Genomic DNA, 576,716 nt, shown 5'->3' on the forward strand with positions numbered 1-576,716 from the left:
GTTGCTTAGTTGTGGGTCCTTTTACAGGGTACACCATGGGGAGGGGGGAGCTACAGCTTAAAATAATACAGGAGCTTTGTGGGTGGGTTTCTGATCTGCTGTGCTCAAAGTACAGTTCTCTCCCATGGGTGGAATGTTTTTCTGAACACCTTTTATTTATTCATGTATTTGTTTATTATGGAGCCCACCTATTCTCCTGAATAATATGCAAACACTCCTGGGCCCTGGAACCCTTTTTTAATTAGTTTGGAAAGCAGCCGGTGTTCAATGCTTTAATCAATTGCAAACTGCTGAAGTGTGGAACTCCGAGCAGTGTACCATGAGTCAGGGGTCCAGCATGTGGGATAACATTATTGTTCTTCCCGTAATTTGCACTCAGCAAGAAGTGAACAACAGCTAAAATAGCAATAGGCTCCCAATAGAGAGCAGTCAATCCCCTCCCAATGGGGTTTTATTCTAAATAGCATCAAGATAATTAAACCTGACAGAGGTGAGAGACATAAATCTGGTTTCTGCTGGGATAGTTTGTTTGCGTTGGTGTTTCTTAACTTGTTTCAAAATGGAGTTGGAATACTATCACCATAGCTAGTACTTTGTTGGCTCCATTGCTGGGCTAACTTCTCGCATTAAAATTCTCCTCAGCGTGGGCTAAAAATGGCAGAATTGACCATTTAAAGGATCTTCAAATTAAAAGCAGGACTGTTGTGGCAAGCAGCCTTTGAAGATAAATGGCCAGGGGCAGCAGATCCTGATGTAGATCTTTATTCTCCCCTTGCTCCTGGTGTAGATCTTCACTCACCCCTTCTTTCAGGGTGGGGAGGAGGACACCATTTTGTGGTTTGCCTCAGGTGCCGAAATGTATTTGGGTGGACCTGCTGAAGTGGATAAGCAGCCGGATAGAAGACCATGGAGCCCCACAATGAGATTTCTAAAGGAAGGAATAGGATGTAAGCCCAACCAATCAATAATAATGAAAAGTGGTAGGTGAACAAAACACGTTCCTAAAATGCTGTACAAAAACACAATGTTGGCAATGATGTGGGAGATTTGTGAACAGTATGTCCTGTAGTTAGTTGTTGCTGTCGGTGCTTGTTAGCAGCTCCACGCAGTGACTCTGAAGATCAGAGGCTCAGGAGGGTGTGTGTGTGTGTGTGTGTGTGTGTGTGTGTGTGTTAACTGGTTTACAGAGACATGCTCATTCATAATCCAGAGCAGGCTACAGCTAGGAGTATGCACGGTTTGCTCAACCCTTTCTCATACTCTTTTCAGTTCAAAAATTTGTATTCTTGCATGCTTGGTGTGAATACCTGCGTGCTCAGGCTTTCTGAGTGAAAGACCCCTTCAAAATGTTCCACTAATAAAGAGCTGTGGCAGAAACGATACTTACCGTGTGAATGAGTATCAGGCTGCCTTCTGCTCAAGTGAATGGGGAAAACCTTGGTAGGTGGAATAGTAACTTTGGCATGTTGGAGCCCCTGAACTGAAAGCAAATACAGTGGTACCTCAGATTACAGATGCTTCAGGTTACAGACTCCGCTAACCCAGAAATAGTACCTTGGGTTAAGAACTTTGCTTCAGGATGAGAACAGAAATCACATGGTGGCAGCAGGAGGACCCATTAGCTAAAGTGGTACCTCAGGTTAAGAACAGTTTCAGGTTAAGAACGGACCTCCGGAACAAATTAAGTTCTTAACCCGAGATGCCACTGTAGCTGGGTTGGCAGCAGCAAAATAGGATATAAAGTTTAGGAGCAGCTGCATACATTTAAATTCCTTTGAACTCAGTACAAGTGAATGCACATCCACATAAAACAGTGTTGATTCACAGCTAACATTGATTCTTCTAGTACAAAAGTTTTGTTACAGAGCCTGCTGGTTTGCTGTAGTTATAACCTACTTCAGGGGGACTGGAACTTTGTTCTCAAGATCATATTACACAAAACAGCAGTGTGTGATGTAGCACCACTGTGTTTATGAAGTCACATACATTCCCATGGCAGGAGATTGCCTCTGTTCTTGTAGGGCACGGCACGAAAGCTTAAACTACATGTTAAGCAGAGCTATGCGATTCTCCCCCTCTTCCTTTCTGTTTTTAATCCAAAGCATTCTGAGGCAGTATGCATGTTACTAAAAGAACAGTGAGGGCAGAGTAGCTGCTTAACTCCCTTCTAGTAATTTTTCTGCTTTTTCATGCTCAGGGGGACACAGGAGTCCCCTTATCTACTCTATATCTTAGAAACCAAACATCTGAACTGGGAAAATGAGTGAAGGGGGGCTTCTAAGATTCAGCGTGCGCTAGACAGCTTCTTTGGGTTTTGTTTTTTTGAAAAACACCCACAATACTCTTTATGTCTCTGATACAGTCAATTTGTTGAAAGGAATACCAATTGGTTGACTGATTGACTAGATTATCCCCTACCTTGCTATTGTGTGCTTTATTCGCCTGTCTTTTAAAAGGTCAGGATTCTTCCCCACCTTTCCCTTCAAAGATTTGCCTTGATGTGCATTTCCACTATTTATTTTTTTTACCTCAGGGTGGCACCACAGCTCCTTTGTTCTGAAACATGCCTTCCTTGAGGCTGTGAGTTATTCACTGTGGTTCAAAGGGCAGCCAAAAAAGCCTGACCAAGTGTAACTAAATCAGACGGGCATGAAGAAAGATGGCAAGCAAAATGTGATATGTGAGTGACTCACTCACCCTTCCCAACCATTCTTAGTAATTAGAGCAAACGCATGGTGGATAATGAATGGAGGGAAAAGTGCGAAGGTGAACTAAAAATGTTCAGAACTTAATTGTATATTTCACAAGGAAGAAACATGTATCCTTGATTAGTTATACAACTATATATTGTGTATATATGGTTTGCAACAATGATGAACGATATAAAGTATACCATGACAGAGGGGAAGGGTGAGATGGGGGTGGAATTACCTGTGTGTTGAATATATTTTCATGCTCTCATGGGAATAATGCAATGATGGGAAGACTGGTCATTTTCAGTAGCAGTGTTAATGGAAAAATCCAAGGGCTCCCTTGGACAAAAACAAAGACACCAACTAGGATAACTTGGAGCAAAACAGCAGCCTGTAGGCTTGGCATTTATTGATCTGTTGCAACAGGGTGCTCCCCTCACCCGCAGGAGAGAGGAGGGACCCAGAAAAATGGTGTGCAAGGCCTTATAAAGACTTTTGAAATTGCCACCCTGTAGATCAAGACCACCCCCAGAAATATCATACATACATCACAGAAGGGGTGTAACCTAAGACCACCCCTCAGATACATCACACCTACATCACAGAAAGGAGGGGTTGAGGGAGGAGTTGTGGTGGTAACCTGAGTGTCCTGTCACCTGGCTGGTTCCCCCTTTCCCCCTCCCCATGAGTACTTTCCAGGTGACAGAGGGGAGTTTGCAGTTTCCTGCCCTCAGAGGGAAGAGCTGATTATTGTCCTTTGTTCCAGTCCATGCTGAATCCACTCCCATATGCAAGTTCTTTGTGATCTTGATGGTCTTCTGTCTAGGACCATCAGGGTTGGCATAGCAACTGGGCAGGGCTCCTGTGTATGTGCTGGTACGCTCAAGGGATTATGGCTGCCCTGTATCAAACCTTCTCCATTTTGTAGTCCTTCCTTCATGGAGTAAAATAAAAGTGGAACAGTGCAAATCCGATGTATGGTTGATTTTCTATGAATTTATAACAGAAGCGTAGCGTATGTAGTGTGTGAGTGTGAGTGTGTGTGAAGTTTGTACAAACTGAATGATTGGGGGGGGGGGTTTCCTGCGACAGCAGTAATAATAATAATTTTTATATGCTTTATATTTTAAAGAAAAATCTCTCATAGGCTACATAAAACATCAAATAAAACAATCCAGAATAAAACATTACTGAAGAAAGTATTATAGGAAAAAAAGGTGGGTTTGGCTTTTGCTGCCGAACTCCCCAAGGGACTGAGTCCCCGAAGTCCAGATGGATGGAGGCAAGATCCATGGAGCAAGGCAGATCTTTATTTTTCTGTTGCAACAGAGTTCGCTTCCCTCCTTGTAAGGAGTTGGAGAGACCCTGAACAATGGTGCACAAGCCCCCATAAAGACTTTTGAAATTGCCCACCCTGTAGCCCAAGACCACCCACCAAAACATCATACATACATCACAGAAGGAGGCGGTCTCCAGCAGAAATTTAAGAGTGTTGCTTCTCTCCTGTCTGCCAGGATACCTGATAATGCCTTACTTGAATGCATTTTCTGGGTAGCTTGGCCATTCTTCTGAAATGGTAAATATTTCAGTTACTGAATCTCTCACACATATTGATAGTTTGCTCAGCTTATACTTGCCAGACTGGTAAGGTATAAGCCCCCACAGTCCAATGGCAATTGGAAAGCTTTCCCCATTTCCTTCCTCCTTGAAGAGAAATATTTGAGGTCAATTTGGGAGAGTCAAAATGGTTTCAGGATTGCTCTCTTGTAATATTACAGACTTGTGGTTTATATACTTATGAATGTGTGTTTGCGTGTTGAGTCCCACAATGCCACCCCCAAAAAAATTCACACTTCACACATCAATTTTTGTTTAAGGTTTTTGGCATAATTTTGGCCACAACTTTATTCAAAATACAAAAAATGTGAGTGGTTGCTTAGGCATTGGTTATGACTATCTGTCCTTGCCCTCAAGGACAGAGCTGGCCTTCCGGACACCAACGGAAGCCAGCGTGGGAAACAAGTATTGGGTGAGAAAATGAAGCTGGGCAACAGTCCCTCACTTCTCACCCTCATGTTCCTGTGGGGCTTGCACGGCCCAAGTCCGACTCCGGGGACAAGGACGAAAAGAATGGCAAGCCCCTGGATTCCTTTAACGGAATTCCCTTTCCGCATCATTTGGAGGGATAGGCACTTACCCCTCCAAGAACCAATTTAACCAATGCCTAACCGCCAACCTTACAAGTTGTGACGATTTGCAGGAAGGGGACAAATTGAGATTGCAGAGTTTTGAGAAATTAAAAGGGAAGGTGAGAGATTGGCTACACTATCATCAAATAAATGAAGCGTTTAAATTAGACAGTAAAATTGGCTTCCAGGTGGAAAAATCAAAATTGGAGACAGAATTGTTAGAACCCAGTACTAAGAATTTGTCAAAAATGTACAACTTGCTGCTGAAATAGAATACACAAGACGAAACGGTTAAATCAGCTATGATTAAATGGGCTCAGGACATTGGTCATAATATTTTGTTTGCTGATTGGGAAAAGTTGTGGACCACCGGGATGAAATTTACGGCATGTAATGCTCTAAGAGAAAACATTATGAAAATGATATATAGGTGGTACACAACCCCAGTCAAGCTTGCAAAGATTTACCACTTGCCTGATAATAAATGTTGGAAATGTAAAGAAAAGGAGGGTACATTTTTTCACCTTTGGTGGACGTGCCCGAAGATTAAGGCATTCTGGGAAATGATCTACAATGAACTTAAAAAGGTATTTAAATATACTTTCCCTAAGAAACCAGAGGCCTTTCTCTTGGGTATTGTCGGACAGGGGGTGTTAAAGATGGATATAACTTTCTTTTTGTACGCTACAACAGCAGCTAGAATGCTTATTGCGAAGTACTGGAAGACACAAGAACTACCCACACTGGAAGAATGGCAGATGAAGGTGATAGACTATATGGGCCTGGCAGAAATGACGAGCAGAATCCGAAACCAGGGAAGAGAAGCAGCGCAAGAAGAATGGAAAAAGTTTAAGGACTATTTAAAGAAGTATTACAAAATTAATGAAAGTTAGAATGATGTTGGATTGGAAAGTAAATGGTTACTATTAGCAAGGGTTAAGACAAGGAGAATAAGGAAGATTAGATTAAATTTAAATTAAAATAAGGGAAGATTTGCTGAGTAATTGATAAGAATTTGGAATACAGAAAAGGGAGGCATGAGGAAGTCGGGGAAGAAAGGTATAAGAAATTAAGATATGAAATGGTACATGTTTTTTTGTTTGGTTTTTGTTTTTGTCTGTTTATGTATTTGTTATATGTTTGTTATTGTTATAAAAACCTTTAATAAAAAATTATTTTAAAAAAAAAAATACAAGTTGTGACGATTTGCTACGCAGTAGGCAAAAACCAAATGGCACCAGCCAATCAGCCAAATGGCAAAATTCCTACCAGGCCCCCGCTCCAAGGTGGACGACCCCATGACAGGCATAGCAAGGTCAAGCGATCAAGAAAAACCACCCTATAAAAGGGAGGGAGGGCGGGTGATCTGGTGCAAAACGGCCAAGAGGACGTCCAATGTCTGGCCCCTGTATTTAAAGACTCTGACCCCTCCTCCAAACTGGCAACAATCAAAACTCCCCAGCAACCCAAATTTAACCACTTAAAGGCTTGGGTTCCTTACCAAATTTGCCTAGTCACTGCAGGGTGGCTTGTTCCCCCAACCGCAACACGTGCTCTTTGTTAGGGAGAACACGCTTTGCCTTGTACATTTATGAACATTTATTCTGTATTTGAGACCTTGGGGTTCTTATAACAAAAGGAACACATTCAGTATATATCCAAAGCAAAATAAAGGCCTGGAAGAAGAGACATGCTTTTTCCTGGTGCATAAAGACGTGTAATGAAGGAGCCAGGTGAGTCGCCCTGGGGAGATCATTCCACAAATGGGGAGCCACTGCAGAAAAGACCCATTCTCTGGACCTCTTGCAGAGGAGGCATACAAAGAAGGACCTTCATGATTCAAATTAACTAAAGCTTTATAAGTCAAAACCAGCACTTTGAATTGGGCCTAGAAACTACGTGTCAGCCAGTGAAGTCAGGACAGGATTGGCATTATATGCTCAAACCACCTTGCCCCAACCTGGCCTGGAGAGAGAGAGAGAGAGAGAGAGAGAGAGATTGTAAAGACCACAGCAACTCCCCCTTCTTGACTCTCAAGCCTGACCTGACACTGCACTGAATACCCAGGTGGGCACAGCTGAGTAAGATGTCTCTATCCTTCCTTTCCCACCCAGGTCTCAGTGATCAGATCAGCCTCCTCATCCACAATCAGATCATGGATGAGGGAGGTTTTATTCAGAGCCACACCCATATGACTTATATATAAAAAACACCCTAAGGGATTTCTATAAATTTCTGCAGCATACAAACTATCAAACGCTTGAACTATTGTCAAGCTGAGGCCTGACAATGGTGCTGTTTGCTTAAACTGGGTGATCCTTTTCTGTCTCATGTTTTCTTGACCCTAGTGAACACTGTTATCTGTGGTTGCACATTTACAGCAACTGATTGTCATTATGTTGTAACATTGCCAGTATATTCTCCTATGATTGCATCTCAAGCCGAGATGTCAGAGAGTTCTAATGCACACAGAGACAACAATAATTATTATAGCCTTTGTGGAGAATATAACAAGTTGGCTATTTAATATTTGATGCCTTTTACTTTGAATTTCTTTGACTTTTTTTTTTCAACCAACACAGACAAAACTACATACAAATGCAGAGAAAAAGAGAATTCCCTGTTTTACTTCTTCTGAAACATAATTCTGGAGGAAGCACCTTCTTCTGTTTATCCTGCACCAAGGCTTAGAGAGGGTGAGAGATGCCACCATATTCAGAAGGTAGGCTTATGACAGAGAAGATCGGGGCCTTTTCCATGATAGCACTCTATTTAGGGAAAGATGGCTTTAGAGGACCTGGCTAGACCAGGAAAGCCATTAAAAGCCTCATTTCGTAAGACGTCTGCTGTGTTTTGTTCCATGTCTGACAGCTGTATGTATGTGTGTGTCATTTTAAGATCTGTTTGCCTTGAAGTTTAGTGTTTTAAGTTGAATTGCTTTGCTTCGGCTGAATGATAGTATCATTAAAAAACCCAACCAAAATGCATGCACGAATAAAATCCTCAGATTAGTGTTTGATGGGTTTCCCCAGCCACTCTGGGCGGCTTCCACAAATACCAAAAATACACTAATATGTCATACATTAAAAACTTCCCTGAACAGGGCTGCCTTAAGATGTCTTCTGAATGTCAGGTAGTTGTTTATCTCTTTGACATCTGATGGGAGGGCATTCCACTACCGATAAGGCCCTCTGCCTGGTTCCCTGTAGCTTTGCTTCTCGCAATGAGGGAACCGCCAGAAGGCCCTCGGCGCTGGACCTCATATTACACGAAAGCTGAATTTGAAGAAGTGAATGAAACATGGATAACTGAAAAGTGTCTATTGATTTATAAGGTGATCCATAGTGCTGTCCTCCGGAAAAACTACCAGTGGTGCTTCGAAACTGAAAACTGTACTGTCAACAACATCAAAACATGGCAAGATCCTTTGATGCAGAGGTGCCAGGAGTAAGCTGTGTTGTGTTCTCTATGTGGGAGGCTGGTAACACTGATGATCAAATTCCATCTATTTTGAGAGAAAAATGGCTTTCTCCCAAGATTTCTTCCATGTGCTATGCTAGCTGATACAGAAAGTCATAATAAAATGCAACAAATTTGTATTTTAGCAATGAACCAGGTATCTCATTAACAAAAATTTACTGCCTTATTAATTCTCATCAAAATGCCAATTACAGATATTGCATTTAAAGTGCTACAGCTATGTTTTTCTGGAGACTTTTAAAAGATGGGAGTTTTACACTCTAAATTTGTATTGTGAACAGCTGGAATGTGTCTGGAGACGGAGAACATGGGCATTTGCCTAATTATTTTTTTAAAGCTGGGTTTTTTCTCTCTCCAACAGAGTAACAATTTAAGGAACTGCACATATTGAATTGCTAATGCTTTAGCATAGTAACAGCTAGGCAACCATGGTGGAAATATTCTGCTTCATATACAGCTCACTGATGAATTATTAGAAAAAGAAAGTAATTCACTTTGTTAAATTAGAAGTGTTGCCAGAGGCACTATGAATGTTAACAGCCATGTAATCATGCAAAATATTTGGATTTTATCAATAGGAAACACTATGCAGATGCAATAAGTATGAAACATAATCTGAGAATGATGCATTGGAGAGAAAATATGTCTTTCTCTTTGGTTGTACTTGTAATATTCTATAATAGAGTTTCCCGCCAGGAATGTAAATTGGTGGAAGGTGAATTTTCAATGAAACTGAAGGGTGAAGCCTTTTGTCCTTGGCAAATGAGAATATTTTGGCACAATAGCAAAAAAATGGAAAATTTTCAAAATCATACAAATTATTAATCAGAATTAAAGTGAGATATTTTTGCATTCTTTTTTGGTTTCTTGTATACATCCCTCTGCTAATGAACTTTTTAGGTCAGTCAATAGAGCATGAGACTTTTAATCTCAGGGTCGTGTGTTTGAGACCCACATTGGGCAAAAGATTCCTGCATTGCAGGGGCCTGGCTTAGATAACCATTGAGATCCCTTCCAATTCTACAATTCTATGATTGCAATGGATTGTTTCAGTCATTTTTTATGTACCTGGTTGTTCCTGTCCTTGAGCTGATATAAATTCATTGACATGATCAGATGAAGGTGATCTTCCAAACCATAACATTCTGCCTCATGTTGAAAAAGAATGCTGAACTATGGTTGTTGTATTTTAAAGGAGCTAGAGGTTCCTACCTACTTTGTCCAGTCCAGGGAAGCATGGCACCAAGTTCAGGTAAGGATCACCAAAAGGAGGAGAAGAAGAAGAAGAAGAAGAAGAAGAAGAAGAAGAAGAAGAAGAAGAAGATCAATATTGATGGAAGAAGTCCATCAATATGCAGATGATACCCAGCTCTACCTCTCTTTTAAATTGGAAACAGTGAAGGCAGTGAAGGTCCTGTGTGAGTGCCTGGAGGCGGTTGGAGGATGAATGGCGGCTAATGGATTGAGGTTGACTCCTGACAAGACAGAAGTACTGTTCATGGGGGACAGGGGGTGGGCTGGTGTGGAGGACTCCCTGATCCTGAATGGGGTAACTGTGCCCCTGAAGGACCAGGTGTGCAGCCTGGGAGTCATTTTGGACTCCCAGCTGTCCATAGAGGTGCAGGTCAATTCTGTACCCAGGGCAGCTGTCTATCAGTTCCATCTGGTACACAGGCCGAGACCCTACCTGCCCGCGGACTGTCTCGCCAGAGTGGTGCATGCTCTAGTTATCTCCCGTTTGGACTACTGCAATGCACTCTATGTGGGGCTACCTTTGAAGTTGACTCGGAAACGACAACTAATCCAGAATGCGGCAGCTAGACTGGTGACTGGGAGTGGCCGCCGAGACCATATAACACCTGTCCTGAATGACCTACATTGGCTCTTAGTACACTTCTGAGCACAATTCAAAGTGTTGGTGTTGACCTTTAAAGCCCTAAATGGCCTCGGCCCAGTATACCTGAAGGACCGTCTCCATCCCCATTGTTCTGCCCAGACACTGAGGTCCAGCACCAAGGGCCTTGGTGCTGGTTCCCTCACTGCGAGAAGCAAAGCTACAGGGAACCAGGCAGAGGGTCTTCTCGGTAGTGGCACCCACCCTGTGGAACACCCTCCCATCAGATGTCAAAGAGATAAACAATTATCTGACATCTGAAGGCAGCCCTGTTCAGGGAAGTTTTTAATGTGTGACATTTTAATGTATTTTTAATCTTTGTTGGAAGTTGCCCAGAGTGGCTGGGGAAACCCAGCCAGATGGGCGGGGTACAAATAATAAATTTATTATTATTATTATTATTATTATTATTATTATTATTATTACTATTAGAAACCAACTAGAAAATGACATTACATCTTAAAAATTGATTTGGGAATGTTCAGAAAATTCAGGAATGTGTATATTGGAAATTCCCTGCCATTGTGCTCTACTTTGGAATTTTCATTGGTGGCATCCAATCTGTATTAGCCTTTAGAAAAAAAGGCCTCTCTCTTCAAACTGCCTCCCATAATAATCATTCACCCTGCCTTGAATGCCAGTGACTGCTCTACCTGTTTGAACATCTTCTCAGAAAGCCAGAGCTGTTGCCCGGGATAAATTGGTGATTAACCCTGATCATTTTCTCAAGCTGACCCTTTTTGTTACTGTGCCAGTATCCCAGAGGATAACAAGGCAGAAGTAAGACTGATAGATGCCAAAATAAGGAAACTTTCCTCATATATTTGGAGAAACCTTAACAATGTGAAAGGGCAGAGCTGAATAAGGAGTTCTGTCATTTATATATCCCTATGCACACACATCTCCTCTCTCTCTCTCTCTCTCTCTCTAACGCACACATCAGTCGGCCTCCAGGCACGTTGCCACTAAGTTCACTACCTTTCAACAGGAAACATTATTCTCAGAAGAATTATCAGATGTTTAAAAGGTGAACAGGAAACACCTGTTGCTTTTTTTTGCCTGCCGTGAAGCCCATAAAAGCAGTTTGCCCCAATGGAATACAAATATGCAACTTGCCGTGGCTGGAGCCACGGCAAGGAAAGAGAGGTACAGAGGGGTGTATATGTGGGAGCTTTGTTTAGATCTCCTGATGAATTTAATGACTGCGATCTCTCTCTCTCTCTCTCTCTCTCTCTCTCTCTCTCTCTCTCTGTGTGTGTGTGTGTGTGTGTTTTCTGCCAATGGCCATGTGGAGAGGGGCAGGGAGGATACAGAAAGGTGCCCGTTGTCACCATTGCTTACAGCAGGTCAGGACATGCCCTTGATTTTTCCCCCTGTGATGAAACCAACATGGCAACCATGGCTATGTGAATGGGCTGTTATTGCCAAGTTAAGTATGTTTAGGATTAATGTCAGGAAGAAAAAAAGGGACAACAGACACTGAAATGTTTTTAATGAAGAATTATTCCATTGGATTGTCTTGTTGTGGGGGAATAGTTTTGATAAACTTCTTTGCTTTTTGCCTCCAGAGCCATGTGAGAGGGCTAAAAATTATGGAGGATCCCTAGTCACAAAATGGCAGCAGGTGGAGTTGGAGCATGGTCACTCAATGGCACAGTTAGTTGGCAGTTACTGGCATAATTTTTAATTGATATCTAATCCCCCCTTTGAAATCATTGAATTCTTTGCCACAGACCTTCCATCCCCCACCAAAATACCCTCCATCTCCCAGTCACTTTCACTCAGTTCCACCTTCTTTTCCTTCTACCCCCTGCATGGCTACTCAAACACATGTTCTCCAGTTCCCACACCATTGCCTGACCCTTGGTTGTTCTTCTGAGGTGGAGGCCTTTATGTCAGTCAAGAGAGGTTTCCTTGCTCAGCTGGAGACCAGGCAGGAAGTGTGGAGTGTGACGCTGAGGTCCACCTGAAAATGGGTGAAGGCAGTCCTTTACCCACCATCTGAAAAAGCACAGCTGTACAACACAGTCTAAATCAGCAAGGGCCCCATTTATCCTTGGCCAGCTCTCCAGGGCCTACTAGTCAGTGGTGAGTACATGGCCGCCCCTCTCCCATGCATACGTTTTCATACACACACAGGACACACAGCCCCTTCTCACCTGATGTGTGCAGGTCAGCCATGGAGAGTGGTTCCCCGTTCATCAAACAATCTATCTGACAGCCAATAAAGGAGTGGTTTGTATCCCCCTCAGATACCTGTCTGCCTACCTCTGGTCCGGGGTCTTTAAGGGGTGGAAGAGAAAATTTTCTTGGGGACCAAATTAGGCCACCTGGGCTGGGGGTTAGTGACCCCAGTCTAAGTCATTAGAATCCAAACAGAAGGCTTGAAATCTAACCCAGGATCTGTAATAGCTCAGTTGGTTACAGCATGGTGTTGATACTGCCCAAGGTTGCAGACTTGATCCCTGCATGGGACAGCTGCATATTGCTGCATTGCAGGGGGTTGAACTAGATGATCCTCGGGATCCCTTAGAACTCTACAGTTCTATATTATATTATCTCAACTTCATATAACTCTAGTTAATTGTGTTAGGTCATTGAACCATATATTTGACACAATCCCCCCCGCCCCGGCTGTCCAGGGAAAGAAAGGTGATAGGGCACCACTCTTTAGCAAACCGTGATATTTTCAGAGAAGGTGTATGTGTGCCACCTTTTAAATTCCCTTTGTGACTTTTCTCATGTAATTAAATGCAACAACATTTCAGAGAAGGAAGTCTGACTATGGCACATTAGTGTAGAAAGTATGGAAACCTCTGGCCTAAAGGGGAATGAACACACACACACACACACACACACACACACACACACACACACACGAGATGCATGCCTTAGGAGTACTGTAATTTTCTTGTCATCATTATAGCAACTGAGCTAGAAATGAACAGACTACCAGTGGAAATTTGCCCAATCAGAAAAAGTCCATGGCTTTAATAGATGTCAACAAGTTTGAAGGAAGCTGTGGGAGGGAAAATGTTAAAGGTGCCTCAGATTGCCAATTTCCCCTATAATCAACTACTTGAAAAGTGCATAAGAGGAATAGTCTGTACCACATCCATTGACCTGTCACCTTTTATTCCTCATTAACACTTAATACCAGTTCCGGGTATATCACAGAAATGTTTGCACAATTAAGTAGTAGTAGTAATAATAATAATAATAATTTATTATTTGTACCCCGCCCATCTGGCTGGGTTTCCCCAGCCACTCTGGGCGGCTTCCATAGAAAACCAAAAATACACTAAAATATCACAGATTAAAAACTTCCCTGAACAGGGCTGCCTTAAGATGTCTTCTGAATGTCAGGTAGTTATTTATCGCTTTGACATCCGATGGGAGGGCGTTCCACAGGGCAGGCGCCACTACCGAGAAGGCCCTCTGCCTGGTTCCCTGTAGCTTTGCTTCTCGCAATGAGGGAACCGCCAGAAGGCCCTCGGCGCTGGACCTCAGCATTTTTAGTAAGCATTTTTAGTAAGCATTTTTATAGCACTTTCAAGTGTTCAAACTGCTTTCCATACATTATCTAGTTGTAATCCTCACTACAACCCTGTGATGAGAGCCATCATTATTATTAGTAGTATCATCATCACCCATATTGCAGATGGGGAGACTGAGGCCACATATGCACATAACATTTAAAGCAGTATCATACCACTTTAAATAACCATGGCTACCCCCAAATTGTACAATATTACAGTCTCCAAAGTTGCTCACAAAATGTATATAAAATAGCAAAATCGAAATAAAGGTCAACAACATACTCATAAAAGCAACAGAACAAAAGAAGGAGGTAAGATCAAAATAACAGGGTCTTCATTAAAAGTCCTGGTGGATAAGGTTTAGATCTGATTCCTAATTCATGGTAATGTTGGTGCCTCCTGAACTATTCTGGGGACAACATTCCATTAGTAGTGCTACCACTAAGGAGGCCCTCTCTCAAATCTCTCACTTTTGAAAGCAGGAGCACCAAGAGAAGGGCCTCTGTTGCCTATCATAAATTTAAGGGAGCTTCATTGGGAATCATTTATCTTTATCAAATTCCATGCTGTGATTAGGTCTGAATGGTTCTTATGCACAGAGTAATCTGCAAATGGGGAAAATAATCTTAATGCCAATCTTAATTACCAAACAAACATTGCATTCAAACGAAATTTAATTTCATGGCAGGAATTGAGTGGATGGGTATGCTGAGTGTCAAACACCATGGATATGAAAACTAAATAATCTATGCTCTCCTTCCTTTGGGATCAATATAATTCATCAGTGAGAATCTTTACTGCACCAGATAAAGTTTGCATCTGTACTGGAATATTTTAAAGATGTTTTAATGGTTTAACCCTGTGTGTGTTTGCCGCTCTGACTCCTTAGAGGAAAGGGTGGGATATCCATTTTAATTTCAATAACAATAATAGATTTGTATCATGGAAGTACAGAGATTCTGTTTCACAAATGTCAGGTACATGAAGTACTTGCTTTGAACAAAGTATCCTACATGGCTGCTACTCCAATCTGTAATGGAAATGGAAGGCAGCCAAATCTCTGTGTTTAACGTCCTAGGTGAGAGAATAAGAGAGGCAGGATATAAAAGATGAATGCAATGAACAAGCCTTGGAAATAATTCCTCACAGTGTGTCTTTGTGTACTGTTAGACTAAATGGAGAGTGTCTAATTGCAAATTATTTCCCATCCTGCATTCTATTCTTTCATTCACCTTCCTTCATTTATACCACTGAGGTTTTTTAAATTTGTTGAGGGCACTCAAATACTAGTGCTGTTAATAGCCTGCTTGGGTTGACATCTAAGCAAACTGATAGCCTAAAATGCAATTATTTCCTAGCAAATTGATACCTGTTTGCTGTTTGCTTTTTCTCGATCAGGCATTAAAATTAGAAGCAGAGGGCTTGCAGAGGATCTTGTGTGTGAATACATTTTTTGGTGACATGAGAAACAGCCATGAGAGAACATCTTCCTCCTCATAAGTATTATGCTCTTTGGGGGAGAGGGGCAGACAGATGCTGGAGGTAGATATGATGGGAAAGCAGTTGTAAACAACTAAAGGATGTCTCAGCTCACACCACACCCTTCAAACATCTGCAGTGCTGCAGTTGTAAAGTGAGGAAGCACTTAAAGAACACTGCACCAGCAGAAGCAGCTGGCCTTTTGAGCACCAGAAATGTACTCAAAGACAGTCAGAGCTACACTAGACCTTATTTTAACTAGTTTTGTTGTTGTTGTTTTTTAAAAAAACATTACTAGTCGGGGGGCAGTTTTCATTTCAACCACAGTATGCAGGGAGGTAAAGTATAACCCTTTCCTTCTTGACTATCATACCAACAAAAATGCCTTGTGCAGAATTAGAAAAGAATTGTTTATACCAGTACTATTTTTCTAGATAAAGAGGTGCCAGAACTCACAATGAACACCTTCCTTTTTCTCTTAGAATGGCAATGGCTCCCACCTGAGAGGCGCTGGAACTGAGTTCCGGCTGAAAAAAAATCTCTGGTTTATACTGACGTCTTGTGTGATATTTACATGCCTAATGTTTACACAAGACCCCCTTTTAAGGCCTGTTGTGTGTCATGTGAATAAAAATCTCTGACGCAATCTCAAACCCTCCAAGTGCCCCTATTTTCCAAGGGTGTCCCTGATTTAGAGTAGCTGCCCCAGTTTCTGATTTGATCCTAGAATATCCCTCTTTCCCTATTTTCATCAGAGAAATAGTGAAGGGTATGGTAGGATGTCCCTGTTTTCATTGGAGACATCCCTGTTGGGGGGTCTGGAGTTATCTGATCCTGGAGCCGTCTGAAGGCAATACTAAAAAGGGAAAATTTAATGTTTTATTATGTTTCTATATAAGTTGAAAGCGTCCCAGAGTGGCTGGGGCAACCCAGTAAGATGTGTGGGGTACAAGTACTAAAATTATCATTATGGAATGGGACGTCCCTATTTTCACTGGAGAAATGTTGAGGGGTATGTAATCTACAACATCTACTCTATGGAGATACTGAGATACTCCTAACTCGGTTTTTGAAATTCAGATGTTTTTTCAGCATGCAGCAGTTGCTGGAAACAGTTGTTGGCACAGTTGTATAGTTTGGGTCACTGGAAACAAAATGACTAGGCTGTGCTCAGCTGAGGAGATAACATAAACAGGGTTGTGGGGTTAGTGCCACCCACCGAAATAGCATCACATGTGTGAGAGACTGCTAATAATAATAATAATAATAATAATAATAATAATAATAATAATAATACCCCATCCATCTGGCTGGGGTTCCCCAGCCACTCTTGGCGATTTACAGCATATATAAAAACATAATAAAGCATCAAACATTAAAAACCTCCTGATACAGGGCTGCCTTCAGATATATCCTAAAAGTTGTGAAGTTCTTTATCTCCTTAACATCTGAAGGGAGGGTGCTCCACAGGGAGGGTGCCACTACTGAGAAGATAGTGTTTCTACAGCTCAGTGACTGCAGATGGATAACGGGTTGTTTTTATTTATTGGGTTTTCTGCAGTGAAGAGAAATTTGGATATAAAATGTAAAACCACGCATGCACACACACACACACACACACACACAAACACAAACACAGACATCTTAATGATGCTGTGTGGGCATCATAAAAAACTTGCTTGCATGAGCAGCACCAAGTCCACCATAAACTCCCATTTGGAATCGCCCTGCAATTTAAAAACACAGAAACAGAAACTTTAAATTGGCCTTTATATGTACAGAGCCTCTGTTCAGTGGATTACAAGCCAATTTAATGCCATGCTCTGCTGAATGTCATAGTTGGTACTCTGCCTGACAACTGAACCAAGGTGTTATGACAGCTCTTCCTAGTTTGAAAGACTTGATCTTTTAGCTTTTTTTGACCACTGCTTCATTATTGTTCTTGTGGGATATAAATTGCTTTTATCTTCAAGTTACAGTAATTGAAGAACAAAGGAAGCCAAGACTTAATTTGCAAAGTGCATTTAGAATCACACTTCAAACAGGTTGAAAAGTGTACTGTATATAGGGTAGGTGTAAGTCATTATCTCTTTTCAGGAGGAAAAAAAAGAAAAAGCATATGCGCCCCCCCTCCATACAAAGCTACCTAACTTTCTCTTGACAACTTCTATTTTGCTTCTTTGGTTTCCCCCTCAAAATTAAACCCTTTGCTTCTTGTTTTAAATGATCTACAGCTGCCGAGTCGGTAATGAGACCCCACTTTGCGGAAAGAAGACACACGGACACGGAATATAAGGTTAATGGGCAAGAAAAGGCCACAACTTTATTGATTACAGCAAGTGAAAGGTATTGGCTTAGGCACTGGACCACGACAGATAGACTCCACCCGCTCGGAGAGGGGGTGAGCCCGAAGGGGGTTTATTCACCAGAAGGTGGAGTCTGTTGATGCTAATACAACTATAAGCTCTCCCCTGATGTCATCGAGGGTCGTGCCATGGCCCCCCGCCACACAGGCATCGGACAGGATCCATGACCGCCGGATTCCTTTAACGGAATACCCAAAATTGAAGGGGTAGCCAATGGCCACACCTAGCCCTTCCACACACCATGAACACATTCCAATGCCTAACCGCCACCCGAGCCCAAGAGGCTCGCCGCCAATACCCTCACAGCTGTAACCAATCCCTAATACTGCTGATGATGCTACCTAACCAAATATCGTTCCCCCGATCCGAAAGATGAACCCCATCATCCCGGAACAAGGCCTGATCGCCTATCCGGATACCATCATGAGAAATAACTAGGCCGTTCATAAAGCGCAATTTGCGGGCTATCACATGATTTAAGAGTTTCCTGGATTTTTCGATGGCCATAATGTTCTGCGCACTGCGCCAGACTATTCTCTTTAGGAGCGAGGACCAGAACACGGTTGTTCCGGGACATAAAGCAGCAAGCTCAACCAAGTCTTTTTTCATGCTCCACAACAAGTCCACACTCCTTCTGCTGACGAGGTCATTCTCCCCCAGTTGAAGGATAAGGATGTCAGGGGGGCCAAACGTGGCAACTTTTTCTCTCAGCAATGGCATGAGTTCCTCCCAACGCATGCCTCGCCTTGAAAACCAGGAAACTCGCACCCCAGGTGGCAGCCCGAGATTTTGGGTGAGGTCGCAGCTTGCTGACCGGACGCGGGCCCAATGAACAATACTGTGTTTTTTGTTTTTTTTAAGGTTAATGCCTTTGCTTCTTGTTTTAAATGATCTACAGCTGCCGAGTGGGTAATGATATTGCACAGGTGCATGGTGAATAACGGGGTGGAAAGAAGATACTGTACCTGTGTGAGCTTTTAGGAAAAACTGGGGGGGGGGAGGGAGGGATCCTAACCACTGTTATTTTTCTACTCCAAATATAGTGTCGGAGCCAGCCGTCACAAATGGCGCTGTTTAGCATAAAATAAAGACACAGAGAGCCAGCAATATTTTCATGGATGGAGGGCAGCTCATTCAAACTTCTTCTCTCCTCTCCGGTATCTTTTATTATTATCCTTTGTTTTCTCCTCTCTCCTGTCGCATGGCCGTTTGCCAATGTCTCACGTTACCTACATCCTGTCATGGCTTTTACCCACCCATCACCATATAGGGTCATCACTGCCCAGAGGAAACACAACTCCATTTAAAGTCAATACATTCCAATACATTGTAAAGCTTGGAGTGCTGATCACGAGGTCAGGGGGGCCCTGCAATTTTACAAGCCCAAGGCTTTATGACTCCCACAATATAGCATGTTAAACCTCCCCCCCCCATCTTACTATTGTCTGAGTAGCATTATTCAGCATTTGGAACTGGTTTATTGAAGTTGGTTTAGAAAGATCTATTATTTATAGAGGCAAGAGAAGTAACAAATGCTTAGGGGTCTTTTCAAGCTATTTGTTTATAACATTGGGGGGGGGAGCCTCTTATCTGTTGTGAATTTGTAGCTGGTCTGCAGAGGTTGTCTTTGCAAGACCAAAAGTTAAATAGTAAGAACAAGTTTTCTTTTCTACTCATTTCTTCACTGTAGCTTTTTGTCCTGGGCAAATTCCACAGTGGATCATTTGCTATTGTGATCTGTGCAGGAATGTTACACACCAGGTACTTAGGTGCTGCGGAGGTATTGCTCTTAAACATGGACTCCTTTCCATCTGATTGTATCACTGTGTTTCTAAAGAACTGAGGCTGCAATCCCATACTTATTTTCCTGACAGTAAATCCCTTGGAATTCAGAAGGACCTTCACCTAAGCAAACTCTGCAAGGATTTCAACCTCAGTATTGAACTCTGTTTCCCACTACACTCTCTCAATATCCATTTCTGCAGTGCAGACAAATGTCTGTGTTGTATTACTGTTCTATCCACCAGAATCCCAAGTAAAAAATGTTCCAACTTTTTAGAAAACTTTTTTTTTGGTAATATGTTTGTTCGCACAAATTGATAAGATTCTTTAAAAAAAAATTAAAATGGCAAATGCTGGCTGTTGAAAAGAAATACAGAATGACTGGGGCTCTGCAACTAGTTAATGCTGGTTAAATTGGGGAGAGGTGCTGAATTTAGCTCCTCATTCTCAAACAACTGATCATTGTAACTTTAACCTTTTTTGAAAGGACTCTGTGGTATTAAGCCCTAAAGTTCTGCATTGCAGGGCTTGTAATATTTTGGGAGAAGAGGAGGGGCTTGTGCATACGCAAGAGAAATGCCCAATGAAACAAACTGAGAAACAGGTGACTGTGTGGCTGACTTTACCAGTGGTCCTGGACTAACCCACTGAGAAAAAACACAAAAGGAGGACCAGGAAGAATGGCTTGAAGCAAAAGATGGCAGGGCTCCTATACCTTCCAACCATCCAATTTTTAATATCTTTATTTTTAATTTATTTATCAAATTTGCATACTGCCCTTCATCTGTAGATCTCAGGGTACTGGGCATATCTTTAGGAACATCCCACATCTCACAGGCATTTGGCTAATTGTAACCTTTTATTTATTAATTTATTATTAATTTGTTAAAATTTTGTCCTGCCCTTCATCTGTAGATCTCAGGGCAGTTCACAACATAAAAATACAAGATAAAAAGACAAAAAAACCCTAATAAAAACAATAACAGAATAATAACCCCCTCCCACAAACACATTTAAAAGGGTGTAGGACAGCCTTGGGTAGACAACTGTTTTGGGACTACAACTCCCATCATCCCAAGTGAGCAGGACCAGTGGTCGGGGTGATGGGAATTGTAGTCCCAAAACAGCTGGAGACCCAAGGTTAGGAAACCCTGGTGTATGATGTTAATCAGCCAAAGGCCTGGCTGAACATGGTGGAAGACAACATGGCAAGGCATGTAAAGGAGCCAGAGCACTTGGAGGCTTGTGTGACGAGATCAGCTGCAATTGTCCTGCACCTTTTTAATTTTAATTTTATTTGTGGTGCTGGGAGTGTTAGCAGGCGCAGCTTTCCTCACACCGGCATGCGATGCTGCTCCTGCTGAAGTTATTATTTCTACATAACTATTACAGGCATAGGAAGGTACCTTGATTCACTATAAAACCAAGGCAACACTGGAGAGGTGGGGGAAGCGTGAGACACAAGGGCGCAAGGGGGGTGCGTTGTAAACACACATGTTCATCTTTCTGTCAGGCTACCTAAACATGCATGCAGAGTTATTTATGGAGACCTTGAGGGTACATGTGCATTGCGTGGACAGGCGGAGTCCCCAGATCCTGCGCAGTCCCCCGTCATGTGGAATAACGACTCAAGACAACGTGCTATGGGATTAAATTGGCCACAACTTTATTAAATTTCAAATGTGGGTAGACCTTGGCTCAGGCATTGGGCGTTCTCCCTCCCCAGTCCCCCGTCGGGGACCTAGGGAGCATCAGGGTTATCCAGTGTGTGTGGGGGGGGGATGGGCCAGCTCTGGAGAACATATGTTCAAGCAGAGATAGCCGCCCCCGTAACGCCGCCCCCGCAGGGGAGAGCAATGACGACCTTTCGGCGTACGGTCAAAGCCTCCCTTCAGAAAACCCCTTTAACGGGGAACCCTGGTATCGCCACCGCAAAGAGGAAGATGGACAAAAGGATTCCGCCCAAGGCCTGATACCGCCAAAGTTGTGACGTTTTGCTACGGGAAAGGCGAAACCTGCCAATGCAGGGAAATTCCTTTCCGGCCCTTTAACAGCGACCTTAATGTAGCAGCGCCCGCATACCTGTGAAGAAAAGTTAACCTGCAAAACCTGTGAAGAAAAGTTAACCTGCAAAATAAGACATTAACTGAGGGTGGGTAGGGTGGGAGAAGCTCTGGAGCCAAGTGAGGATTCCCAGGTAAGATCCTCCCTCTATTGTGTGGGCAGGTAATCCCTCCCCTACCTGGCCTGGTCTCCTTGGCAACGCTTCCCCCAGGTGGGATTGGACAACTGACTGAGGTAGGCGGAGACCTCCAGGTATCCCACCTGAGGGAAGGCAAAGCCAAGCCTATGCTGATGGAGCCGCTCCAGATCTAGGGGCTGCACGCGTCCACGCAAAGGGCGCCCCCCGTTTTAAGCGGGGAGCGGTCATTATGTACTAAGCTTAGATCCTAGAATAATAGGCAAGTAGGATCCTAGAATGCAACAACTGATTGGCCTGCAGGAAAAGACCAATCAGACTCCAGGAGGGAAGCAGAATCAGCCAATCAGATGGGACTCATTGTGTAAATAATGTATATAAAAGCCTGAGGTTTGGGGGGGGGGCATTCAATCACTGTTTTACAAGCTGCAATAAAGAGCATGAAATCGCTACAGGACTCCGAGTATATTTCAATGTGAAAGAACTGGAGGTTCAAGACAGTTCTTTCTCTGCCTGTTCCTCCCTTGTCTTGTTCTGAGTATCTGTTCATGGCACAGATGTAGGCCACACCTTCTCAGGCCAGGGGCAGCTTGATGATTTCTTTGGAAAAGGCCTCTGCTCAGTGACATAAAGACCTTTGCTAATGAGCTTGCCTGGGACACAGCAGGGGAGTCTGATTAGGCCGGGTGAGCCTGGCAGCTGTGTACTTAGCCTCTCACAGACCAGGCAGGCTTCTGCTGCTGCCAGTATAATGAAGCTCTCTCCAGGAGCTGGAGACAATCCCAACTACAATCTTCGGTGGTTTTTCAGCCGTTCGCAGTTCCCAGCTTAGAGCTCTTTCATGTGCTGCCAGGCCTGATGCGAATTCACCTGCTGTTGGACCGCAGCACAGAGGAGTATCGGGAGGACAGCTGTGTTCATGGAGAAGCTGGAAAGCCATGCGGAGATACTAACATCGGACCTTCCTTCAAGAGCAAGAAACCACTTGGCCCTCCAGCCATTCTCACAGGTGAGGCTTACCTTAAATGAGATTGCAATGTCAATGTGAGCTTTCAGTTAGTAAGGTTGCACATTCAATGCTCCTGCTTAGGTGCTCAGCAAACACAGGATTTGGGTACAGCTTAGAAAATAAAGTTAAGTTTGAGGGCCTAGATCTGAAACACGGTGCCTGCCTTCCCACACAGCATAAAATCCTGTTTAGGCTGGGTTTATCCCAACCGTGTTGGCTTACACACAAGGTGTGTAATACGGCTAATTTAGCTCCCATTTTGTATCTTGCATTGACAACATTCACACGTGGTACAAATAAAGTGAGAGAAACTCAGAAGCTGACTTTTCAGTATTTAAACAGTCTTCATTTTAAGTTAAAAACAAAGGGGATATCAAAGCTCAAATACCAAATCAATTATGAATTAGAGAGAGGGAATGCTATCCAGTATATGTGTTATCTGCAACCATACAAGAAAGGTTGTTGAAGTACCTTCATAGGTTGTATTTAATTTTTCCTTTTACTATAACTTTGTATTCTGCCTTTCTACATTACTTCACACAAGGTGGTTTACAAGCTGAACAAACAACATAATATACGACAGATTACACCCCATATAACAATCTGATCCAATACGAAAAAGTCATGATAAAAATGTAACTTTAGAATAAACAACTTAGATTGAATAAAGTAATATCTGATAATCTATTAGAATATAATAGTACACAATAAAATTAAATATCAGCAAATAATTAAACAAATTCATTAGACATTACAATAATTAATTGCTAAACTAAACTAAAAATAGCAGCAAGTCACAATGCATGAAATTCCACATACATAAAAAATCATGTAAAAGGATCAAATTGAGAAACAGACACACAACATATATATCCTTGAACTCCTCTTCTCTCTTCCCAGCTGCTTTTGCTGTTTTTAAAGTCATGGTCTGGAAAAGGCTCCTAGAGCTGGAGGCAGCAGGAGGCAAGGCAGGTGTTAAAAACCATTGCTGAGGGATCTTGGGAAAGTTTATCTAAAAAATAGATTTGTCTAAAGCAAAAAAAAAAAAAAAGGGCACTCTTGCATTGTTTTGCGAGATATGTAATGCAAGTTGTGATACTGGACTCAATGTATTTAACACTTTTGTGACTGGTGCCAAACTCATAACGGGATTCAATTATTATAAATCAAAGGGTAGATTCCATCATGCACGTCTGTCACTTTGAGAGGAATCCAGTGCTGCGCTTTTTCAATCATTCTATCAGCACAAGCATTTCAGAGCCAACTTGGGCAGTGTGGAGGGAGTAGAGGGTGGAAAGTCCTGCACTAGCGGGACTCATTGTGTTGGTTCCTGCTAGTGCACCTGCTTAGTTGAATCCTGCCCTTTGTCAAGTGAGGAATGAAGCTGAACCATCAGATTATGAATCTCAGTTGGAGATTCACATTGCCTAAAATACAGGGGGTTTTAGTGGCTACGGTTCATGTAATGGGCTTACAGGCACCACGTGCTTAGCAATGAAATATTGATAGTTCAAGTGAGGCTCTCATATGTGTATCAGTTATAGATAAGCAGAACAGGGAAGTCAGATAACTCAGTTGGTCAGAGTGTGGTGCTCATAATGCCAAGGTTTAAAGTTCAATCCCTGTATGGGGCAGTTGCATATTCCTGCATTGCAGGGAATTGGACCAGATGATCCTCAACTCCACAATTCTGTGATTCCATGACTTTACATCATAACCTTGCTAATTTTGTACAACGTGCTACTTGTCTTCTAGGGAAGTTTTTAATATGTGACATTTTAGTGTATCTTTCATCTTTGTTGGAAGCCGCCCAGAGTGGCTGGGGAAACCCAGCCAGATGGGCGGGGTACAAATAATAAATTATTATTATTATTATTACTAACTCACCACCCTCCCTTACCTTTCACCTTTCTTTTAGCTTCTAATCCAGGCATCCCCAACCTTCAGCCCTCCAGATGTTTTGGACTACAATTCCCATCATCCCTGACCACTGGTCCTGTTAGCAAGGCCAAAACATCTGGAGGGCCGCAGGTTGGGGGTGCCTGTTGTAATCCTTGTCATGGACGTTTCTTTCACCTCCTATACATAAATGTGAGATACAGCAAAAATCAAAAAGGTAGTAGTAGAGGCAGTTAGTTGGCTCACAGATCAAGCTGTAAAAAATACCTCTGCACTAATATTTAACACTGTACAGGAAGCATGATGATGGTGGATTAAGGCTGCAATGAGATGTATGTTAGTATGTGCCTAGGTATGTTGGATACTTAACAGGTTTTATATACTCGAGTGATGCTTTAAAATCTAAATGTACAAATGTACAAAAAATACTTTAGTTTCCTCTTCTTTTTACTGGGCATGCAATATTTTAACCTTTTAGCCCAGTCACTGTTGGGCAGGGGGCGTGAAAAGAGTGATTAGCAATGTTAATAATCATGTTCTGTATGAAGTGATTATGAATGAAAAGGGAGTGAACTACCCAGGACACCAAACAAGCATGTCATTAACTGTTCCTGGAATTTAATGGATGCTTTTCTATTATCAGTAAGTTGAGTAATGAGCATTATTAGTAAGATGGGGAGTCTCTGCATATCTGTGCCTGCATTGAGTTGTGCCTGCATTGCTGAAGATCTCCTGGATAAAGAAGATAGCAAATGTGTGCTGTAATCAGGATCCAATCCATGTCTTATTTTTGTCCCTGTGACACAATCAAGTAATCAAATTGTATACCCTCTTACATCAGATCTGAATTGAACCCAGAAGCTGCAGCTGCTATGCTGTTGACTCAGATTATAAATGAAGATGCTATAGTGACCACTGCTACTTTCATTGGTGGGCAGGAGGGTGGGGGGCAGGAGAGGAAATGGGGCATAGCATCCTTGTCAAATTTATTTGTTATTTGCCAGGAGATATGCTTGAGGAATGCAGATGGCTCTCAGTTACCTTCTCACATGCACCAGTGCAGAGTTGTTTAATGCCTTGTCACTCACACTGCATGACAGTCTGGATATAAATATTTTATTGAGTTATACAGATGGACAAAAGATTTATTCACTGAAATTCACATTCTTCCAGGTCTTCATGACACTGGTAAATACGGAAGACTGTTTTCTGGGAGTGTTCATTGGATCTGTGTGTGATTCACAAGGGGAATTTTCTCTTCTGAGCATAAGAAGAGCCTGCTGGATCAGGCCAAAGGCTGGTCTAGTCCAGCACTCTGTTTCCACAGTAGCCAGACAGATAACCATCACTTCCTCTAGTAGTGCACTGTATGAAGGGGTGTGCGCGCGTGCGCATGCGCTAACATTCAGCCATATTGGAAGTCCCTAAGTTCTAGTGTGAGGGAGCCAAACTTTTCTTTACAGTGGTACCTCGGGTTAAGTACTTAATTCGTTCTGGAGGTCCGTTCTTAACCTGAAACTGTGCTTAACCTGAAGCACTACTTTAGCTAATGGGGCCTCCCGCTGCCGCCATGCCGCCGGAGCATGATTTCTGCTCTCATCCTGAAGCAAAGTTTTCTTAAACCGAGGTACTATTCCTGGGTTAGCGGAGTCTGTAACCTGAAGCGTCTGTAATCCGAGGTACCACTGTACATGCTTTCTCCAAACCATGCATAATTCTACAAACTTCCATCTTACACACATTTTCTTTAAACTAAAAAGTTCCAAATGTAACTCATGGGGGAGTTACGGCATCCCTTGATAATTTTAGTTGCCTCTTTTTGGACCTTTCCCAGCCCTACAATAGTATTTTTAAGGTGAGGTGACTGTACAAGTGTGGTTTCATCATAGATTTGTATAATAGTGTCATGATATTGGCAGCATATTTTTCCCCCCTGAGGAAAGAAAATGACCTGGCTGGGGAAACACTTCAGCCCAGTTGCAGAGGGGAGAGGAGCAGGGGCAGACAGGGGCACCAGTGAAGGGCTTGGTGCGTGTTTGTGTGCCAGTGGGTTGGCAACTCCTAGAGTAGAGGAAGGATTGAGGCCGATCTGCATCTACAATGTATCTATCCTGTAATTTATTATGAAATACTGTGTTTTTCCTTAAACCAGCTTGGATTCAAATTGAGAAAAAGAATGATCTAGGTACATTATAAGCTGTCAGTGTGTACACAGAAACAGAAAGTTTAATTCTGGGGTTTCTGTAAGCCACGCATGGCCAAACCTGACCCTCCAAATGTTTTGGGACTACAACTCCCACCATCCCTAGCTAACAGGGCCAGTGGTTAGGGATGATGGGAATTGTAGTCCCCAAACATCTGGAGGGCCAAGTTTGGCCATGCCTGCTGTAAGCTAATGTCAATTTGGGGTGCTGGGTGTCTCCTTGGAGATCCAATGGTGGCATTGGATTTGACATTTTGAAGTGTCAATCTGTGCTTTCACATTTATCCTTAACCTGTATATTTGTAAATAGATTCTAATATTACAAAATGATCTCTTTCCAAAAAAAAAAACAAAACCGGGATAAGCACTGTGCCTCTGAAATCTCAGTGTATGTAATAAATAGTACATTGCCAGTGATGGGAGGGTGATGGGGAACAGAGCACAAATCATTGGAAATATGAAAATTAACTCAAAGTTTGGATTAAAACATTACAGTGGATAAAAAAGCAGACATTGGCTACCACAGCAATTGGAGCCAAAGGCTCCATAATGTGCATATAATTTTCAGCTCACTGCCTACTGCCCAAATGGCTGTCCGGTTTGAGCAACGTGCTCTTCGCTAATTAGTTTTTATGCTGTGGGAAAAATAGCAAGGCAGGCCTTCAATATGCAATTGGGGGTCACTTTATAAGGCTCTGCAACGTTAACTGCATTTAACAGATCATAAATGTTATTTAATTGCAAATAATTCATTGTAACTTATGTGGAAGCCCTTTTAAATGCTAAGCCTGTCTTTTTCATAGCCATTGAGGTTTCTTTCTGAATGCTTACATCAAAGGCCTCCTTGGTTTTCCCCCACAGAGGAAATGCCTTTTTTTTATAATATGAAGCCCAATAGCACCTCTGTGTGGGTCATACTGATAATATTTCTAACCCTATGGGGAACAAGATATTCCCTGTTGAGTCAGGCAAAGCCATTCATACCTGGAATCACGGGGCTTTAAAGTGCTGAATTGGAAGCCTGTGACTCCTGAAGGGATTTTGCACTCAAACAGCTGCAAACAGTGCCAAGCACAAAGGGGAATACCTACATAGGAACAGATGAAGCAGATTCTGGCGTTTTGTAAAGGTGCCTTAACATCTGCCATTGCTTAGTGGGGGCTGGTGGGTGTTGGATTGTTTATATGCTTCTAGTACACTGGTTTATTATGGTCTTTATAGGGTTCTTTCCAGTTGCGTCCTGTCTGCTAATGGAAAGCTTTTTAATCAAGATGAGGCTTGAGTGAGGCGAAAGCAGGGTGGATGGGTGGCACTTTTAGGCTCTCCTTACAGCCTTCTGTGCAAAGGTATAAACAATAATTTGCCAGGCACCAGATTGTGCCTGTTAAATAGAGTGAACCCTATGCCAATGTTTCCTTTATTTTGCAAATTTAGAGTGAAGCTTTTCTGGCATTAAAAGGCTGTGTTACTCAAATGAGTTGTAAGTGATTTTGTTACTGTAACTCTTAAAAGTACTTTGGATATGCATTTGTATCCAAAAGTAATTTGGATGGACATCACACACAAACAAAATCTCTCATACACCTTATGTTGAGCCCGGACTTGGTTCTCCAATGGAAGTAGGTTTAACAAGTACAAGATTTGTATGAAATTAAGTTGATGAAGAAAAAAATTAGGGCCATAGAGCTGGTTGCTGTAATTGGAAATAGGCTGTGACTTTCAGGCTTAGCTTAAAGTTTAAGCAATAGGAAGTGACTACATCAAATTAGAACACTGGTTATGTGTCTTGAATGTCTGAGCTTCTAGGGAATGAGCAGCCCCCAAGAAGCTCATTAATAGTAGCTGCAGAAGGGTTCCCTTTCCCATATTAAAATTTGCTTTCATAGCTGAAAATAATGTGCCTCACAAGTTCTCTTCCTGTCTTACGGTTATTTTACATTTCCCTCTAGATAAGATGCACATGAATCTAACTCTTTAGTGGTCTTGGGTGGCACTTGTGAAACTGCATCCAACCATTAGTCTCTTTTGATGGGAGACAGGAAATCCTTTGCCCTGAAAATGAGTTCTGGCTAGCTAGAAGTGACCTCATGGAGAAACAGGAAGTGCCTCATTTGCATACCCTCTAATATTCTTCAGACAAATATAGGGATATTTCTCACTCTCCCCCAACTGACCTTGCTCAACCGCCTCCCGTTTTTTGTCCTCTCCTCAACAGAGCATTTCCGCCACCACTTCACCAATGGGACACACACCCTCTGCCATCCTGAGAAAACCCTTTAATCTTGATTTTATTTTATTCTTCGGTAGATTTTACAAAAGAAAAACACATACCAAAGGGGCAAGATTAGTCACGGATGCACAGAGTAGCTTTTCCTCCTCCTTGCCCATTTCCCAGAAGCCTATGAGCTGGCCAATGGAGGAGGCTGGCAGTGATGGCCATGCAGAGAAAACAGGCTGCTCCCTCGCAGTCACTGCTGCTGCTCAGGACAAGTGCCGGCTCATCCTCCCCGAGCTGGACACTGGTGGGAGAAATAGGAACATTCCGGGATCAAATCAGAAGCTGGGGTGGCTTTTGTAATTCCAGGACTGTCCCTGGAAAATAGGGACACTTGGAAGGTATGCATCAGGAACGCAGGAAGCTGCCTTTTACTGAGGTAGCCTGTTTGTTTATCTAGCTAGCATTGTGTAACACTGATTAGCAGTGGTTCTCTGGGGTCCCAGGCAAATATCTTTCACACTACCTCCTACACAAGTCTTCTCTCCTGTTCCACACATGTGCCCATCTCAAGGTGGCTCTCTCCAGATGTTGTAGACTTCAAATCTAATTAGTCATAGTCAGCCAGCATAGCCGATGGTCAGGGATGATGGGAAGCTGCAGTTCAAAACAACTGGAGAACACCACTTTGTGTTCCCCCCAGCAGTAGTATATGTGGTTTCTATGTTATTCGTTGTCCACTCCAGTGTTTCAACACTGGAAAAACCCTGTGCTTACAAGTATTTTGCTGCTTGCTCCTGTCTGCCTTCAGTGTGCTTCTACATTTGCCACAGAAAATTACTGCCTCAAATTATCTTTTCTAAATTAAATATTTGCGACTTTAGATTTTCCACCCCTTGTCATGCTTGCCTAATGAAGAAGAGCAGATGGCGCCAACACATCCCAGCCTTGCAAGGCATTTGGTGTTTTCTGACTGCACAAGTCTGTTTTCTTGTGGGAATGAAAACAAAGGCCTTACTGGGTGGTGATGGATGTTTCTGACTGTAGGTGTAGACAAACATGCAAATACTGACAAAATATTATCAGTAGCATCAATCCTGCAATTTTTAAAGGAAGAATGCTTATACGTTTGTAAACCAGCATCTTCAGTAATATAGGGCTGCTGATTTTTAGGAAAGAAACGATCATATACTTCAATACAGCCAGACTCCCACCTTGCAAACTCACCTTGGCAGTACCCTTTAAACTACAAAGGTAGATTAAATAGAAATGCTAATCATTGTTGTCACATAATTGTTTTATATCCACCTTTCCAGCCTCTGTATCTGGAAACCTTTGGGGCTCATGACAACCTCCTCTTCAGCCAGACCTTTGGCTGATTAATATTTTGCAGCCTTTTAAATGTGTTTGTGTGAGTTGTTGTTTTGTTTCTTTTTTAACTATTTATTTGTGCTTTACTTTAACCTCCATTTTATCTTTTGAACCACCCTGAGATCTTTTGATGAAGGGCAGCATATAAATTATTTTATAAATCTAATAAAACCAACCCAACCAACCAACCAACCAACGAGTAATTTTATAGACAACTAAGCCTGTGCGACCTGTCACCCAAAGCTGAAGTTTCAAGCCAACTTAAAGTACTTAAAGGACATCTGATTATGTGACGATGCAATGGACACATTTGGACTTTGCATTAAGATGGTTTGTGGATTATTTTACATCTGTGGTGTCTGAGCCTAAGCTCATGATCTGTTTACTTTCTTATGAGCCAATGTCACTAGATAGTCTTAAACCATAGTTTGGTGCTGGCTTACAAATCCTGGCTGGTTAGAGAGCAACAAACCACAATCCCAGCCTTGGGCCTTACAGGCAGCTAAGCTTAATTGTGACTTCTCTTGCTTGCACCCAGAGGAGTGAACTGGGAGCAAGTGAGTTGTGTGCAGCAGCATCCCTAGTTTATCATGACAAGCACAGCCAATGCCATATATTTTCTTCACACAGAATTATTTTGTGAGTAGCAGCCAAGAAGCATATACCTGCTCAAAGAGCAACCGAGGCTTATTGTGACCTTTGCCAACTGTACACTGAAAAGAAGTTTCAGTGGATGCATCCACTAAAATGTAATGTGTGAAGCTGATCTCATTATTAATGGAGGTAATAAGGAACACCTTACTTGTTTACTATTCATATAGGAATTCACAAATAAAAGTTTATACAGCTATATACACCCAAATCTGTGTTGTCATGCTTGGTATTTACTGACTTGACAGCAAAGTTTTTATGTTGTTTAATTAAACAGTCTGTGGCCTTTTAAGCTGCGTGTGAGAGAGGTGGTGGTGGTGATGATTATGGTTTGTATTTTTGTGTTTTCATATTGTGAACCACCCTGTGATCTTTGGAAGAAGGGCAGTATTGAAGCTACAGATATCCCAGTCCCCCTCATGCCCCCAAACCAGGGAGGGCATGCTCCTAAGCCCAACTAAATCTTGCCTTTGTTTTCGGTAGGCGGGGAACCGGTGTGTGCATGTTTTAAGAAACAGTAGGAAACAGGATGAACATCTACTCTGCCACTGAAGCCTGACAGAGCAGAGTACTTCCCCCACTTTAGGCCGCATCCTAAACATTCAGTGCTCATTTGGCTTCATATTTTTGCTCTGAAAATGATGGAAGAAAATGGAGCCACACATTATTTCTTAACAATCATTATTTTATTAATATATTTTACAAGATTGCAGTTGAAATAATTTTAAATACAAATCTTTTTATACAGAAAGTGTAATAAAGTTAAAATACTTCCTTGTGTAATTCATAGCATTATTGCAATGCTTACAAAATTTTGCATAGAGTGTGCAAGGATTGATGTTACTTGATAAAAAAAGCTTTAATTTTTTTCTCACACAATCACACAATCACACAATCACACACACAAATAAAAATAAAAAGCCAAACAAAATGTGAACTTCATGAAAAATGTGATTTAGAACTTGAACCTTTTGTTGTGGTTTCATGAAAGAGTTTGTGTTTACCATAGGTAAGACAACACATTTTACTATCACAGATGGAAAACTGTGATGGCATATGGGCTGTTTTTATGTTACGTTCACAGACAGATAGGATTCTGGCAGCCGAAATGTCATTGCTTATACCAGCAGAGATTGTATTCTGCTCTTAGTGCTCTGTATGCACAACATTTTAGTGGATCAACACAAGTAGTTATATGATATGTTGAGCACCAGTATCCAGACAAGGCAAGCTGTTAAAATAAGCTGTAGCTATGGTTGGGAAAGTGACTCCAATACTGCAGTCCCAAGCAAACTTACCTGGAAGCCCCACTGAATCCTGTGGAATGCATATGTTTAGGACAGTTAGCCCCATAAATGGGGAACTTGTGGTTCTCTAGATGTTGCTGAATTACAATTCCCATCATCCCTTACCACTAGCAATAGTTGCTGAGGCTGATGGGAGTTAAGTTTCAACAACATCTGGAGAGCCACAGGCTCCTCGCCCCTGCTGTGAGCCATTCCACTCCAGGGACATTGCATCCAGGTTGCTGCTCTTAACTCCAAAAGCTCTATTCAAAGCAACATCCTTCTCTTCAAAGGCAGTAAACCTCTGGGCACTAATGCTGGGAATGTACAGCATGTGAGGTCCTTCAGGCTCTGCTTATAAGTTTCCTAGCTGGCTGCTGTTGGAAACAGAATGCTGGACTTAATGGCCCTTTGATTTGATTCAGCAAGACTTTCTATTTGCAGATTTTTATATTTCAGCTTAAGCAAAAGATGGGGACTGCGGCGCTTCAACTCCCACCAGCCCTAGATATCAGTGATGATGCAGTTGCTTTCGTCATTGTCTGGAGGGCCACAGATTCCTGATTAGTTCCTTGATTTAAGCCAAGAACTTGAGGGCATTTTCAGATGTGATCCTAAAAGCGCCTTTGAACCTCTCGCCTGGCATTTTTGCACATATGTAAAGGCTGTCAACACGGAAGAGTAAGCAGAGAGCAATTTTAAAAAACAAATAGTTAATTCTATCCAATATAGGATTTATACTGATGTTATAGATATGGAAAAAAAACAAAAAACCCCACACTACCTCATGGTGTTATGTGTGAAAATTGTTACTTGCAATGCAGGTAAGTTGAACAGACTGTTATTTGAAATCCTGAGATCTCAGTTCAGCTGAGCTGAGGACTGTAAACAAGGACATACCTAGAGATTGGCCAGGTTGGTCCCTGCCAGGGGTGCAAGATTTGAGCCTTTGGCTCAGAGTGGTTAGGAACCAGCCCATTCCTCCATTTTCTGGGTGGAGGGTGCTGATAATCTTGCCACGGGCAAGGGATGGGGGGCACTGATACAGCTCCTTGCAGGGGAGTTCATTGCGCAAGGGAACCTAGGTATGCCTCTGGTTGTAAACAGATGTATCCATACAAAATCACAATGGAATTTTATTAAGATCTATATGGGGCTAGATGAGGGCAGTTTGTAAAAATGGACTTGGGTCAATAAAATCATGGAGAGCTCTGAGTCTTTTAGATCAGTCCCATAAACATTTTAAAAAGATTAGTTGCATCGAAATGTAGGGAAAGAATTGACTTTAAAAATGGTGAGAATGGGAGTAAATGTCATGGTACTAAACGTAACTACTTTAGGTGCGGCTATTAAGGACTTAGCAGTAGAAAACCAATGGCATGATCCATCTACTGCCACAGATGCAGAGTTGTGCAAATGAAAGAGGATTCCATAGGAAACTCAGCAAATCCACTTAACTGCCATCCCCACCCTTGGCCCAATGCAACCAACCATGGGTGCATTACAATCTACTTGGCTATTGCTCAGAAGCAAGAGCCCACCAGCATTCCCATAGCAATTTGTGGCAGGTCCATTGATCTTATTATGGGGAACACAGAGCATGTGTTGCAATGTCAGTAATGACAGGTGCACTTTAGGGTCCCAGTGCTTGCACTCAACCAACAACTAAGAGGTCATGGGCTCAATAATCTTTTCCCCTCTTCCCACTACAACTGTGTAGTCATGGTAGGTTAAGAGTGGGCATATAGTGTCCTCCAAAGGTCGCTGGATTCCAGCACACATTAGGTCCAGCCAGCATAGTTGGGGATTATGGGAGTCACAGTTCAAAAACATTTGGAGAGTTAGAGGTTCCCTACCCTATGTGAAGGGACGCGGGTGGCGCTGTGGGTTAAACCACAGAGCCTAGGACTTGCCGATCAGAAGGTCGGCGGTTCGAATCCCCACAACAGGGTGAGCTCCCGTTGTTCGGTCCCTGCTCCTGCCAACCTAGCAGCTTGAAAGCACGTCAAAGTGCAAGTAGATAAATAGGTACCGCTCTGGCAGGAAGGTAAATAGCGTTTCCGTGCGCTGCTCTGGTTCGCCAGAAGCAGCTTAGTCATGCTGGCCACATGACCCGGAAGCTGTACGCCGGCTCCCTTGGCCGGTAAAGCGAGATGAGCGTCACAACCCCAGAGTTGGCTGCGACTGGACCTAATGGTCTTTACCCTATGTGAGGGCATGGATCATGCTGTATATTGATACATATGATCCAGATTTATTTTCCTCTCTTAGGGATTATCTACCAATTCCCAGTTGAACTCCTGTTAAAGCATTTAATGGGTAGTGAAGAGATGAAAAATTTAATGGGTAGCAAAGAGATGCATTTTAAAAGGTAGTGAAGAAATGAATACTTGACCAGACCTTTAGATGCATGGCTAAATATAAGGCTTCCTTTTGGGCCACTTTATCAGCTAAGAGCAGCTTAGGGACCCTGGACTTTATTGGAAGATACAGAAATATTGGATGGGTTAGAAAATTCAAGCTTTCAAAGCTTGCCATAGTTCTTTTTCAGGTCCTCTAACGTTAGACCTATATTAGCCACAATTTAACAAAGTTATGTGCACTTTACTCCACTGATTTAAGTGAGTTAAAGTACACCTAAATCTGTGATGACTTGTGGTGATAGCATTTGAACACTGAATAGGAGCCAATTATGAATATGCCATCAGAACAGTAAAAAAGCAGTTTGCCACATTGGTACTGGCTGCTGCTGTGGCATACTAAGATAGTTTGGCCATCATTTACCTAGTCATCTCAGTTTTTGAAAGAAAAAAAAGCACATAGCAATGAAATATACAAATCTGGGAACTGAAACAAGTGATGCAAAATATCTGTGATGTGATTTTCTGACTTAAACAGCAACTTGAAAGCAGCTGGAGGGACACTTCGTTTTTTTAACTGGAGTACTGTAGAAGTTTGTGCTTAACCTTTCCTTTGTGCTGCTGTTTTCTTGATCTAAGTAGTACCACAAAGCTGCTATTGGCCTACACAGTTGGAAATTTGCAGTTACCTCTATAATGTTATGTACATTATGCTAACATGGAGCCAATAGCAGCTTAGGGAGAGATTTAGAATGGGAAAATGGTGCAGGGGAAAAGTCTGAAGCCCTCCCCCCAATCCCATTACTTTGGTCTAAATCAGAATTTCCAGCTCTGCAAAATGTTTGAGATCTGACTGTGGATCCTTTTGATCGCATCTGTTTTGTACATGGTGTAAATAGAGAGAAAATAGTGAATATTTCCATATTTGCTGTTAAATACTGCAAAATGTATTGAATTAGACCTTTGGCCTGTGTAAATCTAGATCATGCCCCCACATTGAGTCAACGGTGTTTTGTGTTTTACATGACTGCAGTATCACTTCCAGTTCAAAAAATATATTTCATGGCTACAGTTTAGATACAGTAGAAGAGGGTGGGGTGGGGTGGTAGGAGAAATATTAAACACCCCATAGCTGCTAAATTGTCTCTTGCCTCAAAAGCCCATACCCTTTTGCCCATCTGAATGCATACTTCATTAACAAATACCAGTTAGCAGTTCAGCTTAATAACTTGCTTCTACATTGATCCTGATGCTTGCTTGATGGGTGTAAGATGGCAATATTGAGAAAACTGAACAGCAATTGCCTTGGCTATTAATATTATTTAGGCTGCTTATGCTTATAATTGGGGCATCATTAATATACTGCTAAAGCATCAATGATTTCTTGCATCTGTAAGATCAACTAAAATTAGCTAGAGCTGGTGGCCGCAAACTCAGAAAATGGCCAAGAAAAAGGCACTCCTTTAACAAAAATGCTAATTCCTTGTTAGCATATAAAAAACCCTAAGAGTTTTCTCTCTCATATATGAGAGAGAGAGAGATAATGATATAATGAAACTGTAGGAAGGAGAAATGTAGCAATGTCTTTACTATGGACTCTTGTTATCCAATCTTGTATGAAAAATAGAATCCCACCCATTTTTTTGTGTGAGATACATTGTTGTGGTTTTTCAAAAACCAAAGCTGCTCGGAGGGGTTACAGATGCTGCTCTGCTATGAAAAAATCTTGTCGAAGCCCATAGAAATAGCATTGCTTTAGAAAGCAGTAATACATTCAGGCAGCAGAAACCCTTGGACTATTTTATCTCTTATCAGTGATTAAGGTTTTAGAATGGGGGGAAAAGAAAACCCACACATGAATGTAGAATAAATTCCTGTAACAACACAAAAGATGCGCCTGCCACAGACTATGCAGCAAACTTATTGTTAGAGGAAATACAGAAATAGTTCATCCTATGGGAACTTTCTGAAAGGCCCCAAAGCCTCTTTTAACAAGCCCATTTTCTAAGTTGGTGCATGTTTATTTCAAGTGTTTGGTAGCAGGGCACTATGCAAATGTAACATTTTTCTATTTTCCTCCTGCCGCCTACACACTCTGGCAGAAAAACAAAGCAGAATGAACAGCAAGGCAAAGAAATTACTTTAAATTGTTCTTTAGTGGACCTTTTCTTTGAAAACTAAAATTGATCATGAAATGATCAACAATGCACCCTTCTTAAAGAGAAATTAAGAGATGTCTCATCTCTCCTTTGAAAAAGGAACATGCTGCTACTGCTAAAACAATGGTACTAGCAAGAAAAGATTTGAAGCAAAAGATGACAAGGTGCTCTGATACAAGAACATGAAACATTTCCAGCACATGGCAGTGCTGCTGGGTTTTCCTAGCGGAATACCATCTGCACCAGTCAAATTAAATTTCCGAGAGATTTTACATCCCTGTAGTTTTGACAGATTTTGCATGGGAAATTTCAGCCTACCTCCCTTCCCCTTGACATAGATATACAGGCCTGCTGTGTTACATAGTCACCTCTTCCACCAAAAAGAAGGAAGAGATTTTTGGGCAAGTTTGCTACTCTTTAGATTCAGAAAGCCTCAAGAGATTCCAAAGCCAGAAAAGGTAAAATCTTCCCTAACCAAACCAAGAGCAAAATATTAAATGGGTTATTCAAACGAAAGGGTGAAATATTTTTAGATGGCCATTCCCCCTTCTTATACCAATAGTACAGGGAATCCAGTTCAAATAGGAGTATTGCAATTGCCAGTGGGTACCCAAATGCAAATAAAGTACACACCCAAATATATGTTGATATTTTAACATACAGTGGCCAGGTTTGCTTGTCAGGGGAACCATAGATCAGATATCTTAAACCTTTTTAGACTCCAGACCCATTTTTAACCCAAACATGCATTTGAGGACCAATTTCTTAATCTTGTACCATGTTGGTAGCTGTGGTTGTCACCCACCTAGGATTAAACTTCAACCCACTAGTGGGTCTCACCCTATGAGTTGAAGGCCAGCTCACTGTGAACATGCTGAACTAGACTGTTTTGCTCCTATCTCACACAATGGAGAGAAACAAGTCACAGGCCCTGGCATAACACTCTATCAAAACCTTTACCAGTAACACCCTAATTGTAGTTTGTTCAGAGGGAAGCAAACCACAATGCCATTTCAGACATAACTCTAGGCCAAAGTGAAGTAGGAATGATTTGCTACTGCATGATAAACCATAATTTATGGCTTCCTGTGACACATGAACAAGGTCAACAATCCATAATCTATTCATCTTATACAGTGTTTCTCAAACTTGGTTCCCCAGCTGTTGTTGGACTACAACTCCCATCATTCCCACCACTGGTCCTGCTAGCTAGGGATGATGGGAGTTGTGGTCCAACAACAGCTGGGGACCCAAGTATACGAAACACTGAGAAGGACTTCAGTGTAAGCCCACTGAGTTCTAAGCTGGCTAACAAATAAATACTTCCTAGGGGCACCAACTATAGGGGGCTCTGGGTGCCTGAGTAGCCAACAAAAATGTTGTTGTAGGTGCTCAGCACCCACACTACAGGGCCTCCACACAACTTCGGAGGTCCTGCAAGGCCTCAGAAAGCATCTCTGAGGCCTCACGAGACCTAGGAGATGCTTTCTGAGGTCTTAGAACCTGCTGGGTCACACCTTTGACCTCTGACATAGTTAACAAGATTAATTTATTTCTTCACTGAATCCATAAAGTGCTAATGTCTGCAATGTGTCTGGAATAATGTCAGTTTTGGACAGTCCCATGCTGCATTATTAAATACATATAATCTGCCATATCAGAGTTCCTCTCACAGCAGTACATCTATTTCTAGAGAAGCCTGGAGCCCATGTATGTCCATGCATATAACTTGGCCCACTGGGGTGGATACAGATTTAGACATGCGTAGAGATGACCCATTCAAATCAATAGATCTTAAGTTATTTACTTCCAGCTTAAGTCTCATTGATTGCAATATGTATACTCTAAATGTGACTAAGTCTAGATCCAACCCATTTGTTGCTGAATCAAACCAAGCCAGAAAGTAATGCAATCTGTTTTCAACATTGCTGCTGTAAAGGCAGCTGATACTAGCCTTCCACAACATCTTCTAGGTATCAAACCATGCTCTGAAAGCCATAAAAGGTTAGTTGGCACGGTAATTAAGAGCATTTATCTTTATCCATAGCATTTATGGCAGCTTAAGATGTGCTGAATATAACAGCAAAGTCTATTAAGTATTTCAGAAAGAGGCAGCTATAATGCAAGAGGTGTAATATTGCAACGACTTGAGGTCAATGACAACATTTCCATTTACTTGTGACAATCAGGCCAAGAACCAGATCTTAAATCCTGATGGAGAAAATCCCTGGGATATCTACTACAGGCATGTAAGCCGATGGTATATCTTACATTGATTTCAGTGCAAGCAGGTTCAGCATCCACCTTTGCTTCTCCTTGGCAACCAGAGATAAAGATAAACTGCCATCTGGGAGAAATCCCAATGTGGAGGAAAACTGAGAAATTATGTTATTGGGATATGAGTGAGGACAGTGTCTGGATAACCTATGCCGTGAAAATGAACATGAAGCTGAAGAAAACAAAAATAAACTAAGAATACCGCAGGGCCCACTAACCTCTGTTCATTAAATGGAAATTAAATGCACAAGGTTTTCAAATAGAAAATGCAGACAGCTGTTCTGGTGACCAGTCCCTGTGTTGTCTCCCCAAGTGACAATATGTCAGCAGTCCTTTTAAAGCAGCATTTCCCACAAGACTGCCTACTCTTTTAACACCGGAAGTGGAAAGGATAGAACACAAAGAGAAGCCAATATTGTAACAGAATAACAAACAATTGATAACAAAAACAATAGTGTAAACGTACCTTAAAACATACAGGTCTCATTTGTGTCCATCTACAGAACATTTTTTAAAAATCACAATCATGTTGCTAGTATGCTTCCACCGGCACAGATAATCTTCCAAACTTTACATTGGAAGATATTTTGAGTTACCAAAATCTGATATACTTGTGTATACAGACTGATAATACTTTTATCTTTTTTAAAAAACTACAATATACTTACACCAGAGACCTGTATGTTTTACAAATTCTTTTAACAACTGAGATTTGAAATAAATAGCTGTAGGTTTTTTTTGTTTTGTTATTCCTTTGGTAAAGGCAATAAATAGGGCACAGTGATTTTTAATTTATTTTTTTTGCTTGTGATCTATCTTTCCAACACAATGCCTGGGTTCATTTTTGTACATGTCATAGATGTTAAATAATGTTTCCCATGAAAACATGACTGATTTGGCTGAAGTGTCCATAACACGGGCAACACCTGCATGATACAAGGATCTGTTTCATCATTAGATCACATGTATGGCACTCAATATTTATAGGCATGGCTTCTTGTCACACCAAACTATTGCTGTTCAGAAATGTCTGCCTACAGAGTAAAATTCCAAAGCCAGCATAGGTTTATTTATTGCATAAGCCCTAATCTGAGGATTTAACTTTCATGCTTGACTTTTGTCGGGTTCTAAAGAGTTGGTGGAGTGAGAGGAAATGGGAGGTGCTTATGTGTCAAACCATGTCCTGTTGTACCCAGTTTGTTTTTAAAAGGAAAGGGTTCTAGTAACTGGCAAAGGAGAGTTTTAATAGTTGCTAACAGCTGCCTTTTGCAGTAAGCAGGGTGGCTATTTGTGCAACTGGTGGCAAGCTGTAAAGGTCTCCCATGCTAGTACAGGGTGAGTCTTTGAAAAGAGGCCCCATGGAACATGTGTACTCTGCATCCACAGGGCCTATTTTAAAGGACTCACCCTGTATAAGATAAATTGGGACCAGTAATTAAGCAAGCATGGATGGGGAAGCTGCAAGCCTCTAGATGTTTCCGGGCTACAACACCCATCATCCCTGGCCACACTGACTGGGGTTTTGGGAACTCCAATAACATCTGTAGGGCTACAGGTTCCCCATCTCTATCTAAAAGATATTTGATTCTTATTGGTAGCATCATTTCCAACATCCTACCTCCTCTCTGCATATGATGAAGCTCAACTACCTAAGTGCAGGCAGCAACTAAATTTGTAACTTTAAAGTTGCAAGATCAGGACCCAAATTAACATAAAAAATGAGCTCTCAGAAAGATAAGCCCTTCAGAAACAAATACACAAAAACCGAAAGACACCAATGGTTCATTTCAAAGGAACCTAATTTCATTGTCTTGTTTCATTATCAGTAAAATTAATGGGGGGACAAAAGATCAAACAACTCTGTTACACGGCAATATGTATATTTTCTTTGCAGTGCTGAGCCCATTTATCAACCTGACAAGTATTCCTTAATGAAATGGCCTTACATGTGATCACTGTTCAATAAGAAAAACAAGGGGATTTTTTACCACAATACCCCCCAAACCTCTGAAGATTCAGTCAGACCTCCAGGATTAGCTTTGGAGTTCAATACCCAGGTTAAAACATGTCAGAGATGTGGATTTTCTCCAGGTGCCCCATAGTCTATGAATTTCTAGTGACTCTACTTCATGTTGCTTTAAAAGCTCTCATTCATCTCTCAAAGATTGCAACCCCATCATTCTCTTCAGTCCAACACGCCAAATAAAACTAGTTTCAATAATAAGTATGATGTGCTTCTCCTTGCTGAGTGCATTGACTTAAGGCATAGGCACAAGTCTCCCTCTTTGAACAGAGATGGTGTATAGTCCTGTGTCCCAATACAATGGTTATCCTGGGTGACCCCCTTGGATTTAAGTACCAGGTAAAAAATAATAATATTAATGACAGGAGCCATTCAGTTAGGTTTGAAGTCCTAACAGTGTCACTAAAGGCTGCAATCTTAAACAAACTTACTATGAAATAAGCCTCATTGAATACCTGGGGACTTACTTCTGTGTAAACATACCTAAGAGTGCATACCTAAGAGTGTAAATATATTATAGTTTCACCTTCCACCAAAAGTGCACTTCACTGGTGTCTTCAAGCCTTATTTACCGCTAACCTGAAGCACCTAAGTACAATATTTAGTAATGGCTTAATCCAAGCATCATTGAAATGAATGGGTGTGTCTTCCAAACTGACTTCATCAGTCTTGCTATCAAGTTCTTAGTGCTCTCTAGCCCACAAAGAAATTCAAGGAAATGACTTAAATGAAGATATAATAAGGTTGCTATAAGTGTAGTTGTTACTTAAACTTAGGGTTTTGTATAGGTTCTAATATATTTGTATGTTTTTGTTTTCTAAATAACAGAAATGTATGTGGGAGTTATTTATGAAACCATTTTTCATAAATTGTGTGCCCTTCTCTTGATACATCTGATTTGTGATGCTGTTAATATTTCCATTTCATAGAGGATTCCTTTAGAGAAAACAATGTCCTGTGGTAAAACGTATTGTAGCACAAGTTTTTTGTGCCACAAAAAACTTGTTAGTCTTTAAATGCCACAGGACTCTTTGTTGCTGTTGCTACAACAGACCAACATTACCACCCTTTCCCTAGTTCCTATAGGGAAGTGTGCCTTGGGTTCAGCTTTGAAGGGAACTCACTGTACTGCTTTTCAGTGAACTGACTGTGTCATAACCAATGCAAACCACTAAAAAACTTCTTCAAGATAAGCATCTCTGATAGTGCAACTGTCAAAAAAGAAAAGAAAAAGACATTGTCTTTCTATGGCTCGCCCCACAACATTTTATACCATTAATTTAGTTAACTTGTTTTTAAAAATTCACATTTATATGCCACCTTTCTAGCCAAAGGGCCCCAAAGACATGGACCCTTTACTTTGCCAAGTTCCATCAGATATATTCCCATTCAGTACTGTAATAACAAAAAAGCATTTCCAGAAACTAAGGAATGCTTTTGTTTTCAGAAACTGAAATGTTGACAGCAAAGGGCGAACCAGACACCTGTCAGTTGTCTTCTTCCTATATTTTTGAATGTAAGGTGGCCATCTTGCCTTTTAATCAGAAACAGATTGCATTAAGAGTTTCTCTGCACTTTCTGCACTATTTTTTAAAAATGTTTTGCTGTGGGTCAAATGGACATCCCATCCCATGCTACTTGCACAATCTATTCTAGTTCCCTGGTCATCTGCACTGTAGACAGCAATGGTCCTGAGAGCAGCATGTTTGGAATAGTTGAAAGCTGAACATTATTAATACAAGGTTCTCCTTTGCTGAATCATTTTCTTCCTTCTCTGGGACCAATTTTTCCTACTCCTGCTGAAATGGGAGAGCAATTGCTTTTTCCTGAAGATGCACCTATGAGATGGGTCATGCGCTCTCTGTGCATGGACTACAGAGGCAGAAATGCCAGGACACATCTCAGGCAAATGTGTGAGAATAGATTGTAGTGCTCCTTTTCATGATTACAACCACATGCTTGTCCATCTGGCCTTTAGCCCTCATAAACAATATCTTGAATGGACTTTACAGCTTATCATAAAAGCTGTTATTTGCTTCCTTGATGTGCTATCTGTGTTATCTTTGTGTTGTCCTCGCAGCTCTGCCTCCCACCTATAGGCACTGCGGAATCCTCTTAAGCCAGATGTACTTATGAACAGTGTTCCATGTGATTGGAAGTCCCAGTAACACAGGGCTACTGGTTGTGTGGAGGACTCTCCACAAGCATTGCCAGCTTTCCATTCACACAGAGCCAGGAAGATGGGCACAACGTCAAGGGCACTTAATCACACGGAGGCCCTTTAAATGCATTGAATCCCTTCACCCAGATAAAATGAGAAGGGGCCTTTTTATGTCATTGAGGTGGCTGCTATCAGGCCTAGGATTATGGAGAGTGCTGCAGAACACCACTCTTGCAATATTTGCTTCTAATTAAAAATGAACAGTGTGTAATTTAACCACAGGTGTCTTGGAGCACCCTAAGCAGTAGGTAATTTTGTCATCATATCTGATGGATTTTCATGGCAGGATAATAATCAGAGATGCTTGTCTCATCGTGCTGTCTTTAACTGGGCCGTTTACTCTTTGCTTTGAAGTGACTGTAAATAACAAGAGAATCTCATTTCTACATACCCAAACCGTGGTTCTCAAAGTGGAAGGGGGTGACATCCCCTAAGGAGGGGAAGGCAGCAGTTAAACAATTGCGATATCCTACTGACTGAACATTTCTGAACCTATTATGGGTTATGAAGTGAGGTACCAATGCAACTCACCTCCTCACAGTTCCTCCTGGGTATTAAACTGATTGATAATTCTTATGAACATTTTTTGTTTGTTTCCTTGCCTTTGGTGTTTCTACTTTCAGGCCTAGGTTGAGAAGGAATGGTACAAGCTGAGCTGCCTTTTTTCGGGTGGGGGGGTGTCTTTATCTTAGGGTTATTTCACACATGACATTGTACCTACACAAGTGTACATGAATTAGAAAAGACATAGGAACCTTGTGTACATCATCATGTGTGAAGATCACATACCAGTCTAGTTTTCATAGACACAATGGAATGCCATAATTGCAGAGCCAAGTATCTGTACATGTGGCAGATCAAACATGGGTGCAGTCTTGTTATATGACATATTCCCCCCCCCCATTTCCATGCAGGTAAAATGTCATGTGTAAGATACAACTAAATTTGGAAAGGCTTGAAAGCATTTTCTTGACTGATAGAGGCTTGCTATGACACAATTTGAATACTCCTGGAACGATCTGGATCCAATTTGCACATTTTCAAATTTTGATGTGGGAGCAATAAATGCTACACAAAGAGGGTCACCCTGGAATTTCTTGTACTGAAACTTCATTTTACACAAAGGATATATATATATATTTATTTATATCTATATATATCTATATATTTATATATTCACACGCACACACACGCACACGCACACAAAAGTCTTTGATAGGCTCTCTGTGTTCTAGTAAAAATAGTTGGCAGCGGCTATCTGGGAGGCCAAAAAAGGCCTTTGTGCTGCCAGCTATGCCTGTCACAAACAGTCTCTCTCAAAGGCAGACACTTGTCTTTATCTGGCAGGTGGAACTACTTCCTGCTTGAGACAGGAATAACCTCCCGTTGGGACACACACAAAGCTCGTAGATTTTTTGCCTGGATCCAGTAGAGGAGAAGGATCCCAGAGGCAATCTAGGTAGTTTGATATTTGCAGCCTCCAACGTTATCTGCAGAGGAAGAGAGAAAATAAATTAGCATTGAAATGGATTTGTCGGCCCTTCGATTTAAAACGTTCAGTGGGAATTGACTGAAGTTCGCTCTATAACAGACACATACACACATCTGCTTATTTTTTACACGAATAAAGTCAGCTAGATCTATAGTATAATCTTGTATATCTGGATGCTATGTAAAAGTTACATATAGTACTGGTCTGCCACTCACTATTCGTGCTCCGTATAAATCTTGCATTCACCAATTCATGTGTAGATACAGACAGAACTTACTGTTCCCCTTTCTACTGTCTGGCAAATGAGTAAAGTGCTGCATCACTCTCTATTCCAATGAATGCAGGAATAGTGGATAGGATATAGGATTCACATTTACCAGGCACAACAAATTATTTCCCAGAGCTAGTTTAAGTTTTGTGCACCTCTTGCATTTTGTTGTGTTTGCTGGATAATTAGGTAAAGGTAAAGGACCCCTGGATGTTTAAGTCCAGTCAAAGGCAACTATGGGGTTGCGGTGCTGATCTTGCTTTCAGGCCGAGGGAGCCGGTGTTTGTCTAGAGACAGTTTTCTGGGTCATGTGGCCAGCATGACTAAACCGCTACTGGTGCACGGAGGACCTTGACGAGTGCCAGAGCGCACAGAAATGCTGTTTACCTTCCCGCCGGAGTGGTACCTATTTATCTACTTGCACTGGCATGCTTTCAAACTGCTAGGTTGGCAGGAGCTGGGACAGAGCAACGGGAGCTCACCCCGTCGCGGGGTTTTGAACTGCTGACCTTCCGATCAGCAAGCCCAAGAGGCTCAGTGGTTTAGACCACAGCTCCACCCGCGTCCCACTGGATAATTAATAAAATGCCAGCACACTAAAATGCCAGCACACTAAAAGGACAGCTGTAGAGCATACTTACTATATTCATGCTAAATTTTAGAAACATTAAAAAAAATCAGAATTTAGTATGGAAGTTAAGCCTCCCGGAACTGGAGAACTGAGCTACTTTTGGTACCTCTTTTTGCTTTTTGGCTGAGTGATTATTTGTAGACTGCCCCCATATCTCCACTCACCCCTGAATATTTACAGCCACCTCCCACATATTTGGAAATAGAATGAATGGCATCTAGAGTAGAAGGAAGAATCTTTAATAAGTTTCATTTTTCAAATTAAGCATCAAGAGCCACATGTGTTGTTTTAGGTAACTGAAAGTTATCTTTGAGCTGTAAAGTGGGAATCAAGCATTCTACCTTTTGCAGAACAAGAAAACAAAAATTTAAAATAATGTTCATTTCACATTATATTGCAGCTACTCTAAAGTTCTTAAATAGCAGATTTACAAATAAGTCCCTTAATGAACAATACTCTGAGATACTTTGGGGACAACGGTTGAGCTATAATCCCAGACTCTTTAAGCATCTTCAACAGCGGAAAGGTTTGTTCTGACATATTCCTTTCCTTCAAATAGGAAAGTGATGCTCAGCTTTACAAATCAATACAGGTGAGTTAAGTGCTCCTCATTGGAAAAATGCATGATATAAGATTTAATTATGCTAGTCAAGTAAATCTCACTTTAAAGTGACAAGGAAGAAGAGAATTTAGTAGTACTGCACATTTTTACAGCTGCATAAATCTGTTTCACACAACCAATGCTATTATCCCAGCACTTTAAAACTAATGAATCACCTCACCATTCTGTATAGAAGGAATGTAGTCTGCATACAATGAGTTCCATCATTCCTACAAGGAGCTCTAACACACATGCTAAGCCTACCACTTCTTTTTAGCTGCAGTGCTAAATAGAATTGCTTAAGTGAACACCGTCATCCCATTTTTTAAACCTTCAAACTACCTGAAGATACTGCACACTGTACAACAATAATTAAAAATAAAAGCCCCTCATGGAAGGCCCAGATTATTCACTTGGAGATTTACCTAGCGTTCTACCTACCTCTCCATCTTTGGATTCCAGCTTGAGCTCTGTCCTGCATGTAGCTTCCAAGTTGCCAGCTTCTGCATTGATTTCAACTCCCTTGGGAGCCTCCATCACCAGAAAGCGTGTTGGTGACTCAAGTCTGAAACATCAAGAAGGGTTCATATTACTTCCTTTATTTCTCCTGGAAACTTGTTTGTAATAGAGAACTATATGTATTCCTTGAATTTAATAGGCTCCATTACGACCTGATGCTAAGATGCTAAAGAGCATGCCCACTAAACCACATTTTGATGTTGCATTTCACACATCTCTAACAACGAATCTGTGACTAAGTCCTGTCTTTATAGAGTGCACGTCTGTCCCATTAACATGATCTAGTGTTAGGTTTGTATCAGATTACAGTACATTTCATTCATGTTACTGTTCTGCAAGAAGGCATGTGGCATCCTGAACACCCATTTGTATCAGTTTAGAAGGGGGTATTTTAAAGGTCTAACAGTTTATATTTCCGTACTTTACTTTGCTGCGTATTTTGTGATTTTAAATCTCTGCTGGAGTTCTCTCACCAAAGAGTTCATGCCCCAAACTAGATCTTGGCATCCAGGAAATTCTCCTTTTTTATTATACCTAGCATTTTATCTTTTATCCAAAATGCAAATAGAAAAACAAACAGCAAACAACAAACCCAGACTAGAGTAGTAGTTTCAGACTAGAACCCCATTTTTTTTTTAGCTCTAACCTCCGTCCTTTATACTACATATATATACTGCATTTTTCTATAATTCACCATTTTCTTTCCCCTACTCTCTTAACCTCTATGTCTTCCTTCTCCTCTATTTTTCCTTTTCTTAGAAAAATGAAAGGGAAAATTGCAGTGATGCTACTGGGTGATCTAAATTGGGTTGGTGTACAACCCAACTGTGGATCCTGATCCACCAAACAAATATCAAAGCATATTCATTGTTTATCTGCCTGTCTTACTGTTTCATGACTAGTCTTAACAGCAGTGCAAAAAGCTCTGCTTAACTTCCCAGAATCTTTAAAATTCATGTTTAGGACATTGCAGATTATCACTGAAGCTCTGCAGAAGTAGTCATCAACAAAAAAGCAAAACTTTATTTTTCCTAGCTTGTTTGAAAACTTGCAGTGTAATTTATTGGAGGTCAGCATATCACTATGTTCTGTAGTTTCAGAGGAATTCATTCTGTTGGAGCAGTCATTACTTATCCAGATTTCTAGTTTTCATTTCCTGCATCATACACAACCTCATTAATCACTCCAAAACGAGGACAGCAAAGATCATATTTTCTGCATTACATCTGCCTCCAGCAGCACAGACTATGGTGCTTCCTTTGCCTTCCTAAGTAGATAGGAAATAAATATTTTCAAATATCCAACACATCCCAAACTTTTAAATTTTGCCCATTTTTAAATTTAAGGACAGATTTCGAAGCAAAATTTGAACTCATATTTTCAGTGTGAAATTAATTCTTAGCTGAAAGTTCAGCTATGTTAGACATACTGATATATCTTGATTTTTCTTTTTTTTCTTTTTTCTTCTTTTTTAAATGGGCTTCTAATATGAAATCTTATAACCTGCTGACTCTTAAATACTAGTAATTCCCACTGCATGTGATCTATCAAATCTTATAAAATGCCATTATATGTCAACTATCAAACATTATTGCACAACAACCATAAAATATTGTCCAGTATTATTATCATTTTCCTTTTTGGGGCGGGGGCGGGGAATCATGGGTTATTTGAAAACTTTACCAGGGGTTCCTTGATGAGAGACTAGCTCCCCTACTTCTGCTGATCTTCTTTTGCAATTTGCAAACATAGAGGAATACTGGGTGTGTTCAGGTGAGTCTCAGTTCACTATGGACAATGGTTAGGCCCAACCCTGCAGATATAAGCACTTATAAGCACTTATTGATTCCATGGCAGGGTGGCATTGGCAAGGCAAGCTGAACTGAGGAATGGCTGTAATCAACTGGCAGAGCAAATGATCTGCCTGCAGAAAGTCCCTACTTGAAGCCGTGGTACCTCAATATACTGCGGGAAAGACTCCTGTCTAAAATCCCAGATGGACCAATGCCAGTCAGTGCAGGTAAGTACGGAACTAGATGGACCAGATATCAGTATATCAGATAAAAGGCAGGCAGGCTCCTATCAAACTAGGCATATCCAAACAACTTGTTGCTGGCAAGAATCTATTTTACACAGTGAGGTGAAGAGACTTGGTAACAGGAAAGGAATGGCAATGCCTTTTCCCAGTTTTAAAACAGCTCTGCTTCACTGGCTTTCCGTTTGCTTATGAGTAGAATTCAAAGTGCTGTATTCACTCCTATGCAGTCTGAGATTCAGGGCTGCTGCTTTCTATATGCCATGCTATGTGTTAAGATCTGCTTCAAAGGCCCTTCTCTGGGCCCCATCACTATATAAAACCAAACCGGTGGCAATTGGTGAAAGGAACTTTTCAGTGATGGTACCCTAACTGTTTAATTCTCTTTCCTGGGATACTCATGGGGGCATTTAGCTTTATAGGTTTTAGATGCCAGACTAAGACTTATTTTTTATTTAGCCAGGCCTTCAACCAGTTTTATAGTTGCTGTTCTATGCTATTTTTTAGGGGTTCTGTTTTTGTTTATTGTTTCAATGTTTTTTGGAAATCCATATTTAAAAGTGAGATAGCATTTTAAAAATTAAATATTGGCGTATACTTTGAAAGAGAGACCATTAACCTCTCAAATGTCTAATGTTCTTAATGAACTATAGTAGATGATGGGCTGTACCTGAATAAGTTAGAGAAGACCTATTGGAATTAATTGACAAGTTATTCATGTCTATTAATTCCATGGGTGCACTTTGATACGAACATTGGATATTACCATATGTATTGCTATTCATGGAGCTTTCTATTTCAAATCTCCTTTATTCCATAAAGAGCATTCTTTAATCTAGACTGCTCATCAGCTTATGCCTATAGGAATATTATTGTCTGTCTGTCTGTCTGTCTGTCTGTCTGTCTGTCTGTCTATCTATCTATCTATCTATCTATCTATCTATCTATCTATCTATCTATCTATAAATCCAGGCAGACTTTGCATTGAACTTGAACTATGCATTGCAGCAACTCTGGGTTATTATTTCTTCTGTGTTTAATTATTTCTAATGGCACTATAATATTTCACGTTGGGCAGAAAATTAGCCACATCATCAACTATGTCGCACCTTAATTAGTAAATAACTACGTCAAACAGTCCTACAGCCAAATCAATTTGCAGACAACTAACTACTATCTTATGCTGGGAATGTGATCTTTGTTTTGTTAAAATCAATGGGCTTCCTATCCAGACTGACATGCCTATGTGATTCTGATATTTATGTGTCATCTTCCAAAGAACCAATTATCTCCTCCAGTCCCATTCAAAGGAAGATGCAACAATTTTGCCTATTGATCAAAAGTTAATTAACCAACATGCCTTTGGCTTGAAGATGTTATAGTCATAAATACATTTTCATTCTGATATTTGGACCTCACTGTTTGATTACCATGGAGTGAGATAACATGTCTGTAATCAGAAATACATATTCTGACTGGAAAGGTTTTTGGTTTGAGATGCAGAGATACTGCATAGTTGATGCTTCAGTCAATTCTTGCATCCAGGGGTGGGTCTGTTGGCTCAACCACCCCTGAGCCATGATGGCAGATAGAACTGTGGGATCACAATTTTTAGTCTTTTGGTTTTTTATTGTTGTTTTTAATTGGTTTTAATGAAAGTCATTTTGAGTTGTCTTGTAAGAAAAGCAACTAGCAAATATGATAAACAATCATCAATCCAAGGTCTCATGGTGAGAACTGCCAAAAGCCAACTCTGATTCTGAAATAGTTCAGTGATGTTCAGCTCCACTGCATCCTTTCAAAGGCTACAAAAACAAAATCCAGAAGTGGAGTGGTCTTAGGAACTGTAGAACAAAAGGTTAGGAATAAATTGCCCATCATGCCTGTTTTTAAGCAGCAACTCTAGTTTGCTTTGCATTTTCAGTGTTGTATGCATTCATACATCGCACACATCATATGCTTTAAAAAGTCACAGAAATGGAAGGATCAATCTCCTACGCGTAAGAGGAAGAACCAACAATGCGACATACCTTAACAGTGCTTAACACACATAAGGATGAAACATTGTTCCCACAAACATTCTTGGTGTTTTTGGGGGGGGGAAAGAAAGGAGCCATATTCACTCTTTCCCCCTGAATGTTCCTGAGATGATGCCATGCCATTCTACAGTACTTCCATAGGGACATTCAGTGTCACATTGGAAGGGAATGTCACTGGGTATTGAGGTCAGCTTCCTACTACCTGAAGCAGTTTCAAAGTTGTTGGTTTTTTGGATTTGATATCCTGACTTTCACTCCCCTTGAGGAGTCTCAAAGCAGCTAACAATCTCCTTTTGCTTCCTCCCCCACAACAAACACTCAGTGAAGTGAGTGAGGCTGAGAGACTTCAGAGAAGTGTGACTAGCCCAAGGTCACCCAGCAGCTGCATGTGGAGGAGCGGGGAAGCGAACCCGGTTCACCTGATTACGAGACTACCGCTCTTAACCACTACACCACACTGAAAGAAATCTTCAGTCATCTTATCATGAATGGTGAGCTCATCCTTACCCAGGAGTTCTTAGAATTTGCCTTTGCCCTGAAGGTCGACAAAAACCCTCCCCGCCATCTTCGTGGGGGACAAATTATTCTGCAAAAGTGTTAGGGAGGAGGTGGATATCTAGCCTGACCTCAGGCATACTTAAAGCAGAGTGAGCTTGTCTCAGAGCCAAGTATGTAAAAAGAAAGAAATTAGTCATTCAGGAGACTCTTTCTTGATCACTGCAGCTCATGATACATATGGAATTCTATAAAAATACAAACACAACCAAGTGCTTTGTAAACATACCTTGAATATCATGGCTCACAATAAAATATTTATCATGATTATTTATTGCATGGCACAAGCATCAATCTCATTTTCAATTATGTTCTAATGAAATGCACCAATTACTGTTTAAACGGTGACATACAATGCTAATCTCATTCAACAGAGATAAACCTTGCTTACACAAGCTTTTCGGCATACTTTCTTCAACAGCATTAATTACGGATATAAACAAAGATGCATTATTATCTTGGTATTAGCCTGTGTTTTAGTTTGACATGTTCTTCTGTTTGACAGTCTTAATCACTAGGCAGTTTCCAACAATGACGCTGCTAACTCAGCTTAGGTGCAGCTGAATTCTGAACCAAGTTATTGTGATCCAGGGTTTGAAACTATGTACTGTACAACTCTCTTGAAGTACAAGAGAGGGGGCTGGCTTGCAAAAACAGCATCAGTGGCTGGTTAAACTCCTCATCAGTACAACAGAAGGAGACCAGTGGAACTCCCAACTGGCTGTCAGTGATTTTGAACAAGAGGGCTTTTCCTAGTCTGCATTTCAAAACTTTCCTTATGTTGCTGGAGCCCAGAAAAGAGATCATAACAAATGAAAAATCACATACATGTTTGAAGATACACAAATAGTGGCTGTTTTGCTAATCTAGGGATAGTGAGAGAGGACGAAGGAAATGAGCCTTTCTCTCTGGAACAATGGAAAGTGCCACATATGGATATTGAGCAGAAGCAGGACATTATAAAGTTCTAGGGAAGAACCGGATCTATCTAAAACAGATCTGAGCAGGTTGAATCTGGCGCCTTCCAGGTGTTTGGAACTCCCAACTCCCATCAGCCCATCCAGGATGGCCAATGGGATTACAGTACGTCATCCAAAAATCTGGAGGGCATCAGGTTGGAGAAGGCTAGAATATCCTTACTGGTGAAGGCCATGTAATAAATTAAATCATTAACAACAATAACATTATGTCAGCTCACTGCAAGGAAGCTTCCAGAGATTGATTTTTCAGTATGCTAAGATAGGAAAATAAAAGGAAAGACACAGTGCTCTGTACTAATTCCTCTATCCAATTCCTGCATAACACATAATAGCATGATACTTAAAAGTACAGTGAAAATGAATACAAAAGACAATAATTACCAAAAAGAAGCTTCTGGGCAGTTGCTTAGGCCTGAATACACATATATAGGATGAAAGCTAAGATGATCTAAAGATGAACAAGATACTATGCCAGTTCTACAATCCTGTCTTTTACCAATGAGAATATGGCAGTGAGGCTGGAATAGGCAAAATGCCACTGTGCAAACCAACACTGCTGCTTTAGGGATGTGCACAGTAAACGCCTAGTCAAATACAGGTGGCGCTGTGGGTTAAACCACAGAGCCTAGAGCTTGCCGTTCAGAAAGTTGGCGGTTCGAATCCCTGCGATGGGGTGAGCTCCCGTTGCTTGGTCCCTGCTCCTGCCCACCTAGCAGTTCGAAAGCATGTCAAAGTGCAAGTAGATAAATAGGTACCGCTGTGGTGGGAAGGTAAACGGCGTTTCTGTGCGCTGCTCTGGTTCGCCAGAAGCTGCTTAGTCATGCAGACCACATGACCCGGAAGCTGTATGCCGGCTCCCTCGGCCAGTAAAGCGAGATGAGCACCTCAACCCCAGAGTCAACTGCGACTGGACCTAATGGTCAGGGGTCGCTTTACCTTTACATTTATATTGCTCTACCAATTCAAATGATTGCAGTTTTTTTTTTTTTTGCAATCTTCATTTTCCCCTGTTCATAATTTTTTTTATCAATTATGAAATTGATAATAGGAACGTGTGACTTGTCCAGTATTAGTCTGCAACTAAATCTCTGAATATGGGTTTCTCGCCAAGCTTTCTGGCTACTATACTGACTCATATTTATTTATTGCATTTATATCCTACCTTTTTCTCCAAGGGGCTCAAGTTGTTATACATGGTTTTCCTGCTCCTCATTCAATACCCACAATAAAGATGTGAGGTAGGTTAGACTGAGAGGCAGTGACTGTACAAGGTCACCCAGTGAACTTTACAGTGCATTTAAATGTGGAACCATACATGTACTATAATACAGATCTATCTGTATGTCCCTGTGTGACATCCTATTAAACATTTGAACTCAGATCACACTAGCTCAATTTGAAAAACTTTCTTAGCATAATAAAGCTTCTATAACCTGATGGCAATTTTTGAAGAATAGTTTGAAGACCTCCTGACATGGTACTACACCTGTGGCTTATTCATTTGTGCAGAGTCAATTGGTAATGATTCAATTAAGTTGGTTAATGAAGACTTAATTTATTTACTTGGGCATGTTGCTCCTGTTTTAATTAACAAGAAACATTCAATATTTCAACTGCCCAAACATTTTGTTTGAGCCCTCATAGATTCCCCCCCCCCCGCCCACAGCATCACCAGGAAAATGAGTGCTTATTTACGTAATGTCAGTTTTCACACTTCACTAAACCTTTTCTGTAGCTGACAGCAACAACTCCTTAGAAGTAAAATTGATGCTTTTTGGATCAGAAATGAATACTGCTTCCAGTTGTCTGTCATTTTCAGATGGGGGAAATGACACTAACAATATATGTTAAAGAAAACAGACAAGATGTAGAATACATACATTTCAAGTGATACATTTTCTATGAATTCAGGGGATTTTGTATATGCAGTTTCCACTTGCTCAAGCTCAAAGGTTATCATGGCATTTAGGCTGCAATCTTAAAATACAATTGCTATGAAATAGGTCTGGCTGAAGGCAGTGTGACTTATTTCTGCGTAAGCATACATGGGGCTGTCTTTGAAAAGTGTTCAGAAACTTCAACTGGCTCAAAAAGCTGCAGCTAGATTGTGGGGCTATGCTTCTTTTTTGTAATTATTTGTATGTTTTTCGTAGACCTTTTATATTTATATTGTTGGCATCAATTGAGAGACAAATTCTGAAGTGGAACCACAAGAATGCTCATGTACAAAGAAATGCAAATCACTTTAGAACCATTTTTGCAAGTGTTCCCAGGTGATGCTCAGAATTTGTGACCCAATTATGAGTCCAGCACCATTTGTGACCATTGTTAGCCCTCAAAAAATAATTACAGGTGCCATTATCACCAGATGAATTACATAAAGAACAAGATGCTGCTATTCATGTGTGCTGCTTTGCAGTGAGTGTTGTGTCAGTTGTTGTTTTTTTATTTAAAAAAACAAGGATTCTGGAAGCACAGGGGGTAAGATTTTGTGTAAGGAAATAAAATAATACTTCCTGAAAGAGTGACAAGACAAAACTACAGAGATTTGAAAGATATCAGCACGATGGGCTCAATTTTCCTGAGAGAAGGAATTTATTCACATTCCACAATGTAGTAACAGTACAACAGAGGGTTGTATTCAACTAAGTTATACTCAGAGTAGATGAACAAAATTAATGAACCTAGGACGGTCATGTTTATTAACTTCAATGTCTACTCTGAGTAGGGCTTGCATTGGCTACAATTCTGATTTGATTTTTTTTTTTTTTGTAAATCCACCAAGTTTATCAGGCTAATGATAACTTGGTGGCCGACTGTATGATTAATGATTTGATGGGCCAACTATAAATGATGGCATACAGGGTTCAGTAGCAACTGCCAAGACTTTGCTCAGTACTGACCAGGTCTAGTAGTACAAGTCCAATATTAATAGATCACCTGTGACATATGTTGGCAGTTGATTTAAAAAAAAAGAATCTGGAAGAACCATTTGCCTTGTTCCTTGACTACTCCTGTTGGTATGTGGATATAATGAAGGGGCTCGTCAGTCTGGGAAAATACCCTATCTAGAAGGAAAACTCTGATCCTAAACCTCTGTTGCCTTGTGGGCTATCTTCGGGAGAAGAAAATGCTTAGCGGTAAACCCTACACACAACTGGAGTGGAGTTCCTAAGATGGTTGGATGACGTCTTGTAACCTCCTTCCGGCAACTCCTGCAGCCAAGCTGTTTTCCTCTGGACCACATCAGTGAGGTCAAGAGGAGCCCAGGACCTCCATACACACCGCCTAGTCGTGCACCCTGGAGATATCACTTTGGTTCTGATAAAACAGCAGGTTGAATTCACCCCTAGACACACACTCCATTGTGTCTCGAGACAGATGAATACCAACAACATATCACTATTGCAAAAAGAGTGATTGTAATGTAAGACAGAGGTAGCCAGATGTTGCTGAACTCCAGCTTCTATCAACTGTAGCCAGCATGACCAATAGACAAGGACTATGGGAATTAAAGCCCAGCAATTGTTGTCTACCCCTGGTATAAGAGGCAATGTAGTGGGCCCAAGTCTGTAGAACTCTCTCTCAACTGAGATTAGACAGGCACATTCCTTGCTGGACTTCAGGTGCATGAAAACTACTTTCTTGTTCTAGCAGGCATTTTAAGGTAGTATTTGGTTTTTTGGTAATTTTTAATTGTTTTATTATCTCATTTTCTGTAGATGGTTTTAATGTACACTGCTAAGAAATGTGAATAATTAAACAGCTTAGAAATGTCTTGAATAAATAAAGATCTGTTAGTTGACCCTGGCATACTCTCCATTTTGCAAATGGGTCTCAGTGGTCTGGCACTAATTTCAAATGCTTTGGAAAAGACTTTCAGTGGAATCCTAAATGTCTATTCAAAAGCTTGAATTCATTAGAGAGCTTCCTCAGTGCGTGTAGATTTGAAGCTTTTAGCTTATGCCTAGGAATCCCATTGCAATGTGAAAGTAGAGTGAGCACTTCAAAGAGTGAGAAACCTGCTCACTCCAAAAATAAGACATTCAGACCACCTTTGTTGATATGATATGCTTGATATCCAACTATTCTGCAGCATCCCTGAAGTCCAGCACAACAGCTCATGAAGTGATACAGCTACACATTACTGGCCATTGAAACAGATTTGATTTAAAAAATAGCAGATAGACAAGGATTGCATTACAGAGAGAAAATGGTCAGATACCATCAGGCACAATTTCAGTACAGTGTATGCAAGAAGACTGTTTCCAATTCTTTCTCTATAAAAAGATGTTTACTAAAACTGACTGCCAGAAAGTCCATGGTGCTTTTTCCCCCCTTCATTTTTCATTACATACAATCATTTCTTTCACTGTGTTATTCTAGTTTTCCTTATCAACTCTTCTGAACATCTAATACAACATCTATTAGGACGTGCTAACCTAGCAGTTCAAAAGCACACCAGCACAAGTAGATAAATAGGTACCGCTGCGATGGAAAGGTAAACAGCATTTTGGTGCGCTCTGGCACTCACCACAGTGTCTCATTCCACCAGAAGTGGTTTAGTCATTCTGGACACATGACCCTTGGCCTAAAAGCGAGATGAGCGCCGCACCCCATAATCACCTTTGACTGGGCTTAACCCCTTTTACCTTTACCTTACAACATCTATTATGATAATAATTGTCTGTTACAACCAAAAAACATCTCTAGTCATTTCCTATCATAAGAAGACTTCCCACCCTATCTTTCCTTGACATCACTGACATCCCCCCTCCTTTTCCCTTTTCCCCTTTTTGACCGGTGTTCATAAATTTATCCCCGCTTGTACATTTAACATTATTCCACTCTTTTTAAAAATATTTTTCTAGTAGTTCCCACTCACTTATTTTCATTTTCTCAGAATGCCCATGTTTTTCCTGTTTTTCCTAGGGCTATGTTTCCTAAATGCTACTGTCCATTCCAGTAAAGCTGTGTTTACTCAGCCATCTCTGGCTGTGTCTCTTCCTTTTGGCTGCCTAGGTAAAAAGCATGGCTGTTTCAGTAACAACTCCAGAGTCAGATGTAACATATCAGATATTGTGTGTGCCCTACACTGGTTTCATACCATTTTATTTTAATCCAAGGAGGAGATAGAGTGGTACATGTGTGGCATGTAGGAGTTTACATGCCCGACAAATCTATTTATATTGCAAGCTGATTAATAAAACAGAAGCACATCCGCGCAAAGCAATTGCCCTGGTTCTATTTTCAAGGCAATCACATTTAAGCAAAATAAGATTTTTAAATCATAATACACTTCACTAGCTAGGTCCAATGGATTCTTTGCCAAGATAAGAAACTATTAAATGTGTGGTGTTCACTGTTTATTTTTATCCATTGCTATCTCCAGTTCTGTCTCCTTTCCCAGGCAAAGCTAGATCTTGCTATTATGGAGTAAACTATTCAATAACGTCTCACTAGGTGGTGAAGTGATGTAATTAGAGCTCCTACAGGACAGGGTCACAGTGAGGTGAGATACAGTAAATAAAAAATAGAACTGATTCTCAGCATCTCATACAGTGACTGAATCATTTCTCTCAGGGCAGTCTTATTTTTAAAGAGTTTTCAATTTACTTCTATTTTAGCTCTAGCAAACAAGCAAAGGGAAGGCAGGCTGTGAATTTGGACACCAGGGTTTATGTTGTTGCTTTTACTTCATGTTCTCTTTGCACAGCAAAGCTCCTAAATAAACAAATGCAGTAGTCAAGGTATAATCAACTTCTTAAATACAATGAAGGGTCTTCTAGCAGCTTAAAGACTAACACATTTCTTACACAAGTTATGCTCACAACATGCTGTCTAACACATTGGGTAGCATTCTTAGTTTCCAAATACAGACGCTTTCCCAGTCTGTTGGTAGGAATATGAGCTTTGCATTATGTCTTACATGGGAGTCCTGTGATTACTAGTGTGCATATGATAGAAGGGATTATATGCATGATCCAACAGCCAGAAATCATTAAAGCAACCCATTTGTTAACAACACCTCCTGGGGTTGCTATGAATGCATGAAATTATACACCACTGAAAACAATAATCATCCCCAAAGAGTTCTCATTTTAAAATATTATTACCTCTCACACATAGTGCATTGACTGTCTTTAGAGTTAAAGTATCCTAAATTAACTATAATGCATAATAAGCTGATCCTGTCAAAACATTTCAACAGATAATTCATGAAACAATTTCAGTTGGAAATCGGCGAAAAATGAAAATGGTTCCTAGACTTGACCAGGCAGAAATTTACAAAACCTGTCACTTGCCTTTAGACAAGGATACTAAACTGGTCCAGCAACCAGAGAATGGCTTGCTCTGTACTTAAGCGCCATGTCAGCCTTGAGCTGGCACAGGAATTTCAGGAAAGAACTCCCCCAAGCCACCTTCTGCCTTGGCCAGCACAAGCAGCAGGGCTTCAGACGAAACCCTGGTTCCACTACCCTGTTTGGACTCACTGTTCCCCAGACAGGAGTAAGGATTGCTCCCTAAGTCAAGTGCAGTCAGTGAGAAAAATGAATAGCAATCAGTTTATACATGCCATGAAGTTCAGAATCTTGAAACATCAAAGAAAGAGTTTTAGGAGCTCCTATTTTTGTCCAAATATTTCTGAAGTACATTTTGCTATACCTAGCACTGGGATTTCTCCTGAAATAATAACACTCTTCATACTGATTTTAGAGTACAGTGGTTTGAGTTGTCAAATGGTTCAGACTAGAATCCCTGTCTGTAGTATTAATTTCGGTCATTCCAAAGTGTGTCTTTTTCGATCTGATTGCAATGTAATGGTGAGTTGTAAAAAAAATCATTCTTGTAAAAAGTTATATATAGTTCCAGAACCGACCTCCACCGGATATCTCCAATTGTTTAATATTGATAAACCAGTTTCACTGCAATCATGAAACAGAAAAAGAATGTGTTGTTATTGAAGTGTACAGAAGCAGCCATTTTAAACCAGCTGGCTTCGTGAAATATTGTGTATGCATTTTACACCAAAGTACATTCCACCTACTTCTGCTTGCATCCTGTGATTTCTGGAAGTATGGAGCTTAGTAATCAATAGAAATAATACACCAGAGTCAAGGAGGCATCCAGATTATTTTTAACCATGCTGTTTCCAAATATCCCCCAATACAGCCATTCAGGAACCATGATACAATATTATGGTCCAAAGTAATGTAGCTGTCTCCACAACAGAACATTTATTCTTTCTTCCATTCATCTTCTCCATAACATTTTAGAGAGAGAAAATATGCTGCCAAGAAGTATGTTATTACTTTGTCTCATGGCATGCTTTCTGAATGTGTTTCCTTCCTCCTTCCAATTTGAATTAAAGGTAAAACTGAAGTACCCTATGCAATAGCCATTGTGCAATGAATAGTAAGTTCAGCAAGCACCTTCAAAAACAGTGTTATTCTGACAACTACAATTTATTGAAGATATTTATGCAGTAATCTGATCATTATCAGTACAACCAGAAGGCATGATTCCAACACCTGTTGGGCAGAATACCTCTGGGCACCCTGTAACAAAGCCTTGCTAAGATGAAGTTGCTTTGATGACAGCCCTGGTCAGATGGGTTTGTGGACCAACTTTAACTTTCTCCAAAGAGTCTCCTAAAATGCCTCCTCCTATTTTGTATTTGATCTGCAATGGTTACTATTTTGCGTAATTTGTTCTGCCAGTCTCTTGAGAGCGGCAAGAAGTTCTGCATTGCACCTCCAGCATCAGGTGCAAAGGAGAAGCAATTGGGAGGAACAAAAATCTGTTTCCACCCTTCCCTTTGGCACCTTGGAAGGTGAAGGGGGGGTAGGATTGCCATTTGCAAAAGCGTTCTTTGAAACAGCCACCCCTTACCCTTTAAACATTAGAGTGAGCTGGTGAACTACAGGGCTCTTCCACCTCCTCTGAAGTTTAGAGGAGAAGGTGGGGAGGCTGCTTCAAAGAACACTTTTTGTTTAAATGGGAGTGCAGGAAACTTGCAAAACCATGCAATGTATTTTGACATGTGGCTGGCCCACTCATCCCTCAATCATGTGGGAATATAATAACATCATGCAGTGGTGTAGCGTGGGTTGTCAGCATCCGGGGCAAGGCAAGTAATTTGCGCCCCCTAACCCGTGGATTTGCGCCCCCTAACCCGTGGATTTGCGCCCCCTAACCCATGGATTTGCCCTAACCCCAGATGTTGCGCCCGGTGCGGCCCGCCCCCCCCTGCACCCCCCACGCTACGCCACTGACATCATGTGAATGATAGGTGACCACCCTGTCAAATTTGGCCTGTGACGCTGATGCTGATAAGAATCTGGCATGTTAAGCCAAAGATGTTTCCCACCTGCTCTATAAACCCTGCTTGTGGAGAATGGGAAATCTTATTTGACAAGTCTGTTTTTTCACCAGGTGCAGATACAGCCTTTTATGCATGCCTTCATAATCATAAGGGTGGTATGCTTGGTTTTTTTTAAAAAAGAGAAAGAAAAAAAAGAAAACATTATTAGAGTAATGAACTACATGCCTTTTTGTGGGCACAACCCTAGCAATGTATTTATTGAGATCATATGCTGATTTTTTTTTTTTTATAATATTTTTATTTTTTCCATATAAACACAACACAACAAACATAAACATACAAAGACAAAAACAGAACAAAAAACATGTATCATTTCATATCCTAATTTCATATACCTTTCTTCCCCGACTTCCTCATGCCTCCCCTTTCTGTATTCCAAATTCTTATTGATTGTTCAGCAAATCTTCCCTTATTTTAATTTAGATTTAGACTATTCTTCCTTATTCTCCTTGTCTTAACCATTGCTAATAGTAACCATTTACTTTCCAATCCAACATCATTCTAACTTTCATTAACTTTGTAATATTTCTTTAAATAGTCCTTGAATTTTTTCCATTCTTCTTGCGCTGCCTCTCTTCCCTGGTTTCGGATTCTGCTCGTCATTTCTGCCAAGCCCATGTAGTCTATCACCTTCATCTGCCATTCTTCCAGTGTGGGTAGCTCTTGCGTCTTCCAGTACTTCGCGGTAAGTATTCTAGCTGCTGTTGTAGCATACATAAAGAAAGTTATATCCGTCTTTAACACCCCTTGGCCGACACTACCCAAGAGAAAGGCCTCTGGTTTCTTGGGGAAAGTATATTTAAATACCTTTTTAAGTTCATTATAGATCATTTCCCAGAATGCCTTAATCTTCGGGCAAGTCCACCAAAGATGAAAAAATGTACCTTCAGTTTCTTTACATTTCCAACATTTATTGTCAGGCACATGGTAAATCTTTGCAAGCTTGACTGGGGTTATGTACCACCTATATATCATTTTCATAATGTTTTCTCTTAAGGCATTACATGCCGTAAATTTCATCCCGGTGGTCCACAACTTTTCCCAATCTGCAAACAAAATATTATGACCAATGTCCTGAGCCCATTTAATCATGACCGATTTAACCGTTTCATCTTGTGTATTCCATTTCAGCAGTAAATTGTACATTTTAGACAAATTCTTAGTACTGGGTTCTAACAGTTCTGTCTCCAATTTTGATTTTTCCACCTGGAAGCCAATTTTACTGTTGAGATCATATGCTGATTTTAGTACATAGGACTTAGAATTAACATTAGGCATACCTGATTTTGACCAAACTGCGGGAGGCAGTGGAAGACAGAAGTGCCTGGCATGCTCTGGTCCATGGGGTCATGAAGAGTCGGACACAACTAAATGACTAAACAACAATACCTGAATTCTGTCATCACGTTATTTCTGTGTGCGTGCACATGCACGCGCGCACACACAGAGAGTTTGTTCTGAATCCATGTGGATTACAGGGCCATTTTGAAGGGCATCTATAAGCAACAATGGTACATGCAGCTGGAGATGGTTATGGTCTGTGATTGCAAAATAGATACTTGAACAAATATTCTGCTTCATATGCTCTCGGTAGTTCATTAATCACATGGGATATAATCCAGTGGAGCCATTATTTGCTATTATTGCTTTTGAATAATTTCCATTCCTTTTAGTTGGGCTGGCACAGGAAATGTAAATTTTCCCCATGATAACCGATGCCTCTAAATGAAAAGAAGCTGTTTGTACCTATTCAATTAGTATGTTCCCAGAAACCACTGTATATTGTCATTCTACAAAACACCATGCTGTGTCACTATCTTCCTTGGTATGCTTACAGCCAGTAAATAAACATAAAGGCACTGCTGTGACATTGTTCTTTTTCCCTGCATTAGAATTAAATGGTCATATTTCTTGGATTAGCCTCAAATGCTCTTATGTATTTGTCTTCATTTTCCTGTTAACGCACGTCTACAGTTCACACTAAGCAAATCATCATGCACATCTTTCCCTCTTTAACACTGGCTGAATTTATTGTCTGTGTTCAGTCACTGAAAACAGAGAAGTGCCATCACTTCACTGTCCCAGCTGCCTATCTTTGGCTGACAAAGTATATCATTTAAAAAATGGACTGAGTCAGGAACCGACGTGCACTATCAGACAATCACGTTATCCTCTGCAGGTAATTCTGTACAATGTGTGTGCTGCACTGGCTTGGTTGCTGCACTACAGATTGGAGCTGTATCAAAGTGCTGAAGAAAATTAGCTGCTCCAAGGAAATCTGAGCCCCCCCCCCCCACATTACATTGGCAACTCCCAAGCTGCCAACAAGTTAATGCAAAAAGCCAATGTAAACCTGAAGGGGGCCGGCTTGGCTAAAATGAGCACCTGTGAATGTAGACAAATGTGGACAAAAGGAGAAACAAGAGAACAGTAGGTTAGGAGCTAGGAAAACTCCCAAGGAAGCCCAGACTACTTTCCCACATATACAGCCTCTAACACTATGGTGGTTAAAGCAGTACAGGTAGAATACCCTCCAGGAGATTTAGGAAAACAGAAATTCATGGTAAGAAAATTTCAGTTTTTTCTAGTGTTTCCTAGAAGGTATCCCTTCACCTCAGGATGCCCCAGAGCAGTATAGCAGCATCTCACATCCCCAGGACTTTCTGCTAAACCTTTCTACTGAAGGCAATGTTTGCAGATGAAAATACATTGACCTTGTAATGTTTAATGGAGGTGTGCGGTGAAGCACACATGACCATTTTACGAATGTCAGTGGTTATCAAGTTGCTCTGAAAGACCACTGAGGCTGACATCTGCCATAGGGGGCTGTGATCCCACCAGAAAGGGATTTTCACAAAGTCTTGCAGACTTATAGTCTCTTGAAGCTATATGGGAATAGGAGGCTTTAACACCTTCTTTCCCAAGGATGGTCCATCAGAAGACTTCACCTTCATAAATACTGTCATCCTGTCCAAGTTAAACCTCAAGGCTCTGCACACATCAAGAGTGTGCCAGCTCATTTCTTTTGAATGGGACAGATCTGGAGAAAAGGAGGAAAGCAACATTTCCTGTGACTGACAGAAAAGGAAGTTCACCTTTAGCACAAAAAAATAGCCATAGACAATACCACCAATTCTGAGACTTGGAATATTGAGGCAGTTGTTACTAAGACATTGCCTTAAGGGTTAGAATCTTGATTGGACAGATAGCTAAGGGTTTGAATGGCACGCCCATCAATGCTGTAAAGACCCAGTTAGTGTTCCATGATGGAAACCTGTAACTGTTGGCAGTACTTCAGTTGTTTATTATTTTTAATTTTATAAATCATCTAGGAGTTTTTGCATATGGAAAAATATTCAATAAGTGAACAGTGGTTCTTTTTGCTCTCTCTAAACACATACAAGCTGGTAGAAAAAGAAGAAGAGTTTGGATTTGATATCCCACTTTATTACTACCCTAAGGAGTCTCAAAACAGCTAACAATCTCCTTTTCCCTTCCTCAACAAACACTCTGTGAGGTGAGTGAGGCTGAGAGACTTCAGAGAAGTGTGACTAGCCCAAGGTCACCCAGCAGCTGCATGTGGAGGAGCAGGGAAGCAAACCCGGTTCACCAGATTACAAATTCACTGCTCTTAACCACTACACCACACTGGTACATCTCTAGTTGTTCTGAAACATTACAAATGTGCTTCCTTGGAGAACCAACAACTGAGAAGCATGATAGGCAAATAGTGTACTAGGTAAAGAGTTAGTATCATAGAATTAGAGTTGGAAGGGACCATAAGGGTCATCTAGTCCAACTGTTTGCAATGCAGGAATCTTTTGCCCAATGTGCAGCTTGAACCCACAACCCTGAGATTAAGAGTCTCATGCTCTACCACCTGAGCTATCAGCTCAGTTTGACAACAGAGTAGCTCAGACATACTGTGAACCACAGTGAGGCATTACATAAATAAGGGGCTGGGGATGTAGGCTAGCATGCTTCCACTTCTCTTCACATACTATGCGTTCTAGAGTCTTATCCTGGTGTGAGGCAAGCCACTGTTTGTTGGTTTGAACAAAACAGCAAATTATAGTTTGCTTCTAGGCAGGGTAGTATAGAAATATCCCAACTTTTTTTGTTGTTCTTGGATCAAACCAGGAAAAGCATGCTTTGTTAAGCACTGAATCACTTCATTATTTCCAATACATGCGATTTTGTGTGTGTTTGTGGCATTTTTGGTACAGGAAACCAAAGACTTACTATTGTAGTAGCTGTGTCTGTGTCTGGAAAATAAGGAGCACAGAAAGAAAGGATGGAATATATTATTAAAACACTGACTCAGTTCTTAATTTGTGACAGCTACTTCCTATCAAGACGAGAAGGAAACAGCTTTAAAAGAATGGCCCTGTGAAGACCTTAAAATCAAACTCCCATTAGTGGCATAATCTTTGGCCACAGAAATTCCCTCCAGCTGGGCCAGGCAATAAATTCTACTTGGGCTTACTTGAACGGTTGTAAAATGGATTTCATATTAACATCTCAGGAGATTTCAAACTACATTTTATCAGAAGAACTTGTTCAAGAGGCACATCATTAATAGCTAAAGTCCTTGACATACACCATGGACAAGTGAAGAGCACTGGATGTGGAAGCTTCACAGCTGTTTAGAAAAATAATAATAAAGGACCATCTCAGGGGGGTTTAATAGCATTCCGTTTCATCCTTGTTATCCTTTAGCATGCAAGTTTTTAAAAGTATCCTCCCTAATTGCAAAGGTGATTAAAAACATGGATATCTGCCCAAAAGGATCTGGAATGAAACCATTTTGAAATCTGTGGCATCTGGAGTTTTAGTTACTGCCCACCTGGTCTAAATTCAAGTTGTGGGCTGGAGATGAAAAGGCCCGCATGCTAGTTCTGTTCCCTCGAGTCATCTGCTCCACATATGGAGTGCACATATAATGGGTGACGGGATTAGATATGGGATGAAATATGGTTTATGGGATGGATGCCTCAGCCACACCGAAGCCTTTCATCTCTCTCGGTCACTGTTGGTATCAGTCCAAACCAGGTGGGTAGTGGATGCCTGAAAACAGCTGACACCTGCTGTTCAGCAACCAACAGTGGATGAAATGAACCTTTAAGACTAGTTTGTGGTGGATATGCCTTTTACTCTTTGTAACTCTATGCAGACGTAAAAAATATATGAAAAAATGGTTTGTTTGTTTTTTAAAAAGGCTAGGATTTTACAAAGGACCAAAACATTTCATCCATCTCTCTCTCTCTCTCTCTCTCTCTCTCTCTCTCTCTCTCTCTCTCTCTCTCTCTGAAAAATTTCAGTGTACAAATAAAGTAAATGAAACAAAAGAAAAGAAAAGAGTGCTTGAAACTATAGTACAACACAATATATAGGTGTATAAATAATGCTGTTATTCCAATGAATATACAATTATAAAAAATATTACTCTGGCCCCCTTTGATCAATGGATGGAAGATACGGCAACTCTTGCAACATAGGAACAGATTGCTTTTAGATGCAGATTGTATATGGATAAATACGATGATATTTGGAATCCATTTATAAAAATTATAAGGATTTGCCAAAACATTCCATATATTGGGTGTTGAGGCTTCAGCAGTGAGTTGCCTCAGTATCCCATTTGTAAATATGGATATATAAATATGGCTATATTAATACTAATCCACTTTGCAAAATTAAAATTCCTGAGATTCCTGCATTGCAGCGGGTTGAACGAGATGACCCTTGGGGTACCTTCCAACTCTACAATTCTATGATTCTGTGAAAATTGTTGTAAAGTTTGCTATGATATATCCATGCAAGGCACTTTGAACAGTCCAAGGTTTTCTAGAAATATTTATCATTGTTGTTGTTACTTATTGAATCCTTATAATCTAAACTTAAGAGGTCAGCGTAGAAATTGTTGTTGCTGCTGCTACCATTTTAATCAATAATAATAATAATAATAATAATAATAATAATAATAATAATATATTTATACCCCACCTATCTGGCTGCGACTCTGGGCAGCTTCCAACAAAATATTAAATAGATGACCCACTTGTCATCTAAGGTCCCAGGGCAGGTTACAACAATTTAAAATGCAACATTAAAAACAGTTCTAAAGACTTATAGGTGGGTTTTTTTTTAATGTAACAAATTTTAGTGATTTTTCTCCATTAAGCCATATGGTTACCTTTCCTTAGCTGGTGATAAAGTAGCTAAAGGAGAATACTTCTCTTAATTTCGCAGACACTCTACAAACACACAAATATGCATACATGGGACACAATCCTGCTTGCCAGCAGAAGCATAGTGTCCCCGTACAGCCACATGATTTGGTCCTTACCCGTTTTACAAGAAGCCTGGTTACTTTAACAGACAACCTGAGTATATTACAGGCTTATCCAAAAACACACTTCCCCACAATATGCTGAGGGCCATAATATAGGGAATTGAGAGCCTTATAAAGCAGAAATAATCTTTAACCTCTGACATCCTACAAGGAGATACTGCTTTTTAAATATCGAAATGAGCAATTTTAACACCCCACCATTAATTATTATAACTCTTTCATTAAAGGTAAGACACCAAATCCTTAATAAAAAATGATAACTTGGCATTATATGTCACTTTACTTCTTGTCTCTTAAAATGCTAATATCTAAAGAGTCAAATAGGACATGCTGTAGTTTATCCTCCTCCACCACAGGCAAATTTCAGCATTATAGGCATAAAATGCCGCCTCTTCCTTTTAGCCCTTGTTATATCAAATGTAAGCAGATTTTCATTAAGTTCACTGGAAGGGAACATTTCACTTTAGCTGCAGTATCCCTTCATTGCCTGAGCTTTTCTGCTGTACTGAAACCTGCTGGGAGGCCATTTCCCTCTTCTTTCTTTATGACCTCATTTGATACTGTGCCTGAGTAGTTTGGACATTTTTGTTTTGTTTACTTTCTTAACTCAATCCCTAGAGCCCCTTTTATGGCCTGGTGAAATGTGGCTCCCACAATTTTCATTAGAAATAAAGAGTCACCTTTTTATTTCTTTGGGTGAAACAGAGGGACCCTTTCAGAAGAAAGCTTATTATGTAACAAAAGCAGGAAAAATGACTCTTTTAAGGAGTTCACAGGTGATAGATTATGTTGGTCAAATTATGCCACCCCCCTGGCTTCTGAAAAGTATTTGTAAGCTTCTGCCTGAGTGCAACACATTTTACAACAAGGTTTAATGCTTGATATTTTTCACAAGTGAAAAGAGGAATACAAGAAAACATTGCTTTATTTGGCAAGGTGAATGAGGAAGAACTTAGGTGGACTGTTCTGCTTCTATGAATTATCAGAATAGAGCTGCCTGCCTGAAGTTTACAGATTGTGTCCTTCCTTGGCTTATTATTATTATTGTCGGGGATTCAAAGGGTAAATCTCTTCCAATCTGCCAGCTGAAAGAATACAGTCCAGCAACTGAGAGATCATGTGAGGCTTCTGGCTATCTGTTTTGCCTCAAAGAGCAAGCACGCTTTACTCATGGATAGAAGAAGGTGAACTGTAGAATCTCCCAGCTTCCTAAGCATAATGGTTTGCAATCTCACATTCCTTTTCACATCATATTACAAAACCATCCACACACAGCACTGGCCTTACCTAATGCAGCAGGGAGAAGCTGCCTCTTTCTCTGTCTATCTTTTGTGCCTTACAAATATTGCATCACAACTGCAAACTCAACTTGAATTAGAGTTCCTCAAGTTGACTGTCCACCTTTGACAACTGTTACCCACTTCAACAAAGAAGTGGCGTTCTCAATCTGCAGTTTATGCATCAGTTTGTGCCAGCTTCCCAAGAAAAAGATTATTCACCCCATGTCCTCAGAGGACCTAGTCCTACATCAGTATGAGTTTTGTTAAGACTTTCTTGGACCCAGACAATTGCTTTCAGCATATTACTGTGGTAATCAAATTTCTGCCTCCACATTTCCTACATCACCCTCAAGTCATGTGACACTGTATGAAATACGTTCCTTTAATAGTCACTTGCCTCATTCTGGCCAAGGACACATTGTCCTCGTGTAGATGAAATTAAAATGACTGCATTGTTTCACTTGCCAACGAGACTTCACGTACATATTTATACATGCATTTCTAACAGCTACTTTGGCTGAAGGGAAAAGCAGTGGTTGCCACTTCTAAATCTGAGATGACTAAAGTCCAGCTGTTAACTGCTGCTTTTTCAGACCCAAACAAGGCAAGGTTTTGGGTGTGTGTGTGTGCGTGTGTGTTTGCCTTTTTTATGCATAACAAAACAATTATTTCCATAAGCAAACAGTGGGGAATTGCTCTCATTTCCTTAAACATGGTTTTGGTATAAGAAGAGAAGCAGGTAAAGAAAACTATCTCAGAGCCTGTACTAATGGGACTTAACTCTCTCAGGCACCAGGGCGAGTACCAACAACTATCCTATGGGATAGAGGGAGGCAGGCAAAGACTATCTCTGAGTCTGATTAGGGTTGGCTTCAAGTAAAGGTAAAGGGACCCCTGACCATTAGGTCCAGTCATGACCGACTCAGGTTGCCGGCGTACAGCTTCCGGGTCATGTGGCCAGCATGACTAAGCCGTTTTTGGCGAACCAGAGCAGTGCACGGAAACGGCATTTACCTTCCCACTGGAAGGTATTTATCTACTTGCACTTTGATGTGCTTTCGAACTGCTAGGTTGGCAGGAGTAGGGACCGAGCAACGGGAGCTCACCCCGTTGCGGGGATTCGAACCGCCGACCTTTTGACTGGCAAGTCCTATGCTCTGTGGTTTAACCCACAGCGCCACCCGCGTCCCATTTGGCTTCAAGTAGCCCCAACCATTTTATCACAAATTGCCCTGTGGGAAAGAACTTGGTGGCTTTTTATATGTTGATCCTGTATGCTGTGTTTTTATTTTTTATTTTACTGTAGTTTAGTGTTTCATGTACATAGCCTTGGAAGCGTTTTTCTTCTGAAGGTGAGACACAAACAACTGCCATGAAATAGATAAATGTTTTACTTGTGTTTAAGCTTTTGGAAAACATTTCTGTATGCTCATCAAACTATAATTTAAGGACCTGTATAGTATAGGTTTAGTTGTTTTGGCCTGAAAGTACCCTTTCCAACACATACCCAGTGCATTCTAGTGAGGTTGTTAGTGGTGGAGTTTTCTCAGAATGGAGGTTACTTATTTAATGCCTCCTTGACAAGATAAGCAGCAGTGCCTAAGCTTTTGAGAGCTCAGATTTGTGTTGCCACCCCAACACACTGTCTACTCATCTCCAGACAGTAGAAAAGATATGGCACAGACTCCGTTACAAAGTCAAAACTTACTTGCTTAACTACTAGCACCATAGAGAATGCAGAAGGAACAACAACACTAACTAAACGTGGGTAGAGATCACCATTTGCTGCACAGAATGGGGAAGAATGCCACCTTGTTAAATTGCCTTCTTCGTGTTATTCTGGTGTGTAACTCTTTCCTTGGGCAATCTAGAAACTTAATTGAGCATCTAATCATAGATGTCAGAGCCATTGAGACTGGTTTTGAACAGCACTGGGACAAATAATATCAAGTTATCAGAAACTTTCTGAGGTAATTTTTTTTTAATTACAACAGTGGCTTTCCTCTTGTCTGATGCTTGCAGTTAGGGCACACAGAGCAATATACAGTAGGAATGTTTTTTATTCATCAGGTTGTGTAGGATTTAATTAGCATGTGGTTTTAAGGAAACAAATTTGCATTTCAACAGTGAAGAACCCCCAGAACAGTGTGTCGGGGTGGAGGGGAGAGCGGGGAGCAATATTTCACTGGTTCTTGCACTGGCTGCCAGAATGCTTTCATTTCATTCTGAGCTTAAGGTATTGCTAACTTGAGTCTTAAAGACTTGAATCTTAAATGCCTGAAGAACTGCCTTCTTCAGACAGGGCCTGCCTTGTCCCTAAACGAGGCCTTCCATTGTCAGGTATAATACGTGACGTAAGAGAGGGCCTTTTCCATAGTGGCGATCTGATTATGGAACTTGGTTATTTTCTCAAGCCTTTGGTTGTTTTTAACTGTTCTGCTTGAACTCTTCACTATATTTCAGTTTCTGATTATTTTTAAATCTGATGTTGATGATATTTTTAGCAGTTCTCTCTATAAATGGATGGCTCCAAGCCTCCTGGTATTCCAGGAGGAAGGGCGGGATATAAATATTTAAGACAAACATTTAACAATGTTTACATTATTTGTTTCATTTCAGTTGTTCAGCTCATTCAGTTTCAACTTTTTGACTTTTTCAACCAGTTCATCCCACTGTTTGTTCAACAAAAGCCAAGGAGACCCAACAAAATAAAAGAGGACTTTGTATTTGGATTTAGGCTATAAGTGACTACATTTTATAGATGTGTTGTCCATTGTTGACAGCAGAGGTCCAATTTAATTGATACCTAAAGGCACAATTCAGTGAATAACAAACAGAACTTCCATTTTTCTAGTGAGCTAGAAAAAAGGCAGAACTTCAGTATGATATTTAGCCAAAGTTCATATTTGGGGATTTTGTCTCTGTGTGAGAATGTGTTTTGTTTGTTTGCTTGCATCTCTGGAAATGGGACAAAGCCATTATATTCAAAGTTTGGGCATTTCAGAGGTGTGTTTTCTGCTTTACTTTAGCTTTGAAGTCTAGCAGTGGTAGGAAAAAAAATTGGTCTGTGGTTCCTAACCATATCCTAGACACCTTGGAAATTAAAGCCTCAAGGAATTTGCTTTTGTGCATGTTACAAAAAAGAATACACACACATACAAAAACACCAAAAATGATAGTTTCACATTAAATGTGCCTTATCAAAGGCTACTGGTGACCCCCTCACTACTGACCCAGAACAGGTAAAGTGAAGGTAGAACACTATGCCTTATCTTCGTGGACGTTAATTTTAAATATCTTTAGAAATCAGCCCTCATTAATTGTTTGGTCTCTGTGGTCTAAGGTAAAATACTACAATCCTCTTAAAAGTGATGGAATTAGATCGCTTTGACAAAATCATGGACGGCTGTGATATACTATGTATGCCAAGGAATATAATAATAATAATAAAAAGAAACTCAGTCAGCCACAATGTCCTTTGGGTTAAATCTGCCCAGAATTATACACGTGAAGAGCAGCTCAGTGGCAGCAACCTGTCATTAAAAGATAAGATCACTTTAAGCCATCAGGGGGGAACGTAGCTACTTCTGTTTGATCTTAGAGGAAAACAGCTATAATTCACACTATGTATAATTTAACAGAGGGTAAAGGCTTTGCAAATACAAGAATATTATTTATGATCTCTCAACATAAGTCTATAAAATATTGCACTTTGAAATGTTAAAAATACCATTATACTTCAGTATAATACCTATTTCTTCTAGCGCTCACATTGTTATGAAAATAGCTATTGATTTCCGGCTGCAGCCAACAGATGGAATGTCTGGAACAGGGTGTTTGTTGTCATAACAACAGTGGACTGACAGCTCTGTTGAGAGCTTAACTTAAATTAGATAGCAGAGCCCCACTATGCAACCCTCAATTATTTGACCCCCCTTTCTAAAGTTCAAGGCGCAATATCAGTAGCTTTATATCAGAGTAAATAACATCCCCCTTTTGCCAGATCTCAGCATACCTAAATGCAGTTGACATTCCCCAAGAGTCTTTCAATGATTTAAGTGTGCCCTTGCTTGCTCTGCTTGCTAACCCCTCTTACTGCCATTTCCACCACATTAACACCCTAGAGCTTCCCTTCTCACCCCATGAAACTACTGAGCACACTTTTCACCATCCCAACTCTATTACTGAAGCCACTTTTCTGTTCTGCAGCCTGACTTTGCATCCTTGTTTTCACCATCACCCCTGTCCATGCCTCCCACTTTCCTTTTGTGGAACCCCACCTTGCACACAACATCCTGTGTCTTCCTCCTCCAACACTTTGCAACTATGAAGCATCCTTTTCACCTTATGAAGCTACCATCCTGTCCTATTATACAGATCCTTTCATACCCCTGCTTTTATCTTCAGCCTCATTCCCATGCCTCCTACTCCATCCATTTTTGCAACCCCCTTTGCACACCCATTTTCACCTTCACTCCTTTTCCCCTTCCATCCTTCTCCATTTATCAACTTTCCTTTACCATGCAGATCAGCATGATTTCCATGCCTCTTGTGATGCAGCCCGCTTTGCACACACTCTGCAATGATGTATGTTACTGTACAGTCATACCTCGGGTTACAGATGCTTCAGGTTGCGTGTTTTCAGGTTGCACACTGCGCCGAACCCAGAAGTACTGGAATGGGTTACTTTCGAGTTTCGGCGCTTGCGCAGAAGCACTAAATTGTGCTTTGCACATAAGCGCCAAATTGCAACCCACACGTGCGCTGATGCGGCGCTGTGGGTTGCGAACGTGCCACCCGCATGGATCACATTCGCAACCCGAGCGTCCACTGTATCTTTAAGATGAATAGATATTAAGAGCAAGCTTGTCAGTTACAGAATCTGGAACCTTAAGTTGCGGACAACGCATGGTACCAGGAGTGAAGTACATGACAAGTGTAACATACTGTGGAATATTTAAGGCCTCCACATCCCTTATCTCTCACACAAGGCAACTGAGTATTGAAAGAGGGAGAAGTTTAAAACAGCCATATTTTTCCTTTCACTGCTGTTGCCATCTTGCTTCTTGTCTGAATAAAGAGTGGGTTTAGGGACAGTGATATGAAAATTGTGGATTTAAACAATGGAAGGTGTTTGAGTAAAGCAGGTGTCAGGGAACTGTCATCTGAGACGAAGGAGGTGAAAGGGCTCATGGAGGGTGAGAGAGACCACTCAGCGGAGGAGGGGACCAGCAGGGGGAGAAGTGGAGTTCCAAGGGAAAGTGAGTCGGAGGGAGGGCTCAGAGACACTTCAAGCGAGAACAGTGGGGAGGTTTCAGGACCTCCCGTAGGGACACCCACTCCTCGGCGGAAACTGTCACGCCGAGAGTCCAGAAGACGCGTTTCCGTTAAGGAGCTTTTATGCTGGAAGAAGTTCCGTAAACGCCCACTGTCCGATTCAACGAGCGATTGATGGAGCCATGCTTAAGGAGCTCCATCACAGACAGAGGTTTGGGGACTTAGCCAAACTCTGAGGGATCAGGATTTTACGCACAAGCAGCTCACCATCCCATCACAGCAATCGGACAGTCCCTGAAAGCAGCTTGTGCAGAGAGGCATCATGAGCAACCCAGCCGGAGCCGGAGGAGCAGCAGGAGCTGGAGAAAGTCCAAGTCTGGAAGAAAGGTACAGAATGTTGGAACTCCAGCTAGCAATGCAAACGGCGAGGCTAGAAGAAAGGAGGGCGCAGGATGCAGAAAAGGCAAAAGGCGCTACACTAGCAAGAAAGATGCCAGGAATGGTGCAGAAGTTTGGGGGGGACCCCAGGAACTACCAAGCCTTTAGGACAGAGATGCAGTATGCTCTCGAACTGCAGTTTAACGACTTTCCCGATGAGGCATCGCGAGTGGCGTTTGTGATTGGCCATCTTGAAGGGGGGGCGAGAGACTGGGTGAGGCCCCTGATGGCAGGGAATAGTGACATGCTGAAGGACGCGAGGAAGTTTTTTCGCGCCATGGATTTGATGTTTTCCAGCGAGATTGAACAGGGACTGGTGCGCAGACAATTGATGGCTTGCAAACAGGGGAGCCGATCGGTTCGTGAGTACTGGACTGAGTTTACAATGTTGATACATAAATTGGGGTGGGACTTATCGGCGGAACCCATTCAAATGCTCTTTGAAGAGGGGCTTTCTTCGGCGGTGAAAGACGAACTTTCCCGGGCGCCCAGGGCGGAGTCTATGGACCAGCTGACCAAATCAGCGCTGACCATTGGAGCGCGCCAGGAGGCAAGAGCCTTGGAGAAGCGGGAGGGGAAAGGAGAGCGTTGGAGGGATTTCCGCATTCCAGAGATTCCAGAACCAAGTTTCCCGCCCGGAGAGCCGATGGAAGTTGGAACAGCGCGCGCGCGCGCAGTTTCAAATCCCAGTGAAGGGAGGAAGAAGGAGGGAAAGAGCGCCAAGAAATGTTATCTCTGCCAGCAGCCAGGTCACTTTGCCAGAGTCTGCCCGCAAAGAAAGGAATGGCAAGGGATGGCGGGAGCTGTTGGGGGGAAGGAGGAGGAAGTCCAGGAGCCAGTAAAAGCCAACGCCTGTCTGCCACTGTCAGGGCACTGCAGACAGGCCAAGGAGCAGTAAAAGTGCCCACTCCGGAACCTCCAAGACCAGCCCTAGTAATAGAGGTGTTGCTAGAGCTGGCAAACGGATACCCACTAAAGACCAAAGCGCTGTTGGACTCAGGCAGCTCCTGTAATTTTATGAGCAAGGAGTTTGCAGCTGAACACCAGATACAGACACTCCCTTTAAGCAACCCCCTGCAGGTCACCACGATCGATGGGAGGGAGCTGTTGGGGGGAGAAGTTAGCCTACAGACCGTCCCAATGGTTATGAGGGTGGCAAGGCACACCGAAAGGATAGCGTTCAATGTAGCCACCCTGGGAGGGGCGCCAGTCATTTTGGGAATGAGCTGGCTAGCGTTGCATGACCCGCTAGTGGGCTGGCATCAGAGAGTGGTCTCCTTTGGGTCAGCACATTGCCTGGAACACTGCAAAGAGGGAAAGGTGCCAGAAGGGGCAAAAGCCTCCCTAGCAGGGACGGAAGTGGCGGACAAAGGGAAGGTGCCCAAACAATACGCTGACCTGAGCAAGGTCTTGAGCGAAAGGGAAGCAGATAAACTACCACCGCATAGAGACTTTGACTGCCAAATTAACCTGGTCCCTGGGGCCCAGCTCCCCGTGGGCAAGCTGTACGCCATGTCAGACAGGGAAATGCAGGAGTTGAGGGAGTTTATTGACAAAAACCTGAAGAGAGGTTTCATCAGAGAGTCCAGAGCGGTGGGGGGCAGCCCAGTGTTTTTTGTGGACAAAAAAAACACGGATAAACCGAGATTGGTCGTGGACTACCGGCGGCTGAATGCCGTGTCAGAACCAGTGACTTTCCCCATGCCCAGGATTGATGACATTTTGACCAGGGTGAGGAAGGGAAAGATATTCACGAAACTGGACCTGAGAGGAGCGTACAACCTGATACGAATAAAGAAGGGGGATGAATGGAAGACAACGATGTTCACCCCCCTAGGGGCTTTCGAATATCTTGTTATGCCCTTTGGATTACAAGCAGGCTCCGCCTGTTTTCAATCGCTCATGAACCATGTACTGGGACCTTTGCTCTACAAGAATTGCGTGGCCTTCCTCGATGACGTGCTGATATATTCAGAGAATGAGGAGCAGCATGTAAAGGATGTCAGGGAAGTGCTGAGCCAGCTGCAAGCAAACCAGTTGTGGGTGAAATTGGAGAAGTGTCAGTTCCACACCAAGGAGGTGGAATTCCTGGGGTACCGCCTATCAGACAAGGGATTAGCCATAGATCCAGGCAAGGTCCAGGCGGTGCTGGAATGGAAGACACTGAAAACGAAAAAAGATGTGCAAAGGTTCTTAGGGTTTGGGAACTTTTACCGTAAATTCATCAAGAACTTTGCCCACTTAACGGCTCCCATCACGGACTGTCTAAGCAGCAAGAAGAAATTCGTCTGGACGGCGGAGGCGGAGCACGCTTTTGAGGAATTGAAAAGGGCATTCGCTTCGGAAGAACAGCTCCTGCATGTGGATTTACAAAAACCCATGAGAGTGGAAACTGATGCCTCAGACCGGGCGGTGGGGGCGGTGCTGCTTCAGCCAGGGAGCAATGAGTCGGAATGGAGACCGTGTGCCTTCTTTTCGCGTAAGCTGAACAAATCCGAGAGGAACTACACGGTATATGACCGAGAACTACTCGCCATTCACGAAGCGTTCCGGAGATGGAGACACTTACTAATTGGCGCACAGCATAAGGTGCAAGTGTGTACGGACCACAAGAATTTGGAGTATTGGAGAACGGCACGAGTGCTCAACCAACGACACGTGAGATGGGCCCAGGAGTTCTCCAAATTCCATTTTGAAATCTGCTATGTGCCAGGTCCAGAAAACATCAGAGCGGACGCTCTCTCTCGCAAACCTGAATATTTGGAGGGGGAGGGAGCGCCAGAAGAGAGACATATTATCCCAGAGGACCACTGGGTGTGTGGTGCGGCCTGGGTGGGGCAAAGAGAACTGGTAGAGGGAACGGTAAATGATGAGTACGCCCAGGATAAGCTCAGAGGTTTAAGGAGAGAGGGAGAAGACCCCGGAGGTTTTGAAGAAAGAAACGGGGCATTGTATTACAAAGGGGCGCTATATATACCCGAAGGGGAATTGAGGGGGAGAGTACTCAAACAGCTGCACGACAATCCCACAGCGGGGCATTTTGGGCAACACAAGACCATGTGGTTGGTGACCAGGGAGTTTTGGTGGCCCAAGGTGAGGGAGGATGTACGGGAGTATGTGAGAAGGTGTGACCAATGCCAGAGAGCCAAAGGAGAAAGGCGGGCGCCAGCGGGGTATTTAGAACCGTTACCCACACCAGAACGACCGTGGGAGGCGGTGTCGATAGATTTTATGACTGATCTGCCCAAATCCCAGGGGAAAACCGCCATACTAGTCGTAGTAGACCAGTTAACTAAGATGGGTCACTTTGTAGCTTGCTCACATGCAGTCACGGCGGAAGAGACAGCGAAATTGTTTGTAGAACATATTTTTAGGCTGCATGGCGCCCCCTTGAGGCTGGTTTCCGACAGAGGGAAACAGTTCACGTCCAGATTCTGGAGGAAGCTTATGAGCTTGTTGCACGTAGAGGTCAACTTTTCGACTGCCAGGCACCCTGAGACCAATGGGCAGGCGGAGAGGGCAAACGGTATCCTTCAACAATACCTGAGGTGTTATGTCAATGACAGAGAAAACGATTGGGTCGAAAAGTTGGCACTAGCGGAATTTGCTTACAATAATGCAGAGAATGTGTCCACCGGGATGAGCCCCTTTTTGGCTAATTATGGGTGCCACCCCAGGGCATTTCCAGGGGAAGGAGGAGAGAGATGGAGTGTTCCGGCCGCTGAACTTTTTGTAGAAGAAATGGAAGCGATCCATCGTCAACTCCAACACAACTTAGAAAGGGCCAAAGAAGAATATAAGAGGCAGGCAGACAAGAGCAGAAGGGAAGGTGAAACAATTAGGGTGGGGAGTCGGGTCTGGCTATCTACCCAAGGATTGCCGTTCAAGGGGGGTTGCAAGAAATTGAGACCCAAAAGATTGGGACCATTTGAGGTCATCCAACAGGTCAACCCAGTGGCTTTCAGACTCCGGTTACCGAACCACATGAAACTGCACCCAGTATTCCACAGGTCATTACTGTCACCATACAGGGGGGAAGGTGAAGGGGTACCCACACGGGGGCCAGCCATAGAAGAAAGGGAAAGCCGCAACTATGTGGCGGAAATCATCGACTCCAGGTGGAAGGGTAATCAGGTGGAGTATTTGGTCGCGTGGGAAGGGGAACCGGAGTCGGAAAACACCTGGGTGAAGGCAGAGGAGGTCCATGACGAGGTCTTGATCGAAACGTTCCACCAAAGGTTCCCCAGGAAACCTCAGCCAGTAGCGAGGTTCCGGAGGGAGTACTTTGGCACCACCGACGATGAGGAGGAACTGGAGGGATTCAGGGAATCGGAGTTGGAAGGAGGTACAGACTCCGAGGAGGAGGAGTACTTGGAAACCGGAAACAGCAAAAGGTGGAGGGAAGTGTTCGAAACTTCGGAAGATGAGGGAGGTTCCTTCAGGGGTTTTGCTCCCTCGCCTCCCGCAGAGGAGGGGAGGGAAGGGGGTGAAGGGGGCCCTGGAGGGGAGGTGGATGTCAGGGAACTGTCATCTGAGACGAAGGAGGTGAAAGGGCTCATGGAGGGTGAGAGAGACCACTCAGCGGAGGAGGGGACCAGCAGGGGGAGAAGTGGAGTTCCAAGGGAAAGTGAGTCGGAGGGAGGGCTCAGAGACACTTCAAGCGAGAACAGTGGGGAGGTTTCAGGACCTCCCGTAGGGACACCCACTCCTCGGCGGAAACTGTCACGCCGAGAGTCCAGAAGACGCGTTTCCGTTAAGGAGCTTTTATGCTGGAAGAAGTTCCGTAAACGCCCACTGTCCGATTCAACGAGCGATTGATGGAGCCATGCTTAAGGAGCTCCATCACAGACAGAGGTTTGGGGACTTAGCCAAACTCTGAGGGATCAGGATTTTACGCACAAGCAGCTCACCATCCCATCACAGCAGGGATAGAGGCACACAGAGGGGTTGTTTTAAAAAATGAACTAACAAACCAGTTTTAACAAGGAGAAATATCAGAGATGGGTACAACATCAAAAGGCTAACAAAACAGAGCCTTTTCCAACTCCTGTCTTGTGCACATTGTTTTAACCTTCACTCCTTGCTCACTTCTACTCAAACCTCTGCCATTATTTAAAATCACCACTTTTTTCTTCTCATTTTCTTTTCGCTTGTTTTGTTCAAACCTCTGCTGTTTTTGTAAAACTGACATTTTCCTTTCCGCTCCCTCCATCCTTGTTTTACTCAAACTTCTGCCACTGTTTTAACCCACCACTTTACTCCTCAGTGTTCCTTCCTTCTCACTCCTATGCAATGGCCACTGCTGCTGTGCAACATGCCTTTTCTTTCAATGCTCCCCTCTTCTGCCTTGACTTCAACCTCTAATGGAAATTTAATGATGCCAGCATGAGCGTAGCCGGGGGGGGGGGGGAGAGGCTGTGACAGAGGGGCAGCTGCCCCCCCAAATCAAGTAAATAAATAAAAATACTTAACATCTCAGTTCCCCTATAACATAAAGCCTTTTCCCATTAATGGATATATCCTTTATTTATGGTGAAAATAAAGTCTAGTTGTGCCCTCCTTGGTCAAGAAAACCAGCATGAACTGAAGATCTCACAAGGAATGGAGGAACAGCTTTCAAAAGCAGATTTACCACCACCAGAAAGCCCAGAGAAGTGATATCAAGGAGAAGTGCTCATCTGATTTTATCTAAATTCATGCTGCCCAATCAGAAATCAGAATCCTTCCTGATCATTTGGGTCACACTTGCATAATATTTGTCATGAAATTGTTCTTACTGGTACCTTTAAAATATTTTGTCAAACTCTTTCAGTCTTTGCAAATTTCCCAGCTACTGTAAATGAGTTATAAAAATCTAGACAGAATATATAGATGTAGGCTAGCACAACTGACCAAAAATAACCACATTTTCATATATATAAAAAGCAGAGACATCACCTTGCCGACAAAGGTCCGTATAGTTAAAGCTATGGTTTTCCCAGTAGTGATGTATGGAAGTGAGAGCTGGACCATAAAGAAGGCTAATCGCCGAAGAATTGACGCTTTTGAATTGTGGTGCTGAAGGAGACTCTTGAGAGTCTCATGGACTGCAAGAAGATCAAACCTATCCATTCTTAAGGAAATCAGCCCTGAGTGCTCACTGGAAGGACAGATCGTGAAGCTGAGGCTCCAATACTCTGGCCACATCATGAGAAGAGAAGACTCCCTGGAAAAGATCCTGATGCTGGGAAAGACTGAGGGCACAAGGAGAAGGGGAAGACAGAGGATGAGATGGTTGGACAGTGTTCTTGAAGCTACTAACATGAGTTTGACCAAACTGCGGGAGGCAGTGGAAGACAGGAGTGCCTGGCGTGCTCTTGTCCATGGGGTCATGAAGAGCTGGAAACGACTAAATGACTAAACAACAACAACGGCTGAATTAAACTTTTTAACTAGTTCATATTAAAGAATCACATGATTTGTATATTGTATAAACCAAACTATGGTTTGTTAGGCCAGCTTTACTTCCCATTGTCTTTTTTTTTACTTCTGTGATACACTAAGCTAAGCTGAGGTTTGTCCTTGGCTACAATTTGTGGTTAGCGAGGAGAAAGCTTAACACATCAAACCAAATCTTGAAAGGAGCCCAAGCATCAGATTCCATCTACTGAAATGGGCATTCACCTTGGTAGCCAGGAATAAAGTGAAAGGGAAGAAATGGTCTTGTCATATTCCCTAAGGGGGTTATCTAAAGTCCAGTTTCATAACAATCCTGCCCATGACTCCAAATCATGCACAGCTGACAAAACAAATAAATAACATGAACATGGGCTGCAATCGTGTACACTGGACTAGGTAATGGCCATAATTCCCCTTGCAGTTTTATTCCAAGTGCAGCCGTCTCTGTGCGGGCTGCTGTATTTCACACATAACTGTGGTTATGATAACACTTGTGATGGGGAATCTCATAGTTTATTAAAAATGCCATATTGCATTGTGGTACCAGTACTGATTTATAGCACATTGCTTTTCAGCTAGCCTCACACGAATGCTTCTCCAGAAATATTTCACTGCAAAAGAGGAAGGAGCAATGTCATGAAAGTTGTCCCTAAAGAAATAGCATTGGTTTGCTACTCTTCTTTCTGGACAGATGTCGAATAACTGATTTTCAACACAGAAGATGCAGTAGTATTTTGTGTGGATGTACTTCAAAGTCAGTTTCAGCTTCGTTATTAACACCACATTCCAGGGCCCAACCCTTGCAAAACATTAGGGTGCTAGGGTCTACCTGGGTTAGCCCTAGTTCAAAGTAAGTTTGAAGAAGTGTGTTCCTGGTGAGTAGGATGGGAGTGGGGAGTTACATATATGGATGTCAGGGACCTGTCATCAGAAGAACAGGTGGTGGAGGGGCTCCCAGAGGTTGAGAGAGACTTATCAGCGGAGGAGGGAACCAGCAGGGGGCGAGAAAGAGCTCCAAGGGAAGGCGAGTCAGAAGATTGGCTCAGAGACAATTCCAGCGAGAACAGCGAGGAGGTTTCAGGACCTCCATTAGGGACACCCACTCCTCGCCGGAAATTGTCACGTAGAGAGTCCAGAAGACGTGTTTCCGTTAAGGAGCTGTTATGCTGGAAGAAATTCCGTAAACGCCCACTGTCGGATTCTGCCAGCGACTGACGGAGCCATGCTTATGGGCGCTCCGTTACAGACAGTGGTTTGTGGACTTAGCCAAACACTGAGGGATTAGGAACTTTACGCACAAGCAGCTCAACATCCCATCACAGCAATCCGACAGTCCCTGAAAGCAGCTTGTGCAGAGAAGGCATCATGAGCAACCCAACCGGAACCGGAGAAGCAGGAGGAGCTGGAGCCGGTCCAAGCCTCGAAGAAAGGTACCGGGTGTTGGAGGTCCAGATAGCGCTGCAAACGGCGAGGCTCGATGAGAGGAGGGCTCAGGATGCAGAAAAGGCAAAGGCCCCCCCACAAGCAAGAAAGATGCCAGGATTGGTGCAGAAGTTTGGGGGGGATCCCAGGAACTATCAAGCCTTTAGGACAGAGATGCAGTATGCTCTTAATCTGCAGTTTGATGACTTTCCCGATGAGGAATCGCGAGTGGCGTTTGTGATTAGCCATCTCGAAGGGGGGGCGAGAGACTGGGTTAGACCCCTGATGGCAGGGCATAATGAAGTCTTGAAAGACGCACGGAAGTTTTTTCGCGCCATGGACCTGATGTTTTCCAGCGACATTGAACAGGGAGTGGTGCGCAGACAGTTGATGGCTTGTAAACAGGGGAGCCGATCTGTCCGTGAGTACTGGACTGAGTTTACTATGTTGATACACAAATTGGGGTGGGATCTGTCAGCGGAACCCATTCAAATGCTTTTCGAAGAGGGACTTTCCTCGGCTGTGAAAGATGAACTTTCCCGGGTGCCCAGGGCGGAGTCTATGGACCAGCTGACCAAATTAGCGCTGACCATTGGAGCACGCCAGGAGGCCAGAGCCTTGGAGAAGCGGGAAGGGAAAGGGGAGCGTTGGAGAGATTTCCGCATTCCAGAGATTCCGGAGCCAGCTTTCCCGCCCGCAGAGCCGATGGAAGTTGGAACAGCGCGCGCGGGCAGTTTCAAATCCCAGTGAAGGGCGGAAGAAGGAGGGGAGGAGCCCCAAGAAATGTTATCTCTGCCAGCAGCCAGGTCATTTTGCCAGAATCTGTCCACAAAGAAAGGAATGGCAAGGGATGGCAGGAGCTGTTGGGGGGAAGGAGGAGGAAGGACAGGACCAAGTAAAAGCCAGCGCCTGACTGCCACCATCAGGGCACAGCAGTCAGGCCAAGGAGCAGTAAAAGTGCCCACGCCAGAACCTCCGAGACCAGCCCTAGTGATAGAGGTGTTGCTGGAGCTGCCAAACGGACATCCCTTAAAGATAAGGGCGCTATTGGACTCAGGCAGCTCCTGTAATTTTATGAGCAAGGAGTTTGCAGCAGAACACCAGATACAGACTATCCCTTTAAGCAACCCCTTGCAGGTGACCACGATCGATGGGAGAGAGCTGTTGGGAGGAGGAGTCAGCTTACAGACCGTCCCAATGGTAATGAGGGTAGCCAGGCACACCGAAAGAATAGCGTTCCATGTGGCCACCTTGGGAGGGGCTCCCATTATTTTGGGGATGAGCTGGCTAGCGTTGCACGATCCGCTAGTGGGTTGGCATCAGAGAGTGGTCTCCTTTGGGTCAGCACATTGCCTAGAACATTGCAAAGAGGGCAAGGCTCCAGAAGGGGCAAAGGCCTTTCTAGCAGGAACAGAAGTAACGGACAAAGGAAAGGTGCCCAAACAATACGCTGACCTGAGTAATGTCTTCAGCGAAAGGGAAGCAGACAAACTACCACCGCACAGACCCTTTGACTGCCAGATCAATCTAGTCCCTGGAGCCCAGCTCCCTGTGGGCAAGCTGTATGCCATGTCAGACAGGGAAATGCAGGAGTTGAGGGAGTTTATTGACAAAAACCTGAAGAGAGGTTTCATCAGAGAGTCCAGAGCGGTGGGGGGCAGCCCAGTGTTTTTTGTGGACAAAAAAAACACGAATAAACCTAGACTTGTAGTGGACTTCCGGAGCATAAATGCAGTGTCGGAACCAGTGGCCTTTCCCATGCCCAGGATTGATGACATTTTGACCCGGGTGAGGAAGGGAAAAATTTTCACTAAACTGGACTTAAGGGGGGCATACAACCTGATACGGATAAGGGAGGGGGATGAATGGAAGACAACGATGTTCACCCCCCTAGGGGCTTTCGAATATCTCGTTATGCCCTTTGGATTACAAGCAGGCTCAGCATGTTTTCAATCGTTCATGAACCACGTGCTGGGACCTCTGCTCTACAAGAATTGTGTGGCCTTCCTAGATGACGTATTAGTCTACTCAGAGAATGAGGAGCAGCATGTAAAGGACGTCAGAGAAGTGTTGAGCCGACTGCAAGCAAACCAACTGTGGGTGAAATTAGAGAAGTGTCAGTTTCACACCAAGGAGGTGGAATTCCTGGGGTACCGCTTGTCAGACAAGGGGTTAGCCATGGATCCAGGCAAGGTCCAGGCGGTACTGGAATGGAAGAGACCGAAAACGAAAAAGGATGTGCAAAGATTCTTAGGGTTTGGGAACTTTTATAGGAAGTTCATCAAGAACTTTGCCCATTTAACGGCTCCCATCACGGACTGTCTCAGCAGCAATAAGAAATTTGTTTGGACGGCAGAAGCGGAGCAAGCATTCGAAGAATTGAAAAGGGCTTTCGCTTCGGAAGAACAGCTCCTGCATGTGGATTTACAAAAACCCATGAGAGTGGAAACTGACGCATCAGACCGGGCGGTGGGGGCGGTGCTTCTTCAGCCGGGGAAGGATAAGTCGGAGTGGAGACCGTGTGCCTTCTTCTCGCGGAAGTTGAACAAATCCGAGAAGAACTACACGGTATATGACCGAGAACTACTCGCCATTCACGAAGCGTTCCGGAAATGGAGACACTTACTAATTGGTGCACAACACAAGGTGCAAGTATGCACGGACCACAAGAATTTAGAGTACTGGAGAACGGCACGAGTGCTCAACCAACGGCAAGTGAGATGGGCACAGGAGTTCTCCAAATTTTATTTTGAAATTTGCTATGTGCCAGGCCCGGAAAACGTCAGGGCGGACGCTCTCTCACGCAAACCAGAGTATTTGGAGGGGGAGGGAGCACCCGAAGAGAGACATATCATCCCAGAGGACCACTGGGTGTGTGGGGCGGCGTTGGTGGGGCAAAGGGAACTGGTAGAGGAGACGCAGAATGATGAATACGCCCAGAATAAGCTCCAAGGTCTAAAGAGGGAGGGAGAAAACTCCGGAGGTTTTGAAGAAAGAAACGGGGCATTGTATTACAAAGGGGCACTATATATACCCGAAGGGGAATTGAGAGGGAGAGTACTCAAACAGATGCACGACAGCCCTACAGCAGGGCATTTTGGGCAACACAAAACCATGTGGTTGGTTACCAGGGAATTTTGGTGGCCCAGAGTGAGGGAAGATGTAAGGGAGTATGTAAGAGGGTGTGACCAATGCCAGCGAGCCAAGGGAGAAAGGCGGGCACCGGCGGGGTTGTTGGAACCGTTGCCCACACCAGAGAGGCCATGGGAGGCGGTATCGATAGATTTTATGACTGATCTGCCAAAATCCAAGGGGAAAACCGCCATACTGGTAGTAGTAGACCTGTTAACTAAGATGGGCCACTTTGTAGCTTGCTCACATGCAGTCACGGCGGAAGAGACAGCTAAATTGTTTGTAGAACATATTTTTAGACTGCATGGCGCCCCCTTGAGGGTGGTCTCAGACCGGGGCAAACAATTCACGTCCAGGTTCTGGAGGAAGCTCATGAGCTTACTGCACGTGGAGGTCAATTTTTCGACTGCCCGGCACCCAGAAACCAACGGGCAGGCGGAAAGAGCAAACGGTATCCTCCAACAATATCTGAGGTGTTATGTCAATGACAGAGAGAACGATTGGGTGGAAAAGTTGGCGCTGGCGGAATTTGCCTACAATAATGCGGAGAATGTGTCCACCGGGATGAGCCCCTTTTTGGCTAATTATGGGTGCCACCCCAGGGCATTTCCAGGGGGAGGAGGGGAGAGATGGAGCGTCCCAGCCGCAGAACTTTTTGTAGAAGAAATGGAAGCGATCCATCGTCAACTCCAACTCAACTTAGAAAGGGCCAAAGAACAATATAAGAAGCAGGCAGACAAGAACAGAAGGGAAGGTGAAACCATAAGGGTGGGGGATCAGGTGTGGCTGTCCACCCAAGGACTGCCGTTCAAGGGGGGTTGCAAGAAATTAAGACCCAAAAGATTGGGACCATTTGAGGTCATTCAACAGGTTAACCCCGTAGCTTTCAGACTCCGGTTACCGAACCACATGAAACTGCATCCAGTGTTCCACAGGTCATTACTGTCACCGTATAGGGGGGGAAAAGAAGGGGTTTTCCCACAGGGACCTGTCTTAGAAGAGAGGGAAAGCAGCAACCATGTGGCGGAAATCCTCGACTCCAGGTGGAAGGGTAATCAGGTGGAGTATTTGGTAGCGTGGGAAGGGGAACCGGAGTCAGAAAACACCTGGGTGACGGCAGAGGAAGTCAATGACGAGGTCTTGATCGAAGCGTTCCATCAAAGGTTCCCCAGGAAACCTCAGTCAGTAGCGAGGTTCCGGAGAGAGTACTTTGGCACCACCGACGAGGAGGAGGAATTGGAAGGATTCACGGGGTCAGAGTGGGAAGAAGGAATAGATTCCGAGGAGGATGAGTACTTAGAAACCCAAAACAGCAACCGGTGGAGGAAAATGTTCGAGACTTCGGAAGATGAGGGAAGTTCTTTCAGGGGTTTTGCTCCCTCGCCTCCAGCAGAGGAAGGGAGGGGAGGGGGTGGAGGGGGCCCTGGAGGGGAGGTGGATGTCAGGGACCTGTCATCAGAAGAACAGGTGGTGGAGGGGCTCCCAGAGGTTGAGAGAGACTTATCAGCGGAGGAGGGAACCAGCAGGGGGCGAGAAAGAGCTCCAAGGGAAGGCGAGTCAGAAGATTGGCTCAGAGACAATTCCAGCGAGAACAGCGAGGAGGTTTCAGGACCTTCATTAGGGACACCCACTCCTCGCCGGAAATTGTCACGTAGAGAGTCCAGAAGACGTGTTTCCGTTAAGGAGCTGTTATGCTGGAAGAAATTCCGTAAACGCCCACTGTCGGATTCTGCCAGCGACTGACGGAGCCATGCTTATGGGCGCTCCGTTACAGACAGTGGTTTGTGGACTTAGCCAAACACTGAGGGATTAGGAACTTTACGCACAAGCAGCTCAACATCCCATCACAATAGCTCACATTGAAATAAGTAAAAATAATGATGATGAAGGTGTTTGCTCAATTTGCTGTGATTTCAATGAAGTTCCTGGTGGATTCTGCTAATTTGTTGTCACTAAAAACACCTTTGCATAGCAATTGCCGAATTCTTTTATTCCTAAATCATATCTGAATGACCCTTTAAGAGGCAATCTTACATAAACCACCCTAAAATCCTGCAAGAGAACCCTGTAAGAATCTTGCAGAAACCATCCTAAAACCCTTTAAGAATCTCAAGTGAAACCAGAGCTTACCAGAACCATGCAAACATGTGGGCTTCCAGAAAGTAACCTGCAGCCACCTTGCTAAGAGAGGACAGTTACGGTTATGACTTATAAAGCCCTATATGGCATAAGGCATTCTGGGAAATGATCTATAATGAACTTAAAAAGGTATTTAAATATACTTTCCCCAAGAAACCAGAGGCCTTTCTCTTGGGTATTGTCGGCCAAGGGGTGTTAAAGACGGATATAACTTTCTTTATGTATGCTACAACAGCAGCTAGAATACTCATTGCGAAGTACTGGAAGACGCAAGAGCTACCCACACTGGAAGAATGGCAGATGAAGGTGATAGACTATATGGGCCTGGCAGAAATGACGAGCAGAATCCGAAACCAGGGAAGAGAAGCAGCGCAAGAAGAATGGAAAAAATTCAAGGACTATTTAAAGAAATATTACAAAGTTAATGAAAGTTAGAATGATGTTGGACTGGAAAGTAAATGGTTACTATTAGCAATGGTTAAGACAAGGAGAATAAGGAAGATTAGTTTAAATCTAAATTAAAATAAGGGAAGATTTGCTGAGTAATTGATAAGAATTTGGAATACAGAAAAGGGAGGCATGAGGAAGTCGGGGAAGAAAGGTATAAGAAATTGGGATATGAAATGGTACATGTTTTTTGTTTTGTTTATGTCTTTGTATGTTTATGTATGTTATGTTTATATGGAAAAATTCTTGAATAAAAATATTATTAAAAAAAAAAAAATGTATGGCTTAGGCCATATAGGCTATCGGAAAGACCCATGTTCTCCCATATGAACCAGCCTGGGTTCTATGGTCTTCGAGGGAGGCTCTTCCCTCTGTCCCTTTGCCCTTACAGGTTGGGATGTGGTAGAGGGCCTTCTCAGTGGATGCTTCCAGATTCTGGAGCTCCCTTCCAAGGGAGGCTAGACTGGCTCCCTCCTTGTCCTTCCGCCAGCAGGTGAAAACAGTTTTATTCCGGCAAGATTTTAGAACTGTTTTTAAGGAAACTTTTTTACATATACTGGACTTGTTTACTAAATTTTATAGATTTGTTTTTATATAGATTTAATTCTATTATAGTTTAATTGCTTTTTAATTATTACCTTTTATATGCTTTTAGCTTTCTGTGTTTTATCCTTGTTCTTTCAAATTTTGTGAGTCATCTTGTGTCCCAGTTCTGGGGAAGAGGCAGGTGATAAATATAATGAAAATGGTGATTATCAATTATACATACACACACACATAGACACACACACACTATCCATATGGCTCAGTGCAGCACCAGAGTAAAAAAAAAAAAAGTGTGTGTGTGTATCACTAAACATATGCTGTAGAAGCTGAAGGGCATTTAAAATTTTTCTTTTTTCCTGCCCCCCAAATATCTGACCACTTTAAAGCGCAGTGCTTAGACATATACCAGCTCTCCAGTGTAAGTATCACAACTTCCTCTTGATCACAGCACAGACAACATATGTACTTGATTATATGATGAGTAACTAAATAATTCTACCATCACTGCAAAAATTCATCTGCACAATGTCATGTGTACTTGAGGGAAGGGTGAGCACTATAATTAAGTATTAAGCCGTTTCACTAGCACAAGTCTGCCATAAAGTATGAAATGGCTATTATTAATATCCTTAAGGTCCCATTTGATGTACAAGGTTAGTGGAATACAGATAGAATAGCTTAAAAAATATAAAATCTTCTGTACCATTGTATGTGTATGTTTTTGTGTGAAGATGCAAAGACAGAAAAAAACTGCAGCAAATGTGAATAGTGATAACTACTGATGCTAGCAGTGATTCAAAAAGGTTAAAATGTCAGGCTCCCATGCACTGTCTGGTCATAGTTAAGGTTGCCATATGTCCTCTTTTTCCAGGACACGTCCTCTTTTTCATGGGTAGAGTCATCATAACGATCCATAGTTAAAAGGAGGTCAGCAAAATGTGTCCTATTTTTTGCTCTTCGAAATAAGGCAGCTCTATAATTCCACTATGAATTCTGGCAGCTGGTGAAATATGGGAAGAAATGAAACTGCTTCTATCAGTGGGAAGAAACAATTGAAACACATTCTTAATGTGGGATAAAAGGACAGTCATATCAGAAGCTAAACTGCTGCTGTGGAACAAAAGGAACTTTTTTGGCACTATTTAAAATAGTTTTTAGAGAAGTGAACTCAGAGAGTGGTATTTTGCCTCTCCCAACTTCTTGGTTCCTATCTCACTTTGCTAGAAGAATAGAAAAGATACAGAGTCGTTGGATAAGCATAAAGCTGCCACCGTTGTGCCATAGAGGCAAGTAGCATTTACCGTATTTTTTGCTCTATAAGACTCACTTTTTCCATCCTAAAAAGTAAGGGGAAATGTGTGTGCGTCTTATGGAGCGAATGCAGGCTGCACAGCTATCCCAGAAGCCAGAACAGCAAGAGGGATTGCTGCTTTCACTGCGCAGCAATCCCTCTTGCTGTTCTGGCTTCTGAGATTCAGAATATTTTTTTTCTTGTTTTCCTCCTCCAAATACTAGGTGCGTCTTGTGGTCTGGTGCGTCTTATAGAGCGAAAAATATGGTATTTCCTGACCAGATGCTAGTTCCAGCTGAAAAGGAATATCAAATTAACTGAAATTGCAGCTTCAGACACCGCCTGTCTCTTTACTTTGTAATTGTTTTCACAAGGAAGGTAGGATGTTGCTAGGAGGTTGAATGGCTCCCTCCTCCTTGTCCTGTGTGAAAAAGTAGCCTCAAATTTAGCTTTGTGTCCCATGGCAGAGGAACTTTTCAGCAGGTTTCCTGTACATGGCAGAAATGTGCCACCAGGAGAGGGAGGACTCAGGGACAAAAGTTCAGGGTCCCTGTCAGCTGAATGAGCAGCAGGATCTGCAAAATTAGCAGGGCTGGCTGGCCACATTTTGAAGCAAATGCTTTCCCACATCACCCAGAAAGACAGCGGTCACTGGAAGGGAAGGACTATGTTATTAAGTTGCTCCTTGCCTTCTGAGGCAACCCAACTGCTGCAGAAAGTTGCATTTTTCTCCTTCTGCTCCCTATATTTAAAGTGGGAAAATTTCTTCCCGCTTTATTTTTTCTTCTTGTATGTATGTGTGTGTGTTTGTTTAAGACTGCATAAGTAGTCCAGCTTATAGTAAGTGATGAGCTTAATAAATAATAGTAATAGTTTATATTATTAATGTGGGTATAATACAAAAATCCCCTAGAGGTCTACCTAGAAGAGATAATCGTGACAACAACTGCCTTCCACATTATAGCATTTTCCTATAGTAGCTGAATGCATCCCACGCTTGCTCAGCATTAACCTACCTTTGCCAGTTACATATCTCAAAATATTGGGATTTGTTTTCAAATCTGGGGAATAATTTTCAGTTCTTCATACTGGTAAACATAGGAATAAAACCCCCTAAGAGATAAAATTCATCCTATGGGTGCTGCAGTCTGAAGGTCTCAACTGTCATCATTTCAGCACCATAAATATCTGCATATTTCAAAAGCTTGGCATATGAAATAGATTATCTTTAAGTGCTGTCCTGCATATGATTGTGGTTCACTGTGGATTCTTTTGCTTCTGTTTTTAATTCCAAATGTGTTGTGCTATATTTTCAAGTCTCACTGAAGCCAAAGGAACGAGATTTTAACCCTGCTTCTACTCCATGCCTCAGGGAGTATAAATCAGGGCACTGGCCTCTTTAATGCTGATAATAATAGATAATAATAGAATTTTTACACACACAGGCTTGGCTCATGCATGACAGTAAGCTATAGTATAAAATCTGGCTCTCTGATAATCACTTGCATTCTAGTACACACTGCTCAAATCTCACATACCTTACTCCTTGCCTTACATTTCAGGAAAAGGGGAATAAAAAAACCCCATTGTGTTGGCTGCACTCCTCCCCATATGTACCCCATGCGAACCAGTGCTTGTGGTTTCTTTCTTTCCAAAAGTGAGGCTTTGTTTCTGGCTTATTGCTTGTGGTTTGTGAGAAACAAACCACCAGCACTGGTTAGCAGTGTGTCTGCTTCATCCAGTATGGCCAAAGGGAGTGGTAATTACCATGCACCATGTACGATTACATACAAACAGGGTCACAAAAACATTACAGTTTTATCCAATGCTGCATGAGCGGAATTCCACTTGTGCATCAGGAGTTTCTCTTCCTCTTTTTCCCACATGCACCCCAAAATCAACTCTAATAAATAGTGAAAGTTGGCACACTGCAAAAGGTATGGTATTAAAGTAAATGCATCTTAAAGCAGATTCTGAGAATATATTTTTTTGCAACATGAAGAACAGAGAAGCAAAAATGATTGTAAAAGAGCTTAAGTGAATAATTCCAGGTTGATGGCCAATTGGGAAACTTCAGGCTTCTGCAGCCATAAAACTGACACTGGAGAAGAAACGGCTACAGAATCTGATCTCACAGCAATACTAAATCCATAGTGATACAGAGCTAGTGTTAGAAAGGAGTCTCATATGTCTAATAACGAGAATTTCACCTGCTAGAGATGCTGCATATCATCTCTGACCTCCGTCTGTGACATCTGTATTCATGATGTTGTTAGATTATTTATGTGATGCTTATTTTTATTTGGACGCCAGATTCCCTTCCCCCCTATCTTTCTCATTTGGAGGGAGGGGAGAGGTCAACAGTGACACTACTCAGTTATTGTTGCAACTGGGTGGTTATTGTTTACTCTACTGATGAGGAATTTTGCTAGCACCAGGATATTCCACACAGCGCCTCTTGCTGGTGGTGACATGAGTCTACTAGATATCTGGTGAATATGTCCTTCCCAAATCACCCACTATGGTTGACCTGACATTTGAACTGAGTCTCCCAAGCATTAGTTGGACCACACTGGCTTTTGTGAGTCTGTATCACAAATGTGTGGGTCTGGTGGGACTCCACCACCTCAGAACACACGCAAAGATTGCTTGTCTCTCTACTTCTCCTCCCATTACAAAACTCCCCATACTTCAAAATTAGTTTAGAAGGCTTTGAGTCTGAACCTTTTCATGACATGTTCTCTTTCCAATTGAAGGAGGTATTTTTTGGGTCTGGCAGCATTTTCACACAAACAGTCCCTATGTACATTTGATGTTCTGTGAAGACTGTATGAAGTGTTTGCCTAATCTACACCATGGCTTAGCAGAAATGTGTTGGCTGCTAGGGAGGAGATCACAACTGCTTTGCTCCTCCGTGGTCCTTTTAGTTCATTGCAGCGTGGCAGCTATGTGAAGGTTTGGTGTGGTGTGTTGTCTGAACCTGGGACTGACGTTGAGTTCTCTCCACCATAACCATGATCTGCAGTCAAGATATGTTCATGGCTACAGACTGGGATTGAGGAGGAGAGATCTTAGCTACTATTAAAACAACACACTAAACCAAACCTTGGACTAAAGGTTTACGGACTGGGAAGGAGCAATGAGGGTGTGAGTTTCTCTTTGGGAGCCAACATTTTTGGTGGTCCCAGTAAGAACCTTAGGTCCTACAGAAGTGCTTTTAATATTAATGCAATACTTGTTTAAATGATAGCATATTAACTATCACATTTCTCTGATTCATATCTTTATCTGATATTTGATTTCAATAGCAGCATTGTTATCTGAATAACAAGAGCCAGTGTGGTGTAGTGGTTAGGAGCGGTAGTCTCGTATTCTGGGGAACCGGGTTCGCGTCTCTGCTCCTCCACATGCAGCTGCTGGGTGACCTTGGGCCAGTCACACTTCTTTGAAGTCTCTCAGCCCCACTCACCTCACCGAGTGTTTGTTGTGGGGGAGGAAGGGAAAGGAGAATGTTAGCCGCTTTGAGACTCCTTAAAGGGAGTGAAAGGCGGGATATCAAATCCAAACTCTTCTTCTTCTTCTCTTCTACCTTCGGATGGTATAATCTAGGGAAAATTAAACTCAGTAACTGGTGTTAAGAGTCCATCTCAGTGTCTTTAATTTAGAATCCTAGTAACTAACCAAACTTGCTAGAATTATTTGTGAGCAGGTATTAATAAAACAATTTCTATTTTCTAACCATTTTTTCTTATATCAGCACTACTCTCTTTTTAAATACAGAGTATCTATGTTTGTCATGTTAATCATCATGTATTCAATGGGTTTAATAGTGAGCTGTTATTTGTAGTTCTATTTTCCTCTCTTTCCTTAATTTTCTTTTTAAAACCCCTTATAGCACAGCATGAAAAGAAGCATTACTTCATTCAGAACTATTATTTTGCAAAACAAGCCTTCCCATTTCACCTGATCATGGCCTTTAAATTGCTGCCTGGGACAGCAGGTCTCACTACGACTATTTAGCTAGCTCAGTGTTCTACATGGTACAGGAGAATTCTTCTCAGCTAAAACCAAAGTGTAAGCACATTTTACCTGCCACTTGGTACTTTTAATTATGTATACTTGCATTTGCTTGCTTTTTCTTAACACTAGGGGACCAACTTTTTCTTCATCAGATCTTACATACAAGTGAAGAATAACTGAGGAGAGAATGTTGGTGGGGAGGGGGGAGAAGAATAAACAAAACTGGTTGCCAAGATTTATTTCTTCTTCAAGTCCTTATCTCAATTATGTGCAAACTTCTGACACAGGGGAAAAACAATTATCCTGTGATATGATCACATGGTTTTTTCTGAATAGGCTGCTTCAGAAAAACATTTCACTATATGAAAACAAAAGCTAAATTACACATAGCTGCTCAATGTGTCTCTTTAAGTTATCGTTTACTCCAGGCATAGGCAAATTCAGCCCTCCAGCTGTTTTGGGACTACAACTCCCATCATCCCTAGCCAACAGGACCAGTGGTCAGGGATGATGGGAATTGTAATCTCAAAACCATCTGGCGGGCCAAGTTTGCCTATGCCTGGCTTACTCATTTGGTCGATTCTGAGTCTAAAAATCAGCTAGCTATAGGTGAATACCACTTTCCAGTTGAACAAGCTAGCCCACTGAGACATAAAAAGCTGGATGAGGGCATGGCCTAACATAGGCTTATCACAATATTCATACCCTCCAAGTGTCCCAATTTCCTCCTTTGGTCAGCTCATAGAGGCTGCTGGAGAGTGGGCAAGGAGGAGGAGAGGCTGCAGCCGCTGAGGCCCAGCCCCACATGACATGCTGGCTCTGAGGGACAGACAGAGGCCAGGGCTACCCTGAGAAAGAAGAAAGGGTGACTGAAACAGAGCACAAGGTGTATTGATTTTTTTAAAAAAATGCTTTGTGCATCCGCATCTAATCTTGTCCCTTTCTAAAATTTATTTATTGGTGTGAGTTTTTCTTTTTGTAAGAAATGTCCCTATTTTCATCGGAGGAATGTTGGAGGGTATGCAGTATTGTAAGCTGTACAGCTGTGTACACACCATGCCTTTAATGCCCATTCAAAACCAATTCAAAGAATTCTGGGCACTGCAGTTTACGCCACACAGAGTTACAATTCCCAGCCACCTTTAACAGTGCCCAGAGGGAAAGAACATGCTCCAGAATAGCACATCATTTCCCTTGAATATTTTGTTTCTCTTCTCTTCGAATCGTTTCTCTTTCATTTTAATTATGTGTGTTTCTTTGCTCTCGCCTCTTCTAATTTTCTAATGCCCACATCCTATATTTCTTCTATAGCTTCTCCCTGTTGCATTGTTTTGCTATGACTGTCAGCAAGAATTGTATACGAGGCATAACATAAATTATTCCAGTTGCATTATTTATTTCATAATCACTCCCAGAAAATTTATTCCTTACTTGCTGAATTAAACATTTTTAGAGGTCAGTCTTAATAACATGTACTGTACTTGCATGGAAATTCTATATATATATATATATAGTGCCAACAACTAATTGTTGCAAAAGAGGCCATTACAACAGCGATGTAGAAACACTGGGCCACTATTTCATGGACAGTCATGAGTGGTTCCATGCAGATGGCATGGTGATGACTGTCTGAATATGTGACCTTTGCATATTTATTAACCTAGATTTCATTTTTATTTTTGCATTCCAACTTTTAACAAGGTGCTACATATTAAATCCCCAAAGAGTTGGGCAAGCATCCATTCATCCACTCACAGAACAATCCTATGCATATTTATTCAGAAGTGAGTCCCACTGTATTCACTGCAAGTACCTTAGGCTGCAATCCTACACACACTGATGTGAAAGTAAGCCCACTAAATTCAGTGGGATTTACTTATGAGTAAACATGCATAGGGCTGCTATGTCAGTTGCCTTTAACGGGCTCCTCTGCTGCCCCCTGAGTTAGAGCACTGATCCTCTCAATCATAGTTCATATTCTATGACTCAATGATTCTCCTGTCCCTTTAAAATCATTTACAACTATCTTCTCCTCTCCCCATCCCACATATTTTTCTTTCCCCCTTACAGCAGCATGCCGTTGATGTCCTATATAAATGTTAATGAGAATTGTAGCTGTAGATGTACTGAGAAGCTCTTCTGGAAACACTGTGATCACTGCCAATACAAATTAGTTGCTATTAATACTCATTTGCAGATATCATGCAGAGAATTTGCAAGAGTTTTGTTTTCTTCGGTAGTGGTTATATATTTTTTAAAAGCATCATAGTCATTAAGGATAATTTTCTGCAGCTCATTCATGGCATTATTTTTCTCTCTTTTACTGCTTCAAACATTCTCCTGCCAGCTACTATGTATGCTAAGCTACTGTATATACTACAATCTGAAAGGATAACAAACAGAAAATATGGTTGTTGCCACAGACGATCCAAGCCCAAAGCTTTCTTTCTGTCATGCCCCCATTTCTTCGTTCTTGCCAACCACATGAAATCAGGATGAAGGCCAAATGCATTTAAAGCATTTAAAAAATATGATCCATTACCACTGTGACATGAAAACAAAACATTTTGGGGGGAAATGTCTCAACCACAAATATTGCAGGAATAGAGGTGAAGGACAGAAATGGCCAAGTGGGTAAAACTTGGCATATTTGTGAGGTATCTCCATTATAGTTTTGGTCTGTTTCTGCACTCAGTGCCTGAGTTTCTTTGGAATGTATATTATTTAAGAACTTGATTGCAGACATGTTGCATTAGCATCTGTACTGAAAAACTATGCGTTCTGCTGAAGTGCAGAATGCTAGCCCAAGTTTTTGCAATTCTTTTATCCTTCAATAGTCAAGAAACATTTTCGTCACTACATTTTTTGTGGCAATAAGGAATACATAAATCAAGCAAGGACAATCGATATAACAACATTTCATGCCAAACAAGCTGATAGGCAATGTAAGATGACAAATGTGACACCTATGTGTCTTAACATCCAAAAAGGTTTATTAGAAACATCACCTCACCTTTACTCTATCTCTCCAAGCCACCACAAAACAAAGACATGCAAGGAGAAGACAAGACACAAAGATGACAGGCAAGAGGCAATGTCATTCAAACAACAGTATAATGCCTGTCTTCAGAAAAAGTGATCCCACACATGTAAAGTAGCCAGTAATCCAAAGCCATTTATCAGGAAAAAAAGAATATAGAATGTATGCAGAGAATGATGGCTGTGCAATCACCTGGAACTTATCATTGCAGATGACACACAAGACTGCAGTGCAGGTAGAGATGAAGAAGTAGAAGAAATGGATCTAGAGCCCATGCATAAGGCAACACGTGTCATGTGAGGCTCAAACAATTTTAATAGAACTCTAGAAGTGCATAGGACACTGAAGCTATCAAGATGCGAAAAGACTATGAAGAGAGAAATTAGCTCAGTTCTTGCATAACACCACTGTCACTGTTAACATGTTGGATGAGCCACCCTCACCCATCAATACCTGAAAGACAATGTGACCCAGGGGCTCAGTGCTGACACAGAGGACCTATTGGGGGATTGGGGAAGGGCTGTAGCATATTAGTAGAACATTTATGTTGCATGCAGAAGGCATGCAATATCCCCGGCACCTCTAGGTTGGGCTGGGAGAAACCCCTGCTTGAAACCTTGGAGACCCACTGCTAGTCAGTGTGGGCAATACTGAGCTAGGATGGATCAATGACTCTGCAGAAGGCAGCTTCTTGTGTTATTAGATTTCCTTTCTTTGAAAAAGGGAGAAGGAATTGCCCAAGTGGTTCACATGTTGAAATGACTTGGCAGCTGTGTGCACGTACTGCTCCAGAACACAAGGTCTGCTGCCAGCAACAACGTGTGAACCAGGGAATTGGCAACTGAGAAATGAAAAACACACTTTCTCCAGGTTACAGATCTGTACAGAAGATGATGTGACCACAGTATCATTCTTCTGCCTGCTGTCACTATGTAACTGACTATGGGCTCTCAGCACCTTCAGTAAGCACAGCCAAAAAGAGGTCTCAGTTTTTCTGTGGTCGGGCAAGTACAAAGAATGACGCTCCAGTGACATGCATTCCCCGTTTTTTTCATTCAGTCACAGAGTTCTGCTTTAAGCACACCTGCCTTCTTGCCATTCAGCAGCATCTATGCTACAAGATATGTGTGGGTGTTTCTTTCTTTGTTCAGGGGCTGAAATGCCACCAGTCAGAATAGAAAATTCAAGCAAGGTGCCTTTGAGTTACATTGAAACTAAATGCCAAAGTTTACCTTAGTTCCTTGAAGGGGTCTGCCCTGACATTGGGAGTTTCTATGGATTTAGGGAACACTACGCCTTCTGCTCCTGAAATAACAAAACAGAACACAAGTGTATATGTTATAAACTGTCATATGTGGCACATTTTACAGTTAGTCTATCTCTAGCCCATAACATACATCCTATATCCTTATAACTACCCAGAGTGAGGATACGGAGACTCCCCTCTGCCTGTGATATATTTGTTCACCTTATAGAAACAATAATTTAGTGCATTAAGGGCTCTAATCCTATACATGTTTACTTGGGAGAAAGTAACATTCACCACAGTAAGACGTGCTTAGTAAAGACTCTTAGGATTGGATTACACAAGTGCATAAACGTAAAGCATTTTTTAAACAGATATATTTAAAGCAGGTCTTAAATGAGGTACTATATGAATACAAACCCTTTGAATGAGCTGTATTTCCAAATGCGGTCAATGTGTGTGGTGTTATTTCTCAATTCTTTTTAGAAAAGTTCTCAAAAGGGTGGTGAATTACTCTGGAGGTGCATCATTGCTGCCCAAAATGGCTGAACACATGCTGTATTGCCTCTTCCCTTTGTTTGTTGCAGTTGATTCAGCACATAGGTATGTATGCATTTTTATATATATTTATTACTTGCTTGCATTTATTACCTGCCTTTCACAAAGAGTCCAAGGGGAAGTTATATATCAGTAAAAAGGTAAAATACAACATACAAGGCAGTTAACAGTTAAGCAACCAATCAACAAATAAGGCCAAACCAATCAACAACCATTGTTGTTTAGTCGTGTCCAACTCTTCATGACCCCATGAACCAGAGCACGCCAAGCACTCCTGTCTTCCACTGCCTCCCGCAGTTTGGTCAAACTCATTTTAGTAGTTTCAAGAACACTGTCCAACCATCTCATCCTCTGTCGTCCCCTTCTCCTTGTGCCCTTCATTTTCCCCAACATCAGGGTCTTTTCCAGGGAGTCTTCTCTTCTCATGAGGTGGCCAAAGTATTGGAGCCTCAGCTTCAGGATCTGTCCTTCCAGTGAGCACTTGGGGCTGATTTCCTTGCAGTCCATGGGACTCTCAAGAGTCTCCTCCAGCACCATAATTCAAAAGCGTCAATTCTTTGGCGATCAGCCTTCTTTATGGTCCAGCTCTCTCTTCCATTCATCATTACTGGCATATTCCCAAATGCCTGGATTGAAAAATATATGTGCCCGTGTATATTTTCTGAAAATCCTCCATGCTGAAGCTATGCAGCTGTCAGGTAGCAGGGAGTCCCAAAGTTTGAGGACTACCACTGAGAAGGTTTTGTTCTGATTCACACGATGATCAAGGCAACTCATATGATTGAATCAGCTGAGAACTGGTCATGTGGGAAAAATTAAGCATTTGGTGATGCACAACAACAGAGAGTTAATGGATTTGATGTGACTGGTCTTTTGGAGCTTTCCCTCTCCAAGAGAATGAGGAAACTGGAACTGGGAAACTGTGCTACATTTAAATTGCCTGGGACATTTCAGATGTACAGTGGTACCTCGGGTTAAGTACTTAATTCGTTCCGGAGGTCCATTCTTAACCTGAAACTGTTCCTAACCTGAAGCACCACTTTAGCTAATGGGGCCTCCTGCTGCTGCCGCGCCACCGGAGCACAATTTCTGTTCTCATCCTGAAGCAAAGTTCTTAACCTGAAGCACTATTTCTGGGTTAGCAGAGTCTGTAACCTGAAGTGTATGTAACCCAAGGTACCACTGTAGCTACATACTAACCCTTCTGCACTTCAACTAACTTTGAATATGCAAAAATGATGGCTTCAACAATCACTTTAACAGCTATTGAAATTGGCCACAGGGCATGGCTGAGTCTTTCTGTTGGAACTGCTGTTGACTCCCATTTCTTCAATTAGGCTGCTTATGGTCACAGTGTGCTGCTGCAGTGGCCTGCAGACTGAAACCTACAATTTTTTTTAATCCTGCCTGTACTCACTACTGCATTTTGCTGGATGAGAGACTACTCTAGTGCAATGAAGGAAATGATGCAAGGGGCCACTAGTGACTGCACATCCTGCCCACAAAATATGCCCAACACTGCCCAGGTAAGTCTCCTAGGCAAAATGCTGACACAGAAATTGCAGTATCTGGTAAGGCATCACAGTAAGGTGCCTGTTTCTGTGGCATAAGGAAACTTTGAGCTAGCTCATGTGCTTGACTGCTGTTGCTTCTGTCTGGCTATCAGGAACGAAAGAAAGAAACCATTTCATTATACCTGATCCATCTATACTGGGCGGAAAGCAAACCTTGTCAAATCTGCTGGTAAATCAACAGCTTTTATCGCTTTTGCCATTGCAAGCCTCTGCTGTGAACAAAGCTCTGTTTCTTTGGAAACTATAGGGAATATTGTTTTCAACAACACAATTGATTTTTGTGGTGTATTGTCGTATATTTACAACAAGTTAGATAAGATAGAGGGAATCTATTATGTAATGTGTATTTATACCTACTGTACATTCCATGACAATAAATTATTCTCTTCTTTTATTATTTGCAAAAGAGTTTGATTAAAACCCAGGCCTGGCAAATCTTTCTTTTGACACTATGTAATTTACCAGCAATAAATGTTCATAAACAGTTTGAGTGGAAAATCCATAAAGCTATTTCAGCTTTATTTTAAGTTCCATTTAATGCCCCTCAAAAATGATTTCATCAATGTGTGTTCCATTAACTGGCTTTCTGCCCAATAACTTAATTCCACACAATCAATCAGGAATTTATAAAGCATGTGACAGGATCTATCTAAAGTGTTTTGAATTACTGTAATGATTCACTCAATACTTTTATTTTTCACCCCCTCCCCGGTACTGGTGAAAACTGGGGAAATAAATTTGTCAAAAATCTCTAATGCACAGTATCGCAGATACTGCACAGTATCGCGGATACATTTGGTGACAGCAAAAAGCTTTATGCTAAAAGAAAACAAGTAACCATTTGAAAGCTGCATGGTAGGATATATTCCTATAGCCATTGCCACATGATAGGGGTTTTATTTTTGACAAGCACTGACTAGAAAGCTGGTGCCTCGTCGGTTTCAATATATCTATTGTGAACACTTTTAAAAATGTAGGTGTTTAAGTTCAGAATATGCCTGTTGCCACAGCCAAGTTTCTCCTTCTACTGAATAATGTCATCTGTTTTATGTAGCAATTAAACCAAAGCATGCATTCCATGGTGTATAGTTTATCTATGGTTGCAACAGCTGCCATTACACTTTTAGAGTCAAAGAAGCAGCAGAATCATAGAGCTGGAAGGTAATCAAGTCCAAGAAAGATGGCCATCCAACCTCTGCTTAAAAATCTCCAATGAAGGAGAGTCCACAACCTCCTGAGGAAGTCTGCTCCACTGTCAAACAGCTCTTACTGTGAGAAAGTTCTTCCTGATGTTTAGTCAGAATTTCCTTTCTTGTAACCTGAAGCCATTGTTTCGAGTCCTAGCCTCCAGAGCAGGAGAAAACAAGCTTGCTCTACCTGGCATGTGACAGCCCTTGAGATATCATATCTATCATATCTCCTCTCAGTTTCCTCTTTTCCAGGCTAAACATACCCAGCTCCTTCAACCGTTCCTCATAAGGCTTGGTTTCCAGACCTCTGATCATCTTGGTTGCTCTCCTCTGCACACGTTCCAACTTGTCAATATCCTTCTTAAATTGTGACACCCAGAACTGGACACAGTATTCTAGGTGGAACCTGGAAGTCTTGACTTCCAGTATTAGGAGGTGCCAGCCACAGAGTAAAAGAGTGAAACCCTGCAACTCACCATCACTTTTGAATATAAGCAGAATTTTTTTTCTTCAAAAAATGCAAAACACCCAGAATTGGTTCTCCGAAAGGTCAGAGTTCGTAAGTCAGATGAGGACAACAGAGGCACCACATTTATAACTCACCCATAACAGTTTTTGTACAAGTAGAGACAGAAATTGTTCACTGGGCGGAATAGCCCACAGTCTGCAAAACATAACCAAAGAAAGAAGCCCAAGCTGCATGTCTTGTAAAGGACCTGAGCATCACAGAAATGGACCCCCTCCCTTTTCAAGTGACAGTTGCAATCAGTAAACTAATTTGGGGCACTGCACGACTTGTTTGTACCTGTCTCCTCACTGTGTTTGAGACAACTCACAACAATAAAATTAGGGCAACACACACACAATCTTTCAAAAACACTAACTAGCTGTTAATAAGCAGAATGTCTGCAAACTTCAGCTTTATTGGCTTTGCAAGGAAGGGGAACCCAGAGGTAGCTCAGTTCACCTCATTAAAAATAATAAGGTTGCAGAACTGGTGGACTACAAAAAGAATGCATGGATACAGAAATCATGAATGTGATTCATTTTCAGCACCATGTTTTATGATGTAATGTACTTACTACATGGAGGATGAGACCAATGGGCCTGAGCAGAATGCTTTGTGCCATAATATCCCACCCCCCAAAGGAAAGATTGTCAAAAAGAGATAAGGTTTACTCAAATCATTCTGATCCCAGGATGTCTGAGCTTCACTTTGCTGAACTGTTTCCCAGCAGTGCTTATAACAACATCAGCATTGGTGAGCTCTTTTTTTTTTTTTTACTAGCTGTATTTGTTGCTGGTGCTAGTTTTGCGTGAAACACTAGCGTGTGGGCTTACAAAACCAGAAATAGTCCATGCAAAAAGTTTCCAAGGAGAACATCCTGCTCTCTTAAAGCAGATTATGTTTCAGAAGAGTTTCAAGGAAAGCTCAAGGAATATAGAATAAATCTGCCTTGCATTAAATTCAGAAACTGTACTATATGTTCCTTTGCTAATCCTTATGGCACCAAATCAATATTAATCTGATGCTGGTTGATGCTTCTTTCGTAAATAGGATTAAGGTTAACACAATATAGACAGATATATAAGACCTGGACATTAAATCCATGTCTGCTGCCTTGGTTATACCCTTTCCTTTCATATCTGCTTTATATCCAAATCCTAAAGTAATTAGAAATATCCCTGCATTATGTATCCCCACTAACTAACAGAACCTCAGTTCAATCTTAGCTGAATTTTGAATGGATCTTCCAAGAAGCAATTAATATTCAATATTTAATTTCTATAGACTGCATCTCTTTAAAAACAAGCTTCATTGTCAAGGGCAGCAGTGCCAAAGAAAGTGAAATTAAAAAGCATTAACATACTCTTGATAAGGTGACAATTTGCAAGGTTATTATGGCATCCCTCTAGTAATTAACACATAGTAAGGGACAGGGTACTTAAAGGCAGCTAAGTAACTTGGGGGGAAAGCTTGAACTAATTACCTACATAGCAGGAAAAATACACAGTTCATAGCTTAAAAAGCAATAGACAGATGGTAAATTAAATGGCTTTCCTGTGAAGGTGGTATAGGCACAATCTTACAAATTAAGGTTCTTACTGTGCAACTATACTAAATAGCTGGCACGAGAGTGTAAAATAAGGAGCAATTATAATGAAAACGGCAATCTCTAAACAGTATCAACACATACTGTACATGATGAAATGTAACAAGATTGCTGGGAAGAATCAACTGCTGCAGTTACTGTGCTGCTGGCAGTGGATGATTTGGCACCAATTAGCAGATATCTGCATATGAAACTCAGATGGGCGTGCACAATGGCCACACGGGGAGAAGAGACGGACACCCCGTTCTTACTCACCTTTTCTACAAACTAAAAAGTCTCAAATGTTGCAACCTTTCTTCAGAGGATAGTTGCTCCATCCCCTGGATCACCTTTGTCTATATGCCTGCTGACATTCTCAAATTACTATTATTATGGATTTGTGAGGCAGGAATTGCTCTTGCAGAAGCCATGATGCAATGATGGCCAAACTTGGCCCTCCAGCTGTTTTGGGACTACAATTCCCACCATCCCTGACTACTGGTCCTGTTAGCTAGGGGTGATGGGAGTTGTAGTCCCAAAACAGCTGGAGGGCCAAGTTTGGCCATCACTGCCATAATGGCTCTGCTACAGTAAGGCATGTTCTTCTATATGCTTGGCTATTTTACCTTCAACAATACTATTTACCAATTTTCTGGGACAGATTAACGAAAGCTAACTGCCCTATAATTGCCAGGATATCCCTTAGATCCCTTTAAAAAAAAGTTGTTATATTGGTTGTTTTTCAGTCCTTAGGTCTGGAGACTGATCTGAGGGATATTTTTGTTAGAAGACCAGCAATTTCACATTTGAGTTATTTGAGAACTCTTGGGTGCATGCCAACTAGACCCAGCGATTTGTCAGTTTCTATTTCGGCAATTAGGCCTAGAACTTAATCTCTCATCACCACTAGCTGCTTTTGTTCCTCAGACTCGCTTCCTGCACAGGTTTGTTTAGGCACTGGGATCTGCCCTATATATTCTGTTGTGAAGTCAGATGCAAATGTCACTTGGAAGTGACCTGTGTTGTGTGTAACTAGAGACAATGAAAAGTTTCAATTAACTCTTCTACATTTAACAGTGTGAAACAGTGTGAAACCTGATTCAGAAGAGAAATTAGGGAGTATACAAAAAATTCTAAAAGGAAAAGGAGTCAAAACTGATATTAGCAGAGAGAAAGCTTTAACATTCTGAATGTCCCTTGTTGGATGTGCCCATTAAATTACTACTAGGACATAGACTGTCCTTCATTTGTCATAAAGTTAATAACATTGCAGCAAGTCAGGGCAAAGATGGTTATGGTTATGTTTATTAATACAATTTGTTTGTATTGCAAATCTATATGTGGAAATGCTTGAGAAGGGGCAAAGGGACAGAGAGGACACTACCCTGTTTTTGAAGTTGCTTCAATCTAATATTTCCAGGCTGTGAAGCCTTTGGTGCCCTAAGGTCAAACTTATTCATTAAGCAGCTGTTTATCACAAGGGTCATTATTCTGTTTTTATTGAAAAAGAAACTGTGGGGAGCCAAAGACGAAGCAAAGACTTCAGAGTGAATGTTCAAACTCCCCTGCTCCTCCTAACTTTGGAAGATTTCCCCAAATCTCATCATATATTTGGCTGTAATTCTAGAATAAAAACCCACAATAAATACTTTTAACTGATTAGAAAAGTGTGATCACATTAGGAAAAAGTAGCACTACCAACTAAAAGAACTTTATTCTTACAATCCAAATGAAAAGCTTGCGGCACTGTACATTAAATAAAGATTCTTCTGCCTCTATTATATTTGACTTCTATTTTGAGGATTTTGAGGAAAAGACACATTTTAAAATAAGTGAAACAGATATGTGTCCTGCAAATAAACACAAGGGTTTGTGTGTATTCAATCGCTTCATCAGTGCTCTTATTGTCCCTTAATGCCACCAATAAAATTGTTTAGTCGTGTCCGACTCTTCGTGACCCCATGGACCAGAGCACGCCAGGCACTCCTGTCTTCCACTGCCTCCCGCAATTTGGTCAAACTCATGCTGGTAGCTTCGAGAACACTGTCCAACCATCTCGTCCTCTATCGTCCCCTTCTCCTTGTGCCCTTCATTTTTCCCAACATCAGGGTCTTTTCCAGGGAGTCTTCTCTTCTCATGAGGTAGCCAAAGTATTGGAGCCTCAGCTTCACGATCTGTGCTTTCAGTGAGCACTCAGGGCTGATTTCCTTCAGAATGGATAGGTTTGATCTTCTTGCAGTCCATGGGACTCTCAAGAGTCTCCTCCAGCACCATAATTCAAAAGCATAGATTCTTCAGCGACCAGCCTTCTTTATGGTCCAGCTCTCACTTCTATACATCACTACTGGGAAAACCATAGCTTTAACTATACGGACCTTTGTTGGCAAGGTGATGTCTCTCCTTTTTAAGATGTTGTCTAGGTTTGTAAAATAAAATACCTTACATTAACTATTCTTTCGGTGTTTGATGATCACAGTATTTGTGATTAGAATCAAATTTTTAATACCTCTGGACTGAGATCTAAATTCTGATGGAATTCTGAATTGTTTAAAACAGGGCTGGGGAACCTGTGGCCCACCAGATGTTGTGAGACAAAAACTCCCATCACCTCCTGTCACATGCCAATGGGCAAGGATAATGAAAGTTGTAGTTTTGTGACTTCCAAGGGGCACAGGCTCACCATCCTTTGTTAAAAAGAGTAGTTGTTTGTCTGAAGGAACAGGTTCACAGCCTGAGGATGCTCCTTGATCTAACTTCGTCACTGGTTAGTTTGTGTGGCATGGAGTACTCTTTGCTAGGTAAGTCTTACCTGTCACTTGTCAGATAGCCTAGCCTTAAATACACACACACACAATATATATATCCTGCTCCTCATTACTAGTGATCTTGGGGTAGTGTCTACGTTGATGCTATTTCAGTGCCAGGTAAAGATGGTTTTATTCTCAAGCTTTCTTATAGCCTTGAAATTCTGTTTCTGTATTGAAAGCTGTCCCAGGAATGAATCTGAAAGGTGGGCTTCCCGTGACAACCAACCTACCAACTAATGAAACAAAGCAAAGTTATCAGTTAAGTTTATTATTTATAGCCCAATGTTCTACAGATGTATCCAAAGCATCTTATAATTTACAACACGAGACCGGCGTGTGGCTACTATTTAGCAATAGACTTATCCATCTCTTCCCTGCAATTCTAGCCTGCATGTTTTCAGCCCATTATATGAAGGAACATGCTGATTTCTAAATACTAATATTATACAGACACACACACATTGATTTGAGCATATTGATAAACGGAAATGTGACTAAGCAAAGAAAACTAACAGCATTTAGCTGTTCCTTTGTAGGAAGTCATGAATACACAACTGTATTCCATAGGTTTTCTTACAGTAGTCATCACATGAAATCTATGACATAAATCACATGTAAAGCATTTCCTACATTTTATAATATAATAATAATTAAACACTGTATTTATTGGATGCTTGATCAGGCTGATAAGGATTTGTGGAGAGGCACTGCTTTTTCCTCCCTTGTATAAGACTGAAATACAAAACCTGGGAGAAAATGTTTGTGGATGCAAAGCATTGAGACAGCAAGGATGATTTATACAAAGATAGAGATATTAGCCCATCACATTCATATTAAATCATGTTCTCTCCCAAACCAAGCTGAGAAGCACCAAGGGCAATGCAAATTATTTCTTCATCTCCCTCAGGAATGAGCATGCAGCTCTTGTGAACACAAGGTTGCAAATACAAACAATAGCCAGGTCTCGAGAGGAGAGAACACGCTGGTTAAAGCATTATAGTTCTCTTTTATGCAGACTTACTTAGGAGTAAGCCCCACTGAATTTAGTTCATCGTTATCATAGGAATATTGTACAATATTACATTTACATTCTGTTTATTATTTGTTAAGATAAATTCTGCAAATATAATTGATTTCCACTAATAGGAAAGATAAGATTAATTGAGAATTAATTTCTGCTGTGTTTGATCTGTGTTTGAACATTCCCTGGAACTTGTGTCTTGGCAGCATAAAGTTTGACAAGTGGAGTGTTGCAGGATTCTGTCCAGGACCCATCGTTGTTCAATGTATTTACAAATTACTTGGATGAAGGAACTGAGGGCTGCTTATCCAATCTGCACATTCTCAAAAATGTAGGCTAAACACCGACAATTGGGAAACACTGGCCTGCCAGTGCTCCAATTGGAGAACAGCCTTTACCAAAGGTGTCACAGGTTTTGAAGACGCTCAAACTCAGGACGAAAGGGAGAAACATGCTAAGAGGAAGGCACGCTTGGCCAACCCTCACCGTGATCAACTCCCACCCAGAAATCTACATCTCCACTGTGGAAGGACGTGTGGATCCAGAATTGGCCTCCACAGTCACTTACGGACTCACTGTCAAGACAGTGTTCATCAAAGACAATCTTACTCGGCTACGAGTGATTGCCAAAGAAGACATTCTCAACCATCTTGGCCTTTAAAAATGAATCATAATTGCCTGAAGTTGTGCCTTTAAGTATTATCTGTCCTTAAAATTTGGCCACTCCTCCATAACTATCTTTCCCAGTTTATATATCCCATTCATTTGTCAATGCCAAAACCAACAGGATGACTCCCACTAACAGAACAGGACTCCCCCCGCTGCAGCCCCTGTGCTTCCCCCAAATTCACTCTGGAATGTCAGGAAAACTTCCAGAAAAGCATGAGGAGGAGAGGGGAGGTGGTGAGAGGACCCATGTACTAGAGCAGTGGTTCTCAACCTGTGGGTCCCCAGATGTTGTTGGACTACAACTCCCATCATTCCTGAGCTCTGGCTTTGCTAGCTAGGGGTGATGGGAGTTGTAGTTCAACAACATCTGGGGACCCACAGGTTAAGAAAGGCTGTACTAGAGGAACATTCCCTGGAACTTGTGTCTTGGCAGCATAAAGTTTGACAAGTGGAGTGTTGCAGGATTCTGTCCAGGGCCCATCGTTGTTCAATGTATTTACAAATTACTTGGATGGAGGAATTGAGGGCTGCTTATCCAATCTGCAAGGGGACGCAGGTGGCGCTGTGGTGTAAACCACTGAGCTTTGGGCTTGCTGATTGGAAGGTCAGTGTTTGAATCCCTGTGATGGGGTGAGCTCCCATTGTTTGGTCCCAGCTCCTGCCAACCTAGCAGTTCGAAAACACGTCAAAGTGCAAGTAGATAAATAGGTACTGCTCCGGTGGGAAGGTAAATGGCGTTTCTGTGCGCTGCTCTGGTTTTGCCAGAAGCGGCTTAGTCATGCTGGCCACATGACCCGGAAAAACTGTCTGTGGAACGGACAAACACCGGCTCCCTCGGCCTGTAAAGCGAGATGAGCGCCGCAACACCAGAGTTGTTCACGACTGGATTTAACTGTCAGGGGTCCCTTTACCTTTACATCAAATCTGCAGATGACACCAAACTGGGAAGGGTAGCTATTGTTGCTGAAGACGGAATCGGGATTCAAGATGACCTTAACAGATTGGAGAACCGGGCCCAAACTAACAAAATGAATTTCTATAGGGACAATGGCATTCCACAAATGCTGGAAAGTGTGCAGAGGAGAGTGGCCAGGATGATCAAGGGTCTGGAAACCAAGTCTTATGAGGAACAGTTGAGGGAGTTGGGTATGTTTAACCTGGAAAATAGGAGACGAAGAGGAGATATGAAAGCCAACCTCTGACATCTAAAGGGTTGTCACATGGAAGATGGAACAAGTTTGTTTTCTCCTGTTCTGGACCCGAACCAATGACTTCAAGTTACAAGAAAAGAGATTCTGACTAAACATCAGATAGAACTTTCTGACAGTAAGAGCTGTTTGTCCAGATGGTGGTGGATTCTTCTTCCTTGGAGGATTTTAAGCAGAGGTTGGATGGCCAGCTGTCTTAAATGCTTTAGTTGAGATTCAGGCAAAGCAGGGGGTTGCACTAGATGACTCTCAGGGTCCCGTCCAACTCTACAATTCTATGATTTGTGGGAGGGTGCTGGGCACATGGAGGGAAGGTTCAATTGCATAGTCCCCTATATATTTATTTGAAGGTATTAGCATCCTGCTTTTGCTTCTTAGTAGCAGGAAATCACAATCCAATAACCACAGAAAATAGGATTAAGTACTAGTAGCTTTATCTAGTATTATGCATTGCATATTATTATGCATTGTATTTATACATCTTTTTTATTGTATTGATATTATGATATGTATTTACATTACATATGTTGTTTACATTACTATGCTGTATACTGCCCTGTTTCATTTTGACAAAGGGTGGCATATAAATTTCTTAAATATATACATTGCACCACATTCTCAAGTTCTAAATAATACTCAGAATCTAAAGACATGTTATACAAGGAGCTTTCCTGGTCATTTTTGATGCAAACTTGCAAAGACAAGTTTATAATTCATTCTAAAAAGTTGCTTGCCCCTTTAGCAATGGGATACTTTGCTCTAAGTAAGAGAAATGACACTGCAGTCGCATGCTTATATCTGAGCACATGAATCTCTCTTCTCTCTTCTCTCTCCCTCCTAGCTATGGTCTCCCAAAAGATGCCATGATGTTTGGGAGCAGTGATTGTGGTATGTCAGCTGCAGTCATCTTAAAAGGCTAAATAAAGCATTTAACCACAGTTTAATTTCTGAAGAAGCTCATGGTAATTTAAATTACTTTACATTTAATTAAAATGCTTTTGTATAGTGATAATAATGTAACTGTGGTAATTAGTATCAAGTGGCATCTAGAGGGCATATTTAAAAACTAATCTGGAGAATAAATAGAGCTAATTAGTAGCTAGAATAATGCTTTATGATTATCCTTTGTTTATAACTGCTATAATGTTCAATGTGTTATTAAATGAAATTGGTAATTAATGTATATCAAAGCTATTTTTCAATGCTTTTATTAAAGCATCTCTTAGATACAACATTTTTTTTTAAGGCAAACTGCATTTGTTTCATTTCCATGGAAATAAAAAGGATAAACAGATGACGGCATAATCTACAAAACTACTTATTAATGTAAGCTGCAGCACCCAAATCTGCAGCGGCCATTCAAAAAACTGTGTTCTATTTTATAAGCAAGTTTAGAAATAATCCACACATCTGCTCCGAAATTCTGAAGTAGATTCTGAACTGTTCATCAACCCTACATTGAAGCAAAATTCACTGTTTTTCACAAAATTCAGCTGTGGAGTAGCTGTTGGGCGACTGATGATAGTCGCAGGAAACATTGATGCCACACCAATGCTTTCTGCATGGAAACACATGGTGCATATAGTAAAATAAGTATACTCATACTTTTCAATATCATGGGTCATGCATACCAGCAGTAAAGGATTCTTGTATCCCCCCCTCCCCCGTCTTGCTTTGGACCAATGATAGAATCCTGAGACAAGAGATTTATTGTTTGGGAAAACATGTTGAACACAGAGACTGAACTTCCAAGTCTATCTGGGAATCAATGGGAACTTGAAATAGAAAAAAAAAAATCTCACCCTTACTTATAAATTAGAATTCTGTTTCTCCTGCTACTTAGGGGTTGCCAAGAGAAAAGGAAAGTGATATATAACACCTGGACTTTCAGACACTTAATAGTGGTGCTAGAGAAAGGTAAGTGAGAGACTATGGCAAACTGCAACACAGAGCTCTGGTCTCCTGTTTTGTTTTGTTTTTTTCCATGACCATGATCTGCATTTGGTTCCCAGTACAGAGAAACATAATACTGGTGCATATGGTCATTCAAGGTGTGGAGAAAATGGATAGAGATTAGTTTTTCTCCCTCTCTCTTAACACTAGAACTTGGGGCCACCTGTTAAAGCTGAATATTGGAAGATTCAGGAAGGAAGGAGAAGATTCAGAAAAGGAAGGAGAGTGAGCTACCGCAAGGTATAGTGATGGTCGCCAACTTGGGTGGGCTGTATGAGGGAATCAGACAAGTCAGAGAGGAGAAGGATATGGATGGCTAGTAGCAATGATGGCTATGTACTACCTCCAATATCAGAGGAGCTATGCTTCTGAATACTAGTGGATGGGAAATACAAGTGGGAAGGGTGCTGTTGCACTCGTGTCCTGCTTGTGGGCTTCCCATAGGCATCTGCTTTGCACCACGAGACTAGAATGGCCTTTGGTCTGATCCAGCAGTTTTAGTGTTTGATGTTGTATTGCTATTTTTTGTTGGGAGCTGCCCAGACTGGCTGGAACAACCCAGTCAGATGGGCAGAATATTATTATTACTATTATTATTATTAACAACAACAACAACAAAAATATATTCAGTTTTATCAAGCAAACAATTTTGTTTGAAACCACGACTCTCCACTTTCTACCCTGACTGGCACAAGTAGCTGGGCAGTAGCTTTGCCACTCTGTCCGGCCCCACCACTGCCAGATGGGAGTTAGGATTACTCCCTAAATGTATTTTTAAAAATATATGTGCTAGATTTATTTTTTAAAAAAAACAACTGCCTTGGTTTATTAGTTTTTGTTTAAAAATGCACAACAGTGTTACTGCTTGGACTAGAAAAAGTTCGCAAGCATTTTCAGATCCTGGCGGCTGCAATCCAACCTACGTATGGGTGCATTAGAACACATATGGGTGAAAAGGCACATAAAATGTAAAGACACATTAAAATGTACGGGTACCTTTCCATTTAAGGGACGCGGGTGGCGCTGTGGGTTAAACCACTGAGCTTAGGGTTAAACAACTGAGGCTAAGTTTGACAAGTGGAGTGTTGCAGGATTCTGTCGAGGGCCCATCGTTGTTCAATGTATTTACAAATTACTTGGATGAAGGAATTGAGGGCTGCTCATCCAATCTGCAAGGGGACGCAGGTGGCACTGTGGTGTAAACCACTGAGCCTAGGGCTTGCCGGTCGGAAGGTCGGCGGTTCGAATCCCCACGACGGGGTGAGCTCCTGTTGCTTGGTCCCAGCTCCTGCCAACCTAGCAGTTCAAAAGCACACAGTGCAAGTAAATAAATAGGTAACGCTCAGGCGGGAAGGTAAACGGCGTTTCCGTGCGCTGCTCTGGTTCGCCAGAAGCGGCTTAGTCATGCTGGTCACATGACCCGGAAGCTGTACGCCAGCTCCCTTGGCCAGTAAAGCGAGATGAGCGCTGCAACCCCAGTTAGGTCCGCGACTGGACCTAGCAGTCAGGAGTCCCTTTACCTTTTACCTTCCTATTAACGTTACTGAAATGTGGATTATACCCTAAATGATTCTCTTAACTACATTCTTCTGTGAAAACACAGAATTTGTTTGTTGTTGTTTTGCTCAGCACAGATGGTAGTTTGAAATGCAAAATATTCCTTACTTCATTCTGTTTTTAAAGTTCTAATTTTTAGATCTTCTAACAGTGTGTTGTTTTTCCCTCCTCCCCAACGTCTTGCTGCTAGTCCTGGAAAAGTCTTTAAGAATTCAAAGGAAAAAGAGCCAGCCTTATTACTTTTGTCACTTTAAGGCTCCAGCACTGCTTCAGAGAACAAACTTTTAGATCAAGCTTTGAACAGAGTACAAAGGAAAGGAAGTAATTATCATTAACAAGATTAAAAGCAGATCACGTGTCCAATAACTGCTGCTCTAACCTCTCCAAGAGGACTTTCATGCCAGATTGCAGTCTTATACTTCTCTTGGTATAACAAGGATGGGTAAGGCCAGAAAAGAACAAGTCAATATTGCTTACATAGCAAAGAGAAGTGTCAGAAGACAGACATCAGCAGCGCCAGGACTTTGCCAAAAGCAATTAGTAGAGTCCACCACCCACAATAACTAGCCGGATTGCCAACACACCCAAGAAGACTCAAGATAAGAAAGATGGGTAACAGGTTATATTTTATTAAATATAGCTATTATAGAATCTGATGATCAGAATAAGTCAACAAAATTAACTGATGCCAATGAGATCTGGGCAGTGTGGTGGATAGACGGAAGGATTTCAACTCTCCCATCTCCTGAGCCAGCTGCCAGCCGCACACATTGTGATCACGTGGCAAGGCCCTCACTGCGTGCTTCTTGGGTATAGGAACCTGACATGCGTGCCATGGCCCCATTGGCCAGTGTTCACCCTGATGTGTCCAACAACCCCAAACACTCTGGTGCAGATATTAGTCAGATATCTTCCAAAATCCACTCACCCACCCCGGAACAAATGCCAATTAGCCAAATTCTAACAAAGCACCACTCCAGTCATGTGGACAACACCAAACAGTGTGAAGTAGGTGAAAAAGCTGTGACACGGGCCAATTAGTGTCAAACGCCCCCCCCCCCCGATTCCTACTCAGTTCCCTCAATGAAGGCAACTAGCAGAGCTCACAGTGCAAGAAGGGTGAGAGAGTGGGTGTCTCAGTAAGAGGGGTGGAGTTGGCTTAAACAGCCCCACGTTACCCCTGCAGGGGAGTCCATCTCACTTCTTCTTGCAGGGGAAGAGAATGCTGCAAATGCATCCCACTCCCACCCCCATATGGGGAAAGAATGGAATTATGCTCCAAACAAGACAAAATCCATGAATTATAGCATATCCTCATGTTAAGAGATACAATCAGCAGGGTGTGGAAGAGAAACCAGACAGTCTATAAAAGTTTCCTCTCAAGGTTATTAAAAACTCTCTACATAAAGTATAACTCTGATAACTTTGTCTTTCTCCCCCTCCTTTGATATCTCTGCTTAGGATAGATAAAATATTGAGAGACGTTCTGCTGCAAACATAAATAAAATGGCACTAGAACTGTGGAAATGCCCCCTTCTTTTTATGTTTCAGAGACCAAAGGGAGGCATAAAATAACACTGTTGTGTTTTGAAAACATCGCTGTCTCCACCAGAACAATTTAACTAAACAACAGACAAATATATGTGATCTGCATAGACTGCAAGGAACCTGCAACTTGTGGATTACTGTAATCCCGAAGCTGCAAAATACACATTTGTCTAAGGGAACTTGAAATATACACCACCATCACCAAACACTCAGGAAAAGGTACTGAAAATAACCATCCACTCCTTTACAACTAATTTTATGCTATGAGTGAGAACCAACTGATGGAATGTTAAACAAGAACAGATCACACCAACGTATTTGCACCAGCAACTCAGGATTTAAAGCAGCGAGGGAAAAGGTTTAGAAGACATGAAGCTTGCTAGTTTACTGCTCTTCCACACACTCTCCCCAAGGGTGCATTTTATTAGAGTCATTTACCCACTTTTAACAGGCTTAAAACTCACCATATACAAATGCCATCAATTTAAAAGCAAGGGAGAAGACTGTAGCTTCAGGTTTACAAAGGAACATAAGAAGAGCCTGCTGGATCAGGCCATTGGCCCATCCTGTTCCCACAGTGGCCAAACACAGTTGCCTGTGGGAAACCAGCAAGCAAGATTTGAGCACAAGAGCACTTTCCCCTCCAGTGGTTTCTAGCAACTGGAATTCAGAAGCAACTTCCAACTGTGAAGGCAGAACACAGCCATCATGGCTGGTAGCCATTGCCAGCTGTCTCCTCCATGAATGGAGTGCAAAACGTTTTAGTGGGAAATATACATTTAAATGGTTTAAAACCTCAGATATGCCTTTTCATACTGATTTCAAAAATGCACAAACTAATCTCATTTCACAAATGCCAGCAAAGAACATTGGCAAATGGATTTAATGTAGGAAAGATAATCTTTCCATGTAAGCTAGGCATGATTCTCCATTTTGACTCATCACTATAAGGGATCATTTCAATCTAAGAGCTCTCTAGTAACACGACAAGCCCAAAGTCATAGACTCATAGAGTTGGAAGGGACCCTGAGGACCTTCTAGTGAAACCTCCTGCAATGCAGGAATATGCAGCTGTCCAACACAGAGACACCTGCAACCCTGGCATTATCAGCACCACAATCTAATCAACTGAGCTATCCAGGCTTCCCAAGTCATAAGGGAAGAGACCGTGGATACACTGCCCTTTCTGGGAACTGGAGAACTTCTGATAGGAGAATAATCAACTGTCATCTCTTACACTGCGACCTCAGACTTCTGTTGTTGCAGATAGGAATGGGAAGCAGCAACACTGCAGTACTCCCTGTTGCCACAATAAAGGTAATGTTGGAAGGCAAGCTAATTTTTAGGGCAGCTGCCCAATTCTTGAGGGAAAGTAATGCAGTGAAAACAGAGAATGCTAGTGCCCCTTTTTTTGGGTGCAAACAGTTTAAAAGTGTATTTAACCATTTAATCCATATGTATTCCTTACTCCCATAAGGATAAGCAGTAGATTTTATTTTTTTAGGTCTTCATATTCCAAAGTCCTCTGCTGCCATATCTAATAATGCAACAAATAATGATGCTGAAATGTGGTGTTGCCTCTCCAGTCCTCTGGGAATTTGATCCGGTTTTGAAGGGCATAAGCTAATAACACTGAAAAATCCCACGAACAATGAAAAGCACTTGACCAGTTCTCCCTGAAGCTAACGGGAGGTTTTCCACAAGTACCATGAATGAGATCAAACATTGACAAGATTTTCAAAAGAACAAATATATTTATATATAGTGATGAAATATTTGTTGAATATTGTTTACCTAAAACTTTAAGTCTCTCTGCTCCAACCACCACTTCATTGTCATCTGCAGAAAACAACAATTTCCCCGAGGTGGTTAGCACTTGAAATTTTTGGCTGTATGCTTCCACTGCTTTGGGCCCTAAAGAGAAGAAAGAAAGCTTAGTGATCTCTTTGATCTGATATTATGCTGAAAATGATACATTAACATATTCTGGATTATGAATCTGACAATTAAATAGAAAAGCATGAAGGTGGTTATGCTAATGGTTGTGCATGTATCCTGTTGCTAGAGAGACTAATAAGTGTTTCTTCTCTCTTCAGCATTTACTTTAAAATATATATAAAACATTTAAGCAAATGTAAGACCTACTCATTGAAAAAAAAAGCATTATTTTCTTGCGACTTAATGAATTCTGATTTATAGGAACTCTGTCACATAACTCATATTGAACTGGCCATTCTGATAAAGAAAGATATTCTAGACTAAAGGTTCAAAATTTTCCACCATCAGAACAAATTATGCCATTGAATTGTATTACATAAACAAGGCACAGCATATTTACATATATATTAGAATTTATGACTTTTTTTTGTTTGCTTTTTTGTGATGTATTGGATAGAAAGGATGGGAAAGAGTTTTCCACTGAAAGGGTTAGCTGAACAAGGATGGCATGATGTGGTAAGAAATTTGTAGCAATGGTACAGAGTATGATTCCTATTAATAATATCTGGTTGGAATATCTGGTAGGATGGCAAACAGCAGGTGGAGCCAGGGGTAGAGTTAAGAAGAGTTAACTTTCTCCCATTTTTTCTACTACATTACTCCCACTTCTGCAGTATGACATGCAGAAATTAAGCAGGTCAAGCTATTCATGGCATGGAAAGAATGTCCAGTCTGAGCTTCTTCATGTGCACCTAAGAGGCAAATCCTGCTGCAATCCACAGGTTTTACTCTTGATACCATAGGAATGCAGCATTCAATAGCTTAATTTTTGTATTATCAGGCTGCTGCTAAACTCACAGGAGCAGTTTCTAGTCTCAAGGGACAAGATACTTAAATAAAATGGTACTAGATTTAGTAAATTGATTAATGATTATGTGTGTGATGGACACAAAGAGAATGTGGGCTCTGGCTTGTAGGCTGGGCAGTACAAAGAGAAATTTCCTCTGAAAGACCATCTGAGCTGGGGGTGGGAGGTGGGGGGTGGGTGGGGACGACTAATAAATATGTAAGTTGGAGGCGGGACAGGAGAGAGAATGTTTTGGAATCTTCTACATAAGATTCTGGGCAGAGAATTATGAGGTTCGATCACAGAAGTGCTGCTGCCATGGCCTGCATATAATGAAGAAAGAAGGAAAGGATTTTGTGGCCTGTTAGGAGCTCTGCAACAGAAATCTTATTAGCCTTCCATACAAACACTTATTTTCCATACATACATTTAAACAGGAACCCAATCTCTAAACAGTTCTAATATATCCTTCCATGAATCATTTCTATGAGTTAATATACATACTATACTCCTCCACCTCCTCCTAACATTTTCTAACATTGTCTGAAGTTGACCATTCTCACACCATCCATACATGAACATTTCATTGCTATCAATATTATATATATATATATTATACATGTATAATATATACATGTATAATATATTATACATACACACACACACTGGTGTATAGCAGACTCTCATAAGCAGAAAAAGACAGGATGAAGAGGGTACTCTCTGCCAAAGACGCCTGCCCAGTTCAAAGAGTAATTTAGTAAATCAATACAAGCTTGTTTAAGCAAAACAGATAGATGCTAAAGCCAAACTACAAAAAAATCTACAAACCAATATAAGGGAGAGAAACATTATTTCCTAACCCAGAATATATAAATCAATTATTAGACAATGAGCCCAAACCCAATGTTTGCTCTTGAGTTCAGGACTTGCGGTTTGTCTGGAGGAGACAAACCATGAACTTGGGTTCAGATGACATTCTAGGTCACACCAAGCTCTCAGCAACAGGAGGCCCAGGGAAAAAGTCCAGAGGCTGCAATCTCTGCAGCTTAACGTTACATGTGAACAAGTTTACTGACGGGCGAGTTCTAGATCGTGTGATGTTGCTAAAATAGTATGCATATATACCAGGCTTCCTCAACCTCGGCCCTCCAGATGTTTTTTGGCCTACAACTCCCATGATCCCTAGCTAGCAGGACCAGTGGTCAGGGATGATGGGAACTGTAGTCTCAAAACATCTGGAGGGCCGAGGTTGAGGAAGCCTGATATCTACACACATACACCCACAAAGATTGGACAGCATTTTGTTAAAACCTTCAAGACCAGCAGTAAAAATGCTACTAATAGACATGAAGTATAAAACCAGCTAGGGGTGTTTCGATTGTTAGGACTCTGTGTAGTTGCTGTGATGCAAAATCTGTTCTAATATTCTCCATATGAAAGGCATGATGCTTGAAATGACCCTGTGAAAATGAATGTGTGTGAAAGGATCAGTGGAAGGAATGATACAATCCCATTTTTCTTGATATGTACCACTTAGTTTTCCAAATTTTCTTTGGGATATTCCGTCAGTGGCTTCTCCACTTCAAATTTTAACAAATGTTAGCAACCCTCATGGCAATATTTGTGCAAATGTGTAGCTAAGCAGCACAAACAGATGTTTCTTCCATGGCTTGGCCAGAAGCATCATCTTTGAAAACAACCACTTCAAAACAATCCACACAGATGCACATCTCACTGAGATAACAATTTCTGTAATTATCTGCAATAGCAGCAAAGTTGCACTGGGTCACTTGCAAAGTGCTAAAGAGCACAATCTGGGTGCAAAGCTCTCATGATCTAAAGCAAAGGTTAAGGGCAGGAAACAATTAAGCAATTCACAAGATATGTGGTACAGTATTATTATCAGCATTTATTTCTTGAAACAAATGTCAAAGGATTATGGCCTGTTTCTGACCAGCATCATTTCTCACAGGCAGCAAGAGATGACAACCAAAGGCCATTTTGGTTTTGGTTAAATGTAGCCTTTTAATTTGCGTATTAAATGGATTGCCCATACAGTAGATGATATGCAGAGCACCCTCAGGGTTCAATAACATTCCCATCATCCTCAATATCTAGCTGCTGGTCCCATATAAGGAGCTGTGCATAAGCCAATGGCACACACCCCAAATTCTAAATTGTCCCTTTCTACATAGTGGCAAATGTTTTAATTGGGTATCCTTTGAGATATGCTAGCAGCCAATGTACACATTGTTCTAGAGATGTTGTCAGTCTGCCATACACTGGCCTCCAAAAGAAACTGGGTTCTTTCTAATACTGAGCAGTTTTCATTTGTCCAGTTTCCTGAGAGAACTCCGAGAAATTGAGTGCTGTTAAAAATGGTAAGGTAAAGGTAAAGGACCCCGGACGGTTAAGTCCAGTCAAAGGTGACTGTGGGGTGCAGCGCTCATCTCGCTTTCAGGCTGAGGGAGTCAGCATTTGTCCACAGACAGCTTTACAGGCCAGCATGACTAAACCGCTTCTGGCGCAATGGAACACCGTGATGGAAGCCAGAGCGCATGGAAATGCAGTTTACCTTCCCACCACAGCAGTACCTATTTATCTACTTGCACTGGCATGCTTTCGAACTACTAGGTTGGCAGGAGCTGGGACAGAGCAACAGGAGCTCACCCCGTTGCAGGGATTCAAACTGCCAACCTTCTGATTGGCAAGCCCAAGAGACTCAGTGGTTTAGACCACAGTGCCACCCTGACCTAGTGTTTCTCTTTATGTAACCTAAAATGGGAACTGTTACATTCTTATTTATTTATTTACTATAAAACAGGCCCAGCTGTTTACTGATAAACAGGCTAACACACAACAAAATAGGGAAATGACAGGAAACACAAGATTAAGCTCCAAACCAGGCAGAAGGACTGGCTGAAATATACACCAGCCAGGCCACACACACCTGCACAAGATTATAGAATAATGTGCATGGAAAGTACTGCATGCGCATAATATCCCCCCCCCCTCTTCCAAAGATCACTCTCCTGGCTTTCAAGCCTGGGAAAATTTAGTTTCTGTTTTAAAGAACTCAAATATATTTTGCTTCCACCTACCGTATTTTTCGCTCTATAGGACACACTTTTTCCCCTCCAAAAATTAAGGGGAAATATGTGTGTGTCCTATGGAGCAAATACAGGCTCCTTGGCTTCAGCGATAGCAACGCGAAGCCTCCAAAGCACAGAGGGAGCGCTCCTTCCGCACTCCGGAGGCTTCACGTTGCTTTCGCTGAAGCCTGGAGAGCGAGGGGTCGGTGCGCACCGACCCCTCTCACTCTCCAGGCTTCAGGGATAGCCGCCTGAAGCCTTTGGAGTCCAGCGGAACCTCGTGCTGTGCTCCAAAGGCATCGGGTTCCTTTTGCTGAAGCCGGGAGAGCAAGACTTTCCTGGCTTCAGCAGAGAGGGAGAGCTGCGCAACGCCCCTTCAGCGAAGCGGGAGGAGAAATGGAAGGGGCTCCGTTTCTCCTGCCGCTTCGCTGAAGGGGCGCTGAGCAGAGAGGGGAAGAATCCCCCCCCGTTCTCCCCCTCCTATGGTCCGGAGCGTCCTATAGAGCGAAAAATACAGTATATTCTACAAAGAGGTTTATCTATGAAATTGAAACATCTATAGTAGAATTTTGTTCTCTTACGCATCACAAAGCTACTGGGCCTTTCAGATTTTTCAAACATTTATTGACCCCCCCCCCCCAAAAAAAATCTCCTGCACTGCATCTTCATCTCCAACCCCCTGATTTGGACATTTTACCACAATGGTTCTGAGAGTGGAACAAGAAGTAAAAGATTCACTGTTTTACTAAAAAAAAATAAAAATAACCACAGTTCTAGTTTCCCAACCTCTGCTAGAAACACACTGCTATGGAAATGTATGACATGAAGAAAGAGAAAGAAAGAAATGTGTGTTTATTTATAACTGCATAAGTTTTCAGTAAACGCAAGTGGCTAAAATACTTGCATTATCTTCGCTCTCTCTATATCTCAGACTTATTTACTTTTATAACAAGGAATGTAATTTGCATCTCCCAAATAATCATGTTACACCTGTCATTCTTGTTTCAGTATGACAGGGCAACAAAGTCTTAGAATAATTAGATTCAAAGGCAAGAGTTGCATCTCCTGGGACCATTTTCCCAGTCCAGTAGTTTCAAGCCTGGCAAACTGCACAATTATTCCACATAACACACAAACTGCACTATCTTTGCAATTGCACTGCAGCTAAATTCTATTATCCTGCAACAGAGTCACTCGAGTGCTCTGCGTTTTCTGCCTGTACATGGCAAATGATCAGCCAGCCCAACAAGCTCCCCTCCCGCTTCCCCTTTTTCTTCTTGAACGTGATAATCTGGGATTGAATTCTGGGGTGAATTTATTTCCTCTCCTCAAGGCAATTTTCACACATGCAACTAAAAATAATTGCCGGCTGAAACAGTTTATTTAATTATTTAGCACTCTCACTTGAGGCCAGGTGTTATATAAGCAAAGCAGGCAATCTAATTTCACACACAACAAAATGTTTATGGATTGCCGATGCCGTCTCATGGAACAGCTTCTCTCCCTTGCCACACTCCTTTCTTTCTGAGCAATCCCTCTTGCTGCAAAGGCACACATGCACTCAAAAGCAACATGTCTGCTGGGTTTTTTTTTTTTTTAAGAAGCATCAGTTTCCCTGTTAAACATAAAGCATACCATTTCATGAACATAAATGGTACTTATCAGCACAAGTGATTTACTTTTAAAAAGGGGTTTCAGAAACCTTTAAAAGACAAGAGTCTATCCCTGCTGTGAATATTAATCAGTTAAGTGTCAGTCGTCCTGGGTAAGTTTAAATTGTCCAGGGACATTCTTGTGCCTGTTACAAATCAAAGATCAAAATGACTATTCTCTTCCTGAACTTGTACTTGTACAAGTGACCTTTTGTGTCAGACTCTGCTTTAAAATGAAAATAATTTTTGGCTGCCTTATTAGAAATATACAGCCAGCTTCTTCTTCAGCTCAGTTCTAACATTCTTATATTTTTATATTTCTAGACAGGCAGGCTGGGTCATGGCTTGTACTGTACTAGATAAGTTAGTGATTATTATCCCATGGGCTAATGATCACAAAATACCCCATCACAGTGCCCTTTTTGTCTTCTTCTTCCCTTCCTCAGGCACCTTACCTGTTACAAGACGTGTAAGAACTTTACTCTCCTCATTGAGAATGTTCACTGTAACATTCCGAGCAGATTGGAAGTACAGAGGGTTGCCCTACAATAAGAGCACAAGAGAAAATGAATGAGACGGGCACATCGCTTCTCACTAGAAAACGTACTGTGCTCTCACAAAACCTGCAGGACACGAGTGCCCAAATCCATGTACCTACATTTGGTCAAATACTTTCATGGCTCCTCTAAACAAAATGCTTGCTTAAAGGATTACATAGGGTCATATAATTTTTTCATAGGACAAAATGTCACATGGTCCCTGTAGCTAATCGTTCATTTTTAAAGGTCTGGCCCAGGGCAAAATAAACAGTGATCTGCCTCACACAGGGTTTAGTAGTGCCTAGAACCCTAAATGAATTAGGCCCCAAATATCTGAAAGACCACCTCCTTGCCTACAGGCCCTCTTGGGGCTTAGGAATGAAAGAGGAGGGGCTATTTGTAGTTCCACTGCTCTCAGAAGTTTTTTTGGGAGCTGACAGTCTCAGAAAGGGCATTCTCTGTAGCAGCCCCTGAACTGCCAACTCTCAACAGGACATAAGGCACCACCATATTACTGGGTTCTTAGAATATCAGGTACATCATTGCATAATATATAACGTCAATGACTGTGAAGAAAAGCTTTGACACAGGGTTCCACTAAGTTTAAATAAAACATGTAAGGGTGGTGTTTCATAGTCTTTGTTCACTTCCTTGAAAATGGATTCCAGAGTCAAACATGCATTTGAACATTCATACCAACTCTCATTCCAATAACTCAAACTTTCAAGTCATATATTGTGTTGTATTTTGTATTTGCCTTCCCTTTCCACCTTCTTATTGAGGGTAGAGCTGCTATTCAAACTCAAAATACAGAATTATGGCTTAAACGTGTATATGAAATTTCATACAAACAACCTGGCTCCTGCCCAAAATAATTCAAATTGGAGAATTAAGTCAAAGGACAAAACCTTTATAAAAAATGTGAAGTCTTGATTATTCAAAGATATTTGGGTTCATCAAACCAACTTCATCTCGTGTTTCTGACATGTGGTTACTGCAGAGCAATCCATTTTTGATTAAGCTGGGCTTTATGACATGGCAGAGAGAGAAATGTCCTGATCTAGCAGCATACAACATATTTTCTGGATCATATTTATGGGTGCAGATTGAGTGCTGCATCCAGTGGCTGGTGCTTCTGCACTACCCATGAATCACCAAACTGATGGTCAGTGCTGTCATATATGAATATACAAAGCTGCCTTAGTCTTAAGACAAAATTATGGGTATATTCAACCCAATACTATCTATTCTGACTGGCAACTCCAAGTTTTCAAGCAGAGATCCAGTTCTGCTACCTTGCATCCTTAAGTATTTTAACCTGCATCCTCTTTATGCAATACATGTGTTCTACCATTGAGCTATGGCCCCCTCCTGCTCTTTGTTTCAGAATAGAGGAATAACATTGAATCCAGGATCCCTTCAGCAAGCAATTAGCACTATAAAGGCTCACAAGGCAGACCATTTAGTAGGAATACCCTCACCTAATGAGGTGGGGCTGTGCACATTGCTGTGTGCAAATACATCAAGATCTGACTTTGTCAACCTTGTTGTGGCACCATGTCTGCAAAAAGCCCGAGCTAAACTTTGCTTTTTGAAACAGGTGAAAGAAGCAAATTCAGAATCTAAAGCCCATATTTAATCTTTTATTGACACTACCTGAACCGATGACATGACACTGGCTTAATTTATTTTGAGCTACAAATTGAGCAGAAAATAATGGTGTGCAGTTCACAAGGTTGAAGCATTTGCAGTTGATAGTTAGCCTTTGATACAAAGGTACAGATGCAGTCTGAATAAATAACTGGGCTCTCAATGTCACAGGACCTCAAAATAAGCCTTAGGCTATTACACATCATATACTAGTGGAACCAGCAGACTGTGCCCTAATAAAGAGGTGCGCATATAACTCAAAACTATTTCGATACAACCCACCTCCCAGGAATGACATTTTCTCCATACAGATAAGGAACTGGAATTTGCTCTTCCAAATAAACCCTGGCCAACCCTAACTCACACACCTGTGTCCAAGAATGCTTTTCATCAGGTGCAATAATTCACAGTCTGCCCTGCTTAGTTCGGGTTGTATAACCTAGTTCCCTTCTTGTAGATAGATGCATATTGAGCGTAAAGCAGCAACATCTTTGGGATGGTTTGCATGGGAACTTTGTTAGTGTGATGCCATGACATCTCATAAGACACAGTCAGCATCTGCAGTGGATCAAGGCTTTGGGGATGCAGACCATTATTTATAGGTGCAGTTCTAGTACGAAGCAAAGACATTCCTGGGTGTGGCCAACTTAAAAACACTGTGCAACCAAATTTAGTTTGAGGCTGTGTGTGTGCTCCTATGACTCTTCAAAGGCATTTTAGAGTTTGGTGGTTCATATCCCAGTTATTAATCCAGCATCTCTGAATCAAAGAAAGAACTAGGAACATATTCAGCCTCAACTTAAATTAGCTCCAGCCTAATATTTAGTTCCAACATGGCCCATTTAAAAATGGCTTACAATATGGAGAGATATCCATTAGTAGATGCCAGCTGAAATCTCTCATAAACTTTCCTTTTCAATGAGAAAGCATGTTTTTGGCTCTAATGACAGTTGGTATTACTTATTTCTACAATGTGGTTTCTTTTTTATTTTTAAAATCACATGATCCAATAACCACTACAACCACTTAAGCTGTTCAACCAGCTCACCTTGTCTGAGCCTTTCTGGAAAGGCCAGCAGACTTTTAGACTCCACTACTCCCTGTAATATGAAAGGGTGGGCTCCAGTGTTTATTACCATTTTGCATAAAATGAGATTATACTCTTTAAGAAATAACATTAGAGAAGCAAAGGAGCTCTCCTCACCCACAGAGGAGCCAGAGTACATTTTAAAAACACTTAACTGCTGCCCCTTTCTCAGACATTTAGTTCACGGATTCAGAGACCTTTGGTTCTTGTGGTTTGCAGAAAACTAAATCTGTCTGATGGAAGAGCCACTGCTGTATTAGTCTGGTAGCAGAGAATTTGTTCAAGCACTTAGAATACTGCCCACTTAGGTTTCCATAACTCATTCCATTAAAGGCTAAAAAAAGGAGCTAACATCCAGGATTTATCTTTCTCTCAGAGACACTGCACAATTAGCATCCAATGCCTTCTGTTAAGCACATAGGAGCACTTTTATTTTCTGACACACAGTTCTTTAAACACATTTCTTGTATAGTGGTATCTCGGGTTACAAGCACCTTGGGTTACAAACACTTCGGGTTACAAACTCCGCTAACCCGGAAGTAGTACCTCGGGTTAAGAACTTTGCCCCAGGATGAGAACAGAAATTGTGTGGCAGCGGCAGTGGGAGGCCCCATTACCAAAAGCGCACCTCAGGTTAAGAACGGTTTCAGGCCTCCGGAACAAATTAAGTTCTTAACCTGAGGTACTACTGTACATTCTGTTGAAAGAATCGGGGTGCTCATGCTTTCTCTCTCTCTCACATCAAGTTGCAATGAGAAGCACATCTTTTTCCTTTTTCTGAAATATATGCATATAAACACACATAACACACAGAATTTGGTGCCACATTCATTTCTCTGCTACATTAGGGCACAGGTTATACCAATACAGAATCATCAACCTAAATAGTGAGAATAATCTGTGCCATGGCACCCCAGCACATGTGAGGTCTAGCAGCCGTGTAGTCACCTTCCCAGCATGGGTGTTGCTGTTGCTTACTTGCACAGGATGGCACTCCCACCAGTACACTCACATGGCCTCATCCTTGCCACTGCACTGGTCCAACCCTGCCCAGGTAAGCTGCACTGATGTTGGTCTTAGAAGGGCAGCGCTGCTTCATCACATGGGTTGCTACAGGTGAGGTTGAAACCATGACTCATCCTAACTGTATTTGCAACATAGTCTGATTCAGAAAAGACAAGCGAGTTGAACCTGACCATCCCCTTGATTGCACTGTTGTATTTGCATGGAGATGACTTTTCCGGACACACCGCTTTCACAAGCTGGCTTGCTAAAAAGTTTAAAGACACATACAAATACAAACATGACTTACAGTTTACAATTTCAACCACTGATCTGAAATGAGTGGCAGCTAAAAATGTTCCAACGCAGCACATTAACCAAACACGGACTGAAATAAAAACATATTTAGAGTTCTCTTCAACCAGCAGTAATGAAGCAACACATACTTCTTCCCAAAAGGGACGTATGTGTGGTTTTATTTAGTACGTGTGGCACCACACCTGCCAGTCTAACAACTCCTATTAGTGGGCTATGTTCACAGATACGGTTCTTGAAGTTCATATGGGTTCACATATTCCTTCCAATAACTTGGTACAAAGCGTGTAGCGCTCTGAAGACCAAGACGACCACCATGAATTGGGCAGCCAGTGTGACCCATAAATAACTGGTGTAATATGACCTGAATGTCTAGTTCCCACAAGTATTCTGGCTGACATATTCTGCATCCATTGCAGCTCCCAGACTGTCTTAAAGAGCAGCCTCACATAGAGTACACTGCAATAATGGCTGTAACTAAAGAATGTGCCACGGAAGCTAGTAGTGTCTGCTTTCTCTTGACAGAGCCGCAGCTGTCGAACTAGCCTCAGGTTTACTATCTCATCTGCTGTTTACGAGAACTCCGTAAAAGATCATGCCTTTTTAAAAACTGCAGCTTGCACTCCTGTCACCACTTCACTTGTTTCACCATGACTGATCCACTCTAATTGCAGTTGCTTGAAATGATTATACTATATATACATAATTTTTCAGTCTGGTAGCTCCACTCTGTCTATAAGACGAATGCTGTTTTTATTGATTTCAGTGGTCCCTGAATTAGGCTCTTCAACTCTCTCAGCAGTTTTAGGAAATTAGATGAAAATCATCATCATCATCATCATCCAGGTTGCTTTATGCTGTCTTGGATTAAATTATTTTTTGTTTTCTTTCTTTTTTCCTATTGACTTTTGCTGAATTTAATCATGATGTTTTATTATTTATTATTCACATTATTTCTAGTATTATTTTAGCATTTTTTCTGTGTTAAGACACCAAGGAATGTGCACACATAGGCAGCTGTTTACATTAGTTAAATCATCATCATTATCATAGATGAAAAGATCAACTATTTAGACATCTTTCAGGCTGGTTCTCCTAGGGTATTATCCACAACATTGCTGCACTTATCTGTTTATAGGACTGGACAACTTTTTTTTTTGGCTTGAGGGTTGAATTCACCCATGGCCAAGCCTCCAGCACTTGCATGTCAGAAGCAGGTGTAGCCAACATGTGTTCTAGGGTGATCTCTGCAGTTCAGCTGAGGCTGGGAGTTCTTGCCCTCTTTCAGCTCATCAGCTACCAGTAATCAACATGTCTGATGCCCAAGAAGAAGCCTGCTTTCATCCTCATCAGGGCACTGGCCTGAGTTGGGTGAGGTTTAAATCCAGGCTACTTTTTTTTGCATGCGTTCACCTATTCGTAATCTCCATCTCATTTCTACATTAATCCGCACAAAAATACTTATTTTAAAACAGATTTCTCTCCTCAAAATAAACATTTTTAGAACATTTTTAGATTGAGGAAGTGCAGAATCCAGGGTGTAACTGAAATATAATCTGCACATTCGACCAGGAGGTACGAAACCAGGTCAGTTTCTATCGGATTTCACAAAGGTAAACTCTCTAACCGCCCCTTCAGCTACATAAAAGTAAAGGTAAAGGGACCCCTGACCATTAGGTCCAGTCATGACCGACTCTGGGGTTGCGGCGCTCATCTCGCTTTATTGGCCGAGGGAGCCGGCGTATAGCTTCCGGGTCATGTGGCCAGCATGACTAAGCCGCTTCTGGCGAACTAGAGCAGCACACGGAAACAACGTTTACCTTCCTGCCGGAGCGGTACCTATTTATCTACTTGTACTTTGACATGCTTTTGAACTGCTAGGTTGGCAGGAGCAGGGACTGAGTAACAGGAGCTCACCCCGTCGTGGGGATTCGAACCGCCGACCTTCTGATCGGCAAGTCCTAGGCTCTGTGGTTTAACCCACAGTGCCACCTGCGTCCCTTCAGCTACATAGAGAAGTTCAAATGTGTCCGCATGCAAGTGAAGCTGTGGGACACGAGGAACTCTGCAGAAGAGTAGGCAGTGGCAGGCTGCCTGGATCAAGAGTACAATCTCATAGTCAAACTAAGAAGAAGAAACAGGCAACACCTGCTCTGCTGGCTCTGGAGGTATGGGAAGGGATGCACAGGGCTGGAGCTTCCCATGATGGCGGTGGTGATTTTATTTACATCTAAATACTAAATACTAAAACCAATTCCGATGAAAGCAATCAAGAAAACACTAAAAACAATGACGAGGCCATCTTCAAGGGTGTGTGTAGGTGACAAAGCACTCTGCTGCCTGCTCTGGGAAAGAGGGGAAGGCTGACACAACTAAAAATTGCAGAAGAAACAGCAGTGTTTCAGTCTGTTCACATACAGGGGGGGAAATGTTAGGGATATGTGGGAGGCTGGGATTGTGTGATGGTGTTGCTGGTATGAACCAGGGCCTCTATGTAGGAGATAGACAATTTGCACAATTATGGCCCTATAGTGAACTGCTATTGATAATTCATATCCCTCTTGGTAAAAGCACTGGTTCACACAATGTGTGCTCTCAGGCTTGAGCAGTGTCAGAACCAGAACTCTGTCACATCGTGATGCCACAACAAATTATCCCAGTATGTGTATATCAGACATAAATAAAATTAAGCTGGAATTCTGATCCCTGCAATATTTGCACTTGCCTAGCTATCTACTTCAATGGAGCAAAGATATCACGGCTGACACATCATTATCACCTACGTAAGACTCCAACATTTGTTTTTAACACCTTAGCAACATCTGAGTGTTTGCAAACACTCCATGGATTCTCACCCATTCGGCTTCCCACACACAGCCAAATGCCACATGGACAGCTATGAGAAAGACTAGCAGTACTCTGGAGTGAAGCAGATGTTTCTTTCCAATGGGGAAGGGGAGAATAATGGATTTGTTAAAATTCAGTGGAAAAGTTAAGAATGATGAACTGAAAGTTTTAACTATATTGTGGTTCTGAAAATGAAATATAACCCAGAATAATATTTTATAGCTTTTGTTTCAAATTAGAAACTTTGAAAAAATCCTCTTCATTTGTGCAAGATCTCTCTGTAAGAAATGTAATGTTTAGGGGCTATAATTATAGATATCAGGAATGAGGACTGGCATAAAACAGGGAGGGGGAAATTAGAAATAGCTGCCTCCACATCAATGGTCAGACATCCTACGTTGTCATGACAGAACATGGGAAATGTTGCAACACAACATTCAGTGCAACACCACCAGTATATACTCTGCCTGTAACAGTGTTGTTACTCCAGAGACTCAAACCCCCATCACCCAACTCCATCTCAGCTTAAGAAATGGGGGTGTGACAGGGCAGATCACTCCACCCAGGTAAGCAAGGGAAGGAGGTAAGCATGCTAGAAAGCATTACTGCTGCCACCACTTCTCATGCCTTCCCTCCTCATCCCTCTGCCATCTGTGATTTCTGTATGTTATCTGAACACTCAGGTGACACCCCTCCTCCTTATCTATCCCTCGCTCCCTCCTTCCCAAAAACTTATTGTAGGTATTGTCTCAAGCACAGTCCCTTGATGGCATGCAACTAAGCTTTACTTAGACCAAACCCACTGAAATTAATGAAGGTGACTAAGTTAGTCCATTCGGAACCCTCATGTTGCTCCCAGAGATGCTAAGTGTGTCTCATTTTTTACACCATTTTGTTTGTTTCGTTTCTGCTGCATTCACCCCTCCACTCCTGTACTGAATAAACACCTAGAATACAGCAGCTTTTCTGCTGGTGCAGTAGCAGCTTAACTCCCCACCCACCACCCACCATCCATGGGTATAAATAAGATGACCCTATCAATAATTTATGAACTAGTTGCAGACCTTTTTTAAAGGCTTAAAGCGTGTCCTTAAATTACAATTCCCGCAAGGCTAGTGTCCCACATAAGGAAATATTTCTGAATTATAAACAAGATTGCTATAAAAATGACGATCTTTTCCAGAAATAGGCTTGCATACCAAACTTTGTGTATAAATTCTGTCTCGCACAAGTTTCTATTATGGAAGATATTGCCAGCAATTTTGTATTGTTGCCAATAAACTATTATAAATATTCCATAGATTTCTAGACCAGTAACAGTTGCATGTACAGTGGTACCTCGGGTTACATGCACTTCAGGTTACATATGCTTCAGTTTACAGACTCGGCTAACCCAGAAATAGTACCTCGGGTTAAGAACTTTGCTTCAGGATGAGAACACAAATCGTGCGGCGACGGCGCAGCAGCAGCAGGAGGCCCCATTAGCTAAAGTGGTACCTCAGGTTAAGAACAGTTTCAGGTTAAGAACGGACCTCCGGAACGAATTAAGTACATAACCAGAGGTACCACTGTACAACCCTCTGTAAATTGTTAATATTATCTACCAATAGGTTTTCTCCATTCCTAGGGCTTATGGACAGATAACACAAAAGAAAATTAAGTTAAAATAATATATCCACAGATATATTACAAACTGTAAACTGTATCTTTGACTAAAATTATTTTAAACCATAGATGACCAAGCCAAACAACAACAAAAAAAACTTATAGTGCTTCTGGGATATACTGAGATTTCCAATAAGATACAACAATATTGAAAAGGCACAATATGGTGCCCCCTCCCTCACCTTTCATTCTGCTCAGTTCACTATGTCATAGTTGAGATGCCCTGAGGTGCCTCTTAGGCCTGGCGTCCAGTGTGGTGGAACCAGACATGTTGCCCTAAATATTACTCTGGTGCTGGAAGCATGATGTGAATGCATTCTCAAAGTACAAACGGACCACATCTTCACCAGAAACTGTTTTGTAGAGGAACTGAAAACACATCCTCTTTATCACTTATTTTAACTCTTCTTTAAGGCCTCCCACTGCGGCTTTGTAATAATGCTCACGTTGCTGGTCATGTACCTACACTGGTTGTCCCATATATGCCATCAATTAAAATGTGTGATTTATGCTACAGGAAATGGCATTCGAAAGGTGCAGCAAATATGTCAATACAATACAGTATGCTTTGTAAGTAATCAACGTAAGTAATCAACGAGCTACCCAGCAGAACATGAGTCTTGTTGTTTTTTCAACAATTAATTAAATAAATGAAATTGACCGATAACCCACTACACTCAATACATAGCAAAATGAATCACAGCACTCCACTCTGCTATCTTACTTCTGAGGAAAATGCTAAAAGCTTCTGTACGACACTGTAAAAACTCAGTGACTGACAGTTTGTATGTACTTTTAAACTCACCTATGCCTGTACTTTTTTTTTTAATGTATTAGATATTTTATATAGATTTATTTGCCTTAATAATGGGAGAAAAGACCTGCAAAATTACCAAGACTTTTTTCCCTGCAGAACTTTAAAAGGTAATTTAAATATAACATCTCATGGTTAGTATTTCTTTTCTACATCTGGGAGTGGGGAGAGAGAGAGGCAAGTTAAAGTAAACCCAGTAGGTTCCAAAAATCAGAATATCAGAAAAGGCAAGTAAGAGGCAACATAATGGAAGTTTATAAAATTATTTATAGCATGGAGAAGAGTGGAAAGAGAAAAGTTTTTTTCTCCCTCTCTCATAACACTAGAACTTGTCCACATCATCTAATGAAGCTAAAAGTTGGAAGTTTTAGAACAGATTTAAAAAGTACTTCTTCACGCAGTGCATAGTCAAGCTATGGCTACCATCCTGCATGGCTTTTAAAAGAGGATTAGACAAATTCATGGAGGAGAGGGCTATTGATGGCTACTAGCTATGCTCTACCCTCCAGATTTGGAGGCAGCAATGCTTCCAAATATCAGATGCTGGAAACCATGGGAGCGCTCTTGTGCTTGAATCCGGCTTACAGGTTTCCAACTGAGGCATCTGGTTGGCCATTGCAGGTACGGGATGCTGGACTAGATGGGCCAGTGGCTTAATCCAGCAGGCTATTCTTATGGCACTCTTCAAAGAGATATGCTTAGAAATAATACTGTTTAGAAAAAAATGAGAAAAAGAGAAATAGGTTTTCAAATAGGGATATAAGGGAGTGGTAGGGCACTCACCAGGCACGGAGAACATTGCAGGTCCAGTTCCTTACATCTCTAGCTAAAAGGTAGCAGGTGGAAAGAACCAAAATTCCGATGCCATGTAAAGTTACTGCCAGTCAAAACACATAGTACTGGGCAGACTGACCAATGGTTTGATTCAGTAAGTACAGCAGCACCCAGTTTGGACAACGAAAGCTACCCTCTCCTTCCGGCAGCCAGTGCCAAGGCTGTAGGCCTCATTGCTGTGATGCTTTTTCAGTGTCACATTACAAGGAAGCTTGTACGTACAGGCATAAAAGAAGTGAACTGCCTTTGAAATGCTCATTTGTCAGTTGTGAAATTAAAATTACCTAAAAGTGGAGAATATAAACCAGTATTTTAAAGGATGGAAGGGAAAATATATGCTTCAAGAGAATGTGAACCAGAACCAGAAAAACACAGCAGATGATGCAGATTACGTAGGCAGGGTTCAGAGTGCAACCCCACATGATTACTTGCAGGAGTGTGTAGTACCATTAACAGTTTTGTAACCTGATGGGGGACCAAACAGAAGGGCTTCCTGACTAAATCGGGTCTCAGGTTATGCCTGGGAAAAGGTGTTGCTTGCTCTGCAAGCAGTCTAAGCTATATATTGTTAAAAGAATGGTTGTACACATTCCTGTCATAGCGTCAATATCTAACATTAGTCTGCAGTCTAGAATCCTAGCGTTGGAAGGGACCCCGAGAGTCATCTAATCCAACCTCCTGCCACACAGGAATCTCAGCTAAAGCATCCATGACAGATGATCATCCAACCTCTGCTTTAAAACTTCCAAGAAAGGAGTGTTCACAACCTCCCGAGGGAGTCTGTTCCCCCAACAGCTCTTACTGGCAGAAAGTTCTTCCTCATGTAAATCTGCAATAGCAGAATTGTTTCCACAAAATTATGTGGTATCCAAAATTGTGCTGCAATTATACTATTACTTGATTATTTGAACATATCCCCCCATCTTCTTCTGTTCCTGACTTTGACCTTTGAAGCAGGATGTTCATGTAATTAAGCCTCTTTTCTTTGCAAAACTTTAAACTTGACAATATAAGCTTTCAAAGAAGAATGAGGACAATCTGTGAATGGAATGGATAATGAAGGAATAATAAAACAAACACACTCCCATTCTCTAGTACATGTCATATTCATTTGTAAAGTTGATTGCCTTTAAGAAGGAGACAATAGGTTTTTAGCACAGATGTAAAATATTCTCCAGTCTTTTTTCTCCGTAAACAAACCACTTTCAGAAAGAACAAATAAAATAATGCAATAGTGATCGGTAAGAATTTTATACCAAATTTGATTGGGAGACAATGTTGTCTTCTCTTGTGACCTTTCTTGGTGTGGAATCTTTAATGGGCTGCCCCAGTCTCCAATGTGGTAGCATCATTCTTTTCAAATACCTACTTTCGATTTTTTAAAAATACTGAAATACATGCATTTTTATCTTCCCCAAAATAACAAAAATCAAATGAGCAGTTTCAGAAGTAGACATGAGCCATCCTGGAATGCACTTCAGATCATCTGGCTTACACTGACTAAACTCTTGCTGGCGGAGAGGGCTGTCCCTGAACAATGGGGGTGGATTGTGGTGGGAAGCATCTCCCAATGTGGACTGAACGACAACATTCAAATAGATCATTAGTACTTTTATACTGAAAAAAGGTCCCACTCTTAATGTTCATATAACACCGGTCCTGAGAGATCTGCATTGGCTCCCAGTATACTTCCAAGTACAATTCAAAGTGTTGGTGCTGACCTTTAAAGCCCTAAAGAGCCTCGGCCCAGTATACCTGAAGAAGCGTCTCCACCCCCATCATTCAGCCCAGACACTGAGGTCCAGCGCCGAGGGCCTTCTGGCAGTTCCCTCATTGTGGGAAGTAAGGTTACAGGGAACCAGGCAGAGGGCCTTCTCGGTAGTGGTGCCTGCCCTGTGGAACGCCCTCCCATCAGATGTCAAGGAAATAAGCAGCTATCCCATTTTTAAAAGACATCTGAAGGCAGCCCTGTTTAGGGAAGTTTTTAATATTTAATGCTGTATTGTTTTTAACACTCAATTGGGAGCTGTCCAGAGTGGCTGGGAAAACTAAGCCAGATTGTGGGGGGGTATAAATAAATTATTATTGTTGTTGTTATTATTATTATTATTATTATTAACTGTATACTTCTTTTTAAAATAACTTTTCCTTTTACTCTTCAACATTTATTTAGCTTGTTTCTGACCAATGAAAGTCCCAACACATTGCTCTCCATGGGTTGCTATCTATCTAAAGGTCTCTAACCCATTTTATACCTTGGATTATTCAAGGACAAGAAGCACGGACTACACAATACGTAACAATTTCCCCCTGGAATTGACAATAAACATACAATTTATTTTAGGGCTAAATTAAAATGTCAGCCAATGTTGAAAGATACGGACTCTGGACGTACACTGAACCAACCGCATAATTATTTCACTGCCTGGCCAAATTTATCTTGCATTCCCTCATTCTGTATATCTGCCCACTTTCAAGGCCGTGAGGACAGGTATTGAAACACAGCTTGATTGGCTGCTCTGCACCCTTCGGTGTAATAACTTCACCCCGGGGCATTGCATAATCCTGTAGTTTTCACATTTTATACAGTGCTCCCCCCCCAATTCATTTCTGCCTTGTTGTGACAAGAAGCTTCGTAAACTTACCATTGTGATATAGAGCCAGGAGTCTGGCTTTTTTTTTTTTTTACTCTGCTAGTAGTAAATTTGAAGGAAGAAATGGTCAAGGTGAATAGCTCCATTATCTTTAAAAGAATTTCCCGTTTAACCAAAAAGGCAATCAATTGCTTCCATGTAAGAAAAGGCTGGCAAAAGATCCCAGTAGAAATCAATCTGCTATAGAAAGTAGTGGCTGGGCGTGGAGCTTCGGGCAGCACCAGAAATGAACCAAATATGGTCTTGAATCCAAACCTTTGAATTTGGTCTTGAAAAAGACTGCCCTTTAGCCACTGGCATCATCTGTCTACTGTCATCTTCCAAGTGTTCCCCGCGCCTTATATTGCCACTATTTCAGTATTGTTAAAATGTACTCAGTATGGACTATGTATATTTTAAATCAGGAGTGGGGAACCTGAGGACCTTCAGATGATGTTGATGGATTCAAACTACCTTCAGCAGCCTCAGTCAGCATAGCCAACAGTCAGGGATTATGGGAGCTGTAGTCCAACAACATAGGGAAGATGATAGGCTCCCCATCCTTCTTTAAAATATTTGTGTGCTCTCTCTCTCTCTCTCTCTCTCTCTCTCTCTCTCTCTCTGCTGGAGATGACATGTAAGCCCATGGGTCTCTGAAAATGTATCTGTTCTGGACACAGTCTAGGTATAAATGAAACCATACACAGAAATGAGCATGGAAGCTGCACAACTGATCAACCCAACAAACATAATTCATCTGTACAAAGCAATTCAGCAAATCTAAACAACAATAACACATGGTGTCAAGCGTTCAGGGAAGCTCCCCTACTGGCAAAGTGGTTTATTTCTAAATCTCATTCCAGGGAATGTACAAATATACAAGACTGAGAAAAGAAATGAACTGGGTAGCTATAAATACACAGTTACACACACGAATCAAGCATTCAAGGATACTCACAGAAGAACATTCTAAATTAATTAAAATGGGACAAGGAAACTTACAAAAGAAGAAGAAGAGATTGATGCTTTTCTGTATTTTTCATTCACAATAAACAGTCACAGCCCATAACTGAGAGTGGTTCCTGAAGTTTTTAACCCAGCGCAAAGAAGAAGAGATTCTGAACTGGTTGTTGCAAAGAGGGCCAACTCCAGGTTTGTGAGTGCTTATCACACATACAGCAATCTGAATGAGAGTCATTTTCTGTAACAACAGCTGAGAAGAAATGGCAAACTTTCATAGATTCATAACTTGGCTGATAGAATCTATCAAAGGTCTGCATATGCTAACTTGCTGATAGATGACAGATGGCAAAAATGTGCCCATCAAAGCAAGATGCTAAAGTGACTTTCTTTGTAGGGAAAGTAATCTACTATAACTATGGTTGTTTTTGAAAGGAAGAGTAAAGCAGTGCTTAAATGAACAATGCTATGGAACATGATCCTCTGGAAGTCTCCAGGATGACAACTCATGCAGGTACGAAGGTAGAAACTGTCAGAATTCACCCTCAACCTGTCCTGTGGAAATAGCAGGCTATTAGGTCCAGAAGAGAGAATGATGAACTGTGTGAGTAGAGAAACTAGTGTCAATATAGGCAAAAAGAGCAAGCTGTCCATATTTAGCTTTTATAAACAATGTTGATTATGTGTTTTTTTTTAGCAGCCTATGGATAAGAGCAATTTGAAAGGCTTCATTTGAGTTCTTTCACTTGCCCCTTAAATATGCAGCAAACTGGTTTGACTGCATTAGAGTCATACCTTGGGTTGAATGTGCTTCGAGATGAGAGCGTTCGAGTTGCGCTCCACGGCAACCTGGAAGTAACGGATTTCGCCGCTTGCACATGCGCAGACGCTCAAAATGATGTCACGCGCATGCGCAGAAGTGGTGAAAACCGACGCACGTGTGCACAGACATGCCATCGCTAGTTACGTTTCCTTCTAGATGTGAACGGGGCTCCGGAACGGATCCCGTTCGCATCTAGAGGTACCACTGTATTAGGCCACGCTTGTGCCTGGTGGTGGTGGGGGAATCCTATAGCAGTATTATTTTCGTGAAGACTATTCCAAAAGGCACCAAATTTTGAGTTACTAGAGTAGTCGTTCTTCAGGGTTCAGCTCCTTCTCCAGGATTTCAAGACACTGAATTTTATGTTGGGAATGCCTGCTTCTCATTTCTAATTGGCTTACATACAAATGCACACACATGGAGATCACTGTGCACAACTTCCCATCCCACACACTGATGAACCTTATTTTGAACTGTTAATAACATAATCTGGCTCAAAACACCTTGGCTTTTACCACTAGACAAGTTACTGTAGTCATATGTTCTTCTTGTTTTTACATGAAAACTAATAAAAATTATTTGGACCAAAAAAAAAGGTTTTTAAGTAAAAGGTGTGGGGGTGTCCAGGAGGCTGAAAAAGGAAGGCAAATAAGTGGAAACCACCTTCTTTAATGGGACACGGGGGGTGCTGTGGGTTAAACCACAGAGCCTAGGACTTGCCGATCAGAAGGTCGGTGGTTCGAATCCCCGCGGCAGGGTGAGCTCCCGCTCGGTCCCAGCGCCTGCCAACCTAGCAGTTCAAAAGCACGCCAAAGTGCAAGTAGATAAATAGGTACTGCTCCGGCGGGAAGGTAAACTGCATTTCTGTGTGCTGCTCTGGTTCTCCAGAAATGGCTTAGTCATGCTGGCCACATGACCTGGAAGCTGTACGCCAGCTCCCTCAGCCAATAAAGCAAGATGAGCGCTGAAACCCCAGAGTCGGTCATGACTGGACCTAATGGTCAGGGGTCCCTTTACCTTTACCTTCTTTAACTGGATCAATGAGTCTTCCATGAGCTCTTTTTTTTTTTTGTAAACCATCACTCAGAAACATCTGCACTAAACCTTTTATTTGATAAGTGTTAACAAAGCAAGACTGCTAGTAAGAAAAGAAGACTGCTATAATAGATCTGGCAGTGTTACTGGGCATCAGTCTTCATGCTAACAATAGAGTTTTATGTCTGGAAGTAATCCCGTCTCCATTCTTGATTCCCCCCCCTAATAATTACAGTAATAAAAGAACAATATTAACTGCTGTATAAACAAAGCTCAAATCTATAATTTTCTTTTTAGAGGGCTCTTTTTGAAAGAAAAGATTTGTGAGTGTAAGACTTAAATTGCTATTCTATGAGAATGTAACAGAAAGGTCTGTGTCTGTAGAACTGGCATTTTCTGCTGTTGGGGTATTTCTATGTTCGATGTTGAACATGCAATATTATATAGCAAATTGTTTAGACTAAAGAGAGAGGCTTCTTTTCCTCCAAGCTGCCTCATCAGCTGCTTTGCAGCTGAGTTCATCTGAAAATTAAATTACATTATGTTTGTAGACGTTTTTTCTTCTTTTTAAAGGCCACCCTCTTATGTCTGGCTCAGCTTCCTTGCCAGATTCTTTACTTTATTTGTTCATAATTAGTAGAAGACTCCAGATGTCAACAAGAAATTGATAGAAATACAATTTTCAAAAGGTACGCAACTGTTTGTGTCAGAGTTCGAGTTCAGTAACGGTAATGTTGTGAATACATCTTTTTAACCTTTGTAAGTTACTTCCACTACATACATATTATTCATATAAAATTTCACGTGCCGTAGTATTGCTATGTCTCGTGGGTCTCATATGCATAGCCAAATCCCACTAGTGTTCAGAGAACAGGATTGAAAGTAGATTCATTTACTGTTCATTATGCAAAATGCAGGGCACTTTTTCTGATTTTGCTGATAAAAATTCTGTGCTGCAGTTCACAGAGCTATAACTTTCAGAACTCTTCGGGATGAGCACACACCCAAATTCAAAAATACATTTACTTGAGGGCACGTCACACTGATTTTCATTGAACATTCTTCCAAGTAAGTGGAAAAGTGTTGCAGCCCAAGCTGAGGATATGACTACTACATAAATTATAGTGTTACTCTGAAACTGTCTGTAATCAGTCCTCAGCTCTATCTGGGTGGGAATTCATGCTCGATTGTCACTGCATCCCCCATTATCCCGCCCAATTTTCTCTCTATGTGCACTTCATCCCAATGGTGAGTGGGCTGAACTGGTACAGACATTGCTATGGATTTACTCTGTCACCATATTTGGGGCCTAGGAGGGGTTTTTTTCCTGCAGACAAATTGGTTCATCTGTAGGTTTTCACCTGCCTCGTAGCAAACGTCACAACTGTGGCGGTTAAGGCATTGGGTGGTTTCTTTTATCACCAGGGTACCCTGTTAAAAAGGGTCCTGGAAGGGGTAGAACCATCTGAGTGTCCACACAGGGTCTGATGGGGTATAGCACCCCTTTCAAGAGGCGGCGCTGGTGAGAACATCACACTTGACCCAAGTCAAGGGGCAGTGTTCATGCCAGGGCTGACCCATCCCAGGTTCAACCAGCAGATGGGCTGGTTTGGGGTTGAATGCTTACCCAATGCTTTGCCAGCTTACATCTGTTATCAATAAAGTTGTAGCCTCATTTAACCTGTCCAATGGTCTCCTGTGTCTTATTATCATGGTCACACACCATGCCTTATGCACCTGGGCCATGCAAAAGATAAGCAAGCAAAGATAATTATAATAATACCTACAAAAGGTGGGTGAAATTACACTAGAGCATTTGGAAATTGTAAGGAAGAATGTCCTTAACATTTGTTGGTTGGAGCATCCCAGCATCCCTATGAAAGGAACACCTGAGTGAAAAGAGGCATAGGCAGAGCTATGCAGTTCCTGCAATAAGGCATCTATCAATCTGTGCCAACAGATAGCCACTGTTTAATTTCCTTTTCTGCCACTACATGCATTGGCACAGTGTAGGCCACTTTTGTCACACCCTTCTCTTTGTCGACTGGCAGTGGCAAATACAAAGCTGTCAATTGCCAAAGCTAGCATAAGAATATATAAAACACATGGATAGAAATGTATGTGTTAAAGGCATGTCTTTGGCTTCAGAGGCATCATTGTTCAAGAAGCTTTAAATGATGCACAAATGACAGCACGAACTCATTTAAACATGGTCAAACCATAATCCAGACATATATATATATATATATATATATATATATATATATATATTCTAGTAAGGGCAATTGAAAGCAAAACAAAACCCAGCTTGTTTTAACTAGCTAATAGTTGTGAGCACTGGAATTACTGGAAACCATTGAACAAAAACCCTTTCTATTGTACACTTAGAACAAACATAGTGAAATAATAAATGAAATAACAGAGAGACCATATTTCTACCACCACCACCCCAGTAGAATCACATGTTCATCTCTTCATGTGTAACAGACCAGCTGCTGTTTGCTCTTGTTAAATTACAATTTAATCTTTTCTCAGCTGGGTGTATTAACTTATGTGTTTTCCTAGCATGTAGCACAAGGAGACGAAGAGGCTGGCTGAGATGTTTGTGTGTCATTCAAATACTGTAAGTAACCATAATGCCAGAAAACATCCCCATATGCTCAGAAAGGGGAAAGAATTCATAAGTGTCCAAATTCATCTACACCCATATGTTGATATGTAGGCAATACTTTTGGGCACACTGGCATATGTGGTGTATGCAGCAACTGAAATGAAATCAATCCGAAGTCACAGCATGCAACCTGCCTAATTATGATAGAACACCTCACATATTTCATCTGTGCGAATCCACGTTTTGAACAACAGATGGTGTTGCTATGGGATCATAGCATCCTGAAAAGCTGCAGATGTACAACACTCATGCAACATGCTGAAAACTGTCAACCTGTAGCCCTTTTTCAGAAGAGGGAATCAAGCAAAGGAGCTATCTAAAAAAAGAAGATATGTACACATTTGAACTTCTAATGCTATTTTACATCAAAAATATATAAAGGAAGGAAAAGCACACACACATCCAACCCGAACTCCTACATATCCTCAGCTTGTTGTAATCTGAGGTAGAAAAGACTAATTTACAAATGTTACAAAGTCGCCCAGAATCCATGACTGAAGAGAGCTTTTTGTCAAGTTTTCCTTGCTGCAAGTATGGTCTACCAGACTATGTAGATTGTATAGACTGGATCTCTACATTAAATTTTATATTTAATGTAGTGTTCTGCAAAGACTTAATGTAAAATTTGCCAAGTAATTATACTCTATTCGACCTTAACATTTGAAAGGGTGTCTCCATGAAATTTTGCATTAGATTAATTGAAACTCTCCTTGCTGACGTTTGAACTTTGACCGAGAAAGCAGAATAACTAGCAAAAGTCTAAAAGAATTCGGGTTGAGAGAGAAGTTCAGCATAAAATGTCCCAGAAGGTTACATTTCTGCTGACTACCACACAAGGACTATTCACCTTCAAGTTCAAGAGGAATACATTATAAGTACAACTGTTTTGGGAAACCCCTGTTTAATCTCATAGACAAGATGACAAAAATGCTTATTGTCTGCTCAGTGCCTTCATAGGAGTTAGCAGACAATTTCAGCAACCACCAAGATCACAGCAGAAACCCAAAAGACTTTATTGCATCTCAATGCTATCACAACAAAGCCAGAAGAGTGAAGAACAAACACAAAACAAGAAGCTGATGAAATGCCATGTTAGATTTATGAAGACCAAGGTCTCCTTAACTTAGAAATGGTGAAGAATGAAATCCACCTTGATTTCAGTTCAGAGTTCAGTTCAGTAACAGATTGGTTAAAGTGAACTGTTAAATATAGACAGCTGAAAGATGAAAATTATTTTTCAGGTTTTACTAAATTTGCCTGCTGCAAAACGTATTCAGTGGCTCATGCCTAGTACTCTCTTGAATTCCAGTTCCCCCACCACAATCCTTATTCTGAAGTAAGGCCCAGTATAATCGAATTCTGGCATTCTTAAATTACATCCATGAATTGGGCACTGGGCCCACATGCTGGCCTTGGCCTTCCATGCCCAATCATTCCACATTGAGTAGAAAGGTCTAAAGGAGGATCGTGAAGGGACATTTGGCTGAATCCATTCTGTGATCATGCATAGCTCCTGATCATGGACCATAAGCACGTTGACATGCTTACAATTCCCCTTCGGACCTTCTCCTTCACTGTGTGCACATCCTATTGTCCCTCTATCGGTTGGGTTGGATAACGTTTCAATGGAACTATGTTTTCATATGACTTTGCTCATTTGTAATTTGGTTAGACAAAACTTAAAGGAAATGGTAGAACTTTGCAAAAGGATTTCAAAGACAGACGTGGGTAAGTGTTATCAGGTTCCGAATAAACTTAAGTTTAGTCCAGAAACAGAGACACATACAGTGAGTGGATCTACTGGGCTGAGTATGAATGATATGACAGATCTTGGACAAGGGAAGGCTCATGCTCGTATTCAAGAGGAAGACTTTTAGCTTGGTGGAATCCTGGATCTTCTTTGGTTTTAGACATTCACATGTCAACCATGGTCAGGAGTGTGTTCTTTCAGTTTTGACTGATATCATCTGCTCTGGAGATTAAGAGCTTGACTATATATTGCACACTTAAGCAATCTCTTGACAAGAAGCTGTTCCTGAAAACAGTTTAGACACTTCTATTGGTCCAGTTCCTTCCAGCTACCACCATTGTATTTAGTGAGATGCAGGACTTTTGATGGTGGCCCATACTCTGTTGAATTCTCTCCTAAGAGAGAACCTCCAGGTTCTTTTGAAAATCTCAGGTAGCTGATTACCAAGAAGAAAAAATGTGAAATAGAGTTTAGGCATTGTCCCATATCACCTATACTGTTTACCGGTAATTCCCTGGCAAGTGTTCCAGGGGTATTATATCCCAACTCCTAATATAAAGCACTCAGTTACCTAGAATTGGAGACATGAGGCATGAATGGTGCCAAAGCAGGTTTTCCTCCCAAAGCAAATATGAGCTTCAGAAAAGCGATTTTTCTCAGCAACATGAGAGGAAAGGAATAAATTCTCTCTCTGTGCCTGATCCGATCCCTTTAACTGTTGGCACCCCAGGCTGATACAATTTGCACAGGGAACGCCCTGTCCCGAGCCCTGAACATTACATGCAAAGTCAGATTTAACATAGCATCTAGTTTGGTCCTAAGTGCAGAAATGGGTTGCAACACTTGGAGAACCGAGTGCTTTGAAAATGGTAAAGAAGGGTTAAAAAACAAATGAGAAATACAAGCATGAAGGTATACATAAATGAATAGTCCCTGAGACATAATCAAAGCACAGAGAGAACAAGACGCTGCAGATGGAAAGAGGCAACTGCTTCACTAGACAAATGATCCCGCCTTATCCCCCAATCAACCTGATTGTTGGTAATTTTATTTATTTCTCTCCTTTGTGGTATTGATGTTTTACAAGGCAAAATCACATCACATTCTTTGGCTGTTACCACCTCAGGCTGTGATCTTGTCAGATCTCATCAACTAAGGAGGACTCAACCCTGCTTAGTATTTAGATAGCAGATCTGTAAAAAAGGAGCCCAGCTTTGGAGGAAATGAAAAAGAGCAACTCAAAAAGGGTTCATTGTTGATTCTCAAATGGAACACTGCCAGCTCTCCACTGGGGCGGGAGGGGATGCCTGCCCATTGTGTTTTTAATGTTGTTTATAACCTGACATATAAATCCAAGAAGACAGACTCTCTTAGTACATTGAACATGACACAGTCAATCAAATTCAAGATAGAATTTTTCCATGAAAGGCCCATGTTCAGAAGAAATAGTGTTTTTGACAAGATTGCTAAGAGCCCTTTATTAGTTAATCATAAAGGCTGAGTGCAGGTTTTGTGCTGCCAGTTGACTTACTACAGTTAGGTGAACCCATGGAATCACACACCTTTTGCTCTTCCTCCCTTATCCTCCCCCCTTAAAGTTATGCTTTTCTGCCTGCTCCTACTTACATAATAATTTCCCCCTTTCTATTTCAGAGCTGGTTGTGGTTAGCATTATGTCTGTTCATAAACCATAGTTAGCCCAAACCACAATCTCTGGTTTGATGTTTAGCATCATTACAGTACTGGCTAAAGATGTAATGCTAGTCATAAAAGGTAAAGGGACCCCTGACCATTAGGTCCAGTCGTGGCCGACTCTGGGGTTGCGGTGCTCATCTCGCTTTATTGGCCAAGGGAGCCGGTGTACGGATTCTGGGTCATGTGGCCAGCATGACTAAGCTGCTTCTGGCAAACCAAATGCCGTTTACCTTCCCACTGGAGCAGTACCTATTTATCTACTTGCACTTTGAAGCCCTTTTGAACTGCTAGGTTAGCAGGAGCAGGAACCGAACAATGGGAGCTCACCCCGTCGCAGGGATTCGAACCGCCGACCTTCTGATCGGCAAGCCCTAGGCTCTGTGGTTTAACCCACAGCGCCACCCACGTCCCTAATGCTAATCATAGTTAGATTCAAAAATGAAAGGACGTGGGGAAAGTCCATGCAAGCAGTAATCAAAGAGTGTCCCTGGCTCCCAAACCATAGTTACATCAGCAGCAAACTAATGTTTGCTACAACTTGCTTCCAATTCATTTCACAACAGTATTTATTTACTTTTTTCATTGTTGTCTCCCCCTCCACAAACTTGCCTTCAAATTCTGTATATGATTAAGTTCTCTAGAGAATGTTTTCTCCAATAAGACCCACTGCTTATTGAGACCAGATCCAAGTCCAGTGAGAGGTTCAGTGATAGTCCTACAACTACTACTACTACTACAATTACTATTATTATTTTATTGAATTGATATACTGCCCTGTACCCACAAGTCTCAGGGAATTCACTCTTCAGGGACACCCACAAGCAACACTAATTTACAAAAGACTATCTAAAATATTTAAAATACTAATAAAATCAGACATACACTGGCTCCCTCAGCCAGAAGCAAGATGAGTGCCCCACAGTCACCTTTGACTGGACTTAACCATCCAGGGGACCTTTACCTATTAACTAGTAGCTAATTTTAATGTGAACTCCATTGTGTTTTATTGAGTTTTCTTTATTGTTTTCCCAGTGGGACTGTCAGTATAAAAACAACCACAGAAAGCACTGCAAAAATATATGATCAATCAGAAACCAAGGAACACAGCATCATAAAATGTCGATAGCAGCAGAAAATGTGCACATTAGCTTAACAGTTTTAAAAACATTACTTTAAAGCCCCAGTAAAAAATTACTGAAGCCCCAGGGGGGAAAAATACAAAGTGATATTTTGCACAATTATTTTACTGAGGTTGTACCTTTTAAATTATATAAAATAAAACTTTCAATGCACATTTTATTTATTTTTCTTCTTTTTCTCACATGAACTCACTGTTGTCACATGAACTCACTTTGATACACGCTCAGGTGTATCAAAGGACACAGCTACCCCAATCTGTGCACCAAGGCAATCTGCATCAGTTCAGTTTACCATGCTGGCTTTAGCATATTCCACCTCTGATTATAACAAACCACAATGTACAAGAGCAAGCCAGCCAACCAGCTATACCTTTAATGGTATGCAAGTTTCACTGCATTTGATCATTGTTAAACACATGTGGTAGAAAAACTGTGGAGGAATAAATGTGGGGGTCTTAATATTTTACAACAGAAGGGGAAGTGGAGCATACATGTAATAATCTGGAACACTCTTTAAGAAATTCCATTTTTTCCTATACTACTGCTGACAGAGGAAGAAACTGAAGACATCTGAAGCCAGCTAGCATCTCACCTGTGGAGTAAGGTCACCACAGAGTCCAGAAACATTTTTCCTGCTTTGACTGCACTCCCACAGACTTTGAAAAAGCTAGTCCCTATGTTTCTCAGCTGTCCACATCTTTTTCATTTTCTTCTAGTGCTGAACTAGATAGAGCAGTTGTTTATCTTTTTAATTCCTTTCTCCTCATATTTTATTTCTGAGAAAGCCAATAAACTGGATTTGATCCACTGGCTCAAAGTGGGGGGGCACCCAATTTATTGCAAAGTTGAAATACCCTACTGTCCAGTCCTCTGAAAGTATTTAGGGTTGTGTGTGCATTGAGTCATTTCTGAAATTGCAACTGGTATGTTGTCCTAGATGCCATACACAAAGGTGCAAACATGTTGTTTTCAGAGTTAGTTTACAGGTGAACCCGCTATGAAAATATAGACAAAATCCAAGGCAGGTAGGCCCACTTGGCACAGTTGATTGACTTTAATAGGTGCTGATTATGCTGCTCATATTGCATGAAATTAAAAAGCTTACAAATGTTATGAGCCATTACCCTTCCATTTAAGAGAGCTTATGACATGTTAGCAACATTTAATGAAATTCTTTTCAGTATGCTATAGGCAGCCTCAAAGAGATTGCACTTTGGAATGTTACTTGTGAAATTATTTTCAAGAAAGTTTGTTTACTGCAAGAATATCTCTCCACTATCAGGGTGAGGGTATACAGTACAAGAAAAATATTTGTCATCTTTGTATTTTTCCCAGGGAGGATTTAGTCATAAAAGCAGATGAACATAGAGGAAAATATATATTTATGCAGGGGTTCCCTTTACCACCTTGCCTGAGCACAGCACACATTTATTTTCGTTCAACAGGAAAGCCTGTGTGAGGCTTTCTCTTTAATGTATTTTGTAATCCATCTATGGAGCAGAGAAATTAAGTTATACTTCTTTTTATTGTAGAGGAATGAAGGGAGAGAATGTTTGGTAAGGATACGGGATGTTAGGAAGGGCAGGCTGAAGTACCCTACAAAACAAATTCTCGAAAGTTGCCGCAATTCTTCGTCAATGAATTTTCTCAAGCTATGAGCAGCGGTGCCATGATGCGGATGTTTTCAGGGTATGTAAAAATTACTAGTGCTTTTCTTTTGGGGGGGGGACTTGTTAAAAACCATGCATGTGAACTCCAAATCCCAGCAGATTTTATCTGAAAACCTCCCTCTGCACCACTGAAAATGCCAAAAAGTATATGGAATCAACTTGTGATGTTTGCATTTAGCTGACATTTCTTGCAACTGGAACTGTTGCAGCATTAATGGTTTCGGTTGCCCTTGCTTATTCTTCTGGTTGCCTGCCCTCTTACCTTGCTGTTTACAGTTTGCTAGAAACGACGCAAGATCCTGAGATGATGGAACTGAAAAGGACATTTAGAGCATTCTCTGCAAAGCAAAGTTCCCAATGTAAGTGAACTAAAAACACAGAGATGCACCAGATATCGTGCAGCTACAGCGAGTGGGTGGCTAGATGTGGCTGTGCGAAATATTTACTTATTAGTCAGCAGCTGCTAATTAGTAACTTGTTTTGTCAAGCTAACAGCAGTTTAAAATAATATTCAGCAGCATTTGTTGCTTGAATGTAACTGAAAACAGGAAGGAAACAAAAAAGGATATGGATCCATGTGCACTGTTTGGCTCCAATTCCAATTTTGCTCTAATTTTCACCCTTCAAAGCATGATCCTTATTACCTGATTTAATTTTTTTTTTTAAAGTCACACTGCAAACAAGAGGCATGATCTAAACTTTTGGACTTTAACTCTTCCAATGTAATTATTTTTTAAATTACATGCACACTAGACTTTAAAGTATTTAACTTTTGTTGGATTATGACTGCTCCGCCGCAGGAACCAGCTGGCACAGCCACTTGGTTCTGGGGGCAGAGGCTGGGCTGCCACATTGTAGCTAGATGATAGCCCAGGTGGACAACCATCTGGTCATTGCCTAGATGGTTGTTGCTCTCCTGCTGACCTCCGCCATGCAACAGGGTGCAACTGGCACTCCTTGGTAAGGGGTGAACCATTTATCAGTGGAAAGAACCATGCTGTCTATGAAAGCTCTACCTCAAAAATGCCATTTTGGGGAAAGGAGGTGGTTTCATAGGCAAATGGTTTTGCTTTATCATTCAGCTGAACAATTTGCATTCTACTTGTTCAATTTCATCATAAAAATGTATCCATAATCTTTTTTCCTGTTCCCAAGTCTTTTCAACACCTGTAAGGTGGAAACATTCTCTTCCCTTATATACATTTATATACAACTGCTTATCACACATGAATCATATGCAAGTTTAACTAGATGGCATAACTGCACAATGTAGTAAGTACACTATATAATAATCTACACTTGTCTTACATGAAGGTGGGAACTGCTTGGGAATCTATATGCACATTTTAATGTTTATAAATGCACATAATTTTGTGCTATAGGGCAGGTATCCTTGTTTAATCCAAATTAGTATTTCGGTGTTAGCAATATTTGCCCCATGCTTGAAGACAGGTATGCCTCCAGAACAAATAAAGCAATATAATAACCTGAATTACGGAGCACAGTTTCCACATTAAAACCTTTACCTGGCAAATTTTTAACATTATGAGACAAGTGCTCTTGCAAAATAATTATTTTTCAACATTAAAAGCTTCCTTTACTGCTTGTACCATACTAATAGTAGCCTAAAGGAGAATCTGTGAACTAATAAAAGCAGGCACTTTCATGGAAATAGAAAATGCAGGGCAGCATAATTTATGTAGCATCTATTAGGTTGAGATCAATTTACTGAGTACTAAGAGAAAAGGACAGAGGGAAAGATATATTTATGTGTCTAAACAGTATGCTAGATGCACCACTGCAGACATTCATTGCACATGCCATGACTATGTGTACCCAAAATCGAGAGATGGGTGATTATGCCAGTTTTAGTTTTTCTGGATTTCTCAATTCTCCACCCTTGAAGCTCAGTTCTCCACATGTCCACATCAGTTTGCAAATTTTTTAAAAAAGAAAGACTTCATAAAAATTGACCAGCATTTTAATATGAATCTTTCCTTATTATATACATCTTTACATGCAATTTTAGAAAATACACACATTTTTACAAAGCAACTTTCTTTTATATAATGCATGTTTATGGTATCTGGGGAGGCCGCAATCTTCTGGCATGGCTGGGGAAAGAGGTTACCTGCCACTGCCCATCTCTGGCCTAGTTGGTCTCCCAGGTAAGGTTGGGCGAGTTCCTGCCTCAAATTGCTAAGCCAATTTGAGGCAGGAACTCGGGGGCTGCGACCAGTCTGCCCCTAGCCTGTGCAGACAGCAGACAGGTACAGCCCACCCTCTTGGCTCCATCTTTATTTGGGTTTGACTCCTGGAGCCTGGTCACTTGGCCCTGACTCCCTCAGTCAATTCCTGAAGCTTGGTTCCTATTTCCTGGCTTCTGGTTCCTAACTCACTTCTGATAGCTGTCTACAGCTCTGCTGTCTTTTAATTTAAGTGAAAATTCAGGAGACTTCCGGTTAGCGCCAGCGCTTAATGGCGGATCTCACCCGGAGCTCCGGGAGAGATCTGCTTCGTGGGTTCGGGTCCTGTCAGCTACGGCGAAGCGGGGACCCTCAAAAATCACAGGCGCATTGCCTGTGAACCGGAGACTCGGCGGGCACCTTTGCGCCCCCCCGACGCTGTGAAATAGCCTTTTTAAAGGCTGCGGAGCAGCGGAGGGGTTTTGGAGCGGTGCTGAGAGTCGTCTTCACCCAGCCTGCGAAGCGAAGCCGCGTCGCCATTAGCGGAGAGCGCTGATTTCTTCCGGCGAAATTGGATTAAAAGAGCAACTATCCGTGAGTAGGATTGACCGCTAAAATATAAATTGGACTCTAAAAGCAAAGAAATTGGGCACCGAGACGGACAAGCACTAAAAAGGAAGTCTGCTTTCCGTTCTGTAGCAAGATCAAAGCGAAAGGCACTCTAGCTGTAACTGCTTGAGAGGAAATTTGTGGGAATTAAGAAATCCACCACCAAAGCAAAGAACTCCCTCCCCGAAGGCAGGAGGGGGGGGAAGAAGATTTTAAAGTGTTTCCCTGCCAATTTAAAAGAATTGAATTAAGTACCGCTGCTCTTTTACCTGGGATCGGACTGCCGGAGAAAAGGAACCGGCTAAGGACTGTTGCTATAAGAAGGCTAAAAAGTATCTTTAATTGACTTTGGCTACTTCCAACTTGAAACATTGATTTTGTTGCACTGCAAAGTTACTTACAGGACATTATTGATTGGGATCCCCTTGAAAGAGAAAAGAAAAATTGGAAGGGACTAGGAAACTTTTGTTATTTTTTTTGAAGAGTGTGGGACTATTTTGAGAAGTAAAGAATTGACTCTACGCCCTCTAGAGGACTTACAAATTGTTTCAGCAACAAGTGGAGTTTAAAATCTGAGAACTTTTGTTGGATAGCTCAAAAGTGTGGGAATGACCTTGACTAAAAGACTTTGTTATGGCAGATGGTAAAGAGAAAGGGGATTTACAAGAAACAACCTTGAGATCTGGCAGACAATACAAAATTGACCCTTCCATGCAAAGAAGGGCTTCTGTAATAGGAGCCTCTGGAACTACAGTTGTTGCAAAGTCAAAAGTGAAAGCAATGTCTACAGAAGAATCATTTGCTAAGGTACTGGAGAAGATAAATGACTCTTTGGAGGAATTAAAAAAGCAAGATGCAGAGACTAAACTACAAGTTGCTGAAACTAAAGTACAAGTTGCTGAAACAAATAAAAAAATTGAAGAAATCTCTGGGAAAATTGACTTAAATACAAAAAGTATAACTGACCTTGGGAACAAAGTGAACTCAAATGCAGAAGCAATTGGGAAATTATTGGAAGATTCATCTACAACACGAAAGATAGCCGAGGAAGCTAAGGAAATTGCAACTGCTGCGGAGGAAAAATTTCCACCAGTTTACAAGAAACTGGATGAGTATGAGTTGGCACTCTCTATGCAGGATATGCAACGTAAGGAGAGGAATTTAAGGATTAGACTTGTGCCGGAAAAGGAAGGAGACAACTTGGTGGACTATTTGACAAAAGAATTTTCTGATTTTTGGAAGCAGGAGTTGGAGAAAGAAGATTTTAAGATAGAAAGTGCATTTAGATTGGGAACAAGGCAGAAGAAGAATCGACCCAGAGATTGTCTTATAACTCTAAGATCAAAGGAGGAGCGAGATAAAATACTGAACCTGCATTACCAAACAACCCTTCGAATTGAAGATTTTTATATTGAGATCTTTAAAGACATCCCTAAGAGTATCTTGGACGCAAGAGGACATTATAAGGACCTGGTGATATTGCTGAAAAGGAACTACATACCATTCAGGTGGGAGTTTCCCCAAGGCTTGTCTTTTAAATACAAGGGGAAGAAGAGAAGAATAAAGACTGTGAGTGATAAAGACAAGTTCCTGGGAGAACACGAAGAAGACCTACAGAAAGAGACATTTCCAGGACAAGGGCATCCGTCACTGGATACGAACACGGTACCACCGACAGACGAGGAACAAAAACAGGGAGCTGTAGGAGGAAGGAGTAAATAATCCCATCATGGCTCTGCAACTTCTAACCTGGAATTGTAACGGTTTGAACATTCCCAGGAAGAGAAAAAATATATTTCATGCCTTAAAGAAAGACCAATTGGACTTGATTTGTCTACAAGAGACTCATGTGACAAGAGCACATAGAAAATTATTAATAAATAAAAGACTGGGACAGGAATATCCTCAGACAGAGTAAAAAAGAGAGGAGTGGTGATCTATGCAAAAGAAAAGTTGCAACCGAAACAAATTTTTAAAGATGATCAAGGAAGATATTTGGCAATTGAAATTCAATCCCAAGGAGAGAAGTATTTGATAGTGGGAATCTACGCACCAAATGAAGGGAAAGCTGAATTCTTTAAGAAGTTGCATGAAATCTTGATGGACCATATGGATTACAACTTAATTTTGATGGGAGATATGAATGGAGTAGTTTCAACAAATATGGACAAAGCACAAAGACAGGTAATAACAAAAGATGGAAGACTACCAAAGACTTTTTTTGAAATGACTGACAATATGGACTTGATTGATATTTGGAGAACAAAACATCCATTAGAAAGAGAGGGAACCTTCTTTTCTGAAGCCAAAATGACATGGACAAGGATTGACCAAATTTGGGTGACTAGCAGTATGGCGCCGAACATAAAAAAAGTAGAAATCTGCCCAAAAACTTTCTCCGACCATAATGCTGTAAAGATGGTGATGAGGCAAACAACAACTGGTTCCTTCAGATGGAGAATGAATGACACCTTATTCAGAGATGAGGAGATCTGCAAGAAGGCCCAAAAAACTTTGAAAGACTATTTTGAAATCAACTTAAGGTCTAAAGTAGAAAAAAGAATAGTATGGGACGCAAGCAAAGCCGTGATGAGAGGGTTTTTGATTCAGCAAAATACTTTAAAGAAAAGAAAGCAAAATGAGAAGAAGGAGAGAATTTTGGAAAAGATAAAAGAAGGGGAAAAACAATTAAGATCGAAGCCAAAATCCCAAGAGATTTTAAGAGAAATTAAATTTCATCAAACACAATATATGGAACTGATGAATCAAGAATTAGAGTGGAAAATTAAACAAATGAGACAAAAGACCTTTGAATCGGCTGATAAATGTGGCAAGTTACTGGCTTGGCAAATAAAGAAGAGACAAAAACTCAACACGGTAACAAATATAGAAGTGGAAGGAAAAAACATAAGCAACCCAGCGGAAATTAGGAATTGTTTTCAGAACTACTTTAGACAACTTTACACACAAGGGCCGCAGAAAGAAATGGACATACAACAGTTCCTCGAGGAAAATGGGCTGAAAAAGGTTTCGCAAGAAAGTAAGACAATATTGAACCAGGAGATATCAGCACAAGAAATAGAAGATGCCATTCAAGGCATGACGCTGGGCAAATCCCCCGGACCGGATGGACTGACTTCCAAATATTACAAAGTTTTGAAGGAAGGGTTGATACAACCTCTGAAGGAAGTCTGCAATGAGATTATGGAGGGGAAAAGGGCACCCGATACGTGGAGAGAGGCCTACATTACACTTATACCAAAGACAGAGACTGAAAAGACCCAACTTAAAAACTACCGACCCATCTCGTTATTGAATGTGGATTACAAAATCTTTGCTGACATTTTAGCAAAGAGACTGAAAAGAGTTTTGATGGAGGAGATTCACGGGGACCAAGCGGGCTTTCTCCCAAAAAGGCATTTGTCGGATAACGTAAGGAATATAATTGACATTTTGGAAAAGCTGGAAGTGAATATAAACACTAAGGCTGTTTTGATATTTGTGGATGCCGAGAAAGCCTTTGATAACATTTCTTGGAGTTTTATGTTGAAGAACCTCCGGGGGATGGGGGTAGGTCAAGGGTTTGAGAATGGTATAGGTGCAATATACTCTGAACAGAAGGCGAAACTAATTGTAAATAATGTGGTTACAGAAGAGTTCAAGATTGAAAAAGGGACACGTCAGGGGTGCCCTATCTCCCCACTACTTTTTATATCGGTCCTGGAGGTTTTGCTTAATATGATTAGGAGGGACCAGTTGGTTAAAGGGATTCAGGTCAGAGCTAAACAATATAAACTGAGAGCATTTGCAGATGATTTAGTACTTACATTGCAAGAGCCAGAAGCTAGCACGAAAAGAGTTTTGGAAATAATTCAAGAGTTTGGTCAAATGGCAGGATTTAAATTGAATAAGTCTAAGACAAAGGTTTTGGAGAAAAATTTGACACAGATAGAAAAAGAAAGGTTTCAGAACGAGACAGGGTTGACTGTGGTTAAAAAAGTGAAATATTTGGGTATAAATATGACAGCTAAAAATGTGAATTTGTTTAAAGATAATTATGAAAAAACTTGGAGAGAAGTGAAAAAAGATTTGGAGATTTGGTCCAACTTAAAGCTTTCCTTGTTAGGCCGTATTGCAGCTATAAAGATGAATGTATTGCCAAGAATGTTGTTCTTGTTCCAAGCATTGCAAATAATTGATAAAATGGATTGTTTCAAGAGGTGGCAAAAAGACATATCTAAATTTGTCTGGCAGGGCAAAAAGCCCAGAATTAAATTTAAGATATTAACGGATTCAAAGGAAAGAGGGGGGTTTGCCCTGCCAGACTTTAAATTGTACTATGAAGCGGCAGCTTTCTGCTGGCTGAAAGAATGGCTGCTTCTTGAAAACACAGACATTTTGGATTTGGAAGGTTTTAACAATATTTTTGGGTGGCATGCATATTTGTGGTATGACAAGGTTAAAGCACATAAAAGTTTTAAAAATCATATTGTCAGAAAAGCACTATTAAATGTCTGGGTTAGATATAAAGACTTGCTGGAAAATAAAACTCCAAGGTGGCTGTCGCCAATGGAAGCCAAGGCAGTTAAAAAGTTAAATATGGAGTCCAAGTGGCCAAGATACTGGGAAATTTTGGAAAAGGAAGGGGACAAACTGAGATTGCAGAGTTTTGAGAAATTAAAAGGGAAGGTGAGAGACTGGTTGCACTATCACCAAATAAATGAAGCGTTTAAACTGGGCAGTAAAATTGGCTTCCAGGTGGAAAAATCAAAATTGGAGACAGAACTGTTAGAACCCAGTACTAAGAATTTGTCAAAAATGTACAATTTGCTGCTGAAATGGAATACACAAGATGAAACGGTTAAATCGGCCATGATTAAATGGGCTCAGGACATTGGTCATAATATTTTGTTTGCTGATTGGGAAAAGTTGTGGACCACCGGGATGAAATTTACGGCATGTAATGCCTTAAGAGAAAACATTATGAAAATGATATATAGGTGGTACATAACCCCAGTCAAGCTTGCAAAGATTTACCATTTGCCTGACAATAAATGTTGGAAATGTAAAGAAACTGAAGGTACATTTTTTCATCTTTGGTGGACTTGCCCGAAGATTAAGGTATTCTGGGAAATGATCTATAATGAACTTAAAAAGGTATTTAAATATACTTTCCCCAAGAAACCAGAGGCCTTTCTCTTGGGTATTGTCGGCCAAGGGGTGTTAAAGACGGATATAACTTTCTTTATGTATGCTACAACAGCAGCTAGAATACTCATTGCGAAGTACTGGAAGACGCAAGAGCTACCCACACTGGAAGAATGGCAGATGAAGGTGATAGACTACATGGGTTTGGCAGAAATGACGAGCAGAATCCGAAACCAGGGAAGAGAAGCAGCACAAGAAGAATGGAAAAAATTTAAAGACTATTTAAAGAAATATTACAAAATTAATGAAAGTTAGAATGATGCTGGACTGGAAAGTAAATGGTTACTATTAGCTATGGTTAAGACAAGGAGAATAAGGAAGACTAGTCTAAATTTAAATTAAAATAAGGGAAGATTTGCTGAACAATCGATAAGAATTTGGAATACAGAAAAGGGAGGCATGAGGAAGTCGGGGAAGAAAGGTATAAGAAATTAGGATATGAAATGATACATGTTTTTTGTTCTGTTTTTGTCTTTGTATGTTTATGTATGTTGTGTTTATATGGAAAAAATAAAAATATTATAAAAAAAAAAATAATTTAAGTGAAAATTCAGCACATCTCTTTTGTTACTGGGTGAGACGACCAGCAACATCAGTTAGCTGTTCTCAATGTATCACAAGCTCTAATAAGCCATTTTGTCAAATTCACTAGGTCTTATTTCCTGAAAATATGCTAAAGACTGCATCTTGACTCTGCATGATGTGCTCAAGTAGGAGGGTGTATCACATAGAGTTAGGAATGTAATGTAGAAATGAATCAAATATATATTTTTATTAAGTTTATGCCTGTTGGCCAAACTGCCTCCAACTAAGTGGCCAGATGGTACAAACCCGCCATCTCCTCAAATGTATGCTGTGGTGTCTTTTCCTGCACTTTGTTTCCAATAACTGCAGACACTGAAAAAATGTGTGCCCTGCTTGCTAGGACAAACTTGAACTTCTGTCCTGGATCACAGTGAGCCCTGAGGCTAGTTTTCCGTTCAAGTTTTCCCTTGAGAACATTGATGTTTCTCTTGCTAGGGGCCTTTTGGAATTAAGAGAAAACGATATTCCTCAATTTCAACACTATACGATCTACCAGACAGGAAGAGAGTGGACTGGATTTCTAAGCCAGAACTATTGATCCTCTTGCTATTGATCTCCTATAACCAACTACTGCCTGTCTATTTTGTCTGCCAGGAGAACTAACTGAAATTAGGACAATTTTTGGGGTTTTCATTACTATGGCTGCAGTTGAATGTACTTTGCATAAACCTACTTTCTTTACACACAGAAGAAATGCCATGCGGCATCTGCCTTCATCGTCCCCAGCAGCAACAAAACATGTCTCTCCTGCACTGGTCTCTATAGCCACAGTTTGAGTAAGTTTCCAACAGTTTGACTTCACTCCCAAAGGCACGCTCCTCCATTGTCTCCCAAGACAAACCAATGCAGACCAATTTCTTTATTAAGTAAACCTAATCTAGGTGGATTCTAACATGTTTACCACACCCCACATTATGTGCTTTTGACCAAGTTTCTATGAGGATATGGCAAACCTTTTTGGGTTATGATAAATTGGAACCTGGTAGAGTTATAACATCCGATCAGACTCTAAATCAAACTTAAGGTAATGGCCATGTCTTCACCTAGCACAGGGCCAAATCACAGCTTGGTGCAAACGTGAGCACGCTGACTTTTGGAATGGAGACAGCAGCTGTTTTACTCTTTCCCAGTATGACACAGCAGCTGTGCCCAGCTTTGGCTTAGGCACATGTGAATCTAGGATCTGTGTTCCTCAACCATGAGCTGTAGCCAAGGGGATTTTGTTGTTGTTTTTTGCTTACCGTGGCAGGAGAATTACAGTTTCTATTGCTGATTCAATAAATGGTTGCAGCTGTTGATTTAATTTAAAATACAGTCCCACTAGAAAAACTTGTGTAATTAGACTTGAGTTCTTAATCTGGGTTCCCATCTAGGTCAGGGGTGGGGATCCTGTGGACATACAGAAATTATTTGACTCCCATCAGCATGGACAAATGAGCAGGGAATATGGGAGCTGTAGTTCAGCAACATCTGGATGGCCATATGTTCCCATCCCAGATCTAACCCCTGGAATGCTAGGAAGAGGAGAGAGTGAGAAGACTCTCTAAAGGTGCTGAGGAACCTAAACAGACAAACAGCCTGATTTATTTCTATTATTACCAAGACAGAAAATCAGTGGCGTAGCGTGGGTTGTCAGCACCCGGGGCAAGGCAAGTAATTTGCGCCCCCTAACCCGTGGATTTGCGCCCCCTAACCCTAACCCCCAGATGTTGCGCCAGGTGCGGCCGGCCCCCCCCTGCATCCCCCACGCTATGCCACTGCAGAAAATAACCAGATTGTCTAACAAACTCTCTGTTGTGGTTGCTGATAGACCTGAAGAACAGCATACTGCAAAAATAAAAAATAATATAAACTTAAATTATAAATTTAATAGCTATTTTAAAAAGAAGTTTGTCATAAAATCACTCACTTAAATTTGAGTCAACTATGGCCGTGAATATTGGAAACTACAGTACTGTAATCACCATTTGCTAGCACATAAAATTAACCATTGTGCTGCAGTGCAATTTTCAGTCAAACTTTGTTCATGCAATTTACAAAGGCAAGCAGATGGTTCGTGCAATAGTCCATAATAAATTACAACAGTTAGAAAGACAGTTATGTACCAAGAACAGCAAAGAATTTGAGCTACAGATGGGCTTATAGATGACCCTTCCAATTTTTAATAATCTCCATAATTTATGTAAAGGCAAGAAATGCAAAGATGCCTAATGTGCTTTCTTGACGAAGCACAAATCACTTCTATTTACCCAGCCAATGTTTCATGGTCCAGTTAACTTCTTAATTAAAGACAGCAAGATGTTCATGTTCCATGGAAGTGGCATGGAAAAGAATGTTTAGTGTGCAATATGTTCAGCTGGGAGTTCTGGATGCTCTGCTTGCTTCTTGAGGACCTTATCATTTTTCCCTTGAAACGCAGCTTAAAATGTATTCAATCAGTGTGTGAAGCCAGAGAACTGCCTACTCCCCAAATAATTTGTTGTCATTAAACTGCTTGCAATATTCCAATACCTAGTCAAGTATGACCAATCACCTAGAAAAGTTTTATTTCTTCCAAAAATGCCTTTTCTTATTTGTCTAGACAATGTTTGAGTGCAAAGGTCAAAAACGGTATCACTGTCTCAATCCCACTTGATAGAATTAATTTGGACACTTAGAACTCTTCCAGACACTTACCCCTAGCTGAATGGGAAATTACAAGAGCAAATGGGTGCAGCATGCACAACTACCTCCTCATCTCTCCCTTTCCCATCAAACAGTGGATTGGCTGGGTTTGGGTATTTTTCAAAAAGGCATACACAGACAGCTCAAATTGCTCAGCCTGCTCTCTCTCGGATTTGAGCCAAACCCTTTAACAAGGTGGCTACAAAGGTTAAAAGAAAAGGAGGTTCACCCAGGCACAGCAGCTAATTACTGAAGTCTTAAAGAAAGTCATTTAAAAAATGACAGGTTTAAAATACAGTATAACTCTTCCATAAAGCCAGCCATTGAACTGGATAAGAACTGTAAAGCCCTTAGTATACATAAAGGGATATAGATATTACACATAGCAACAAACTCGAGGAAACATAATATTTGTACAGAACAGAATGCTGGCTTGAATGGAACAGAATGAAGGGTGTAAAGCCTGTAAAGCCTGCAAAGACATCTGGAAGGGCTTTTCTCTTCCCCACCAAAAGGCATCTGAATGTTGTTTGTGGTGGCAGTAGTACCACTACCTGTAGAGGTCCAAGGACCCACTCAGCCCCACTTTCTTTATATAGTAGAATTGTGTGGCAAGTTCAATACTGCTCCCACGCCCACTTCAGTAGGCCAACTCTGACAAGAGAGTAGGACCATCCACCTGTCAATCAGATACCAGAGTATTGAAGGGTGGGTGGCACTTGTCAAAGGTAGTCCCTGAGGGTGGGGTGGGGGTGAATAAAAAGCTGACTTGCTGGGTCAAAAAAATTCCCCGCCCTGATCTAGGACAAATGACGCATGCTTGTTATCCTAATCTGTTCTTCTTGTCCCTTAAGGAAAGGAATACGTAAGTTAGGATTTTGATAAATTAAAGGCCCACATTAAGATGTTTACAATTATGGCTTTGAAACTCCCTTCGGTAGTGGTAATGATGGCTGTTCATATGCTTTCTTAGTCATAGCACCTAAGTGGACTTGACAGATACAGCCAACACATGGGCTGTTAATGTATCTGGGTGCAGAAATGAACCACTGGCTAATCCATCATTCTCCACCAAGCAATACACAGCCTTAAAGGAGAACTGGAGCTGATCTATGTGCCCAGGTCCAGCTAATACAATAGTCCCAGTCTCACAGATTCAATGTACAGTGGTACCTTGATTTGCAAACAGCCTGGTTTGCATACATTCTGGATTACAAACACATCAAACCCGGAAGTGCATGTCCCGGTTTGTAAACTTTTTTTTGGATTACAACCCATTATTTTTTTTTATTCCGAACAAAAAAATTTTGGAGGCCCCATTGGCAAAAACACACTTTGGGTTACAACCTGTTTTGGTTTACAAATGGACCTCCAGAATGGATTATGGTTGTAAACCAAGGTACCACTGTATTAATATAATTGTGTAAAAGAACAACAGTGGAAATCAAAAGGGTAAAATCATGATTTCTCACAGTATAATTTCTAAAAGGAATTTGTTTCACACAGGAAGAGTTTAGTCTTAAGAATATTATTATGTATGAAATGCTGAACTCATGGTATAACGTTATTATACTCGATAAAGAGATAATGAAACTTAATTCCATCTTTAACTGTGCTTCATCTGCTATAAATAATATACCTAGCACCTGTGATCCTACCAATATGACAAAACATCATCAAAACCAGCAAAAGATACACAGCTTTGTAGCTTGCTCAATATTTCAGGGCCAAACAGTAACACATTAACACATTCCTGCCAGGAGCTTTGATTTCACATTAAGACAATTTCTTATTTTGCAGATGTTTACCATCCATCTACATATGGATACAAGGGAAAGCCTAATGATTTGTCCCGGTGCAGATATATTAAGGATAAAAGTGTGCACTCTGCTCCTTTAGTTTAGGAACTTCTAAAATGCAAGTACAGACTTGGATTCAGTGCAGTTATAATAATGTATAGGAATTAAGGGTGATCATGCCTAATGGATCTCATGGTTTCATGTAAGAACAAATAAAACAAAGCCAGGCTTAAATTTCAGTTCTTCTAGACAGATTCAGTATCATTTATACTTGATGTATATTTATCTGAAGTTACTGGACTTACATACAGCACTTGCACATTTCTGTGCGTATTGTCAATGTCAATAAAAGCCAAGCAAAAGCAGTACAAACATTTCCATACATTTTATTTTGCTGTCTTATTGTATAATGTTTTATCCAGAAAAAACTTATAAGGGCTGGGATCCGAAGGCCCATGTGTGCACGAAGGCCAGAGCTTTTCCATTCCTCATACAAGCACAGTTACTTTCTCTACCCTTCTAAACCACTAGTGGGAGTCCTGTGGGGTATTATTATCGAGAGTGGACTTGTGATACCTCTTGGGAATATGAGGAAATGTATAAGACATTTCAAATCTCAATAAACTTTCAAAATTTGCAACTAACTTGCTTTACATTCATTCAGGGGCTTAGTGATACATTTTGATCATAAAGAGCACACTGATTGCTTCAAAGAAACCCAAACAAGATAGAGACAGTCTGCTCACATCCCACATGATTTCTTCATTATGTTCATGAAAAAGGAAGGCAAGAGAGAATTCCATGGCTTGAAACATTAATTGTGCTTTAGAAAAACCCTGTTCATCTCTTTTTGTACTGGCAATTAACACACAACTTAACAACCTGAGTAAGCTGTTTATAAAACTATCAAAATGCATTTTCATTTCTATTGAATTCTTCTCTAGTGAATGAATTTTTTTGGGTCAAAGGTCTTCCTTTATTCCCATAAGAAAATATGTGTGTGTGTATAATATGGTGCTTTCCTCATTAACTCTCCTTCAAAAAATGTTTGCTACTGCTTGGATTACTCTGCAACCAATTTACAAAGGTTATAACCTCCTGTAATGAAAAGCAATTTGGTCTTGGATGTTGCACTGAATAGACCAGAGAACTTAATTTTTATAAGACAAATGAAACTCAACATTAAAGTGATGCTGAGGTTATTTAATTAGATATCTGCTCTCAAATAAAAGTGGGATATGCAACTTAGGGCAACACTTCTGTGTAAGAAACAATATAAATTAGAAACTGAACCTATTCATTTATTTTTATTTATTTCATTTATTTATTAAATTTGTATACTGCCCTGCATCCAAAAATCACAGGGCCATTCACAACATAAAAATACAAAATGGGAACAAAAAATGCATAATAAAAACAAAAGCAAACAAGTAACCCTGCTCCCAAATTTGAAGTCTCCTGTTCAGAAGAAAGAAACCCCAGTTATATTTAATGGTGTCATAAAAATGCAGCCGCAGTCAAAATGGGATGGCTATGTGTCGGAGCAGAAACACAGTGCTATATAATAAGGTTACCAGATGTCCCGGTTTCCTGGGGACAGTCCCCGGATTTAATCATCAATCCCCTGACAAAATCTATCCATTCCAACTGAAGTTGAAAAGTGTCCCCAGATTCATTGAAAAAAATCTGGTACCCTTATGCTATACTGTCACAAGGCACAGAACTGGGTAGACAGTGAATGGGATAGAAGGTAGAAGTGGAACTACTGTATTGCTCATCTCACTTTTCAGGTGAGGAAGCCAGTGTTTGTCCGCAGACAGCTTTCCAGGTATTGTGGCCAGCATTACTAAACCACTGCTGGTGCTTGGAGGACCATGATGAGTGCCAGAGCGCACAGAAATACCATTTACCTTCCCACCACAGTGGTACCTATTTATCTACTTGCATTGGTTTGCTTTTGAACTGCGAGGCTGGCAGAAGCTGGGACAGAGCAACAGGAGCTCATCCCTTTGTGCGGATACGAATTGCCGACCTTCCAATTGACAAGTCCAAGAGGCTTGGTGGTTTAGACCACAATACCACCCGCGTCCCTTAATATATTGTACCAGTGTTCAGTAGAGATAAAAAAGAGAGAGAAGGCATTAACCCATGAATTAATGATCTATAACTAAAGGGAAAACTATATGAAATTTATTGGATTGACCAAGCAAAACAATTCTCATTAGGCCTAGTAAATAGACTTTAACTATGATGGCACCTCCACAGTTGGAGGCAGTATATCTTTGACTGCTGGATATTGAGGGCAAATCACAGAGCACTATTAAAAGATCCTCTGCTTGTGAATTTCCCGCAGCATATAGCTGGTCGCAGCCAAAATAAGAGTACTGGACTATTTAGAACATTGGACTTCTTGCAACTGGACTAGTTCTGAAATTATCAGTTTTTTGTTTTACAAGATATGCTGATAATTCTTACTTTTAATTGCACAAATATCAGCAAGCTACTCAATTACTGACCTGCAATGCAGCCAACCTAAAGTACAGTTATAATATAGATTGGTTGTGTACTTGTTGTTTGTGACATGTTTTCTGTAATCAAAAGACAAGAATCTGATTTTTTAAAAAAGGGAAGAAAAACTTACTGTCTTGGACCGGATTTCTTTGGCGTAGAGAGGTTTCAAGAATTCTGAATCTCCTTCTAGCTTTAATCCTTTTTCTGTAATCCTTAGATTTCCCATTCCATCCTGAAATATAAAAATGGTCGCCATTAGCCATGATTTCATAAACATTAGGCTGTCAAAAATGTATTTCTTGTGTGTGGGGGGGGGGGACCATGTAAAACACTGGGAGGCACTGTACAAGGCAATCAATTGCATTATCCTTCTGGCTTAGGCTTTCTGAGGAAATTGTGTTTCAAGCAATTTGAAATGTCCCCCCCCCCCCCAAGCTGCTTATCTGCGTGAAATATGCCCTTTGGCTTGTCATCTGAAGAACAGAGAGGTGAGAAAGAAAAATGATAGGTGGCGTTTAATGTTAACACAAAACCATTCATTGTAGCAAGTCTAGCTTTCAACATTTATACAAATACTGTCCCTTCATTTATGACAAGCTCAGGACACAAAAGATGGATCTGCCTGTCAGAAATACCTACCTTTAAAATCGACAGCTTGCCATTAAAAAACAAGTATTTTACAATCTGAATTATCTCTCTCTGTGTGCATAATTAATTCAACATCTTATTTGGGACATAATAAGTCCAGGTTTTCAAAAAAAACAACACACATTTTAGATAGTCTAACAGGCTGCCCATAAGAAAGAGAAATAATCTGTTGGCTGAAATAATGGGGGCTGAAAAGCAGTTTGCTGGAATATGAATGTGCATTTTTTCCAACTCTCCCATCTCCCCAGTTTCTTTTATTTATCTAGTAGAATAATAAATCCATATAGGCAAGCAAAATATATCTACATTCTTACTACATTTTTACTTTAATGTCTCATAACCATGTCACCTGTTGCACCAAGCATCTTAGTAGCTGAAGATGTGTTGGCAATGCATATGCATGTGAGAGACAAAGTTATCATTAGGATATCAAAGAAATACACAACAATTCTAAGATGCAGAACAATTTTTACATTTTAGGAATTTAGAACTCTTAAGTAATATATAGAGTTAACAACATGGTAGCAATTTCAGAAATTTGTACCCCAGTTCATCTTAAATTCACCAGAGCCCAAATACATCAAGAGCTCCTAGATCAGTCAATGGTCTCCATGGTTACTCACCTACAATCAGTGGCGTAGCGTGGGTTGTCAGCACCCGGGGCAAGGCAAGTAATTTGCGCCCCCTAACCCGTGGATTTGCGCCCCCTAACCCTAACCCCCAGATGTTGCGCCCGGTGCGGCCGGCCCCCCCTGCACCCCCCACGCTACGCCACAGCCTACAATGTGGGGTTTTTTTGTGTGACGCTACCCACCAGTATGAAAAACGGTTACTTTTATTGCTGCCCATCTAATTTTTTTATTGGCACCCATGGAACTTTTATTAAGATATGAGTACTGGCATCTCATATTTTACAAAAAAGAGAACTGCTTATAATTATGGGTGCATTCATACATTAATGTTAATTAATTAATGTAGCTGCGTCTGAATGACATGTGATTGTGCACATGCATATGACACTGAATCCAGAAAGATCCTAAAAACGTAATGAAAAGGGGTCTGGGCGGGCTTTTGCATGCTCCATGAACACGTATGGGGGTCCAGAATGAAGCCCCTACATAAAACAAAGATTGCCTGTATATACCAAAAGCCAGGTTGCAAAGAAAGACACACACACACACACACACACACACACACACACACACACCGCCTTTGCTGGTGTGGCTGGCAAGTAAACTTGTACTTCATAGTTGAGTCAGCTAACATAATGGTGTCACCATCTGATTGACAGGTGAGAGACCACACTCACCAAAGAGGTCCTGTGTGGCTGGGGGAGCTCAGAATCTACAGCTCATGGTACCTAAAGCTCACGGTGTGAAATGTAAAGCTCACAAATGGTGTGAAATGCAGGCTGGCTGTAGGCTTCTAGCAGATGTCTGCAAACAGTCTACTTCTTTTAGAAATTGTTTAGTTATGTGTTTTCAAAATGTAATGAAACAACTCGCAAACTATAATAGAAAATGAAATAGATATAAGAATTCTGTTCCTTATGGTTTGCAATGCAATACAACAATATTCAGAGGCACGACACACACAACTGAAAATACCCTAAAAGGCTTTTACCATGAGAAGTTTGATATTTTATCAAGGCAGACCCCTCAGGTTTATTAATTTGTGCTGCATTTTTCCCCTTCAAAATTGTGTGTGTGTGTGTGTGTGTGTGTGTGTGTGTGTGTGTGTAAAACGGAAAGAGTAAATGTATTATCAAATAACTCACAAACATTGGAAATGCCATTTCTGACAGCATAATTTTAAAGTTATGAAGGAGGGAGTGAAATAGATCTCACTGCTGACATAAAGCTAAACATGCTGTTCTGCAGCCACTTGAGACCAGAAGAAAAACCCTGAGGCAGTTTTTTTTAAGGATTACTGAATATACCTTATTATCTTAGGTATTTAATGTAAGAGGTGCATGGAGTGTTGGGGTGGTCCTTCTGGGGGTAGTTTGCCCATAGTGTTAGAAACTGAGCTATGAAAGGTATGAGCTAAATAGCACCTTAAACCTAGGTTATGGGTGCAACAACGGAATGTCTAGGTGCCCTTTTTAATAACAAGAATACAAAGCTGAAAATGAATGAACTGCAGCTAAAGTATTATGTTCATTTTATACATGGTCTAGCCCTTCCCCTGCCCACCCTCCTAATATTCTTAAGAGGTCCTCTTCTCCGGCCTTCAGAGAGTAGGTGGAAGTGGGGAGGCAGAAAAAGGTCATTTCTTTCACTCTGCAGTTTTAATCTGAAATCTTAGGCGCAGTACTGTGCCCAGAGCTTGGAAACTGCTTGTGCTTATGAAATGGGAGTTTCTAACACTGTTTGTCCACCTTTGGTCCCCACCCTGCACTCAGTTCTCATCTGTAGCTCCTAGAAGCTGTCAGCTTTGACTGGCCAGCTAAACCAGGTGAGGGTAGTTGATGGGTCTCAAACCCTTGGTGAGTTAGGAACTTTCCTTGCATGCAAAGACAGGCTCTGGCAGACTGAGCAGATGAGACTAATAGTGTGTTCAATAGTAAAGAAGGTGGTTTCTGAATGTGCGGTGGGGGGTCAGATCTGTCTCATCAACCTGGGAAGGTAGTCGATCTAAGAGAAGGAAAACTGATTCTAAACTTCCATTGCCTTATGTGTGAGGGAAAGGCTTTGGGAAGAAACCCCAAGGAGAAATCTGTACCCGCTGCCTTGCGGGACATCTTTGAGAGAATAAAGGGCTAAGGAGTAAACTCTACACAAATCTGGAGTTCTTGAAGATGGTTAGATGGCACCTTGTATGCCTCCTTCTGGCAACTCCTGCAGCCTAGCTGGTGCCAAAAGCATCACTTTCCTTTCCTTTGCACCATATCAGTGAGGCTGAAAGGTGGGCCTTGTCATCTGGGCAGCCCAGTAAGGTAAAGCGACCCCTGACCATTAGGTCCAGTCACAGACGACTCTGGGGTTGCAGCGCTCATCTTGTTTTATTGGCCGAGGGAGCCGGCGTACAGCTTCCGGGTTATGTGGCCAGCATGACAAAGCTGCTTCTGGCGAACCAGAGCAGCACACGGAAACGCCGTTTACCTTCCCGCTGGAGTGGTACCTATTTATCTACTTGCACTTTGACATGCTTTCGAACTGCTAGGTTGGCAGGAGCAGGGACCGAGCAATGGGAGCTCACCCTGTCGCGGGGATTCGAACCCCTGACTTTCTGATCGGCAAGCCCTAGGCTCTGTGGTTTAACCCACAGCGCCACCCTGGGCAGCCCAGTACCTCTCTATATATTGCCCAGGCTAATGTCCTGGAGAGGTCACTACGCAGTCTGACTTAATCCTCGGAGGCATACTCCATTGTCTCTTGAGACAGACAGATGTCAACAACAATGTAAGAGAATAGGTCACAATTATTTGCATAGTTACTTCTTCGCATATACCCCCTTGCTGCCCTGAAAGTCTCAGTACCTTCTGAAACTGCATTCCGTTGGATGAAAGGGGCTGCTTCCCTCCCTGTTCTCATGTAGAGGCACTGTGCACAGGTGTATTGAGCTATCTAGATGCTGTTCAAATAACTTCAGAGTTGAATCTTACAGGAAATAAGGCTGTTAGTAGAGTGAAATTTGGCCTTGTTGGAGTTTGATATGCAGGGCCTGCCTGAACTTCCTGCAGTGGAAAACAGATGAGGACATGGAAGACAGTCTCCAGCATTATAACAATTAAACCTAAAGGCTTCATTAAAGGCAACCTATAACTTTTACGTGCATGAGGTAGATGACTGTGCTAATGAAATACATTTTCTATCCCAACTTTCTTCTAAGAAGCTCAAGGTATATATAGTTCTCTCTCTCCTGCCCATTTTATCTACATTTTATCCCTGTATGATAGGCTAGATTGAGAGACGGCAACTTGGCCAATGTCAAATTAAACTTATTCTATTTTTAATATATAATAATGCAGCTTCCATAATTATTGTTTGAAATGCCACTGCAAGCTTCTCTATCAACCTTTTTATTATCCAGAAGCTCTTGTGGTTCAGAACACTGGCAATTATTGTGTGTCATAGAGTTGCAAGGTTCTGCAGAGAGAAGGGGGGAAAGATACAACCAAGCCCTTTAGCACAATGTAAGTGATGATGAGCTCCGGCCTCAGAGGTGTGAGAATTCAGGGCATCATATAATTTCGAAATAGAAGTGATAAGCAACTCTTCAAGGGAGATGTGTGCTGTGAATTGTATTGTTAGAAAGGAAAAAAAGATGGAAAAGAGGAAATTCTTACAGTACCAGTGAAAAATGCTGGCTTATGTATTCCAGTGGGGTTGTACCAAACATTAGCTAAAACATAAAGGGCAATGAATGAAAATGTGATTAGGGCAGCACCAAGCAGTTCTGATTACATTCCCACAGTGCCATCATTTGCTATTATAGAGTGAGTAGGAATTATTTCAGCTCCTTGCAAGCCTGGTGTAAAAAAAACCAAAAAAATACACCTTTTGAAGCTCTGAAAAAGGAATCACACCCCCAAAAGATTTTCCTGGTATATACATTTCAGCAAGGCTATGTGATTCAAGAGCCAATATACAGCAGCCTATCATGCTTCCATTTAGCCAAGTTACATGTCAGGCAAGCCAGTTCCATTTAAGAGTTGAGAAAAGACAGCTATTTCAAAGATGACACAATCCTACTCGCTCCTCAACCTGACTGTGCTAAAGACATAAGAACCAGAATCAGTTCCTGACTCTGGAGGGCCCTTCGGCAAGATGCATTTGGGCCCTGCTGGACTTGGCCAAAGGCCCACCTAGAGGCCAACCAGATGCCCAGAGGAATCTCCTTGACACTATTGCTGCTGGCCTGTAAGACAAGGCAAACTGGGGCTGCTGGTCCTTCTTCTAGCTCCTGCCATACTGCTCACTCACTTAGAGCAGACAGGCAAACAAGCATTTACCAGCAAGGCAGAGGAGGAAGAGCTGGACAGATTTTGGGCCTTTACACTGTTCTTGAATACACTATCTCAGCTACACTGATAAAACAGAGGAAACAGTCTGCTCATGTGTCCTACTGGCTGTGCTGACAATGAGAAATCAATTATGAAAAAGGAAGAATAGGGGAGGAATTCATTTGGTCGGCTTTTCGCAGCAGACCAACAAGATTTGCTGTTCCTGAGCTTGCTTGCAGATAGGAATGCAAAACCTAGTTAGGTTATATACACTGCCCCAGATCTTGTACTGTTTTCTGTTTCACAAAAGGTGTGCACAACAATACTATTTTATGTAAATGATGTGCACAAGATTCATATTTTATGGATGAATGCTTTGATGGAATTGCTCTATTGGGTAAGGATGTTATACTTAGAAGTCATTTGAGCATGTAAGCAGTATATGCATACATAAATAAATGGCTTTTATGTTTTATAAACTGCTTAGAAGCCTAATATAATAATAATAATAATAATAATAATAATAATAATAATAATAATAAAGCTTTGAATTGTCTGGGCTGACAGTAGTTTTCCAGGATCTCAGCTAAGGGTCTTTAACAGACACAAGTGGCATTCTGCACCTTCAACAAACAAGACGGTGTCATCATTCCTAGACTGAGTCTGTCCTAAGTCATGCCATACCAGGCAAGAAGAGTGGCTTTTCCTTATCGTATCATGTTTTAATTCTATTAGTGTTTAATTAGTTTTTAATGACTATCTTTTTCTATTTTATCTTGTAAGCTGCCTTGAGTCCTCGTCTGGGGAAAAGGCGGAATATAATTAAATACAACAACATCCATTGTTCAAATACACAATAAAGCAAGCTAAAAAGCATAGCAATTAAATCAGTTGAAAACAATTAGATCAGGAAGTTCAAGTGGAAGGAGAATGCTTGCCTAAACACGTATGCCTTCAAGAGCTGATGGAATGCCAAAACTGATGGGTATTTTATCAGGCATACCACAACACTGGTGCCACCAGTGAAAAAGCCCTGCACCATGTCACCACAAGCCATAATAATCAGTTCCACAACACTGTTCAAATACAGAATAATTAACAATACAGCATAAAATAATCCCATTAAAATATAAATTTCTACGATTAATTTTTTTTTCAATAAAACAGTCCTCTTAAAACAGCACAACAATTGTTGTTTTGAAGTGTTAAACAGCTTTAAATCTACTACAGAAAATGTCACATATTGAAGGCAATTTTAGTTTCAGAAGAAAAAAGCTTTTAATACCACCTGACTGGGGGGATCCCATTAATGCTGATTTAAATAAGCATGCAAACAGATGCCCCAAAATCTGACAGGGCGAGTATTTCGAATCCAAAGTTAAACATCAAGGGTGTTTTCGCAATGTCTAAGGTATTCGTATATATGCCAGTAAAATAATATACAGTGGTACCTCAGGTTAAGAACTTAATTCGTTCCGGTGGTCCGTTCTTAACCTGAAACTGTTCTTAACCTGAAGCACCACTGTAGCTAATGGGGCCTTCTGCTGCCGCTGCGCCGCCGCGGCACGATTTCTGTTCTCATCCTGAAGCAAAGTTCTTAACCTGAGGTACTATTTCTGGTTAGCGGAGTCTGTAACCTGAAGCGTATGTAACCTGAAGCGTATGTAACCCGAGGTACCACTGTACTTCACATACATAGGCCAGTTCCCCTCCCACAGCATCTTATTAGTATGTGTATCAGTAACAAAGGCGGATGTTTGTGCAAATAAAATGTTAGGACCTGAAAGCTGCCAAAAACAGTTCATGCTCCAATTGATTTTAGACTTTATGGTCAAATCAAAATTCAAGAAGAACAGAATACCAATACACATAACGATAAAGGAATGCAGCAGGGGAAATTCACTCCTCCCTCATCTCAGTGTAAGGGAAAGTTAAGGGGAAACCTGTGTGCACTGTGTGTCCATCACACACACAGTTTCCATCACAGAAATTATACACCACCTTCAGCATCTGAGATAAAGTTTTGTATCTAAGATACAAAGTAAATCAGAATCTATTTCTTCTTCTTCTCATTGAGGAATTTTGTGCAGACACCCCCCGATGTGCATCTCCTTTGTAATATTAAGACCAAAGAAGCAGGTACTGCATTTCTAAGTAACAAAAATCTTTAAAGCAGGAATCAGGCGTCTTTTCTTTTTAAAAAAACAACAACACCTGATTTAGTTACTGGGTTTATATGTTTTCAAGTTCTGTTGGTGGAATCTCCCAGAGCAGCAGTTTTGTATCACAGCTTAATTCTACCAGTTTGCCTGTTCGAAAATAAGAATAGCAATAGGCACATCACAGTGCTGGTGTGCTTTGAACTATTCAGCTGTTTCCTAAATTATGATGAAAACTAGCACATCAGTTTTATCGTCTGAACCACCTCTCATTTTATACAATGCTGCATAATGGGGAAGGATAAAAATTTATATGCTGCTGCTGACTGCTGTATGTCAAAAAAATAAGAAAAGAAAGAGAGACCGTGATGATAAAAACCTGATTTATGAAACTGTCACTTTATTGTTGCTGAATGAGAGAGGATTTTTAGTGGCGTGAAAAGGAGATCAGTTTAACAACCAATTACAGAATGATGGTGTTAGTGTAGAGGAAGAGTTTAATACCAGTACCACTATTTTTGACATTACAGTGAAGAAGTATTAAATCTCTTCTCCATGCCATGATACCTATATGTAACCCACTCTCAGACCTTAATGTGATAAGAGAGGAGTTGTTGTTGTTGTTGTTGTTGTTGTTATTCCAAGAGCTCTGAGGACTCATTTTGTAATGTGTGTCAACAATAAACCTGTAAGAGCTTTTAACCTTTCCTTGTTTATAAACAAGGATTTGTTTATTGGATTCAAGTTACATTAGAATTGCTGCTTTATGACTGTTGTGAATTATAATGTTTGGAAATAATGCAAATGTATTCCATCTCTCGTACTCTTACTTTACAGTTTTGACTTGATATTTTATTAGGCATTAAGTAGCTATTTATGAATAACAGCAGGTGAGGCAGGTTCTACTGGCTGCTTGTCCATGAGACCTTTGTTGTTGTTTAGTCGATTAGTTGTGTCTGACTCTTCGTGACCCCATGGACCAGAGCACGCCAGGCACTCCTGTCTTCCACTGCCTCCCGCAGTTTGGTCAGACTCATGTTTGTAGCTTCGAGAACACAATCCAACCATCTCGTCCTCTCTCGTCCCCTTCTCCTTGTGCCCTCCATCTTTCCCAGCATCAGGGTCTTTTCCAGGGAGTCTTCTCTTCTCATGAGGTGGCCAAAGTATTGGAGCCTCAGCTTCAGGATCTGTCCTTCCGGTACTTCACATTTTATGGATTAAGAACATATACTCCTGCCTGCTTTCTTCATGGGTACATGTGGTACACATTTGCTGGGTACCTGTGATCACTCACTGCTCTCTGCTACATGCCCTTAATGTGGGACATGACAGTGTAAAACTAGCACACACACTTGTACACATGGTGTGCACTCTACACATACAAATCCATTTTAGTAATCCTTCCATTAACTTGGGGACTTGTACTTTTGCCTTGTAAGGTAATCCTAGCCTAGAAATCCTGGATTTGGATTGTTTTGGAAGTTCATTGTTTTGGAAGTTCATGAGATAACAAAGGGAGCTGTGATGAATGCTGTGGACTGAAATTAGAAGATCTACAAAACTGTAGAAAATGACCCTAACCCCCCAAAACAAATACTATGATTATAGAGTTATAAATTAAGCATATGTGGACAAATGCTAAGGTGTCCCATATCTTCAGTTTTCCCTTGTTGTCATGAATGCTATTAGTCATTGTAAGAAATAGAATGCTGAACTGGACAAGCATTTGCCTTTGAAGATTCCTCTATTCTGAAAACCTATTAGCTGCTGAACATTCTCAGTCAATTTCTGCATGTCCAGAATGCAAAGACTTAGAGTTGTCTCCTCCAGCCATTAGGTTAAAAAGCCAAAAAGATCTGGATAAAGTCCATTCTGATTTCCAGTCTATTCCCATCCATTTGTTCCTAGGGCTCAATCTGTTCTCATGTAAAAATCAATTGGCATTTACCCCCCCTTGGTGTAACAGTCAGCTTAAGGCTGTATTCAACTTCTGTTTGAGTCAGTGATAGTCTTTCTGCTGACTTTAGTAGGAATTATAGAAAGCCATTCAATGACACTGGAATAATTCCTTAAGCAAAGAAAAGCAGTAGTGTAAAATATGACTTCCAGTTAATTTTTAAATTAACTTGCCACTGTAAAATTCATTTTTATGAGAAAACTTGAACCATCACCTGAATAAATAAAATAATTTTCTCTTGTGTCTGAGAATTATATCCCCTCCCCACATAAATTTCATTAGGAAAACATTCCCTAACCAGAACACAGTGATATACATACATTGTGTGACATTGCATAACATTATGGTAAACTTTTAAATATAAGCACATGCCTAGAACTCTTGGATCTGATCTAGGGGGAAGAGTACTTTCTGGGCAAGAATGCAAGACAGTCAAGAACCTCCACAGACATCAGCTGTAACTTTAAGAACGTGTCCTTGAGCTTGCTTTTCCCTCTTCCCTCCTCTTCCTTTTTCCTCTTGTGTCCTGTCTTTTTAGATTCCAAGCCTGATGGCAGGGAATCAGAAAATGATTTCTGTAAGTCACTCTGAGAGCCTTTTTGGCTAAAGGGCAGGGTACAAATTTTGTAAATATATAAATTAAAAAACTGTTCTGTGGGGGAAAGACTCAACTGCTGGCATGCTTTAGGCTGATTATGAACTGAAGCATGGTTAATTTAATTTATTTCTAATAAATTTAAGTACTTTTTATTTGGAAAACTACTCAAAAAATCCAACAAGAAAATATTAAAAGTGGCTAGCAAGCAGTTAATAACAAAACACTCTCTCTGCAAAACTCCCTTTTTAGTACAACAGCAGCACATTTTATTAACTCCCGCCTGCCTCAAAATGTAAAGCCTGCCTTTCTACCCTATCAGGACTCCCAAGGTGGTTTCAAATTTACCAGCCATGCATATCTTATGGAACATTTGTTTTAGGGACATTATAAAATGGTTCATTTTCTTATAAGCATTTTCTGTATTATTGCCATATTCCCAACAGCAGATATCAAGACTTCATTCAATAAAAACAATAATTCAGATTATGCCCATTAAATTCACAACCTGTTTAGCTTTGCATCAACCTTGCCAACACATACACAGCCATACAGGAATTCAATCTCTTAACTATTTAGGCTCATTCAGTTTATTATGGGGAAGTGCTAATACTAAAATTGGCTCAAGTAGCTCCCAATTTCACAGATGGAAATAGAAGTAAATTTAAAGCTTTACTTTTTGCACTGATGAATTGCAAGTATCTGCCAATCACAGAATTAAGTAAGGAGTAACAGGTCAGTCCCCGCCACCTCCCAGAAGACGCATCTGTTGGAAAAGATGTGTCAAGTCAAAAGGCTCACTGGAAACCAAACAAATATTTAGCATAAATTTCTGGTGGAGATCTGGTTTGTTTATTTTTTGTCCTAAAAGCACACAAATGCCGATAAAATCAAACACATTTTAAAGCCTTTTCTCATGAGGTATAAAACTATTAAGCTTTTTAAAGTGTGATGATGATTATGATTCACCCTTTGCAATCAGGTCTCAGGACAGGTTACAACAATTTTAAGTGCAGAATTAAAAACAGTTAAAACAAATTAATGTCATTGGAATAGGGTGGGTTTCACATCTCAGGTGTCAAAGGCCAGGGTAAAGTATAAGGCTACCAAAGGCACAACCACAAAAATGAATTAATATCAAGAGCTTCCTAATTTTAGGCTAAACTCACCCTTACAGACTAAAAACAAACAAACAAACACAAAACCACCACTTTGGGCACAAATAAAAAATTCTGAAATGGTACAGCAGAACAATCTGTAATGTTATTTCACTTTATTCTCAAGTATTTATATATTTTCTAGACATACATAACAAATAGACGTATAATCTGCATCTCTTTCTATCAGGGTAGCTAACATTCTTTCTTCAGGGGAACTATCATATGTCATGACACCACTTTTCCCATGGGACAGACTGTCCCAGATTTCGAAGAAAATGCACTAATCTACTGCTTGAAGCAGGGGTAAAGCTTTTATTGTTATTTTTTAAAATGAGGAAACCTCCCCCCAGCTCTGAAGGTATCCTACTATTCTGAAGGACTGGATGATGTCACTGTGATGATGTTATTTTGATGACGTCACTTTGGGCCAATCTCAGTTTGCACCTACTAATACAAACAACCGAAGGGTAGATTTCATTATTGTATTTTACTGTCCTTTGACAACAGGTCAATCCATGTCATTACTTGAGCTTGGGACTGAAGGAGCTAAAAACATAAAAGCAAAATATGATTACTCTATAAGAACAATAAACCATATTTACATTAGCAAATTTGACACACACCCCACCCTCAAACAAACAAACAAAACAGACATGAATTAGAGACAACAAGAACTTTCTTTTTGGGAATACACAGACCAAAGTCCAAAATGGGGGGGGGGAAATATCCAAGACAAAGATTATTATTAGTCCTAATCTACATTAGTGGTGTTGCTCTCCCTGTCCGTAAATCATAACAAATGGCTTTCTATCATATGTAACACATGGGGAAACCCCAATATTATTCTTATATATTTGCAAGATCAGGGTTTTTCCACAACTACAACAGGCATAAGGAATCAATACATGCAGGCTTCAGAAATGATAAATAAAATTCAGCCGAAGAGGTAGACATTTCTTAGGTCACTTCAGACCCTTCCGTGTACTCACAGACCACACTGACAACATTAGCCCTTCAGCTAAATAGAAAAAATAAAGCAAAACAAAAGAGGTGTTCAAAAGTATATCCTACTGATCATTTCTCAAGGACTGCTAAGCGAGGAATATTTCAGATGCCAGTGGAGAGTAGAAGGAATGGAACACAATGGCTAGGGATGTCTAGCAGCTTCCTTTCAAGTTACTGACTTGAAATAGTTCATTCGGGAAGCAACTTACTTTAAAATCAGATTCCCCTGTCTCAAGAAGCAACTCAAGAATTCTTCTCTAAGAAACCACTATGGAATTTTTATAGCAACATTTGTCACAAAAATATATTATGTAGTTCCTTTTGCTATCAGAATATACTGAAAAATAATTTAAACTGTCTCCCAGAGTTATCTATAGTGAGTCCATGACATTGTTGTTAGCAAGCGGGCTCCGAGAACAGCATAGAAATGAGGAAAATAAGCTACTGCCCTCAAATAGATAGGCATAAAAATATTGGTTTCTAGAAACAAATGCTGAAAGAATTATTACTGGATCCAGAACATATTAAAGGGACATCAGAGTGCCCCTTTAGTTAAGGAAAGTAGCCCCACCCAAAGGTTCTGCTATTATAAGTCTCAACATTCTATAGCTCATAAAAATGGCACAGGCTGAGCTAATAACTTGAAACCTGGCATGATCTATCTGATGACGTCTACGAATGTGCCAAATTTCCAATGAATGCAAGAAAAATTGTCACAGCTACAGCAAGTAAAAAGTGACAGATGTGGATGCTCTGTCACTTTTTTAAACCAATTTTTAGAATTTCACATTTCTTTCCCATTTTGGTGGTGGTGGGGAAATGGTATACTTTATTTACGCTCATCAAGAAAGTCTGTATTTCATTGGTTTGCTCAACAGCAGTTTAAAACTATTAATGCTCTCCTGCCACATTATAGTCTATGGCAACATCTAAGGTGATGTGTGCACCTAGGGATTTCTGAAGTTTTGTTTTTGGTTTTGTTTTGTGGCCAGGACTAGAATGTTTGCGGAATGAGCCAGCCAGTGCAATGTCTACTCCTTTTGCAACAGTGTGGAGGTATGTTCACAAACGTATGTGGGCCCAAGGGCAAATCAGGAAACTTGAGAAACTGTTGTAGGCACCACACAACCACCCATGCGCCACACAACGATACCTCAACCACACAAGACCCTGCAAGCATGCAACTACTGAAAGCATACAACTCCACCCACCTCCAACCCCCTGTAATGCAGGAAACACAACCAAACCTCCCTTCTCTTCTCCTCATCCTTATAGAGGCTAGTAGCTACTGACACCACCGGAACGCGGGTGGCTCTGTAGTCTAAACCACAGAGCCTAGGGCCTGCCAATCGGAAGGTCGGCGGTTCGAATTCCCGTGACGGGGTGAGCTCCTGTTGCTCAGTCCCTGCTCCTGCCCACCTAGCGGTTTGAAAACACATCAAAGTGCAAGTAAATAAATAGGTACCGCTCCGGCGGGAAGGTAAATGGCGTTTCCGTGCGCTGCTCTGGTTTGCCAGAAGCGGCTCAGTCATGCAGGCCACATGACCCGGAAGCTGTCTGTGGACAAACGCCGGTTCTCTCGGCCAGTAAAGCAAGATGAGCACCGCAACCCCAGAGTCGTTCGCAACTGGACTTAACTGTCAGGGGTCCTTTACCTTTTTTTTAAAGCTACCGATAGCTACTCTCTTCTTCATTAATTTGTCTAATCCTCTTTTAAAGCCATCTAGGTTAGTGGTTGTCGCTGCCTCATGTGGGAGTGAGTTTCATAGTTAAACTATGCGTTTTTATCTGTCCTGAATCTTCCATATGCTAGCAAAGGTTCAGGTACGCAATCTATTTTTGACCATTCAAGTGTGTCACTAAAAGTCAGTTGTTCAGTCACAGAATCAGTTGTATCAGACCATTCCAGGAGCAGCATCTTTTCCTACACCATTAGCTCCTCTTGTAATGCTTGGTATTGATTTTTCTTTTATGATCTTTCAGTACATTTGAACATTTCTATGTTTTTGCTGCTAGCAATCTTCACTCAAATGTTCTTGTTCTTCAAGCTTTAACAATTTTCCAGTCCCGTGAATCAATCAAGAGAAAAGTTTTGGAGGCTCATGAAATCTCTAAGTCAACGGCAAAACAATTTATTGGGAGATATTGGTAACAATTGTAAATCTAGACTTGGTTATTACACATATTAAAAGCTCCCTTTTATAGAGTTCTTTAGATAGATAGTGAAGCAGTCTGGAAGGACAGCATTCTGTTTCTTTCGTTATATCTGGGGCTAATCCTCAAACAAATTGACAACGTAATAATGTGAAGATCCACTGATGACTTGCTTACATTTTGACTGAATGGGGCCTTATATTTCAGGAAGACTACTTCAGAAAATTGATTCTGTTTTAGGGCAACATTGGATATAAACATAAAGTGCTAAAATCCATGCAGATTTGGGTGTGTGGAAGTAAACGAGTTTTACCTCAGACTTGAGAATGTGGACAAGGTGCTTGGATTGGTCAGGGCAAGCCCTTGCCTTCTGGATCCTTGCCTCTCTTGGCTGATAAAAACTAGCAGGGAACTAATTAATTAATATTTCCACTCACCGTAAAGCCCTCATTTATTTTCCTAACTCCCTTCACCTGCTGCAGCCCTTAATTAACTGCACTGCTTCTAACATCAGCTTCACAGTCCCCTCCTCACTTGATTTCCCTAAAAATCTGGCAGGATCTGACAGGATGTGTGTTTGGAATAGGCAGAACTTGGGCTCATCCAGGGGAACTTACTCTTGCATAAGTTCCCAAAAAAAGGAAAGTAGGCATGGGGTAGACTAGGACAAAGAGACACCCCTATTTCAAGTCACATGACAGAGTTTATGCTGGTCAAAAGATTTTGTCCTTTCATCAAAACATTAACATCCTGCCTTTCTAAATAAAACAAAACAAAACCCCTCAGGGCAGTGACATCACAAGGGAAAATCCTTATTGGATTGATCACATGGGTAATCCTTGGCTATCTAAGAGGCAAAGTGCTTGCAAAAGGATGAGAGAGTAGAAGGGAATTGGATCACATTTTGGATCGGTTCCTATGAAGTGTCAACATTCAGCACCTTGCCAGTTCTGAAGGAGTTTATCTGCAGTACAACATGGAATGCAATTCCTCCTCATTCCTTGGCAAAGCACCTGCAAATTGACCAGAGACTGGGAGGTACAGTGCTGCGCATTGCGCTGGGGATGACCTCCTTTAAACTGGCAAGCATTAGCAAATCATTATGTTGCAATGCAGTGTAACATAATTCCTCTCCCACACATCATTGCCCAGTGCTTGTAAATTAACTAGAGAGGGGAAAGAACCATACAGTAAACATTTCCCCACTTTTCACAGTAACCCTTAAAAACAGCCAGTGGTGGGGCAACATTGGCATTTGACAAAATATATGCTGCAACACCTTCCCTGCTATTTCAGTTTGGCCAACCAGAAGTATGGTTAGCATTTCATTTAAAAGATTATTGTTGGGGGGGGCTTTTTCCTTTCGATTGGAGAGGAAGCTTTGATAGGTTTTTAATTATAATCTTCCTTTGCAGAGTTGTTGAGCTCCTTCTCTACTCATGCTTCCTGATCCATAACTCACTTCTGCTGTGATATGTTCATATTTTAACTCATTATAATGAAATTGCAAAGCCAGCAACTTTTGGGCCTTTGTATCCATGATTACAAGAAAACAAAGCCTGAAATGTTGTCGCAGCTTTGCATATGGATGATTCCCCCCCCCCCTTGACTCTTTCAAAAGAGTACCAGCTTATGCTTCCTGCTGCTTATCCTTCCCCATTCTAATTAAACAATCAATAAAGTATATTTCACATTTCAAATGGACTTTGATTTTATGGGTCTCGGCTGAATGAGAGACTGCATGGTCAAAACTCATGTTTTGCACATTTCAGCAATTCTGATAAGCAATGGTTAGGAACAATTGTCAAGTTCTGAGACGGCCACTGCAGCAAGAAACTCGTGTAAAACTTAATAGCAAAATACACTGCAGTAAATCATTCTGCATTTTCTTCCATAATCAGAGAGTAAAAGGAGAAAAAGCCTAACATAAGCTACCCAGTCTTTATATGCGGAATACAGTATTAAATGAGCTCAGTATTTCTGCTCCTGAACAAGAAACAAACATCCATTTATATATTATTAACAGCAATATAATTGTTTGAATATTTAACTTCAATGTCTCTCTTATTAGAACTGATACATTAATCCGGGCTTGGTTCGCAAGTCACAAGCATGGCTAATGGCAACAAGTGAGTGTACAAAACAAGGACTCCAGGAGTGTGGAGGGCCAGTTTGCTAGCATCCACTAGACAGGAGGCTCAAACTCCCAAGGCTAGACTTTGAAATATTACTCCATGGATGACACAGACTGAGTAACAAATGTTTCAGCCCCAGTGCTCCAGTTGCTGCCACTGTAGCCTCTACAAAGACCACACATACTTTCTGTCCCCCTCCATATAACCATCCCTCCTCATTTTTCTTATTTCCATCAGTTAATCATCTATCATCATCATCATCATCCTCAGAGGGGTTTTCCTGTCCATTTCCTGCTGACTTCCTGTTATTGGCAAGCAAGATTTCTTTATTTCCTCTTCCCCATAACTTAATTTTTGCCAATAATGCACCAGTATTTGACCAAATATACTGTTTCCAATGCTATCTTGTGCGGACCCATAGTTGCCTTTGACTGGACTTGACGGTCCAGGGGTCCTTTACCTTCACCTTTTAAATCTTGAATATGGGTAATGTACCTTTGAGAATGCACAGAGCATCTTTTCCTCACTACTGCCGCCTCCTGCCCTGATCCCAGATTTAGAATTTACCAGCAGGGTGTTGTTGTTTTCTAAGCACATTATTCCGTCCCGCCTCCCAAAATCCACTCTTGCTTTCTCTTCACCACCTTCCCTATTCAATCCAAAGTATATCTGTTTTAACTTCTTTGCAGTTAAGGAACAGACAGCAGCCTTCAGTAAAAAGAAAAGACAAGACATAATTTGCATGCAGCACTAAAACCCTTACATGGAAAATTCAGAGGGGGAGAAAAACAGGAAATACATTTATATAACACACTTCATTGCCTTCACACCACCACACCCTGAAATGGTCCACAGTGGGAGTAAGGCTTAATGTTTCCAAATTAAGGCACGGCTACTGAGCTCTGAGAAAACAAGGCAAGCTTGTGTTCTGGGAAGATAATGCCAGCACTCACCCATTGAGAAAGTCTGGAATACCATTTCTATGTACTCCCCCTCAACCACACCTCTAAAGACAGAAGAAAACGGGTGTGGAAATTTGCTTTCCCTTTTCATCCTGGAGAATAAGAGGTCAAAAGCAAGTCCAGAGGAAAACAGCACCGGCATGTTAAATTGCCTGTATAACCCCTTCCATAGCAAAATATCAAGGCTATTTTGTTTTTTAAACTCAAGAGTCCTTGAAGAGTTGCTTGGGTTTCTGTGTGGGACATGTTCAGAACAGAAAACCCTGAGAAAAGATAGGTGCACATTCCCTTCTAGATCTGAATCACTGCAATTGCCATAGTTTCCCTTCCAATAAAGTGTCAGCAATATTCCATATCCAGTAACATAGAGTCTGAGACTGTGGTTTCCATAACGTTAGAACTATCTAGTCTATGAGTGACATTTTTTCTACTAGAGCAGGAAAAAAGGAAAGGAAAAAGAAAAAGTGGGAAGGGGATGCACCATACAACTGTTTAGGGCCAGAGTGTAACAGACACAAGCAATGTTATTTGTGATACACTTCAGAGATTAATTAGTAATTGAGAGTTCTCACACTCTCTGTCTAACAACAGAGAGATGACAATCCATCCCAGAAACATGTGATCTTGCATATATGGACAACCTAGTCAGTGGCTATATTTTATCTCTTGACTGAGCTAATTTTCTCCTTCAGCTCTCTTACACACCTTCTTTAATGAATACATGCTCCTCTGATTAAATTAACATTTTTGTCTACCTAATTAGCCGAAAAAACCTATGCTGAGCTGATCCAGGAGCAGCTTCATTACTGTTCACTGGTGCATGTTTGCTACCCATCATTGTCAGCTCAATGGGCTAATGATTAGAAGAACATTAGGTTTGGTTAATTTGGCTTTCCTTGGCAATCGTTATGCCAATCTAGCCTCTGAATTGACCCTTTAGGACTGACACAGATGTTTTAATCATGCAGATGCATTCATTATCCTGCTTCAGTCTGGTTGGCGAAGTTTGTGGCACAGGAGCATGATCTGAAACCAAAGCTAACTAAGGAGAGCCTCCCTTATTTTTCTGGTCCATCTTTTCAACCAGCGCACTTGAGGCAATGGCTAATGAGAATTATAACAAAAAATCTGCTTACCCGTGCCTGATGCATTAATAAGTACAATCACCAGAAAGTTGTGCCACTGCCTGCCTGGTAACATAAACATAAGTTGCTTAATGCCTCATTAATGTACATCAGTTAATGAAATCAAACCAGAGATAATGAACAGATGCAGTTGGGTAGACAGCTGCCACTAAAAACAAGGCTCACCAGAAACTCTCTCATGATTCAGAGCACAGATAATTAGACAAAACCCCTTAAGTCAATGGAACACTTAGACATCAATTATGAATATCATCACTTGCCTGCTGAAGGAAGAAAATATGCACCATATTTTCCATCTGCCACATAGACAGCTATACCAGCTTCAGAAGGAATTTGGATTTGGAGAGTGCAAGAAGTATTAGTTGACTTGGTGTCATCAAGTCAGTCTTCTGATGCTCATCATGGCCTTGAACAAGGTGAGCAGCTGTGGACTGCTGGTGGACTCTGCTTTGCCAAGACAATGTTAGACGTTTGATCACAGTAAAGGTAAAGGGACCCCTGACCATTAGGATCAGTAGCTGATGACTCTGGGGTTGCGGCGCTCATCTCGCTTTACTGGCCGAGGGAGCCAGCATACAGCTTCCAGGTCATGTGGCCAGCATGACTAAGCCGCTTGTGGCAAACCAGAGCAGCGCACGGAAACGCCGTTTACCTTCATGCCAGAGTGGTACCTATTTATCTACTTGCACTTTGTCGTGCTTTTGAACTGCTAGGTTGGCAGGAGCAGGGACCGAGCAACGGGAGCTCACCCTGTCACGGGGATTTGAACCGCCGACCTTCTGATCAGCAAGCCCTAGGCTCTGTGGTTTAACCCACAGCGCCACCTGTGTAGTAAAGGTAAAGGGACCTCTGACCATTAGGTCCTGTCGCAGTATTGATCACAGTAGTGATGTGCAAATGCCCAAGTGCCACTAAATCGAAGTATCTAATTTCACTCTTTCTTTTTTTTGAATATATTTACTCAGGTTGTGCTTAGACACTTCCCCTGAACTTCCCAGACTCGGTAGATATGCCCTGTGCCACCCTGGGGGCAACCCACGCTGAAGCAATTTGGGTGGCAGAGTAAGGTTTTAAAAGAGGCTGATGGGGATGCACTGGCACCTTGCCGGATCAGATATTTCTGCTTAAGAGCTGTTCAGCAGGAGGATCCAGTACTGCATGGAGCTGCTTCATAGCTGTTGAGGAGAAGCATTGGTCTTGTGCAGTGTAAGGCAGGAAGAAGAGCTGCAACACTGGGCCTTCAAGGAGACACAACCACCAGACAAGTATGTCCTAGTCCTCTTCCCATGCTTTCCCCACCCTGCCCTAACAGCCATGGATTGCTTGAGTCCATCCAACCTAACTTGCAGCAATTCATGGCTATGTGTATTTACCGGTAACTTATCTGAGACATACCAAATGTGCTTGATTTGACTTTTTGGGCCTCACATTTCCTGGATGGCCCCATTCATAACTTTGCATACTATGTAAAAGTTCTGGGATTGTGTTGTATTATTCTATCAGCCTTCTGTGCCATAATCATTCCTCTGGAAATAGCTGCCTGTCTGATGCCCTGAAATCTTAAGCCAAAGCCAAATGGTTTTATGCATTAGTAAACTTTTTATGAATTTGTTAACATGCTCCTGTGTTCCACCTGGGGTCTCTTATTCTTTCCACTTCTTGCATCTCTCTGTAACACTGAGGAATAGGTGAAAAACACCTCTGTTTATTAGTGAACCTTGGATAGCCTCTAGATAAATATGGATATTTTCTGTGCATCCAACACAGAAACTTGTTCACATCTTTCCCCCTGAAGCATTCCACTGAGACTGTTTGTAGTTTGCTTTTCATTATCAAGCTTTGCTGAGCTAAACATTTTGTTTAAGGAAAATAACAAATTCAATAAAGAAAGAGGCTTTGGATTTGGAATGACCTAAAACATAACATATGCTTGTTTGCTGATATCTGACTTAATGGAACGGAAGACTCCAGTTTGAGTCCTCAAAGCTACACTTGTCTATCAGCCAGAAAACAACGATAATCAAAGAACAGAACAGAAAAGCCATTCACAAACAAAAAAACCCATAAGGTCACTCTAATTTCATTACTCTAAGGTGCTACAATTGTGCAATAGCATTTATTTATGTTCAGGGTATGTTCAGACAAAATTTGCCCTAGCATAAAGGATGGAGAAGGGCTAATTTAAACATGTTTTTCCTTATCTTTCTCAGAATGTTAATTTTATTTATTTGCTTATTTATTAACCACATCTCTATATTGCCCAATAACTAATGTTCTCTGGATGGTGAACATTTTAAAAACTATTAAAAAATAAAAACACAAATACACATCAACACCCTAAAAGATAGAGCTGACAGCAGGGAATACTACCAAAAAAAAAGAGCACCAAAATATCTTATTTTTTAAAAAAATGCCTGGCTAAATATAAGGGTCTTCACACAGAGCCATAAGGACCATAATGTGGGTGTCAGTTGAGCTTCTCAGAGAAGAGAGTTCCACAGCCAGGGCATCACCAGTGAAAATATCCTCCCTTGAGTATCCTCCCTGTTCCACCTCATACAGCATGTGCACCTGGAGACTGCTTTATGCAGCTAAAAAGCTGTCAGTTGAGGACTTTCCTTAGCTTCAGAGAGCTGTGATATGCAGCCAGGAATCACAGAGGCTTTCAAACTCCCAAGGTAGAATCCAGCATAGCACTAAGTGAATATTCAATCAGTGCAAGGATTTCTGCTTGCACAACTGAATTTTCTGAATGTCCCCCCCTTCCCTCTGTGCACCCCTTAAATCTATGTGAGGAGTTCCCCCAACACTGTGGAACAGATCTGAGGAGGGTGTAGAGCAGATGCAGGGAAGGAGAGGGAGAAGAACCAATGCACAAGTGGAAATCTTTGTGCTGATGGGACACATTAGTTGAATGCCACCCACACTCTCCAAGTTTGCAGCCACTGAGAGCCTTTCACCATTTGTTACTCCCTCCTGTTTCTCCAAGGCCTTGGGGGAAGGGGTAACGGAAAAGGAGAAGTATGAGTTAAACCAACCTGTTTCAAGGGTTTTTTTGAATTCTTGCATGTGCGGGGGCGCCTGTATGGTTGGTCAATCAATCATCAATCAATCAATCAATCAGTACACTACTGAGGGATTTGACAGATGCAGATTTTAGCAAGTTCTGTGTTTCAAGTCAACTTGGTGAAAGGTTCCATGCATTCTTTACCTGAGCACATGCTACATCATCACAGGAGTAATGGCAAACCCAGTAACGTAAAGTTAATGCATTGTATTAAGAAATTACACTTCAGATAACTGCAAGTGAAAATACATTCACATAAATCAATTTTTTTCCTGCTCCCTTCTCTCCATTGCAGTTCGTGTTGCCCCCTAAATGTCATTTCTGCGGGAGAAGCCTCTGGAATGGGCAGTCTGATGGGGGGAAAGGTTGGAAGCATCATATTTGAAGCATTATATACAGAGCATATATAAAATGAATAATTTGGATATCACTTTTTTGACCTACAGGCTGATGTGTGGATGGAGGCTTTTAAACTGTTATATAGGTTTCCATTTTGCCAGGGATGGGAGCAATTGAACAGGGATGAAACTCTGTTCTCTTTACTATGGAACAGTCAAAACAATTATCATTGTTTTGACTGTTCCATAGTACAGATATTAAGCTAACCTCCCCTTCAACAAATGCAATGCATGACTTCTGTACACTGAACTCATAACCTACTCCTCCAGGGCAGAACCTTTATTGTACATTCATCATAACTTGTTGCTGTAAGGAGGAAAACTTAGTGAAAAATGAGCTTCTGAAGGAGAATACCCTTAAAGTTAATGTTCCAAACGTTTATTTTTAATATGGTGTAAATTAAATTTTACATCTAGAATTTATGAAGTAAGAAGAACAAGGCCCTTAAGGGGCAATAAAAATGTGGGGATGAAGACAGGCACATTGCTCATTTTTTAAAGTTAAAAATTAGTTTTCCTGTTTCCAAGTTATATTATACTCTTTGTAGTTCATGAACAGTATGAAGTCGGACACAGGTCTGAGCATTTAACTTTTAACAAAGAACAAGAGAAATGTTTAGAAAATGTCACTTTCTTTTTTAGTGAAAGCTCTCTCTCTCTCTCTCTCTCTCTCTCTGTGTGTGTGTGTGTGTGTGTGTGTGTGTGCGTTTGTGTACATGCATGTTACCAGGAAACTGTTCTGTGCTGGACCTGGCTGTAAGGGCCTTCACCCGATTTGGGCCTATGTGCTGCTGGTACGCTGCCTATCAGCTTCTCTGACTGCACTGGAGAAGGTAGTCTTGGGTGTGATGTTGGAGAAGCCCAGAATGTTCTGAGTGACTTCAGTAGCCATGCTGCAGCTGCTTCTAGTGTCCAGACTCGATATTTCATAGACTCCTGACGATCATGGGGTTGTCTCAATTTGTCATTGATCGAACACACAGGGCAGGGCATAGCATTGACTTAATTTGGCTCAAAATAGAAGAATTAGTGGTCTAGAAATAGAGAGGATGGGGTGGCTATCACCCTGTTGTTATGGCCAAACCAGTTCATGTTGAAGTTTGGACACTGCAGGAGTAGTGGACCAATTCAGATGGTCCACTCAGAGACTAATGGAATACAGTAGATTCCTGAATGTCCTGTTTTCTCCCTAGTGGATAGACCAAGCGACCCTGTTGAAGCCCTTGTCACACTATGGAGTAATGAGGCACATTGGACTCTTGATACAGTTGCCTCCAAACACCGTCTCTAGCACTGTGGGGCACATTCTGCAGTTTGGTATAGAGATCTATGAGTGATGAAGCGGACTGGATGACAGCTAGAATGCACAAGTGGCAAAAGACATGATATAAGGCCAGCCGAGCACAAGTGAGAACACATAATCCATCAAGGTGAACAAAGCTGATTCAGTACCATAACCAGGACTGAATCCAGATTTAAATGGATCAAGATGATCCGTTTCATCCAATAATCCTTTCAATTGTTGTGCACAACCCTCTAGACTGCCTTCCCTAAAATGGAGAATTTGTAACCACGTGGTAGTTGTCACAAACCAATGGGTCCATAGTAGGCTTTTTCAAAAATTGCTTCCTCTCTCAAGATGACCAGGACCACTCCTTCCTGCAAGGTTGTATTGAACACACTGTGAACCATACCCAGTCATTTTTCTTCAGCAAGCTTTGATCAGTCATGAGTGACAAGAAAACACATTGCTTCCTGCATAATTGCAAGCACCTTGTCCACACCATACAGATAAACTGAAATTTGGTGTTACAGCAGATGTTGTGCTGGACACCTCATTGGAGACTGCGGTGAATGTGGATGTGGCATCAAAATTGCTAAGAGGCACTGTCTTTTTGGTACCTCACGAACAACTCACAGTGGGCTTCCAAAGGGTCTAAACTAAAACAACACTTGCCTGGAGTAGACGTCAGCAGACCCCGAGCAATAAGAAGAAGCAATAGAGGCAAAGAAGAAGGTCTTCTTTATTGGCCTCACTGCATGACAGTGTTGTTGTTGTTAATGAAGTAGCAGAAAATTATGGTTTAGTGCTAAGATGTCTATGCCAGGCATAGACAAACTCAGCCCTCCAGATGTTTTGGGACTATAACTCCCATCATCCCTAGCTAGCAGGACCAGTGGTCAGGAATGATGGGAACTGCAGTCTCAAAACATCTGGAGGGCCAAGTTTGCCTACGTCTGGTCTATGCAATATATAAACAATGCACCATATCCACCAGCTTTATAGATTGACACATGCTAGGTTAATATGCAAACTAAATATGCAAAATATTTATGGTCCTCCAGCTCATGATGTATTTCTAATGTGGTCTATTTTCTCATCCAAGTACTAACACATCACTAGCAATGTATACTTCAGCCTTAGCTATGCTATTCCAGTAGTCTGACTTCACTAACAGGTGCAATACATTATGATCGTAAGTCCTTCGACATTATGTAAGCTCCCATGCATTACTTAAATTAAGAAGGCACTGACATATTTATATTGCAATTAAAATGTTAAACCTTCCCTTAGGCACTATCCTTCCTAGTTATTTTATCTAGAGGTTTATTAATCTTATGCCATGAAATTGCACAATAAAGACAGCATTTGGTTCTCTATCTAAAGTTTAAGTTTGTGTTGTAGTGGATCTTATTTTCTTTAAAGTCCAACTCAACCACAATCTTTTTGAGGTGTTGTAAGACTGCCTTTGGGGGTTTAGAAATAAGATGGAAGGGGATTGAAGCATGTTAATCTATTGTGCAGCCCAATCATATGTGAATTTATTCAAATATTCTACTTTTTCAGAGGATTTAGGATACAAACATATACTCATTTAGCTGAGAATAATTCCTAATGAACTCAATAGTGCTTACTTCTAGACGCTTACTTCTACACTTATGAAAAAGTGAGCAATCATATGCTTGGTCACTTTTTCATAAGTGTGTATATTGTTGTACCCCTCATCAGATTAAACCCTATTCTGTTTTAGTGAAATATCCAAATTAGGGTTTTACTTTTAAGTGTATTGTTATCCAACAATAGCTATTGCTTAAAACAACTGTCACCCATTTGCAAATGTCCCCTTTTGGGGTATGGTGGTGGAAAGACGTTCTGGTTGAGCAGTTGAACGGGTCCCTGGAAGATGAAAATTATCTGTATTTCTTTCAATCCAGGTTCAGGTGCAATTCTAGAACTAATTCAGCCTTGGTCGCCCTGATGGATGGCCTATATTGAGAGGGGGAGTGCTTCTCATTCTTGATCTCTCAGTGGTGGAATGGGGCACACTTATGCATGCTCCACTGATGTGCATGGGGGCCAGAGACAGAACCCCACATGAAATGGTCACCACCTTTATTACAAAGGCCCTTTGAGGATGCAATTCACTTAGGATCAAACAAAAATAAATTACATGAAATCTTTGCCAACATTCCAAGCAAGAACCAGTGCCAGTGGATGAATGAGCCATTTCTTCTGAACACTAGCATTCAACAGTGTCCCAAAATGTTATTATAATCCTAGATAAATCATACTTATCCAAATGCTTTACTATCCAAAATTATTGTTTTGGAACTTCCTATGGTAGGCCATGATACAAATCAATGATAGTCTTCCATATTCTGTAAAGTTAGCACAAATTCTGCTTATTTTAATGGAACCTAAGCAGAATAATATATCTACTCTTCACAATTTACTTTACATGGCTTCTTGGAAAACCTTTCTGCAGTCTCAAAGAGTGAATGTTAGTAAATCAAACCATAGATGAAAATCTCAGTGGGCTGACACTATGGAGAGCTTATTGCATTATATATATATAGCCCAGTAGAGAACTCTCTTTGGTTGTTCCTGAGATATAATCCTTTTAATCACAACTAGCCATAGAGGTGTGTGGCTTCTGTAGGTCTTGGCTGAATGTTACAGAACTGGGCATCTTATTTCTCAAATGGAACTTCTTATTCTGCACCCCATTTATCTCTTTAGAAGAAGGAAGACAACTACAAAAACCCTAGTAAGGAAGACCTGTACCTGCATTCACATTTATAGTAGTTTATACATTTTAGTCTCATCCCTTACTTTGAAAATAACTGCAGATAACGTCAGAAACTTATAAGCAGCAAGAAAACACCTAGCAGCATAATCCTACGTATGTATTCATAGGGAATTCAATGGGACTTACTCCCAAGTGAGCAGTTACAGCATAAATGACTTTGAGTAAAGTATGTGTCTACTATCCTTAACAGAGATTTGGTGTTTTAGCAAAGGGCCCATACACATGTCAGCAGTCTCATATCTACATATGGGTAGAGCAGGCTGCAGCCCAGGGTCTCATACTCTTGGGGAGGGGGTGGTACCTCGGCCTCCAGCCATTAAAAAACAAACAAACCCAAAAAACCAGGCAGATTTTACTATCTAGAAAAACTCAAATATTTAAAGCCAATCCTGTCATATGGCTTTGTACAGCAGGCAGAAACAGCCCTACACAATCCTTCAGATACAGAACATTCGTGCTTACAAACAGAAGAAAGGCAAGTAGACTACACTGAGCAGTCTGAAAGACAACCAGTTTATTTACAGAATGCAGCCCTTCAAGAACTTCAAGGAGAACTGTTGCCAGCAACTACCACTAAAAGCACAGAAACTTCTGGAGAAAGTGGCAAAGAAGCGACAGAACCTACAGCCAAAGATTTAACACAAGGCACTGAAGGAACATGCCATGAGATAGTTCACCAAAAGCAGTTTAAACTCATTACCGTCTTAAAGAATTGGAAAAACAAAGCAAATGACCTCACAGTGAGAACCCTAGTATAGCAGAAACAAAAATACAACTGCTCATGCTACCAGGGATTTCAGAGACAACGACGACATAGGTTTATGTACCGTATTGAACAATGAGGAAATATTCTGGATTGAGAAAGGTGATTCGGAATGTCAGCACTGGAATGGACCTTTGACCACTTTGAAGTGAACATACAAAAACCAAGCCCAGTTCTGCTCAAACAATTTATTCTATTCCACCAAAGTAAATGGAGAAATCTACCTTTGAGAATGGCTAGTATATTCTCCCTCAAAAGGAAAAGTCTACTGTTTCATGTACAAACTTTTATCTAACCAAACTACCTCAATTACAGCTTTAGCTTCTACTTATACTTGATGATTGGCATCACGCTTATCTTGTTCAAACTCATAGACTCTAAAATTCATATGAACTCTTTGCTAACATACTTAACCAGAAAGCATGGTCTAACGGTCGCAACAAAACTCAATGAGCAAATCAAAGCAGAGCAAGATAACCGGGGCACGTACTTTAGCAAGTTATTGTAGCGATTTTCCTTTTGGTAGAATGTGGCTGTGCATTTAGAGGAAACAATGAAACATTTGGTTCACCAAACAATGGTAACTTTCTTGGACTGCTTAATTAATTGCCAAATTTGATCCCTTCCTGTGTGCTTCTGACATGGTCTTTCTTACTTTTAGTCAAGTCTGCAGCTACAGCCATGGTCAACTTCTCACAATAATAAAAATCTCATTTAGAGGCCTTCAAGGTGTAGGTCTGTTGGTTGTTTTTAAACAGAAAATCTGCAGAAAATATCCAGTAAAAAGTCCCTGTGATACATTGACTTTGTTGTCACATAACACCAAATCACAGTTTAACATTACAAAGATGAGCAGCTTTTGCCTCCATTTTTGATGATCCAGTGTGCCATTGCATATGAACCTTAAACTGTTGTTTAATCTGACATATGTTCTGCTGGAATAAAAATACAGCTTCATAACTCAAGCTTTACTACAGTGAATAGCTTGTTTGGATTCAGATATCACAATAAACTGGTATAGTACTGTGTGCAAATGAGGAAACTGCATCATCGTGTTTGCTCCACTAGCCCATATATCACTGTTTCTATTTCTGGGAAGAGCTGAAGCTCCCTAGTTCAATACTTGACATTTCCAAGTAAGGCTGGAAAGACTCCGGCCTGATACCTTGGAGAACAACTGGCAGTCAGATTATTAGACCATACTTTGTTAGATGTATCAATGGTGTAACTCTGAATATGGCTGCTTCCTATGGCCTAATATCAGCCACTTCCCATGATCTGCAAAGTGAGCGGCTCATTTGTCCTGTGGAGCCCTTTAATGAGTGCCATTGCTAATGCAGTCATGGTGTTGCTGTTCTAATGAGTCAGACTGTGGTTCTTTACCAAGGTTATGTTCCATTGCAGGTGTCGATTTTGAACACCACTGCCATAACTTCAGAGTACTTTTAAAGGATGGTGTTCCTTGGGGCAGCTGAAGAGTGCAAACATGGTGTGTAGTTGACTTGCAGGCTTGGAAAAATCATTTTGCTGCCTGAACAACAGCACTCAACAACTTTCTCCGGATCATTCCAGAATTGTTTGAAAACAATGGGCAGCAAAACCCGTAAATTATTTCACCTTCTGTCTTACGGAACTGCTGCTATTTTGCTGACATTCACAAAGCTGGTGAGCTCTGATGACAAGTACCGCTGAATGCACTGCTGGCAGAGTTTTAGTACTTTGAAATTGTTATAGTAGTCAAAACATGGAAAATAGTAGAAAATAAACATTCTGCTTTTTGTGAAAACACAATGAGCCTGATTTGGCTTTACTGCTGTTTTCAAATGAGCATACAACAAACACACAGTCACTGGAACTGAATCAATATTCATGCAACAGGGATATAAATTTTATTCTATCAAATTGTTTAAATGCACATTTTAAAAAGTTTTTAACAATGAGTAGGAACATTAGCATTAAATCCCTTACACCTTAGCCCAGTTGCAAGTATTCTTGCCTTATAGCACCTTGACCTTTTCCTCCCCCGCTTCTCTTCTAGAGGCATTAATGCCACAACAATACAGAGCAGGAGGCAGGGAGAGAAAATGGAAGGACAAGCTGGGAGAAAAAAAAGATTCAGAGAATTTGGACCACTTCCTATTTTTGAAACAATTCTACCTGTCAGAATGATTCCCTCTCCCTTAACTCTAGTATACCAAGATGGAAGAGCTCTACATTTTGTTTTGAGTTTCTGAATCTCAATCTGAACTCTTTGCAGTCTGGCTGTAGACGCACAACAAATTGTAGACAACTTGGTGCTGTGAGCAACCGTCACTTTTCTTAAACAATGCAACTAGTTTTGTTTTTAAGAGAGTATTTTATATTCATAGGAGACTTCTTTTAAGATTGCACGGCATTTAACTTAAGCATTATGCCATTTCACTTTGACACATATTTTTGCTGTAAGCCTCCTATGACAGTGAGCAGATGTTTTCAATGTCCATTTGCATTTCACTCTGAAATTAAAAAGACATGAATCAACAGCTAGAATGGCTTTGAGATCTTTAGTAACTAGAAAATGTCGCCTCAAGGGAAAACTATAATTCAGCTACATTAGAGTGTACCACCATTTCTTCCCTTTAATCAAGCAATTTATTTTACGTAAATCAATGTCTCTCTTAACCACTGGCCTGTGGACCAGGGCATGCCTTCAAACGGCTTTCTGGCTGTGCATCAGTGGAGCTGCTCAGTGGAGGATTGTTGTAACATTTTGCAAGTTTAGAGTCAAACCCAGCGGCTGCCTTGATCATGATGGAGAAGTGAGGCTGAATATGTGCAAAACACAGCTCATCTTGTCTTGCTATTGGTTTTGACTCTCTTTCCATTCTAAATGAATGAACAGGAAACCCTGCTGCAAAGATGGGAGAAAGAATAGCTGAAAGAACTCACTTAAGCAAGCAGAGATTTTTTTTGCAAATATATTCTTTTCCGGTTATAAGTACGCTGGGGGAAACAGGGGATGGAAGAGGTCCCTTGTACCAAACTAGAGGACTAAAGTCAGACACAGACCACATCACACTTTTGCCTTCTTGTCATTTGGAGGGAAGTACTTGAAATTCTCAGATAGAATGCCTTAGACCAGTGGTGGCCAAACTCGGCCCTCCAGATGTTTTGAGACTACAGTTCCCATCATCCCTGACCACTGGTCCTGTCAGCTAGGGATGATGGGAGTTGTGGTCCCAAAACATCTGGAGGGCAGAGTTTGGCCACCACTGCCTTAGACCAAATAAACATGAACATCTATAACTGATTAGAAACCTTAATAATGCTTCTTAATTTCACTGTTTATAATATAATACAGCTTAACTCTCTTGGGACACACAGTCCATACCAGCAGAAAACAGAACAGATGTTAGCATGTCATTTATATACCACCCTTTTCACTATCTCATCTTTGGGGAAAACACTGATAGTGTTACAGTCCCACCAAGGAAGCAGAAACTTGTCCCAGGTCCCTCCCTGGTTGGAAAAGATGCTCTGCTGAGGTGAGGAGCTGCCCAATGCTACCCTCTCCCCCAGGCTGGAAACTCATTGGAGACAAGGGAAGGTGGCAGCAACACTTTGGCCACCTGCAAGTCTTTTGTCATGATCACTTGGAAGTGTGTACAAAATATTAAGCTGGTCATAGTTGGCTTATCAGCCTCAGCTGGAGTGCTCTGTGCCATGGACAACACTTGACCCTTGCATCTAAATGCAAACTAAAGCCAGCTTATTAAAAATACAACTCTTGCGGTACACACACACACACACACACAGAGAGAGAGAGAGAGAGAGAGAGAGAGAGAGAGAGAGAGAGGGAGCATAAACCCCTAAAAGCCATCTGTCACGGATGCTTTAGTTAAGATTCCTGCATTGGAATGCGTTGGACTAGATGACCCTCTGAGTCCCTTCCAACTCTACAATTCCATGAGACCCGATCGTCATATGGGAACTGCATGCACAATCCAGAGCAGGCTGAACACGGTGATGTAGAAAGTCACCCATGTTGCTAATCCTTCCTCCTCTGTTGCTTCATCCTGACCCTCAGTCACACACTTTCTCCCTCGTCTTACTCCCAATACCCCTTTTGAAATTCAGCCTACTGGTTGTGGGTTGGTTTGTTTTGGGGGGACAACTCGTTGCTTTTGTTGCATTTTTATAGATTGCTTTTGTTGTGGTTTTTATGGCTTGGATTACAGGTATTGTGTTATGCTTATTGTGAGCCACCCTGCGACCATTTTGGTGAAGGGAGGTATATAAACCCCAGAAAGATACCAATAAATACATTCAACTTCCCATCTAAAGACCTCACTTTTGAATCCCACTCTTTCCTCTTCCATGTCCCATCCATGTGTCCCCGTGTGTGCATGTTCTTTCACATTCTCCCCTCGATGCATGCACAGTAGGTAGCAAAATGATCTTTTTTAGTTGTTTGAGTTGCAAATGATTGAGAATTCTGTATAGGCTGATCCCAGCAACCCATTAATATTTCACAGCCAGGCAGAGGATGACTGGCAGTAATTATTCCACAGAGCAGTTTTTCGGTCTGTCATGCATCTGGCCATCCATTATTTGTTCATGGCTTTGACGGTCTGATAGTTCCAATTATTTTTATCAAGTTTTGGGTGTTTCAGCACTTTTGAAACTACCCCCTTCCTCCTCCTGACCAAAAAATATAGATAACTAATTGGAAAATGTGATGCGTGTGTCTCCCCCAGTTAAGAAATCAGAACTTTTGTGTATATTGGGGAGTGGATAGGATCTGGCCCTGTAGTCTGTTTTACTGGCCGATTGAATTAGAAAGCCCTCTTTTCCGAACGAGGCACTGACCTTCGTGCACTTTCAAACTAGTTTAAGTTTGCTTTGCCCCACCAATTTTCCATTCAGACTGGTTTGATATTAGACATGAATGTCCATTCATCAGAGGTGAGACCAGCACACATATGAGAAAATAAATGGTTTTTACGAGTGCTTGCTAAAGGTATGATTCATCAGTTGGACACAAATGTTTGAAAAGGACGGCGATGATGATGCACTGCTCCATATTCCATTTGACCTCTGTGCAATTGAAATGCAAAGGTAACAATGCAACTCTTTCACTTATATTTTATATTGTCATGGTTGTTGTTTTTTATTCTCTAAATAAAATACCACTCTCCCAGGGAAGCTGAACTTTTACAAGAGCAAGGTCGAAGAAAACAGATGGAGATGGAAGACAAAGAAACAGTTTCATGAATCAATTTACTAGCAAAAGCTATCATTCTCTGGTACATGAGCAGCTCAAGATACAAAACATTCACTGATGAAAGTCTCACTAATACGAGCAGCCTTAATTAATCTACCAGGGGTTTCAAAATCAGGTTTTGACTCCATTGGACAGATCTGATAAGAATAAGATGGTACTGTTGTTCATGCATTTTTAAACAAAACTTTAAAAGAGCTATATCCAATTATTAATATATATTCAGTATATTTATATTTGTTATATCTTATAATATATTACATTGCAATATTTTACACTAAGTTCCTTGTTTTCATTTTGCAAATTGATGGGATATCCTGACCAAGATATCCCAAAAGAATTCATCTGTAAATAAATTCTCCTATATACGGTATATATGTAATACTCCTTCATTTTTTATTTATTTAATACATTTCCATCCCACCTCTCTCTCAAAAATACATAAAAAAATAAAACCTGGCAACTTACAGAAATAAATTAACTTATGTAAATCTATGTCTTCTTTATTGGTGATATCTAAATGGCCACCCTAACGGTGAAACGAAACATCACCAAGGGTCCAAAGTTTTGTAATTCTGTACGTTTCCCCAAAGAACTTAGTGTGCACTGGATAAAGATTTTATTTTACACTCTTCACCACCATCAAAAATAATTACCACCCACTGGAAAAGTTCAGTTGATTTACATGTTGTGTCTTCATTTAGGAGTCTTTGGGATCCTTTGTTAATGATCAAGCTTGCCCACCACAGGAAATTGCGTGTCTAGGCCCACATACCCACCTTTGATGAATAAAACACTTGGACACCAGTATTTTAGGTTATGGGCTAATAAAGGCCACAACTTTATTGGTTACAGAATGTGAGTGGTATTGGCTTAGGCATTGGACCCGAACCGACTATATCTGACTCCTGCCCATCATGCAGGGAGTCTCACAAGGGTTAATCACCAGTAGGGGGAGCCCTGTTGATGTACATCAACTCAGAGCTCCCCTCAGGGTCACCGGAGAGGTCGTGCCATGGTCCTACCCTCTACCTAGGCTTTGGACAGGAACCATGACCCCCAGACTCCTTTAACGGAATACCCTTAAAAGGGGGAGGGGCAGGTGATGGCCACAACCTCCCCTTTCATCAAACAAGCTTTACCAATGCCTAAACACCAAACCTTACAAAGTTGTGATGATTTGTTACGAGGTAGGAGAAAACCAAATGGCTGGTGCCAATCTGCCAAGTGGAAAAATTCCTACCAGGCCCCTTCAACAGGTGACCAACCAAGGTCCATAGCAAGGTCAAAGTGTTGAATGCAAAAAAATAGGGTGGGAGATCCAATGAAGCAAGGAGTAGCAGGAAGAGATCCCAGCCGCGCTGCCGCTTAAATGCGGCTAGCCATGCCCCCCAACCAGCCGGATTGGCTGACTGTGGGCATGATGCGGGCCCGGACCCTCCAATGATGCAAGGACTCTCCCCGCCCCTGCTAAGCATGGGAAAATGGGTGGCCTGACCACAAAACCTGAAACATTTTATATAATACAATTCCCATTTTGGTGGTACGTCTAACATACATCCCAGACCAAAGTATCTCCATATGATTATAGGTGAAAGCCAACTACGTTTTACTCATAATAGACTGGTTGAAACTAATCTGAGATGGAATCTGAATGCAGGTCCCAGTACTCTTGCCATGGTACACTGGCCTTTCAGTGGCTCAGTTACCGGTAATATCTTTGCAATTGCTCCCCACTACTACAACACTGCTGAGTAACACCATTCACTGCCAGACTTCTACTAGGGTGTGACTGTTCACCACTGTCTTGGTAGAAAGGTTCTTCTGCACCCACGTTCCAACTGTTTGAAAGAAAATTAGTTATGCTAACAGGGTACATTCCTGACCTTCCACTCTTCACTTGACCCGCAAATGTAATTGAGATTTTGTTCTTCAGTAGGTGAAAGCTGCTTTCAACTGCATTGTAAAATATGCATTACTTATTATGGCTCCCACTGTTCTCCTATATACTATGGTTAATAAAACAACCCCATGCTTTTATTAGAAAAAGATATTCAAATGATGGCCATAGGCTCAGTCACAGATGCACATTTAAGAACACTGATTTCCAAGAAGAAAACACAGTTCCTGATACAATCTTTCTGAGGTACCAAGGAGAAGCTATGCATAATAAAATACTCCAAGAGTTTTCAAGAATTTCAGGGCATCTTAGTCAATTATAAGTTAATTTCTCAAAGTCAAAATATAACATTGGCTAGTATTTTCAAGTTGCTACAGTACGCCTACTATCCTCTCCGTACAGGTTCCTCATAAGACAAACAATTTTGTAAACCAAATGTGGGATGCCAGGAATTGGAAGAATGACAGAAGCAAGAGGGAGCAGGTTCCATGTTATAAATGACTGAGCCAATGACTAAAGAAACTGGAGAGTATCCAGTTAAAATGGCAGCCACCAAGAAGAATATGAGAGTATGGGAAGAAGACAGGGGCTGAAGGGTACAGAGGTACTAGTGCCCACCATAACTTTCTTATCTGGACCTTTATTGGAAGACAATGTAAGCTTCAAATGAACATGACAGTACTCTACTGTTAATTTTAATTTGGAACACTTTAAAAGTGTGTCTTCTAAAGGAGACCTAATGCTGGAAACAACTCCTATGGCTTTAAGACATTCACAAGCACATAATGCAAAATCAAACTGGAATAATACAACATTTTTATTTTTCCTATTATGTACTGCATGCACAATCAATTGTCCTTTATGCTTTTTACACCTATACAGTTAATTTCAGATTGTCTCATTATTTCCAAATAAACTTGCATAGCTCTCATCTTCCAATATGAAACAAATTCTTTTTGTATATACCCTTCTTGAGCAAAATCTTATTAAAACATGAGTGGCAATATATTCAAACTTGATGTACTTGGCGCAAGATATGAATACTTTATTGTACATAGATAATTAAAGGTAATGTGGGTTTTGCTATATCTATAGCAGAAATGAAGTCAACCAGGAAACATTAAAATTAATTAGCATTGATGGAGGAGAGATTTCATATAATACAGTACTAGCAACCGTAAGTATGCAGAAAATCATGAACAAAAAATTAATATAAAATCTAGAGCTGTAACCTGATTAAAGAAATTGGGAGTCGATCAATCATATGCAGTGCAGTTGATTAAACAATTCACTAATTAAATGTGCATTAATTAGCTGTAAAGAAAAAAGCATATATTATTTGTTTTGAAGTGGCATATGTATATGTTGCAACAGGAATCATAATAGAAGAGGCATTTCGAGGAAACAATGTCTCTTCTAAATCTATTTTCTTGATACACTCAACAACCGATGTCTGTGTTAGGCTGGAAGGGTAAACCAGCTTCATAAACAATAGCTGAAACTGGCTTATTTCCCCAATCCATTATTAAGATTAACCACAGTTTTTCTGGGTTTGGATGGCAGAATAAACTTTGGCTAATCAAAAATAGAAACAAAAGCTTCTGCACAGCCAGGCCAAAGAAACAGGCGGAATGTGAGAGCGGGGCTGGGGCTGGAGGACAGAATTGTTCTCAATGCTCAGCTATAGCTTAGTGATATACTTGAACCAATATATTGTTGTCATGGAGTAGGGTTACTATATGTCCGGAAATTCCCGGACATGTCCTCTTTGGGGGGTCCTACATGCACATCCGGGGGGGGGGGAGTTACATTTTAAAGCAAATATCCTAGATTTGGAGTTTTAAAAAGTTGTGTGCACATGCAGGCGGCTCTGGTTCAGGCATAGGCGGCTCAGTTCAGGCTCAGTGGCGACAGAGGGCTATTGGACGATTGCCCTAAAAAAGCTTTAACAACTTTTTGTGTCCAGATTTTACCTCTTGAAATATGGCAACCCTATCATGGAGCAAATCTCAAACCGAAGAGCTAGCCTAAGCATGTGTGCTGAAAGAAAGTTTGTGGTATACATATCTTATGTTCTTTATGCATGTCAGTAAAAATTAGTCTCATTTGTTTAATTTGAGTTTCTATGCTTATGGCCTTGGGGACAAATTTCAGTGCATATTAGTACATGGTCAAGTTCTATTTACATTTAATGTCCTTATACTGTATATATTTTAAAACAAGCAGCCATTGTGCCCAGTCCCTCAGGCATCACTTTATAAAAGTAGAGGGTCAGTACAAACGTGCACATTGTGGCCCTTTCTTGATTCTTAAAATTCTCTCAAATATTTCTTCGTTCAAGTCTTTAGAAAAGACTTACTGCATATCTTAAATCTAAGGCAATTTGCAAAATGGTCTTTTTTGAGGTCAATAGGGCTGATGAGTCAGGAGGTGCAAGAAGGGCGTGGCTCTTGAAATTCATGTTCAGCGATAATCATCCTTTTCCAGGGTGCAGAGATCACAAAGGTCACAGAAACCACAACAGACAAACTGATGTCTAAAAATGAAGAAACTATGTTACCAAATGCTAGGGAAATTTCCAGAGTGGCAAGCTTGCTAGTACAGTGGTACCTCGGGTTAAGTACTTAATTCGTCCCGGAGGTCCATACTTAACCTGAAACTGTTCTTAACCTGAAGCACCACTTTAGCTAATGGGGCCTCCTGCTGCTGCCACGCCGCCGGAGCACGATTTCTGTTCTCATCCTGAAGCAAAGTTCTTAACCTGAAGCACTATTTCTGGGTTAGTGGAGTCTGTAACTTGAAGCGTATGTAACCTGAAGCGTATGTAACCCAAGGTACCACTGTATGTTAAAGGAAGGAGGGGAAACACCCCTGAAAGACTAACACATTCATTATGGCATAAGCTTTTGTGGAGCAGAGTCCATTTTATCAGATACATGGAATGTTATTTCAAGTTGGAATATTATACACACAGAAGCATTTGGCAAGGCAAGGCGCCACCTGCTCCTAATATAATAACATACACACGTGTGTAGAGGGGGAGATAAAGCTAGCAGTGAGGTCAGAGTGGAATGAAATGCAAAGAAATACAGACTGTGATAATTGTGCTGAAGTTTAAATAAAATGAAGAAACAACGCAGCACACACAAACTGCTGCCTTAATTCACATCCCTGAAGACGACGCCCTATGCCTCATCTAACATTTACAGAAATCCATGGAAGTCTCCATGTTTACTGAGCAAGGGTCATTTCCATGCAAGACGTAATATGAGGAAAATAATGACAATGAAATATTGACAGTGAGCACTCTCAGCTTAGAGGAATACTCCATTCATCAACAACATGCTGACTAATCAAAAGTAAAAGAAGAACAAGCATAGTAGGACTACTGTCGGGGAGCCAGGTGTCTGCAAATACTGACAGGAATGCACATTATGCCATGTCAAAATACCTGGGAATGAAGTATGTTCAGAATACCCGATGGGCACCTGGATTACCAAGAGCACTGTCATGGAACGAATAAACGTGCCTTTTTTTAATAAGGTAGGAAAGAAAGAAAGAAAGAAAGAAAGAAAGAAAGAAAGAAAGAAAGAAAGAAAGCCAGTGACAAAGTATCTACATCACTTATCGTTTCTACAGCAGCTCTCTGCTATGTTTAGGAAAACTCATCTAAAGCCATTCATGGCCTCCTCACTTTACCTAACATCATGTTTAACAGAAAGTAAATCTGAAAGAACTCAGTGCCTCACAAGCCTCTTCTTCTTCTGCAGTTCCCTCTACCTCTGGGTCTAGAATCCCCCATCCCTCAGGACTGCAGTGAGCTGACGTGGGGAGGAAGGAGCAAGAAGGTCCTTTTGTGTCAAGAGATTTCTACTTGCACAATTCTGGATCCAACCCATCTGCTTTTTTTCTGTTGAAGCTGCTTCTATGACATTATTTTGAATCCTAGCTTAACATCATCCAAAATATGTCCTAAAACTGTGATCTAAATGCGAGTCACACAATCACTCCCCCCCCCAAAAAACACTAGTACCAGTTGAGAAATGGTCTTATTTCAACCCCTAGACCACTAGCCTACTTGCTCCTCAATTCTTATCAGGTCAGCTGGTGCTATACTCATAATATTAAAGTCCTCTTAAAGGACTACACTCCTTTGAACAGCTCAAGAGCATAAAAGTCACCCACACTTCCATTTTTCTCAATTCAGATATTTGGCGTTTGGCTAACCTTTAAGCAAAGTGTCCTTTAAATTCATATCACTTTAGCTATAAAATACTTAATGATCAACATTTTAAAGCAGAAAGGAATATAACCAAGTTAGACATCTTGTAATAGGCCTTTTGACTAGAGCCATTAAGAACACTTTGGTTCAATTCAGACATAATTTATCATTCTGAGTGGAATTCACCTGAAAAGCAAGCAGATGCTTCTGCTCCTCTCCTCCTCTCCTTCTTTAAGCATAAAAAAATCCATTCAAATTTTCAGACATCTAAAATAGCCTGAGGTTATGAATGACAGAAACTTTCCAGTTAATCATGTATCATTGTCTTAAAGGATCCAAACTCTCCAAACTGTCATTTCCCCAAAATAAATATAAGCTAGATGGCAACATGGGCAATTTATATGTTGATTTCCAAGAAGAAATGAAAAACAACAATAATGACACCTCTAATTTCCACCTCCACTACAGCTATTTCAAAATACTTGCTGACGGAAATGTGTGCACAAAATGCATTAATAAAAATTGTATGAGAGTGAACTCTTAACAAGCTGGGGAACGGCCATAAATCACTGGCACAACACATGCAAAAAGTCCCAGGTTCACTCTGTGGCAGAGCTTTTCAAACTGTGTCGTGACACATTAGTGTGTCTGCTGTGGTGTGCAGGTGTGTCACGTGAACACTCTTATAAGGGGTTAGTTTAACCTCTGGCTTGCCAGTAAAACTGAAATACGGTGCCGCGAAATGATGCGTGTCTAAAAAGTGTGCCGCCAACATGAAAAGTTTGGAAAGCTCTGCTCTATGGCACCTCCTGCCTGAAAACATGGAGCGTCACCATTCATCAATGGTATAAGACAGCATCATAAAGGTGTGTGACTGTCTCAGTACAAAGGTAGTAAAGGACCCCTGACCATTAAGTCCAGTCGTGACCGACTCTCGGGTTGCGGCGCTCATCTCGCTTTATTGGCCGAGGGAGCCGGCGTACAGCTTCCGGGTCATGTGGCCAGCATGACTAAGCCACTTCTGGCGAACCGGAGCAGCGCATGGAAACGCCGTTTACCTTTCCGCTGGAGCGGTACCTATTTATCTACTTACACTTTGACGTGCTTTTGAACTGCTAGGTTGGCAGGAGCAGGGACTGAGCAATGGGAGCTCACCCTGTCGCGAGGATTCGAACCGCCAACCTTCTGATCGGCAAGCCCTAGGCTCTGTGGTTTAACCCACAGCGCCACCCGCGTCCCTCAGTACAAAGGTATTCCTAAGCAAATCCAATCACAGATTGCTACACTTTAAAGCTAAAAGGAACTAAAGAGAACAACAGTCAAACTGTTCTCTTACGCTGAAATACCAAGCCCAAATCATGGACATGTGCACCAGGACCAGATCACATTGGATTTAGGACATTATGCGGATATTCTATTATCCTCAGAATGTAATTCACACATAGGAAAGTTCCCACACCTTGCTCTCATCTACTCAAGCTGGAATCCTGAGTTGGACAAACACTTCAGGATGATCAGACTATCAGCATTATTTATTTTCTTAAAGTTGGGGAAATGGTTATGCTGTTCCAAGACCATTCTGCCCTATAGGAAACTTTAAAGAAGCTTGGTTCACATGCCATATATGGGCATTTCCATTAAAAAAATGTGCCATTCCAGGGTCTGCAATTTAGAGGGTGAGCTATTGTACAACTTAATCAGCATAATGAGTAAACCAGGGCCAGGGCACTTTCCAGGTTTAAGGTACAGTACTCAGTATCAAGTGGGCCTTAGAAAGCACGGCTAATAACAAGGCCAGTGGAAGTGATGATATTCCAGCTGAACTATTTAAAATTTTAAAAGATGATGCTGTTAAGGTGCTACACTCAATATTCCAGCAAGTTTGGAAAACTCAGCAGTGGCCAGAGGATTGGAGAAGCTCAGTCTACATCCCAATCCCAAAGAAGGGAAGTGCCAAAGAATGCTCCAACTACTGCACAATTGCATTCATTTCACACACTAGCAAGGTTATGCTTAAAATTCTATAAGAAAGGCTTAAGCAGTATGTGGACTGAAAACTCCCAGAAGTACAAGCTGGATTTCAAAGGGGCAGAGGAACCAGAGACCAAATTGCAAACATGTGCTGGATTATGGAGAAAGCTAGAGAGTTCCAGAAAGACATCTACTTCTGCTTCATTGACTATGCAAAAGCTTTTGACTGTGTCGACCACAGCAAACTATGGCAAGTTCTTAAAGAAATGGGAGTGCCTGATTACCTCATCTGTCTCCTGAGAAATCTCTATGTGGGACAAGAAGCTACAGTTAGTACGGGATATGGAACAACTGATTGGTTCAAAGTTGGGAAAGGAGTACGACAAGGCTGTATATTGTCTCCCTGCTTATTTAACTTATATGCAGAATTCATCATGCAAAAGGCTGGGCTGGATGAATCCCAAACCAGAATTAAGATTGCCAGAAGAAATATCAACAATCTCAGATATGCAGATGACACAATCTTGATGGCAGAAAGTGAGGAGGAATTAAAGAACCTTTTAATGAAGGTGGAAGAGGAGAGTGCAAAATATGGTCTGAAGCTCAATATCAAAAAAACTAAGATCATGGCCACTGGGCCCATCACCTCCTGGCAAATAGAAGGGGAAGAAATGGAGGCAGTGAGAGATTTTAGTTTCTTGGGCTCCATGATCACTGCAGATGGTGACAGCAGTCACAAAATTAAATGACGCCTGCTCCTTGGGAGAAAGGCAATGGTAAACCTAGACAGCATCTTAAAAAGCAGAGACATCACCTTGCCAACAAAGGTCCATATAGTTAAAGCTGAATTGGCACATAAACATTGACTTATATGCAAAAGAAAAATGACTGAAGGAGATATAGTTGTTGTTATTGACATTATTGAGGCATATTGCTGGGCAATGAGAGCACAGTAGTGCATTGAGCCACATGGAGATGCATTGCCTCACATCCATTCAGCCGTAACATAAGGCCTGTGGGAGGAGAACATAATTACTCTGCTGTCATTTGATTACTATACAGATTGACAGATGACAGGGTATAGATATTGTCCCGAACTTGCAAAGTTAATTAGTTCATATACAACAAGACAATATCAATGTCAGCATCCCACTTGATATATAGCAGTTTCTAAGGTGGGAAGTTTAACAGAAAAATTATCATATATAAAAAAAGCCACCACCCTGGAAATATTTTTTTGAAAGGATAAAAATAAAAGCTGCTAAGTATGAACTTTATATCCTGTTTCTGTGTATCTTCAATAATATGATTTTATAATACTGGGTCTTAAATATGAAAAATAGCAATTGTGTTCTCCACATACAGCTTTAAATAACTAGTTTCCAGGGCTGATCCACCAGTTTAGAATACTCACATCAACGTAGTTTGCACATAAAGGTAAAGGTAAAGGGACCCCTGACCATTAGGTCCAGGCGCGGATAACCTTGGGGTTGCAGCGCTCATCTTGCTTTACTGGCTGAGGGAGCCGGCGTACAGCTTCTGGGTCATGTGGCCAGCATGACTAAGCCGCTTCTGGCGAACCAGAGCAGCACACGGAAACACCGTTTACCTTCCTGCCGGAGCGGTACCTATTTATCTACTTGCACTTTGACGTGCTTTTGAACTGCTAGGTTGGCAGGAGCAGGGACTAAGCAATGGGAGCTCACCCCATCGCGGGGATTTGAACCGCTGACCTTCTGATCAGCAAGCCCTAGGCTCAGTGGCTTAGACCACAGCGCCACCTAAACCATGCCTTAGTGTGAACAACAAAACATGGGAGTTCCCAGAGTGAATACTGGAGCTACTGCAGTGTTCTCCTGGTCCAACTGCTGTCATGCTACCCATGATTAAGTCATGCTTTGATAACATTATGTCTGAACTTGGGCGGATAGGTCTACCTCACTCCATTCAAACCATAAGTTGTTTCCAAGGTTTGCTCCCGATTTACCACTCATTGTTTGTCTGTGAGGAGACAAGCCACAAGCCTGTGTTCACACATAATTCTTGGCCAATCGAGGGCTTAGCCCCAGATAGCCAAGCAGCACAAAGACTGAGAACAGGGATTGCAGAGGCAACAATATTTGCTCAGGGAACATGCACATTTTTTCACTTACACTAAGTCATTGTTTGGTTTAGTGTTGCATGAAAACGAAGCCACATGGTTCATCTTATGATGAAAAATGTTAGAATCCCCACATTAATAAGACTGGCACTGACAGCACTGATTGCTTTTTTATATAATCGAGGGCATTAATAAACCATGCAGAAACATGGGTTTTGGGTTCCTTTTTGCAATCCATAGTTAAACATTAGAAAAAGTCCTTTTATTCATGTGCAATTTATACTTTTTGTCCAGTGATGTTTCCACTACATTTCTGCTAAAATGCAGAAGCTGGAAAGGAATCTGGAATCCTTGTGACCATGGCGGTGGGCAATTCTGGCTAATGGCTCTATTGAAAAGAGAAGCCTAGAAGCAGCCATGCAATAGGAAACCCATTCCTAGTGCATCCGCAGAGATAAACTCAAAGAGTGCATCTAGATATATGTTTAAAATGGCTAGCGTTGATGTGAACACACTTTAGGCTCTTTTTATCACACATGTGGCTGTCACATTGAGCCCTGTGACGCATGCCTCTGAACCGGCTGGTTGCCTTCTCAGCCCTCCCTCCTGTTGAATGACACAGGTAGCTCGTTGCCCAGCATGGGAGGAGACTGTACCACTTTCATCTCTTTCTGAGCAGCAGTGAGAGGCAGTGATGACAGCAAAAGGTTGTGAGGGGGGCTGACGAGGAAAACAAAACAGTGAGCAGGGAAAGTAGATGGTTACAGGTTGATCTACTGTCAATTTTCTTTCCTGCCTTGCCTTTGCTTGCCCCCCACAGCCAAGCACCTGAGATGGAAGCATGATGTCTTCCTCTCATCTTGGGTGGGTGTTGGGTGCTTAGTTTCCCAGCAGCAGGAGAATATGGCAATGATGGAGCAGTGGGAGCCAGTGGGAAACAGTACGTACCAATGTTCAAACTGCTGATATAATTGGCTGTAACCCACACCTGTGTTACAGAGAGAATTTAAAGTGCCTTCACAGCACTAAGAGCTGCTTTTAAATGTACATCTTGATGCTTCCAGGATCTAACTATGGATGAGCCAAGCACCCAGGTCGAAAAGAAGAATGCCAACTATGCATACTTCTAGAAAATATAATTTTGCAAAACACACACAGATAAAAGAATCTGAATAGCTTGAAAAGAGGACTAATGGTCATAGAAGCCGGTTCAGAATAGGGAAATACTCTGGGAATTAAATTATGTTCAATTACATCCCATCTCTTTTGACTAGATAAACTTTTATGACAGTAGATCAACTTACAGAAAATCTTTATAGTTGTTTAGCCATAGGCTATTATAACTTATTAATGAGCAACTACCACAGTATACAATGAAAGATCCTGTCTGTCTATCTAAAATCACACAGTGAACTGAAAGCCTAATGTGACCATTTCACCTTATGAGAGGAAATGATTTTGTCTGTTCTGGCTTCTCAGTTGTGAGGGCCTCAATTAGATGCAATTACCCAAGATGTGGAGGTTTGTTTTGAGGTAGCCTGTCATTCACTTACTCCGACGAAGCCTTTCATTTATTCAAGTAATTATAAACTTCATATAACAGATTGCTGTAATCTACTACATCAATGGTTCTCAAACTACCCCCCACCCGGAGCTGCCTGAAAATTATTAGTGTTCATGGCAGATGACTAAATATGTTTTTCTGCCTGTTGTAGCAATTGTAATATAGAATTGGAATTGTAAAATCAATATGAATATTTCATGGGGACATGCCATAGACCAGAGGTGCACAACCTGACACCCTCCAGATGTTGTTGGACTACATCTCCCATCATCCCTGACCACTGGCTATGCTGGCTGGGGCTAATAGGAGTTGTAGTCCAGAAACATCTGAAGGCCCGCAGGTTGTACATCCCTGCCACAGACCACCTGAACAATGTTTGTGGATAGTGGTAGTTCTTACGGTCTTCTGGACTCAATTTTTAACCACACAAATGGCCTATGTTCCTTCAGCAACATTTATGGTACTGTCAACAAATTACAGCGCAGCTTGGCATAATGTTCATTTACTGTAGAAATGTTACAGTATGTTATTAGCAACTATTGCTATCTAAAACACAACTCTGCTTATTAGTTCAGGCAAGTCACAGCCCTTTCCACTAACTCAAGGCCAAAGAAATAATTTCATCCCAAATTTGTTGTGGCAATTACAAATATATATTTTTCCAGCAATAATTAGAATGAATGTTTGCACACTGACCTTTTATAATGGTCTGCGCCTTTATTTTTACTTGGTCTAAGGATCTTAATGCAATGCAAATAATGATCACCACCACACAATAATTCTCTTCCCTTGTCATAACAGATCTGAACTCCTTATGAGGCTGAAGCTCTATATTAATTCACTACAGCTTTCAGTAGCACACTGTTTTATTGCATTAGTATTAGGCCAAGTCAAAACAAAAAGGGCAAGCAATTGTAAAGGGCCAGTGTGCAAACATCTCATTATGACTGATATGCATTTTTTGGCACTGTAATCTTTCATTATGAATTTGGGACAAACCCCCCTCTTTCTCTCAAGAAAACAGTGCTAGGGAAAAGCTGTCATTAAGTTTAGTGGAACCTAGTAATTTTGGCTGTACAGCCAAATCCTAATACTGTACTGGGTTATATCTAATTGTTACCTTTCACTCACAGAAGGCTCTTTTGATTACTCACAAACTGATGGGGGAGCAATTTTTGCTGATTCCTCCTTCCCCCTGCTGCACCCTGCACTGCCAGAACTGCTCCAGAGGGTTGAAGGACCCTTTGGAAAAGTGTGGGAAGTTGAGTGAGATGCTGCATAAGAAAAAATGGGATTGGTGAAAAGAATGTCCCTCCCCATTGCCTTCACAGAAACTTCAGCTGGAGCAAATAGCCACCCATGAGTGGAACAGCATAGCTGAGTACTTTATGTATGAGGAGCACATATTCAAGTCTATAAACTGAATATGGACTTACACATTTTGATAAATCTCTGGTTGTGCTGCTTCTGTCATCTTTCCATGCTTGCTATCCCTTCAAATTGCTACTACTTCTTTACTCACTGGCCCTGTGTTACACTGACATGTGTTCTAACATTAGTGGGCATTATGGTCACACACAGAATTTTTTTAAATGGCTACTATATGGAAACCAATGCACTGATTGCCTGCTCATCGCTGAGCCCAAATCAAGGTAATACTTTTGATCTTATAAAGCCTGCAGCCCAACTGGATCAACTCTCCCCATATTTTCTGCCTGGACTTTGAGACCTTTTGGTAAGGCACTTCCAGTATTGCCATCTCTGAATGATATGAAAGGAGCTCAGAGGTCGGTCTTAGCAATGGCTTCCAAGCGCTGGGGCATTCTCCTTGCTGTATTTCAATTGGTGGCCACCACCAACTGGTGGTGAAGTATGATTTTCAATCAACCTGCACAGGGGCAGATAAGAGGTATATGAGCTGGTTCATTTTTTAAGTGTGTGTTTTTATCTATCATATTTCAAATTGTTATTATGCACCCTGAGCCGGGTTATGATGAAGGGCAGGACAGAAAACTTGCAAAACAAATTGTTTCTGCCACATGTTGGTAAGGTTTTTAGAGCTTACACTTATATTATTTAGCAGCAGCAGCATCATAACATTTTCATACTACTTAATGAATCCAGCAGGAAGAAAAATACTAAGTGTTGCTAAATCTAAAATGCCCTGGAAATTTAAAATTGGGGAGAATAAAAATATTTTCACTGACACAAAAACATCATAACATAGGAGGCAGGAAAACCTCTCTGGGGAGGCTGTTTCATAAGAGGCGCCACCACTACCAAGAGCTTCTTCCTAGTGGGCAAATGCCTCAACTTATCAGGCAGGGGAATCTGGAGAAAAGCCTCTGGTGAAGGAGCAGGTAGGGATATATGGAAGGAGGAGGTCCCTAAGGTAATCTGACACCCAGTCATTTAAGGCTTTAAAATCCAGTTGTGTTCTTTACCTTAAATGTGTAATTTATTTTGCCAGTTGCTTTTAACATTAGTGTTGAAAACCATGATTCCATAGGCCTGACAGCTTAAAAGTTTGGCACAAAGAGGAACTAATCTGTTTTGGCAGAGTGGGGAAGCAACAAAAACAGAGCTAGCTATTTTCAATTAATGCTATGGTGCTTGAGGTTGCAGCCAGGCAACATATTTAAAGAAATGACCTTTTGCTGTGCTATTCTGAGTTTATATTAAAGTCAACCCTTCCTTGGTCTTTACTCCCTTTATTAATTCCCAGATGAAAATGAATTTCAAAAAAGCTAGAAGACTTTCCCCTCAGACTCCTCATGTATATGATAGTATTTATTCTGCTTCCAAATTAGAATACCTGCATTTTTATGTGCATAATCTGTAAAGTTCAAAGCAATGGATATTTTTTGTCTCAGGTCTTATCCTCTCTCTTTCACATCGTTCTGGCAACTGAATTCTGTGGAGTTAATTCCCACTTATACCAATGCAAGTGGAATCAGAATGTAGGCTCACATCTCTGTTTCTTTCTGTCTTGCATGTAATTAGACTAATCCCCTAATTCTTGATGCTGTATGGAATTTTATCAATCCCCTGCTCATTTTATATATTGCTGAGATCAGTATCTTCAAATTCAACTACAGTGGCTTATTTTATCCCAAGCCCATCTCACACCCCATTCTTCCAGTCTATAGACTGTGCCATTCTCTTGCAAAACAGCATTTTTATGTATTAGATATATCTTCCTATGATTACTATCTTCCCACGAGGGGATGAAGAGAGCACTCAAAATGGAAAGCAGCAGCTTAACTAAGGGCAGGCATAATGTGCTCCTACACCTGTATAGAAAGTTCAGGTAACATGAAAGTAGTAAAACAAAAACTAGAATTTTTGGGGGAATGGGTGAATTAAATAAACCACTTCTGCTCATTAAACAAACAAAAAAAAACTGCCCTCAATTGTTGTTGTTTTTAAAAAAGAACTCTAGCCATCATAGGTTGATCTTTAAGAAGCCACACAAAAAATTGTTGGTATTACATTTTCCCCCCCCCCCAAAAAAATGAAAAGATGATCTGTTGGGGGGGGGGGATAGGGCAGATGCCATAAATCACAGAGCACCCAGAAGCATCACAATGAAAAACAACTTGGTTACCCAATAGACAGAAGAAGTGAGGACCAGAGCTGGATATGGGGATAAAGAAATGTTTAGAAGACAATAAGCAGGATCCAAAGCAGGCAGCAATTTCACAAGTGAGCAGAAGTGAAGAAGGTTGAGGAATGCCAAGCATTGAAAGCAAGGTAAAGGTAAAGGACCCCTGGATGGTTAAGTCCAGTCAAATGTGACTAACGGGTGTGGCGCTCATCTCCGCTTTCAGGCCAAGGGAGCCAGTGTTTGTCCGCAGACAGCTTTCTGGGTCATGTGGCCGGCATGACTAAACCGCTTCTGGTGCAACGGGAGATCGTGACGAGTGCCAGAGTGCATGGAAACACAGTTTATCTTCTCATCACAGCGGTATTTATTTACTTGCACTTGTATGTTTTCAAACTGCTAGGTCGGCAGGAGCTTGGACAAAGCAATGGGAGCTCACCCCGTTGTGTGGATTCAAACTGCCAACCTTATGATCAACAAGCCCAAGAGGCTCAGTGGTTTAGACCACAGTGCCTTCCTTGCATTGGAAGCAACAAGACATGACAAGCAGCACTTTACGTTTTAAAAGGGTGCATAAAGGGTGCTTTTATATCGTGATTTTATCCTGTGAACTGCCCTAAGACCTGCGGGTATAGGGTGGTATGCACATATAATAAATAATAATAATAATAATCCAATCATTGTAGGGTAATGCATTGGGCTGCCACCAATGTCTGCTTTGAACCAGATTTGATCACCATCCACAGAGATTATGCTTGTTTACAACATATTAACCATGGATGCCTGCAAAGAATAAAACTGCAACACCTGTGGTACATAACATTTCTTCTCTTGAAAAGCTACATTGCTTTGCCCCAGTCTCCTTAACAGCTCTTTAACATGCTGTTAAAAATAATTTAAAAATCCAAGCATTTTTCACTATTTCTTTAAGGTCAACTTAAACACCTTTCCAAACAGTCAGTGTCTATTCCCAGTCTTGTGTGGTGTTTAGGGTCAGCTATATGCTTCAAGTGACACAGAAGAATGTACAAAATGTTATAAATGAAACTTGAGCTACTGTTCACTCTAGTTTCTTAGTACTAAACAGCTGAGCTATATATATTCCAGAGTGGCGCCAGCTCTCTTTAAAGGAATTGTTCCTTTAAAGGTCTTCTTTTGACATATTTTCATGCTGTGTGTTTGTGTACATAATTGTACACACATACATACACCCCTATATTTATGATGGAATAGGTCATCCATTGGTGGATTTTTCCAGGTAGATCAACAGGAAATAGTAGACTGATCTCATACCCATCAACATTTCTCATATCAATGTCCAACACCATATGACATATTGCAGAAGGCTCTACAGCACCTCCTGCACACTGTATTCATTTACCGTACAACTGCCTCTTTCCTACCAATTTAAAATCCATAAGGGAGTTTGTTCATTTGGTTAAAGGGAAATGTTAACTGTCTTACAGTAGACTGTAAGATACACTTTGCAAATGCAATGTGTAAAATGATAAGCTGTGCACTAACTGGTAATCCATATCCTCATAAGTAAAACTGGGGTAATCTCCATATGCAATAATCTTCATATAGATATATACTGATACCCACCCCCATCTACAACAGACTTAGTACAGATCACAAATTCTAACACAGAGCTGCACAAAACCTGGTCAAAGGCAACTAATTAATACTCATATTTGACAGGAAAGGATCATTAAAGCGGAGAGCAAGCATTTCACATACATTGAGCCACAGTAAATGATGGTGATGATTACAGTCATACCTCGGGTTACAGATGCTTCAGATTGCGTTTTTTTGGGTTATGGACCGCCGAAACCCGGAAGTACTGGAACAGGTTACTTCCAGGTTTCGGCGGTCACGCATGTGCAGAAGTGCTAAATCGCGCTTTGCACATGCGCAGAAGCGCAACCTACGCGTGCGCAGACGCAATGCTGCGGGTTGTGGGCACTGCGGGTTGCGAACGTGTATCCCGCATGGATCCCGTTGGCAACCCAAGCATCCACTGTATTGGCAATTTTACTTGTTGCTGCATTATTAGAAACCATAAACTGTTGTTGATCTGCTGCAAATCAACCAGAGATCTATTAGTAGATGACAATCTATATTCTGTCCATTACTGATCTAAGCAAGTGCTCATTATTCTAATGGCCAAACCAGACAAGACACTATCCACACAGTATTTGCTACCTGGATTGGAAGAAAAGCTTCCGTTGCTGTGAATGGAGCTTTTATTCAAATGGAAATCCTGGGCAGAGCATGGATCCAAGTACCCAATCCCACTTAAAGCAATTCACACAACAGCTCATGTATATGGGAATAATGTTTTAACTAGTTTGGCCCTAGCAGGAATCAGTTATCCAAGGTCACAGGAGACGCATGATCCTGGATTGTCATTGTCCAGAGGCTCTACATACTTAAAGACTTGCCTCAATCAAAAATTGGTATGCAGGAGTTTTAATTTTAACGAGTAGATACATAAATAGGTACTATAACTATATCTTAACTTGGAGGTTTTGCGGATTATGCTGTTTTGTGAGTTAAGTTTGTATTCCTTTTGTTTTGACCCAAGAAAGCTAGCTAAGCATAACGCAGGGGTCAGCAAACTTTTTCAGCAGCGGGCCGGTCCACTGCCCCTCAGACCTCAGACCAGGGCTGGAATATATTTTGGAAAGAAAAAAAAAAAGAATGAATTCCTATGCCTCACAAATAACCCAGAGATGCATTTTAAATAAAACCACACATTCTACTCATGTAAAAACACGCTGATTCCCAGACCGTCCACGGACCGGATTTATAAGGCGATCAGGCTGGATTCAGCCCCTGGGCCTTATTTTTGCCTACCCATGCATAACAGTAACATTCTTGCAGAGGTAGTAACTGTACATTAAGAAGAAACAGTGGTCAGCCCATGAGTATTAGAATCTTAAACCAAAATCACCAGTGGGTTGAAATTAACTTTGTCCAAGCAGCAAAAGGTTTTATTACAGATCTATCAAAGGGCAGAAGGTAAGGAGGAATTGTAAAAGGGTAAGATTCACATGCAATACAATTCGAGCTGCAAGAATAATTAGGGATTTATTATCTGATGTAGATGCAGGCTTCTAATATTTGTAAGGAATTAAAATATAAGAAGGTGAGCAGGATAACCTGAGTGTAAGGTTGCATAGCAATGTGGAGCTATGGACTGCAATGTAAATATACTCAGGTTTGCACAAAAAGAACATGCTTAAACAAAGCCGATATTCAAGTGTGTTGTGCAAATGTTCATACCTTTGGCCAGTCAACATAAGCAAACAGGTAAGAGAATTTTCAGGTTGCCCTGAACACAGCACTAGAGGAAAGAGTGGCCGTTGCATCTATATTGGAGATTTAGAAAAACAAAAAGTCCAAACAACAAAATCCTCATCACACAAGAAGAAGAGCATGGTCATTTTTGCTGGCTCTGCCCCTCACTGCTGTATTCATGCCAGCTCAATCCAGCCCACCCATCCATACAATGGAAGAGAAATTTGAAGAGAAGAAGAGAGCCTGTTCTATTTAAGAGGGATCCATATGTAATTTACAACCCTGTGTAATCAAGCTCTAAATCTATGATTTTATGATTCTATGAAATCACCCATCCCCAACAAATTGGACATGGCTGAGCCAGATGACAAAGACATAACATGGAAGATGGGGCCAGAGAGCACAGGTGTGCTCTCTCCTTCATGCAATGGTCATCTTGTGAAGGCAGGATAACTGTATATAGCTTGGGAATTTTATATAACCAAGGCTCAGATGGATAGACCTCTCCACAAAACTATTTTGCAGAGAGTGTGAATAATACATAATTCTTGCAGAAATTATGCCAGTACAGTGGTACCTTGGGTTACATACACTTCAGGTTACTTACGCTTCAGGTTACAGACTCCGCTAACCCAGAAATAATACCTCGGGTTAAGAACTTTGCTTCAGGATGAGAACAGAAATCGTGCTCCGGCGGGGCGGCGGCAGCGGGAGGCCCCATTAGCTAAAGTGGTGCTTCAGGTTAAGAACAGTTTCAGGTTAAGAACGGACCTCCAGAAGTTCTTAACCCAAGGTACCACTGTACAGAGGCTCCAGTACAGAGGTTTCAGTGCATGCCATCAGCTGACTAGTTTTAGCCAACTGATTTTGGCTATTATTACAGGAGACAGAACTTTAAGATAAAGACTGAAGCATTTCCCTCTATGGCAGTGCCATCAAAGAAAAATTATTTATTCTTAAGGTGGCCAAAGAGAAATCATTAACAGGGGAGCAATGGCTCCATGATCGTATTTCATTTAGAAGGAATTTTTAATGAAAAAAATAATTAAAACAAACCCCATTACTTTCAATAATTAGAGAAAGTGACCTGGATGGAATTTTTAATCTCCAATCCATCTTTGCCGCTACATTATTCACCTACTGTTCTTGCATAATTAAAACGTGGCAGGTAGTTTACACACAAGAGGGAGTAATTGTATTAAAAATAACTCTTCCTAACCAAAGCTCATTTTCACCTATGAAATAAAGCAAGATAATAATACCACAGTTGACATTTATATAGTGCAAATCAGCATTCTATTTAAGAACATTTAAATATAAATTTCAGCTCTAATACAGAAATGATAGCCTGACAGTGTGCATATTTACTTGGAAGGGAGTCCCACTGAGTTCAGTGAGGCCTAGTTCCATGTAACTGGGCAAAGGATTGCAGCCTCCATCTTTTCCTTTTTGCCTTGCTCATCAGGTACTTTTAATTTGAAAGTTTGCTTGCAAACAATATTCAGGACTCAGGTGATTAATATGTCTATTGTTTTCTTTAATGCCACAAATGCAAATTGGTCTCAGCATTGCAAACCAGTGCAGAAAGTACCTCTTTATTTGAACCACGATATATTTTCCTGGGTGGAATAAAAATGCTTAATCAGTTTTACAGCACCAACACAAATGATCCATTGAAGGATATCACCGTGTGAAACATTTTAGATCCTATCACTGAACCTCACCATGTCTCACAGGAAGGGATGGCTGAGCCTCCTCCACCTTACTCTGAAGATTAATTGGTTCTTTAAAGCATTCGGGATAAATACTTGAGTAAAACAACCCAAAAAACCTAAAGCCTTAAAATATGCTTAACACCCAAAAGACTGTTTCATGTTTTTGCGAACCTCACTACATCCACCACTTTCCCTGACTCCCTGTGAGTTCCGTTTCCCAAAGCAGGGGGCAGGGGAGCATTTCTCTTGTGGGAAGCAGGATGAGAAACAGGCAGCTGATGGGCATAGGGGAACACCAGCCTCTTACTGACTGTAAATGACACACTCTACTTGTAGTCAGGCCCATGGTGCTTGGCAGGAAATGACATGTGAAGCATGCCATTTGCAGCTAAGGAGATGTATTCTACTATTTTTCTGCCATCTGTCGTCTGCTTCCTCAAGATGAGGCTTCCTTCTCTCTTGGGAAAGGAAGTGCTGACAGGGGAGCAGTAGAGATGGGGATGTAAATCCCATTTTGTGTAGGACCCTACTTGAAGGTTTTCGAACCTGTTTCATGTATGGTCAGAACAGTCAAGCAAGGAGAGTAGTTCAAATTCTCACCCTCTACCCAAGCAGACCTGTCTCTGAGCAACTATGACTGCACACTAGTAAAGAATATGCAAACAGAGTGTGCTGTACCATCTACTGCTGGCTTGTCTTCTACATGCAGGGTTTCTGGAAGAGTTTGGCTTCCTAGAGGGACCAGCAAGGCCTGACTCAGCAGTTTTCAGCTAGCAGGTTCTGCCCTGATTTCTTCAGGGCCTCAAAGGACTGCTGTATTAGGTAGTGAGCCCACCAATGCCAGGGCCACCACTGAATGGGCAACACCAAAGGAAGCATCTTTGAGGGGGGTTGCTTTGGGAGCCATAAGGGCAAAGGCACCACACCCTTTCAATTTTGTTGTAAGATATACATACAGTGGTACCTTGATACAGACACCTTGATACTCAAATAACTTGGAACCCAAACACCGCAGACCCGGAAGTGTTAAGATTCTGGAGACAGTCTCAAAGTTCAAGCCTTCTGTCAGGCTAAATGCAGAAAAGGGAAATACTGGCAGTGGGTCAGATACAGACTAAACGATGCCCTTGAATACCTGCAGATAAAAGTCATTAATGGGTGGAAAGCCATTCCTGAAGCAGGTAAAACTGAAGAGTCCTACATGTTTTTAAAGTGCAGGCATCTCAGCATTTCTCTTTCATCCCTGAGGCTACCCCAGAAAGCTTGAATGAGTTCAGCACCACAGGACAGTGGTGCCACTCATTAAAATACAATGAGTGCTCATTATACCCAATAAGTGCTCATTGTATTTTAATGAGCACAACAAACATTCTGCTGGAAAAAGCTCAAGGGTGTAATAAGTGCTGATAAACAGGCATAAGGAAAAGAGGGAAGGGGAAGCCTTGGAAAAAGTTTTATTTCCTACAGCAGATGATGCTTCCCTTGTTGTGGTAAGTGACTTCAACTTTACACGTTGATCATTCCTGTCAAAAGATCACATGACAGCAGGAATATGTATATATAGTTGAAATCCAGCAGTAAATGTAGATGATTTTTATTTTCTTCTGAACTCTGTGTTGATGGCTTCCTCCTTAGTTACTGAGTAAGTGAGCCTTAGAATTACTGAAAGCATGGCTCACCATAGGTCTCGGGCATGGTGCAACTTGCAACCTATCAGAAAAGTTGAAATGGACCACAACAAAGTGCTACAATCTTGCAGAGCCCACCAATCACTACATTGCTGCAGCCATGGAGGCTATAGTGGCCCGTGTGTGGGCAATGAGGGTTAGCACACAGTTTAGTGGTAGAACCCATAAGAAGATCCTTAGCACACCCATCTGGTCTAGCATCCTATTCTCACAGTGGCATATCAGATGCCTACAGGATGACCACAAACAAGAAGTGAACACATTGGCACTTGTGTTCCAAGCTACTGGTACTGAGAGGCATCCTGCTTCTGACAGAGGGAAAACAGACATCATGATTAGTAGCCACTAATATCCTTTATCCTCCATGAACTATCTAAACCTCTTTTGAAGCCATCCAAATTAGTGGCCATCACTGCAACTTATGTGAGAGAATTCCATAGTTTAACTATGTGAGGAAGTACTATCTATTGTCTGTCCTGTATCCTCTAATATTCAGTTTCATTGGATGGCCTTGTGTTCTACAATGACAAGAGAGGGGGACAAACTTCTCCCTATCTACTTTATCCACACCATGCCTAGACTCACACACCATGTTAATGTCCCTCCACACTCACCTTTTTTCTAAACTAAAAAGTTCAAAATATTTGTTTTATATTTTGTGGACCATCCTGGGATCCTAACTATGAAGGGTGGTTTTACGATTGACTAAATGAATGAGTAACATAACACAGAGGCCAAACAAAAAACTAACAGCAGAATCCAAGTACACAGAGGTCCTACTGAGTGCAATGGAGCTTACTCCTAGGTAAGTGAGCCGTGGAATGCAGCCTAAGAAAAACAAAACAAAGGGAAACCCCCCCCAAAAAAAAAACCAGGGCTACTACAAGAGGGGATAGACTTGCTGTTATTTCACTATTTTTTAATATCCCCATATTTTTTTAAAAAAACATACTGCATGAGTGCTGTGCATTTTAATCATTCAATCTTTGAACATTTTTGTTTTGTGAAACATAACCTTTTGAAACTTCACAAAATTAGGAAGGCATAGTTCTGTCACTGATAATCAGTGGTGTTATGGAGACCATCAATGCCTATGCCATTCCACATGCCACTCTCTCTGGCAACTGACATAGCAGCAGGGTTATGAGGAAGGAAAAATTACCCCCATCACAAAATACTGGAGACAAAACACTAGGGAAAATGAAACGTCTTTGTATCAGAAGTGCAAACACAAGTATCTGAGACCTGCACAACAGTATAATGATTGTACAAAAATAAAACCATCTGGAAAGGCCTGAAGAATCTGGCTTAAAAGTTTGTGAACATATGGCATACTGTTTGGAGTATTGTTACATATTAGCCCCAAAAAATAATTCAGAAGAAGTCTCCACAGCATCTTGCAGGTTTCTGCACAACTTTATATGATCACTCTGTATTGCAGGAGTTTACTGTGGGTTTATCTCTTCAGTGAGGATGAAGTGCAATTCATCATTTTAAACAATATCCCACTGGTTTCCACAACAAGATAGGTGACCTGATCTGCCCTTCAGTAGAAAGAAGGGAAGTGAAAGAAAAGGGAGCAGATGCACTACAATACAACTATTCAGGTGAGAGTCTTCTACAAAGAAACAATAAACCCAACACTGCTACTTCTCATAAACCAACCAATGAAAATCACCTTTACAGATTAGCGATAGGAATGTATTCTCTTCTTCCTGAGGAAGTTTCATGCTCTTAAACAATGAACTGATTTTATTGTTTGATTCTCTGAGGAACAGTGTGTAGAGTAGTTTGTATTTAAAGCTGAATGACAACACACTCCATTCTCTTCCACTGCATACAGTATCATACTTTCTTTTAAGAACAAAAGTAAAACTTGTTTCATGCACCTTTCAGGTCATGTTTGCCTGGAAAAACCAATACCTGTTAGAAAGGAAAGTTATTTATACCAACTTTCTTCTCTGCAATAAGCCTTGGCATATGGGCAGATTTTAAGATTGTTTCTATATGGTCAGAGGAAGATAGATAACAGTAACTTTCCCTATGCTGGCAACTAGGATTTGCAGTTTTCGAAAAAGTAATATGCAGATATTTGGAAACTGAAACAGCTACGCTTTCTACATTTTCCTCCAGCGTTCGATTATTCTGATACGGTGGACTCATGTGTGTACTTGGGACCCCAAAACCTTACAGCACTGCAGCTGTATGTGGTAACATTAAAGCAAAATACACTTCAAATGTAGCATCCTCTACTTACAATTGTGAAGTTCATAACCTTGAGAATCCAGATGGTCATAGCAAGGTTCACCAGAATTAAAATCATTAGGAGTAGCACAAAGAAATAGAGGCACCTCTTGCGCCAGCCATAAATCCCCACTTTGTATACATGGGGTCCTTCTGAGCTCTGCATGGTGCTTCTGTGTGCGTACTGTTCCTGAGGCATCTATGGAGAAAACACAACCAAACATAAAAAGGTATAAGTTAAGCTGCAGGATAAACACAGACAATTAGGAGACTATGCTCATACATTGTAAAGGATTTTGAAAATACCTGCTGGATAAAATGTCTCTCTCTAGTTTGTTGTTGTATTATCCCTCAGTTTATTTTATATACAGTTAATTATAATGCAGGTATATTATATACATTTCAAATCACAGAGAAATTTCCCATAAAAAACCTCATCTGAAATGTATTTCTTAGCAGCTCCAGGTTTTTGCAAGGCGGGCACTCTAGGGCTCCTCAAAATCCTAAGGGGGAAATTTTGCATGCATTTTGCAAAAGGAGTTGAGTTCAGCACTTTGTTTTGAGGATGCAATATTACTTCTCTGAGGCTTTAATTCACACAAAAAAATCATATCAAATAAAATTATTCCTGGCACAGAGGAATGGTACTTGGGATTCTTTCCCTGAAGCAATCTTAGTACGCAATGTTTCTCTAGCCACTCATACACACTCATATTTTTTGGTTCTTAAAGGAGAGCGTTTGCCATGCTTCTATTGGTGCAATGACACTGTTGAGCAGCAGAAACATGGTGGTTAAAATTCTTTAAAAGAGAGGGAGAGGGGAGAGGGAGAAGGAGCAGGGAAAGGCAGAGTCAAGGATTACAGATGGTCTTCATTTTCCATGAGAATTTGTGTAGTGTGGTGCCTGAGAACCTATGGATGTATACACATTAAAACACAGCTAGGTTATTCGTTTTCTCAATTTGGGTCAAAGCTGATTCAAGGAAAATGCATCAAAATACAGCATTTCATAAGGAATGGCACGATAGATATTGATTGTATAGCTACCACGTTGATATACAAATAGTTTATGAAAATATCAGTATATACAACCATGCGACAAGATTACACAGGCACAACTCATTAAATGTACCCTGGCTTGAAGGCTGTGTTATTGTAGCAGGCAGTTAGTAAGCATATGCTGCAAACAGATCTTCACACATGCAATAATAAATGCTGCATGGACCATGTTTTGCTTTCTTCCCTACCTACCCTTGGAGATCAGCATCACAGCTGGTCTAAGACATGGGCTCTAAGATAGCAGCAAAGACCTACAGTACATAATGATGAAATACTGTACTGGACAAAACCAGATCTGTTTGAATAGCTATGTATTTCAAGGGACGTCTACACATAATGATTTAATATTATTTCCACATATCAGGGAATATTGGGAATGGGCCAACTATGGATTTCTAATAGGATTCTCAGTACCTTATTGAGTACAATTATTATAATTCTTTGGTGAAAGCCAAGACAGTGAAAATAGTATAAAACCTACATAATGTGTTTTTGGCCTACAACTCCCATGATCCCTAGCTAACAGGACCAGTGGTCAGGGATGATGGGAGCTGTAGGCCAAAAACATCTGGGGACCCAAGGTTGAGAAAGGCTGCTTCTGAGTCTGGAAGAGAGAGAATGCTATTACTTGCATATCATAGTTCACTTGAATCTATATGAATGTTTAACTGCCTGTTTCTTATCACTGCTTAATACTTTTTTAAATAGCAGATAGGAATGTTTGCTGAACAAAACATGTGCTGCACAAAACCCTTCTGATTAGTTTACAACAATTCCACACAACTTCTCCTTCAACAGCCATTTCTTATAGAAATAGGTAAGAAGGATGAAACTAAGGTGTTTAAAATCCCTGCATGATGACTTGTTTGAAGCATGCTTTGCAATTAGATGGTCTAAATGCCAGATAAAAAGCCTAAAGCACTGGGAAATGTTGATTTCTTGATGTGGTTATCTTTGAGGAATCTGGCTGCACTACAAATGGCAAAAAAAGATTTTCTTATTTGAAAAGCATATAAAATTAGCCAGCAATGCATATTTGCTACTGTGAGTTTGAAGTGTTCACCTGCTTATATATATGTAAGTCGTATACGATGGGTTGTATCCATGCAGAAGGAATTCCCTGCTCTCTTCTCCCAACTGCAGCCCCTAAGCCGAGCTTCCTCAAACTCAGCCCTCCAGATGTTTTGAGACTACAATTCCCATCATCCCTGACCACTGGTCCTGCTAGCTAGGGATCATGGGAGTTGTAGGCCAAAAACATCTGCAGGGCCGAGTTTGAGGAAGCCTGCCCTAAGCCTTCCAACACATTATCTCCTGAGCATAAAGGAGTTCAGGAAATGCTTTGGATGTGGCAAAGTGGGGGCTGCAGTGGGAGGGGAAATTGTGGACAATCAGGGGAAAACATCATTGCTTCTTTCACACATTTTGTATGGAACAGCCAAGTAACATTTTTGTCTCTTTCCATGCACTTGACACTAGCACTCCTTTTGAGCATGTAATATTTGGAAGGGGCAGATTCCATTCATCAGTGGACAAGATGGTTGCTAGAATTTTCCCATTCCTATCACTTGAGACATTGCAGAAGGGAGTGAGGAGCACAAAAATCAATCAATCAATCAATCAATCAATCAATATCAATCAATCAATCAATCATATATGCTAGTGGACCACCAGTTGACTGCCACTGCAACTAAGAAATGGATTTTAGCTTCTCAGAAGTCCTTATTTCATAGCAATTATCTAGATTGCTACCCTTAAGTGTATCTTTAAAGCATTTTAAATATTCAAATGTATGCACATTTAAACTGGTATTTTTTTTTTTACTGAAGAAATGTCAGGCAAATTAATAATCTTAAAATTAGCTGAGTAAACAAGATTTTGGTCTTTACTTTTCCAGAGTGGGCTCATCTTATGTCGTTTCCCTTCCTGAGAGTAGAATGCAAAAGGGTTTTGCCTGTCATTCTCTGGACTGAATGTTTTCAACAGTTCGTTTTAGGGGGTCGTGCAATATTCAGCACAGACAGACTTGCCTATGAGTTTCTTGAGCAACCTTGAGCAAGCTGAGTTGTCAAGGTTTGTTAAACACTGATGCTCATAGGTCATCTCCAAGAAATAATAGAATTAGAACTAAGGTGCGATTTGCCTCAATGCCTAAAGCACTCCAAATAGCTTACATCCATAAGCCCCTGTGATCTATATCTATGAGCCCCATATTACTATGCCCAGTGGAAGGCTAAAACTTACCTAAGGCCATCAAGTGAGCTCCTGGGTGAGTGCATTTCACCCACTTTGCCGCCTGTTAGATACATGCTGATATGGTTCCCTGAGTTGATCGAACATGCTGAATGCCAGGAAATAATGAATTCATCCCATTGCAACAGTGTGATGGGAGCAAAGTTATCAGAGCAACATCTCAAAAGTAAAGGGTACATTAGAGCTGTGACATCTGAAACAAATGACATCCATTCTGTTCTCTGGAAGGGTGATGTGTGGAAATAAGGGCAGTCATTAATTTTCATGGGGCTGTGATATATATAGAAGGAGGGACAGCCCTTTAAGCTGAGTGGAAGGAATATCTACAACACTCAGTGGAGATCTATAATACCTCAACTTTCATCAACCAAATCAAAACCACATATATGGAACTCGTTCAGTTATGTTTTTACTAGACATCTACAGCTGAGCAGGCCCTTGTTGCTATGCAATAAAGCTATGTAACACACACACACACACACACACACACACACACACACACACTGCTTAGCAGAAGAGAGCAGTGAGACGTAAAGGCACTTCAACCATAAAACTTAAGAGAATAAAGTTGTCTTGAAATGGTGGCTAATGGTTAACTGAGCAGTTGTCATACGGTTTTCACTTCGGAGAGTATTCCACAACTGGGGTACCATCACAGATAAGGCCCTCTGTCTCTCTCATTACCAGCCTAATCTCCCAAAGCAGAGGTGATCTGCAATTGGTCCTCTAACAATAATTGCAAAGAAAAGCCATATTTATAGGTCACCCTTTAGATACTTCTCCTAATCTATACAGTATTTTATGGGTCAAAACCAGGACCTTTGATTCAGATATAAAACAAACTGGAAACAAGTGAAGATTTTTCCAATACTGATGAGACATAACCTAATCAGAAGTGCCAGTCATTAATCTGGTGGCTATATGGTTGTTCCTTGGTTGTTGAACTTAATCCATTCCGAGAGTCCGTTCAACTCCTGGAATCCTTTGAAAACCAAGGCGCGGCTTCCGATTGGCTGCAGGAGCTTCTTGCACTCAATTGGAAGCTGTGGAAGCTGCGTCGGACATTCAGCTTCCGAAAAACGTTCGCAAAGCAGAACACTCACTTTTGTGGCGTTCGGGAGCCAAAATGTCCGAGTACCAAGGCGTTTGAGAACAAAGGTACGACTGTATTCAGAAATAGCTGAACTTTTAAGTAGTGTTGTATGAGTCTTGAAGTTTCCAAACTGTTAACAGTATATGGCCAATAGGAATTCAATGCCATGGGCCACATGTCACTGTTTCAAGACAACCCATAATTTGCTGATACCATGTGACTGTTTAATCATGAGCTTCCACCTTGAAGTAATGGTACAAGTGTAGAAACTGTGGCAAGCAACTAGAGAAAATGGCAAGTGAATGAAACCTGCCTGCTTCTGAAGAGTTGCTTTATTCCTCATGTTCCGAAACCAAAGGATTCCTTGCCACCCTCCTATCAATAGTATACCTCTCTTCCTTCTTTTAACCCACTCTTAGTTGTCATTGTATTATATTAAAAACATTTTCAGTTTTGACTCAAATGTGAATTGGTTTGCTTTTCATAATCCTGTTACACATCACCCCAATCTCTGAGTGGTGAGACACTTCTGGGGTTCAGAGCACTTTTCCAGGGTTCGGTTTCCTCAGAAATGAGGCTCAACAGAGACTGTGGTGTCTTTGGGATATATGGTTTTATTTACACATATATAAAACCTGAGCATATGATGGAAGGGCTCACAGCATTAACACCCCATCAGATCTTGTTTCTCCATTTGGTTTCTGGAGAAGACCCAAAGTTCAGTACAGAGCAAACATGTCTCAATTTCTCCAGCTTCTAGCTTGCTTCCAGCTCACCCACACAACTCTGGCTATTGTTCTTCTGCCTACCAGCTAGGTGATAAAAGGCCCATCCATTTATTTCTATGGTTAACTATTTGGCTTGTAAATCAAAGTAGTTAACTAGCTAAGCAAAGTCATGACCTTAACAAACAAACTGGTTTGGCTGGTTACCTCTTACAGGTTCCCACTTTCCGACAGAATCACAGGTTTGGAAGGGGCACAGGATAGCATTCAGACAGAGCCCTCCTCCAAAAGAACTCATAACAATGCATTAGCAACTAGTACATAAAAGCTGTACATAAAAGTACGTTAAAGCTATGCTTTTCCCAGTAGTGAAGTATGGAAGTGAGAGCTGGACCATAAAGAAGGCTGATCGCCAAAGAATTGATGCTTTTGAATTATGGTGCTGGAGGAGACTCTTCAGAGTCCCATGGACTGCAAGAATATCAAACCTCTCTATTCTGAAGGAAATCAGCCCTGAGTGCTCACTGGAAGGACAGATCGTGAAGCTGAGGCTCCAATATTTTGGCCACCTCATGAGAAGAGAAGACTCCCTGGAAAAGACCCTGATGTTGGGAAAGATGGAGGGCACAAGGAGAAGGGGACGACAGAGGACGAGATGGTTGGATAGTATTCTTGAAGCTACCAGCATGAGTTTGACTAAACTGTGGGAGGACAGAAGTGCCTGGCGTGCTCTGGTCCATGGGGCCATGAAGAGTCGGAAATGACTAAACAACAACAACAACATAAAAGCTGGAGGTGGCCAGCTTCTTCAGCATGACTGAGCAATTGGGAAATAAAGCCGTTTGGGGACTGGAAACTTGCTGGCTATGACTTCATCATCTCATTTCAACAGCTGGGGGTGGTGAGGAGCACTATAGTAAGACCCAAAGGATCATGGAGTATTTTCTTCCTGCTCCCTTTACTGGCACTAAGCTCTCAGCTGCATCATGGGACATAACCCTTGTAGCCTGTGCATAATCACAGAAGTTTCAGCAATTATATCCTGGTTCTCAATGGATGAAGCACCAGCTGGAGAGTGTGATTCTTGCACTCTTTTCACCTCACTAGTGTTCTTTGATGAAGGTAAGGATAAAAATACACGAGGGCTATGTTATAAGATTTTCTTTGACTTCAGAGCATAAATGTAATTCCTATACAATACACAACAACTTGCTTTTTTAACTAAACAATTGCTTTTCCAGTTCTCCTATGGAAATAGTAAAATCACAGCCAACCAGTCCTAATTTCAAACTATTTCAGTTCTAAACAATCTGTGTGTATCCAGGATAATATTTCCTTATCTCCTCCTGCTCTCAATTCTAATCCAAAGTGCAGAAGAAAATGCTATGCCCAATTTAGGCAAATAATCTGCAACACACAAAAGTTATATTGGCACAGAGCAAACAAGAATGAAAGCAACTCTGCTCTAAACAAGATAAAATAAAACTGCAAGGAGCACAGGGAAATTGATTTAGTGGTCTGATTCAAATATATAAGAACATGGGCAAAGATCTACACTGATGGCATACTCCGTGTGCGTTTTAACTGGTGCATGTTTTTCTTCTCTTCCCCTGGCCCCTTTTCTAAAGGATAAGGAATAGTGGTGGTTAGTGCATCAAGAAACATTATAGAGACAAGAGGCCTAAAGAGCATTGCTAGACAGAAAAAAAATGAAGGTATTACTGTTATCCATAATCTCTTCAAAGTAGAACAGGAAAAATGTTAAGAGTTTACATCTTGACATATTTCTCAACAGTTCAACTTCTCAAAAGGAAGCTAAGCATCTAGAGACTGTGCTACTTTGAAAATTGAAGTGTTTCTCGTGGCCAAAGTTTTCCCCGCCTGGTCTAAAAGATTATCTCCTTCCACATCTTACATGGAGGCCGTCCTCTGCATCACAACATGCTTGCATGCTAGGTTAGTCAGGATATGCAACAGGGCACAAAGTCCGCACATGCACTGGATTACTGCTCTCTGGGATAGGGGTGAATTGGGTTTTTGTACCATTCCCATGAACTGTTTCTTTCCCACTCTTGCACAATACCATGAATGTATACAGCAGTGCAAATGCTGCATTTGAGCCACCTTAGAACATCCTGCTACCTGTACCTGAGCAACTAAGTGCTGTTTGGGCTTTGTTTAGCTCCCACCATAGCCTGAGATTCTTGAAAAAATGTTCTACAGTCATACCTCGGGTTACAGCTGCTTCAGGTTGCGTTTTTTTGGGTTGCACATGCAACTAAATTGTGCTTTGCGCATGCGCAGAAGCACCGAATCGCAACCTGCACGTGCGCAGACGCGGGTTGCAAACACTGCGGGTTTCAAACATGCATCCCGCACGGATCACATTCGCAACCCAAGCGTCCACTGTACTAGGAAACACTCAGTTCTAGATATTCTGCTAGTGACCCGCTTGGTCCTTCTTTCGTTTTCATCTCTGTCCAGGCTTGCTTGATACAGCTTTGTATTTATTTTCATAAAGTTGATACACTGCTTGATTGTAAAAACAAACAAACAAAAAACCTCAAAGAGGTTTACGAAAAGATAAAGCAATAAAAAACGAATAACAATTTACAACCCTACTTCAAAACACACAAAAGTTAAAATACTAAAACAGATTAAAACTACCTCAACTTTCTAAGCATCAGGGTAGGCTTGTCTAAACAAGAATGTTTCTAGCAGGTGCCGAAAAATGCTTTTGTTACCTGACTTGGCTTCTGCCAACCTAGTCAGCCCATGCCCATTTTTTAATGTACATTGTAGTCTGATTTTACAGTCACCTACCTTCACTTCATGACTAAACCCACCAAGTTTACCCAGCTGCCAACCTTGATTCTTATCCAGACAGATTGTTGCCTCCTTTTCCAGTTTCCTGACAGCAACTTAAGTATTCTTCTCTATTGCTCTACTCATGTAGGTAGTAAAATCTTTATCATTCTATCTCAGTCTGTTTTGTACTTGATCCTCCATGGAACCTCTACCCTAGCTCTGTACTGGGCTATCATTTTGTGCATTCATCATGATGGAGAGTATTAATATCTGCACGGGGTACAGAGAGAAGCAGCAGGCTTCAGTTTGTATCCCCTGACCTTACTGCTGCCAGCTAAAGCAACACATTTGGATTTTCTTTCCAGAGCATAGTTAACTCACTTTTTTATTTATTTAGTCAGTTAACTCACTTTTTTATTTTTAATGTCCTTCCATTTAAAAGAACAAGAAACACCCAGGACAAGGTGAGGGGAGATCTTTTACACATCCATACAAAATAAGCTTTTGTGTACTAGTCTGGCTGAGGTAAGGCAAATAACAAAGGGATAAATGCTGTCTGACAATACAAGGACCCACGTACTTCTGACTTTTTCATGCTTCAAAAAACCTACTGTGCAGTTACTTTCAAATCACACACAAACATGCCAGGTAAGGTTCATTGGTCACTGCTGAGGAAAGGCACTGTACACCAAAACAAATGGTAATAAGACATACAATTGGTAGTCTCTCTCCTTCCTTAAAAGTTTCATGATTTATTTGAAAAAGAAACTGCATCAGGAAAGAAGTGGCAAGTGGAATGGAAGTATGTTACTTTTTTAAAAAAAACACTTATTCTTCAAGATACAGAAAAACTGCATATTGCAATGTGTTTCCTAGTATTTTACTCCAGTTTGGGCAAAATGAAGAGAAATAAACACAATAACTATAATACCAAGACAATGTCCTTATATCTTACAAATGTGTACACCAAGCTATTTAGTCAAAGCTGCTTCGAAACTTCTCAGCAATAGCCTCAGTCTCCTATATGCCTCCTATATACGCATATATTACATTTGCATTTACTACAATTATGACAAACTATATATTAAACCATGGTATGGAACTTCATCGAGTTTATAGTTATTCAGCCTTGATATATATTTAACAAGTGGCATTTCCACAAGGGGAGGAATAAGTTGGCAAATGCCTGTATAAGGAAGAGAGAAAAACACCAAAGCAGTTCTCCCTGTACGAGCAGAACTTAAGAAAAAAGTTAGGAAGGCGGCAAACCCTAATTATTATTATTTTGTTGTTGTTTTGCAAACAGCCTGGCGGATTTCCAACTTCTCCTCCTTCCCTTTAATCAATGAACTGAGTACAAATAGTCCCTTCTACATCAGAACAAAGGAACAGAAATGCCTAGCCTGGAGAAAGAACAATAGCTTCTTACCTCTCTCTGTCAGAAGTCAGAGGAAACTGCTGGGTCCAGGGACTCTAGCAGGGGAGTGGGGGAAAGATGCAGTGTTGCCTTCAGAGCTGCACGAGGCCTACCCTGCGTTTAGAAGCTGTCCCTGTCAGATTTTCCAACAGCAGAACTGTGGCCAAGTCCCTGCCCATGCCTGAAGAATTTCCTGAACAGCATTCCCGTTCTTTCTCTAACTGCTTTGAAACCACACTCTGTCTTTTACTTCAATAAGGCTTTGTCAGGCCAAGTTACAGCTACTGGTCTGGCTCCAGATATCAATTGAAAACACATGTGTTTTGCATTAAAGAGCCCCCTTCCCCACATACAATCACTCCTCTGCAATAAGCGCTGGAGCTCAAAATGTTTCGCATTTGTAACTATAATGCAAATCATTTCTGCAGCAACTGTGGGCACTGGTAATATTTTGGCTTCGACGAGGGGAGTTTTATTGCCTTTGCCGCTTGTGTATCAAAGATCCCAAGATAAAATTAAGGCAACTTTCTCAATCTCACGAAACCTAGTAAGGAAAGGAATTCAGATTTCTATTCAGTGCCAGCCTCCCTTTACCTATGCTGCTGTCTCATTTTAATTTCAGTTGCGAAAAGGGAAGGCGTATTTTTAGAATCTCTAGGCTCTGCTCAGCACATTGCTGCTGTATTCTAATATTGACATGCACGGCTGTAAGCTGCAGATGCTAAAAATACTACAATTATGTCTGAGCTCTCTCACTCTTTTTTGCCCTGACAGTCCCTCAAACACACACACACAAAATCCTACATTTGTGTGTGTGTGTGTGTGTGTGTGTGTGTGTGAGAGAGAGAGAGAGAGAGAGAGAGAGAGAGAGAGAGAGAGAGAGATTGTCCTGTTTGTCAGAATGAGTCCCAGTTCTTGATACTTTTCATTTCCAGATGATATCATGGATTATGATGCCAAATAGCTTAAGATGTCATGAAATTGACATATGTTTGTGCAGGGGGATAACAAGTAACAATCAAACCAACAGAAACAGATATCTGTCTGCCCCCTTCATACCTCCTCTACAATCAATTAAGTGCCACCAATTTGGGGGGCGGGGTGGGGGAGGAGGGAGGGAGGAGCAGCAGAGTTGTCAAGGTAACCATACAGAAAGGAAATCCTTTACAGGAAATAATGTTTGTTTTTAAAAAAAAGTTAGAGGAAATCAATCTCAAATAGGTCATTTTTATTTTGGTCAATCCATTTTCTTTTTACTCCTAAATATGTCCTTTCACGCTTCCCCAAAAGAGTTATTAGAAAATGTTAAATTGAATTTGCCCCTATAGCTTCATGAGCTCTTAAACAGCAAGTTGTTGTTCTTAAGAGCATGCATGCTACGTATGAGTGTGTAGCCTAGTATTTTGGTTCAGTGGGCTCGTGCAAAACATCTCCATGTTCATTGTGCTTACAGGAAGCTGGAGAGTAAAATCTTCCTTCAACTAGAGGTGGGAGGTCAATTCTGTTCAACTTTATTTTGCACTCTTTCATATTAAAGCAGCTCAACTTCTTTTTCTACCGTTTGATTATTTTTTTAAGTCTACCCTTCTACTTCTGCCTGTCACTGTCATATATTGTTCCATGTCTTCATTAGTTTATATGATTGTGCATAGTGTGGAGAAAATGGATGGGAGTTTTTCCTCCATCTCTCATAATAAACCAAAAATCATCCAACAAAGCTTGAACCTGAAACTGTTCTTAACCTGAAGCACCACTTTAGCTAATGGGGCCTCCTGCTGCTGCCGTGCTGCCACTGCACGATTTCTGCTTCCATCCTGAAGCAAAGTTCTTAACCCAAGGTAATATTTATGGGTTAGCGGAGTCTGTAACCTGAAGCGTATGTAACCCGAGGTACCACTGTATAGTAAAGGCTTCCACTAACATGAAAAGGGTTTAAAGGGATTAGGCAAACTCAAGCAGACAGAGTGCTGTTGAGTTATGCCCTGCATATGGACTTCCCATAGGTTTCTGGTTGGCCAATTCCAGAGCAAAATGCAGGATTAGATGGGTCTGAAACAAGGGCCTTCTTAGATTTTCATGAATTTCCAGAATTTCAGACTTCCAGCTGTATCTGGAGACACCAAGGACTAAACCCTAAACCTTTTAAAACTACATATATGTTCTACCTCTAGGCTATGGCTCCTCCCCCAGTCTTTTATCCTTTCCTTCCTTGACTTATAGTTTCCTTCTCTCTTTTTGATCCCTTCCTTTGCTTATATGTGCTTCAATCATTACTAACTGCATTTCCTAGTGTCGGGTCTGATGGCCTGCACTCTATCCAGCCTGATTCTTCTCAATCCAGTCATCCCATTGTACACTGTCACTTTCTTCTCTTCTACTTTTTCCTCTTGCTGTCTTTCCATATTCAGATACTATTTTAATTCTGACCTTCTAAGCATCATGTGATTGCAAGGGAGAAAACGAATTTAACCATCAATGCTAAAAGTGATTCATCCACCACACCCAAACATTCAGTACAGACACTGCTTATCCTGTCACCCTATTTAAACTGAATCTTTGCACAAGAGCCAAGCCAGTAACATAAAATGAAACCAAATCAAACATGTTATGTACGAGGAGAGCAAGATATAATGATGAAATGCAGCCAGATATATTTTCAGTTTCAGGAACTGACTGATAGCAAAAAAAAAAAAAAGAGAGAGAGAGAGAGAGAGAGAGAGAGAGAGAGAGAGTGAGTTTGTGTGTGTGTGTGTGTGTGTGTGTGAAGCATGGAACGAACAGTTATGGGACACTATCTCTGCAGCAGGATGAGTCTACATGGAGAAGTCTCCTTACTACAGAAATAAATTGGCTTGCCAAGTACATCATTCTGAGCATGAAGAGCATTTCAATGTCAATGTGAAGGATCTCATGTTTGAATGCTTCCCCATGTAGAGACACTCTGCACATATTTGCTGATGGACTGGTCATCTGAATAATCCAAAAGGGACCAAGAAATATTTTCAAAGTGTTTGCAATGAGAAAGAAAGCAAGCACAGATGGGGAGAAATCTGAAAGAATAGCTGGGTGAACTGAGTCCTAGGAAGGCTACCAACTTGTCTAGCATGCAGAAGCAGAAGAGGAAACAGAAGGTATATTTAAATACCTTTTTCATTTCGTTATAGATCATCTCCCAGAAAGCCTTGATCCTTGGGCATGTCCACCAAAGGTGAAAGAATGTACCTTCAGTCTTTTTACATTTCCAACATTTATTATCGGGCAAATGATAGATTTTTGCAAGCTTGACTGGTGTCATGTACCACCTGTATATCATTTTCATTATATTCTCTCTTAAGGCATTACATGCCGTGAACTTCATACCTGTGGTCCATAACTGTTCCCAGTCAGCCATCATAATGTTGTGTCCAACATCTTGTGCCCATTTAATCATAACAGATTTCACCGTTTCATCCTGAGTGTTCCATTTCAACAGCAAGTTATACATTCTTGACAAGTTCTTAGTTTTAGAATCTAACAGTTCTGTTTCCAATTTTGATTTTTCCACCTGGACAGTGGCGTAGCGTGGGGGGTGCAGGGGGGGCGGGCCGCACCGGGCGCAACATCTGGGGTTAGGGCAAATCCATGGGTTAGGGGGCGCAAATCCACGGGTTAGGGGGCGCAAATCCACAGGTTAGGGGGCGCAAATTACTTGCCTTGCCCCGGGTGCTGACAACCCACGCTACACCACTGCACCTGGAAGCCAATTTTTTAATCCAAATTATATGCCTCCATTATTTGATAGTAGTGAAGCCAATCTCGCACTCTATTTTTTTAATTTTTCAAAACTCCGCAGTTTTAATCTGTCTCCCTCTTGTTCCAAAATTTCCCAATATTTCGGCCATTTGGCCTCCATACTGAGCTTTTTCTGAGCCTTCGCTTCCATTGGTGACAGCCACCTTGGGGTTTTATTTTCAAGCAAATCCTTGTATCTTATCCAAACATTAAACAGTGCTTTTCTGTCAATATGGTTTTTAAACGCTTTATGTGCTTTGACCTTATCATACCACAGGCCTTATCATACCAGAGGCCTTTCTCCTGGGCATGGTCGGCCAATTGGTGCTAAAGAAGGACAGAACTTTCTTTATGTATGCTACAACAGCAGCAAGAATACTTATTGCAAAGCATTGGAAGACACAAGATTTACCCACTCTGGAAGAATGGCAGATGAAGGTGATGGACTATATGGAATTGGCGGAAATGACTGGCAGAATCCGAGACCAGGGAGAAGAGTCGATGGAGGAAGATTGGAAGAAATTCAAATATTATTTACAGAAGCATTGTAAGATTAATGAATGTTAGAATGATGTTGGAATGAATTCATGTGATTTTAGCAGAAATGTTACAAAGATTTAGAAAAAACAGACTTAATTGGTGAAAGGAGGGAAAGTAAATTTATATTAATATCAAGATAAATTTACAGGACAAAAATTTGAAAAGAGGGAAAGGATTTGCTGAAATGGATAACTGACTTAGAATACAAAAAAGGGAGGTGTGAGGAGGTCAGGGAAATAAGCTAATGAAAGAAAACAAATGGGAAGATTTGCTGTATTTTTTCTTGTTGTTTAATGGATTTTAATTCTTTGTTCTTTCTTTTTGATCTTTCTTTTTTCTTTTTTGTATTTCATCTTTTTTGTTTAAAATGATGTTTTTCTTTATTTTTCTTTTTGTACCTTTAAAAACTTTAATAAATATTTTATAAAAAAGAAGAAGAAGAGGAAACAGAAGGTGCCCTTCAGAAAACCAAGGATATTGCAGTGCAGTAAAAGCAACTGAGAAGAAACTTAATAACCTTTCAAATACAGAGTGTCAATGAGCTAAAACTGTGCCAGGCTCATGTTCTGTAAATAATGGGTGGTGGTGGTGGTATTTTTGTGTATTAGACTTGGTGGTTTGAATCATAACAAGTTGGATAAATTTCTCCTAGTATGCTCTTTCTTTGCTATGAGCACTTTATCTAGTCAACACTAATCCTTTATAAAGGTTAATCTTAGAGCATTTACAATATTGGGTACTCCTAAACCACCTTTGCTATTTTTTAAGGGGTGGTGGCATTTCCGTGCACTGCTCTGGTTCGCCAGAAGTGGCTTAGTCATGCCGGCCACATAACCCGGAAGCTGTCTGCGGACAAACGCCGGCTCCCTTGGCCTATAGAGTGAGATGAGCGCCACAACCCCAGAGTCGTTCACGACTGGACCTAATGGTCAGGGGTACCTTTACCTTTAAACCATCTTTGCTATTTTTAAAGAGGTGGTAGTGGTTGTGAAGTACTTTATTACCTACCCTTGATGAAATCTTTGGGCCATGGATTATTTTCATCATTAACTCTGCCAGCTATACAGTATTGTGCAGTCACGCCCAAGTGCAATATTGATGAACAGAAACGATATTTGTGGTAGGATGTTCATTTTAACTTTAGCTATCTTGCTGAGCCAGGATAATGTATATGCTGACAATTTTCCCATAAGTTTTCAGATACAGCCAGCAATTCCCTGTGTTTATATTCTGTTAAGTCGTTGAAGTTCATGGTTTACCCAATACCCAAGTTCATGGTTTCTTAGTTCATGTGTAACCTGCTAAACACCATCAGTTGCCTTCAGGTTTCAGAAGGCGTATTGACTGTGAACCATTTGGACTTACTCAGGTTTACAATAAAGCAGAATGTATTGCAAAATAGGTAACTTCCCATTCAAGCTAAATTCCAGAAATACCTTTATTATTTCTAACTGATATTGTAATTGGTTCTAGAAAAAAGGGGGAAAAATTGTTATTCTTGCACAAAAGAGAAGATTGTTTCAACTAATAAGTTTAACTCCAAGTATACTTCTATTTCTACATATACCTGTATGGAGCGTTTAAATAATCCTGCAATAATTGATTCAAGCTGGCATGCCAGTATAGGGAGTACAGTATAATGGTTCAGCAGATACTACTGCTCTGAAATTAGTTTTGCTTTTATTGTTGTGTGTATGTTTGTTTATATGAGAGGGAATTGTGTTTGATATTGACTGAACAGCAGTACAGAATCAGAGAATCTTAACCAGAGGGTCTCTGAAGGTTAAAGTTTATGATAAACAGCTAAATAGAAATTGTTTTCCCCACTTTCATATTTCTTCTGTGAGTTTTTAAAAGAAAACAGAAGACCCCACCATGCCAGTATAAGGAGGAGTTAGACAACTGGCTTGTTTATTGCAGTGAAGATGCAATGCCTCCTTGCCCTTTGCCACTTCTGTGGTGACGAGTAACATTAAGAATGATCTATGTCAATCTTGTACCTCAAGGAGTAAATTCTACTCATGAATAAGTTATCCACAAAGATCACATTTTATCTACACTGTGCTGTAGAATTTGCCCCAGAACCTGAGCTGCAAACTGACCTTCCAGCCAAATGTACTCTGCCCCTGCCAATCTCAGCCCTTACCCAACTAATTAGCCGGATGGCTTCTATCATTTGCAGGCTCTTCTCAGAAATAATTCAAGACTTCCAGGCTAACAGAGCTTATGATTAGGTAAAATAAAAATTGCTCCTTTTCATTTCTCAGGCAAACTTAATGTTAACTACCTTGAATGACTTTTAAACTACCTGGGCTGTAATTTTTGAGGCCGCATTACCATTCTGAAAGAAAATCATATGCAATATGGCAGGTGTTTAATGAGAAAGGGGTGGGGGGGGAGAAAAACATGATTTGTGGTATGAATGGTTTCCTCCAGGTTTTTATTCCAAATGGGGTCTGCCTTAAACCCACAAAAATAAAATGTGCCGAGGATATGCTTGCATATTATGCAGATGTGTGAGCTGATATTCCCTTGGCAAGGTCAGTAATGAATTCTCCATTAAATCTTAATGTGTCCACATTTGTTACCCTTATCGGAGCAACTCTCGCTTTTGTTCACTGACAATGCAAGTTGCATGCTGCTGCTCTTCATCCTAATATACTGCCCTGATGAAGGAAAATTGCCACCTCAGCCTGAAATGATGATCAGTTGGAGCAAAAGGTTGAGCTTCCTTGCTGTTTTACTGTGAACTTATCAACACAGAAAGGTGATTTATCAAAATAATAATAATGATGGCACGGTTGTTGGTCAACTCAAACCTGGCTGTTATGAACCGCATGCCCATTCATTTCTTGTCATCATCATGTTTAACTCTGTTTAGGATACAAAGCATAACATGTGTCAACTGCTGACGTGTTATTTTTGTTTTAAAACACTGGGTACATAAACTGACATGTCTGAACTGAGCCCATGTGCAGCGTATCACAAAACAATTTTAATAAGCTCATTAGCAATATGCTTGTAGTACAGTATGTAACCAAACAGGCCAGCCAGAAAAGCACTGTGTCTATGGACAAACAGCACTGGGGATAATAAATGCCATGTTAAGGAACTGAGGGAGGGTGATGTTTACATCTTCAGAAACTGCCATGGAAACCACAATTTTTATTCAGTATCCATTCAATCAGAGCAGACATGACCTCAGCACTGTCCGTCTTATCCAGGAAGGAAATGCAACCTTAGATTTGTATTGTACCTATATTGTATTGTACCTATATTGTGCAGGATGTTTTCATTTTTGTAGTCTTCCCTTCACAAACTCCAATTGGCTTGAGTGTACAATTCAAGAACATAGGAAATTGCCTATGGTCCACCTAACACAGCATTGTGTTCACTGAGTCCATGGTTTCAGACAGTCTTTGCTAGCCCAACCTGAAGATGATCGGGGTTGAACACAGGGCTTTTTGCTTATGTACACCAAAAGGTGGCTTGTTTTTTCACATTGCACTTTTGCACATAGCGGTCTGCGATTGTAAACACCTTTGCACAATAACATCATCTAAAGGGGCAGCTACTATCTGTGTTGTTTCTACACACAGGTTTTCGTATTTTCAAACTAGTGTGCAGCTGTGTTCTTTATGCTCTTTCTTCGCCCCTCTGCAGTTAGTGTTTAAACAGAACTTTCTTTCCTTTTTAATTTTTTGTAGTCCAAGGGACTGGAAACTAATGAGTTGATATACTGATATACAGAGAATATATATCAAGTACAGGTATATAGAGGTGGCTAAGATACTCTGCTGCTTCCTATTCTACTTATTTCATTCATAGATAAGTTAAATATGGTGAGAGACAGTGGCACAGCCCTGCAATGTCAGTAGATCTGCCTCAATAGGTGGCGACCTGGGAAAGCACTCTCTGTGTACACATGGTGTCAGCAAGCACTTAAGAAGTGCATTCTTGGTACAAAGCAGGTTATAAATGTTCCAGCAGAAGGCGCTTTAGATTTGCAGACAGTGTGGGACAGAGACGACATGGAGATGATGTTGAGTGTACAGTAAGGTTACCAGATGTCCCCGTTTCCTGGGGACAGTCCCCAGATTTACAAATCAGTCCCCATACAAAATCCATTGAAGTTGAAAAGTGTCCCTGGATTCATTGAAAAAAATCTGGTAACCTTAGTGTACAGCACCCCCAAAAGGTACCTGCATTCAGCACTGAATAAGACATTATCACACAGTGTATCTTTCACCTGAGTGGTGAGAGGTTCTGCTATATAGGAGAGGGCAGATAGCAATAATTTTACAGCTGTTAAAAATATGTATTTTGGGAGCACCAAAGCACACACACAGGTAGAGAGTATGTGATTCTAAGAAGCATTTGTCCAGATATCTTAAATCAGAGCTCTATGGTAAAACCTTTCAGCAATTGTGTCAAACAGCAAATCAGACTAGTTAATCTACCTACCCTTGCTCCCATCTCCTATCCAGATCAGCATTTGTCAATGGATTTTGAATCAGAGTACATTTGGGGAGCTGATTTATAGCACTAATTGTCTATTAGTTAGATATCTGGTATCAAGGTAAACACCTATTGTCAACAGAATTGCACTAAACCACACAATCCCAAGTACTTCTGTAAAAGGGGACCCTTTCCAATGTTGGTCTCGTCCTGCTCTTATCCCAATCCTTCATATCTATGTAAGTCCCCCTTCTGCACTGATTTGAGGAGTTCAGAACCTCTTACATATTAGTCTAACAAGAATTTACAAATATGTGGTGTGACCCCGTTTAAGCAAGGGAGATATTATTGAGAAATATAATTGGTAGCACTTAGACACTCACCTTCCACTGCAATGCTAAGCAATACAGGAAGTGGAAGTAATTACAAGGTAGAGGAATATTAATCCTCTTGCCTTGCAACCACCCGTCTCACCTCACTCATTCCTGTAATGGGCTAGAAAGTGAAGGGGTGGGGTATTTACTTCTGGAGCCACTGTTATGCTAATTTAGCACTTCTTTCCAGAGATTTATCAGAAACCAGGCATGGGATGTAAATTCTAAATGGTGACTGGTTTCTCCAAGGCCTGATTGAAACACTGCAGACATTTTTTTGAAAGGAAGGGGGCATTACTGAACTTGCTACTGAGAAGGTGTGTGTGTGTGTGAGAGAGAGAGAGAGAGAGAGAGAGAGAGACAGACAGACAGACAGACAGACAGACATTCTGACATTCTACAGAATCCGGTCTAAGTGGGTTTAAAGCTGTACTACATGACACTCACCACCAGGGGAGTATGTTGTCCTGTACTCAAAGGTTTCCAAATGCTAATACATTGCTGGAAATGACAGGAGGGAAAAATGCTCTTGTGCTCAGATCTTGCTTGCAGGTTTCCCATAGGAATCTGGCTAGCCACTGATAGAACAGAATGCTGGGCGGGCTATTGGCCTGATCCAATGTCTTTACATTCTTATGTTAACATTCTGTCCCCTTTCTTGCTTAGAAAAGCTACCAAATCAGTCTGTGTCTTCTAGTGATCCTAGTGTTTAGAAGCATAACAGCTTGACTCTGCCTTGTAGTGGTGAAATTGACTCAATTCTGTAAGTTACAGATTCCCTATGCAAACGTAAACCCATAAAAGGCTTGTGCCATTCTACACCATGGATATAAACCAACAGCTATCCTGAGTACAATTCTGATAAATAAACAAACAAACAAAGCTTAGATTTGCCATATGTGGTCAAAGTGGAAGGAGGTGCCTGTTGCAGTATATGGCCACTCTAAAGGTCAGAGCTCAAGAATTTCCACAGAAACCTATTATGAATGACAAATTAAACCATTTGGAAGAAGCAGCTCTCACATTCAACAAGCACTGAACAAGAATTCTTGCTCAGCTACAGTTCTGGCTATCCATGGCCTGAACAAATATATCACGGGACTACAATAACTTCAAAAATGCCGCTCCATTGAAGACTCAGAGAGGTTATAGCATTGCAGTTTCACAAAGAAGTGCAAAATGTTCTACTTCCTCACAGAAATAATGCAGGCACCAGTGGCCTTTAGAAGGAAGGCAAAATGGAATGTGTGTGTGGGGGGGGGGGATTCCGAATATTTTCTAACAAACTTCTTACAGGTCCATTGTCTGACACACATGTACCTTCTCCAGCTATTCTTCCCCCGTAGCCTCTTTTCACTTGCCTATTTTTTATTATTCCATTGTAGAAATGCCTCTGCAAATCTTTCAAAGGTTAACAGGCCTGTCCAGAAAGCACAGGAACCAAGTCTCGGTACAGCCTATGAATTTTAATGATCCACATTACAACAAATGTGCTATTTTTATACCTGTTCGGTGTCTGCAATCAGAAATATCTCAGTAAATGTATAAAATATGACACAGACCAAGTGAAGAAACAATAACAGAACTGCACTACAGCCAGGTCACCATTAATAAGGGTAGACCACAGTGAAACTGGAAATGGAGCAGACCACAGGAATAATGTAAGGAAAGTCATAAAAAGGATTCTAGAGAAGGACATGCATCCACAGGATACATACAGCAAGTAGAAATCTTGTGATGTTCTAGGTGAATGCACATGTTAGTTGAGCATCACATGCTTATAGTTGGCCACCTCTCATGCCATCATGAGCTATGAAGAGAATTCTAACACTGATCTTCATCTGATCAGAAACCTGGGGAAGCAGACAAAATTCTCCCAACAGATGATTAGAGTACCATATAGTTTTGGCACTTTGAGGGCATTCAGATGCGGCAAATATTAGTTATTTATAATGCTAGTTCTTATATCCTGTTTTCCAGTGTTCCTTTCACACTGCTCCTGGGCTGATCACCTTCACCATGCACAAATATATGCCCCGAGTATTTGAGCTGAGTAATATATGTGTCAGTATTTGCCCTGACATAATTTTTTTTAAGCAAATTTGAATTCTGATACAACAAAACCCAACACATTTAAAGCACATAGCTTCTCCCAAAGAAGCCTGGGAATCATAGCTTACCCCTCACAGAGCTACAATTTCCAGCACCCTTAACAAACTACTGTTCCCAGAAGTCTATGGAGGATGTTATGTGCTTTAAATGTATGGTGTTGATATGATCTGGTTGCAATGACAACCTGAAGAAATCAGGCACATGGCTTTGCTGATCTGTGTCAATAAGTGTTAGACGGTATTACAATCTATAGATTCGTTACAAATATTTCAATCACAAAGCTGCTCTGAATAGTCACCGATTTAGAAATTACAGCAGTGCTTTGATTCGAAGTGCGCAAAGTGACAATGTGCTTGAATCTGAGAATGTGCTGTGAATGAAGTTTCCATGATGACAAAATATTTTGCTATTGCCAATTATTTCCAGCTTGTTAGCAGGGGTTTAAGCCCATCTTACTCATTAGATGAACACTCTAAGTACAAATAATCTGCCCGATTTGTATTTAATGGCTGTTTGTTAACATATAGTAGACAAATAATGAAAGCCAACCCTAAAAATTGTAAGTGATGGCTCCAGTCTAACTTCCCCGGGGAGGGAATTCCATAACCTGGGTGCCATTCACCAAAACCAAACCACTTTAGGATGTGGGATATGCAACAGGACCTTAGAAGAAGAACTCAACCTACAGGCTGGCTTATATGGGAGGGAATGATGTAGGGCAGCTCTGGTAAGAACTAGTACCTTGAATTGCCCCCCCCCCCAAAATGGGAAGCCAGCTCAATAGATACAAGACTGGTATAATATGGGTTAGACATATGTACTTGTGACAAGCCTGCTTTTCAGCAGCTGCAATTTCTGAACGTTCTTCAAGAGCAGTTCCACATAGAGCATGTTGCAGTAATCTAACTAGTTCCTATTTTCAAGGAACAAGATGAACAGTGCTAAAAAAAAAAAGCAGGGATGGAACCAAAAAAAGCAGTGGTAAAAAAAAAAGCAGGGATGGAACCAAGAAGGTGAGAATTAGATGAAGCCTGTTCTGTTGAATATCAGAATCAATATGATACAAGGCTCTTGTTCATTGAATAGAGACGTGGGGAATTTTTAAAATAGAAGCACTCTTTTTCTATGGAATGAGTATGTGACAGGAAATGCTTGCTCATACAAAAATCCTACCTGTTCTCCATGCCCAACAACAGAACAGGTAAATCCAGGCCTTATCTCAGACAAATCAGAGCTCCTTCATTTGGGTATTCTCAAGCCATGACCAGCATCACTTCAATTGCTAACCAGCGTGCTTCTTCTCCTTGGAAGTTTATTTCTAATTAATGGCTAAGAGAAACCACAAGCTCCTGAATTTATATAACCTGCCTTTGGCACCGCTATGCATTTCCTGGTGGCTGCATATATGTTTATCATTTGCAGTACTGTAGGTTGCTAAGAGAGCTGGTAATTTCCCCCCCCAAACTAGAATTGTTTCCTTTTAGGATCTCTGAAGCAGGCAAAATTCATCAGGAGCAGATTGTTCTAAGATTATTAGAAAAATGATAGTAACTATACAATACGGTGGTAGATGTCATAGTCTCATTGCTGAGCAACCACATGCAGAGCTCAGTGGAGTGGGAGGTCTGTCAACCAGAAGAGTCTATGACGTATACTTGCCTGGAGTCAGAGTCAGCATCCAAAGTCAGGTCCAACCTAGGGTCAGGTCAGATGGTCTGGGCTGATGGAATTCAGTGATCAAGGGTTAAGATGTGCAGGAAGCAGCAAGGGAGGGCCAGGAACCACAAGCATTGTTACCAGCACCTGACTGCTGCTGGAAGCTCTGCTTAAGAAGGCTAAAGCCAGCTGGTTGTTATCAGTTCCCTCTCCTCTGTGTCCTTGCTGCAGGTGGAGTCACTCCCTCTTCTCCCCCTTCAGGCTGCTATTCAGCAGGTGAAGCTGACTCCTGGCCCATGACAATATGGCACAAATAAATATATAAAGTCCCAGGTCCATTCACAACTTTGAAGAATGTCACGTCTTGGACAGCTACTATCAGTCAGTCAGCTAGCAGTACTCAGTATTGGTCTACTTGACCCAATGTTCTACTCCCTATAAGGGAAACTCAATCTATTGAATCCTTATATCTTTCTTTTGCCAAACGGCTTTAATAAAATAGACGCTTCAATATAGAATTTAAATGTACCTAAAATGAACTTGATTATGCACTTCAAAACTTAAGGCAGCAGTTTCCAAACCTTTAAGGACTCATCTCACCCATATATGCCACAAGCACAGACCAGAGTGCACTTCAGTAAGTATGCCAATATAACTGGGAATATGTTAGCAACTGGCACCCAGCTAAACAGGCAAGGCAAATGTCATAACACATGTTTACATATTCACACTTTAATTTGTATCATTATCTGCCTGGGCATACCTCTTTATGCCTGATATGTTAAAACTGGCATCTTTGTCTTACGTCTTTGAATCCTAAAACCTTCAGTGGCATAATTTATACCAGTGGAACATCTGACAGCAACAGTGGTAAGGCAAAGAACTGTAATAGTGTGTTTAATGTACAGGCTCTCTTTTCAGTTTTTTAAACTTTCTTTTCTGCGGGAGGTCATGCTAGGATAATTAAAAAAGGAGATACAAAAGCACTATTAATTAAAGCATAGGTAGAAATTAATTATAGAATGAACCCAATGGTTTCCCCTGAAAGCTGATTTTGCAGATAGCATATCAAAAGCAAGTATGCCATGGGGAGATGAACTGATATGAAAAATATATAGAAGAGAGGAAAAAGACTTTCAATGGATATTTCTTTCAAGGGTTCGATTTCTTAGCTCAACTGGGGTTCCATTTCACGTCACAAAACTGCAATCTAGCAGCACGTAGGCACCCATATAAAAAGCCAATTAATGGGTTGTCAGGAGAATATGTAGGATACCAAATCACAGTATTATCACATAATGTTGTGTATTTCAGTCACTGGAAGGAACAAATTCCATTTATTTTTTTGTGGTACAGAAAAGAAAACTTTTGTCATTTCATTGTAAAAAATATTTCAACTGAATAAAGATAGTTAAAGTGGGAAGAAACTGTGAGTGATGGAGAGGAGATGAAAAAACCCATCACCTGAGACCATCTGGACACACCTCTGCCATCAGCACTATTGTTCTCTAGGCCACTCTGGGAGCCCTGCCATCCCTCTAGTCAAGTGAATGATGGAGAGAAGAGGAGACAGAAAAGGTGAAAGACCAGAAAAGGTAACCACCTGAATTGCTAGTAAGCCCATCCCTTTTGAGACAGATCTATAAATATCCTTGGCAAGTGATCGCCTTATCAAGCAAGGTTGACGCTTAAGTGCATTGTCCCTCAAATGTGGGCCTCTGCAGGTACTAAGGAAGATTATATTAGCTTTAAGCTTTAAATACACACAACAATGTGTATTTAAAAGATACACAAACCAAGTGGTTTACTGTCTTCAGAAGAATCTCCAAAGTCTGTTTGGAGGCTTTGAGGCCCCAAACCCACTCTTTATTCATAAGAGTCAAATATGTATTTGCTAGCACCCATAGAGAGCCGCATTAGAAGAATACATTTAAATGTCAACTCTGTTTGATGTATCAGGGCAAATAGTTCTCTAGAAATATGGAGTCAGCTATGTTGCTAACAAACTAAGAACTAAGTTAATATTTGTGCAATTTGCAGAGAGTTAATGATTTAGGAACTGAAAGCTGGGCCCAGAAAATGTCCTGCATATTATACCAGATGCTGCAGCACTACTGAATGTAAGCAGGGTGTGGGCTCAGCAACCTGCATGGTAGACAGAAGGATAAGATCAGAATATACATTTTGATGGGGAAACTGACAAAAAATTGCTTTCTGTTTGCCTGTCACAGGCAGAAGACTCTGATGACTCAGAATACTTTCTGTGAATGAACGCTCCTTTCTTTTATCTATACCAGCTTGGATTCCATGTGTGGATGAAGATGCTGTTTTCAGAACGTTAAAAACAAATCCATAAATAAAATGCATTATGTGGTGGCGGGGGGAGGTGTATTTACAAGGGTTATACCTTTGATATCCTTGACATTTTCCACAGGGCTGTCATGGTCTAAGGCATATATCCATACAGATTTTCTATTTTTTCTCTTCTTCCCTCACTGCAACTGAGATTTAACCCTTCCTGAATGGTACTTGTATGGGTATTTTCCCAACATTGTTATTTGGCATTCTTTCAGATAAGGAAGCTATGTTTGCTGGTTCTATGTTTATTTGACTGTTGGCATCCCATGATTTATTATGGGGACAGAGCGACACATCTTCTAGGTGATTAGTTTTTAGGTCCTTAAAAACAAAGAGTTCATGGTGGTTCCTCGTGGGAGAAAAAATACTGGGAAATGTGCCTCCAGCAGAGACGATTCTATATAAGCAAAGTGTGTGTGTTGGCAGAATGTCATATTAACATAATTTCATGCATTTAAATTTCATAAGATGTTTGCAGAAAGTGAATAGCAAGGAAACCTTCAAAGGTCAGAATCTATGAGCTCTAACCTATTTGAAAAGATTGGGAAAAGGACAGATGTCTCATGACGGAAAGTGTCAGAAAGGGTTGACAGCACACTTAAACAATGAAATTCATTACTAGTGCTTTCTTGCCATCTTGAATATGATTCTTAACTATTGAAGAATGCTAACTCGGAAAACTTTTTAAAGTGTAACATTTCTTTACACAGAAGTAAGTCTCATTTGGGTCAGTGAGATTCATTCCCAGGTTGTAGGGTAAAGGATTATAGCCTAATGCAGTGGTTCCTAATTAGTGGTTCATGGACCTCAGAGGGTCCATGTAACCCACCCAGAGGGTTCATGGCACATACCTGTCAACTGTCCAGAACATCCTGTTTTGGGGTGCTGTGTGCTCTTGTGTGGATCACGTGTCTTGCATGGGAGAGCAACCCGGAAGACATGCATCCTGGTTTTGTGCTGGGGCATGTTGAAGAGTATGGTGGCACAATTCACATAACAAAAACTACCACAGAGATATCAACATTTTCAAAAGTAGGGGGTCCATGACTTGGCTTTTGAAAAACAGAGGGTCCACAGTACTTAGCTAATTGGGAGGCATAAGATAATAAACTGCATATGATCACACTGTTATTTACTATACAATACTGTACGCAATCTATTGAGGTCAGTTGTGTGTGAGCTGAGCAGCTGACAGGTGGATCTGCAACTGAAGAACAGAAGAGCCAAAGCTGTGACTAATGGAGAGAGAAAAAAATCTATTGGGCTCTTAGGCTCAGGTGTAAGGTAAAGGTAAAGGGACCCCTGACCGTTAGGTCCAGTTGCGGAGGACTCTGGGGTTGCGGCGTTCATCTCACTTTACTGGCTGAGGGAGCTGGCATATAGCTTCCGGGTCATGTGCAAATAAACCACATATCCTAAAGACACCCCAATTCCCGCTGTTCCTCATTCCAATGAATCTTCCACTGCTTGGAAATTGGGGTGGCATGAAACAATATGTACCTTTTGATGATGACATATATTGAGTAAATCTGAACCACACTGTATGAAACTTATCAACCTCTGACCCCTTTCTCTTAATAAGTGAGATTTTTCATTTCCTTACATAGCCACATTATTTCTTATTTAGAGTTCAGTTTACATCCTTCACGTGCCGTTAAACCATACAGTGGTACCTTGGGTTATAGACGCTTCAGGTTACAGACTCCGCTAACGCAGAAATAGTACCTCGGGTTAAGAACTTTGCTTCAGGATGATAACAGAAATCACACAGTGGCAGCGGGAGGCCCCATTAGCTAAAGTGGTACCTCAGATTAAGAACAGTTTCAGGTTAAGAACGGACCTCCAGAACAAATTAAGTTCTTAACCCGAGGTACCACTGTACTTCCAGCTGGCCACTTTTTTCACCTTACAAACAGCACCTCCATTACATCTTAAAAATAAATAATCAATTTCACATGTGTAGTCCTTCATATACCGTATTTTTCGCCCTATAAGACGCACTTTTTCCCCTCCAAAAATGAAGGGAAAATGTGTGTGCGTCTTATGGGGCGAATGCAGGCTCCTTGGCTTCAGCGATAGCAACGCGAAGCCTCCGAAGCCTGCGCTCCAGAGGCTTTGTGTTGCTTCTGCTGAAGCCAGGAGAGTCTGCTCTTTGAGGCTGGCGGTGGGGGAAAGCAGCGCCTCCTCCATCGCCAGCCCCAGAGAATGGGGGGAGCGGGAAGGCGAGCGACGCCTTCCCGCTACTCTCCAACCCGGGTTTGAGGCTGCTGGTGGGGAAAGCAGCGCTTCCCCCATCGCCAGCCCCAGAGATTGGGGGGCAGCGGGAAGGCGTGCGACGCCTTCCCGCTACTCTCCAACCCTCCTGTGGGCTTTTGCGGGAGATGGGGGAATTCCCCCACCTCCCGCAAAAGCAGGCAAAAGCCGTGCGCTCTTTAAAGGGGCTCCGCGGCTTCTGCTGGCTTTTCTAGGAGGTGGGGGAATTCCCCCACCTCGTAGAAAAGCCCGTAGGAGCTGCGCAGCCTTTGAAGAACGCGCCGCTCTTGGGGGCTTTTCCCCGAGGAGGGAGAAGGGACTGACTGGCCGAGTCCGTCCCTTCTCCCTCCTGTGGGCTTTTGCGAGAGATGGGGGAATTCCCCCACCTCCCGCAAAAGCCGTGCGCTCTTTAAAGGGGCTCCGCGGCTTCTGCAGGCTTTTCTAGGAGGTGGGGGAATTCCCCCACCTCGTAGAAAAGCCCGCAGGAGCCGCGCACGCTTTGAAGAGCGCCGCTCTTGGGGGCTTTTCCCCGAGGAGGGAGAAGGGACTGACTGGCCGTTTCAGTCCCTTCTCCCTCCTGGTCGAAAAGCCCGTAGGAGTCGCGCACGGCTCCTGTGGGCTTTTGCAGGAGGTGGGGGAATTCCGCCACCTCCCGCAAAAGCAGGGAGAAGGTCTTGGAGTAGCGCACAGGCTGCGTGCAGCCTGTCCGCTGCTCCCAGAGCTGCGGGGGGAAAATCATATTTTCCCCCTTGATTCCCCCCCCTGAAAACTAGGTGCGTCCTATGGGCCGGTGCGTCCAATAGGGCGAAAAATACGGTACATTGTTGTTCTGGAACTGGTGTGCTGGGAGAGCTAATTACTATCTTCCATTGTTCAGTTCTTTGCAGTGTTTATCTAGATGGTATAAGATCACATTCAATTCTTTCCACTGCTTACAGACTAGCGTACAAGCTGCAGCCATAAATAACTCACAGAATGCATATCTAAACTCCGCAATTAAAATTCCGCTCTGGAGTTCTTCCCCAGCACACAGTTAAAAGCAAGATCTTTTCTCAAATTCAGACTCTTTACAATATCTGTTCGGCAGCAGTTCATCCCCCCCCCCACTGCATTCCTCCAACAACAGTCCAGGAATAATATTACCGTATTTTTCGCTCTATAAGACGCACCAGACCACAAGACACACCTAGTTTTTGGAGCAGGAAAACAAGAAAAAAATATTCTGAATCTCAGAAGCCAGAACAGCAAGAGGGATCGCTGCGCAGTGAAAGCAGCAATCCCTCTTGCTGTTCTGGCTTCTGGGATAGCTGCGCAGCCTGCATTCGCTCCATAAGACGCACACACATTTCCCCTTACTTTTTAGGAGAGAAAAAGTGAGTCTTATAGAGCAAAAAATACGGTAAATAAAGTCCATTCAGCCTTGGACAAGGGGGGTATACTGAGTGCGGAAATGATGATGATCATATGTTTGGAACAAGAGCGGAAAACCTGATTTTAAGAAATTGTATTAAATTAAATTAATTTGGTTTGATTTGTAATAATTTGGGAAATTAATAAAAAGAATTTGAAAAAAGTGTCACATACCTTGCTGTACTTTTAATTGTGGAAGTCAATCACAGCATAAAATATGGTTCATTATAAAATCATATTCATGCTAGCTAGCCATTAAAAGTAAGTGGTTTACTGCAAATCTACAAAGCTGAACAAACAAATAATGCTATCTGTGAACATTTCAGGCAGGATGGAATTTCTTATTCTCTTATTATGCCACAGAATTTTCTTTCCTATATGTGAAATACTCTGTGTGCTAATACATTATAATAACAACATTCAGCTGCAAAATGTGACACTCCCATTCCTATATGTGGCAGATGCAATTAACATACTTTCTAAGAATATGCCTTTCTCTCATAAATCTACCTGCTGCAAAGATTGTAACAGGATTTTAACTCAGTTTTACTTTCTTTCTGTTGAAAAAATGTATCAATGGATAACTCCCAAGCGTCCTCAAATCCTCTGAGAATCTCTCTAGTCTTCAAGGTATCACTTAACTAGGGTCCCTCAATGCGTTAACCACAATTTTCTTGATTTAGTTTTTCTGAGACACAAATCATTCGCCCGGAGGGGGGGGGGACACACACAACCCCACCCTGCTGCCTTCCAGCTCACAACATAAATTAGCTCACCAACTGCTTTTGAAAGCAGAGGGGGGAAATCATTCTAACTTCATCATTCTGATTATAGAGGAGGGAATAAAATCTCCTATGACCACAGATGATTCAAGGCTTCAGGGATTTCTTTTTACAGCCATGTAAGAGAAAATACATACACGCAACACTGGCAAGTCAGGAATAAAATGTAAATCTGACTCACAATAACTGCCTCAAATTATTAATTCCTTAACCCCTTTTTGGTATAATATCTTTGGCAGACTCAGCCTTTCCAGGTTTAACTTGGAATGTGTACCAAACATTCTGTAAAGCCCCAGTATTTGTTTTAAGAACAGTACTGCAATGGGTGGAAACACACATTTATCACCACACAACAAATGCTTGGTGCAAAATGCCTGCAGCCTCCTTCTTTAGGCAACAGTCATAATGGAACAAGGAACCAGTGCTTTGACTGAGGGTACTGCCTTGAGACTTGCATCATCTGACATCTGGTGCCACATGTGCAGCAAACTATGGACACATGTAGAACATTGATACCATAGCGAACAGAGTCCGTCATCATGTGGTACAAATAAGTTACTGGTACTATATATGATGGCGGGTGGCGCTGTGGCCAATCGGAAGGTCGGCGGTTCAAATCCCCATGATGGGGTGAGCTCCCGTTGCTTGGTCCCAGCTCCTGCCAACCTAGCAGTTCAAAAGAACAGCAAAAAGTGCAAGTAGATAAATAGGTACCGCTCTGGCGGGAAGGTAAACGGCGTTTCCGTGCACTGCTCTGGTTTCGCCAGAAGTGGCTTAGTCATGCTGGCCACATGACCCGGAAAAACTGTCTGCGGACGAATACCGGCTTCCTTGGCCAGTAAAGCGAGATGAGCGCCGCAACCCCAGAGTCGTTCATGACTGGACTTAACTGTCACGGGTCCTTTACCTTCTTTTTAAGCTATTGATAGCTACTCTGTTTTTCATGAATTTGTCTAATCCTCTTTTAAAGCCATCTAGGTTAGTGGTTGTCACTAACATAGTTGAACTATGTGCTTTTATCTATCCTGAATCTTCCATATCCTAGCAAAGGTTTAGGTATGCGATCATTCGCGAGTCATTTGCGACTGGACTTAAGTGTCAGGGGTCCTTTACCTTTATATGATAACACAACCATGGAAAATCCATTATATGTGGGTCATTTCCAGTTGAGTGGGTGTAGATACTGTGCAGTCCAGCCCTAAGGAGTTGTAGAATAATATAAAACAATGAAGATCTCTTTTTGTGCCCTAAACAATAGTGGCTAGCTTTAGTTTAGCAAAAAGGAATTATTGCTATGTCCTTGTGATTATTATGGAGCCAAGATGCTTTGTCCATGCTGCTCTAAACATTTAAAAAAATATTTAGAGCAAATAGACTAGACTTCTAGAGAACAGATAGTTCAGCTGACACACTGTTGATAGGCCTGACATTGTTTTCTGTTTTCTCTGTGTTAGTGGCTGGCTAAAAGACAGGTGAATGAAAAATAATAGGAGATAAATGAACCACAACACAGCAAATTTGATCCTATGCTTGTCTCCCATGCCATAAAACTGTAGCAGGAATGTATATGCTCACAGTTTTCCAAGACATTAGCACATCTAATCAAACAAAATGTTTGGTTTTTAAATTAGGAAATATTTAACACCGTGTTACATATTTATGAGTCTTTTTAAATGCACAAGGAAGGGCACAGGGCTGCTTGAAAGAAAATACATCTAACATGGCAGCCTGTAAGACGGACAAGAGAGAACAACTCTGTGATCCGAAGACTGAAAACAATTTTTGCTACGAAGATGTGTATGGATTTATTTTTGTTGAGTTCCATGAACTGAGGCCTCTACAAGAAAACTGAATCCAGTTTTCTGATAGTCATCTCTAGGCACAAACGGGAATTTCTTCCCAATGCAAGCAGCTTTAGAGGAAGGTTTTCTTCTGGACTACAGCAAGGGAGGGATGGGTTAAATCAGGCATAGGCAAACTTGGCCCTCCAGATGTTTTGGGACTACAACTCCCATCATCCCTAGCTAACAGGACCAGTGATCAGGGATGATGGGAATTGTAGTCTCAAAACATCTGGAGGGCCAAGTTTGCCTATGCCTGGGTTTAATTCTCTCTCCCTGCCAGCTTCAACCCCATTCATCCCAGGAGAGGTTATTTGCATCCCCCCTCCCAAGCATATGTTGTATTTAATGGCATCTTTAACTTGGCCTTCAGAAAAACCCTTTCCATGTTGAATCCTCAGCCTCAGTACTCTTGTATGTTAAAGAATCTGGAGGACATTCTCCGTTTGTGCCCAGTGCTTTCCCTGTGGCTGTTCACTGCAAAGGAGGATTAACATTGATGGGCAGCTTGTGTTGGCATTTCAGATTTTCTCACTGCAGAATGTCTGAATGTAACATTTCTCCCTCGGAACGTATTTTTAAAACTGCTGCCTTCGTTGAAGATCACACCTAAGACCTCAACAAGGTGCAGAACATGTTCTGTTTTTCAAAATGAGATGTGGGCTTCAGAATCATTTAGGCACTTATCTCGAGACTGAGTGTACTTCAGTTCCCACATCTGCAAAACAGGAATTATCTTGCAGAAGTGTTCTGAGGCTTACGTATTTAATGGATTAATTAGTGTTACAGTGATTTTTTTCTATGCACCTTGGAAGTGCTGTGGGTTATCCTTAGTTGTTTGAGCACTACTACTAACAAGGTATTTCATTATCATCATCTTCATCTTCATCATCCTGGAACCAAGCTTTGGTGGCAATTACTGTTTGCACTGTCATCCTCAACACCATCTGTAAAATGGATAAATGTGGGGAGGGAATTCATCTCACAAAGCAATTGAGTTATGGATCAGAATACTGAACAGCAAAACAGGCATCATACATTATCTCTCAAAAATGCTGTGAAGCTTATCCATTGATTAATTAGCGTGCAGGTATTTTTCACTCTCTAACTTTAAAGGGCTGTTAAGAACAGTGGTAGATTATGCTGTGCAGTTATGCAAGCTCTTCTGCCAGCAGAAACCAATGTTTTTTTATCCTGAAAGCAGACTCTAAACATAATACAAGCTGTAATTATTATTATTATTATTATTATTATTATTATTATTAATCATAGAATCATAGAGTTGGAAGAGACCACAAGGGCCATCGAGTCCAACCCCCTGCCAAGCAGGAAACACCATCAGAGCACTCCTGACATATGGTTGTCAAGCCTCTGCTTAAAGACCTCCAAAGAAGGAGACTCCACCACACCCCTTGGCAGCAAATTCCACTGTCGAACAGCTCTTACTGTCAGGAAGTTCTTCCTAATGTTTAGGTGGAATCTTCTTTCTTGTAGTTTGGATCTATTGCTCCGTGTCCATTTCTCTGGAGCAGCAGAAAACAACCTTTCTCCCTCCTCTATGTGACATCCTTTTATATATTTGGACATGGCTATCATATCACCCCTTAACCTCCTCTTCTCCAGGCTAAACATGGCCAGCTCCCTTAGCCGCTCCTCATAAGGCATCGTTTCCAGGCCTTTGACCATTTTGGTTGCCCTCCTCTGGACACGTTCCAGTTTGTCAGTGTCCTTCTTCAACTGTGGTGCCCAGAACTGGACACAGTACTCCAGGTGAGGTCTGACCACAGCAGAATACAGTGGCACTATTACTTCCCTTGATCTAGATGCTATACTCCTATTGATGCAGCCCAGAATTGCATTGGCTTTTTTAGCTGCCGCATCACACTGTTGGCTCATGTCAAGTTTGTGGTCAACCAAGACTCCTAGATCCTTTTCACATGTACTGCTCTCAAGCCAGGTGTCACCCATCTTGTATTTGTGCCTCTCATTTTTTTTGCCCAAGTGCAATACTTTACATTTCTCCCTGTTAAAATTCATCTTGTTTGTTTTGGCCCAGTTCTCTAATCTGTCAAGGTCGTTTTGAAGTGTGATCCTGTCCTCTGGGGTGTTAGTCACCCCTCTTCATCATATCCATTCCCAAAAATATTTATGAAGAGCTATAAATGCTTTAAACACACACACACACCCCCCCCATGTCATACAGAGTGCTAGAACTGAATGGCAAGTCTCTTGCATTTTTTAATTATGAATATTGTTGAGATGACACTTAGCAATATTCTTTAGTTGAAATAGTCAGTGCGGGAAGATTAATTATATGTTTCTGGTTGAGAGTGATAGCTATTAAGTTATATGAAACATCTTCATGGACTCTGTGTGTGTGTATGCTTGTAAAGCATAAAGAAGTTTTATGCAGAGCTTGGAAATAGATGTTTGCTAAAACTCTATGCAGTTTCACTGCACTTGAACTGCATTGTTTTTAACAGAATACTAAAGTGGTGTTATGAATATGCAATATTTCTGAAAGCTACTGGCATAGGGAATTGAAAACAAATTTGTTGAATCCCATTAGCTAACCAGACAGGTATTAAAGAATTTGTAGTCAATAGTAACTTTGCTGCTGCTTTTAATGGAGCCAGTCTTTCATTCCAACATGATATTATCACAATTAAATTTTCAGTAAATTGCAGATTGGTTCACATTTATACATGGGCCATTAATCCATGATCCTATATTGTGTGAAGAAACCTCCATCTTTCTCCATTTAGACACAGAATTCACTCAATCTCATATATGGGAGAGAATTGCCATGTCTCTTATTAAACCACCTACACTCAACATCACCACCTTTTCATGAAAAGGTATATATGTCCCTGTAACACAGAGAATCGATTCACTCATTACTCTCTAGTTACTTTTGCAAGTCTGATTCTCAGTAGACTTAATGAACTTTTTTTGCAGACTCCAACACAAATTAGGAAATAATAAACTCCTAAAGATTGTAATCCTCAACATTTATGCTCCTGAAAACAGTTTTTTTATCTAGCCAATGCTTCACATTGAAAAGTGAATAAGCCAGTTCTCATCTCTCCCAGATTTACAGGGCTCATAATTTTTTAGCAACAGTGAACCCTGTTTTGCAAAGACCCCTGTTTTTCCTCAGATACTTAAATCTTCTGTTATTTTGATTCTACTATAACACCAGGAGAAACATGTGCTTACACCAGGCAGCTGCAGCTGGCTAGAAACCCCTTCAGAAATAAGCTGTGGAAAAATTATATAAACATCATCAAATATTTATCTCTCAGGAAAATATCAAGTGGAGTTTTATTGCATGACATGCACTGTATATATATTACATGAAAATTATGATTAGCATTTCTTTTGCATAAATTCAACCTGCAGCTATTATTATAGCACTGGTGAAAATTAGTTACTACATTCTGGTAATTTATTTATGTTTGGGTTTTGTTTTTTTTGTTTTTTGCCAGTGATATACAATAAACTAATCTGATAACGGAAGGCAGATGTTTCGCTCAACTGGAGGGAGAACTGTCCATTAGAGCTCTGATGTCAACATAGTGTCCTTCCCTTTCTGACTCTACGTAGCCCAGATGGAGAAAAAAACCAGGGAATTGAGAATGGGCTACTTATAAACCCTCAGTAACAGCTTGCTGCTTCTACTTCCTCACGCAGAATATAGTTAAACTATGGAACTCACTCCCACAGGATGAGCCAGTAATAGACACCAACATGGATGGTTTTAAAAGAAAATTAAACAAATTAATGGAGGACAAGCAGCTATCAATGGCAGCTGCAATGGCTATGTTCTGCCTCCACTGTTTGAGACAGTATTTCTTTGAATGCCAGTTAATGGGACTTGCAGGTGGGCAGAATGCTGTTGTGCTTGTGTCCTTCTGGCAGGCTGTTTTCAGAAAGGGATGCTGGACTAGATGGGCCACTGCCCATCTTACATTCTCTTCTTACATTCATATATTCCTTCAAGCTCTTCTTACATTCATATATTCCTTCAAGTTGCTTGGGGAAAGTGCTTGAGAGCTGTATATGTGGACTCTGGAATGTGCAGCATCTTCTGGGGATCTGCTAACATAGACATAAGCCTTTGGCAAGAACAGCATGGCAAAGGCATGGCAAAAAATTCCAAGAAGGCCCATGCTGGCTTTTAGCTCTCCAGATACTTATCTTCCACCTATACTATGAAACATATCCCAGTATTTTCAGAGACGCTCTCTGTGTTGTGCTGAAATGTATTGATGCAGATCAGAAGAGCTACTTTCTCTATTGTGGATGATATTCTATTCTCTGGACAGCAACCTACAAATCAGAATTGTATTTTGCCGCACCAACAGAAGGAAAGACAACTTCCTAAAAGTACATAATTTGGGAGTAAAAGTTTCACAGATATAAAGCACGTAAGCTCAAATATAATCAAGTCATTACACACAAAATCCCAAAGAGAAATAGAATACATTGAATCCAAGCAATTAATAAGCATGACTAGATGTGGTCTATTCATTTCACCGGGTCTACTGTGAGTAGATCTTAGCTGGATACAATCCAATGACATTAACACCTGTTCTAATTCCTATTTCTTCAAAATATTTCAGTTATGAATAAAACTCTCTTTACTAATGCAGGTGTGGTTCCAAGACAAGAGACACAGCCTCCCATGCAGGCCAACCTGGGCATTAGGACTGGATGCCTCATTAGCCAATCCACCACCCTTGGGGCTTCACGGCGTACTAGCATGCAGAAAGGCTCCCAGGCTCTCAAACTCCTTTACACGTGCAGTGGGTGCCAGTTCTGCGATGTTTACAAGCATAGCTTTACCCAAGCTTTGGGGAATTCTGATTGACTGTCTACCACTCCGCCTGGTAATTTTATATGGATTGATTTGATTGATTTGATGCTATTATTATTATTATTATTATTATTATTAATTAATTAATTAATTAATTAAGGTACTGTTCTTTCCTATTCTGCAACCTGCCCTGGGACCATTTGTGGTCTAAACCACTGAGCCAATCGGGCTTGCCGATTGGCAGGTTGGCGGTTTGAATCCCCGCGATGGGATGAGCTCCTGTTGCTCGGTCCCTGCTCCTGCCAACCTAGCAGTTTGAAAGCACATCAAAGTGTAAGTAGATAAATAGGTACCACTCCGGAGGGAAGGTAAACAGAGTTTCCATGCACTGCTCTGGTTTGCCAGAAGCGGCTTAGTCATGCTTGCCACATGACCTGGAAAAACTGTTTGCAGACAAACGCCAGTTCCCTCGGCCAGTAAAGCGAGATGAGCTTTACTTCTGTGATTGGACTTAACTCTTCTGCAATTGGACTTAACTGTCAGGGTTCCTTTACCTTTTTTATGTGTAATAAAAGTAATTATTTTAAATAATATATAAAATTGCTTGGGGGTATGGATAAGGCATAGAAGCAGCACCCTATTTTTTAATAAAAAAGCAGCAACTAAAGAACATGACAAAACACCAGTGTGGAAAGAAGTAGAATGGCCTTTAACTCTCTGTGGCCTTTTAAAAGAGGGTGGGGTTTTTAAAAATGTATTTCTATTTCCTCTTGGTTTTAATGGATCCTGTCTGCTTGTTTTAATGGATCATTGTCTGCTTGTTTGGTTGTAAGCTGCTTTGGGTTGCCCTGGGCAAGATAAAGCGATTAACAAATTTAATAAATGAGAATGATGATGAGAATGATGATGATGATCAACTGCAGTATGGCTTAGCTGAGAAACTAAGATTAGAAACAGTCTGAAACCTGAGTTTTAATGCAAGCACCTTACAGAAATCCATCTCAAAACTCTGAGCAGTATAATGCATTTCTTCAAAAGGGGAGCAAGGGTGCAATACAAAATCACTATGTTCTCCTTATGCTGTTTCATTATAGTGTTGTTGTTTTTAAAAGAGACTGTCAGAATCATGACTTTTAATTACTTCATTTTATTGCTATTTATTGTGAAGGCATAAGCTGTTTCAGAGATGTGCAAATGTCTGCCTTCATCCTGATAGAGCCTGAAATATGCCTTGTCACCTTCTCTAGCCTCTGGGCATTCTTGCAGATCTTCCTGTTGCTTTGCTACAATTTGCTAGTGCTGTGCTATGAAGGCAACAGTGACAAAGATACAGAAAGAGGTGGAGGAGCAATCAGTTTTCTGGTGTTTCTTTTGTTTGTAAATGTATCAATAGGTTTCTTCCCTGCTCACATTGTTACCTAAGGCTGTATTATCCAGGGTTGGGAACATGAGACTCTAAGTCCTATGACTGCCAGCCAGCATTGCCAATGGTCAAGGATGATGGGAGGTGGAGTCTAATAATGTCTGGAGGACCACTGGTTCCCTACTGCTGCTACATACCTATGGTTAGATTTGAAATGGGGTAGTTTAAAGCTCTGCACTACTGACTTATTACCTTGAATACATCTATTACCATAGTGTTGCCTTACACAATTATGTGTGGGTGTCAGTAATCTGACACAATTCTTCTTTAAGTGCTACATTTTCTGAAAGGACAATGCACCTGAAGACCAAGGGTCTGAAATGAGTGCTTGGAAGGTTGCGTGTCAGAGCCAAACTAGATGTGCACTTACATATGTCAGTAACATAGCACAAAATGGAACCAATTCTCACTGTGAAGGCAATGCATATCTGGGAAGGGAAAACTTTCCCACATGATGCTAGTGAGGACTCCACTCTCACCGGCACCAAAGTCTCTTAGCTGTGCATAGGGGAGGGGTGATGGCAATGTTTAACAGCATGCTAAGAGTTTCAAACTGGAATAAACTGGAATTGGGGGTGCAGCCTTCAGAGAGCTGCCAGAGTTGCTCTATGGATATTTTAAAAAGTATAGATAGATAGCCTACCTTTTCCATTTAGGGCTTCTCTTCCACAAAGTAAGGAAGGATAAGAATTCCCTGAGTTGCCTTAATGCAATGTAAGAATTCAGAGACAACCATCATTCTCCTTTCCCTAATTTCCAGAGGGGTAGTTTTGCTAGGCTCTTGAAGCAAAACCAACAAAGAATCTCGTAACAACTTTTTTGGTTTTAAGGTGCCACAGATCCCTTTGTTCTTTTTTTCTGCTTTATTCAAGATGTCACTGGCTGTTCAGTCCTTAACTTCAAACATCCCAAATGCAAAGCAATGGCTCGCATGTCAAATCCACTAAGGACAACCATTTGACCTTGGCACAGTGCATGTTGTCAGAAACATAACTGTCCAAATAAATGATTATTTATTTGGACAATGATGTTCCTGAGAACATGTACTGTGCCAAGGTCCATTGGCTGTCATTAGAGGGCTTGACATATAAGCCAATGTTTTATGCTTTGAATGCTTGAAGTTAAGGACAGAAGAAAGGAGTAACATCCATACTGGAGGCAAAGGAATTTGAGCCATGAGATTTCATCAGTGGCATGGAAATAGGGGTGACAATATGTCCCACAACCAACTATGAGTATAAACCTAGGGGCTCATCCAAACTTCTGCTTGTTCCACCACTTTCCCCTGGCTAGAGCCGCTCTTTACCACTGAATCAGAGCAAATGTCAATCGGGTTTTCTGTGGGTTGATATTTGCTCCAATTCAGCAGTAAAGAGTGGGATTAACCAGGGAAAGCTGTGGGGGCAAACAGAAAACCAATTGGACCTGGCCCTAGGAAACATCTCGAGCCTATGCTTTCTAGGCCCAGGGCGAAGCAGAAGTGTGAACAATCCCTTAGAGAGCTTTTATAAATTCATGTTTTTGTGGGATTTGCCTCAATGGGAGAATGCACAAGAGTAATACATCTCTAATTGTTCTTATTGATGGCATGGTCAAGGCCCCATCTAAGGCTGCAGCAATGATAGGTTTGTTTGGATGCCTTTGAAGCATAAAGTGGTGGTGTGACTATTGTGTTTTCATTGAGCCTGTGGCTTTGGTGTTGCATTTGCTTCTTTCATCCAAAGCTGGTGCTTTACCATTTTTAGTATTCCCAACTTTATCTGTAACCTTACAGCATTTTTGTCTCATCAGTGACAGACTAATAGGACTTCCCTGTTTTGCAAGGTCATCTTAGGCTTGCCACAGTTTGGTTGCTGAATAGGGCTTCTCTTTCATTAAAGGGCACGTCAGAATATTAGGCATATCCAACATTGCCAAAAGGGAGGTGAAGAACCAGGCTGGCTTCATCTAGGATGGTTTATGAGGCAGATGCTTTCTCACTGTTCTCCAACAAACACATCCAAAATACGTCATTTACCACAAACCTAGAGGCAGCTGCTATTAGATGCCCATTCTTGGTACAGAAACTGTTGATGCACAATGAAGTATTGAGGCAACTGCAGTGTTATAGAACTATGCATATTCCTTTGTTCAGCTGGCTGCTTAAAATGTTGCTCAGGGCTTGTTTTATACTGCACAGCAGGGCTCCCAAAAGAAAGCATCAGCTCCTTGAGTTGTGCTTCTGCAAAGCACGAAAGCAATTATAACACAGTTTTAACATGCAATTAACCCTTACTCTCTGTGAGGCATCTGCCAAGCTTTTCAGGTAACTATAACTGCTCTTTTTAACACACTTTAGGGAGTTAAACTATAAATGTTTGTTTCTCTATGATGACAATACCCTGAATTAATTAGAATATTTCCTTTCTACCTTCTGCTGCTTCAGTCCAAACCACACTGGCAGTATTAACATTTTCCAAGTGAAAGTAGCCAGGCAAATAACAAATTGCATCCTTTTCAGGTAATACAAGTCAAATTCTGTATAGTTCTTTGCTTAATGGGTTTATTCCTGAGAACAGAACCGTAAGTATTTGTTCCCATTTATCTAAAATAAATAAATAAGGCAAAAACACTTTCATAAGGTCACTGTGCTATTTGAAAAATAGCTAATTCAATCACACTGCCTGAGGTACAGCATTACCTCAGAATACATGTGGAGGATTAATTATTTGAAAGTGCCTTTTCCCCATCACAATAAAATAAATCTATGTACATGTGAAAAGCTAACATGAGAGCACAAAGGTGACTTTGGAAGCATATTTGAATTAGAATGTGAGTTAGATGATGATGTATTGAAATAGTAGATAGTGAAGGATACTGCCCAGGCTTTGAGTTGGAACCGCTTATTAATTTGCAACCACATGCTTACCAGTTGGCCAATGATTTGTATTGGTACAAGAGGTTTTTTAAAAACTTTTTATACCTGACTGGGAGTTTAGGGTTAACAGTGGAGTAACCAAGTTTGCTGATGATACCAAACTATCTAGGGGTGCAAGGAGCTCCAAAAAGATCTCTCCAAACATTTCCTATTTGAACTACGAAACTCACTACAATAAGATGCATGGAATACTGTCAATTTGGATGACATTAAAAGCCGATTAAACAAAATCATGGAGGAAAAGGCTATGAATGGCTGCTAATCATGATGCATACATTATTATTTGTGATATTATTATTTGTGATCATTATTTATATCTGACCTCTCAGGATGCAACTCCTTCCAAGGTGGAGACAAGTAATATGAACACACTACACACACACACACACACACACAGAGAGAGAGAGAGAGAGAGAGAGAGAGAGAGAGTAATAATAAGTAATCAGGATCCTGGAGGTAAAGATGCGCCAGCACTTGTGCTGATAATACTTTGTTAGACCTAACAAAATATGATGCCTGAATTAAGCTTAAACATAAATTAAATGTCATGGAATAAAAAGGTAGCAGCCCACCTTGGAAACCTCCCATCTAGCAATACTTCTGTACTTGTAGGCACGAAATATTGTTTCATTTCATGCAACTGCAGAGAGAATGCATACTGTGTGAGGACGAAAAATAGAAATAGAAACCTGAATCTTAATTATATTAAAGTCATTTGCTTATGAGGGATTATTATTAGTAAAATTAATTAATTCACACACACACACACACACACACACACACACACACACAACATAAACACAAACACACACATAGCACTGCTTGGTAATTGTGAAAACATCTTCCATTCTGCCTGAGGAGACAACTGCATGAAAGCACTATTCAGAATCACTATCTGAACAAGTTAAAAAAAATAACGAGGCAAACTCCCAAGAGATACTGCTGTATCTCTGAAGTAAAGATCAAAATCCTGAAGAGAAATTGTTCTGTGGCAGACAAAAAGTCATGAAATACATATCCATAAAGTCAGAGCTTTGCTAAGCAAATAACAAATAAAACAGGAAACTCTCTTTCCAAAAGTCTTAAATCATGCTGACAGTTACAATATGTGTGAAGCATCTGAAAAAATGAAGTGTCTGGGGTGAGGGGAGAGCTGTCTGCCTTCAAGACAAAAATGCAGTAGCTTGTATTTCCTTCAATATATTGATTCTATTTTACACAAAAATATACTCATGAAAAAATGATACTGCTCAGGTGAAAGAAGTGAACACAGCTGCCTTTCTTAATTTAAATGTAGATATATTATGGGTTCCAAATCTCAGAATCAGTGTTCCTACATAGGTTTTCATAGTGAACATGAATGTTATAGTCAGGTCTGGATTAGGACATTTAGAGGCCCTAAACACTTAAAAGATTTTTAGAGTGCCTTATATATCTAATTCAAAACAATAATAAACCATAAAATAAAATTTTATTTTGCGTAACGAAACGAAACCGACAGTAATATGGAAAAGAATGTTTATTTTTGTATACTTCCACTTTACATTTGGGGGAAAAAATTCTCCTCCCTTTTCTAATTGCAAAGCATTTGATAAGATCCTCAAAACTAATCTTAGGTAACACTCCTGCTTCTATACTTAATAGAGATAAGGCATTCAGCCTGCCTTGCTGCATAGTTCTGTAGGGATTTTTAATATACTTCAGCTGAGAAAATGAACATTCAGCTGAGCAATTTGTGACCATTAAAGTTAAAAATCCAAACAATGGAAAATTTCTGTGGTGCTGCTCTTCCCTTGATGCCCAAAGCACATGCTTATTTTTCTTAATGGCTAATCCAGCCCTGGTTATAGTCCTATAAAATTCTAGAACAGGTTATCCTATTCTGCAATGTGGAGAAGGAAAGTACTATGGGGAACTGAATACTTACGCTGAGCAGTATAGCTGTATAATCTCAAAGATATTCCAGAAGTCCTTTGTAGAGATAAATGACTCTTCACAGTATTTCAGCACAGGAGAATGCTCTGATTTTCTAGATTTGTTTTTAAAGTCAGATCCTTAAACAGGAGCCCCTTGAGCATGAAGGACACAGCATGTATTGCAAATAAGTGTCTAATAGGAAGATGTTTGTCCTGGTATTACAGAGTTAGAGTCAGGGGTGAATCTCAGTGCAGATAGTGTTTCTTCTGTATGTTTTGCATGTTGGAGGAGGAGACCAATACTAGCTACTTCATCAATGCTGTTGTCTAAAATCTGCCACATGAGCCAGCTAGAAAAGAGGGTGGGGTTGGTTTACTTCTAAGAGTCCAAATAGTTTTGTTGAGAAGGGAAGAAGTAGTGGACCAGAACTTGGATTTTTTAAAAATCTACACTGCAGAGGCTTAACCTGTACTTAGTTCTAAATCAGATATCCAAGTCCTTCTGGGCAGTGCCAGAATTATGGGGTCCCTTTATGAAATGGATAAAAAACCCAAACCAAATTTGCTACTGGTACAATTTTAGTATCTAAAACCAGTGGCTAAGCAGACTGTTGCAAAAGATAAAAGGCCTGGACTAACTATCTCCTTCACCCCCTGAAATCCAAGCACTGTTGTGATTGATTTAATTATAGGTTCAGCACATGCTTATTAGTTGCCAGGAGTAAGCAGCTAAGCATGCAATGTTATTTATTATAATGTTACATCATGGCGAATAGACACAGGCCATTGTCTGAACAGAGAAATTCAGCTGAACTAATAGGAGGTCAACGATGTAGAGAGGAAGAAAAATGATGGGAGGAGAAGGGTCTAAAGGAGAAACAGTGAGGCTGAGGACAAACCAAGAACAAAACCAGTGAGCCAAAGAGGCAGTGCCAAAGTGTAGCTTTGTCTGAGTAAAGAACTAGGATTGACCTTGCATAGCCAGGTTAGGAAAACCAACATGTCTAGGAGATGGGTGTATGGAGAGTGAGGCAAGGTCTGTGCTAGGAGCACAAGACTACCCTTTCCTTCTTCTCCTTTGTGGCCACAAGTAACTCTCCATGAGTGAAACCAGTACACAGATCAGAAAGCTTGCAGTTTAATTCTAAAATTTTGGTTGATCCCAACAGACCTACTAAATAAGTGGGTCAGTATGTTGTTTTCTTACAACTTTATTGTGTGGCAAGTAATTATGGAGTGTGTGTTCAAATATATAATTAATTTTGTTTACATTGGTGAATAACTAATTTACAAGGCAGGGATTTTCTTTTTAATTCCAATGCAAAACCACAAATGTTTTAAGTGGTACACATAGCTGAAAACAAAAAAAAATAATGTTTGGTACTAACATCACCTTTAAAGTAGCCTAGCATCTAGGTCCAGAGCGGCCAATATGGTGCCTCCTGACTACAACTCCCCACCCCCATGACCATTGGCTATACTGGCTGAGGCTGATGTAGTCCCAAACATCAGCAGGACACACTACACTGACTATCTCCAATCTAGTTGCTTGAGATTTTTCCTGCTTTGGTTGAATAAAAAGTTGAGATTGGTTCCTCTGAAGATCTCATTCTTATGGTTCATGAAGGGTAAAAACGTATTTCATATCTAGGGGTTGGTTCACACAGCATATTTCTCATCTACGCTAGGTGTCTGCATTCTCTGCGCATGTACTATGTTGAGAAATGTAATATATTGAAATGTTAGCCACAGACAGACCAGTCCCTGTGATTGCAGTGGCGATCTGTTTTTACAGTGGAACCGTTTCTGTTCTCTCTACATGCTCACTTTCATCATTTAATTCTAGCCCATTGCCTTTCATTCCCTTGATATAGAAAGGGAGACATTTCTGATAAACACAGGATTTGTTTGTTTGTTCCTAGGAGTGCAGAATGATGCTTTCTTTTATTGAAGCTTGAAGCAGAAAGAGTCAATAGATTGCGGCTGATGTTTTATTCTTGGTGCAAAGTCCACTAACTCGTTCACCAAGTCTCCTCTCTTCACAGTTATATAGACCCATTAACATAGTATCTGATGCCACAAATACTTTAATGCATCCTTGCAAAATCCCCTTGAAGTAATGAAGTGCTTATACGGAGGCAGAGAAAACTAAATGACTTGTCCAAAATAATCAGGGAGGCTGTGAAACAGCTGTGTGTGAATTAAAGCTACTGCTAAGTCGATTGCTTGTGTGGAATGCAAGGGCATGCTGAAAAATCCAGCCTTTAGCTCACACTAAACTTCAGCAATACCCCTTCCCCAGTGGTGTCCTGCTTTGTGTCATTGTCACCTGCAGTTGCTCCTTTTTCCCTACAGCTTACAGCTCTGTATTCTAATCAAATATTCACTTTTATGTTGGCAAATCACCTTGAGGTCATGACACCCCACCAAGAGAAACACATACCAAAGAGCCAGAAGTGGGGAACAGGTGAGAAGAGCCTGTGAAACCTGAGCCTGTGTTTATTTCAAAGGTAAGTCCAATTCACCTAAGGGTAACTTAGACCAGGGTGATGACATAATGGGTGAAAACATCCCTCTGTCTGGGAGGAAATAAATTGTCTCTGGTATCTTCCCTCATCAGTACAAAAATCTTACCCTAGGATGTTAGGGTAAAGGATAGGTAAAAAAAAAAATTGACAAGAAGTTGTGTCTTTCTTTGTAAAGAAACTTACCTCAGAGCTGGGGTGTATGGGGTGTTAGAAGAGGGTTAGTACTTCTGGTCAGGGACATTCTGGGGTAGCTTGTCCACCTTAGGCCCTCATTCTTCTCTCAGCTCTCACCTGTGGCTCTTAGAAGCTGTCAGCATGTGATAGTGGCCACACCTCGGGAACAGCTTCAACAACATAAGCTCCATCTATATGAGAATGCTTATTGATGTATTTAGACCTAGCAGAAATAAATAAAGCAATTGATATATGGGAGAAATGGGCTATCTTAGAAGGTGAAGTTTGCCGAGAGCTTTGTCAACTATTGGAAAATGAACTATGAAAATATGAGACTTGAAAGGATTTCATTTTTGCAGATGATTGCCTTATATTTTTTGTAAAGTTTCACTTATATAACAACAACAACAATAATGAAGATGAAAATATTTTCCATCTGGATATGATGTTGATATTTAACTGGTATTTTGTTGTTGTTTAGTCATTTAGTGGTGTCCGACTCTTCATGACCCCATGGACCAGAGCACGCCAGGCACTCCTGTCTTCCACTGCCTCCCACAGTTTGGTCAAACTCATACTGGTAGCTTTGAGAACACTGTCCAACCATTTCATCCTCTGCCGTCCCCTTCTCCTTGTGCCCTCCATCTTTCCCAACATCAGGGTCTTTTCCAGGGAGTCTTCTCTTCTCATGAGGTGGCCAAAGTATTGGAGCCTCAGCTTCACGATCTGTCCTTCCAGTGAGCACTCAGGACTGATTTCTTTAAGAATGGATGCGTTTGATCTTCTTGCAGTCCATGGGACTCTCAAGAGTCTTCTCCAGCACCATAATTCAAAAGCATCAACTCTTCAGCGATCAGCTTTCTTTATGGTCCAGCTCTCACTTCCATACATCACTACTGGGAAAACCATGGCTTTAACTATACAGACCTTTGTTGGCAAGGTGATGTCTCTGCTTTTTAGGATGCTGTCTAGGTTTGTCATCGCCTTTCTCCCAAGGAGCAGGCGTCTTTTAATTTCGTGACTGCTGTCACCATCTGCAGTGATCATGGAGCCCAAGAAAGTAAAATCTCTCACTGTCTCCATCTCTTCCCCTTATATTTGCCAGGAGGTGATGGGACCAGTGGCCATGATCTTTGTTTTTTTGATGTTGAGCTTCAGACCATATTTTGCGCTCTTCTCTATTTTCTCCTCTAACTGGTATTTTAACTGTTGCTTATTATTGTGATGGTGATGTATTTATGGTCAGCCACCCTGTGCTGACAGAGATGGGATCAGAGCCATGCTAGACATTTGAGACATCTTTGTTCTGACCATTCAAAGAAGAGAGAACATGACGAGAAATTTCTTCCCCAAAAAGAAAGAAAGGGGAATTAGAACTCCATTTTAAAAAAAAAATGGTAGAAGGCGAAGCGGGTTGTACTTATTTTTGGAACTTTACAAAGAAGCTGAGGGCTCTTTTTATTTTCTTTAAACATTTTAGAAAAATCCAATTGCACTCTCAGCAGCATGGGTCTCTTTGCTTACAAGATCCCATCCTTGCAGGGCTTCCTGGAAAGAACAAGTGAACATGCAACATTCAAATAAATGTCTATAGATCTACAATTCCCCTTTCTTTTTCACTTCTGCTTCCACATAGGTTGTGTGGTTTGGTAGTTTGATTTCTAGAATCTTCTCCTAATCAAAGTTCCCAGAGGATGAAATGAACAAATTTACTGTCAGAATGAAAGATAAATTAATGCTTTTGCATGCTATTTGGCTGTGAGACGCATGACAAGACTAGGATAAGGTGATTGATTTCCTTCAACTGAAACCAACACATTGAACTTCAAACTAACCTGGGAGTATAAACCCAAAAGAAGAAAGAAAATTAATCTGGGAATGTAGTATGATTTGCCCCAAATAATTATAGGTGGAACAGGAAAGGTCTAAGGGGTCATCATTGGGGGGAATGTCAGCGAGAGTGAGCCATGGGAGAAGAGTGAAACTGTGGGGAATGGTGGGTTGGTAATAGGAGTGAGCGATCTGGTGGCAAGCCCTATATATTCTACCAGTGCTAGTCGCATTAACCTTGAATGGCACTAGGATGAGATGTAGAAATGATGAAAGAAACAGTACTTCTGTGGAATGCTACTGCTTAAAGTTGTGGGGAGAACCACTGCCTTAACTGAACTGGTGCTGGCAGCGGCAGATTCCTAGGCTTGTCAGCCTCCTTCCTCATGCTGCCCAGGCCAACTCTTGATTCCAAGTGGCAATGATGAATCCCCAGGCCAGACAGCGACTGCTCTTCCTCCCACAAGCCTCTCCCTTACCTGGGCTGGCAGCAGCAGGAATGGATCCCAAGGCTGGCCAGTGAGGAGGAAGGCAGACTGCAGTAATGCCAGCAGACCTGGATATCTGGATTCCAGAGGAAGGAACCCTGAAGGCTGGCAGGTAGAGGAAGCAGCAGAGCTGGTGGGGATGTTGTAGCCCATGGGTAGGCAAACTAAGACCTGGGGGCTGGATCTGGCCCAATCACCTTCTAGATCCGGCCCATGGATGGTCCGGGAATCAGCATGTTTTTACTTGAGTAGAATGTGCCCTTTTATTTAAAATGCATCTCTGGGTTATTCGTGGAGCCTGCCTTGTGTTTTTACATGAGTAGAATGCGTGCTTTTATTTAAAATGCATCTCTGGGTTATTTGTGGGGCGTAGGAATTCGTTCATTTTTTTCTTTCAAAATGTAGTCTGGCCTACTAGACGGTCTGAGGGACAGTGGACCGGCCCCCTGCTGAAAAAGTTTGCTGACCCCTGTTGTAGCCTGTTCTGACTGTCCCTCCACAGTCCATCCACCATCTCTAGTCACACTGTGGTTCATAGTGCCTTCTGTCTGTGGCCATGCAAATCACAGCATGAAGACATTTAATGCCAACACACACACACACACACACACACACACACACACACACACACACACAGTATAAACATTTTTTTCCTATAATACTTAAGACATATCCACCATCAACAGCAGTAGTACTTGTTTACTGTTATATGTCAAAGTTCTCAACAATTAAACATGTGCATAAGCTTCTACTAGCTCTGCAGACCAAAATACATTGGGTGGTCAATTCTGCAGAGTGTCTATTTTCCACAACTGGGTAGCTCAGGCTTTGGGGTTTGTCATTTTCTAAGGGTTACAGAAACATATACATAAAGGGAAAAAGTTATTTTTAAAAACCGCATCTTGGATTATCTGCTCCTAATTGCAAACCATGCAGATCACACAGTACCTTGAAATGTGAGAGTATGTATAGAGTAAAATAGAGGATAGTACTGTATTGTTAAATCTGTTCTCTTCTTCCATTAAATGTTAAGGTTGAGAAGCCTAAACGGAAGGACATTGGTTGCAGCAGTATGATCTTCCACCATAGCCTGATAAAAAGACCCAATATTGCATCTGTTGGCTGTGATTTTTTTTTTAAGTGCACTACTTAAAGAGTACAAGCATAACTTTAACTTTTTAGTTGTCCTACAGAAGTCTAACAAAGCTTGGCTTGTAATCCATGGAGCCACCTAAAAAGATGAAAGGCATTACCCTTGCAAAACACCTTCATTGCAAAGCTTCTGAAGCCAAAATACGTATTAAAATCAGTCATTTGGACAAGTGACTGACAGTTGATAAAATTAGCTGTAATAGCATTTTTAGGCTGTTAAATTGATTTTGAAAAATTGCTTAAAAAGAGAAATGTGTAAAGCGTAGTGAGAACTCCCTTGTGAATTGTTCTGAATTTCTGGAAGGGAGAGTGGAAATTTATCCTTAAAAAGCTAATTCACTTTACAAATCTGATAATTTCTCAACTGCTTTGTTGGATTGTGTTGGTTTTGATAAACCAGTGCTTGCTTTCCTTGTCAATCCAACTTAGCCTCAAACAACAATGTTCTACCTTGCTTGATTTGTGGGTATTTTTATGCAACTTGGGATGTTGATTCTCACCACAGTTAAAGAAAGAATATTGGCAGGCTGGAGTGTGTGCAGAGCAGGGAAGCCGGATGGTGAGGGGGCTGGAAACAAAGCCTTGTGAAGAACAGTTGAGAGATTTGGGTATGTTTGGCCTGGTGAGGAGACTGAGAGGAAATATGATAGTCATCTTCAAATATCTAAAGTGCTGTCACATGGAGGATAGACAAGCTTATTTTCTCCTGCTCCAAAGGATAGGACCTGAACCAATGGCCTAAGTTACAAGAAAAGAGATTTCAACTACACATCTGGAAGAACTTTCTGACCATAAAAGCTATTCAACAGTGGAACAGAGGTGGTGGACTCTCATTCCTTGGAAATTTTCAAGCAGAGGTTGGATAGCCATCTGTCATGTATGATCTTGTTGAGAATCCTGCACTGAGAGGTTTGGACTAGATGACCCTTGGGGTACCTTCCAAGTCTACAATTCTATGGTTCTATGATTTATGAAATTTAAGCAGTTCAAAGGCAAGTAAGAATACATTATGGTCACTTAGCAGCTCTTCTACATGTTTTTAACAATAACCACAGATAATAGAGTTTAATGAAACTTCAGAAATTGTCTGATGAATGGAAGAGGCAGACCAAACCATTTTAGGAAGAAAGGGCATATGGGTAAAACAAGCAAGCAAGCAAGCAAGCAAACAAACAAACAAACAGACAGACCACAAATGACTTCATATAATCAGCTAGTCATTAGCTTTAAGTATAATTATTAACAGTTTGTGTGAAAATTCCAATTCATGGATGTTCTTTGTCAAGTAAGTTTCCCCCCTTGGGGTAGGCTTCTCAGAAGAAGAAAACCCTACAGTAATAATAATAATAATAATAATAATAATAATAATAATAATAATTTATCATTTATCATTTATATCCTGCCCATCTGGCTGAGTTTCCCCAGCCACTCTGGGCGGCTTCCAATCGAGTGTTAAAAACAATACAGCATTAAATATTAAAAACTTCCCTAAACAGTAGACTGGTATCATGTAAGGATCATATGATTCATCTTCATAATCTAATATCTCATTAAATAGAGCATGTAGAAGAATTAATATGGTGTCAAATCCTCTCTTTTTTCAAGATCAATGGAAACAAAGGGAAGCCCTGACAAGCTTCTTTCTCCTGCATTGGCACTTTTCTTTCCTATGTGCAGAAAGCTTGTCATCAAAATTTCTACAGACACAAGTATACTAAAGGTCAATCACTAAATTTGTTTGGATGGCCACTTATGTATTCTTCATGCCAATGAAAAGAAGTCAGAAGACAATGAATAAGAATAATTCTCTGAAATAAGCATACAACAGCCACATGTGAGGATTAAATATGAGGATACATTTCTGCAATAACAGATAACAATTATTTTATTTTAATTCTTGTTTTTATTGTATTAGTTGTTTTATGTAATTTTATATTGTAAGCTGTCTTGGGCTCCTGCCTGGAGGAAGGGAAGGCATAAAAATGTTAAATAAATAAAAATAGTATATAACTGATCCATGTTTATGGATTTTTGTATTTTCTAAACAATCTTTTCTTTCCAGTATTTTTTATGAACCTGGATTTACTTCCTACTGTTAAATATGAAAAGTGGAAGCTCTATATCCATGACAGCAAATTACAATCTATATGAGCATATGGAGCATAGTGTTGCCAAAGAAACATTAATGGCACATTATAAATCATAGAATTGTAGAGTTGGAAGAGACCCCAAGGATCACCTAGTCCAGGCATCCCCAAACTCAGCCCACCAGCTGTTTTGGGACTACAATTCCCACCATCCCTGACCACTGGTCCTGTTAGCTAGGGATAATGGGAGTTGTAGTCCCAAAACAGCCGGAGGACCGAGTTTGGGGATGCCTGACCAATGCAGGAATTTTGGCCACAGCTATCCCTGGATGGGCTCGAACCACCAATCTTCTGCACCCAGATGGATTAACCCATTGTGTCACAATGATAACATCGCAGTCACATGACCAAACCACCTATAGGATTCAGCAGTAATAGTCACCACAGCAGACAGGAAATTATTTTTGGCAATTAGAATTGGAGAACAGTCTCTAACAAGAGGATGCAGTATTTTTGCCCTTTTAAAGAAAACCAAACATCAATATCTTCTGTATTGAGTACATAAAACCAGACCAGCGTCAGCTGATGAATCAACAGTCCTTCCTCTCTCCTTCCAGCTTCTACAATTGAAGGAAGAAGGGGTGCACCATTTTTACCCTCCTAACATTCATTCCCTTTTCTGTTGTTCTCCATCTTTCTTCCTCAAACCTCACCTTTTTCTTGGATTTGCCTTCTGTAGCAGTGCCTCCATCACTGACTCTTTTCTCCCCCAGCTTATGTCTCAGGAGAGAAAACAAAAGCTTTACACAGCAGGGGTGAGGAAACTCTGGTCATTTTGGTCAAGCTACACCACCTGCCCTACACCTGGCATCATCTATAGCTGGGCTAAAGAGTGCTTTGCAAGATGCTTTGAAGCCTCAACCATCAACTGATTGTTGGGGCTTCAAAGCACAGGCCCAATGATCAGTTGGATCTCCCTAATGCAGCCGAGAAGGCTGGAGAAAGCTTAAATTTAAAGCTATTTTTCCAGTGATCTTAATTCAAGCCATTTTCTCTGGAAAGACAGAAAATGCTGTATTTAAAACTAGAATTTTAATTTTATTTTTTACAGAGAGATGAAATGCTATCTGAATAAATTTCAAACCGGCTCCCTATCACAGCTGATCAGTGATTACATTATTTGAAGACAGGCTCCCAGGGCCAATCAGCTGATTGATGCTGGAAGCACATTTTCAGAGGAGGTTGTTGTAACCACCAATCGTCTGATCAGCATTTTTACAGCAACCTCCTTTGAACAGTCTGGGCAGTCCCACCTATCTGTCAAAGTTTCTCTGGGAATGAAAAAGGTTAACAGCAACTGATTCAGGTTGGCCGTCCTAACCTGCTAAGAGATGGGTTTTGAGGGAGAGCAAGAGAGATTTGCTTCAAGAAAAGAAGGGAAATGTGGTATGAATTTCTGTGGAACAATTGTGTCTGCTGGCAATTTGTACTAGTACTGAAAATGGATTCATGTAGGCCATGCCCAGGAACAAATGAAGTGTTTGCTATACAGTGGTACCTCAGGTTAAGTACTTAATTCATTCCGGAGGTCCGTTCTTAACCTGAAACTGTTCTTAACCTAAAGCACCACTTTAGCTAATGGGGCCTCCCGCTGCCACCACGCCGCCAGAGCACGATTTCTGTTCTCATCCTGAAGCAAAGTTCTTAACCCAAGGTACTATTTCTGGGTTAGCAGAATCTGTAACCTGAAGCGTATGTAACCCAAAGTACCACTGTACATAGGTGAGTAAAGAAACCAACCAGATACTGGGCTAGAGAATTTGAGTAATAGAAAGAAAAACCTTCTGTCCAGGAGTTTGGAAAAAACAGGAGTAGAGATATAGATAGATATAAATTGAGGGTGGGAGGGAAGACTGTGCTTTTAGTTAGACCATGTAACTAGCAAGAAAAGTGAAGGCAGTATTAATTTTTTGAAATTAACTATAGGGACTTTTATATACCTGTTGTTCTTGTCCATGGAGTTTTCTTGGTAGGGATACTGGAGTGGCTTGCCGGGTGCTGGAGGAGACTCTTGAGAGTCCCATGGACTGCAAAAAGATCAAACCTATCCATTCTTAAGGAAATCAGCCCTGAGTGCTCACTGGAAGGACAGATCCTGAAGCTGAGGCTCCAATACTTTGGCCACCTCATGAGAAGAGAAGACTCCCTGGAAAAGACCCTGATGTTGGGAAAGATGGAGGGCACAAGGAGAAGGGGACGACAGAGGATGAGATGGTTGGACAGTGTTCTCGAAGCTACCAGCATGAGTTTGACCAAACAGCGGGAGGCAGTGGAAGACAGGAGTGCCTGGCGTGCTCTGGTCCATGGGGTCACAAAGAGTCGGACACGACTAAACGACTAAACAAACAAAATAGGGACTTAGACCTGTGTGGAAGCCATGCTATCTGTCACATAACCTCTTCTCTTTCATTGTGGTATGATGGGATACACTTACTCAGTAGAAAGAGAAAAGCATTATGCTTACGCTTAAGAGGCTCCCCCCCCCCATGTTCCTGCTGGCTAGTAGAAATTATTGTTGGCTACCAATGCCAGCTGCAGTTTATAGATCCATGATAATCCAGCACTGAGGTTCTCTCACAGACCCCACTGAATTTGTCATTTGACTGCTAGCTCTGTAAATAATCCGTAGATGAGTTGCTGGTTTACAACTGCATTCTTAAAAACCAACCTGTGAGAGATCCTCAGTACTCCTCTGTGTAAACATGCTTTGAGAAAATGTTTTTAACACACATTGTGCTGTCAGAAATGGATTTTAAAACAAATATCTCACCCCCTGTCAGTCCTAAAGATGTTCATTTATAGCAGTGCCAAGTGATTGAAGTAGCAGTGTTGGTTCCCGTATATATATACTCAGATTTAGCCTCTGCAATTGAATCCCCTTTGAAGCTTTCATTTAAAACTGTGCCTCCAAGCTAGCAGCCATGGATAGTAAACAATACAAAAAAACTACTAAAAATGGAAGCAGAACAGAGTGATTATGGCTGGTGGCTTGTTTGCAGTTTTGTGGGGAAGTTTCATCGGTCTATGAAAGGTGCTGGAAAGTGTGCACTCATCTGAGTCAGGCCCACTGCACCACGCTGCTCAGCAGTCTGTTCTCCTGTGGCCTCATTAACTGATATCTCACAAGCTAGGCAGCAAAGCGGTGTCCCAGATTTTCACCACCCAACTCTGACATTTATAAAGTACTTTCCATCTTGACAAGATCAAAAACTCAGCATTCTTTCAAATTTCATAATAACTCCCAAACACCCCAGCTCACGAAGGAGGCATGGGAGAGGGGGGTGATGCTCTTATTAGATAAGAACTTTGGAAGTAAGGTGTCTTCCCTTTCCTTGCAACTGGGTGATCATTTGATTTTTGCAACGTTCTTTGTGCTTAGAACACACTAGTACAAGGTATGTAAGAATTATTTGCAATCACTTGGTTCTTTCATTCCAACCCTGACAGCTCATGGGTTCTCTATCAATCTTTAGTCTCACCCCCTTCAGAAATTGTACTTAAAAGAGCTCCTAAACTGGGGGTGGATATCCTGGTCTCCTCTAGATATTACTGCACTACAGCTGCCATTATCCACAGCAGGTGGCCAGGCTGGAGCTGATGGGAGTTAGGAGTCTGACAGCATCTAGAGGGCCCCAGGATCCCTAGCCCTGCCCTATCAGCTCCTGAAAACTGAGAGGAAGTGGGTGGAGGAAATAAGCATTTGACACAAGGTCATGACTGTCTTGGACAGGGGATGCTGGGTGAGGACACAGCAGTTCTCCTTGAAATTCCCCCCTCCCCCTCCTGACCACTTCCATCCTTCTGAGATGGCACTCTAGCTAGCCTGAGCTGGTTTACTGTCTTGTCTAGTTAGCTTCTCCCAACAGATGGCACCACTGAAACCCCTGGCTGAGTGAAGAGGCAGAAGGGCAGCCAGGCCAGGACACCCACTCCAGCAGGATTGCATGCTTGCTGATGCTTTACTGTAGCATTCATTTGAGCAGGCAGCAAGGAGGGACTAGGCAGTGCATTGAGCAAGTGGTGACAAGGTGTTGGGGAACAGAACTATGTAGAATGTGGCCTGACCTGCACCCCTAAATTAGCCTGCTGCTCTCAAGCACTGTGGAGGATGCTGTCCCATCACTAGTACTGAGGATTCACTTGTGAGTCTGGTTGAGGATGCCTGCCTTCCCTCCTCTCGGCATCAAAATGTATTGGGCTGCCAAAATCGGGAACAACACATTTCAGCATGCAAAACTGCCCTAGACTGAGTCAAACAATTTGTCTATTCCCAGTCCGCCTGATGTCTTTAAACTGGAGAGGATGGGAGCTGAGCCTGGGACCTTCTGCATGCAAAACTCTACCACTAAGCTAAGACTATTCATGCACCTCTAGGACCCCCATGCAAACAACATATATTATTGCTCATCACACATCAGTATCGTTCATTTGTTCAAATTTATTATTATCGTGCTTCTGCTATCTGTATTTACTTACTTGCAACATAAAGTAGGTTTTTTGGTGAGTAAATACTGTAGTATTTTTTTTTAAGTTATGTTGCTAAACTTCAGCTTGCAGAAATGATGACTCAGGTAGTCATTAGCTATATATCTTTAGTGGAAAAACATTCTTAACTAGTTTTATAGATATGGCTTAATATTTTATGTTATGCATTAAGAGCATTAAAACAAAAGATATGTGTGTCACTATTTTATGTATGAAGCCCTGACCACCAACCTCAGGGAGCATGAACATTTAACAATGTGAGGAAGAATCAATTCACGGTGTTTTACATATTGTTCTTTTATTTTAGATTTCAATCAGTTTTAAAGCTCACAGTAATAGGCTGTTTCGGGTGCATTTACAACACACTGCCATTTCAAGTTAATTATCCTGAGCTGCAATCACCAAGCCTGCAACTATATCCTAGACTTCAGCAGACCAAGCATTGCAGGACAGTTCTAGGGGTTAGCAAGGACCTGCTCAACTGTAAATCATCTCACTCTTCCTCATTGCTCTGTGGACCACTCAGAATTCCAACCTTCCTGCTGTGCCAATTATTACTCATTTTGTAATGCACTCACAGTAGTCTCTGGAAACTAGAAACTGCAGCATGAGGTTAGAGGCAGCAGCATGTATAAGGACAGAGTATGAAGATTTTTGCACACCTGCATGCCAGCCACTGATCACTGCTATATGTATGCCTGCCTACTCTTACCAACTTAGACTTGCAACGAAAGATGTGCAACTGTGTTTACTGCAAGCCAGCAGAATTCCTTTCCCTCTTGCAGCAGAGTGTAAAAGCACCCTGGGCAGCATATTGCCTCCCTAACAGTGAGAGGTTTTTTTTTTTATTATTTTTTTATGTACTATAACAGTAAGAGTACCTTACTTTGTCAAAATGAGCCTAGAAATGTCTTGTCTAGATCAGTTTTCTTTTTCTGCTGTTCAGCTTCCCCGCCTGCAAGATCTCTCACTGCTTTTAATAGGCTGGGTGGGAAGACAAAATGAAACAGGAAATTGGGCAAATAATTAAGACCTAGAGCCCTTAAAAATGTCTCAAAATGCTGCCTTGCAACACTAGACCTGCTGGTCTAGGATACTGATCTTCAAGGTGTCCCATACCCTTTTTATTGGAGTTGGAAATAAACTGTATTCTATAGTTAGAATAGCTTGTTTATATCACTTGCGTTGAGTACAACAGAGAGGTTTCTGCATTTGAAAATCACATTTTTGAGGCAAATGTTCCCATTTGAAAAGACTGCTACCCTGTGCACAACACGGAGAGCCCTACTGATACCAGTAAGACCTTATTCTAATTAAACATGCATGGGATTGCATGGAAATAGTTAATACTCTAGTTTTCACGCTTCATTGCTTTTTCCTTAGATCCTCCAACAATAATTTTATGTCAATTACGACTCATGCAATATGAATCCTGCATAGATATGTAGGGAAATATTCAACTAGAGTAGAAACAGTCAATAGACAGTAAACTAACACAATCAAAGGAACTCTGGAAATGTAAAGCATGTGAACACAGATGAATCAGAGACCTAAGCAAGTCTTTTTTGATAGAGGGCTTCACATAAAATATATGGCCACAACTCCCGTTGCTTTGGATTTTAATAATTTCCCTCCTTTTAAAGGAAAAAAAGTAGTCTCACCATGTGTTTTTAGAAATTTCCATTTCCCCATAGTTCTCGGTTTTTAAAACTGAAAGGTCTTTTAACAATAAACCCAAAATAATGTGATAGTTATATTTCCACATGAAGAACAGTGTGTTAGTATGATGAAATGCTGTCTTGTGTTCTTCAGTAGAGAAAGCATCCAATATTAAGGGAGAAAAGAAAAGCTCGTGTTAGACTCTAATTAGGAGATACAAAACAGAGTTTCTTGCTCCTCACTTCTAATATCACATGCGCTGGTTTGACTTACTAAAATGAAACCCTTCAAATCACAGTAATCAGTGAAACTGTATCAATAACAATGCAAGATCTTGTTTACACAGCTAAATAATGATTAATGCGTGCCATATGGAAGCATGCGCTAACACTAATGAATAGTTCTCTGTATGGCAACTGGTAATGGGTTTGCGAAACAGACAACCTGGCACTTGTTAGAAGAACAGGATAAAAGATCAAAGCATAATATTAACCAACTGGCTAGCAACTTCAAAATAGCAACATTTACAATTAGAATGAATACAGCTTTCAAATGAAGGTTCAAATAGGGCAACACTGTTTGGATAGCTTTCTAAACAGATGCGTTGGATAGCGGAGTTTGTGTTTGTTTGTTTCTTGGCCTGCAATATGGGACTAAAGCTGCACTTCAACAAAGAAATTTTGTAATCTGCTTGAAAATTGCCATTAAAGGACTGAATATTGTCTCAATGGAAATTGCTTGTAAAGTGGAGCAGGTGCACAGTTAAGAGGGAAGTACCATCACATTAAGAATCAGAAAACTCCCATCACACAATACAGGGAGGGAGATCAAAGTACAGAGGAGATTCTCCCTGCCCCCATACACATTGCAGCTGGTGAAGATATGGATCCACATCTGTATATACATTGCAATAATTAATAGCACCCAAATGGGTTTTGTAATGGTTCTAGGGGTTGCTCGTGTGTAAGTTGCCGCCACTCCTGGCTAGGTTACCTGGTTGAACCCTTTCTGTCTGGACAGCCTCTAGCTGCGTGGCTGTCTCAGTCGCTGGCAGAATCCGTCAGTGGGCGTTTCTTGAACTTCTTCCAGCAAAGAAGTTCTTTGACGCCAAGTCTCCTCCTACTCTCCCTGCGCGGAACTCTTCTGTGCAGGGAGGGTGTGGGCAGCGGAGTACCCATACTCTCTCCGCTGTTCTCCGGCGAGGAGTCTTGGAGCCTCCTCTCCGATTCCCCCATCTGCCCCCCTTCTCCACTGGTGTAACGCTGCTTTCCTTCCCCAGCAGATGGGCTGCCTCTCTCCCTACTGGGACCCTCTCTGGCATCCCTCTGGAGCCTTCCCTCCGCCTCTAGCTCCGATGGCAGTTCCCTGACAGGTTTCTTGGTATTTTGTATGCATTTTGATACTGATGAAAATCTGCAGCCCTGTGCTGCATGGTTTAATGTTGGAATTCATTTCCAATTCATATCTAAATTATTAGTTTAAATACATATTTTGTAGCAAAAAATTATCTAAATATGACTTTTTCATGTCAGGTTTGTTGAAAAATTCAGATTAATGAGACTGCTTGGGAAACATCCTGGAGAGGGGTGGAAGGCGGGGGCCTTCAGTCCTGGAAACTGCTACATAGGGCAAGGCCTATTGGGAAGGGTTGCTTAGGCCACAAGGTTGTATATTTGTTTCCATAAATAAAGAGTTAACTTCACTGGCAGAAGTGAGTTGCTGCCTTTATTGCTGACCTGCGCTTGATTCCTGCCCTGACACCAGGTAGGTTTCAGGTGCTAGTACTGGGGAAGGGCTACCAGTGACTGTTTCCCCAGGACTTACCTTGCCTACTGTTTTACTAATTCCCTAGGAAGGGTGTAGCTTGTTCTGGACTGAGGCAGGAAACCCCATCCTATAGCAGATTACTGTGGTGGTCTGTTCCCTCTCCCCTGCCCCCACGTGCCTCTCCTTTTGTCTATCTTTAGACCTTGCAGTAGGATGCTGGGACAATGTTCAGCAGTGCCTCACAGACATGGATCAGAAATATGCTGAACTGTTCATACCAATTGACCAATAACTGCACAAGCATGTATTTATTATATATTTAAAACTCTTCTGTGTCACCCTTCATTCTTATGGCTACAACAGGCATGAATGAAAACATGCTACAAAAACACAACACAATACAAGTAACAGGACCAACAACCATCACAAAACAATTAGAAGCAACTGAAAGCAAGCAACCTCTCTGTGCAATTTTATACACAACTACAAAAGTGAAAGTTACATTAGCTATGCGTTGTTGTTGTTGTTTACATGATGCACCTGTGAAAGCATTGGAGATGGAGGATATTGTATTAGGTTATTGATGAAATACAAGTTCTGATGGGCTATTAATATATTTGTATAATTTGTAATGTTCACAGTGACCACAGATCCCATTTTAAAGTCCACACAATGCTTTCCCCCTAACCATGTATACTAATTCAAAGCAAGAAAAAAAGGAAGGTATTTCCATTCAGCAGGGTTGCCTGGGTGCTTGCAGTATATGAGATGGAATATTCCTAGATTATCTTGGATGCCTAATGTAGGTTTTCTGATTAATAGACGAGAGATCTTCCAGCACTACCATGAAACCAATTCACTAGTTCTAAGCGAGAAGACAGCCTGACTGGCAGCTTCAATCCCCCTATCCTTTGGTAGTCTTTGTAATTACTCTGCTTCCACAGTGTGCTTTTAAAAATCCCTACAGCGCAGAGAGAAATAATAGCTGGCAAATTGTTCACGGTATCTTTCACTCTTTTGGGAACTAACAATAAAACTTGGAACAATAATGACTGGAAGAATGAAATAAGATGGTAATGCTTTCAAGACCCCAAAAAGACTCCAAAATTTTAAAAAGCACACACATATACACATAGAAAGCATAGTTCAAATGAAATTCTTGTCTTCATTCTACAAATATCACTATGCTATAATAGAGTGAAGCCATTCATGGGCATCATGTTATTGGTTTCAGGGGTTCTCTAAGGCAAGAGGCTAGTGTTGGCAAAAGTAAGTGAAGGAAAAGGGAGTGGAAGGAGAGGGTGAGATAGTGGGGAGGTTAGCATTGATCAGACACACAAATGGAAAAGCTGAATTTCCTCTACTGGTGCATCTGGACAGCGCTGACCTCCTCACCACTTCACCCTTCCCAGTAAGCCACAGTAATGCTAGTGCCAGGAAGCAAAATACATGTTGCCACTTGCACCTTGCTGGCTTCTCCTGGAATGAGGAACATAATTATGATTCCATTCCAGAAGAAGAAGAAGAAGAAGAAGAAGAAGAAGAAGAAGAAGAAGAAGAAGAAGAGTAGTTTGGATTTGATATCCCACTTTATCACTACCCTAAGGAGTCTCAAAGCAGTTAACAATCTCCTTTCCCTTCTTCCCCCACAACAACCACTCTGTGAGGTGAGTGAGGCTGAGAGACTTCAGAAAAGTGTGACTAGCCCAAGGTCACCCAGCAGCTGCATGTGGAGGAGCGGGGAAGCAAACCTGGTTCACCAGATTATGAGTCTACTGCTCTTAACCACTATACCACACTGGCTCTAAGGGGCCAACTCAGCTACAACCTTTTTAGACACAGCTTATGCAGCAGCAGCAACAACAACAATAACATGGACAAGTACCTGAATCCCTTACCCATTTTTGTCAACACTAACTGCCTGGGGTGCTACTGAAGCCTTGATTTGCTGCAGTACTGCTGGGGCCAATACTCAAAAGAGGACGCAGCCCCAGGTCAATATGGCAACTGTGGGGAATGATGCAAGGACAACCAATTAAGAAAGTTTGGTCAAGGGCAAGTATTTGTATCTTGCCCTCTCTCTCCTACCCAAACTTGGGATCTAAAACTGCATCCCAGGAAGTGTCTCTGCTTTCCCAGTCTTTACCAGAATAAGTTTCACAAATATAAGTGGGATATTTTTCCAGGTATGTGGGTTTAGGCTAAGTTCACGTGACTCCAGTATATTTTGCTATGCAAAGCTTCTACTTGCTCTTCTATTTTCCGCTAGTGTGATGAGCAATAGGGATGACAAAATGGTACCTTCCATCTTTTTAGCACTTTAGAAAATGTTCAAGTTGGCTAAATGGGAACTGAGCTGTTGTAAAACATGGCCTGAGCAAATAGGCTCCCATCTGGGATAGTCAAATCCCATCAATTACATTCATATTCCTGCAGTTATTTCCTCATTTAGCATAGATTTACCTAATGCCCTGCTCAAAGGACTGTTCAACAATGTGAGTGAACAGCCACTCCATTTTAAACATGTTTGTATGCTCATAAAATCAGTAAGACATAAATCAATCCAGGAAACATTCAGAGACATGCTCTTTTCCCCCAATATTTCTTTGAGCTGTGCTTTCTTTATGACCTTTTTGTTTCATTTCCTTTTGCTGGACTCTGTTAGGATGCTCATTTGACACAATGTTTTTTGTGGTAAGTAAAATCTCCTGCTTTTCAATCAGAATGCATGTGGAATAAATTTTATTAACTGATTGCCGCATTCATTATACCCTATTTTATATGTTATGTCCTTCATTCTTTGGAGATTTGTTTTAAAACAGGTGGTTTGCTCTGAATTTTTTAGACTGCATTCAGTTGTCCATGTCCTTGCCATGTGAGGTATTTATTATACCTTTAAGCTGCCTCTTCTTTTTGTTTTGTTACTTTTGATAAAGCATGGAGACAGACAGGCATATATTTAATTACAATGATAAATGGTAATTTTTAAGGGCAAAGGGAGCCATTAAAGTGAATACACACAACTCATAGCACTAGGTTTAAGTGAACAACAATATTATTTAATTTCAAAGGAGATATGAAGCAGATTCATTTAACTTATAATTCCCTACCTACCATCCAGGTGCACTAACCAAGTGAGGTAGAGGAACCTGCCTCCTACTTTTTCAGCTTTTTCAGCACCCTATCAGCATTTAACACCTGTGGTCAGAGACCTATGCTGGTTGCCAATTTGGTACAGGTCAAGTTCAGGGTGTTACTATTAGTACATAAAGCCCTTAACATTTTTTGGACCAGTTTTCCTCCTATATGCCCACTTGGCCATTTTGATGTGTGGAACTGGCACCATTAGAAGTGCCACTAATTCTTATTCCACACTTGTAATAAATTGATCTTTTAGGGTGACAGCACCCTATTGACATCAGGCAAGAGCCTTCATTGTACTATTTTTGGCACCTGCTAAAAACATTTTTGTTCAGACAAGCCTACCCAGATTTGTAGAATGTTGATATGTGTTTTAATCACAGGTTTTAATTATTTCTTTTGAATGTTTTAAATCGTTGCTTTCAACTGTTTTTACTGATAATTTATTGTTTTTCTAAACACTTTGAGGGTCCTCCCCACCCCAATCTAGCAACTTATAAATATTATGAAATAAATCAATCAATTGGCAACCAGTATTCACAACCATTCCTATGTGAAATCAGTACAGGCCAGTAGGCCTAACTTCAGGCATACAGTAAAAATTGGCATAGAATAGTTTTGCTAGAATTGAGACCTATCTGGCAGCATTGGCAAGGGGTACACATATCCAACAAGGGCAACCTTAGCTAGTGACTGATACAGAACCATTTAACGGTTCATCTAAAATTTCATATGGTGCTGTTTTGCCTACTGCTGACATCACAATTCTAAATTCTAATGAAAACTGTGAACATGTTACAATCTGCTTAGAAAACTGTTAGGAATATTTTGCCTGGGCAAAGAAAAAATCAGCAGACAGTTGTGATTTAACACAAGGAATTCCGATATCAAGCAAATATTCTTAGTCAGTTGAAATACACTATTGAAATCCTACATGGCCTGGGACCCAGATCACAGAGGAAATGTCTATTCACACATTAAGTTGCCCTTACACTAAAAAATTCCTCAGAAGATCTCTTTTGATTCCTTTCTCTGAAGTGAAATGTGTGCCCATATGGGGGACAGAGCCTTTTTAGTTGTGTATTCCACATGCCATTCTGTCTCTACTGGAAGGCTCAGCTTGTGCCTATATAAATGTACTTTTGGGCATCAGAAAAATACTTTTCTATTTCCCCAGGCTTTTAACCTCTATTACATATATTCTGTTGTTTTTGCTTTTAGCACCACCTTCTACTATTGAAAACTGTTTTGCAGGGTCATTGAAAACTACCCAGGAAATTTGAAATTTAAGAGCAATAGAAATGCATGAGCTGGAATGACGACAGCAGGCACAATACCTCTCCTACTTCTATACAAATTCATTGTAACACAGAAGAGAGCTATAGACAAAAATCAGATGGAATTCTGCCCATAAAGTGAAGAGGCTTATATGACTAATAAGAGACCATGAAGGCTTCCTTCACTGAGCACTCAGGATAGAATGCAAATGTATTCACCAGAGTATTATTATATTCAGAGATCATGCAACAGCAATCCACTCTCAGCCGTAAGCTGCAGTACTTTATCAATAAGTAGTTTTAATATTATACACTTGACAAGCTGTGACTCTGAGCAAAATCACGGAACCAACTGTCATGATAATGTGGGTTGGGAAGATATAGATGTGTTTTGTATGTACGGAAGAGGTTTGTGATTTTGGCTGCATTCAGCCAAAAGTTTAGGAAAACAGTGTTGTGTTTTCCTAAACTTTTCTTGGCTGATAATTTATGCATTTTATATAATATTTCACATGATATAAAGGCCACTTCTGGAAATCTAGTGGAAGTTTAGTGCTCATTTCTGCTTCCAGAAAAAAAAATCCATTTGCAGCCCCATTAACCTAAAGAATCACAGGATTAAAGTGATAAAATATGGGAACCTATGAAGCTATGCAATTCTTTCCTGCCTGGGACACGGATGGTGCTATGGTCTAAACCACTGAGCCTCTTGGGCTAGCCGATCAGAAGGTCGGTGGTTCAAATCTGTGCGATGGGGTGAGCTCCCATTGCTTTCTCCCACCTTCTGCCAACCTAGCAGTTCAAAAGCACACCAGTGCTGAATTACAAGTACTGAAATTAGGGGTTGCTGGAAAAGTTTAAAACAGGGATGCAGAAAAGGGAGGTATGGGGAAGTCGTGGAAACAAGGTTCAAGAAATAGAGGTAAAGAAACTATATGTGTTTACATGTTTGTCTGTTTATGTGTCGTCAATTGTTAGTTGTATTGTGTTTTAATATATGTTGTAAAATCAATAAAAATTTATTATAAAAAAAAAAATCGAAAGCACACCAGTGCAAGTACTGTTGTACCTTGGAGGTTGAACAGCGGGAAGGTAAACGGTGTTTGCGTATGCTCTGGTTTCTGTCACGGTGTTCCACTGTGCCATAAGCAGATGCCATCCCCCCTTGGCCTGAAAGCGAGCAATACACCCCATATTCTTTAACTTTAGCTGGACTTTAACTGTCCAGAGGGCCTTCCCCACCCCCTGCCATTTTCATAGGGGAACAGAAGTGTGCATGTGGAAAGAGTGAGGGCGTAGTGATATATCCAATGTCATTTGCTGTTGTGTCACACCATGTCCACTGCTGTGAATGAAATCCTTTTGTAACCAAAGAAAAACTTTAATAAAAATTATTTTCTTTAAAATAGTTTGACATGTAGTATATTGGTTAAAAAAGCCAGAATTTCATAAAGCACCAGGTACTTTAGTGTGAAAGTAATATTACAAATTGTGACAGAAACAGTACAGTGGTACCTCGGGTTAAGTACTTAATTCGTTCTGGAGGTCCTTTCTTAACCTGAAACTGTTCTTAACCTGAAGCACCACTTCAGCTAATGGGGCCTCCAGCTGCTACCGTGCCGCCGGAGCATGATTTCTGTTCTCATCCTGAAACAAAGTTCTTAACCCGAGGTACTATTTCCGGTTTAGCGGAGTCTGTTACCTGAAGCGTATGTAACCTGAAGCGTATGTAACCCGAGGTGCCACTGTACTGTTATAATCAGTAAAAAATAAAGCAATAATGCAGCCTGAGTAAACAAGCATATGGGCCACTCGAGCCACTTTTGACATTCATAATATGAGCATGATCATTTGAACTGGTCCTCACTTAAACATGAATTCGACAACTAAGAGAAGAACTGCGTGTGCTGCCACTTTGAGCTCCCTGGAGAAAAGGTGAGCTATAAATGGTGGGAAATAAATCAACAAGTGGACATGAGAGGAGTCCGCAAGTGGTTCCTCACATGGTTAGGACCAGCACAAGTGAGAACTATACCTCACCTCACATGCACCCACAGTGGCATTGCACAATTTCACATTTACAGTGGTACCTCGGTTTACGAACTTAATCCATTCCGGAAGTCCGTTCTTAAACTGAAACCGTTCTTAAACCGAGACACGCTTTCCCTAAAGAGGCCTCCCGCCGCAGTGCCCTTCCATCGTTCGGCTTGCGTTCTTAGAGCAAGGTAAAGTTGGCAAACCAGGACACTACTTCCGGTTTTGTGGCGTTTGTAAACTGAATAGTTCGTAAACAGGGCTGTTCTTAAACTGAGGTACCACTGTACTCTGTGTGCATATGAATAATGAAACTACATAGATAGGGCTAACTGCATGGTCTTTCCAACCCAGACCAAATGGAAAGCAAGGTAACAATTTATTTTGTATCCTTTTTTAAAAAGCATATCTGTGTTAACATTTGTTAACTTTGCTTGCTGTTGCTGTTTTGAAATATTGTATATAAGCATGGCCAGAACCAAGCAAGAAAAACTGAGGAAGACACTACATTGGAAACATGAGATTGTCAGCTGCTCTGTGAACGTCAGTTGGAAGAAATGAGAGCATTGAGTGGCTTCTTAGAAACACTTCATGCTGAAGCATGATTTAGGGGACATTTGGAGCCTGAATGAGGTAGCATCTGCTTGATTCTCACATTGAATACAAAAAAAGGAAAAGAAAAATTCTCCTGTGTGAGGCAGAAATTATTGAGTGAAAGAAAACTTTATGTAGCAAGAAACTCAGGGATGAACCTTGAACGATTTTTTGGAGATGAAGTGGGGGCAGCCACCAAATTCAGAGTTTCAGGGCAAGGTGACATTAGTACGCTGAAGACACTCAGCTCTATTTCTCCACAGCATCTGAATTAGGAGAGACTGTGCAGTCCCTAGACCAGTCCCTGGACACAGTGGTGAGTAGGGTGAGGAAAAAGAAATGTGGGTTTGCCATAAGCATCTGGTTGGCCACAGGATACTGAACAAGATGTCCCTCTGACCAGATCCAGAAGGGCTCGTCTTATATTCTTAATATTTTTGTATTAAATAAACTGTTATATTAAGACTATAAAGCACACTTCTCACTTGAAGCTGCCAAAAGATGCTTCCTGAAACTTCCCCACACAACAAAAAAAAGCAATGTATATTTTTACAGAAAGATATTAGTTGTTACAAGAGCAGAAAGGGGAGACATCTATTACAATTATGGCAAAGGGTGGGAGTTATTAACAAGATTCTATCAAGCACTGATGCTGATGAAAGTCGACATTAATATTCTTATTTACATAACACATAATCTCTAAAATAAAATACGTGAGCATCAACAGCATTGCTAAGCACTGCTGATCTTAGCTCCTAGTTTTCCTTAGGTGACTATGCTGTCAATAAAGTACTAACCTCTGGAGCACCTTCTATTATTTTTATTTTTTTCCAATAAGCAAAATTAGAGTCTTCTAAAAATTCTGAGCAAACTTATACTTCATTCTTACACTGTTAGCACAACTGCGTAACGATAGGCTTTATGTAAGAAATCCCCATTTCCCATCTTAATTTCAAAAGGATTACTTAGTTCCAACAGAATTAAAGTAATCTGCCTTAAATAGCAACTTTTAAATAAACAAAATATAATTATTTAAGATAGTATTTACATATGCTTTAATCTTTTAGATTATTAAGCTTGTTGCACCACTGCTTATGCGTTCTTACCAATAATGTGTTCAAAATATTTTTTATAAAATTTCTTTATGTGATACAACAATAAAGACTGGTTATTTTAAGAATATGCAATAAGTATCTTTGCTAGCATATTTAAGATAGCAATAAGTATTGGCTACTGTCTTGTAGCATCTTAACTTTATCATAGGTGTATGTTTTCATGGACTAGAATCCACTGAAATCAATACAATATTGCTGAAAGAAAGGCAGTATAATTGAAAGACCATTGTTCTCTTCCTGTTGTTCAGCTTTGGGCTGAAAAACTCATTTTTATTCAAAGTACTAAAAATAATCCTCCCATATCTCAATTTTCATATACTAAGTACAATACAAATGTATTTGTATTTATCGCTTCCGTTGTGACTGCATTTAGATTCATCCACAGAGTTTCAAGATGATAAATATGGTTACTGGAAGCTTAGTTATGATATCAAATTGTATTAACTCCTCTTCCACAGCAGCAAGGAATATTCAGATGCGCAGCAAATGTAAACTAGTTGTTTTGGTATAACAACTGTGTCATTGAACTGCATTCTAGAAATCAGTTCAGGATTATTGAAGAGTTTCCTAAAAGTCACTCTATTGCAGCTTTATGCCAGAATAGGCACATCTCTGAAACTAGCTCAGTGCAAGACAGAAGGTAAGTTCTTTGAGTACTTTGAAAAGATGAACTCTTTTATGGGTATGTCCTCAGGAAACCTGAGAGACAGCAGCCTTTGGGTCAATGTGAAATTAAAATTTGGCTACAAGTGTTAAGAACACACAGTGTGTGTTTACACAGATCACCATGCTTAGCAGAAATGCAATGTATTAAATATGTATAACTACCAAAGAATTGATCTATGCCTACCTTCCAAATGTGCTGTAGACAGAGCTTGTATAACTCTGTAGGCTTATATATACAATGAGATATAGAAGATGATACTGCTTACAAGAAGAATCTTCTCATAGATGAGGCAAGGCAATTATTAGCATTATTTTGAGAGAGAAGCATTATTATAAACTTTTCAGGTTCAAGAATTCAGAGTAGACTGGATAGGAAGTCTGGATGAAGAAATCATTAGCGCTAATGGAGCTATGATTAATATTTATTAGTGAGAGAGAAAGAGGAAAGAGGGAGCGAGAACATGCAGCAGCACCCATAATTCCTTTCCTGGGCTTGTAGCAAACCCTCTAGAGATTACATGCAAACCTGAAGGGTATTGTGATAAAGATGGCAGAACTTTCTTTTCTCCTGTAGATTTTAATGTTTCATTGTGTCCTCTGAGACAAAGGAAGAGGTTTATGAATGAGAAAATGAATGTAGGGGGCAGCTCACTCCCCTCTTTCCCGAGACCCTTATTTGTTGTTGTCGTTTAGTCGTTTAGTCATGTCTGACTCTTTGTGACCCCAAGGACCGGAGCACACCAACTGCCTCCTGCAGTTTGGTCAGACTCATGTTGGTAGCTTCGAGAACACTGTCCAACCATCTCGTCCTCTGTTGTCCCCTTCTCCTTGTGCCCTCAATCTTTCCCAACATCAGGGTCTTTTCCAGCTTTCTTCCCCCCTTTTCCAGTCAATCCAGCTGTCTTCCCCCCTTTTCCTTGTTTTTTTATTGTCTTTCAGTTTTTAACTCCCTACTCCACTCATAAATATGGCTTCAAGGCAATTGCTGTCAATCAGTGGGGGGTGGGTTTTCTTCCAGTAGTGGTCTTGCAGAGATAGATGTGAAGAGATGGCAAAATGTTTAGCTGCTCTGCAGTTGTCCTGACTGCTGCATGTCTCTGCTGGGGATACATTTGCTTCCTTCACTTTGTAAGTTAAATACTAAGTTCTGCAATCACTTAGATAAACTCTCCTCTCCTCTTACACTGTGCTAAGTTCTATCAGAGAGGATGATACTTCTGCTGCAGTCAGTGGCGTAGCGTGGGGGGTGCAGGGGGGGCGGACCGCACCGGGCGCAACATCTGGGGTTAGGGCAAATCAATGGGTTAGGGGGCGCAAATCCACGGGTTAGGGGGCGCAAATCCACGGGTTAGGGGGCGTAAATTGCTTGCCTTGCCCCGGGTGCTGACAACCCACGCTACGCCACTGGCTGCAGTTGCCAAATGTGGGGAAGGGGGTCTTTCCCCAAACTCCCGAGTCCCCCAAGGCTAAGGGTACGTTCCTTTACCCAGCATTTTTCTGTTTCTCTGAATGCTTTCTGTTCTCCCATAGCAACATTATATATATTGCATGTCTTTTATATGCTTGTTGTTCTTGTCCATGGAATTTTCTTGGCAGGGATACTGGAGTGGCTTGCCGGTTCCTGCTGGAAGGACAGATCGTGAAGCTGAGGCTCCAATACTTTGGCCACCTCATGAGAAGAGAAGACTCCCTGGAAAAAACCCTGATGTTGGGAAAGATTGAGGGCACAAGGAGAAGAGGACAACAGAGGACGAGATGGTTGGACAGTGTTCTCGAAGCCACAAACATGAGTCTGACCAAACTGCGGGAGGCAGTGGAAGACAGGAGTGCCTGGCGTGCTCTGGTCCATGGGGTCACGAAGAGTCGGACACGGCTAAACAACAACAGGTGGATGGATAAACCACAGCAATGCCTGTGATTAAGTAGCCAGGCGTTCCCATAGCATGTGATTCTATCTGGTAAGTCAATGAGCTAGCTCTGCCGCGAAACACTGTGCATGATGTCTAATATCAGCATCCCAAAAGTCATCATTTGCATTCTTTAAAGTGTTGCCCCTCTCACTGCTGAGCAGAGGCATCAGCGTACTAGGGCAATGGGGGAGGGCTGGCACTGTGTGTGTGATGCTGTGATGTCCGGACATTGGGAGGAGCTGGAGCAGAGCCAAACATGGCAGCTGCACGACTTCAATGACCAGTGGCTCCCCCTCTGCCTCCTCTTGGTGCTGCCACCGGCAGGAGGCTGCTTCGACCTGCCTTCCCCTCCACAGCAGGAGGAGAAGGAGGAGGGGTTCACAGATTTGTATGAATGTATTTAAATATGGAAATGATAAAAAAGTATGGTTGGGTAGTGCAATATATTGCCTCATAGATGAAGACTTTTTAGCTGTGCTATTTCCACAGTGAAAACTCAACATGCTCTCTTTTTCTCTCTCAAATATCATATGACTTTGCAATTTCTGCTTTATCTATAAGGCCTTATATTGTACTACCCAACCATACTTTTTATCATTTCCATATTTACATTCACACAAATCTGACTATTTTAAGGATATTACATACAGGCCTGAAGAAAAAATTGTGTACATCTAGCAGGCTGGAGAACCTGTGGCCCTCCAGAGGTTGCTGGAATTACCTACCTCCCATCATCCCTAACCACTGCCCATACAACAACAATAACTGCAGGGCTACATTATCCTTCACACACAGTACCAAGAATGGCTTGCTAACGGCACCCCGTATGTGGTGCAAACCAACAGGTTGGGAAAAACAGAGATTCACAGATCCAGAGTTAACAAAAATGAAATTATTGCAGTAGTCACTGATATAAAATGACCCTTACCAAAAATGTCTCTCACTTTTAATCGACAAGGTCTAGGTTAATGCTGTGAAAAGTCCAATGAAAGCATAGCCTGTGGCTCAAAGTAATTGTCAGCACTGAGCAACCATCACCTTTAACCTATTATAGATTTATTACTCCATGTGCACTGTGCTTATGACAAGGTATGTTTGAGTTAATCGTTAGCAGCCAGAAATTCTTCCTGGAGAGAAAGCAGTCAAGGTGTGTGTCTGTCCAGCATCACTTTTAGCTTCTGCTTGACCCTATAAGGATGCCAACAGCAACTGTAAAAATTCAAAACCTTTCTTTTTTAAAAAAAAAAATCCCCTTAAAGCATTTTTTAAAATATGTGATTTTGCAGTGTTTCCCAAACCCATTTTTCCCATGGACCACTTGAACATTGCTAAGGGTTTTGATGGACCACTTAATGATTTTCCTGCTGAAATTACTGAAAGAGCTTCGTTTAAAGACAATTTACATTGTTGAAAAATACATTTAGTTTTTGTTGTGAGCAATGCAGATAAGAATCAAAAGTCCTCAGCTGAACTTTGTAAAACCAGTTTAAGCCCATACTTTTCATAAAATGTCCTCATTTAATTTCAAGTCTCTGTTGAGACCCTAAAACCACATTCTTTAAAAAAAACAAAAAGCCCACTCAGACAATTTATATTTGCTGTAATTGTCAAGGAACAGAGAATACAATCACTCCCTTCCAGCCCTCCTCTCCACTAGTTGCCCTCCTCTATTACTGGTATATTAAAAAAAACCCTTATTTTGTTTTACCCTCTTTCTGCAGACACACATACCAGGTACACAGCTTGGTTTAAGAACCTAAGAAAAGTCTTCTGGGTCAGGACCATGACCCGGTTCTGCATCATGTCCTCACAGTTGCCAGAGCAATCTCCCCTCCCACGGTTTCCAGCAACTGACATTCAGAAGCATACTGCCTCCAGCCTTGGATCCAGAGCATAGAATTGTGGCTAATAGCCATTGATAGCCTTTTCTATCATGAATTTGACTCATCCACTTTCAAAGCTATCCACCTAGCACCACAACTAGGTGTGTGAAGTTCTTGACCCTGACACTCATTCCCAGCTTCATAAATGATGGCTAATGAAGCTGGGAAAGATCATCTGAACCCAATCCAATGTTGAATAAATTCACATACTGGCCAATAATGCATTGGAGCTTTCCCCTGGGTGTTATAGAGCATCATAAACAACAGACTGAAGGGTTGCAATCAGATTTAATTGGCTCTGTGTTTGGCTCAAAAGAAAAGAAATGCTTCTGGAATGGTTGCAATAAAATTGCAGAGCAGGTCTGACTCACTTTCAATGTAACTTCATCATTGATGGGTTTTATGGAACTCAGATGCTGCAATTTTCATGAGGGTTGACAGGTTTATTTTATTTGCATGTGCTTTGTTTTGTTCCTGTAAGTTTACAATGCACACAGAGAATCAATAGGTAAGTCAGACATAAAGCCAAAACCTGAACACCTGTAGCAACTGAGATAGCAGCCTGAAGTTTTCCAGCTTAACTACGTTTTCTAGCGCATTTTCTCCACCATCCTTTTTTGTAAGGTTCATGTTATAAAATGTTATAACCGTGTATTATGGTCTCTCATCACTGACCAACAAAAATGCATAAGCAATAACAAAACAACCACCCTAAAATAGAGAAAACAGCAATATTCGATGATCAGAGAGTCACTTGGCTACTGTGTACCTGACTCCTATTTACACAACTAGGCTTAAGGCACCTAAAATACAGACCGTGACTATACTGCACTAAACCTACTATGCCTGCTCCCACCTGCCTCTTCCTTTAGTCAGCAGTTTGCTTCAGGCCCAGAGCAGCTGGGAAGGATGTGAAGCAGTGAAAGGGCTGGTGAAGTGATCAAGTAAGAGGCTCATCAGCTTCTTAGATTCTTGGTAGGAAGAACGAGGCAGTCCATTGAAATCTGCATTACTAAACCACCATATGAAAAATAGCAACTATTTAAAATAAAGGAACCTGTTATGGTTTCAAAATATTCTTGAAACAAGTGGCATAAATCTAATATGGACATTTCAGTATGCAATAATTATTTAGTGTGGAATGTGGTCTATATATAAATAGAAATGTGTGGGCAGGAAGGAAGAAACTAGATAATGGTTATTTATTCACTGTTGTTAACTGAGCATCACCATTAAATATTGTTGGAAGATGCACTGGAGAAAATAATTGAATGCCACCAGGACAGTTTGACAGTGCAGTTGTAGGAAGACTTCTCCCTACCTTTGGATCTCTTAAGGAGGGTTAATCAGCAGCTGATCTGGGAGACGTTTTTTGCCCATTAGGATGCTGACCTGCCCAGCAGACTAACAAAGGACAAGATGAGGGGTAAGTCAGCAGGACACAGAGTGTGGGTTCTGTTTAAGGAGACACTCATGCAAAAAGGTAAATAAAGCCATACTTAGGCCAAGCTTTCATATAACCGAAATGACACTGGGCTCTATTAACATTGTTGTTTTGTTCTTAAATTTATTACTTGCATTTCACCAGGAGGTCCCAGGTTACAACAATTTGAAATTCAATATTAAAAATGCTTAAAACAAGTTAGCCACAGGGATAAAAACATAATCACTTTGAATTGCTTTGTTCATCTTATGGCAATGGACCTATAGAAATACATGCTTTTATTTTATTTTTATTTTTATGAACAGAACAGTGACTCTATTAAGTAACTAGTAATAGAGAAACTCTGTACATGTTAATTCAGAATGAAGTTTTACAGAGTTCAGTATGGCTTACTCCTAGGTAAGTGTGCACTGGATCACAGGACAAACAGTAGCATTATATCTTCAGGCAAGACTGATAAAAGGGCTGTTACATTTGCAAGGATTTTTGGCGCTCCTCCAGCACATACAGGACAAGGAAGAAAATGGTGATGTTGTAAGTCTCCAATCAGACAACATTGGCTGTGAACTTAGATTAACTGCCAGTGAGGGGAAAACAAAGCTACTACTAAAATCCTGGCCAATGAGCTCTTGAGTCATCTCTTATAAAGCAGCAACCTATGGGGTTTCTGCTGGCTCCTTTCCCAGCAGTTCTAAGGAAGACATTGCTGCAAGCATTGCACAAAGGAATGCCAGCACACGGCTAGCTTCCTAACCCTTTGCCTCTACCAACTATAAAAGACATCCTAAACCATTTTTGTGTCACTGTTTCTCATTTATCATACCGCTAAAAAAGAGATTCTTCTAAAAAACCTTATACTTCTAAGGAAAATAGTGCACAGAATCCTACTATTATTTAACGTTTATTCTTGTTTTACTGCTCCTCTCAAATTTCTGTTGGCTACACTACCATCTTAGGAAGAAGGCTGAGAAAAGAAGGAAACATCAGCATGCATTTTATCTTCAAATCATTACAGTGGTACCTCGGTTTACGAACTTAATCCTTTCCGGAAGTCCGTTCTTAAACCAAAACTGTTCTTAAACCGAGGCGTGCTTTCCCTAATGAGGTCTCCCACCGCCGGTGCCCTTCCACCATTCAGATTCCGTTTGTAGACCAAGGTAAAGTTCACTAACCAGAACACCTACCGTATTTTTCCGTCTATATGATGCCCCCATGTATAAGACAGCCCCCCCCCCCGTATTTTGGGGAAATCAATTTTAAGAAAATGAGGGGAGATGGCCCAAAGTTGTTGAGCTTCTCCTCCCACACAGCTGTGGGCAGGAAACACTCCCTAGATCGTTTCCCACTCGCAGCGGCATCGGGGGAAGTTGCGCTCCCACCAACCGGCTGGCTGGCAGGCGTGCCACATCTCTCCCCCCCCCATGCCACTATTCATGTATTGGACGACCCCAGTTTTTTGCCACGATTTTTGAGTCAAAAAAACCTCCTCTAATACACAGAAAAATACGGTACTTCCAGTTTTGTGGAGTTCTTATACCAAATAGTTCGTTAACAGGGCTGTTCTTAAACCGAGGTACCATTGTACTGTGTTTCCATTTTTGCATGTGCTTTTGCAAATAAAACATAATTGGACTATGTGCTCATTTAAAAGAGCTCAAATGTCCAGCAGCATATTCATATGTGTATTCTTTTAAAAAAAAATCAGAAAGGATACATGAATTTTGTAAAACTATGGTTTGCTATGTGTAAGGTGAAAAGTTTTGTATTCTACCTTGAGTTTATAAAGCAATGGCATCCACAACAACTAACACATGCATATAATGTAAGCATGAATGGGACTACTTTTAAAAGCTGTATACAATGTATTTTATTTTTTTAAGTATTCCCATTCATGTTTACATTATATGCATGTCTGAGTTGCTTTGGACACCATTGGTGCATACAACGTAATTTAAAGGGAGTGGGTGGCGCTGTGGTCTAAGCCACTGAGCCTCTTGGGCTTGCTAATTGGAAGGTCGGCGGTTCAAAACTGAGCAACGGGGTGAGTTATGCTGGCCACAAGACCCAGAAAGCTGTCTGTAGACAAATGCCAGCTCCCTCGCCCTGAAGCAAGATGAAAAAAAACACTGCATATTTGCCTTTGTCTGGATTTAACTGTCCAGAGGTTCTTTACCTTTTTACCTTACCTTTACCTTGCAACATAATTTAACATCAGAGAAATGATCTGCAAAAGAACTTACAAAATGTACATGGGCCATTCAATCTGTGAAGTGCAACACACACACACCAGGCGAATAAGCCCTTGGCCTTTGAACAGACAGTTGCTTCACTAATATGGCATTAACATCTCACTAATATTTAGTGCTCTAATAACACTACAATGATGATGCAGGTAATTAGGCAGCTTGCAAGGAGCCTAAGATCCATAAAGATGTGGCAATTATTTTTGTTATCCTTAAGACAGCAGGTTCATTCAGGGATACAACCATTCACTTATGTAATTAAATTTTAGAGCCTATACAGCGTCTGTCGAACATTTTAATTATGTTCACCATCAGTTGCCAGCATCTTGGCTTGTTATGGGGCAAATGAAATGTTATCATAAAAGTTTTCTCATTCTGTTTTAAATGTAACTTTGGAAATGCAAATTGCTCAAAAGAGTAAGAAATTTTAGACTTTTTATTTTTATTAAAGGCATTAACCCCACAGAAAACCCTACACAGGTACATTCACAAATAATAAAAGTATTCCTAAAATGGAAGCACCTCAAGTTGATTTTTGCCATGCTTACTAACTCGTGGCAGAAGGAAATAGGCTTAAGGAAGTGCCACAGTAATATATTCAATTGTACCAACCAGTCAAATGTTTACTGTATGCCACAAATATTAGTCCATGTACTCCTATATTTAGTTCATCATGAAAATTTTTTCATGATGCATACCTTACACATTCTATACTTGTAGGTTTCACCTGAGCTGTCAAAGTTATATCCTAAAGGTCACATATTGTTTAGGATGTTACTCTGGAATAATTGTTCCTTGATTTTTTTTTTTAAATACCAAGATTGTAAAAGGGTAAAGGTAAAGGACCCCTGACAGTTAAGTCCATTCGTGAACGACTCTGGGGTTGCAGCGCTCATCTCACTTTAACGGCCAAGGGAGCCGACAGTTGTCCACAGACAGTTTTTCCGGGTCATGAGCAGCACATGGAAACACCATTTACCTTCCTGCTGGAGCAGTACCTATTCATCTGTTGGCAGTAGGTACTGCTCCAGCGGGAAGGTAAATGGCGTTTTCATGTGCTGCTCATGACCCGGAAAAACAGCTTACCCCGTCATGGGGATTCGAATCATTGACCTTCCGATCGGCAAGCCCAAGGCTCAGTGGTTTACACCACAGCACCACCCACATCCCTAGAATTTCTTAATCTTTTGAGCAATTTGAATTTCCAAAGTTACATTTAAAACAGATTGTAAAACGTAAAGGTAAAGGGACCCCTGACCGTTAGGTCCAGTCGTGGACGACTCTGGAGTTGCGGTACTCATCTTGCTTTACTGGCCGAGGGAGCCGGCGTACAGCTTCCAGGTCATGTGACCAGCATGACTAAGCCACTTCTGGCGAACCAGAGCAGTGCACGGAAACGCTGTTTACCTATAGTACAATTATCATCAAGAGCAAAACATACCTAGGATGAATTTTTAAGCACTGTCTGAAAGACTACATGACTGTCATCATATTATTTGCTTCCTGATGGATTTATTTTATGGCCCATGTTAGTTTTAGACTTCAGTTTCTTATTTTCAGGAACGTCAACCCAGTTCTGCTGATGCTATCATGAGTTTTTGTACAGAGATATTTGTTATTGGAAATTGTGCTTCAGTATATGTCAAGGTGATGGATTCAGTGAAAGCTTTGTCAGGACAGGTTGGGTGAAACGGGCTGCAAATATGATGCTACACCACAAGACTTGATATGTTAACAGTGAGTCTGCTGATCTTGCAACTTGGCAAGACAAATACAAAGTGCATCACTTTGGTATCAAGGTCCCAAAGCCTTGAGAAGGACTTAAGAAGATTCATAATAAGCCACACCTCCCTTGAACAGTGAGTAAATGCCTAGGAAAGACTCACTTCTTGCTAAACTTTAAATATTCTAAAACATGATCAGCAATACTCTGCTTTTATGCATATTTTCTAAACTGTTATGAGAGCCTGCAGAGAGTTAGAATCAGAGTGAGAATGAATCTCAAAGGTCACCTTTCAGTGCAGGAAATCCACTACTACAGCACCCCTGTGGGTCATTCAGCCTCTATTTAAAACCTGCTAATGAAAGAGTGTCCATCACCTCTTGTGGCACTGCCAAACAGCTTGCACCAGCAGGAAGTTCTTCTGAAAGTTTAGTCAACAGTGGTTTGGGTCCTACTTTCTGGAACAGCAATAATAATAATAATAATAATAATAATAATAATAATAATAATAATTCCTCCATCACTTATGTCACACTCCTTCAAATATGTAAATATGGCTGTCATATTTTGGGTTATTGGGTTGTTGGTGCTTTTATTTTTATTATGTTTTTTGTGGTTTTATATTTTGATTTTATTCTGTGAACTGCCCCGAGACCTACGGGCATAGGGCGGTACATAAAATAATAAATAAAAATAAAAATCTCCAGGCTAAATATCCCTGATTCCTTTGAACTTTTCCATTGAACTTGATTCCCAAGTTCCTCACCAACTTCATCACTGTACTGTCAACAAACCTTAAAGTGCAGCTAAAAGCAGTCTTCTTAACATTTCCATTTGCTTCATTTTATGAAGTGACCACTAACTATGCCTGAAAAGTGTGTTTTATTGTAAGGTGGTTCACGCTTTGGAATTTTCAGATTAACACTATATACTTTTCATTCTCGGAACCATCGTCTTACTGTCAGATAGTGTTTAGCCAAAATCAGAGAGGTGTGTGGCATAGTGTTTAGGCACTGGCTATAGACGCTTTTGTTTAGGAAGGCTTTCCTGTATAACACAGTCATTTATGGAAGATCAATTTCATATCTAAATAATGGATTTTTGTCATTTTTAGAGCTCGTGTGGATGGTTTTATTGTTTTTTTAGAGGAAGGTGATTTTATTTTATTGTTCTTAAGAGCTTGGGCTTCTGTGTTTTATCCTGCTTTTACCCAGTACATTGCTTTATGCCATAATGTAGTTTCTAAATTTGTTTAATAATAATAACAAATAATAGCTGAAATATTTGGGTAAATGTGGAATAGGAAGCTATTGAAGGAACAGTGAAGAAATATTGTAACACAGAACAAATAAAAACAGATAGCTGTTTGTAAATGGCAAAAGGAAAATTGTGGATAGATACAGACAACATATGTATTCAATATACAATATATGGCATCAAAATCACAATGAATGCACAAATTGCGCAAGTAAGCAAATCAATTAAAAAGATGCAGTGTGTGTCTGAGTGAAATACTCCTTTTCCTTTTACATTAGGATGTGGATGGCAGTCATATTGATATTTCCAAATTAATACAGCAAGCCATGGGGATAGTTCTAAAAAGGTTTTCTAACTTTGTGTCACATGACCACCAACTGCAATGAAAGCCACATTCATTCCAAGCAAATAGGTCTAGGCTAACGAAACATGCAAGGGACGCGGGTGGTGCTGTGGGTTAAACCACAGAGCCTAGGACTTGCTGATCAGAAGGTCAGCGGTTCAAATCCCCGCGATGCGGTGAGCTCCCGTTGCTCGGTCCCTGCTCCTGCCAACCTAGCAGTTCGAAAGCATGTCAAAGTGCAAGTAGATAAATAGGTACCGCTCTGGTGGGAAGGTAAATGGCGTTTCTGTGCGCTGCTCTGGTTCGCCAGAAGCGGCTTAGTCATGCTGGCCACATGACCCGGAAGCTGTACGCCGGCTCCCTCGGCCAATAAAGCGAGATGAGCGCCGCAACCCCAGGTCACGACTGGACCTAATGTTCAGGGGTCCCTTTACCTTTACCTTTTAACAAAACATTTGTATTGCCTAATGACACAGTGTATCTGTGATACATTGTTGATAGGGAAAAGGAGGAGTCAGGGCTATGCTACATATAACAGTTTTAGTAACTGTGATACTATTTCAATTTCCGTAAGTATAACTGGCAAAAAGTGTTTACAGAGCGGCTTCAAGTTAAACCAAGCATCCAAGTGCTGTATGCAAGAACCAATCTTACAAAAACATTGAAATTTGTAAAGCACATCACATAAACACTACAGATCCCTTCACTGAAGCTTACAAAATTAATGTACTTCATGGTTAGTTTTTAAAAAGTTAAATCTGTGTATTACTAAAGCACAGCCCTTTTCCAAAAAAAAAAAAATGATTAAAATTTGATGCATAAGAAAAAGAAGCATTTGAAATGAAAAAGTGTACACATAACCTTCAATTTGATCTGTAAACAATACAACACACTATGTACATGAAGCTTGTAATACCATACTGCAATATTCCAGATGTTAGACAGCCCTGGCCATGAGGCAGCCATAGGTCTTGAACAGTGCGACACTGGAAGTCAGTTCTCTCTCTACCAGCTGATGAACATTTGCATTCTTTCTTCTTCTTTTGTATTTTGAAAAAATGGAATTTATTTTTCATCTTGTACTGTAGTCAGATACACACTTCTGATTACAAAATACATGAAATACATGAATCCACTGAAAACAAATGGTGCATGCTGAGTGAGACTTAGACAGGCATTCCATTAAAAAAACAAGGAAGTACTTCTAAGGCAATCAATCCTAATTCCAATTGGCTGCAGCTAGTATGACCAACGGCCAATGATGATGGAAGCTTTAGTCCAAAGTATCTGGATAGTATGCAGTTGGGGGAGACTGCTACATACCATTTCTCTCTCAAAACATACAGCAGTGTGGGAGCCAAATCCTTTGCCTGCTGAAATTGCAGCTCAGTTACACCTGTTCAAACTCTATACGTGCACATTTCCATCTATAACTCCCATCAGTTCAGAGAGGTCACTTAAACATAGAAGACTACATACATTTCTCCATAACGTTTTTTAAAACACTTTTCAGATACAGGAAGCTCTTGATTACTTTTTGGGTTGCTTCAACTCTTGAAAACAAGCTGGAACAGTACATAATTTTTATGTCATGTATAAATCTCCATCTTTGAACCACACATTTAAGATAAAGGTACTCATGAACCATGTAAACAATTTATCATTCAACAAAACTCAATTAGTTCAAGCAACTAATTCATTCTCTAGAAATAATCTGGCCCAAACAAAAATTGTGGAATTATGCAGTGTGAGCTCCTCTGTATCTGTTAGAATAAGCTGCTTGCTTATGCTGTGCAATTTCCTGTTCCCCAAAAACGATTAAACACAATGTGCCTTTTTCTTATCTCTTCCTGCCCAGCCAAGTCAAAAGGTATAGCTCTGTGTCATACCTGATATGCCACACAAAACCAGCCAAGTCTCTCATACTTAAAATCACAGCAGTAATGGAACAGTACAGGATATTTCATTCAAGGTCAGGAAGGAAATAAGATCAAGATAATAACTTCTGACTGTGTGATTCCTTCACCTCTTTTTATAAATATTTTTTTGAAAAATGTTTTTCAGGCTACTGATGCCTGCTTGTGGTAAGATCAACTAAGCTCCTGGCTACCAATGAAATCAGCTGAAAACAAAAATCACATAAACAATGATATAGCACCAGTAAGTGCTTAAAGGAACAAAGTCTTATGATTTTATATTAATGAGAAAAATATGGGAAAGTTAACAAAATAGGAGATGCTTACCTTGGCTCGCCTGATGGTTCAGAGTTTTTGATACAGTTTCCACGCCCCTCAGAGCAACATTAGAGAGAAGACAAATTCCTCAGGTTGCTACCAATGAACAGTCTCAAGTTCCACACAGTCTTAATCTTCTGCATATACAGACATGTAGATTTTTCTCCTGAGGATGACTATAATGTCCTCAAATTCTTTAAGAGTCATAAAACAAAAGAGAGAGAAGAAAGACAGAAGGTGTGGTGTTAAATTCTAGGGTCGCTTGTTTGGCTGATTCAGAGCAGAATGTAACACAATACTTGATGGGAATGAAGTGTCATGCAGGGAGAAAAAGCCTGAAAATCCATCACCTTTTGAGGGAAATCTTTGAATTCAAGAATTGTGGTACATATGTTATTCTGCCTTCTCTGTGATACTAAATTAGGAAATTGACGTAGGCTAAAATGATGTGCTTTATTATAATCTGGGCTGGTCACCGTAAGATGACAATGCTAGAAAACATTTACCAGTAAATAGAGCATTAAATGCAAATTGCTGTGTATTGCTCAAACGGCATGGTTCAAAATAAGAATCAACCTAGAATAACTAAACCAGAGTGAACCACTTCTACAACAACTTTCATTCAAAAACAAAACAAAACAATACAGTGTAGTTATTGTGACACTTTTTTGAGGCAATGATAAATAATCACAATGCATAGGGAAGACTGAAATGGAATCTTTATAGAGAGAATCCTATAATGCAGTGGGCGGAATTGTAAGGGGAATGCAAGCAGATTAGTATTTGCAGAACTTGCCAATTTAACAGCCAAAATAAGGGACCAGGATGAAAAAAAGATAAAGGGCTAATGGAACTCCTTTTGGGGACTATTTAAAAAAAATATGACACCAAAACTAATCTACAAGTAGAGGTGATCCTATGAACAACAGTTAAATACAAAGAGGGATAAAAAGGGGGAAAGTAGGGTAGACTAATAAACTGATATGCAGTATCACCAACAATGCCTCTGGTTATCTCCCGCTTGGACTACTGCAATGCGCTCTACGTGGGGCTACCTTTGAAGGTGACTCGGAAACTACAACTAATCCAGAATGCGGCAGCTAGACTGGTGACTGGGGGCGGCCGCCGAGACCATATAACACCAGTCTTGAAAGACCTACATTGGCTCCCAGTACGTTTCCGAGCACAATTCAAAGTGTTGGTGCTGGCCTTTAAAGCCCTAAACGGCCTCGGTCCAGTATACCTGAAGGAGCGTCTCCACCCCCATCGTTCTGCCCGGACGCTGAGGTCCAGCGCCGAGGGCCTTCTGGTGGTTCCTTCATTGCGAGAATCAAAGCTACAGGGAACCAGGCAGAGGGCCTTCTCGGTAGTGGCGCCCGCCCTGTGGAACGCCCTTCCAGCAGATGTCAAAGCGATAAACAACTACCTGACATTCAGAAGACATCTTAAGGCAGCCCTGTTCAGGGAAGTTTTTAACGTGTGATATTTTAGTGTATTTTTGGTTTTTAAGGAAGCCGCCCAGAGTGGCTGGGGAGGCCCAGCCAGATGGGCGGGGTATAAATAATAAATTATTATTATTATTATTATTATTATTATTATTATTATTATTATATGGAAGGTCAGGTTGGAAAGTCGTTATAAAAATCATGTATGACAGTGAATTACGACGTGTAAACAAAAAAAAGTAAAATGCTAAATATATAAATAAATGGGAATGCAAGCAGAGAACAATTTACAGAAGAGTAAGAAATGTAATATGTTGGAAATGCACATTCAGTCACATTCACCATACATACAGGCCAAGTCAGCAGAGGGTGGAGGGTTCTTCCCCATTGCAGAACTTAGCTATGAGGAGATTGTTTCAAAAATTGGGCACCTATTCTTAACTGAAGATTCCCTCTGGAACTGCACCATCGTTAGAAGGACTTAGCCTTAGTGAGGGGAAGCAGAAAGAAGAGCTCCTTCCTGTTTCCTGTGCCTAAGTGTCATGCTAGAAGAAGTAGTGCTTTTCAGAGTTAAGAAGTGACACCCAATTCTCTAAAAGAGTGTAGTGGGTGTGTGAATTTGCCACCCCTACTGATTCCTGCTTGTGGGTTTTTCACAGGTATCATGTTGACCACTGTGAGAAAAGGATGTTGGTCTAGATGAGCCTTTGGCCTGATCCAACAGGCTCCTCTTACGTTCTTATATTCTTATGTGATTGCTATGGATCCATTTTTCACAGATATAATCCCCCCCCCGCTCCAAGTGGGCTTCTTAAGGGCTTTCCAAATTTATTTCTTTACAGTAAATGAACAGCCACAGCCCCTCATTTTGTTGTAGATCTCATATATGCAAAGTTCAGAATTATTGGAATACGAAATGACGAGCTCATAATGTTTAGGTATATACACACTGAACATCATTTGCCAGTCAACAGTTCCCTAGATAGTTTAACAATCCATTTTGCAGACTGTTTGCTTAGCTCAGTGTGAGCTATGATTAGTTCCATGGCTGCACCAAAAAAAGATGGAATGTTAAGGCAATAAAATATGGTTCAACCCCAATTACAAATCAAATCAAATACAAATGTTTCTTTGCGGGGGTGGGGGTGGTTAAGAGTTATCTCATTATGCTTGTAACTGCTAATTCTGAATCAACCTGAGAAGAGTTCACCAACCAGAGATCCAAGACTCAGGTTTTTCTGGAAGCACCATAAGCCCCTCCCTGTGATCAGCAGCAGACAGCATGGGGGGGGGGGGAGAGTGTCTTTGGCATGATCTTGATACAGTTCCATCCCTCCAGAAGTAGGCTGGACTAGATATACACCCAATACCTGAGCCTACGCCTGTAATCAATAAAGTGGTGGCCATTCTTAATTCCAGACTGCTTGGCTTTCCAGATGTTTTGGCACTACAGTTCCCATCATCCCTGACCACTGGTCTTGTTAGCTAGGGATGATGGGAGTTGTAGTCCCAAAACATCTGGAGAGCCAAGTCTGGCCATGCCTGGTTTATACTCTCTCACTTCACCACAGCCTTAGAGCGGGGAGGGGAGGCACTGCAACTGGGACCACAAAGCAAACCTCTAGGTCCTGAGTACAGGAATAAAGCTTCCTTCAGACCTTGCCATTACCATGACAGGGATATAAACACAGCAGCAGAGATCTATAAAGTGAATGCCAACCATATTTCCAGAGTATACACTCAGTACGGCAAAATTTTCATTATTCACACAGAAAGTTAAAGAATCGTTCCCATCTCTCACCAGATAAAGCAGGATCCACAATCCACAGTATAATCACATCACAGCTATGGTCAACAGGCAAGTGAACATAAAAAATTAAGAACTGTTTTGGTGGATCAGGCTAGATTGCTCTAATTCACCTTCTTTAAAAGATTAAGTTGTTGACTGGTATTCCATTTTCTCATTTTATAAAAATTATCCCAAAAATAAATTCACACGACCAATTTAAAGCATCAAATCATCTACCCCCTCCCCTTCCACCCTTTCTGTGGTTACTTATCTTTTTTTACCTCTGCACTGGTTAATTTCTGTTTTGTAATGTGGGTGGCAAAACTACTAAAATGGCTTAATAAAGCATGCAAACTGGATTAATGAAAAACTCAAGAAAGCAAATGAATTAACTTTGCAGCAGGCGTTACATTGAATGGTGATAAAGATGCTGTGTGGTTTAATCACTAGATGGCACTGGAGTTAACTGTGGAGATAGGAGTAACTCATGGCATCAATAGACATAACTAGAGAGAACAAACATTTAGTACAGCTGTGGGAAATCTGTATTCTTTCAGATCCTGTTGGACTCCATCTCCCAGCCCCAGCCAATATGGCTAATGGTCAGGGATGATGGGAGTTGAAAATCCAGGTTTATCAAATACAGATGGTGTAGCTGATCCACATTTTGAATCCCTGTAGCTAAAGCCTCTGAGGCTGATTTGGTTGTATCTATTGATAGGAATTCAAGCGAAGCAATGTTTGCTTCTTGAGGTTTTAAACTCCGTCCCCACTCTTCTGAGAGATCCTTGCCATGTTGCTGGAACAGCAATTTTGCTTTGAATCAATGCAGCTATGTCTCCTCCCTCTGCAAGAGGTTGCTCACCTGTGAGCAATATTCCCTCTGCCATTGCCACAATTTGAGCAGGTAGGAAGAGACTGTGAGCGTTCTTAATGGGGTGGGGAATGGACCGTGCCAACACTATGGTCAGTGATGTCACCTTCTCCTCACCCCATAGATTATTGTAGTGAATCTATGTGGAGAGCCAGGGTGGTGTAGTGGTTAAGAGCGGTGGACTCATAATCTGGTGAACCAGGTTCGTGTCCCCACTCCTCCACATGCAACTGCTGGGTGACCTTGGGCTAGTCATACTTCTCTGAAGTCTCTCAGCCTCACTCACCTCACAGAGTGTTTGTTGTGGGGGAGGAAGGGAAAGGAGATTGTTAGCCGCTTTGAGACTCCTTAGGGTAGTGATAAAGCGGGATAGCAAATCCAAACTCCTCTTCTTCTTCTCCTTGACTTGAATTAATAGAATCAGAACTGTAGAGTTGGAAGGAGCCCCAAGGGTCATCTAGTCCAACTCCTTGCAATGCAGGAATTTCAACAAAATCATAGATGACAGGTGGCCATCCAACATCTGCTTAAAGATCTACAAGGAAGGACAATCCACCACCTTCTGAGGGAGTCCGTTCCATTGTCTAACAGCTCCTACTATCAGAAAGTTCTACCTGATGTTTAGTTGGAATCTCCTTTCTTGTAAACTGAAGCCATTGGTTTGGGTTCTCTACCCCCGGGAGCAGGAGAATCAAGCTTGCTTCATCTTCCATGTGACAGCCCTTGAGATATTTGAAGATGGTTATCATATCTCCTTCTTTTCCAGGCTAAGCATACCCAACTCCCTGAACCGTTCCTCATAAGGCTTGGTTTCCAGACCTCTGATCATCTTGGTTGCTCTCCTCTGCACATGTCCCAGCTTGTCAATATCCTCTTAAATTGTGGCACCCAGAACTGGACGCAGTATTCTAGGTGTTGTCTGACCAAGGCACAATAAAGTGATACTATTACTTCTGGGCAATATACTTCTGATGATGCAGCCTAGCACAGCATTAGTGTTTTATTTTATTTTATTCTTTTCTTGCTGCATCACATTGTTGACTCATGTTAAGCTTGTGGTCTACTAAGATCCTTGGACCCTCTTCACATGTACTTATGGCAAGCAAAGTGTCCCGTCCCGTCCCCCCAATATTATATTTGTGCAGCGGGTTATTCCTGCCTAAGTGTAAAACCTTGCATTGTCCCTATTGGAATTCATTTTGTTAGCTTGGGATCAGTTCTCCAATCTGTTATGTTCATCCTAACTACTGAGTCAGAGAGATATCCTGTACTTAAGCCCACTGATTTCAGTAGACATACTTCGATTTTTAATAGCACTGAATATCACCCTCAGTCACTTGATGGCACACAACCACACTTCCCTCTTCTTCCTCAAGCTTTCACAGTACAGTGGTACCTCGGGTTAAGAACTTAATTTGTTCTGGAGGTCCGTTCTTAACCTGAAACTGTTCTTAACCTGAGGTACCACTTTAGCTAATGGGGCCTCCTGCTGCCGCCGTGCGATTTCTGTTCTCATCCTGAAGCAAAGTTCTTAACCCGAGGTACTATTTCTGGGTTAGCAGAGTCTGTACCCTGAAGCGTCTGTAACCTGAAGCGTCTGTAACCCAAGGTACCACTGTATAGGACATTATACAAGCCACTGCTCTATTCTCTCTTGGGCCCATTTCATGTATACATCCATGCAAGCCTAAGTTTTCTATGAGTTATATAGCCTACAGCTGGTTTCACAAAGTCACAGCCCTTTTAGTGTATTCCCTATGTAATTCACATCTCCATCCAAACCAGGTGTTTCCTTCCTCTCCCAAGAGCTTGTTCCCCATACCAGATTATCCAGGAGGGCTCCCTGACCCTCCAGAGAGGCATTTTGAGGGAGCAAAGATAGCTGCAGGTGTAAGACAGAGCCAGGAATGTTTCCTTCTAGAAACAGTCTTCTGCTCACTTATTTTAGGCTCCAAACATTTTTGTCAAGAAAGCAAATTTGAAAATAACACTGAACCTCCCCCATTGCACCAGGAACAAGATCCAGCCATATGCTATTAATCACATTGAGTCATCATTAAACATAAAGAATACAAGTGACTGTGTCACTTTGTTGTTCTGCGAAATCTTCTCTTCTCCTGAACCTGAATGGCATAAAAAAGGTGAGCCGCCAGTCCTAGGGAAGAGCAGATAATTAAACTCTCCATGAAATTGGCAACAAGTAATTGGAAAGTTTGATGGCTCTAGCTGCTTGGCAGGTCAGACTTATTCTGTAAAATTAATTAATTAAATTATGACTTTGCCCTGCAAGAAAATGACAGGAAGGGGCATGGATCTACAGATATGAATCTAATGAGGTGCTGCAATTCTGCTTTCTTCCTTCCTTTATGTCATTAAGAACACCCCAAAGGTGCCTTGATACAATGAAATAAAGACACGGGTTAATGGTGCTCATTATTTGATTTCATTCTCACCAGTTTCATGCATATGCCTTCTTCCCAAGAGAGAAAGCACTCCTACACTGATGAGGAACAGGTATGCTTGTGTTTAATTAAAAATTAAATCTTAGAAGTGTTCTATGCATAAATGTAGAAAAGTCAATATGCACATGGATGGGGTGCTTTAATAGACACTAGACTTTCCAAAAGCTTTTGATAAAATCTCTCATAAAAGATGCTTTAGTAAGTTCAGTAGTCATGGGATTAGAGTACTAGTCATAGAAGGATCATAGATGTCTCATAGAATAGTAGCATTGGAAGGGACCCAAAGGATCATCTAGTCCAACCCCCAGCAATGCAGGAATATGCAGCTGTCCCATGTGGGGATCAAAATTGTGACCTTGGCATTATCAGCACCATGCTCTAACCAGCTAATGGAGCCATAATGACTTCAGGAATCAGAGAGTAGGAACCAATGTCCGTTCTCACAATGGAGAGATGAAAGAAACGGGGTTGCCCAAGGATCTGAATTGCTACTGGTGCTTTTAAAGTTTTTCATAAACGATATGGATTTAAGTGTACACAGTAAGATTGCTGAGTTTGCAGGTGATATTAGATTGTCCAGAGGAGTAAAAACAAAAAGGGATTGCAAGGAGCTTTGAAAGTATCTCCCCCAAATAGGCATTAAAATGGTTAAGTGATGCATATTTGTGCAAAAACTCCTAACTTCACATATGTGTTAATGGAGTCTGAATAGGTAGTGACTGACCAGAAAAGAGATCTTGGGGTTGTGGTGAATATCTTAATGTTGACTCGGTGTGTTGCAGCTGTCAGAAAGACAATTTCACAATGGCATTAAACAAATCTCTGTTGTCATCACACTTGGAATACTTTGTGTAGTTGTTGTTTGTTTGTTTGTTTAATTTCTATACCGCCCTATACCCGAAGGTCTCAGAGCAGTTCACATAAAGTTCTAGTTACCTCAGCTCAAAATGGATACCCACACTTTCAGATGAGAAATCTTATTTGCAAAGCTGAGTAAACTTAGCATTCACATTCAATCAAGAAGCAACATGGGTTTTGCCAAGAACTGTCTCTGAGGTGGGGAGGGGAGGAGAGGGAGAGAGATGGTTGAAGGGAGAAAGAAATTTCTAAGAAAGCCTTATAAACAACGAGCAATACCAAACCAAAACACCAAACTGAATATTGTGGAAGAAAGTAAACTCTGCTTAACTTTTCCTGATTGCAACTATGATAATGTATTACTCATGTGAAGGGGTTTCATACCAAGGCTAGCTGCATGCCCCTGATGTCCACACACTGCGGATTTCATATTTGACATAGCTTTCTGCATGTTTTCCACATTTATCTCAGGCTGTAAGACACATAAGTAGAACTTGTCGGCTTTAAACCACATGAGATTTAAACCATTATTAGCCTCTCGCCAGGTAATCAGAGAAGTAATTCTTAAAAGAACCCCTCTTTCACAACTATGACAGAGTTGGTTCTTAGCCAGAATCTCAAAAAAGCTCAGCTTGTGATGAACTCATTTTGAAGATCTGCCCAAAAGTATCACAATACAGAAGCTGCTGGGTGTCAAGCTCTTTTGAGCATTTTGCTCTATACTTGTCCCATTTTTGCATTTGGTCAAGAATAGCATTTCGCCTCATAATGTCAGGTCTTGCTCTTGATTCTGACATCCCTTGTATATCCTTGTTGGGGGTCTTCTAGCACTTTGCCTTGCTACACTATTTCAGAGATACATACAGCTATTTAAGTCTGGCTGTTAAAACCTCTCAGCAGTATGTTCATGAGGAAAAGGATTTCCATTGTAAGAATCAGACAAGGAGTTTGAAGGATTTCATCTTCCTTACTATAAAGATACTCTCACCTACTTTGTACAGCAAACACCAAAAAGGAGTGGAGGAATAGTGTGATCAGGCTTAACTTGAATCTGGTTTAGTTTCTTGTAAGTCTTGGGACAAGGGGAACAGGCAAGCAAGCCCGTAACCACCTTTACCACAAAAGATGATGATGATGATGATGATTGCTATACTGGTGTGCTCAAGCCAAACTCTGATCATGGCAAGGGGGTGACAAGGCATAGCCACATTGCCAGGGCCCCATCATTAAGTATACATTTCCCCTAACTTTTTTGTCTTTCAAGTTTTACCAGTTCATATTTTCCCAACTCAGAAAAGAGAGACAAAAGAAAAGAGTTTTTGGGGTGGTTTTTTTTTCTCCTTCCCAAATTGTTTTTGGTTGTGTTTTGAAATTGCAAGTGTTTTAAAAAGTTTTAGATGGATAATAATAACTGAGACTAATATGAAAGTAGACAACAGCGAAAGCTACACAATGCAGGGAAAGGAAGACATCCATTAATCTGCAGAAACAGGAGCATTTAGAACCTCTGCAGTAGGAAATACTTCTTTTGAAATGCACAGCCAGCTCTTCACGGCTGATTAATACCAATGTGTTTGCAATTGATAACTAAAGGTGGGACATGAAAATTAGGATTTCCATAATTGCATCCCCCACTACTTTCCTGTCATTGGTGTCCCATGCTATGTTTCAAACTTAAAAGCATCCAGCGTAAAATGATTCAGCAAATGAACAACTCCAGTGGACAGCTAAATAAGCAGCTCAGCTTCTCTTCCGTGTGATTCATTACAGTCCTGGGTGTGATTTGACTAATTAACCCTTCGCTGCTCTTTCCCTTGTAAATAACTAAAGTGTGTTGAGGAACCACATAAATGCTCACCCTTGGGTAAAACTAATGACAAAAAACAGAATAGTAGGCATCTAAAGCCTCCAATAGGGACGTGGGTGGCGCTGTGGATAAAACCTCAGTGCCTAGGACTTGCCGATCATATGGGTGAGCTCACTTGCCGATCATATGGGTGAGCTCCCGTCGTTCGGTCCCAGCTCCTGCCCACCTAGCAGTTCGAAAGCACCCTTAAGTCCAAGTAGACAAATAGGTACCGCTTTATAGCGGGAAGGTAAACGGCGTTTCCGTGTGCTGCGCTGGTGCAGGCTCACCAGAGCAGCTTCATCACGCTGGCCACGTGACCCGGAAGTGTCTTCGGACAGCGCTGGCCCCCGGCCTCTTAAGCGAGATGGGCGCACAACCCCAGAGTCGGTCACGACTGGCCCGTACGGGCAGGGGTACCTTTACCTTTACCTTAAAGCCTCCAATGTCACAAATTGTTCTGCAAGCAGATCCTAACAGAACTGAACAAACTAACTTTGAACATAAAACTTGTTTGCTAATATTTGGAGGCTTTTTACATGGCTATTCCTTTCCAAACAAAAAAGTTCTGAAAGCATATCAAATATAAAGAAATCAATTACAGATAGGTAGCCGTGTTGGTCTGCCATAGTCAAAACAAAAAAAAAAAATTTTCTTTCCAGTAGCACCTTAAAGACCAACTAAGTTAGTTCTTGGTATGAGCTTTCGTGTGCATGCACACTGACGAAGTGTGCATGCACACGAAAGCTCATACCAAGAACTAACTTAGTTGGTCTTTAAGGTGCTACTGGAAAGAAATCAATGTAGAACTGTAAGGCTGCATGCTTTAATGTCAGTAGTTAGCATAAATGTTTTTCAAGGAGCAAACTTTTTTTCCTAATCACTCACCCTTGAACAATCAGATACAGCTAAAAAGAAGCCTACAGCAATGAATCTGCATAGTAACTACTCCAGACAATTCTCAGCAACACTGAAATAAAGTTTACTGACCCAAATTCATCTCAGATGTAACTTCTGACTTCAGCATGCTTTTCCCAGGAAAAAAAAAATGTGCCTAGGGATAATGTTCTTTCAAACTGCAATGCTATTACAACTTGTAGAAATGTCAATGAATGCATGTTCAGTAGACAATAGCTGCTAAGTTGGTCCCAAAGATTAAGGACTAAAAATAGGCAAAGTGATGCATTTAATTGAAAGAAATTCTTCTGTTTCAGGAACACACAGTGTCATGACCCTGGGGTCAAACAGTGGCCAAGACACTGAAACAGAGGCTGCAGAGTCCCTAGCTAAGGAGTCAGAATGGGTTCTTGGCTCTAAGCCTGATGCTGATGAACAGGGAGCCACTAACCCAGAGGTTGGCAGGTGAGAGTCCCGCAGTACAAAGGCTGAGAGACCCAGAACTGGGATGCTCATTGCCCTTCTGCTGGGTCAAAAGAATCAAGTGTCTCCCAGACTGTCTTGTGAGTCCAACAGCACAGGGAGTGTAGCAAGTGGCAGGTCAGGAGTAGGACTCGCCAGCAGGCCAGAAGGATGACTCTTTACGGACTGTACTTCTCACAAAGGGGCTGCAGTCTAGGAGATAAGGGGAAACAAGATCTGTTTTCATTTCCCCTCCCTGAAGTCTCCCCCTGAGGTGCTATGTAATTCAAGAGCCCCAAATCTTAGCATTTTAAAGCTATATACAGTGGAGAGTGATAGTGTTTCTGGAGCAAGAATCACCAAGCTATAGGGGCCTGGTAAGCACATTTGCAAACCGGAGAAACTGTTTCGGGCACCACACACACACACACACACACACACGCAGTGCAGTATTTCCTATTGGCTACAATAGTGTCATGAACACTTCTGCCCAAGGTATAGAATCGCAGCAGGAGTTAAGGAACAGTAGCCGCTCGTCCACTTCCCCTTGTCTTAGCAATGACAGGAATGCAGAGCAGCAGTTACAAGATTGCGGGCTGGAGAGAAGTCAACTCTCCCAAGAAGCACAGAAAGGCTTCAAAAGCAGGAGAAATCATATTTCTTCACCAGGAGGCAATTAATCCTCTGAGTCCAAAGAGCAGACATATGGGAAAGGTTTTAGACAGGAGACAAACCAATAAACGGAGGCGTCACAGATTCAGGATATTCTGCAGAACCAGGAAGCATTCCTCAGAAGGGTCAACTGACTTGTGAAGTTCGAAGGCTCCGGTAGAGCCTCTGCGACTGATTGTTTGTTTTGCAATAAATCTTCAAGTTACTTACGACTTGAGTGCGGTCTTATTGAGATGGCAGCCTGGGCTCTTGAGAAAGAGAATGCTTCTTTCAAGCAGTGGAGCAGGCAGTGAAAGGAGACTTGGGCAGGCTTGGCGGTGTCCCAGCTGCAGCAGGCCTAGGAGGAGGGTGGTGAAGAGCAGGCTGAGGAACCAAGTGCAGCCCTCTCCCAGCCACCTCTCCTTGGCCATGGAGCCAAGGAACAGACAGGTCCCGGGACAGCAGGAGGCTCTCCTCTCCATGTTCCTGCCACGGGGTGCACACCTCGCTCAAGAAACACACTCTGGGAGGGAAGAGCCAGGGAAGGACTGGAACGGGCTGGGAAAAGTCTGGGTGTCCCTTCACTGACTGTGTGGAGAAGGAGGAGGCGCCACTACAGCCCCGAAGGCCTGGTTCAGGAGTGGCTCGCCTCCGCGCAGGTCCAGAAGATGGCAGTCACATGACCTTGGCGAGAGAGCCTGTTGTGGGGGTGCTGGGTTGCCTTCTATACAGGCATTTTGTAAGGACTGGTGAGATAAGGTATGCAAAGTGTATTGACCTATGTAGTGAAAGTGCTGCATAAATAATAATATTGGTGCAAATGCTTGGTACACAGAAAAGGTTTGCCATGCAATGATCCATTATATAATCTAATTGGTAGTAGTTAAAATCACATATATCATCAGTTCCTGAAATAATTTGCTTGATTACATTTATTGCAGAGTATTTTGTTTCATGTTTTTGTAATAATGAGGAAAAACAAATGTACATCTACACAGTTGGTATCGCCATGAGCTGAGCTCATTTGATGTGGAAACCTAAAGTTTAATTGCTTGATTTAAATTTGGCTAGTAAAAAATGCATACTGAAACATTACTCTTTTAATTATATTAATTTATAACCGAAGAGCGAAATTTACAAAGGCAATAAAATTAATTATTTATTTGCCCATTACAGCTGCATATATATTACCCAGTTAATTAGCTTCCTTAAGTCTCTCCCCCCCAAAAAATAAAAAATAAAAACAAGCTTAAACACTGATTTATATAAAGAGTACACACTGCCTCCTTACACAATGCCCATTCCAGCTGGTTCCTTGCATTTAACTCAGCTATATGAATTAGGCTTCAATTCTATATACACTTAACTGGGAGTAAATGGGACATACTTCTGAAAAGGTGCCTATAAGGTTGTGTTGTAAAACAGTTTGTCAAGGGGACACAGTCTTTGGAAATGTAAATCATTTTGTCTTATCCAAATCCCAAAAGAACTCATTGCTCTAATTCCAAATATGCACCTCCAGGATTTGCCATTACATGCCAGCATTTTTCCTCACCTTTCAAACTGTATGTCCAAACAGGCATCCGTGCTTATTTCCAGGGTCCTTAGGAAACTCTCTGTAAGACATCTCCTCAACATGGCTATGCAACTCCTGGACGGTTAAGTCGAGTCAAATTCGACTATGGGGTGCAGAGCTTTCAGGCCAAGAGGGCTGGCATTTGTCTGCAGACAGCTTTTCTGGGTCATGTGACCAGCATGACTAAACTGCTTCTGGCTCACGGAACACTTTGACGAGTGTCGGAGCGCATGGAGACACTGTTTACCATCCCGCGCAAATTTGAACTACTTACCTTCTGATCGGCAAGCCCAAGAGGCTCAGTGCTTTAGACTCCAGCGCCACCTGCATCCCGTGTCCGTGAAGTAACAAAGGCAGGCAGAACATGAGATCCTGGGCCTGTGGAGTGCAGCTGCAACAAAAATGTTGCACACATGAATGTAATACTAATGAAAAGTGGGATGTGGGTGGTGCTGTGGTCTAAACCACTAAGCCTCTTGTGCTTGCTGATCAGAAGGTCAGCAGTTCAAATCCATGCGACGGGGTACGGGGTGAGCTCCTACTGCTCTGTCCCAGCTTCTGCCAACCTAGCAGTTCGAAAACATACCAGTGCAAGTAGATAAACAGGTACCACTGCGGCAGGGAGGTAAACAGCATTTCCATGAACTCTCGCACTCGTTGTGGTCCTCGATGCGTCAGTAGGAGTTTAGTCATGCTGGCCACATGACCTGGAAAGCTGTCTGAGGAGAAACACTGGCTCCCTCGGCCTGAAGTGAGGTGAGAGCTGCACCTCATTTTGCCCACCAGCAAATGTTCTCAGAATAAGTCACATACTTTCTTATTAAAAAAATGACAGGTGTACATTAATGTTGAATTTCCATAGTGACACAGTAATTCTAAGGTAGGTGACTGCCATGACATCTGTTGAAGTGACAGTTTTTTAATTATTATTTATAATTTTCGATTATAACAAAAAAGAAAATATTTCACAAGTCATTCAACAGTAATTATAAAATTCTGAACCTTGACTTCCCTCCCCCTCTTTCTGCAGTTCCTTAAAATTATTTTAATCTTTCCCTGCATGTCTCAACCTATTCTTTTATCCATCTGTTATTATGGGTTGTTTTTTTAGAAACTGCAAGTTTTTACAGTAGTCCCGCTAATGTCTTGATCTGTTTGTAATTTGTTTGTAAATATTCAATAAACCATTTCCATTTCTTAATAAATAGTTTATTGTCTTGTTTTCTTATTCTTCTGGTAAATTTCACCATTTCTGCATATTCCATTAATTTCTGCATGATGTGACAGCAGTTTTGCAAAAGATTTGTGTCTGCGTCTGACCACCACAAGAGCCAGTTTGTCAGCCTTCTAATTAACACTCCAATGTAATTTCAAAAATTCATAGTGTACTGTAACTGAGTGCAACATTTTCATTAATATTTTAGCTTTCAATCTCCATAAGCTGGATAGCTAAAATGTGCAATGAGTATTTATGTAGGGATCCTGAAGACAATAAAATCAGATTATTAATGGCTACAGAACAATTAGTGTTGCATTAATATGTGATGAAAAACTAATTTGCACATTGTCTGAAAAGATATTCGAATTCCATTTACCCATGCCTTTAAATTTAGCTGACAGAGAAGCACTCTATTCCCATGGGTGTCTCTCTGTGTAAACTACATCCCTGAATGTGCCTGGACAATTTGGAAGATTTAACATCTCTGGTGTTACAAGACAGAACACAACTAAAGTGTTTAAGGGGAAATGGACATTTCCATAAAAAGTCTTTATACAGATATGTACAATATTATGCTGGGCAAACAACAGATTAATGCAAAAAACAAAACAATGTGAGAGTAATATAATAGTTACTGACAGCAGAGTACTGCAACAGGGTGAGATGTGGGTTCAAATCACCCGTCAGATATATACCCGGTAATCCTCTTGGCTGTGAGTCCTGGAAAACCTACTTCCTGCCTTGCAGGCATTTTTCCACCTGCCCTGGGCGGGTAAGGCCCTGACTGACTGTTCTGAGTTCTTGATAGGTGGGATGAAAAGTAATGAATGAAATAAATTTTAAACACTCACATTGTAGTAGGCCACTGTCTACAGATATTTAGGAGCAGTGCACACAAAAGCTCATACCAATAACAAACTTAGTTGGTCTCTAAGGTGCTCCTGAAAGGATTTTTAAAATTTTGTTTATACTAGAGATGCGTGCATCTAGCCCCATTAGTTACACAGAGTTTCTGCCCTAGGTTTTCAGATATTCATGGAAAACTTGCTGCTTTGCCTGCATGCTGTTTTGCATCCCAGTTTTTTCAAATGCCTGCATAAATATTTTTTAAAAGTACTCAAAGACCAACTATGAAAATTAAAATACATTTTAGTTCAGGGCTGGCACATGTCTTTTGGCATTATACATGGGCAATATCACTGGCTGGTCACAAATGCTTCTCAGCACTAATAACACATTATCTGCAATGCCTTCAGAAAGCAGCGGTGAAGCCTCGAGTTTAATTGAAGACCTTTTAACTGTAAGGATGAAACTGAAAAAAAGTTTTGGAACATAGGCAAGGAGAAAGATTGTCAATTTCTTTACAGCCTTTGTGCATAATTCTTTATACATCCAATAATATATGTGTTTTTCCTTACAACCAGCATCCACAGCCGTTTGAGGATCCAGCTTTTGGATTCTTTCCTGCCCGTTCCATGTAAACACAAAATATATTCAATCATTCAATCAGACATGATATAAATTGCATCTGGAAATCTAGTCCACTTGAACGGAACTGCAACATCCAACTAGGCAGATTACATACATCCCTTTCCATGTTGAGTACCCAAAGTTGTCCCGCGCGTCACAATATTCCCCCCCCCCCATGCTTGCACTCAGACATGCAAACTTTCCTTATTCTGCTGCAGCCACAGTGCATGCCAATAGGTAGCTTTGCTCCCTATAACTTTCAGATTCTCTGTATTTAATATTTAATCACAGCTGGGAACATGGCCATTGTTCTGTTGCCTGGTGCAAGGGAAGAATAATCATGTTCTGAGCTATGGGGGATTTCAAAAGATCTCAGCAGAGAGATTTAAGATAGTCTTCGCACATAAATACACTAAGTACACTTGAAATTGTTTCTGACACAACAGCTTTCCTTCACAGAAGCATAGCATAATCACTCCACTGCATTTCCCTAGCACAATCATGTAAACAAGAACCTCCCAAAGTCCAGAAAGGAAAAAGACATTACAGGTAGAAACAGTCCCCTCCCCCCACTCCTGTTTTTAAAACTTTGATAAAAGTTAAGCGAGAGCTTGGCTGCAAGCTCTGCAGCTGAGCACTTTGGAATCTAGTCATCGGCCCACAAATTGTGAAACTTGCAAAATGATTATACCACAAACAAATAATCTTGCCATTATTCCAATGATCCAAAGTCAATACAGTGGTAACTCTAGTTGCGGACTTAATCCGTTTCAGGGTGCCATTGACACCCAAAAAAGTCCGCAGTTAGAGCACCTCTTCTGTGCATGTGCACGGTATGATCGAGTGCTTCTGTGCATGCACGAAGCGCGCAGATCGCTTCTGCACATGCGCGAGCGGCGAACGTTCATAAGCTGAAAGTCCGTAACAAGAGCAGAACGCAACACGAGGTATGACTGTACAACTAGCAGTCTGTTCAGCACAGGTTCCTATGTTTGTGTTTGATGTTTGAAATAGGTTTAGCCAAAAGGCTGGTAATTGCTAGTTATATTTTCAGAGTCGTTTTTCAAGAATTGTCCTCAGATCACCCCACCAACATCACTGCAATCGTATTTGTTTATAATTGTAAGAGTTTATTGCATATGATATTCTGCTGAATTACATGCTACTGCCACAGGCAAAAAGATATTCACTACAGAGTAGAGAGAGAGCACAGCAGCCTGCTACTATTCTTAAGATACTATGCTTCGAAAAGCAAAACTCATTGAACTATTCTGTTCAGATTGAACAGAGAGTAGATTAGAAGCAGAAGTGCTGTTGGGTAGCTTTATTTTAGGGGGGGCGGTTTGTTTCATTCTGTTTTCATCACTGTTAGTTAGCTGCCTTGAGCTTCTTCGGAAAAGTTGGTGGGAAACATAAATAAATAAATAAATAAATAAATAGCAACATTCTTAAAAGAACACTTTTAAATATGGAACACATCAAAGAAAAGGGACTACTAATGGACACCAAGGTGTGCCAGCTGCAATTGCTGCAGTTAAATGTGCAAGAGGTTGGATGGAAAGCAAGTTAATGGGAAAATGGATAACTTTTATCCTATTTTGCAATGAGAAAGCGGGGGATGATGTAACGCCGCACTCATTAAAGAAAATATGACTATATATATTCATGTAATAAATGTTTGTAATCATAATAAAGAATTAACCTCTCAATTTGTTAAGATGAAAAGCTGAATAAGACATTTCAGGAACAAATGTGGTAATTGGGAGGTAAGTAACCATGTGATATATTGAATATACAATGATACGTCCGGTTGCACACGGGATCCATTCCAGAGCTCCGGTCAGATCCTGAGGTGTGCGTTTCCAGAGATGCCCCTTCTGTGCATGCACATGGCGCAGTTCAGCACTTGTGCGCATGCATGCGTGGCGAAACCCGGAAAAAGGTGGACGTAACCAGAGGTGGACAGAAGTAGAGGTACCACTGTATTCTCAACAATAAAACTGATTTGGTCTCAAAAGCCATGTCAGAATGCAGATTGGTAAGGGTCAAAATAATCAGTATAATCCAAAAAAGTGCCTTCTCAAACACCTCCAAAATATTGCCATATGCCACTGGATCCTGGGTGAGCTTTTTCAGGAGTGGTTATACGCACCTCTCCTTCATGGCAGTAAGAAATACCTGCCAGATGTAACATACATTAAATGTGCATTTTTAGTGATGGAAATGGAATCCCTGTACACCTCAGTCCTTTGACCTATGCTACATTCTTTGCAAACAATCCATACATCTGGTGAACTAGGTAAACAGTTTCCATGCTGTCCAGTGTTAGAAACTCAGATATATAAGCTAGGCACCAAATGGCTCCTTAAATCATGATTACAGTTGCCAAAATGGAATGGCTAGTTGCCATTTTGGGGCCAGATGGCCTGAAAGTCATATTTTTCAATACAACTTTTTTGTTCTTGAAATTGGTAAAATATCACAGAGAGAATTCTACAGGATGTGTTGCTAGTGTGTGAAAACAGTCAAGATCCAAGGATACCCAGGCATCCACTTCCAGATGATGGAGACATCAGGTTCCATCCTGGTACCCAGGCATCTTCACTTGGTCACAAGTGGCTGACAGCTAGGTGCAAAATGCGCCTGGGACCTGGCAAATTTCGAATACTGATGCTGTCTGATGCTCCATTACATAATTCTACTTCTGTCCCTGTTCTTTTCTATACAGGAAGACTGGTTCAAAATTCAAATTCGCCTCCTCGCATAAGGCCAGTGGGCTTCTGAAAATTTGCACTCTGTCCCACAGAGAAATGTAACACAGTGAAAGTTTCAGATATAAAATGGGTTAATGTTCTGAAACTATTTCAAATTGCTAAAAGAATTTAAAAGAACACAGTGTTACATTCACAGTGAACATTACTTTCTCACAGAAAATACTGATGACATATTTTCCAAAAAGAAAACAAAATACATGGTAGCAAATTCAAAATACCTATACTCTGTAAGATCTGTTTTTCAGGCAGCCAGCAACCCCAATGTGTTCTTTACCAGCCACATTGCTTTTAGCCTTTTCTTTCTTGAATACTGTCATATCATCAATTTACTATTGAACAATTTGCATTTTATATGCTTTAGCTGTGACCTCTCTTAAATCTCTGCCTTACTAATGGATTTAAAGGCCATTTTCCTAACCTCTATTTACACTTTATAACCCTTGAGACCTTTTATCATCTTTTTAAAGCTATGCCCATAATTATACTAATACTGGAAGATCAAAAGAAATTAACAAAGGAACATAGCTTAACATAGATTTGTGGGTGTAAGATAATTTGCTATACTCTGTCAGATGGAAGAAGTGCAGAATACTCGGTTCAGGAACTGCTTTGACCGGCTTCAGGTCAATGAACTAATTTAAAAGGAGAAAGCTTTAAAAGAGTTCAGGATATTTAATTCAATAGTAACTCAAGAGCTGTCAGGTCTAGCCCAGAAACAGAGTCCTCAGAAGATGAAACAGACACTCCACAGGTTGAAGAAAAGCATGCAGATGATCCCCTTGTGGGGTTTCCTCTCAGTTGAGACCTGCTAGCGAACCCCTTGGGACTCTGTCAGATTCTGCCGTCCCCTGTTACTGAATCTCCCTATGAGACCAGCATTGGACTGTTTCCTGACTTTGCTTCTGGATCACATTTGGACCAAGACTGAATTCCTGTGCTTGACCTAGGACTGCACCAGTAATTCTGCTTGTGTCGGTGTATACTTTGGTGAGAGGCTTTTACCGTATGGGACTGGGACCCTAGCCCCTGAAAGCACTCACTAGAGTGTGAGAAGTATTGGCATTGGCATACAGATTTATTTATACTGTATATTTATTTATAAAAGGTGTGTTCACATACGCACATGCACCTCTTCCTCCTCCTCATAAAATACTAGGGAAGTGTGTAACAATATGCATACAATTAAAACTTGATAATTCCTCCATCACTGTTGCTGTCATTTTCTTCAAACTCTTGCTACTTCTTAACAAGTTCACTGCAGGACTCAAGGGCTGTGTTTGGACATCGCAATAAAGGAACAAATATTGTTCACAATACAGGAACAATACTGTGTTTGGATATCACAATACAGGAACAAGCTTTGGGTTTACACGCCTTTCACCCCTGCCCTGCCTGGCATAACCATGAAGTGATAACCAGAAGCTTTAATTTTCCATTTTTAGTGTTGCATCTGAACCCTAAACTGTGATAAAAACTTAGTTTTATTGAAACAAGCAGGCTTCACAATGTATTTTTAAAAGCTGGTGTGCTCCAAACAAACAATGAGCCACAGTTTGTGGCAAACCTATGAAATTACAAGCTACTGTGAATTTAAAAAAAAGGAAGGAAAAGCTTCCAAATTTGTCATGACCGCACTATAGAATGAGAGATGGGAGAGTGCAAGAGTCCAAGCCGTGCACAGGTTAATTCTCATCACAATAAAATGTGGCTTGTAATGATAAGCCAAATGCAGTCTGTACAGGCAGGCACTTTCAGGTCTGTGACTAGAATTTTTCCTGCATGACTATTGTCTAGTAGCATGAAAGAAAAGTAAGAAAGCCTGACGTTCTAGAAAATTATAGATGCAGGGGATCTCTGCTTAGAAGACAGCTGGAGCGCTACTTATGTGAGCATTTAAATTCTCACATAAATAAGCTCTACACAGTCCAGAATCTATTTCTATCAGTGGGATTCACTAGTATGGAAATGAAAGCTGGAAATAGAAAATTATAAACTTAGCCTGATGAAAAAATTCTCCCTGGCTCCTATTAAATTATGCCAAAAACAACAGTTTATTTCCCTGTTTTCTAATGTCAAATGTTTTAGGGCACTCTATTCTTTGAACAGTTTCTATAAGACTGAGAAATGTCAAGGGGGGCAGTCAGGCACTATCTAGTATGCGTTACACAATTTATGCAGCACCTGCATTCAAATATTGCATATAAATATGTACGTAAGAATAACATGCTTGTTGCCTATGAAAGGCAGATGTAATACATAAGTGTGAGAACTCTCTATAACTTAAAAATTTGAAAATATGGACAGGCTTTTTATTGTACATTCATTAAAATGTAGTATGGTTGGTAGGGATTAGCAAAAACTGAGTCACGGAAATTTGACACATCCACCTCCAGCATTCTTAACTGATGCTCAGGACAACAAACAAAAAGTATCCCTTTTACCACTAGCAATGCATGCTGCCCTACTGGGGTTATTTTATAAGGTGGTGTTTTGCTTTGCTTTTTGTTTAAAGAACTACAACAGGGATGGGGAATCCAGATGATGCTGGACTCTAATTCCAATTAGGATTATAGTGTCAGAGTGATAAAAGTGCTCTCTCATTTATGTGGTGTTTTTAAAATATAGAAATATACAGGTTCACCTCTCCTAAATATTAGAGAGAAATAAGGACTTCATTCCCTATTTTTACTGTTCAAACCACTTCTACTCCCGCAGCTTTTTCACTCTTAGGTTTGCAAAAACCTTTTCCTAGTTATCTTTCGGCTTGCCCAAGAATTTTTAACTTGTGACTTTGTTTGTTGTCTATACCCTGCAGGAGGCTGAGAGAAAACAAATACAGTATATGAATTGAAATTACACTGAACAGACTCATCCATTCTATTTGATTCATGAGGTAGCCTTTCAACTAGATAGGCAATGTCTTTTTCCACTTTTGGTATTTCCGTTTACTTTCATTAAACTGATATAAACCCTGTAGTTCTGTGTTGCCATTCTGGCATCTAATTCCCCCATCCCACTCTAATGTCCCCACTCCACCCTTCAGGATCATGGTGCCTCCAAGTCCCCCAGACATTAGCAACACTTCTGAAGGAAAGACGTTGTTGAAGTTTACGGGGGGTGGGTTGGTAAGTTCATGCAAAGGATATATTAAACTTTTCTACCTTGGTTGCAGAAGCATTTTTTTAAAAAGGGAGAAACTGGTGGGATCAATCTGTAGCAACATTAAAAAGACAAGGAAGTCTTTATGGACAGTTCTGCTTTACCAACAAATACAAAAGGAACTAGAAGCATTTGCAGTCATGCACCAGTTAGCACAAGGAAAGTGCCATGCATCAACAGAGAGAAATTGCTCTCAGAGCTGATAAAAGGGGTGCCAACAGCATTTGGACTGCAATATTTAGCTTTTCCCAACACTTTTTGATTGCTGTCTGAAGCCTGGACTTTGAAAGGCTACTGCAATCAACGAAAGGCAGACATTTTAACAGAAAACTAGAAAAAAGAAGCAAGCAGCCAGAAGTGGGGAAACAGTCGTTTGTTTTCAGTTAGACTGCATTCAGACAGCACTTTATTCTGTTTTCCTAATGTTTTCTTACTGATAATTTCTGTGCTTTGTGTGATCTTTCATATGACATAAAAGCCATTTCTGGAAATCTAGTGGAAGAGTAGTGTCATTTCCAAGTTAATTTGTTTCCAGAAAAAAACTGGTTGCACCCCAGTAACTCAGAAGAGGAAAGTTTGGCATTGTTAATTCACAAGGTGAAATCTGGGGTGGTATTCCGGCACAAAGTTCTTTCCACTGTTTAAAATTAAGTATGACGTGGCTATATATATCTATATCTATCTATCATCTATCTATCTATCTATCTATCTATCTATCTATCTATCTATCATCTATCTATCTGTCTATCATCTATCTATCTATCTATCATCATCTATCTATATGTCACAGTTCCATCAGGGATGAGATATATGTGGCTGTCCCTTCAGGACAGCCAATAGTCAGGGAAGATGGAAATTATAGTCCAACAGGATCGGGTGGAGGGTGGGGACACACACAGGTGTGTCTGTTTCCTTATTTTCCTTCATGAAGAAACATTACAAATCAGGAGTGAGGAATAACTTCATTCTCCCACTCAGATAAAATTACAGTGCTTCCTTGTTTCTGGTATCTCCTCTCTTCAGCAAGAGTAGCTCCCATACAAAGCAGATATGACTGTTAACAGAATTATCCTCCCTACTTTGACTGTCCTCCTTTAGCAACATTTTCATAACAAATGCTAGCATTCCTGACAATCACTTAACTATGTGTTCCACTACATTTTTCCTCCCACAGCTCTGCAGTGAAATTAAATAAAATTACCATGGCACACTTTTTAGCACCAGCTATAACAAAATATATCCTCTGCAGATTGTTTACAGAGGGAAGCACAAGCCCCACTCTCTCTGGACTAGAGCAGCAGGTGTTCAGTACTATAATGAGCACCCTGCAAGCTAAAAGGGGACAGGTAACATGGTGCCAACATTTGTTTTAAGTGGAGTTTATGTTATTTTCACATCTACACTAGTCTTAGAACAACAGCTGTAGCAAACAATGTGCACCATGTTGTCAATACCATTTTGAAAGAATAGAAGTTTCTAGTTTCAAGGGAATTTACTCAGGGAATTACTCTGACCACATGGAGAGCGAATTTTCCTGGTGCTTGAACATTCTCTACTCGTTGTTGTATATGATCCAAATTAACAGTTACACAGCTCATCTTCACCATGATTCAACACTGATTAACACAGTAAGGAAAGAACTGTGTACAGAGTTTACTCTAGGATCATTGGCAATTTATGGCTAACCCAATTATTTTTCTTTAGCCTTGTGAGAGGACCCATTATTTTCAATTATGCTGTATAAGTGACAGCAAGGGATGCACGAGGGGTCCAACTAAATTATTAAAGTTTCTATGAACACTTGAACAGGCATTCCCACACAAATGAGGACAAAACTAGGGATTAAGAATAAGTATTTTAGCCAACACTTGGTGTATGGAATATTGCTAAGAAACAGTTAACATGGAGGTTGAACTTCTTGTTGGTATCCATCTGTCTTGACAATGGAGTGTACCCCTGGGGTGAAGTCAAACCACTGGAGAATCACAGTGCCTGCTATGGCTGCTGAAACCAGTAAAACAAAGGGGGAAGGGGGCAGGAGATCAGGGAAGCCTCAGGAGTCACGGGCGGGCGGCGCACCATTGCCCAGTTTTAAAAAAACTCTGCGCATTTATGTTTCACAGGGTGCGAAAGAAGGGCTTTGCACCTTTATACAATATGCATGTGTGCTTTGGCCCAAAGTCTTTTGCCTCACCATCCCCACTACTGACTCCCTGTTGCTTCAAAAAAAGAAAAAGGGGAGGGAGTGTTCCCGGATTGATTGAAAAAAATCTGGTAACCATAACCATAGGGACGCGGGTGGCGCTGTGGGTAAAACCTCAGTGCCTAGGACTTGCTGATCGTAAGGTCGGCGGTTCGAATCCCCGCGGTGGGGTGAGCTCCCGTCATTCGGTCCCAGCTCCTGCCCACCTAGCAGTTCGAAAGCACCCTTAAGTGCAAGTAGATAAATAGGTACCGCTTTATAGCGGGAAGGTAAATGACGTTTCTGTGTGCGGCACTGGTGCTGGCTCACCAGTTGCAGCTTCGTCACGCTGGCCACGTGACCCGGAAGTGTCTTCGGACGGCGCCGGCTCCCGGCCTCTTGAGCGACATGAGCGCGCAACCCTAGAGTCAGTCACGACTGGCCCGTACGGGCAGGGGTACCTTTACCTTTACCTAACCATAAGCTAGCACCTGTACTTACAATAAAAGGAGGGTTATTACTGCTGGACCTTCAAACAGCAACTTTATCACTCCTACTGAAAATAAATGTTCCATAATTTGCAAGTTCTCTTGGACTGACCCAATTATCTTGATTCATTCCAATACAGGTTCAGGCCTGGCCTAATTGACTATCTTTAACAGAAGGCCGGGGGCGTACAACCTTGTTGTTCTTACTTAAGAACATAGGAAGAGCCTACTGGATCAGACTCATGGCCCATCTAGTCCAGCATCCTGTTCTCACAGGGGCCAACCAAATACCTGTAATGAAGCTTTTAAGTGGGACCTGAGGGCAACAGGTGGCCCTTGATACAATTGACCATGGTATCCTTCCAGAACTGACTCTGTAAAATAAGACATTGGGAGCATTTGCTTTACAATGCTTCCATCTTATCACTGATGTCCATTTCAGAGAACAGCACTGGGTTACTATCTCTTGATCCTCTGGAAATTGGGCTGTAGGGTACCATTCTGCCCTCTGTTTTCTAAAACATCTACATGAAACCATTGTGTGTGCTCATTAGAAGACTCGAGAGAGATGCATCAGTGCCTGGACTTGGTACTGGGCTGGATGAGGGACAAAATGATGGAGGCAATGTGATTTAGCAAAGTCTGGTCTACTGGCTGCTTTGGATAGGGTTTTATGCCCCACTGAAGGATCAGGTTTGTGGTCTAGGGTTTCTCCTAGATTCATCTCTGTCACTAGAAGCCCAAGTGACCTGAGTGGCTAGAAGTGCCTTTTACCAGTTTCAGCTGGTAATATAGCCATGGCTGCTTCTGGGGTGGAATTAGTTTAGTGTGGAAGCACCTACCCCTTGCAGCTGCCTCCCAATGCTTTTCAGCAACATTTCTTTAAAACAAGCTTTCAAAACGGAGGTTCTATCCCAGTCACTATCTGTACTGAAATTTGTTTTGATATATGCAATAGCTTTATATATGTTTGTATACTGTATTGTGGAAATCACTTTGAGGTGCTTCTTATGGAGTAATTCATTAAATAAATAAATAGCCTCTTAATTTGGATAGATTGTAGTTAGGATGTCACGGAAAACACTACAATTATGATATGGAACCACTTCTACATGCTATGGTATTGGAAGCTTGAAACTAGAGATATTTCTACATGCCCTGGGTACCTCATCCATTATCCCTCTGGTCCCAGACAGCTAGGCTAAGCTCATAAGTAGTATCCCTTCCTATACATCAGATTTTAAGATCTGTCAGATAAGTCCTTCTCAGCACCAAAACACCACATTCTTATATACTATGTGGTGATGCAAGAGAGGGTCTATTCTGTCATGGTGCCACAGTTACAGAATTCATCCTCCTCTATAGTTTGGCTCTTGCCAGCTCTGTTAGCATTTGCATATAAGCTCAAAACATGATTTTGTTCATTTTTTAAAGTTCAGCAGTAATTTTTTGGCTAAGCAGCTGTGTCTGATGGTGTTATTCATTTTAAATGGACTGTTTTTATATACGTTTATTGTTCCCTGCTTTGAGATCTCAGATTGCAGAGCATGCTATAAATATTTTAAATAAATACATAAATATGGCTCCTTTGCACCATAGTTCCAGAAGCGCCAAGTCCCAAGGATAGTGGTACTCATACGGGAACAATTTTGTTATGCCCCTAATGTGTTCCTGTTCCTTACTTTCAATGTGCCTAGCTTCAGCCAAGACTAGAACTAGAATTTTCTGCTATTACTGGATGGGATCCAAAAACTCTGACCTTTCCATAATTAGTCCCTACACTGGCAGAAGGAAAGGAAGCAAGGTAATGAGAAATGCTTTACATGACAGCAGAGGGAACAGAATGCCATCAGTTACAAAAGAAGAAATCACAGAGTAGTATCCTTTATCCCTACTACTAATTTCTGCCGCACTCAGGGCTTCAGGTTCTTCTAGTATCTATTGCATTACTCTCATCTCTCCCCCATCCCCTTGGCACACACAAAATATTTTTTCTCTTGTTCTGTAGTCCTGAAACCCACTGTAATAAAATAAGTGCAGTATGGTGGTAACTGAAGCATTTACAGCTATTGCAGTTGTATTAGCCAAAGAAATGGTTTTTGCTGTTCTATGCCTGGCGTTGCTGTGCTGTCCCTGTTCCTTCCCCTGCTTTTCATGGGCTGATTTGGCTGCTCCTGTCACACTCGGCAGTTGGGATAAAGTCACTGACAATTGTTATTTCACACATGAGGAGTAATATTTTCATTTTCTATATCTTTTGAAATAAAAGCCTCATGGGCTATTAAAATAGCATGAACAAAGCTAGAACTAAAAGCAATTCTCTTACTGTCATTCTGAAACCGTGTTCACAGCATTCCACAGGCTTACTTACTTTGAGGTGCTATTCCATTTGTCAGACATGGTGATGACTTCCAACCATATGTCTGAAGTGGCAAAATCCCCTCATAAAAGGTGTAGCAATTGCTATGAAATAAGACAGCAAGAAATGGGGGAACGAGCATGGAAAGAAGAGTCTTCTTCTGCTAGTCACCCCACCTGGCCATTTTCTACTACCAGACTAGCTTCCATTTGGAAATACCAGTAGTCATACATTGATGAAAGTGCTTTGGGTGCCAGCACAAAATGGCTGCCATGGGCAGAAAAAAGAGAGGTGCTGGTACTCTGTTCTGGTTAATACTGTCAAACTGGAAACCTTAGATTCTGCCTTTTTATATACTGGATATTTCAAGCATGCGCTGCCATCAGAAACACAACAAAACCAGACTTCTAAAACATCCTCGTAATGTTACTGCAGAGGCCCAACGTAGGGGTAGAGAAACTTTTACCATCTGACACATGCATTATTTCATGCACAACCTTCTGTGGGCCACATGCCAGTGATGGGCAGAGGCAGAAGCAAAGGTAGGCGGTCACAGATGTGAATCTCACATTTATACATTCCAGCCATACAAATGCCTTTTTCTACATGCCTCTCCATCCATGCACAGAGGAGGCATAACTACAGTTCAGGAGCACTTTTCAGCCACACAAAAGCACATAAAAATGTTGTGGAGCTAGGCTGGTGAGGGATGTGGCTTGGGAAGAGATAGCGTGTGTTGGACAAGTATGGCCCAGGCTGGGTTCCGAGGGGCCTAGATACAGAGGCCTAGAAGGCCACATCCAGCTTTCAGAACGGAGATTCTCAACCCAAGGCCTAAAATGATATTCATAGAGTGGGAAGGGACAATGAGTGTCATCTAGTCTAACTCCCTGCAATGCAGGAATCTTTGGCTCAGAACCCACAACTCTGAGACTAAGAGTATCATGCTCTACCTAGGTATCATTTAGATACATGTAGACATCTCAAAAGCGATTGCTGAATTCAAAGCCACATGCTATTTTAATGTTAAATCACAATTCTCCCATCTCTTGAACACAAGCTACAGAAAAGAGTTTACCTTGACAGAAGGCATGCCTGGGAATTTAACAGAAGACCCAACACGGTTGAACAGAATTTTCACTGAAACTATGTCCTTGTTTCCATTACAATAAATCAACTTTTTCTTTGCTTTTTTACTGGCTATTCTTGTGCACCAGCAACATAGTATTTAGCAAAATCTGTTCAAGGATAAGCATTTTGCCCATATAGTTTTTTCACTCCATTATGGAGGACATTAACATTTTATGCTACTTCAAGCCTTTGTGATTCTTCAGTGTTGTAGCAAGCCCAAAAGAGAAACAGCAGAAAAACTAACATATAAAAACTATATACAAACAAGTGGGATGCTAGAATTCATCTAATGGAGACAGAACTAAATTCTGAAGATATATAACAATCTATTTTCTACAGCTCAAGGATACAGACTAGAAAGCTTGACAAAATGTCTTGCACATATCAGGGCAATCCTATGACCCATAACTGATTACGACCCTATTTCTCCAAACAGCAGTGTCAAAAGCACAATAGCAGCAGTATAAAAAAGGAGTCAGTACACTAACAACAATGTCAACTTCCTAATAAATCAATTACCACCCATCAGTCATGTTGCTCCCCATGCCTCCATGTTAGCTTTCCATGGAAGGCACTAATCAAAATGTAGTGGCAATATAAAAAACCATGATGCCATCACAACTCATTCCACAGCTCCTCCTAAACCACCATAAGGTTAGTAAAGCTGCAACTAGCACCTGTAGTGGAGGTTGCGAACCTAGACTTTCATTGGATTCAGGGTTTCAAAAAAATAATAAAAAGTAAGCCTCTGGTCCTCCTAGAAATAAAGTTGTGAAACAGCATGTGCAGGTACCCATCTAAGCTATTTCTCTGAAATGAACCAGCCTAGCTGATCCCATCTGTCAGTGCTTTTACCCTATGAATGAAATCAGAGCTGTGCTTGGTAACAGGACCTGATTGCTGTGCCAACTCCAGGCTGGTGCAGTGGTCTTACTGACACTACCTGACACTACTTGTGGCCCTGCCACTATGTAAAGCCCAGCCAGGAGGGGTGGGTGGGACATTATGATTGTCAGCCACAATATTTCTATATAAAAAGTGCTTAAGTATAGAAAAAGTTTCTACAAGTTATCTGTTTCCCTTCATGTGCATATTCTGGGAATCCAACAGGAAGGAATGTGCATATGTGATCATTATATCTGAGAATCCAGCCATCACAATGGTGATGGCGCTGTCATGATATTAGCATCATTCCCAGAGGCATTTCTTGTTTTCAAAAAGGGGGTTTACCTCCACTGGCAACAATAACCCTTGGAGCAATATTACATTGTGACACAGCACTGTTCACTCTGTTGTAGGAGACTGTAACGTCACCAGGTTTCTATTTTGTAGATCTGCACCACTTGAAGTAGTGGATTATGAAGGAGCTTTTTGTGCTAAAAAATGAATCTTTTGTCACCTCTTCTTGAAGTGGTGAAGCTCACATCCAGATTTTTATTTTTTAAAAAAGTTTTCCCCATCAACCCAAAATAATGCTATTATTTGGCATTTCTTATTGGCCTGTCTCTCAAAATGGGAGGAAAACCTATGATTAAATACCTCACCACACACCTGTTTGTGATATTGGTACTGTTCTTAGCCTGCCTTCGATGATGTCTCCCTTCTCAAGATGAGTTACAATAGATCACTACAACACAATATAAAATTATACATTAAAGGGTTAAAAACAGCAAAATAAAACATTAAAATAGCAGAACACCAGTTAACATACAGCATGGTAAAATCAACCAAATGCAGACCTGAGACAGGAAAACAATATTTAGGGTTCTCCTAAAAGCCAACAAAGTATGAATCATACATTCTCCCCCTGGGGATGGTGCTCCAAAGGTATGAGACAACCACGGGAAAAAATCCAGTTGCCAGTACTAGCCAGTCTAGAAGCTTTTTACCAGCAGAACAAATAACAAGGTCTAAAGTATAGGCACTGAATAAGGTGGTGTCAGTAGGGAGTCTATTATCCTTTCTTGCACATCTCAACACCTCCTTATCCCCCTTGTTTTCTTCTGTGGTAGACGATAATGTGCATCACCTCACTCTTCCAAAGAGGTGGTGGTTAAATAGCATAGAAAAATAAAAGATTTTATATCCCTCCTCTGCCATCCCAGTAGTTTATTCACCTTTATAAAATTCCACATGAGTGTCCTTATCTGCCAGATCTTGCTGTTATATTCCATATTACAGACACAGAAATGTGGTGGAATGACAAAATCACCACTACAATGTCTAGATGAAAGACCATTTGGAAACCTGAAAAGGAAGTAATATTTGTTTAAAAATGCATAATTGAAACTCCCATTTGAGTGACAAAATCTATACGGTCACATGAAGCAAAGTTGCAATCAAAAAAAACGATGAATTAATGTTTCAATTATGTCTGCACAAAAGTATATCCAAGGCAAGGTTCAGGACTACTGCAGCGAAGCATTAGTTTACAGCCCCAATTCCATAATGGAAACAACTGTTTCTTTTATCTTCAGCAAATTCCTCCCACAGAGTAATCACTTTCACATCTCACCATGGAAGTAACAACTTGCATTTTAAATGCCTTTCATATCACAGTAGAGAAAAGCAGGCCCACATGATAAAGATTCAGTGATTTACTAGATGATGGTGCAATCAAGCCTGTGCCAAAAGATTGAGGGAACAACTTGCAGATGGTAAATTTGAAGTGAGAAAAATGGAGAAAGGAAGAGAGAAAAAAACAACCTTTCAGTTACTCTTTCTCTGATTCACATTCTGTTTCCTCTTAATTCATATTTTTGTCAAAACTACATTTTGGATAAATTAATAAGGTGAAACCCTGAAGCCACTAGGAGTCTGACCAGTCATCCAATATTTGTTATAATTTATTTGGTCGCAGAAGGGACAGGTTCATTCATCCAGAACAGCATTGAATGCATAGAAGTGGTGGGGATTCTAATACACTTTTAACGATCATGACTATAATCCAGTTATATGATATGTAGCCATCCTGGGAATGGCAACTGGCCATAGAAGGCTAGACTGACCAAATAACCAAATAACTAACTAACTAACTAACTAACTAACCGACCAACCCTGGTGTTCTGATCTCGTGTTTTAATTCAGGCAATGATAGAATCATAGAATTGTAGAGTAGGAAGGGACCCAAAGAATCATTTAGTCCAACCCCCTGCATTGCAGGATCATGTAATGAGTTTCTTTCTGTGGTGGTGCAATGTTTATAGAATGGCTTCCCCTGTGGGAACATTATGCTGTAACACTGCTATCTCTTCCTAGGCAGGTGAAGACATATCCTTTTGTCCAGGCCTCTGGAGAGCAAGAAGGTGCATTGTGATTTGCTTCTGCCGGCTGTATTTTCTTTCCTTGCTATTTGATTTGACTGTTCAGGATGATACCTGATTGTTTTGATTTTATATACTGCTTATCTTGATTTTGAAACATTTGTTCCACCCCACCCAAAGCCCATTAGGTGAAGGGCAAGTTATGTTAAATGAATGAATGAATTCACTTTGAACATCCTAAAATAGGTTTTAAAATAGTTTGAGGTTCAGAGGGGGCAAATGTAAATATAACTGACTTTGACACTTTAGATGTCTGTTACATGTGCACCTCTGGACTAGAACAATAGACTAGTAGTAGTATTCTGAAGTTAGTTACGCTTAGTAAAATTGTAAATGCCCCTGGATTGTTAAGTCCAATCACAGGCGACTTATGGGGTGTAGCGCTCATCTCGCTTCAGGGTGAGGGAGCCATCGCTTGCCCAGAAACAGCTTTCCAGGTCATATGGCCAGCATAACTAAACCGCTTCTGGTGCAATGGGACACCGTGACAGAAACCAGAGCACACAGAAATGCCGTTTAGCTTCCCACCACAGTGGTACCTATTTCTCTACTTGCACTGGAATGCTTTCGAACTGCTAGGTTGGAAGAAGCTGGGACAGAGCAATGAGAGCTCACCCTGTTGTGCAGATTTGAACCGCTGACCTTCTGATCGGCAAGCCCAAGAGGCTCAATGGTTTAGACCACAGTGCCACCCATGTCCCACTTACGCTTAGTACAACACTTTGATCTTGCATACATGGCGCAAAGACACCCCTCCATTCTCAGTGCCTTTGAAATCTAATACTATGTTCCCCCGCCTTCAGTATCCTAATTTTTACAATAGTCTCAACAGTATCAAGCACAGGAATAGTAAGAAGAAATAACAATTGCAGTGAAGGTCTGTTCTTCAAAAATCAAATATCAGTTCTGAGAAGCTTAAAATGTTCTCAGTAATCCTGAAAAAAATTGTGGACGCCAAAGCAGCAGTTTTAATTGAATAAAATTTTAAACTATTAAATTAATTTATACTTAATACATTCAAGTGCTGCACTGTGTTTATACAATACTTGATTTAAAATATATTTAGACAGCTGACTAAAGAGTACATGCTGATCTATCTTCAATAATGTGATTTTAATATTCAATTGACATTTAACTTGCAATCGCTTTTTATTAACTGTATGTGATCATTATCACAACACCAAGCTTACTGCTGCCATACTGAGAAGTAAATTTATGGAAGCTATTCTAGCTATCAAGTTTTACAAATTTTATGTGCTGCTCCTGTAATTATAGCACAGTGCCTTCAATAGCAGCATTTCATTGTGAGTGAAAGGAAAAAGGACATGCATGGCTACCACAGACCTTTATTTATTTATTACTCTGGTCCAGTCTTTATTAAATTTCTCATAGATATCACTAAGGTCAGGAATTCCCACTGTTTTGTATTATGAGAATCCCTTCTATAGAGAAACCAAATCACATCTTTGTTCTTAGCCATTTATTGTTAAAAGCTTTTGTAGCTTCCAGCAGCTAACTCCCAAGATGTCCCACTGTCATTTTACTATTTTAGGCCCAATTCATGTAAGTTTGAAGCAGCGTGAGAACTGCTTCTCAATAGCCTGGAACCCATGCTGCTCTGGTAACATTTAATCATTACACTACACATTTCTTTAGTAGTTTCTGAATGTTCAAAAGCCCTCTGCAACACTCTGACAAACAGAGATCCATGCCTTGGGCAGACAACAGGAACGTGCTGCTTGCCTTGCCCCCAGGGTCACATGCCTTCCCTAGCACTGCCAGTATCCACATGTTGAGCATGCACACAGGGTTACCAGTGCAGTGTAAGCTGATACACATCAATATCAATGCATGTAGGTTTCCCTTTTGCAGGCACCTAGGCTCTATAGGGTAGCAGAGTCAGTGTGATTTTGTGGATAGGGAAAGCAGTGTAGTACCCCACCTCTTCAACATGCGGATCCCACCCTGGGAACCAATGAAGCTGCTACATAATTTGTGTTTTATGGTCCATGCAGCCTGCACCAGTCAACACCCCAGCATGTTGTAGTTTATTGACACTTCTCAAAGGCACCCCCATGCAGATTGCATTTCAGTAGCCTAGGAGCTTCCATTCTGAAGAATGGTTGAAACCAGAATATCTTGTTATTTAAAAAGAAGAAGAAGCCGTGAAAGTACATTTATTTGTCCTTAACAGGATTTGATCACGTCACTTTATAGCAGTCTTAACTTTGTTAGAAACCTCTTAGTAAAACATGTGCTGGCTAGATGTTCAACTTTGCTGGCTGAAGAGATCAATCACAGTTCCATTAGAAGAGAGAATATGAATACTCTGCCAAAATACAAATAGAGAATTCTTTGCGAGCATTTAAAATGATGCTTTCAAACAGAAGGGTGCTGAATGCTTCCACTAACGTGCAGTGTTCAGCTCAACGAAAATTAAAATGTGAATGCATTACAAAGCCACACTGAGAAACTAGTTAGAAATACAATTTCAGTATGTAAAAAAACACACCCCCATTTTCTGAATTGTTACTTGCATTTTTAAAACACTATTTATAAATGTACATTGGTTGAGATGCTGTCAATATGATACAGCAATTTCAAAAGTTTAAATACCACCATGGAATCAAATGGCATTTTTCTGTCCTAAATGGACATCAGCATAAAATGAATGCAATACAAAAACAAATTCACATATATTTCTTCCTGGAATTGTAAAAGCAATGCAAGGTTTGACCCACCTTTTTCCATACAGATTTCCAATTTTCGTCTCTGCCACTGAAGCAAAGGATTCAATGACCTATTTATCTTTCATTGCTCCATAGAAAGAATTTTGGCAGATATAGCCTGAATTGCCTTTTTGCTAATCTAATCCCACTATGCACTCTGACATACAGACCAAGGAACAGTTTTACAAGGAACTAGACTAGGTAGTCAGGAAAGTCCTAAACTATGAACACCTATTCCTGCTGGGAGATCTCAGTGCCAGGGTTGGGGGTGATCATCACACATGGGACAACTGCACAGGCAACTTTGGTATTGGAACATGAACGAAAACAGACAAATGCTGCTGAAACTGTGCTCGTATCACAGTTTCTGCATCGTGATAACGCTCTTCTCTGCCAAGGGAAAACAGCGAGTGTCCTGGAGACAGCACCGAACTATGTTCATGTCACATGGAGATGCCACAGTGAGGACTGTGACAAAGATCACCTCCCTGGTGGTGAGCAAGATCGTTCTCCAGCCATAGAGGACCCATAGCACAAAGCAGAAAGTGCACCCATGAATCAACACTGCCAAAACAGCCATATCTGAACTTTGTTAACACTTCTCTGATTTTGTCATGGTACAAGCTCTACTCATCTGCCCCAGAGACATTGTTGAAGCATGGTCAAACTGCATTAAAGAGGCAACCCACAACACAGCTTTGGCAAAGAAGAGCAGCAGATCCCTGACTGGTCTGAGGTCAACATTAAGGACTTGTAGCTTGTTATTGCTGCGAAGTGTGAGGCTCTTGTGAACTACAAGTGTGTGCCCTATGGGAAGATGCTTTGCAGCACATTCTCAGCATGTTCACTCTCTTGTCTCAGCAACATCTACACTGGCTTGATCATGTCCACAGAATGGAAGATGGCAGGATCCCCAAGGATGTGCTCTATGGGGAGCTGGCTTTTCTGTATTACAAAGATGTTTGCAAACATGACACATTAACTCTGTTATGTCAGGATCCCTTGAAGACAACCACAGTGCCTGGAGACAATCAGCAGTAACCAGAGGAGGAATAGCAACTGGAAGAAGCACAGAAAGAAGAAATGTCATGGTACACCTACATCAGCACAACCGGATACCTTCATCTGCCCCACCTGCAACAAAACATGTCTCTCTTGTATTGGTCTCTACAGCCACAGCAGGCACTGTAACTCTCAAACAGCTTGACTTCACCCCTGAAGGCACACTCTTCCATTGTCTCCTGAGACAGATGGATGCCAACCAACCGGAATAAAAAAGCTCCAAATGTCGTAACCTTTCCGTGCATGGAGAGCTTATCCATTCATGCCTCTGTTTGCCCCACCATTTCCCTCTGAGAAAACCCATGGTTTAGAGCTGAATTGGAACAAACCACAAACAAATTTTCCGCAGATTGCCATTTGTTCTGATTTAGCACTAAAGAGCAGGTTTTCCAGGGTAAAGCAGTGGGGCAAAGACAAAACTGCTTGGCCTACAAAGTGTGGGACAAGGGAAAACCACTTGGATCTGTGCTTTCTAGGCACAGGACAAACAGAAGTGTGACCAAGCCCTCAGTTGCTCCAACCCCCAATCAGTGATAATCCTTTTGTGTCCAGTTTTCAGATACCCATATCTGATGCTTTTTCAAAGCATCAGACTACTTTGAAATATGGTGTAAAATGGGACTTTTAGTGGCACTGAGGAAGAACAAATATTCCAGCCTCCCATACCATTGTGCAATAAGGCCACTTGTATTTCTATTTTATAATTATTAACTAAAGGTGGAATATGGTGAAAGAAACCTAACAAGTCTATAAATGAGCTACCTTCAAGGACATTTTCCTTTTGCAACTTAAATTTCAGGTATCAGTTTTGGCAATAAAATGAATATGAAAGTATTATTCACACAAGCAGCTTTCTTGCTAAATTCATAATAAAAGTTTTAGATTCAACAGTCAAACCAAAGTCAAAGTTGCAAACTCATCCAATTCAAAGTTAGACAATTCACAGTGGTTGTGAAATCTAATACTCAGAGCTTCAGTGTAATGATAAATTCCCATATCTGCAGTAGTCACTTTTGCAATAGTACTGTATATGAACTTTAATTGCATTGGGCCATAGAGTGTTATTCTGGCTCAATATAAGGTGCCAAGGAACCAATCTAGAAGTGTTTCCTTGTGGGGGAACAAGCTTGATTAGATCTTTCACTTGAAGCAAAGGAAACTCCCAGCTTTGTTTGCCTTCTTGGGACTAAATTTTCATTCCCAATCATAAAACATCATATGAAAACAATAACTTTAACAAAAGTAGATTGTATTGAATGTTAAACAAGATTTTGTATATTCCCTCCCATCCACCCCCCTCCACTAGTGGAGCCTTTCTTAACCTGGTGATCCCAACATGTTTTAGACAACAGCTCCCATCATCCCTGACTACTGACCATGCTGGCTGTGGCTGTTGAGCTTTGGAGAGCTGCAACATCAGGATGGCATGAAGTCGGGGAAGTTTTTGCATCATATATTCCCCCTCCCTTGTCTCATTTTATTGCTTTGCCTATTCAACGAAGACAAAACTGTGGGGAGGGGAGTTAAAATGCTAACAACAAATTATTTATTTCAGGCTTAAAATATAGAAATTACAATTCACAGGCACATATCAATTTTGAAAAGAAAACAAGGTATTATTTCGGTTTTGAAGACTTCAGCCAAGAAGACTTTCTTGCCTGAGAAGGCAAGAAAATTATGCAGCCAGTTCACTTTTTCCTTTAAGCTATTTATAAAAAATAGTAACGGAAACATTCAAATTTTATGCTTCCCTTTTTCAAAAACTAGGCTACAACTAATTCAAGACATTTTATAGACTAATTAATATTATTTCTATGCATAGATTTGTATTAGCCAATTCTAAGGCTGAGGACCAGATGGGCCATCGACCTAACTCAGCAGCAGAATTCTTCTTAGGTTCTAATGTTAAGACTACAGTCTTAAGACAGTGTGACAACAGGCCTAGTTTTTCCAGTCTTCTGTGCTACCCATAGGCCATAGCCAAATTTTGTGTGACCTTTGGCACATCTAATAAAATTGGAAAGTTAAAAATTCAAAGAACTGATCAACAACCAAGAGATGGAGAAAAAAGATTCTTTGCTGAAACACGTACAGAGGAAGGTAGCCAAGATCGTCAAGGGTCTGGAAACCAAGCCTACAGTTGAGGCAGTTGGGTATGTTTTGCCTGGAAAATAGGAGACCGGGAAGAGATAGTAGCCACCCTCAAACATCTAAGGGGCTGCCACATGGAAGATGGAGCAAGCTTGTTTTCTCCTGCTCCAGAGGGTAGGACTCAAACCAACAGATTCAAGTTACAAGAAAGGAGATTCCAACTAAACGTCAGAATTTTGGACAGAGAGTGCTGTTTGACAGTGGAATGGACTCCCTTGGAAGGTGGTGGACTCTTTTTCCTTGGAGGTTTTTAAACAGAGATTGGATGGCTAAATGCCATGTAGGATTTAGCTGAGATTCTTCCATTGCAAGGGGTTGGACTAAATGCCTCTCAGGGTTTCTTCCAACTCTACAGTTCTATGATTCTATGCTTTCAGATTTCTTGGGGACATAGTAAGACACAGGGACATATATTTTATTAATGCAGTAGCAAGGTTATCATATAGTAGGGTAACTCCTATTGTAACCTGCAACACATTCCTATTCAAACTCAACACAGGAATTCATACAGCTTTGGAGGATATGACTGAACTACTCCACCCCCCCCCTTGTAACACTGGGACTGTGCCATGTTGTTTGGATCTGTTGTTTTTGTACTGCTTTTAATGATTTATCACTGTTTGAGGGAAATATTGAAAGCTTCCTTGGATGCTTCTTAAATGGACCAGAAAGACACAAACTTTCTTCTTCTTCTTCTTCTTCTTCTTCTTCTTCTTCTTCTTCTTCTTCTTCTTCTTCCTTAAAAAAAAGTATTAAAAACTAGACATAGGCACTGAAATTCAATCCGGAACCCAAGTGAAACTTCTTTCTGCTACTGAGTGAGGAGACAGGTATCAATTCTTTGTCTGCCCCTTCAACCACGCCACAACTTTAACTGAATACTTTATTTGGAAATACGACAACTAAATATATAGCTATCCTAGGATTTCAAAGGGGAACTGCCTGCCCTAAACATTAAATGGTTCTGTCCATGGGAGAGTGGGCAGACAGATGACCCACCCTTAGCCTGGCCACATGTCTGTAAATAGGTTCAATCCTAGGTCAACTATTCACATGTTGGGAGATAAAGGTGAAAGGAAAAGGCATTTCAAGAAGCAAGGACCCCTTTAGGATTTCCCAGTCTTCACCACCCAGGATAGCAGGCATTCTTCTGAGCCTCTATTGGTCACTCTGAAAGTATCCTGACAGATCCCCCTCCCTCCAAGATTTCAAAGTCTTAAAATAAATGAAGTGTACTTTAAACACTCCTACATACACACACAGCTGAACGGACAGTTTGTGAAACATTACTCATCCTTTGTGCCATTTCTATGAAAGAAACTAGAAGGAAACTTGTTTAAATCAATCTGAAAGCCACATGAAACCCACAATTTATGTCGAAGCAGACTTGTTGTACACTATATAACAAACTGATCTGTCCTCTTTGTAAATAAGATTCAGCCTGAGCAAGCCTGCTCCTTGGGGAACCAATGCTTTAGTGTGAATTGCTACCACTCAGAAGTAATGGAGTGAGATTGCTCACGCCATTACTTTAAATGGTTTGAGGCCATACAGTCCCCAATTTCATTAGTTGCATTTATATATACAGACCTTCCTTAAAGCTCTTGAATACAGAGGTGTGTAAATGTTAGGATGTTGCTTTTCCCTTGTCGTAAGTCGAACAAAAAACAGTGCCAAAGCTTTGTAACAGGTTAAAGAACATTAATCAGAAGCTCTGCTAGGCTGATTTTACTCTACAACCCAGTTTCAGCTATAAATTTGAAAGGGTGATCTATTAAAAGGCAGCGTTCTTTCAGCATCGGTGAAAGGTCATCTGAAATTCCCAAAGAACATGCACAGAACCTGAAAGGGATGGATCTAATCTTGACTGAGGCTTCTGAGCTGAACAGCATCTTTGCCTGTAAGCTGACTGCTGAACCTTGACAGCTACCTTGTTAGACATACTACAATCATATTACAGACTGACATCTGAGTTAGGAACCTCCAAAGTCCATTTCAAGCCAACCTATATAAAAGTTGACAATTTTAATGATGTGTTATACAGAGAATCAGCTGATACAATCAATAGTTCACCAGATAAAAACTTCATGAATATGGTCTCAAGACTGAACTCAAGCAGTTATGGGCTAGATTGTGAACTTGTGGTGCTGTGGCATACTAGTGTCTTATGTGGCTTCAGGAATTAACACAATTAGTCGTACCTGTACAAACTGTTATGTGATTTAGTTAATTAATGGAAACAAACAATTCACCAGCCAGAAATTTCTATACTACTGTCTTTTGCACTGGCTTCATTACAGTACACCAACGTTATGTGTGCAATTTAAATAGCAGAGAACAAATAATGAAGAGAAGTAGAGCTTAATAAAACTGGCTCAATTTATATACACAGAAGTATTTATAGGTCAAGGGCTTGTTTCATTTCAACTAAGATCAACAGGTGACAATCTACTAAAAATGTTGCCGCTCTGAAAATGGTAACTACAATATCATGTTGTTTAGTCGTTTAGTCGTGTCCAACTCTTCATGACCCCATGGACCAGAGCAAGCCAGGCACTCCTGTCTTCCACTGCCTCCCGCAGTTTGGTCAAACTCATGCTGGTAGCTTCGAGAACACTATCCAACCATCTCGTCCTCTGTCGTCCCCTTCTCCTTGTGCCCTCCATCTTTCCCAACATCAGGGTCTTTTCCAGGGAGCTCTTCTCACGAGGTGGCCAAAGTATTGGAGTCTCAGCTTCAGGATCTGTCCTTCCAGTGAGCACTAGGGCTGATTTCCTTAAGAATGGATAGGTTTGATCTTCTTGCAGTCCATGGGACTCTCAAGAGTCTCCTCCAGCACCATAATTCAAAAGCATCAATTCTTCGGCGATCAGCCTTCTTTATGGTCCAGCTCTCACTTCCATACATCACTACTGGGAAATCCATAGCTTTAACTATGCGGACCTTTGTTGTCTTTGACAAAGACAACAGACAAAGACAACAATATCTTAACATGACCTAATTTTTGCAATTCTAATACCTTTACAATGAAGAATCTAGATATATCAGCACATCATAACATTTGAGATTGCATAGTTCTAAACATAACATGGTTGTCCTGAATTACAAAAGATAAAAAAGAGGGGGGAGTGATCCAATGTATCTTCAGCTAATCAATTACTATGAGCTTTCATTTGGATGAATACTCTTATCTTTATATTTAAAAATGAAATGGTAGGAAGCATAATAAACAAGGTATTAGAAGAGGAGCCCTGCTGGATCAGGCCAGTGGCCCAGCTCACCCAGTATCCTCTTCTCACAGTGGCCAACCATATGCCTATGGGAAGTCCGCAAGCAGGATCTGACAACAGCAGCACTCTCTTCTCCTGCAGTTCCCAGCATGGTGTTCAGAAACATAGCTCACCCGACTGCGGAGGTAGAGCATATCCACCAGGATTAGTAGCTATTGATAGCCTTAGCCACCATAGATTTGTCCATCTTCTTTTAAAGCCATACAAGAAGTATAACAAACATGTGTGTATTCACCCTACCAACACACACACACACACACACACACACACACACACACGGCGGGGGCAGGGAGAGAATTTTTATAGCAGCAACTCAGGGCCAAATTGGACGTAACATTGGAAAGCCTGTGATTGAATTTCCTACATTTGTTCATTTACCAAAAGAAAAAGCAGCTGGAGCAGCTGGGCTGAATCAGGTGGGAGATATCGTGGGAATGGGGTTTAACCCCTTTTCCCCCCTGTACCATTTCTCCAGTCTGAACTGCCAACTATTCAACTGTCATTATTTCATGATATACAGTAATTTTTGCCATACAATATGTTTGGACGTAGAAACCTGGCAAAGGATTTTTCTGTGCAGCTACCCAGTATTTCTTTATACATTTGGTTCTGCCCTGAGAAATGAAGACCAGGCCGTGGACTTTGCTGTGCCCCGTCTTGCTCCAGCTTCCATTTAAAGACTGGGTGCCTCAATCTTCAAGGTTTCCATTCCCAGCTTGCTAATTTAAGATCACAGCTTGAACTATATGTTCACAATGATATACACTCATTTACAACTTAAAAATAATTTGCAATATCCACTTCAGACTCTTACAAAATGAATAAAATAACATTTATAGGCAAGACCACTGTCAGATTAATCTGGTGCTTAAGTTTCTTCTCCAAGGTGACCAGACATCATAGTCATCTGTCTCTTGGAGATCCTATTGGCAGAGCTTGTCAAGACACCCATTTGTCATATGTCACCTCATGAAATGGTCCTTGAATTGTACATATGCATGAAAACAGAGCAGTAATTCAAACATCATTCTTCAATTCATGGCAGCTGTGAAGTACATAATCCAAAATAACACAGACTAGTTCATCTGAAGTGCAAATGACTGGTCTGAAAGCAGCACAGAACTCAACAAGGGAGTTTCAAGCAGTCTTGCATGCATTGTGATAGAAATTCTGAAGATGGAATGAGAATTCCAGGGTGACTATCAGCAGCTTTGTACTTCACGTTGCATTAGCAAGTTTCAAATTACAGTGGCAGCACAGGAAAAAACAAGTTCTTCTTCCCTTCCTTTCAAAAGAAACCTTGTGTGATCCTTAATTACGATGATTTCAGTCTGAATTCCTTTTATCCTTTGAGAAAGATGACTATTACAATTTATAAGAGCTAGATACAGGACAACCTCTACAGGATAGGAAAGCCAGGGTATTAATCTCTCAGAATACAGAAGCACATGCTTCCCTCATGCCTTATGATAATTAAGTGGGTGTGTTGTGTTTGGGTTGGATGGCTGCCCAAGTGAAAACAGGCAGAAGGCAGGAGGGGGCACCTACATATGAGGGGGAGGAGAGAGAAACAATACATGCCAGAAAAATCATAGTGGTTTTTTTAAAAACTCCCCCTGGAGATTGTGGGCTGTGCAGTAGACCTCAGTGCTGAGGCACAGGACCCTACTTAAAAGGGTGGCAAGCAGCACAACCTGCCTTTGGAAATTCTGCTTCACATCGCCAGAGGCCAATGGCACTCCACAGGATACCTAAAACTGCAAGAATGACTACTAGCTCTATCTTAAAGAGATTTTAGTATGAGGGGGAAATTCCTGAAAGATACAGTCTGTGGCAATTCCTCTGTGTGAGGGATGGATTGATTCAAAGTTTTTGATTTGAGAATTAGAATTGTTAATATTTGACGGCACTTCAATTAAAAAAAGAAATTCCCACAGTGCATTGTTATATACAGAGCAGCAACAGCAGCAGCAATTTGTGCAGATTGATCATTTTTTATGCACAAGCTGCCATTCGCATTTTGTTACTTGACACAGTACATGGGATCCCGACCTGGTAAAAGGAACTTGTATTAAGATGTCCCTCTGTGGCTGGTATGGAGACATTCTGTGCTTAAATAAATGCACAGTCTCCGCAGTTCACCTGCTGCCTTAAGAAGAAGAAGAAGAAGAAGAGTTTGGATTTGATATCCCGCCTTTCACTCCCCTTCAGGAGTCTCAAAGCGGCTAACATTCTCCTTTCCCTTCCTCCCCCACAACAAACACTCTGTGAGGTGAGTGGGGCTGAGAGACTTCAAAGAAGTGTGACTGGCCCAAGGTCACCCAGCAGCTGCATGTGGAGGAGCGGAGACACGAACCCAGTTCCCCAGATTACGAGACTACCGCTCTTAACCACTACACCACACTGGCTAATGCTATGAGGGAACCAGGGGAAGTCTAACAGCATACAGTATGTAAGTCTTACAACATATAGTATAGTGAAGACTAAGATATACATCTTAAATAAATAACAGGAGGCTCCCTGAACCTCAGCAACAACTTTTCAGGAAAGCACAAGAAACTAGAGATTTTTTTAAAAAAAGAAAATTCAGAGGGGGAAAATGTGCATTTCTGGAAGTGACTTCAGCTGATTTGACATTTTCTTAGAGCCAAGCCAATAACGAAAATACAACTGTATGCAGGACATATATCAGGGATGGGGAATGTGTGGCCCTCCAGATGTTGCTGAACAACAGCTCCTATCATACCTGAATACTAGCCATGCTGGCTGGGGATGATGGAAGTTGGGAGTTCAGCAACCTCTGGAGAGTCACAGGTTCCCCATCCTTGCTATATACAGAAGCAAATGGGGTGGAGATAATCTTGTAAAATGGCTTCAGTCCAAATAAGGTTTCTCCCACAATGGCACAACTAGTTTAACTACAGTTAAAAATAACCTGCAGCATTGGTCAGTTCTTTATCATGAACATGTATTTCCAAGATGTTCAGAACTGAAGATCATAGCCTCCATACCACTCCATTGGCACTAGCTTCAATGAAACACAATGGACCTTTCATATCCAGGTCACATATGTTCCCAAAATATGTTATCAACCTTCCTAAGAGTACTTGGTAAGTTGCTAAAAGAGCTGCAAAATCCCCTTTCTTTCTTTTTACAAATCTCTTTGGAGCCCAAATACTGTCTTTCCTGTTTATATTAGATCAACAGGATGACTTTCTTCTCCTTTCCTTCATTATGCTCAACACTGTGAAGCCTGAGTACCCATAAGTTAGATGGCAGAAATGTGGGGTGATCTACAACATATTGTTACAGATCTGGTGTAACAGAGTTTGGAGGTTCAAGGGCACCTATAACTGCTAGAGTTAGTTAATATTAGAAATTAATTAATGGCAGAATTTAGATAATATTTGGAATAGTGAAGGGGGGACAGCAGGCCAGTGAGAAATAGAGGCTAAGCTTCTTTTCCAGGTCAGGGTCTTGCCTGGGGTAGAAGTCATTAAGAATGACAAAAGGTGGTGGAAGCAAGTCATTGATTAACCAATCAATGGAAACCATCAAATAGGCAGGAGGCTCTGCTGATGAGGGAAGGAGGTTGTCAAGGTGACAGAGGCCTGTGAGGTCCCACAGAATAAAATGTGTCCTTTTGAAATTTAAAGGTTGAGGAAGAAGAGTCAGAACTCGATGAGCAGCTGTGAAGGCCAGAACCATAAAGGCAGGCTAGGAGAGAGGCATGGAGATATCTTGAAATACCATGCAGGACAGGCTCCTCCTGAGGTGTGAATGTGTGAAATATCTCTCCATTGAAAGCTTCCAGTGTAAATATGTGAAAATAAGTAATATTTCAAAGACACTGGTTGAGTGCCAAGACCCCATGGAATCTTATGCACTGCTCAGCAGAGATTGGGGTGGCCAGTAACAATATCCACTGCTTATGCCTACCTAGGAAGCCAAGAATGGGTTTTACTATTTTACCTCTTACTGCATAGAACTTTTGAATATGCAACTCTGAGAATATGAAGCCACTTAATAAGACTCATTTGGAGATATTAGAGCATATGGTTGAGTAAAGATCAGAACTTGTTTCTCTTTACAGTATTTACAATACCATTTGCAATTTGATTTGTTTATAGATAGATACGTTTCACTGAGTCTGCATCAAGCAAACCAAAAGGAAGAAGATCTACTGTCCATTCATTCACAATGGAACGTTCATACAACCATCTCATGCAGCTGGGTACTCTGTTAAGCGTCATAAGTAAAATATAGTGGCCCTGTTAGGAATTGTTAAGAGCAAAATTTAGAAGATTGGATGCACACATTTTACAAGGGGAAAGAAGCAGACATGTTATTCTCTTTCCAAGTTCATGAGCAATGGATGGAAGAAAGAAGCCACATTGCAGACAGGCACAGATAATTTCCTATTGTAATAGAAGCCTTAAACAACCTCAGCTACTTATTCTATAATTTCTTTGGATCCTAGCAAATTGCAGTTATTTGTTCAAAACAAAATGAAAAGGCCCATGATATAATAGAGCAATTTGAGCAGTGAAGAATGCTACACCTGTAATTCAATTTCATGGCAGCTGGTTTCACAACATGCTTCCATAGCACAGTTATGATATAGGAAACTTCTCTGAGTGTAACAATTCTTTCCCTAGCAAGCCAGTCTCTTAAGACACAAGTGAGCTTTAAATAGACAAAGACTATAAACAACAAGCAATCTGTATCTTACTTCCGCTTCCCTCAGTTGCTCAAGCTTTGCTTTCCTGCCTGCCCTTATGTAAACTGTTTTCCCACTTTATTTCACATAAAGAAAACAGGAATTACTAAAAAGAAAATCTCACCCTTTTTTAACACTGGAGATATTTCATGCTGTGCAAAGACACTAAAAAGACACCAAATCACTGCAAAATCCACAGCTGGACAGTATATTTATTAGGACTAACCCAAGTCACAAAAATATGGCAAGTTTCCAGAACTTTTCATCACACAAGATGTTATCAATGTAGTGAATGAGGGTTGAAAATTCAGAAAAGGAAAATAAAAAGCAAAAAGTACAGAAATTAGACTGATGCACTTGGACTTGTACAAGTGGGTAAGTTTCCACTTTGAACAAGGATGGAACCAGAGTGCAGACGCTTAAATAAAAAAAGGGTAAAGCAGTTTTAAAACTGTTCATGGGAGAAAGCCATTGGTTTGAGTTCTACCTTCCAGAGCAGGAGAAAACAAGCTTGATTCATCCTCCATGTGACAACCCTTCAGATATTTGAAGATGGCTATCATATCTCAGTCTCCTCTTTTCCATGCTAAACATACCCAGCTCCTTCAGTCATTCCTCATAAGGCTTGGCTGATCTCCTCTGCACACATTCCAGCTTGTCAACATCCCTCTTAAACTGTGGTGCCCAGAATTGGACACAGTATTCCAGGTGTGGTCTGACCAAGGCAGAACAGAGTGGTACTATTATTTCCCTTGATCTGAACTTCTGTATACTTCTGTTGATACAGTCTAGAATAGCGTTAGCTTTTTTTGCTGCTGCATCACACTGTTGACTCATCATAGGCTTGTAATCCACTAAGATCCCTAGCTCCTTTTCACATATACTACTAGTAAGCCAGGTTTCCTGCATCCTTTATTTGTGCACCTGTTTCTTCCTGCCTAAGTGCAGAACCTTATATTCCTTCCTACTGAAATTCATTTTGTTAGTTTGGGCCCAGTTCTCCAATCTGTTAAGGTCATTTTGAACCCCCATTCTGTCTTCTGTGGCATTAGCTACCCCTCCCAATTTGGTGTCAACTGCAAATTTGATGTGCATCTTCTCAATTCCTTCATCCAAGTCATTTATAAAGATGTTGAAGTGGTAGCAGTCTGGGCATCAAAGAGAAATCCTAAAATAGAAAACCCCCAAAGGGGAAGAATCCACCACAGAATTGCTATGTATTTCAATACAGGCCCCAACAGTAATTTAGTGCTATTGATATATAACTGTGCCCCTCCACCCCCCACGCAAATTGCCCAAGGTAGTACTGAGATTACATTCTCAGTCAAGAAGGGATGGAAAAGAAGTGATGTAGTAATGGGTGACTTCAGTTATCTCATATAAATGAGTTATATGTGTGCTCCAGTAATGACAAAGGGATAAAATTTCTTGACACCTTGGCAAAGGGTGCTCTCAAGATATATTTGGCAGGGCAAAAAACCGAGAATTCAATTTAAATTGTTAACAGATATAAGAGAAAGAGGAGGTTTTGCCCTGCCAGATTTGAAATTATACTATGAGGCATCATGTCTTTGCTGGCTGAAAGACTGGGTCAAGTTAGTGAACAATGAATTGCTAGATCTGGAGGGTTTCGACAACAGGTTCGGTTGGCACGCCTACTTGTGGCACGGAAAAAGGAAAGTACATAAGGGATTCGAAAACCACATCTTTCGAGGTCCACTAATTGAAATATGGGAAAGATACAAAAACCTGTTGGAGCCTAAAGTTCCACACTGGTTATCACCTCTTGAAGTGTTAAGTGTGAAAAAGATTAATATGAGAAGTAACTGGGTAACATACAGCCAATTATTAATTAAAGAAGGTGGGAAATGGAGATTGAAACCTTATGGGCAGGTTAAAGAACTAGTATTTGATTGGCTACAGTATTTCCAAATAAATGCAATGTTTAAAAAAGACAGCAAAGAAAGAGGATATGTGGATAAAGACTCTAAATTTCAGACGGAAATTATAGACAATGATGTGAAAACTTTATCTAAAATGTATAAGATGTTGTTAGATTGGAATTTAGTAGATGAGGAAGTCAAGTCCGTTATGATTCACTGGGCTAGAGATGTGGGCCATAGTATACAATTTGAAGATTGGGAAAAACTGTGCAAAGATGGATTAAACTTTACAGCATGTACGACAATAAAAGAAAATGTCATGAAGATGTTTTATAGGTGGTATATAACACCTATAAAATTATCGAAAATGTACAAGGTTTGTAATAAGTGCTGGTAATGCAAAGACAAGGAAGGCTCCTTTTACCACATGTGGTGGGAGTGTAGAAAAGTGAAAGAATTCTGGGAAAAAATATATATTGAACTCAAGAAGATCCTAAAATATACGTTTTTAAAGAAACCAGAAATCTTCCTATTGGGGATACTAGGGAACGAGATACAAAAGAAGGATTGTAAATTTGTGTACTACGCGGTTACAGCAGCAAGGGTAACGCTAGCCCAGAAGTGGAAACAGCAGGAAATACCAACGGTGGATGAGTGGAGAGCAAAATTATTAGACTACGCGGAGTTGGATAAATTGACAGGAAAGATTAGATATTTAAGAGACCAAAAGTTCATTAAGGATTGGGGAAAATATGTAGATTACCTGGAATATATAAGTGAGGGACAAACAACGTTAAGGGGATTTAAAGAAGCATTGTGAAAGACGAAGAGTTATTGACTAAAGGGAATAGAAGAGAGAGAGATATATATTGTCAATATAAGCTAGGAAATGCGTAATCTTAATTATTACCACGAATGATTTACGGACAAGCTGAAGGAAGTCTTATAAGAGATGGAAATGTGAAATATCTGATGTGAAACATGTAACGTGTACTATTTTTTTTTTCTTCTTTTCTTTTTATTTTCTTCTTATTTTTTGTTTATCTTTTATTTGTAAATCAATAAAATTCAAATATCTAAGGCTAAAAATTTCTTGACACCTTTTCAGGAGTTGTCAACCTTTTTGCACCAGTGGACACATTCTAAGAAGGTGGATGGCTCAGATGGTTAGAGCATGGTGCTGATAACACCAAGATTGCAAGTTCAATCTCCATATGGGTGTTGAACTAGATGATCCTCAGGGTCCCTTCCAACTCTATGATTCTAAGGTGTTGTGGGTGCCAGTCACAAAATGGCTGTTGTGGGTGTATGACATAAAGAAGTGACTGCTGTGGGTGTATCGTACTGCAAAGTAGCTCCCATTAAAGCTTGGCATCCTCTCAATTCTTTCATCCAAGTCATTTATAAAGACTTGCAATAATGTCTGCCACATTTAAAAGGGCAGAAAAAATGGTGCTGGCATGCCTCTCTCAATCATCTGCCCATCAGTGGGAAAAAGGCACCTCCATCAGCTACTACCACCCTTGCTCACAAACAGAAGCCCTTCATGTTAAGAACCTGCCCCTAAATTTCTGGGGCAATGTTCTTATTGATTCAAATGATTCTAAATGACCAGGATTAAAATCAACCCTGTAAGGTAGTACTGCTGTCACCAATTATGCGAATGACGCCTGAGCCAGGAAACTCTCAGGTCTTAAAGGATATCTTTAGGTTTTTAAGAAAGGCTTAAAAGTCTCCCTGCTTCTGGAGCCCTAAGCAAATCACAGTTATACAGTAGCAGGTTGACCAAAAGGCCAAGTCACTGGATTTAGAGCCAAGGCTTAATCCAAGAAACCATGCCAAAACTGAAGAGGTAGATTTTATTAATAATAAATAAAATATCAGCATATAAAAATAGAACTGGTAAACCAATAGAAAAATAGAAATGAAGAACATAGGAGTACATTTGGGAACTGCAAAACAAGACACAAAACAACAAATAATAAATAATAATAAAAAATTTATTTATACCCTGCCCTCTCCAGCCCGAGCCAGGCTCAGGGCAGCTAACACCAGTAAAATTACAATAAAAACATAATGGGGGAGGGACAACAATTTAAAATGCAGGTTAAAATGCAAATTAAAATGCAGCCTCATTTTAAAAGTAGCCCATGGATCAAAACTGTAAGGGGAGTGAAAACATAAGGGTCAGGCTGAGACCAAACCACAGGCCAGGTGGAACAGCTCTGTCTTGCAGGCCCTGTGGAAAGATGTCAAGTCCCGCAGGGCCCTAGTCTCTTGTGACAGAGTGTTCCACCAAGTCGGGGCCAGTACTGAAAGGCTCTGGTCCTAGTTGAGACCAATCTAACCACCTTGCGACTTGGGAACTCCAAAGTGTTGTCATTTGTGGACCTTAAGGTCCTCCATGGGGCATACCAGGAGAGGCAGTCCTGTAGGTACATGGGTCCTAGACCGCGTAGGGCTTTAAAGGTCAAAACCAGCACCTTAAACCTGACCCTGTACTCCACCTTGTCTAACTCCGTACATTACCAATAGAGCAAAGACATCAAAGAAACGCAGCAAGTAGCACAGATGTCAGAAAGAAAGTTGTAATCCAAAAGTGAGGCAAAATTTCAGGCCACAAACGTATTACACAGATTGTTGGGTATCACACAAACATGCTATTTAAAAATTGTATTTTTCATTTTTATGTTTCTGCAAATGTGCTAGAAGCTATAGTATAAAAGTACCAATAACAGGCAGAGAAAATAGCAGGTTTTCTAACTGGGTTATGAAATTGACCAGAAGAGGTTTTCTAATCAGATCTGATGCTGAAATTGACTCAACAAGAGATCAGGTATTCTTATTTGAAATCCATACAATTTACAGCCTAATCTGCAACTCAGAAGTAATCTTGGCTGTAATTCCCTTGGTCTGTGCTGCAGGCACTCTTCTTACAAGCCTCCCCACTTTTCTGCAATTATAGTGCTTGAGAAATGTAAACACCCACCTACCCTAAAAATAGGGTTTGAACCCTCTTCAAAACAGCAGAAGGCAGCATAGGTAATGATCAATAATGGATTGGGAAAGGGTAGGGGACAACTATGTCCATAGGGCTATGCCATATTGACCGTGTGGATGGAACACACAGAGGTGTCCACACCAAAAATGGCATTAAACTTAGAAGCATAGACCATAAATTGTAATTCCAATTTTGGCTTACATAGGAAAAGAGCAATGATTGGTAGCATTAAGAACCCTTTGTCCAGACAAAGTATTGGAGTGGGTATCATTAGGCATGATGGGAGCTGTAGCCTAACATCATTTGAAGGGCCACAGGTTCAGCCTGTAAATACGCTACTTATATTTACAGGGTGAGCCTACCTGCATTACCTATGTGGGGGTTTTTTTAAGTACCCATAGAGACTTCTCTGAAAGTCCCATCATTAAGCTTATTATAATGTTGAAGCATTAGGCTAAATATGTGTTGGATTTTATGACACTGATATAACACTGAAACTCCTAATAATATAACTAGGCTGAAAGTCAGAGACTAATTCTCAGCAGTTCATCAAACTAATTACCCAACAACCCCAAATCCTTCCTTTCTGAAAACTAAAGTTTCTTTACTTTTACCTCTGTTACGAAATTTGTGTAATTAAACCCATTGTGAAGATCAACACAGAGAGAGAAGAAATTAAAGTCAATTAAGCTTTGTTTCATCCCACAGCACTTGATTTAGTTTATTCCAAAACCTACAATGTAATCTGCTTGAGTGTCACACAGATCCCTTCAGGCCTGAGTGAAAACAGTTCCTTAAACTCAATAGGAAACGACTGGCTTTAAAATCTAAAGTTCCACAGGTCTATACCCATCAGTGCTTTCCCTCCATAGCCTCTTAATTAACTCTGTGGTGCGCTTTGTTACAAATATGAAACTCCAAATGAGCAACAGAGGCCTCTTAAAGCTTTCAAATTCCATGTATGATCAAAGAGTTCTGTGCCCAACCTTTTAAATTTAAAATGATAAATTTAAAATGATCTACCATAGTCTGAAGAGTAGCAGCATACCATCTGTACAGATCCAAATTCCTGCAATAGGCAGGGTCTTTGTTTTGTTATCAATGATTGGAGAGGGGAAAGAGGAGTTCTGAACTGGGATAACTAACTTCAGAAATTAACTCAATGGTTTTAATTAAAGGGAAACCATGGCTTAGCATGAGCGGACACATTTCCCAAATCAAAATCATGCCTCCTGCACTCCTCCCCAGACTTGCTACAGCCATGCTACCTGGGGCAGAGCTATGGTTTAAGTCAGTGTTATGCCTGAACCCAAGTTCATGGTCTGTCTTGCTCCAGACAAGCACCAAGGTATGCTCTTCTTTGATGGTTTATCAACAGAATCAAAGGAGGAGTGCAGTGCCTGCAATGTGCTTGTTTGCAATGTGCACTAAGCCATGGTTTGGCTTGATGTTATATGCAAACTGGGGTCATGTGGATGAAAACTCTATTGCAGTGGCAGTCAAAGATGGGTTTGAGAGATTCCAAAAAACAAATATGAATCTACACAACATAGTTTTTATTTGGTGTTATCAGTCTGTATTTCATTACTTGAGTAGCCAGAAGCAACTGTATTTTTTCTATCCACTGGTTCACTGATGATGAAAAAATTCTTACTCTGACAGTAATCTAGCTTTAAATAAGCCAGCTGCAGTCTATAATACCATCCTTAGCAAACTACTCATCTCTTAAGATGGATTTAGCTGGTGCAATAAACATTATGAGAGCCACATCACATACATGAATACTTTAGTATGCCCGCACCACTGAATCAACAGATGGTTCATAACATATACATAGTGTGATAATTCTAGCAAACCACTGGATGAACAGATGGTTCGTGCACATACTGCAGAAGCCTAGAAAATGATAGATTTCTGAAGTGTGATAGGCTTTCGGGCTCTGATGAGGACATGCTCATGTGCCGGGGGGGGGGGGGCTGGATACTAGCAATCTTGTGCATGGAAGCTGGGGGAAACAAACACATAACAGAAGTTGAGATCCATTTGCATGTGTGCATTCAAAGATGGAGCCATGGATCTACTCTAACAATGCATGCTGATGCTCTGTTTGCAGTAGGATCCCATGTGAAGTTATCTGCATGGAATGCAGATTGGATTTGTCATTTTCCTGCATGTAGCGAGATCTTCAGGGTAACTACAGGTTCAAAAATCCAACTGTGTGGGATAGAATATCAAGGTGATTTACCATGAAAAGTGGCAAATTAGAAAAATGAGAAAACTGAAAATGCAGATCGGAGTCCCTTGGAAACAAGTCATCAGGGTTCAAAACCGCAAGTTACTTTCCACGCAGTCCAACAGACATATTTTAATATCAATATTCATATTTCTATGTTTTGGAAGAAGCTTAAATGAATGTGCATTAGGAACACAGGTGACATCTAACCACCTATTTCATGGATACACTTTGTATATACACCTTTCTTTAAAGCAAAGCATTTTTAATTACAGGAAAAACAGACGTGTAGAACAAGCAGCATTGTATTTCACCACTACTGAGTACATGTGGTAAATGAATATATTCAGGTGGCATTCAGATGAAGTATGGCAGATTTGGAAGTAACTTATTCTCTACTAAGATCTAACCATGGGAATAATCCTTCTATCCCTTTCATCTTTGGCAATATTTTAAATTAAGGCTAGATGTTATTGCCAATGGTCCAAACAATGCATAGGAGTCCTGCTTGTGAATGGATTTCCTGCTGCCTTCTTATGGAAAGGGATCCATATTCTTCACACAGGCACTCAGCACAGCGCACTTGAAATATTTTTTTCCCCTTAGCAAATAATAGGAAATCTATGTGCAGGGCTTTAAATCATGCCAATCACTGACACTGAACAAAATCCACAAAATATCATTGCTGCACAATTCTCATTAATTTGTATGAGTTCTAGATGAAAGCGCTACTCGTTGGACTGAACCCAGTATGAATTCAGCAGGGGATCAATGTATTTTATTTTATTTAAAATAGGCCTTTCCTCATATTGTACAAGACTTTCCTGTGTGGTTTTCTCTGTGAAAGAGGTCAGATTATGTAACACAAGGGCAGTATCCAGCTTAAACAACAACAACCATATTTGAATTTGTGCTCCTCTTTCCCCAAACAAAGAACTCCAGGTGGTTTACAATAATCAAATATCAAATATATGATGCAAAACAGTAATACACAAAACAATCCTAGTAAGCATTTGACATAACAAGCAAACAATTTCATCAAGTAGTAAGAACAACAATTCATAAAACAACAGTAGAAATTTTAAAAAGGAAAAAGCATTAATATGCCATGCAAAAGAAGGAAAGAACTCAATTAAAGCTTTGAAATGAGGCTGGAATAAAACTGGCAACTAATGACAATCAAGCAGAACAAGTGTAATATGTCTGAAACATCTTGTTGCAGTCAATAGCCTGGCAGCAACATTTTGCAACAGTTACAGTTTCTTAAAAGTTTTCAAGGGCAACCTCACAAACAGGCATACCTCATTCTATTGCAGTTTGTTTCATGGTACTTCACAGATACAGTATTGCCTTTTTTTTTTTTTTACACTTGAAGGTTTGTGGCAAGCTTGCATCCAGCAAGTCTATCAGCACCATTTTTCCAAAAGCATATGTTTACCTCGAGTTTCTGTGTCACATTAATTAAGGTACGCAGATTGGGTATTTTTTTTATAAAAAAATACATAATGCTATCTCAAACTTAAAAGACTGTGGTGTAGTGTAAACGTAACTTTTATATGCACTGGGAAACCAAAGAATTTGTGTGACTTGTTCTATTGTGATATTTGCTTTATTGCTGTGGTCTGGAATCGAACCCACAATATCTCCAAGGTATGTCGGTAGCTTATTATGGAGCTAGCTAGGTTCTGAATAACTGCAGTGGGATTCTATTTCATCAAGTAGGCCCATAGCTGATATACCAGCCAAATCTGGTAAAAGCACTCCTTGCCACTTATGCCACTTGTACATCTTGTCGGAATTCAAGCCTTAGTCAGAGGAATTGGCCACTCTCCAGGTGCCCGGCTTGGATTCCTTGTTGATCTCCCCCGTCAGCGACTCCCGGTAAGACAAGGCGAGATCTCTTATCGGCGATCCTTCCCAAACGTGAGAAGAACACACCATCCCTCCTCCTCATTCACAGGGAGGGGAGAGAGACAGACAGAAATGTATTTACATGCCTTTATTTCTGTCTTTCCAGCAGTACAGAGAAAACGTGTCTGCACTCTCTTTACATCAACAGCAGAGAGAGAATAACTCCTCCCATGTACTTCCAGTACAAGTCATGTGACACTCTGAGCTAACATCCGGTGCTCAGCAGTGTGAATAGACTGCTCCTTCGTTCCCACGGTACAGTCCCAAAACATCAACATCCTGTTTGGCTTTCCAGCCATCTGGAGCACTCTTTCCAGCATTGCTCCTTTTTCGTAACACATCTAACGGTAGCGCTGTGTCAAAGGGCAGTGCAATCTCATTCAAGACATGCTGCCCCCACATGCTGTCCACTTTGGGCTCTAGCTTCACACACCCATGTATGTGCCCCCCCCAAAAAAACCCAGATTAGCCCTGAGGGGATGTAGTCCTCAACAGAAAAATGGTTTCTCACTGGTAGGTAGGTGGCAAAGACAGCTACAAAAGTCATTTTGTTGTTGTTGTTGTTTTAAAAAGCAAGTCAATTATAGACCTTGGAAGGGCTCCTTCCATTCATCGAAAGGACTGAGAGAAGCTCCTTTGGGGGACAGGTGTGAGACAAGGTGATTCTTACCAATTCTGCTTTCATCCAGTATCCTCCAGTACTACCACCTCTTGTTATTCTGGAGCATGGGTAGGCAAACTAAGGCCCAGGGGCCATATCCAGCCCAATCGCCTTCTAAATCCGGCCCGTGGATGGTCCGGGAATCAGCGTGTTTTTACATGAGTAGAATGTGTCCTTTTATTTAAAATGCATATCTAGGTTATTTGTGGGGCATTAGGAATTTGTTCATGCCTGCCAAAAAAAATATAGTCCAGCCCCCCACAAGGTCTGATGGACAGCGGACTGGCCCCCTGCTGAATAAGTTTGCTGACCCCTCTTCTGGAGGGTCCCCAAATCCTCTGCTGCAGATTTTCAGATGGTTCAAGGGGAATAACTAAAATTCGCCTCCCCCCTTCCACCAGTGGGAGTCTCCCTCACAGGAATTTATAATCCAATCCATTATATTTCCCAGCTTTAAACTGTGGTAGAACTTAACTTGAATATGAAGTAAAAGCTGTTCAAAAGAGCCATGCATACCCTTACTGTCACTTGTCAGCAGCAACAGGAATTAACAAGTCTCAGTACTGGTATCCTACTATACGCAGTGAAACTCCCAGTCGCAAATCCTTATGTCAACTTCACGGTTTCATTTATTATTAAATCGGTCATTTGCATGTTTTGTTTTCCTTTTGTAAACAAACTCAAAATAAGGCTGTTGGGACCACAAACTCAATCAGAGGAAATTTCCTAAATACACTTATCCTAGGGCCATTCCGATGCTGCTTTCGGAATGACAGCTGGCACCTGTGGCCTTCTGTGAAATACTTTCTGACACTGATGGAGTGGGACAGGTGGCCGAACTGGCAGAATGTGCTGCATTTGATTGATAAAGCGCTACAAGTGTCACAGGCTTATAGACTGTCATTAACATTCAGCAATTCCTCAGTGTGGGAGGTTCATAGACAAGCACAACACACAGGCAACTCTAAGAGAATGGGCAGTTGCTGGGAGTGGGGGTAGGAGGTGAGTGAAAATCTTTGGAGAGCATACTTTGATTTTCCTAGTTACTTTGCTTTTTTACCAAAGGAAAACAAAAGTAAAACCAAGGATTGCCACCACCTTTCCCTTTATCTCGGCCTGTTTGTCCAATGTTATCACAAACATTTAAAATCCCACACTGAGCTGTTTAGTTTAACAGCTGCAGACGGCACCATGTCTCAATGTTACTGCACAAAATTGTTTGCTTCTTGATCAAAATAACTACCTTATTTATATATTTATAAAATTACTTCTGTACCACCATGTCATAAATTTTATCATGGCAGTGTACGCTGTAAAACATCATTTAAAAATGCAGAGAACGATTTAGGTGACAAAAATAAAACTGATGTGGAACTCTGTTGGCACCTTCAACTACTGAATACACAAGCAAGTTTCCTATTATGACACAGGCGGACTACGGTTATTTAAAAAACCCCACGGGAAGCTTGTTTTTTGGCAAAGATTTGGGCAGCAAAGTTTGTCTGATGGCATAGCGATTGCCTTTTATTTCAAACTCTTTACATTTAATAATAATTAATAATAATAATAATAATAATAATAATAATAATAATAATAATAATTTATTATTTATACCCCACCCATCTGGCTGGGTTTCCCCAGCCACATTTAAACCTACCCTCTTTAAAAATGCTTATTTATGAGTTATAATTTTAATGCTCCCCAACCAACTTCATATGTGTTTTCTCCTAACCTAAAATGTAATAACTTTAAATCAAAACATCATACTAAGAAAAAACAACAACCTAAAATCCATATATCCATCCCAGTGCTGGGATGCTAAACAACCCATGCCAATTCATGTTCTCACTATTTCCTCTCCTTTTTATAAAATTATTTATATGCTACATTTGGGGGAAAGTCTACTCAAGGCAGCTCACACCATCATGAAAACCACAGTAAATACAACAATCTAACCAAACCAACAAAGACAGTTATTACAACCACTTAAAACAATTACTCAGTTATATTCTATAATACAGCTCTGAACAAAAATCCTTATTTGTTGGGGGGGTGTATCTAATTGGTCCACAGACAAGTCATGATTTACAGTTTTTGATCACGACCCTATGCAACAGAGAATGGTATTCTGCAGGTGGCTTTGAGAACGCTTATAAACTTCATTTATCTCTTGTTAGAAATACGTTCCTGTACATTCCTGTACAGAAAATACATGAAGATGGGGGAGGGGGGACACTTTTTAGGTTTTGAAACTATATTCAAATATGTCTATTTATGAATCAAGAATTCATAGTCCTTTATTTTGAATACTCAAAGTTTGTCTTCTTTAGCCATTTCCCCTATTCCTGGATTTTTTCAAAAAGAAAAAGAAAAAAGAGAGAGAAGAAAAAAGAAAAGAAAAAGAAAGCCTGGACCATTTCAGTGTAGGGGTGTTTTGTTTTTGTTTTTTGTTTTTGTTTGTTTTTGAGGCCAATAGCAGGGGGAGCCAAAGCCAATGACATAGAGGCAACTCATTTAAATTTTGTGCCATCAACGCAGAGACTAAAAAGGAGTTAATGTAAGGAGGGATTGTAAGAAGACAGGCAAGAAGGGGGGGTGCTCGCTGAGGGCAGACTGATCCATTCACTCTAATGGATCAGCCTCCTCTGTTTTTAATGTGAACTGTACAGTAAGTTTTTTCTTATGTATTTTACTTTGCTTCTTGACCCCAACCAATCAAGGATCATGTAGCAAACATGATTAAGTCATAGCACCATAGACCCAGTCAGAGTGAGCTACAGTATGTATAATCACTGTTGGTAATTAACAGCTCTCACTGTCTCACTCTGAATGCTGATGGTGGTGGTGGGAGATGGAATGCGTTCATATTGCCAGAACAACCTGGCTGATACATACCGGTAGGTATCTTGCCACACAGTACTTTTATTGATTGCCAATAGTGTACTGTAAAAAACTTTTCATCCTAACACCTCACTCAGTCATAGTCAGTTATGTGTAAAGAGTTGAGACACAACAGGGATGAAGATTTGGATGTGTAATATATTATGAATGGACAACATCCCCATTTAGATGTGCATTTACACAGCATTATTTTTCAGTGTGATATGCCTTTCAATGCACAGTGAAATGTACATCTCAATCCATACTCTTGCCTAGATGGGCAATGTCACATGGGCTGCATCTGAGTAAAGGATTGTTGAATTTGTTGGCTCAATAATAAGGATAATTTTATATCCTTCCATGGCCCCTATCCCCCTGTGAACTGTTTCATATCCTGTTTCAAAGCCCTATACGGCCTAGGACTCTCGTACCTACGGGACCGCCTCTCCTGGTATGTCCCACAGAGGAACTTACGGTCTTCAAATAAAAACATCCTGAAGGTCCCAGGCCACAGAGAGGTTAGGCTGGCCTCAATGAGAGCCAGGGCTTTTTCGGCTGTGGCTCCAATCTGGTGGAACGCTCTGTCACAAGAGACTAGGGCCCTGCGGGACTTGACATCTTTCTGCAGGGCCTGCAAGACAGAGCTGTTCCACCAGGCCTTTGGTCAGGGCACAGCCTGACTCCCTCCTTTGGCAATCTTCACAGAACTTTGGCCCAATGGTTGCCATCAATTTGATTTGAATTAATTTTATAATGAAATAATTTTAGAATGGTGTACTATTTTATTGTTGTTAGCCACCCTGAGCCCGGCTTTGGCTGGGGAGGGCGGGATATAAATAAAATTTATTATTATTATTATTTTGCAAAGGAGTGCGGAAAAACAGCAAAAGAGGGGCATTAGAAATTTATGTTTATGTGCAATATTTGGGAAGATGTGGTGCTCGAAAAAATTAATTCAATGAATGACCTGTTCCATTTACCTAATATATTTACTAACAAACATTGATTGCTCCTCACTCCAATTCCACAAGGGCAACACAACAAAATTAGGCAACTTGGCAATGGACAGCACTTCATGTTCCATTTTCTATTCCTTATGGTAGAAATGCATATAATTGCTTTGGCAGCATACATGGGGAAAGAGGGTGTGCAGGAAATAACTGACCTTTCAAACAGTCAGAAAGAAGCTCAAAGATGCCTATTTACTGTAGCTCTCTTGGTGATTGATATTAACTATGATAGCCTCCCTTCAGGAAGGAAGAATCTAGTCTTCTTATTCTAGGGTTTATAATAAGTGGTTTTTTTCCTGAAAAATTTGGCTATCAGTAACAGGTTTTTAATGTTAACACTCAGCAGATCTGAAAGCATAGGTTCTAGCATTCTGAAACATGAAAGCAGGCTGCTGAATTTATGCCAGAATTAGCTAGGAGTGCCACATCATAATGGCCTTGTCTCTTTGGATCTAATGGAATCCCCTTAGGTTACTATTTTTCTTCATGTTTTAAATCAAAATAGTCCAATAAGTAGTGATGTATGGAAGTGAAAGCTGGACCATAAAGAAGGCTGATCGCCGAAGAATTGATGCTTTTGAATTATGGTGCTGGAGGAGACTCTTGAGAGTCCCATGGACTGCAAGAAGATCAAACCTCTCCATTCTTAAGGAAATCAGCCCTAGTGCTCACTGGAAGGACAGATCCTGAAGCTGAGGCTCCAATACTTTGGCCACCTCATGAGAAGAGAAAACTCCCTGGAAAAGACCCTGATGTTGGGAAAGATGGAGGACACAAGGAGAAGGGGACGACAGAGGACAAGATGGTTGGATAGTGTTCACGAAGCTACCAGCATGAGTTTGACCAAACTGCGGGAGGCAGTGGAAGACAGGAGTGCCTGGCGTGCTCTGGTCCATGGGGTCACGAAGAGTCAGACACGACTAAACAACAACAACAAGAAGTCCAATAAGGATCGAGCATGCTCCAAGTGTCTGTAGGGGATGAGGACAGAAAGTCAGGAGGGTATTTTACATTTCTTTTCTTCTTTTCTTCCATGTTATGTATTTTTGTGTTTTTATATTGTAAACAGCCCAGTGAATAATCATGGAATCCAAGGCACCATACATAGTCCCCAGTCAGTTTCCTATCCAGGCACTGACCTGCTTAGCTTCAGCAAGATGGGGGCCTCATGTGCCTTCAGGCCACACTCTTAAAATGAAATGGAGTGTCCTGGAAAAGGCACCAGCTGGACGAATGGTGAAGATGGGGAGCACTGCATATTCCAACATTTTGCAATCTTGTGATATTAAAAATGTCGCTAATATCCAGGATTTGTGAAAAGAATCATTAGTGAAAAGCAGGCAAGTTTTCTCAAAGCCTCTGAGTTTGCTCAAAAGCTGTCTTTTTGATGAGTAGACACCTGTTAATCTTTCAAGTAGATGAAGCCACATGGTGCACTTATCAGTGACAAATAGGGAGAAGGAAAAACCACTAGAGATAAAAGTCTGAACTGAAAGATTATAACATTTCACTTACCTAGGACACTGCCATCCAAGCTTGTAGATATCCTGGCTCAGATGGAGGGCATCTCTCTGTTTAATAATAAAAAGGAAAATAATGATTCATTTGATGACAACAAATATTCCACAGTATTTTCTGCCTTCTTTGGGGGACGCTGTGCGATGCAAAATGATTTTTTTAAAAAAATCCTGTCCTTTAAACAGTTTGTATTATTCTGTGATGGCAATGATAGACTATGAAGCATATCATCATCACCTTGCATGTGAATTCACTATGCAAGTCACTATGCAAAGGTTTTGTTTCTTTACCCCTGTCCAAGGGTAAATGGGTTATAAGAACATTGACAGGGATGATGTGAAAATTATGACTGCATATAAAGTATGATGCGAATTATCATTAGGAGAAAAGGAAAGCTGGATTTGATTTATGTGATAATAAGCAGCAATGTTAAGTAGTTGAGACCGCATTATCTTGTGCCTTTTTAAAAGCTTGGCAATGGGCTGTGCTGTTTCCAGTTGTTTAAAGGCCCAGAAAGCACACAGCTAATCGTTTCTCATTTTGTTGCAGGCAAAATCTGTATTCCACAGACAGAACCATAAAGCTCATCTGGAGATTACACAAGGAGACCTAATTGAACAGGCTCTTCAGAGCCAACCCATAAAAGCTGCATGCTGATTGACAGGAGTGAAAGAAGTCTTGAAGCAGTTTTTGGAGAAACAAGCCACTGATTTATATTTAGCAACTTTATTCAAAAGTTTTGTTTAAATGTCCTCTCCCAATCATCAAGACTTCATTTTACTAGGATTCAATTTTACCAGAGAGATCATCTAGATTTTCAGTGCAAGATGGAAACATTTTTTCCTGTGTGAGATGTACATTTGCAAGTGCATCTAGAGCAACCATCTTCTCACTTAAACACAAACTTTCCATATACATAAGCAACAATGTCAAAGCCTCAAACTCATCTATCATTCATAAAAATACACGTATCTCCAAAACTCAAAACAAAACACTGACCAATACAATACTTTAGCTGGAAGTGTCTGGAAGGATCAAGTACAACAAATGAAAGTTCAAAGCAGACACATGCTAAGAGTCTCCATCTGTTTTCCAGAAATTCAGGGCCCAAAGTCTGCAAATAACTTAGTAGTTTAAGAGTTGCAACCCAATCAAAGCCATTTCAATTGATTCATGCTCAGATTTTAAATCCAGTAATGTATCCCACAGGCATCTGGTTGGCCACAGCGAGAACAGGACCCATTGGCCTGATACAGCAGGCTTTTCTTATGTTCTTATATTCTTATCAATTACACCAGCATTTTGCATATTTAAACCATATTTGCATATACACACACACTAAATTCTCTGCTTCTCTCAGATTAGTCCTGGAACAACTTTCAACTAAAATAGTTTTCAGCTTTATAGAGTCTTACCTCCCATGTAACACATGACAAACATATACAAATGCAGATATGCATACTTATCTCTGCACTCTGTACCAAGCAAAGACAGTGATGTTTCACACTCAAGAGACAAACAATCTTTTTTAAGTGGATAAAACACTCCCTCTCATACCAGCAACAGCAGTAGCTCTTCACTTCCAGTTGGATCAACCTGCTCTATGGAGACTCACAAAAAAAAAGGCCAATTCTGCTTAAGTGTGGAACCTGAAAGACCAGGGAGGGCAGTAGGCAATTAGTCAGGAGAAAAATGTTGACAGCGAGGTAAATATTTAACATATTTTTTGCAGGCCCAATGAGGGTGGCGCTGTGGGTTAAACCACAGAGCCTAGGACTTGCCGATCAGAAGGTCGGCAGTTCAAATCCCCGCGACGGGGTGAGCTCCCATTGCTCGGTCCCTGCTCCAGCCAACCTAACAGTTTGAAAGCACATCAAAGTGCAAGTATATAAATAGGTACCACTCTGGTGGGAAGGTAAACAGCATTTCTGTGCGCTGCTCGGGTTCACCAGAAGTGGCTTAATCATGCTGGCCACATGACCCAGAAGCTGTACGACATCTCCCTCGGCCAATAAAGCAAGATGAGTACCGCAACCCCAGAGTCGGTCACGACTGGACCTAATGGCCAGGGGTCCCTTTACCTTTTTAAATAGGAAATTCTAGCCTTAAGAATAGTTTGCACGTACGGTATTTATTTAGCAGTTAAGAAGGGGTTCTCACTATATACTGCTTCCTTACAACAAAATCATTTTAAAAACCAGTTAAAACATATAGTTCCACTATTGATCTTTTAATAAAACATTGCTGCAGCAAACTGTATCCTTTCAGATAATCATGCAGAATAGATTGTGTTAAGAGTATGCAAAATCTCCCAAACAGAGGACATTTCTTATAACTTATTGTCTGCTCAGCAGTATTTGGGGGGGGGACCTGAAGCAATATAGGTTGGAATTCAGTATTTCCTCACTGGACTGGATCCAGTGGCTACTGCACTGTTGGAGCTCTCTTTGCCTTCCTGCTACAGGTGAGGAGATGACTATGAGAAAAGAAACTATGCAACTGATGCCATCCTCTCTGAAGCCGAGTGGCCATTTGAATCAGGAATTGGTGGCCCAGGAATATAAAGTGCAATCAGAATGTTAATTTCCAAGAACATGCCAAATTTATGAATCCATTGATTTGCACCATACGCTACTGAAGGAGGCAAATACTGGCATTTTTGCAAAAGTACTATCCGAGAAATGAGACAGGTTCCTGTTTGCAATGGCAGATTGCTGATGTGATTTTTCCTTGGTAAATATCCAGCTTTTCATAATTTAGCATCAGCTGTTTGTACTTATGCCTCTTCTGCTCCTGGGCACCAGAAACACTTTAGGGCAGCTTGACAGCAGGTGTGTGAGCTCAGCAGTGAATGGAACCAGATCTTAAATTAGCAGCACTTGGCTATCCAAGGCCTGTAATATACTAATCATAAGCTGAATGCTCCCATGAAGCAGCTTGATTTATCTATTTTCACCTTTGGATGCTTAGAATTTTTTTTGAATTTGAACTTATTTTTCATTAAAACTTAGGTCATCAAAATGCTTAAGAATGGGTAGAAAGTAGTACACTATGTCATCAAGTAGCTAAACAAGTACAGAACTAAAAAGAGAACAGGGAGTGGAAAGCAGGAAGTGTCTAAACACTGAGGATGGCATTTTCCCTTCTTTTCAGCATTTCTCTCCACACATACCTATGGTTCCTTGCCCAAATCCATCCTAACAAGGTCAGTGGAAGCAGCCTTATCACACTTTTATCACCTTTTGGATCAATGCAAATGCAGACTATCTACACCAGGCTTCCTCAACCTAGGCCCTCCAGATGTTTTTAGACTACAATTCCCATCACCCCTAACTACTGGTCCTGCTAGCTAGGGTTCATGGGAGTTGTAAGCCAAAAACATCTGGAGGACCGAGGTTGATCTACACTGTGTTCCTTTAAGTGAGATGAGCATTTGGGCACATATTCAAAGGCACATCCTTCTGAAAGCAATGCAGTGCAGATAATCAGCATCTATAAGTGCCTTGTTCAAGTAGAAAGGCTGGCAGTGGGCTTATATATATTTGATTCCATGGTGCTGAGTTCAGGGAAATGAAGATGTATTGTACACTGTATCCAGGAATATCCTCATTCAAGAGAAATGAACTGCAGCTACGTAGCCCTTTCATGTCATCAGGAGTATGTGTTGACTTATACACTTTCTCTCTCTCGCCTGCACGTACACCCAGCTCCAAAACTATCTTGAAGCTTGGTTTAGGGCTCAGAGGATCAACACCGCAACAGAAGTTCCTCTCTTGGGCAGAAGGTAGCACTGAGCTAAAGGTACATGTGGGAGCTCTTTTCATTTTCTTTTTGACATACAGTTATCATGGAGGGAAGGAAGAAGCTTGTACTCACAGAATGCACACCATGGGACATTGCATTCTCTGACGCCACCCCATAATCATTTAAATTGCAAATGAAGAGTGCCCTTTTACAGTTAAAACATCATATGAGGAAGAGAAGTTAGGCTCAAGTCTAGTTTCCCACTCACCAGCTTTGCCCAAACCAACTGAGAATTTTACAGCCTGCCTGCTGGGTGGTTTGTTTGTTTGTTTTGCTAACAATATCAGAGGTCAGCATGAATGCACAAGGACTCCCACTAGCGCCATAGGACTTTGATTCTATTTTCTCCCATCACATATCTTCTGTATTGGCTCAGGGGAGAGGGTTCAGAAGAACCCCCAGAAAAGTGCCCAGGAGCAGGAGAGGGTGACTGTTCCATCAGCAAGCAGAAATAAAAAATGCTTGCTTTGGCAGAGTGATCTGCTTAGTGCTACACTGAATTCTTCCCAATGTATGTTATTATTCATTTCATTTCTATACCACTTTATACTGTTAAAAAAAAATCAAAGCAGTTTACAACACGTTAAAACACAAAATAAAACATTACTGAAGAAAGTCAAATATAAAGTATACTTTCAATGTAGCATGTTTAGCCCTTGTCACTGCCAGCTGACAGTTTTGGAGAAGCCAGAGGGGCTTTTTTAAAGAAAAAAAAAGCCTGATATGCTTCAGCAGGCCCCCTGGTATGCTGAAACCTACTCCTGCCATTGCCTTTGGCCAATTTTGGCATCATATATATCCACACATAGGACAACAGTGAGCAATGTCATTGATTAAAGTAACAACAACAAAACAGAATGAGACTGGGATAGCACGTGAAAGATGTTCCATAAAGAAAATGTAAACCTTCAAAATGATCCAGTGTAATGAGTTAGCACTCCACGCTGCAATGTTTTCCTATAGTAGATTCTAAAGTATCACTATAAGATACATTTTTTAAAAAACCACATTTGGATTGTAACCATCATGTTACCATATTTCCCAGGAAAGTTGCCAATGAATTCACACAGTCAAGGTAAGAATTTTGTTCAGAATATTGAAATATATTTACTCAATATAGCATACCCTACAGAGTCAGTAAACATCAGAGTGGACGACATGTATGTATCCACTTAGGTTCATCTTATGCAGCATCACATTCAACATTTTTATTTTTCTTGGTTATAGCCAATTTAATTGTGATGAGCAAAGCGTCTTCAAACGTTGCATTAGATAATGCACCTGTGGGGACTTTAGGCATACAAAATAATTTGTATGTATCTGTGTAAACATATGTTTTCAAGTGCTTAAGGACAAACTACTTGATATAGAAAAAGAGCCAACACTCAAATCCCTCTTCCTCAGATAATCACTCTTTCACCTTTACAATAAACAGAAATTGCTATAGGAACTCCCTTTCCTGTTATCCCACCTTCTCTATAGATGTGTTCCACCCATTTCAATTGCCTTGTTAATACCTGTTAAGATAACACGGCAAGCTGCCAAAATAATGGCATTTCTGCAGGCTTGCCAAAGGCTTCCTCTAGATTACATTTTGTCTTTTTATATATGCGAAGAGAAAATATGTGCATTTCAGCAAACGGACGAACTGCTGCCAGGTGAACTGTATTGATTTAGCTTTGGCTATGTCAGGAAAGTATTCTCAGGATGATAGCAAATGCTGTGCTGAATTAAAGGAAATCAACACCTTATACTATATTCTGTAGTGCTAATGTGGAACAGTGCTACAGTTTTTTAACCCAAACCACTCTAATTCCATCTCTGTAGAAAAGCACAGCATAGGTGTTAAGACTGGTTTCCCTAGCCTCTTGGTTTACAAGGTGCATAGTACTCACAGGACTAAGAGTGCTAAGCAGCTGATCAGTGCTATAAATACACTTCCAATTAAGATGACAATTTTCAGCAGCTTACCCAATTTAAAAGTCACTGCATTCCTGACCTTGTGATACCCTTGTCAACAGCCACACTTCTCACAGCTGTCTGCTAACACATTGCACCCGTGCAACAGTTTGCCACTTTCTTTGACCCCAGAAAAGGGATACATCAGTCCCATGATTGCTGTTCTTTCCCCACTTTTTGCCCCTGTCCTGCATCTATTCTTAGCTTCTTCATGCTCAGCCCCCACCTCTCATCACTTCAGGCAGAAATCAAAGTGCAATGGCCAGAATTTGAGCTTCAATTCCCAGAATTAAAAAACATAACTTTTGAAGAAATGGTACAAAGGACCCTGCCATATTACATTTTTTTAAAAAATAATTTTTATTATCCGGCCAATCAAATCAAATTAAATCACATCACATAAATTCCAAATTACAAAGCCGAATTTAAAATTTTGTTGGGGGGACCCATATTTCAAGATCCGAAGGGGGATTCTGATCATCTTCTTGCTACTGTGTTAATGTCCAAATCAATCCAAATCAGTCCAAACAGAGTTCATAATTCTATCCAGTCTTGTCTTGCTGTTTCCACATCACCTCTTGTTCATATATTTTCTCTTTTTTCTTTATGATCTCTTCTGATAGTCTCCTTAAGCCGATAAACACCAATAATAATCCTGTGTGAATTTTTCCGTTCTTCCAATCCTCAAATCGAGATGGTTTCCATATATCATCACCTTCATAGATAACATCGCTCTTTCCATCATTAATCTCGCAAAACTGTCGCTCTTAAGTCCCTCTGAGGAGTTTCACCCACAATATATAAACAGCTCTATTTCTCTCTTTCTCCTCCCAGACTCAAGACCTCCAACAGAACTTCCCAATATGGCGACGGCATTTTTAACTGCGTCATTCCAAAGCTCTTATACATTCCACGCTCTTCTTAAAACATGCTTTGGTTCGAAAGTTTATCTCCACACAGCCTTAAATCCACAGTTTAAGTCCTTAAAACGACATTTCTGACTTGTGAGGGGAGGGGATTCTTATTTAATCACATAAGGAAAGAAAGGAAAGTTTTCCCCCCTCCCCCATCAGTCATTTGCCATACCGTATCTTGGCGTATCTTCTCATGTTTTATTCTTGTCTTGTTTTATCAGAGATCTCTTCTGTTAGCAGTCTTTACTCCCCCTCCTTCCTTGAAATATGTGCATTCCTTCATCCAAATTGTTTCTTTTGAAGTTTTTGCAGCTAGTGGCGTGGATCAGGGACGGCGTCCAGGAGCGCCAGAATCCCACAGGAGGGCTTTGTGCTTAGTGCCCCCATCCCCACAAATTCGGGGGTGGTATAGGGCACAGCAGGCAAGGGCAGCCCCCCCACCATCCTGGGGGGGGGTAGGGAGGCTAAAAACTCCCATCATAGCCTCCAAATTACCTCATGTGGGTCGGAGAGATGTTATTGTCAGCCATCATCCGATGCGCCCCCTAGTGGCCCCCCCCAGGACCCTGCCATATTACAAGTAGAATACTAGTCCATCTAGCTCTGTATTTGTCTGAGTGCCAGAGGCTCTTTGGGGTTTCAGGCAGGAATTATTCCCAGGCTTACCTGAAGGCCCCAGGCATTGAAACTGGGACTTTCTGTATGCAAGGTATGTGCTCTTCTGCTCAGGTCTAGCCCCATGATTCATAGGAGTATGAGAAATACCTTAGAGAAGCCAATGAAACTTAGTCATCTGGGGCACCTGGGAATTTGCAGTCTTGCCTTTAGTTAGTTACCGTAATTGGGGTTGTTTATTTATCTATTTAAAAGATGTGGATCTGACCTAAATTCTGGGGCTTCCCTACCTGAGGTGAAATGGGAAGGTGCCACCCCAACCCACCAAAGCCTTCCTTGCCTAGGTCATGTGGTGCTGCCCGCAAAGCAGCAGCAGTGGGTTCCAATGCGATCTCACGAGAGCTCATGGAGTGCACAAGATCTCATGAGATTTGGGTGAGATATCATCAGAAGTTGCCGCCACCATCACTTTCCCAGCAGCAAAGGAAGTGGAGCACCCATGGTGTTCCGCTGCCTGAGATGGCTGCCCCTGCCTGCCTCATGGGTGGGCCAGCCCTGCCTAAATTAATAGACATACTTGGTAAGCTGTGCTGCTAATTAGTTAAGTCAATTAACTGACACATATTTTATTTTTTAAAAAAATAAATTGAATTTATCAAGAGTGTTCACCTGTGGCTCAGCTATTACCAGACAAGAAAATGGAGTTGTCCAATAGCAGATGATTCTCCACATTTTACGTAATGCATTCCACATATACATAAGTAAAAGCAATGAGATTTTTCTACAAATATTTCAAAGTGGTAAAGAATCTAACTTGAAAACAAAAGGCCCCCAAGTCCAATTCTCAGCATATTCAGTTAGGCTGGAAAAGCTACTGTATCTGAAACCCAGGTGAGCCATTGGAAGTTAGTGCAGACTATACTGAGCTAGGTAGACCAAGGAGTGACTTGGTATAAGTCAGTTTTCTGATTCACTTCAATTAATTTAATTTTCTTTCTCATTCTTCTGTTGAACAACAAACAAGAGTAAGATATTATTTTGAACATAATGGCCTACAGGTTTGGGGGTTTTGTTTTCTTTTACAAGATTCAATGATTGTCCAAATAAGTTATTCTTCCTCCAGTACAGCATGGAGTACAGAGGCTTTTGAAAGCATGGTTCAAAGAATTATGTTATTTTAATTACCATGTCCAATTATGCACTAACTGGAAGGAATAGATTGGTGTAGCTACTAACACCTAAAACAGGCACAATGTTTGATAAAGCTAGACATTAAGACCCAGGGGAATCCTAGGGGGATGGAGCAATCCTTGCATTCTAAGTCAAGGATAGAAGGTGGGTGAGATTTCGTCTTCTTCTATTTTGCTGCACCAGTTTCTAGAAGCAGATATGGAGATATGCAGGGATTTAAACAGAGGCACCACAGGCAAGTGCCAGGTTCTGCAGCTCCAGATGGTAGGCCTTGAACCAATGGATTCAAATTACAGGAAAAGATATAGTGACTAAGCATTAGGAAAAACTTTCTGACAGTAAGGGGTTCAACGGTGGAACAGACTACCTTGGAAGGTGATGGACCCTCTTTCACTGAAGGTTTTTAAACAGTGTGTCAAAGAATCACGTACAGTTAGAAGGAACCCCGGGGGTTATCTGCCCAATCCCTTGCAATGCAGGAATCTCAACTAAAGCATCCATCACAAAGGGCTGTGTGTGTATCTGTGTAGTTTGGACAGACATTGCCAGAGGTTCTTTAGCTGCGATTCCTGCTTTGCACAGGGTTAGAATAGATGACGCTTGGGGTCCCTTCCAACTCCACAGTTCTATTATTGTATACATGAGTGGTTTGTTTTGTTTCTTCCCTGACTTTCTTCCATGATGGAACTTAAAAGTTTGCTCTCCAAACAGTGATTGGCACAAACTGATTTTAAGCTGTATTTCCGTCAATTGCTGGATTTTATGTTTTAATGTATTATATACTTTGATGTTAGCTGACCTGAGCCCGGTTTGGCTGCGGAGGGCGGGATATAAATTTATTATTATTATTATTGTTATTGTTATTATCTTCAGCAAGGTCATAATCAGATCCATAATACATAATTTCAGTTAAATCAAAATAACTGCCAAGGAGCAGCACAGGACATGTGACAATGTGTCTGAAACAATGTGAGGAAATTCAGCCACTGCATAAGCTTGTGGTTTACCCTTCCTACACTATGGGTCCTCTAACCTTGACAAAAGCTTGTGTTTTCTGAGAGAAAACACACAACTTAGTAATGTTACAAGTGATTTTAATTTTAAAGAGCAGTTTTTCTTAAGGTTGCCAAGGTGACATGTTTGCAAACAAAACATGGGCACTGCATCAAAATATATTGTTAGTGCAACAGATAAGTAAAGCCTCCAAGCAAGATATAAAGTGGGTTTTTTTGTTTGTTTTTTACTGAACTTGCAAATAGATGTGGCTTACTTGCCTTTACTGTATCATTCATTTCATCTATGCAGTGATTCCATGGTAAAAAGTTTGTGTGTGTGTGTGTGTTTTTAACGGTAGCCCCCAATTCCCATGGGGGAATTGATGTGATAAATTGGCATGTAAACCAAGAGCAATTTATGTTGTCTTAGAAGCCAGACTACGTTTTACATATAATCAGGAGGCCTTCTACAATCATAAAGGCAGTGTGGTGAATTGCCCCAGAACTATACATTTTCCATCATTATTCTTGTTACCCAAGGAAAGTAAATAACTTGGGAATTAGCAGCAAGGTGACACTGCCATGCACTTACCCTCAAAAGCAAATCCCACAGCATTTACAAAGGGGTAAAATATTTAGATCGTAGCACATAAAAGCAACATTCTTAAAGAGAAACAGTAATTAATCATTGTATTTCCTTTTTATGAAATTAATTTAGTTACTGGTTAGAAAATAGAGGTAAAGGTAAAGGATCCTGGATGGTTAAGTCCAGTCAAAGGCGACTATGGGGTTGCAGTGCTCATCTCACTTTCAGGCTGAGGGAGCCGACGTTTGTCCACAGACAGTTTTCCGGATCATGTGGCCAGCATGACTAAACCACTACTCATGCACAGAGGACTGTGACAAGTGCCAGAGCACATGGAAACGCCGTTCACCTTCCCGCCACATTTATCTACTTGTACTAACATGCCTTCGAACTGCTAGGTTGGCAGAAGCTGGGACAGGGCAACGGAAGCTCATCCCGCTGTGGGGATTCGAACTGCCAACCTTCCAATCAGCAAGCCCAAGAGGCTCAGTGGTTTAGACCACAGCACCACCCGTGTTCCTGGAGGTACAAATGCCATTCATTTCCATTTAAATGAAATCATTTTAAAACAAGTGTGTTGTGGTGTGTGTTTATTTCTAAATTGTCCTGACTGCTATGCCATATGAGGAATCTAAGGGTCACAAATAGCTTAAATGGATGACAATTAATGAGTACAGTTTACCAAAAATTATCATTGCAAATTTGTAATTTTACAGGGGCCTTTTAGGAGATCCAGAACTACATGCGTAACTCGGCCTAGAGGGAAAGGCTTTTAATGCTGAAATGTATGACTCAAAAGGTGACCTATGAGCCACACAATGCCTTCCCTTTTTCTATACAAGAGTAGGACATCCCACCTTTAAACTAAAACAATCAAATACAATGTCAGTGCTATCATAAAATATGAATTTTGTGAGCCAAGCAGCATCATGTGAATTTGCATGCAAATCATTACTGGAGACAGCAGAAAATAATATGGCTAGAATTAACACTGATTAGGCAGATTTAAGAGCAATTGTGAAGTTATGGATTAATTTTAAGTTGTGACTGATTGTCCATGGAATGCAGCACAACCTTATAGTGATGGAATTAAGAAATGTAAGACTTTTCTTTTTTTAAAAAAAGAAGAAGACAAGACAGTTTGGGCATTATGTTGCCTTTTTCTGTAACTGCAGCAAAACTTCAGTCACCAAGCCTTATTCTAAAGCATCCTGCAATCTGCAGAATCTTTTTACTCATCAGCATCAACTGTGTCTCATTCTTGGCAGCCGCGTGGTGGTACATTCCCTAGACTGTGTCATGCTGAGCATCTGGATCCTCATCTGCTGCTCAGGTTTCTTCCCATCATCACCAGGATACAAACGAACTTAGGGAGTCTGACCAGACCACTCAAAGGCTATTTTTCATTTAAAGGTTGAGTGTCAGAATATTTCCCCTCTCCCTTCCTTTATCTGGAGCCCTCTTTAGAAAGGGTCAAAAGGAAATGGAAAAGCAAGCGGAGGAAAATTAGAAACAACCCCCCGCCCCAAATATATGTAACTATTGTTCCCTGTTGTCCACTATATGGTCTCTGCCACAGCATTCCTTTTCTATCAGCATTGAGTCCTAGTACCAATCCAAAACACTTTATTTTTGTTTATTGTATGCATTAAAATATATTGATTTCAGTGAATGGGAAGGTTCAGATAAAAAACAAAGGGGAGTGTTTGGGTATGCACAGTGGATATAGCGGTTTGGGTATGCACAGTAGATATAGCAGTAAATATGATTCAAGAAAGCAGTTAGAATATTCTAACAGGTTAAAAGGAAATAATAAACCTCTATTTGTAGCTAAAATTACACACCCTATTAGATTTCATGTAGACCTCATCTTCTGCTGCTGACCCACTGACTGAATAACATCATGCCATGCAAATTTGCTGTTCTGGAAGATGAAAAGATACCTCATAAAGGGGCAACCTGCAATTAGAATGTATAATTATACCTTGGGGCAGAAAGGAAGCAACCAGATTGCATTCAGCTACTCATATCTAAAGACATTGTATGGGGTTGCGATGTGGGGAGGCCCTGTGATTCCCACTTTCTAAGCCTCCTCACTCAGAACTCTGCTCCTCATGCCCCACTCTTAATTAGAATACTGTAATTTACAGTTCTGTGTACTTCTTTGCAATGGGGTGCAATTTGTGGGTTGGGACTGCCAGCTCCAGAATGACAAGGGACGCCTAGTCACACATGGGATTTTGCAGGGCCCTACTTGTTTCCATATGCCGCCCTGCCATCCCCGGAGGGGGCAGAGCAGAGGCCTTTTTAAAAAGGGACTACTGCATGTCACATCAGACCTCTTTCCTCATCACACCTCTCCACTTTGTAGTGGACCAGGTTTGTGCTTGGCAGGTGATGGGAAGAGACGAATACAAGTGGTGGGGGGCAGCTGCCACAAGTTAAATCTCTTGCTGCTACTGCCTCTGTCCCCAAAGGCTTTCTCCTGGCCAATATGGGTAGCTTCATTCCCAAAAGGCCTTGCATGCTCATGGAGACAATGGGGCGGCAGGATGTCTGATTCAGATAAGGAATTTTATAATCAACCAGGTCCTACTGGCATGTTTTTCCTTGACTATTATATGCACAAGTTATTGAGAAATAATTCTCCTGTTTTACAACTACTTCCATGATTCTGAAAAAAAAGAGATTAGTCCTCCTGTATGCAGGCTACTCCATTCCACACCCAGGGCATCTTAGCCTCTACCTAATCATAAGATAAGAAAGTAAATTTCCCCTTCCACCATTTTATGAAGCATGGCTTATTCATGATTGATGAGAGAACAAAGCTTATTAAACAGGACAAAAGCATTGCAATGTCCTAAGTTGCAAAGGTACAGTTAAACAACAAGGTTACCTATGTCTATCTGGAAATGAAAATCCAGGATGACACTTTCCTTTTTCAGAACATCCTTAACACTGGAAAGCACCATTTAAAAGTCTGCAGAATCACTTCATTAATATTTACTGCACATACCTTACTAGCAACCACTTACTGAAGATTAACCATTATGCTCCAGCTAGTGGTTTCAGAACACTCAGAATTACATTGTATGCTGTAAGTATTAAAATTAACTTAGAAACATGTAGTCCATTAGCTTGCTCTCTTTACAACAATAATCTAATTTTCATTCCCACAGTAATCTCATGTAACTGGCCTCCCTACTCCCCACACATGCACTGTGAATCTACTTTCTGGGATTTTGCAAAAGTGTTGCTGTTCTCTTTTCTCTATGTGTTTTCAAAAAATCTTAACCTTACTAAAGGTTAATACATTGGTTGGTTGCTTTACTGTTAATGTTCATTAAGAATAATATTTGAAAAGATGACAGAACCAGTTTTTTGAGGGGAAGCTAAAGCAATTAAAACTGAAATTACTCATTAAAATGAAAACTATTGCAATAAAGGTGACTTAAACCCATTGCCTATTATTATTATTATTATTACTGACTTGGTTGCTAATAACACATTTATCAGCACATCCAGCCTGGCCCTAACTTACAGGAAATAAGCAGCTCTCTGATTATGTACTGCTTTAATTATGTGTGCATGGCCCTGGGACACTTAATATTATGTGTATGGTGTTTATGTTTGGTTAAAACTAGTATTGTTGAAGAACTTGTAAGGAATTGTAAGATCAAAACAACAAAACATATGGTGCATTTAAGATTCTGTTTTCATAGCCAGACGACTTTTGTTAGCTTCCTCTGAATAAGTGTTCCGCTTCCCACTGAGTTTGCTAGTTGCATGTGCCACCTCTCTTTACATAGAAGCGCTACTGTTGTGATGATTAAAATTAACTTGCTAAAGGAGTAATATTAATTAACTGAAATCAACATCCCATTCATAAGCACAAAAAACCCTTACAAACCACTCATTTAATCTCAGTAATAATTAACACATAGGAATACGCATAACCCTGATAGCAGTTAGCCAATTTTGTAACAAGAGATAAAAAAGTGTATTAGCAGTGAACAACTACCTTGAACTGAAGGTGTGCAATTGAATGTAAAACATTTATAGCAGAAATGTTGGTAGAATTAATTCTACCCAAATATCAATGAGTATCTGAACGGGAGGTTTGCAAGGCCAATACATTCCTGATCTTTTGGGTAATGGTTAAGTTCTTTCTATGGAATCATAGAATTATATTATTGTAGAGCTGGAAGGTACCCAAAGGGTCATCTAGTCTAACCCCGTGCAGTGCAGGAATCTCAACTAAAGCATCTATGAAAAATGACCATCAAATGTCTACTTAAAAACCTCCAAGGAAGGAAGTCCATCACCTCCTGAGGGAGACAATTCCACTGTTGAAGTGCTCTTACTGTCTGAAGGTTCTCCCTGATGTTTAGTTGGGATTTCCTTTCTTGTAACTTTAATCCATTCGTTCAAAACCTCCAGAGCAGGAGACAACAAGCTTGCTCCATCTTCTATGTGTCAGTCCTATAGATGTTTGAACATGGCTATCATATCTCCTTTCAGTCTTCTATTTTCTAGGCTAAACATAACCAACTCCCTCAACTGTTCTTCATAAGGCTTGGTTTCATAAGGCTTCATAGGGTCTTGGTCGCCCTACTCTGCACATGTTCCAGATTTTCAATGGTTTTCCATGTTCTTCTTAAATTGTGCACAGAACTGGACACAGTACTCCAAGTGTGGTATGAACAAGGCAGAATAGAGTAGCACTATTCTTTTGAGCTGGGCACAATACTTCTGTTGATGCAGCCTAGAATGGCATTAGCTTTTTTTTGTTCCTGCATCACACTGTTGACTCATGCTAAGCCTGTGGTCTACTAAGACCCCTGGATCCTTTTCACATGTACTACTGGGAAGTCAGGTGTTCCCCCATCTTATATTTGTGCAACTGGTTCTTCCTGCCTAAGTGGAGAACCGTACATTTCCCCCTATTTAAATTCATTTTGTTAGTTTTGGCCCTATTCTCCAATCTGTTAATCCATCTTGAATCCTGATTTTCTCTTCTGCAGCACTGGCTATCCCAATCCATTTTGTTTCATCTGCAAATTGGATGAGCAGTCCCTCAATATATTCATCCAAATAATTTATAAAGACATGCAACAATGATGGGTGCAGGACAGAGCCCTGCAGCACCCCACTTGTCACTTTTTTTCAGTAGGGCGAGGAACCATTAGTCAGGGATCAAGACTTTACTCAAAGACCACAGAGTCTCCAGTTAAGGAGCCAGACCAAGTTCTGGGCTCTAGGTCTGATGTACATCAGGATCGCTGCATTTGAGACTATCAGACAGGAGACCGCAGAAGAACCTCCCAGGCCACCAAGGCTAGAACCAGGACCCTCACAGGTATTTTTCAACATTTTCAAATTGTCCCTCAGGTGCCTTGGCAGAAAGGTGGTATATAAATCACACACACAGGTCCCCCAAATTACTACTTTTGCATCAAACATGTTCATAGGAGAACATTTGCAACAACCTTTGCACAACTGAAGCTACTATCTTTGTCACAGTAGTGTCTCCAGAAAGAGCTCTGAATTGGTCCTGCATGCACTCCAGGATCTCCCGCAAGGAGAGGAGGCACCATCAATGCAGCAACTCTGGTGATAGATGGTACAATAGAGTTTTAGATCTTTGTCTTAAAATAAAGAATTTCATTAAGACTTTTCAGTTGTTTGCAAGAATTGGTTTGGTTTAGTTAAGGAAAAGTTTACAGGTCATGGAATGAAATACTGAAGGCTGCTGCTACTTAAAAAATAAATTCCAATTAGGTTTTTCAGTCAAGAGGTAAAGGTAAAGAAGAAGAAGAAGAAATGAAAATCTAATCCGAATTGAGGGAGTTTGCTTAGCCAATTCTGCATAGTTCTGCACAGTTGGCTAAGCTAACGGATAAACTAAGAGAGAAGGACAAAAAAGGACTTTAAAATTAGAGTTTGGGAACCATTTACAGTTTATTTGCAGAAACAACAAAATGGACTGGACTCGCTGGCAGTGTTTGAATAAACGTTCACAACTTTATTATAGTAACAGACATTTTAGAGAATGATAAAGGAATTATTTTGATACAAAGCAGGATACAATAAATAAAACCAAATAACTCAGTAGAGGGGGAGTTGAGCAAAGTCCGAAGGAGGAGAGGGAGAACATTTGTATATACTTTGATGAATGAGATTTGCATTTTTATTTGTTATAAAACCCAATAAATATTTATTTTTTTAAAAAAACAACAAATTGAGGGATGGAGTTTAATTTTAGCTGACACAACCAAATATCACATCTGCCAAAAGGCAAAAGCCAATCTGACTGTACTTCAATCTCCATTTAAAGATGTGTAGACTAATGACAACCAACCAGAATAAAACAACCAACTGTGATACTTGTGATCAAGTTGCATGGGGTCAACTGTGATCAAGTCAAATGATATTTGAGTCCACCCAAATGTTCAAGCATAAAACCACCTGCCTTTGTCATTTGGACATTGTACCCATTTTGTGGCTATTGCCCCCCAAAAAAGCACACACAAGGACCAGGCTTCTCAGCTTACTGGAATGTGGCGGCTATTCATGCAATAGCCAGTTCTGCAAACTGCGGCACAACCTGCTGGATCTCCATTTAAAAATACCTGCCCTTTAAAAATAATTCTCTGATTCCTAATCATTTTTATAATATACAAGAAGGTATATTTGCATCTGAATTATATTCTGAATTAGATAACAAGCTATGGCTGGCAGAGCAGACTGACCTTTTAGAAATGTTCAAAATATTTCCAGCAAGCAGGAGCAATAGCAGAAAACATATCTTTAAAAGCCAGGCACACACACTCTATACTCCACAGGAGATAAAGAAGAACAGAGTGTCTTTGGTTCTGGCAACCAATTCTTGCAGCATATATTTATTTATATTTTCAGGGTCGTTAGCCACTCTGTACCAAAAAGATTAAATATTATATTCTGATTAACTCTTTGATTCTTGTACTCAATGTTCCATGTAGTAATTTCCCATTTCAGTATCTTCTTAAGTTAAAAATATCCCTATGCACTAGTCACCGAACAGTAATACTTAAAATACAGCCTTAAGGAAGATCTGGCAAACAGGAGTAAGTTTCCATAGGTCTATGGTGGTATGCAGAACTTGTCTTTCTCTAACACAGCAGCAATTGCACACCTAAGAAAGCAATTTCTCTCTATTTTTTTTTAAAGCAAATAAACAAACTTTCTGATGGGGGGCAATAAGCCAAGAGCTAACTAGTCAGCTTTGTAGAACACTTTATACTGTTATACTGTTCATTTCTCAATCACTTGATCTCTAGTGTGCTTATGGCAGCTTCCCAAGTATACCAGTTATTAATCTACCTTTCCTCGACGAACTCTCTCCCACACCCAACCTCTCTCTCACACACCATAATCCTCACTGCAGCCTGTTTGTTTTCCATAAAATGGGCATTTTTCTCACTGAACATAAATCTACCATCCCTTCTAGTCAGAATCTTTAACACGTCATAAATATTAAAGCAGTATACAACAACACAGGAACACAGAATGTCAGAAGATACCTTAAACCAGAGCTTTCCAAACAGTGTGCCACAACACATTAATGTGTTGCCTGCAGTGTGTAGGTGTGTCACACAAATGCTCCTGGGGCTGGAAAGGGGTTAGTTTAACCTCTGGTTTGCTAGTAAAACTGAATTATTGTGTTGCAGAATGATGCATGTCTAAAACGTGTGTCACATGAAAAGTTTGGAAAGCTCTGCCTTAAACTTATTCACAGTCCATAGGGCAATCTAGCTCAATATTGTCCACTTTCCATGATTTCACACAGTGCATTCCCGTTTCTACCTGGGACCTTCTGAGTATAAACCAGTGAGCTATACCACTGCCCCAAAGGATCACACGGTACCATGTACCCTGCCATTAAAAAATAATAATACAGCAATCTGGTGTCTCTTTCCAAAATTAGGACATTGGAGGTGTAATGGAGGTGGCAGCCAGAACCAGAAACAAGTGGGAAGAGCTTGGGAAGCTAGACCTGGAGAACCTTGGAGAGGGTCTCAGTGGGATGGAGGTAACGGATTCCAAATCGAAAGAACTGTCTGATCCTGAGGAGGATCCCAGACATGGGGTGGCAGAGATCCACCCTCTCAGGCAAACTCTCACAAGTGCCTCCCATTACCTTCATTCCAGATATGCCCCCTCAGCTTCTCCAGCTGAGGAGTGTTCCCATGGGACCTTCTCCTCTTACAGGAGCCTCCCCACCCTGCCTCCATCTCCTAGTACATGGAAATGCCAGCAGCACAGCACACTTAGCCAGCCAACTAGAAGTACCTGTTTGTCTGCCCAGTCTCAGGACTCCAGCCACTTACAGGGGCAAAATGCTGTGACTACCTTGCCCTTCAAAAGGAAAGTGCAAGGTGTGTGCCACTTTTTCAATGTCTTGGCTTGTACCTCGCCATGCCTTTGACCTCTCATACAACTACTGATCCTTGCAACGTGTGTCTTGTCATATGTATTCCAATATGAATATAAAAGCCTTTGGCAAAACCATGAGTTCTGCCAGGAAGAGCCAAGATAGACATGGGCAAAAGATGGACAGAGGTTGCTTATACTCTAACGGGGCCTAAGCTATATGATGACTGGAAATGAATATTGGGGTTGTGGTGCATATCCAATGTCAACCCAATGTGTAGCTGCTGTGAAATTATTCATGTTGAGGATCATTAGGAAAGGAAATGGAAATTATTCTGCCATTCATGCACATCTATAGTGCAATCACACTTCTAATACTAGGTACAATTCTGGTAACAGGATCTCTGAAAGGATATTGTAGAAATGGATAAAGTTCAGGAAAGGTCAGCCAAAATTATCAAGAGGCTCTTCAATGCAATATTGCAATGTGGCTCTTTAGTTTAGAAAAAAGGCGAGCAGGGAACAAAATAGAGGGGTAGAAAGTGATGAAGGGTGTGAATTGGTGAGAGAGAGGTTTTCTTCCTTCTCCCAATGCTAGAACCCAGGGTCATCCAGGAAAGCTGAACGATATGAGAGTCTGAAAATAGAAACAGAAATACTTAAACATACACTGCACAAACTATTGAATTTCCTGCCACAAGATGCAGTGTTGGCCACAAAGTTGCTTTAAAAGGGGATTAGACAAATCCATGGAGGATAAGGCTGTCATGGCCACTAGTCATTACGTTTATGTATTACTTCCAGTATCACGGGAAGACAGTGTGTTCCTGAATGCCGGTTGTTGGGGAACATGAGCAGATGGGTACTATTGCCCTTTTGTTCTGGTTTCAGTATTCCCATAGGCATCTGTTTAGCCACCATAAGAACAGAATGCTGGACTAGATGGGCTTTGGTCTGATCCAACAGAGTTATTTTTATGTTCAGTTTTCTCTCAGACATTCTATAAGGAGTGAAGCACTGTTGATCTTATGTAGTGGACTGTCAAGAGAGAAGAAACGAATTTTGAAGCTATTTCTCCATAACCAAGTCTGTGTTTCCTCGGGAATGACACATCCAACAAAGCTTTTCCTTTGTGAATACTTCTTTATAACTAGAATGTTACTAATATAGATTACTTAGAAACATTTGCACTAAAAACCTGCTCAATTTTAGATGGTGTTTACTGGAAAATCTAATTAATAAATGTAACCACTGTCTATAATACTAGAAACATTGGTCTCTCTGATGCAATTTTCTTCTTGCTTGTATTAACAAGGCACTTGAGTTACCTCAACATTTTCACTATTCCACTAAATTATTATTTTACTTACTAGTCAGTTTTTCAACTCTGGAAGGCTAGTTATGCTTATAATAAACAGTTGTAAAGGGGGAGAGTTTGTGACTCTGGTATTTACTCCATAGTTTTAAGTCATGGATTATCAGCAGTTAATACATTTTTAATTAATATTTGTATAGTATCCGTGTCATTGAAGTTCCTGGATTTCAAGGCTCTTCCACAGTAACAATAAAAAGGGAAAGTCCATTTCATAGCCTCTACTGAGAAACCAGCTCCACTGGACATTTCCTCTCCCTCAACTGTCATCCAGTAACAGAATGGCCAATCCATCGGGCTGCAGCAAGGATCAGAAGAGAAGCAGCACCATCATCAGCTGAAGGCACAACCTTAAGGCTGTGTCAGGCTACTATTAGCTCTGTCAGGCTTCTTCCTCCATCATGTGTCACCTGGCAGAAGCTGTTCCATCAGGCTGCAGCAGAGGGAGAGATGGGCAGCAGGATCAGCAGCTAAGACACACCAGCAACTTTTGACTCATCTTCTCAAACTGTTTCCATTCCAGCTGAATTCCATTTTGGGTTTGCTTTTTCTTCTCTCTTTTAGTGTCACATCTTCTAGATTGTCGAAAGAGTAGGACAAAATGCTCTAAATAAATAATTTCCAAAATATTTGTGCATTCCCACACAGCAACTGTATGGCATATCCTCACCCCCACCCCCACCGACCATTGCTTCACATGGCCCTGCAGTTGAACCAAAAACTTGTAGCTTTTACTGCATTTTTATTCATTACAAGTCATTGTTCGGTGGCACACAGAAGAAGAAAACATAAAGCACAATAAGTAAAAGGTCAAAGACATAGGTTTATTCAATTCTCCCCTGGCTTCTCTTATGCAGCACCATACTCACTGTACAATTGGATATTTCAGGAGGTTTAACACTTGACATTTCAGATGAAATGTCAGGAGCATTATTGTGAATCTCCTTTTGATGTTAAATCTTTAGCACTGCCCTACTCAGTCCATTCCCTTTCCTCTCATATCCTAGTATAAGGCAGGAGGGCAGGCATATTACTACTGCCTACTTGCTGTAGCAGGTACTCAAGATTTAATGTTTTTGTGCTCTTTGAACTGCTCGCACCTTCAGCTTGTCCTGTCTCTAATACACTGCAGCCTTTTCTACTCATAGGAGACTTGACATGCCTGGAGTCTCATGATGTTTCAGGAGAAGAAGAGAAAGTCTTCTCCATTGCTCAGCAACTCTCTGTGGATTTTGGCTTGGCCTTCTCCTACATAGGACTATACTGTAATTGGTTTTTTATTGTTATATATTCTATTTTAACAGCTGGGCAGAGAACATCTGTTATGGTGCAGCACAGAAATACAGTTAATAAATCAACAATAACAGGATTGCCAGGTTACAACCCAGTGATGCTGCCTGGTCATTTAAAAATGCCAATGGCGCGAGAGTGTATGCAACTACTAAGCTTCACACCCCCTTCTGGAGATCGAGAAGAATTTCAAAAAATTGAGAAGTGTCAGAAACCAGCTCCTAGCTTACAGTTCAGATATCCCCTAGCCATTATGAGCTTAGCCCCATCCTTCTCCTTGGCTCTTACTGCTCAACACCATGTCTTCTACTCAGCACCCTCCTACTGATTTGCTTCCCCAGACAAACAACAAAAAGGGGGAAGGGTATAACGCCTCAGCTAAAGCCAGAGGGTGCTTAAGCTGTTCTTGAATGCTAAGCTGTTTCCTGCAGATGTGAATGAGAACTACTCCTTTTTACTTTGAGATGGAAGAATGAAGGTTACCAAGGTTAACCTGAGGGTTGTTTCTTCTAAGCAGTTCCTCACTTTGTATTGCAGATTCTAAGAATACTTGGAGCTGAATCTCTCTTTATAATGTGGCTCTTTATTCCTCCTCACTCATTTATAGGAGGATTAAATAAACTTCAATTCCCAGAACTCCCATGGAAAGCAAGGGTTTTGAGCAACTTCACGATCTCTAAGACACAAGCTTGGAAACTTAAATTGCGTCCTCACTGCAACTCACACCAGTGCAATGCACACACAACTTTTAAGTGCCATGGAAAAATGGGGAGGTGGAAACGAGCAAAAGTGAAAGCTGGTGACACTGAATAACTCCTATTAAGTTTCTTCAGAGTATTTTCCCAAAAGTCTCCGAAAGACCCACCCTGCTTCAAATTGGTATGGACAAGTTTCATAAATCTTTAACCCATTCAATCCATTTCCCCCTTTGCTGACCATCCACACACAAGTGTCACACAACTACTCCTATAGCAAGCATGATCTCTGTTATGGCTTTAAAAAGGTGTGAGAGAGGGGGAAATGTAGATAAAGTTGCAGAAGAGATCATGGGCAGAGTGGCAGTTCCTGAACACATATTAGCAGATACCTGTTGGTCAATTAGTGTAACTACAATATTCTTGGAGATTATCTGTAGACAATGTTGCAACTGAGTTTCACCAAAGAGATTTTGGTCATTCCTGCTCAGGAAAAAGATATGGGGACAGCATTTGTCTTATTGATGGGTGCATTCATCAACTTTTAAAATTATCTTGGAACCTATCTGAAGAACCTGTACAATATTTACCAGAGCAATTCCAATTTCTGATAAATACCAAAGCTGACTGCGATAAGAAGAATTTCAGGGGGTGGTTGTCTACTGAGTTTCACACAACCCTATAGAATGTATATGACTTGCAGATCTTCAGCTACACAAGTTTTGCCCATATACACTTTGAGATTTTGGGTGGGGAGCAGTGGACCTCTTAAAAGTCTCTTAAAAGTCTAAATGAGAGGAAGGGCCATAACAAGGGCTAGAACACTTCATTAATATGCATAAGGATCCAGCATCCATCCCTCACATCTTCAGTTACAAAAGGTCTGAGCCTTGCCTAAGACCTTGCACAGACACTGCCAATCAGAGTAGACAGTACACGCTAGGCAGACCAAAGGTTACAGTGTATAGACAGTATAGACAGTGATAACAGGATGCATTTTAAAGGAGAAAAATTGTCTGATTCAGATATAAACTTTTAAGAGATATTGCAGATACAAGAATAACTTCCACATACATGCAAAAAAAAAAAGGTTTTGCAAACCACTGACAGGCAGAGCTCACATTTGGTCATTTAGGGAAAGGATTTGTCCATGAGAAAGATATGAATCAGCCACCCATACATCACATGTGTTGAAGTTGAGTGATTTCACACAGAGGACAAACAGGAAGGGAATGAGGCTTCTGTAACCTCCCCCCGCAACTCCTGCTAACCTTTGCTGTGTTGCTGGCTACAGCACAATGTTTCCATGCTAGGTCTACCAACAAGCTTTATTTAGGAAAGGAAAGTGCACGAGCAAATATACTTAGAAACAAACCCTGAAGCTACTGTTTACAGGTAAGAGAAAGAAAACAAATACAGGTTCCAGCTGTGTGTGGTTGGGGGAAGCAGAAGTCTTTCATGCCTGCTTCTCATGTTTTTAAGAAGGTGAGGAGATTCAGCATGGATTACTTTAGAGAGAAATTAAACAAATACGTTGTTCAGGTCTATCCATGTAAGCTCCATCCTGATAATGGAATTGCCAGAAGCTTCCAGCCTGATTTAAGTTCAGCCCACCTCCAGTCAATTTGGCTCTTTTGTGGTTGCTTGGCTGCTCGCTGCCTATTAGATGAAGCTTCAAACTGTTCATTACCCCCTGCCTATTTATGTAAGACACAGCTGTGATTGTGTCTGACATTATTAAGATGTGATACCTCGTCCGGGACCCTTGAAAAGCTAGAAGAACATGACAGCTTTAAATGGGGGGGGGGATTTAAACCAGAATTTGTTTTTATTTCCTTCCCTGTGTTAGCCAGTGCTGTCCTGGAGCATGAGTGTAATAAAGTGGCATTTCTGGAGGGGAATTATAACACAGTTCTGCAATGCTACCAGAAAACTGTGAAGCAAGTCTGTTGTTGTATCACTTAGCAAAGGAAGGTTCCAACTCTTTGCTGCATAGGGAACTGTATTGCAGTCTTTAGGAGACCTACACTCAAGGTCTGGTTTGGGTCTTAAGTTCAGATACATTGTTAACTGGGGAAAGGGTTTAGCAGCGGAGAAAGCTGGGGGAAAGCAGGATTAGGTTTCACTAAGGCTGAATTACATTTGCCTGAATGGAACCTGCCCAATATACTCCCCAAACCAGCACACCTTGCTTTGGTTTGGGAAGGGCAAGTTATCAATTAAGCCTGCTGGAGGTAACAGGAATCAACACTGAAAGGAGTTTTATCTTTGGAGTGTGACAAGAGTGAGGCTTGCCTACTCCTTTCTAAGCCAGCAAGCCATGATGTGTATTTAAAAAAAAACAAAAAAAAAACCCTGATCCATACTGTGTCTTGGTTTGAGGGACTGTTTAGTTGCTGGGCCAGAGAGAAAAACCAGGGTTGCTGGTAGTGTATTGCCCACCTTGCTGCACTACAACCTCTTTAACCAAGCTGGCAGAGGTAATATTGGATTTGGTGTTGGGGAATTTCAATTATCCATGTGAAGTTGCCTAAAATGGGCCAGCTCGGGACTTCATGGTCTCTAGTACAACCATGGTTGTTATCTCAAAATATTAATGGATCAACACATGTGGCTAGGCATATCCCTTGATCTAGTCTTTGTCACAGATAGGACTGGTAATAATCTGTTCATTTGGGTGGGGGCGCCTCACTTTACGTTCATTTTCATGGACAGACCATTCCCTGGTGAGGTTTGGGCTGAGAGTACCTACTCCACTTTGGAAGGAAGGGGGAGCCTGTTGAGATGGCCTACACCCACAGACTGGTGGAATCTGATGGATTCCTGAATGCTCTAGAGGATTTTCTGGCTGGCATTCTTGTGGAGGCTCTTGTTTCACTGTGAAATGGTGAGATACACACATCCATTGACACAATTGTTCTTGAGTGCCCTTGCTGTTACTATGGAGCACACATTCACCTTGGTACTCCAGTGACCTGTATGCAATGAATCAGGAGGGTTGGTGGCTAGAGCACAGGTCTGGATTTGACCAAATATGTGTGAGGCTGCACCACTGTGCCCACTATGTGACAGCAGGCAAGGAAAACTTACTTCTCCACTACCATTGCATCCACAAGTAGCAGTTTGGAAGGTCTTTTTTGAGCGGTGAAAGGACTTTTGTCATCTGGCCCAGGAGGCTATTGCTCTGATACCCTCAGAGGCCTTCTGCTACAGTGTTGAAAGAAAAAGAAAACATATGTTCTCAATCATGGTAAGTAAACTTTAGATCTCCTTTCACCTTAGGTTAATTTTAGTTTCTGAAAGCCAATATATAGGTTGTTGCAATATGCAGGGCTACTTTTTGCCAATGTGCTTATCATGAAATATTTGTCACAAAATTGTTGCAAAATTGTTGAGTTTTAATGGCTGTAAACCACCCTTTGCAATACAAAGTGGTTTGTAAAGGTAGAGTGTAGATTTTCTAACAACATAGTTGCACTCCTTACACAGAAGGGATGTCACAGTGTGTTACATTACTTTGCCAGTTAATTTATACTTCTTTGCATTCACTCAAATTATAGATTTAATAATACTTTTTAAAAAATGTCAACACTGCTAAATAACAAATATTCAACCACACCATATTTATACAAAATATCCACTTGTAAATTCTACCTTAAGCATCTCTTTCTAGGTTGGAGACCAGTCATGTTTCCTGTGGTTCACCTGGCTACAGGTATATTCTCCACAAAATCATTCTTGACAGCTCCTGGCATTGTTGGGGGGGGTGTCTCCAAAAGATTAAAGCAAATCATGTACAAAATAACTTTCAGAAGATTGCAACTGCTATACATATGGAGTATCATTATGTAGAAGCAGTTTTCAGTGTCCTCTATGTAACATTTGAAGCAACCTTTTGAATTCACAAAGTGGTTAAGTGGTTATCTGATGTTATACAAATTAATTTGATCAAAGCATCAAGAATACGTATTTTATTTATGTGACTTCTGGGCATAGTGCCCCCTGAGCAGGTTACAGCAACATAATCAATCAAGTGGTTATAAAAAAGAAAAACAGTTACAATGGTAAAAATACAACAACAAGTAAAACTGTTCCAATCAAAACAGAAAAAGTATGATGTGGGGGAGATCTCCACAAACAAGCTAACATGTCCAAAAGGCCAGGGTAAAGAGGCATTTCTTCAGCACATGGCAGAAGCTATGCAATAAGGACAGACCTGTGTGGGGAAGGAGCTTCACAATTTAGGGGCTGCCACAGAGAAAGCCCTCTCGCAATCCACCATTCTCCATACTTCTTAGGGCGGCGGAAATACCAAGACAGCCGCTCCCCTGCCTGAACAGATCTTAACACCTGTGTGATATGGAAGCATTATTTCAGATACTTGGGACCTAAGTCGTTTAGGGCTTTAAACACAAAATTGGAACACATTGAATTAGATCTAGAAACTGACAACCAATGCAGAACTCTAAATGAGCCAAGGCCAATTGAGAGCACAATGCAATAGTCCATTCTGTTGATTAACAGAGAATGGAAGTCTGTGGCAAAGTCACAAGAGTCCAAGAAGGACCACCTCTGGAAATATGTACTCTTACCCATGAAGGGCTCCTGAGCCTCCAGTGACAGCACTGGATCCTGGGGAGTGCAACCCTGTTCATAATAGGATGTCTTCCCATTCCCTGGACTTGGAACATATAATGCCATTGTATTTTCAGGATTCAGCTTCAACTCACTGACCCATCGACAATTCTTAGATCCATCACATTTGTGTTTACAAAGGAAAGCACAGTGTATATTTTTGAATAAATATATGCATTTATCTCATACATCACTTTACATATACCAACCAAATGCAATGTTCATGATAATCCTAAACGGAGTAATGCAATAAAATTTTAATCAGTTTCTCTAGCTGCCCAGATTCAGTGTGTAGCTAGAAAGAAAGATTAAGATTTTCTGTGCAATTCTTAAACCCAAAATATGATTAGCTACTACTGTTCACTGTTTTAATTTAGAATTGAACAATGATTGAAATAGGTGCTTTATATGCACAGGCAACAAAGATGCCAGGTACATTTCTAATGCCTTATAATCAAATAGTTAGATATCTTCCAATTCACCTGTTTTCTAGTAATCCAGTAATTTATGGCTTTCAACACAGCATCTAAAATCTGATTATCAGTCTATAACACTTAAAAACAAAAAAATCATAACTAACGCCAAGCAGACCAGAAAGCTATAGGAAAATCATATGCAAGACATCTGACTTGTGATGCCAAACATAAATCATATTGTCTAAATGAGAAGAAATGTTTTCAGCCAACAATACATGAGACTATTCTTCTTGTGCTTTTTTCAGAGCTACGAGTACAATGTAGCACATTGGGCAAACTGCCAAGTAAAGCCATCTCACAACATGGAAAGATGTCAAGGATAAAAGAGAGGCAGCAATTCCTCATAGGGAGAGAATAATTCAGAAAGGATCCTTCTCTAATCCTCAGGAAGCAGTAGCTCTGCATGAAAAAAAAATAGGACAGCAGATAAAATATTAGCTTCTGCAAAAACCCATTGCTTCCATATTAAGGTGGGCTATATGAAATGTGAAAAGCCATTTGGATGCTTGCCTAAAGGTCTCCAGTCTTATCATCAGAGGCAGCCACCACAGTGAAATATTCCCCTACATGTCTAAGTGGAAGGTTAAATACAGGCCAGTGTGTGTGTGTGTGTGTGTGTGTGTGTGTGTGTGTGTGTGTTAGGAGAGGGGATGTGATACAGTTATTTAAAACTGCAATAGTTTGGTTTCCAACTGTGGCAATTAAACAAAATTGAAGGAGCTGGGTATGTTTAGTCTGGAAAAGAGGAAACTGAGAGGCGGTATGATAGTCATCTTCAAATATCTCAAGGGTTGTAACATGCAAGATGGAGCAAACTTGTTTTCTCCTGCTCCGGAGGCTAGGACTCGAACCAATGGCTTCAAGTTACAATGAAGGAGATTCCAACTAAACATCAGGAAGAACTTTCTGTCAATAAGAGCTGTTTGACAGTGGACTCCCTCAGAAGGACTCTCCTTCCTTGGAGGTTGTTAAGCAGTGGTTGGATGGCCATCTGTCATGGATGCTTTAGTCGGTATTCCTGCATTGCAGGGGGTTGGACTAGATGACCCTCAGGGTCCCTTCTAACACTACAATTCTATGATTCTATGAAAAGTGTTTTTAAATGCTTGATTGTTTATATCTTATTACTAGGAGCCAAAGATAGGACCAGCACCATGGACAGTGGAATGTGAAAACAAAACATATCAAGGCGGCTACTGGATGAAGAGTTTTAAGTACTGGCCACTGATTGTTCCTCACTGTAACTTGCATAAGTTTCCATGCTTTGGCAAATATATCCACCTATCTACAATCAATCAATGTTTACTCATTGACAGGGATAAGAGTGTCAGTTTCACATTAAAACACCTAGAATGGAAGTACCTCAAGACCAAATGAGCAGATTGCATAATAGCTCACTGAAATCTATCTTTAACAGGTTCTAATATGTCTAAGCTAAAGAAAGGCAAGTCTAAAGGAGGCTAATGCTGAGATCACCAGGACAGCAGATGAGCAGATGAGGCCCTCCTTTACTGCATTCTGCCTCTCTACTCCATATACCGACTGTCCAACACACAAAGCTGATGGCAGAATTAAGTGGCAGTCACCCCCTTAATTTACTTGGGCCTTAATCTATACCAAGCTTATTTAATAGTCTAACACTAAACAGATGAGAAAACAGTATTTTTGTAGTGGTGTACAAGGTCAAAAATCTCAATTTTACAGAATTTATTTACACACACCGGATGGCTGGCACACATCCCACTTGTATAGCATTGCAACAGTTATCCACCCTCTGGTAATATCCTAGTAGTATTATTGCAATGAATTATATGTTGGGCTGCCTTCAAAATGGTGCAGAATCTCCACTTGGCCCAAAGAACAGTGACTGGCAGATATTAGCATATTACATCATATGAAGCAGCCTCTGGTTTTAGCCATGGTTCCCAACTGGTCAGTAGGGAGGGTATGCATCTGGGGAACAGTGAGCTGCTAAAGAAGGCAGTACAGGACAGTGAGCTGTGCATCCAAATGGCACTGACTAAACCAACTCTGATTCTGTCACCACACTTGAAACCTGTCAGGAAGGACATCGGTTGACCCTACACCTTGGTCCTGCTCAGTAGTGGCAGCTGAGTAATACTTCCCACTCCACCTCAGTTGATCACATCAAGTCAGCGGTGGAGTACGCTCCTATGGCGTCTGAGGCAGGTGCCCTCACCAGGCGATCTTCAGTCTCAGGCTTCAATCCCAAGCAAGTCTGGGATTGCTGTTGTGTCCTTCTCTTGCACTCTCCTTGAGAGGCTTTGCGAGGAGTGTTTCCATGGTGGGGTGTGGAGAGTGAACAGATCCCACTGATCCCACGTCAGCCCTCGTCAATGAAGCAACACCAGCTGCTGGAGTGACACCACATGGTGATGGTATCGCCTTGGCAGCAAGGGCTGGCCTGGGGCAGTGGGATCTGTTCACCTTCAGAGCCAGTGTGGTGTAGTGGTTAAGAGCGGTAGACTCGTAATCTGGTGAACCGGGTTCGCTTCCCCGCTCCTCCACATGCAGCTGCTGGGTGACCTTGGGCTAGTCACACTTCTTTAAAGTCTCTTAGCCCCACTCACCTCACAGAGTGTTGTTGTGGGGGAGGAGGGGAAAGGAGAATGTTAGCCGCTTTAAGACTCTTTCGGGTAGTGATAAAGCGGGATATCAAATCCAAACTCTTCTTCTTCACGCTCCATCATGGCAACACTACTCGCAAAGGCACCAGGAGTGGGAAGTGCATGGGAAGGACACAACAGCCATGCGTCCTTGATCCCAGCCTTCTCATGCTGCCCTCCCCAAGCAGCTTTGCGAGGCAGGGATCTGATCAGATCCCAGCCTCACTAAGCAGTGCAGGCCTGGCTCAGGGACGGCGGCATTAGCCGCTCCTTCCCTGCCCCCGCAAATGCATCTGGGGGCAGTTGCCCTGGAAGCTCCCACAGACTCTACGTCCCCTGCATCAAGTTGCTATGGATTCGCTTTCTAATGGGAAGGAAGGTACAGTATAGACACTTATATGAATTACATGGTCTTGTGCAGATTTTACTTTGAGAGGACTATATTCCAGGTAAATTCCGTTGTCTTACTTCAGCTTCTACTTTTTCCCTACATGTGGGGGAAATAAAACAATGATGTACATTTTAGGCATATTTGAAATACAATTCGGAGGAGTAGATACATTGAATTCACTTCAGTATTAGCTTGTTTTCTCTGGTGGATCCCCTCCCTCAAACTCTTCTGCATCAAAATATTGTTAAATTCTCCTCTGTCTCCTTTTTACCTTCTTCACTTTCTAAAAATGTTCCCCAATGTTTATCTGTTGTAAAACATGGCATTATATATGTTATGCATTAAGTGTTTTGTGTAGCTATCATTATTTCCTGGGTGATATTTGTTTAATAAATTGTTTATAAAATGTTTAAAAAGTGATTGCCTAATCTGTCATAAAGCCCAAATCTCTTACTGAAGCTTTGCAGTCTGGGGATTAGCATCTTTCTGTGGATTCACTCAAGTATAACAGTATAAGCTTTCTTACTGACATATTTGGGAATAGTTCTACAGAAAGGAACAGTTGGGGAAAGAGTTATTTATACATCAATTTAAAATGTTTTTAAAGCATTTTTATAGTAGAATTGGCAGGAGGGTCACCCCAAGATATTCTAGCGCTTGAGGAGACCCACAGATGGCACCCCTACCAGTTTACTGGTATCTTTGTATAACACCTATGCAACACAGACTCTCACCCTGGCCCACTATACAGGGTTGTGTGGACTGCCTGTGCATTCCACTTTGAAACCTCCAGTCTAGAGCACTAAAGGGATCCCCTGGCATGGATATTTTATGGCAAGTTTTGAGACTGGGAATGAGCAAAGTTGGCACCAGTTGGCAAAACAAGCAAGATCCCTCTGGTGGCCTTTAAATAAATGCTCATGTTTCCCTCTACTTCAGAGAGTCCAGCCCAGCCAGTGTGGTATAGTGGTAAGGAACTGGGAGACCAGGGCTGAAATTCACCACTTGGCCAGGAAGCACTCACTGGGTGACCTTGACCCAGACACTGCCTCTCAGCCTGACCTACCTCACAGGGTTGTTCTGGGGATTAAATGAGAAGGGAGGGAGAACCGCATATGCCACCTTGTGCTCCCTGGAGAAAAAGGTGGAACAGAACTGCAATCAATCCATCAATTCTCAAAAAAGATATCTGCAGACGCCCCTCCTCACTGAGCAGCATAAATCCAGCTGAGGAGGTGCATTTAGTTTCTCCAGCCCCTGCTTTGAGACTTTAGAAGGCGAAAAAGAGCCTGACCAGGTCAACCCCCCCCCCCAAATACGTACAAATTGACAGGGCTCTTTTCATCTCAAAGACAAATCAAGGACAGCTCTTCTCCAGCTTTGCCAACAAAATAAAAAAAATAATGAATACAGAGCTCTTCCTCCCCCTCCACCCCAGGCTTTTCTCCCTGCAACAGGGCAACACACCCAGGTGCCCCACAAAAACTGGGCATGAAGCCCCAAGAAGGAAAAACTGTGTCATCCAAAGAAAGCAATATGAGGGTAAATATTGCAACCAGATGCTATAGATTTGGGGAGGAGAGTGGTGGGACTCTGTACAGGGAAAGCAGACTTTTCTTTTTTTTTTAAGGGGGCACATGCACACACCAGTAAGTAAAGCTGCTTCCCCCTTCCTCAAATCTCATGGCTTGGAAGCTTCAAGGAGCCTGCAACAGAAATGCAGCTACATTGAACAGAGTAGCCTGGGATGCTGAGAAGGGAGGTGGGGATCTCCGGTCCCCAACTTACACACAACATGTAAATACTTCTCCATATCCCTGCCAAAGTTGCCCGCTACCACTATACCTCCTCCTTGACTGCTGCGCATATCAGCCTCCCTTGCTTGGCTTCCCTGCCAAAGAACTCAAGCAGCAGGTTTCCTTTTGAGAGCAGAACACACCACTCTAGGAACCAGAGCTCAGTTCATTTAAGTGGCTGATGTGACTTCCATTATTATTATTATTATTATTATTATTATTATTATTATTATTATTAAAAATCAGCATATAATACCAAGGGGGAAAAGATAAATTCATATAAAGCAAAGGCATTGCCATACAACATGCAAAGCACAGCTCCCACCCCAGTACAATCAAATGAAGCTTTGGCAGCACACCAACAGGAAAACTCCTCATCCAGCCAGCTACTACCACCACTTCCTATGGCAGGGGCTCAAAGAGGGCAAGGCAGAGGTTGTTTCAGGGTTCTCCTCCATGCTTCTGGGGTGGCGGGAAGCAACTGCTTCACTCAGCCTAATCAGTGGGTTAGACCTGATTAGCAGAGACAGAGGGGAGGGACTTGAGACAGGATGAAGATGTTGAATAAACAGAGCTGGGGAGCAAACACGCTTGTCTGTGTGTCTGAGGCCACCACTCATTTTTCAGGGCATCAGCCCAGTATGGTTCAGCCGTAAACAATATTTGTGAAATATTAAAATGCCACAGAAGAACCTATCTCCTATATGACCCACAAACAAAGCTACAGGTACTACTACTTTTATTAGGTAGTTTCTCAAGAAAGCCCTCATTCTCAAAGACACAACATACCACATGATCCCAGTAGTTTAGTCCCCACCCTGACAATAGCATGGCGCCGATAACACACCCCAGCCTTCCCTCCTTCGCCACTTTTATAACACTTGTTCTGAACTGACAGTGCATACCAGTCGTCTCTTGTGGTTATCGGGTTTTCTATCAGCATCAGCTTCTTCTGGATGAAAAGTTTCCATGATTAGCTTTCTGAATGTCAATCGCTTGCTGTACTCTGAATGCAGACTTGTTCATCACTTAGTAATAACATTCCCTGCTGAACTGAAAATGTGTCCTGAATAAATGCTGGGAAGAGAGCAGCTTAACCACTTGACAACACTGGTAGACTACATTTTTCATTTCAGGAATGAGAATGTGAAATATATTTGTAAACTTCTGGTAAAAAAGAGAGATACTGATAGCATCATAGTAATGCTCCTTTGGCTCGTACAACAAACTACAACTCTGTATTATACAGCTCTGTATGCAATTAATGGAAGATATGAGGTACAGATGAAACTGGGGGTGGGAGAGTCAAATGGGGATCTGAACAGCCAAGCTATACAACCTCTCTGTATTCTAATTTAAAAGATTAACCTGCAGTGATTATCATTATTAGCATTAGCCAATTAAAAACCAGGTACTGTCAAGTCTGGCAATTTTTGAAATTGGGGGAAAAATCCCAACATTCATTATACCATTCTTTTAAATGTGTGAGTAATGCAACTATCCAACACTGAGTCAGTAACATCTGTGCAGATCTTAACAAATCACAAATAAGTTCATTATGTTCTTTCTTTATAGTGGCTGGCATATAACACTATAAATACTGGATCTAAATGAACTTCATACTTCAGAAATTCCAGTTATTTTAATAATGATCTTCCAGCATTTTTTGTGGATAAGTACATGACCACTACATATTATAACATGTTTCATATGCCACTTCTTTGATTACCCATCTGTGCACTTGTCTGCAAGCCATTCAGTTGACTCTTAATTGGGCTAGTGAGCTGATCAGTAATCAAGCAGATGATAACTTGCAGACTTATGGTGCTTGTTCCATTTTGGGAAGAAGAAAAAACCGTGAGAGTTTATATCACACAACCTACAGCAATTCACATGCAGCAGGTCACATTCTAAATGTAAGCAAGTATCAATCTGAACCGGCAGAGAGTTGAATCCACGTCAGTCAGTCAGCTGGTCTGCAGGACAGTGTGGCATAAAAAGACACACCTAATTTGCGCTGCCCCATGAATCAGCAAGCTTGCGCATGTCTTTTGGTGCTATGTGAGTCAACTGATTCAAGCAGCAGTGCAGGCACCATAAGTTGTGTGTCTTTTGATGCCATGCTGCCTTGTAGACCATTTGCTTTACAATCTTATAAAAAGAAATGTGCCTAGACATATCGTTGTGGCGATCACAGCCTAGATTTAAGGTGCCATTTGGCTCTTATATTTTATATCTCAGTTTCGAACACTGACAACATCAGTCATTTTGTTTCTGCTCCCTCATTCTTTTTTCCTGTAGTGACAAACTTTACTTCTGCTTTAGGTTTTAAGTATTGAACAAATTCTTGTCCCACTTGGATTACAGCTTTACCTGATATTAAATTTTGCATTTGGAAGTCCCTTGAGAGAAAATGAGACAGCCAAACACAGCCTGAGCTTACAGTTGGCTTTTCCCCATAGGAAATAGTGGTAAGCTGTTAAAAAAAAGACCCCCCAAAATATTTAATTGATCAGTTCCTGTGGCTGACAGCATACAATGTTTTGAATTACAGGCCAACAATTATTATAAAATACTATCTTTCTTTTGGGAGCTGAGAAGTAAATTTGTTCTCATTTTCTCTGACACAGGAGTTCTGTGCAACTCAAAAGCATATATTATCATAACTTACTACAGAAAGTAAGATGCTATCTCCTCACCTACTTTTTATTTCTGGAAAGGCAGAATGAATGAACCCAGTCACAAACTTAACACTATTCAAAAATAATGGGGTGGGAGACAGATTATATAAGAAATTAAGAGGAAATGGATGCCTTCTTCATTCAGAAACAATCAGTAAAAGAATGTGCAAGGGAATAACCAAATGATAAGCTTAGAATATACTCCTAATCTTCCTGCTGATTAATTAAGCCTCCTTTCTCTCTATACATGTCAGATCTAATAACACAAAATAAATCTCCATAAACTGAAATGCGCCTTTTCTCCTCCTCTCATTTTGCTATGCAATCACTATTTCTAATAACTAATCTGTAAATTATTAAATCAACTTAGGGAGTCTGAATTCACTCAGCGAAGTCAATAAGCTACATTGTCAGATGTAAACAGTTAACATTAACTGAGGTTGAGTCAAGAAAGTGAGTTACTGGAAACCCACACACATTCACTCTCACACATGATGCGCTTTGCTTTTCCATGGGCAAAAGTTGGATTCAGTAAAATAAAAATAAAAATAAAAATGATCCTTTTGAATTTGCAATGCTTTATATGGGATCTCCCCCATGACCACCAAATTAAAGACTACAGTAGCAGACTACACAGAAAGACAAAGCCATTGATCCAAAGCATGAATCCTATCTTCTTGATCATTCTACTTTCTGTTAAGCTACCCAGGTGCCAACCCAAGCCTTGAAAGCACATAGAGGTGAAATGCCTTGGGCCATCTGTCTTCTCAATGCTGGACCAACTGAACATGAGAAGGGATTAATTTCCTTCATGAGTGTAAATCACCATGGATGAGCTAATCGTAAGTGAAAGGGCAGCTAAGCCAATTGTTATGGTAACAGCCCAGTGCCCCAACTGTATCTGTGATTAATGTGTATCAGCTCAGTAGTCATTCTATTTGTTTGCAGTTTGTCTGTTTATTAGTCAGTTAGCCAGTCAGTGTTACTTGCCTAGTGTTACGTCTTGATTTGCTGAACTTATTTAGAGCAATGGAGATACTTTGTACTATGCATCTGTAGATATCTGTATCTGCAGAAGTCTACAAGCTGTATTTATCTACATCCAGAACTGTTTAACTAAGCCTTATCTTCTGCATCAGTAAGAAATCTGAACCTCTGCTTCCATATGGTAAATGATACTGGGAGCAACTTCCACAGCATTGGTATCTTACCTGAATTTGCCAACTGCTGTCACATATGCCAGTATCACAAGGTTATAGGAGAGGCCATAACCTGGTGCAAATGCTCAGGAAAAACAGGATACAACCACTCCCAAAAATATAAGGAGCTCCTACACTAAGGCACAATAGTTCATCAGAAAAAGTACTGATAGCCCCTTTGGTCCAGCCATCCCCCTAGCATTCCATGTGACCAACACTCCCCCCAACTCACTCCCCCCTTTAATTCCAATGCTGATCTTCACTCCCCGGTTCAGATCATGATGTTGATTTTGAATCCCACCCCCCTCAGTGGCTGGGGGCATCATTTAGTGGCTCTCCACAGGTACCAAAATGTCTTGGGCTGGCCCTGCCCTGAACATTGGCCATGCTGACTGCAGCTGATAGGAGTTGGAGGTCCAGAAATATCCAGAGGGCACCACATGGGCTACTGAACATACCAGTTTTACATAAGTAAAATCCAGTCTCTCCTACAATCTCCATGCATGTGAGCCTTTGATTTGCTGGATATGCCCAGAGGTGGAGTACACTATCAAGTGCTGAGCAGCAAGAGAGATGAGACGGGATTGAGAAACAGTAATATGTATGGCTGCTTGTCACCTTGCTCCCCAGCCCTCCACTTAACATCAAGTACTGACTGCATGGCACCAGTTCGAGCCCTCTATGTTATGTACTGAAGTTCTCACCCTGGGCCAGCAGGGGAATACTGTAGATAGTTCAGGTCCACATATGCAAATAAGGGATTGAAAGTGACGTTCAGTGATTGGATAGTTACAGAAAGTTGTTACAATTACGTTGTTCTGGAGCTCTGTATAAGCAGGCTGGCTGAACCCTTCAGTTCAGTTCTGTTCTGGCCTGTGAATAAACAAGAGCTGCTTTGAAGAATTGCTGTGTCGTCTGATATGTTCACCCACAACTTAACATTCTATATGGAAGAATGCACTCTGCATTTCTGTGAACAGGGCCTGAAATGTAACCAGAATGACTAAGCTTTGTCTTTTCTTCCTGAATAATTATAATAAAAAAATTTGTCAAAGTTTTAGCAGAGTTTAAAAATAAGCATTATCAATAGGGCAACCAGCTAAGGTTCTCTTCAGTTGTCATTTTGACAAGTCATATCTGTACCAGAGAGGTAGTTTATTAATCTTATTCTGATGGGGATTTTCTCATGGCTTCTGTGGCATGCAACTCAAGACAGCTTTTAGAAAGTCTGCAAAGGGGCAAGCAGAAGTGCAAAGTCAGAACCATGGCATAAATCCAGAACGGAGAGAGACACTGACTATGCAAGAAGGGGAACTGAAGAGACAGCTTTTCCCCCAAAGCGATATTTTAATTCAAATGGAAACCTCACTAATCCCTGGGAAGATTTATTACCTGTATAGAAAACAGGACTGCAGTTGGACTATACAATAAAGAACTGGTTTCCTAAGGGGCAATTTAGAGTTTAAAATGATGGAGGACCAGACTTAAAAAACAAAAGTCAGCTGGAACTTTGTTCTTACCTTTCATTTGATTTAAACACTCCATAAGGCAGGAAACGAAAGTGCAGCAATAAGGGAAAATCTACAGCAGAAGAACATATCATGATAAGCACCCCTGCAGGCTAGAAACTATTCCCCAAAGTATTTATGTGAAAGACCTTTCCTTCCTGGTAAACCTTGTCAAAACCTACCAGCCCCTAATTGTAAATTTCCCTCCTTCTCTGAGAGACAGAAGTGAAATGGCCCCCACAAAACCAGCCCTCTTGCATCCACAAGGCTGGGAAAGATGTAGGGGTGGGAGAAGGGAGAATAAGCTTATCTGGCCATAAGCTTATCTGGCCATTTAGCCAAAAGGAAATAAAACGTAATCACATCAAGACATAGATTATTTTGTTAGTAAATTCACATTTAAAGTTTGCCTCTGTGGTGAAAGTACTATGTTGCATGCTTCACACCAAAGTAATAGTTTAAGTGGATTAATTCACAAGACAAAATGGATATAGCAATCAATGGCACATAAAAAGCGTAGTATGCTTAATTTTGGAAAGAAAAGAAAGGATTCAATAAAAGCAGTCGGTATATCAGTCCAGGTACTACTATCAACATTTGTCTTGACCATCCTTGCCAAGAATGGCAAACCAACATCACCTAGGGCCCATCCAGGTGTGCTTTTCAGTACACATTCATGATGATTTGTGTTTATAATGCTACCAGGGGTGGTCATACGTTGTCCTGCTTTCAATATTGTTTGCACTCGCTAACGTTTTGGGATGGTCACACAGCTTCATTTCCAGTCGGTACATATTCTGTAACTTCCTGCTAAAATCCAGTAACTTTTTAAAAATGACACCATTGTTCTGTTGGTTTTGGTTTTGGGGGTTTTGTTTGTTTGTTTGTTTGCTATAGCCGCTCCAGATTAAAATACTGTGATAACATTAGAAAAGGATCACATAACAAATTAAAGCTGACTAAATCCTCCACTAATGTCAAGAACATGTTGAACAATATACCCACAACAAAACAAAACCCCTAAAAAGTTGTGAACATCCCTGTTTGTTTCCATGATGGCTCTGTTGAACAAATAAAGCATTTTCCAAAAGCAGGAAATCGATTCTTAAGTCTGAAGAGAGGGTGAAGTGAAAGAGGGAAGCAGCAAAGGTTATACCCTCAGTTGATTTCTAGGCCTTGTCACCTAACCGCTCCTTCAAAATGAGGCACAAACTGGCCATGACTGTAAACAACACTAACACATATGAGTTAATATGACTGAGTAGCAGTTCCAGAAACTAATGTCTCTTGCACATGTGTGCTTAAATTATGACACCAGATTGAATATTACAGCTCAGAAAGCATGTGTACATATGAATTATTCCACAACTACACTCCATGGCATAATCAGTTGCTAAATTTCTGCAGCCAAGTTGCCACTGATGCAGCAACATCATGATTAATGCAATGATGGCAACAGCAAGACAACACACAAAACCTAGATTGTTCAAAGTCATAGCTTGGGCATGAAAGCACAAGATGGGTATGTTAATTTTGTAACCTTCGTTATTTTAAAACAGGCATTATTAAAAGTTTGTGCATTACAGGAGTTATTTTGTGCACTTTAGCCTCATGCTTCAAGAATGATTATCCTCAAATTCCTCTAGGTATGCTCATATGCTTTTCAGGTATGATCTTAGCTGCAACCACCAGAAAGGCTGGGGGACATCTCATAGTGCAAAAAGTAGAGAAATTAAAATAAATGGCGCACTCATGTTTCCATACATAGGTAATGTGGTGTAACAGGACTGATGGTACCAATGTGGTGCACCATGTGAAGTGCTGGATGGAAAGACCCAGGTTCAAATCCCAATTGGCCGTAACGATCACTGGGTAACACTGGACATGTCACTATCTCTCAGATTGTTGTGAGAATAACACTGGCATGATCTGCTGAAATTCAAATTAGATGGACAACAACAAAAGTTGCAGAGTACTTTCTCAATTTCTCTAAGTTAATTGTTTAATGCACTTGTTTTCTCTCTCTTATGAGAAGAAATTAGGCCTATCTTATTTGCAGCTCAGGGAGCTAGTCTGCACTTGCTGAACAGGTTACAAAAGATCAACTCTCAGACCTAAAGAAACAGTGTCCTGATATTCTCCTGATAGAATATTTATCAGTGGCAAGCCTCGGCTCTAGCACAGCATCCCAACAGCACAGTGAAAACAAATTTAACACTTTTTTCTCAAAAACGGAAAGGTAATTCTCTATACCCCTGCTTGATGCAGTCTGCCAAACACATAAGATGGGCACAGCAATAACCTATTATTCCACCAAGAGGACAAAGAGGTCCATGATTTGGCCTGTAAGACAGGTAACAGACTCTACAAATTATTATAGAAACATTTCACAGTTTTCCTATAATAATATGTATATGTTTTAGTTTTTTATTATCAACACCACCTTGAAGTAGTTTATTTTTGACCTCCAGGAACAATAATAGATAATGATCATTCTATTTATTGTTTCAGAGTATACACAGAAAGTAAAATAATTAAGCAAGGTGCATTAACTTCTTTAGGAGGGAAATTTATGGGTGGTATTCAACTAATTAGTTGTTTGCATGCAAGAATTGCCGCTAGTGCAATTGAATGTTCCTGCCCTCTCTCTCCCCCTCCCACAACCATCCCCTCAAAATATGCTTTGGAGGGTTATGGGAACCTCCCAGAACAGATTTACGGGGGGTGGGGGTGTTAGAAGGAGTAGAAAAGGGAATACTACATTGTACAAGGAAAAATCATTGTGCTGACATAACCAGAGACGTGGTGTTGCACAGAACACAACCCATTATTGTTTATGTGATCAGAACCTTATCAAGTAATATACACCTCTGGATTCAATGGAGTTTGCCAGGCACTTTGTGCTGGGTACTATAGATGCATCTTTCCAGTTGAAAACATTTTGCTAAACCAAACCATAGCTGTCAATTCACTCCTGAGTTAGATAAAATATTTCCCACTGCAACATGTTATACTCAGTAACTGGACTGCATTATTCATGTTAAAACATGCATTCTGCAGATAACCTATCAAGGAAGTGAGGGGATGCTCATCAAATTTGCAGATGATACCAAACTGGGAGAGGTAGCTAATGCTACAGAAGACAGAATTGGGATACAAATTAACCTTAACAGACTGGAGAACTGGGCCCAAACTCACAAAATGAATTTCAATAGGGCCAAACATAAGGTTCTAAACTTAGGCAGGAAGAACCAGCTCTACAAATATAAGATGGGGAACACATGGCTTCAGTGGCGTAGCGTGGGGGGTGCAGGGGGGGCCGGCCGCACCGGGCGCAACATCTGGGGTTAGGGCAAATCCATGGGTTAGGGGGCGCAAATCCACGGGTTAGGGGGCGCAAATTACTTGCCTTGCCCCGGGTGCTGACAACCCACGCTACGCCACTGCATGGCTTACTAGCAGTACACGTGAAAAGGATCTAGGGGTTCTAGTAGGCCACTCAAGCTTAGCATGAGTCAACAGTGTGATACAGCAACAAAGAAACTAGGGCAATTCTAGGATGTATCAACAGAAGTATTCTGCTTTGGTCAGACCACACCTGGGATACTGTGTCCATTTCTAGGGACCACAATTTAAGAAAGATGTTGACAAGCTGGAATGTGTACAGAGCGAGAGAACCAAGGTGATCAAGGGTCTGGAAACCAAACCTTATGAGGAATGGTTGAGGGGGCTGAGTGCATTTATCCAGGAAAAGAGGAAACAGGGAGGAGATATGAAAGTCATCTTCAAATATCTAAAGGGCTGTCACATGGAAGATGGAGCAAACTTGTATTCTCCTGCTCTGGAGAGTAGGACTTCAAATTACAAGAAAATGGCTTCAAATTACAAGAAAGGAGATTCCAGCAAACCATCAGGAAGAACTTTCTGACATTAAGACAGTGGAACAGTCTCCCTTGGGATTTTGTGGACTCTCCTTCCTTGGAGGTTTTTGTGCAGAGTGTGGGCGGCTACCTGTGAAGGATGCATCAGCTGAGATTCCTGCATAGTAAGGGGTTGGACAAAATGACCCCTGTGATCCCTTCCAACACTATGATTCTATTATCCTTCTTTTGGACACAATGCAAGTTGGTACACTTACGCTCTACTGCTTTCAGCAGGGCTTAAGCACAATTAACTGTGCTGGTCAATAGTTGCCTTAAATTGTCCTCTCATAAAAAGTAATGAGCCCATGCATTTTTATCTGAAAGAATGTGGAAGAATACCTCTGCTGTGGGATTCTTTTACAACCAAGCATAGAATCATTCCGTTCCAAGTTATCATAGCTTTGTCCTTTGCCTTGAGCATCCTAGGCCTTAAGGCTTGCACAATGCGTTCAACAGATGTTTTATCCTGCTTTTCAGGAATACATCCTCGCAAAGCAACAAACACAATATACAAACTTAAAAACATACAGTGACAATATAAAAAGAGGACGATTTAAAGCCCCCATTTGGGGAAGGGGCCATAGCTCAGTGGGATGGCATCTGCTGTGCATGCAGAATGTTCCTCCACACAGGTCTGCCTGGATCTGCTGGTGTGTGAGTTCTGCCACTGCAGAATTCCTGACTATGCTCACCTAAACCACAGCTGGGCAGAATCTACCATTGGTGGTATCCTCACTGTCAGTAGCTTGAATATACTCTTGAAATAGGGTGTTTGGGGGTGGAGCAGAGTGGAGCAAGGCCAGTCAAGGATTCACTGAATCCTAAGTCAGACCAGCCACCAGGAAGAGGTCTGATTCAGGCCAACATGTTGTGCTAGCCAGCAGTTGGTGCAGTGAAAAAATGAAATCCTCCCTCCACCCTGGCCCTGGATGTAGCGGTCTCTCTGCTGCCACTGCCCCACTGCCCCACACCAGTTTAGATTGCTTCCTAAGACATCAAAGAGAATCTGCAGCTATTATCTACTGTATCTTAGAGACGGGTGCACATAAATGTAAACTGAACATATGGAAATGAATGTGCACAGATATAGGGACCATGGAAATACAGATGAAGTGCTTTTAGATATCTCACATTCTGCTAGAACAGCACCTCTTCAGCAAGATTCACCTTAAAGTGAATCAAAATGGTATCATCTGAAAGTTGTCTCTCACATACTTCTTTGGTACAAGCTTAGATGACACATGCATTCTGCAATCTTATTTTCAAGTTGTTGTTTTTAAATAAAATAAAAACATGTCATTCAACAGCAGTATCAGTTCAAAAATATATGTCTGAAACATTATTAGACGCTCATTGGAAATAGCATACGCTTTAAAGCTTTAGCTGAAGCAGAGTAGACATGTATTTACATATGTATAGTATATAGTTTATCTTCTGCTAGCTTTGTCTTTTAAGTTCAGCAGTTAAAAGGGGGGCAGGTAGTTGATTTAAATATGGGTCTAGAAGAAAAGTCTAACTCAGCTTGATGTCTTAAAATTTACTCAAGACAACATTCCTTTGCAAAATCTTTATCAAGCTGTAAGCTCTTTGTAATTAGGAAACAATACCCGCTGTTGGCACACAAGTAATGCAGATGTCCAACAGCTGGAATAAATATCTATATGAAAAGCAGCTGCCTCTGACTTTTCTGTATGAAACACTGACTTCTCGAGATGAGAGCATGTCCAACAGGAGAACAATATGTTCTAAAACAGAAGTTTTCAACCTTTTTGAGTCCACGACTCCCTTGACCAACTACATTCTTTTGGAGGCACCCCTGTGAGGCTTAGGAGCCCAGTTTTATCATCCCTTGCTTGCAGAGCCGATAGCCCCTCACCCCTTTTTGAACACCCTACCTTGTGGAGTGTTCCGCAAGTCTTCTCTCCTTTCCCCTCTCCTTGGGTGCTACGGCACACTGGTTGAAAGCCACTGCTCTAAAATATACTGAGAGCACAAATCTTCTAGTACCTGCTGTGGCGTCTCAGCAAGACTTTCCCATCTTAATCGTGCAATAGAAAGAACATTATGCAATTTTTCAACCAGAGCCCATGGCTTCACTAGCCCCCATTTAACAGCAGCTTTCCAGTTGGGGCAAAAATCATAGTTCTGAGTGTGCAAAAAGCGGTACTGTTGGTGTGAAGGCAAACTATAAAGCTGAGCACATCCAAGTTTGGATGGGGCAGGGGACAGGGGACAGCACTGACAGACTAGATGACAAATCCACGGCATCTAGTTTTTAAATCAAGACTGGATGTCTTCTAGGATAGAAAAAAATTGCATTCTCTCTCTTGTAATACATTCTATACTGGAATTTCTTAAGTGGAATTCCATGACCTGAATTATGCAGATGAAAAGGATTGCCTAAAAGCCTTCAAAGTCCCTAGGTCTAGCTTAATTGACTATTATGAAGTATCACATTTGTTTACTTCCATTGAGAGTTTCTGAAGCATCATACACTTCTCTCAATTCCAAAGTAAGATTTTAAAAAACCTTCTATTAGCATCCCTGTGCTACGGAAAACTCATGGGAGTTCAACATGCATATAATTACAACCTCAAGCTTTCACAGCAGAGGACATGTTTTTAAAGTCCTGTCCTCTTATAGACTACTGCAGTTTTAATTTCTCTTACATCAAAAATGCATCCTGCTGTCATGCAGGTCAAGTCTTCCTTCTCCCACACCCCACCATATAACAGTACAGTGATTCATACACTAATACCACTGGAAGAATAAATTCTTCCATGCATACATGCCTGCAGTGAACACACTAAGAAGTGCAATTCTGATACTTTCTTACTCAGAAGCACGCAGTCTTAAATTATGAGTGTAAAAAATTAACCATAAGCTAAAATATTGAGAATTCAACTGTGTTAGGAGAAGATAAACATTTTAGGACCCAGAATGTTTCCTACAACCAGCTTATTTTCTCCAATGATCAATCGGTCCCATGGCACAATGGCATTTAATCCCGGATAGAAACTGTAGAAGCATTAAAAATCACCATTGTTCTCCCCAGAAATGGATAATGTGTATCCAAAAACTCTGAGAAGCCAGGCCTTACTTAAGATGCCTAAATAGAAAAACGCATCTTTAAGTAAAATGACTGATCGGCTATTTCCTAAGACTTGCAGACAAACAGTGAATAGTGTTTATCACTGAAATTCAGACAGTAAAAATGAATTACTCAGACAAATCTTCCCTTCCCACAAGTCACATGGTGATTATTTCTGAATCAAATCTTTGTGTCTTTCCCCCTCCTTTATTTTACACACACACACGTATACAAATTTAAAACATTAGGACCTTTATTTTCAGACAGCCACATTCTTGTTATATTTTATTGCTTCATGTGTGCCTTCCTACAGATATTTGCCTAAGGCAAATATTAGCTAATCTAATGCAAGCAATACAAGTGATTGAAGCTTTAGCATATAAATAAAATTAATTGCTTTCTTTCCACAGACAAAACGAGTCTACGATTTCCACAAGGAGAAAAATAGTACAGTGTGAGCCACAATCCAAATCAAATATAAAAATTCATCAATGCCAGAGCCTCTTACTGCTTCATCGGGACAAATGTAATTGGGAAGAAAAATAATCAACTATGATTACCCCTGGTCTATTAATATTTAATTAGTAACAACTGTTAGCAAAACAGGACTATAAGCAGTAAAATGACTTATCTTGTAGGCCAGTAGGAAGCTAACAATTTTTAAGGACGTTGTCTCTCCATAAAACTCAAATGTAAAAGCACAGTCTAGTCCTGTTGTGCTGGGTGAGTGTCAGTTAGTGAGGCTCAAGGATGTGGACAACATGCTTGAATTGGTCAGAGTGACTTGTGCTCTGGACCCTTGACCCTCTTGGCCGATAAAAACTAGCTGGGCTGTGCCAGGAAGGTGATTAATGCCTCCTTGCAGGAAGGGGTGGTCCTCGCCTGCTTGAAGCAGGCTGTGGTAAAATCACTCCTTAAGATACCTCCTCTAGACTCAGAAAATCTATGAGCCAGAACTAACTTGGGCAAGGTTCTTGGGGGTGGTGGTAGCAGAACCAGATCCAGGCACTCTTGGAGGAAACTGATTTTCTAGATCCATTTCAATCAGGATTTAGGCCCAGTTTTGGCACAGAAACTTCCTTCGCTGCCTTGTGTAATGACCTCAGTCAGAAGAGAGACAAGGGAAATGTGTCTTTGTTAACGCTCCTCGATCTCTCAGTGGCTTTTGATATTGTTGGCCATGGCATCCTCCTAAAGCGGCTGTCCAAGTTAGCAGTGGGTGTCACTGCTTTGCAGTGTTTCCAGTCCCACTGGAATGGTTGTTCCCAGAACGTGATGCTTGGGGAGTGCTTTTCAGCACTGTGGAGCCTTCAATGTGGGGTTCCTCAGGGTTCAGTTTTATCTGCTATGCTATTTAACATCTACATGAAACCATTGAGTGGGGTTATAAAGAGTGGGGTTATAAAGAGTGGGGTTATAAAGAGCTCTACTTCTTTACATCTGCAGGCATGACAATGGATATGGTGGACCATTGTCTTGCCTGGATGAGAGCCAACAAACTGAAGCTGAATCCAGTTAAGACCAAGGCACTGTTAGTGGGTGGTTCCCTAGACCAGGTGGCTGGGAGGTTTCCTGCTCTTGATGGGGTTACACTCCCTTTGAAGGAGGAGGTACATAATTTGTGGATACTTCTGGATCCTTTGCTGTCACCAGAGGTTCAGGTACTCTCAGTGGTGCAGAGTGCCTTCCATCAGCTTTGGCTCGTGGCCCAGCTGCGCCCCAATCTGGACAGGGATAGCTTATCTACGCTCCAGTAACCTCTAGATTAGATTACTGCAATGCATTATATGTGGAGCCACATCTGAAGGGTTTGGAAACTTCAGCTGGTGCAGAATTCAATGGCCCAAATCAAAGTGCTGCTTTTGACCTATAAAGCCTTAAATGGCTCAGGTCTGCAATACCTCAAAGACTGCCTCTCCCCATTTTAACTAACCCAGCCGCTGCAGTCATCATCAGACGCCCTTCATCGTGTGCCTCCTCCACAAGAGGTCCAGAGGAAGACAACACAAAAATGGGACTTTTCTGCAGTGGCTCCTCATTTGTGCAATGCCCTTCCCCAAGGAGGTTCACCTCGTGCCTTCATTATACATCTTTAAGTGCCAGGGGAAGATGTTCCTCTTCAACTAAGTCTTTAGCTGATTGACATCCAATGTCATTTTAATGTGTTGGGGGTGGTATGTGTTTGCTTTGTTCTTGTTCTTTTTTATTGAGTCTTTTGTGTTTGTACTTTGTATTTTTATGCTGTGAGGCCCCCTGAGATCTTCAGATGAAGTGTGGTATACAATGTGTGTGTGCATATATATATTCTTTTAGGAGACCAGGGTTCAAATTCCTGCTCACTGGGTGACCTCCAGCCAGTCACTGTCACTCAGCCTAACTTACCTCATGAAGTTGTTGTGAGGATAAAATGAGGAGTGGGATAAGATAACCATGTACACCACCTTGAGAGCCTTGTAGTAAAGGTGGGGTATAAATGTAATAGTAAAAATAATGTCAAAATATTAATAACTACATCCCGTCTTCTCATTTGTGGTTGAAGCAGCCAATTCTTTCCATTTTAAGTGTTCCTCAAAACCTACAGATGAAGTATGGCTTTTAAAATTATTTCTGGCAAGTGTGTATTTTCCCCTGAAAGGTTCTCTTTGTCTGTCAACATTTATTTAGAAAACTTTCCTCTGCCACCAACTGAAAAGATTTGCCTTGATAACATTACCTTATTAAGTCAACAATAACTCACAACATTCACTTTTTCTGGAAGCCAGGGGTGGGTGGCAATGATACAAATATTAAACAACAAACCAACACCACCAGAACTGGCTTATGAATATAAAGAACAATTTTACTAGAATAAGTATATAACCTCATAAATAACTAGACAAAGAGCAAACTTAAGTGCAATGTGCATAACGAAGCCTGCAGATACTCATAAACATACAGTGTCTCTCTCCTTACTGTACTGGTTATGTATGCGACAAGCATGTCATAACACAACTGGAGCAAATAGTCGTTCACTAGAAGCACAAAGCCATAAACGTAGGAGCGGTTGCCAGAAAGCATTCTTCAAGTAGTCGTTAACTGGAAGCGCAAAGTCAAATGGTCAGCTGAAGCCAAATAGATGAGACCTGTTCTCCAGATATTATCCAGGTTTCGCAACAAGCTTCATCAGTCCATAATGCTAATCACTCAACACGATTCGCTCAAGACAAAAGGTACTCACAGGCACCTGATCTGGTGGCTTTTAGGTTCTGAATAACAACATTTTTGTTTGCCAGGCATTAGCATGTAATGGACTTTGTTAAAAGTGAATTTCTTGCTGCTGAAACTATATTGTTCTTTTGTTGGTTTTTGAAGGAGGGGTGGCAGATTTTATGCCTGTGTTTTCTGGGCTAATGGAAAATGACGAGTTGGGCATGTTTTGCAGCTCCCAAAATTTATTACATTTCTGAAACTCAAGCCAGAATATTTTTATTAAAACTTTTTCTCTTATAAAAACTTGAACCAAGGTTATTGAGGCCAGTGGAAAAGGAAATTCACAAGCTTCTAGCATGCTTCGATAGCTTGCTAGAATTGCTAATTTTCAGGAAAGACATCCAAGTCCAAAGAAGTTCACCTGCACTTTCATCCAATCCAAACTGAAAAGCCACTGTGCCAACAAACCTACTGTAACACAGAGCTTGTTAAATTGTAGCAACTACCGGTACTTTCCATTTTGTTCAGCCCACGAGGAAACAGACCAAAGGAGGATTAGACTCTGTTTTACTATTTTAAATCCAAAAACATAATGACCACAGCCTACATGCCATTTAGAAACTCTGCCATGTGGTACTTGCAGTACTTTTTATATATTCTTGCAGTAATTTACACAAGCAACATACTCAGCTTAAGCATTAGAATGGCAAAATGTTGAGATTTATAGGCAGTAATAATCTTGGAATCACCCAAACAGAGTAAGTATCTATCATAGTGCAAAATACTGCACATAATCAAAAGAAATCAGACAAATATAGAAGAAAGATCATTAGAAAATAAATGTTTTTAAAAACACACACATTCCCTGTAGCCCATTGGTATATCATTTTCTAAAAGCTGCTTAAGAAATAAGGTGTAGAAGTTTAGTTACCAGTTTTGAAAAGGCTAAGGGCAAAACTACATTTTGTACTAATGAAAGCTTGTCCTCACTTCCGCTTGTCCTGTGCCTAGACAGCATGACCCCCAGCAGCTTTCCGCTTGCCCCATGCTTTCAAGGCACAGGTCAGAGTGGTTTTGCCTTTCCTCAGCTGCTTTCCCCCAGAAAACATGTTCTTTAGTACTAAATTAGAACAAACAGCAATCTGCACAAAAAACAATTGTCATTTGTTCCAATTCAGTGCTAAACCATGGGGGAAAGGGGCAGGGCAAACAGAGGTATAGATAAACCCTCGTTAGTCTTGACTTTAAGTACAGGGTGTTGCTGCTTTTAGCTCAATATAGATCAAGATTCTAGAATGTGAGTGGAGGTGGTAGGGAGTTTTAACCCTTTATCACCTGTTGTGATGCCAATCTAGATCCCCTCCCTTTGCTTTAAGATGGGAGTAGGAACTCCCATTAACTTCAAATAGAAGCATTTTCTGTGCGTAATTTGTAGGTGCAGGGGGCATAATTCAGATGGGGAGACCACAGTGGAGCTAAAGCACACCTATAGTCACACTAGTATCAGATGTAATCTGTGATCACACCCACCCGCACATCCCAGTTGACAATTTGTGGGGAAATGTGTGAAGTTTGACCCCAAGACCCTATTGTTCAAGGCCAGAAGCATGTAAGCTTGCCCAGAACTGAGGCAACCTGCCCACCCTCCATTGTTCACAGGCAGCCTTCGTCAACTTGGGGTCTTTCAGATGTTTTGGACCACAATTGTGGTCCAAAAACATTTGGAGGTTAGGGGAGGCTGCACTAAGTGAAGGAAATAGTACCCAACCAGCAGAATGTAGGAACAAAACATCTGCTGATGAACAAAGCTGGTAGTTTCCTTGTGGAAACTCACTACAATAGATATGACAGACTGGTCATGTGTATTTTCCTTTCAAGTGATGGCGAGAATCTTACATCATTCTGCATTAGGGTGCAGCGTGAGACCAGATTTTCCACATCCCCTGGTAGGACTACAGAGATGTCTGCCTTAGCAGTTATAACTGCTGGCTTACCAGTTCATAACCACTTAGCAAATGGTTGCCTCTATTCACTCATAGTCCCTCCTTGTAGAGTATCTTCAGTGACAGAACTGGTCATATAGCTTCAGCTCTTTGGAATACAGAACCAAGAAGATCCTTGATGGCTTAGGCTGCGTACACACATCAATTTATCCCATTTCTCTGCTGCTTCCACACTGAATCTGAGCTTTCACATGACATCCAAGTTACTTCCAGAAAACCAACGGAATAAAGCACCTCTTTCATGCTCATTTCCAGGTTACTTGACTCCAGAAAAAAAAAATGTTTGCAGTCCCCTTCACCAGGAAAATTGCTGGAGTAAAGTGATGAACTTTGAGTAGTATACTGGCATATACTGTATTTTTCCATGTATAAGACATCCCCATGTAAAAGACACCCCCTATTTTGGGGGACTCCAAATCAAGAAAACACCCCTCAGCACTATCTGTATATATGACAAGCCCCAATTTTAAACCAAATTTTTTGGTTAAAAACCACCTAGTATTATACATGGAAAAATACAGTAATTGTTTCTTGCTGTTTTCTTGGTGGAAGAGAAGCACACATGTGCAGAAAGGGTAGGCAAGTAGTGACATTGTCTTTACTTCTTTTTATTCATTTTCTATAACCAAACCACAAAAAAAGAAAAACAAAAATAAACAACACACACCAAAGAAAAAAGAAAACATCAACCAAAACAAAACACATGAACAAACCAGAAGTGTGCATGCACACGAAAGCTCATACCAAGAACTAACTTAGTTGGTCTTTAAGGTGCTACTGGAAGGAAAAATATTTTTTTTGTTTTGACTATGGCAGACCAACACGGCTACCTATCTGTAACTGAAACCAGAAGACAAACATTAATTAACAACAAATAACGGTTGACTTCCCTCCATCTCAGTTTTGGGTTATGTAAATATTAAATCCATTCTGCAGTTTTTCATTTTATATCGTCTACACATCGCAAGGGTTATATTAAACCTGCTGTGATTTTTATATCTCTAGAATTTGTTTCCATATATGTTATGAATTTGGTCCAATCGTCAATAAACTTTGTACCTTTTTGCTGTCTGATGTTCTGCGTCATTTTTGCCAAATCCATATATTCAAATAATTTAATTTGCCAATCTTTAACGGTCGGGATATTTGGAGTTTTCCAATTCTGTGCTAAGTAGTGACATTGCCAAATGACATTCATTGCTGTGCTCTGCCATGCCCACAGGTGTGAATGACGTGACATTCTACTATATAGGTCAAAAAGCCACAATTCCATGATGCAACAGGTGCTGCGGTGTGAAAGGGACAGTAGAAAATGTGACAGAAGGGCTAGCATTTATTTATTTTTTGATGGCATCCATCTGTCCTGATAGACAATGCAGTGTGGCTCCGGGAGTGAAGTCAAGCCACTAGAGAATTACAGTGCCTGCTGTGGCTGCAAAGAACTGCACCTCAAAACTGCTGCATCCTCCATTGTTTTTGCTGTGTTAGCGACACCAGAGTAACCTCTCTGAGCCTGGTGTGTATGGAGGTCCTAGGAAACTAATGCAGTATCTTCCCACATCTGACGAACCCATAGTGAAAACACAAGCTAGGTGGTTCATCTGGTTACACGTTCTGTTTAAGCAGAGTAGAACAACATAATTTTAATTGAGTTCTCAGGAGGAGCAAGGAAGGAGAAAAGCATTCAGAACTGCCATTAATCAAACCATTTGCCTTGTCTGGGGGGAAATTGCCTGGTAGAAAAGAACAGTATGTGGATTGATCTTGATAGTTGAGGAAGGTGAAGAGATTAAGAAGCTCACAGGCTCTCTAGCAGGTGAAACATCTCAGCATCAACATTAAAATGAAGGTTACATTGTAATAGTAGGTGCCCACTTCAAACACAAATCACCCCCTGCTGGCTTAAGCTGGGACAATAAGAATCTTTTTGATATATCACATGAACAAACCATTACCTAGCATGGTAGACTCAATGGAGTATGGAAATATAAAATCCAATACTGTAGACTGGCAATAACTGAATGGTGATAACAGGACAGTTCATAAACTATATCCTGAAAAATATTAAAGTTCATGAGGGCTGAAGATGAATCAGAAGTGATTGAAATGAATGTAAAGGTAGCAGCTCATCACACTTCTAGATTATAAGTGACGTACAATTCACTGACAGCTTGTCACAATGTTTTATCAAATATCCAGGGCATTTTTTTTTAAATCACTTATATGCTAATTACATCCTACAGATGTTTTGAATAATTTGTAACTATGCTGGTTCAATTCAAATAAAGTAATTATCACCTGACTTGTCAGTCTGCTGCAACAGAAAATGCACATGAAACACCACAGAGAGTCAGACCCAGCATCAGCACACAGCATGACTAGTTCATTGTCATGAAGCCCCAGATGCATTCTAAGGCTCCCTCATCTAGAACTGCTCAGCTATCAACCTGTTATCTGGAGTTGTCCCATCACCCACCTCTGCTGTCCATGCCCACTGTTGACACCTGCCCATCCATAGAATCATTGAATTGTGGAGTTGGAAGGGTCCCGGGGTTATCTAGTCCTACCCCCTGCGATGCAGGAATCTCAACTAGATCATACATGGCAGATAGCCATCCGACCTGTGATTAAAAACCTCCAAGGGAGGAGAGTCCACCCCCTCTCATGGGAGTCTGTTCCACTGTCTAACAGTTCTTCCTGTCAGAAAGTTCTTCCTGATGTTTAGTCAGAATCTCCTTTCTTGTAACTTGAAGCCATTGGTTTGAGTTCTATCCTCCGGAGCAGGAGAAAACAAGCTTGCTCTGTCTTCCATGAGCCCTTTAGATATTTGAAGAGGGTTATCATATCTCCTCTCCTCTTCTTCAGGCTAAACATACCCAGCTCCTTCAACCATTCCTCATAAGGCTAAGTTTCCAGACCCTCAATCATCCAGATCCAGCTTGTCAATATCCTTCTTAAATTGTGGCACCCAGAACTCGACACAGTACTCCAGGTGTAGTATGATGAAGGCAGAATAGAGCAGTAGTATTACTTCCCTTGATTGGGGCACTATACTTCTGTTGATGCAGACTAGGATAGCATTAGCTTTTTTTGCTGCTGCATCACACTATTGACTCAGGTGAAGTTTGTGGTCCACTAAGACCCCTAGATCCTTTTCGAATGTGCTACTGGCAAGCCAGGTGTCCTCCATTACTTAATAAACTGATCATAATAAAATAATAAAGACATAACTTTATTAATATGCAACTCCACAGGAATTCATTCTCCAGGAATGTACTATCACCTTGTACATCAGCAAGCACAAAGAAACAGCAACAATGTGACAACCTTCATGATTTCTCTAATATGATGCATTTGATCTGAATCTTGATGTTAAAGACCCATCTGTATTTGCTGCTGTCTCAAAAAGCTATCAGAACACGGATGTAACACTAACAAAAATATCCAAAATTAAACAAACTCTTTTAAAAGTATGTTCCCATCAGCGCAGAGATGGGAAAGGAATGACTGGGGAATAGCCAGAGTTGGCCTGACAGAAAGAATCAGAGAAAAGCAATAAACACAAATAAAAATAACATCAATGGGAAATAGTCTAAGGATGTGCTCATCCTATTCTTTAAATTATATACTAGGGAATTTTTCCTGGCTTCAAGAATAATTGTTTAATAGAGTGTCCTGTGAATGTGTTTAAAAATATTCAGATGACTCATTTACATCCCACATATATGACAAAAAGGCTTACAATGAATGCCAATTTAAATCATAGAATTGTAGAGTTGGAAGGGACCCCAAGAGTCCTCTAGTCCAATTCTCCGCAATGCAAGAATCTCAGCTAAAGCATCCATGACAGATGACCATCCAACCTCTGCTTAAAAACCTCCAAGGAAGGAGAGTCCACAAGCTCCCATCAAGTTCACAGGCTATCACCATCTTAATATATTTATAAACTTTCAGAATGCACCACAACTACCACTCTGGGTAGATGGTTAAATCAAATTTATCCCAACAGAATTCAGCCAAAACATAAAATTTCACCCAGTCAGCACCAAACTCAAGCCCAATACAGTGGTACTTCAGGTTATAAACACTTCGGGCTACAAACTCCGCTAACCTGGAAGTAGTTGCTCCAGGTTGCAAACTTTGCTCCAGGTTGCAAACGGAAATCGCGCGCCGGTGGCGCACCGGCAGCAGAAGGCCCCATTAGCGAAAGCGCGTCTCAGGTTAAGAACAATTTCGGGTTAAGAACAGACTTCTGGAACGAATTAAGTTTGAAACCTGAGATACCACTGGACGAAGTTTTTGCAGCAGTTTAGATTTCAGCTTCAGTTAATCCCCTGGACGAGAACCCCTGGAGAAATCTGCAAATGGGCCCCTGCTCTCCATACTTTACACAATATTCCTGGGAAGGATACAAGATGGGGTAGGTAACCAAATATAAGTGACTTCTAAAGTAGTTTCTTCAACAGGGAATGCATTCCCTGTGCCCTCCTCGACACTGTTTTGGTCCATCAGTCACTTTATTCCTATGCTACTTTCTGATGTTTAAGGCACTTAACAAAAGCAACAAAACAAATACATTAAACATCAACAATACATTACTATCCACACTATCCCTCTACAGAACACAATATAGTACAAAACTGTTTCACAATAGGACCCTAACAAAAACACCTCTGTAACAAAACAATTCATTGCTTGCAGGAAAAGAGTAAAAAGAGAATCTCTGCCCTTGAGGTGATAGCAGAATAAGCCCTTTTAAAGGAGTGCATAGGAAGGCAGGGCAAATCTTCAGTCTGGGGTGTTTCAGGAGCAGGGTGGAACAGCAGCAGCAGAATCAGGCATCAAACCTCACTCAAAGCACAAGCGGAAGAGGTGCTACCAGCTGAGGTGGACAGCCTGACTCTTGGCCAAGGGTCCTCAAACTTTTTCAGCAGGGGGCTGGTCCACTGTCCCTCAGACCTTGTGGGGGGCCAGACTATATTTTTTGGGGAGGGATGAACGCCGATGGAGGGACGATGAGCAGCACACGAAAGGGCTCCAGAGAGGGGCTGCTTTAAATGGCGGCCGCTCGAGAGGGGCGCTCAGCTAACCATGGCTCCTGTGTCTTGCAAGCGGCAGGGGCTGGTGGCGGCGGCAGCGGGAAGATGAGCGGAGTGAAAGGGCTCTGGAGAGGGGCTGGCAGCAACAAAGCCCAGCCCCCTCCCTCCTCTAGGCAGGATGGGGAGAAGCCAGGAGGGAGGGAGGGAAGGAGGAGGTGCCGCCGCTGCTGTGTGAGGGAGAGGGAAAGAACATGTGCTCTGGCGATCCATGTGCTGGAGATCCATGTGGCAATTCCCAGATCTACGTGGGCCAGATTTAGAGGGCAATAGGGCCTGATCTAGCCCGTGGGCCTTAGTTTGCCGACCCACTCTTGGCTGTATTGCTGTTTGCCTGAGCAGCGCTAATTCCCAAACTAATCACTTGGGAAATTCCAAGCAGTTAGCTCAGTTGTTTAGAGTGTGGTGCTGATAACACCATGGCTGCTGGTTCTAACCCAAACAGGCCAACTGCATATTCCGGCAATGCAGGGGATTGGACTAGATGACCCTCAAGATCTCTTCTAATTCTATGATTCTATGAAAAAGGAACATGTGAAGCCATCCTTCTGAGCCCCTTGGAGTCGCTTCCCCAGCAAAGTTGTTTCTGCATAATGAAGTTTTATTTTTGTGTCATAAAGAATGCTTCAGGGGACGGTGTATCTACCCTCAGGGCAGTCACAGCTGGGGTCATCTTTCAACTAACTGGCTCATGTGGCTACTGCCAGTTTACTATAAAAGATAAAGAAAGCCTTGCAAAAGCCATCTGAAAAAGTAACAATGCTCTAGTAAAAGAGATTCTTCTGTACTAAATTAAAGGTAGAAATTCTTAGGGATCCTCATAGTGCAAATCACTTTGACGATATTGTTCCCTATGAACACAGATTTCACTGAACTTTCTTCTCTGCTTGGCATGTTTATCATATGAAATAACTCTCCTATTGCAGGTCCATTTTCCAATTCCCTCCTTTCCAAACAAAAATACTCTTTAAAATATTGCAGTTTTCGAGAGGCGGTATTAAAGGGACTGTAAGCTCACACATAACTCTCTCAGGGCCTTATCTTCTGCAGAGTGTATTGTCAGAAAGCAGAAAATGTAGTTTGTCTCGCATTATCTGTAATAAGATAGACAGTCCTTCATTTTAACAAGGTGCCACTGCCAATATCAGCCCTGCTGCGTGAAAAACCAGTGCAATGCTTTCTTTATTTATACAAGTGGAATGAAACCGAGGGAGACCTGAGGCAATTGGTGATACTTTCCACCAACTGGCACATATAATGTATTCAGTTTGTGCCTCAGTTAAAAAAAAAAAGCAAGCAACAGATTAGAATCCAAGAATCAAGAAGTCCAGTGACCTACTTACGCCAAACTGCCAACAATTAGTTAATGGAACCTTGCTTCAAGTCACATTTACATGGAAATTGCCAAAGGCAGCATTCAAATCTCTTTGAACCAATTTCTGAAAAGTGTGGAATTCAGACACCACAGAATGATATTGCTTGATATGCAAATCAAAATCCTTGTTTAACTATCACCTTATGTAAGCCCAAAGATTTATCCTCAAGGCTACGAGGACAAGACTTGGGGAAGCAGCTGTGATGAGCAGAGTCCCTAACATCAGTTTCCCCTCCCTGCCCAGGACAGATGGTCATTGCTCTTCTCAGAACCAGAGAGAAGCAGGCTTTGTTCACAGGCTGAAATGAGAGGCTCCCTTGGCTTGCACAGAAGATCACTGCATTTTTTTGTATTATATGCTGTGCTCCTTTTATAATGAAAAACTGGCTTTTTATGAACATTAATTCATTTATTTATATACGGGACAAGCTTACGGGTTATTGTAAATTGAATCATTCTGTTTTTGAACAGATATTTGCTTGTTAGGTGGTTATCTAAAGTACATGCAGATCTACTTGTCTGAGTGGAGGAGGGTTTTAGATTTATTTTTTGCAATATATGGTAAATGCCATTTTCAGTCAGAAGGATTAAGGGTTTTTTTTTAATTAAGGAAGAATACAGGACAAGAAAAAGCAATCTTAGAAGTATGATTTAAAACAATAAGCAATTTAACAAAAATAAGTCTGAACAACTACAACTTCTGGATTTATTTTGATGCAGTCATTCTGAATGTTAAGAAATGTCACTGAAGAAAACTTTCCAGCTAAATCTAGCTATTTTCAGTAGTTATTTTCATTAGAATGCTTATGACTATTCACAGCCTTTATCAATAGACTATATTTATTCTATCCACCAATATTTTGTGAGAACATCATATGTACTAGTTGATTGTCACTTGTAGTTGACTACTGAGATGTTTGTTTTTTATGTGAGTAGTGTTTTATTATTGTAGTTGTATTGTTTTAATTCATTATTACATCTTTTGCACATGTAAAATTTACAGTTGTTATCTTGTCTTGTCTAGTGTTTCTGTGTATTGGTGGTCAGAAGACTTTCTTTCTTTCTTTCTGTTGTTTCCATGCTGGACACTTTCTCAGACACATCCTGGTGCTCTTCAAGTGGTATAATAACAATTAAAAAACCCAAAATGGAGTTTATGCTAAGGAAGTGCTAAATTATTTTTCCATTCCTATTTTCAATGGTTGATGGGGACAAAACAGTCCTAATGAGTTCAGACATTTGGTAGTTTAATTTTACCATTCTTTCAATATGGATGAACTACCGTATTGGCCCAAATATAAGCTGCACCCCAATATAAGCTGCACCTTTAAAATTGAAGGGGGGAGGGGAAAAAACCCCAAATATAAGGCACTCCATTCCTCCCTGCTCCTGGCTGCCTACTGGCAGGGTGGGGGGCGGGAGCTGCGCTGCGTTGCTGGCGGCCTTTCCCCTTCCTCGCTCTCTCCCTTCCCGGCTGTCGGAGAGAGAATGGGAAACTATGCACGGCGCGGGCGCCGCTTTGCCACACTCCTGGCCGTATACCATAAGGTCGTGAATATAAGCTGCACTTTAACTTTTCACAGTCAGAATTTGGGAGGAAAGTGAGGCTTATATTCAGGCCAATATGGTATATGCCCTGATAGCATTGTAAGTTGAACATTTTAAAAAATAAATAAAGAAGGGAGGTTATGGAACACCACTGAGCATAACTGTTGCTAAGAATGTGGGATACGAAGTGGTTTAAATTTGCTTTAAAAGTTTTGTGATTATTCCAGACATCTCCAATTCAACCCACTGACTTGGGTGTCGGTATGTTACCATGATCACAGCATAAGAAATGTTAGTGAGAACATGTGTGCAGGAGTGACTTCAACAATGGCCACTGGTCATGATGGTTATGTACTACTTTTAGGATTAGAGGTACCATAGGTGCCAACTCCATGGGGCCCTTTGCTCCCCCATGAAATAATTAGGAGGTAAAAATTTATGCAAGTTGGCACCTATAAGAGGTACCATGATCAGAGACCTTGCAGCATTATGGCTGCCTCCACCAAGCTTTTCTCTTCATATGGTTTCTACCTTTCTGTTAAATATAATCAGTATTGGTGAAATTATTGAAACCTGCAATACACTTATAGTCTCCAAGGTTCTCTGTTCAAGCCAAAATGACAGGGAGTGATACTCAACTAAGCCACACAGCCACAGATGTTTGTGGGTAAAGAAGCAAAACCCTAAGAAAATGCTCTGTTCATTGAAGCTGCACAAGTCATCTGCAAACAAGCGCTACCATTTACACATCAGGTTTCCTCAGCTTGACAAGAGTGGGAAATTACCTGTACTTAAAGAGTGGTTAGAGGGACGCGGGTGGCGCTGTGGGTTAAACCACAGACTTGCCGATCAGAAGGCTGGCGGTTCGAATCCCCGCGACGGGGTGAGCTCCCATTGCTCGGTCCCTGCTCCTGCCAACCCAGCAGTTCGAAAGCATGTCAAAGTGCAAGTAGATAAATAGGTACCGCTCCAGCGGGAAGGTAAACGGCGTTTCCATGCGCTGCTCTAGTTTGCCAGAAGTGGCTTAGTCATGCTGGCCACATGACCCGGAAGCTGTACGCCGGCTCCTTCAGTCAATAAAGCTAAATGAGCGCCGCAACCCCAGAGTCGGCCACGACTGGACCTAATGGTCAGGGGTCCCTTTACCTTTAAAGAGTGGTTGGTGCCGAGCATGCTAGCTCTGTCCCCATTCTCTTCCATGTGTTGGAGGGTGGCTGTCTAGTCAAATTGTGCTAGTACCATCACTAGGACGACTAAGACAAAAGTCCCCATGTCTAAATATACCCTGATTCTCTTCTCTTCATTCATTGCATATATAGGCTTGCATCCTAACTGGGCATCTGTGAACATGAAGGATCCCTGTGGCAGGAGGATGGAAACAACTATCAGCAATTCTTACTTTCCCTTGCAGAGCCTCTTCTGCTGGCCCAACCCTTCAGAACAGATTTTGGTGTGTCACAAGGGGATCAGACTTATGAGCACCACATGACCACAATTCCACTCATGGAACACTCCTGTCAGTGGAAGCCCAGTTGGGGTCCAAGCCAGAGTCTATCTGATGCAAATTCTTCACAACTGCCTTATTTTCAAGCAATCGGTACAAAACTTTTTGGAAATTAAGGAATTCTGTTTCTCCCCTCAAAGACACTCACACAATCCGAACATATTAATACAAAACATATATTTAAATTTTCTCACAGAAATAAAAGCACCAGGTCACCAGGTAGAAACATAGTATAAGTGACAGTGTTGCTTTAAATTATTTCTCCCTTCCTCTGCTAATTTCCACAAAAGTCTCCAAGATACACATTCCTTCTAAGCTATGATGATATCATTAGATGTCAGTGGTTTTTATTTCAGAAGTATCTTTTTTTTCCAGAAGAGAGGAGAAAGAGATTCTCAAAAAGCTTGTTATTTCTAACATGAAACGAAGGCAAAATCACTTTGAGGTTTAGGCTATGTGTAAAATTAAAGCTTGTAACAGCATGTGGGGCTTCATGCCACATTACTGATATTGGCCCTGATTCTCATTAATAAGATATGAGAGAGAGACTAGTTTGGGCAGATGACTCTCAAAGTAATCTCACTGATTTTTAATATCTAATAAAATGAAATGAATAAAAACCATGTGTGGGGTGGGAAATTATGTAATACACATAGCAGGTGGTACCAGGACTTGCAATCACATCTTCAACAAACATAATTTTGTGGCAATTAATTACTCTAGTCCCAAGCCTTTACCAATGAACCTGAATAGCAAGGGAAATTGACAACGAGAAGATTGCAACAGCCAAATGTTCACTAGGCCCTTGAAAGGTCAATTTATGGTGCACATCTGTGTCTTCAAATTTATGAAGAGAATGTTTTCTCATGCAGACATTGTGCTTTACAAATAACAATGTGGTTTCCTGATGAGAGAATCTCATGGCACCCTATCATTAAATACATATGTTGCACAACCATTTCAATGTCCTACAATATTGCAATTAACAATATCATTTAAACGTCTACATAAACTTTTGCATAAAAGAGTGCACAGTTTAGCTCAGACAGTCATAACTTGATTGCAGAGATATATAAATGAGATTAGATAATGGTCATTCCTGTATCATTCCTGCAATATGGTCCATATTAATAATCTTATTTTATATTCAAAAGAAAGTTTTGACTTTCCAGCTGGATACACATTTTTTCCACATTGATCTTTACCATGAGACCATGCTGTATGGCTAACCTTGGAGCTAAATCTTCTCCAAGCCCTGACAATGTTAACAAAGATGAGAATTTCATTCCAATCCTAGTGGCCTGTCCTAAAACACAACTTGGACCAGAAAAACAAGGTTTAAGTGACACACTGCAGCTTTGCACAGACTTGAATTTCACCAGAGGACTGAATATGCAAGGAGCTGATTTCACTTCAACATCACACAGAAAAGCCAACTTTGAAATCCCTTGTACCTTATTTTCCAAATTAGGCAAAGCCTTTCATACCTGGTTTTACAGATTTTCCTAAAGTAAGAAGTGTTGTCACAGGTTTTTTTACCGTACATATAAAGGCTACAGTTTTCAGAATGAAGCTTTAAGTCTTATTTTTGGTAGCAAGCCTCAATTGAAAAGCTTGAATGAAAAACATTTTCCCATGCATGTCTTTCAAAGACTTCAGAAATTATTGGAGTGGGACAGAGTTTTATGAAATGCTTTTTATCAGGAAAGGAGTCCACAGCTCAAAGCATTTCTCTTTTAATTAACTCTTAGCCAAACCAAGTTTACAGGAATGCCTATTCATCCTATACATTCCACTGTGCTTCAAACAGCAGTAGCTGCAGCCCTCAACAGCCATAATTTTAACTCTCATTATTTCATTACCCAGTAGTGAATAAACCCAACCCATTATGGTGGTGTTTCTCTTGCCATTATAATCAGTTGGATATGATAGCTGTTTGCTTCTAACAAGGGAGCATCAAATATGCAAAGGACATTTCTTTAGCAACAGCAGCAAACCTATGAACAAATTTTGCACTTTCATTTAAGGAATGTGGAGTTTGAAAAGAAGTAGAGAAAAGTATTGTGTGTTTCATTATTACTTATGAAGGTAATTTAAAATATTTTCAATTGCTGCACAATCTTTATCAAACATTGTGTGTTTGCTCTAGTTCAGGATTTGTGTGTGTGTGTGTGTGTGTGTGTGTGTGTGTGTGAAGATGAAAAGCAGAGTGAAATCGACAGTTATTGTGATAAGGATTCCTTGACATTTTGAGAAGAGCTTGACTTCTACCTTCCCCTTAGAACACATTCAATTTTCTATAAAAATTTAAAATACCACTTTCATTTATTTGTATTCATTTTCATTAATTTACAAAGCAAAATCACAGCAAAAGATTGCCACATTTTTGTTCCTTTCCACTTAACCTGTGTTCCTTCTTCTGCAGCCAACACTAAAAAGCCAGTCTTGGGCTCCACTCAGCCTTTGGTGGCATATTATAATTCCACAGACAGTTGGGCCCTGTTTTTCCATCAGAACACAACACTTGTAGTTATGAGCCTCTTGACTTTGTTACTCTGGGGCATGCCAGTGAGTAGGCGGAATCAAAGAAAAGGTAAAGGACCCCTGACAGTTAAGTCCAGTCGCAGACGACTCTGGGGTTGCGGCACTCATCTCACTGGCGTTTGTCCGCAGAGTTTTTCTGGGTCATGTGGCCAGCATGACTAAGCCACTTCTGCCGAAACCAGAGCAGCGCACAGAAACGCTGTTTACCTTCCTGCTGGAGCAGTACCTATTTATCTAATTTTTGGTGTGCTTTCGAACTGCTAGGTTGGCAGGAACTGTGACCAAGCAATGGGAGCTCACCCCATTGTGGGGATTCGAACCACCAACCTTCTGATCAGCAAGCCCAAGAGGCTCAGTGGTTTAGACCACAGCGCCACCCGGGTCCCTGGGATCAAAGTAGTGTACCTATAATTTGGCAGCTTTGGGGGGGGGGAGGAAATGACCTCCTCCCTCAAAGCCATTGAGCACTTTGATTCATTTTTATTATTACACCCAATTTTTTAATATAATTTAAAGTCACTGTTTGGAAAGTCTGTTTGGAAAGTCAAAGAAAATAATTGGGGGGGGCATGGGATTTTAAAAGTTGAGAAACACTGCCCCATGCCATCAGACATGTACTTGGACATGACCTCTCTACCACTGTAATGTTAAAACTGTCCATCTTAACATTTTTTCAACATTTAAATGAACCACAAAAGGTTTAGACTGCAAGAGTTTCGGGTGCATAAACATTTTATTTCCAAATGTCAGTTATCACAATAAAAATAATGTATTATTTGCTAGTTACTTTGAGCCTGCAAGAGTAGCGATGTCAATCATTTCTATTTATTCCTAAAATAAGAATTTAACCATTTTCAATTTCCTCATAAATCAAAGTTTGCCATCAATACTGCCTAAAGTAACATGTCAATAACTTTCGGGGGGGGGGAGCAGGACACAAGACAGCTTGTCAGTTACTATTTTAATAATGCCGGAATAAGTGTTTTTCATTTTAAAACTGAGCCCTGTTAAAGCTTGCTGTCTTTTCAGGGTTTTGTTACCAGCTACCCATGGCATATAAGAACTAGTGACATACACATTCCTCCCGGCAGCCACAATAAGTTGATTATGATGAAGGAGGAACTTTTCTTCTACAGAAAGTGCACCCAGTCACTTAGTATTTTAGTACACAAACAATTTACAGTCTTGATCCTGTGACGGGCAGAGGCTGATCCTCCAAACTATATGCACTCTCATTCTACCCATGACTTTCCTCCCCATTTCCAGTTTAATATTAGCCACAGTTTGCCTCGCTTGGCAGACTGTGGAAAGCACTTGCCCTTCAATAAAGAATTAAAAATAAATAAATCAAGCCATGGTTTCCAATTCTGGTTAGGAGGGTAAGCACTAAATGCAGCCTGTCAATTTGGACTGAAGGTAAACTATGGCTATTGCTCAACAGGGAGCAGAAAGTGCAACCACTCAGGGGAAAAAGAAGCACGGTACTTCATGGTTTGGGAGAATCAAGACTTCCAAGCAAGCCCATGGCTCACGTGGCATTTCTACACAAGTCAAAGTACAACATACTATCAATTAAATATTATAGAGAATAATTATTAAACTTCCTGAATTGACAAACATGAAAAAACCACGATGTCACAAGAATAAACTCTATAATGGAAATTGAACAAACTGCATTCTTAAGAATATAAGAACCCTGTTGGATCATGGCAGAAGCCCATCTAATCAAATATCCTGTTATCAACGTAGCTAATCAGATGCCCCAAACCTCTTACATGCAAAATGTGAGTTGTACCACTGAGCTGTTAAATTTATGTTTAATATACAAAAAAGGCTACGTTTGAATGCATTGCATTTAAAATGTTATGCAAAGCGGTTTGCATTAGGCAAACTCTCACTAGGTAAATGCAGCAAGGAGAGGCTGGAATATGCTAATTGATGACTCATCCCAGAAACCCAAACAGTTCTCTCTTCTGGAAGGTGAAACCTGAGAACCTAGTTCTAAGTCAGCCATTGAAGCTCAGTGATGATGAACAAGCAAGTTGCTTAGGATCTCCCTCTGGAGCTGGAGAAAGGAAAGTTTATTGACCTGTGTTAAGGACTAAAAAGAAGTCTGAATCACATTGCTTGTTTGTTATAAAGAGCAATGTGTTACAAATAAATGTAATTAATTTCAAAGTAACTATTTTAAGACTCTTTCCAGTAAAGCTTCGAAACTCATTCTTGTGGTGGAGAGCAAATTGATTTCTACTTAGCACAAGGTCCAGAACAAGGATTCCCTTTGCAGCAACTCTTAAGATGAGCTACAGTATTTTATATGCATCCCTAAATTATAGGGAATGTGTTAGTTGAAGCAACACTTCATTCCCACTAGTTATTGAAGATAACTTTGTAGGCTTTCATGATCAACTTTATCCCTTCAAATAGGGAAAGTAACACTCTTTCAATAGTTCTGTCTATGCAAGCATTCTTGTTTTTCAGCTGATACAATACCTGACAACACAATCGTGAACCAAGGTCAAGGGGTGCTGGGGGGAGGAGATGGGGAAAGCCCCATTGCACAGGTGGATGTCCTTGCACAGGACTTCTGCTGATGAGGGTGGACAGGTGAATCCCACCCACTTACACTAAACATTTTTAGATAATTTAAAAAATTGAAATTGATTGTAAAAACAATCACATAAATAACAATCAAAATCATCAGGTGTGGGTTTTTCGTATGGGCCTCTGAGCATAGATCCAGGATGTTCTGAAAAAAAGGATGCCATGTGGACAATTTTCAAGTTATCTCTTTCCTTTGTTTTCCAAAATCCACTAGTATACTATTTGGAAATATGGTTGATCCATGAGCAAAATGAGAATGTATTCTTTTAGTCCCAAATCTGAAGTTCAAGTCATTAACATATGAAAACCAAAACGGGGAAGATGGAACTGAGAATATGTCTGTTGAATGTTGTTGTGCTACCTTTTAAAAATCAATTAACATATTAGATACAAAGTTTATTTGTATGCCAACTTTTCTTGGTAAATCACACCCAAAGCAACTCCTGGTAAATTATAAGAGCAACATTCCAATACCATTCATTAGCACTTCAAAATATATTGGTGAAATATCAACATCGGACCAATATTTCAACAGATGCATGAAAACATTTCATGTTAATAAATTCAGTATTACACTAAGGCAAGGAGTAAAACCTACACAAATCTGGAGTAGAGTCCCTAAGATGGTTGGGTGGCTCCTTGTGGTGACTCCTGTAGCCATGCCAGTGCCAAATGTATTGCTCTGATTTCCTTTGGACCACATCAGCAAGGCTGGGGGTTGGCGGGTCTTGTCATCTGGGCAGCCCAGGACCTCCATGCACACTGCCCAGACTTGCACCTCAGGAAGGTCACTTCAGTGCTGCTAATGCAGCGGTTTGACTCCACGAACACCCCAGATGCACTCCATTGTCTTTCGAGATAGACAGACATGCCAACAACACTAAGGCTAGACAATCCACTAACAATTCATACTAAAGCTCAGCAAAATAAAATAAAATACTGAGACTGAATCTAGACACACAGCAAAGTAATACATTAATAAGAATGCAGTATGGAGCAAAAAGATAAAATCTCATTTCTAGCACTTCATTTCGAACAATTCAGTAAAGTTTAAATAAGTCTAACAATCAAACCATCAAAAGCCTCTCATTCCAATGAATTCAAAATTGCACTAAATATTAAACAGCCTACTAGCAAAGCACATTAATAGAGCTGAACAATAAAATACAACCACCTGTCCAGAATTAGCAGCAAAAAACCCTCTCTGAAGATGAAGCCTCACCAGGGTCCTACTCTGGTTCAAAAAAAGATACCTCTATATATGAGGCATTTCAATCAAACCTACCCACCACCTCTGGGAAGAGACCCTCATCTTACCATTCTTCCATATCCTAAGCCAAGCACAGGCAAACTCAGCCCTCCAGATGTTTGGGGACTACAACTCCCATCATCCCTGAACACTGGTTCTGTTAGCTAGGGATGCTGGGAGTTGTAGTCCCAAAACTGGAGGGCCAGGTTTGCCTATGCCTGTCCTAAGCTATGAGTGCTGATCCTTCAGGCCATGGACTAAATTAGATCTGACGTAGGTGCCAATTCGGTTCATTAGTTGCTTTACCCCAAACTGTAAATGCTTTTGCATCACTGGCTCCTGCAAAATTGTTGGGGTTTTCTTTACACTGGATCACCTGTCAGCAATATGACAGCTTGTGACTTGCTGGTCAGCCGTCCTACCCAGTCAAAATGGCTCGCGTGGGATGTCAGGATTCAGCCCACAAGCCAGAGCCTGTTCTCATCCTAAACCACAAAGAAGAGGGGACCCTCACCATTGTGTAATGTATGATGGAAACAGTATGATGTGTAAACAGAAAACTGAAAAAAATGTATAAACAAAAAGCCTGGGGAACAATGCAGCACTTCTAAATGGGTCCTGGAACACAATATATATCAATCACACCTCAATTATCTATATGGACCTTAAGCATTCGTAACTGAAGTGATTAAAGGCCCATATTCTCAGAAAAAGTGGAAAGGCTGAAGAAAAAGAACAAATTCCTATAGGATTTACAACCAAATGTTCCTAGGTCCTAATTGGTATTCTAAGGATATGAGTTTTGAATATGCTCAGTATCAACCCCTGCTATCCTAAATTCTGTGGTATCTGACTAATCAGTTAATTTGTAATAGCACAATAATCTACATGTCTACTCTGAAGTAAATCCCACTGAATTTAATCCCACTTAATCCCAGTGGATTACATGGGCATATGACCGCAGCCTAAATCATTTTTCTGAGATTTAAGACCTTGTTGCTGCCAATACAGCTTGCTGTCTGTTGTATGTCATGCTCTACTTTAGAACGACTCGTCTAAAGGTTGCCCAGCATCCAACAGGATTTAAACTTGGATAGAAATGGATGAAGAGTTGTGTCCTCAGCTAGTTTGTTGAGCCAGTATTCAGAGAGCACCATTATTTTCCAGATCAAACAGAGTGTGCTGTGATTAAACTTCCTCTGAGAAGATATTTCAGGATGCAGCAAATCAAAACAAACATGCACAAAATCAACATGCCCAAATCGAGATTGAAAAAAGCCTCAGTATGCATGCCTCCTGGGGAAAAAAATGGCTGCATGAATCAGCTCTCAGGCACGATCATTTGCTTGTATAATGGAAAGCGTAGCCGAGGATTAATATTCACAGATGTAAAGCAGAATTTAGTCCATTTCTTTTTGCCATACTATATCATAAACACCACATTGCACTGGGCAAGGAAAACATTTCACAAAAACTGCCCTAAACGCTTATGACTAGCCAGTCTTCAAGTGAGCCCAATGATAGCTTAAACATTTAACTTTTTCTGCTATGTCAACAGAAGTAGCCTTCAACACGGAGTGTGCTATTGCCACTCTGATTGCAACAGCCTAAAGTCGCAGAATCTTTGGGAAAGGGATGATAGGAGATTGGGTAGAGAAAATGATTCTGCAGCATTCATCCAGTTCTGCAATCTATGTCTGATTATTGGTAAGGATTCCTCCAAATACGCACATCAATGCTGCAACTTAGGCAATGTGTCATTGCACCCAGGAAGGCACCACTGTTCCGCTGGAACTATAACTACGTCTGCATTCTAAACATAATTATTTAGAAGTATATGCAGCTGAATTCAGTGGGAGTTCACAGCAAACATGCACAATACATAATCAGTGAAGCCAAAACAAAAGTGATCAGTTACAATAATAAGTATCTTCAATGTCTAAGGCTGTGATCTTATGCAAAACTATTTTTAAATAAACCCTACTGAGTAAACATTAGAACAATCAAGGATACGGCTACAACACATTTTAAAACAAATATATAATGCTTTCTAAAATTGTGAACGAATGCCCAAGTCCTTATTCCAAAAGCAAAGGGCTTTTCAAGTACTGAGTCTGAAGAAAACAAAGGTGTTTGAGGCAAAAGGAAAAAAGATGAGTTAGCCAACTTCTCCTTCAGCCACACTACTACAAAAATGAAAAAGGTAAACCACTCCTTTGCATTTTGACTTCAAAGTCAACTGAACACTTTACTTGCCAATAGTATTTTACTCATGATTTCATCCAAAGATCCATCAGGGTGTAAAGTTGTGAAATAGAGCCAAGATCCTTTGTTGACAAATACAGTATAACTTCTGAAACTTAGTGAGTAGTTAAAAGACTGTGAGCATCAGGGAAGAACAAAGTAGAAGATCTAAAGCCTTACCACTCACATCATCCAGGTCAGAAAGTGGGGGCAGTTGTTTTATTTTTTGCAATGCCAGCTCCTGTCCAAGAAATATGTCAGCTTTGGGTCCAACAGATCCATTGGCAGCCCTGCTACACCCACAACCCCACAATCCCCGTTATGCTCCTTTGGTTGGGGGGGGGGCAGGGGGCTATGACGGAACAGCACTGGCAGTAGTGTGTGCTCTACCACAGTTCCGGCAGGTACAGTGAGAGCCTTCACGGCGGTAGAGCCCACCCTCCCTACTTGCACAACATGGCACAGGAACACTCCCACCTTATTCTTAAGCCCTCCAGCAGCACAAATCAGGGGTTAGGATTGCTCTATTAACCAAATACAATGGTCATGGGCTGAAGAATTAACACAAAACCAGCATGAATGGTGCTTCCTTCACAGAGCACTGCCAAGACTCTTTGAAGGGAAAGAGTGCAACAAGATTTCTACACTTGTTACAACTTTTCGGAGAAAACAAATCATTTACTCCACAAGAGTACTCTACCACTATTATTCCAATAATGGTCTCTGCTGCCTGGGTATGGTGCTGACATTATACTTTCTAAGCCATTTGGCAAGATTTCACCAAAACAATTCAACATAGATCTTGTCATGCCTTAAAATGACAGACAACGGCTGAAATACAAAGCAAAAATCCAGAAATGCTAGAATAGAATGAACTGATATGAGCATATTTATACTTAAGCCCTAAATGTTTTGAGATTTTGATTTACAAATCAGTATTTTGTATCATTTCCCCCTTCTTTGCTATGTTACTCTACCAAAACAACAACAACAATAATAAAGAAAAGACTATGACACACTTTCTTGGTGTTACATTTCACATGCAATCTTCTTGAATCAACTACAATTTCAGCAGGACATCAGAAAATTATTAGGTGTGTTATCAAAAAAACAGTCAGCAATTCAGAGTTCTACAATTCATGGTTGAGAAATTTTATGACTGAAAGGCTATTATTTTCCAAGAATGGTTACTGCTGCGGCATAACATTGTTCTGAAAGCAAGAAAACACACACACACAAACTTATGAAACCCCTTGTCTGCAATCTAGTTCCATCCCTTTAATCTAAATGGCAGCTTGGCTGCCCCAAAGTTTGTGTCACCCTTCCAAGACAATTAAAGAGATTCAGCTGAGTGTTTTCTGTTTCACAGCAGTGCACCATCAGAAATGTGGCATCTGTAGACAGCACATATATGAGCACGACTAAAAAGACAGGCAAGTCATGCTTTTCTATTTGCCTCTGCTAAGATGCAGCCTGAATCTATGACACTTCTCAACCAGGCACACTACTGGAAAGGAAGCTCTTTTGCTCATCTGTCCAAAAAAAAAAAAAAAATCCACTTGTTGATGGGTAGCAACTAGAACCACTGCCTGAATCTCTTCACCTGGATTAGCCTTTTCAAATTAAAAAAGGGAAAGGCACCTGTGTCAAGAGTTCCCTTACTCGGGTAGCGATGTGATAGTTTTGATTGCTGACCAGTGCAATGACCTCTCTTTCAGAACATGGACTTGTTGTACTCATACTATACATGTAGCTTTTTACTTCTGCTGTTGATACTGTCATCTAAACCCAGGACGACTGTTTCCAAACTCCTCTAAGGGGCGAAGTGGGGAATAAGGCTTGCTGGAAAATGCCTTTGGATGGCGTTCGCCACAGAGAATTACAACATCCCATCAGTGCTCATGAGAGACTCGCTTCTCCCTCTTGGAATGCAAATCAGGAAGCCACACACTCCAGCACGCACGCACACACACACACACACACACACACGGCTTTAGGAACCGCCTGGTAGAGCAGGAAGACAGTTTTTGCTCTCTTTTATGGTACCCAGAATGCGCCAAGCAGGGAGTCACTGCAAATCCCAAGAAACTTAGTGCAACTGGACAGCAGCAACACGATGGATGCACTAGGATCTAGCGCGAAGTGTGTAGGGTGTGTGTCATTTACTACAGGGGGTTCAGGGGGGAATAGGGAGAGCCTTGTATCCCTCCTCCTCCCCCAACTTCCTCCCATTCAAGGCGAGGTACTCACCCCACCCCTGTGGTTCGAGGCTCTCCCAGCTCCAGCCGATCCCCTCTGAAAGCATCCAGGACGGAGCAAAACGTGCACTCCTTTCTTGGCCGGCGCTCTGGAGCTCGCCGAGCAAACACGAGTTCAGCAGCTCCAACTCCAGCCGGCGGTGGCGGGTAATTCCATTGGAAGGGAGGGTGGGCGGGTGGGGGGAGATGAGGGGGGAAAGGAAAGAAAGAGAAAGCGAGCCAGACTCCCCCGAGCCGGTTAGGAGATCATGGTGCTTCCTGCTGTGGAGCAGCTGACGAAGCCGGGGCAGCCAAGCCTGGCCACGGCTCCTCTGGCCAGCCCTCGCCTCGCCAGGTCCCGGCGGGAGAAGTCCTCAGGCGCGCGCAGGACGGGGCATCCTCTCCGGGCCGGGTGCTGCATACACGGAGCTCCCCCGCTCTCCCTCCGCCGGCACCCTGCCTCAGCTCAGCAGCGCGTGCCGGACTCAGCCGGATCCTGCCGCCTCCCTGCGCGGCGAAGCATTGCGCCGCAGAGCGCACATCCAGCAGCTGCCGCCGCCGCCGCCGCCGCCTGGCCGGCAAGCTGTGAGGAAAGGCAAGGCAGGGGAGATTCCCGCTCGCCTCACCACCGAGCCTCCCGCCGCCGCCGCCGCCGCCTCACTTCGGTGCTGCCAGGCTTCTCCCTCGTGCTGCGCGCCCTCCCCTGCCGGCGCTTCCAGTGCTCTCTCTCCTCGCTTCGTGCTCGCGGGGTTCCTGGCGAAGCTCAGCGTTGGCAGCGGCGGCTTGAACGCCAAGCTCGCCTCAGCAGTGGCAGCAGCAACAGAAGAGCCTCCTCGGAGCCTCCCACGTGTGTGTGTGTTGGCGCGCGCGCCAACGGGCCAAGGAATAGCAAGGGGAGGGGCGGCGCAGGGTGTTTTCTCGCGCGCGCGCGCGCGTCTGCTCTCTGCCTCACGCTGTGGAACCGGGACTTTCCCTCGCTGCCAACTCCAGGAATCCCGCTTCGCCAATTGAGCCTTTCGTAGCAAGCCTTGCGAAGTAAAGCAGCTGAGGAGAGACAGAGCGGCGCGGCCCTCGAGCTGCAAGATGCTGAGGGCAGGAGCCAAGCGCTACCTCTCCGTAGCGCGCGCGCGCGTCCGCACGCGGAGGGAAGCACCTGGCGAGCCCCTTTTTTTTCTCAAGCTAATCTCGCGCGCGCTCACCGGCCCGAGTGGAAGCTGAGGCGAGGATTTCCTCATAAAAGAAAGTAAAATAAAATGACACAAGCACGGGATATGGTAGCGCTTGACTAAGTTTATCTCAGCGTACTTAAAAGCCCAGCTCTTGCCATTTTAAATGTTAGCCTAACTTTTTTTTTTTAGTCGCTGAAAACTACTTCACAGCATCGTTTCGACCATAGGTTGGTCCATATCCCCCCCACATTCCTCCGACATCCTGTTCCATAATACATAGTAATATTACTATTTATACCCCGCCCATCTGACTAGGTTGCCCCAGCCACTCTAGGCGGCTTCCAACATATATAAAAGCAAAATAAAACATTATACATTAAAATGCTTCACTATACAGGACTGCCTTCAGATGGCTCAGGGGTCGACTATCTCCATACCCGTCAACATTTCTCTGATGAAAACAGGGACGACCTACCATACCCTCCAATATTTCACTGATGAAAATAGAGATGTCCTAAGTAAAAGCAGGATATTCCAGGAAAATGGCTTCTATAAATCTGAGGCTGGCCCTAGAAAATAGAAACACTTGGAGGCAAGAGTGCCAACTTGGCCCCGTGACCGTGGGCACCTGGAACCACGGGTGCCATGCAGCATCAATGGCCCTGGCACCCAAATTTGTGGGTGCCTGACCCTCCATGGGGAATTTTTTGGTGCAAGGTGAAGACCATGTTATTTGCTCAGGTTTTTGAACAGCTGTTATGATGTGTTTTCTCTTACTGGTCCCAGCTTTTAAGGTACTCTTTTATGTGGGATGCCTGTTACAGGCAATTAAGTCTTTACACTGGCATCTTCCACAAACAGCACTTAGAGCATCACTTAGTTCAGGCAGACTTGAACACAGCCTTGTCTCTGAACTTGTATTTCCCGAAATAAAATTAAATAATACCTCTGAAGCAAACTTCTGTGCTAGTTTAATGGAAGAGATAATGGTTAGAATGTCTATAAATTATTAGATCTCTTTCCATGACCAAACTGTTTAAAATAACATTGTTCTCTTTGATGCTATTTACAATTTTTAATAATATGTTCTTTAGAGCAGCATACCAGATATAAAGGATAGTTTATTAAATGTGTCAGACAATTATTCTGTTTAGTATCTGCTGGTCTCAAAACACTTTGCACTTAATACACATTGGATGCAAATCATAGCTCAGTCCATAGAGCATGAGACTCTTAATCTCAGGGTCATGAATTTGAGCCCAACATTGGGAGAAAGATTCTTGCACTGCAGGGGGTTGGACTAGATGAAACATTAAAGTGAGTGTACTGTACTAGTAAATGTTTAGCAATCAGAAGGAAGAGATAGCTGTTAGGTGAGGTGGAATTACGGCTTTACCAAATTAGTAACTAAAGAGGAAACAACCTTATATGTGTTCCTAGGTTCAAATCAGGAAACAGCCAACTGTATATAGTTCAGTGACATGCATTGTCACTGAAAAATAGTCCAGCAGTGCTGTCTTCAGTATTGCTGATGCTGAAACTATAATTGTTCCGTTAGCACATTGTACATTCAGGACAATGGGAATGGAATAGCCAGCAAACTGATTGATCTGACCTGAACAACCTTACCAGAGTCAATCTAGAAAGAGTTTTACGGATTGCTTGCCTTTGCTAGGAACACTTAAATTCTTCTTTCCTCAAAAAACAAAAACAAAAAAAGGAAAGATTTTAAGGAACTGAAAAACACCTTTCCTTGAATACAATTGTCTGGGACAAGAAGTCTTGGAAAGGCTTGTTTGCACAGCATATGGCCAGGGGAACTTGACAAATGTTAACACAGCTGAAACAAATATTTTTGGCCCAGTTTACAAGCTAGCAAGCAAATGAATAATGGATTTGTCGTCTCTTCCACTTTGTAGAGTCCAATATTACTCATCCAACTATGTTTGTAAGCTTTGGTAACTTTCCACAATAAGATAAATTATGGTTGATCTCCTGCACATCATGCCTACAATTAGAATGATAAAACATGGATTCCACATTCATATCCTAAAGACCTTACCCAATTTTGTTGATAATAATGATATAGAAAATACATTATTATGAGGATGGGAATTATGAAGCAATAACTGCAATGATAAACCATGACTATAGCAATGACAATACTCATGACATTGATACTGTAGGACTGTGGAATTACAGTGAAGGGATCAGGATGTAACTAGTATCTCATTATGAAATATTGTAACTTAATAGAGCCACCTCTGTGTTGCAAGTTCTAGATACTAGGGATTTGCAGCAGATTTGGATAAATACAAATCAAAGTAGACCACTTTGGACATATTTAGGGCTTGAGTTGAAGTGGAGTCTTTCTGAAGTGCCCCAAACCAAATTGAGGACCTCTGGAGCAATCTGTGCTGCTTCAGTAATTTGGATGCAAACAAGAGTCTATATGTGCATTATTTTTGCATAACAACAAAACACTAAGGTGAATGTTCTGTCAGCACAAGGATTTATCCTTACACAACAGGATCTTCTCCCTCTCTCCTCCCCCCAAGCACCTGCTCTGTTCTAGGGTTTCCTCAAACCTCGGGAGCAGATTTGGGAAGGGCATGGGGGAGATGGGAAGTCCTGTCGCATAAGCAGAAATTATTGTGCTCACAGGGCTCATTAGTAGAATACCACCTATGTGGACTTAGAGGTAAGGTCAAGTTTTTAGTTCTATTCATGCAGAAAAGTTATTCAACACTAGCAGTTTCCAGGAGAAGGCTGCCTCAGATGGCCAATTTAACTTTTACATTGGGATCAAATGCTATCAAAAACAACATGACTTTTTGTAAGAATTCTTCTGGCTACCAACTGGGTGTACAGCTAAGGACACATTAAAACAGCAACTTCCTGGCTCATAGCTCTGAATTAGCAACTACATTACAACAGTAGGTCCAACCCTTTCCCATCATCGTTATGCCATTCTGTGATTATGCATTTTGCATGTGATGGTTATCCAGACAGAGATAGGATTGATCTGTGCCCTCAAGGAAAATTGATTATTCTGCATTACACTATTAAAATGTCCTCGTTGTTAGGCCTTGCTTCAACATATAAGAATGCTATTTTGTCAACAGCTTGTACTCACAAGCTAAAAGATTAAATCTCTGCTAAACAGAAACAGGTCAGGCCTCAAGGAAATACTCTGAATTAGATTTGGGGACCCAACAAAAAACACATGGGGAACTTTTAAAAATTGCATGTCACAATTTATTTCCAGCAACGGCAAAGAAAGAGTTCTTTAAGGTAACTTGTCTTGTGTCATCTCTAGCTTGATTAGTGAGGAAAAATGCAGGATCATAAAACTATAACCACTGGAATCAGGCAGTAGAAAACTGGAAACATCAGCAGACCTCATTCTTTCTAGTTATTCTGATCAATACACAGATCTACTGGGGAGGAAATATATTATTAGACAGCAAAATGCTGATGAATAGTCATAGCAGAAGCCATGTACTCCTTAGCTGACTCATGAAAACGGCTGTGCCAAATTTTCACATGTTTATTTTTACAGGGCAACTTAGCAGGGTACTTCTTTTGAATTTTGTGTATGACTGTTTCCAGCTACTGCATTTTCTATTTCAGTTGCTTTTTTGACACCATCCCCTTGAATCTAGACCAGCCTTTCTCAACTTTGGGTCCCTAGATGTTCTTGAACTACAACTCCCATCATCCCTGGGCACTGGCCTTGCTGGCTAGGAATGATAGGGATCCTAGTGCAACAACTTATGGAGATCCAAGTTTGAGGAAAGGCTGATCTAGACAGTGTAGTTCAGGCATAGGCAAACTCGGGCCCCCCTGATGTTTTGGGACTACAACTCCCATCATCCCTAGCTAACAGGAACAGTAGTCAGGGATGATGGGAATTGTAGTCTCAAAACATCTGGAGGGCTGAGTTTGCCTATGCCTGGTGTAGTTCCACATGCTGATGACATCATTATAATATACAGTGGTACCTCGGGTTAAGTACTTAATTCGTTCCAGAGGTCCGTACTTAACCTGAAGCACCACTTTAGCTAATGGGGCCTCCCGCTGCCGCCGCACCGCCAGAGCATGATTCTTAACCTGAAGCACTATTTCTGGGTTAGAGGAGTCTGTAACCTGAAGCAAATGTAACCCGAGGTACCACTGCATAGCCAAGTAATTTAATGATGTCACTGTGGGCAAAGAAAGGTGCATTTTCCCCAAGTTACATTAATTATTTACATTTATAAGATTATAAGATTAAGATTATGGAACTAATATTATTTTATTATGGGGCTTGTTGTTGTGAATGTTGTGACCTGCCCTGGGACCTTAGAATGAAGTGTGGGTAATAAATTATTATCAGTGTATTCTGCTTTCTTTGAAGAAGCTCAGAGCAGAGTCTAAATTTCTTCTTCCCATTTTATTCTCACAACACCCTCATGAAGTAGATTAGGTTGAGAGAGAGTGGCTGGCATTATGTCACCTATTGAGTGTCCTAGCTCGATAATAATTTGAATCCAGGAGCTCTTGGTTCTAGTCTGACTGACACCACATTAGTTCTGTATCCCTTTGGCAAAAGAAACTGAGCTGATGCTCACAGCAGAGATGCCTCAATCGTGGGACACACCTTTAACTTGCTGCACCCATTTCATTGCAGTGCAATGCAATGCAATGCAGCAAAACAGGAAGCATCTATTCAGTTGTCTTGGCAACAGAGATGTCTCCCTTTCCTCCCCAGTGACACTTTTGATTAAAGAAGCATTGTTTTGCAGGGAACCAAAATATTCACAAAAATGGTCCCCCCTGTTTTGGCTCAATCCTACTCGAATCTCCAGTATCTGCTATGTATTAGTGCTTACTTTTCTTCGCATTTAAAGTGAGCTATACGCAGCGATAAGCTCATTTTTAGTTATAACAAAATAATGGTTTACTATAATGCAAACTATAAAATAACAATCTTTCCCAACGGATGGGCTTGTTTTTTTATTAATATTGACCCATGTCTTTTTAACTGAGCTGTGCTTGCTTCCTTCAAAGGAAAAACAGCAGCAGCCTCATGCTATTAAATCCATCTAGTCTTCACTTATCTCTTTCTCTTCATTTCCATTGCAAAGATCTTTCATACTCCATCCCCCCCATCAATGCCCTTAATATTGAGGAATTAGTTCAGCTCCAGAAACAGGGTTACAGATTAGTTCCTATATTTGTGCTGCAATTCTAACCAATTTTACTTTATTCTTTCCAGCTTTGTATTTTACAAATGTATCCATATGTTTTTACAGTGTTGTTATGTGTTCACAGCCCTTTACTTTATTGCGTGCGTTATCACAGAAATATTTACCCCAAATTTATAAGACAGGCAAATATTAGTGTTCCATATTGTAGAACTGAGATGGAATTACACTAAGAGGTACTTATTTCAGCGAGTTTATGAGTACAGATAACTGTATTTCATTCATAATCCTAATATGAAATTTTGTAGAATACGAGCATAGTCAAGACATCTCAAAATAAATAAAAATTGTCTTGCAAAGAAAAGGGTATTTTGTATCAGTGGAAATGAGGCAAGCCTATAATAAGAGAGGATTTAGTTTTGATTATCGTCTGCAAGTCATTAAGCTTATGATATTTTTTAAAAGTTAAACTGTCCACTGCGCCATGTAATTTTCCATGTGTTGTCATTCGTCCTATACTGGCAACTTTCACTGAAAAGGCAAGGTTTAGAGCCTACTCCTAAGTGTATTTACATGGCAAATCCCATTGCTTTTCAAGAAAAATGTGCTTAGTGCTGGAGATGATTCAGAAATACGCACTTTCTGCATTTTACAGTAAATGTCCAGAAACTGTTTATAGTATCCTGTGTCACAGCAGTTGCCTGTTGTCTTGCCTGTTTTAGAACATGTTGCATTTGGCTAAATAAACAAAAACAAAACACCTTTCTAGTTAAGGTGTACAATTCACAGTTTCCATTTAGGCTGTGGCTGCATGTGAATTGCATTGATTTCCACTAGCTGATCACTCTCTTCCAATAATAGAGCAAGCTGAAAACAGCTAATTGCACTCCTAAATGCACAATCCCGTTCCAGCTAAAGTTGATCCATCAACTGCTAAGGCAAACTTCATCCATTAAAAAAGAACTCATATTAAGGAGACCAACTCAATTTCTTACCTTTGGAAGCTGACTGTATACATCCCACTACAAGTTCTATTTTAAGCTTCACTTGGGATACCATATAAGGAGAACAGCCCCCACCATAAAATTACTAATCTGCCTAACATAGCAGCAGGACACCTGCTGTTGGTGAGTCATGTTTTGCATGCTGCAAGAAGTGTGTGCATATATATGAGTGTGTGCAGATTAATTTCGTAAAAAGGAAAGTAAAAGGCAACTGCTTACTTTCATTCACTCTCTCTCTCTCTCTCTATTGGCTGTGCTTTTGTTTACCCCCATGCTATTCAACTCACTTATTTACAGTGTCCACTACATAGCTGTCAACTTTTCCCTTTTCTTGTGAGGAATCCTATTCAGAATAAGGGAATTTCCCTTTTTAAAAGGGAAACATTGACAGCTATGGTCCACTATGACCTAGGGGTTCCTATGGCTAACAGTTCTACCCCTGGAATCCTGGTGAGACTTCAAGCAATCTTCATCCTGATTAGCTACTCAGGAAGAAAAACACACTATCTGGTGCTTCAAAAGGCTGCTAGGTGTGAGATCAGAGACAGGAACCCTGTGTCAGGAACTGGGCCACTAGGGGAAGAGCTGAGTGCTGCCTCATGCCTCTCTCCTGAACAATCAGCTGCCTCAGCAAGCCAGTGTCTGGTGCCTAGCCTTCGATAGAAGCTGACCTTTCACTTTCCTGCCAGGAGATCTTGGGTTGTACTGAATGAAGTCTGGGGTTTTCCCCAGTTCTTTAGAGCAGATTTGGAGGGTGCAGGGGGAGGAGAGAGAGAGAGAGAGAGAAAGTTCCATTGTGCAAACATAGTGATTCAACCCCCTGACTGCCCTGAATACTAATCAAAATTGCTTTTGAAGTCAGCCATTTTGGACCTCAATAAATCATCAGGACTGATCTTTACAACTTTGCCCCAACAGTTTTCTTCTTAAAAAGTGAAAATATAATAAATACTGACTTGCAAATTGAGTCTTGTAGTGTCTTTCTTGATAAGCTTGTCTAGGGGACAGATAGACCCAGTTTAACACAATACTTATGTATTCCAAAACAATTTTATGACTTAAAAAAAATATGACTACATAAAGAAGAGGAGGAGGAGTTTGGATTTGATATCCCACTTTATCACTCCCCTAAGGAGTCTCAAAGCAGCTAACATTCTCCTTTCCCTTCCTCCCCCACAACAAACACTCTGTGGGATGAGTGAGGCTCAGAGACTTCAGAGAAGTGTGACTAGCCCAAGGTCACCCAGCAGCTGCATGTGGAGGAGTGGAGACGCGAACCCAGTTCACCAGATTACGAGTCTACTGCTCTTAACCACTACATCACACTGGCTCTGATTCTGTGTTGTTTATAGATAGGTCAATGAACTATTTAAACATCTTGAAAGTGCAAAATGCCTGCATCAGGTGAAGCATAAATAAGTATTTGGGTATATCACATATGTATGTGTACTTCTAGATTTTCCCATAAGAAAGAACATCTTCACAATATAGGAGCCTGCTACATTACTCTGATCTAGTCCAGCATCCTGTTATTGCAGTGGCCAACTAAATGCCTGCAGGTATCCTGCAAGCGGGACCTGAGCAGTCTGCCCTCCTGAGGTTTCAAGCAACTAGTATTCAGAAGCATTTATGCCTCCATCCATGGAGGCAGAGCATCTACCTAATGCAACCTCTGCCTTGGAATGTGTAAAAGTAAAATGACTGGTGGGCAAAGCCTATTCAAAGCTTCTCTAATCTTGTGCAGAATTTAGTATCCTGAGGATCTAAGCTTTCTTTTTAAGTTTCGAGTACTTGCAATTATCAATATATTTAGTGATGAACTAATACTATATTTTCTGCAGGTGAAGAAATGCAAATGAATCTTGTCCAATGGCCAGGGTGCATGGCTTCTGCATATTCCAGTAATACTTGGTTCTTGCACTGGCTTTATTATGCACGTACCTCCTCTCTCTTTTCCTCATCTCTCATATCTTCATCATTCCTAAACCTGAAAAAAATAAAAATATTTTCAACCATATTTGTGAAAGGTTTTTCTAAATTTAGCATTTGATTGCAAAATAGGATTTCTTTGATGAAGAGCATGCTCTGTTTTGAAAATATTGCTGGGCAGCTGCTGCACTGAAGCACAACTCAGTCAAAAGCACTCTGCCATATATTGTGTCTATTTAAAACAACAAAGAAAGAAAAAAAGGAGAAGCAGTACCCAACCAAGATAGATAAGCCGTCCTTTGCAACATGTAAAGCCCTGTCAAATTAATTTATGTTGAATTCAATTAAAACATGAAAGGGTACCTGTCCATGCATTATTGACATTGTATGAAGTTAACTCCCTAATGTGACCATTGGAGAGAACCATCATAAAACCTTGTACTTCCTAAATAATCTCATAGATGTCTACTAACTAACAAAATGTGACCAATTAATAGACAACAACATCAATGCCTGTCAGCTAGCCAAGACTTAAAGGTGATGTGAATATGTGCTCACCTATTATTATTAATTTTTTTAATGCTTTCAAGACCTTAGAAGACCCAAATGTTTGGGACAATGGGAGTTTTAGTTCAAAATGTCTGGCAGGCATCAGGTTGGAGAAGGCTGATTTAAAGGGAAACAACAGGATATTTCTTTAGTAGCTCTGAGGCAGGCATAGGCAAACTCAGCCCTCCAGATGTTTTAGGACTACAACTCCCATCATCCCTGACCACTGGTCCTGTTAGCTAGGGATGATGGGAGTTGTAGTCCCAAAACATCTGGAGGGCCAAGTTTGCCTATGCCTGCTCTGAGGCATCCATAGTACTAGCTAGGTTAAACAAACCACCCATCTGACCTTGTGCAATAATTTTTAAAGGGTTTTTTTTTTTTTTACATTGAACAAGGAGTGGCTGTTGTGGTGAGGTAGCAACACGGTGTCACCCTCCTGACAGTGACTTTGCCGCCACTTGCCAGAATAGTGCAAGGGCACCACAGCAGTAAGGTTGATGCTGCATGGGGGTACCAGCAGAAACACCATATTTGTTCAGATGATGCACTCATGCAACCCTGACCTCACCTATATCCTGCCTTCACATTGTCCCAGTAAGCAGCAGCAACATTGCTGTTGGGCAGTGCAACATCATCCCAGTGTGCTGACCACACCCAGCAACCTAAAGTAATGATAATTTTTTAACCATTCCAAATTTGGTTTAAGTTTTTAGCTCTCATTTTCATTTAGCTTGGCAATATCTGCTGTGTAACATGAAGACCCAAGATCTAGAAACAATACCTTGATTTTGTCATCTATGATGTAGATTCTGCATAGCGATGTATAAGGTTTCACAGTTATCTCTGTGTATACAATATTAAGATACTTCTCAGAGTTTCATAGACCACACCAAGACCAATAATAAAACTGGCCATTTCTATGCATCATGCTTCAAGTTAATCATGGAGAATCAGCACAAATTCAACTTCCCGTAAGTCTCCACACGGCCCATTAACCATAGCAAGAAAGATGGCAGTGCTATATTTATCTGCTGAAAAGAAGAAGAAGATAGCATTTGTGTCTTGAATAGCAAATAGCAAATAAATTGTTTGGTTTAATTTGAAATGTATTTAGATTATGGAGCATATATTTCCAATGGCTGTTTTGTATTTACAGCATGGCTGTCTAGTTATACTGCAGCAGTATAATTGTTTGCCTGCTGAGAATGATAGCAGCAAAGTTACTTTGGGTACCATTACAGCTAATTATAGTCTTGCTTTGGAATTTAAGGGCTCTCCTGCAAGGCTCCCTTCTTGCCATTTACACACAATGGACATGAATGTATTTTGACTGCTGTGTGTAATTCTAGTGATTGAGTTCCTGTAATGCCACTTCTAGATGCAAAGCACTGAAATTTATTGTAAGGCTTTGTTGCTAGAAATGTATTCCAAGTTACTGGAATCCAAATGGAACCTGAAGAGATTATTCCACAAATGATACAATGTGTCTATCATTTCCCAAGATCCAGAAGGTCAATGCATTCCCAGGTGACTCTTTCTGCACCTGGTCCGTGTTTTATGTAGACAATGTTCTTCATCGTAATGTCATGCTTGCATTTCTGCAAGTGGATTGCTTTTGTGTGGTTGGAAATATATAATTGTGAACTATAAGAGCTTAAAATGTTTTTTTTTTAAATGAAACGATGTCCGTAGCCTGCACTAGGCATGCAAACAACTTGAATGCACTGCCTTCTCACATAGCACCATCCCTGTTCCCCTAGCCATTCCTGTTTTACACTGTAGAATAATAGGAATGTGGCTTATACAGTGGTATCCCAGGTTACATACGCTTCAGGTTACATACGCTTCAGGTTACAGACTCTGCTAACCCAGAAATAGGACCTCGGGTTAAGAACTTTGCTTCAGGATGAGAACAGAAATTGGGCTCCGGCGGCACGGCAGCAGTGGGAGGCCCCATTAGCTAAAGTGGTGCTTCAGGTTAAGAACAGTTTCAGGTTAAGAACGGACCTCCGGAACGAATTAAGTACTTAACCCAAGGTACCACTGTACTGAGTCAGACCATTTGTCTATCTAGCTCAATATTGTCTACACTGACTGGCAACAACTCTCTGGGGTGTCACACAATGGATCCCCACCTGCAGATGCCAAGGACTGAGCCAAGGGCCTTCTAGATGAGCCATTACTGAGCTTTGGCCCTTCCACGATATGTTTCTGCGTCTACCACAATGTCAACATTAAAAACACAAGGATTGTTTCCCATTTTATAGCAGTTATGGAAGTAGATGCTAGCACAAAAAGCCCTATGAGTAAGCAGACATGCAAAAACCGAAGTGCACAATTCCTTTACCTGAGGGACTGAAGCACTTTTATCAAAGCAGATATCTCAAGCAGTAGAGGAATATCAGTCCCAATGAAAAAAATTGACAGATGTGAAAGAGATCCGCCCCCTAAGCTAGCTACTTTTCTACCACAGCTCACAGCTCAGATGGTTCAGCCAGAGGAAGAAATGAACTGCACAGAAACTTGTGTTGTGTTGTTTTAAAAAAACCCTCAATGGTATTTTCAAAGGAGGGTATTAAAAATGTATGAATAACTATAAGCATGCAAGAATGCTCAGTATCAGTTGTATCACTATTTTAATGCTGGTTTCTGTTTGCTTAGAGGCAGGAAGGCTTTCTTTAATGCTGGATTCCAACCAGAAGCAGTAATTCCAACATTTTGCGTATAGCCTTAAAAGGGGGAGGGGGGCTGCCGTCTCAATTAAAAATGTACTTCATCCTTTATGCAGCCCAATAAAATAACATGATCCAAGGGAGATGGGACATACAAATATATTGTAAATAAGTGATTTGGAGGATGCCATCCACAAATTTTGCAGGAGGCTCTGACCATTCAAGTACAAACCTAACACACCATGTGATACGTGTTGGGCAGCTTCACAGTCTGTATCTATTTCCTGAGGTGCATAAAATGGGAATTGCAAAAGCTAGGCAACCTCTGGCCCACTGAGGTTGGGCCAGAGGTTGCCTAGCTTTTGCAATTCCCATTTCTTCCAAGTTGACCCTTTATAAAATAATTTATTTCTACTGAATAAGTTGCTTTATTCTTTATTGCTTTAGATACTCCAAGTATTTATTTTTTTTAAGCTCTTTTCTTTAGCTCACCTCAGAAACCCCCAGAGTAACAAAACAGACTTCTAAAAAGGGACTTGGTGATGTGCAGGTTTCTCACGTAAAGCCCCACGGCCTCACAGCTCTCCCATCACTCAGAAAGTCATGCATGATTTCGGCTGAGGCACTGAGCAAAGCGAAGTACATGACTGAAACTCTATACTTCACCAGGCACACCTCATTTACTCCACTGACAGTCACTCAAAATCCAAGAGGGAGGGGGGGAAAAGAAGAAATATAAATGATATGCAACCAACTGGATGTATCATTTAGCTTTTGGTGAACCAGTCACTTGCGAAGCATTTTCCATCAACTCTTGTAAAACATCCTGCCATTGAGTTTCACTCAAGTTTTATTAAACTGTAGTCTATCGTGGGGGTGGAGGAGGGAAGATGGGCAAAATCAGAGCCATTTTTAATTGCGGACAGGAGCCCTGTCAGCATTTCTGTCCTGACTGTCATTGAAGTCTCGATTGCTTTGTTTAAATATTTATGACTTGACAGAGCCCATATTTTTGCTTTGTTTCAGTATTACCGTAAACTACCGAATCAACTTTTTTTATTTTAAAAAAAACAACAACCAAAGGGATGCAAATCATGCTCGGCAGTAATGCTGAAGTCCCATGGGCTTTTTGACAAATGATTAAAATCAAAATCAGCTTCAACATGAAAATGTTTTGTATGTTTTCGTTTGAATAGTGCAGAGTAATTGTAGGCAGGTAGAAGTATAGATTTTTTTTTAGAATCAGATCACAGAGTTCAAAGGGACCCCGAGGATCATCTGGTCCAACCTGAAAATGCAGCTGCCCCATATGGAGATTGACCTCCAACCTTGGCATTATCAACACCACAATCTAACTAACTGAGCTATAAGCTTGAAACCATCCATTTAGTTTGTTTTACCCCTGCCTTGTCTTCAGCTCCTTAATACTTTATCCAGATCTCAATATGTGGAATGGTGTGTCTTAAGTATGATCCATTTGGTTATGTATTTAACAAAATAATAATAGAGTTCCAGATTTCCATTGTCACTTTATTTATAAATTGACCTGTAATTACATACCAAGAACATTTATTCCCTGTAAAGGGAAGTTTTTAATGTGTTATGTTTTACTGTGGTTTTATAGTTTGCTGGAAGCCACCAAGAGTGGCTGGGGCAATCCAGTCAGATGAGTGCCATATATATATAAATGTTGTTGTTGTTATATCATGAAATGTCGGACAGGTTGTTGTGTCCCTTCTCTTGTATGAAAGGAAATAAAGCTTAATAGGAGGCAAAAATGGACATGTCACAGAGAAGGTGGGGAGAAAGAAAATCCCTTGGAAATAGGGCTGTAGGCTAGGTGTGATGAGCTGCATTACTCTCATATTCTCAATTAACTAAGTGATCAGACTCACACACAGAGATTCTCAACTTCATCTTTTATAGGTTATCAGTGACATCAGCCACTTTAGAGATGAAGTAACTGTAGGCCTGTGATACCAATAAGATGAGAGATAAGAATTAGCATTCTGAAGGCTTTCTAAGCAGCCTCCAAGCCCAAGATGCAATAAAAGAAAAAGCTTTTAGATCTCTCCAGGCAGAGGCATTGGGAAAGATGCCATATTCCCACAGGGAATAACAATGGTAATCCATATCAGGATTCAGAAATAATCTTCCGCATAAAGGCGTTTAACTTCTCCAGAAGCTAATCTACTTTTTTCCTTTTTTTTGAAGAGCTACTCTTTGTTGATACACTGAGAAATAAGAACCACAGAGTTGGAATGGATCAAAAGGCCATCTGGTTCCGTCTCCTGCCCCAAACCATTTGCCCACTAGCCCCACTCCAATCAATGCATGCAATCCAGAGCACACTGTGCTGCAATCAAGGAGTGTGGAAAGCTGCTTGCAGAGTCAATAACTCCAGATCTCAAATACATGATCCAAGTCACACGTGAAAGAGCAACACCACCATAACTGAGTTACTTAAGGTTTTCCATAGGAATTGGCATAGGGAAAACCAGTATAGGGAAAACCAGTAGGTTTTTCCCATCCCAAGTTTAAAAAGCTTTTGATGCTAAATTGTTCTTCCTACTCTTCTACTTCTTCTGCAAGGTCTAAAGTGCAGGTTCATACATTTCCTCTGTGGAGAGATTTGCATGCTCCCAATGTGAAGACATACTACGCCTCAAAATAGGGGCAATGCACAAACACTTCAGATGTGATAAAAGAAATGGGTTTGTGAGACACTTGTACTTCCTGTTATCCATTTGCAAGATATATTGCCCATGGTTAACATCCTGCTGAGAGTGTCAATGGCAAATAAACTTATATGTAGTTGACAGCTTTGTCAAAGGCAAACAATGTACCCACCCATGCAACCACAGGGAGGCGCTAAACAACACACGCGGGAAAGAAAACTGTATCTTTAGATATGAGGAAAATGTAGTGATTGACAAGAATATGTCCTATACCTGTTGGTTGCAAGGAAAAGAAATAGGCATGAAAAGTAGAATTTCTGGATGCCAAGATTCAAGTTTGGGGCAAGTGTGCTTTGGTGAGAGAATGCCACACTCTGCCACCAACGCAAGAAATAAAAGCTTTCACAGCAGCGCAGACGCAGGCAATGGGACATAGCATCAAGATCGTTCAGGAGCTACAGGGTGATCTCTCTTTTTTTTACTCCTGCGATCGACCTGGATAACCTGGTGATCAACCTGTTGATCGCCATTGACCGGTTGGACATTGCTGCCATACAGCATTCAGAAAAAGTTGCACAGGCAGTAAAATTTGGCTTAGTTACAGTGGTGAAAGTTCCTAAATTATTGGCATAGAAACTCAAGAGTGGCATGCAGTCTGAGCTGCAGCAACCAGACTTCACACGTTGATCTTCTCTGGTAGACTGGGGGGGAGCAAAGGCTTGATTACCTCTTCCCTCCCAAAGTGAGCCAAGCCTGGTGGGACAGGTTACTCTATGATCTTAAACCCTTCATGCATTAATGAGACTTAAGCATGTTGGTTATATGAGGCTGGTTATTCTGTAACACCTTCTATGTGTTTTAAGGCCCGCAACTGAAGATACAATTAAGCAAAATACTGCAATGGACCTGTCAGACTCCAATGTCCTTATTCTGGTCACATTTTGGCAGTTGTGGTGGCATCAGGCCCAACCCAAATATAACTATACAGTTCCTTCACAGATGTCTTCAAACTGGTGGTTAGATGAGCCCTGATTTATTTTCAGCATTTTTCCAGATTCACATAGCTGGTATGAGTGCAACTGAAGCCAGTCCTTTTCCCTGTGCCTATTTATTTGGTTAATTCCTGTGGAATGAATAACAAATAAAAATGATTGCTTGTGCCATTATTCAAGCTCAGCAGAGCTGCTGTGTATAGGACTGCTGGCACAGATAACTCTTCAGCAAATTTAGCCTTTTTCAGGCCTGCCAACTCTTTGGACATTTTGGACTCCTTTGACTACCATTGTAATGATTGATCTAGTTCTCCCCACCAGAACGTATCCAGAATGTATCTTTTTAAATACAAAAACTAAGCTGCAAATCAATTAAAAGAAGAGCAGAACAAATGAACTAATAATAGCATTTGTTGAAATGAAGGTTAAGGATGTTCAGGGACAGCATAAGACATTTTTCTTACAAATGGTACCTCCCTCTGTCCCAAATCAAGGTGCTTAGTACAAAGCTATTTTGGCATCTGAAGCTGAAAACCCCACAAGTGCCTCTCACTGTCCCTGGCAGGAAAAACGCAATAGTAATAAATCAAAGACTAACAATTTGCTACCTTATTGTGACACCCCATTTTGCTTAATGGTAGAGCCAATGTCACTGTGTCAATGCTTTGCTCTATGGAGTTACAGACCTGCCTCATTGGTAATGTTCATGTTTCCATAGGGCTATATGAAGAGAGTAGATTCTGACCCACATATAGTAGAAAAATTATCACTGATGATAATATCACCATATTCAGAGGTGGCTATGGATGCTTACAACAGTTTTAAAAAGCAGTGGTGTGTCAATAGGTTCATTGCTTGCCAGTGGTAAAGTGCACCACAATAGTTATAACTACTGCTAATAAATACTGCAATGCTTGGCCATGCATATGTTAGAAAGAACAGATGTCAGGAACCTTGTGAGTGCTCTCATTTGCTCATTGCCTTTAACAGTTTGGGAGGCCAGTACATTTCATAAAAATTCTACCCTGGTGCTTCAGGCAAGGAGCCTGAAGTGATACAGCACATGTTTTTTTGTGTCCCCCCCCCCCAAAAAAATAATATGTTCTTCTGGGTGGCTTGTCAATAAGTTCTCTTACAGCAGCTTCATGTTCCCCTCTTGAATTCAGCACTGACACTTGCAGGGGCTCTGTGGAGTCTCTGTCTCTGCTCTCAAGTGCTCATGCAGAATTTACAGCTAATTCATCAGAATCTCTTAAATATTGTACTTAAAATCTCACCATACATCCATATATTGTTTCAAAAATAACATCTACATGAAAAACATCTATATAGATATTTACAATTTCTACAAAAATAAAAGCAGAAAACTAAGAAGCTAGTAGAAATTAAAAAATAAAGGAAGCGATATAAAGAAACATATTCAAAAGGGAAAAGGAAGTCTATGGCTGAATATTATTCTGATATTTGCTGTTCCTAAACATTGCAGATAAAGTTCACCTTTCAATTTTGTCTGATGTTCATTAGTTATTCTCCTACAATATGTTGTTAAGAGTATGACATTCTATTTCTTCACAAAAAAAATGTTGGCCATATTTCCCATATCCACAATTAAAACAATATCAGTGTAGGTTAGAATGTATATTTGACTTTAAAACATATCCATTAGACATTTTGTCCCCATTACCAAAATTCTCATGTGAACACAAACAGCAGGTAAAAGTCTAAAAAGCACTTTTAATGCTACATTGAAAACACGCAGAGATTTCCCACTACAGTGTTAAAGTCTTCTTTAAGTGCACTCGCTTCCCTTCCTGTGCTCTGGAGACCAGTGCCACCCTCTTCCTCTGAGCCCAAGTGCTACTTTCCAAGTGCTCAACACAGACAACCTTAGTCTTTGGTAGAATCAACTTATTTCCCAATTGGACCTCACTTTCTCTTACTTAAGTCCTGCTCACTTTCTCCATATACTTCATATCCTTCCATATTATGCTAGTAAGCCTTACATCAATTCTGTAATGCATTCTTATCTTCATTTTACAAGTGGGAGGAGAAGCTAATAAATAATGGTTTATTTTTACCGAGCTGAATCAGAAAATTGTGGAGTTGGAAGGGACCCTGAGGATCATCTAGTCCAACCCCCTGCAGTGCAGGAATATACAGGGAGTGAACCTGCAACCTTGGCATTATCAGCTGCACACTCTAACCAACTGAGCTATCCAGGCATTTTAGTTTAGGTCGTCCAATGAGTAGCCATGCCTGAGCTGTTATTTGAATGGACCCAAGGATATTCAGTTCATAGCTCAGACTCTTTAGCCATAATGCTATCCAATGTGTTCATCCATAGAACAGGCAATCTGGGCAGGGAGGAGGCTGAATATATCACGACTGAAGATCAAGAATAATTTCTCAGTCTTATCTGAAACTACATTGTCAGTTCTGTGGCAGCCTGATATAACCAAGCTAGATTCTGTTTCCCACGCTGGAATGATCAACCCTAGATATTTTCCCTGCTTGAAAAAGTCAAAGGGACAGCCACTGCACATTCTGGGCCGAAGCTTATTTTTAATAGCACACAGAAATGGGTGTCAAAGGCACAAAAACTGGGCCAATCTGAAATCTGTACCCCCCAAACTTCATGATAAAAACCAGCCTGTTCTACTTCCATAGCCATTCTGCCACAAACCCATGTTGTTGTTGTTGTTTAGTCGTTTAGTCGTGTCCGACTCTTCGTGACCCCATGGACCAGAGCACGCCAGGCACTCCTGTCTTCCACTGCCTCCCGCAGTTTGGTCAGACTCATGTTTGTAGCTTCGAGAACACAACCCCATATACTCCATCAATTGAGAAAAGAAAAATCTCCCCATATGAGTTGCAGATACAGTTCCCACTGGAATTAATAGAAATCCCATTTAATGAATTTGGGTCTGGGTGACAATCCACAATTTTCTTGTAATATGTGTATCTGGAAACCCATCTGGCACCCAAATGGAATTACAAAGAATTGTGGATTACAGTGAAGGTATCTAATGCTACATAACATCTGTGCATGTTTTCCACATGGTATATGATATATTTATTCAGTTGCCTTTGTTGCCAAAGTGCACAGTCTGTATTTGCACACTTCAAACTAACATAACAAGTGCCAAGTTGGTCCTTTCAAAATTCATTTTTAACACATGGAAACCTGGACAGTTTTGTGTACAGAACCAACAATGTGTCTAAAATGTAGAGGCACAGAATCAAAGCTGCACCATTGCAAAAATCCAGATTTCAAGACTGTGCTGAGATCTCTTTGAAACTTAGGCTTTGCACTATCCATGTACATGACACCATTGATCTAACAAGTGAAATATACTGTTATTGGTGTGTGATGTTTTAACTGAGAGTATAAAGAAATCCATAATGTATTGAATTACGCAAAAGTACTTAGGACAAAACATTCCCTTCATATCCTCTCAGAGCTCAAACTTCAGATTTGGAAGCAAAAGATTTGATTACTTTCATCTTAGCATGCAAATCTACAAATATGAATGGTCTTGATTTACAGAATCTCCATTAATAAAGTTGGAATATTAAACTATGTAATCTCCTTTGTCTGGAACTGTCTGTGAAGCCAGGGAGTGCATTACTAAGTCAAACAAGACTTTTGCATATCTTTGCATATTCAGGAGTGACTCAAGGGAACTTTATCTTTAAAAAAAAACCCTGTGAGAAGTAGCCTAGATGGGATTGGTTAAAGAACTGATGTTACTGTCTTTTAGAATAGGGGATCTTTTATAGAATGAGAAGGACTGTAAAAAAACACTTCACCTCTAAACAGGTGAAATGCATGAACATTTCAACATAACTTGAAATGGAAGCTCATTTTTCGCAAAGGAAGCCTCAAGAAAATTTGCATCAACACAAATTGTATGGGGTGTTCTTTTTGGTAATCAAATAACAGAAGCACCGTTGAAGTATTGTTAAAAGAAAACAAGCTATTTGTTTCCATGTTTGTTGGATGTATGCTTTGGCCCAAGTAAAATACCAACTACCGTAAGTACTCAAGCAGCTTACCCAGTTAGGTAAATTCACAATGTAAGCAAACTGCTGCACTAGATATGAATTGAATGGATACTGGATAACCTGGTGTTTGTGATGCATATGGTTTGCTTTACTATTTGCTTAGATTGAGATTAATCCATTGCACACCTAAATTTATCACGCAACCACAATGCTTCCAGGAATGAGTTGAACCCATAAATATGGATTGAACAGCAGGTTGAACACTGGGAAAATGAAATAGAGTGCTGTCTGAATACAGCCTGTGTCATGTATTCTGCTGGCTGCAGCAAACAATTAAGGTAAAGCCTAATCATGCAAACGTTTGAATAATAATGCTTCACATTTATTGTCATTAAAAGAAACAGTAATAGCTGCACATAAGCAATCATAACAAATGGATCCAAAGTATTTGTTTTTATATAAAAAATAGGAATTCTGCTGTTAAAGACAGCTTTGACTTGAGATTACCTCCCAGCCATCCTTTGCATAAATATTGCATTTGGCCATTTCTCCTCTTGCATCTAACCTTTATTTCCCTTTTATTTTAAAAGGCTGTTTCATAATTCCCACACTGTATACTGGCACGCTGTACGCTAACATGTTGCCGACACTCTCATTGGCACTACACGACTATATATTAGCCACAGGAGAACTGGAGTGGATATTCAGGCAGAAACAAATCTAAAAGCAGTGAACCATCAAATGTGAGGAACTCAAGAGGAAGTTGGCAGATGAAAGGATACTGGCAACTCCCTATAGTCAAAGCACATCTCTGAAAGGCACTTATTTCAAGAAAAGTGTATAGTGTCCTTCCGTCCCTACCCCCCGTTGGCTAAAATGACCGTATAATTCATACTCCTTCATATTTTTTCTGCAGGCGAACAAGTGTTTCCAAACAGAATGGAAAAAGAACATTGGAAGGAAAAGCCAGGGTAATTGGGAAAACTTAGACCATCCCTCTCAATTCATTGTGTTACTGTGCTAATGCAGGCTAAAGATACCCCACTGCTGTGGAGTGCAACCCCTGAGCCCCTCAGATTGTAGAGGACATGTCAGTAGGACCACAGACCGAAGCTAGTCACAGTAACAGGATCTGAGGAAAACCATGTGAACTGGCATATCTAAGCACATCTGAAAACCTTTGCAAATGAGCCTACAGGAATTCCAGGCAGCCTGACTCTCTGCGGACAAGTCACAGATCTTCCTAGTCATGGCTGGGCAACGATTTAGGACCGAAATCAACTAAGTTATTGCACTAGAGGAAACCAGTGCAATCAGCTCAACTAGCACAACAGGACTTCCACCTCCCTGCTGTGCCCCCTGCACCGTTTCCACACTGCTTCAGTGGGTCAGGAGAATACCCCAGAATAGTGTATGGGAGGGGGATGGAGGAGATTGTTCAATTTGGCAAGTAGAAATGGTGGAAGAATTGTCCTAGGACAATGTTGACTTCCACTCACAGTTATGATGCCCCTACTTGCTTCACCTTTCATTCTTACAGTATGGCATAGAAGAATTTCCAGGCATGTGAGAGAAGCTTATGGGAACAAATCCAGAACGCAGAGCAGGGTTTCAGCTTAAGGTGCACAGACAAAATGGTGGAAGGTTTTAAGCTGGACTGTATCAAAGAAAACAAAATATATGTGATACCTGTCTTATAAGGAGCACCACTCACCACCTGGGCTGAAGCATTCTGCATCAATTGCAGCCTCTGGACCAGTTGCAACCCAGTCTAGAACTGGCAGACTCCCAAATTCTCAGATCTGGGAACCACTTACCTGCAGTGTCTCTCAATCAGCAGGATGCAGCTTCAGCCTATTAAACTGCATCCATTCTACAACTGCAGCATATTTTCCAACATTTATCTGATGAAAATAGGGATGTCCCATTCCATGATGATAATTTTACTATTTATACCCCACACATCTTACTGGTTTGCCCCAGCCACTCTGGGAAGCTTCCAACATATATAAAAACACAATAAAGCAGTAAACATAAAAAAACCCCTTCCCTATACAGGATTGCCTTCAGACGGCTTGGGAGTTGGATAACGCCATACCCTCCAAAATTCCTCCAATGAAAATAGGGACAACCTAAGGAAAAGTGGGACATTCCAGGATAAAATCAGAAACTGGGATGGCTTCTCTAAATCAGGGATGTCCCTGGAAAATAGGGACACTTGGAGGGTCTGCTGCAGGCAGGCACTAGTTCAACATTTGCACGGCCTCTCACCTCCAGTTAATGTTTAGGGGTAGTCTCAGTTTCCTACTCATATTGAAATACTGCCCCTCAATGAGGCCAAACTCAGATTCACAAAATGTTTATGGGTATGCATACCCCTATGTCCCCACAGAAAAAAGGACTGCACTTGCCACTGTTTTTTATGTCCTCTTATGACTGCAGCAGAGTTACCCTGAAAGGCACCAGTTCATCGCAAGCAATCTTTTCATGTATCTGAGCTCATTAGGTTAGCATGACTTTTCCCCGAGCTTCAACTTCATTTAGTTTTGGTAAATCTATCAATTTAGCCCCTGCATTTCATTTCATTGCTAAGCAGGATGACAGCCAAGCAGAGAAAATGGCAAATTTGTTCGGCAAGGGTTGAGCCAGAATCCCTTAAGTTGGTTTATAAAAAAAGCTGACCTAAAATGAAGATTGTGACCTTTGTTGAAGAAAAGGAACGGGTGATCGGCCTATATAGTTCTGCCTGGCTTCTCAAATGTAGAACCTCATATCTCAATTGACCACCTTTTGCTTCTCATTAAGTTATAAAATTTATTGCCACTCAATATGTTCAGTCTGCTACACTCATCTGCAGGTCTCTGCTTTTGCCTTGTACCCTTCTAATGGATTTAACGCAAAAGTGACTGGACCTTAATGCAAAATTGCTGTAGAAGCATTAAGTGGGCTACCTACTGGGATTATGCTGAGGAATTCCAAATGTCACTTTAATGCTGCTGGGACTAACCAGTTAAAATCCATTTACAAAAACCTCCAGCTTTGGGGATAGTAGGAGGACAGTTTGTATGAACCATGTTTAGCATCACACAGAAAGGACAGCATTTCCAGACCTCATCTTCTTCTTCTTCTTTTAACCTCAAAAAGAAAGATAAACTGGAAACTGTGAAGCTTGCATAGTTTTGCAATTTGGATGACCCTGGAGTTGTGCAAGAGGCTCAAATACTCTCTAGTGCAGCTGTGAAGAGCAAGATCAGATTTCCTTGAGCTCAAACAACCTGTCGGAAATATGAAGCATTGTAAATCCCAAACACCCAAAAATAATTATCCCAACTCCCCTTCGATTTAAAGATTTTCTGTATATCACTGAATCTGCAGAAGAGCAACTTCTTCACTGATTAGTGGAAGATGATTTGGTGCTCTGTTGTCAAATCCTTTTCCCAACAGGGAGAAAATGGAGGATATGTTGAGGGGTGGAAAAGGGCAATCAGCAACATGAAAGTAATATGCTCTCACAAGGATGGGTAGATACCTTCTTTTTAGGGACGAAGGGTGTTATGGAGTCCACAGTGAAGGACAACATTATTCTTGGTGGAAGGGGCAGTGTTGATGTTACAAAAGCATCGTCTCCAGTTTTAAAACATCAGGGCTCATTTGTAGTTTTACTGGCTGCACCCCTGTCCATGATAAAGCTCAGCCTTGCAATGAACTTCAGCCTTCCGCAGCCTTGTTTCTCTCTCTCAAAAGTTCCTGTTGTGGGAATTCCAAAGTGTGATAGTGTGGGCACATGCACTACCCAGCCCACAGAGGGATCTCCTCTGAACTAGCCCAGGTGAGGTAAACCTTGCCGACCCCTGTTCTAGCATTTACACTTAGAATATATGTCATTATATTGAAGAGCTTTGGATCTCTCTGAGATGGAGACAGTTTCTTAGATTAATATAGGAAAGGTCACTTGCTTTATCTTGGTCACAAAATTAATGCGATTCAAGCTATGAGTGTGAAGGTGTATTTATCTATTTTTAAAGACGACAGCCTAACACTGTAATTGTCAAGGTTTTGTACGTATGTCTACCGAGTTCATTGTTGCCACTGGAAACTATTCACCATCCCACTGACAGAGCAAGGTGCAGCTTTTCAGAAAGAAAGAAACTGTAATCCATCTTTTAAAAAAGAAAATATCACTGCTTTTGCTAACACCTCCTTTAAAATATTGCCTCTTCAGTTTGGATGCATTCATCAAAACCTAAGCTGCAATGGTGTGTATAATGCAATGAATGAGAAGAGCTATGAGCTATCTGGAAGCAGGAAACTTAAAAACTGTTATCTGGTGTTCCTGGGCTTGACCTCTTGTAGTGTTTTACTGGATAAAGAACAATATGGTCCGACAGAGAGCAAGAGTTTGAGTCTAAGGGAGCTTGTATCATTCAGCAACCTTGGACAAGTCATGTGGCTTAATTCCTCATTGGATGTGCATAGCCTTCCACTGAAATTACAAAGTGGGCTTGTTCTGCACACCAAAAAGGAGCCATTGGTCATCACCTATGACCTGCTTCCTAAACCACTGAAGCCACTTTACTGCTGAGAGGCACTGTAATGTGGGAAACAGAATATCATGTTTTGATTTATTTTTAACAATTTACTTCACTTTATATCCTCAATAGGTTTCCAGGAGGACCTATTATATGTTAGGTTAAAGCAACTTTACATGCCTCTAGTTAGTAGAGGGTTAGGGTTTCCCGCAAAACTCCCAATCTCCTCCTCCTCCTCCTCTTCCCCCTCCCCCACTCTCATGCATGAAGCAGCCATGTAACCAGCTTCTACTATGCCTTAGAATCTGAAGCCATCCTTGTAAATAGGAAGAAACTGTAAGTAAATAACCTTTTTTGCCTTTACCAATGGGACATCAGAGTGTGTTTAGGTATTACTCTTTTAAGCTATGCTAGTGATTTGTGAATGAGACCGAACAGGCAGTGGAAGGACTAAGTAAATCCAGCTTCCAAGTTACTTAAATCGGCCTCAAACTATAAAACCAACCAATTTTATTTTTTTTAAACCCAACTAGCCAAGCTAACATAACATCAAGACTCCAAAATATTTACAATAGCATGTGTTTTTAGGTTTTTATTAAGTTTCAGTTTTTTACTGGTTATAATGTTATTTTTGTAGGTTGCTTTGGGTTACTTTAAAAAAAGAAAAGTTATTAATAAGTGAAACCACCACCTAATAATCCCAGGAACTTCCTGCTTTGCCCCGCTTAGAGGTGGTCAGGTTAACACTTATTAGCACTACTAAAGAGTTAGAACCCTTCAGAAGATATTTGTTCATGATACCATATTTGCACGCCACATGTCTTTTCACTTATTGCCTGTGGCTGGAAAACTTAGATCCAAATAAAATACTGCAGTCTAGGTGGTGTGTTTGCACCACACCAACGTTGTTGTGCCCCTCCCAATCTCTGTTCTAGTATGCTGCAGGGACTCAGCTGGATGGACCATGCTGTCCCATTGATTCTTCCAGTCACTTGCAGTTAGTTCCCTATCACTAGTCCTGTCAGGGGCTGACTTTGGTGATTTTTCATAATATGGCACCCTGTGCAAGACCAAAATTTGGCACCTCTAAATGGATCTTCTCACTTATGGATCTTCTCAGTTTTGTGCCCCCTCAGCTCAGCACCCTGTGGGGGTGGGGGACCGCCCACACCACCCTAAATCCAGCACTAGTTCAGTGGTTACAGGGCCAGCAAGAGATGCTATAAGCTGCAATCCCTTCAGTCCCTGTGCTTTGCTGGAGACCATTTGCTCAGGGATAAAGTATAAATGTAAATCAATCCTATATGAAACTGGAGGGGTTTTGAGTACATGGAACTGGTCTGAGAATTTATGTATTAACAGCAGCTAGCAATGCCACACACGCCTCAATTCAGGAAAACAATCTTCAGAATGTCTGACTGTGCTTATGTTAAATGTCAGTTTAGTAATGTGTGACAAAGAGAGAATTATTCCCCTCTATAGCAATGTGGCTTCACTCTGAACCCATTTAATCACACCAGACTTGTGCAAGCTCACAGGACACATCCAGGAAATGCACCTTTCGTAAATTGCTATCATCATTCTCTGAATCATTCTCAGCCCAAAATGTTTTGTGCTTATTCCTTACAACTGGCTTGGCTGCCACCTTTATATATATATAAAAGCTCTACCAAAGGCGCAATCAGTTTGAGTTTCAGGTTAGTTCTTTTTTATGGCTATGTTGCAGAAATCGCTGTGAGTCTAGCCTCAAATGCACACTGTACCTTTAAAGCACCCCCCCTCTCTTAGACGTTTAGGTAGAGTTAAGGTAAAGGTAAAGAACCCCTGGACGGTTAAGTCCAGTGAAAGGCAACTATGGGGCTGCAGCATTCATCTCACTTCAGGCGTCGGCGTTAGTCCACAGACAGTTTTCTGGGTCATGTGGCCAGCATGACTAAACAGCTTCTGGTGCAATGGTACACCGTGACAGAAACCAGAGCGCATGGAAACGCCGTTTACCTTCCTACCACAGTGGTACCTATTTATCTACTTGCACTGGCGTGCTTTTGAACTACTAGGTTGGCAGAAACTGGGACAGAGCAACAGGAGCTTACCCCATTGCCGACCTTCCAATTAGCAAGCCCAAGAGGCTCAGTGGTTTAGACCACAGCACCACCGAGTCCCTTTTTTAGGTAGAAGAGTAGTACTGACTGACATTCCCAGTGGATTATGGGTCTTGGATGCCCCATGCAGATTTTCACAGATCGGTGCTTTTTTTATGACAAATCAAAGTAATAGCAAAAGTACAATTAACAAAACAGAAGCAAGGTAATTCAAGGTTACGGCTTCTGCTTTTTCCTGGTTCTGCTGTGCTTCACAGCAATCATGCATATTCAGTATTAAGAAGCTTATGTGTTACCTGAAGTGTTAGTTGAATAGACGGCCAAGCATGTAGTTGAAGTGTGAAGGCTTTTCATTTGGGTGAGGTGTGTAGGTGAACCTTCTGATCTCTTGAGGCAGGAAACGAAATTCTTAAATGACAACATCTAGGAACTGGCAATAAGTCTTACGGTTGTGCTTCATTTAAATTCTGATCTTCTTGACTCCAGAGCTTCGATGCTGCAGCATTATACACTATGTCATAAGCAGCGATTTTGAAATAACCCAAAGATGATGAAGGCTGCACCTTAATACTCTAAATGTCATTAAGTTTTATTGCATATTTCTAGCTAACAGGCTCCTTACAGCTTCATCAAATGGTTAATGTTAATCAGCCATTTATGCCAATACAGAAGTGACAGGTAATGAAAAAGAAATGGCAGTTTCAGAGAATGACATGAAGCTTTCTTCCTTCAGTTGCTGGATGAGGTCATTTGGAAAATCTGATCTCAACCATCCATATTCTTCCATATTCTTCGTCCTGCTGTAAAGGGTTTTCTTATTATTGCAGACATTGCCTACCATTCCTGCCAGTGCAGAATCCTGGTCCATCCTGATTTCTATTTGTGGTAGATTATCAACAGTTATATATTTTTTTCTCAGCTTGCAACTTTATTTACTTTTGTGGCAGGACTCTTGCATCTAACAAACATTTAATGCTCTTGAGGAAAGACGGTTCTGGAATACCACTAATGAATGAGTAAGGACTCGTGATAGTCATATATAAAAACGGCTGCTGTTGCACCTTGAATTCAAATAATATGCTGTAAAGAACAATAAAAGTGTCAATACGTAATTGAGACACAATGAATGAGTGGAGAACAAGTAAATGGTGAAAACTGAACTTTTGACAGTCACCACACATTTCAGCACAATGCACAGGAAATATTCAGTGCCAGGAGTGAATGGGATGAATACATCTCATTTCTGTGGCATAGTCAAGTGAATTGCAGAGCAGCTGTTGTCCAAAAAATGGCTAGCCATATCAGCAATCCTAGCCCTGTCTATTCAAAAGTAAGGCCCAATGAGTTCAGTGGGACTTAATATACCTAACATATATTTGAATGTTATATAATAGTAACAGCAGCAGCAGCAGCAGCAGCAGCAGCAGCAACAACAACAACAACAACAACAACAACAACAACAACAACAACAACAACAACAACAACAGATACCACCCAGAAACAATGGCTGTGCCTTACATGGTTATAACTTTTATGGTTATACATGGTTTATTTACTATAATTAGTATTCTCATTTCTTAAAGGTCCTTGCCTTGTGGATCCTTCCCACTTTACTTTGTTTTGGAGAGCTGCTGTGGCATGAGTTCCTGTCATGCTGCTTTGGTAAAAGAGGAAGAGCTGAACCATCTGGAAAGAACCGGCTGCCTCTGTACTCTGCCCATGCCAACCCTGTTCCAACCCTCCTGGAAACTGGGCACAAGACTAGTATGAGAAGCAGCTGTGTTGTGGCTTCCTTCCATGTGACCTGGAGGGTCTGACGTTACCCTTAAGTCAAAGGGATGGGAAGAAGCCGCACTAGAGCCAGCAGCTCCTGCCAACAATGATAAACATCATAAGTGGTCCCCAGTGATTGTTTTGCCATATTACTGCAGCATTCTGGAAAGCTCCATCTGTTCAGCTTCTGCTGTCATGGAGCTGCTTAAGCTCATGTGGGCAACTTGCAGCCTCCACACACCCCTACTGGGCCTTCCTTATGGACCATTGCAGGTATCCAAACTGCTACTAGATTTCCTCTCTATCTGGTTTCGTGTTTTTCTGCCTGGTATGGGGAGCACAGTTGCTCTCAGTGGGCTCTCTGTAAATCCCACTCCCCCAGCCATAAAAACAGCTGTTGGTTTCAATAGGGAAGAGGACACTCAGGGACACATGGAAAACCTTCCTTCCCGCCACAATTGTGTGAGGATGTGTGAGAATGAGTGCATGTATGAAATGAAACATTTTCATGTATGAAAATGTGTGTGTGAATCTGTCTTGTCCACTACTAGCTCTGACCACATCCACTGTATTGTGACTTCCAATCCCCCCCCCCCCCCCCGGTGCTGAAGTCTTTCCACAAATGAAGGGCAGCAATCCTATAGGTGTTTGGACTACACCTGGTATGGAGTGATTGCAGTTTGCTATCCAGCCTAAGTGGATTGTATTGTCTCACTTGTAATTCCCACACTTTTTTCCAGGAACCCCTGTGGTTATGACTTCTGTTTACAAAGTTTTCTCCTCTTCCTCCTCTAATAGCAATACTGCTGCTGCTGCTGCTGCTGCTACTACTACTACTACTACTACTACTACTACTATGCTCATGTTGCTATGCCTGTTTCAGAGACATGCTTTTTACCCAGAGCTCCATTTAACCCGCCTGCCAATTCCCCTAGCAGTGATTCCCCCCCCCACCCCAGCTTTCAGAAATGAGGCATCTCTATCTAACTTCCAATTAATTGTCAGATGCTAAAGTGAGAAAGGGTGAAATGAGAGGATAGAAATTTTTCTTCCAGCACAAATAGCTAAAATAATAACAAAAGAAACAGGGATGAACACCTGGCAAACACAGCTTTGTGAACTAATTTTCTCCTTTCTTTTCAGCCTAGTATTATATCTGTCTAATGACTCATTCACTCATGGCCTGTATAGAACAGCGGTTTTGAATCACACTGTAGGTCTTTCTCTTTTTAAAGTTTCTTTTCCTTTCTCATTCACATCCCCAGCTAGCTGGTGCGAAGTCATTCATTGATTAACTCTGTCACAGGCAACAGGATTTGAATTGCCCTTTATATTACGTTGCTCAATATCCTATTGTCTGGTAGGGGGCGAGTTGAAATCATCTCACGCTTCAGGTTATTGCCTAAAGGAGTTGGCTTATAACATGGTTCCTGATTAGAATTACCCAGGTTTGCATTAAATACAGGATTCTTAAAGCCAGCCTGTTTAAAAGCAAGTGCGCCAAATTAATAAATGTTAGGAAAAGTTATCTACTTAATTGTCTGGGAGAATCTGCAGCCTTCATTTACAAGAAATGAGGAATATTCATCATCATAGAGTAGACGTGACTGCTATTTAAGGTCTTCAGTTTTCCTGTAGGGAAGGGGTTGGGTGTGGGGGGAGAGGGGAAATGCTGTGATGGCAGTGGGGGAGCCATAATATTGAAATGCTAATGTTGTTTCATTAAATGAATTGTGGAGGCTGAGATAGAATCAGCATCCTCAAAGTATAATTTCTTTAAATACCTTGTGCTCAAGATTCCCCTCCAGGCAAGTTTTCATCTTTCTTCATTTTAAAAAAATAGCATTAAATTTTATTAAAGAGTCCCAATTAAGCTGGTAACTTGCTTCAAAGAACATGCAGGCTTAGGGGAATATGTTAAACATTAACACTGATGGGAGATTTGCCCATAAACCCATTTTTTATTTTTTATTTTTTAAAAACAGCATCTCCCCAATTGGTGCAATTTGGATCACTTCAGGCATTGTTCCAAACCTGATTGATGCTTATTTTGGGAAATGACACATAAATCCTCAGTTTTAAGGTCAAACATCATGGAAAGTTGACAGGTTTGGTTGAAAACTTTCCTGCCTGCCTTTGAAAAAAACAATCAAGAGCAGCTGTATTTGCTAGCCAGCCTGTTTCTTTTGGATCAGAAGACTACTTAAATTTTATGTTGAATTCAAGCCCAGATGTGAAACTAATGGCATGGATGTAGTACAGGAGACTATATACCGTACATTGCAAACAGCTGTAGCTGAATGCATTTTCACATTGATCAATCAATTCATTGACAATGTCTACATGATATTGAAGCATGATATTGAAATAAAGTATATACAAAAAGGTCAGATTTCCCAGTGCTCATCACAACGCTGGCATGAATGGCAGGAGGTGTACTTAGTACTTAATATACGTAGGTATTGTTGCATGCCACCCAAATCTCCAAGCAGTGTGAGATTCCAGGGGTTCCAGGTGTTTACCCAGGGTTTATGCTTCCTTTTGGAAAAGAGGCACAGTGGAGTTTGTGGTGGCTTTATGATATATGGTTCATTTGCACATATATACAACCTGAATATTACAATAATAAAGGACAAAAGTGGTAAGAACCTAACAGAAACAGAAGACATCAAGAAGAGGTGGCAAGAATACACAGAGGAATTATACCAGAAAGATATGGATGTCTTGTACACCCCAGTTAGTGTGGTTGCTGACCTTGAGCCAGACATGCTGGAGAGTGAAGTCAAATGGGCCTTTGGAAGCACTGCTAATAACAAGGCCAGTGGAAGTGATGGTATTCCAGATGAACTATTTAAAATTTTAAAAGATGATGCTGTTAAGGTGCTACACTCAATATGCCAGCAAGTTTGGAAAACTCAGCAGTAGCCAGAGGATTGGAGAAGATCAGTCTACATCCCAATCCCAAAGAAGGGCAGTGCCAAAGAATTCTCCAACTACCACACAATTGCACTCACTTCACACGCTAGCAAGGTTACACTTAAAATTCTACAAGGCAGGCTTAAGCAGTATGTGGACCAAGAACTCCCAGAAGTGCAAGCTGAATTTCAAAGGGGCAGAGGAACCAGAGACCAAATTGCAAACATGCGCTGGATTATGGAGAAAGCTAGAGAGTTCCAGAAAAACATCTACTTCTGCTTCAGTGACTATGCAAAAGCCTTTGACTGTGTCGACCACAGCAAACTATGGCAAGTTCTTAAAGAAATGGGAGTGCCTAATCAACTCATCTGTCTCCTGAGAAATCTCTATGTGGGACAGGAAGCTACAGTTAGAACTGGATATGGAACAACTGATTGGTTCAAAATTGGGAAAGAAGTGCAACAAGGCTGTATATTGTCTCCCTGCTTATTTAACTTATATGCAGAATTCTTCATGCGAAAGGCTGGACTGGATGAATCCCAAGCCGGAATTAAGATTGCCAGAAGAAATATCAACAACCTCAGATATGCAGATGACACAACCTTGATGGCAGAAAGTGAGAAGGAATTAAAGAACCTTTTAATGAGGGTGAAAGAGGAGAGTGCAAAATATGGTCTGAAGCTCAACATCAAAAAAACTAAGATCATGGCCACTGGCCGCATCACCTCCTGGCAAATAGAAGGGGAAGAAATGGAGGCAGTGAGAGATTTTACTTTCTTGGGTCCCATCACTGCAGATGGTGACACGAAATTAAAGGACGCCTGCTTCTTGGGAGAAAGGCAATGACAAACCTAGACAGCATCTTAAAAAGCGGAGACATCTCCTTGCCGACAAAGGTCCGTATAGTTAAAGCTATAGTTTTCCCAGTAGTGATGTATGGAAGTGAGAGCTGGACCATAAAGAAGGCTGATCGCTGAAGAATTGATGCTTTTGAATTATGGTGCTGGAGGAGACTCTTGAGAGTCCCATGGACTGCAAGAAGAACAAACCTATCCATTCTTAAGGAAATCGACCCTGAGTGCTCACTGGAAGGACAGATCGTGAAGCTGAGGCTCCAATACTTTGGCCACCTCATGAGAAGAGAAGACTCCCTGGAAAAGACCCTGATGTTGGGAAAGATGGAGGGCACAAGGAGAAGGGGACGACAGAGGACGAGATGGTTGGACGGTGTTCTCGAAGCTACGAACATGAGTTTGACCAAATTGCGGGAGGCAGTGGAAGACAGGAGTGCCTGGCGTGCTCTGGTCCATGGGGTCACGAAGAGTTGGACATGACTAAATGACTAAACAACAACATCCTGAACCTATGGGGGGGGGGTTCCATAGCATTAATAGTCCAAGATGGTCTTGTTTCTCCCATAGCCGCAGCCTTGGATTCAAACAGAAATCAAACATTGCTTTCAAATGTTGCGCAGACTCTCTCTCCTGCTTGCTGGTTTTCTCTCTAGCTCACATCACTGCAACTCAACTCTAACTTCTGGCTTCATCCTTCTAACTAACCATGAGCTGGAGAGTGGGCTACCACACACAGAGCTCCTTTCCTTTGTTTCCCTTAATAAACCATCACCCAGGCTATCACCTCAACACAGGAATGTAGCCTGGCTTATGTTTTAACTCTTGTTGTATCCAGGGGTTAGAAGGGTCTCTCACACACAGCCTGCGTCCTCCCCTGCAAACTCATAACACCATGAAACATATAAGTTTGGAAAAAATAGGTCCCAGTTCTGGGAGCTCCATTAGTAGTAGAGAGAAGGGAAGTCACTAGAAGTCCTGCTTTGATGGATGGTTTATAGCCAGTACATCAGCAGAAAGAAAAATAGAAACATAGAATTGTAGCATTGGAAGGGGTCCTGAGGGTCATCTAGTCCAACCCTCTGCAATGCAGAAATCTCAGCTAAAGAGCAACCATAAACCCTACAGGTAGCTGTATTTCTGCCACTCTGGGTCAAATTCCAGACTACCCTAGGATTGACTGTATAGCTTCTCTATCCAATCAGAAAACACTGTGTAGTTGAAATTTGTGCGCTTTGGTAGCTGCAGATTCCAGCCGCTTCAGCAACTGGACCAGAAGTAACATGTAGTCCTTTACAGAGTTGTCCCACCATCCTAAACGAAGGGTTTTTTAAATTGGCATGGTGGAAATGGTAGCTTCTTAGGACTACCCTAAAGAGCGTAACATGAAACCTTTAAGGGTATGGCTTCCCCCACCCCAACTATTTGATAAAGGACTTATGGAATTTGGTGAGTCCATAGACTATTACCAGTACTGCCCAGTCAGGATATTGTATGCAAACAGGTAAATTTCTGAAAGAAAGCAGAGCTTCACATAATGCAACAGGCATATGCCGGAATGGACCTCCTTCTCTGCCTTTGGACAGAGAGGGAGATCCATTCTGCTCTGGGTCCCCTGGGATGCTCTCTCAGGGACCATAGAATTACACATTAATTATCCACTATGTGGAGAAATGTTGGCCTTGTCTGCCCTTGAATCTAATGCAAATCAATGATCTCTTGGAGATAAATTATTCCGTACAGTAGCAAGTAGTGAACAAGGGGTAACAGAACTGTATTTAGCAACACAAATCACATGTCAGGTATTAATTTACATCATGGGGTCAATACTCTGATGATTTCCTGAAACAGGTGTTTTTTATTTCTGTTTTTTAATCCTTGTATGTAATAATGGCTAATACTTTGGAGGGTGTTATACGAGTTTGTCACCAATGCTACCAGAAATGCAATTATGAATTCTACTTCATGCTCATGCTGACAAGGGATTTATAAATGAATCGCACATCATATTATATATAATTCTACATTTGTTGTTTGCAGGCAACATATTCCAGTAAAGTAAACCGTATGTGCTGTGTGTACTTTAATAATAAATATAGGCTCTGCTAGCAAGGGAAAGGGGATCAGAGTAAATCCGAGCTGACATTTCTGTCAGATGGGACTTCTGCCTCTTTCCAATATGCTTTTTGCAGCTAGCAATACACCCAAGGTGTAGAAGGAATTCAGCTATGCAGGCTCAATAGTAAATACCACAGTGAGAAGCTATAACAAGGCATACTTCAGATGGGCACATCCAAAAGAATGGCCTTTCAGTTTTTTAAACTTTAAAAACTGGTTTAGAAGATCAAATTTAATGTTTTGTTACATTTCCTTCGGCTTATTATTGTCAGCCCTGTTGCAGAGCCTGGTCCAAGGAGGAGTCCTCACAACCCCACATGCTCACTTGTTCTGAGAGTGTCCCCCTGGTGGGGATATTACTCAAAGAGTTCCATTGTCCTCTTCCATCCCAGGACCCCACCCTGTCTTGTCTGCCTTCCCTTACACAGTTATTCACCTGACTCCCCTTGTACCTATCCTGCCTACTTTTTTAGCCCTCTTTTTAGCATGCCACTGATGGTGACAACCCTGGTCCCTTCTGTCCTGTCACTCATCCTCCTCCCCTTCCTTGTGTTTGCTGAGACAACCCATATTCCTTTTGTACATCACCTCTTTTCTTTTTTGCAACTTTCCTCCATCGCTCCAGTCCCCACTCCTCCTCCTCCTTGCCTAGACTCAGCAAGTGTGTTCTCAGACGCTGGCCTTTTATCTCCTGAAGGGCGCTCTGCATCCTTATGTACTACAGGCTCCCACTCCTCAGCTGTGTGTTGGCTCAGCATTGGTTGGAATCCCTTCACAACTGTATCTTGATCAGCAGTGAAAAAGTGATTTCCAATACTCATATTATCAGAATCTTATGATGTGTCACTTTTTTCAGCTACAGCTTGTCCTGTGGCACTCTGTACTAGGACTGTGTACAGCCCTGCCCCTCATCTGATTCACGGCCCAATCTGACACTTTAGAGTTGCCAACATTGAACCTGGGGCCAAGCCAACGTGGTTCTGGACCCTCAATCAATTTGGGTTTTTTTCCACAGTCATGTAGTCAGGGGTGGGCAGAGGTGACCTGCTTCTCCTTCTACCCTCCCTCTCCTGACCATAATCAGGGTTTCAAACCCTAATATGAATTCTACTATGGACAGAATGGATATATATGTATTCAGAATAAACCTTCCAATTAGCTCAGATTCTAATTGAAGTAAATAATTTTGATGTATATATTCCATTCAAATTCCATTCTTTGTTTTTTTTTAATTGAGATATATGGATAAGGACTAGGAAGAGGAAAGCAACATGCAAGCAGGAGCAGAGGAGACTAGTAGGACTAATGATCCCTGGAAAGAGAAAGTATGTGTTCAGAATCCATCTGTTCAAGGCTCGCTGTGGTTAATTTTTGGCTTCTATTTCCAATAATCATGAAGTAGATCTAAACATTCAGAATTCCAGCCCCTGTGATAGACTCCAGATTACATAGCTCTTTGGGGCATGTGTAAAGCTGCTGAATACACACAGCACCAGATGTACTGTTGGCAAAATAAAAACTTTCCTAAATATGGTACAAAATATGGTTTCCATATCCAATACTGAGTAGGAATTGCTTTACATGATATATGTCTTGCACAGCTCCCGTGATTTAGCATAAAACAATTTGGCTTAGTGTGTTTCTTCATATTTTCCTCATGGAGATGCTTAAAACATAAAAGGACCTACTAATGGACCAGCAGAGTCTGATCCAGTCCAAGACATTCACTTGTTTGCTGTCTTAACAGTAAATATTTATTAATGCTTCATGAATGAAGGTTAGCTGTTCATAACAGTGTGAGGAATCTGTGGCCCTCCAGATGTTGCTGGACTACAGCTCCTATCATCCTTGACCATTGGCCATGTTGGGTGAGGCCGATGGGAATGGGAGTAGTACGACATCTGCAGGGCTACAGCTATGCTTTTATTCTGCAGGACATTTCTGTTCTTCCCCAAACAATGAAAAGAAGCAGTTGAGATGAACAAGCTCTGTACTTTCCAACACTAGTGAATCTTGGGCTAATCATTCCCAAGGGAACAAAAAAGTAAGAATTAACCACAATGAATATGTTAGACTAGGCGCATGTACCATGATGTCATCTGTGCCCAGAGTTTTTCTGTACAGTATAGTATTGTTACAAAAATTGGATGCCACCTCTAATCTCTGTTGAACTGTGGCAAGATCCCACGTGCTCACCCTGGCCAGGGTCATGTTTCCATTGAGAATCAAGACTCAGCAAAGGCTGCCGTAGCTTTAAGAAATGTGATTCACTCACATATTTACACCTGAATTTAGTCCAGATCTTACAGCATAGTCATCTCAAGATGGGCTTGTTCCTCACAGCAGTGCAGAACTGGAGTCCAAGTCATCTCTCCCAGCCTCCTTTCAGCCAGTCTACCAAGATCATTCTGGCCTTTGTTCCCCTTCTTTTTCCCAATACACCTCTGCTCCGACTCCTCTCCATCCACCTGCTATCCCAAGTCTCTTTTTAAAGAGGAATATTTTCCCTCTGAGTACAGGCTAACTTTGGCAACCCCAATTCTGTCCAGACCCAAGGATTCCTCTTTGATGCGGGTCATCAACACTTTTTGTCATGTTAACACATCTATCCCAGGTGAGGCCCTGGTTTGGAAAGGAAGCTTAGCTTGTATTTTTCCCTTGGCATGGCATATTCCCTTCAATGCTCTAAATATTAGCTAGATTCTGACATTCACTCATTTCTTGGGTTTAGGGGGCAGGTTTCCTTCCCCTAAAATTTATAACAGTATTCTGTAACGGTTTTGCTTTTTATTATTGAATTTTTGTGTTGGAATATGCAACATTTTGCATGCATGCATGTGTGTGTGTGTGTGAGAGAGAGAGAGAGAGAGAGAGAGAGAGAGAGAGAGAGAGAGAACTGACAGCTTTCAGAAATATTCCCCCCCCCACACACACACATTTTTGACATAGTAGTTTGACATGTTTTTCTCTTCTAAAACAGCCCTTTTAGAAAAAAAAGTAAAATGTTCTCTGGCACCCCTCAAGCAGAACCAAGCCATAGACTCAATAGCTTATAATGCCATTGTTCTTTTTCTGTACAGTTTTGCAGTCAACATGGCCTTCCAGTTCATTTGATTCTGACTTTAAATTCTGTAATTAGGAATCTATTGTTCTTGACCATTGCTTAAAACAGAACAAAAGCATATATTTCAAGGGAAATATCACTGGTCACACAGTGACTGTCATTTTCTTGGATTCCTGGCACACTCTCTAAGCCCATCCCAAGTGCCAAATTATATCGGGAGAAATAAAATTCTGCAACTACTTGTGACTTTGAAAACTAGTGAATTCTATTTTCAACTACCAGCAATGAATGTAAAGTACTGTAACAGTTTTGTTTTTCTGCAGGGGAAAGATGATGGAAGAGATTGTAAATTGTACAAATCCTAATGCAGGCAGGACAACAAAATGCTAAAAACACACATTGTTTGGCCTTTTTCATCCTGTTTTGTAACAGATTGTTTTGCTTTCACTCCACTAGCAACTTAGAAGACCACCATCCATCTGAAAAAAAGAGTTCTGGTCTTTAAAGCTTGTGACATTGTTGTAGTTCATTACTCATTCTTCAAATTAACCTGGTGTCTCATCTGGAATTTGTTGCTAAAAGGCTTTGTTCTCACAGATGCAGTAGATCTGTGTCTTGGGGTCGTACAACTTCAGACTGCAGGTTTGCATGATAGAATGCTCATACAAAAGTATTGGACATCAGAAATGCTGTTTGAATTGAAACTAATTAGATGTATATATTTGCCAGAAAGGCACTTGGCAAATAAAGACGGTTGCTTGTTTTTCTGAAATAATGCTCGATATAAACAGAGAGAAGAGAGAAAGAGAGATGATAATCAGGGAAGGAAAGTCACCCTGCACATTAAAAACTTAGCTTTAGCGATGAAAGGAACGTCTGATTCTTGGTGACCTCTGCCCGTAAAATAAATAAATAAATCTTTTATTTATGAATGACCTGGATCAGAAATAAAGGTAAAGGTACCCCTGACCATTAGGTCCAGTTGCGGACGACTCTGGGGTTGCACGCTCATCTTGCTCTATAGTCCAAGGGAGCTGGCGTTTGTCTTCAGACAGCTTCCGGGCCATGTGGCCAACATGACTAAGCCGCTTCTGGCGAACCAGAGCAGCGCACGGAAACACCGCTGGAGTGGTACCTATTTATCTACTTACACTTTGACGTGCTTTCGAACTGCTAGGTTGGCAGGAGCTGGGACCGCCTGTCACGGGGATTCGAACAGCCAACCTATTGATCGGCAAGCCCTAGGCTCTGTGGTTTAGACCACAGCGCCACCCGCGTCCCGGTTCAGAAATAGTCATAGGCAAAAATGTGTGACAGTTAACCAGAAGCATCACTTTTCATGATCAGGTAATCACTGCCTGCAGGGCCTCTGGAGAACATATTAAGATATGTTCTGCTGTCTGCATGTCAATGCATAAGGGAAGGCTCAGCAGCTTCCCAGTGTTGCTTAATGTGATGCATTTGGAAGAAGAATCTCTGGGTCTGCCTTTCCCAGTGCACAGTGGAAATCACCCAATTCTGTAGCCACAGAAATGCTACTCTATTGTGGTCTTAAAACAGTTAAGACTTACTAAGAGTCAACATCTATGTGAGGAATATACAAGGGTTTGGGAAACAAGATAAGCTAAAATGCTTAAAACGTATTAGAAAATTTTAATGTATAAAATCTATCAGTTTAGAAATAAGTATATAGTTTATTATGGAACTTCACCCATAGCATGTCTGCAACAGCTCACTCAAATGCCATTAATATTTCTGCTTTAACTTAATTTTCTGAAAGAAAACAAATACATAAACCACCTTTAATGTTATTCACTGTCCACTGCTGCTGCTGATTTCCTAGAACACACTTTGCCGTTTGTTTAAAACTCTCGAGGCTCTTTGTTTCTATCTCCTTTGCGTACTTCAGATGTGTTCACCTAGATAACGAAGCTGAAATTGCTTTAGCAATACCACAGAATTCCTTTGAGAGTCTAGGGAGGTTATCATAGAGTACAGATTGCCATCAGGGACAATAAATGCCTATAGATAAGGGCTGAGCAGCCCATAAAAGGGAAGCAATTTAACAAGTATAGCCACAAGCCGATCATCAATATGAATTAGAGTTTATCTATAGGAGCCATTTGCAGGGACCTGTTTCTCAGATATATGGTACAAGTGTAAAGAATGAGAAATTAGAAGGAACCGAAACTCAAAGCATTGCTTAAATTATTATTATTTTATCTTTTGTTCAATCTTAATGAAATGTAAATAGTTTTTTAAAAAAAATTCATACAGAGGATATAATGCATACAGACCTGTCCATTGCATAATTGCAGGCTGCCCTTACACACTGAAGGTCACTGCGCCAACTATAGGGTGCCCTGGGTGTCTGGGCACCCACAAAAGTTTTGTTGTGCATGCTCAGCACCCACACGGTGCGGCCTCCAACATTCCAGGGACTCGCAAAGCACCAGAAGTCACATTGGAGGCCCTAAGGCCTCTGAACACGGCTTCCGGGTTCTTGTGAAGCACCGGAAGTCGTGTCCCAAGGCCTCAGAGGTGGCATCTCAGACATAACATGATGTCATAATCTGGGGCCCAAGTTGGCGCCTCTGTTCTGAACTTAGGCAGAGAGAACCAGCTGCGCAAAATATGGGGCACTCCTGTGAAAAGGATCTAGGCGTATTAGTAGACCACAAGCTTAACATGAGTCAACAGGATGATGCAGCAGCAAAAAACACTAATGTTATTCTAGGCTGTATCAACAAAAGTCTAGTGTCTCGATCAACGGAAGTGCTTTGGTCAGACCATACTTGCAGTATTGTATCCAGTTTGGGAACCACAATTTAAGAAGGCTATTGAAAAGCTGGAAAGTATGCAGAGGAGGGCAACCAAGATGATCAAGGGACTGGAGAGCAAGCCTTGTGAGGAATGGTTGAGGGTGTTTGATATGTTTATCCTAGAAAAGAGGACAATGAAAAGATATATGATAGCCATCTTCAAATATCTAAAGGGTTGTCACATGGAAGATGAAGCAAGCTTGTTTTCTTGTGCTCTAGTGGATAGAACTCAAACCAATGGATTCAAGTTACAAGAAAGGAGATTCTGACTAAACATCAGGAAGAACTTTCTGACAGTAAGAGCTGATCAACAGTGGAATGGACTCCCTTGGAAGGTGGTGGACTCTTCTTCCTTGGAGGTTTTTAAGCAGAGGCTGGATGGCCATCTGTCTTGGAAGCTTTAGTTGAGATTCCTGCATTGCAGGGGCTTGGTTTAGATGACTCTTGTGGACCTTTCCAACTCTATTATTCTGTGATGATAGAAATTCACACTAAAACATTGGGGAGTTGTTTGTTTGTTTTAATTGCAGGTTACTGCAAAATGTGGTGAATTGAATTTAAGATTGGAAAAATGAGAAACTGACAGACCCTTCCACCTCTAATTCTGTCTAAACAAGGTGGGATTAGGCTCAAAGTCCCATAATTCAGTCAATTTTATAGTTTACTCTGCCTTAGCAATGGCTTAGTTGGGAAAGCGGCTGCTAAACAAAATGTAATATAACTTCTTTATCTGAATGAAATTGCAGCAAAAGGTGATGTGATCCCACTGGAGCTAAATTTTATTTTGCAATAAAGACGTAGCCCACCCTTTCCTGTCATCATTCAAGGACAGCTACTTTCTTCCTAGATTTTTCAGTGTGTTTGCCCAGACCTTGTATATTCTCTGCCTCTTTTCTTGATCTGTGTCACTTTGGCTACAGCAGCACACAGCATGGGGCATAAGGCAGCCCTATCTGCCCGTTCTGCATCTTTCCATTGTGCTCACACAAATATTATTTTCCAGGAAGGTAGAAACAGGGATATAGGAGGTATACAGATGGCTCCTATTGCCCATAACAGGCAGGTATCTTACATCCCAGGGTGATGCAATACTATACAAGGGGAGAGCGAAAACAGGTCTGTTGTGCACTGGAAAATAGGAAGCTGCCTTGTTTGTTTGTTTGTTTGTTTGTTTGTTTGTTTGTTCAAAGGCCTTTCTGAACTGCTGCTCTCCTGACTTCTGTATGGCTAAGTTGCTGCAGCGTAGTAGTATGGAGGAGAGGAGGGACACAGCAGTGAGGCTGGTGCAGTGCAAACACGCTGGTAGAGCCAATCGGGTTTGCACCACATCAACCTCACTCCAAAATAACATACAAAGCATAGAACAATACAATAAGCACAGTTAAAACTTCATTATAAAACAATTTAAAATCAGGAACAGGTAAAAACAGGAACTAAGAAACAACAGCCTCCAATCTTATGGGTCAGGAAAAACTAATAGTTGATGCTTTGTGTAGAACAGAGGGGATGACATCCCACAGTGCAGGGGCAATGGCAGAAAATGCCTGTTTTTGAGTTTTTAGTGTTTGATGCCACAAGAATCCGCCCCCCCCCCCAGATGATCCAAGTGCACTTACAGGCCTATACAGGGCAGGCAGTCTTACTAAGTCAGATCATGGGTCAAGCTAGCTCAGTATTGTCACTATACTAACTAGCAATGGCTCTCTGTGGATTACCAAGCCAGGAAATGAATTTGGAGCCATTTGCATGCACAACATAACTACTGCGCTACAGCCCTTCCCAACAGTTACCTCTGCACTCGCAGTGGCTAGACGGAGCCCTAGGCAAAGTTTATCTCAAGCAATCTTTAATTAATAACCTGATCCTTTCTTTTAATTCAAGCAATTATATTGTACAATCATGACATACCACACATAGTATTTTCCATTTCTTCCTATGCTTGCACACCCAACAGAAAAAGCACATCTTTCTCTAATAGAAGATAAGGGTGTGCATTCAGTTTCAGAGAGGCACCTAGCTCAAAACTTTACCTGGCTTTTTATGATTTAGGAGCCTGGGGCATATTTAAAAGAAAACTTGCATCTTTGAAAAGCATACCAACATTTAAGAGAAAATGGCAAGGAATCAGCAGACTCAGTTTGTAACTTGCAGGCGCATTCCTAATATTTCACCATGTTGTATCATATACAAGTTGGTTACCTACATCCTCATCCCTTTTGTATAAGCTATTAAAATGCAGTCTTCACCACACCTGCCTGGAGTATTCCCTGGAGAATCACTGTTGACACTGCTTTCTAATTTGGTGTCAGTCTATTCATTTCACTTTCAGTAAAGTTTCCCAAACAAACGTGTGTTCATTGATTATGGCTTTCTTCTAGCTTATTTTTCTTGATTTCTTGGGGTTCATTGGGGGTTGTCATGTTGCATATGCCCGATAATAAAAATGATCATATCCTAGCTTAATATATAGGACAATGAACTGTCAATAAATATTGGCTTTTGAGATGCTATCATAGACTTTAATTCCCTTCCAGTAATTGAAATCCCATTTGTAATTATGCTACTCTCACTCTTGAATACAATTGGTGTGGCTAAATGCAATGGTTTGGATTAAGAGAAGCACCAGCAGGAGAGGACAACCAGAAAATGATTTTCATTGAGGGCTGAGGGTCCCTCTTGAATGGGGTAAGCTGTGGTGCAATGGGATGAGGCAGAAGAGGAAATGTGTTGCTGAAAATAGGACAGAGACACCTTCCATTATTTTCTATCATCTTCATCCTGAACCTGTGTTCTAGCTGTTGGTTTCTATTTCCCTCACTGAACAGCAACTGCAGTCACAAGACATTGTTTTGCATTCCACAGTCAGAGTTACTGTTGGATTCCCACGGGAATGGAAGACTGGATGTGACGTACACTGGTTTCCTGTTTTTCACTGTTCTCTCGGTTTCTTTGTTAGAGAGACGGTTGCTTCTCTGCTCTCACAGAGGCAAGATGCATGTTTGTATTCTCTCAGCATAGAGTGGAAATAAAGTTAAGAATGTGGCACATACTGCTTATCCTTCTGCTGTGTGGACTACTCTGATGGGCTCAAGATAAGACGAGCCTGTATCAGCTTCAGATGGGCAGAAGCTGGTCAAAATCTCACACTAGCATCATTAGTTTTCATATATATACTGTGCGAGGACTGCTTACCTTCATATGATGGCGAGTGGTCATTGTGGCTTGGCGCAACTGGGTATTGATCTTGGACAAGCTTCTGGTCCCCGCATGACTGTTGGGGGATGATGTTCCCTCCTCCTCTGGCCATGCGGGTTGTTCGGTGGGCTTGCATTCGAAGGCACTAATCAGGAGCTTGCTGAATTTAAATGGACCTACATCATGAATGAGATGAGGAGGATTGGCTTGCAGGTGAGAACGTCAACCCTTAGTCTTCACTCAGGTCTGCTCACAGGGCATAGCATGTAAAGAAGCCTTGCCTGGACCTGTCTGCTCAGTTGGAGCAGGAAATATCCATCTACTCACCCCATGTACTATGTTCCTGCCAAATGTAAGTAAGACCTTACTATGGAGATATTCAGTCACCGTATTTAGGACTAGAGAGGAATTTTCCTGTAGACAAATTGGGCCCACCTGCAGGTTTCATCCACCTCATATAAACTGAAACAATTTCTTAGCAGATAAGGCATTGGATTGGATCCGAGGTGGAGATGTATTTGGGATCCCACCCCACTTTAGGGAATTAGAGGGTACCCCATTAAATTTCAGTGGGTTTTACTATGTTTTTATATCTACTGTAAGCAACCCATGGGCAGGTATAAATAATAACATTATTATTATTATTATTATTATTATTATTATTATTATTATTATTCTGTCTAGATGCTCAGTCAGGGGCCAATAGGCCATAGCACCTATCCACCTGAAAAAAAATGGTGGTTCTGGAGGGATTGCCCCTATATGATGTACATCATAGGGAGATCCTTAACTCAGGATTGGCCTACTCAGCCTACTTACATCTATAATCAATAAAGTTGTGGCCTATTTAATAGAATCATAGAATTCTAGAGTTGGAAGAGACTGTGAGGATCACCTAGTCCAATCCCTTTCAATGCAGGAATCTCAACTAGAGCATACACAAAATGACAAATGGCCACCCAATCTCTGCTTAAAAACCTCCAAGGTATAAGAGTCCACCACCTCTCATGAGACTCTGGTCCACAGTTGAACAGCAAGCTCACCTTTTCTTCACTTCTTGATCCTTTGAGAAAAAAGTTACACACAGAGACACACACACACACACAGAGAGAGAGAGAGAGAGAGAGAGAGAGAGAGAGAGAGAGAGATCTGGGGGAGGGGTGGAATGGGATCTAAGCTCTATGAAATGGAAGACATATGGCCCAGGTTGCACTCGATACATTCCATGGCTCTTCTCCCTTTCTATTATCCCCCCACCAGTTTCTAATGAAGGTATGAATCAGATGAAGTGCACTCTAGTCCCTAGAAACTTACAGCACAATAAATCTCTTGGTGTCACAAATCTCTCTGCCTCTCCCTCTCTTGCTTAGGAATAAGGGAGTCTCTTTTGCAAGTGTGATATTCCATGGAAAACATTTTTTTTTCTTTTTTAACAGCAAGGGAAGAGTGCAATAACAACGTGGTTATCCTTGACAGTGATCACCTTAAATGCACAAGCACAATTAGATACGTTGGCTGCTGGCTCACTGCTCAGACTGCAGCATGTGCCAATGGATATGAGATCACTGCAAAGTAAAGCATGCCAGATGCTAACATATACCAAGTTAATTAGTGTGTGTCTAACAACTGGAGGTTGCTCAGCTCCATACACTGAAGAAGGATTATTGCCATAGCAACAGCTTCATCCTGGGCCTCCTTTCCCCCCCCTTTTGCAGCTACAGAAAATAATCTACACATTCAAAGTGTTAGTTATGTAGGGTATAGCAATTAACCCTTTCCTTTCCAATGTACAACTCGTGGCAGTCTTGGGCATACTGTTCTCTGCAATGATGTAAATATCATGGGAGGGGAAAGTTGTCTGCATATTTTGTGGGGGACAAATTTGATTCAGTTTACATTAAAAGGTGAACCTGTCTAATCCACACAGCCAAAACTCAGTGTTCCTTTGAAATTTGGATTTCTCAGTATTTGGTGATGAAGTTCTTCAACCAGCCAATGTTTACCAAAAAATTAAGTATTAAAGGATAGTGTGTGCTAAAATGAAAATATTAGTGAACATAGCGTACACAATGCATAATATTAGAGAAAATTCCCTGCAAAAATACATTAGTGAAAATGGCATACAGAAATGTGTTTATTAGGATAAATTTGTATTAATATGCTGCTGAATTTTCATGGGGATTTTTACTTATTATTTTTAAAAATGGCATAGTGCTGCAGAAATATGGAGAACTTAAGACTGGAAAAATGAGAAATCAAAAATAATTGATCTACCTATTCCTGAGTTCTGTGTATGAAAGTTATGTAGATTGCATGCATTAGAGGTATACATTGCCTATGTATCAGATGGGGTATCAGCTGGGATACTGTGACACTTGTGAGGCCCCACAGAGACTCAAGTGAGCAGATTTCCCAGCCAACATCCTGTTGACTGTACTCCAGTGGCTGCATATTTTGTTTCTATCAACCCTGCTATGTAAGAGGGGACTTGTCCATTTCTTTGTAGACTCCAGAGCCACTAAAACATTCATGTGGACTGATGTATCACCATTCTGCATGAATGCCACTTGCTTTTCCAGAAACAGAGAAGATAAAATGGTTTATGTAAGGCCTATTATTAATAGGCTGGGTTTTTACCGTTTCTGCTAACCTGCCCCCAACTGCAGCATAGTTGAGTAATTAAAGAGCTCCTGCAGCCAAGATTGGTCCTTGGGACGACACACAGCAGCAAGTGGCTTGTTATGAGCTTGTCTTTGATACCTGAAGGTGGGGGATGCTGCTAGGAACAGGGTATAGAGTATGTGAGGCAGCAACTCAAATGGTGAGGGTTGACATCTGTGCCTGTGCAGAAGGGTTTCTAATTAAACTGAACAAATTGTTTCTAAATAAAGCACCATCTTTCCCATCCCACTAAAGGCTTTTTACTACTGAATTTCCATTTCCGTCTATTACACGCTATTAAAAGGAGAATTGTAATTTAAATCTAGGTAGTAACAATCTCTCATCAACATGCCTCCATTCTGTGCAAATAAAATTTAGCAGAACAACTGCATTTAATTAGACCATAAATTATCAACTGCTGCAAGTAATTTTCTCCCTCCTCCACCCGCCTCTCTCTGTGCCATGTAGCTCTCAGTGCAGTGACAAATCATGGCAAGGAGGGTGAAGTAATGCAGCTCATATTGCTAAATAAGTGGACGAGAGAAAATGCATCATTTCATCCAGTGACACCCAACCCTCCTTTGGAAACAGAGGGCCATAATCAGTTACGCCACCTGCTAGGGTTCAAAAGGAGCAGTAGAGGGCAGGTAGTGTTGCGGAGGCCACCAGGGGGATTCTGTAAAGTTGATCGGCTGAGGACAAAGAAGAATAAGAGCAGTTTTAGTAGAGGTGGGGAATCTGTGGCCCTCCAGATGTTGCTAGACTATACTATAACTCCCATCATTCCTGATCATTGGCCATGTTGGCTAGGGCTCATGTGAGCTGGAGCTGAATAGATGGAGGCCCACTCCTAAACAGACAAAATATTAGGATAAATGTAAGTTGCACAATAGGGACGCAGGTAGCGCTGTGGGTTGAACCACAGAGCCTAGGACTTGCTGATCAGAAGGTCGGCAGTTCGAATCCCCGCAATGGGGTGAGCTCCCGTTGCTCGGTCCCTGCTCCTGCCAACCTAGCAGTTCAAAAGCACATCAGAGTGCAAGTAGATAAATAGGTACCGCTCGGGCGGGAAGGTAAACAGTGTTTCCGTGCACTGCTCTGGTTTGCCAGAAGTGGCTTAGTCATGCTGGCCACATGACCCGGAAGCTGTACGCCGGCTCCCTCGGCCAATAAAGCGAGATGAGCGCTGCAACCCCAGAGTCGGTCACAACTGGACATAATGGTTGGGGGTCCCTTTACCTTTTAAGTTGCACAATATAATGCTGCAAGTCAAAGAACTTCACAGTTAGTGATTTGATCCTAATGGCACCTCAAATATGATTCCTCCTACCCAAAAGTAGACTCTAATTCCACATAATCTACTGCTTTTGAAACCAAAGAGAATTTATTCTTTCATCCAGTTGTGTTATGGTCAGTGATAAACTGGCAAACTTTGAAGTGCAGGAGCCCATTTCGATAGTCACACCTCCAAAATGCAAACCCATAGCTATGCTGCCAAAGAGAGTAAAACAGTTCAGGCAGCCGTGCAAAGAAACCTTAATACGAAAAGGAAAGAATAATGACTAATCTTTCAAAAAGAAGTCCCATGGCACCACAGAACTAAACTTTGTTTGTAGCCTGGCTTTAGTCCGGTGCATAGATACCCAAGAGTATTTATGCAAGTACGACTGAAGTCAGTGGCACTTACTTCTGACAGTGTAGGTTAAACTTGAAAAACACATCGAGCGTTAACAAAGATAGTCAACCAGCTGAAATGCTGCCTTTAGCTTTTAATGAGAAATTCATAATTCTACCATTTAAATTGCCATCATGAAGCAGAAAAAGGACCCAAGAGCCTTGTTATCATTTCATTCACTTGCCAGGACCAGCAGAGCCCACCAATCACCCTGGCATTTCAGCAGATGATGTATATCGCTCCTGATTTGAAAAAAAGTCCAGGACTGCACTCACCCGTATTTCCTTTCCACTACTCTATGGCTATGGAAAGAGTGGGGAACCTCAAGCCTGGGGACGAAATGCAACCCCCTAAGCCTCTCTGTCTGGCCTTTGGGTCTTTCTTCAGGCCACACCTCATCTCCCCAGGCCATGTCCCTCACTGGCCTTGATATGCACTCTAAGTGGAATGTGTCATAACTCTGAAAATGTCCCTTCTTTGCTTGGATGGAGAACAGAGGGGGTGCTTGTGTGACTCTCTGTAGAAACTAGCATAGTGCCTGTAGCTGTGTTCACAGCCTTGCATGTGATCATCTGAAGATTGCCCCAAAAGGAAAACAACCCTCAGGTTGAAACAGTTTCATGTCTGTGGGCTATGGCACAGAGCTAGTTGTGGATCCATTTGGATCCAGGTCAAAATATTTAGATTTAGTTGTATTTGACTCCACATTGTTTCAGCAGCATCTTTCTTATTTCTGCAAGTCACTGGAATATACCTTGAGAAACAGCACACAAGGCATGAATTAAATGACATTTTTGGCTTATAATTTGTCTAGGAGCGCAGCCAGTTTAGACTTCTTGCTAACTTGAGATCTATCCCATCAATGCAAAAGGGACTTAAACTTTTCTATAATAATAATAATAATAATAATAATAATAATAATAATAATAATAATAATAAATTTATATCCTGCCCATCTGGCTGGGTTTCCCTAGCCACTCTGGGTGGCTTCCAACATATATAAAAACACAACAAAACATCAAACATTGAAAAACAACATATGCTATACATGCAACAAACCAACCAATAAATCAATAGAAACCAATAACAACAGCAGCAACAATAATAACAACAAACAACAACCATAATAACAACAATAAACAGTTTACAGTTATACCCAAATTAAAATAACCACCGGGGCCACTAGGTGGCGCATCGGAAGATGGCTGACAATAACATCTCTCCGACCCACAGGAGGTAATTTGGAGGCTATGATGGGGTAATTAGCCTCCTTAACCCCCCCAGGATTGTGGGGGGGACGGCCCTTGCCTGCTGTGCCCTATACCACCCCCGAATTTGTGGGGGTGGGGGCACTAGGCACAAAGCCCTCCTGTGGGATTCCGGCACTCCTGGACGCCGTCCCTGATTCGCGCCGCTAGTTGCAAGCATCTTCAAAAGAAACAATTTGGACGAGATAAATTGCACATGCTTCAAGGAAAAAGGGGAGTAAAGACTGCTGACAGAAGAGATCTCTGATAACAAGACAAGAATAAAATATGAGAAGATACGTCAAGATACGGTATGACTGAGGGGGGAGGGGGGAAAAAACCTGCCTTCCTTTTTCTTATGTGATTTAACAAGAATCCCCTCCCCTAATGAGTCAGAAACTAAGGACTTAAGCTGTGGATTTAAGGCTGTGTGGAGATAAACTTTCGAACCAAAGCAATGTTTCAAGATGAAGCTGGAAAGCTAAGAGTTTTGGAATGACACAGTTAAAAATGCCGTCGCCATTTTGGGAGACATTGTTGGAGCTCTTGGGTCTGGGAGGAGAAAGAGAGAAATAGAGTTGTTTACATATCGTGGATCAACTTCTCGGTGGGACTTAAGAGCGACAAATGCCAAATTTATGATGGAAAGAGCGATGTTATCTACGAAGGAGATATATGGAAACCATCTGCACTTAGTAGAGGAACGGGAAATCCACACAGGATTATTATTTTGCTTATCGGCTTAAGGAGACTAACAGAAGAGATTGTAAAGGAAAAATAGAAATTATATGAACAAGATATGATGTGGAAACACCAAGATAAGACTGGATAGAATTATGAATTTTGTTTGGACTGACTGGGACTGATTTGGACATTAACGCAGTAATAAGAAGATGATCTGAATCCCCCTTTGGATCTTGAAGTATGGGTTCCCCCAACAAAATTTAAAAATTTGGCTTTGTAACTTGGAATTTATGTGATGTGATTTAATTTGATGTGATTGGCCAGTTAATAAAAATTATTTTTTTTTAAAAAAAACCACAAATTAAAATAACCACCAACCCCAACTAAACATTTAACCAACACCAGCCCAACAAAAACAAAACAGAGGCATGCTTTTCAGGAAGCAAAAGGAAGTGGAATTAAAATGGAGAAGGAAGTGGAATTAAAATGGAGATTCAGCACAATATAGTGCTAAATTATCCAGCAATGGGAATCCCCAGGATCAAGATCTTCCTGTATTTAGGAGTCTCCTCTTGTATGGAATTAGCATGCAGCACCCATGGGACGTGGGTAGTGCTGTGGTCTAAACCACTGAGCCTCTTGTGCTTGCCGATCAGAAGGTCAGCAGTTCAAATCCACCCGATGGGGTGAGCTCCTGTTGCTCTGTTCCAGCTTCTGCCAGTCTAGCAGTTGCACTGGTGTGCTTTTCAAGTAAATAAATAGGTACCACTGTGGTGGGAAGGTAAATGGCATTTCTGTGCGCTCTGGTGCTTGTCCCATTGTGCCAGTGGTTTAGTCATGCTGGCCACATGACTTGGAAAGCTGTCTGTGGACAAAAGCCGGCTCCCTTGGACTGCACCACATAGTCTGCACCCCATAATCACCTTTGACTGGACTTAACCATCCAGGGGTCCTTTACCTTTACCTTACCCATGACTTGCATATGTGGGGTCACTAGCAATGATACATCATAGTGCTCCTGCTTTGGCCTGATTATACCTCCTGACAGTATCAGGGATGCAGTTTGCACTCGGGTAACATTTTCCAAGTTGACTTGACATCCTTTACTGTAATGAAATAGCATTTTTAGGGCAGTGTGACTGGTGTAGGTGCACTGGGCGTCATGCTGCAGGGGATATTATTATTATTATTATTATTATTATTATTATTATTATTATATTTGTACCCCGCCCATCTGGCTGGGTTTCCCCAGCCACTCTGGGAGGCTTCCAACAAAGATTAAAAATACATTAAAATGTCACATATTAAAAACTTCCCTAAACAGGGCTGCCTTCAGATGTCTTCTAAATGTCAGATAGTTGTTTATCTCTTTGACATCTGATGGGAGGGCGTCACTACCGAGAAGGCCCTCTGCCTGGTTCCCTGTAGCTTTGCTTCTCACAGTAAGTGAACTGCCAGAAGGCCCTCAGCCCTGGACCTCAGTGTCCGGGCAGAACGATGGGGGTGGAGACGCTCCTTCAGGGATGCCACAGCAATGCTGTAGAACAGAGAGTGAGTGGCAGGAGGGCTGAATTTTAGGGTCGCACAGGGCGCCACTGAAATTTGAGAGCCCAAGTCTGCCACTGTTTTCCTCCCTCCCTAATGGAGCTTCTATCCAAGTGCTCTTAACATATTTCTATAATACGCCTTTAATGTAGCCAGTAGCATTCAATCTAGCTAGCAGCATTTAATCTAGTCGGTAGCAAGTAGAGTAGTTCGTAGCGTGGTTCATACACAACTAACTTTTGGTCAAAAATCTCCTTTTTAAAAATTGAACTCCCCCCCTCCCCGCGCAACCTGTGGCTCAATTTCCCCCATAAGTCAAAGAGCATCTAGAGATATGGAAACATGTCATATGCCCATAACTTTTGAAAACAAATCTACCAATGAAATGAATCCTCTTCCACTTGCTGTTGCATGGGGATTCCAAAAAGTGCCAGAAAAACCTGCCAAGCAAAGCTGTGCTTGCTGTGATTGAGAATAATTTCATTTTAATTGTGATCATCACCTTCTAGTCATCAACATCCAGTGTAACAGATGTGACCATATTGCAATTCCATGGAAAGACAGCAAGCAGAAGATTTTTTAAAAGGAGCATCAAGACACTTTGCTGACTGTCACAACTGCTAGATTACTACTGCACTATGTTTTTCTGCTTAATTAACTAAAATTGTAATTTACCAAGCATACACTCCTAGTGGGAGAATCTCTTTTTTATATCATTCAAGCACTCCAGTTTATAACTAGTAATAGATTTTATTTTCTTGAGGATAACATTACATGAACTCAGCAGAACAATCATCCTTATTAGTATTCTTCCTTGTTTTCTTTCTCTTTCTCTTTTTTTTTTGATCACACAATTGTAAGGATATCAGGGAAGACAGACTAGCATTCATGCTGTGACTGATACAGATGAGGCAGTCTGGAACTGGATTTCAGGGCATCAGACATGCAAATATTTTGAGATTCGGAAATGGGTCATGTTGCCAACAGTGGGTGTTGAGTACAACACACCAGAAGGAATGACTTTGCCTCCAGGTTAGGGGTTAGAATCTGTACATTGCACCCAAAGCCAAAACACATAACTGAGATACATTATGGACAGTTTTAGAAGAGGGGCTTCCAACTCCTGCAATCCACAAGTAATCTTAAGTATGTTGTGTCAGTTCCCTGCTACAGGTCATACCAGTTGGAATGGTAGGAAGTGTGCCTTTTGATAGTGCCTTCTTTGCCCTGCTTGTTGTACTTAAAGTTTAGCACACAGGCACAGAACCAAAAATGTAGGATGCTTCTACCTACACACACCTTTGGAGTATATTTTTATCACAGTATTCTCACCAGGAGTAATTGCATCAAATGCTATTCCCATGGTAACTAGTTGTTTGCAAGCATACATTCATCCCCATGAGACTGAAGGCTTGAGACTTCCGGGTTGGCGCCATCGCCGAATGGCGGACTCCCTCCGAGCTCCGGAGGGAGTCTGCTCGGCAGGGGCTGGGTTCTACCGCACCGGCGATGCGGGGACCCTTAGAAACCACGGCCACGGAGGCCGTGGACATGGAGACTCGGCTTGCACCGTTAGCGCCCTCCCGACTCGTGAAGGAGCCTTTTTAAAGGCTACGGATCGGGTGCCGGGGAGAAGCGTGGTGCCTTGAGTTTTCTGCTTCCCCTGCTGAGCGAAGCCGCATGCCATCCGGCGGAGAGCGCTGACTTCTTCCATTGAAAATTCGGACTTTTCAACAACAACCCGTGAGTAAATTTGGAAATCGGGTTCAAAAGGAGGAAAAAAATTTTTTTTTTCGAATTGGATACGAGCGGGGGGGATCCAAAAAGGAAGTCAGTCCCCTCCCTATTGTAAACTTTCCAAAACAAGGACGGGGAAACCAAGACCCAAAAAGGCTTGCATTGCTGATAAAAATCCAAAATTTCACGATGGGGAACTACAAGAACTGTGCTGGAGGAGGAACTGGAGAAGGGAAACGCAACCCCCCCCCCTGGGAACCGGGGCGACTGAAGAGAGAGCCTGGTGAAAGGAGTCGGAGATTTTGACAGCTGTCAAAATAGCTGTCAAAGTCGAAAAGTGGAGTGGATTTTATTATGAGAACTTGGCTGGTTAAATTTGATACAATTTGCTACAACTTGTTAAAATTTGGATACAAAATGGCGAATATGGATAACAAATTGACTTTTGGATTAGAGGAAACAAAGTTACAACAATCCCCCTTGAGGAGCTTCGGGACATTACAAGGATCGGGAAAGTGGAAAAACACCAAATGGAACTTTACAGGACTGGTTATCTTCTGGGAAAGCTGCAAAACGGAAATAACATCTCGTCTTCAGGGTGTTTTCTTTTTTGTTTTTTTAAAGGAGACAATAGATTTTTCTATTGAAGAAAGGAAGGGACTGAACGTAAGGTTTTGCCCCTGAATAACAACCATCCCTGCAGACTTACCAAACTTTCGAACTACAACGTTTTAGCAGCGGAACAAAGGGAAATCAGACTACAACCTGGAAAGAACAATGGAGGGAGTTTTATTACAGTTTTATTAAAGACTGAAGTTAAAGTTTTGAAAAATAATGATAATAATAATAATTTTGATTTTCAAAAAAATTTATTTTTAATTTTAAAAAGAAAAAGCCAGCAAGGAGTTGGGGAAAAGTTGTGATTTATGGCCTTAAGAATTCCAGGCAGACACCAGGGGTTGATGGTCAGGGGGAAATTAAACCGGGGACAGGGGGGGGAGAACTAAAACTCCAAAGGCTTGCCAACTTGGTTATTTTTTGCTGAATTGGTCTATTAGTCATTATATTTTTTTTTTTATTTTCTACCTTTTCTGTTTCTATTATCTGGGGTGCTTCTTTTATTAAAAAATGGAAATTGTGGAATGACATGGGGTGGGTCTTGGGGAAAGAACACTGGGTTTTTTTTTCTTTTTTTTATTGTAAAACAAATTAAGTTTCAATTTGGATGGGGAACTTGTTTGGCCAACAATATGAAAGGGGAATATGGTAGGGGTGGGGGAAGGGGGGAGTCCCGTAAAGTGATATTTTTTGTATTTTTGAAAAATTTTAATAAATATTATTTAAAAAAAAAAAAAAAAAAAAGAGACTGAAGGCTTGAATCCTTGTCATTCCCTTTGCCACCATCCTCTGTGGGTAAACTTAGGTGAGTGTAAATAGTCTGGTAGTCTCCTGCAGCCATTTAAAGCCTCTAGGTATTTTCCAGGATTGTTAAATGCAATATACAAGTGGAGAGGGCTGGAGACTCATTACATTTTCTAGAACTGCTGGGTGACTTTAATCAAACATAGGAATATGGGACACTGCTGTATACTGAGTCGGGCCATTACAGTGGTACCTCGGGTTACATACGCTTCAGGTTATAGACGCTTCAGGTTACAGACTCCGCTAACCCAGAAATAGTACCTCAGGTTAAGAACTTTGCTTCAGGATGAGAACAGAAATTGTGCTCCAGCGGCGCTGCGGCAGTAGGAGGCCTCATTAGCTAAAGTGGTGCTTCAGGTTAAGAACAGTTTCAGGTTAAGAACGGACCTCCAAAACGAATCAAGTACTTAACCCAAGGTACCACTGTAGTTCATTTAGTTTAGTATTGTTGATACTGTGTGGCTCTCCAGGGTTTCCAGCAGAGACTATTTCCTTGCTGCGGATTGAACCTGTGACTTTCTGCATGTGGTACATGGGTTCTCTGTCACTGAGCTACAGTCCTTCTCTTTCTCTTTTCACACGCGCAGTCATGCACATTGCAGGCATCTGTCTCTCACATACATTGCCATTGTTCTTTGTTCACTGACAGAGTCACATACGTAATACCATTATCTCTCTCTGGCACATCAATTTCTCTCAGATCAAGGACTCTTTCCTTCTCTGGCATTTTCACATAATCAGTCTCAAGTCTATAGAACATGTTTATTAGCCCCCAAGGTTGTTGTAGCTCCACCCTTGCACTTTCCGAATTTCCTTCCATTATCCAGCTCTAGCTTATTCAGAGGACAGGGTTGCATTTAGAGAAAGAACAATCCAAAGAGGAAGACAGATGGGCAGAGCATTGGCAAGGACCTCAAGGTGGGTCTTTTGAAACAGATGGTCAAATTTCCAAACTGAATAGAAGCAACTGGTTCTTCATGTGACCAGGAGAAGCTGGCTGTTCACAGTGCTGTTCAAAGTGCTGCTCACAATGTTGATTCACCAAGTCTTGTGACAGTCATGAATCTCCCTCCTTTCCATTCAATTCCTTTCATTTCCTTTTTCCTTTCCTGTCCTTTCCCTATCCAGCTACGCAGAGTGCTGATTAGGTGGCTCTTGTGACAACCATGAAACCACCTCCCTCCCATCTCACCCTCCGAGTGACAGTTACATAGCTGCACCAGCTAGTATGGCGCAACATTTCAACACCCAGTGCTGCCTCAGTACAGCCATATTCTTTCGCTGCTGGGCTCCACTGAAAACAGCTTCTCCATGCGTACCAGGAAGTAACTCCACATACAATGGAAATACTCTTCTTTTCTTATCTCTGTGTCTGTGATCTCCTGTGTCTGCATGAAATTCCCTCTTGGCCCCAGGTGCTGGTAACCCACGCTATGCCACTGACACGAGCCCCCTTCTCTCAAACCAATGTTTCAAGTTAAAAATAAAAAAAGTAAAAGTCAGTAACTTGTAAAGAAAACACAATGGGTCAACAAACATCCTGCCCATCTGAAGAAGGAAATATATTTTTCAAATGCAAAGGCTTGCCTAATGCTTGGGCAAGGGAGGTGAAAATATCTATTGGCATCAGACCTGCATATATGTGTCTCAATAGAGGGGGTAAGGTGAGAAGCAGCAGAGCTTGCCTACAACCATTCCTGGAGGGAGGTGCACCTCTTTTCTAATCGTGTATCAGTGTGGATACATGGATGCTGTCCCAAATGGCAGTTCTGCATCCAAGTACTGTTTAGGCATACCTATGTATTTTCCCATCCTCCCCTTTCCCCCTTTATTTATTTATTTATTTAGTTAGTTACTTATTTGATAAAATTGATTGATTGTGAAAGAAAGAAAGAAAGAAAGAAAGAAAGAAAGAAAGAAAGAAAGAAAGAAAGAAAGAAAGAAAACAAACAAACAAACAAACAAACAAACAAACAAACAAACTGCAAAGTGGTTTACAAAAAGAGTAAAGCAATAAAACTACAGTGCTACCTCGGGTTACAAACACTCGGGTTACAAACTCCGCTAACCCAGAAGTAGTACCTCGGGTTGCAAAATTTGCCCCAGGATGAGAAAAGAAATCGTGCAGCGGGAGGCCCCATTAGCGGAAGCCGTCTCAGGTTAAGAACGGACCTCTGGAACAAATTAAGTTCGTAATCTGAGGTACCACTGTATTGGTAAAAAAAACAGTTAGAACAACTGTTTAAAACACTCAGAAAATTATTATCACCAATCAGCAGTCTAGATAACTGGGTGAAGTTGTCTAAACAGGAAATGCTTTTAGCAGGCACCGGAAAGGGTACAGCGATATCAATCGGCAGGAAGTTCCAAAGTGCGTGTGCCACCACACTAAAAGGTTGATTTCTTACAAATGTGGGGAAGGGTATTATGCAGCACCTGTAATAGTGCCAGTTCTGCAGATCAAAGCAGTCAAGTGGGAATATATGGGGTAATGTGATTCTAAGTTTTTAAGGGCTTTGTATACTAATAGTAACAGCTCGAATCTGGCCCAGTAGGAAATCTCTGAGCACAGGTGTTATATGCTCTTCCGCTCTTCCCCTCAGTGCCAGCCAATGGAATGGAACAGGAATGAAAAAGGTGCATGACATAATTTCAAAACACATGTCATAATTCCTAAGATTGCTAACAGGGTGATGAACTTGACAGGGGATCCTATTTGAATCCAGGGTGATATCTAATTCTGCCTGAAATTATTAGAATATAGCTTCTCTTTCTACCATGAGCTTGCATGTCTAGTTTTTTGCTAAAACAGTTTCCATTCCTAAAATCAGTTTATTACTGCTTAGCCTAATGTAGTAGGATGGAATTATCTGAAAGTTAGGATAACCCACGTAGTTTGTTTACAGAAGGAATGAAGGTGGAATTAATAAAATTAGCATTCATTATTTGCTTGTGCATGGTTAATGCCTCCTAGATCCTCTGTAACCTCTTGGAATCCCTGATTCTCTGAGAGCGTATTTATTTGTGAACATCAAAAGGAAATGATGGCCCTGCAATCTCTTTCATTTGAACATAAGAAGTTGACACAATATTGTGTTTCTCTTTTCCACGGTTCAGTTGTAGGATTAAATAGCTTGCTTTGTGCTTCCTAAGCATGGAAATAAAAACAACATGCATTATTCAGTTATTCAGTGCTTTTCGTTTAAAGTTCGGTTGCCTATCCATTGAGCAAAGGAGGAGGTCTATTTTGAAAGAAGATGCCTTGCAAACCTCCCTCCTAGGTCACTTGCTATGTGTGCAGATGGTCATCCATCACCCATATTACAGAGGCCTTGACATCACCACTTCTATTTGACTACAGATATAGAAGGTTCACTGCCCAGTTTTCAAGAAGCAAATCCCTGAGGCAAATTACCTGTGTAATAGGCAGTTGTGTGTATTGCATGTTTAAGGGTTAGGGCATTATGGAACAGCAGATGACTTGCTGTACAAGTGAATGTTCAGCTTCCAGATGATACTGGGGTGTGGGGTAAATTGGAGATTTTCAGTGGCCAATTTACAGTGCACAATGGATGTTGGCTGACGCTCCTAAATCTTGGACAACTGGGGTTCAGAAGGTTAACCACTAATGCCTTCCAAGTTGAGATAATGGGGCAATTCAGATGTAAATGAAACCATAATTGATGATTAAGCGGGGAACAAGTACTGAGACAGTGTGCTTCTCCCCTCCCTTTGTCTCTTCCTGTGGTACTCTGGCATTGGTGCTTAGGTGCCTGTTACATCTAAAATGGGGGACTGTGATTTAATATTTACTAACCCATATATGGTAATAAGGGGTACAATTCAATGTAGCATGTACAGAATGAGGTCCACTCATGCAATGAAACTTCCCTCCCTTTCTCTCCCCTCCATGTGCCCCCTACATACTGTGGGAGGCACACAGAGGGAAGTGAAGGGGGAAACGTCCCATTGAATGGACCTTGTTCTGTGCCTGAAACAACATAGTTGAATCCTGCCAAAAGAACTGTGGCTTAATTTAACCAGGATTGCAAACAAAAAACAAAAAAAACTGGGGCATGATGAGAAGGGTGCCCAATGTTTCTTTGCTGAACCTAAATTTCTGGAACCCAGTGTTTGGAAGCTTTGTGCCAGAAAGGACCCAATGGCTTTTGGATTAGAACACATTCGTATATCCCACCTTAATTTTATTGGTTGCATTCCTTAATTACATGCAATAAGCAAGCCAATAGAAGGGTATTGTAAACAAGCCTTGTTTGGGTGTTCTACACTAGGTTAAATGAACTCATGAAGGACACCCATGGGAATGGGAATGGCTGCTCCACTCCCAAGTGCCATTCCTGTTGTTCTCCATGAGTTGGAGGGTGAAGGTCTGAACAGGGGAGCCTTGTGTACTTCTGGAAGCTTCCTATGTGTTTTAGAACACTGGAAGCTGGAATACAGGAAGCTGCCGCACTACAGAATTTGGAATGGTGACTGAAGAATGGGAGGCAGAGCTAGTGTACTCATCCCCACTGCCTTCCCTTGCATGTTTATTTCCCTTGTGTAGAATGTCTGAAGAGAGCCAAAGACAAAATCTGTGCTGGACACCTGAGATGGCACGATGAGACCCCTTGGGATCAATTAGGTTCTTTCTTGTGAAAGAAGGATGGGAAAAAAATAGAGCAGCTAGATGAAAGAAAAGAGAGAGAGAACATCCTGACATTTCCTGTCTCTGCCTTGGCTTGATATAGCTCAAGGAAGAAGCAGACGTAGGTAACATTTTGGTGGCTATGCTGTGCTAGCTTAAAGCCTTAGTGAAATGAAAGACTTACAGGTAGGCTGAGGGAATTAAAGGCAGAAGTGCCAAAGGGAATTAATCCATGACTGAGCAACTTGTCAGGAGAGCAGAAGATGCATTATATTCCCATTTTTGACGTGCTTGAGAATTTCCTCCAGGGCAAACTACTGCGATGTACCATGTCTAAAAGATGTGGTCCAAAACAGACTGTGTTCACCCAGTTAGAACCCCAATGCATCTATACTCCTGCATTATTTATTTCCCAGCTGGTTCACACTGGTTGCAGTTTCCACACACACATCCACCCGCCACCTTTATCCTCTCTCTTCTCAACTTCAGTTTTGTGGTGGAAACAGCATGTTTTAAGTCAGCATAATCTTCTTCCTTCCTTTGAAAACAATAATTACTGCCATGAAGTTTCTAGGGTTTTCAAGGCAGTCTCTGGCAGTACTGTTGCTAGACTAATTCATTCACATTGTGTTATTTAATGGGTCTTTAAAAAACACTGCTTTTAAGGCTCCTGGTTAAAAACCGAGAAGTGCTTCCACTTAGTAGGAATATAACAAACACAGATGATTCATCCCTTTCAGAAAGCCATGCTTTACTTTTCGTTCAAAACCTCTGAATTTCCTCCCCAGAGCAACTTGGCCTCATTCAGCAAGTGCAGCTAGAAAACTGCCTGGGGTGTGTGTGTGTAAAAGTGTCACAGCTGCCTGACTATAGCAAAAGGTTCTGCGAGAGCTTGTTTCCACAAGAGGGCAGCCTACAGTTTTGTGGTGTGCTAGCAGCAACTTTTCAATCTAGATCACCTACTCTGGCTATATTCAAAATGTGGGCTTCAGATTATATTGTGGCTGCAACAATATGAATCACAAGTACGCTGTGCACTACATGGTTTGCTCTCATATAAAGAAAACATGCCACTCAAATCTAAAACTTCTGCTGTTCTACTCCCTATAGTTTAATATCTGGAATGTCTTGTATCTGTAGACATACTTGCTGTCCAGTCAATATATGAAGCGCAGAGTAGCCCCTGAAACAGAATACAAGCTGATTAGGGACTTCCTGGTTGAATTTTATTTTGTTCATGAATGACATCTAAGATGAGATGACTCTTACAAGTGAGCAAATGCCTATCTGAGACGTGAAATACATTTTTTTCTAGACAGTGGTGGCTGGCCCCATGGAATCATAAGCAAGTTGTGACAAATCTTTTTCCTCACAATGTACAAAAAAGAACAATTTCGAAACCAGAGAGAGTGAGATATATAGACAGCTGTCCTAGGAGGGCATACTGCCAACACTGCTTTTTATTTTTATTTTTTTAAAAAAACAACATCTAACACTGTGGAAATGGGCTATCAGAATTTCACCGCCTTAGGCTAGAAGCACTGAGCAGCTTGTTTATGAAAATATCATGAAATTCATTTCTTTCATATTCCTACATACATCTGGGTTGTTGTATTTTTGACAGACACTTGCAAGTAGTATCTGAGCAGGAGCACCAACAGCTCTGAAGTTATCTAAATCACTCTTGGGAGAAACCTGCTCCATCTAGTTCACCTGTTTCTACCTTCTGTATTCCATCTGCTCCTTCCCTGAGGTTACTAAGGTTGTAAACAGGATAGAATAGAATCAGCTGGCAAGCTGAAATGCAGTACAAGTGAAAAGGTCAATAGCAACTACTTCTTGTCTCTCATAGGGCAGAGAGAGAGAGAGAGAGAGAGCACATTAAAATTCTAATACCACTACCCACAGAGTACAATAAAATAGCACAACACAAATCTGTTCTTGGGAAAATAATTGTGACAAGTGAAAGAAACTATACCAGGCAGATTTTACTGAGCTTCTCTCCACCTTAAATTTTTAATCTACTGATATTGCCTTGGATAGTGTACTATCCATTCGTCGCATGGGATCTTTTCAAGGACCATAGGGATGATTACTTGGGGGGAAATAATTTAAATCACTTCAAGGCCAGTCCAAACTCCGAAGCTATAAATCACCTGATAATTCAAGTAAGCAAGTTTCAGAAGTTGGAGATCCACAATTAGTCTGAACCATCTACATTGTTTTGCACTTATCCAAATCCTCCTTCCCTCAAATCGGACTCAGTTTTCGGTATAAGTGTAATATAAGCTTCCTTCCACGACTGGTGCTTTTTTCCCCTCCAAAATTTCATTACAAACCTCCTTTAGTGGTCGAATTAACCAATCTTTCAGAGATCTATAATATTTTGAGGTTAAACCATCCGGTCCTGGAGATTTGCCCAACTGCATATTTTGGATGGCACCTTCCACCTCCTGATCTGTTATTTTATAATTCAGCATTAATTTATTTACTTGAGAGATTTTTTGTAGTCCATTTGTTCTTAAAAACTGGTCTATATCAGTCTCTTTCTGTGGCCCTTGTGTATATAGTTGTTTAAAATATCTCTGGAAGCACTTTCTAATCTCCACTGGATTCTGTATATTCTTTCCATCCACTTCCAAATTTGTAATGGTGTTCAGTTTTTGTCTTTTTTTCATCTGCCAAGCCAGCAGTTTCCCACATTTATTAGCTGATTCAAATGTCTTTTGTCTCATCTGCTTAATTTTCCATTCTATTTCCTGATTTATCATTTTCATATATTGTACTTGATACAACTTTATTTCTCTCAGAATCTCTTGCGACTTTGGTTTCACTCTTAGTTTCTTCTCTCCTTCTTTTATTTTCTCCAAAATTTTATCTTTTTTCTCGTTTTGAGTTCTCTTCTTTATTGCATTCTGTTGAATCAGAAACCCTCTCATAACCGCTTTGCTTGCGTCCCAGATTACTCTTTTTTCAACCGTAGTATTCAAATTTATCTCAAAATAGTCTCTCAAAGTTTTTTGGGCCTTCTTGGTAACTTCTGCATCTCTAAACAAGGTGTCATTCATCCTCCATCTAAAGGAACCAATTGGTGTTAATTTCATCTCCATTCTCACAGCATTATGGTCGGAGCAAGTTCTAGAGCAAATTTCCGCTTTTCGAATTTTAGGAGCCAGTCCTCTAGTTATCCAAATTTGGTCAATTCTTGTCCATGTCATTTTGGCTTCAGAGAAGAAAGTTCCCTCTCTACCCAAGGGGTTCTTAGTTCTCCAAATGTCAATTAAGTCCATGTTGTCAGTCATGTCAAAAAAGGTTTTTGGTAGTCTGCCGTCTTTGGTAATTACCTGTCTTTGTGACTTGTCCATATTTGTAGACACCACTCCGTTCATATCTCCCATCACAATAATGTTATATTCCATGTAGTCCAATAATGTCTCATGCAACTTCTTAAAAAATTCAGATTTCCCCTCATTTGGTGCATAAACTCCTACTATCAAGAATTTCTCTCCTTGAATTTGTATTTCAATTGCCACAAATCTTCCTTGTTCATCTTTAAAAATAAATTTCGGTGATAGGCTCTCTTTTGCATAAATTACAACTCCTCTCTTTTTAACTTTGTCTGACGAAATAAATTCTTGACCCAATCTTTTATTAATCAGTACTTTCCTGTGGAGCCTTATCACATCAGTTTCCTGTAGGCAAATCAAGTCCAATTGTTCCTTTTTCAATAAGTGGAAAACCTTTCTCCTTTTCTCCGGGGAGTTAAAACCGTGAATATTCCAACTTAATAGTTGCAGAGACATGGTGTGATTATTTTGCTTCTCCTCCAACTGCTCCTAGTGATTGTTCTTCTTCTGTCGGTGGTGGCTTTTTCTCTGATTTATCCAATCCCAAAGGTAGTGATACTAATTCTAGTAGTCCTGGTTTTAATGCTCTTGGCTCTTCTCCTTCTTCAGCTTCTTTTTGTAGATCTTCTTCGTGGTCTCTCAAGAATTTTTCTTTATCTTCCACTGATCTTATTTTGGTTTTTTTCCTTTTAAAGGTAAAAGAAAGGCCTTGGGGAAATTCCCATCTGAAAACTATTCTGTTTCTTCTTAGCAGGGCCACCAGATCTCCGCAGTTGGCCCTAAGATCCAATAAATGTTTCGGAATATCCTTGAAGATCTCTACTCTTGATTCTTGTATCTCCAGAGTCTGCTGGAAATGCAGATTCTGTATTTTGTCTCTCTCTTCTTTCGTTCGGAGGGTAATCAAACAGTCTCTCACCCTGTTTTTTCTCCCTCCTCTTCCACGTCTAAAGGCACTTACAATCTTGAAGTCTTGCTTAGCATCCAGGTTCCAAAAGTCTGCAAATTCTTGCATAAGAAAGTCACTTAAACTGTCTTTTTCAAGTTCAGGTACTGCCCTGATCCTCAAATTAATCTGTTTTTCCTTAAGTTCAATCATAGACAGGAGCGTCCGGTGGTCCTCAAGTTGTTTACATATCGGTGTAATCTTTTCCTCCACAGCCAAAGCTTTTTCCTGTGCTTCCTCAGCTGCCTTTTGGTTCAGGGTAGATTTTTGCAGCAGTCTTTCAATGGATTCTGTGTTTGAGTTCACCTTTTGCCCCAAACTGTTGGTGCTGGTGGTGTTTTGGTCAATTTTAGTTGTTTGTTCAGTAACTTGATTACTTAGTTTTTCCAAGGTTTCATAAATTTTGCTTAATACTGAGGTAAAACTCTCTTCAGATGCCATTCCTTTAGGCCCGGCTTGTATTGGATCCTTTCCTTGTGTTACAATTTGTGCTGTGGTTTGTGCAGGGTCTTTTCCTTGTGGTACAGGGGGGCCAGATGCAGATGCTCTGCGCTGCTGCAGTACGCTGGTCTGTGTCAGTCTAACCTTACCCGATCTTGTTGTCTTTTCCTGAGGCAGGTCTGCCATAACACTTTATCTGAGGGTCAAGGTCAATCCCACGGCTCGAAGCTTGTTTTGCAGTGGAAATTTCCCTGGCCAGTTTACAGTGGAAAATCCCCAGCTAGTTGTAACAATTTCAGTATTCCTCTAGGGGGACACAGTAACAATCAATGGAAACAATATAATGTCTTTTCCATTCCAAAGTCCCCCTTCAACAAAATATGCAACAGTTTCAAATCCAGAGAAACCCTTCAGAAAGTAACATTGTCCATAAACAGTGCGTCTCTTATTGATCCTGGCAGTCTGTTCCCAGGGATTAAATGATGGTCTTTATTCTCTTTACTCTCCCTTTTTTTACAAGCAAAAAATACTTTCTCCTCTTCCCTCCCCTCTCCTGCAATTCAGGGGGGGAATTCTTTTAGTCTGATGTTAGGATTTAAGTCCTTTAGACGCAACTCTCCAGGTTTTAGCTTAAAGAGTCTTTGTTTTGATCTATATACAGAACGGAAGGCGGACTTCCTGTTTACGCCTTCCCGCTTCAGTGCCAAATTAATCCTTTTTCTTATGTCCCCGATCTTAAACTTGACCTACTCACGGGTAGTTGATTATCAGCCGAATTGTCACAGGAAAAAGGTCAGCGCTCTCCGACAACAGCTATGCAGCTTCACTCCACGGAAAGAGCAATCGACTCTCAGCACCGCGCCAAGCCCCCGTTACGCTCCGGAGCCCCTTGCGGGGTTCCCTCGCCAATTGGGGGGGCGCTAATGGTGCCCGCTGAGTCCCACGATCACAGGCTTCTCCCGCCTGTGAGTTTCAAAGGGGTCCCCGCTTCGCCGTAGCGGCAAGACCCAATTTCCACGGAGCTACTCCCTCGAAGTTAGAGGGAATCCACCATTGCCGATGGCGCCACCTCCGGAAGAAAAAACTCCGAAGCTATAAATCACCTGATAATTCAAGTAAGCAAGTTTCAGAATTTGGAGATCCACAATTAGTCTGAACCATCTACATTGTTTTGCACTTATCCATTGAACTCTTTGTTCATCCTCCATGATTCTCACCCATCCCACAACACAGCCGCTCTATCTATAGATTGGAATATGCTTGGGGCACGACCTGACTTTTGCTTATGCTGGAGTCAAACTACACATTACCATTCATGAGCAATATGAAGCTACATATCTTGTGGTGTGGACCCAATTGTTATGAAGATCACAGCACACAAGAGAGGAGGCTCATATTCCTTCCACCAACAGTCTTCCTCCATAAATATCGGATAAATATGCATATCTCCAGATAAAAACATCAGGTAACAGGAGATGAGAAAGATCTTCTCCCTGAGATATTGGAGTTCTGTTGCCTGTCAGAAGGGTCAAGAGTAGGCTCTATGGACAAACAAATTGACCTAGTATAAGGCAGCACCCTTATGTTCCTCATCCTTTTTCAGAAACCTTAAAAAAAAAAAAGCTTTTTCATGTTTTTAGTGGAACATACCACCAATTTTAATTTGGGGGGAGGGAGAGTGCAGAAAGGAATCCAGGCATTTGGGAAGCCCTGAGCCAATAAATATCTCTATCTAGGCTCTCAGATTTGAAAGCTTTGTTAGGTTTTCATTCGTATCACTTAATTCTTTCAGTAATATTCTAATGTACAAGTGCCACTTTTCAAAGTGTCTGTTGGATTCTAGGATCACTTTGGGAAGGAACCATCATTAACTACCTGAATTAGAAAGCAGCCATAACTTCTTGACAGCTCCACTCTCAGGAGACCGTTTTCATTTCTCTGCTGCTTCCTTATTCATTCCTCATTTATTAAAAAACCGAATAAAATGCTTAGTGCATGGGCTTCAACTTCAAAGCTGAAGGATGATGTATTTTTAGCTAATAACCTCTCTTTTTTAGATACCAGGAATAGGGGAGGTGGTAGCATTTAAGCAGCAAGATAAGTCAGTAATTAGTGAGAATCAGATGGGACCTGCGGGATGATGTAGCTGAAGAAGAAAGGGAACAAAAGAGGCTGAACTGGCCACAAAAGAGAATGCAGAAAGATAGTGGAAACAACACTGAAACCATAGGAATTACAGAATTAGTTTGCTGTCACCAAATAATAAGAAATATATTTAAACCAGCAGGAAAAGGCATAACAGAGACCAGTGGCTGGAGACCACCAACAGAGGCTGTTATCTGCTTGGGCACTTCTTTCTGGCACATCTTTCCAAGAATGTGTAGAGGACAGCTGCAAATCTTTGGAAATTTGTGAGTTTGAATAACAGAACATCAGATGCAAAGAGCGCTCCTTGTTAAATTCCTTGTTGAGCTTAAATCAAAAGCCTCTGCCCTCTTTTCCGAAGTAACAAACAGAATAACATAACAGTGGCTACACGCGTCTCTTTCTTTTTGCAGGGGAGGACAAGAAGAAAGGAGACCATTTGAAAACCATAAGAAAGCACAAAGCACTTTGTCCTCCCCCTTCCTTTCCCAGCTGTTGTGAGGGCTCTCAAGTTTCAAATAAAACATTCAGATATCTTCAAAGAGCCAAACCCAGTCCTTTTGGCAGCTGACTGATTGCAGCCTATTAGCATATGTCAGTCCAGGAGTGCCTCTTGATTAATGCCAGTTGTCCAAATTATGGAGGAACCTACTACAAATCAGAGGCTTGTCCATGGCAGGGACACACTCCCAGGTCGCACCTACTCCGCCTTTCAAGTTGGCAGACACGGGCTTGAGCGGCACAGCGGGATGCAGTGAGTTGCCCAGACCCCACTGGAGAACTTTGCCAGGATTTTTGCCTTACAAATCCTGGCTTTCCCCTGCCTGAACCTCCTCACAGCCCTCCACGGTAGCAAGGAGCTACAGCCATTGGGTTCATGACATAGCCGGAAATTTATTAATGTTTTATATTTGATCCTTGGTTTTTTCTTTTGCCATAGAAAATTTTCTTTGTCTTTTTTCCATTGTATGAAGCAACTAGAGTTGAATATTACTGGTAATGATTTGAAACAGAAAAATCATTTTAGGGAGAACATTCATTTTGATTACTGATATCTTGAAGCTCTTTTCTCATTTCCGTTCATACTCTATTATAATTGTCTTGAAATAAGTTTAATTTTTTGGAAGTGATCCACACACCTAGGTATTTGATTTTCTTGTCTACTTTATGTCCTAAATCAATTTCTAGTCTTTCCTTTATCTGATTGTTTAAATTCTGTGTTAGCATTTTGGTTTTATCTTTATTGATGTAAAATCCCACCATACTACCGAATGTTGTAATAAATTCCAAAGTTATTGGTAGGCTTTCCAAAGGATTCTGTACTGTAATGACTGCATTGCCCACAAAGACTTAAAGTTTATATGTTCTCTGTCCTATTCATATGCCCTTTATTCTCTCTTCCTCCCTTATCTTTCTTGCCAATGCTTCCAATACCAAGTTAAATAGTAATGGGGATAAGGGGCATCCTTGTCTTATATCTTTTTAACTTTGAAATTCTTCAGTGACATTATCATTAATAATTATATGTGCTTTCTGTTCTCTGTATATTGCCTTGATTCCATTCGTAAAGGTAGTCCCAAAGTCCAGCTGCTCTAAAGTCTTTATCTTGAAGGCCCATGAAACATTATCGAAAGCCTTTTCAGCATCAGTGCTGCCTGCTACTCTGACCTTTTTTCCAAATACTCAATTATATTCAGAATATTTTTGATGTTATTTTTCATATGTCTGGATGTCAGAAAGCCTGCTTGATCTTCATGGATTACCTTGTTCAGCACCACCTTCATTCTATTTGCCATAACATTCGCAAATAATTTTTAATCATTATTCACTAGGGATATTGGTCTAAAGTTTTTTGGGGTGTAAAATTCCTTGGTCTTGCTTTGGAATTAATGTTATAATTGCCTTTCCCCATGAAGGTAGAATTTCTTCTCCCTGAAGGATTTGGTTCATTACTCCCATCAGAGGTTGTGCCAATATTCCTCAGAAAACTTTGTAGTACATCGAGGATAGCCCATCCGATCCAGGTGACTTCCCCAGCTTAGTTTGTTTTATCGCCGTAATTATGCTAGTGTTATGCTTTCATAATCATCTAATCACAGAATTCAACATCTGGTTTGGGAAGGCAATTTCAGTTGAAGGCCCTTGAATGCATCAAGGAAGTGAGCAAATGTTTCCTAGAGATCAGTAAGTTTTTGTATTTATTGTGTGTACTTGCCCAGATGTGCTACTGTTGGGGTTTGTTTGTTTTTACTTTCAGCGTGAGCACAAAGTGATGCTTTTGGAATAATTCAGACCCTCTTGCTTCCCAGACCCTGAAGCAAGCTTTTTTAGACCCACACCCTCTGCCATCTAGCAAATAGATTTCTTGTTTGTGTTTTGCATCAGCTCTTAAGGCTCCTGTTTCAAAATCCTTAAACTTTGTAGGCTAATGGAAAACACTAACACAACCAAAAATACAGTGGTGAAGGATCTTATTTCTGCATTTCTTTAGATAGTGCTGGACCATAAACAAAAGAATATGAATTGAAAATATACCTGCCCTTCTCAGTAAAGTTATTCAGCACAATTAAAAGCTGTGAGATTTAAAAGGTGAAATATAAATCATCAAGCCACATGTAGAAATATTCATTTTGTTTACCCAGCTGTGAATTTCTGTGGTGCTCATGAATGCCCCTTGCTTTTAGCTGTTTGGATTTTTTGTCTCTGCAATCCTAGCCACTGGACACTTTTAATTGAAAAGTTCTAGCTCAGTCACAGAAATGGCCCCCTGTGGATTATGTTCCTTGTAAAGATAAGCATTAAAATTAAGAGAAGCAAGTTAATACATGTTTAGTAGGAGGAAGTGCCACATGGGGTGGGGAGGGACAGGAGCAAGAAATAATGATGGCTGAAATATATTCCTCCCCCCTTCTCCTCAATATTTTTTTTTAAATCAAATGCCTGCAAAGTAAAATCTTTTAAGATATTCACCACCCAGCAATTATGCATAAATGTTGCAATTACTTTTATCAAAGCAGCTTAGTGGCAGGTGGGGGCAAAAAAAATTAAACTCACTTAGGTGAAACAAGCTCAGCAGATCTGCAAATGAACTAAAATCACACCAGCAACTTCCTTTTAAGTTGGAGAGCCCAGAAATCAAAATTATTTTCAAAGTTTTCTGCCTCCCCTTCCTCCTGCCAACTCCTAGCAATTAGGCTGCAATTTGTGTCATCTTTCAAATCGGCTGTTTTGCATTTACTGCCTGTCTCTGAAAGAGGCCACAGCCAAGATTGTGTATAGGACTAGCAAATTAAATTCTCAGTGAGCAGGGCAGCTAGCATTACATTCCATACATGGTGCCAAAATTGATGGGGTTACCCATGTGAATATTCCCAGAGAAAAGAAACTCCTTCCCTCCAAAAAGGAGAGGAGGTGCAAAAGCAATAGGAGAGAAAGGATAATAAATGAATAATGGCAATTAATTGGAATGGAAATTGTGATTGTTATATTCCCCACCCTCATGTTTAGTAGCCCTGAATGCAGAATTTTCAACCTGAGAAGCAAAATGGGTGGCACTCATTGATTACTTAAAAAAAAAATACAGCGATTTAACATTTAATAGGATTAAAAAGATCATGCTCTAAGCAAGCCTTGTGAAAAGGAACATCTTCAATCAGCACTTTAGTAGGAGGAATAATTTTAAAACCAGTACAGCACAGAGCTACAATGTGCACAATACTCATACGTACTTCACCAACTGTAGACTAATAATATTAATAAACAACCATCGCTATCGTAACCATAAAGCCCCATATATGTTTACAGCATTTTACAGAAAATGAGATCCTTGCTTCAATGACATAGCTTTAAAAAGATACTGAAAGCTTGCTATTTCTGTGCGTATCTATATTTATACTTGCTTGCTATTTCTGTGCGTATCTATATTTAGATTATTCATTTATATTGGAATGTGCTGTTTCTGTATTGACTAATGCTGCTACACTTTACAACACTTTCCCCTGAACTGATGCAAGAGGATTGAATAGTTTCCAAATGGATGCAAATGACAAATTTTATTATACACATCCATTTTGTGGGGATAAACTTTTAAACAACAATTTTGATCCCCATTGAATGTACTGAACTTCATTGAAAATAATGCTGTTGATGACTGAGGATCCTTTTAATTTTGTTTTTCCACTGATTGTACTTTCCATAAACCATGCTTCTTTTCCTTTTACCAAAGGGCTCCACACTTTACAATAAAAATCCACCAACAAACAACAGGAATGTATTATGAGGTGCTAAGCAAACAAGAACTCAGGATTCCAGAACAGTAAATTAATTTGAAAAGAAGGCAGATGCATTGTTGACACAGATTGTGGATGCTAGGATTTCTAATCCTGGTGGAATTTCCTCCCGATCTCCTGCTGCTGCCAAGCCATGGACCCAACAGGCAGGTTGCCCTACACCAGGCATTTCCAACAGGTAGATTGTGATCTACCAGTAGATCATGGGATGTCTGTGGTAGATCACTGGTAGATCAGTGCCCCCCCAAAGAAGCTAAAAAACTTTGGCTCCCCTAAAAAAAGGCTCAACAACTTTGAGCTTGCTGTTATGACTTGCCTGTGAGGTTTGAGCAGACAGGCAGAGTTAAATGAAACTTTTTTAAAAAATGAAAAGAAATATGGAAGTTGCATGCTGTACCTAGTACCTACACAATAACTGCTAACTGTGAAGATATCTTTGCATATTTGTAAATGAATGTTATCATTTTATAATCTAAAATTTATAAATATAATATCCTTTTCCTCAGTCCATGCATCCATGTGTAAACTTGCTTCATATGCTTAATCGTTGAGGAAAAACTGATTGAGATTTTGTCCATAAAAAAAAATGCCTCCAATCTGTATTTTCTAAAGTACTGTTTACATGGACAATGAGTCACAAATTGTTTTTCAATCAACATACTTGCTTACTATCTTGGCTCATTTTCTTGATTTCAATTGTTTGCCAGAAATGTGAATTCCACCCACTTCAACATAGTGGGCTTGCTGTTGTTTGCAACATAATTCATCTCTTCTTCCTCACAGGATATGTTGAGAGAGGTATGGGTTATATTGTTCTCAGGATAATATTGTAAAAATAAGCTCAATGTAAGGAGGCACTTTCTAGGCCGTAAGAGACAGGGTTATATAATTTTAAAACCTTGTATTGGATCCAGACTCTCCTTCCATTTGCAGACAGGACTGAAATCCAGCAGAGGTTCTTGCGGTGGAGGGAAAGGGGAAGCAATTTTGGCTGGTTTCTTTCTTTCCTTTTGCTCCATCTCTTGAACTATTCCAGATAGTCACCCCAACAGAGTATTATTAGGATATGCAGGGGACTGCAGAGGGAAGGAGAAACTGACAAAAACACTACCACGTCCTTCCTCTGATTAGAGTGTCATTTCCCACCCCCCTCCTCTAGCAGGAGCATTCTATGTGTATAACTTTTCTCACAGAAAGCTTAGATCTCTCCCTCTCAATAATTCATAATTATTTGGGAGAAAGGAAAGAATGCTTCCATATCTATACGTTTTGCCAGGTTGGGATGTTTCCGGATGAAGAGTTTTCTGTGGAATGGATTTGACCTGTCCCCTTACCTTGATCATTGACTATAACACAGTGGAGAACAGTGTTTGTTTATACTTACATTCTTTCAAAAGGAAGACATTCTTGATAGCATAAACCTCGTGAGAATCAACAAAGCTTAACTTTGTTTCTTGAATCTCCGCTGAAACTTGGACTTCTGAGTATGACCTTTGGAAAGCAGCTCTTTTTTTTTGCACAAATCAAGACCCACCCCTCCCTTAATGCTTCTTGTTCCACAGCCCACAATATAATTAAGTGAGTTATTACTGCTCCAGGGATCACATGGTAATTAGAGAAGGCACCAAATGGTCCTTAAGGCCCCAGTTGTCAGAGTGGTTATTGTGTTTGCCACACTGGGTCCAATAATGGTTGAAATGGCAGTGGGGCAAATAAAAAGTAAAATAGAATGATCTGGAGACATTAACAGGTTTTGCAATTATTCAGTAATTTGGAAACCTGTGGTTCTGTAGCCTGAGAACAGAATGTTTTCATTCTAAGACCACCAGGATCAGATATGCTAGAAAAGCCATCCTGGATAAAATGAAAACATTAACCTACCCTCAAGATACAGCACATATAAGCAGTGAGGCATGTATGGATAAATAGGCTTCACATCTGTCCAATTTATATACTGCAATGTAGACACAAAGTTCACCATTTTTGTCAGCTTTACAAGCAATGTTCTCCTGGTCACTGTCCAAAAATATGGCTCTAAATGGCCAAATGAACAAACCAAAATTCATATTAGTTGGGAGGATCATATGGTTCAGTAATGCCTAGATTGCGATTTTGGTGCCTTAATTCCCAGGGAATGAATCAAGGCAAATAATATAAATAAGTTCTCTAAGTGTCATGAAAAAGAACATGAAATGATTGAAAGGGGTTGAAGAAATGCAAAAGTTGTGCATAAACTGAATTAGCAGCTTGCTTCTGTTCTAACACAGTCACAGCTTGTAGCCATTTGAATTATCCTATGTTTTAAATTACCTATGGAAATCACACACACACATATATATTTGTCAATATGTTTTCTGTTTTGTCTTTTTGTCTTTCCCATTAGGTAGAAATTGTATTGCACTGTTTGTCAAATCTTCCTTCTGAACAGAAGTCATGGGTGTCTTTTCAGTGACATGAGCTCCTGGCTCTCCAAGAACAAATTTGTTCCCCTAAGGCCAAAGTGGCTGACCTAGAGAAGCTGAGAGAGGCAGAGAAGTGAGGTGTCTGGGGACATTGTAGCTGTGTCCCACTCCCAAAATGATAGCTCTCTTGCTGTCATGGAGAATGAGAATGTTGAGGAATTACAGCTCTCCCCTATGCCAGAAAAAGCCTGGGTAGTGGATTGCATTGAAGGAATTCGTAAAAACCATGTGCCTTGCCTTTCACAAGGAGAAGTGCTTCTGACAGCACAGAGCCACTATTGGATGCAACCCTGAGTAATTTATTAAAGAATCAAGAAAACAAAAGATAAATTATGAGTAACATGTCAAGGGAATAAAGCAATATTGTCTACCTAGTCATTATGCTGGGGATAAATCCTAAAGTTAGTCAATAACTCATATGAGAGTGAAGCATCTTTATGCAGACCATGAGCCTCGGCTCCATAGGTGGGGGGATTACACAAAGTTTTCACAGGCAATGAAGACATACAAAATCTTGTACAAAACTAGCATTTTTTACACTGGGTGCCAAGAAAAGGATTTGTACGGATATTAGCCAGAATCAATTAATCAAAGAGAATTAAACTCTCCTTGGGACACTTAAGAGACATTTACAAGGGATCTACCATTAGCCTTGGTCAATGGCCCAGCGAGGTGTATCAAAATGTATGATCTGTTCTTCATGATGTGAAGAAGCAGTCCTCTGTTACTATTTTTCATTCAGAAAAATAGTGAGTGATCATGACTTCTTTGTCATGTTTATCAAGTGGAACTGGTAGAATCAGAAAGCTCACCTGATTACTTATTATGATTAAATTATGTATTATTTGCTTATTATAAAATACAGCTTTCATTTATCACACCCCAGGTTGGTTTTATCTTGTATTTTACTCTTGTAAGCTGCTTTGGGAGGTCATTGCCCATAACTATTTTAATAAATAAATGGTAAAAATAAAAATGGGAAACTGGAGGCAGCATGAATCATTTGATTTCATGTGGTTCTCTGGAGGTGGAGAGGAGAAATGGGAGACAAACTTAGAAAGAGAAGTTGGATAACGAGCAAGTCACTGCTTTTAAGCAGGGATTGAAACACAACCATGCGGTATCAAATCCGAAGGCAGACACAAGCAGTTAATGGATTTGCAGGTAGAAAATCTCTTCAGTCTCTTAAGTCAGAAGATCCACTCTTCTGCTTTATCCCCTGATTTGAGGATGTTCCAAGTTGCAGCTGGAATTGGCAATTGGGAATGGATTAAGCTGAGTTGGGGCTTTATCTTTAAACCTTGAGCATTAACTGCTCAACATACCAAGGTTTTTCTGCTAGAACTACTTGTAAGTCCATTCTGTTGACAAGCTGTCCATTTAAGTTATTGATAACAAGTGTCCACACTGACCAAAAGTAGCCAACTAAAAAATAAGGGTGTGTCTTGCACAAGGACCCAAGGACAGGCCAGGACTTTCTGTGCATAGCCTCTTATTATATAATGCAACATGTAAGCTTCATTGCAGTGGATCTTATTATTCACTAAAATATTTATTAGCACCATTGTTACATTGTTTTAACAGCTGTCTTCTCTAAAGAACTGCCACAACTGTATCTTGACCCCCTGCCCCATTGCTAAGCTCTGCAAATCTTACAGAATAAAAATCAGAAGTAACCTAATTTAATTCTGTATGTGTATTCATTTATGTCAAAACTGTGTGTGCATTCAGCCACTAGATTTCTGCTGCAAGCCGTCAGAAGGTCCAATGAATTAAATTACAGTTCTAAGCTATTTCAATATTAGACTGCTTCACAATTATGATTCATAAAGAATAACACGTTTCCAACCATGTCTCCAATGTCATGTCACTTTGGCTTCCATGACTTTTGTAACTTGTATATAAGAAGAATATACCCCCTCTCTTGTAAAGTCCTACTTTATCCACATTTTTTGCTATGGGTGGTAATTGCTGCTTTTTATTATCTATCAAATATACTTTTGAAGAGGAAACAATCACATTGTAAACATAAGCAACAGTGCTCCATGAGACGAAGGACATTTGGAGGGTAAACTGTCCTTCAAGGTTTGCTTTCAAGGTCTACTTATATCTGTAACAGCTATGGGGATTTCCCCCCCAGGAGGCACTGAAGTTGGTACATCAACTGAAGTTAGAGAAAGGGACTCCAAGTCACTGGTAAGGATGAATAAACCTGTCAGGTTTGGTTCCCCTCAGTTTCTCATTGTTCCAGTTTTAAGTTCAGCTCACTCACAAAAATTCATCAGCATTATGGTGTGCATTTCTCCTGATACATATTTTCATATGCAGTGTTACCTAATATGCACCTTTTATTGCAAGCAATTCTTCTCTACTATAAAGCATTTTTGTACATTATGTTAACTAATATGCACATTTTTGGGTTGGCAAAGTGCATTGAAAAATTCAGACAAATGTGAACGTCAAAGCATAACTGGTGTTTCAGTTCTGGCATTGTTTCAGGAGGTCAAATTAGGTAGGTTTACATTAAATGTGCATGGAACCCCCTCTAGAACAGATCTTACTAGTGTATGCTTTCTATAGCACACACCTTCCAGAAAAGGTTGCTATTTTTAATTTTCCAGGATACTAGTGTTCCAATCCTCTGAATCTTTTCAAACGCAGATAGTTGTCTTAGCATTTAGGTGGGAAATAATAATGTTTTTGTGCCTGAGACTGGAAGTGGTTCGTATTCCCAGATGACACAGCCATGCTCTGCTCATCACATCAGAACATATGCCACTTTTAATCAAACTAGCAGCTTCTTGTTTATTAAGCTAAACTCTTGAGCCAATATAAGAATTGTGGTTGGGAATAGGGAACCGTGAAGCCCAAAGCAAGTTTACCAAGTTGTTTAATAAAACTGTAAATCGCAATATCAAGTGCCTTTTGGAAATTAATTGGGCACCCACTGGGAATTTGTCCTTCCCCTCTTTGCCTCCAAAATAATATTGATGATGGTTAGAAATACTTGAAATGTCCATTGACTGACAACTGACTGAATAGGAGTGATACAGTCGCATAATACTTTTGCAAACCATGGTCTGATCAAACCATTTCTCTCTTTGATAAGTGCTTTCATTCACTTGAAAAGATGAACCCAACGGCTGTGTGTCTCGTTAAACCTTAACATATCATCATTGGCATTTCTTCATTTTATCAGCTCTTATGTTTGTGCTGTTTCCATATCCCTTATCTAACAACTTACCTGGGCTGACATAGGAGTGTGGTTGCCAACCTTTTTAGGTCCACGAGCACTGTTGCAAACCCAGAGAAACTTGTTAGCACATGCACACACCCTACAAGCCAGATGACAGACATTTATATTGACTGCAATAGAATGCTTCGTTAAAGCACTGTCTCAACAGCTGGAGGGGAAGAGGAGGGGGCCCTGTGGACATGCACTTGTGTGCCTGGAGGCATTACACTGATGACTCAAGCCATAGGGTAAGGATAACAGAATAGTGCCCACTGCTGCCTTCCATGCACGGTCACCAAAATTCTGAATCATAGACAAATGGTGCATTCATCAATTCTCTATACCTGATTGGCATATCTGATGCCTGGTCTAAAAAGAGTTCCTATAGTCAAAGCTACATGTGAAGATGTTTGTCAAAAGGCAAGCTTGTAACTACATTTCCAAATTTTACTTCATTAGCTTAAGTACTAAAGCATTGACATTGATTTATTCTCAGATTGCTGTGAAAGAGTCTAGAGCAATGGTTCCCAACCTTTTTTTGGCCGTGCCCCACCTAAGCATCTCTAAAATTCTGATGCTGCCACCCCCACTCCTCGTGACATATAACTCTTATTATTCAAAAAGTGACTTCCTATTTACATGGAGGAAGCCTAAAAGGCCATTCACTGTTAATAACTCATTCTCGAATTGCCCCACATAAAAACCAAATTGCTCCCCTGTGGGGTGTGTGCTCCATGTTGGGAACCACGGGTCTAGAGTCTGGAGAAGAGAAGGTTAATTGGGGCTGAATAACTGCCTGGTCAGTTATTGCTAGATCAGACTCCATAAGTGTATATGTGAAATTAAGATATATATTTTTTATCCAGTGTGCATTACTTCACAGCTGTTTATATTGCATTGAATTGCATTTGCCATTTTAGCTCCCCATTCACTTGTTTTGAAGTGATATTTCTGGAGCACTTGATAATCCTTCTTTGTTTTAACCACCTTGAAAAACTTGGTCCTGGGGGTGTGATGCAGAGCAGTGGATCTTCTTAATCATCATAATGCAATATTCTCTTGTGATTATCCAGGATATTATAGAATGAAGCACTGACAGCTTTAAAGTGCTCATTAAATATACCAGACCACATGTTGAGAAAGGAACAGCAAATACCTCCACTTCAACATATATTTGATTTTACAGTATATCAAATCAAGGTCTACACTGCAATTCTGTTCAGGGGATGGAACTGAACATTTTCAGTCAAGGGAGTACCAGGCTCTGTGCTCACATGTTATACACCTGCCGTGCTGATAATTTGGATTTCTTATGATCGGTCATTGAAGTTCATTGTTACACATACAAGGCAATATCCAACTAAATAGTTACACTACTGCAATGGCTTTTAACTGCACTGTCATTTCTCTGCTCTGCACTGCATGCCCCCTACACGTCCCTTAAATCTGCTCTAGTGTAACTGTTTAGTTAGACACCACCCACAATTAATTTTGCTGCTGTTCCTAGGGATTAGAAGAATGGCAAGGTTGCCCTATAAGATGCTTTGATGAAAAAAAGAATGGATCTATCCCACTCTGTGCAAATTGCGGAGTGCTGTGGCATCCACAATCGATGCCACAATCCATTCTGGGCTAGCTACCCTGCTGATACCATCACTAGCTTGCTGTGTGAATGTATTTTCTATCATGAGAAATGCTCATAATTGAACCTGAGGACATTCTGGACATCCATCAATCACAATGTCTGGAATAGTCTTGAAACTCAGCAGAAAACAGTAGGTCCTGGGTCTGTTCCATAAATGCTTCCAGCTCAAACAGAAAGCATAGTTCCAGACCAGATTGTAGCTGAGAGAGAGAATTCTGCCATATCCCTAGTTGCACATCACATACTGAAATGGAAATTTTGCCGCTGAAAGGAGTGCAGGAAGCCTGGCATTGTAGCTTCATTTTAAAGAAAATGCTATCTTTTTGATACAACTCCTTGTACCATGTGGAAGTTCTTCCCTTTTCTTGTAACTTGAACCCATTGGTTCAGGTCCTATCCTCCAGAGTAACAGAGAATAATCTTGGTCTGCCATGTATATTGGGATGAGGATGGGTAGTGGGCCAGATCCTTACTTTCTCCAATCACTTTCACAGGCCAGAACTTATTTCTGAATAGACATGGCTACCATTGCACTGTCTAGCTCAATATGAAAACTGGAAAAAGTACCCCAAGATGTTACATTACCCCCCAAAAAGTTTTAGAGGGAATACAATAAATAGTATGCACTAGGGTCATGAAAATCAATAGACTTGGCTCTTTCAAAATGTAGAGCTTAAATACTTTTTAGGCTGAAGAGTTCGTTGGTTCCCAGATCCAATTCATGGGATGTATATATAGCAAGAGATCTGAGACCTGTGTTTCTAGACTGCAAGGCATTAGAGCAGTCAACACATTTCACAGTTCATGAGCAGCGAGAGATTAAAATGATTAACAAGGACACCAGAGCTGTACATAGGATGAGCTTACAGCCTCGGACAGTGAGAAATTACGGTGATTAGCTATTCAGAATGATTAGAAGTTCACAGGGTAAATTGAGATCCATGGACATAGGGAAACCATGATTAAGTGGGACTTGTCCACTCTATGGGCAGAGGGGAGGACACTGATCCATGGACAGCAAGATGGTTATTAGCATAGCTACATCAATAGTTATTAACCTGGTTGCATCAATATTGCTCGCAGAATGAACTTAGCTTCATAGAGAGTGGAGAAAACGATGAACAAAGGAACTTAGTAGTGATCTCTGGACAAATTAAGATCTATGAAGAGTGCCCAGGATTAATGCAAATGCATCAGCGTTGACTTCCGGTGAACGAGTTCATGGACAGAAGACTCACATTAGCATATTTCTGCCACATCAGCTCCTCCTCTTTACTGATGTGCTTATGAAGGTTCTTTCCCCCATAACTGAAGGTTAAATTAACAGATACAGCAGTCTTGAAGCTAAGCTGAATTTCCCATTCAGATAGTGTGGCAGTTCTTAACAGAGAATTAACCTGTTACATCAAAAACGTTTGTGTGCACAGATGTAGGAAAGTAGAGAAGCACTTGGAAAAACCGAATATGCAGATGTAGGCTTTCTAGGTTGTTAAATCTTAGGGTCAGTTCACAAGTGGCTGACTGTGCCATGCCTCAGTGAGCATGTAACTTTTGATGAGAACTGTAGCCTTTGCACGGTGGAACTCCCTGTCTGTTGACAGTGCTTTCACTGCATTCTGTTTGGCCCCTGACTAAAACATTTTTGTTTAGGCTAGCCTCTCCAGACACATAGAAGTTGAAGTGTCTTAATCTCTTTTTACTCTCCTGTTAATTTTAATTATCTTTTCCATGTTGGTAATAACTTGTACTGAACTCTTTCTTTATTGATCATTTTAATATTCTGTGCAAATTGCTCAGAGGCTTTATTACAATCAAGTGGCATGTAAGTTTTGTAAAATAAAAATAAGAAAAGAACAAATGAATGTCCTGCTCACACATTAAAAAGCATCCACAGCTTCTTCACTGCATAGCTACTTAAGTGCATTGGCTTCTGTTGTGATCCAAAAGTAGATGGATTATAAGGGAGGATGCATGTTTACAAAGCTCACTCCTGCTGCCTCCCAGGTGATGTAAAATGTAGGACCAGGGTTGTGTTTGAGTTTGTTCTCAGATATTATAACTTATTATGTGTATTATAACATATACACATACGAGAAAATGCTTGTTTTAGGGAGTCATGGTCAATGTCATATATAACTCATCAATATATACTGAATATGTTTGAATATGTTTGAATATTTGAATATTCGAAATTGGGTTGGTTTTGTTTTGTTTCCACTTTTGGTATTATGGGTTTATCCATTTGTGTCCCACCACTCATAGAATAGTCTTTTCTCCAGTAGCTAAAAGAGGAAGAGATTTCCCCCTTTCTTCTTCTACCCTCTGCACTACCTCCCATGCTGCTCTGGAGGAAATTTAAGAGGAGAGGGTGACAAAAGGAGGGGGTAATGGGCCTCCCAAAATCACATTACCACCTCCTGTTCATAGAAACCCTCAATGGGCTAAAGAGCCTTCTGTGAGTGAAGAGGCACAATTTGACACAACTCATGGCCGCTAGTGAATGCTTACTGTCAACTGCACTGTCAGTTAACTTTTGTGGAAATGACTGGACACTGACAGATTTTGAAAGGTCATCTGGTCCTCGTCCCCATCCCCCGTCCCCCCATACAGGCCTGTTTAGAACTGAACTATTTTATTTAAGACTTTTTACTATGGACTACTTGTAATTATGTCCCACAACTTTCATATATTGTGATTTCCTCTAGGCCAAGTATAATTTTGCTAGTTTTACATCCTGGTAATTCACACTAATTGGCAGCTATGCTGAAGTCAAGGACAAAAAAAAATGTAGTCTAGGTAGTATTAATAAGGGGTATCTTGAGCTTATATTATTTATGAAACTTGCTATCTGCAGAAGGCAAAAAAAGGGATAGATTGTCTTTGTCATATGCTATCTCCTCAGATATTCAGCTGTCCTAAGCAAACCACAGCAGCTAGGTTTTAATAAATTGTAGCAATGGTTATGAGATGTAATTGGGTACAGTGCATGATATGTCACTCCTTTTAGAACGACTCTTATTCTGTCTCTCATCCTCTTCCTCTGCAATCCCTGTCCAGCATCTGCTGAAGGGCTAAATGATCAAAGGGCTAAATTAACCACCCATGCATTTATTGGTGATTCTCCCCCCTGCCCCCGCTACCAAATGAGGTAAAAGCCTCTGTACACTTTTTAAAATGTGGGCAAAAGGGGGAAAGATATCAAAAGTGGTAATGGACTATGGAATTTTACCCAGGAAAAAAAAGAAGAATGGTCCTAAGTCTTACTGCAGATTGTAAAGTAAGAAAGTGGCATACAAACAATGTAAATTAAGTGAATACATTCTTATATAAAAATGCTGTGTATGTTAGTATTATATAATTTAATTGGAATAGAAACCCAGCATTGAATATAATGTAGAAATCACTGGCTACTCGATAGTAAGGGGAAAGTATCCTGGAGAAAAGTGGCTTTAATATCTTGGAACATCTATGATTTCTAACAGTATAGCAATCTGCTCCACAACCTTTAGTTTTAGGAATTCATATGTGAGATGGTGGAAAGGCTGTCTGTAATCAACAAGAAAGTCTTCCAGTATAGAACTTAGTGCATAAATAAGAACTAGTGTACTAGCCCTGCCCCACCCAAATACTTGAAGAAAGTAAAGTCAACTGGAAATGAGAAACTCTGCAGAAAGCAACCTCTCCAAGGAGAGGAACCGTGTGGTTTTGTGTATACAACCAGCATGCTAATTATTTCTCTCCCCCATATCAGCAGTAGCTGACCTGATTAAAATCATAAATCACTGAACACCTTTATTTTTGTGCCAGGAGAGCCCTCATCTGCATGTATGGGCATGTTAATTAAGAGCGCACTTCGTAATCAAAAACATTTGTTGTGGATAGAGAGAGATTTTATAACCTGACAAAGAAGTATAGCAGGATAGCGCTTAATTTCTGAAATGAGAGGTTCCAGAGTCCAGGCTTGCTAGTTTGTCAGCTTGGGTTTCTCTGAGTTTCTTATTTATCCATAATTAAGTTCACTTCTCCACATCAGTTTATGATTTTTAAAAATACCATTGTGAAAAGTAACCACCAAATTTCTCTTGCTGTGCACATTCACGTGTATATTTTGCCAAATATACATATTTTTTGCAAACTAATTTTCTCTAATCTAATGCATTTTTGTTTCTGATTTTCACTGTATGCACTTTAATGCACACTTTCCTCAAATATATGCATTTTTGTACCTATTACTTGCTGGAGAACCCCTATGAAAAATTCGGAGGATGGCTGTGTTTTAGTTTGCATATTGTTTAAAAAGGGAAGGATTCTTTTTTAAAAAATGTGAACCAATTTCAAGTGGCAGATTTTGTTTTATGGCCTCATTTTCTTGCACATATGGCCCAGATTTGACCTTGCACTCTTAAATACAGATGTAGAGTAGGTAATCCCCCTGCGTCCTGTGAATTAATTCAAATTGCATATAAGTTATGCCTATCACAGTTTTTCCTCCCCACAACTTCACTTTCAGCATCCTTTTCCTAGTAAATCCTTATCACCTTGCCCATATCACAGGATCCTTCTGTACACCCTTACAGTCTGCTTTACGTTTATTAATCATAAAATACCTGGCATTATTTACAAATTTTGCCACTTGATTGTCACAAATCTATCTGCTCTCTAAAAAACACAACTTCCAATTCAGATCCTTTGGAGACGTATTCATTATTTATCTCTGTCCATTGCCATGCTCTGTTCATCTTATATTTCTTGTCATTTGATCCAATTATGGGCTCACAAAAGCATATTCTTAGTGGTTAATTGCACACACACACACACACACACATACACACACACACATTTTGAAAAGCCCTTGGTGACAGATTTATCAATGGCTTTCTAAAACTCTTAGTGATGGGCATTTGGATTGCTTCCAGACAGGCCATAGCCAAGTGCAATGCCCTAGCTGCACATTTTCCACCACTGTGCTCCTGGGCTGGACTGCTAATGGAAGTCAGAAAAAGATCACTGAGACAACAGGACAACACATCCTATCTGCCAGGAAGTGACCATGGCAGTTTTGGGCATTTGGCTGATGCTGCAGGAAAAGTAACACTTAAGATGTGATTCTAAACCTAATTTATTTAGAGGCAACGCCATTGAACCCAATTTCTAAGTGACCGTATTTAGGGTTGAGTCTGGAGACCTGTCATAGTGCTCTAAGTCTGGTCCATTGATATCAGTGGTTCTACTCTGAGTAAAACTTAGTTGGCTGCCACCCTGTGGTCTGGATTCAACTAAACCAGTGTGCTAGCAAAAGCCAGAACAAGGGCTCCTCCCTCTCCTCTCCTGCATATTTCCTACACCTACCCCAACCCCGCCCCAGAGATGGCCACCACAACAGCACACTGAGGGATGAAAGGTAGGATCATGCATGTAGCAAACAAAAATGTTAGTGCTGACTGAATATTCAGAGGAGTGTGACTTTGAATTCCTCCCTGTGTTTCTGGTTCCAGGGAGAAATCAGTTCATGAAATAAACTATTCACACATCACATAAATGACTTCGTGAAGATCTGGATCTTCTGCCTCTATCTTTGTCACGGCTATTAACAGAGCAGCTAGGTGATTCAGAATGAGTTTGGGGCTGGGGGCTTTTTGAATGTTTGCAACATCTTATTCTGCATAAACCCAAGTATGTTTGTAGAAAGCAAATGTGAAAAAGAATGAAGCATGCAGTTGAGTCAGGTTTCACTTTAAAAATGAGGCAAATATTGACAGATTTCCCCCTAATTTACTGTTTACTCCGCTCTAGCAATGAAGAACTGTCTATAGGATGAGTTCCACTTCTGAACTGTTCTGCCCAACCATAGCAAAGCAATATTTCTGAAAATTTTCCCCATTCTAAAGAAATGAGAATAGTACACAGGAAGGCTTTGTAAAATTAATGAGGGAAAGCCAAACAGACTTTTAAAAGGATAGCAAGGCTTGTTGGTGTGAAATGCCTTGCACAGTACAACACACATGAGACACACAAGTACATCATGTTTCTGAGTACCGCACAATGTATTTTGTTGCTTTTTCATAAAAATCATGTAAAATGTTAGTCTGGTCTGCATATAAGATCATCCAAAATGTATAATCGATACTGTTTACGTAAAGACAAATCAGCTTCTTGTTTCTGACCTGCTAATCTTCCAGTGAGTACAGATATATTTCTCCTTGGTTGCTTCCACATTGGAGCTGCATTGCATGTCATGGGATTGCTTTTGCATGATTAGCTAGATGTGGGAGTTAAAATAGAGATCCCAAAGAACATTTTATAAAATATAAAAGTCAAGTTGTGATTATGATGTCAACACCAATATAAGCATGGGAGTAAGTGTCCAGTGTCCCCAGCCATTGAGCAAGAAGTGGGTTTCTAAGTCTATTTGTATTGACATCAAGCAGGTACTTTCACTGTATTCTTCTTGGTATCTGCCTATTTTTGTTTAGGCGAGCCTGTCTGGACACAGAAGTTGAGGTGTCATACTCTCTCTTTAACCCGCTATTAATTTTAATTCTCGTTTCAATGTTTGTAATAACTTGTTCTTAACTCTTTCTTTATTAATGGTTTTAATATTTCATGCAAACTGGATTTGTTGCAATCAAGTGGTACATACATTTTGTTAATAATAATAATAATAAATATTTTTTTATTTGTACCCCGCCCGCCTTGAGGCTCAGGCGGCTAACATCATAAAACTAACACAGTATACAAAGAACAAAAGAACATAAAACAGGCAATTAATTAAAATACATCTTAAAATTAGTTCAGAGCAAATTAAAATCTGGACAGATGGCAGTCCATGGGTAAAATTAATAATAATAATAATTTATTATTTATATCCTGCCCATCTGGCTGGGTTTCCCCAGCCACTCTGGGCGGCTTACAACAGAATATTAAAAACACAATACAGCATTAAATATTAAAAACTTCCCTAAACAGGGCTGCCTTCAGATGTCTTTTAAAGATAGGATAGCTGCTTATTTCCTTCACATCTGAAGGGAGGGTGTTCCACAGGGTGGGCGCCACTACTGAGAAGGCCCTCTGTCTGGTTCCCTGTAACCTCACTTCTCGCAGTGAGGGAACCGCCAGAAAGCCCTCGGAGCTGGACCTCAGTGTCCAGGTTGAATGATGGGGGTAGAGACGCTCCTTCAGGTATACAGAACCGAGGCCATTTTAAATAAAAGTTCTGCTCACACATTAAGAAGCATTTGCAGCAAGGTCTCCTCAGCTGCTTCACTGCATAGCTTCTTCAGAGCATTGGCTTCTGTTGTGATTTAAAATTAAATGGATTGTAAGGGGGGATGCATGTGCACAAAGATCCACTGCTGCTGCCTTCCAGGTGATGTAAAATGTATGATCAGGCTGTGTTTGAGCCTGTTCTCAGATATAATAACTTATTTTCTATATTACACATATGAGAAAATGCTTTTTTTAAAAAAAAAATTCTGAAACTTTTTCTGAAACCCCCCCCCCCCATTATAAAGAAATGAGAGTAGTGCACAAGGAAGCTTTGTAAAGTTAATGAGGAAAACTTTTAAAATATGTTGAGGGCAGGGACAGAGATAGGGGAGAAAGTTATTCAGGTTCACATTTAAAGGTGAATTTACCTAATTCACACTTTCCAAAATAAGAAATGAACCACAAGACAGCTATCCTTTGAAATCCCCACTTCTCTGAATTTTGCAATAGAGTTCTCCAGCCAAGGGATGTGTAAAAAGTGTTTCCCAGAAGCATATATTGGTGAAAATTGCCTACCCAAAAAAGCATTATATAAGAGAAAATTCCTTTAGGAATGGGTGCATAATAGGAAACATTGCTTACAATCCCAACAACATGTCAAAATTTGTTCACGTTGCCTTTGAATTGTCCTAGTGTTTCTGTTCCCATGGGTTCAGGAAAGGCTTTAATGACTGGTTTTCCTACTTACAATTCTCTTTATCCACAGAAATAAAAAATATAACTAATGCCTTCCTTTCTATTATTTGAATCAAAATTCACTTCAAATAAAAAGAATATTGTGGAAAATGATTACATACCAAACTGATGTGAAACTTCATTATATATCTATATATTTTAATATGGTCCCAATTTGCTCTGTCACTGCCAATGAAAAGCACATCAAATTAGAATCATTTAAGGATGGCATTTGACCCTTGTAAAATTAAAGGAGGTCTATCTAAAGATGTTGGAAACGCAATTCTGAAATTAATGATGAGATGGACACGTGGTGCCATTGTGGAGAAATCAAATACCATAAACTGCCATTAACTAAATTATACAATAGGAAGATTCTACTGCCCTCACCCCCACATTCCTTTTGGTGCCCCTTTTACATGTGAACAGGGGAGATGTAAATAAACAAACACTGCTGCATCACAGGGCATAATTAAATTAAAATCTGATTTATTTATTTTTAATGGCTAGCTTTCTTAAAATAAGAGAGAGCATGGTGGCCCCATATGGGATTATATCCCTAGCACAGTGGTTTGCTTGGCACCATGTTGATTCCTTTTTAGCAATCACTTTATTCTCAGATCTTTTAACATTTGCTGAGATTATTTCAGTTCTCCTCTTTATTCTACTGATTTCCCAATTTTGTTTTAAGTTTTGAGGTTTTACTTCATTCTTCTAATTGTTTATCCCTGCCAAATAAGCTAATAAGATGTGCAGGGGGTGGTGAAGAACCTCATAAGAAAGGAATGCAGATCGTTGTAATGTTTCAAGGCGCTAACATCTCGGTTCACATTCTTGTCCTTTGTAGTCTATGAGCTAATTAATTTTAATGTCCAGTTACATTTTTCAAAGGACTCTGGTTTCCTTTTGTGAAACACATTGGGAGCTCAAAAAGAGAATGATCATACAGAGAAATGTCCATCTCTGTGTAACAAACCCATTTTGTCCGTAATTATTTTTCTACATGAATTCATTGGATCAAGAAAGAATGGGAGTGAAACAAGACCTGAAAGATGCTTCTTTTCCACCTTTATCCCATGTGGAGTTTTTGTCTTTGGAAGGGGAGGATGTGGTAGAAGACTAAGCCAAGAGAGAAGCGAGGCATAACTTGAAGCAAAACAAAAGAGGGAGGAAGCAGATGGGAAAAGCATACAGACAAGAAGACACCATACTTTTCTGTCCCTTTGTACCTCCCATCTTCAGTAATGGGCCAGCAGCCAACGCTACAGGAGAAGGTACAACATGGCCGCCAACTGCTAACTTTGCATGCCAGCCATATCATTTTTGCATATGAAGAGCTCAGGATGCTCTCCCTTGTGAGCAGTGATGCTATCTGATCTGAGAATCTCAGACAAGCTGAATGATCATACCAATGAAGAAAAATGGCTCCCAAGTCTGTTTTTAATCACTGCGGTAGATGAAATTCTGTAAAATAGAAGTGCCACCCTGATGTCTAACAGAGACCCTGTTCCCTTGACAGCTGCACAATTGGCAGAAATTTATCCAGCCCAGCACTCTCAACATATTTCCCCCCTTTGTGGAAGATCATTGAAAGTTTTGTTTTGTGAAAAGTTTCACTTTCCATTCCAATATGCGAAATTCATTTTTAGGAGGTCCCCGCCCCCACTCACTTCCCAAAAATGAAACTGTGTTTTCAAAAATAATCAACACAAAGCAGAATAAATTATTTTTGCCATGTTTTCAAAAATAGGCATGGCTTAACTTATACAACAGACATCAACAGTGAGAAAACGAAGGCTAGGCAACTTGAAATCTTAATTTCCTCTGTGCCAAATAAAGTTTCATTGGCAATGTCCCTGCAAGCTGTTCTTGTTTCTTTTTGTAGCAGGAAACAATAAGACATCCACACTCACACACTGCATGCACAATGTACTCTGATGTAGTAATTTCTTACTGATGAAGATAGTTTATCATAGTGGGGAGGATATTAATCCTTCGATCGGATAAAGCCTTTGTTTACCTTCAGATTAAATTTTAAGTTTTTCTAAAAACACTCCTTCCTTTCTCTTATGGTTACTCTACTGTGCGAAGTATTAAGTCGCCCTTTCTTTCAAATGCCACATGCTGTTTATTGGTGAACATTCTTTAAAAAAGACTGATTACTACATTAAACCTAGGACATAAAAGCTAGCAGTTGTCCTATACAAGCCACACAGCTGGAAAAAAATTAATCTATTTCTGCTTATGCTGGAAGGAAACCAATACCTATGCTGTGACAATAAAGCATAGATGTACACTGTAAAGGATAGAACTACTCCTTGCAATTGTTTCTCTCAAACCGTGCTTGAATGAGTTGACGCATAATCCATATATGTCACCCTATTTCTGCAGCAAGAAAGAGCCAAAAAAAGAAGTTGAACTGATCTTTTTAAAGAATAACATAAAATAAATTTAGAACCTTTACAGCAAAAAGTCAGACAGGATGACATTGAATTGCATGATTAGGGAGTGTATATATTTATTTAGATTTGTATCAGGCCCTATCCCAAGGACTAAGGATGAATGGTAATCCTAAATGGTCAATAAATTCAGATAAAAATTAAATTAAAATCCTAATTCATTGTTATTTAGCCAACAAATGCCAGCTTGAATACAGAGGTCTTAGGCCATTCCTAAAACAATCAGACATAGTCTGAAAAACAACAGCAACAAACCTATGCTACAATTGGTCATAGTGCTAGATTGAGCTATAGTTATCAATAATCTTGTGGCTTTTTTATCCACTTGAGGTTCTCTATAGAGGTTAGGGGACTGCATTGATGAAGTGGTAAGAGAGGACACTTCATAACAACTAACAATATTCTCTGTTGACCTGTTATTTCTAAGTTTAATTCTGTCAAAGATATAAGCAAAAAAGACAATCTAATTAGGTCCAGGACTGACCCTTGCAAACAAGACCAAATGCAAATGGAGAACTAAAAGAAGAGCAAACTGATCTCAGTATAATGTCATGTTCTGAATAGATCCATTCATCAGAGGACCCACTTCCAGGACCCAAATTCACTTTCAATACTGGGCTGATTTTTATTTAACCCTGTGGTTGTCATAGCGGCCATTAATTTCTGAACTGACCCTACAGAGCCAGTGTTAGCATTAGCGATGAATTTACTCCAAGCAATAAATATGACCCCCATCCCACCATGCCTACTTTGGGTAGGTAAGGAAATCATTAGTGCACCAGGTTTTAACTGAACCCCCAGTGAGGTAATTGCTAGAAATCTTTCTCTCGGCAAGTACAGTGGTACTTCGGGTTACATACGCTTCAGGTTACATATGCTTCAGGTTACAGACTCTGCTAACCCAGAAATAGTACCTCGGGTTAAGAACGTTTCTTCAGGGTGAGAACAAAAATCATGCTCCGGCGGCGCTGCGGCAGCAGGAGGCCCCATTAGCTAAAGTGGTACCTCAGGTTAAGAACAGTTTCAGGTTAAGAACGGACCTCTGGAACCCGAGGTGCCACTGTATATGATGGAAAGGACCTTAGATAACAAAGAATGAACTCCGAGAATCATTTACTCTCTACTGCTTTTTATTAAAGAGAAAAATACTGGAAATTCAGCATGAAATATGGAACAATGGGAAGTTCATAATTGCCCATAGGGTGCATGAGTGATAGCATTGTGTTTTTGTAACTTAGAGAGATGTGTGGATAACTACCTTGAAGACTGCAAGGCCCTCAGACAGCATGGTGATGTGAGGAAGAACAGCTATCACTACCTAAAATAGATACAGTTACAGATAGGTAGCCGTGTTGGTCTGCCATAGTCAAAACAAAAAAATTTTTTTTCCTTCCAGTAGCACCTTAAAGACCAACTAAGTTAGTTCTTGGTATGAGCTTTCGTGTGCATGCACACTGATGTATCACAGGTGTATCTGAAGAAGTGTGCATGCACACGAAAGCTCATACCAAGAACTAACTTAGTTGGTCTTTAAGGTGCTACTGGAAGGAAAAAAATTTTTTTTGTTTTGACTAAAATAGATATTTACTGTTGGTGTATGGTCCCTAGTGGCATTCGCAAGTAATATTGCGTTTACGTGCTGGGCCATGTCAACAAATATTAAATATTCTCCGCAGCTTTTATCTTGGAGCAAGAGGAAAGTAAAGCAAAAGAAAATCATACGGCTCCGTGTCTGCATTCAATAACCACTACATCCGTGAAGAATAAACTGAGCAGTGCTCTGGGAGTCGCTATTCAAAGCCCCTTTTATTTAGATTCACTAAACGTAACATTGTTTAGGCAAATGACTTGGATTCCCCTAAGTAACTATAATAAATAATGTGTGTTAGTAATAAAAATACTATCCTCTGAAAATTACAAGGCTATTCTTTGTGGGAATAAATGGCTCTGTCTTATTGCCTTAAAATAAACACTGAAGCAATTTAATGCAAGAGTTTCTGCAGCATGGGATCTAAGAGAGATTTGCTGCTGCTTTTTCTTTTTTAAAAATATAAATTAAGAGTAAAGCAAAACAAAAACTGATCCCTGCTTTTCTGGCTTACTGTGGATTTAAACTAGGACATGAATTTTCACTAACAGCTATACAAATAATATACTTCATTTTATTATTCTAACTCCTCATATAAAAGTGTACAATAAGAAATAGGAGTTAATGAAAGTGAGCAGATATTCTCACTGTGAGATGTGAGGTTACAGGGAACCAGGCAGAGGGCCTTCTCTGTAGTGGCGCCTGCCCTGTGGAACATCCTCCCACCAGATTTCAAGGAAATAAATAACTATCTGACTTTTAGAAGACATCTGAAGGCAGCCCTGTTTAGGGAAGTTATTCATGTTTGATGTTTTATCGTGTTTTAATATTCTTTTGGAAGCCACCCAGAATGGCTGGGGAAACCCAGCCAGATGGGCGGGGTATAAATAAATAATTATTTATTATTATTATTATTATTATTATTATTATTATTATTATTATTATTTAGCACCACTTGTGGTGACTTAATATAGCCATCATTAAGTGAGCTTGCACAAATGTGTGATATAAAATGAAAGCAAAATAAGACAGGGCTAAGAGCTAAAGCAGGGGTCAGCAAACTTTTTCAGCAGGGGGCCGGTCCACTGTCCCTCAGACCTTGTGGAGGGCCGGACTATATATTTTTAAAAAGAAAGATGCAAGAGCACCACGAGCCCCAGTGGCTGCTTACCTGTGTCTTGTGAGCGGCAGGGGCTGGCAGCGGTGGGACGATGAGAGGCGCACAAAAGGGCTCTGGAGAGGGGCTGCTTAAAATGGCGGCCACTTGAGCGCTGCTGCTGGCACCAACAAAGCCCAGCCCCCTTCCTCCTCTAGGCAGGGCAGGGAGAAGCAAGGAAGAAGAAGGAGGAGGCGCTGGTGCCGCCACCATGTGAGGGAGAGGGAAAGAGCATGCATGCTGGCGATCCACATGGCAATTCCCGGACTGTCCACGGGCCGGATCTAGAAGGCAATTGGGCCTGATCTGGCCCGCAGACCTTAGTTTGCCTACCCATGAGGTAATGCAAACCAAAGGCCATTTGAGCTGGACATTTTCCTTTCCTTTCCTGGTTATCAGCTGTACAACACTAATTCTGTTAACAAGTACTGAGCCTGGAATCCAGGATCTTCAACTGGGAAAAGCTATTTAAAACTAATGGCGTATCTCTTTTCAATCAACCAACTGATTGGCAAGAAAAATATCAGCAAAAGTCATAGTTCTTTGACAATTTCTGCCTTAAAATGCCCAACTTTCCTGAGAAAAAGAATTAGGATTGAGGGGTTGATCTAAACATTTGACTTAAATAACAGAAACATATACAAGCCTTGGATGCTGCAAGCTCTATTTCTGTAGCTCTTTCACCAAAAGGAGCATTGTGCATTCCATGTACCCCAGACAGAATAAATGAATGCTTAATTTCAGCGTCTATGAATAACAGGCTGTGAAAATGTACCAATGGCAGCATCCCAAAATAGACCTGGAATGGTATAGTGCCACTGATTACTCCATTAAATTCTATATATTCCATATCCCACCACCCCAGTCCCCTGTCACTTGGTGCCAGACTTCCAAGTTCTGTGTTCTACAAAAGTTTCCCTCTTCTTCTCCAATTCCACAGACCCTAATCACAGTTTAGAAATTGACCTCATTTCTGGTCAGCCTCCCAAAGTAGGTGGACTAAAATATAATAAACAACCCAGTATGAAAAAATGTGCTTCTTCTAACTCTTAATATAGCCTTGCAACATATGATAGCACAGCTGGTTTTCATATTTTAAGAAATGTTACGTTAAATAAAAATTAAAATGGTAGCTAGGTTCCACTCTGTTGACTCTAATTGGAAATATAAAAACAGCTATAATTCTTTTTCTTTTACTTGTAAGTGGATGAAATTTGCAGAAAACAGAGCGCCTCTAGAGTGGATTAATACTGCTAAATTCCATGCAGTTTGAGCAGGGGTTTTCATGCAGGGAATCTTTACATTAAAAAAATTAAATTAAAAAGGATTGGATGCAAATTACAAATATGGTTGTCCCTTCTGAGGAGGTGGATCCTGGCAGATTTCAGAAAGGTGAATTCAGTGGAGTATTCCTTAATGGATTTGTGAGGTTAAAAGTTGAACTGAGAAAACACACACACACACACACACACACACCCCAAATGAGGCTTTATATCCAGTTCTTATTTATTTTAATGGCTAATTCCCTAGGGCTGATTTTCTTTTTAAAATAAAAATGAATCTACTGGGGAGGTGTAGCCTGCTTTTATTTCTGCTTCATTTTCAACTGTTGTGAACTATGAAAACCTATTCCATTCCCCCCCCCCTCTGTTTTGTGCAGTGGTGGTTGTTAATAAAGTAATTTTGTTCCATTCATGGCTGGACATTGTAAACAAACAGCTTCACAGTTGGAGCTCAAGATAATACGTACCTAATTTCCACCTGCAATTTTCAGTAATAAAATTAGTCCAGGTATATTTGGAAGGCTGCCCCATAATTCCCAGTATTGTTCTTACTTTTCTTCTCTACTGCTCCAAGTCCAATTATAGATTATTTTTTATTATCTAAGCACCTAATCATACACTTTTTAAGGGGTTAATTCAAAGTCAAAACCTCACCTTTGCAAATGCTGATGTTTATGAACAATTTCAGTGTTTTGTGTACTTATTCTATGCCACTGTGCAATCAGATCGCAATCAAATCATATTTTTTCCAGCTGCCTCAAGAAGTTCTAAAACTCTTTACAAATTATAGGGTGAAAGTCCTTGTTGATTCTCTCTCTCCCTCTCCCCCCCCCCCTCCTCTTTCTCTCACACACTCCTCAGCAGTTCAGCTTGGAGTATTGGCACCTACATGGCCAGTAGACCAATCCAAAATTTATTGCCCCTTGAGGCAAGCTGAGATGTTCGGAGGTGGCCCAGGGAAGCTTAAGGGGCTGAGGCAGAAAAATGGCCAGAGATGAATAGGCAGTGACAGCAATGACTGCTCTTTCTTGGCCACCGGGCCATGGGTGACAAAAGCACAGAAGATGGCAAGCCATTCACTCTTCAGAGCTCCAGATCTGCCACTCTTCTAGCTGTCCCCAACCTGCCACCTCAGGCAACTCCTTCACCAAGGGTAATGGGTTCACTGGCCCTGATGGCCGCGGTCTTCTTGGAGCTGATTCCTTTAAGGTACAGAATCTGAGATTAGCTTTGATTCCCGAGCTATCAAGACAGGATTTGTGAATAAGCAGCAGGTAGATGACAAGAAGAGAAGCAAGTGTTCCATGTGACCTTCTGGCACGATTCCTAATATTGTTGGTTTTGTACTGTAGGTAACACAACGCACCATTTCTAAATTTAAGGGCACGTTGCTATATCATTTGCTAGTTAATTATTGTTCTTCACCTCTGCTTGCTACAAGCCTAGCCCCAGGCTAGTAATTACACACAGGGCAGGTCAACTATCATGTTTCTGCTCATTCACTTCCTCTCACTGTGATATGCTGACAGCTTTACATAGTTTTGGCAGTGGGTAAAGGTTATTTATTTATTTGTGTTTAAGGGTTCTTTCAAAGAATCAGTGTCATTTCAATATGAACTGTGCTGAAAACCAGTGTGTGTGTGTGTGTGGAGATTTTCTAGCAAATTTTCCTGGTTTGAAACTTATTGGAAAACTACATTTTAGATTGGTTGGTTATTTAATTTCTATACCACTTAAGTGAGGGGCAAATCGGGACAACTTGAGAAGGAAACCCATCTAGGAGAAGGAAAACTCTGATGCTAAGCTGTATACATAAAACTGAAGCAATAGCACACAACTGAAACAAAATATTACGAAAACACGGATACATATAAAAACATTACAGCAACACAAAGCTGCTAATATATATGTAAATCAATATCAATTCATTTTCCTTCTGACACACCTTTCCTCTCAGCCTCCGGGTCCTCACCCAAGGTGCAAACAAATTCTCAGCTCACCCACATAAGTCTCACACCAATAAGAGATCCTAGCAACAGTGGATATCACCCTAGTCTCTCACTCCCAACTTGCTTTTTAGGGGCAGGCCCAAGCTGGATGGTACTTCCTCAGGCTGCCCAGACCTGTATCCCATTCAGCTGCACTCTCCACAGCCAGTTCCTAATACAGCAGGTTTACTGAATTTCCCAGGGCGTCCAAAGGAAGGCAAAAGGACATCTCTGTGACAGAGAAAAGCTAACGTGTGATTTCCTGCCTGTTAAAAACACAGAGAATGTTCAGGACCTGGACACACACACACAGTTGGGCAATGCCCATATAATAATACAATGGAACTGCCTGAGGTAAAATAAGTATGTTATTTATTTAATACAAAGACTCTGGGTTCAGAGAAAAACAGATACCTATATCATAAAATCATAGAGTTGGAAGAGACTGTGAGAGTCATCTAGTCCAACCCCTGCAATGCAGGAATATTTTGCCCAACATGGGACTTGAACCCATGATCCTGAAATTAAGAGTCTCATGCTCTACCTATATGGCGAGAAAGATATAATCTGTTTCTTATACTGAGAGAAACCAAACCAAATCAGTGTGTCTGATGTAAGTCAAATCCACTGAATTCTGAGGACTCTTAATTATATTCTCTACAGCAGAGTAATCTCAAATTGTAGGATTTGTGTAACGATTATAAACAATATATCCCATCTTCTTAATTTGTATTGCAAAGACACTTAGGAATGCAAAGCTGGTGATAAACAAACAACCCTGGAACATAATGGATAATTTAAACAAGGTAAAAAACACACACCATGAAACTCAGCATTCTCATGATGAGGAAAATGAATTAAGAATGGAGTAGCACACCCATTTCTCCCTGGGGAAAGAGTTTCCCACTGAAATCACTTACATATGCTGTGCATAAATAAAATTACAACACACAGCAATGCCATATTTCTTGATACAGTTGCCCAGTCCAGAGATTCTTTGTAGGAAAGGAACATTTCTTGTTCGTTTTAATACTGATGGGAAATTAATGCCCCTCTAGATGTTGTTTGACTACAACTCCCATTATTCCTGGCCATTGGCCATTCTGGCTGGGGGAAGTGCTTTGTAAAATTCCAATAAATGCAAATTTTGAAGGATAGCTATGTTTCAGTTCACATACTGAATTTTTCATTTACACAGTTCAAATTTGAGCAGAGTTTTGAGATAATATTTTTTAAAATTGACTTACAGTGAAATCCTATACATACATACATACATACATACATACATACATACCCTCTCCCTTTTAATTCCAGGCAACAATTTTTTAACAGTTTGATGTACAGACAAGTCAGATAATCTCAATATAATGCTCTTTCACTCCTTAGAAAATGATCAAGAAGAAAAATGATCAAGAAGGTAAAAGTTCCATTATGTTGAGTGGGATTTATGCCCAGGTAAGAGGATTGCACTGAAAGATTTAACACTGATGATTACAAAGAATACTGTTCTGCCCATGAAGCCAGATACACAATCTAGGGGAAGGGAAGATGTGAAAAATAACAAGGCTGGTCTTGAAACTTTAATAGTGGTGTAGAAGAGGAAATTTCAGCTGGGGTAACATAGAAGAGGCAATTTAAGAAGGTATAGATTGCATGTCAAGCCAGATGAAATTCCCTCCTCTACATAGCTGTTCAGGAGCCCTGTCTTCTTTTGCATTTGGCCACCCTAATGCAATTGCATTCAGCACATAATACCTACAGGAAACAGCCTGATGATTTACAGGTTTATCAAATTACTATCTAGCCTAGGTGTCACCAAACTTTTTGAAACAGTGGGCACATTTCAAATCTTAAGAGTATTGTGGGGTGCCAGTCACAGAATAGCTGCCATGTGGGACATAACACAAAATGGCTGCCACTGGGGGATGTAGCATAACACAAAATCAGAAACACAACCACCACTGACAGCCTTATGTATACCATGCATAGCTCAGTTGGTTAGAGCATGGTGCTGATAACGCCAAGGTTGCAGGATTGATCCCCATATGAGACAGCTGCATATTCCTGCCTTGCAGGGGGTTGGACTAGATGATCCTCAGGGTCCCTTCCAACTCTACAATTCTATGACTGTGAGAAATCAGTTATGTTTTGCTGCTTCTAACTGTGAAGATAACAGAGAGAGAGAGAGACAGTGTTGTTATCTAATAACAACAGGGAGCATTCCTCAGTAGCAGGAATAATATACAAGGTGACCACACCACATTCACTCTCATTTCGCATAAACTGCTTAGAAGTTACCTGCATGCTTTGCCCCATAATTTGCTTTTTGAAGAGCAAAAGCTCATTTCCTTCAAAAGTAAGTTTGTTGCATGCTCGCATCTATGGATGCTTTCGAAGAGCAAGTACTTATATTAGATTGACAATTTAGGAAGAGTTGGCCAGTTAATATGGATATGGCTTTTTAAATCGACTGCCACCACTACTGCAAATGTTATGTAGCAGGCCCTGATCTTTTCTAAGATTTCACTAGGTGATACTCCTATATTCCACACTTTTCACTGTAGCTGAATAATTTTGTCTTAGAGTTCTTATATTCGTTTTATTCTTAATAGGAAGGCAGTGGAGGATGCTTAATTCTGTTAACAGAGATCAAATTCTATGTTTTCATAGCAAAATCAAAGATTTTTCAGAACACAGAATATGGTTTAAAACATCTAGTTTAAAACATTGCAAAACTATTCAGATCGTTGATCTTACCAAGATAGTTACTATGGTAAGTACCATATTTTTTGCACCATAGGGCGCACCGGACCATACGGTGCACCCAGTTTTTAGGGGGGGGATCAAGAAAAAAAATATTTCCCCCCCCAGCCCCAAAGAGCAGCGTACAGGCTGCACACAACCTCTCCCTGCCAGAGGGGTTGCGCACAGCTATGGAACAAGTGAAGGCAGCGAGCGGGATGGATCCCGCTCGCTGTTTTGGCTTCCACTTTAGCCCCGTGCAGCCTCTCCTTGCCGGGAGACGCTGCGCAGGGCTAAAGAAGCCATAGCCCCGTGCAGCCTCTCCCTGCCGGAGGGGTTGCGCACGGCTATGGCACAAGCCTGCATTCGCTCCATAGGACGCACACAGATTTCCCCTCAATTTTTGGAGGGGAAAAATTGCGTCCAATAGAGCGAAAAATACGGTAATGCACATGCCATGTGGTCTAGGGCAGGGATAAACAACATGGTGCACTCCAGATGTAGTTGGACTATAACTCCCATCATCCCTGACCATTGGTCATGTTGTTTGGGGCTGGTAGGAGTTGTAGTTCAATAGTATCTGGAAGGCACCTGATCTAGGGTCTGCAACTGGAATTACGGATTGCAATCTGAAACTAGGTCATTCTCAAGCACCACATCATTTAGAGGAATATTTCACCTTGGAGATGAAAGCAGTCACTAAGCAGACTGTCAGAAGGGATGGGATGTTTTGAGAAATACATGAAATAGAAAGGACAATCTCTTACATGGATATTGGCAGGGCTTCCGGAGATCATTAGAATAATGACACTTTGAGAGCAAATGGCATGGTGCCTTTTGCTTTCAGTATTGTTGCCAACAGTCCTTACAATTTAGTATCAGGGATGCAATGTCCAGAAAACTGAGGGAGTGCCAGTTGATGTTCTGCCCTGTTGCTAATTCTGAGTGAAAGTGTTGACTGCAAGTATGGAAGAGCTTCAAGGAGAAAACTTGATATTAGGATAAATGCAAATTCAAGAGGGGAAGGTATGGGGAGCAAATGAGCCTCTTGGGCTTACCAATCGGAAGGCCGGTGGTTCGAATCCCTGCGACGGGATGAGCTCCCGTTGCTCTGTCCCAGCTCTTGTCAACCTAGCAGTTCAAAAGCATGCCAAAAGTAGATCAAAAGTAGATAAATAGGTACCACTGTGGCAGGAAGGTACACCTTCTACCTACTTCCTATTTGACCATGGAACTTTAATGTCTTGATTGTGATTTCATATTGTACTGCATATTTTGCTATTGTTAGCCACCTACTGCACCATTTGGTGGAAAGTCAGAATGCAAATTGGCACATCTTCCCTGCTTCTTTTCTGCTTGCTGCCCTTTTAGGTCCATACACTTATCTCTCTTCCCTAGACTACTGTAATCTTCTTCTCCTTGATTTTCCATTCTCTCACCTTGGTCTGATCATCTGAAACCTTGGTAATTTTTCCTCTTTTATCTACCAACCCCATGAATGTCAAAGAGTCTCTATTTTATGATTTGCAGTGTTTAAAGTGTGACAGCTGAGAAGTTTGACCATTTTTTAAGCTGTGAGTTACCAGCTGGATTATGGTCCACTAATGCCATTAGGCTTTTGCAAGACAGAAGGCTGCTTTTCTAACCATTTGTTATTTTAATGAAGAAGAGTCACATCATAAGCCTTGTTAAAAAGTCATTTAATCAATTGCAAAAGAAACAAAGATGTTTGAAAGTGAACATTAAAAGTAATCTCTGTCCATCAGAGCAGAAATCATAAGCTTTAAAGAAGCTTGAAGGGACAATCCCAATAATAAAACAATTATCCTGCTAATGAAATTGCAGCTATTTTTTTTTATTGTTTTGGACACTGAGGAGAAGTCTCTTCAGACATTTTAATACTTGTTATAGATGAGACCAGAGAGAACAAGGAAAGAAACTATTGCAAATATATAGGCATATATTTATCCTTTAGCACTGGTCAAAGTGCACAGGATAGGATCTTTAAAGTTAGGTTAGTCCCTGAAGCAGCTGACTAGCTACTGAGCTGGGATTCCATCAAAAAAAAGTTCAAATGTTGACATTATTTATCATATGCAAGGCAAAATAACAATGTAACAATATAGTATTAAAAAAATCAAAGGAAGCTGTGTGTTGGACCAGAAGAAGAAGAAATCATAATCTAACAGTTGGGTAATACCCTTATTAGAATCAATCAAAAGACCACAAAATAGTGAGCAAGCTTTTGAGTCCTCCAGAACTCTTCAGCAGATTGGATAGTAAGTGAAGCCAGGGTTGTAAAGAGAGAGAGAGAGGATATCTACCTTGACGCTGAAGCCACAAAGCCTATATTAGTCAGAGTCTTAAAATAGAGGGTACGAATAACAGCAGAGTTAAGTGGATTAGGTGCTACTCTTAGTACTTATGCAGGTTTCAAGTTGCACCTAGAATTGTTGAGACAAAGAAGAACTATTGATCCCTGTTTGATTTCCATATGGTGTATTACGAATTGACAGATTTGCCACCAGTATAAGGCAGCTTTCTATGTTCCTATGAGTTGATCTAGACCAGGGGCCAGCAAACTTTTTCAGCAGGGGGCCGGTCCACTGTCCCTCAGACCTTGTGGGGGGCCGGACTATATTGGGGGGGGGGATGAACGAATTCCTATGCCTCACAAATAACCCAGAGATGCATTTTAAATAAAAGGACACATTCTACTCATGTAAAAACATGCTGATTCCTGGAACATCTGCAGGCCGGATTTAGAAGGCAATTGGGCCGGATCCAGCCCCCGGGCCTTAGGTTGCCTACCCATAATCTAGAATGATAGGTGGCCAACCTGCCCTATATTACATCACCTCTTCCTCAGGTGGCCTTTCTTCCGGTGTGAGTTTTCAGTCTGGAGGGCCACAGGTTCCCCACCTCTAATTTATGCTAATTGATTATATCTAACACAATTAAATCTGGATGAGATTTTTACTTGGTTTGTCATTCTATTGTAGTTATGCACTATTTTTGGTAACCGGTAAACCTGTTCTATGCATTAAAAGCTCAAAGAGGGATGGAGTGTTTTTCTTTCTTTCCCTTAATGCATTATTTTTCAAAACACTTCTTGAAATGGCTTACTTCAGCCTATCACAAAATCATGTCCATTGAATCTGGTCAGCATATGCCCAAAAGACAACAGTCTCATTTGTTTCTGCACAATTTATCAAAAAGATGACAAACAGATTGAGACAGCTCTGAAGCCAAGGACTGAAACACGCATCCCCTTTAAACACACATTCATAAAAGCTCTTCAATTTGTTCACCCAGGCTAGCAACATCTTCTGCAACGTGATACCCATTTAATGAACTACACCCGCATTAACTATTTGTAATTGAAAGGTCAAAAGAAAACGAGTAAATCTTGGTTTGCCAAGAGAGAATTCTTCTCCAGTTGTCTGTTTCAATCTGGAGAGGTAGATTTGTTTTAGCTGAGTGATCTTGACAGAAGTGCCTGCTTTGACCACCAGGCAAGCAACTAGCTTGATGACATATTCTTGCCTTCACCTCAAGAATTGCTTCCAATTGTCAGTGGCGGCAGAAGCGGAAGTAGATTGTTGCTGACAATGGACTGTAACATCATATCGACTTGTGTAAAGATTTCCAATTCATAAGGACTTTTGTCATGTGTCACTGTTACTTATATTAAGAGATCTGTGAGGGGTGCCGTGATCAGAGGAAAGGTCAGCTGTCACGCTAAATACAAGACGTGTCACCTTCATTTAAAGGGAAACACCACCAAACTCTTAAACTAACTAGGGGGGATGACATCTGTATTTTATACCCATTGGACATAATTGTTCTGGCATGCATGCTTAGCTCTAGTCAAGTGTGCTTTATTTTCTTTTTAAATATGATTCCTGTTGCACAAGCAGCAACAAGTGTTACACTGTTAATTTCAACAGGCAATGAGAAGTTCAGCGATGCTTCCAAGTTGCTGGAAACCACAAGAGGGGAGAATGATCTTGTGTTCATGTTCTATTTGCTCATTTCCTATAGGCATCCTGTTGGCCACTGTAAGAACATGATGCTGGACTTGATGGACCATTGGCCTGATCCAGCAAGCTCTTCTTATGTCCTTATGTTCAGGATAAGCTTTGTAGGGCCTGCCTCTGTTGAAAGACTGGAAAATGAAGTGTCTCAGTAAAATATTTTTTAACATAAAAACTTGCAAGCTGGGGAAAAAGCAGCTAACATAAGCCACTTACTTAAGTCCCATTGGACTCCATTGGGCTGACTTCTGGGTAGATGTGGATGAATTTGTCACTTTAAGTTTATCTCAGTTTTTAATTTTTCCAATCCTGAATCCATTTCTCCTTATGAATATTCACCAGCCATTTAGCATTTCTCCTAACTAACATGTTTTTGCATGCTGTTTTGACTAATATACACATTTTAAAGCAATTTTCCTTATTATAATTCATTTTTAATGTTATTTTCACTAATATGTTCATTTTATTCACACTTTTCCCTAATATATTATTTTGGTCCACATTGTTGGCTGCAGAACAGCATTGCAAAATTTACAGAGGTGTAGTTTTCAAAGGATAGCTGTATTTTGATTCTTGTATTACTTCAAGAAGTGTGAATTACCGGTAGGTAGGTGGTCACAGGATTGCACTGTGAGTGTCAGATTCTTTCATGTCCAGACCACGCATCTAAGCAGTAGAGAATAACATGGTGGGCTGGCAGCACCTACCTGAGCTCCCAACAGCTGAGTCGCTGGGCGGGGAGGTTGGTGTGGTGTAAATGCACCAGCAGGAGCACCATATTGGCTCTGCCAATGTGTTTACATTGCACTGACCTCCTCCCCACATTGTCCTTCCCTTTCTTCCTCCCAGTAAGCAGCAGTGATTCATCTGTTGGGAGATTAGGGAAGTGCCCACCCACCCCCACCATGCCCTCTAGTATGAAGCTATTCCACAGGCTCACATCTACAGATATATCTCTGACTGCTGCCAAAACTCTGTGCATTCTACATAGGCAGTCAGTGTAGAATATAAGAGCATAATTCTTTAGCTCTTCTTCAGTTGAATTATTCCTGCAAATCTTAAGAAGCGTTCTAGAAAGGTGGTGGCTTTTTATTCATCTGCCTGTTTCACCAGGAAAGACTCAAATACTCAGGCTTGAAATATGACTTCTTTGAAGGCCAGATTTCAAGGTCCTGTGAACAACATATCCAAGTATTTCTTTCCACTTATGCTAATGTATGTGTTCAGTGGTGCAGTTAGGCAATTTTAGAGCCTGGATTTAATGGTTTTGCATGCACTCACACCCCACCCACCCTAGATGTAAAGTGTGTGACTTCAGTTGGGAAGCATTTGATGTACCGTACATTTCTCTCCCAACCCATTCCACTGCAACAAGCACACACAAAGCCAAATAATGCAAGTGCCAAACATGCTTTGAGTGCTACACTCCACTCATGAGAAAAAACACACACAAGTAGTTTCCCAACCTTGAAAAGCAAAACATACTCTGAGTTGTGCAGTTTAACATTTTAATTCCACTCAACACTGTTTTTGCTTATGGCTTTGGGCCATTCTTCAACTCTCAGCCTTACTTACCTCACAGGATTATTGTGAAGATAAAGGGGGAGGGGAATCCTGTACATTGCCCTGAGCTCCTGAGAGGAAAAATGGAGTGGAAATTTAATCTAGCATTTACACACACACACACACACACACGGGTGAAAAGACAAATAAACACATACAAAGCCAGAAAAGCAGGCACACCCATCCCATTGCATGCTTTGATTGCTACCCTACACTTCTGATATTTAACAGCAAAACAGTTTTTGCCTAGCTTGACCAACAAACAATGCAATTTCACATTTCAGACTCACTTAACCTCTCTGCTATGAACCTACTTGGACCCTTAGATCTTCATCCTCCAGATGCCTTTCTGAGGGAGGTTTAGTGGGTGCCACAATGGAGAAGGCCTTTTCAGTTATGGCTCTCCATCTGTGGAATGCTCTCATTAACATATTTTCAGCTCCAGGTAAAACCTTATCTATTCTGCCAGGCATTTGACTGATTATGATTATTTTGCTAGATAATATGTGTTGTTGCCAACGATTTTTTTTATTTTTTTTGCTGCTGTTTAACTGGGTCTGTTTTGTAGACTTTTGCTGGTTTTTACTGTAATGCATGGTTCTTTGTCTTTCTATCTGATTTTATGTTATCCTTTATGTCCTAAGCATGCCTCTATGTAGCAAGTGACTAATAAATCGAATGAGTAAATGAATAATAACCAGAATAGTGTTGTGAGATAGAACACAGAGTGAAAATCTAACACATAAGAGCAAGCCAGCAAGATCTTTTGGAAGCAATTCTCTAGGTTGCTTTTCAATAGTTAAAAAAAAGAAAAAAGAAAAATGTATCTTTCCAACCCATCTGAGATAAAAATTCAGATATGCTTGAGGGTAATGGGAGCGGAAAACCACATTTCATTCTTGATTGATTTTTTTCTAGTCAATAGAATTGCTCATTTAATTGTTTTTTAGTATTTGACCTTTCTATTCCATTTGGTTAATCTCCATGATTATTAAATAGCATTCATAATATGCACAAAGAGTAGCTGTTAGGGAGCTGGAACATGAATGCTGATTTCCCTAGGATACCTTGCTATCATCTGGTGTGTGAATGAAAGTCAAGGGAGAGTAGGGGAGAAGCCACTGCCTGCGTTTGCAGCATTCTAATGGCTCTAAAGAGGGAAATAATTGATGCCTAGCCTTTCCCATGGAAGATTTCTGGCTCTCAAACTAGGGAGGGGACACAAGGGTGCTGGCAATTCTAAACATGAACAGCCATGCACATGGTGACTATGCAGATGGAGCTGTGCTTAGTGGGCAGTTTTCTTGAGGCGAAATTCTGGTCATGTTTCTGATCTCTGGGCCATCCTTTGTGCAGAAGAGCTGTAATCTGAAAAGTCATTTCATTAGCATAAGAATGTCACACTTCGTCTGTATGGAGCTAGAGCTTTGTTGCAATGGGAGTTGCTGAAACGATTAACACAAGAATAATCAAAAACATTTTTTTCCTGGCAAGGTTTTAAACAAATCTATTAGGTTAAGCAAAGACTACCAATTATTTTCAAACAGTGTGATGGTTTTACTAATGACTGTACATGCTGGATGAGGAGCAAAAGCAAAACTTGCATTGTGAAGATCAATATCTCCTCTTTGTCTCTCTTAATATACAGCCTTAAAGGTAACTCAAAAAACTCAGACAACCATGAAAATTACAAATAGTCTTGCAGAAAACCAGATTCTTCACCTGTGCAGTAGTGGTACCCAAGACTTGAGGAAAGGGTCACTTGTGAGATCCCTTGGTGTTACCTAAGGAGAGGAGAGGCTCTACAAATGTAAAAATTACATCAGACACACTTATCCAAACAAGAGTCACCTCAATGGAATTGCACCCTGCTTTTGAAAGTCAGAGTAAGTGCAGCAAAAACATACTGATATTATTGTTATGAGTTTGAAGGCACTAGAACCCCCTAAAATCCTGGATCCAATAAAGGGTTAGAGTTCAATCAAGCCTCTTAAATCCCTGGATCCAGCAAGGATTAAAATATAAATCAGGCCAGTTTCATCAGGAGATTGCCTGGGAGATGGGCCACTAAAGGAGAACAAAGGGAAGATAATGGGCTGTTAACAAAGTGAAGACTCTTTGGCAGACATCATAGGGTGAGATAGTTAGCAGAGACAAGGCAGAGTTTTTAGGATTGCAATTGGGGGTGATGTAGGAAAATGGTTGCAGGCAGTAAGCATCAGCAAGTTGGAGGAGGTGGAAAGAGCATGTTTGTTTTCCTTTTGAATCCGGGGCTGCAGCCATGGGAGAAGCAAGAACCTCTTGGCATGCCAGTGCTTAAGTCCCTCCATCGTGGGCTCAGGTGCTATAGATGTGTAAATAACTTCTGACCTGGGTTAGAGGAAACATACAGGGAAATATAGTGGCAGCCAACTGGACAGCCCCTTGCATGGCTCGCCTACCCTTAATGGTAGTCATGGCAGGAGAACAGTAAAGCTTTTCCTTTAGAGGGCTAGTATTGCTACCCCCTTCATGTTCAAATGATGGAACCCGTTCACAAGAGCACCATGTAAAGACAGCTGGAGACATTCCATTTTCAGTAGGCAGCCATTGTCTAATAACAAAAAGAAAATGAGAACGTATCCTCTGACATGGTAAATGCGAGCTGTCACTTTGTGCAGATATTTATTTATTTTATTTAACAAAACGTATATAAAGCAATTACTAGAACAAAGGCCTCCAAGTGGTTTACAACAGACAGCCTAAAACATTTGTTCAAAATACCAAATATAAAAAAACAAGTTACATTAAAGCAATTTTTAAAAATATCAAAGAAAATCAGCAATTTTAAAATACCTACTAAAACGACGTGTCAAAATCACATGCTAAAATTATATGCCTGTGTAGGTTTGCTGGAACAATAAAGGTGGTGAAAGCGATATAGAGAAGGTATCTTCATAATATCAGTGGCCAGGGAGATGTGTTCATAAAGAAGTGCCAGTCAGTGTATTGAAGCCAACCAGGGTCTGAGGCATGGAACTTGTTAGGAGCTTTGCTCCATACCTAAACACAGTAAATAATAATAATAATAATAATAATAATAATAATAATAATAATAAATGAGGTGCCAGTACTCCTGTAGGAAGAGTTCCCTGGGAAGAGGGATTGGTTGGTAAATAACTGAGAATTTGCCAGTGGGTGTGGATCCGGGGAAGGTGGGCTGTAATCAGGAGAAGGGGTCAGTGATTTGTACCAGCCAGGAGGCAAGAGTTGGAGGCCGGGGAAGCTTCAGAGCTGGAGGGTGGAGCACAGGATGAGTCGGGAGAAGAGGAAGAAGAGGCAGGTCAGGCAAGGGAAGGGCCAGGTACTTCCTCACCCTCTCCTGCACCGGTCTCCCAGAACCAGAAGGGGTTTGAAAAGGGATGAGCGGAGGAAGCTTGCATGCAAGTGTAGCCTCCAGCTGCAGGTGTGCATCGCTTTGGGGGAAGGTAGAATGGAAGTGGTAGAGGGGAAGTGGTAGAGGGGAAGTGATTCTCTGTTGCTGCAACTGCTCCATAGATTGTGGGCCTGGGAATAGCTGCCTAGATGCTAGATTGGTGTACATGGGTATCCATTGCTGTGGAAGTGACCGTAGGTGTTATCTTTGACAAGAAAGAGTTAACTATTGGCTGTGTTCATTCCTTTGGCTGGGAAGCCAAATTGTCGTTCTGTGAGGGGAATAGGGGTCTCCTAACAACTGTCAGCACCCTTAACAAACTACAGCTCACATAATTTTTTGGGGAGAAGCGATGAGTGTTCAAAATATTACCACAGTGCTTTAAATGCATGGTGTTAAATTATAATCAGAGTAGACCCATCAGGCTCCTCATGATGCTGGTTCAGGGCTTGTGTCACTGTAGTGCTATGGGAGAACCAATTCCTGGTTTCCCCCCCCACAGAAACAACCATCTGTACCCATCCCTAAAAGCCTTGCTAGCATTTATTTTTATGCCCAATATACTTTTACATGCAACAACAAGGAGGGCTTTTATTATCTTTATTATTATGTGTATACAGGCACTTGACAGAACAGAATGAAATAAAGTGACAGTTGGCTGACAGTCCTCTTATATACTCCCTTTCCACTTTCAAACTCAATTTGAAAACGAAAACAAAAAAGACATCAGTGACTCAAACGACAACACTGACTCCACAGGCAAATTGTGGATTTGGAGAAATAGTTACTTTGCAAGAAATCACTTTTGACCCTGGAGAGAGTCAAAGAACCAAACTGACAGCTGTGGAACTTGGGGCTTTAAATGCTTTCTTGTATCTCTGATGTGACACATAATGGAGGCATGATTATGTTTTTATATATATTTAAAGTGTCAGATCTACTGAAATTCATTCTTACATTGCTTGCTTGGAGACTGCTTTGTGGTCACAGGTCTCTTTAGCTTCAAAAAGAGAAGATAAAATAAAATAAATGTTTATGAAAGCGACATGGCATGTAGTTCCTAATATCTGAAATTCATCAACAAAGATATGCGCAGTGAAGGATGAAACTTGTAGACTTGAGAAAAGAATGTGGTAAATATGACATGAATGCCACTGTTTCCTATTCTAAATAGACAGGAGTTGTTGTTGCGCGTCGAGGTCCCCAAGACACCCCAAATAAAAACACTATGACACTTAATTTTTGTTTAAGGTTTTTGGCATAATTTTGGCCACAACTTTATTAAAATTACAGCAATGTGAGTGGTTGTTTAGGCATTGGTAGCACTAACTGACCCCGCACGGGGACAGCTCTGACATTCGCACCCCCCGCGAAGTCAGAAAGGGTAAGTCACCTGGGGAGAGAGACGGGACTGGGAATCATGCCTCACCTCTCCCCAGAATGCTCCCAGGGGCTTGCGTGGCCCTAGCCCCTTGCCAGGGGGTTTCGGACAAAAGCATGGGGAGCCCCTGGGTTCCTTTAACGGAAAACCCTTGCAGCAGCAGCAGCATTTTGGAGGGGCAGGCACAGCCAAATCCATACCCCTTCACCAACCAATTCCCAAACCAATGCCTAACCGCAACCTTACAAGTTGTGACGATTTGCTACACAGTAGGCAAAAACCAAATGGCACCAGCCAATCAGCCAAATGGACAAAATTCCTACCGGGCTCTGCTCCAAAGCAGACAACCCCATAGCAGGCATAGCAAGGTCAAGCAAACAGCCTAACATTAGGGAAGGGAGGGCGGGTGATCCAAAGCACGCAGCGAAAAGAGGAAGTTCGTCGCTATGTGCAATATATTTAACAAATAGGGCTGTCAATCACTAAATGGCAACATATAAATTTCCCCAGTAACAGCCCGCCCCTGCTTAAAAGATGGCCAAACCTTTTGCCTAGCAACAATGAGGTATCTTGTCAGCCCCCACCGCAACACGTGCTCTCCGTGAGGGAGAACACGCTTTGTTGTTTTGGCAGACCCCCCCCCCCCAAAAAAAAACCCAGATTCCCTCAGAAAGGAGAGAGCATCCTCTTGCCTAAGTTTCTCAGTTGGCAGGAACTGAGTACTCATAGCAGATGCTAAGGCCCTTGAAAAGTCTCTCTGCAAACAATGGCTCTGTTTCTGGGAGGCTAAAAGTTTCTACTTCTCAACTTCGGCTTACTGAGAAGAGTTTTGTCCCAGGGTACTCGAGTTCAAAAGGGTGAGACGAGACAGCTGCTGCTACCACTTCCCAAACTCTCACTTCACCCAAACCTCTGCAGCACTTGTGAGTGAGCTTACATTCCAATACAACATTTGCATTGTATTATAATGGAGCAGCCATCACCAAAGGAACTTCTTCTGCTGTTCTTTAGAATCAGGCGAACCTTAAGGCCAAAGCCACCCTTGAATTGAAAGTGTTTTAGTGATCACTTGAAAAGCTTCCGAGAGGGGCACGTAAGGAAGTTTGAAGTTTTTGTAAACACAACAAAGAGTCTTGTGCCACCATAAAGATTAACACATTTATTGTGGCATAAACCTCTGTGGACTATAGTCCAGAGCAGTGACGGAGCTAGCTGCTCGGGCACCCGAAGCGACACATTTGCTGTGCACCTGGGGGCGGAGTGATCCGCCCAGGGGGGGTGCAATCGGTGCAGTGGATCACCAACGGGGGGGATTGTTAACCCCCCCCCCAGATGACACCCTTGCTTTTCCTGTTTTAAGTATCACCACATCACATTCTATCGTGCTAGCTACTGTTACTGGGCTCATAATATGCAGAGTTAGACAAAACATGCTTCTGCCCTTTCCTATGTACAACAGCTTGCCCACAGACAAAAATGGAAATCACTTACCAACTTTTAAAACCAAGGACATTTTTTTTTGAAGTTCACAAAGATACATAAAATAAGAGGGGCACATAACCAATGCATGGTCCCATACACTGGGCTTGTTTGCAGAGAGGCCCCTGCCCATATGTGTAGGTTAGCTAGGCAGTAAGCAGTCAGAAAAGTGGAAATGCCACCAACAGAGAAAGAAGACTGCTCTCTCTCTCTCTCTCTCTCTCTCTCTCTCTCTCTCTCTCTGTGTGTGTGTGTGTGTGTGTGTGTGAAAAGCAAATCTGGGAGAAGCAGGTTCTTATTAGGAAATTGGGTCCAGTCTGAAAAGACTTCAATCTGTTCCACTGAAGGGAAAAAAACCAAACCATGACCAGCTTTAATCAAAATGCTGATGAAAAGAGAAGGATAACCTTGGGGCAAGATGCTCTTTTCACTTAGTTCTTGGAGCATAAAATGTGAAACCAATTTAAAAACAGACAGATTTTTTTCCCCTTCAAAAAGGAATGTTGGACAACATCACAAGAAGGCCTCTATCCAACATGATAACCTACCTAAGCCCCAGTTCAACAGAGTTCTATATGAGCAAAATGCCTGCACCCCTGAGGTGCATTGAGGAACATGGGTGGATTATTTCCCTACACTTTGAAACAGAAAACACTGTGTGTGAAGCCCCTGTATAATGTGGTGCTGTGCCTGGTGTGCAGTGAGGAAGCCCTCATGGTTCAGAAGAGAATGAGGTGGGGTGGTGATACATACCTCCTGTGCCCTGCTGGGTCTCATGAAAGAAGAACTGGTAGCTGATTAGGTGTGTCAATCAAACTACATTTGAATATGTAAAGCCTGACTGTGAATGTAACAACCTGTGGATAATAAGGGGTGGCTTCTACTCAGTAAGACCACAAGTCCATCTAGCTCAGCGTTCTGTGCTCTAACTGGAGCAACAGATCTCCAATAACTCACGCAAAAGTCCTTCACAGCCCTGCTAACATGAAAAATAAGAAGTGAGGGCATAGTTTATGATGGACCACGTGCCTTGCATGCAAAGTAAAGCATGTTTTCCACCATAAACTATGCCCTCATGTTTTATTTTTCAGTTACATAGTGCTATGTACATAGTTTTTTGGCTCCATCTGAAATGTAAAAGCTATTGTATATTAAATTTTGTGAAGAGGAGATGAATGGTAACAGCATCAGGAAAACAGCATTGTTGTGTACATGTTATTGTACATGTATATACTGGGAATTAGTCATGGTTCATTAGAAACCAGAGTGCACCCGGCACACTGATGTACCTCTTCACACTCCATTATATATAAGAATGTGCCCTCACTGTACAGTGTAAAGGAAGAAAAGGCGTGGGCCAGCTTCCTTGGTGTCTCTATAACATTTACAGTGCAGGCACGGTCAGGATAAACAAACAGGATAGGCTCTGTGCTGTGCAAAAGCTCCTAGGCAGAAGAAAATAGACATGAAGTGCTCTATGGAGCAAATATTATTTAATGCTTTCCCCCTCTGAAAGCAGAGTAAGTATCCTGTGCTGGATTCAACTAACTGGCTAACACTAGCCTCCCCTCCTCCCACCACAATGGGCATTGGGGGCATTGGGAAAAACCCCAGAAACATGCACAAGGGACATCATCCCATCAGTGCAAGCAGAAATGCATGCACTGATGGAATATTTGTAATAGAACAGTGTTGAATTCCTACCACTGCTTACAGTATTTGAAAAGCTGAAGCTGCAACCCGTTCCCCTTTACCCAAGCACAGTAGGCGTTACTTCTGATTAAACATTCGTTGGATTACCAAAGGGGTTAAACCCTGCACCCCACCAAAGGCACACTCCTCCATTGTCTCTCAAAACAGACAGATGCCAACATAAACCATATTGGGCTGTGATCCTCTATTCACTTTCCTGAGACTAAGCCCCACTGAACAAAACAGGGCTTCCTTCTGAGCAGTCATAGAATCATAGAATTGTAAAGATACATATATAAAGGATTGCAGTATTAGGCTCTTGCAGCAAAAACAACAGAGGACTATAGGGCTGAATCCTGTCAAAGACAATGCCTGAACAATGCCTCAGTTAACAAGTAACACTAAGCCAAATAATGGCTTAGCACAAACATGCTAAGGTGGAAAGGCGATCTTCTGAAATTTTGTTGCTGCTGTACTGTTGCCAGAATAACTTGATTGGCCTCGGGAACAGTACACCTTGGCTAATGCTATGGAGGAGCACCATTTGCTGCTCCCCAGTCAGGTAGCAAAATATCTTAAGTTGGCCCTGACACCAAGGATTCAGTGTTGAAGCACTCCTGAACCATTAATCACCTTACAATAGGAGAATACATTGAGTATGAAAGACACAGCTTGGGGGATGTGTGTGTGAAGTTTTACATATTTTCTGAGACCTATGAGGACCACTTTTGATGACCCCAAATGTGTAGGATGATTAAAAACAGATTTGTCGCCCTGACCACTGTACCAGAAAACAAGTTAATAAAGAGCAAAGGGTGCAATAAATCGTCGCTGTCTTAGTAGCTGTCTCATTCCCTACTGAATCTATCATCTCTCTCTATAGTATGGTTACCTAATCCATCTACATCTGCCAGCCTAGTGTCTGTAATTTTGTCTCTTTCTGAGCATATTTCTATCAATGAGACACCAAGGGCTTTAACTATGTCAAATGCAAAATGACTTGATAGATGATGTGCACCACTTCTCTCTACACAGTGAAACTTGTGGCTGGACAGACTAAACTCTATGTGATGTATAGTTGAATTTAACTTGAACCCAACATTTATTGAATGAAATAAGCCAAGAGAATGCACCCTTGAATGAAGGACCTGAGTGTATGGAGGAGGGCTCAACCTTTAAAAAAACCCAAAAAACCCTATTTCCTCTCTCTTTTTCTTCTTTCTTTCTTTCTTTCTTTCTTTCTTTCTTTCTTTCTTTCTTTCTGATGCTCAACTCACAACCCGCTTGCCTAAGGTGCTTTTCTCCCTTCACAAAAGAGGTACTTTTTTATCATAAAATAATTTGAGAGAGAGGCAATCCTGATGATTAAAAATGGCCCGTGGGGGGAGGGAGTATGCAGCTTAACCTTGACAACAAATTTTCATATTTAAATAATCTGCTTTATCTTTAGATTGTATCACTCTTGCTTTACACTAAATAATAATAATAATAATAATAATTATTATTATTATTATTATTCAGCATTGTACTGCTTCTTTTCATTGGAAAAGTAGTAAATATGCATTGGAAAAGCTACATGCATCATAGGTAGGCTATCCCTTGAAAGACAATTATTGCTGCATTTGCACCGGTGATACAGGACATCACCCTCACTCCATCTCCAAAAAGCTTAGGAAAAGAGCATGCATTCTTAACACTTAACTCTCCTTTCTTGCAGAGGTCAGATGCCAGTTGTCATGGATGCTGTAGTTAAGATTCCTGCATTGCAAGGGATTGGGCTAGATGACCCTTGGGGTCCCTTCTGACACTACGATTCTATGATTCTATTAAAAAAAGTTACCAGAATGCTGCTATTTTATTTTTTAATCAAATGGTTGGTATCTTCAGTCAATTGCATTATTCTCCCCAAGAGCTACACTGTTAAGTTAAGAAGCAAACCTCATTAACCTCTGAAAGCGGAAATCAATAGTTTGCAATAAATTTAAGCAAATTTGATGCCAATAAATCTCAAACACACAGTAGGCTTTATAATATCACATGCTCTGGGAGTTTTCCAGAGCTGTGGGATGTTGCAAACAATCACACACACCAAAACCAAATAAACAGTAATTACAATTCATACCTGAAGACTGTATGCATATATAAACAGTGCTACCGCCATACAACAGCGTACAATATGACAGCATAGAATTCATAATAATTTATATGCATGGTCGCAATTCATTTAATTTACTACATCTTCATTTTCCTTGCAAGTGAAACTGGGCACAAAGCTTTGCCATGACTTAATTCCAGTTTGGTAGGCTAGATAAAATTGCCTCAGGGCCAGATACAGCCCATGAAGCTTCCATTGCAGAACTCTACACCTATGGCCACACAAATTAAAGGAGCCTAAGAGACTGCAACCCTATGTTCTCTGAGTGGGTGTTCCAGGGCCAATAAGATGTTTTGTACCTACCTTTCTGAGGGCAGAGAGAGAGAGGGGTCCATCCTTGGAGTGGGATATCCAAGTCTGTAAGGCCCTTCTACAGCAGTGCAGAAAGTTCTGTGCCCCTTGCCTTACCAATGGCAGAGCTCCAATGTCAGTGGAGTCAAAAAGGGACATTCCGGAGGTGGATTGGAGGGAGGCATGAATCCAAAGGATCCAGAGCTTTCTCATTCCCCAAGTAAACCACTGAAATGCAGGGAAATATACGCCAGTCTTGAAGCTCGTTAAGAAGGTGGTGGTGAGGAGGGAAATGCCATTCCTACATTCTTTCCGCCCTTCTACTACAAGCCCAGTAGGACTTTGAAAGATACAGATCCTCTGCTCTTGGTTCCCCCTTTGACCCACCAGTAGGGGAAGCCCCTTTAAAATCATTGAGACTTACTTGCAAGCTGACATGTATACGATTGCACTGTTGCAAGATGATAACATAGCTGTCACAATGCTACTGCGTGTTTTAAATGGAATTTATTTGATGTGATACTTAAAGTACTTCAAAGAGCACACACACACACATAACTCTAAAAATGCTTTGATGCAAAACAAAGTGCTTTCCAGGAAGCTCCCAAAGAGGAAGGAGAAGGATTTGCATGCCTGTCAGCTCCTTTCTAAACATGCTGAGTGAAAACATACAAACAACAAACAACTAGGAAATGCCGGTGGGAGGAAATGATTCATGCTAAGGTGCTAGCTTTGCCTAATTGCTCAGCTAAATAATATTTTGGTTCAGGGCTCCTATGATGACAAGGTAGTCAGCAGCTCTCCCTTGTCATGTTTGAAGAGAAATCGCATTCAAGTACCACAGGGAACCCACCCCTCTTAAGCAGCAGACCAGAATAAAAAACACACAATTCAAAAGCCTTTGAAATTTGGATAAAAAAGGGGAATGGGAAGCTCCTGTGTCTGATTATTGGTGGTTTCTTAATAGTCATTTTAAGAATAGCAAAGTCATTTTATTCAAAGAGTAAATACAATACAGGCACAGCAAAAAATTCCCCACATACACCTCTGCTTACCATTAGCACTTTCAAATATTATCCTCTCATTGCACCACAAGCACTTTGTAACCTTTGGGCACATTCACAAGATTATGCCTTTTAATTCTGGCTTAATTAATGTAGAATATTCACTGCCTCTAGGTTCCGTGCCCATGCCTACTAAAATAAATTAAAAACCAATGTGCCACACACAGCAGCATTGAAAGGACTTCCAACCTTTGTAACACTGACTTTCTTGATGTATATTCAAGTGGGTAGTTAAAATGGATCAAGGGGTGATCTGCGCCAAGTAATCTGATAGTGATCTTTACAGCCTGATCCCTTCCATGTTTACACATACATTCCCAGTGAGTTCAATGAGACACAACCCACAATGATTTATGACTTTGTATTTTATCATTTGTAGCTATTTTATTTTGTATTCACTTGTAAGGTAGAAAGATAGGACAAAAACTGTTTAAGAAACAGATAAACGTAAATGAGTCCCACTAGCCAAGGAGCAATGGGGACAACTATTTCCTTGTAGTCAGTCCTTTACCTAATCCAAACCTTATGTCAGGTGTTGGGCAGGTAGGGGTGGTTTGGGGGGAAATAGCCTTTGGGGCCTAGTTATACCCATGGACCAATTTCCCCCCACTTCTGCCCTATTCTCTGCCCTAACAGGCAGGTTTGCCACTTTTAACTGGCAACTTATTACTGTGTCCTTAACTACATCTTCTCCTTGACCTCTAATATGCTGCCTCCTCTTGATTATTACCTGATTATTACCCTCTGACCACTCCTCCTCCGTCTCTTTTAATGCCGGTTTCTCTTTTCTGTTGCTCCCTGTAGGCTCCTATGTACCTCCTATTTTCCTTTCCTTTTGCACATTTGGGATTTGTGCATTCATCCATTATATGGCCGCCTTGACAGTTTTTATTCCCAGCTCTTTATTTTTACCCACAACTTCCTTCCAGTCTTGTGCACACACACACATTCTCCCTGGCTCTGCATCCAGGGTGACCTGGCCCCCATCCTTTATGTCTTTCCTCAAGCTATTTGTCATGTCAGGGCTGTGCTGCTGTCTGTGGCTGAAACAGCCTCCCACTCTGTTACTGTATCTGACACTTACTGTATCTCTCCACTCCCCATTCCGATCTCCCTTTCTATTCCTCACACATCCAGGCTCATCCTGCTCATGTTACACTAAGAACATAGGAAGAGCCTGTTGGATCAGGCAAAGGGGCCTTCTAGCCCAGCATCCTGTTCTCACAGTGGGCTACCAAATGCTTATGGCAAGCCCAAAAGCAGGACCTGATCACAACAGCACTCTCCACCCTTGTGATTCCCAGCAACAGGCAGTCAGGGTCATATTACATCTGTCAATGGAAGTAGAACATTATCTAGGGTTACCAGATGTCCCAGTTCCAGGGACAGTGCCCGGATTTGCAAATCTGTCCCCGGGGAACGTGGCAGCAGCAGCCTCAGCAGCCCATAGCCAGCCTGGTAGCACAGTTGGCTCTGGCTGGCTTCAGGAGCTGCTTGCTGCCGTGGCGCCCGCCATTTTTCCTCGCCGTAAGTCCCCATATGATGTGTCTTATGCACATAGGATGTGTCTTGTGTGATCTCCTGCCCCATCCCCCCTTTGTTTTGACTGATCAGGGGAGGCTTGGGAGTCACGGGCGGGCGGCACGCCATTGCCCAGTTTTTTAAAAACTCAGAGCATTTATGTTTCGCAGGGTGCGAAAGAAGGGCTTTGCATCATTATACCAATATGCATGTGTGCTTGGGCCCAGGGTCTTTTGCCTCAACTCCCCACTACTGACTCCCTGTTGCTACTCAGCTTCAAAAAAAGGGGGGTGTCCCCTGATTCATAGAAAAAAATCTGGTAACCATAACATAGTCATCATGCCTAGTAGCCGTTGATAGCCTTGCCCTCTATGAATTTGTCTAATCTTCCTTTAAAGCCATACAAGGTAGTGACCTTCACTGACTCTTGTGGGAATGAATGTCACCGTTTAGCAATGCGCTGTGTGTATTTTCTTTAGTCTGTCCTGATGCTTCCAACATTTGACTTCACTGGATGTCCCCAAGTTCTAGGGGTATGAGAAAGGGCTCTGCTACTATGATATGTTGTTTCCCCCCATTTCCATTTCACTGCACAAAGGAGTTCTTAGTTCCATCTAGTGTTGGTCTTTTCCCAGTATCTTCCCCACTACCTAACTGGCCCATGCATTGAGATTAACAGGGAAGGTTAGCGCCAACGATGAATGGCGGAGTTCCTCCGATCGGAGGAATGGGCTCCGTGGAAATTGGGTCTTCCCGCCGCGGCGAAGGCGGGGACCCACTAGAAATCCCAGGCAGAGAAGCCTGGGAACGTGGGGTTCGGCAGAGCATCAAGAGCGCCTCCCCTACTCACGAGGAAACCCCTTTTGGGGCTCTGGAGTGAAGTGGGGTGAGCAGCGTGGTGCTGCGAACCGATCACTATTTCCATGGAGGGAAGCCGCGCAGCCATCGGCAGAGAGCGCTGACTTTTTCCTGATGACATTCGGACTCTGAATCAAGTACCCGTGAGTAAAAATGGAGAATTGGATCAAGAAATTTGCAAAATGTTTGAATTAGGCACAAGCGGGAAGGTTTAAACAGGAAGTCCGCCTTCCGCTTTTTGTATATAGATTGAAGCAAAGACCTTGCAACCTAATAGCCTGGAAAACTGCTTTAAAGTTGGAAATTTCCTGCATCTACAACCAATAAAACCCCCTTGGGAGCAGGAGAAAAGGGGGGGGGGATTTGACTGTCTAATTCTGCAGAAGGAGAGTAAAGGAATCTAAGTTTCCATCGTCCCAAACCTGGGGACGGGGTGTCGGGACAGAAATTGCTTGTGACGTCCATTGATTGAAAGTGGAGTATTTTGACAGATAGGTAAAAAAAGAGAAGAGAAACAAATTAACTTCAATGCTACCTTCTGCATTTCTGTATTTTAAAGATATAAAGTATTTGAAAATTGAAAGGACTTGAAATCGAAAGTAATTTTCTTTGTTGGATACTTTTTTTAAAAAAGTGGATACAATTAGAAACTGTATCCCCTAGAGGGAGCCTGTCAGTTTGCTGTTGCTGTTTATCTGAAATCTACAGCTGCAAGTTTTGGATCGTGGGAACTGCTGTCTGACCTTGAATAGAAATGAGTTGGAAGGAATGTTTGGTGTCTGCCCTTGGTATGACAAATGCCCTGCTGCAGCAGCTGCAGGAGAAAATGAATTTGATGCATGAAAAATTGGATTTGATGAGTGCTGTGGCCAGTGAATATGATTTAACAGGGAATAAGGATAAAGAAGTTATACAACAACCAATTCAAGAAACTGGCTTGACAAGACAAGTCCAAGGGCAGATGAAGAAGGAAGAGGCAGTAATTACTCCTCAAACAACACAAATGGAGGGATACAAAGTCCTGCAGGAACAAAAGTTACTGTGTTGGAAGATTGAACTTGGAGAGTGCTGGGATGTGTTTGAAGTAAATGAAGCCCTTAACTCTAGTGGGATTATGAAACAGGTGAACAACTATCTTCTGGATAAATATTTTTTGGACTACAAAGATGACAGGGAGTGGGACTGGGGGGAAGGGGCCAGTCTGATAAAGGAAAATGGAAACTATCACTGGATGGAAACCTCCGGAGACCCACTCCCCAAGAAATCAACAACAGACAAAGAAGTGCGTAAGCACAAACAAGGACAAGAAATTGTGCAGAAGGGGCCTAGAAGAGACTTAAGGGCCTCGGATATAAGAACACCAGATTGATGGACTGGATGTAATGGACTGAGAGGACTGACATAACCCGAAACCAGGAAGAAGGGACGTTGGATAAAAATTAGAGATATCAAGGGAAATTCTTTTGTTAATTTTGGAATCAGTGTAACATTAATGAAACACCAGGGAATATGCCGGAAAGGAACTAAATTGGCTTTAGTAGAAATGATTCAAGGAGATATGAATGAATATGACGTAAACTTTGAAATTTTAAGATTTTTAAGATAAGACAAGGTTAAAGAGATTAAGGTAAATTGATTAACAAATTAAATTAAAAGAGGGAAAGATTATGTTGAATTAATAAATAAGATAGATTGTGAAGATTAATTATTTAAATTAAAATTGAGAAACAGGGGAAGAATTTGCTGAAATAATGAATTAAACTAGAATACAAAAAGGGAGGTGTGAGGAAGTTCAAGAAATAAGCAAATGAAAAGTTGTAATTTGAGTTCTGTATTTTTCTTTTTTGCTTTTTGGTTTTTCTTTTTGTTTTACTTTTTGCTGTATTTTTCTTTTTGTTTCTTTTGTCTTTGTTTATGTATTTATGAAATTTTGAATAAATATCATTTAAAAAAAAAAGAGATTAGCAGGGAAGGTTCTGGTCATGGTCAGCCCATTGGGTATGGGACAGTGACACAAAAGAGAGTGGCTATGCACTGTAGTGATGGAGAACTGGTTGTCCTCCCAACCCCATGCTACTGTCACTTAGGTAACAACTTAAAATGTATTGCCTTGTTTGGCTTTGGTACCTAGCTGGAATGGAGCTTAATAGTATTTCTGTTTGCAGAATTGTAATGTCATTTTTAATAATTGTTTTCTACTGGGTGTATTTTTATATTTGTTGTTAGCAACTCTGGGCTTCAGTGTGTGTGTGTGTGTGCATGCGCGCGCATGTAAGTGTAATCTTGAGGAAGTACTGCTGTTACTTGCAAATGCATGTACAAGAAGAATCTATATTGGCAAACAAATGCCAGTTCTTGAATACAACAGGGTACTATGCTGAAGCTTCTTCAATGGTCTTTAAAGTTCTACCTATCTATCTTTCAAAAGAGATGTGTCTTATATGAAATAATGGAATGGTGTTTTAGTTATTAATCATTTGGCACATTGCAAAGGAGTTGGGTTTGAAAGAATTCCAGTTGCCAGCTCTACTTAGCTTTGATAAGGACACATTCTGGCCCTGTACTTATTCCCAGCTTAGTTCTTGAAATCCCATATCTGACACATGGATGCATTGTCAGCTGATGGATGATACATTCTTCTATGTGCTTTCAAGCATAGAATAGGCCATTAGTTTGAATCCTAATGCATACTCTACCATTTCTCTAATTTATCATCTCAGTGCCTCACCGTTTTTCCAATTTGAAAAGGAAGAAGCTTCCATTAAATGAGCTTCTTTTGCTACCCAAGGCAACTAATGTGGTACACTTTAAAAGCACATCAGGTCAAATTAAACTAACAGACTCAACATCATTTTCAAAAGAGGTTGTTGGTTTTTTTTGTTTTTTCCCCATGCATCATTTCCCTCTCTCTCCACTACCCCTTTTTCTTTTACTGCAGGAGCCATAACAGGTGACTGAATGATTTGGCTTTACAACCAAGATTTCAGGATTATTATCCTGCCACTACTCTCCATAAGTAGCTTATAATATGAGAAGCACCTCCTTTAGGCTTTGCTTGAAGAACTTGGGCAATGGAAAATACTTTTTCAGTGACATATAAATCTTCTGTTAAGCAGCAAACAGCTATGGATCTAGAAAGTGGGAACACAACTTTTTGAGATGGATAAAATAAGACAGATTTAGGTTTGTGATCAGGCCCTTTTGTTTCAGAAATCTTATGGAAGGAATATAGATACATTAATCAAGAAAGGCTGTTTCCTAATTAGGTGGGGTCCTTAAAATTTCTGTACTGCACTGATAAAAGAACCAAAAATCTAGAACTCCTACTACCCCCATGTGAAAAAGAGAGAGATGCTCAGAACATGATTCAATTTCCTGCCCAGAGTCTCATAGTCCCTTGCTATGTGTGGCAGTATTGTTTTTACCCATATGAATCAGAAGCAAGGGGTTGCGGTGAGACTTGGCAATTTCTCTGTCACATCATGAATCTCTGCACCTGGAAGACAACACATTTCCCGGGATATCCTGTCACCTCCACACACTGCTGCCTCTGTCTCCCTCAGCAGGGATTCACCTACCAGTACCACACATTTTTTTTCCTCCTCTGGAGAGTGGCATGAATCATTTGTTGGGTCAATCCATCAACCTCTGCTGGATGATTTAGAGAGGGATTGGGTCCGGCATCACTTTCGCTGTGCATGTGTGCCAATATCCAAACTCAGCAGAGTCACAACTCAATGCAGGTAATGAAGGTACACACAGCAGGCAATAAACACTTGTATAAGGATTCAGTCAGGTGTAGAGGTTTACTCGACAGGCATAAAAGTATATTGGTAGCAAATATATACAGACATTCACCACTGCTGTGGTCAAGGCATGCTCAGAGTCCAACAAGAGTCCAAGACTCTCTCTCTGCTTCTCTCACCGCAAGGCGCAAGCAAGAGACTCACAAAAAGTTACAACAGGTTACACAGATCCACTGTTATCAGTACTTCCTGTCACACTACACGTGTCCAAGGAACAGTTTCCACAAAAAAATGTCCTTGCATAGACAAAACAATCTCGGCCTTCTGCTGCTTCTTGAAACTTCTTCTCTGTTCTTCTTTGAACAAATGATTCTCAAACACACAGAGAGAATATCCAACATCATTCTGTACACTGCACCTTCCACAGTCCCCGTGGTGTGTTCTGAGGTCTGCAGCTGCTCTCCTTGCTTCTCTGGCCCAGAATCTATGTCTGAGGTGAGGGCATGGAATCAATTTTGCAACTCCAGCGACACAGCATGGCTCCTGTCAGTCCTGCTTCTGTGTGTCACATTCCCCAAGTGTTTGTCTTCTGCAATGGGTGATCTTCCTCCTCCCTAGAGGCAACCCACCTGCATTGCTGTCCACTCTGCTCGATCAAGAAATTCCTCATTTGCCCAGTAGCTTGAAGTGTGGATAGGTGAGTCTCAAGTTGCTCTTCCAGAAAGGCAACCATCTGGCATTTGCTGCAGATGCAGTTTTGCACATTCTCAGGCAGGAAGGCATACTTGACAAAGGTGCTGCAGGTTACTGCAGCTGCTCCCTTGTTGTCCATGTACCTTGGTCCTATGCACATCGTGAGACAGCACTCCAGACCTCTCCCTCAAACTCCCCCACTAAATGGCCACACAAACGCCCCTGTTTACAAGTCCTGGTCATGAGCTCCCAGAAGCTGCATTCAGCTCAACAGAACTGCTGCTGACTGTGAGCTCTTCCCACATTCAGCCTGACTTTCTCTCAGCAGTAGCCCCTCACACCATGTGCTCTAGCAGAGCAAATGGCCACACCCACAAACACACAATCAAGCCTCAAACAACTTAGACAAGCAACCAGCTTTAATTCAAAATACACAAGCTTACTCTCTTCAGTCTCCACCAAACCTTCATGGACGCTTCTGTTTATAAGTCCTGATCACAAGCTCCTGGTCATGGGCTCCCAAAGGCTGCAATCAGCTAAGCAGAAAGGCTGCTATCTAGGCATATTAGCAAAGCTGGCATGGACATTGAAAGCTACTTCAAAATTTTTATATTTCAGGTATCACATGGAAGTTACATGGAAATGCAGGGATGGGAAACACTAGCCCTGCTGAATTTCTGACACCATCACCCAGCTTCTCAAGGTGCAAGAGTTCTTCCAGATAAAGGTATGGCAGCTTGTGTCCCAATAGCTGCAATTCATTCTTCTTTGGGCTTCAAAATTGTCTATTAGAGCTTGTCAGAACAAGAAGGGGTTTTTTGGGGGTGTAGTCTTTTTTTGTAGAAAAGAAGATATTAATAAAGCTAATAAATATCTAAATTTCAGATCTTGCCTAGTATGTGTTCTCCTGTCAGAAGCAAGCTGCAACCAACCTTAAACGGAAATAAGAAAGCAATGAAGACATTTTAATGGGCATTAGCATTTTTGGTTTAGCATTCCACCCCATCCTTGGAGCTTCAGAAGCAACAGACTGTGTCCCAAAGCAGAATTAGATTAAAATGAGCAACAGAGATGTTCTATCCTCCATGCCAACCTATTATAGCAAAGACAGCTGCAGTTGGAGAGTCTGTACATCTATGGCAGACGAATGGGGCTATAACAAGTACCAATCCATATACTATAACCTATATCACATGAAGTAAACATTGCTCCCATAAAATGTTGTGAGACAAGTCTAATGTCTCTACCTCATTACATAGAGAGTCTCCACACCAGAAGCCACCTAACATAGTGATGCTGGTATGGAAACCTGGCATCAAATAAGGGTGTTACACCTTAAGAAGTGGAGAAGCAAATATGCAAATACTGCTTCCAGCTCTAAGCAGCAGTGTGCAAAAGAAAATGAAATCAAAGTAGTCAGAGCACCATTTCATTTAATAGAGCATCTCCAGCTTTAGCAAGTTATTTCTCATAATGTCCAGGAAAGTATCAAATTGCCTATTGATCATTAACTTTTTTTGGAGGTGGGGCATGTTTTGCTCTTGTTTGCTTTTTTCCCCTAGTGGGAAGTTCTTCATGCCCCACAAATGCTAATAGAGGTTAGGGAACTTGTCAAAAGCAATAGTTTTTCAAATAGAACTGTAAAGCATTATGGTAATTCTATGCAAATTGTATTAATAAAGGCTGGTGGCGACTGAGCTGGCTTGTTTGCCTCACATGTCGCACTAGGTTGCAGGCTATTAAGAGTACTTTTCATACTATTACACTGGTAATTGTGAAGATTTAAGCAGTCAAAGTAGGCATTTGTGCCCATAATCTACAGCAGTGTCAGGATAGCTCAGTTGTGTCCTTTCCACCATTGTATGTATTTGACTTGAAAGGGCAAAAAACAGCCTGGATACTTAGCTCATTCTTTTCCCATTTACTATCCATTCTTGCCAGATGGAGAGAATATATGCTACAGGGAAGGACTCCTCAACAGATGAAATACCAAGTATTATAACATTGTGTGGAAAATCAGAAGTAATCCCTCCCCCATTTTTAAATATCTCTGAAATGTGGAGTCATTTATTTCCAGTAATTCTTCAAATATTTGGGTACAACAGAACCTGAAGCTGAGGCTCCAATACTTTGGCCACCTCATGAGAAGAGAAGACTCCCTGGAAAAGACCCTGATGTTGGGAAAGATGGAGGGCGCAAGGAGAAGGGGACGACAGAGGACGAGATGGTTGGATAGTGTTCTCGAAGCTACCAGCATGAGTTTGACCAAACTGCAGGAGGCAGTGGAAGACAGGAGTGCCTGGCGTGCTCTGGTCCATGGGGTCACGAAGAGTCGGACACGACTAAACGACAACAACAATGTAATCCTACTTACTTGGGAGCAAGCCCCATCTAACTTAATAAGTTTCTGCATGGGCATGTATCATGCTGCAAACCTTTAGCCATTCTCAGCAAAATAGTAGCATCCTGCACTTCTCAGGGAGTAAGTTACATTGAACTCAGTGGCAGTTATCTCCAAAGAAGCGCTTAGAAGGCACTTAAACACAGACTTAATTTAAACCCTTGCAGCCTGTTTAGATGCAGAGCGACTCTTTGCCAGGTCAGAGAGCACCTCCAACACAATCATTTTCAAACTGTATGCTAGGGCACACTAGTGTGACTTGAGACTAGAGTACCTTTAATGTGCTGCATGAAATAAATGAAACAAATAAATGGAGCCTCTGGGCATTCCTCCTTCCAGTCAGGAGAAATACCCAGAAGAGAAACACAAACAGAGATCCAGCAGGTGACCTCTTTTGAGGGATGGCAATTCTTCCCAACCTTAGCATGCACAGTCTGAACAGCATGCCCAGGGTGAAATAGGTCTCCAAGTTTTTGTTCAGAAAAACAGTGTGCTGCAGCTCTCAGTCACTGGGTTAACAATACTATAGCGGAAGCTGAAGGCAACTGTGCACAGTTGTAATAGAGTCAAATTCAAGAGAACAGGGCTCTGTCTATTGGTGATCAGTGATATCATATAAAAGAGCTTCCCAGTAACTCCGTAAAGCGAACAAGCCTATTCATGCTTATTTAACCCTGCTTGCATCCTGGGCAGGTCACTTCAGTGCTGCTAACACAACAGAAATAACGCAGGAGGCAGCAGTTACAAGTCACAGATCTCTGTAGCCACAAGTGCTGTGATTCTCCAGTGGTTTGAGTTCATTCCTGGAGGTGCACTCCATTGTCTCTCAAGACAGAAGGATGCTAACAACAACATATTTTAAAACACTAAAGTACTCCAAGATCAAATACTAACATGAGAGTATACATTGCCAATGAAAGTCTGTTGTTGCCTGCCCAGCATCCAGCAAGATCACATTCTTAGGAACAAGATACAAAGTAGATGAGGTCTTCTTCACCTCCAGAATTATTTTCTTCTAGCCAATATCTTTTCAGATTTTATCTGAGGAAACAGGGACATAGAAAGCTGTCGTATACCAAGACCTTGGTTCATCTAGCTCAGTGTTATCCTACAGTGTCTGGCAGCTGTCCTCAAGGATTTCAAATGGTTTCTTCTCCCAGCCCTGCTTGGAAATTCTGGAGATTTAATGTACATGCAAAGCAGATGCTCTACCATTGATGCTGGGGAAATGGCAGACTGTAGAGTGGCAAGCTGCCAGTTGGGCATGTGTCTCTGCCATGGTCCTACTTGAAAGTAAGACGAGCTCCTGACAAAGGGGTGGGGGCTTAGGGCCAGTGCTGAGGACCGTTTTGCTCTTCAAGTTGTGACATATCCAGATTTAATCTTCTGCTGTCATTTCTACACAGTACCCAATTTAATGCAATTTCAGTATGTTTATGAATACTTTCCCAAGGAGTAGGGATGTGTTGCTAAACTGGGACCAGGCTGCAAGGAGTTTCAGAGGAGCTTTTTGAATGAAAAACAAAGGAGCTCACTTCATGGAGGTCAAAATTCTTTACATAAAAATAAAAATTTATTAGATCTCATTTAAAGTTGTTGGAGGGGGGAGGGGGCTATCAAAATAACAGTGTTCTAGCATTGTTTCTGAAAGCCACAGGGTGCACTATCAACATAATTAAAATGAAAGCATCTCAAGCTACTTCCCTACCTCCTTTTCATGTTATTGTCCAATTGTTCAGAACGTCTGTTTGTTACGGCAATGAAGCAATTAAGCACAGCACGCTGTAACAATAGGGATCGTAAAGTCAGAGTCGGCTACATTAGGCACGCAAGCATCAGCACAGGAAAACGTTAGTGAAAAGATCATGATTGCGATTGAAAATAATTAGATGACACAGCTCATTTGGGCAATGTTGACATCCACTGTGCACTTCGGTGCTCTCCAACATGCAGCGGCAGCTACCTCTTCACCTGAGCCCCAGCACCCAGCCTCTCTTGTTTCTTCCAAAATAGAAACCCACAACTAATCATTATGATACACTGTGGCTTGATAGTTCAAAAGATGTTGAGAAGTGATTTGCAAAGGATCTGTAATTAAGGCCATGAACTACAAAGAGAAATAAATCTCTGTATTACACTTAGGAGGATCTGAACTACATTTTTTTAAAAAGAAGACAGAAAACGTTACATAAACTAACCCTACCAGAACTGAAATCTGGGACAAGTCTCTCATTAATTTTACTAAGCAGGTGTCAACACAATACTGTCTTGACAATACACATGGAAAATGCCTGATTGACAAGAAATAAAGCTAATAATACTATAGCCACTCAAATACTTTGTTCCTTCACGTTGATCTATTTTTAAAAAAATCAGATTTCTATGAGAAGAAAATGTAAGCATTTCAGTGTTTTTACTATGAATACTCAACCTCACAGCTACAGGCTGTCAGGATCATCTGTCCTACTTTACCCATTTGATTTTTTAAAAACAGAGACTATTCTGAGCAACCCATTCCTTTGGTACAGATGATTGATATTCCACTGTGCGTCTGCTTGCATAGTGCTTAGATAGAAAGGTCATATTTATATTTTGTTTTATGTACATAATACCATCTCACCCACACTCTTGAATATTTTGCTTTAGCACCAAAGTGGCCCCCTAGCTACTGTACTGATGACCCAAAAAGGTGCCAGAACATTGACGTGCAATTCAGTCCCATTCCTAATCATGGAGGTCTGACTCGGTTATAGCCTTGAGCAGCAAGAAAAATATCAAAATCTTATGTAGAGAAAAAGCTACCAGCCATAAAACAAACATGGAGTTTACTAAAAATGTGCTGCTGTAGAAGTAGCCTCTTTGCGAAGCTAGCCAGGAGGTAATACTACAATGGTCCACCGACTACAATGACCCCACAAACCTTTCTGATCTGAGATTATTATTATTCTTTTATCAATGGACTGACTAGTTTTTGTTGCAAAGACTGTAACCTTTCAGCTCATTATATGCTTTTCAAGCTGCCTCTAGCTGCTTCACCTTTTGATTTCACTGGGAGATGAAGTTACATTGCTTTAAGTGCAATTTTATCTTAAATGTTGGGATTCTCTGACTGAAGAATCTGTTAACACTATATGATTGCCATCTTATGGAGGAGCAGAACATGCTACTAAGTAAATTAACAGAGAACCAAAGCTTTTAAGCTATAGAACAGAAATTTCCCATAGGGAGTGATCACAAGTTTCAATGTGTGAGAAATCTCCAGAAATAAAAGTAGTATTATTATTATTAATAAACTAGTATGTGCATTTTGCATACAATTTCTCAACTGAACATTCCAAGGGATGCAAAAGGGCATATGACAAAAAACAAACAAACAGGAAACTGAATTTTCAGTGCAAAATTATACAGTGTATGACCATATTCTCTCAGTCTGAGAAGGGCAGTTGAGGAGAATGAGAAACAGAAATGAGAGGCCATGGGGGTCATTCAATAATGTATGTGCTTGGAAGGTGTTCTGTTTTGGATGGATTTTCTTTGCAAAACATAACATCCTGAAACATATTGTCTCTTGCAGACTCTTATACTCCAGGGTTTTTCTTTATACTGCACTGACATATACAGTTGGATGCTGCAATGAAGTGCACAGTTGTATTCAATAAATGGGCCAGTAAAAGAGACTTACCAATGAAAAACCTATAGTGCAAATCTCACAAAACTCTCCTTTCCATGCATTGAGGGATGAAGAACTTCAATGCTTGCCCATTATTCATAATTTGCACAGCTTTATTAAAATTGGAGAATATAGTGTGAGGGGAAAAGAGTGCTTGCTTGGGAAATTATTTAACAATCTTAAGAAGTTCAACCTAGGCATGTCTTTTTTTAAGTTCTTATGTCAGGAGGTTATTTTCAGTTGACTCTAATTAACATTCTAAATGGCCACTAGCAAGTACAACTGCAAATAATACAGGTATAGAGAAGTACAGAAAGCAATACCTTCAAAAGAAGATGCAGTACATTTATGGAGCACTGTGATGACAGAAATGCAAAGTTGTGTTACCCATTGGTTTCCTCTTCTGTTGAGACATCTAGTCTAGACAGCTTATGTTGAAGTTTGTTTCTGTGGCATGTTTCTGTGGTATCTGCCATACAGGATATTCTGCTATGTACCTGGCATGAATATAATGCGATGGATAGAATTTCCTTTAAAAAAACAAAACAAACTCAAACTGCCCTTAGACATGTTTTGCCTTCAGATACTATGAATTATAATCAGTCTTCACAGCGAGTACATGCACGTTTACCCCTCTTTCCCAGTGAGAGAGTTGATGTCTTGGGGCTCATTTGCACATGAATGTATGCCACTCTACTTTATCACTGATTATTTATTATAAAATGACTCAACAGCTAACATGAGAACTGCCTCCACACACCCACAAAGGAACTGTCAGGTGAAAAGATGAAATCTATCAGGGGAGGGGGGAGAATTGCAGTAGCTGCAATTAAACCCTTGAGCAGCTAAACAATAGGTAGCCATCTTCACATAGCAGGGGATGAGCATTGAAACGCCTGTGAAACAGACTCTTGACAAAAAGAAGTGACTATTCAGGGTGGAAGGGCAGCTCATGGATCACAGAGCTCTGTGCCTCGGTCACCCCAGGCCTGATAAAATGGTTCGTGTTTAAATTAGGGGCAGTACTTCCATTAGATTAGACAGAGGAAGGCACCCACCTGCTGGAGGGCAGTGATGGCAGCCCCACAACTGTTGCTCCCATAGCCAATTCCCCTCTGCCAGATGACAGGACTGCCTGTACACAAAAAGACACAAGTGTGGATGGAAGTGTGTGTACAAATCCCCTCTTTGTGTAGTGGCTTTAGCAAGTAAGTCCCTCAGCTTTTACAGGATACTTGTGAAGGAACAGCCGTGTGGGTTGCTTGCAATGAGCTCTGCAAACAGCTTGGTAGCAAGCATACTCACTGGCTTGGCTTTCTTCTTTAAAATATTGCTCCTGTTACCTAAGAAAAGGAAGATGAAAGCACACTCTGGAAAATACCGTGCAAGTATTCCAAAGAGATTCAGAATGCTAGAGCTGTGACAGCACATTCTGAGAAAAATGCCCAGTGAAGACAAAAGCCTGAATCAACAGGAACAGGTGAATGGTGCCTTCCTTTGTCCTGTCACAACAGCTCATGTTGAAATTGAAATCTTCTCGATGCTTCCGAATGTACAAGAAGTAAAGGAGCAGAAGAGAGAAGATTAATACCTGCCCACTCATTTCCACTCAATAAGTAATGATACCAAATAGACAAGTAATAAAGTACATCAAGAAAACACTACAGAGTGTTTTTATTGTGCAGGGCAGTTTTATGGAACTATTTATCTGAACGATGCAAAACAGCGGTCCATAAACTTGCATTTATTCCCCCATCTGCAACATGAAAACAGAATATGTCAAGGCCTGGCATGCCAAGTTTCTGTATGAAGAGTGAAAACCGACCAGTGAAGGAATCCAGTAGGTGAAATATTAAACAGAATCCATGAAAACTAATTAAGCAAACCTAACGCAAATCCAGGGAATTCAGCAGGCAAAATATTAAGGCAGTGTAATCATGCAGCAGCAGTTTCAAAGCCAGGCAAGCAAATGGGGATGGTTGATATCCTGAGGAACTGGACAATGAAGCATGTTGCACTGATTGACTGGAACATACTGGGCCGGCCCAATCATGAGACGAAGTGATGTGACTGCCTCAGGCATCAGACTCTGCAGGGGAAGCAGATCTCAATGTAGGTCTTTATTCCCCACTTGTTGCTAATGTTTTATTCAATGCTTTATTAAAGAATGTTTTATTTAATGGTTTATTCCCCACTCACCCCTTCTTCCCTGGTGGGAAGGGAGTGCTATTCTGTGGTTCCTTGGGCACCAAACTGTCTTGTGCCGGCCCTGGGAACATGCAGCAGGGTCTCCTGTGGAATCATTCCAGAGATTTTCTGCTTATAGATGACTTTCTCCTCCATAGATCTACATTCACAGTCTGGAAAGCTGGACTCTTCAGTAATGAATGTTTGCAAGCCCATGTGCTAACCCCCCCAGCCCGGGAGCCAGCCCATAAATAATGAGACAAGACAATGATGTATGGGATTAAAATAGGCCACAACTTTATTGATTTCAGTTGTAGGACACCTTGGGCTTAGGCACTGGACAACATCCCTCTCAGCCCAGTTGGGTTGGAGGATACTCAGGGCTGACAGGTGTGGTGAGGGAGACTGCAAAACGAGAATTCACATAGCATGCCCCCCACTTCACCTAATGTAGATAGTTTGCCCTAATGCTGCCACTCAGGGCCAGGGACTCCCACAATTAACCCTTTAACAAGCCTTGCAAACACTGCCACATGGGGGTGCATAATAATGCTCCCCCCCAATTCTGAAGACCGACTAGGAGAAGGTCGGCTAGAGCATTCTCTTCCCTGGCCCTCGCTCTGCCCCCCAGCCTGAGCCGATTGGCTAGCTGAGGAGGGGGCGGAGTGACGGCCCAGCAAGCAAGGTGGGTGTCACCCAGGCTTGGGAAGCCTGTGCTGGGTCGCAAACCCTGCCCATCGCTTAGATGGATAAGATGTACGGTAATTCTCAGCCCCTAATCCTGGCAAGCACTACAGCAGAAAGGTTCCTTCCATTATCTAAATATGATTATCATGGACTCTGCATCAGTCAGTATCTAAGCAGTTATTTACAGAATGACTAAATGACAGTCATCCGTGGACTAGGAAAGGATCCCCTATGTCAATGTTAGGGAATGTGTGACCTTCCTGAAGTCTATTTTTGAAAATTTATAAACTATATGTACAAAAAAATGAGAGCTGTGTATAACATGTTTGAGAACAAAGTATGTAAGTTTTTAGATTCCAGCTCCCATCATTCCCAGCCAACAAGAACAATGTGTGCTGTAGCTGTAGAAAAACAGGAGGCCACAGAACTCAAAGTACCTTGCTCTTCAGTGCAATCCACAATAGCACCAACAGTAGGTTAGGCACCTCGTGGCAGATGAGATAGAATCAGTAATGAGGCGAAGATATGACCAGGGTTGGATCTAGACACATGAAAAAAGCGTTTCAGAAAAATGTGTTGCAAACTTCATAAAGGGAAACCACATTGGCGAAAGACGGGACTCCACATCTGCCATCTGGTGACACAACGTTATAACGCATATCAAGCACTTTTCCTTTACTAATGTAGCTGAGTCCCAGGTGTCTAAGAGCAGCACAAGGTGTAGCAGCAGCAGCAGCCACAGAATCTAGAAACTCTGAAAAGAAGAAGAAGAAGAGTTTGGATTTGATATCCCGCTTTATCACTACCCTAAGGAGTCTCAAAGCGGCTAACAATCTCCTTTCCCATCCTCCCCCACAACAAACACTCTGAGGTGAGTGAGGCTGAGAGACTTCAGAGAAGTGTGACTGGCCCAAGGTCACCCAACAGCTGCATGTGGAGGAGCAAGGAATTGAACCCAGTTCACCAGATTACGAGTCCACCGCTTTTAACCACACCACACTGGCTCTCACACTGGCTGTTAAAGGGTCAGAGGTGACAGAAACATTTAAATAGCTGACTTCATCGGGTCATTTCCTGCAACAAGAAATAATAAACTGATGAGGAGCTTAATGTATTGTAACAGGATCTCCTCCTCTTGAGGATAGCGTTCATCCTAAATATAACCTTCTTTTCGTGTAGAACCTTGCCAGCTGAGCTGTCCAGCAGCCAAACGGCACTTTTACTGGGTATTTGGGCTTCCCATCTGATCCACTATTGTATATGCTCCTGAGGCCAGATCAGTGATGGAGGGCGAATCAGGTTTTAAGATGCTGTTTGGGTCGTTGGGGGGCCCAGGCAAGGTAGGGCTGTCCAGGCTGCCTTCTGGAATGCTGAGGGTTTCTGTATGTCTTCAGTGAGAGTGGAGAGGTACATGGGGCCCCATGTTTCTTGCTTCTGAAGACGTCTCTCCAACATCTGGGTCAACCAGGATCCTGGTAGCTGGGCAGAGGTGGAGCCATCAGTGGGAAGCGACTGAATCAAAACAGCCAAGCCTACCCTTCAGTTGTTGCTGGTGGTGGAATGGACAGCAGGTTTTCAGAAATACTCTTAAAAAAAACAAAAACCTGCATGCTAACAGCCTGAATGCCTTTTCTCAACTGCAATCAGCCAATCACTTCACAATAACCTATCATTTGAACCAACCTTGTCAGAATAAAACTCTGATGCAAAAGAATAATCCTGTGCAAGAAAAACAAGTGATTTCCCAACTCTCATTTGCTAACACATAAAGTTCTCAGCAGACAAGCAGTTACCGAGTTGACTCTGCTGTGAAAGGGCCCTTAAACCCAACTGCTTCAGTCTGCGTTCTGGCAGAGGATGCTGGACTCTCTCCTTTTGCATTACCATGTAATTTTGTTTCAGGAAGCCATTACACGATTCACTTTTCTTGATGGAAGCAAAAAGAGCCTGGATAGTGAGAGGCCACTATAAGACTTAATTTGTTCATTTGACCATGGAGTATTTGCAACTGACATGGCTGGTATTAGCAATTCAAACAGGCAAGGCTGTGGGGGTGACTCACACTGAGTTGATTGTATCAACCACAGGCTGGGCCTGCATAAAATGGAATCTGTAGGTGACTTGGAGTTTGTTTGGTGTGTGTGTGTGTGTGAAACCATAACTAGAAGCTGAAGTGTGCAACATAAACTGATAGCAATAAAATCTAGTAATGTATTTCTGTCCTCTTGTGGATCTCATTGACGTCCAAATAGAAGAATTTAATTTCTTTCAAGGTTGGACTATTTCTATTTTAGCTTATTGCCAAAGGCATCCCTTAACTAATTAGTGCAGTCATAGCAACCAACCTCTTGGTATCAGCTTGTCAATCTATACTACTTTAAAAACTATAAGTACCTTCTTCTGCTCAATTATTTAAGTACATTTTCTCCAACTGCTCACATGGGTTTATATTTGTTAAATGTATCTTTATGGGAGATAGAATTAGTGAACCTGTGAGACGAGTCCTGGTAGTAGCACTATGAAGTCTCACAAAGGTTAAATCAAAGTTAAACTAAGGCATTTATATTAAAGGAAAAATAAATGCCAAGTGGACTATTCCGTTGGCTGTCATCTAGCTAAGTTTTTTTCCCCTGATTGTAAAAATACTGGGACAAACACTGCAGATTCCCTTAGCGCCTCACTTAGTAATCAATCAATCAATTAAATATTTATACAGTAGTTTTCTGGACCAAGTTCACCCAAGGTGGTGGGAAAAAATACAAGAAACCAACAATATAATTAAACCAGCATAAGAAGTAAGGCAAAACATCAATAAAGCAGCAGCATGACCAATAAAACATATCCATTAAAAGCTATATAAAACAGGTGGGTTTTCAAAGTCTTTTTAAATATGGCAGCCAAGGGAGTCAACAGCATATCCCTTGGGAGGGAATTGCATATAGTGGGGGCCACTATAGGGGGAGTAGTTATACCCCAGGACTGGGGAACCTTTGACCTTCCAGATGTTGTTGAAGTACAGCTCCCATCATCACTAGCCATTGGCCATTCTTGCCCCATGAGGCCAATGGGAGCTACAGTTGAGCATCATTTGGAAGGCCAAAGGTCCCCACATGTGAGCTATACACCAGGGGCAAAGAGCGATCCTATTCAAGTGATAACATTGAAGGGAAGGAGTTGTAGCAGAGAGGTAAAGAGGTAACATGGGAGAACATATTAAATGAGTTCATTCCTTGGGGGCCAGATAAATTACATCCTACAGTAGTAAATGAACTTGTAGGTATAATCTCAGGCCCTCTGTCCAATTTCTTTGGAGAATTCTTGGCGAACAGGTGAAGTACTGCAGGACTCTTTCCTGTACCCCATGAAGAAATTCAGCACTGGTTTCTCAAGAAAAAGTCATTAAATTTATTTCACAGTTTCTTGAAACAATTTTGCAGTACAATAGAAACATATATAAAACAATTATATATAAAAAATGTTTTCAAATACGTTGCAGATTCTGACCAAGATAAAAATTTCCAATGAGTTGGCTTGTTGAAAGAAGAAAGCTTTCAACAGGTGCTAAAAGACCATAGAGACTGTCAGCCTGATCTGTAACAGGACAGAGTTCCAAAGGGGAATTGCCACTGCAGTAAAGGCCTGATTTGAGCACTGGGCAGAATGGACCTCCTGGTAAGAAGGTATCTGTCTCCTGCAGTGAATTATAAGTATATGAGAGATGAAACAATTTTTTAAGATACCCTAGTCGTGGCAGCCTGATCTTTCTTTCTTTCTTTCTTTCTTTCTTTCTTTCTTAAATAGAACTACTAGTTTGGTAGTTCAGGGAAACACTTTGGACATATCTTGATTGCAGCAAGGCTTTTGACAAAGCCCTCAAAAATTCTCATTGACAAATCTAGGGAAATGTGGGCTAGACAATGCTACTGTTTGATGGACTTGTAGCTGGTTGATAGAATGACCCCAAGAGTGCTCCTAAATGGCTACTCAATCCTGATGGCACAGCTTGAAAACCTGCTGGCACAGGCTGAAGAGATAAATGTCCTATCAGAAAAAAGACATTAAATGCTGAAAGGTATCTGGTGAGAGTGTGGATGAGATCTGCAAAAGTTTTTTAAAAAATATCAAGTTAAACTTGATTAATTTGGGCAGCAGGTGGGCAGGGAGGGGTGAACACTTTTGACAAGGTGAGGCGTTTGTGCATACAGAAAGTTCTCTTGCTGATCTGTCACCAACACAGGACGTGTCCACAGCACATTCCTTGCTATTAGAGAGTCACTCGCCCTTTTGGATCATGACTACACAATGCTGAATCCTCTGAGCTGCAACTGATGATTTTGCAGCTAGGTGGACTTTGATTAAGATGTATTGTTTTTCGAAAAGCAAGTTTTTAAAAAATAAAAATCACTTGCATTAAGCAGTCAAAAATGTACGGTATGTCTTCGATTTCAAAAGTTATTAAATAAATGTTTGTTTTCCTCCAAAAACAAAAAACTCAGAGCAATACTCATTGCAGCCCTGTTGGGGTAGGTTAAGCTAAAAGATAATGACTGGCTGAAGAGCACACAGTGAGCTTCACAGCTCAGTATAGATTTGAAGTTGGGTCTTCCTAGTCTGGTATTCTAACCATTAGATCATCATAGTGGTAATAGTTGCTAAGTCATAGTTCTTAAGCCTCATCCTATATGTTGCCTCCCAAAAAAGCTTTCTACACACACTCATTCATGAGTTATCATGCATTTCTGTTCATTTGCCAGCCAACAGAATGGGCTACCCAAGTTACATGGGCCCGAAACACATACAAATGCCAAGATTCTCTGCGCATCTTTTTTTTTTTATAGGTGTCTATGGGAGATAGTAGACTAAATGCAATTCTATGGTGCCTCAACAAAAAGAGTGTGTCCCGGATCTCAATAAATAGCAGTACTATTCAATTGTGCTTTGGTCAAGCCTCACACAGAGCACTGCTCTGGTCACCACAGTTTAAGATGGATATCAATAAAGTGGAACATGTTCAGAAGAATGCGACAAAGGGAGGGAGAGGTATGGCGACCAGTTCCTATGAGGACAAGCTGAAGGAGTTCGGTAAGTTTAGATTGGTAGAGGAGACAATGGTAACTATCATCTCAAAATATTTGAAGGGCTGTTAGATAGATGATGGAATTCATTTGTTTTCTGCAGAGTAGGATCCAAACATAAATGTTACACTATTATTAGAGGGGCCCAGGCTGACAAGCATCAAAGTATTTTAAAAATACTAAGTATTTAAAGCACATAACTTCCCTCAAAGAATCTCTGGGAGCTGTAGTTTAAGGGTTCTGGAAATTGTACCCCTGTGAGGGATAAATACAGTTCCCAGGAATCTTTGTACGAAGTCATGTGTTTTAAATGTATGGGCCATCCTTCTTTGTAGTGCAATGCAATGAATTTAATTTAAATTCCATAGTGACATAAAGCTGGGGTGGGTATTTTGATATGTATCAAATTTTAATTGGGTTATATAACCAACCTTTGGCTGACTCAGGCAATAGTACTGTTAAGAACAAGAAAAGTATTATTATTATTATTATTATTATTATTATTATTATTATTATTATTATTTGTTGCTGTTGCTGTTGAGATCTGTATACTGCCCTTCATCCAAATATCACAGAGCAGGTCATAACATAAGAATACTAAATGAGAACACAGGATACATAAGAGAAACAAAAACAAACCAATAACCCTCTTCCCAAAAACACATTTAAAACAGCTAATAAATATTGGAAAGGAGGGCCTTGGAAGTCCCATCTATACACAGCATGGGAGTAGCCAAGGGGGAGGGGGAGAGGCAACTGCCCCCCCCATCAATAAAAGTCAATAAAAATGGATAGGTAACTGAGGTTCTGGCCCCCCTAATGAACGACCTGCCCCCCCAACAAAAACCCTGGCTACGCCCATGATACACAGAATGATATTGTGAAAGCCCTGCTTTGTAATACATCTACATTAATGAAAAATCACATATTTCTATGGTTGCAATAAAACAAATAAATATCCCAAAATAGCACAGTAAATATAAAAAACCTTGGTATGCCCAGGAGTTCCCCCACTACATCCTCTTACCTATAAGGCAGATTAGGCTGAGAGATAGCCACTTGCTCTGTGCTGCCCACTGAATTTCATGGAGGCATGGGATTTGAATCCAGAGCTTCCAAGTCCAAAGCTGTAATTCTATATGTAACAGGCCAGAATTACACCAGAATCAATAAAACGTAATCACAAACATGTCTAGAATTGCAACCTAAATATTTAGCTGCAGCCACACTAGTTGTTTTTGTAGTGTTGATTATCTGAAACAGCCTCCGTCATACAATGCTTTCAGGTCAAACAATCCCCTAACAAGAAAAATACTTGGAAGACAAATCTTCATTAGAACAACTGACCATTACAAAATAAAATTTATCTGTATTCTGCACCAGCCAGTCACATAATGTGATGTTCCCAAACACCAAGTGTAAAAAAAAGCATTAAAAAGGATGAAAAAGCACAACTCCTATAATCATATAGAAATTCACACAGAAAAGATATGTGGGACTGAAGAAAATTAACTTTGGCTTCGGTTCAGAAAGGCATACATTTCTTTTTATATTCGTTGATTTGGAGGTTAAAAATCTTTCAGCTATAGGACAAACAGCTGTTACCTGGCTGGCATTTCCTCTCCTTGCTGTGTTATAGATATCAGCTCTATTGAGCTTTATACAACTTCAGTATCCCCAGGTCCTGGGTGCATTATCTGTCAAACACAGCGGAACCTGTTTTGCAATATTTCCCTCACAGCTTATCCAAGCTTTTCAGGCCTTGAGAGAAATGGCGATATACAGCATAATGACTTTCCAATCATCTCTCCCTCCCTCTACATGCACACACAAACACACACACCCTACCTTTCCTGAGGCAAGAAAACTTGTACAAAATGATACCACTCTTCTCTTTAAAAATGTTTAAATTAAAATGTTAAATGCCTTTAATTGAATCACGTCCACTTCCAACACACACCTTAAGCCAAGATACAGCAGCTAAAGATGGCACATTGTCAAATCACCAGCATGGCATACAATATTATGCTCCGTAAAATATGTTTTTAATGAGATATACTGCCCTGAGATCTTTTGATAAAGGGTGGTATATAAATTGAAATAACAGCAATAATAGTAACAACAACAACAACAACAGAGAAATTGATAAACATACTAATTTCTTCTTGTTGGTATGCCAGTGTTATGTTCAGTATAAAACTTGATTGCTGTGTAGTTTCTGATGAGACAAGGGTGCATGTGGTTAGATTTGTGCTACTGTGTGCCAGTCCAAAACAGGCAATTGATTCTGCGTATGGCTGCATGCTCCCTGCCTTATGGGGTAATCACATAGTAAGCCACTGTCTCTAGCTGCTTAATGAAAGCTCTGTTACGTGCACAGACATCCAATACAGTTTCACACAGCTACTCCCAGATTCATTTGGAATTAAGTACATCCAACTGTACACTGTTTGAGAGCACAGACCACAGTGAATGAAAATGCAATTTTTATCTTCCAATCTTTGTTGCTCTTTGAAAAGCAGTTTCACTTCACCAGCCTAGGCAACAGATCATCTGTGACTTTAATGGCATTGTTTCCGTTGTGTTATGTCATCTCATTTCATGTTACTAGTAGGTAGCAAGAAATATGATAACATGACATGCTGTACCGTGGAGTGCTGTTGAATAGGATGCATCACGTCAAAAACATCATGGGGAGCAGGCTTCAAAATGAATGGGGAAGGTATATAAATGGATGCATAACTGGTGGAGCTTAAAATGTTCAGAAGTTCATGTGGGGGGGAGAGAGAAAACAATAGTTAAGAAGTCATCTCAGAAAATTACTGTGCCATCTACCCAACAGTCTTCTTTTCCAGTACGTTTCCAAGCACAATTTAAAGTGTTGATGCTGACCTTTAAAGCCCTAAACGGCCTCGGCCCAGTATACCTGAAGGAGCATCTCCACCCCAATTGTTCAGCGTCGAGGGCCTTCTGGCGGTTCACTCACTGCGAGATGTGAGGTTACAGGGAACCAGGCAGAGGGCCTTCTCGGTAGTGGCACCCGCCCTGTGCAACACCCTTCCATCAGATGTCAACTATCCGACTTTTAGAAGACATCTGAAGGCAGCACTGTTTAGGGAAGTCTTTAATGTTTGATGTTTTATCGTGTTTTTATTATTCTGTGTGGTCCTTCAGTCTGTTAGGACCACAACTTCCATCGTCCCTGACTATTGCACATTATGGTTGCAGTTGATGGGAGTTGAAGTCCAACAACAGCTGGAGGTTTCCCATTTTGGATATAGTTACAATATATAGAGGGACACGGGTGGCGCTGTGGGTTAAACCACAGAGCCTAGGACTTGCCGATCAGGAGGTCGGCGGTTGAAATCCCCATGATGGGGTATGCTCCCGTCGCTCGGTCCCTGCTCCTGCCAACCTAGCAGTTCAAAAGCACGTCAAAGTGCAAGTAGATAAATAGGTACCACTCCGGCGGGAAGGTGTTTCCGTGCACTGCTCTGGTTCACCAGAAGCGGCTTAGTCATGCTGGCCACATGACCCGGAAGCTGTACGCTGGCTCCCTTGGCCAATAAAGCAAGATGAGCACCACAACCCCAGAGTCGGTCACGACTGGACCTAATGGTCAGGAGTCCCTTTACCTTTACAATATATAGAAACATCAATGCAAGATTGCACCTTATTAAGACTAACAATCCTACTATGGAAGTTAAGCTGTAAAAAAAATGCTCATCTACCTATGAGAAGTAATAAACATGATAATTATATAGATAATTCTTTAATAAATTATGTATGCATAAGAACAGTTTGGATATCTATCAGCAAAATACTTATTTATTTGGCCCAGCATATGCAGATTACTCATTCTTCTAAGAACATAACCTGTGGCTTGGGGTGGGGGTGGGGATAGTGAGACAGACTGAGAGGGACAACAATTTAATATTTCAGAAATCCATGAGGCTTGATATCATAACCTCGGCATTTGAAAGTAGCTGGAACAAATGCCAAAGGTCATAGGGGTGAGAGAGTAGCATATCACAATATAAATTGCTAAGAAAGTAGGTGGAAATGGAGCTGGAATGCAGCCCAGGAAGCCATGGAGTGATGTAATAGAGAGACAAAGCAGCCAAGGTTGTGCCTTTCTTGAGCAAGATGTAACTGAGGAATCTGCAACTGAACTAGAGCTGGGATATATGTGAAATTTGCTTACAAATATGTGTATTTCCTTAATAATGCATACATGACCATTGTTCAATGCAGGCATTAGGTGCTTTTGCTGTATGAGAAAAGTGTCAGCAGCACTACAGAAAACAACCCACCCACCATGAAAAAGCTTTTTGCACTTCTAGAAAATGACAGAATTCTCAACTTTGGAATAGTAGTCTAAGACATTTCCCTGCATAACAAGGCTCTCCATAATCCGATTTCTATTTTATTTTGTACTAGGGGCAGACCATGGTGGTAAATAACTTGGTGGCACTGTTTATCCATCACTTTAAACCATAGTTTGAATTAAACTACTTTAAATGGTTTACATTTCAATTAAGCAGTAAATGTCTGAAAATTGTGCCTCAATATGCAGGAGACTATAGAAGAACTTACAGTGGTACCTCGGGTTACAGATGCTTCAGGTTACAGACGCTTCAGGTTACAGACTCCACTAACCCAGAAATCATACCTCAGGTTAAGAACTTTGCTTCAGGATGAGAACAGAAATTGTGCGGCGGCAGCGGGAGGCCCCATTAGCTAAAGTGGTACCTCAGGTTAAGAACAGTTTCAGGTTAAGGACGGACCTCCGGAATGAATTAAGTTCTTAACCTGAGGTACCACTGTAGTTTGCTTTATTATTGCTTTATTATTTCTGAAAGTCAACCTCTGAGGGTGCCTAAGTACATAGTGTTGAACCAAATTTCTGACAAGTTCTGGGGAGTGGGGTAGAGTAAAGCTGAGGCAAAGTAAACTAAGGCAAAATCATTGTATCCTGGCTATCCTCCTGTAGTATACCCACTAGGTGTGATTCTTGCCAATTGAGCAAAGAAGTGTCTGCCTAGTCCTAACCCAATGTGGTCAGCAAAGGAATGTCATCTAAATCTTCCATGCTTCATGCCTGAAGCACTGGGGGGGGGCCTGGCAGACAACACATTGTATTTCACAATCAGCACCTTTAATTTGCTTTCTACCCCAATATTTCAACAAACTGTAGAATGTCTATTGGGGCAGGGGTGGGAGCAGCTCCTCGGGTAAAGTCCATGGCACATATAAGCTTAACTTGCCATCCTTACAGGCAAGTTGTAACTGCTGCAACTTAATGATGGGACAAAAAGTCAACAGTGGTGAAAAAGGCTTCTAAGAATTGCCCGGTCCCTTGCTGCTCTTGTTTACCTACAACAAGTATGTTACTTGCCGATAAATGAAACAAAACAGAGAAGAACTGGGCACGTATGCCCCACATTTACTCACCAGCTTCATTGTTGACAGAGAGGCCTGTGGGCAAACAAGAAACCAATATAGCCTTGCATGCTCAATTGAAAGTTGACAGCATCAGTAATATTCTTTTGTTAGCCGACTGAATGTGAATGAACCAACACACTAATTACATAAAAATGCTGCGCACAGTAACCGAGTCATTTCCTAAGGCAAACAACAAAATAAAACACATACCCTTGATTCCTTGTGGGCAGATGTAACTACAGGTACATCGTAATAGTTCTGGTTTGTTTTAAGTGTGGTTAACATCACCTGAAAATCAATGGTCTTTTAGTATGATTTCTTTTTTAAGGATGTGGAATTCACTCCCCCAAGAAGTAGTGATAGCCAGCAACTTGGATGTCTTTAAACTATCAAAAGTTATCAAAGGTTACTAGCCACAATAGCTATGTTCTGCCTCCACTGTTGAATGCAGTATAGGGGACTCACAAGTGGGGAGAACGCTGTTGCGCTTCCCTTAGGCATGTGTTTGGTTGCTGTGAGTTTAGGATGCTGGTCTAGATGGACCAGATTCAGAAGGCTTATATAACATTCTCAAGAAAGACTCACATTCAATTAAACTTGGATTTCATTTCACATCTTCTTCTTTTTTTTCTTTTTTTTGAACTATATAGGAAATAAAGAGTCATGCTTACTGACCTTTTCCCAGTGTCAAGATTATCTGAATAACATTTCTGTTTTTCACTTCTTTAAAATTGACTTGCCATTATTCTTTCCTTAAGGTGCCTTTTAGAATCCAACTAGATGTGACATTAAATGCACCTGTATTTAGCAGGCAGTTTTTTAATACTGAAAATAGCTGTGAATGGACTGATAATTATTGAGAGTATAGAAGACAAGGAATGGGAACTTTAAGGCTTTCTCCTTGTCCTGCAGTCCTAACTAGGGAGGGTGAGGGGTGGGAATATGACTCAGTACACATTTGAAGCTAAGTCTAAGAAACTCACACATTATGAAACAATATGTGAACTGAAACAAATCTATCCTTCAAAATTTGCAGTTATCTGAATTTTGTTATGCAGTTCTCCAACCAATTTTTACAAAAAGCAAGTATTTTAGGGAAAACTGCACAAAAATGAAGGTTTGAGTGAAAACTACATACAGAAAAGCATTATATAAGGGGAAAGTATTTGCAAAACTGTGTACATTGGTCAAAACTACATATAAAATGTGTTTAATTGGGAGAAAATCATGCTAAAAGGCTGATGAATTTGCCATAAAGATTTTTTAAAATTCACAAGTTGCTGCAAAATGTGGGAAACCATATCTGTTATTGGAGCAATGAGAAACTGAGATAACTGAGATAAAAAAAATACTAATTTGAAGCTCCCGTATGCCTTGGAAGGAAACACTCACACCTGCCTCAATTGGCTCCAATGCAATTTTCATCAGGATTGCATTTTTGTCAGAGCTGTGACTGGAAGGGAATGCCTGCATTCCTATCAATCACTATTTTTATTTAAAAAACATGTACATTGCATGTCTACCTTGGCCCTAAGTTGGCCTCAAAGACTTCCGACTTCATTTTATCTAAACCAGATGCATAATTGGTTGTACAGTAGTAATCTCAATCTATGTCTTCGTAAATGTTTACAAGTGCCTCTTTTTCATTATACATTTTAGAATGGACAGGCCTACATATTGTAGAAAACACTGTCAGAGCACATTTGGCACATTAGGTAGATAGTGTTGTCTGGTTTCTCCTCTCTGCTCCCTCAAAATTCTAGCCAACCCCAATCCACTCATTGATGTTTTTGTGCCACATATCCATCCAAGCCTAGATCTTGATGCTTTTAACAGCAACAGCAACAGCAGCAGCAACAACAACAACAACAACATGCTTTTGTACCCACCATATCTGCCTGGGTTGCTCAGACACTCGGGGGAGCTTCTAACATAATATACAAAAATGTTTTAATTTTTTTATACTGGGCACTTTACTAATGCTATTTTAAAATATGAAATAACAACCTTCAGAATATACAATATGTATGTCATTTAAAAACTGCTAGGTTAAGGCTGCCATACGTCCTGGACATTACTGGGACTTCAAAGGTGGAACTGATGTCCAGGGGAAATTTCCAGAATCTGGTGCTTTGTTCTGGATCTTAGGCAAGTCAATTAAAAAATTGGGTTTGTCTTAAAAAATCTCAACAGCTTTTGGGGGTCCTATGCTAGGTGTGACAACAAAAAATGGCTGACTAAATGTTTTCATGAGGAGGGAGAGTGCTTTCTTTGTGGGAGAGGGCAAAATGGTGCTTGAAAGTTTGACAATAAGCCAGCTCCCATCAAGAATAAGCAGATATTCCCTGAAGTCCAGCAGATGCTCATTCATTCCTTTGTGTGTCAGGAAGAGGTATTTAAGGTTTAACTTGGGAGACAGAAATAATCTCTCTCCAGACTAACATTCTATTGTTCCATTGATTTACCTGAGAAAAACAAATGTTTCCTCCTTACCTGTGGATTTCTTTCCTAATTAAAATGCATGAATCACTTTAGATTATATTTACCTAAGGGGATATCAGTAGTGCCCTTTAGTATTATGAACTTTTAAAATAAAATACAGAGTTTAAAAAGTTGTCAAACCCAGCATTTTTTTCATTAATATCACTTGGAAGCAATATCAGAAAAGACACAGGATATTAACACTGCAAGCCCATCAATAAGCACATGTCAAAGATACTTTATTTCAGCAGCTGCTTTTGTGAGGATGCTTAAGGAATTGAGCTCTGAAATTTAAGACTTTACACTTGAAGATTTTATCATGCCAGAAAACCTGCAGCCAAATATCAGCATATGAAATTCAGAACCTGAATAGGTGACAACCGACTGAAACTCTCAATCACTTATATAAGCTTATACACATACATTTAAATAGTATCATCAACTAAACACTGACATGGAGTGTGTATTTGCACTGTCAGAATGTAAGGGCCCATACAAGAGGATTCCTAAATCATCAAATGTGTGTGTGTGTGTGTGTGTGTGTGTGTAGTGTACAATGAAATCATTAAAAATCATAATCAGATGTCTGTCTTTTAAATGCCTGGTGTACAAAGCAGTGTATGAAACCTGCTTATTTTGCATTGAGAGATGTTCACATAAGGATCCAGGGCTGGTTTTGTTATGGGGGGTGGAATGCACACGCGTGCGCACACACACACACACACACACAGGGTTCTGGACCCTGGTCAAGTTGGGAGGTGGGGAAACAGGTAAATAAAATCTTCCACATGACATACAGTCAACTTGCCACTTCACAGAAACTTTAGCATATTTACAGTGGAAATGGACAGACATCTTAAAGTGTGGTTGTGGAAGTGGTTTTGACACATTCTCTGCATTCCAAGGCATTTGTTTTCAGGGCAGGGGGTGTGTGGCAAAATTACTGCCAATGCATTCAGAGTGTCTGTCTGTCATTATGACTCATCAATCCTCAGGCAGTTGGGTGTATGTCATCCTTATTCAGATATTGCCATTTTCTTTCTGCAGGCATTAAATTTTCATTGTGTCCACTACATGTCCTTTCCCATCACCTGGTCTGTCGGGCTTTCGTATGTCTGTCTTCCTCTGTCTTCTATCAATGAGTGATTTTCTGATAACCTTTTAATGATGAATTTTGTGGTGGCTGCACCGTGTCCTTCCTGTGCTGCTGAAAATATTGTTGTTACTCTACATACCTGTAGGTTCCGACCAAACCAGTGCTGTGGACTTCTAGATAGTTGCCATCAGTAACTATCTCTTCATTTCACAGCTGCATAACAGCAAAAGAGATCAACTCTTATTTATGCTGGTATATACAGTAGTTTTCTTTGGAGGAGAAATAAGAACGAAATCCATGGAAGAATAGAAGCTGAAGAAAGATTACAAGATTTATAGTGTAACGGAAAGAGACCAGCACTATGGGTTAAATATAGTACAACTTATTTGTCTAGATGTCCTTGAGACTTACACAGCACTATCAAACCTATAGTTACGCAAATTTGTTAGATGTACTGGAGGGCAGCCAAAACATCTGAATAATCAGGAGGTTACAGCTTGATTCATATGGTTGCTTTCTGACTTCACAAGGTGATTTTGAGCCGTTGGGTTACATCTACATAGAGAGTGGTGGTGGCAGTGGGTTGGGGGTCAGGTCTGCATTGGACTACCTTGGCATTAAGCAAGCAAAATCTTTTGAAGACCAGATTTGCCAAGCAAGTGATGGAGTAGATCCATTCATAGGACTGCTTTGTTATGCAATTTCTCCACAGCAGACAGAAAGACTAATAACATAGTTTTTGGCAGAAGACAAACTGCAGTGGAATGGAAGCAGTGCTGCAGGCAGCAAATACAGAACAGAAGAGGGACTGATGCATTCCTACATCTCTACATCTAGCCCAGCATCATTTTCCCAAAGTGACCAACCAGATGTGTATGGGAAATCCTCAAGGAAGACCTGAGTGAAACAGTGTACTCCTCTTCTGTAACCGCCAGCAACTGGTATTCAGAAATATGCTGCATCTTCTTTTCTTATATATCCCAGCTCCCCAACACAGGCAACCAGAAAGCATTCTGGACCAGCTGGTAAGGAACTAAAACAGATCCACTTCAGCAACAATTCATTTCCAGTTCATAAAATCAAGAAGACTGTAGATGGCCCAGGCACCTGCTCAGAACAAGGAAGAGCATTTCTGTTAATAATACGAGAGAGACAGACAGACAGACAGACAGACAGACAGACAGACAGACAGACAGACAGACTGGCTGGCTGCTGGTACTTTTTGAAGCTAGAATATGGCCAGAATATTTTAAGATCCTCTAGCAACTGTTTTCCCTTCCCACTGTTGAATTGCTTTGGACCAAATTTCCAGAGTCCCTCCTGCAGTCTTCTTAACAGAAAGGATTTTTGTTATTATTATGTAAGTCCATTTTTTGCACTAGTAACAGACAACTTGTTTCCTCCAGTTCTTTAATGATTCAGACATATAATTACTAATGGAGATAAATCTGTCTGATGAATGTCATCTTTTAAATAATTCACATCTCTTTGATCTGTTTTCAAAGGGTTACTTACTCTTCTGTTAGAATTACAGGTTTGAGTAGGTCACTCTGTTATTTAAAGACACATTTTTTTCTTCCTCCTTTGGTGTCATAGCTGTGTTAGGATAATGACAACCACCCAACTGTCAAGATGGCTAACCTTTTCAGAAAACTGCATTCCACAGTTGCCTCTCACCTTCCTTCACCTTCCTACAATCTTCTCTGAATTCTGCAGGAGTCCCTGTTGCTCAAACAGCATAAAAATGTTTCCAAAGGACAAATGCATCCTTGCAGGTAGCAGCCTACTGTGTACATTGTGCACCCTGTAGGGAAAAGATGAAACAAATGAAGTCTGCCTGGACCAGCATGAACTTTTCTTCCCTCCAGGTGAGCAAAAAACAGCCACCACCGCACAGTCGACCAAAGCATAAGGTACCCATTTCACTACTGGGATTTTGTTTCTCCTCTGGAGGCACAAAGCATATTGTTTCAAAATCCTGTTGCTTCAACAAGACATCCCTTCACAATTGTGAGGCTGTTAGCTCTGCTCATACATAGCAAATCTGAAGTACACTTAGGAGCAACAATAGCAAGAGAGAGCAGATCCACACCATACATTCAAGGCACATGATTTCCCCCGGAACTTGTAGATTTCCCCCCAGAGATATACAGTTCCCAGTGTCCTTAACAAACTACAGTTCCCAGGATTCTTTGGGGGAAGTAGCATACTTTAACTGTGTGTTGGAGATGCTTTAACTGTATGGGGGTCCATATGCTCAAAATCTTGTGGCACCTTAAAAAGTAACACCATGTGAGAAGTGGATTAGTGGTTGACAGGTGTCTCCTCCCTACAGAACATAGATAAACTGACCTGCTGGGAGCCTGAAGGGCCCTGCCCTGCCTCTCTCCACCTGGCTTTGGGTGGGGTGGGGCCTGGAGGGCTCCATAAAGGGTGGCTGCTGCTGCTGCTGCTGCTGCTCGACAGAGGTGGCTCCTTTTTAAAATTGTTTTTATTTTTTAACTGTGTCATTTTAAATTGTTATTCATATTAATGTTGTATTTTTTAGTTTTAGATTTTATGATTTATGTGGAAATTGGTTGTGTACCTTTTGATGTGCTTTCTTTATCGTTTATGACATTTGTTATGTTGGTAATTATATAAATCTGGTCATGTTGTTAGCCGCCTTGAGCATTGCTTTAACTATGGAAAGGTGTCTTGGCAAAACCTATTTGCTGTTTCGCAACTTTATGACTAGTTGCAGGACCTTAGCCAGACCTAGCAGAGTACACGCAGAATCCATGGAAGCAATTGGCGACTTGGCTGCAGACAGGATAGACGAAGCAGGAACCAGGAACTTGTAGTTAGGTGTTTATTATATACAGTGGACTATTTACAGGAACAGAACACAGATCTTTTGCTAGCTCTCTCATACAAGACACAACTCCTACACTCACTGACACACTGAACCACTGAACTCTGAACTCCAGAACTAACACATTCCAGTTAGTAGGCCATTAATTATCACTCCCTTGAGAGAGCTTGACCAATCAGGGAGCTGCCTCCATGCCTCTGTTATCACCAGGCAGACTAACTCCTTCAGATTGCCTTCTGGCTGTCTGCCAAACCTTAATTGACTCTGTGTGAGTAGCTGCACGTACACAGTTTCCCAACAAGGTGGCATACAAATAAAATGATGGTGATGGTGATGGTGATGATGATGATGATGATGATGATGATGATGATGATGAAACTATGACCTTCGATCCCACAAAATGTATCAATGTTCATCAACATGAATGGCATCAAAAGGGGATTAAACAAATTCATGTAGGATAAGGCTATCAATGGCTACTAGCCAGGATAACTCTGTACTACCTACAGCACTGGAGGTGGCATGTGTATGAATAATACTTGGTTGGAACCAGGGCTGGCCACCCATGAGGCAAGTTGAAGCTACTGCCTCAGGTGGCAGAATCCACAGGGGTAGCAGATCCCAACCCAGATTTTTATTTTTTCCCCTTTGTTCCTGATGTAGATCTTCACTTGCTCCTTCTTCCCTGGTGGAGAATGGGGGTGCCATTTTGTGGTTCATCTCAGATGCCAAAATGTCTTGGGTTGGCCCTTGTGGGAATTGTAAATGAGCAAAGTGCTCTTGCACTCAGATCCTGTTTGTATGTTTCCTGTAGGCTTCCAGTTGGCCACAAAGACAAGATGCTGGACTAGATTAGTCTTGGGTCCAAAACTAACATGAACATGCTCCTAACTAAAATGAGTTAACAGCAAGTTCTTATATGTGTCTATTCAGAAGCCAGACTCATTGAGTTCAATGGGACTTAATCCTAGGTCGGTACGATTGTAGCAGAATTAGCAACCTGAATATAGAATCAGGGCTTGGCCGTTATCATGGCTTGATTAACACAGAACATAAAGGTTTGCTCATGCATACTTGCATGGAGTATGAGGAGTTTGGACTCAGATATGTTACATCGTTATTTCATTCATTTCCAAGTTATGTCACTTTGGCCATCTTTGTCTTGAGATGAGGTTGACTTGCATAGATTTGATGAATGCATCT

The 576,716-nt window shown here is 41.0% G+C and overlaps 1 protein-coding gene and 1 long non-coding RNA gene across 2 annotated transcripts; one reads left to right on the top strand and one right to left on the bottom strand.

Annotated features, from left to right (window-relative positions):
- Nucleotides 1–21,858: 21,858 nt before the first annotated feature.
- LOC310758040 lies at nucleotides 21,859–98,629 on the top strand. The gene is made up of 4 exons (XR_014545634.1): nucleotides 21,859–22,631; nucleotides 51,204–51,372; nucleotides 93,463–93,641; nucleotides 98,360–98,629. It is a non-coding gene; the product is annotated as an uncharacterized lncRNA (long non-coding RNA).
- SGCD (sarcoglycan delta) lies at nucleotides 31,638–429,060 on the bottom strand. The gene is made up of 11 exons (XM_083603932.1): nucleotides 428,890–429,060; nucleotides 359,121–359,176; nucleotides 299,119–299,303; nucleotides 219,044–219,229; nucleotides 162,402–162,503; nucleotides 122,036–122,123; nucleotides 115,846–115,965; nucleotides 97,860–97,932; nucleotides 46,730–46,853; nucleotides 34,461–44,786; nucleotides 31,638–34,113 (listed from the first exon to the last, which is right to left on the bottom strand). The coding sequence occupies exons 4-10, from the start codon at nucleotides 219,227–219,229 to the stop codon at nucleotides 44,613–44,615; spliced, it is 867 nt and encodes a 288-aa protein (XP_083460058.1). The 5' UTR covers nucleotides 299,119–299,303; nucleotides 359,121–359,176; nucleotides 428,890–429,060; the 3' UTR covers nucleotides 31,638–34,113; nucleotides 34,461–44,612.
- Nucleotides 429,061–576,716: the final 147,656 nt, after the last annotated feature.

Source organism: Podarcis filfolensis (assembly GCF_964270895.1).
Source record: "Podarcis filfolensis genome assembly, chromosome: 2".
Classification (NCBI taxonomy): domain Eukaryota; kingdom Metazoa; phylum Chordata; class Lepidosauria; order Squamata; family Lacertidae; genus Podarcis; species Podarcis filfolensis.

What these genes read in the sequence shown, in the direction of transcription:
- SGCD (XM_083603932.1), bottom strand. Translation starts at nt 219,229, where the DNA reads ATGCCTCAGGAACAGTACGCACACAGAAGCACCATGCAGAGCTCAGAA. An exon ending in AGGTTATGAACTTCACAATT is followed by an intron (nt 162,504 to 219,043) that starts GTAAGTAGAGGA and finishes TTTATATTTCAG; the next exon opens with GATGGAATGGGAAATCTAAG. An exon ending in TCTTACACGTCTTGTAACAG is followed by an intron (nt 115,966 to 122,035) that starts GTAAGGTGCCTG and finishes TCTTCTCTTTAG; the next exon opens with GGCCCAAAGCAGTGGAAGCA.